We start from the raw sequence: 551,410 nt of genomic DNA on the forward strand, positions 1-551,410 counted from the left end.
AAAGAAGGTTAGATAACCGTTAGGTTCATAATATTATGTCAATTGACAAATGTCAAGCTGTCAAGACAGACGTTGCCTTGATATATAATTATTTATTTGAAAAATGGAAAATGATGTTTTGGAAAACTCAGATACTTAACATCGTAGGCGCGGAATAGTCCAAGAAAATCGGTTCAGTCGTTTGAAAGTTATCAGGTCTTTTCTAGTTACGGTCACTTGTCGGAGGTGTTATAAATTTTTAATTTACACTTGTATTCATATTTGTAAACAGCGTTACAGCTAACATAGCTAATATAATTTTACAAAAAATAAGGTCAAATCGGATTACAATATGTTGGATTACAGTTTACTTAATAGTAATTATTAACTATAACAGTGGCTTTTATTTTTATTAATTGTAGCAGTAGCATGCTTAGTCATCATCATCATCAACACCGGCTCACTACTGAGTACGGGTTTCCTCTCAAACTGAAAAGGGTTTGGCTGTAGTCTACCATGCTGGATAATTGCACATTGGCAGACTCGTGTATAGTGGCGGTCTAGGTTGGAGATCGTTGCCCAGAAGATAAAGAGGCAATAGTGAATAGTTATTGACTCTTGCCTCGAAGATACATAACTATGATAACAATGTGGTAGGTAAATTTCTATTCATTCCCATTACACCAGCATTAAAATAATCTGTATTCACCATTATACTTTAAAATCCAATTAATTCATTCTTCAGTAAATAAAAAAATAAATGGGCAGATAAGTAAGGACACCAACATTTTACTCTTATAAAACAGATTGAAATTATAATTAAATGTAGATTTATAAAAAACCGGCCAAATGCGAGTCAGACTCGCGCACCGAGGTTCCGTACTCGGGTATTTTTTCCGACATTTTGCACGATAAAACAAAAAATACTATGCATAAAAATAAATCAAAATCTGTATCAAAATGTACAGGTAAAGCCCTTTTGTATGATACCCCACTTGGTATACTTATCTTACTTTGAAAATTGAAAATACTAATTATATTTTGTTCATGAACACATTTTTTTTTCTTGTGATGTAACCACACATTCACGGTTTTCGGATTTTTTCCTTTACTTGTGCTATAAAACCTACCTAGTTGCTTCGTGATTCTTAGGTCAACGGGAAGTACCCTATACGAGGGCGGCACTGAAAATTTCGGGAATCAAGGAAGTGACACAACATTACTATTTAAAAATGTATTTATTGCTTTTCGAAGTATTCTCCGCGAAATTTGACACATTTTTCCATACGATGGAACCAATATTGAAGCAACCATTCCATTCGGAAGTTGGGGTCTTCAAAATGGCCGTTTTGTAGGCGTCCACAGCTTCTTCAGGTGATGAAAATCTCTGACCACGCAATGTATTCTTTATTTTAGGGATAGTACAGAAATCATTAAGGCTTAGGTCGGAGCTGTACGGCGGATGGTCTAATAATTCTATGTTTTCTTGCTCTAAAAACTCTTTTGTTCTGTGCGCGGTGTGAGAACTCGCATTGTCGTGATGGAGGATGATGCGGCGGTTGCAGTTCTCTTTACGGAGTTCAGAAACGACCTGTGGCAAACAAATGCTAGCATACCATTCTGCATTAACCGTTCTTTGTCCCTCAAGAGGAATAGTCGCAACATGGCCGGTTTTGGAGACAAACGTGGCCACCATTTTTTTTGCAACACTTCGTGAACGAACAATTTTTGTTGGCTTTAACTCATTTTGGAACACCCAAACTCGTAACTGGTTTTTTGTTTCGGGTTCGTACGCGTATATCCAGGATTCGTCACCTAATACGATGTTGTACACAGCATTTGAGGATCCTGCGTGGAATCTTTCGAGAGTTCTGACGCACCAAGTAACGCGAGCCGCTTTTTGCTCTTCACAGAGCAAATGCGGTATCCATCGGGAAAACAACTTTTTTACACCTAACTGTTCATGCAAGATTATTTGTATTTGACTCATGCCAATGTCTAAAGTTGCCTGAATCTCGCGGTATGTCACATGTCGATCTTCCTCAATCAGCTTACGCACAGCATCAACGTTTTCTTGGGTGACTGCAGTTTTTGGACGACCTTGACGGGGATCATCACTGAGCTTGACACGTCCACGTTGACATTCAGCAAACCAGCGATAAATTGTGGTTTTGGATGGGGCTTCATCACCAAATACAGAAATCATCCGGTCAACACACCGTTTTTGTGTTAAACCACTTCGAAAGTCATAATAAATCATCGCTCTAGAATTTTCTCGCGTCAATTCCATTTTCTCAACGACTAAACAAGTTTGTCAAGACATTGTGAAAAGACCGAGAATCTTTTTTTAAATAAATAAATGGTATTCGATTTTTAAAACCAAGGAGTTTTCAATTAAAAAGATTTTAATATGACAGGGACAGTGGAAATATTCCATTCCCGATACTTTTAGTGCAGCCTATGTAGGCTTAGCTTGACAGACACGACAGACGGACAGACAGACAGACATAAAACATAGTGATAAGGGTTCCGTTTTTCCTTTTGAGCTACGGAACCGTAATAACTGTGCAAACAGCAGGAATAAAAATATTTTCTGTCTGTTCTTGGAAATAGGACTTGTTAACATGTCATTTTGTTTGGTTTTGTTCTGAAATTATGTTTGGTCTGTGTGCCTACTGGTAAAATATCCACCTACCATTTTGTTAAAAAAATATCATGGTTACGAGAGCATGAGAATTTCACATAAATGTCCTGTAAATCCTTTGTGGACTGTAGCGAAATCCCGTGGGAGTTAAATGCTGTGCACGCGGTATTTTAGTATTATATTTCCTGAAAATACAGAATCTAGTTGTTTTTGCTCTAATCCTCTTAATGTTACAAAGTTTTCTCATGATGTTATTCCCTAAATAATACCTATTCTTGATAGACAAACTGTGAATATTATATTATACTTACAAAAATTGAGACCAGGTGAAGTCATTCAGTCATTGGACGTATTTATCAGTCTTCCCACGTTTTGACGACGTTTTTTTAACCCCCGACCCAAAAAGAGGGGTGTTATAAGTTTGACGTGTGTATCTATGTATATTTCTGTGGCATCGTAGCTCCTAAACTAATGAACCGATTTCAATTTAGTTCTTTGTGTTTGAAAGGTGGCTTGATCGAGAGTGTTCTTAGCTATAATCCAAGAAAATCCGTTCCTCCGTTTGAAAGTTATCAGCTCTTTTCTAGTTACCTCCACTTGTTGGGGGTATTATGTTTAGTTTTTATATTCATACTGGTTTCGTTAATGTATCCCTTACAGCCTTAATATGTATTGTACTGTACTGTATGTATTGTATGTGCTACGTAAAAAGATTAGAGGTAAGGCTCTATAAAATTGCTTAGTCCTTTCTATGTTGACAATTACTATCTTTAAATAGACTACTATCAAACGACATCAAAGAAAATAGTTTCACACTCTAATAATTTCTATAGGTGAAACCTAGAAACCTTTTCGATTAAAAAAAATACGCCAAGATAAAACTGTCCGTCGAGCGATTTTATTTATGTTGAGATGTAGAAATCATACAGCTGTGAAAAGATGTGAGAGATCGGTATGAGTCTGATATCGTTAAAACTCAAAGGAACTTTATTCAGCTCCTTTTTTTTAATAATAATCCTTCATCAATCATGAGCGCTAAAGAGCGATGAAAGGGAACCGTTTAATCCATTTAGAGTTTGACGTTAAAGTGATTTGGCAAAAATCTGTTATTTAGCGGTTCTTGGTACTGTGATGTTGCGAAAGTAGACAAGCAAATCTGATCGTATAATATGAAGAGATGCAAGGAGTTGCATGAGCCCCACACGACACGCATTTGCTAATAGTGAAACGTAATTCGATACAAGAAAGTTGTTCTGCAATCAATGTGTACCCTACCTTTGCAATTTTGACCCAAGTAAATGGGTGATGGCTAATTTTTCAAGCCCAAATTCGAATTTTCCTTGTGCTTCTTCTCTATGCCTCAGGGGGAAATTTTTTATACCATCTTATCGGTCCCAGTATATGAAGCGCCTATTATTTAATAATAGTTAAAATTTTACCTAATTTTATGTGAGTTGTATGAGGAAAAAGTTGGGATCTTACAGAATTAGTATCCAAAAAACCGGCCAAGTGCGAGTCAGACTCGCGCACTTAGAGTTCCGTGCTCGGGTATTTTTTCCAATATTTTGCACAATAAATTAAAAACTATCATACATTCTTAATAAATAAAATAAAATAAATAAAAATAAAATAAATAAAAATAAAATAAAGATAAATAAAAATGTGTTTTAGAATGTATCCGTAAAGCCCTTTCATATGATATCCCACTTGGTACTGTGAAAATTGAAACACATTTAATTTTTTTTTAATGATATAAACACAAATTCGCGGTTTTCAGATTTATTCCTGTACTTGTACTATAAGACTAGCTACCTGCCAAACATGATTCTAGGACAACGGGAAGTACCCTATAGGTTTCTTGACAGACACGACGGACAGACAGACAGACGGACAGACAACAAAGTGTTGTCTGTCTGTCTGATCCTATAAGGGTTCCGTTTTTCCTTTTGAGGTACGGAACCCTAAAAATAGCCTCAAGGAGGAGGAGTCATGACCTTCAGCAATGAAAATATAACGCAAAGGGAGAGAGAGAGCCTGGAATATTACAAAAGATATAATTATTCAAAGATGCTAAGCGATTGCATTGTCACAGAATTTGGAACGAACATGATGGATTACAAACGAGATCGATGTCGTCAGAATTCAAAGGACTTGATTCAAATCCCTTTTTAATCGCGAATCGTCGTAGTTCATAAATCATGTTCCTTTAAATTGCAAGATGTTTGATTACGAGATTTGGATTCTATTTCCAAGAAAAACTGTTCTTTGGTTTATTGTAAAGACAAAATATAGAATTCACAAACTCATGGAGAAAAAGATTGTTATTATTATAATTATTCAACTGTCCTTTTTTGTGGGGTATCACATTGTGGCGTGATTGAAAGACAAACAATACTGTAACTGTACAAAACAGTACAAATACACTTTTGCTTTTTTATATAGGTAGTGATATGAATGTGTATGTCTGTCCTTCTATCTGTCTGCCCGTCTATCTGTCTATCTGCTATGTTTTCACGGCCCATCCGTTACATGCATTAGGCGATAAGAGATAGCATGGCGTCCTGATGTCACTTTAAGTTACTTTTTTGTACTGGAAAATCAAAGGGTTTCCTTCCAAAATTCTTCCCAAAATTTTTAAACGTAAGTCCACGCGGACTGTCTTGGGTGTCATCTAGTAATTAGTATTATTTATTCAGGGATAATAATGAATATTATCGATTAGCGATTTATATCGCTCGGTCCTTTTATTTCTCTTATTTTTCTTATATTAAATATCCATTACACGTTCAACCATGACATTTAATAAGATTAAGCTTCTTGTACAAAGTAGATAATCGTCTCAGGCCGTCTGAATAGTTAAATACCAGCTTTTGATCAAATTACAAAACCTTGAGATGTTTTACCAAGAATTTGTAACTTCTACTTCGTTCCTTTTTTATAAATTAAAAGGATTTAAGAGGGGTCTCTCCGTCACTCGCTCCATACAAACGTAGTTCCAATTTCATTTGAATATTAAGCAACCAAAGTCCATGAAATTCTGCAGACATATTCTAGAAACTAATATCTATGCCTGTGGTTTTCCAGATTTCTGTTAAAATATTCGGTTTCAAAGTTACGAGGTCTTAAAAATTCACATACAAATCTTTGAGCTCCTGTAATTTTAAAACTACATATTTTAGAAAAATCAAAAACACCACAGGCACAGATATTAGGAGAAACTTCTGCTAGCAAAAAAAGTGCTGCGCCATGGCTCTATAACTGTACTGCATTCCATTTACACGCACGAAACGTTTTGCGTCATCATTTCTCACCCGCACGGCTAAGGTTTAGAATACCCTTCCGCGATTTGTAATTATTGGTAGGAAACCTACCAATAATTACAATCCGGATATCTTTAAGACAAGAGTGAATAGGCATCTTCTAGGTAAACGCATCTCATCTTAGGCTATATCATCACTTTCCATCAGGTGTGATTGTGGTCAAGCGCTTGCGTATTAGTGAGTAAAAAAAAGTACTCTGCACTCTGCAGATACACGTTCGCGCTTCACAGTCACGTGAAAAACACAATTTGATACAATTCACGTGTTTCATCATTATGAGGTGATATTTGAACTAATCTAATTGCGTAAAATTAATTAAGTATCGTGCACCTTGACATAAATTTCTTATCATCACAAATCACAATTATAGTACTCATGGGCTATCCTATAATTGGGTGGTTTGACGTCAAACAAAGTAAAATCCCCGCTCTGGTCATGAATTCTTTCACCAAATTTTGCTTGCAAGAGATTACTTTAGCAATAAAGCTGCCTTTGCACCCTCATGTATAGATTCTTCTGTTTTTTCTGCATATGTTTAGGTATGCAATAAAGAATTCTAAATAAAATCCAGGTTAGACTAGTCTTACATAATATTCTGTAAGATATACTTAGTTTAGTTGACCAATATTTTTCGATTTACTGTCGTCATCATCATCAACATTAACCCATTGACGGCTCACTAGAGGCCAGATTGAAAACAAGTGTAAATTAAAAATTTATAACACCCCTGACAAGTGAAGGTTACAGTAACTAGAAAAGAGCCTATTACTTTCAAACGGCTGTACCGATTTTCTTGGATTATAGCTAAGAACACTCTCGATCAAGCCACCTTTCAAACAAAAAAAAAACTAAATTAAAATCGGTTCATTAGTTTAAGAGCTGCAATGCCACAGACACAGATACACACGTCAAACTTATAACATCCCTCTATTTGGATCGGGGGTTAATTAACTCATGTCATTCATTCGACTTATAAGTTTGACGTGTGTATCTGTGTATCTGTCTGTGGCATCGTAGCTCCTAAACTAATGAATCGATTTTAATTTAGTTTGTTTTTGTTTGAAAGGTGGCTTGATCGAGAGTATTCTTAGCTATAATCCAAAAAAATCGGTTCAGCCGTTTGAAAGTTATCAGCTCTTTTCTAGTTATTGTAACCTTCACTTGTCGGGGGTGTTATAAATTTTTAATTTGCACTTGTGTAATTCTATAATAATATTTTTTTGAGTCGGTGCCAATGAGATGCCTATATTGTTGAAGAGTAGACGATTTGTGCAGCTAATAAGCTAATTTGCAGTTTATTTTAATTTTAATTTTTTTAATTTTTAGTGCTTGTGGTTATTGAAGTCGGAATTTATTTTTCAGCTAGTCTCAATTTCATAGGAAATTAAAAATTATACGCGGACGAAGTCGCGGGCAACTGCTGGTTTATAGTAATCATCTTGAAGAGAATGAGACGAATGCATTATTTAATATAATCATAGAATTAATAAGTACCTATTAGTATTTAGTTACTAGTGCATACTTCCCACTTCCATGATTTTAATATTGTTGCCTTAGATTAAGGTCCAACGCGCAGCGGAGACCAATCCTTAATCTTGTTTGTTTGGGCAGTATACTATGAGTTTGCGATCTAAAGTGCGCCTCAAGACGGAGTGGACCAGCAGATTAGTACTTAAAGGGTCATAGCACTTATAGAACAATTAATCTTCAATAGCATAATCTTTATCTATGAATCGGTGTGAAGGTCCGTGTTATCAGACATTTGATAATTGTGTTGACCCAATATTCTTTCTTTTGTAACTCCTAGGTATAAATGAAGCTCCGATGATGGATGCCATGGTCAGTGCTTATTGTACCGCAAAATGTTTAAAGTCTTACTGTTTATATGTATTGGATATGCTGGTAAGCGATTATTTTCTACTAGGTATTTAATAATAAATAGCTACTGGGTACTGTTAGAGTTTAGACGAATAGTATAAAACACAAGTGTACCTAAATTAAAAATTTATAACACCCCCGACAAGTGAAGGTTGCAGTAACTAGAAAAGAGCTGATAACTTTCAAACAGCTGAACCGATTTTCTTGAATTATAATAGCTGAGAACACTTTCGATCAAGCCACCTTTAAAACAAAAAAACTAAATTAAAATCGGTTCATTAGTTTAGGAGCTACGATGCCACAGACAGATACACAGATAGATACGACAAACTTATAACACCCCTCTTTTTGGGTCGGGGGTTAAAAATAATTAAATCAAAATCAAAATTTATTTATTTCATGGAGCGTCTCTTAGGCTGACATCTATAGATCGTACTTTGACTGTGCTCAGACTAAAGTTTCAGTTGAAACGAGACAGATTTTTGCCAGCGGTATAACGCTGTCTCGTTTTAACACTATCTTAAGTCTTCGTTTATGACTTGCGCAGATCGCTAGATTGTAACTTCAGATTAGACTACTTGTTTTGCGATCACTGTACATCAGGCAGGTTGAGTACATTCTAGCGGCATTGCTGCTCTAGTACTATGACAATTCTTTGATTCGCAGCATCAAAACCATTTGAGGAAGACACAAGAATAGTAGGCGGGGAGGATGTGGACATAAAGGAAGTTCCTTACCAAGTATCGGTGCTGAAACATGGAAGGCATTCATGTGGCGGTGCTATTATTGACATTGATCTCATACTGACCGCGGCTCATTGTGTTATTGGGTAAGATTTATCAACTTTACTTCACTCATCTTCATTATGGTCAACCGATAGACACCCACTGCTAGGCATAGGTCTCTCGTAGGGACTTCCGCACGCTACAGTTTTGTGCTGCCTGGATCCAGCGGTTAACTGCGACTCGCTTGATGTTATCCATCCGACCCCTCATAGTAAGTAGAGGGTCTTGCAATACTGCACTTTTCGGTGCGAGGTCGCCATTACAGCACCTTGAGACCCCAAGGATCTATCGGTTGTATGAACTATGTGAGTTGTCTACGACTATGAGAGAGTCTGTCGGGCACTCTGGTTCTCCTACGTGTCTCATTTCTGATTTGAAGCATAGCTCTTTCCATTGCTCGATGAGTGATTCTGAGTCCTATGAGACTTATGAGGTATATATAGTTAGCGACCATGTGTCCATGTATTAGGATCCATATTAATGGCAAAACGCACTGTTCGAAGACTTTGGTCTTCAAGCATTTCAGACGAGAAGATATCTCGATGCTTCCCAAACGCTGCCCAGCCAAGTTGTATTTGGTGGCTAACCTTTTTCTTGAAATTAGTTACCTATTTACTTACCTTTCTGAGTTGGGGAACTAAAGTTGTGGCTTTAGCTCACGCCAATCAGTTTTTTCAAGGGCTAGCGGTCTTTCTAGGCTTATTAGTCCATCAATGATTCCTAGGACAACTAATCGGTTATTTTCAACTGATCCATCAAAGTAATTTTCACAACGTGATCTCTCTATAGCTGAGAGATGAATCCTATAGAGCGTATTTACTTTGAATTTGCTCAGAAAATGAGATGGATTTCATATGCAGTTAAAGGAGAACGGATGATGTCTCTGCTATAAATCTGTTTCGTTCAAATTCTAAGTGAAGTCTGAGCAGACTCAAAGTAGGTTCTATTGAACTCGATCTTTATTCTTAAGTCAGTGGTGACGCACCTCAAAACAAAATAAAATAAATTATTTTACCACGGATCACATAACAGTAGGTACTTCCTACGAAGTTTTTAGTTCAGCCATTCCGTAGCTTAGCTATTCGTTAGCTGCGACAAATAGACAGACAGACAAAATATATGATAATAACCATTTTTTGAGTGAGGCATTCATTTTGAAATCACAGACAGGCACATTTCATTTATTTATACATTTATACAGATCCGCCAAACGTAATATAAAAAAATAAACCGCCAAAATCACCAATTTTCAAAACTCCCGAAAAACTTTCCAGGTAAACTACCAAATGACTGGAAAGTTACTGGTGGAAACATTATCCAGCTTTGCAATCAGATATTTATAGTGACGATAATTATTATTGTTTACATTAACTCCTGTACGAAATTTTCCATTCATTTTACGTAAGGTAAATATTAATATTAATATTTTAACTGAGTAAATAACCTTGCGTAGACGAAGGAAAATTTTAGCAATCAAAAAGTTCAGTCATCTCATCAAAGTTATCATAATCTTGTTAATTTAAAGTAATACAAGTGTAAATTAAAAATTTATAACACCCCCGACAAGTGAAGGTTACAGTAACTAGAAAAGAGCTGATAACTTTCAAACGGCTGAACCGATTTTCTTGGATTATAGCTAAGAACACTCTCGATCAAGCCACATTTCAAACAAAAAAAAACTAAATTAAATCGGTTCATTCGTTTAGGAGCTACGATGCCACGGACAGATATAAAGATACATCCGTCAAACTTATGACACCCATCTTTTTGGGTCGGGGGTTAAAAACAAAGTCTTTTAGGCTGCCGTAATAAAACGAGAAACCCCTATGCTATCGTCTCTCATTCAGTCCATCTGTCTGCAGTTTTAAAATAAACTAAATTAAACCCTTTCAATGTTTATATTTTAGTTTTAAGTTTTTGGTAGAAAATAAATATGTAAGGTATCATAACAGCTCATGTAATATATAAAACTGTATTAAAATAAAAAAAATATCCATTCATATGATCATGGAACCCTACCTAATGCATGTTCTGATACGCAATTGACCAGTTTGATTTATTTATAGTTATAACTCCGGTATAAATAATAAAACAAGATAAAAAGATTACATTTTCATCACACGCTTTACTGTTTTTAATGGGATAACTTTGAGCAAAACGCAATTTTGTATGGTTCTATGATGTTTGGGCTTGGGCCTTGTATTTAATTTTTTGCCTTTTTTAGTGGTAACAAGATTGCCTTACTGACTTCAATATTGGACACCAAGGAATAGGGTCTTTGACTCTAATAATAAAACGATGTGATGTTTTGTATAGCGGCAGTTTATGGGGCTAGAATTCATTAGACCTCACAGGGCAATAAACGACAAATATTTTTCAATTTTTAGGGTTCCGTACCTCTTTTGTACAATAAAAGATCAGCCTGACTGTCCAGCACGGAAACGTAGCCAGTGTTCTTAACTTGACTTAACAGGGCTCTCTCCGTCACTCCTTACAATTGTAGTCCCAATTTCATTTGAATATTAAGCAACCAAAGTCCATGAAATTTTGCAGACATATTCTAGAAACTAATATTTGTGCCTGTGGTGTTTTAGATTTTTCTAAAAATATCTAGTTTTAAAATTACAGGGCCTCAAAGATTTGTATGTGAATTTTTAAGACCGCGTAACTTTGAAACCGAATATTTTAAAGGAAATCTAGAAAACCACAGCCATAGATATCAGTTTCCGGAACGTTTCTAAAAAATTTCATTGAGTATGATTGGTTATTATTCCAATGAGAGACGAACTACGTTTGTATGGAGTGGACCGAGAGACCCCTCTTAAGGCATGATTTGTTTTGTAATTAGATAAGGCTAGCTTTAAAGTTTTAATGTAAACTAGCTAATGCCCGCGACTTCGTTCGCGTGGATGTAGGTTTTTTAAAATTCCCGTGGAAACTCTTTGATTTTCCGGGATAAAAAGTAGCCTATGTGCTAATCCAGGGTATAATCTATCTCCATTTTAAATTTCAGCCCAATCCGTCCAGTAGTTTTTGCGTGAAGGAGTAACAAACATACACACAAACACACACACACACACACACACACACACACACACACACACATACAAACTTTCTCCTTTATAATATTAGTGTGAAGTTTCAATTATTAAAAAATATCTCACATTATTCACAGCTATCATTCTTTATCATTCAAGGGCTACACCAAGGAACCTTCAAGTTCGCGCAGGTTCCTCATCCAGCCAAACAGGTGGTGAAGTGTACCAAGTTGGTGACTTCGCATGGAACCCCGACTTTACCTATAGCAAAATGGACAGTGACGTTGCGGTACTATGGCTGACCAAACCCTTGGAGCTTAGTGACAGTATTGCTCCTATACCTTTGATTGACGCTGGGGAGGAGATCAATGACGGTGATTTGACAGTAGTATCTGGCTGGGGTAATACCAGGGTAAGTGTGCATACTATTACAAAATTATAACTCACCGAAATTCTTTTTGTTAACCGACTTCAAAAAAGGAGGAGGTTCTCAATTCGTCGGAATCTTTTTTTTGAATGTATGTTCCGCGATTACTCAAAGACTCCTGCCCGGCTAGCATGGGCAGTAGAAAAAAATTATATCCCCCGATTATATCCACTGATGTCATACAAATCAGTGGATATAATCGGCTCAAGCTCAGCTATAATTTAATAGCTTAGTTAACATTAGGATTTTAATTGGGCATAGCATATTATAGTACAGAGAGGCCACTAAAAATTGTGAAATAAAAATTTTCAAAAGAAAAATAAAACCGACATCAAAAACCACAAACACTAAAAAGTAAAAAATATTTTTTGTTTAGCTACACGCCTACCTAGGTATGAAGTCGGGCGTGCTTCACACTTGGATTTCTAATTTTGTTTATCGGGTTTATTTTTCTTTTGAATTTTTTTTTTGTCATCATATTAAAACTAACAGACTGTTTGAGATGAAACCGTGCCATGTGGGAACGATTTCATCTAACTTTCAGTCAGAAGGGCACGCTTTCATCTGGCAAATAAAATATCATGAGTTCAACCTCTATTTGGATTTCTATATTCTAGATCATTGTAAATTGACGTGATACAGTAATCTGATTGGCGGAACCTACACTGTGCGTTCGAGCGCACTGTGAGACCTCATATTAATATTTGTAAATACGGGCATTAGCTGCTGTCTACAGAATATAAGTTCTGTCGCATATAAATGGATACTTGAACCTATTACCATCCAGAACTAATTAATTAAACTTTATTCAATTTATTATACCAGGAAAATGGCGGTATGCCGAAGACGCTACAACAAGCAGTAGTCCCTAAAGTCAACGAAGAAGCATGCAGCAAAGCATACGCGCCTTTGTACACTATTACACCCACGATGCTATGTGCTGGCATGCCTGGTGGAGGAAAAGATGCTTGCCAGGTACTATTTTATACCAGTAGTCAAAATAGCCTTTTAAATAATAATTAATATTCCGTAAGTTGTGGATCTCGTGGATGTTGCAATGAAGTATCAATACACCTATAGGAGCCGGGGTCTAGCGTAATTTTGTCTGGTGGGAGGCTTCGGCCGTGACTAGTTACTACCCAACCAGCAAAGCCATGCCGCCAAGTAATTTAGCGTTCCGGTACGATGCCGTGTAGAAACCAAAAGAGTATGAGCTTAATAACCTGGAAGGAATATGGCAGTTGCCATACTCCTTCCAGGGTAGCCCACTTCCATCTTAGACTGTACCTACAATTTTTTTTATTTTTTAGGGAGACAGCGGTGGTCCTCTGGTCAGCAACGGAAAGCTCGCGGGAATTGTTTCATGGGGCTTGGGCTGCGCTAGACCCCATTACCCTGGCGTTTACGCCAAGATATCAGCTTTGAGGGAATGGATTGACGATCAAGCGCTTAACTTAAGACTAGCACACCTCCTAAGAATGTGATGAAAAATACCTAAAACGTGGAATAGGTATAATTCTTTTTTTGTATCTGTTTGAATAAAAATACCTGCGATTTAATATAGTATATGTTTTTTTACCTCGTCTACGAAGAAAGATTGCTGAACCGCACAGCTGATAGCATTACCTATGCAAAGTCACTCACATCAACACTTAAGTTCTTTCTAAAAAAGTCTAAATTACTGCTTGGTGAGCCTTAACAAAGTCGGTTCACACGACTCTTAGATATATGATTTCGATGAGTACGAAATCAATGATACGAGTTCGTCAAGATCAACAGTTACTTATCGGTAAACGTTGCTTTAATTTACGCGCCATTTATGGTCAGAAACCTTTCCACAAGTCCCACACAGCTGTACAAAGCTTCAACTCAATCGGATGGAAGATACGCGAAGGCATAAGTAACGAACATACAGATCAACAATTTTTTTTAAATATTGTGATTTACAATCATAGCTGCCCACTAACCAGATTAGGTATATCGTTAAATAAATTCAAGTTTCTGCCCCTAAGAGCTTACCAACAGGAAAAAGCTTGGACAACCCTATTCGGTAAATAAGGTCATAAGACCAATTCCGGAGACCCACTATGTCCCTGTCATCACTTTAAGACTGCTGCGGTGCCAGAGCATTCTCATTTTGGCATATTTATCGTCCCTTATTAAGGCTTAACGACTAAACTGACCGATGATAACGACAGAGGGACGCTGTCGTTTTGCGTGTTTGGCCACTAACAAGGAGAATTTTTTATTTATGCATTTTCTTGACTTACAAGATTAAAGCACTGCGCTTTTATGTTCCTAGTTTGCTAAGATCTCTGATTTTTAATTTAGAGGCTAGATAGCAATTAATGCACGTATAAATTTACAGCTTATCAAATCTGTGTAGAATAATAAGCAGGCCCTTAAATAAGCAAGAACGTGCTGGGATGAATAGATTTTTAATAAATACAAATCGACACAAGTAAAAATCCTGCGAAGAGGAAACCTATATGCCTGTAAGTTTCACACTATTCTCAAAAGTGTGTGAAGACTGCCAAACCACACTTGGCCAGCGTGGGTCCACCACGGCCTAAGGTCATCTCATTTTGCTATGGACCCATGTTCATCGGAGTTGAGACGATGATGATGGTGAAGAATAACAATCCTATCTTCTAATGCTGATGTTGTGTGCTGAATGGTTTACGAACCCGCGGATTTTCTGGCCCCAAGCCAAGGGATATTTTGGTCCGGAACGCAGTGGTAATCTTTATTTATGGCACACAGCGCAATTGCTCGCTAGAATCAAACTACATTCTCGATAGGAGAGCAGAATGCTTGCTCGTCGATTGACTTTGAACTGAGCAGATTATTCGGGCGATTTATTTGCCTCTGACTTTTGCAAAGGCTTAAAATATATGTTTTAACATCTCTTTAGACATAAAAACCGGCCAAATGCGAGTCAGACTCGTGCACTGAGGGCCCGTATACGTAGTAAAGATACGTGTAATTATTCTGTTGCTTAAACTGACCCTGTTAGAAAAACAATTTTACTTCATTTCAGGGTTTATTAAGATCTACCTAGTCGGGTTTTAGTTTTCAAATTCAAATTCAAAATATTTTTATTCAATTAAACTTTTACAAGTGCTTTTGAATCGTCAAAATAATCTACCACTGGTTCGGAACGCCGTTCCTACCAAGAAGAACCAGCAAGAAACTCGCTTTTAAACTTTATTATACCTATACTAGATAATGGCTGCGACTTTGTCAGCGTGGATTTGAGTTTTCTAAAAATCCCGTGGGAAGTCTTTGATTTACCGGGGAAAAAACATGGAAAAAAGTAGCTTATGTCCACTATGAAAGTGGAGGGGAAAACTGATACCGGAAGGACGTTCCATATCCTTGCGGTTAGGATTAGAAACGAGGAAGCAAATCGCTTTATACGTGTCCGAGGTATTTCAAGTACGTATGGATGCAGACCTTTGCTTTGCAGTACGATGATAGAAAGGTGAAGAAGGAGAATTTGCCAGTTAACAATCAATATTGAACCTACGAAAAGTGGCTGGATTAGGAAGGCTGAGGACGGGGTGTGGTGGCGCTCTATAGGGAAGGCCTATGTCCAATAGTGGACATCCACAGGCTGATGATGATGATAATGATGATTGTGCTTACAGATACATATTAAATGTCATTTAGTTTTTGTAAGCTACTAAATGGTAAATGGCTATTTATGATGGTAGGTACTCATAAAAACCAAAATTTTGTAACATCCGTATGTACACACACCCATATTTATGCAAATGAATAATTCAATTGAATTGAAACCGCCGCCACTAAGTATAAAACACTCCCGAAAGTTTATCTCCCTAAATATTAATTTTGACAGTGTCCCCGCCGACGAGTTTAACAAAAACGGGGACCCTACATTAATCAATGTTTGATCTCAAACAAAATAATCTAAGTAAGTATATCGGATTCTATATTATTTAAGTCTAACATCGTAACAAAATGGATTTATTAGGTAAATTCATGGACTTATTCAAATGTAAATTAAAAATTTATAACATCTCCGACAAGTGAAGGTTACAGTAACCAGAAAAGAGCTGATAACTTTCAAACGGCTGAACGATTTTCTTGGATTATAGCTAAGAACACTCTCGATCAAGCCACATTTTAAACAAAAAAAAACTAAATTAAAATCGGTTCATTAGCTTAGGAGCTACGATGCCATAGACAGATACATAGATACACAGATGCTAAAATACACAGATACACACGTCAAACTTATAACACCCCTCTTTTTGGGTCGGGGGTTAAAAAAGGAGGGGAAAACTTGTTGCTAAGAAAGGATCGAAATACTGCAATGGCAGTTTTTAGGAAATTGTTGATCCGCCCTTTGAATAACGCCATGTTAAACTCGTAAGTAGAAGAAATAATTAGTAAACAGTATTTGGATCTAGTTTTAAGTGTTTGAATAGTGTCACACTAGTGACTCAGGTCTTTAAATGAGAATTTAAAAATATATAGTGGCATAGTTAAACATCGCCGAAGGGAATAGGTTCCACAGTACAATAGGTATACTTTATAATATTCAGTAAGGTAATAAATAGTTACGAAGCAATTTGTTAGGTATTTGTTTCAAGATGTACTTAGCTTTGATCTCCTTGGATTAGATAGGTATATCAACAAAATTCTTATCAATTAATTGCTTATCAAGGAATTATAAATATTATTACTAGTTTATCGAATGGCACAGGTGCAGTTCTTACAGCCGGAAATGCAGCTAAGTACCTACTTTACGATAAGTAATCCGAAAACCGTGAATTTACGATAACATCACCAAAAAATGTATTATTTATTGTACAATGGTACTGAACCCTCGTGTCTGAGTCCAATTCGCACTTGACCGAGGTTTTTTTGTTGGGAGCTATTTAAGTAAAATTTAATTCAACTAGCACCTCTGTAGCGAAAAATAGGTACTGAAACCACATTAATTACCTATATTAGATTGATATAAAACAGCTTGCTCAATGAAACAATATGTAATCATTAAAACTTTAATTCCAAGTATTGTACTGCACTCGTAATGTGTCGCTACTGTCGTAGATGTAACTGTCAGTCGCTTGGATTGTTAAAAAAACCGGCCAAGTGTGAGTCAGACTCGCGTACTGAGGGCTCCGTGCTCGGGTATTTTTTCCAACATTTTGCACGATAAATCAAAAACTATTATACATAAAAATAAATAAAAATCTGTTTTAGGACGTACAGGTAAAGCCTTTTCATATGATATCCCACTTAGTATAGTCATCTTACTTTGAAAATTGAAACACATTTTAATTTTTTTTTAAATGATGTCACTACAAATTCGCAGTTTTCAAATTTATTCCTATACTAGTGCTATGAGACCTACCTAACTGCCAAACATGATTCTAGGTCAACGGGAAGTACCCCTATAGGTTTCTTGACAGATACGACGGATGGACGGACGGAAAGACAGACAGACAGACAGACAACAAAATGATCCTATAAGACTTCTGTTTTTCCTTTTGAGGTACGGAACCCTAAAAATATTTCGGAATTCTTTTCTAGTGTAAACTAAAATACTATAACACGTAAAATTATAAAAAAAATCCAGTATGTCAACGCCACGTGTTCACTGGACTGATAAATAATGAGCGTGCGCTCATAATATCAACCCGTTGCAATCGGATTAATTTCAACAAACAATTGAAAACAACTGACAAATTAAAACACTCGAATTATCAGGCAAGTCACGGATTAACCGAATTATCACTCTCATTTTGTCGAGGCCAATTTCTGTCAGCGCCTTGAAAGGAATGTTAAAGGAGTTGTGTCGAGCTATCAAACCAGCGAGTTGAGATCGTATCAGTTAATGATTAAATATATTCTCCAAATATATAAAATAAAGGCGCAATTTGATTTGCTTGTCTCTCTTTTTTTAACCCCCGACCCAAAAAGAGGGGTGTTATAAGTTTGCCGTGTGTATCTGTCTGTGGCATCGTAGTTCCTAAACTAATGAACCAATTTTAATTTAGTTTTGTTTTCTTTGAAAGGTGGCTTGATCGAGAGTGTTCTTAGCTATAATCCAAGAAAATCGGTTCAGCCGTTTGAAAGATATCAGTTCTTTTCTAGTTACTGTAACCTTCGCTTGTCGGGGGTGTTATGAATTTTAAATTTACTCTTGTTCTCTCTGAATTTCATTTTAAACTTACGTTGCGGATCTCACTGTGATTTTCAGCATAGTTTTTTTTTTTTTTCACTATAGGCAAGCGCTTGACCACAATCACACCTGATGATGTGGTCTAAGATGGGACGCGTTTACCTAGAAGGTGCCTATTCACTCTATTTTTCATGGAAAAAATTTTGGAACAAAGGAACAACCCGAACAAGCCTACGTAGTTAGGGTCCTATACCCTAACTATTTTCAAGCGTCGTCGTGGTCGTCATTTAACACGAGATTACATGCGTCGTAGCTGTATCTCTCTTTATTCTGTGACACAAGTCTGTTTTCAGAATGAGAAGGATTTAGACCAAGGACAAGGCTTGGTCAAGGATTTAGGTCTTAGAATACTGGTACCTATGTGAAAAAGATTTCCACATAAGCAAAAATATAAAGCCTATTCTCTGGCCGCATATTAAAAGGAAATTGTAAATCCTCGCGTTTCACACAGGAGGCAGGGCAAGGTGAAACCGAAATTGTTTTACAAATTGTTTATACACCAGCGAAAAGAAGGAAATTTTATAAGACAAATTTCATACCTATTATAAATAATTTGTCCTTTTACTTTATTGATAGTAAGCACGACAAAAAAACAATAATAACTCATGATATTATAGATTTAAAATCAACAATAGGTATTAGTACGATCAATATTCTACAAAATAGACCAATTTCTTTAGTAAAATTTATGGAAGAGATGTACGGAAGAGCAATTATGCAAAAATATTACATTCTTGCTATTTCGGAATATTTACAGAGATTTTCCGTCTTATTGGAAATGAAGCTCATTATAACGCGGCCCAAAATAGCTACAATAAATAGCGGGCACAAATCAAATGGCGACAACAAAGCAGACAATTTGCAGGCTTTATTGACAATGAGGGAAGGCGCCCAATTTCGAGGAAAATTAAGTCATTTTACCAGCGAATATTGTAGAAATCAGCATACTGCAGCTAAGTACTGTTAATATACATAAGATAGTTCTAAGTAACTAGGTGTTACCCGGGACTTTGTCCATGTGGCATTTTTACCGATGAAGACGAAAAATATTTTACGATTTTGACAAAATTAATAACGTTGCCAAATAACTTATCGAAAGATTATAGATCGTTTTTTTATTAATTTCGGGAGAAAAACAACTTGTTTTAACGATTAAGCCACCTTTCGAACAAAAAAAAAACTAAATTAAAATTGGTTCATTAGTTTAGGAGCTACGATGCCACAGACAGATACACAGAATAATTTTGTCAAAACTGAAGGTATAATATTTTGGAAAAATAACAATGTTGCTAAGAAACTTAACTTGCTTAACCAACAGATATATCTATTTATTAATTTCAGATATAGAAGGACTAGGGAACACACCCAGGTAACCTCCCAGTGTGCCTGGATGCTGCTGGTCCCTATTGGATGCGTCCGAAGGGAAGAGCAGTGTTAGGGCCGGTGCGCCCCGGTAACATGGCTAATAATTTCTCTTCGAGAAATTGTTGGCTATGGCTAATGACCTGGCAGGGGGGGGGGGAGGTTTCTCCGCGTGTCCCTCTGACTAGCAGAGGGCACAGTGGACGAAGCGAAGGATGGGATGCGGGCGACGTGCGCGTCCCGGGGTCGGGGCACGCACTTCGTTGGTGCGTCCCGGAGGTGCGGTGGTGGGGACCGAGTAGGTCCCCGGTGGAAGGTCTGCCTCGGCAGACGTCGCTGGCTGGGTCCCGGTTGTTTGCTTCGGCGTTCCCGTGATCCAGTCGCCAGGCGACGCGCAGTAGCGCCGCTGGGGTTTAGTGGGTATTCCGGTCGCCTCTCGGCCGGCGAGTCCCACATATCCTCCTTCAGCTGGCTGGCTGCCTCACGGCTGGCTTCCGGGGAGGATGCGTAAATGCATTCCCCAGCGTCAACAAAAAAAAAAAAGGGAACACACTTGAACCATTTTTTTTCTTCATATAACTTAGATTAAGTATACCTACTCTATCCACGAAAAATAAGTTAATATAGCGCTCTCTCTGTTAAATCACATACAAAATGACAAAGACGAAAATCTCCATAAACGTTAACCATTATGAGTCACCAATAAATCACAAACGAAACTATGTTTTCGAAATGAATTTTGAATGATTTTTGGAAATATTTTCGGATCACAATGGAGATTAGTTATTATCCACATTCGTAAGTATACCGTACCTACTTAGTTCACTAGAGCACTCCAATATTTTCTTATATCGCGCTGGGCTAAAAATAAATTCTAAAGACGTGTATTCACAGTGGAGTAGCTTGATGGATTATGGTAGAATACCCTCGTTTTTCGAGAGGAAGCTCTTTGTTCCCAACCATGAATGAAAATGCAAAGAATGTTTGCAACAGATCGCTATTTACTGCTTTGCCGCTTTCGATAACCTATATTTTTGACTTGAAAAATTGAAATTGTAATGTTGACATGCAATGCCAGTCCATTAAAATAAAGCCATTTTTTTGTGGTCGGTGTACATTAAAGCTTGCATTCATTCATTCATCGAGATTTAGACCAAAAAATGCAGGGCTAATCAGAGTATCCAACACGGCACCTAGTAGTTGTAATACAAGGATCCATTATCCTAGTAAACTAGTGATTAACTGCTGCATATTTTCAACCAGACCATGTAATGTAGACCATAATATTATATTACATACAATTAAAACCCGTTTTCTGTCAAACCCATTATATCTGGTAAGATCTAATGCATGACAAAAGAAGTTTGCGGGGGAGGTGTTGAAAAGGTGAGCCGACGGAAAAAAGACTGGTCAGACAGACAGATAACAAAATTAACCTATAAAGGTTCCGTTTTTTTTTTGAGTTACGGAACTCTGAAAAGCGAAGGGTTGTGTGCGAATTCAGCCGGCGATATCCATAGCAAAACAACGAAGCGAGTCTTCTGCCCATTTAAAAAAAATTAGTCAGCTAGTCAGTCGAAAAATTGGTTAATTAGATAAATATGATTGCTTATTTAAGTAATAGCTCGTTCACACAGGCTGCGTAAGCGTAGACGTAGCGCGTACCATTGCGTTGTAATGTGTGGAACTGACGGGACGACACCGCTTGCATAAAGCGTGGACGTACGCGTAACCCGGTGTGTTAAGGGTTTACGCGCGTCACTACGAACGTGTCACGTGTACGCAATTGGTGTGAATCGGCCTTTAAACACTCGGGCATAATTTCTTCATTGCGCGATTTAAAAAGACGAGACTGGAGACAAATGTGTGAACAGGTAGATAACCCTGCTTGTAACACAGCATGCACTTTATTGCGAATGTGTAAATACATCATAATACATTCCTAAAGATACACAGATACACACGTCAAACTTATGACACCCCTCTTTTTGGGTCGAGGGTTAAAAACAACGGAAATGTTCACCTGCATTATGCAAGAATACATTGAAAGTGATTTCTCGATCGATGTAATTCTAGTTTGCAATCGGACTAATGCAGTAATTCGATTAAAAAGTACTCTTTCCATTTGCGAGGTAAATAGAGCGGAAGATTGTATCGCCAACCGAATATCCGAACTGTTCTTCTAATTATCAGTTAAGGGTAAGCTACTTTGTTTAAAAGTATTGTATTACTGTAACATTCACAGAATAACATAAGTGACCGACATAGCTCAAAGGATTTGCAAGCTGAAGTGGCAGTGGGCAGGCTATGTATGTCGCATGGGGCAGGCGTGTGCTGGAGTGGAAATGTCTACCCCACTGGACTAATGACGATAACAAGTGTAAATTAAAAATTTATAACACCCCCGACAAGTGAAGGTTACAGTAACTAGAAAGAGCTGATAACTTTCAAACGGCTGAACCGATTTTCTTGGATTATAGCTAAGAACACTCTCGATCAAGCCACCTTTCAAACAAAAAAAATAAATTAAAATCGGTTCATAGTTTAGGAGCTACGATGCCACAGACAGATACACACGTCAAACTTATAGGTAACACCCCTCTTTTTGGGTCGGGGGTTAAACATTAAAGTCTAAGACATTAAACGGAAAACAAAATAACATTTAAATGGGAAAAGTGGTTGGAACAACAGACCGGTTAGTCAGTAAGCTCATTGCTCGCTCTGGTAGTGTCGAGCTATTTTCATTTTGTTCGTAAAAAGAAGCTTTTGTTTCTGTTATTTATCTCAAAGCGAAGTTCCTTTCAAATACAAACAACATTAAACGGTTTCGAATAATACGGTTGCTATTAAGTATAACTATAAAAGAATTTAAGCTTAGCTATTTACTAATAACATTCAAACCAAATAGGTTGCTTATTAGCAACCTATTTGGTTGCTAATAAGCAACCTATTTGGTTTCAAATAATTTAATTTCAAAATATTTTTTGAAACGAATTTTAATTTTATTTAATAAAATTATTAATAAAAATAACACAATTTTAGTTATATTCATCATAGTAGGTAATTCTAGAAAATTAAGAATTATAGATAAGAAATTAACTTCGTGATTAGGTAGTCAAGTAGACAGATATGGCTCGTAAGATAATAATATGTACTGCTATTTGTAATAAATATTTATGATATAATAAAGTTTTTTTATTTCTGTACTTAATTTATAAAAATTTGGAAATATCAGGATGGTGTACGCTACACCGTCTAGTATTTCATTATAATATTATTATATCAAAGATTTGTGTCTTGGGCCACAGTCCAGAGTAACTCAAATCATTGCCTCATCTGCTGACAGAAAAGGTTCATGAAGCCAAAATTTTTGACACCATTCTATGTGGGAAAGTTTTGTACAGTAATTATATTAGCTAGCTAAAAGTTGAGTACTAAAATTTTGAATAATAAAACTGAAACAAGTACTCTTTAACCTGTACAACCCAAGGCTCAACCTAACGTTACTTAACTCAATTAACAGGGCTCTCTCCGTCACTTACTCCATACAATCGTAGTTCCAATTTCATTTGAATATTAAGCTACCAAAGTCCATGATATTTTGCAGACATATTCTAGAAACTAATATCTGTGCCTGTGGTCATTTAGATTTTTCTAAAAATATGTAGTTTTAAAATAACAGGCGCTCAAAGTTTTGTATGTGAATTTTTAAGACCGAGTAACTTTGAAACCGAATATTTTAACAGAAATCTGGAAAACCACAGGCATAGATATTAGTTTCTAGAATATGTCTGCAAAATTGCATGGACTTTGGTTGCTTAATATTCAAATGAATTTGGAACTACGTTTGTATGGAGCGAGTGACGAAGAGACCCCTCCTAATAAAATTATATTTAAAACTTAATATTTTTTCGTGACACATGCTTTCCCTTAACAGTGTCCCGTTACATCTCGTGTCTGGTCTATTTTATTTCCAATAGCTCCGATAGCTCGTATCCGACAAATCTTATGCTCAAACAGATCGTTAACTTCTAACTAACCTTACATTGATCCAGGTAAAGTGGAGTTGTTTACTTTAGAAATTCTTGTATGTATTTTTAATAATCATCTCTCGTAGAAACCACTAAGAGCACAAACTTTGATTTTACGTACTTACCTATTTGCTATAATTAATTACTAAAAATTTAAGAGACCCCCGACACAAAAACTTCTATAAGAAAACTATAATAGAAAAGAGCTGATAACTTTGATACGGCTGAACCGATTTTCTTCGATTATAGCTGAGAACACTGTTGATCAAGCCACCTTTCAAACGAAAAAAATTAAATTAAAATCGGTTCATTCGTTTAGGAGCTACGATGCCACAGACAGATACACAGACCCACGTCAAACTTATTACACCCCTCTTTTTGGGTTGGGGGTTAAAAAGTGGGTGGAGCTATTGTTAATTTATTTAATAAAATTAAAAAAAAAACATTTTAAACAGTCCAATAATACGTTTTAAATACTTCCGTATTTTGAATATGTAAGTAGGTACAGTTGTCATTTTAGTGCATTAATAGCAAAGTCAAAAATGTGAACTAGAAAACCCCACTTTTTAACCCTCGACCCAAAAAGAGGGGTGTTATAAGTTTGACGTGTATATCTGTGTATCTGTGTGTCTGTGTATCTGTGTATCTGTGTATCTGTCTGTGGCACCGTAAACTAATGAACCGATTTTAATTTAGTTTTTTTTGTTTGAAAGGTGGCTTGATCGAGAGTGTTTTTAGCTATAATCCAAGAAAATCGGTTCCGCCGTTTGAAAGTTATCAGCTCTTTTCTAGTTACTGTAACCTTCACTTGTCGGGGGTGTTATAAATTTTTAATTTACACTTGTTAATGCTTGGGAATTATTGGATTAAGTATGGATAAGATCACCATTTGGGATTTCATTGCAAAAGCATAAAAGTACGTGTTTTATTCGAGTGCTGATAGTGTATGTTTATGAGAAGATAAATCAGGCCAAGTACTGCTATAAAAATAGTTAAACCAACATTAACAGGCGCACAGTCCATTTGCAGCGCCTGATGGTAGGTGTAAAATATGTGGAATGAGATTTAAAAAAAAAATTAAAAGAATTTGTTTTATTGTTTTTGAAATTGCCTTACACTAGATTCATTTATTTTAACTATAATTGTAACTGTTTTTCGAAGCCAAACTTGCTGGTTGCTTTAGCTAAAGTAACTTCTTTTCCCAGCTATCGTATAAGTCGTAGCTATAGTTTTAAGTTTACGTAATTTATTATCACCACTATAATTTCATAGGTATTTCAAATCTAACAAATCGGACAAACAAAAGGCGTACAATAGTACCTATTTTGAATAAATGATTTTGATTTGATTTGATTTGAAATCTAATTTTGCCGTAGGTATGTACGATTCTCTGTCTGATATTTCTAAACTTCTGGGTTTGTGTATTATACTTGTGAGTTATTAAAATTATAGTCTATCAATAACTGTTAGTAATAATAAGCAAATTCAGTTTCAAAACTTGTAAACATACTACATAAAATAAAAAATTACATCAATAATAATTATGCGATATACCTACAGGTTGTAGTTAGAATGATAGCAAAAAAGAAGACAGGTGATAGTACTGATAAATTACTGATAATATACCAAATTAAATTAAAAATAAATAAAAAGCCGTATTTTAAAAGTTCGCAATGTATTGCAAATAAAACATCTGACTGATACTAGCGATCAATGAACGCTGCGTAGATAGGTCCCCAGGGTCAATACTGTATCGGAGGCGGGGCATTGAGCCGAAGTTTTGCACGCTAGAGATCAATGATTGTTGGCCAAGGTCAATGCCGCGTTGGAAGCGGGACACTGATCCAAAGTTTGCACGCTATACATAGCAAGTTTGAAAAATACTAAATCTCTAAAACTAAAAGTCTAAGGCAAATGGTTATTGGTATAGTATTGTGTTTGTGTGTGTTTAGACAATATTATAATAATAGACCTAAGTTTTCGATAGTGTTCTAATTACTTTTTATATCACAGAACATACATATTATTATACTAGTGCCTGTATATGGATATTATTGTGCACACCAGCCGCAGCCGTCAAAACAACCATCTGTAATTTGTTCTAACGTAATAAGCTCCCAATTATGAAGTCTTGTAGCTAAAATATAATTTCCTCGAAGGCGACATTCCGCCATTTTATTTCGGGGTCTGTTACCATTAAATATCTTATTATAAGGACTATAATAGACTGCAGATGTAATAGATGTGCCAGTAAATAAACAAATAATTAATCTTAAATTTGTTTTTATTTAAGTACGACTATTTGACAGCTTATACAGAAATGTGAGACGTAGTGCGGATAAAATTAACATAGTTTATTTGTAAGGCCACTAATTTTGACGTGGATTAAGTTTTTAAAAATCCTTGATTTTTCCAAGATAAAAATTACCTCATATGTCACTCTCCAGGTCTTTAATAATTTATTGTACCCAGGCGAAAATCATGTCAATCCGTTTGTTCCGTTGCGACATGATTGAAGGACAAACCGAAAAACAAACACACTTTCGCATTTATAATATTATTGATGGAGCATTCAAACAAAGCATTTGCCGCATTTTGCTTGCCATTTTATTCAAGCTGAAATCTTTAAAAAATATGTACTTTGCCTTTCCATGACGTAATGTTATTTAAAATGTATTTTCTATAAAATTCGTCATATATTTTTTCATCAACTATGTTGGTAGAAGCAAATAATATTAGAATCATAATATTTATAAGTTATGGAAAGAAGGTTTATTTAGAAGTGAGGAATTCCAAGCTACTTTTTATCCTGGAAAATTAAAGAGTTCCCACGGGGTTTGCAAAAACTAAATCCATGTGAACAAAGTCGTGATCATAAGGTATTATTAAATAATATGAAATAAAAAATTCAGCCGCAAACTATTTACAGAACCTACTTAATGGGTCCAAAGCCGTAGTGTCAAATGAAAATGACAGGTTATATAAAGTAGCTCTACCTTCGTTTAAATTTTACAGAATGCCATTTCTAACAATTTCATGACTCTATTTCCGGAACCCCATTCTTGCGTAATGCGGTTCACTGTAGCGTATCATACGCAATGCTTGCGTATAACTAAGAATGTATAATATATCTTTTGTATAATATTCATCCACCACGGATAAATGCCGAGGAATCCGGTGTTTAACAGGGCTCTCTCCGTCACTCGCTTCATACAATCGTAGTTCCAATTTCATTTGAATATTAAGCAACCAAAGTACATAAAATTTTGCAGACATATTCTAGAAACTAATATCTGTGGTGTCTTAGATTTTTCTAAAAATATGTAGTTTTAAAATTACAGGGGCTCAAAGATTTGTGTGAAAATTTAAAAAAAAAAATTGACAGGAATCTGGAAAACCACAGACATAGAATATATTAGTTTTTAGAATATGTCTGCATTTCATGGACTTTGGTTGCTTAATATTCAAATGAAATTGGAACTACGTTTGTATGAAGCGAGTGACGGAGAGACCCCTCTTAATTCATAAGAGCATGACCTAATAAATATTAAAGACTTATTAATATTAAGTCTTTTATATTAATTAGGTCATACCTACTCTTATGAATTAGAGACCGAATTCCTTGGCATTTATCCGTGCTGGATAAATACATATCCAACTACATTTTTTTTAAATAAAATAATAAAGAAGTTAATAGATAATAAAATTACGTTTTATCATCGCGCAAAAATATTTTTATCTTTATTTAGATGGGGTTTTATAAAGTTATCGTTATTAAATCTTGATATTATCATCTTTGTATTATTTGCGTAGTTTTCAATTTTGAAAACGTACTTGCTTAGCGATAATTATGATGTAATGTAAGTATAGCGTATGAGGTAATATTTCTTCAGAGGAAATTAACTACATATTGCTTATAGCTACAATAATCTTCATTGAGAGTTACGAAACTAAAACTTTCTCGTCTCCTTTAGAAATTCGAGTTCCTCGCAAAATGAATCTGACCACTCTATCCAAATCCGACCGTGCGTTGTTCACACGATTCAATCCCACTCATTTAATTTCTTCTTCTTCTTACTACTTTTTATTGTTCACAAATATTCAATGTAATGTTACATTGGATATGTTTACTTTTAATATTAATGTAATGTTATAAGTTACATTAATGCAATTAGCATTACATTAATGTAATTAATGTAATGTTACATTAATTACAGTAATGTAATTAATGTAATGTTACTTATAACATTAATCTATACTAATATTATTAATGCGAAAGTGTGTCTGTCTGTCTGCTACCTTTTTACGGCCCAACAGTGTAACCGATTCTGACGAAATTTGGTACAGGGTTAGCTTATATCCCGGGGACAGACATAGGCTACTTTTTATTCCGGAAAATAAAAGAGTTCCCGCGAGATTCGTAAAGACCCATCCACTAAACCGATTTGTATGAAATTTGGTGCCGAAGTAGCTTGCGTCCCTGTAGTCGAAATAGGCACCTTTTTATCCCGGAAAATCTAACACTTTCCATGGGATCCATAAAAATCTAAATCCACGCTGACGAAGTCGCGGGCATCCTCTAGTATAAAATATTTACAAACAGCCATCCTCTGGAAACTATAGAAGTTTATGTGAGAATGGTCACTTTATTTAGCTGTAACAGAGACGCGTACACTATACACTATGTGGCATTAATTTATTATTACTTATTGCTAATTACTTTTTTAGTTCGTCATTGATCAATAAAATCAATTATGCCATTTTAGTACGCACATTTCCATTTAAAAGCATTTCAAATATATTATTCTTCATGTATTTCTAATTAGTTATTTAGGTTTCGAGTTTATAGTGGCCTTGTAGACCTAACTATGACCTAAATACAGAATAACTTGTTTATCTAAACCTAAATACCTAAGTGTATCAGTAGAAGTGGCTCTCACTTAGTGATCATGCGAAGTTTGTGTCTTTAATATCACGTGTCATATCATTATTATCTTGTATCATTTGAGACGCCATCTTTACAGACGAGAAAATCACCCCACCACCAAATTCGATACAACTCTTACCCCTAATTTGCACGAGCGTTAAAAAAGCGTTGCGTTAAAACCCGGCGTTGCGCTGACCAATACGAAGTGCGTGTTAAAAAAGCGCTGACGTGTGAACAGATACTTGAGAATGCATTTGTTCTATTTTAAACACTTAACGGACGTTAAAAAAGCTCTCGTGCGAATGAGGCCTTATAGGCCCATCTCCTCAGGGCGATACTATCGCGACGACGCGACACGACGATATATAGTAAATCGGCGATTTCCTCGCCCGTGGAGATGGCACTTACATGGGAAAATTAGATAAGTAAGATTTTTTAGTAAGTAATTTGGCCATATCATGAGGGATGCCAAGATAGATACCAAGATAAAATGAAAATCTGGTGGCCTCTTTGTATTGATATAAATGTAATGTCTTCAAAAAAACGCAGCGTAACATGTTCCGATGTTGTGCATTAAGATAGGCATAAAATCATTCGTTTAATCACTTTTTGCTTACGTAATTATCTATTACGGTGTCTAAGTAGGAAGTCATTAATTATAAGATTAAAATATTTAATCTTCAAGTGACGATCACGATTAACCAAACACCTGGAAAATTCTAAATGTAATCGCGCGAATTGAAACATGTTACCAGGTTTGATGAACTCTGTACGTCATAGCATAAAGGTCTGATTAGTTTGAAAGTAGATACCTACCTGGTAATAACTTTAAAGGGCTTTTCCAAGTACCTACTTGAAGTTTTCTCTTCTCATTTTGTGACTTTTAGGGTTCCGTACCTCAAAAGGAAAAACGGAAAGGTTTATAGGAACAATTTGTTGTCTGTCTGTCTGCATGTCTGTCTGTCCGTCCGTCCGTCCGTCGTGTCTGTCAAATAAACCTAACCTCCCGTTGACCTAGAATCATGAAATTTGGCAGGTAGTTAGGTCTTATAGCACAAGTAGGTACAGGAATAAATCTAAAAACCGCGAATTTGTGGTTACATCATTTACAAAAAAATGTGTTTCAATTTTCAAAGTAAGATAACTATACCAAGTGGGATATCATGTGAAAGAGCTTTACCTGTACATTCTAAAACAGATTTCCGTTTATTTTTATGTATAATAGTTTTTGATTTATAGTGCAAAATGTTGGAAAAAATACCCGAGTACGGAACCCTCAGTGCGCGAGTCTGACTCACACTTGGCCGGTTTTTTTTCATTCTTATCTCATACAAGGTCATAGCCTAGACGGGAAATGATATAAGTAGGTACGAAACCTACGTATATTAAAAACGATTCATCGAATTGATATAAATTTCATATTTATCTACTATAGTATTTATTTAATAGAACCTAAGTAAAATAAAAATTATCAATGAAATATAAAGATTTATACTTATTACAGGTAGGTAAAGTTTTTGCCAAGTTTAATCAGAACATGGCTAGCAATTAAAACCAATATTCAATAGGCATTCCTAAGGTAAATTTTCAAGGTGTCCGTATAATTAATTCTAGGTCTCGTGCAGTCTGTAAAGATTTTAAATCTAATATTTAATTTTAATTCAAATAATTAAGTCTGAAAGACCAACATGCTCTGTGAAACTTGTTCGTCGAAGATGTTTTTAAGGAGACCTTCTTACTTTTTATTTCTTTAATTAGTGAGTAGATCGTTACATACTCAAGGTCTTAAGTTCATAGTTTATGTATTAAGACCTAGTAACCCAACAAATTATACTATCTCAATATTAAAAAACCTGCCAAGTGCGAATCAGACTCACGCACCGAAGGTTCCGTACTCGGGTATTTTTCCGACATTTCGCTTGATAAATCAAAAACTATTATGCTTAAAAATAAATGAAAATCTATTTTAGAATATACAAGTAAATCCCTTTCATATGGTACCCCATTTGGAATAGTTATCTTGCTTTGAAAACTAAAACACATTTTTTTTCTGCGATGTAAAAACAAATTTCCGGTTTTCGGATTTTTCCTTAACTTGTGCTATAAGAGCTACCTACCTACCTGCCAAATTTCATGATTATAGGTTAATAGGAAGTACCCTATAGGTTTTCTTAACAGACACGACGGACGAACAGACGGACAGACAACAAAGTGATCCTATAAGGGTTCCGTTTTTTACCTTTCTAGTTACGGAACCCTAAAAAAAATGCTTGAGATTCTCAAAATCTTGAAATTATAAATGTTACAACCTACGCATATTCCAAGATATAAATCATGGCTAGATAACTGTCCCTAATTTTCTTTTTGAAGGGACTGAATTATAAGATTAATGTATCAGTCTTTTATCAATTTTGTGCGAATTAATGCAGACGATCGCTCTTGACCTATTTCTTTCTAAAAATTTCATTATTTACCTACGCAATTTTTTTTAGGACCATCTACGTGAAAGTGGTGCCTGAGTACAGCCTGTGTTCTATTTTTAACCCCCGACCCAAAAAGAGGGATGTTTTAAGTTTGACGTGTGTATCTGTGTATCTGACAGTGGCATCGTAGCTCCTAAACTAATGAACCGATTCTAATTTAATTTTTTTTTGTTTGAAAGGTAAGTGATCGAGAGTGTTTTTAGCTATAATCCAAGAAAATCGGTTCAGCCGTTTGAAAGTTATCAGCTCTTTTCTAGTTACTGTAACCTTCACTTGTGGGGGTGTTATAAATTTTTAATTTACACTTGTCACTGACTTTTGTTGAACTAACATATATACATATACGTATAGTAAGTAAGTATATCTAAGGAAATTCATTGACAAAATTTAATAAATAAAACCTAGTACCTTGTAGGTATTAATTATTTTTATTTATTTTATACTTGTTAATCATCAAATAGCACGCTTATTTCTGCTAAACGTTTCCCACTAACCTATATTTGAAGAGGTTGGTATAGAAAACGAGCTCAGAAACATTTCTCCCCTAATGAGTCCCAAGTTTGCTGACGTCAAATGGTTCAAAATAACTTGGGGAATAACTCCTTATCTGTATAATAACTCGTTGCAGTACTAATACAGGTACCTTGTAAGACTACTAAGATCGATCATAATATTTCCCACACTTGTTAAAGCAAAATATTTATTCCTAATTTGGTTACTTTACATTTTCGGCACTGTTTTATATCAAATACCAAGTTGTTGGTAATCTGAAAAGTCGTCAAACTAATAGGTTGAAAGCGCATCAATCGTAACTGCCTTTATATTTTCAAAAGGTATTTGTACTTTATAGCCCTTAGGCTACCGCCTTTTAATTTATTATAGTCCAATTTTGTAACTATTTAAAAAACATAAAAAATATAGCGTTATTTTCGGAGGTGAGACGAAAATCTACCGATTTATTAGAAAAAGAGGGTTAAAATGTTCCTTGCGGAAAAGGATAGCACAACTTTTAGAGAAATTATAATTTTTATGTGTCCAAAGCGGGTGCAGGTACATTTAGTTTTTAACCGACTTCGAAAGAAGGAGGAGGTTCTCAATTCGGCGGAATCTTTTTTTTTTTAATGTACGGTACCTGATTACTCTAAGACGCCTGGACCGATTTGGAATTTTTTTTTGTTTGAAAGGGTAGGTAGGTATACTTTGCAGTTGGTTCCATTTAAAGGTGCAGATCTGATGAAGATTTCTACACGTATAATGTATGTATGAAGTCGGGCGAGCTTCACATTTGGATTTCTAGTTTCTTTTATTATGCTCGCTCGACTTCATACATATATTACACGTGTAGAAACAAAAAAAAATTTTACTTTTTAGAGGTTCACCCACGCTCGCACCTGCTACCGCACTCGCAGTCGTACCCGCACCTGTATTTGCACCTGCAGTCTCACCCGCATGCACTTTGTGTGTCTTTGACTAGGTACATACACGGACAGCTTGGACAGTTAATCGTAGAGCAATGTACACGGATAGCAGTTGACAACGACAGTCATTGTCAACTGCTCGGTTGAGAACTTGAGCAGTCTCGTGTTTGACATTAGGGTGGATTGTAATTCGCCATGTAGGTACTCGTTAAGTGTTCATGATTGCTTTAAGAGGGGTCTCTCCGTCACTCGCTCCATACAAACGTAGTTCGTCTCTCATTGGAATACTAACCAATCATACTTAATGGAATTTTGTAGAAATGTTCCGGGAACTAATATCTATGTCTGTGGTTTTCCAGATTTCTGTTAAAATATTCGGTTTCAAAGTTACGCGGTCTTAAAAATTCACATACAAATCTTTTAGCCCCTGTAATTTTAAAACTACATATTTTTAGAGAAATCTAAAATATCACAGGCACAGATATAATACAGGAGGTTTCTAGAATATGTCTGCAAAATTTCACGGACTTTATTATTTATTTATTATTATTTATTTAATTATTTAATTAGAACGGACCTCTTAAGTCCAATTACACTAATTAAATTAAGTTACACAATAAAAATAAATTTGTCAAAGTAATTAGAATTTGTAAGTTACACAATAAAGTCAATAATAATCAAATATGTCAACTACAAATTTTCACAAAAGTGCAGGATCTGACCTATGAGGTCAGCCCATTTGTCAGCAAATATGTCACAGCGAGGGGACTCCTTCAGCAGCGCGTTCAGCGCTGCCAAAGTGCGCGGTATGGGAGACCTGGCGCGCGCTACCGTGCGACTAAACGGACTCACGAAAAACTTGCGGCGGCGGCGGAGGTAGCTATAGTCAGTGGGTGCGTAAACGGAGCAGAGCTTGTTGTGCAGCTCAGAGCAGTCAGTCACACCCCTAAGAATTTTGCAAATTGTACCAATTTGATCGCACTCTCGTCGGGTTTTAAGCGAGTTGAAACCCAAGTGCCCTTGGAGAAATTTTGTGGGGTACATAAATGGGTAATACCCGTACAATCTCTTATATAAATACCTTAAAAAGGCTTTTTGGACCTTTTCAAGAAGCAAGATGTAAGTGCTTTCGTATGGATTCCAAATACAGGCGCTGGTTTCTAGCTTGGCACGAACCAAAGCATCAAATACTAGTTTTATCGTGTGACAATTTTGAAAATCTCGAGTATTTCGCAAAACAAATCCCAACCGTTTGAATGATTCGGAGGCGAGTGTAGAAATATGGTCATGGAATGTAAGTTTATGGTCAAAAATTACTCCTAGGTCCTTTATATTAGTTTGTCTGGGCAACTGAACCCCGTTCATATTATAAGGGAAGTAAACTGGACACCTCTTGCGTCCAAAAGTCATAGCCGAACATTTATCGGTGTTGAACTCCATTCTGTTTTCGTCACTCCATTTGATGACAGCATCAATATCATTCTGAAGTTCAACACATTCAGCCTCAGATTTTATTTCCATAAACAATTTCAGGTCATCAGCGTATAGCAAACACTTGGCCCTTTCAAGCACTGATGGTAGGTCATTGATCATTATCAGGAAAAGGAGAGGGCCAAGAATCGAGCCTTGACTGACGCCTGAACGAGTGTGGTAGGATTTGGATTCATACAAGCCAAGCCGCACAAATTGTTTCCGGTCTTGAAGATAATTTGCCATAAGTTGTAAGAGGTTGGGAGCGAAGCCAATCTTACTCAACTTGGATAATAATTTTTACTTTAGTTGCTTAGTATTCAAATGAAATTGGGGCTACGATTGTACGGAGTAAGTGACGGAGAGAGCCCTGTTAAGCTCTTTTGCCTGCCAATTGAGTTTAGAAGAGGTTGCGAGGAACTGATCCATTATGTAATTAGGAATACACTCTCACTTCCAATCCAATCACTCGTTGCCCATATACCACAACATTCAACACATTGAGGTCGCCCATCCGGAGCATACCGATTGTCCGTGCTTACGCTAGCTGCATTGTTTTTCCTTCCATTTCGCGGAAGCGTTATGCAAGAGTGAAGAAAACTAGTTTACTTTAGTAAGTTGAAATTATAATTTTTATGTGTCCAAAGCGGGTGCAGGTACATTTAGTTTTTAACCGACTTCGAAAGAAGGAGGAGGTTCTCAATTCGGCGGAATCTTTTTTTTTTTAATGTACGGTACCTGATTACTCTAAGACGCCTGGACCGATTTGGAATTTTTTTTTGTTTGAAAGGGTAGGTAGGTATACTTTGCAGTTGGTTCCATTTAAAGGTGCAGATCTGATGAAGATTTCTACACGTGTAATGTATGTATGAAGTCGGGCGAGCTTCACATTTGGATTTCTAGTTTCTTTTATTATGCTCGCTCGACTTCATACATATATTACACGTGTAGAAACAAAAAAAATTTTTACTTTTTAGAGGTTCACCCACGCTCGCACCTGCTACCGCACTCGCAGTCGTACCCGCACCTGTATTTGCACCTGCAGTCTCACCCGCATGCACTTTGTGTGTCTTTGACTAGGTACATACACGGACAGCTTGGACAGTTAATCGTAGAGCAATGTACACGGATAGCAGTTGACAACGACAGTCATTGTCAACTGCTCGGTTGAGAACTTGAGCAGTCTCGTGTTTGACATTAGGGTGGATTGTAATTCGCCATGTAGGTACTCGTTAAGTGTTCATGATTGCTTTAAGAGGGGTCTCTCCGTCACTCGCTCCATACAAACGTAGTTCGTCTCTCATTGGAATACTAACCAATCATACTCAATGGAATTTTGTAGAAATGTTCCGGGAACTAATATCTATGTCTGTGGTTTTCCAGATTTCTGTTAAAATATTCGGTTTCAAAGTTACGCGGTCTTAAAAATTCACATACAAATCTTTTAGCCCCTGTAATTTTAAAACTACATATTTTTAGAGAAATCTAAAATATCACAGGCACAGATATAATACAGGAGGTTTCTAGAATATGTCTGCAAAATTTCACGGACTTTAGTTGCTTAGTATTCAAATGAAATTGGGGCTACGATTGTACGGAGTAAGTGACGGAGAGAGCCCTGTTAAGCTCTTTTGCCTGCCAATTGAGTTTAGAAGAGGTTGCGAGGAACTGATCCATTATGTAATTAGGAATACACTCTCACTTCCAATCCAATCACTCGTTGCCCATATACCACAACATTCAACACATTGAGGTCGCCCATCCGGAGCATACCGATTGTCCGTGCTTACGCTAGCTGCATTGTTTTTCCTTCCATTTCGCGGATGCTTTATGCAAGAGTGAAGAAAACTAGTTGACTCTACTAAGTTGAAATTATCTATTTATTCATACATAAAATAAAAGATTAATTCTTACTTCCTTATTCAGGTTTTCCTTAATAAGTGCTTCAGGGTTATTCTCCGCATTATACTCAAAGCTCTGAGGCGACGGCGATTGGTCGGGCATACTCTGCGAAGAGAGGAAGGAATCGCTGCTCAAGTGGCGCTTCGATGGCAGAATGGCGGTCGAAGGAGACTTGGTCACTCAGTCAACACCTGAAGGAGTCCAAAAGAGTGGGACTCTCGTGGAACTATGTCAAGGCAGCAGCCAAAGATAGGGAGACATGGAAAACTACGAAGTCAAGTTCTACGAAGGAATAAAAGGACTCCATCATCATCATCCTTACTTACTGACGGACTGACTGACTGACCTGAATGCAAAGCCTATGCCGGGGTAAGAAACTTGAAATTTTGACAGCAGGCAATTTTGATGTAGGCACTTACTAAAAAGAAGTTTTAAAAATCCCACCCTTGAGTGAGTAAGGGATGAATATTTGCATGAAAGATTTTTTTTAAATTATATTGAAAATGAAGAAATACGTGTTTCATATTTTAAAGAAATTCCACCTAAGGTGGTTAAATATGGGAATATTTTTTGTATGAAAGTCCGTCAATTTTTGAGTTCAGCTAGTAGAGGGACTACAATTCACATGTAAACTAGGTTAAACTATCAAAACTTCCGAAATTACCTATAATATTTATCGTGATGCGTTTGTATCCGTTTTTCACCTGTTTAAAACTAGATGCAAATACAAACAGAAAATATTATCAAATATTAAATAATAATTCATTTCAACACAACCAAATCATACAAGAATAATCCATTAGAACAAACATCATTATAACGAAAATGTAATTTGGAACGTAATAATTAAAGATAATGGCATATAAGCTTTAATAATTACGTATGAAGAAATACAACTTTGAGAGACAGAAATGCCATGGCCTATAAGAGAAACGTAGACTAATTAACAGCAGGCTTAAAGGGTAAATTCAAAGTCAAGTCAAAGTCAAAATCATTTATTCAAAGTAGGTACAATTGTACTCCTTTTGGTGGTCGAAATTGTTAAATTTGTACGTTGTACGATATAGTGGTGATAATTAATTACGTAACTTAAAACTAAAGCTACAAGGGTTCCAAACGTGCCCAAGTCTGAGAAGAGTCCAAAACAAACTCAACCGGGTATAGTAATTTTCTGTACGATCTGGGATTTAAAGTACCTATAATATTAGTCCAAAGTAACTTGTACGCAGTGTGTATGGTTGGTATGATTTAAATCAAAACTGTATTTAATAAATAATCCATAATATGAAATTTAAATCAAAACTTTATCTATTGGATAATATTGTTCCCACTAGATCACAACATGGGGTTATTCAAGGGGCAGAACAACAAATTCCTGAAAGGCCAGTAGCTCACCGGTGGTTCCTCTGGTGCCGCGAATCTTCATTGGCGGCGGTAAGCACTTAACATCAGGTGACCCACCTGCTCGTTTGTTCGCTATTTTTACCAAACTTTTCCAGTTTTATCCAGTTTCAATAGCAGTAGAGATATTACTTCGCTGTTTCTCTCTCGCATAAACACCCCCAGTCACGAATGAGCATAAGACCTGTGACAATGGCGTCTGGCGAAGTGCCAAGTGCGTGGAGCCTACTCACCTGAACAATCACCGCTAATGCACGCGAGAGTGCTAATCACCCCAGACCGAGAAGCAAGGCTTTACTTCTCACTATGGCTGATGTAAGTTACAGTACTTGGTATGCAACTTTTGAACTTTTCATGCGGGTTTAGTGCTGTAAAAGCTGTGATAGCCCAGTGGTTAGAACGTCCAGCTCCTAATCGGAAATCGGGAGTTCAATCCCGGGCACGGACCTCTAACTTTTCAGTTATGTGCGTTTTAAGCAATTAAATATCAGTTGCTTTAACGGCAAAGGAAAAACATCGTGAGGAAATCTGCATGCCTGAAAGATCTCCTTGTTCTCAAAGGTGTATGAAGTCTGCCAATCCGCATCCAGTGTGGCAGACTATGGTCTAAACCCTTCTCATTTTGACAAGAGACCCGTGCTCAGTAGTGGGCCGGCAATGGGGTTGATCATGATGAGGGTTCAGTGACTAGATAAAAGAAAAAAACGTGTGTGATCGTGATTTCACACGGTTGCAAGACCCGAGTTGCACGACACCACCAAATCTATACAATAGGTGAACAAATCTGGGCTGGGCCAGCAAATATTAATTTAACATGGAGGACACATATTGTCTGGTGGAAGGCTACGGCCGTGGCTAGTTACCACCCTAGCGGCAAAGCCGTGTTCTGATACGATGCCGTGTAGAAACCTATAAGGTGTATGAAGTACCTATAATAAAAACCCTTTGCAAGTTAGCCCGCTACCATCTTAGACTGCATCCAGTTGAGATCGCAATCAAGAGCTAACTTGTGATGGAATAAAATAAAAATAAAATTTTTATTAATTTATTTAAATTAATAAAATAAAAATAAAATTTATTTTTATTTTATTCTAGATAGAGAATATCAGAGCCTCGATAGCTCAACGGTTGAGGAGCGGACTGAATTCCGAAAGGTCGGCGGTTCAGACCTCACCCGTTGCACTATTGTCGTGCCCACTCCTGGCACAAGCTTTACGCTTAATTGGAGGGGAAAGTGGAGTATTACACATGATCAGCATTGCTAATATTCTTATATAAAAATATACCTATATGTTTTTCGTACGCGAATTTTAAATTTGAATTTTGTGTTATAAGAGGACAGATTGATTAGGTTAGATTAGCTATGAAATAGAGGTACTAGCCAGGTAACATTCGCGTGTGCCTGAGTGTTGCGAGTCTCTCACGGATACGTCTGGGGGATTACCAGCGCTTGGATCGGTATCATGGTTAAAAATTTATCTTCAAATGATATTTTTTGCCATGGCTAATTGACCTGGCAGGAGGGGGGTGTTCTTTTTCAGCGGACACCCGCTGGCGGAGTAATGAAGAGTTGTCGATCCTTTGTGCTCCGTCGTCAGCGGTGAGATGGAACTTCGTGAGGTTTTTAGTCGGTAAGAGTCCGACATAACCACTGTGCTCTCCAGTGACCGGTGGCATCCATGATGGTTTTCCCCTACAAATAAAAGGCATAAAATAGTTAAAATTAGGTACATTAGGTCCAGAAGGTCTACTTCTTAGCTTCAGTGTCACAGTTTAATAAAGTATGCCAGTCAAAAGGATCTTACAAAAAATAAGTGAAGTAGTAATATGTCTCTGAAATTCATCAAATTCATCATAAAACTTGGAAATAAGTTAGAAACCATCATCTCTTTGACTTAATGCTAGAGCTTATATCAAAATGTTCATTTAGAGCAAAACGCGACATAAATCGATGTCGTTAGTCCTTGTTTGGTCCTTCAACTTTATCACATGTCTCTTCAAAATGAAATAATTTTTAAGTTATACGATCACGCGGAGAACAAAAACTCTTAATGAAAAGTTAAGTCACCTGTATTTCTAAAGAAATGAGACCTTTTTCAAAAATAACTACCCAATACCTAACTTGACCATTCTCCCTTACCTTTGACATACAGAATACGAATACGAACAATTATAGCTTATTACAATTCATAAAGGACACTAAGGATGACGAAACTACTAAACTATGAAGGCAGAGAGAAAATAGGAGATAGAAATAATGGGGCCCAAATTCAATATAACAAATAAGAGGGCGCTAATTAAAGTATATTAATAGTCCGCAAACCAAGAGAGGATTAAAGAGAATAATAGTGCTGAGAGAGGAACAGAATTAGGTTTTCCATTCAAAAACACCCTGTGAGATGCCTAATGTTTCGCTGGATGATGAACCGTGTAAACCTACAAATCTTTCTGGCACTACAAAGACATAATTATTGCAACTTCTTGTGTCGATCATTTTCTACTTTGGTTCACTGAACCTGCTTAGATAAATAAAATATATGCTTAGATAAATAAATAACTAGACAAGTGGGTATATAAAATTGTCATAATCTTGTTCCTTCTCTACCGTTCTACCACAAAACAGCCATGAGCGTTGGCATCCTTTTGTGGTCGACATCCAATCTACTTACACGAATTATTGTTTCGCAGCGTTTCGTTTACGAATCGACCTTCCGGCATCCGTGTTTATTATCTCGTGTGAAGTTGCTTCAGCGTGTTACTTGGACCAAAGAAAACAGCCATATCCGTCTTAAATGGCGGGCAGAAAATGACCGCCCACATAATGTCCGGCTTATGACAAAGCATCTCAATGTACACTGAATATCCGTATGAGTATAAAGCGGAATTCACATTACGAAATTAGTTTCATCAATGTCATAAAACTAATTTCGTAATGTAATTCCGGTTTTTGGATCAACCTGAGATTATTTACTCGGGAGATTATTACTTTATTACCACTGGTTGTACCAAACATTTAGAAAGGTTATTCGAAATAATTATTATCAGAAGAAGATTGTGTGATCTTGATAGCGGTCATATCTAATTTTTATCAAATTGTTTGATCAAGGTTGGAATATTCTGATGCCACAGATATTTTGTTGTATAATAAGTACGAAACAAATTAAGTCTCACGTTGTCTATAAGATGCCTATTCACTCTCACTCAATGTTCACCTCAAATTCACTATACCTACGCTGAAGAAAGGTTAGTTAATCGAATTTCCTATTGTTTATCAATCGAAAGCTAAATTAGATCGCTTAATTGGTCTGTTTACAACAGTACTCACGTTACATCAATTTGTTTAAATTACGCTAGTAACTGTTATTGGAGCACTCATTTAAATAAACATACTATTAATAGTTGTAGTAGGTAATGTTTTTTTTTCAATTTAGTTGCTTGGAAAACGCACTTACATGAGTTGAAAATTAAAACCTATTAGTGCGTTTACTTTGCAGATTCCACTTTAATCCAAGAAAAGCTTACAGACAGACACACTGGCATTTATAATAGAAGTATGAATGTCTGTTTGTCTGCCCGTCAGCTTTTCATGGCCCGTCTATTAAATCAATTTTGACGAAAGATACGATTGATTGCATCCAGCGAACGGAGATAGATTACTCTTAGTCCCGGAAAATTTACAAGTTTCCAGCGATTTAAAAAACCTATATCCGTTAGTACAAATTAGCGGACATAATTTATGTGCTACAGAGACAGCTCGCTTCCTAGAAATGAATATAGGCTATTTTTATCCCAGAAAATCAAAAAGGGGATTTTAAAAAACTTAAATCCACGTTGACGGATGCGAAAATGTGTCTGCCTGTCTATCTTCTATTTGGTACTGCGATAACTTGTATCCCGGAAACGTATGTAGGCTTACAATATTTATACCGTAAAATCAAAGAGTTTCCACGGATTTTTTCAAACACCTAAACCCACGAGGACGAAGTCGCGGGTATCCTCTAGTCATATACAATACATACGAGTGCAATCATTAACTACAATTAGTGAATAAAAAACGTTATCATTTGAAATTACTTAATGGGCACAATGTTCTACAGATAACAAATAGATATCTATGAAAAATGTCAAAATATATTATTGGCATTCCCCACAATTTTCGGCAGTCACGTAGTTAATTACTTAGTCATGGGTATTACCAGGTGTACATTTTGTTTTGTTATTGCTGTGATGATAATGGGAATCAAAGGCGCCAGGATATTAGCATACTTTCCTACGCCATCAATAAGCCATCAAGTAGTATTTCGTCAACTCACACAGGCACTAGTAGCACGTGGGCATGAGGTAACAGTCGTTACCCCCGACCCAGTCTATCCAAAGGGAAAGTCTCCAGCCAATTTGAGAGAAATTGACGTCCATGACATATCATACGAACTATGGGATGGCGTTTTAAAATATCACAGAGGAAACAAACAAGATATTTTGCTTCAAGTGAGAGCAATTTTTGAAAAATTCACAACAATTTTAGACGCGCAATTACAAACACCGGAAGTGAAAGAAATATTTCTTAAGGACATAGATCATTATGACTTACTACTACTTGAAGCATGTAACCGGGCAGTTCTGGGATTTTCTCATATATTTAATGCACCAGTGATTACTATTAGTTCTTTTGGAGCTGTTCCGATTCAATACAGTATTATGGGTGCTCCTGTACATCCATTATTGTACCCAACAGCTGGAAGTCTGAGGCTATATAACCTTTCACTCTTGGAAAGGGGCATTCAACTAGTGTCGTACTTTTTATTTGACTTTTTAATCAAGGATACTGATGATTATGATTATAGGGTAATGCAGAAAAACTTTGGTGAAAATGTTCCTACGTACTATGAATTGACCAAAAATATTCAAATTATGTTTCTAAACGAACACCCGTTCTGGGCTGATAACCATCCTGTGCCTCCCAGCATTATCTATATTGGTGGTATACATCAAATAAAGGAAAACGAACTACGTGATGTAAGTTGCTTGATCTATATTTTTAACCCCCGACCCAAAAAGAGGGGTGTTATAAGTTTGACGTGTGTATCTGTGTATGTGTCTGTGGCATCGTAGCTCCTAAACTAATGAACCGATTTTAAATTATAATTTTTTTTCGTTTGAAAGGTGGCTTGATCGAGAGTGTTTTTTGCTATAATCCGAGAAAATCGGTTTAGCCGTTTGAAATTTATCAGCTCTTTTCTAGTTACTGTAACCTTCACTTGTTGGGGGTATTTTAAATTTTTAATTTACACTTGCATAAAGTGTTTCTAAATGTGGCATCATTTGGAGATGGCTTTTTAATAGGATGTTTAGAGAGCAGCACCTACCTACTTAAAAAAAAATGATTTTGATCTTTACAGGATCTCAAAAACTTTTTAGATTCCTCAAAGCATGGGATTATTTACGTTAGTTTTGGCACCAATGTTTTACCATCATTTCTTCCTCCGGAAAAGATTGAAGTTATGACAAAAGTTTTTTCTGAATTACCTTATGACGTCTTATGGAAATACGATAAAGATGTTTTACCTGGACAGGCGAAAAATATTAAATTATCAAAATGGTTTCCTCAACCGGATATTTTAAGTAAGCTATCATTTATTTGTAAACTTCGTTTTTTGATTTTCGAAAACGAATATCATATCTTTATTCGTTACAAATTACCTACTTTATAATGTTATATGTCCAAATAAGTTATTGTTCATATTTGCAGAACATCCAAATGTAAAATTATTCATAACCCAGGGAGGATTGCAGTCTTCTGATGAAGCTATCGACGCTGCTGTGCCCGTAATTGGTATCCCGATGTTAGTAGATCAATGGTACAATGTTGAGAAATATGTTTATCATAATATTGGCCTGCAATTAGATATTACGACTTTAACAGAACAAGAGTTTAAAGATTCTATTGAAAAAGTGATCAACGATAAAAGGTAACGAAACAGTTGTTTTATATTTTATATTACATTCGCAATCAATTGAAGTCTTCGTTATTTTGTATTTAAGGTTACCAATCTGTCATATTCGGTAAATGATTTAAGCATGTATTACACGATGAAAAAGTTAATCTACTTGTGATTATTTTCTTAAAATTCTCATACTGGAAAATAATTGCCTGTGGCCACTCGGACCTTATAATCACTATCACACTTCACACTATCACACTAATATTATAAAGGAGAATGTTTGTATGTGTGTGTGTGTGTGTGTGTGTGTGTGTGTGTGTGTGTGTATGTTTGTTACTCCTTCACGCAAAAACTACTGGACGGATTGGGCTGAAATTTAGAATGGAGATAGATTATACCCTGGATTATAGGCTACTTTTGTCCCGGAAAATCAACGTGTTCCCACGGGAATTTTAAAAAACCTACATCCACGCGAACGAAGTCGCGGGTATCAGCTAGTAAGGTATATTTTTATTGTAAACTTCTTTAAGTATAATTATTTGTCAGATAATAGTTTATCATTCATTTATTAGTAAAATAAGTGATTTGAAATTTAATTTTGCGTGATTATATTTTCTAACTAGAACGCCTTAGACATTTATTTCCTATTTTTTAGCTTCAAGAATAATATTACAAGACTTCGGACAGTTATGAGAGAATATCCCATTAAACCTCTGGATCTTGCCGTTTGGTGGACAGAACATGTAATTAAATACGGCGGGAGTCATCTTAAATCACCAGCAGCTAACATGTCAGTGGTTGAATACTATGAAGTCAAACTAGTGCTTCTTATTCTGATAACATTTCTAGCTGTCTTTATTTTATTAGCTTGGCTTATTAAATCGAGCTATAAATTGATCTGTTATGTATGTAGAACAAGCATAAAGTTAAAAATACATTAGAATTATTGTCTGTCGGTTGCATGTAAATAACTGAAAAAACGAAATGCTAGAATATTGAACATAAAAAATATCTGTATGCGTAAAAAGTATTACAAGTGTTACCATTTGTTGTGTTAAATGTACTTATTTAATAAATTAAGATTAGTAATAAATTATATTATAGTCAATAGTTATTAATAGTATCGTTATTTTTACATAATGGGTAGGTACCGACCTCTGCTCTCGGACTGCATCATTGCGTAACATTAGGTAGTGACTAGTGACTTATCACAAGGATTACAGTAAAACACAAGATTATAATATAGTATCACAACTTTATTGTCTAGAAAAATATATTATGAATAAATTACTTAATGAAATTAATACTCGTTATCAACTGAAATCAGCCTACAGTCAATTTTATCATTGATAACAGCTATAATATACAATTCATATTCTATAAAGGCATACTATAACAAATTCTCGTCAGTTACTCAAAATTAATCATGGATACAAATAGAAGCTTAATTTTTTTATTAACCGTCATTATAATAACTGGAATAAAAGGTGCGAGGATATTAGCATACTTTCCTACACCATCAATAAGTCATCAACTGGTGTTTCGACCCCTAACACAAGCATTGGCAGCGCGAGGCCATGAGGTGATTGTTGTTACGACAGATCCAGTCTTTCCAAAGGGAAAAACACCAGCCAATTTAACGGAAATTGACGTCCATGACATCTCCTATGAAATTTGGGAAGGACTTTATCAACATCATACAGGAAATAAACGCGATCTTTTAGTGCAAGTGAAAGCATTTTTTGAAAAATTTACCAACATCTTTTATGCTCAAGCACAAACATTGGAAGTGAAAGAAATTTTAAAGAAGGACAGGAACCATTTCGACCTATTGCTACTTGAAGCGTGTAATCGAGCCGTGATGGGGTTTTCACATATATTTGATGGACCGGTTATTACTATTAGTTCGTTTGGGGCTGTTCCTGCACAATACCATACTATGGGTGCCCCAGTACATCCATTATTGTACCCAACACCTGGAAGGCAGCGATTGTATCACCTGTCTCTACTGGAAAAGAGCATTGAACTGTTGGGGCACTTCTTATTCGAGTTTTTAATTACCGAATCTGATGATTACGATCATAGAATAATGAAAAAAGTTTTTGGTGAGAATACTCCAACCTTTCCAGAGTTGACGAAAAAAATTCAAATGTTGTTTTTAAATGAACATCCATTATGGGCCGACAATCATCCCGTACCTCCAAGCGTTCTTTTTATCGGAGGTATTCATGAAACCAAAGTTAAGGAATTGCCTACAGTAAGTGGTTTACAATTGGTTTCAATATTTATGAATTAACGTAGCTCAGATATAAATTATTATATGTTTATATGGTATTTGTGAACAAAAAAAAATTTTTTGAACAGAATAATTAACGAAAATTGCATTTTTTGTGATGCTTGCATACCACATTTTCAGGATCTTAAAAATTATTTGGATTCTTCAAAGCATGGAGTAATATATGTTAGTTTTGGTACTAACGTTCTACCATCATTACTTCCTCCAGAAAAGATCAAGATTATGGCGAAAGTTTTTTCTGAATTACCATATGACGTTTTGTGGAAATATGACAAAGATATTTTACCTGGACGCTCAAAAAATATCAATATATCTAAGTGGTATCCTCAACCGGATCTTATAAGTAAGTTATTCTGGCGGACATTTCAAAGGTGACAAAGTTCGTAGTTTTACTATTGTACTAGTAGTTCAACTAAGAAAAAAATATCATCATTGTTACTAGTATAATAATATTGAAAGATGGTTTCCAGTTTTCTTACTGGTTGTAAACTTGGAACAACAATTCCAATATTCTTAGTAATACGTCTAAAGTAATAATTACAATTTATTAGTAGTAATGATTCCGAGAAATGTCCCTGTACTATGTTCAAATATCGAACAGAGAGAACCATCTATCATTGTAGTAATAAATAGTTGAAGCAAAAACTTCTTTAGATGCGTTGGGTAACTTTTGGATGGATAAAAATTTCAAGTTTGCTTATAATGTTCGGTGTGCCGAAAGATAAAGTCAATGGTTTATTTACCTACTCTGAATGTTTCAGCACTTTAACTTCTATATTTTTGTACATATTTTACAGGACATCCAAAAATTAAACTATTCATAACCCAAGGAGGTTTACAGTCAACAGATGAAGCTATAGATGCTGAAGTGCCTATGATAGGCATTCCCATGTTACTAGATCAATGGTATAATGTTGAGAAGTACGTTCACCATAATATTGGACTACAATTGGATATAACGAGTTTGACAGAACAAAACTTTAAGCAATCCATAGAAAAAATTATGAATGATAACAGGTAGGCTATTTTTTGTACTTATCCTTATTCTCAAAATATTGTTGACCCTATTGTGCATAATATAAATGATTTTGTTATTTTGTTTAAGCTTCAAGAAAAATATAACGCGACTGAAGACACTTATGAGAGAATACCCCATTAAGCCCCTTGATAATGCTGTTTGGTGGACAGAACATATAATCAAGTACGGTGGAAACCACTTAAAATCACCAGCTGCTGATATGCCGTGGACAGAATACTATGAAATAAAGCTAGTGCTTATTATATTCGTAATTTTAGTTACAATCTTAGCTCTATTGTGGTGGATCATGAAATCAATTTTAAAATTCGTGTTTAATATTTACAGGACAAATATCAAGTTAAAAATATACTAGAACAGTGATTATTTAAGACTAGCAGTAATATATTAGTCTTAGAATTATTGTTGTAATGTAAATACTTAGACTTATTTTTTGTTGTTACTCGTTACTGTTTATTTTGTGTATAAGTTAGGTATTAAGTTTTGTACAGTATTTTTATTAATTTATTTTTATTTAATTGTTTCTATTGTTCTTTGTCCTTAAGTAACTTGAAAAAGATGTCGAATCAGGACATCTTTTAGTAAAATTAAGGTTTGTGTTAATATGTTTCGTTGTTTTTGTATTCAGTTCTACAATTAGTCAAATCATAACATCATCTCGTGTGATTTTAAAAATATCATGATAATCTCAACTTAGTATAGCATTTATCACACTAGTATTATAAAGGTGAAAGTTTGTGTGTTTGTGTGTATGCTTACTATTGTTTCACGGGCTACTGGACGAATTCAAGTGAAAATAATGGAGATAGATTATACCCTGGATTAACATATAGGCTACTTTTTATCCAGGAAAATAATTAAAGAGTTCCAACGGGTTTTTTAAAAGCCAATATACACGCGAATGAAGTCGCCAGGCATCAGCTAGTAATTACATACAAATACTAACTATCAACACTTTCAAACTAAGGATTATAAAATATTAAACAAAAATTATAGCTTCTTCAAAAATCGAGGAAGAATAAAAGATTTAAAAAATAATATTAATTAAAGCACATAATATTATAAAATTCAAGATCATGGAAAATCAGAAATTGAACTACTATTAGGATGGGATAAATTTAGGATGAGGAGTAGAAAGAAGTTACTTACTGTCAGCTAAATAATTATGATAGTATATAATATATTATATGATATAATAAATATGATATTGCCAAAGTAGGACAGTAAAATAAAGTACAAGTGTAAATTAAAAATTTACAACACCCGACAAGTGAGATTACCAGTAATTACTAGAAAAGAGCTGATAACTTTCAAACGACTCCACCGATTTTCTTGGATTATAGCTAAGAACACTCTCGATCAAGCCACCTTTCAAACAAAAAAACCAAATTAAAATCGGTTCATTAGTTTAGGAGCTACGATGCCACAGACAGATACACAGATACACACGTCAAACTCATAACACCCCTCTTTTCGGGTCGGGGGTTAATAAGAAGTAGCGAGGTGGATAACGGCCAACTATATCTGACGCGCGTAATTTTCATTTTATTTCATATGTATTCTTATGACGCAATTCTGTTGATAGTGAACCTAATTAATATGATAATAACCAGTCCTATGATAAAGACTTATCTCATTTTTCAATTGATTTGATAGCACTTATCCATAATCTACCTTATAACTAATCTACGTTATTTTATCTTATGCAAAGAAGTATTTTTTTTTTGTAATAAATATATCTAATCGACAGTGATATTACGCCTTGCTTTATTTAACCATAACCAATAGTAAAATAAATACAAATATTAATATTAATTAATTAGACAAGTGTAAATTAAAAATTTATAACACCCCCCAACAAGTGAAGGTTACAGTAACTAGAAAAGAGCTGAAAACTTTCAAACTGCTGAACCGATTTTCTTGGATTATAGCTAAGAACACGCTCGATCAAGCCAGCCACCTTTCAAATAAAAAAAAAACTAAATTAAAATCGGTTCATTACTTTAGGAGCTACGATGCCATAGACAGATACACAGATACACACGTCAAACTTATAACACCCCTCTTTTTGGTTCGGGGGTTAAAAATGGTTGTAAATGTCGACACAAAAAATGGCTACCCCGTGACAATAGACAATTAACTATAAGCAAATTATAATATTGCTTGAGCACATAAATCGAACACTCAATAAAAAACACAAAGGGAGTAGATATTAGAGCAGGATATTAGTAATACCCTGTCTGTCTGTCTGTCTGCTAGCTTTTCACAGCCCAACAGTTTAACCGATTTTGATGTTTCGTACGGAGTTAGCTTACATCCCGGGGGAGGACTACGTTTTATCCCGGAAAATCAAATAGTTCCCACGGGATTTTTTAAAAAACCAAATCCACGCGGACAAAGTCTTGGGCATAATTTAGTAGATAAATATCCTATATATAGTACCTGGATTAATCCCTAAGTGATTAAACTCAAGAAACCTTTTCATTTTATAAACTGGTACTAATAATGTAATTAAACTAAGAGTGCCTATCCTACCTACTCTGTTACAACTTACCTACTTAGTAGATTACTCTAGGAGTCTAGTAAATCGATAGAATGATAATAATAATTGATGATCCTATTTAAACAGACCCGCCTTTAGAAAACCTCGTTAGGCCTCGATCCCGGTTATTATTAAGTATCGAATAATCATTAACGGCTTAACTCGATTGGCCTGAGAGTGTCTTTACCTACTAACATTAACTTAATGATTTTAGATCATATCTATTTGATATCGATATCGAACGATAATTCGATTGTCTCACATAATAATTTATAGTAACACGAATAATATGTACATTTTGTATCCATACTTTTATTCTATTTTATGCGAGTTATAATAGCTAAGGAATCGAATACTGAATTAATTAACTGATCAAGTGCACGTCGAATGGTTTTATACCATAACGTACAAGGTAATTAATTTTTTTTATTAATTTGCATGGTGGCCATTTTGAAATTCGCCAATGGAAGCGGAAATGGAAATACACACTCGGTGAAAATTTCAACTCTACCTATTACAGTTCATAAGATGCTGCCTACTGACAGACAGACATACACGGACGGACAGACGGACAGCGGAGGCTTAGTAATAGGATCCCGTTGGCACCATTTGGGTACATTATTCATATTCAAATTCAAAATATTTTTATTCAATTATACTTTTACAAGTGTATTTTGAATCGTCAAAGTTTCTTGCTGGTTCTTCTTGCTCTTTTCAAGTGTTAAAAAATGAAAGCTGAAAATTTTGGTGAGATTTGATCCCCTTATTAACGGTTCTTTTTATCGGGAATAAAGCTCCTATCCTATTTCACAAAGGCTCTACTAATTTAATAATAGCCTGTAAAAGATCTATTTATTTACTTTTTGTCGCTATCCCTTAATATATTTTAAGGGCTGTCCAAATCACCTCGTGCTAAATTGACTCAAAGTTTTTAGGGTTCCGTGCCTCAAAAGGAAAAACGGAACCCCTATAGGGTTATTTTTTTGTCTGTCTGTTTGTCAAGAAACCTATAGGGTACTTCCCGTTGACCTAGAATCATGAAATTCGGCAGGTAGGTAGGTCTTATAGCACAAGTACAGGAATAAATCTGAAAACGGCGAATTTGTGGTTACATAATTAAAAAAAAATTAAAATGTGTTTTAATTTTCAAAGTAAGATGACTATACCAAGTGGGGTATCATATGAAAGGGCTTTACATTCTAAAACAGATTTTTATTTATTTTTGTGTATAAATTAGTTTTTGATTTATTGTGCAAAATGTTGGAAAAAATACCCTAGTACGGAACCCTCAGTGCGCGAGTCTGACTCGCACTTGGCCGGTTTTATTTGTCTCTATCCCTTGATGTTTTGGGTTGTCCAAATCACCTCGTGCGAAATCGACTCAAAGTTTTTAGTAAGTAATCAATAAAATATATAGAGTGGTAGTTTGTATTCATTGTAAGTATATTATACCGCTCTAATAATACTTTTACAAGTTAGCATTTTTACTAAAAACAGACTGTTTGCATATTTCCATTTAAAATGTAACAAACACTATACTATTTTAATGGATAATAGTATGGAAAATAATATTGGAGTCACGTCCAAGACATAAATCAGGTGGAAGCAATTTGCCTTGAGCATGTTGTGTGGTCAATATATTTGTTTTGACGCATCATATTTTTACCGTCTATAAAGTATCCCAATGGTTGGTTAGTTTATATATTATGTTATATCTTTCTCTTTAAAAATATTTAACATACATTTGGTTTAGTTGATATGAGCTACCGCAGCCACGCTGCCAGTTTCTAAAAATTCGGACATTCCTTGTCCACAATATAAAGGGAACTTAGTACTTTCAGCTTTCTTTGCGCTGGGCGCCGATAAGGCAGCCATTGAGTTAGTCAGGACTTTTCTGTGATAAGATATCCATTGTAACCTTTATTTCATCCGTCCATCTATGGGTGATCTCGGGTGTCTTGGACTTTCTCAAGCATCAGGATCTAGAATCTTTCTAGAAATGCATGTTTATTTGCTCTTTAACAAAGTCTTGCAACTAACCTTTAACAAAGCAATGATTTTGAGAAACTTCAACAGGATCCTTTAAAAAATTAGATCTATGCGGACAAAATCACGGGTATCAAATCCTAGATCTTGTAAAAATATTCTTAATAATACAATCAGAATAATTGTGCTAATATTCTAATTCTAATATGCTATTTCTGGGGCCTACCTGGTCCAAAGGTTGTCCATCGCCATTCAGCGGGGCAATGCTGCCAGCTTGATGGGCACTTTTGGTCCAGGGGCAACCAGGGGTGGTCTTTTTCACGACTATAACTAATAGTAATATTAATTTATAATTATTAATTTTTAATTTATAATAATAATTGACAAGCCCGGGTATTTCATTGTGCTAATATTAATTTTTCTTTAACAAAAATAGCCTAAGCTCCTCATTACCTCAACCTCATTAGTAACACTTCCATTGAAATAAAATGGAGCAAAATAGATCTTTGAATTTATATGCTGACCTGACCTGATTTTCTCAAGAGTCATTTTCGTAAGATAAGTGTTCTTAACTCGTGTGAACATATTCCGTATTACATTTTTATTTTCTAGAATATTAAGAAAAACTGAACAGTCTTCCGCGATCTGTGTTTCCTACCAATTACAATCCGGGTATCTTTAAAACAAGAGTGAATAGGCACCTTTTAGGTAAACGCGTCCCATCTTAGACCACATCATCACTTTCCATCAGGTGTGATTCTGGTCAAGCGCTTACCTATAATGAAAAAAAAAGTGACCATAATATTATATGAATAACTAAAATATCATTGTTTACTTCAACGAGATAAACAAAAAACACCTGTGCGATTTCTTTTCGAAATCCGGAATTCGATATGACTTCTCATCATTTTGTATTGATTGTCGTGCATGTGAAAAGCTAATTATGGAACCCACAACTGCTCATGAGAATGAAAAACTGTTTAGTTTATTGCATCTTATAACCTTATTATTTACTAGCTGATACCCGCGACTTCGTTCGCGTGGATGTAGGTTTTTTAAAATTCCCGTGGGAACTCTTTGGTTTTCCGGGATAAAAAGTAGCCTATGTGCTAATCCAGGATATTATCTATCTCCATTCCGAATTTCAGCCAAATCCGTCCAGTAGTTTTTGCGTGAAGGAGTAACAAACATACACACACACACACACACACACACACATACAAACTTTCGCCTTTATAATATTAGTGTGATAGTGTGATTGATAAATAGACTTAAAGTAAACTGAACATGAATTACATTATTAACGCAGATTTGTAAAACACTAGATAAAAAGTTGAGACCGAGGTTGAAGCTATATAATTATAATAAGTATTAGAATACAATAAAGTTTTGTTAAAAGTTTTGAGTCGTCCCCACTATACTAAAGTAGCCAGTGACTGCAATCTCACCTGGTGGTAAATGATGATGCACTCTAAAATGGAAGCGGGCTAACGGGCGGGTAAACAAATAAAGCTGCAGTTTGAGATGTTATCAAAAAAGCCGTTTCGTTCTCAGTCTAAAGGTTTGCGTTGCGCTTAGCATTTGCTGTAATAGATAGGTACATCTAGGTTACACACACACACACAGCTTCAAAGTAGCTAAAAAAATAGAAAAGCGCTATAAAAGAAACCTAAAATATGTCTAAAATGAAAATGTTTGGCATACAGGTAGTATTCTCAAACAAAAACATATTTTCCTGCAAATTTTTTTTTCAAAGAAACTCAGTTTTTTTACAAAGCAAGAGTTCGCCAGCTGCTAGTCGGCTTGCATCCAGGCAAGCATGAATAATTTTGCGCTCTGTTCTAAAGTAAAAATACCATGTAAGAAAATCTGCTAGAAAAAAAGCGGAAAAATTTCACGGGTATGTTTTTATGCTACCGAGAGCTATTTCCGTTTTTGCTTGGAAAATTTTATTTATTTTCATTTCCAGTTGTGTGAAGACAACACTTTGGTAATAAAATTCCACATAATTGATCAACAGTTTTCTTAGCTGAGTTTGTTGTGGGCATTTTACCGACTAAAGTGCATTGGAACCCTCGTAGCTTTAGTTTTAAGTTCGCCTGATTATGTATATTGTTACTATTTAATTTACCATTATGTAAATTTATCTGTCAAATTCAACGATTGACAGTCAAAAAGTCCAATATACCCAATCGGAATAAAAGGCTACGACTTCTTTGATTTATATAATACAATGCATATAGTATAAAAGGGGAATAGAAAGAAACCAGGAAACTGACTAACTGACATATCAACGTTTATCTCAAACCGCTGGGCCTAAAAATTTAAGATTTTTCTTGCAGGTTTTCTCTATAACCCCATTAAGATTTTTTTGTTTACCTGAATCATATTGCGGTGGGTCTGAACTGTATTATTCAATTTATATTTGAACTTTTTACTAACTGCAGTATGAAACTGAATAAAAAAGGGCCCAATAAAGAGCATATACCTCCTTGCAATCTTTCTCAGTTTATTTCGAAGCCTGATATTATTATAGCCTACAGAAGCGCAAGGATTTATGGAGAAAGATAAAATGCTTGCCTAAACGTGCCTAAACAGTGACGAAGATTAATATGTTTTTGGGGGGTTGATTTTTTCAAGCACCGCCTTTACTCATGCGGAAATTGTTTTCGTGAGCCTACGTAAGATGTTCCAAGTTCATACAGTGACGTTATTTTTACGCAGATAAACAAATTCCAGTCCTTGAACAAAATTTTTCCGCAAATGGGTGCCATTATATAAGCGTATTCACTCCCATAAATTTAATAGAGATAATGTACTTTCGTTACATTTATTTCTGCAAAAGTTAAGGAAATTAATAATGGGTAATTGATCTGGTAGCCGGAATATAGCCAACTGCGTGGCAAGTTTTCTGAGAAGCTCCTTTAAAAAAAACCGGCCAAGTGCGAGTCAGACTCGCACACTGAGGGTTCCGTACTCGGGTATTTTTTCCAACATTTTTCACGATAAATCAAAAACAATTATACTTACATAAAAATAAATAAAATCTGTTTTAGAATGTATACGTAAAGCCCTTTCATAATATGATACCCCACTTGGTATAGTTATCTTGCTTTGAAAATTGAAATACATCTTATTTTTTTTTAATGATGACAATGAAATGAACCACAAATTCGCGGTTTTCAGATTTATTCCTGTACTTGTGCTATAAGACCTACCTACCTGTCAAACATGCTTCTAGATCAACGGGAAGTACTCTATAGGTTTCTTGACAGACACAATGGACAAACAGACAGACAGACAACAAAGTGATCCAATAAGGGTTCCGTTTTTCCTTTTGAGGTACGGAACCCTAAAAATTAGTCAGTCATATTATTATGTGAGGCTTTTTCCTTGGGTTTTATTTCTTCGGAATTTTAGTTCCGGCAGCATTTTTTATTAGACTTATTTTCTAGATCTGATCCACTTGGCCATTTTTGTCTTTAGCAGCCAGTACTTAACATACGCCGCAGACGCGCAAATAGTAGGTATTAAATAGCAATTTATAGCCGAGTGCATTGATCTACACTTTATTTCAACGACATCACAAGTTCATCGTTATACTAATATTATAAATGCGAAAGTAACTCTGTGAAAGGGGTAAAAATAATATGCTATGCCTGGTCAAAAATCTACTGTTTATTAAGCTACTACACTGGTTGCGAGCAATTAATCCATCCGATCCGTTGTGTAGATCCGTTCTCTATCTTTATTATCCCAGAAAATCAAAGATTTCCCACGGAATTTCAAAAAACCTACATTAACGCGGATGAAGTCGTAAATAAATGTACCCTTTGTGCGAATATAACCTTGTTCAAACAAATAAAATCCCTAATACAGAATACCTTGTACATTTCGTCGTCGTTGTAAATTCGAAGCAGCCAATTTTCTTCGCGAATTCTAAAACATTAGTTTAAAAATAACCGTAAACTTTATTGTTCGTATAAAAAACGTTAGTTTACAAAGAACCGGGTAACAGGTGCGAGACGGAAACGGGACGGATGTGGGACATACAGGCAAAAGTTACACCGAACGTTCGACTACTTCCCTAGCGCAGTGATGACCTGTGGTCTTATAAGTGGGAGGTCCCGCGTTCGATTTCCGGCAGGGGCAGTTTGAGAATTTATATTTTCTAAATTTTCTTTGGTCTGGTCTGGTGGGAGGCTTCGGCCGTGGTAAGTTACCACCCTACCGGAAAAGCTGTGCCGCCAAGCGATTTAGCGTTCCGGTACGATGCCGAGTAGATGTCTATGGTTGTTTTACCTTTATCTTTACAAAGGACCAAAAGAAAAATAGTAATATGAAACGTCAAATCTTTTTTTTTGTTTTCTTTTTTTTTATTAAAAAGAATATTAGCCATGTTAAATGACTAATATTTCCCTTTTCTCTCCAACTAAGCGTCAGGCTTGTGCTAGGAGTAGGTACGACAATAGTGCAACGGGCGGGGTTTGAACCGTCGACCTTTCGGTTTTCAGTCCACTCCTTTACCGGTTGAGCTATTGAGGCTCTATCTGTTTATTTATTTGCAATTCATAATCCATACTAGTATTATAAATGCGAAAGTGTGTCCAAATCCACCCGTACGAAGCATACGCTGATCAACTATAGGTACTTACAATATATTCGTACAATTAAATCTATGAGTACTTGCAATACTTCGTGACTGTATGTATTTCTGTGAGCTACCTATCTTACAGAGAAAATTTACTGGCTCGTTATTTTCTAGTGGCTCCTGTGACTTCAAAGGAATTTATAGTAGGTTAGGTATTAATGGGTACCTAACTTTTATCCTTTTTCAACGCACCCGCGGGCCGCGGTACTTTTAGCCCCTAAAAATATTGTTATTTTAAATACCTATGTTCCTTTTTTAAATTATGGTATTATGTGTCCTAAACATATTTGTAATTAGTAGTAGATACAAGTGTAAATTAAAAATTTATAACACCCCCGACAAGTGAAGGTTACAGTAACTAGAAAAGAGCTGATAACTTTCAAACGGCTGAACCGATTTTCTTGAATTATGGCTAAGAACACTCTCGATCAAACCACCTTCCAAACAAAAAAAAAAACTAAATTAAAATCGGTTCATTCGTTTAGGCGCTACGATGCTACAGACAGATACACAGAGAGTAGAGACACAGATACACACGTCAAACTTATAACACCCCTCTTTTTGGGTCGGGGGTTAATAAAGCGACTGGCGGGAAGTGGCTAGATGAGGAAAGCTGAGGACTGGGTGTGGTAGCGCTCTTTAGAGAAGGCCTACGTCCAACAGTGGATGTCCACAGGGTGATGATGATTATGAGTAGTATTTTCATACCTCTTATTAATTATCATCATATTATTCAATATGGTCATGAAATATAAACGTAAATTCAATATATTAGTACGTATAGCTCTCACCACTATTGCGGTTTCTACCATTGATTTAAGTTTCTACAACAATGAAGAATGGCAATTATTTCTTCACATTTAGTCAGAACGAATTATATGTAGCTATCAACATTCAAAGTGGTGATAGCCCAGTGGTTAAAACGTCGGCCTTCTAGTCCGAAGGTCCAGAGTTCGACATCTAACTTTTCGTAATACAGTGGACCCCCGGTAATCCGGCCCCTGTCTAATCCGGCACCCCCTGTAATCCGACATGTCTATTATTATTGAATTCACTAAATTTGACATACATAGTGAAGTAAGTAGGGTAATATTGTGTGTTCTAGCTCAAGTCTCTAGATGACGCGGCGCGCCAGCGCGCGCCGGATCTATAAGACTTAAGCTAGAACACACAATATTTTCACAATAGATATCAGTTACAAGAGAATGATCAGGTTATTGTTACTAACTCATGTAGAAAGATGATTCAATGGTTGATTTAGCACATTCTCAACTGATGCAACTACTTACGATACTGAGTTGGAATATTTTATACAAATTCTATTCTTAAGCATCGATTAGATTATTTAGAATAATTTATATTTTGTACTGGAACCCTCAAGAACCTACCTAATGCAATTAATGTAGCACTCATCTCAAATTTATGTTAAGCGGAGGTTCAGTTTATGATGGGAGCAAGTTAAAGCGGAACAGGTATGTCAGTTTATTAATATAAGTAATTAGTAACCACACTCCTTTATCGTAAAGTAAAAATTCAAGTGTTGCGGTATAAAGGTTCAAACACGATCGTTCAATTATTCAATCATTCATTTATTCATTTATTCAAGTATTCAACTCATGGTAAGTGGTGTGTCAGTTTAAGATGGAAGCATACTAAACCAGAACAGGTACGTTTGTCAGTTTATTAATATAAGTATAATTAGTGACCACACTCCCTTACCGAACATTCAAGTGTTGCGGTATAAAGGTTCAAAGACAATCGATCAATCATTCAATCATTCATTCATTCATTTATTCAAGTATTCAACTCATGGTAAGTGGTGTGTCAGTTTAAGATGGAAGCATACTAAACCGGAACAGGTACGTTTGTCAGTTTATTAATATAAGTATAATTAGTAACCACACTCCCTTACCGAAAATTCAAGTGTTGCGGTATAATGGTTCAAAGACGATCGTTCAATCATTCATTCATTCATTTATTCAAGTATTCAAAACATGGTAAGTGGTGTGTCAGTTTAGGATGGAAAGCATGCTATGCCGGAACAGGTAAGTATGTCGGTATATAAGTATCAATAATAATTACTAACCACACTCTTATAATAGAAGGTTAAAATTCAAGTGTTGTAGTATTAAGGTTCATCCAATTCATTCATTCATTCTAGTGTTATGGTATCCCACTAAAGCAAGTGTCCGAGTCAGAGGTGCATGCCCGGGATCGAACCCCTGCCCGACTTATAACCGGAGGCAGCGGACGTCTTAATCACTATGCTATCATGACTCATAGAGTAGATCGAGTTCGGTTGATAGACCTACTATTCCATAAAATACTTACATTAACACTTTTCTACCTAACTATTTTTGCCGATAAAATCATATTTCATATAAGTAAGTATAAGTACTTTTTATTCTCTAAATGGGCGATAATTTTTATAAAATTATTATTAATCGATCCGCTTTTGGTAAGTAACTAATGAAATATTATATTGTATTTTGGCATTACACTATTTCAATTGCTGTAAACATTACCTACATAGTGCATAATATGCATACTTATCTAATGTAGAAATACAGAACAGACGCCATGAGTGTTAAAAAATAATATCAAAGTAGGTATAGTCGGGATACATCATGTGTTAACTAAAAGTGATTCTTTTTCGGTGTCTAATGACTCGTATTGCAGGATTGCATATTTGCAGTTTGCTTCCTAATAGGGAATCCTAAACATGCATGCGGCATCTTATGTATGTGTGTAATAATGAGATCTTTGAATGTCATTCTAATTACTTTTATGTTTAAGAGTCATTATTTTATGCAAATACTATGAACTTTTGACTTTATTGATTGACTATTAGAAGAACCTAAATTCTGTAAGCACTGTTTTCACTACGCATTTCTTTTGTGAGCACTTCAACGAGCAAACGTTTACTTAATTCACTTAAAAAATCATTTTTTAAATTCAAAAAGCAGTTGTTTAGCTTCAGTATGTATGTATTTTTTTATTTTTTTATTTTTTACATATTTTAATGAAAGAGTTGTTGCATCTACAGAGAAATAATATTTTTTTTAATATTAACTTCTTACCTAATAGTATTTTTAAAAGTTACATTAAGTACATACATGTTTAAATTTCATTTCACCAAAAAATCTTTAATTGTTTCAGAACTAGTTAATAGTATGATGTAACAACATTAAAAAAATGTTTTTTCTATAACAGGGCTTCGAACTTTAGTAATAATCCTTTTAATTCGGATGACGAATTACCTATAACTTCAAATTCAACTTCAAAGAGTAAATCACTCAATAAATTGAAGAAATCGAAAAAGCGGCAGTCAGATTCAGAATCTGAACCGGAACCACCTGTAAAGCGTAAGAAAGCGCTTCAAAAAAAGCCTGTCAAGGCTGCACGTCCTTCATGGGAGTCTGAGGTGAGTTATTACACTTTATTTTTACTGTAAATATAATATTATTACAATTGTTTTCAAGAAATATTAGAATTCTGACTGAATATAAGCATCAACTAAACCCTTTAAGAAGATATTAATGGTTTTTTTACATCATTATATTTAATTATTTAATTATTAGTTAATATTAGCTTAGCACGTTTGAATATGGAGCCTAAGGTCTCAAGTTCGATTCTTGAGCTGGATCAAATAAATTGTTAGCTTTAGGGGAGGTTTCGCAACTCAACTCTGGGTTGTTGAATTTATTGATGGAAACCTATTTATTAATAAACATTTTATTAACTGAGTTAATATTTTTTAATAACTAAAAATATTATTTTTGTCTTTTCAGTACGAAGAAGAAGTGGTGCAAAAGCTTGAACCACTTAAAAATTTTATCACCAAAAAAATAGCATCAGGGTATTCTACCCAGCGAAAACCAGAGAAATTAATAACGGAAGGCGATTATTACTTAGAACTCCGCATCTATAACGCTGCTGAAGCATCAAAGATAAGCCCGGGTAATCGATGGCGTCACGCCCTTTTTACTTATAAGTCATGTATGGATACCAACTCAGAAATTTGGCAGGCAACGAATCGCTTGGTCGCTGCTGCTAAGGAAGATTTTAAAGGGGTTAAACCTACACTATACCCAGCATGAAAATTTTAACTGCATTTTACTAACTTCAAATAATAACTACTTAGTATAATCTCATAATGACTTTTTGTGATATTTGTAATATAACAGTGCCAAAATACTTTTCACATAAGAAAAGTTATATACATAAGTCTAATTGTTTACTTCGCACAGAATTCGATAATGTTCAAATAATTGGAACTGCTTTTAAGAACAGAATACTAAGCTATCGTGTATGTCCATCAAAAAAATTTTTGTTACCTGAGCAATTTTTATCTGAAGTTGTAAATACGATATGTAATTTAGTAAAAAGAAGTCTTGAGAAACATAATGCTCTTAAAATAAATTTTGAACTCTTTGCGACTTTTACTTTGCCAAAAAATAATGAAAAATCTTTGAAGTCGTTTAATACTAAATATGTACAAATTTTTCAATCCACAAACATAAAAAATATATATTTAGAGTGTGTAAAAAGCCTGCTTAACAAATTATCAGAGTTTGAACATTCAGAATCAGGCTGGTCTTTTGACTCTTTGAATAATTTAGAAGTAAACATTAATAAATATAATCCTTTAAGGACAGGCTCCTATATTCCACTACCAATAAAAATTCTGAAAACTAGATCTTGTGTAAATATTAAAAATAGTGATGATAAGTGTTTTCTGTGGAGTATATTAGCACATATGTATCCCACCGATAAAAACTGTAATAGAGTATCTTCATATCCTCATTATTCAAAAGTTTTAAAAACAGATGGTATGTCGTTTCCACCATCTTTTGAGGATATCACATTATTTGAAAAAAATAATTCTGACATAAGTGTTAATATATACAGTTTAGAAAAAAATGGTGATATTAACGGACCTCTGTACAAAACCAGCAAGCGTAAACTTGTTCATGTTAATTTGCTTTACATTACTAAAAACAATAAAAGACATTTTTGTTTGATAAGAAACTTTGAACGGTTGGTTCATAGTCAACTTACTAAAAATAAGTCTAAAATTTTTTTATGTGAGGAGTGCTTCATTTATTTCAATTCAGAAGAAAAATTATGCAAACATAATTGTGCTAGAATTAAAACTGTTCTTCCAGAGAAAAATAGTAAATTATATTTTGATAATTATGAAAGAACTCAAAGAATACCAATTGTGATTTATGGTGATTTTGAAAGTTTATTAAGAGAATATTCTGATAAAAGTAAATCTGGGCATACTGAAACCATACAGGTTCATGAAGCCACATCTTTCGCGTACTATATTTGTTGTGAATCTAAACCTGAACTTAATGAACTGGTTTCATACATAGGAGCTAACTGTGCTCAAAAATTTGTAGAAACAATTTCAAATGATGTCAAACGATTACATGCAATTTTGTTAGAAAATAATCCCATGAAACTACTTACTGAAACTGAAAAGAAATGTTTTCATAATGCAAAAGTTTGCTGTATATGTAAACAAAAATTTACATCCACAGATAAAATTGTAGCAGATCACGATCATTTTACAGGGGAATATAGAGGCGCGGCTCACAACATTTGCAACTTGAGTGCAAAGAAATGTCCTTTTATACCTATTATATTTCATAATTTAAGTAATTACGATTGCCATCTTTTTATTAAAGAGTTAGCGAGTATTAATGGTCGTATAAATATTATTCCAAAAAATAAAGAAAAATACATATCTTTCACAAAATTTATATCAATTGATTCAAAAACTGCTGCTCAGCTGAAATTCATCGATTCTTTTAATTTTCTCAGTTGTAGCTTAGATAAATTAGCTAAATCTTTACATCAAGATGACTTCGTAAACTTGCGTAGGTATTACAGTGATCAGTATTTATTTGATTTGATTTGCAGAAAGGGTGTGTACTGCTATGATTATATAGACTCTTTAAAACGTTACGATGAAACTGAGTTACCAAAACGAAAACATTTTTTTAATAAACTTACTTCAGAACTTATTTCGGAAGAAGATTATAAACATGCATTGAAAGTTTGGAAAACTTTTAAAATAAAAAATTTAGGCGAATATACAGATTTATATTTAAAATGTGATGTACTATTACTAGCAGATAGTTTTGAAAAATTCAGAAAAATTAGCTTAGCAACCTATTGCTTAGATCCGTGCTATTATGTTTCTTCACCTTCTTTAAGTTGGGATGCAATGCTTTTGCATACCAATGTAAAATTAGACCTTATAACTGATGTGGAGATGTATCAAATGATTGAAAAAGGTATACGAGGTGGTCTAGCTCAGTGTTCTTTAAGGTATGCTAAAGCTAACAATAAATATATGTCTGACTATGATATCAACAAATCAAGTAGCTTTTTGGTATATTTAGACTGTGTGAACCTGTATGGTTATGCAATGATGATGAAACTTCCTACAAGTAATTTTAAATTTTTGAACAAAGACCAAATTGAGACTTTTGAAATTGATTCTATTACTGTTGATAGTAACATTGGTTATATACTTGAAGTAGATCTTAGTTATCCATCTGAAATACATGACGCTCACTCAGATTTACCATTTGCTGCTGAAAAATTCACACCTTTTGGTCATAGAAATGCCAAGCTTATTGCAAATTTATACGACAAATGTTCCTATGTTATTCACTACATCCATTTAAAAGAATGTCTTAAAAACGGTCTAAAATTGTTAAAAATTCATAGAATTCTATCATTTGAACAAAAAGAATTTTTGAAACCATATATTGAATTGAATACCTCTTTGAGGCAAAAAGCAGAGTCTGAATTTGAAAAAGACTTTTTCAAAAAACAAAATAATGCTATTTTTGGTAAAACCATAGAAAATAAAAGAAAACAAGTAAATGTAAAACTTGTTAATACATGGACAGATAAGAATAATAAGACAAACAGGATTATTGGAGCAGAAAAGTATGTAAGTGCGCCTAACTTTAAATGTTTGTCGATATTTACAGATAATTTGGTTGCAATCCAATTAGAACAAACGAAATTAATTTTGGATAGACCAATTTATGTGGGGTTTACTGTTTTAGAGTTAGCTAAAACACATTTATATAACTTTCACTATTCTATAATGAAACCATTATATAAAGAAAATATTGAACTTTGTTATACTGATACTGATAGCTTACTATATCGCATATATACTGATGATTTTTATTCAGACATGAAAAAGAATATTAAGTTTTTCGATACCAGCAATTTTAGCGATAAAAATGTTTACAATATCCCTCAAGCAAATATGAAAATTCCGGGGTTTTTTAAAGATGAGATGGGTGGAGATGTTATTGTTGAATTTGTTGGCTTACGAGCAAAATTGTATTGTATTGAATCACAAAAAATGTCTATTAAAAAGGCAAAAGGAGTGACAACATCTGTTACCAAAAGGTTGGATATAGATAAATACAAAAATGTGTTATACTACAATCAATCAGTCAGAAAGAATATGTGTGTTATTAGATCTAAAAATCATAATGTATATACCCAAAAAATTAATAAGTTAGTTTTAAATAGTGAAGATGATAAAAGACAAATTTTAAAGAAGCAATTTAAAACGTTGCCGTGGGGGCACTACAGTACAATTTTTTAGTTGTTAATTTGTACAAGATTTTATGTTATTCATTACTGTGCAATTTTGATTGTTCATGTATGCATGCAAATATTGAAATAAATATTTACTACTCATCATCACTGTCATTTTATTATTTTACCTTTTAGTTTTTTATTTTTATATTTATCGAGATCAATAACTTGAGTTATAGTGATATCATAGCAGGTGATAATGTTTGCTTACTGACCTTTTCGTTTGTTTATATAGACCTTCAATTTCAACATTATATCCTTATCACCTTGGTCAAGAAATGAAAATGCAGTAAGCAAACATTAAGCAAAATTAAAAAAACCTTTACATTGAAGGGAATCGAACCCTTGAAATATTTGAAAAAACTTGATTGTACTACCTAATATTTACATGGAATACGTTAATATTATTAGGTACTTAGTACAATCATGATGTTTTCAATTAATAGTTTAAAATTTAAAAAAACAATTTTATTCTTTTAACTACGTTTATTTCATAAATAATGAATTCATGCTACAGCTCCTTACTCTAAAAAACACTATTTTTATAAACAAAAAATATGATGATATTTAAAAATAAGCAAATTACATTTCAACAATAGTTCACATTTATATGGAGTGAGTAATTTTTGACATTATTTTACCTATCAAATTTTCTGTAGCATCCATAACTTCATCGTAATTATCCTTGACTACATACTGTGCACTAACACTAGGAGTATCACCATTTATATTTTCATCTTGTTCTCCTCCATTTAGTCCATAAATATTTATTTTTATTAAATGAAGCCGTCTTCCAGTTGCTTTGCGAATAACATAGGATGTTGATGTAGAAGTCGGGGGTGAAACAGGCTTCAATAGTGATAAACTGCATTTTTTCTTTTTTTTCATCTCCTTACTAGATGCTTGAACTGGTTCTGCTGCTTGTTTTTGAGCTAAATCCTCGCAAAGTCTCTGAAATTCAGTTTCCGCGAACCCGTTTACATCTTGTGCGTAGTAAAAAGGATTTGTTAGATTTTCGTTGGGTAAGATAGGAGTCGACATAATTCTGAAACAAAAAGAAAAATAATTAATAAATAACGGTAAAAAAATACATGCTTTATTAAAAGTCAGCACATTGTTATAAAATAATTATAATAACTTACCAAGTAAAATACTCGATATTTATTATGATAAAATTATGAGCGCGGCTACTGTTTTCTTCGGGAGCTGTAGCAGGAATGAAGCTTTAATAAATAATAATTAATCTAATACTGTCTTGCGATCTAAAACGATGTAATTTGAGCAAAACGAAAACATAATGCTTTAGTGACACAGCATCACATTCCAAGTTTTTCCCGAGAGCTGTAACAGGAATGAACATGCATCGATAGTAAAATCTTATATAATCTTGTATTCTCAAATGGGTAATTTGAGCAAAGTGAAAACAAATCTTTAGTGACACAGCAACGCATTCCGAGTTTACACGTGTATGGTGTCATTTCTTTAAATTGGTTATTAACATTATGTTACATTTTAGTTATAAAATTATATAGAATATAATGTGAAGACTTTATAACAGGATTTTATCTTTTTTAACAGAAAACACAATGAAGTTGATCAAACAACCAGTAACATTGGAAATTAACAATTTAAATATAGAAGCGTCATCAATCCAAAAAAGGCATAGTTTGCTTTTGCCCGATACGATTCGCTGTATAATATGTGGACCGTCAAATTGTGGCAAAACAAACACAATGTTAAGCTTATTACTACATCAAAATGGTCTCAAGTTTCAAAATGTTTACCTATATTCTAAAACAACATTTCAACCAAAATATTGTTTTTTGAATAAAGTTTTAAGCATGGTTCCAGCTGTTAAGCTCTTTACCTTCAAAGATGATAAAGAGGTTATTCCTCCTACTGAAGCCTTGAAAAATTCTGTATTTATTTTTGATGATGTTACTTGCGAGAACCAAGTAAATATCCGAGATTATTTTTCAATGGGTAGACATAAGAACATCGACTGTTTTTATTTGACTCAAACATATTCTAAGATACCAAAACAATTAATTCGAGATAACGTAAATTTTTTAATAATTTTTAAACAAGATGATATAAATTTGAAACACATCTATAACGAACATGTCAATTCTGACATGACTTGGTCAGACTTCAAAAAATTATGTTCAGATATATGGAAAGATCCATACACATGTTTAATAATTAACAAAGATTGTGAATTAAATAACGGTAGATATAGAAAATCTTTCGACGTTTTTGTAAAATTTTGAATGAAATTATTTAAACAGATTGTAATTTAAAATTAGTTTCATTTTAATTTTTACTACATAGTTCAATGGTTGTGTAAAATAATTAAAAAAAGAAATGGAAACAAGTTTGAAAAAAGAGTTAATTAAATCAGTAAAGGCTATTAAAAGTAAAGTAAAAAGATTACGTGATGAAGATGAAGAGTTAGAACTGAGGCGGAAAAAAATATTTAAACCACTGTCTGATCCTTTGAAAGCAATTGTTACACTAAATAAATATGCTACAAACAAATCTTATCACGAAACTAATTGTAACAACGCAAGTGTTGAAAATAATCAATCGCCTGAAATTCCAAATATAAACTCAAAACAAGATGGTGATATTGAAATTACTCACAACGATAATAACTTTGAAGAAAATCCGAAAAAACAAGAGGAAATGTCTGAACCTTTGGAATTTCTAAATGATGAAGTCAACATTTCCGAAACACTGGCAGACAATGATCTGTTTGGCGAGCAAAGCAATGTATCTATACCATTTGGTATACGTCGCATTAACAAAAAATTGATGATAGGAAATACCCCCGTCAAATTTTCAACTGTAGATGATATGTCTTCAAACAAATTAACTTTTATTACTATTGATGATAAAAGTTATGAACTAACTGCTGGTTTAATAGAACTTTTATTAAGAAATAAACCAAACTTGAATAAAGTAACTGAAAGTGATAAAATCACATATAAAGATATCTTAATTAGTACTAGTGCTCATAAAAGGGATTACAATCCTGCTAATCAAATTAAAGGTGACAAAGGAAAAAAATATTCTCAAATCATCAAACCATTATTTTATGAAAAGGATATGTGTGAAACAAACAAATTAAAGTACGGTGGTAGGCTACCAGTTTTAAAGAAATACAAAACTGATACTGATCTCATCTATTGGGATGATCCTAATGAGTTAATTGAAAGATTAAGATTGATTATTGCGTCCAGAGACGCTGGCAACACTAATCATGATAATGAAATTCTTTCGATTATTGAAGAGTTAAAAGAAGCGGGTATAATAAAAGAATAAAAGAAAGCACATTTATGGAGCGTGTTCAGTATTGATAAGCAGGTTGAACATGAAAGTTGATAAGTTTGGACATCATGTTAATAAGATGCGAAGAATGAAAGGAGTGTTATTAGAATGCGCTTTGAAGTGTACAAACAATAATTTGGATGCTCAGCATAAAAGAGTAAAAAATCTTGCGCAGCCGGTAGATTCTAACGATTGTGTTACAAAAGAATACGTTGATGTTTTGGCAGAGAATCTTTCAAAAAAAATATCATCAATTAATCAGTTTATTACAGAAATAAATATTAAAGTAAGTAATTTGATCGAAATCACCGAGGCTAGTAAAGTAAAACATGAGCAAAAACAGCGTCGTAAATGAAATACATAAAAATGCAAGAGTAAACTTCCCTCGTCGACATGTTGTCATGAGAGATATAGACGATTTATGGCAAGCTGACTTGATTGATATGAAATCTCTTTCGAAACAAAATTCAGGTTATAAATATATTTTAGTTGTAATTGATACATTCTCAAAATATGCTTGGGCATTTCCACTAAAGTTTAAAAATAAAGATCAGGTCTCTAAAGCGTTTGAATCTATATTAAAGAAAGGACGTATTCCAAAAAACCTTCAAACAGATTTTGGAACTGAGTTTTACAACGAAAATTTTAAAAAGATAGTCAAAAAGTTTAACATCAATCATTATTCTACATATTCCACTAAAAAAGCTTCTATAGTTGAAAGACTTATAAGAACTTTAAAAAATAAAATGTATAAACAATTCAGTTTCCAAGGAAACTATACTTGGACTAAAGGTGTGCTAGAAGAAATAGTTGAAAATTATAACACCTCTAAACATAGAACGATCGGTTTATCCCCTAACGCAGTTAATGAAAATAATAAGAAACTTATACTTCAAAGATTTAATGTAGGAAAACAGTTAAAAATCCTTAAGAAGAGAAATTTAAAAGTTGGAGATTTTGTGCGGATTAGTAAGTATAAAGGTGTTTTTGAAAAAGGTTACACTCCTAATTGGTCCACCGAAATATTCCGTATTAAAAAAGTACAGAAAACGAATCCTGTTACTTACCTTATAGAAGATGCTAAACATCAGCCAATTTTGGGCTCATTTTATGCAGAAGAACTTCAAAAAACAGAAAATCCTAATGTCTATCTTATTGAAAAAGTTTTAAAAAGAAAAGGAAACAAGATATTTGTAAAGTGGTTAGGATTTCCATCGAGTGAAAATAGTTGGATAGATAGAACAAATATTTTATAACTAACCAGTTCCCAATTTATTTATTGTTATTTAAGTGATAGTATAGTTATTTTACATTCATTGTAATAAAAGTAATGAAAGAGAGCAGTATTCTCAATTGGTTTATAAATCATTTACCATTTGAACTTCATCTACCTGGATATAATTACTGTGGTGCTGGTACAAAATTGTATAAAAGGCTTGCACGGGGAGATCAAGGTGTAAATAAATTGGATGAATATTGTAAACAACACGATATTGCATACGACTTGTCAACTTCATTAAGTGATCGTCATAAGGCTGATAAAATATTGATGAAAAGGGCTAAGCAACGTGCTTTAGCATCTGATGCAACTTTGGGAGAAAAGATAGCAGCAAATTTAGTTAATAAAGCTATGATAGCTAAATTGTATACCGGGTCGGGACTGACTAGTAAAGCCAACAATTCTAAAACAGTGTCGCCAAAAAAATCCGCTTCAGGCACTGGTTTGAAAAAACACTTTAAACATGTTGTTGCTCATGCAAAAAAGCATGTGCAAAAAATGAAACCCAAATGTAAGAAAATGGCTATAGAATTAGCCATAGCAGCGGCTAAAGAATTGACTAAAGACTCGTCAATAAAACTTCCTCGAATTATACCAATTCCAAAAACTGGTGGAGTACTTCCTTTGATACCTATTTTTGCCGGATTATCTGCTGCGGGTAGCTTAGCTGGTGGTGCTGCAGGAATCGCTAAAGTTATAAATGATTTGAAAGACGCTAAAAAACGTTTTACAGAATTAAAGAGGCATCATGAAAAAATGGAAACCCTCCATATAGGCAAAGGTTTACATATCAAACCGCATAGAGGTAGTTTAGGAATTTACATTTCAAATGAAAAAAACTAAGAGAAAGGCTACCCAAACGAGCGCTCACCAATATCGACATCATCAACCATTCGCAAGACATTCCTTACTTTCGAGGGGTGTTTATGAGAGATGAGATGCCAAAACATCCTTTTCGAAAAGAATGTGGTATAGTTAATTTGGATAGCTCCAATAATCCTGGCTCTCATTGGGTAGCCTATGCAAAAGTAAATAATGAAATTCAATACTTTGACAGCTATGGAAATTTAAAACCACCTAAAGAGTTAATTCAATATTTAGGAACTGGTATGAGTTATAATTACAAAAATTTTCAAGGTAGTCATCCTTATAACTGCGGTCATCTATGTATAAAGTTTTTAAGAAGTTTTTGGAATACACAAAATAAAATGTATAAATAGTTCAGTGAAATCAGTAAATATTTAGTTTACGATCATGTCTGTAACAATCACTATTACCGGGCACAAATCTGTGTTGGAATCATTTTTTCAACCTCCTCTTATTCTCGATGGTGAATATGAATGCGGTTTATTATATTTTTCTGCTCTGAACTCAATACCAAACATAAATCATAGCAATAACATATTTGCATATGGTGATGAATGTAAATATTTAAAAATTCCATATGGTACTTATGATTTATATGACATAAGAGAATATCTTGCGAGTAAGTTAGACAACTGTGAAATTGAAATAAAACCAAATAATAATACTTTAACATGCTCGCTTTTTTGTTCCAAAACTGTACATTTTGACGTAGAAAACAGTTTAGGACGCTTACTTGGTTTCCCAAATGTAAAACTTGAAGCAAATAAATGGCATGAGTCTGTTAATCCAGTTAACATTCTTCCCTTGTCTGTCATCAGGATCGAATGTGATCTTATATTCGGATCATTTAATAATGGGTTTGCATCACATATTATTCATGAATTTATTCCTAACGTTCCTCCAGGATATCGATATATAGAAATTCCAAAAAATATTATTTATCTTCCTGTTAATAAGAGTAATATATCATCCATAACTGTTAAAATCATTGACGAAAACGGTAACAATATTGATTTTAGAGAAGAAAATATCCAACTGAGACTTCATTTACGTAGAGCAAAATGATAGTGTTTAATAAAACACTTGGATATGAGGTGAAAAGAATCAATCATTTGCCTGCTACTAAAGCGCGTACACGTATTAAAGCAAATCGTAATATTGTAACAAAAAGAAACAAAGATTTTCTCCGATCACTCGGATTCAAAGTATGAATATTCTAAATATTAATAACACCCCAGTATTCGATAATTCTATCGAAAGTTATGAGATCCACACGTACAATCCATACAATAACAGCTTTAAAGAAAATGATGAAATTCGCATTCCAATACATCAGCAAGACATATACATATTACCATGTAATAGTTCAATTTATGTTGAAGGCTTTGCCACAGTGACTGGAAAAGATCAATCGGGGAAAGAAATAAAGAAACCTGTAAATTTTACTAATAACCCTGTTATGTTTCTATTTCAAGACATAAGGTATGAAATGAACGGTATTGAAATAGATCGCGTAAGAAACCCTGGAATAACCACAACATTAAAATCATACATATCGATGAATGAGGGGGATAGCAAAGTCGCAGCATTGTGGGGTTGGCAAATGGATGGTTTTAAAATGACAGAGGGATATTTTAATGCTGTTATACCATTGAATAAAATAATGGGATTTGCCGAGGATTATAATAAAATTATTATAAACTGTAAACATGAACTTATTCTGAATAGAAGTAATAGTAATTTAAATAGTGTAACAATTCACAAGGATGATAATATAGATATAGAAGTACGAACAATTCAGTGGCGTGTGCCGCATATAAAAGTTTCGGATCGTGAAAGACTCTCACTACTTAAGTATTTAGAAAAAGACAAACCCAAACAAAATTCAAATAGCATTCAGAAATTGGGATTTATATGAATATCCTTTACTTCCTAAAACTACAAAACATTCGTGGTCAATTAAAACTACTTCTCAACTTGAAAAGCCTCGATATGTTATTTTTGGTCTACAAACTAATAGGAAAAACAGTAAGACTAATGATAGTTCTATATTTGATCATTGCAAATTAACAAATGTAACACTGTTTTTAAATTCACAGTATTACCCATACGATTCACTTAATTTGAAATTTGATGAAAATAAATACAGTATATTATACGAAATGTACACTCAATTTCGTCAGTCTTATTATAATCTTCCTGTTGACCCGTTGTTTGATCTGATCACATTTAAAGAAAAGGCACCACTGTTTGTAATTGACTGTTCAAGACAAAACGAGAATTTAAAGACAGGACCTGTAGACGTACGTTTGGAAATTGAAAGTTCGCAAGATATCCCGGATAAAACATCAGCATATTGTCTTATAATAAACGATCGCCTCTTCGAATATAAACCCTTAAGTAATATTGTTCGCAAGTTGTCATGAGTGTCATCATTGATGTACAAGGATTCAAGACGGATTCCAATGAGTTTATAGTAAAAGAAATAGCTATATTGTGTAATAACCATATCCAGACTTATTTAATCAAGCCACCATACCCATTTTATAATTTAACGAAAACGGAAAGAAAACAAGTTTGTTGGATAGAAAAAAACAGAGGAATACATTGGAAAGAAGGTTTTATTTCATACTTAAACTACAAAGATTATGTAAACATGAATAATTATTTAAATAATAAACGTGTTTATGCTAAAGGTGTAGAAAAAGTGCAGTGGATATCGAAAATGTTTGGTTGCGATAGTGTTTATAATTTGGAAGATAAATCTTGCCCTAGCTTATTAAGTTTGTATGAACAATACGAAACGAATAGTGATGTGTTTAGTTGTTTATACCATCCTTCAATATGTGCATTAAAAAACGTGCTTGTTTTAAGAAAATGGTGTCTCGATAATAAAATTTTCTAAAAAAAAAAAATATATATATATCTAGTAGTTTTTATTTACTTTCCTTTTGTTAAGGGTTGATTAGTAATATAAGTATGACTAGCAAAGTATAGTCAATATTTTTATTAGTTGTTGATTAATACGACTTTAGTTTATTCATGTACATGGTCTAAGAAAGTCATTCCTTTTCAAAAACTCAAAGTAATCATCATAATTATAAACAAATAAAAATGATATTAAAAGTTAATGATTTAGTTGACGTTGTTATTGTAAAATGGAATTTGTGTGGGCTGCATGATGTACATATATTAAACTATAAGGAATACGATGGTATTCTGATATCAACGATCTCAAAGAAATCCAACATTTATTATCAAGGTCTTAAAGTTTCCGCACGCGTATTAAGAATAAATAATAAGTATGTTGACTTGATACCATCAGCTGATTAATGTGTAACTAAAACCGTCTGATTTTCATAAATAACCTTATAAAGCTGAGTCATTAGGATTTATCTGAAATTGACACATTAAAAGTAATTTGTTGAACGATTTAAAATAAACGATTACTTATATAAATCCAAATAATGCTAAAATGAGATGTCAATAGCGATAAGTAGGCTATCCAAGAATAATATCACCATTGAATCATCTTCGAGGAGTTTGTGACAACCTGATCATTCTCTTGTTACTGATTATATTTAACATCGATCGTGAAATTGGAAGTTGTAGCTCACGTCTATACGATGCGCGGCGCGGTGCAGCTACACCGCTAGACGCGCCGCGCTTTATCTAGAGACGTGAGCTACAACTCCCAATTTTACCCTACTGAAGTATGATTTGTACTTCAGAGTATGTATGACATATGGAATCTTATCATTGGATTTGTAATTTGTCGGATTACAAGGTATTCTTTTGTAAAAAAATCCGGACTATAGGGGGTCTTAGGCAGTACTCAATAATCCGACAACTTCGATAGTCCGACAATGTTCTGCAAAACGTTTGTCGGATTACCGGGGGTTCACTGTATGCATTTTAAGCAATAATGTATCATTTGCTTAAATGGTGAAGGACAAAATCGTGAGGGAACCTACATGCCTGAGAGTTCTCCATAATGTTCTCAAAGGTGTGTGAAGTCTGCCAATCCGCACTTGCCACTTGGCTGCCAAGGGTCACTGGTAAATATCTCTTATAAAGAGCTTCCCTGTCCACTTTTTCTTCTTTTTTTCCACCCGACTGCGGCAAAGCCAAAAGGAAGGGTTATGATTTTAGCAGTCTATGTATGTATGTGTGTGTGTATGTTTGTATCCAGATTCTGTGTGTTCCACCGTAGCGCCTAAACTACTGGGCCGATTTTGATGAATGAGGTGTCAATCGATTCGTCGTAAAGGTCCGGGTGACATAGGCTACATTTATACGAAAAAAAATGACCTAACGGCTGTTACATGAAAAAAGTAGGGGTCTCCAAATTTTTTTTTTTGCTATTGTATCGAGTGGGGTGTCAAATGAAATAAGAAGAAAATTCTGAGTTCATAAATATAAATATGCTACAACATTAAAATACCAAGCGACAGAAAAACAATTTTACTATAATATTTCACCGTTTATTAAGACGATCGCAGCTGGGTTTTAGTTTTCTTTATCTTGTTCTCTTAAATGTTAAAACTTTCTGGTACAAATTAAAAAAAAAACTATTTCCAAACCCTTTTCATTCTGAGAGTATGTTCAGTAGTGAGCTGGCGATGGGTTGATGAAGATGATGGTCAATATTTCCGGAATTTTATGATGGCAAGTATATAAACGTCAAAGCAATAAATCGTACGAAGCCGCAAATGTGTAATGTTATGTCATTCTTGACAGAAATTGTTCATTATTTCGTTATTTGATCGTATTTGTTTGAGCTATAATGTTCACTAATTAATTCACAAAATATATTGTTTTCATTAATTTGAGTACATGATATGCAAACCGTTTTGTTTTTACTCTTTATCATTGATGTATTTTATAATGAACAAGAAGGTCAATTAATTTAATTAAATTGCCCATATTTTAATGTTGAAAAATTTAACACGCGTACCAGAATCTTTAATAAATGAGGCTTCGGTTTATTATTTCATTATCAAAATCACTTTTTTTAGGGTTCCGTACGTCAAAAGGAAAAACGGAACCCTTGTAGGATCCCTTTATTATTATCTGTCCGTCTGTCTGTCTGTCCGTCTATCCGCCTGTCCGTCTGTCCGTCACTCCATCTGTCCATCTGCCCGTCTGTCCTTATAGCACAAGGAAAAAATCCGAAAACTGTGAATTTGTGGTTACATCACAAAAAAAAGTGTTCATGAACAAATAATAGTAATTTCAATTTTCAAAGTAAGATAACTATACCAAGTGGGGTATCATGTAAAAGGGATTTACCTATACATTCTAAAACAGATTTTTATTTATTTTTATGCATAATAGTTTTTGATTCATCATGCAAAGTGTCAGAAAAAATACCCGAGTACGGAATCCTCGGTGCGCGAGTCTAACTGGCACTTGGCCGTTTTTTTGATAAATATTTAGCATCACTTTACCATCCTTATTCACCGTACCTATTCATTAGTTTTAATACTTTAAAAACTTATCAACGACTTAATTTCGATGCCAGTAGCTGATTTTGAATGGAAAAATAGATTCAGTATTCAGAAGGATGCTTTTATAAATACAACACTGGCTGCCCTTTGATCGTATTTCTCACTCCATTTGCATTCATTTTACTATTCAACGTAATGTTTTACTCGTCTCAAAGCTTCAAAAATCTTTTATGAGTTCGGATTTCTTTGAGCTTACACACTAATTTATATGAAAATGTAGCTTGGATCCAAAAAAACAACTTGTTTTGTTTTCATTTTCTTTTATGTGCAAGAGTATTTAAAATGCTCTTACATGAATGTTGTTGAAAAATTGTAGGTAGGTAGGTAGTAGGTATTACGAAGAATATTTACTATTACCACTATTACTACAAAGAGCGCTGTCCTTTTCCCGTAAAGTGGGCTCTACACTCGCGGCGCGAACGGCAGCGAAAGCCCGCGACAACTACGAATCACGAATGTAGATGCTGATCACGCGTTCGCGTTCGCGCTTCGCGCCTTTCCCCGATCAGTATCGGTTTTTAGCCCGCGACGAAGGGTTTGCGGCGTGAACGTGAACGTATCGTCAACGTCACGAACAAGACTGAAGATTTGCGAGTGTGGAGGGACACAGTTCACGCGTGGATCGCGGCATACATTCGCGGCGTGAAATAACGGCGCGACTTCACGTGCGAGTGTAGAGTCGGCTTTATATTTACATATAGCGCTATTCTTGTATATCTATCAATAGTAGATGATTACTAAAATAGACTAAGACGTACACTAAAGCATTTTTTGTGCTAGAACCTGCAATAGTGCAAAGGATAGAGTTGCACCGTCAGCCTTTTGGATTTCAGCGCACTACTTACATATTAGAGTGAGCTGTGACTGGAGTGATCCAGCGGAGAACTGCTCCAGTGATCTCACTTACAGCGGACATAAGAAGAAAAAGAACCTTTGAGCATTTCATCGTGCTAATAGATGTCAACTCTGGACATAGAATGAAATAGAATAGAATAGATTTTTATTCAAATAAACTTTTACAAGTGCTTTTGAATCGTCAAATAATTTACCACTGGTTCGGAATGCCGTTCCTACCGAGAAGAACCAGCAAGAAACTCGGCGGTTGCTCTTTTCAATTGTTCAATTTACAATAATATACAATTTACATAGGTGGTCTGAGGGAATTCCTCACGTCACAGTCCTGCAACAGCTGAGTCCAACTCCCTGCAACTCGTTTGATGCTATCTATCCACCTACTGGACTGGGTGGTTTCCAACGCTGCGCGTTCCGGTTTGCACCGGTCGCCATTCCAACGCCTTGAGATCCCAAAGACTATCGGTTCATTGCCGTAGAATAATTCCGAGCATAGCTCTCTCCATCGCCTACTGTGTGACTCTGAGTTAGCTTATGAGGTAAGTAAACTGCTACAGTAGGTACTGCAATATTTCGGATCTGTATGTCATTACTGGCAATACGCACTATTTTAATACCTCGGTCTTCATGTATTGAGAAATTTAGACATCTTGAAGCTTCGTGAATCCTGCCCCGCCAAGTTGGGTTCGGCAGCCAATCAGTTTCTCGAAATTGGACATACCTAGCTGGATTTTGTGGCCCATCCCGAGTTTACAATATAATCGTCAACAATTTCGAGTTTAGAGAGAGAAAAAACCGGTCAAGTACGACTCGGACTCGCACAGGAAGGGTTCCGTACCATCGTACAAAAAAGAACACTTTTTAATAGATAAAAACCACTTTAAGATTTTTGAATTTTTCTCTACACTTGTGCTATAAGATCTAAGTACTTACCTGCCAAATTTCATGATTCTAGGTCAACGGGAAGTACCCTATAGGTTTCTTAACAGACACGACAAACAGACAGACGGATAAACAGGCAACAAAGTGATTCTATAAGGATTCCTTTTATCCTTTTGAGGAACGGAATCCTAAAAAACGAAGAAATGCCACAGAGGAAATTTAGACCGTTGGGCTATTGAGGCTCAATGAATGATAAAATGATCCTGAAAATTATTTCGAGATATCAACCCACGTTTTCCATGAAAATAAGCAATAACATTAATCAATTTGTAAACGATCACGATGTAAATGGCGCTTTCAACAGAAATGGATAAACAATGAGGAATGAATACTGAGCTATCAAATTAACATGCATTTTAGTTAATTAACGGGTCCATGCATTTTCTACTGAGTTTAATTTATTCTGAAGCTATTACAAGCTACTTTGTTGCCAAATACACTATTTGTGTATTATATAAATAATGTGTATTATATGATGCCCGCGACTTCGCCCGCGTGGATTTAGGTTTATTAAAAATCCCATGGGAACTCTTTGATTTTCCGGGTTAACAGTTGCCTATATCAATTTCCGGGATGCAAGCTACCTCTGTACCAAAGTTCATAAAAATCGGTTAAACAGATGGGGCTCTAAAAATCCCGTGAGAACTTGAGTTTCCGGGATAAAAGTTACCTGAGTCTGTGTCCTTTTCCAGAATGTAAGCTAACTCTGTACCAAATTTCATTAAAATCGGTCGAACTGTTGAGCCGTGAAAAATAACAACAAGAATATCAGTTTCATTGAAACATCGTCATTGATTTATAGGGTTCCGTACCTCAAAAGGAAAAATGGAACCCTTAGAGGATCACTTTGTTGTCTATCTGTCTTCTGTCTGTCTGTCTGTCCGTCTGTCTGTCAAGAAACCTATAGGGCTCTTCCCGTTGACCTAGAATCATGAAATTTGGCAGGTAGGTAGGTCTTATAGTACAAGTAAAGGAATAAATCTGATAACAGTAAATTTTTGTTTACATAATTAAAAAAAAAATTAAAATGTCTTTTAATTTTCAAAGTAAGATAACTATACTAAGTGGGGTATCATATGAAAGGGCCTTTACCTGTCCATTCTAAAACAGATTTTTATTTATTTTTATACATAATAGTTTTTGATTTATCATGCAAAATGTCGAAAAAATACCCGAGTACGGAACCCTCGGTGCACGAGTCCTGTGCAACAAAGTGATCCTATAAGGGTTCCGTTTTTCCTTCTGAGGTACGGAACCCTAAAAAGACTGTCTTACTTATCAACCTATAGCTCAAACTCGTGGATCTAGAAACTTGACATTTTGCGTGTACTTAGTTTCTTTTTATAAAGCAGACCCTCAACATTCTAAGAGATCTTTAGAAAATCTAAATTCACGCGGGCAAAGAGTACAGTACTACACAATATTTTTTAAATAAAATTATAACAGGTAAATATTTGTATGCATGATTTCAAAATTATACTCAAATTTATTTCAATTATTATCATTTACGAACGGATCGCTACGCAATAAGCAATAATATTCAATTTATAAACGATCGGATGCGATAAACGGTGTTTGCTTTCAATGCGAATAAATAAACATTAAACAATGATGCATAGATGCAGTGCGACCGAATCAACATGCATTTGGGTTAATAAACCAGGCAATTGTTAATATCTACAGTAGGTACTTATAGCATCCATACTATTAATATTATAAATGCGAAAGTGTGTCTGTCTGCTACCGTTTCACGGCCCAACAGTTTAACAACCGATTCTGACGAAATTTGGTACAGGGTTAGCTTATATACCGGGGATGGATATAGGCTACTTTTTATCCCGGAAAATCAAAGAGTTCGCACGGGATTCCTACAAACCCATCCGCTTAACCGATTTATATAAATTTGGTACCGAGGTAAGTAGCTTGCGTCCCTGTAATTGACATAGGCATTTTATCCCGGAAAATCAAACAGTTCCCACGGGATCTTTAAAAACCTAAATCCACGTGGACGAAGTCGCGGGCATCTGCTAGTTACCGATAAAGCCGTGTCACCAAGTGATTTCGTTCCGATACGATGCCATGTAGAAACCAAAGGGGTATGGGTTTAATAAACACTGTCATACCTCTTCCAGGTTAGCCTGCTTCCAACTTAGACTAGATCATCACTTACCATCAGGTGAGATTGCAGTCAAGGGCTAACTTATAAGTTGTAAATGAATAAAATAAAAAAAATAGGGCATCAGCTGCACATCACTGCTGATCAAGGAAAACGCTTTTATCAAAATATCACTGCAATACGGTATTTGCCTATGTCAAAAATACATTATTGCTCAGTGATGATTCAATGGCGGGTTTTCCAAAATACGTTACCATTTTAAATTAACGATTAAACTAACAAAACCATTGTGACGTCACCTGCCAGTATTTCATAGATGCTCGCATACTAAGCGAGTGTTTTGACATTTGATAAAAAGATATTATTTTCCCAATGGAAAATCCACCCTCAGTTCCGATAGAATCATCGCTTCTATGCTATTACGTGTATTACGTCTTTATGTATGGTAGGTAGGTACATATATAAAAAAAAAAAAGATTCCGACGAATTGAGATCCTACTCCTTTTTTGAAGTCGGTTAAAAATGGAGTGCCATGAAAAGTCCGTACAACTTTTGAGTTTATAAAATATATTTAACTTTATAAATATAAGGCATATTATTGTAAATTGAATACTTGAAAAGAGCAACCGCCGAGTTTCTTGCTGGTTCTTCTCGGTAGGAACGGCATTCCGAACCAGTGGTAGATTATTTTGACGATTCAAAAGCACTTGTAAAAGTTTAATTGAATAAAAATATTTTGAATTTTAATTTTTTGAATTTTTAAACAGAAAGCTGTAAATCGATCGAAGCTTATTCACAAAGAGAAATTTTATGTAAAGGCAAAGAATAAAAATGCGTTCCCCTTTACACATAGGTTTTTTCCTTACTCCATTTGTACTCGTTCCACGCTTCATCGAAATGATTTATTCGACTCCTGGCTTAAAAGCTTATTCAGATTTTTTAAATTCACTTTGCTTTTGCAAAAGTTTTTATACATATACGAGTACGAGGTTCAAAACGAGTTTTACAAAGGACTTTATAACTAGGCTAGCCTCGTTACATGCATGAATTTGTCTTCGAATTTGGCTTTACACTTTTATGTGTGTTGCTTTCTTTTTAACCCCCGACCCGAAAAGAGGGGTGTTATAAGTTCTCTGTGTATCTGAGTATCTGTGTATCTGTCTGTGGCATCGTAACTAAACTACACTACAATACAATATAAAGTGTTATATTTTACAGTACAATATAAAGTCATAATCCTCGTTTCCTCCTCGTTTCATAATCCCGTGTTTTTCTTATAACTTCTAAACTTAGTGAACTAAATACGAGAATTTGCAAGTAAAATTAACAATCAATACATCTGTAATAATGTTATATGTGGACTTCGTCTGTGGTGGCGTTTGCTGGCGCGCGTGTTGTGACTTTTTGGAGTGTTTTTTTTGTGAAAATTGGCCGGTTTTTGTGTTCTGCTGGTGTTTATTGGTGGTGGAACTGACTGGGAAGCGCTCTAAAGGGGCGCCGCGGGTATGTCGGCGGGCGCCGGCACAGACGAAGTCCATACTTATACCTCACTTATACATATAGTTTCCCTTACTTGTAAATAACTACAAACTTGACATTGGCTAATCAGTGTAAAGCCAGACGAGAGAAAAAAAAATGTTATATGTAATGATAATAATAAAATTATTAGATGTAAGTTCATATAACCGGATTTTAGCCTTCAGTAGCCTTCAGTATATCAATAATTTGCATCATCATCTTATTTTACAAATTGCAAATATAGGTACGGCTGTAACTACGTATTATTATTTTACCATTGTGTTTTAAACAATGAAACTAAGCCATGCTTCCATTTTACAGACAGAACAGTTAATAAATCCGTAGTCTAATATTGTATTGTACTAATGAATACTAGCAGAGAGAAATTCGACAATGTATTTTGCATAGGTAATAAATAATCAATTTACTATGAAGCTTTGTTTCACATGCCTAGGCCCGTGTTCTTGTAAAATAGGATACCTTATTATATTACTAGCCGATGCCCGCGACTTCGCCCGCGTGGATTTAGGTTTTTCGAAATCCCGTGGGAACTCTTTGATTTTTATACATAGTGTGATAGTGTGATTATACAGATCTAAATTTCCGAGCTAAAGTAGTATTGTATTAAATTTTAACATCTGTGATAATTTTAGAGACAAACCAAAAACTTTTAAACTAACAATTGAATATTATAACAATGTATACTTTTTTGAATTTGCTTCGAACAACAGTTATTGATACAGGTTAGACTGTGTATCGTATCATTTTTTTTAAAGCGCGCTATCCAATTAATTGAATTTATAATAGACTGCACAATTCGATGATCATATGCATATTATAATATATTAAAAGTAAAAAGTAAAATATTCTTTATTGTACACCAACAAGACAGTAATATATAAATAATAACAATAAAGATTTATGTACAAGAGGCGGCCTTATCGCTAAAATAGCGATCTCTTCCAGGCAACCTTAGGGTGAGGAGATAATAAAAATTAAAGAAAGTGGAAGGGGTGTACTAATAAAATAAAGTAAATAAACATAATGTATATATAAAATTTAAAATAAATAATTAAGTAAATAATAATAATGATATTACAGTAAATAAGAACGGAATAAGGATAGGAATAGACGACAGATACGAGGAATAAAAAGTAGAAATAAATAAATAAACACATCAGATTGAGGATAAATAGAATAGTTTCAGTTTCGTTTTTTGTATATTATATATACATACATACTTAATACAAATTTTATTTTATTTTTTATATATTTACTTTATGTGACATAAGTTCGAATAATATTTGCACTGGTTTGTTTTGCAATCAAGTAAATATTCACCGTGCATAGTAATTTAATATTTTTAATACAAAATTCAAAACTCCATTTGCATAAAACAGTGAACACATCTCAAGGGAATATTCGAATTTGTTATTCAAGAGAAGTTTTAGGTAGTCGTTGTAAATAATACCTCTGAACGATTTATACAATAATTGTTCAATCCCTAGAGATTCATCTAAGTTAATACGAACCAGGTTTTTAAAACTTATAAAAATCACAGTATCTGAATTCAAACACTAATAGTGTGTGTGTATGTTTGTTACTCCTTCACGCAAAAACAACTAGACGGATTTGGCTGAAATTTGGAATGGCGATAGATAATATTTTGGATTAGCACATAGGCTACTTTTTATCCCGGAAAATAAAAGAGTTCCCACGGGATTTCGAAAACCTAAATCCACGCAGATGAAGTCGCGGGCGTCAGCTAGTATAGTACACTACTAATAGGACTAGTATATATATATGATTAATAACCTATAAAAATAAATAAACTTGAAGTGTTTAATTATGCGTTTTCACAAGGAAAAGATATTGAAACTCCAACCTCACCTCACCTAACCTCAATCCTACAATCTTACAGCCATGTTTTATTATTAACTAACTAAGGTACTAAACACATTCAAATATTAACACTTATTCTACCTGATTCAGTATAAGGAATAACTTTGAGGCTTTTGAAACATTTTTATCAAAATATTTTCCCAGTTTCTACCCTCATCTTTTTAAAAATTCCTATAAAAGTGAATGCACACTTATCTGAGCTTAACACGCCACAATGTTTATAGTAAAAGGTTATAAGTGCGACTGGTTATTGCTGCAATAGCTTTGCGAAATTGCAACACCAATTCTGAAGCCGATCGTACAGAGAGACATCCTTTTTCTTCATATAATATAGATTATAGATGGTGTAATTAATCATATTTATCTAATGCAAAACATAACTATCATTATCACATAAATTACATTAAATTACATTAAACACTTCAGCAAGCAAACAAAGCAAGGTTAATAAAACATCATTAGATACATATAATTTTTTGCTTACCTATTGTTTGAAATCGTATGCTTCTGAATTATGTCATTTGCCTACCATACCTTATAAGAATCTAAAAACAATTTAAGGCTTCATAAATCCTTGATCTCTTTCTTGACAAGCGCGGAAATGTCGACGTTGTTAGTAATAGTTTATTATGTTTTTATATTTACAACATGCGAGTGTGCAAAAATATTAGCTGTTTTTCCGACACCTTCAATAAGTCATCAGATAGTTTTTCGTCCTCTTGTCCAAGAATTAGCAAAACGCGGTCATGAAGTTGTAGTAATAACTACAGATCCAGCGTTTCAAAGGGGTAAAACTCCTCAGAATCTCACAGAAATTGATGTTCACAATATATCTTACAGCATTTGGAACGAATTCGTAACAGCTGAGAAAGGTCAAGCAAATGATGCTCATGCACATCTAATACATATATTTGAGCTGTTAAGCAAAATATTTGAAGGACAATTGAAATCGGACGAGGTGCACAAATTAATTTATGATAACAATGAAAAATTTGATCTTGTATTTATCGAATCTTTTGTAAGACCAGCTTTGAGCTTTTCTTACTTGTATAATGTACCAGTGATTGAAATTAGTTCCTTAGGTCCAATTCACGGGACTTTTGACACTATGGGCGTCCCGATGCAACCACTCCTATTTCCCTTTTATACTTGCCAAAGAATGCACAATTTATCCTTCCTTGAGAAGATATTTGAACTACATAATCAGTTTTCTTTCGAGAGAACATATAAACTATTAGAAAAATCAGAAAATGAAATGTTAAAAAGATATTTTGGCCCAAATATACCTTCGCTTAGTGAATTGAGGAATAATGTGCATATGTTATTTTTAAATATACATCCAATATGGGATTTCAATCGGCCCGTTTCGTCAAATATTTTATATTTGGGAGGAATGCATCAGAAACCTAATAAGAAATTACCACAGGTATTTTAATTTTTTTTTAATTTGTTTATTCATGTAACCCGTTGATTGATGTAACGTCATTCCGATGTTTATTTGTTACTTTAATTGTGTTAAATAGTGGAACTGAATATAAATTTACTATCTCAGGATCTCAAAGCATTCCTTGATTCATCTAAAAATGGAGTAATTTACATGAGTTTCGGTACAAACGTTAAACCATCCCTTCTTCCATCAGACAAGGTTAAAATATTTACTACCGTGTTTTCTCAACTGCCCTACGATATTTTATGGAAATGGGACAAAGACGAAATTCCAGGACGTCCCCAGAATGTTAGAATTTCGAAATGGCTTCCACAGTCTGATTTACTAAGTAAGTTTTATTTTTATATGTTACGAATTTTAAAACAATGTTGCCAATTGAAATAAATCCGATATTAGATAAGTTAAAAATTACTAGATGTTGGCCTTGAGCTGTGCTTTGATAAATCAGTCAGTCAGTCAATCAGCTTTTCCTTTTATGTATTTAGAAATTCGTTAAGTTTGATAATTTATTAATTAAATAATAAATGTATCTCGTTTCCAGAGCATCCCAAAATAATGTTGTTTATAACACAAGGTGGTCTACAATCAACAGATGAAGCCATAACAGCAGGAGTGCCTCTCATCGGTGTACCAATGTTAGGAGATCAATGGTTCAACGTAGAAAAGTATGTTATTCATAACATAGGGATGAAACTTGGCATAGAAACACTTACTGAGGAAGTATTGAAAAATGCTATAGAAAACGTAATTGGAAACGAGAGGTAGGTTATATTGAATAGACTCACTATATTACCTACCTAGTAGTTTTCTAATTTCAATAGGATAATATTGCAAAATAAAGTTAATTAAATTATTAGCACTGCATAGTTTATTCATGTATGATTCATCTATTAATCTGATTGTTATAAAGAAAGATTATGTAGAACAAATTTTTACACAAGATATTGAGTGGATCAGGGTCATGTAGAAAGTGAAGTATTTTTTTAATAGGCTAGCGCTTGGCTACAATGCCAACGTGCCTATTTACTCTTGACTTGAAAAACTAATGCTGGAATGGCGTTTAGCGGTTCGAATTAGAAACAAGGAAGCAAATCGCTTTGTACGTGACCAGGGTATTTTGGATATGCATGGGTGCAAATCTTGACGTTGCCTTGCGATACGGTACGATAGTTAAAAGATGGAGAAGGGACCAGCCCAAAAAAGTTTCGGGCACATCCTCCGAAATATATCCTGTAAAACACCGATATACAGGCAACTTTGCGCTGAATGTATTTATTGTACTATCACGCATGCATTTTAATAATTATGCTTATTTCAGCTATCGCCTAAACGTAGTTAAGTTACGCAACATTATGCACGATCAGCCGCAATCTTCTTTGGAAAGAGCTGTATGGTGGACGGAGTACATACTGCGACACGGTGGCGCTACCCATTTGAGATCCGCAGCCGCAAATGTACCCTGGATAGAATATTATGCTTTAGATCTAATTTTACCGCTGTTAATTCTTATTCTTAGCGTCATAGTAGCTGTAGTCTTTTTGATACACATTATTGTATTGAAATTAAAAATTCTACGGGTAAAGCTTAAGGTAAATTAATAAACGAATTTGCCTCGATTTGGCCTCTGCAGGTTTTTTTTTCGTAGAAACTGTTGTGTTCATGGGATAAAAATTAACTAAAAAAGCTAAGTAAATTAATAAATGAATTCATCTACCTACTGATTTTCGTTTAATTTCAATTTTGGCTTTTACAGAATTAAGAAAATAAAGTAAAGTACTTAACCGCTACCAAAATTATTTTAATACTGTGTATCTATCGATTTCCATAGTTTTTTGAGACGAGAAAAAATATTGTCCGTTTTAACAGTGTCATTAGTCTAAGCAAAGACAAAGTGCGCCCTGTAGTATTCACCCTGAGTACTCTAAAGCCTGAGTACTCTATATTTTGTGGTCCCAAGCCTGCAATAGTGCAAAGGGTAGAGTTTGCAACGTCAGCTCTTTGGATTTCAGCAGAACTACTTACCTACTCACATACTCGTAGAGTGAGTTCGGCTGGCTGGAGTGTTCCAGGCGGGGAGCTGCTCCAGAGACTTCACGTACAGCGGACGTTCTCTGTCAGTCTGTCTGTCCGTCTGTCTGTCTGTCTGTCCGTCCGTCCATCCGTGCCGTATGGTACTTCCCGTTGACTTAGAATTATGAAAGGCAGGTAGGTAGCTCTTATAGCACAAGTAAAATAATAAATACAAAAACCGTGAATTTGTGTAAAAAGGAAATTAAAATGTGTTTAAATTTTTCAAGTAACTATACCAAGTGGGTAATGATATGAAAGAGATTTACTTGTACATTCTAAAACAGATTTTTACTTATTTTCAAGCGTAATAGTTTTTGATTTATCATGCCAAATATCGGGAAAAACCCCGAGTACCTACGAAACCCTCAGTGCGCAAGTCTGACTCGCATTTGGCCGTTTTTTTTTAATTTATTTTACCTAGGACAAAGATATTTTTCGAGATATAGTAAAATTTTGTCAAAATTTTCTAGCAGGTACAGACAGATACTTCTTCTTCTTTATATAATATGGATGATATAATTGTTCATGTTCATATTTATCAAATGCAAAACATAGTTATCACATAAATAAAGAACCGACAAGTCATTTGATTAGGTTAAGTATACTTCAGCATGACTAAGCAAGGTTAACATCATTACATATAATTTTCTTGCATACGTATTGTTCGAAATTGTATGCCTTTGTAACGATTTATGTCATTTGCCTACCATACCTTATAAGAATCTAAAAACAATTTAAAACTCCATTAATCTTTGATCTCTTCTTTGACAAGTGCGGAAATGTTGACGTTTTTAGTAATAGTTTATTATGTTTTTATATCTACAACATGCGAGAGTGCAAAAATATTAGCTGTTTTTCCAACACCTTCAATAAGTCATCAGATAGTTTTTCGTCCTCTTGTCCAAGAATTAGCAAAACGCGGTCATGAAGTTGTAGTAATAACCACAGATCCAGCGTTTCAAAAGGGTAAAACTCCTCAGAATCTCACAGAAATTGATGTTCACAATATATCTTACAGCCTCTGGAACGAATTCATAACAGCTGAGAAAGGTCAAGCAAATGATGCTCATGCACAAGTAAAACATATATTTGAGCTGTTAAGCAAAGTATTTGAAGAACAATTGAATTCGGACGAGGTGCAGAAATTAATTTATGATAACAATGAAAAATTTGATCTTGTGTTTTTCGAGTCTTGTGTGAGACCAGCTTTAAGCTTTTCGTACTTGTATAATGTACCAGTGATTGAAATTAGTTCCTTAGGTCCAATTTACGGGACCTTCGACACTATGGGTGTCCCGATGCAACCGCTCTTATTTCCCATTGTAACTCGCCAAAGAATTCACAATTTATCCTTTCTTGAGAAGATATTTGAACTAAATAATCAGTTTTCTTCAGAGAGAACATATAAACTATTAGAAAAATCAGAAAATGAAATGTTAAAAAGATATTTTGGCCCAAATATACCTTCGCTCAGTGAATTGAGGAATAATGTGCATATGTTATTTTTAAATATACATCCAATATGGGATTTCAATCGTCCCGTTTCGTCAAATATTTTATATTTGGGAGGAATGCATCAGAAACCTAATAAGAAATTACCACAGGTATTTTAATTTTTTTTAATTTGTTTATTCATGTAACCCGTTGATTGATGTAACGTCATCCCGATGTTTCTTTGTTACTTTAATTGTGTTAAATAGTGGAACTGAATATAAATTTACTATCTCAGGATCTCAAAGCATTCCTTGATTCATCTAAGAATGGAGTAATTTACATGAGTTTCGGTACGAACGTTAAACCATCCCTTCTTCCATCAGACAAGGTTAAAGTATTTACTACCGTGTTTTCTCAACTGCCCTACGATATTTTATGGAAATGGGACAAAGACGAAATTCCAGGACGCCCTCAGAATGTTAGAATTTCGAAATGGCTCCCACAGTCTGATTTACTAAGTAAGTTTTATTTTTATGTGCTACGAATTTTAAAACAATCTTTGCCAATTGAATTAAATCCGATAATTAATCAGTAAAAAAATACTAGATGTTGACCGTGACTTTATCCGTCTTAAGATTAAGGTTTTTTGAAAATGTGTGAGGACTCTTTGCTAAAAATTATCCTATGTCAGCTGTTTCCAGGATGCAAGCTATCTTTGTATCAATAAGATGATGACCGTGACTTTGTGGATTTAGGTTTTTTAAGAATCTCGAGGGAACTCTTTGATTTTCCGGTATAAAAATAGCATACATTTCGGAATGCAAACTATTCCTTTATCCATCAAAATCGGTTCGGCCTTGAGCTGGGTTTTGATAGATCAGTCAGTCAGTCAGTCAGTCAACTTTTTTTATATATTTAGAGATTCGTGAAGTTTGATAATTTATTAATTAAATAATGAATGTATCTCGTTTCCAGAACATCCCAAAATAAAATTGTTTATAACACAAGGTGGTCTACAATCAACAGATGAAGCCATAACAGCAGGAGTGCCTCTCATTGGTGTACCAATGTTAGGAGATCAATGGTTCAACGTAGAAAAGTATGTTATTCATAACATAGGGATGAAACTTGGCATAGAAACACTTACTGAGGAAGTATTGAAAAATGCTATAGAAAACGTAATTGGAAACGAGAGGTAGGTTATATTGAATAAACTCACTATATTACCTATCTAGCAGTTTCATAATTTCAATAGGATAATAATGCAAAATAAATTTAAATGAATTACTAGCGTTGCATAGTTTATTCATGTTTAATTCATCTATCAATCCTATTGTTATAAAGAAATATTATGTAGTAATAAATCTTTCACACAAGATATTAATTGGATCAGGTATTTTCAATAGGATAATAATGAAAAATAAATTTAAATAAATTACTAGCGTTGCATTGTTTATTCATGTTTAATTCATCTATCAATCCTATTGTTATAAAGAAATATTATGTAGTAATAAATCTTTCACACATGATATTAATTGGATCAGATATCCTGAAGAACACTAATAGACAAGCAACTTTGCGCTGAATGTTTTTATTGTACTACGTCACTTTTGTGAATGTGCATGCATTTTCATAATTATGCTTATTTCAGCTATCGACTAAACGTGGTTAAGTTACGCAACATTATGCACGATCAGCCGCAATCTTCTTTGGAAAGAGCTGTATGGTGGACGGAGTACATACTGCGACACGGTGGCGCTACCCATTTGAGATCCGCAGCCGCAAATGTACCCTGGATAGAATATTATGCTTTAGATCTAATTTTACCGCTATTCATTCTTATTCTTAGCGTCATATTAGCAGTAGTCTTTTTAATACACATTATTGTATTAAAATTAAAAATTCTACGGGTAAAGCTTAAGGTAAATTAATAAACGAATTTGCCTGGATTTGGCCTCTGTAGGTTTTGTTTTTTTTTTTCGTAAAATCTTGTGTGTTCCTGGGGTTTTGTGTTCCTGGGATAAAAATTAACTTACACCAACACTGCTTTCAAATTGTCCCAGTAATAGGTACTTCCCGTTAGAATTACTGGTATAGGACTAGAGTCCCGTCAAAATTATTCTGTTATTTTTGTGATAGAAAGGAATACGTACTGTATACATTTTATTTAAGTTTATTCAGATGGCATACAAAAACAATTGAAGCGTCTCACGAGGATCCCTGTATTTGAAATTCAAGACAAACTCGAGGAAGCCACTGTCAATAAATGCCCGAAAACGATTTCACTGAATGCTTAGATACTGCAATCTTATGGGAATTCGCTTGAGTAATGTTTAAACTGAATAAATCAGTTGATTGCGGAGACATCCATACGACATTATTTACTGACTTCAATAGAGATATTTACACACATAGTAGGTAATTGATGGAGTCAAGTCAAACGGAGTCTAGGTACTTGGTTGAATTTACAATTACTTGGGCATCCGTCTGGCTAGGCTATCACAACATACAATCCTCCTTCACTAGCTTTTGCCTTATTAGCTAGTTCTAAAATAATGAATATAAAATATTATTGAAATTCATAAAGTATAACAATCCAATCTAATGAAAATGTATCGAAATTCGGGCTGAATCAATGCAATCTTTGCAAGCAAAATTATTGTACCACAAAAAGCACAATTACCTTAAGGGCACTACCTATCTAACTAAGACACCAGTGGCGGCGTAATCAGTCGCGCTATGAGATAAATGTAAGTAGATACCTCACATGGTGTCCGCTTGGTTGCGCAACCAGTTTAGTGGCGGCGTGGTTGCATATACAGAATTCTAAAATTCGTTTCGTTCGACTCGTTTGCTCGGATAAGTGTGCGTTAACTTTAAGTCTGCTCCGATATTTCTCGTATCGTAGATCAAGATACCACGGTGGCGCGACCAGTGGCGCCACTGGCGTGGATTTTAGGCCAATTATGTCCTAGTGAGATATTAGCCTAAAGTTCACCCTATAGAATGATGGCAAGGACTGAGAACAATAGTGTCTGCAAAGTTTTTCCGCAATAAATACGTTTACGAATACCCCCTACCCTTCTTAATAGATTGCAGTTGTACTTTCATAAGTTTTATTGCCCCATTAGGTAAGTCCATTAAACTTTTTAATGGTGTTTTTTATCCTTTACGTCTTTTACGAAGTTTTTATGCCAACATTTGAATAACACAATCTTTGCAGAAATTAATTGAGGAACAAAAATCTGAAAACACTCCACCCTGCCCACGTTTAAGTTAACAAACAGTAGCCTTTATAATTAAGATTGTGATTGTAAAAAGAATACCCGGCTGAGTTTGTTGTGGGCTCTTCCCAGACCTGGGCGCATTTGGAACCCTAGTAGCTTTAGTTTTAAAACGTAATTGATTAATATCACCATTGCATCATTAAATTACAAATCCAACAAGTGACTATCAAAAAGTGTACAATGTTACCTATATTTTTAACCGACTTCGATAAAAGGAGGAGGTTCTCAATTCGTCGGAATCTTTTTTTGTATAAATTATTTGAGTTTGACTTCGACTTTCTTATCAATGTTGATATACTTTAAGCGTCCATTTCTATAGCGTCAAAGTAAAATAGACTTTAAGTGGCTTATTTTAAAGATCAAGATATATCTTCTGCCAGTAGCGTTCCAAATGGGAACGTAGCAAAAAAGCGATGGTACTGAATTTTTTACTTTGTACCAAGAATCTTTAGGCCCATTTTACTCTGTCTCTGAAATTTTTACTCACTCTAATTCGATCCTCGCGTCGCGTTGGTGAGGTTTAAAATCTCATACTAACCAAGCTGTTATGAGCACAGATTTAAAAGTATTATTTGTTCTGTGGTTATGAGTAAGTAAGAAAAGAAACATTTATTGACAAGTGTAAATTAAAAATTTATAACACCCCTGACAAGTGAAGGTTACAGTAACTAAAAAAGAGTTGACAACTTTCAAACGGCTGAACCGATTTTCTTGGATTATAGCTAAGAACACTCTCGATCAAGTCACCTTTCAAACAAAAAAAAGCTAAATTATAATCGGCTCATTAGTTTAGGAGCTACGATGCCACAGACAGATACACAAATACACGATACACACGTCAAACTTGTAACATCCCTCTTTTTGGGTTGGGAGTTAAAAAGGAAGAATTTAATTTCAGGATCTCTGTATAATAATTGTACAACTAGGTAAGTACTTTGTAGGGACTATGCCGTCAAGGTTCTCCAATAATAATAATTTTATGCGTAGTGATATTATCCGAACAATGCCAGGAAACGCTTAGCAGAAGGCTGCTAAAGGTTTTCCTTGTATCGCGAAATTGCTTTTTTCAGACATATTTTTTGGGGAAAGGAAATATATTTTTTACCAATTCATTTATATTAAAAGATGTGTAAATACAGTAGTTTTATGTGTACCAAAAAGTTTCATTTTATACGAAAAACTAGGCACACGGATTTAGTATCGTCTTTGGACACTGAAGTTGATGAAAGCCTTATTAACTAACTAGAGGATGCCCGCGACTTCGTCAGCGTGGATTTTGGTTTTTAAAGATCCCGTGGGAACTTTTGATTTTCCGGGATAAAAAGTAGCTTACGTCAATTGCAGGGACGCAAGCTACCTCGGTTTCAAATTGTATACAAATCGGTTAAGCAGATGGATATTTAGGAATCCCGTGGGAACTCTTGATTTTCCGGGGTAAAAAGTAGCCTATGTCCATCCCCGGAATATAAGCTAACTCTATACCAAATTTCGTCAAAATCGGTTAAACTTTTGGGCCGTGAAAAGGTAGCAGACAGACAGACACTTTCGCATTTATAATATTAGTATGGATTGTGAAAACTGACTGCAAGAAAAATTTTTTGAAACAAAATTTTATACCTGTAGGTATTTGTTTACTAAAAATATACGAGATGAATAATTGAGAACTTCCCCTATTTTGATATCAATTACAAAAGACAGTACTTGTACAGTTACAATGTGATTCAGATTCAATTTTCCGAACTATGGAAAAAAATGAGCCCATCTGAGATCAAATCATCTGAGATGTCAAATTTTGCACAGGGGGGGGGGGGCCTGTGCTAAATTTGACATGCAATCAAATATTATCAAAGATCACTTAACTCAAGCGTAAACACGTACATAGGTACACAAACAAAAACTTAAACATCAAAATTGTACACACCATTATGATCTTTAACAATGTACGCTAGAGTTCAAAATCGTGTCTTGGTATTTATTTGATGATATTCAATATTGTTAATGCATTCACTAATGACACCTTTGCTTTGTTAATCTCGGGGTTGGTGTAATAGCAAGTAATTTGCTGTATAGTTGACGTCATCGTGCTAGCGAAGCACGAGGAAGCTAAGGCTTTATTCACATGAAAAGAAAAAAGAAAATGTTTACTTCGCTAGCATGCTTCCGTATTTTGACTTACAGCCCATCATGTCATCTCTCTAGCAACAAGATAAAGTTGAAAACTAAAACGCACTAATAAACGCTGAAATATTAGACAAAGATTGTTTTTCTGTCGCTTGGTATATTTAAATGTTATTGTACATTAATATACATGAGCTCAGAATTTTCTCTACTCTCATTTAACATCCCACTCGATACAATAGAAAAAAAAATTTTTTGAAGACCTCCCTTTTTTTGATTGGACATCCGTTAGGTCTTTTTTTTCTTTAACTTAAAACAAGATGGAGACAATGATTTTAACATACCACGATTTATTTGATGATTTCCCGTCCCGTTATATAACAAATTAATTATATAACAATTTTTTTTTATTTATTAAATTCACACGGCGGCTATTTCGAAATATTTATTATTTGTTGTTGTAGAGGCATAGAAATACACAATCTTTGAAAATTTCAACTCTCTACGTATTACGGTTCATGAGATACAACCAGCTAAAAGACAGACGGACTGACGGATGGACGGATGGATAGGGTCCCTTTAGGACCCTTTGGGTACGGAACCCTGAAAAGCAATTTTAAAAGAGCTTGTTTGCTAGAAAAAGAATATCTCTAGATTCTACTGGGTATAAGTTTCGTTTACAAGCTCTATTATTTGCAAGACTCTAATACAAAACTGATTTATTTTCTCCACATTCCTGTAACGGATGGAGCAATAAATGCGGATGAATTCTTGGAACAAAACCCTATTTGCAAAAATAAGGTAATTTGTCTTTGAATCGCATGGATCGCTTATTCTCTTACAAATAGTAAAGGAAGCTGGTGGCATTATTCTTTCAAGCATTTCATCATCATAGAAAGATTCGACGGTGCCACAGTTGTCACAAAAAATAATTTGTAAATAATATAAAATCATAATAGTACCCTAATCCTAAAGATAATTCGTATAGTCACATTGTAAAGGTAAGTAATGAGTATGTGTGCATTCTGTTACTCTTTCACGAAAAAACTAAGGGACAGATTTGCTGAAATTTAAAGTGGAATCCTGAATTAACACACAGGTTATTTTTATGCCGGAAAATCAAAGAGTTCCCACGATGTTAAAAAAATGATATCCACACGGATGAAACCGTAGACGAAATCTAGTATCTCCATAAAACTAATTTTTTTTTTGGTAAAACTCGGATATTTTCCTTCATTAAAGGCTAAACTTAATTTGTAACATAATATAAGTAACAATTTTGTGAAAGAAACCACACCTGAATAACTACTAGCTCTTTAGCTACTATATTTTTTCGACTATTTTTATTGCATCAAACGGAAATCAGAGCAAAATTGCAATGAGTTTGATTTATGACCAGTCCGACGGAAAGGCAATCCTGAGATATCTCAATTTGATTCGATAAACTCCTACGAAATACTTATACAGTCGTCCGTCTGTGAACGATTTCCTTGCATCTACGAGATTAATCGCACTAGTGTGAGTGAGCGTGTGTGTGTATTTGTGTATGCGTTTGTGCGTGTGTGTGTGTGTATGTGTGTGCGCGCGCTTATGTTTGTTTCTCTGTCACCCAAAAACTACTGAACGGATTTCACTGTTTGGAATGAAGGTAGGTTTGACTTTGATTTAACTTATAGGCTACTTTTTATCCCGAAAGAAATCTCGCGGTATTAAAAAAGATATCCACGCGGACGAAATCGCCAGGCTCAAACATTTTTAATTTAATTTTTAATTTTTAACCAAACAAAAAAGTCCAAGCAAGGCATATTTGCTATAAAATCTAGCAAAATCTAGTCACTTCATTTTAACCTGATTTTGGGAAAAGGCTATCCCGTGAAAGCTGATACTCAGAGAATATATGTATATTTAACGGAGAGTCTGTTAGCTAACACATAAATCAAGTCGACGCTTTAAGTGAAAAGTACACTTCCTTTTAGCGTTAACAGAGACCAAGGCGGCGGTGTGGAAAATGTCTTGGAATCACAATTAGAAAAATAAAACAGGGCAACTCTTAAAATATAATTATTTGAAAGTGTATTTTAAGGTTTCCTTTTTTCATGTTCGTCTATGATTGGTAGGTTAAAACTTACAGCCATTATGTCAAGGAATAATTTAAAGATTTTTTTTCCGAACCAAACGCATGTCAGCAGACATAGATATAATGCACGTGATTTGAACAGCCAAAAATGTATCTTTTCAGACAACCAAGGTCTCACCTCGCTTTACTTACGAGTTCATTATTAGGTACATTGCATTTCAATGCTAGAAGTTACCGGTGAAGGAGAACATCGTGAGAAAACCTGCATAACAGAGAGTTCTCCGTAATGTTCTCAAAGATGTGTGAAGTCTGCCAATCTGCACTTGACCAACGTGGTAGACTACATATGGCCAAAACTCTTATTTATCACTTGAGCAGACCCGTACTCTGTAGTGAGCCGGCGGGCGATGGAATGGGATGATGATGCCAGACAACTGATAGTAATAGTTGCCCCAACTGAGTTTAGTTAAAGATAGAACAATGTATTTCCCACATTTATGCAGATTTCATAGATATTTTTTTTCCACAGAACTCGAAGTACGTGTGACCATACCGCACTGACCCCGACCTGGTTTTTATGAAAGAAAAGGAAAAAGATTTTTGTATTACAATCCTTAGCTTGTGCTTGACAATAATCATGCCTTATAGAAAGCAATGATGAGGTCTCAGTTGAAGCGCGCTTGACTAGAAGATGCCTATTCACTCTTGCCTTAAACGTACTTACTCGTAAGTAATATTACAAGTGGCAGAAAACACGGCCGCCGGACAAGTTTTCCAAATCAGCCTACTACACTATATTATAAACTATTCTTTGACAAGCTGATTCCCGCGATTTCGTTCGCGTGAATGTAGGTTTTTTTAAAATTCCCGTGGGAACTCTTTGATTTTCCCGGAAAAAAAGTGTTCTATATGCTAATGCAGGGTATAATCTATCTCCGTTCTAAATTTCAGCCCAATCCGTCCAGTAGTTTTTGCGTGAAGGAGTAACAAACATACACACACACACACACACACACACACACACACACACACACACAAACTTTCTCCTTTATAATGTTATAGTGTGATGTGATGTGATAAAATTTCTACGAATGAATATGCGCTAATAATTTTTCAGAAACAAGTAGGTACATACAACAAATCGTACCAAATTACAAAAAAATAAAAACACGACTGCCTTGCCAAAAAATGAGCAAAAAAGTACAATTTTTACATTTGTAAATGGCGCCACACAGTCACCATATTGAATTTTTTTCAAAAAATTTATAACTCGATAGATCCAAACCTGTTCAAGCACTTGGAAGTTATGGTGGAAAAAAGAAACTCGCATATATACTTGAATCCCGAAACATCACACTCCTTTTTTTGGCAATCGTGTAAAAATAGGTATTACCAAAAATTCCATGTTCATACTTTCGAACGTACAATAAATCTCTTCTCTCAAAACTCTTCAAAGTCAAAGTTTTATCTGAAACTAACTTAGCTGCAAAATTGGAAAGTGATGCTAACGAGATTTTTCTGTTGCAATGCGAAGTTACGGCTCAGATGCGAGCTAACTTTGTGTAACCTAGAATTTAGTTAAATTACCAAATAAATGACAACTTATCTCTGCTTTTTCCCCAAAAGTAGGTTTTCCACTAGCAATAAAACTTGCAAAAGTCGAAATCATGTCAATGTCAATCTCTGCAAGTTTTGCCACCAAGCGTTTTATGATGCCCTGCATCTTCACTTATCACCAGGTGAGATTGCAGTCAAGGGCTAACTTGTATTTGAATTTAAAAAAATTTAAAAACTGTTTACTTAGTGGAAGTGACTTTTAAGTGACTAGCCACAGCTACCTTTTGCAAGCTTTGTTGCCAGTGGACACTGTGGAACCTGTCCCACAGAAAAAAGTCGCCTGCTCAAGATAACAAAGATTTTTAGATTTAAACACTGTGCTATATAATATTTTTCCTAATAACAAAGTCTCAGCCCTTTCTTCACATTTTTGCATTCAGCAGTCCCCAAGATATTATGTTATAATAGTAACATCTATGAATTTTATATCTACTTTTTTGTTTAATTTACAGATTTGGCTGCAATCAGACCTGCTAGCAAGTGATGATGCAGCCTCAGATGGAGCGGGCTTGCCTAGAAGTCGCCTATTCACTCTTGACTTGAAGGTATCCATATTAAAAATTGAAAACTTTAGAAACGAGGAAGCAAATCGCTTCGAACGTGTACATATTGTAACATTTTGCTTTTTAAAAAGATTAACTACATATTTTTGCAGACTCTTTTCAGTAGATCTGCTTTATGTACCTACCCGTGATAAAGTCGTGCATATTATCATTAGAAGCATAAATTTCTCTTATATAAAATAATTATTATTAGTGTAGGTACATTTAATTTGATTTAGGGACATAAGACTCATAAGTTTCCAGTTATTTGTATCTATTATTATCAAAAGTAGTCCAGAATTACTCCAAAAGATTTTTATATCTTCAACAAAGAACAAATACAATAATCAGTAAGTATACAGCTGGGTTTAGGTCGAAATAGTCCCAACTGAGTCCCAAGAATTCCTATTTTCATCTTGTGAAAGTTATGGCATTTATTAATGTTACTAGAAATGAAGGGGCGTCGGAATAAAAATGTGATGAATTTAGCCTCCAATATTTCAGGGGTAGTTTTTACCCTCTGGGAACTACACTTTATCTGAATATCCACTTAAGACGGGTTGGACTTTTTTTCGCAACAATGGATCCTCCGTGCCATGCAGTGCTATTCTCTAAGTGTTTCACTTTCGTCGCTGACGCAACCATAATATTATGCGTACTCGTTTTTAAATGCAAAAGTTTGTCTTCTTCTATTAGCTTTTCAAGATTCATCCATTTAAACAATTCAATGAATATTAGTACAGAGAAAGCTTACATTCTGGAAACGGATTTCCTGGGAACTCTTTGATTTTCCTGAAACAACCCTGTAAAAGAAGAAGTTCCAGGTAGGTGAGGTGTTAAAATCTTATTAAAAAAATGATTTCTCCGCCTTTTACGTTAGTTTTTGAGAAAAAACACATATGATAAATATTTTTTCAGACAGATTAGACAAATTATATAAATTATTCTAATTTGACCATTATGTAGTAAGTAAGTAAACCGAATCCGACTCACAACCACAACCCAACTGGAAACTTTCACAATGGCGTCAAGAAAAAATAACTTCCACTTGGTTGGTTTGTCAATCAGCCTTACGTTTCCCACGCAGTATGAAAGAACAGTTCCTATGCTTAGATATATTCCACTGTTTCTTTCTTCATCTCAAACTAACTGTACCTATACCCGCTCGTCGATTCCATTTACCTCACTTGTACTACCCATGTATGTATTCTGAGCCTACACGCAAAAAAAGCTTGGACAAGCTAAGGACATAATACTTATCAGAGATAAGTATTATGTCCATTTTAACCAATTTAAATAATCACTTGCTTTAACAGTGAAGGAAAACATGATCAAGACTTTCATTCCTGAGAGTTCTTTCTCTATAATGTTCTTAAAGGTGTGCGAAGTTTTTCAATCTGCACTTAGGTGGACCATGGTTTAAAGTTGAAACCTTCTCATTCTACGAGAAGACATCAGTATCTCAGTATCGTCGATGAGTTGAGATGATGATATAGGTAAGATAATAAATTATTATACTGCTTCCCAATAAATTAATGATCCCAGTAAATACCAGACTGACAGCATAATCGCATAGCTGTGACGTAGCTAATACCTTCTAAGTAAGCTTCGGTGTATTTTTAACCACCCACCCAATAAGAGGGGTGTTATAAGTTTGACGTGTGTATCTGTGTATCTGTCTGTGACATCATTACTCCTAAACTAATGAACCGATTTTAATTTAGTTTTTTTTGTTTCAAAGGTGGCTTGATTGAGAGTGTTCTTAGTTATAATTCAAGAAAATCGGATCAGCCGTTTGAAAGTTATCAACTCTTTTCTGGTTTTTACTGTAACGTTCACCTGTCGGGGGTGATATATATTTTTAATTTACACTTGTATTATTAGACTCGGTTTCGCATGTTAATGTAATAATAATTAATCAGTAGTTCTTACTTTCTTAGTCTTTATAATGAGGGCTCTGCCTATGCTGCGCTTCCCAGTGCAAGGTCACCATATTCAGCACCAGATTGTAGTTTAGTGATTTCAAGTGTAAATTAAAAATTTATAACAAGAGAAGATTACAGTAACCAGAAAAGAGCTGATAACTTTCAAACGGCTGAATCGATTTTCTTGGATTATAGCTAAGAACACTCTCGATCAAGCCACCTTTCAAACAAAAAAAACTATATTAAAATCGGTTTATTAGTTTAGGAGCTACGATGCCACAGATATACACATCATCATAGATACACACGTCAAACTTATAACACCCCTCTTTTTGGGTCGGGGGTTAAAAATGAAACTCAGCTTGCAGAATTTCCACTAGATTTATCTCTAACCAACAGACGATAGCTAATACGAAGTTTGATAAAAACCCCACAAATTGAACAATATTGATCCTTCCCATGCGTCTCGCGGGAATCTTAAACATTTCCTCACAGAGCGTCGGGCGATGACGTGGATAAATTGTAACACGCAGTTTGACGCAGAATTCTAGCAGAATTCTCATTATAGTCTGAGAATTCAACCAAAAGTTATGCATCTGATGGTGCGTTTATACGTGGTTTATACTCAGTTTAACCGTCGCGTTGCATCGGCCAATGTCAGCAAGTAGGTACAGCAGTGTAAGAAAGTACCTACTCAGTGGCTTTAGTCTTGGTCATGACAAAAAACGCCTTTCTACATTCATGTAAAACGCACCATGAGATACCTACTATTATAATTTTGCTGTCGATGTTTCATCTGGTAGACATCTATTGCTGGACATATAATTACTTGCACGGATTTACACAATTACTCAACTTAACTACATACATAGATATTAAAATATTCACAATTTCACTACTTGCGAAAAAATGTATTTCACCTATTAATTTAGTTACGTTTAAAGATTCTCGAAACTAGTTATAGATGTTTTTTTTTCTTATACTCCCCTTTCCTCTCCAATTAAGCGTAAAGCTTGTGCCAGGAGTGGGTACGACAATAGTGCAACGGTGGGGTTCGAACCGCTGACCTTTCAGAATTCAGTCCGCTCCTCAACCGTTGAGCTATCGAGGCTCTGAAATGCATGCATTTCATGTGTTACCATCCCGTTTTTTATGCATAAGCACAACATCTATACAGTTCACTACAACACAGCACTAAATAGGCTACACAGGAAAAGCTGACTGACTGACTGACAAACCACTTGTTTGAGCCGTTTGGAATGCAGATACCTACTAACTAAGGTAATGTGCCGTAGATATCTGTTTAGAAAGGATTTGTGAAAATTCAATCCTTGAAGGCATAAGATAGGGGATTGAAATTAGCGTAGTCCACAACTGATACTAACCATGGACTACAACAATTCTTCGTCAAAGACGCGTCGCGAGTCATAGGTGACTCGCGAGGTTTAAAGGTAAACTTAAAAAGTTTACCTAAAGGTAAAGGTACCTAAAAATGGTAACACGTAGTGTTTTGTCCATTCCATAGTTTAGTTTTTGGAAGCAGAATAATATATTATCAAATATACTAACCAAAAGCTTACAATATCAGGCCACGGGCTCAGTATCAAATACATTAGCGGTACCATAAATCCATAAAGCTGGTTCGTGGGAAATTATGTGATCCAGTGAGCGAGGTTCAGTGCATGACGTCGGCTGATATTAGTGCAAATCGTGTTGAATCAGGCTGGATTTACTCGTATTTGGGTATACGGAATAATTTAATAATTCTTTTTTATATTCTCGTTTGGGAAAAATTAAATTTACTAGGTATGAATTTGTGCGGAATTATTGACGATTACTGAGAATCTGTGTAGGTAATTTTATTAACCTGGTTTCTCCTTTCTACCAAAACGCTAGTCTATATAATCTCTATCCACGGAGAGAAGGAAAATTTTGAATTAAGCAGAAGAATTAAAGAATTAATTAAGAAGAATTAAGCAGAAGAAGAATTAAAAATTAAAAATTTTTAATTAATTAGCTTTTAAACCCCCCCCCCCCCCCCCCCCGAATTTACGTAGGATACATTTTATCTCAGAAAATCAAAAAGTTTGGTACTACGGCATTTATAAAATCAAAATCTATGTGGAACATCCAACTTATTGCACTATTTTTGCCTGGAATAATTTTAAAAGACATTTACCTAACATTCCGGTTCTAATTTATTTTCAAAAACTAAATCCCCAAGGAAGGTTTGCTACCAACGTTTATCGGATACTGACCTATCTTTCCGAAACATAAATCTAGTATTTTTGGTCGCCAGAGGTTTCCACTAATTTGTCTAGCGAGAGCAAACCCACTCTTGCATGAAACTAGAAAAAAGACTGACAGAGCAAGTCGAATTCGTTAAGTATTTTTTTTTTTTTTAAAAGCGGCGAAAAATGTCAAAAGTACCTACCTATTATACAAGGCTAAGTAGTATATACTTCACAAAATATCAAAACGCATAATAGAACAGGTTCAAGAAAAAAATATGACATAGGAATAAGTAGATATGTATATAACCAACTCTCGCCGTTTTTAGGGATTACTTAGCCATTGCTGGTAGTGTCTTTCAGCGAGCTGTATCTCGTACTTAATAGATAGACAGTTGAAATTTTCACAGAATGTGTATTTTTGTTGCCGCTTAAAGTGTTATTTCTTTTACGATGGTACGGAATCCTTGGTTTGCGAATCCGCCTCGCACTTGCCGATTTTCCTGGGATGGGATCTAAATACGCATTATCTTACTGTATGAGAATAACAGAAAAACGATTTATTATACTTATTCGTTATTATTAATACCTTTTTTTGAGACGAACTTGGTACAAAATTAATAAACTATGTCTGTGGTTTGTCATATTCCCGGCAAAAACATAAATACTTGGTTTCAAAGCAAACCTGAGGCCGTGTAACTTTAAAACTGCGCATTTTTACCGAAATCTGAAAAACTACAGACACGGTTATTATAAAGTGCGTACCTACAAAATCTAATTCAGTTTGTGTTCATTCAAATAATAACATAACTCCGTTTGTATGTATCGCACTCCAAATACAGTCTTCTTAACGCAGACTTTAGTGTGCGTTGAGTCGTAAAATCGGACGCCCATTTCTCACCGCCTAAAGATGGCCGAAGTCTGATAAAAATTCTATCTCAGACAACCATCGGTTCTGCGACAGACATGACCTACAGCTTGCTAATCCTCGTGCAACTTATGTCGGTTACTATGGTTCTCTGACAGATTTCCTCGGTGCGAGTTTTATCCCTCAGACATACTATGAATTTATGGAAGAGGCCAGCTGCCAGTTTCCACATATTTTCCACTTCATACGTCAAAGAAAATATATCACCGACAAAAACCCGACAGTCGTAAGTCATGATGTGAATTTATTCACCCTCCCTTACTCACACAAAATCATCGCACATGACGCGCTATCGAGTATCCTGAACCCTCATAAGTTATGAAAAAAAATATCTCTGCTTAGGTGAGCAGTTTTTAAATCGCCTAAATTATTGGGAGAGTTCGGATTCGACACTTTCCATTCCTGGAGAGTAGTTTTCGCAAATTATGGACACTGATAGCTACAAAAGTACTCCGTTTCAAAATTACGTTATTTTTGGTTCATATATTCCAAATCACGTCACCATAGTAAACCTTCGTGGTTTCAAGCTGTGGTACATAACAGAATTGTCGATCGATTCGTCTGCGTAGATTTAGGTTTACTAAAAGTCCCTTTGATTTTCCGGGATAAAAAGTTGCCAATTTCCGGGATGCAAGCTACATCTGAACCCATATAAATTGGTTAAACGGATGGACCTTTAAGAATCCCATCTTTGATTTTGCGGGATAAAAAGCTAACTCTGTACCAAATTTCATCAAAATCGGTTAAACTCGGACAGACAGATAGATAGAGATAAGAAAATCCATCCACACTAATAATAACTAATCATCCACACTAATATTAGTGTGGATGGATTTTGCGTAAGATGAAGTATGATAATCCCACATGACGGTACTTTTTTAGAAAGGTAGAGGAAGATACAAGGAGTGATCTAGGCTATTTTTAACCCCCGACCCAAAAAGAGGGGTGTTATAAGTTTGACGTGTGTATCTGTGTATCTGTCTGTGTCTACATTTTACTCAAATCAGCTTCAAATATTAATTTACGAAATGATAAACTAACACTCTTTTGTGTTAGTTTATCTCGCTCGTTGAGTACAGGACATAATAGGAGTTAGATTAGTGAGACTGTCTACTATTGAAAAGTGAGCTACATGCTATATAATAGCCTATTCAAAGAATAAGTACTTATTAGAGTTCGACGTAGGTAGAAGTAGACTTTATTATCTTTACAAAAGTACTTGTACAAAGCCACCATAGCATTTGTCTACCTAACAGAATTTCAATCCATACTTTAATATTATAAATGCGAAAGTGTGTTTCTCTGTCTGTCTGTCTGCTACCTTTTCACGGCCCAAAAGTTTAACCGATTCCGACGAAATTTGGTACAGAGTTAGCTTATATCCCGGGGACGGACATAGGCTACTTTTTATCCCGGAAAATAAAAGAGTTCCCACGGTATTCCTAAACACTATCCGCTTAACCGATTTGTATGAAAGGTACCGAGGTAGCTTGCGTTCCTGTAATATTGACATAGGCAACTTTTATCCCGGAAAATCAAACAGTTCCCACGGGATCTTTAGAAACCTAAATCCACGCGGACGAAGTCGCGGGCATCCTCTAGTCACACTAATATTATAAAGGCGAAAGTTTGTGTGTATGTGTGTGTGTGTGTGTGTGTGTATGTTTGTTTCTTCTTCACGCAAAAACTACTGGACGGATTAGGCTGAAATTTAGAATGAAGATAGATAATACCCTGGATTAACACATAGTCTACTTTTTATCCCGGAAAATCAAACAGTTCCCACGGGATCTTTAGAAACCTAAATCCACGCGGACGAAGTCGCGGGCATCCTCTAGTAAGTAATAATTGATTCAGATACATTGCTTGATCGATCCGACGAATCTCTATTTTTTTTCCAAGATCTAAAGTCTAAACATTCTCACGATAAGCTTGGGTTTACTTATAATAAACATTTCGTTATCGCATTTAGAATTCAAGAATCCTACAATAAATTAACCAATATCGGTGCAATTTCACGGAGAATAAAGATGTCGTTTTCCGAATGGCCTTTTTGGAACTTTTGAATGCTGTAATGAGATCGTCTTTTGTAATGGAAATTGCATTTTCTGTAACGGCTTTAATCGAAAGAACGTTTCGATATATTAAAGAACCTTTGTACATGGTGACTTTTAGATGTGCAGTTGAAATTCGTCAGACTACAACTAAATCTCGTAGAGGAACTTTTAGGGTGCTTATAGCCTGAAAACCGAAATGTTGATGGTTTTGTTGTATCTACTATTGTCAATTGGAGGGAGAAGAGAAATATTCGCATGGCTAATTTTTGCTAAAAAAACTTAGATAACATCTTGTAGCGCAATATAATCAGCTGCAATATATCACTACTTTTAACTACCATAAGAAATTTAAGGGTGAATACAGCAAAGGGTTATTATTTTAAATGTGCAACCGATTTTTTAAACTCTAATCTACCTAACTGTGTTTGTTTGTTTCAAAAACATTAATAAACGTGTGAACACGTGGTCGGTTTCGGGCGGTGCGTACGCACGTTGTATCGCGAGTACAATAGTGGTTAAAATTACTGTTTGAATTATGTTTCACTTCTATTAAACAAAAAATCTAACATTTTATGTCACAATAAACCCCAATAAACGTTATACTGTGTTTTAAACTGTGCTAAATCAAATTAAACATAGTTAAAACCTTCTCATCCAGTTGTGCTAGTCGAGTGCAGTTTCTAAATCTACCGCCAACAACAAGAAAAAAATAAAAAATAGTGAACAAATATTTCAACATGGTAAAATGCGGGGCCTGTGGACGATTTTTATCAGCGACAGCTTCGGATGCAGTCTCTTGCAAATGTACTTCAAGTTACCATCGAGCCTGTGTCGCGCTGGCTCCCGGCGCCGACGTCGATCCTGCCTGGAGCTGCCCGGAGTGCAGGAAGGGTCTGAGGCAGATTAAAGGATCGGAGACGCCCGTAAAAGGATTCAGTCCCATGCCGGACGCAGGCAGCACGGACCAGCTCAATCCTGGGCCCTCGAGTGATGCGCCAATGGAAAGTGGGTTAGAAATGGAGCTGCGTTTGTTCCGTGAGGAAATGCGGGCTATGCGTGACGAATTTCGGGCCTGTCGTAAGGATATGAGCGATATTAAGGCTTCCCTACTACTATGTACACATAGATTAAATAGTGTAGAATCAAAAGTAGAATTACTTGAAAAAAACATGACAAATAACAATCAATCAGCTGCAGACTTCTCTAAGCTGGAGAGCATGGTGTCCCAGCTAAAAAGCGATATCAACGATCGCGATCAGGATTTACTGGCAAATGACATAGAAATAACAAATGTAGCGGAGATGCCCGGGGAAAACCTTATGCATATACTATTAACCGTCGCAAATAAGATTAGTGTAAAACTAGAGGAGCGGGATGTGGTCAGCGTATCTCGTGTCGGTGGGCACCTGCGCGCGGACAGCCCCCAGGGCCCCGTGCCGGTCCGTCCGCGCCCCATCGCAGCTCGCCTGGCCAACCCGGCTCTCAAGGCTGAGCTGCTGCAGAGCGCGCGCGTCCGCCGCGGCGCGACCACCGCGGACTTGGGTCTGTCTACTGCACCACGGAGGTTTTACATCAACGAGCGTCTCACAAAACAAAATCGTGCTTTATTTCGGCAAGCCCGTGATGCTGGCCGCGGTCATAGCTGGAGGTTTGTCTGGACAAAACGAGGTCGAATTTTTGCTCGCCGCGATGAAGAATCGTCGGTGTGTCATATCAAATCAGAGGAAGACATTAATAGATACATTCTACGAAATGAAGTGGGTAAATAATGATCTTGCCAGTAGCCTATGTTTTTATGTACTAACTTTGATGTTATACTACTTACATTTGCATACCAAAGTGTCTAATATAAGAAGTTATTATTTTATCTTAGAAAATTTGTTAACTTGGAAGCAATTTTTAAAACCGCATTGTAATCTAACAACCATTATTATAAATAACTTAAAAATATGTTATGTTTGGAATACTTTTATAAATAATGTACCAAAACAATCCTACTTTATGTCTTGCATAGTTGTTTTTAGGTTTATTTATGACAAAATATTAACACCTTCCCAATTTATTATTATTAACGTTATGGCCTTATATCACATGCGATTACTATGTAAAATTATAAAATTCTCTAAACTGTATTTAGTCTATAAAATAAATCAGAAGGGCTGTACCTTTTTCTGGACTGTAATATTGTTACACTTCATTAAACCGAAAATCACTTTTTTATTATTGATATGTTCAAAATTGTGTTACCACTTAAAATACTATAATAGTATAATTTTAGAAATATTACTTCTGATAATAGCTCACTACACTATAATAATTTGTTCTACTTTACTTAATCTATTACTTTTTTACTTCTTACTTTATTGCTGTAAACTAACTTGTGTATGTATTACTATGACTCATTATAGTCGGTGTGTTGTGGTACCAAAATGGAACATTCAAATAATATTAAACAATAATATGATATTTCCTTGCAGCTGTTTACTACTTATTACTAATACAATAATGACTTTTATATACTATACAATATTATTATACTATATAATATTATATGCTAATAATAATTTATTTTATATTTTATACAGAATTATGGTAATAATATTATTAAAAGAAAACTATTTAAATGTTTTATTTTATTATTTTTATATTATTAAAAGGTAATAACAAAACTAATAAGTTATTAGTGGGTTTACTAAATCCAGGATCTTTAGGTACATCTCATGACGAGTTTATCGTTGCAATGCAGACTCACGGAGTGGACATAATGGCTATTAATGAGACGTGGTTAAAGGAGGGCGAAGACTGTCGCGCGCCAAAGGTACCTGGTTACAAGTTATGTCATATCCCGCGGCCGTCTAGCGTGCGCATGCGCGGAGGCGGAGTAGGTTTTTATGTTCGGCGAGGTGTGAATGTTAAACTTTGTGCTCACCCGGAAAGCCCTCCGGTGGAACAGATGTGGCTGGCGTGTCAGTTTAAAGGTTTAAAGCTTATCATTGGTACGGCATACCGTCCGCCATGGCTCGATGCAACTATTTTCATAGATGCTTTGACTGCTTCGGTAAGTTCGTTTTCGAACTATGATCATACTATTCTACTGGGTGATTTCAATATTGACATGTTACAGCCCGACACTGCAAATTTCAAGAAGCTGAGTGACTTTTTAAGATACTTGAATCTTACGCAGTATGTCACGGATCCGACACATTTTACAGACCATAGCTCAACCCTTTTGGATCTCATTTGTGCAGACATTAGCATCTCAAATATCCACATTGATTTTATCCCCGACTTGAGCAGGCATGCATTTGTGAAGTGTGAAGTTGATGTCGTAAATACCAAACGAGTACCCAAGAAACTCACTTTTCGTTCATTAAAAAATATAGACAAGGACTTATTTGATGTACATCTTAACCAAATAGAATGGGATCTCATTATTGGCATGCAAGATGTAAATACCATGCTTGAGACATTTAATTCATACATTTTATTGTTATTTGATGTCCATGCACCACTGAGAACTATTACTATTAAAGAGGAATCTTACCCATGGATCACTCCTACTATTGTACAAATGATGAAATTACGTAATGATGCACATGCAAAGTCACGTCTAGACGCTAGCTGTGAAATTAGCAAGAAGTATTATAAAGATCTTAAGCATATAGTTAATACCGCTCTTTACAGGGAAAAGGAGGCCTTTCATAATCATTATATAAATAAATACATTAATGATTCAAAACTATTATGGAAAAACCTCAGAAAATACGTTGTTCCAAAAAGCAATACTTCTGATGAGGATATAATAAATACATTCAAAGATCCAAACATTATAAATAATCATTTTCTAGACATACAAGTGCATAAAAATGTCAAAGAAACTGATATTGTTTATTATAAAACGAATACTTTTGGCAATTTTAAGTTTAGGCTTCACTGTGTTACAGAAGGTGAAGTAAGAAAAATCATAAGTTCTCTGAGATCGAACGCTACTGGGATCGACGCGATATCATTAGATATGATTTTATTAACCTTACCCACAACCCTAAGCGTTATAACTGCAATTATAAATCGGTCAATTGAAACGGGTGTTTTTCCGAAAGCCTGGAAAACTGCAATAGTCAGACCGATTCCAAAAAAAGCGAATGTCACTACTCTTAAAGAATTACGTCCTATCAGTATTCTTCCCTGCCTATCAAAGATTCTTGAAAAAGTAATCTGTGAGCAGCTGACTAAGTACGTAGAGAAGCATGATATTCTGCCTGAGCGACAATCTGGTTTCAGAAAAAATTGTGGGACTGCCACCGCTCTGATTGATGTTGTCGATAATATACTAGCATCACAAGATTCCGGTGAAGTGAGTTTGCTTGTACTACTAGATTTCTCGCGTGCCTTTGACACCATCAATACAGCTTTATTGCTCGCTAAGCTGTCGTTCTATGGCTTGGACTCTAATTCCTTGCAATGGTTTGCAAGTTATCTCAATGACCGCTCTCAGTTTGTACAGTTGCGACATTCTAATGGCCATACTGTAGATTCGACACTCAAACCAGTGACTAACGGCGTCCCGCAAGGATCTATATTAGGACCCCTTTTGTTTATTATATACACAGCAGATATCATTAAGAGTATAAATAACTGTAATTACCATATGTATGCTGATGATACACAAATATATACATCCTTTAAATTAAGTAATATGTATCTCTCAAGCTGTAACTTTAATTAATGAAGACTTGGAAAGTATTGCAGACTGGTCGGATTCAAACCAGCTCGTTCTAAACTGTAGTAAGACGAAATACATGTTTCTCGGAACTCGTCAGAGTATAGCAAAAATTCCTCTCAATGCTCCTCCAGTGTGCGTCAGAGGTGAAGTGCTGGAACGGACCACAGAAGCTAGAAATCTGGGAGTTCTGACTGACAGCGAACTTCGATTTGAGAACCACATACTTCAAGTAGCCCGAGCCTGTTTCTATAAACTTAAAATTCTTTACCGCGTACGTAAATTTCTTACCACTGACACTCGCCTCAAGGTTTGCGAAGCATTAATTCTCTCCAGATTGAACTACGCCGACGCCCTGTATGGTCCCAGGTTGTTAAGTCGCACTCAACGGCTTGTTCAGCGAATTCAAAACGCCTGTATACGATTCTGCTATAATGTTCCTCCAAGATCGCACATCTCGCCCTACATCAATAAAGGAAACCTGCTCAATATGAAAACCAGAAGGGAGTTGCACTTGGCCTCGTTACTGTTTGGGGTGATACAGTCTCAAAAGCCTCGCTACCTCTTTAATAAGATCGAATGGGCCAAAAAGACGAACACTCGCTCCAACAGAGTCTGGACTCTAAAAACTCCTCATCACGTAACCGCAGCATTTCGTGGTAGCTTTAAATATGCCGCTACGAAATGCTGGAACAACTTGCCTCCTCCCCTGCGCGATGTAAGCAAATCAAAAACATGGTTCAAATCAAATTTAAGAATTTTGTTATTGCGTCAGCAAAAGGGTGAGGAAGGCGCGTAGTTCAGGTCCTCCCACATCTTTATTCTACTTTATTTTATTATATACCTACTTTATCATTAAATTATTGTACTAACCCTATATCTACTAACCACATTATTTATTTTGTATTGTATTTGTATTTTGTATATTGCATCCTATAGTTACCGTCCGAAACTTCTGGCTTCACGGAAGACCAGCGCTGTGCCTGCGTTCCCGGCACAGGCGCAGCAAATGCTGAGTGGAGTCCATTTTGGCACCACACACCTCGCGTCCCATTTTATATTTTATTTATTTTAAGTTATTGTTGGTACCAAATAAACAGTTTTTCTTTCTTCTTTCTGAACACACTACACCTACTACTCGGTCAAGCTAAGTTTGCACCTCGCGTCGATAACGTCTCACTAACGTTTAGGCACATTTTTAAAAATCCCGTGCGAACTCTTGATTTTCCGCAATAAAAAGTAGCTGATATCACTCTCCAAGTCATTAACTATATCCATGCAAAAATCACACCAATCTATTGCTCCATTGCGACGTCATTGGGGGACAAACCACGAACCAATAAGCCAACTAACAAACACACTTTCGCATATTTTATAATATGGGTAGGTACCTAGTGGATACAATAGCGAAATGTCTCAAATCATTAAATAACAATCCTCTATGCATAAAAATAAAATAATACTGTGCAAAATAGCAAACAGTTTCAGCTACCCATAACATTTCTCGGAATTGTAAATCTTTCCTTGGTTCTGGAAACTCGTACGTACCTACTTACGAGTATTTTATTCTTCCGGTGCTTGAAATATTTCCGTTGCTCATGATTAAGATGTTTTAAGTATTGTCTTCTCTTTAGCTTTAAACGAGTTAGGGGAAATCTCAGACTGTTACTTCATTTTATCGGGCTCTGCATCTCGAACAAGATGATGCCCGCAACTTCGTCTATGTAGATTTAAGTTTTTTTTTTTTCTCGTGGGACTTTTTCGATTTTCCGAGACCAAACGCTTATGTTGCAAGCTAATGAACCAAATTTTGTCAAAATCTGTTAAATGGGGCGTTAAAAGGTAGCAGACAGACAGACATTCTTTCGCATTAATAATATTGGTATGGATTACATAGTATAATTAGCCTATTTAATATCTATCGAAATCCGATACATGGAAAATTAAGTTAATTTAAGTCCATGCTGACAATCGTCTTTAACCTTTAAAAGATAACAATAACAGACTGTTAAAATTATCGGTTAAATCACTGGTAACGCTAGAACTGCGTAATTAGTACCTACACCTAATTGTAAACTACATAATTTTATGTACTCAAAAGTAATAAAAAATTATTGCTATCTATTTGTGCTTTATGTATTTACAAAAAAAAAAAAAAATTAAAAAACTTTTGCAACTTTTTCACTAATACGCTCATCGTCAATAATAATTGACATACACCATAGATTAATTTACCTTTTATTTGACGGTAATTAGCTGAAAATGTACCTATTGCTCTGGCAACAAAACATCCGCTATTGTGTTGTTTACAGCAATATTCTGAGAATCGCAAATAACTCCGGAAATTCATGAGCTCTCTGAAAGTTGTTCTAAATTTAATTTAATTACAGCGTGCTTCAACTTTACTAGTTCATACTTGTTTGTTATAAGAGTTCCTTCAGAACATCTTAAGAACCATTGGCTGAGGGTTTTATGCCTTACTATACCCGCGGCATCGTCTGGGTGGACATATAGGTTGTTTGAGTCCCGTGGGAACTCTTTGATTTTCCGGGATAAAAAGTAGCTTATGTACTAAGTTAGGTACATTATAAGCTATCTCCATTCCAAATTTCAATTTCATGCCAAGTTTTGTTATCACACTAATATTATAAAGGCGAAAGTTTGTATGTGTGTGTGTGTGTGTGTGTGTGTGTGTGTGTGTGTGTGTGTGTGTGTGTGTGTGTGTGTGTGTGTGTGTGTGTGTGTGTGTGTGTGTGTGTGTGTGTATGTTTGTTATTCCTTCACGCAAAAACTACTGGACGGATTTGGCTGAAATTTGGAATGGAGATAGATAATATCCTGGATTAGCACATAGGCTACTTTTTATCCCGGAAAATCAAAGAGTTCCCACGGGATTTCAATAAACCTAAATCCACGCGGGCGAAGTCGCGGGCATCGGCTAGTATTATAATAAAAGTGCACGTAGCGTGCAGAATAAATATTATGTTTTGCAATATCCTGCTTATTCGCTTACTTAATAACAACTTCTCCCTCACCAAGGATGGTCTGTTTGTCTAAAAATTACTTTTATCGATAGAGATCACTTACATTCTTTCTTTTGATGTTTTTTAACTCTTGTTAACAACTAAACTACTATTCTACAGAAATAATAAAGAGACAATTGTAAATTAAAAAATAACACCTCCGACAAGTAAAGATTACAGTAACTAGAAAAGAGCTGATAACTTTCAAACGGTTGAACCGATTTTCTTGGATAATATCTAAGAACACTGTCGATCAAGCCACCTTTCAAATAAAAACAAACTAAATTAAAATTGGTGCATTAGTTTAGGAGCTACGATGCCACAGACAGATACACAGGTCAAACTTATAACACCCCTCTTTTTGGGTCGGGGGCTAAAAATGTATGAATTATAATAAAGAATAGGTTATTTTATTAGAAGTCTACGAATATACCCATTAAACCTAAACTTAGCAGGCAAAGTATTTTCTTTTAAGCTTTTTGCTCGGTGGCCATTTAGGCGGTAATTAGAGGAAGATTGTTTCTTCACGGACAATTAACAACAAATAACGTTACGCCTGAAACTTTATGCTAATTACAATTGTTTCTTCTTCAGATAAAATTCATAAGAGTTTTTCAATTTATTTTCGCATTTTTACTGTAATGTCTTTACATTAATTAAATATTGTGAAAAATATCATTAATTATTCCCATTATTCAGCCCGTAAACAAAAATAAAATCAATCACTTTAAAAAAAATTAACCTAGACAATAATATATTTTCAATAATTACCAATGTCATAATATAGTAATTATTATTAATAAAAGTGTATAAATTAGTTCATCTTCATCTTGATTTTAAAATTGCTCACTCGTGACTTCAATATTAAAAAGCGTATCAAAATATAAGACTAATAATCTAAATCAATAGCATAATATTCCGAAGCTGTGGCTGATCGTGCATTAGTTTAAATACAGTTTCACGACATTTAAGGTGATTTACTTGGCCACGGCTTTAAAACCACTAAAATTTCGTTGCACCGTGCACGAGTTTTTGGACGAGTAAAAACGTATAACATATTGGCAAAAACCTGGCCAAGTACGATTCAAACTCGCGCATCGAGGGTTTCGTACTAGGGTATTGTTTCAGACATTTTGCTCAATAAATCAAAAACTATTACTCACTAGCTGACGCCCGCGACTTCGTCCGCGTGGATTTAGGTTTTTCGAAATCCCGTGGGAACTCTTTGGTTTTCTGGGATAAAAAGTAACCTATGTGCTAATCCAGGATATTATCTATCTCCATTCTAAATTTCAGCCAAATCCGTCCATACACACACACGCACACACACACACACATACAAACTTTCGCCTTTATAATTTTAGTGTGATAAAAATAAATAAAAATCTGTTTTAAAATGTACAAGTTAAGCCATTTCGTATGATGTCCCAGTTGGTATAGTTATCTTACTTTAAAAATTGACACACATTTCAATTTTTTTTTTTGTGATTTAACCACAAATTTACGGTTTTCGGATTTTTCCCTTTACTTGTGCTATAGGTAAGACTTACCTACCTGCCAAATTACATGATTCTAGGTCAACGGGAAGTACCCTATAACTTTTTTTTGACAGACACGACAGAAGGACAGGCAGACAGATAACAAAGTGATCCTATAAGGGTTCCGTTTTTCCTTTTGAGGTACGGAACCCTACAAAATCATAATTCGTTTTTATTTCGAAATTCGTCTGTATCGTCTTCAAAGATAATGGGAACTATTATTTAATTATACATTTATGGGAGAGTTCTTGAAACGAGTAGTTTATTATTGATAAAATATAATAATGTCATCTATTATAATAATATAAGTAGAATACAGAAATTCAATGCAGAAATCTTGAGTTTTCAAATACTTAAATATTGCACAGTCATCATTACTATCAATGTTATAATATTTTACATTTCTGAGTGAGCTTCTGTGATTCTATGCGCTATATTAGAATAGGTAAGTGTAGATTTACTTGAACAATGGCAAAAATTATAACTCAATCTGTAAATAGCATATTGTCTAACCCAATGACGCAAGCGGCGCTTACTTATTTTTGCTTAAAAGTACTTAGTAATTATAAATTGGTTTGTGTAATTTTTAATTTGAAAAGCCCCTTTAACTTTTTTTTTATGTAGACTTTATTTACTCACAATATTCACAAATACTATAAAAACTTACCTAAATATAAACAATACAAAAAAAAAATATCATCCAAATCACTGTAACGAGGCAGGGTGCCCCAGAACGCTGGCTGCGTTACCTCGTTGAGTGGCCAGACTAACATGCTGACCAAAGTTACTTATTTACTTTAAAAATTACAGTTACAAGTACCAAAGCATAAGATATTCGAACATAAAATTTTACCACATTGTTTTCAACTTAATTTAATATTTCTATTTAGAGTTTCATAGCAAAACAATGAATTCTGTCTGTTTTGTGTTTTTTATATAACATTGCCAGCTTATTCAGAATATACTAAGCTATAAAGTCGAAATTTGAAAATCATAAAAACTTTTTTTTTATAATTCTTATTTTTTGGTTCACGATAAGGGTGTTTGTATAAGAATAACTAAGAAAGCTTTTCATATGGTGCGTGTTTACGCCTTTAATAAATAATACTCTCTATTATAATATATGAAACGACCAATACACATTACAACGGACATCATCAATATGACTGCTACGATCACAGCGAATACTACCATCACAAGTCTGACAAGTAGACTAACTTGAGTGTAACAATCAGTCAAGATCGTGGGTTCGGATCGCAGATGCATCACTCCACCGTGACGCAGCACATACTCGATCCACCATAGTGCACGTTCTATTGGCAGCTGCAGTTTTGCCACATTGTCACGGTAACTGAAAAATACTATCAAAAATATTATATTGCACATAATACATTAGGTGTAATCGCAACGCAAGCGAAAACTTCTATTCGTCTTCTATATAAACTTACTTATCATCTTCAGCAATGTATTGTTTGCGCACTTTAAAAAAAACGGTCAAGTGCAAGTTGGACCTCGCTCTTATAGGGTTGCATACACAGAACATCATATTTTAGATGTATGAAATATTTCTTTACCGAGCTAGAACATATCACAGTAAACCGTCAAAGAAAACCCCAAAAAATGTTCGTGTGTTTTGGTGTTACAGCTTACAAACTATTTTATAAATCGTTGTCTTTAGTAGGTATTTGTTGTAGACAATATATGGTGCATAATACACCGAAATTTCATATTCCTAACTAGCTTAGTTTTTGAGATAGGCCCCGTCACAAAAATGGTCTAAAACTGACAACCTTGACGGCCCCCTTTCTTTGTTTTTTAAGATAAAAAAATATGTATTCGTACTCTACTCCATGGGCTCTAAACAATGATACCCCACATGCTAGTGGAAGGAAAAAAAATTCGCCATCTTTTTCATTAACCCTCGACCCAAAAAGAGGGGTGTTATAAGTAAGTTGAGATGGCAATCGGAGTATGAGTCGAGAGGACGCCCTGCACACCCGCATATCACCTGCAGTGGGTTAGTGTGGGGGCTGTGAGGGTGTACAGGGCGTCACCATCCCGGTTGCCATCTCAACCTGTCGCGCACTATACTCCATGTGTCATGTCTCAGCAATGATTTAGTATATGAGACAAATTGCCTGCGGCATACCTACATGAAATTAAGAATAATTAATTAAGGATTTTACAAATTACATATTTTGTCATTATCTTGGCCATACTTGAAAATATTGTTACTAAATAAAGCCAGAAGAAGAGAACTTAGACTGGCCAAACATTGACGAAACCAAACAGAAAATATTTTTGTTTATAATTCTTACTATACTCAACTATTATGGAATACTAGCTGATACCCGCGACTTCGTTCGCGTGGATGTAGGTTTTTTAAAATTCCAGTGGGAACTCTTTGATTTTCCGGGATAAAAAGTAGCATATGTGCTAATCCAGGGTATAATCTATCTCCATTCTAAATTTCAGCCCAATCCGTCCAGTAGTTTTTGCGTGAAGGAGTAACAAACATACACACACACACACACACACACACATACAAACTTTCTTCTTTATAATATTATTAAGTGTGAAGTGTGATACTCACGTGTTATTCTGAATAGTAGTTTTAATGACATTTTTTAATTTAGCTTCAGTAATTGTTTCTATATCAAGATATATTCCATTGTCTAGTACATTCTGTCCAGCAGTAAACAAGCTATGGTTTCGAAATGGTATTACAATTATCAATGGTACACCGGCTGTCAAAGCTTCATCGATTGACTGTATGCCACCTTGGTTTATAAATAATTTCACTTTGGGATGTTCTAAAAGAAAATAAATACTAAGATTTTTTATTTTCATTTTTAACCAACTTTAAAAAAAAACCGGCCAAGTACGAGTCAGACTCGCGCACTGAGGGTTCCGTACTCGGGTATTTTATCCAACATTTTGCACAATAAATCAAAAACTATTAACGTGAAGATTTGATGAATACCTTTGGAGATAGAGAACAGAATTCCTCAATAGATTGCTCGCGATCGGTGTTACAGCTTAGTAAACAGTTGGTTTTGACCAGGTATAGTATATTCTTTAATACAGTTGGGCCACTAAAATTTTAAAATAAATAAAACCTACTCCAAAAACCACAAACACTAAAAAGTAAAAAATAATTTTTGTTTCTACACGGATGATGTATGTACCTACGAAGTCGAGCGAGCATAATAAAGAAACTAGAAATCAGTGTGAAGCTCGCCCGACTTCATACATACATTACACATGAAGAAAAAAATATTTTTACTTTTTAGTGTTTGTGGTTTTTGAAGTCGGTTTTATTTTTCTTTTCAAAAATTTTTATTTCACAATTTTTAGTGGCCCACTGTTATACTATAATATGCTATGCCCAGTTAAAACCCTACTGTTTACTAAGCTATTACACTGATCGCGAGTAATTTGCTCTTATCCATTGAGGAGTTCTATTCTCCATCTCCGAAGATATTCTTCAGGTCTTCACCTAATTTATATGGGACCACCTGCAAAGTATGCTCTTTCAAACAAAAAAAAATTCAAATCGGTCCAGGCGTCTTTGAGTAATCGGGGAACATACATTAAAAAAAAAAAAAAAACAAAAACAAAGATTCCGATGAATTGAGGACCTCCTCCTTTTTTGAAGTCGGTTAAAAAAAACCACGAATACTAAAAAGTAAAAAATAATTTAATTTATTACTGAATATATTCAAGAGTTAATGTAGTTCTATACTATCATTTTTTTTGTTGGTGCCAGTATGGATTGGCAGACTTCTCACATTAACATTATGGACAACTCTCAGGCATGCAGGTTTTCTCTCGATGTTTTCCTTCACCGTTATAGTCAGTGATATTTGATTGTTTAAAACGCACATCACTTCGAAAAGTTAGAGGCCCGTGCCCGGAATCGAATCCCTGATCTCCCGAACAAGATGCGGACAAAGATGTTAATCACTAGGCTATCATTGCTATTGCTATTGTAAGCAAGATGTGCCTCATTATTTAAAAATATTTCTAAATACAAAATATATAATCAAATAAAAATAAGAAAAACAATTACTTAATAAATCTGACTGTGGTAACCATTCAAAAATCTTAACGTTTTCCAAACTCATTAGTTCTTCTGTGTACTTGGATAAATTAAACACTTCATCCAAGTTTGTATCCCATTTCCATACAATGTCATAGGACAGTTGAGAAAATACATTTGTGATACTTTTCCATTTTTCTGCTGATAATAATGATGATATGTTAGTACCAAAATTCACGTATATTACGCCATTTTTAGATGAGTCAAGGTATGTTTTGATAGGCTGAAAAAATCATGATTGCTTACTGTGTGAATATTAACAATTCTTATTCCATTACTTCATTCATTTTAATTAGAAATGATAGTAATAATACCTTTTGGGTACTATACTAAATATTACCTTCAGCAACAGTTTATTAGACTTCTGGTGAATTATTCCCAAGTATATTATATTAGTTAGAACGGATCTATCTGTATTGTTAGGTGGATCAGATCTATCCCATATAGGATTTACATTCAAAAATATCAATTGCACTTGTTTTTTCAGTTCACTTAAACTAGGTACTTCTGGCCCAAATATGCTTCTCACTATTACATCTTCTGTTTCCACATGTTTATTATAGTCTTCTTGGATCTCTTTATTATTATTATTGTATGCTTCTAAAATTTGCTTCCATGAAGTCAGATCAGGGAATCTCAGACATAATGGCAAAGAATACAGAAAAAAATCCGCCGGCGTTTCTGTACTATCAAATTTTCTAAAAACGCCATCCAATGAATTGAATTCTATAACTGGTACATTGTATCGGTGTGCGAAACTCAAAGCTGGTCTCATGCAAGCTTCTACAAGCAATAAATCAAAACTTCTGTCTTTATCATTTAAGATTTCTTGGATTTCCTCAGAGTTAACTAGTGCTTTGAATACATTTAAAGTTATATTTAAAAATCTACGTATAAGTTCAGGAGTCACATAATCTTTTCCTTGTACAGCTTCTAAGAAATCATCCCACGTTTTGTAAGTCAAATAATGGATATCGATTTCAGTTAAATTTTGAGGAGATTGCCCTTTTGGAAAAACCGGGTCTGCTGTAATCACTACTACTTCATGACCGCGTTTTACTAATTCTTGAATTAAAGGTCGCAACACTACTTGACTAGTTATCACTGAAGGGACAGGAAACACTGCTAATATTTTTGAAGACACACTTGAATTAGTTATTGAACAAATAATGCAAAATATAATCACTAAGCGAGACATTATTTATTTAAATATTTTCAGAAACTAGTAATCATATAGAAACAACTGTCTTGATTGATAACGGTAACTCTTAAACATTTACCTGTAGTAATTACCTACTTAAAATGAGTAGTTTGTTAAGGGTGCGATAAATATAATATGATACCTATGACAATTTTATCTATGAGTTTGTATGAGTGAAGAAAGCAGAAATCTTCATTATTCAAAGCTTTAAAATATTGTACTATCGTACAATATTTTAAAACCAGTTCAGTTAATTTTATCAGTTTCTTAAGCATTAATCATACTTAACTCCAAGAGTTCCCATGGGATTTATAAAAAACCTAACTTGAAAGAAGTACCGGGCATCATAAATTTGGTATAGAGCTGATTTCTTGCATACCTGAAACGGATACAGTTTATTTTATGCCCGAAATCCAGGATTTGTAAAAAACCAATCAGTCCACGCGGACTAAGTTGTTTTTAAAATAGTTTGAGCCCGATAAAATATAATGCAGTCCTTTCGGGATCGGCAATGACAATATTGGTGCTCTTTCTCCTGTTTCTCCCTTAATCCATCATATCTTAACCGATTTTCTTATTCCTTGTTGTTTGCAAAGGTTGCACTTGAAGTCAGGTTGATTTTATGTGTAATGAATGGAACTTCTCCACGGGTAAAGTAAACGGGATAAAGTAGACTTTTAACCAGCCTTAATGCATAAATTATCATATATACTTTCATTTTTCAGTTTTTTTTTTATTAGGACAGGTCCGGTATCGGTAATTTGGTGCTTAAATTTCTTAACAGGGCTCTCTCCGTCACTTACTCCACACAATCGTAGTTCCAATTTCATTTGAATATTAAGCAACCAAAGTCCATGAAATTTTGCAGACATATTCCAGAAACTAATATTTATGTCTGTGGTTTTCCAGATTTCTGTTAAAATATTCGGTTTCAAAGTTACGCGGTCTTAAAAATTTACATGCAAATCTTTGAGCCCCTGTAATTTTAAAATTACATATTTGTAGAAAAATCTAAAACACCACAGACACAGATATTAGTTTCTAGAATATGTCTACAAAATTTCATGGACTTTGGTTGCTTAATATTCAAATGAAATTGGAACTACGTTTGTATGGAGCCAGTGACGGAGAGACCCCTCTTAATGTTGAATAATACGCATTTTTTTCTTACATTGAGAAAATTTCACGAGGAAGACTTACCTATATATTGTTATGTTGTAATACTTAAAAAATATTCACAATTATTGTCTAGGGAATTAGGTAGTAAATAAAGAACGAAAGAAATAATGCCTGTACCCGTGCAAAGTCGGGCTGCATGTATTTTCATAAACTCGTATTACTACTTAATATTAAACTAAAACCTAATATCCTTATATATTAAAAGTTCTAAAATTTACATTCAAATATCCTCTCCTAAGTATTAATTATATTAACATTAAGTATATCATTTAATCAATTTATCTTCATCTTAATTTTCAAATTTCTATTTTGAAACATAACAAAGCGTATCACAAAAATCATTCCTATGACTAGCGCGATTAATGCAATAAAAACCAATAATACTAAATCAATAGCATAATATTCGGTCCAGTGCATATGAGCTGCTGCGGATCGCAGATGCGTGGCTCCGCCGTGGCGTAGGACGTGCTCCGTCCACCACACGGCGCGCTCGAGCGGTGGCTGTGGCTGATCGCGCATTAGTTTATGCAGTTTCACGACGCTTTCACGGTAACTGCAAAATAACAACAAAAATATATTGCACTAGATGATGCCCGCGACTTCGTACGCGTGGATTTAAGTTTTTTGAAATCCCGTGGGAACTCTTTGATTTTCCGGGATAAAAAGTAGCCTATGTGCTAATCCTGGATATTATCTATCTCCATTCCAAATTTCAGCCAAATCCGTCCAGTAGTTTTTGCGTGAAGGAGTAACAAACATACACACACACACACACACACACACACACACACACACACACACACACACACACACACACACACACACACACACACACATACAAACTTTCACCTTTATAATATTAGTGTGATATACAATAGAATAGTCGAGAAGAAGAAGATTGATGCTCTAGATTGATTTCATGGAATGAATTTCGCACCAATCTCTACACACACACAACGTATTCCAAGAACTCTGCATTAAACAACGTCTTTCGGCGTTAGTTAAGAGTCGCATATTTAAATTCTTCGGACATGTCTCCCGGCGTGGGAATGACTCCATTGAGCGTCTTGTAGTGATGATGATGACGCAATGGACTGACCAAATTAAATCCGCTGTAGGCGGTGTCGTGCACGAGTGTACAAGTCTATCGGCCAGCAGGGAGAAATGGGGAATGCTCGTGAGGCGTATAACATCTGCCCCCAAAATCGTCATTTCGTTATGATCACGACCTCTCTACCAAGAGTGTTACGAAGAAGAAGATAACAATATAATACCATAAAAATTTTACGATAGGAAATTTATAGCTAAGTAGTTAATGCGTCCGCCTCCTATACGGGAGGTCGGGGGTTTGATCCCGGGCACGCACCTCTAACTTTTCAGTTAAGTGCGTTTTAACCAATTAAATATCACTTGCTTTAACGGTGAAGGAAAACATCGTGAGGAAACCTGCATGCCTGAGAGTTCTCCATGTTCTCAAAGGTGTGTGAACTCTGCCAATCCGCATTGGGCCAGCGTGGCAGACTATGGCCTAAACCCTTCTCACTCTGAGAAGAGACCCGTGCTCAGTAGTGGGCTGGCAATGGGTTGATCATGTACCGTGCTGAACAGCCAGGCTGATCCTTTGCGCAAAAACTGAGTCAGTTTTTCTATAACAAGATCAGGCAGTTAAAAATTACTCACGTGTTATCCTGAATGATGATTTCAATGGCATTTTTCAGTTTATCCTCAGTAATAGTTTCTAAATCAAGTTGTATTCCAATATGATGTTTAACATACTGTTCAGCATTAAACCATTGATCTCCAAGAAACGGTATAGCAACTAACGGTACACCGGCTGTCAAAGCTTCATCAGTCGACTGTAAGCCTGCCTGAGTTATAAATAATTTCACTTTTGGATGTTCTGAAATTGAATGAAAGTAATTAAAAAATCACTGCGTCAACGAAAACAACTAGGCAACCGGCACGCCCGAATGTTTTTAACCCCTGACCCAAAAAGAGGGGTGTTATAAGTTTGACCTGTGTGTCTGTGTATCTGTGTATCTGCCTGTGGCATCGTAGCTCCTAAACTCATGAACCGATTTTAATTAAGTTTTTTTTTTTGTTTGAATGGTGGCTTGATCGAGAGTGTTCTTAGAAAAAGCCGAAGAAAATCGGTTCAGCCGTTTGAAAGTTATCAGCTCTTTTCTAGTTTTGTTATAGAGGTTTTTGTGTCGGGGTTTTTAAATTTTGATTTATATTAATTGAGTGAGTAAAGTCTGCCAATCCACACTTAACCAGTGCGGTGGACTATAAGCCAAGCCTTTCTCTTTCTGAGACCAGAACTCAGGAGTGAGCCAGCGATAAGTTGATGATGATGGTAGAGTAAAAAAAATTTCAAAAGAAAAATAAAACCGACTTCAAAAACCAAAAACACTAAAAAGTAGAAAATAATTTTTGTTTAGCTACACATGTAATGTACCTAGGTATGAAGTCGAGCGAGCATATTAAAACAAAATTAGAAATCCAAGAGTGAAGCTCGCCCGACTTCATACCTAGGTACATTACATGTGTAGCTAAACAAAAATTATTTTCTACTTTTTAGTGTTTTTGGTTTTTGAAGTCGGTTTTATTTTTCTTTTGAAAATTTTTTATTTCACAATTTTTAGTGGCCCCACTGTACTATAATATGCTATGCCCAGTTAAAACCCTACTGTTTACTAAGCTATTACAGTGATCGCGAGCAATTTGCTCTTATCCATTGAGGAGTTCTGTTCTCCATCTCCGAAGATATTCATCAGATCTTCACCAAATTTATATGGGACCACCTGCACAGTATACCCTTCCAAACAAAAAAAAATTTTTCCAAATCGGTCCAGGGGTCTTTGAGTAATCGGGGAACATACATAAAAAAAAAATAAAAAAAAAAAAAGATCCCGACGAATTGAGAACCTCCTCCTTTTTTGGAAGTCGGTTAAAAAATATTCTAAATTTTTAAACAATAATAAAGGTCTTCGACTAAAAATCAAGAGTCTTATATCACACTAATATTATAAAGGCGAAAGTTTGTATGTGTGTGTGTGTGTGTGTGTGTGTGTGTGTGTGTGTGTGTGTGTGTGTGTGTGTGTGTGTGTGTGTGTGTGTGTGTGTGTGTGTGTGTGTGTGTGTGTATGTTTGTTACTCCTTCACGCAAAAACTACTGGACGGATTTGGCTGAAATTCGGAATGGAGATAGATAATACCCTGGATTAGCACATAGGCTACTTTTTATCCCGGAAAATCAAAGAGTTCCCACGGGATTTCAAAAAACCTTAATCCACGCGAACGAAGTCGCGGGCATCAGCTAGTTTATAATAATAATTTCAGTAGATGTTCTTTATAGTTGTATTCCTTCAATACTGAGTTCTTTTGGAATAATAATGCGGAGGGTTTCCAGATCATTCCGCATACAACTCACTAAGAGAGCGAAATTTCGATGCTTAGGTTATTACAGTTATTATCAGATGTTAGTGATAATAACCGAGACCGATGGCTTAACTTGCTCTTCGAGACACCGATGCAGCGAAAAGGCCAAGTTTCGACCTCCAAAGTCAGTAACCCATCCAGTAATCGACTTGGGTCAACATTGCTTAACAATCGCTATCGATTATGCGTTGTCACAACTAGGCCACACGTCTCTTCAGTACTAAGTAACTTTCAAATAAAATGCGCCTCATATTTTAAAATATATGACTAAATCCAAATAGAAAAAAATAATTACTTAATAAGTCTGACTGTGGTAACCATTTTGAAATCTTAACATTTTCCAAACGGGCCGGTGGTTCATCTGTGTCCCATTTCCATAAAATGTCATAGGGCAGCTGAGAGAATACATTTGTAAATATTTTCAATTTTTCTGCTGGCAATAATGATGGTCTAGCGTTAGTACCAAAACTCATGTATATCACGCCGTTTTTAGATGAATCAAGATAGTTTTTGAGATCCTGAAAATATAATAATATCAATTAGGTATAGTAGGTTATATTTTGTTTATTTTTATGGTTGCTTAGTTTATGAAAATCAATAGTCAAGAAAGAAATTTTATTTATATCTCATGTAAATACTTTTATTCTAGATACAACAGTGATTTATGTTTGTCACGCTACAGGTCAGCATAGTAATTACTTATAATTATACTGATTGCCGTGCGTGATTTTCCATGTTTTTGTTCAGACGTTGACGTAGATTCAAATGATGACGTTAAAATTATAGTAGCTTACTAAATTATAAATAAATTAAATTAAATTAATAATAGTTCCGTGTGGATTTAGATGTTTTTTAAACTATTTAATTTTCCGGGTTAGAAAATTAAAAAAAAGATCCGGATGAATAGAGAACCTCCTCCTTTTTTTTGTCGGTGAAAAAGTAGTCTATGTCCATCTCCAGTAGGTAAGCAAGCTATCTTTGTACCAAGTAAGTAGATGATGCCTGCTTCATAAATCGCGTGGCAACTCTTTCATTTTTTCGGGAGCAAAAGTAGCCCATGTCCCTCTCCGGGACACAAGTTATCTTTATACCTTTCGTTTAAATCGGTTGATCGGATGGATCACTAAAAACTAGCAGATACATAAGGAGAAACACACTTTCGAATTTATAATATTAGTATGGATAGTATGGATTTTGGTTTTTATTGATAACTAGAGGATGCCCGCGACTTCGTCCGCAGAGATCCCGTGGGAACTGTTTGATTTTCTGGGATAAAAAGTTGCCTATGTCAATTACATGGACGCAAGCTACCTTGGTACCAAATTTTATTCAAATCGGTCTAGTAGATGGGTCTTTAGGAATTCTGTGGGAACTCTTTGATTTTCCGGGATGTCCTATGCCGCCTATGTCCGTCCCCGGGATAAAAGCTAACCGTCAGAATCGGTTAAACTGTTGGGCCGTGAAAAGGTAGCAGACAGACAGACAGACACACTTTCGCATTTATAATATTAGTATGGGTAATAATAATTATTAAGCTAAATACTACCTTCGGTAACTGTTTATCAGGCTTCTGGTGAATTCCGCCCAAGTATATTATGTTAGGGGAAACAGGTCTATTAAAGTCCCATATAGGATTTACATTCAAAAATATCAATTGAACTTGTTTTTTCAATTCTCTTAAACTAGGTACTTCTGGGCCAAATACGCCTCTCACTATTTTATTTTCTGTGTCGACATGTTCATCGCAGATTTTTTGGATCATGTAATCATTGTACACTTCTGAAATCTTCTCCCATAAAGATAGATTATAGACTCTCTGGCGTGAAGGCAAAGGATACACGAGAAAGTTTGTCGGGGTCCCTGTACCATCAAATGTTCCAAATACACCACCTAATGAACTAAATTCAATCACTGGTACATTGTATCGGTACGCGAAACTCAAAGCTGGCCTTATGCAAGATTCTACAAATAATAAATCAAAACTTCTCTCTTTATCATTTAAAAGTTTTTGTACTTCCACAGATTTAGTTTCTGCTTCGAAAATATCTAAAAGGATATCTAGAAATATCTTTACTTGAGTATAAGTCATATGAGCTTGAGCTTTTCCAGTTTCTAAAAATTCGTTCCACATTTTGTACGACAAATCATGGACATCGATTTCAGTAAGATTTTGCGGAGATTGTCCTTTCGGGAACGCCGGGTCTGCTGTAATCACTACTACTTCATGTCCACGTTTTGCTAATTCTTGCATCAAAGGGCGAAACACTACTTGATGACTTATTGAAGGCACTGGATAAACTGCTAATATTCTTGCGGCCTCGTTTGACCCAATAGCACAAACGAGACAAAATATTTTCAGAAATAATGACATTGTTTACTTATTTTATCTTACTGTGACTAGTAATCGAATAGAAATGCATATCTTGAATGGTGTCAGTTAATAATATATGGTACTTAACTAGTTAGATATAATCATGCTATTATGATACGGCAACGTCATCCATACAGAGCAGAAATCTTTAATGTTAGAGTAATCTTATAGGTGCATAGTCATCGTCATCATATCATATACCTATAATTACTGCAACTCTTGGTCAAACTGCTGAAAATAAATGAAATTTTTATATTAATAATTATACAGTATTTAATAATTATTACAGTATACCTAATTTACGCGCTGATTTACTCATGCTCAAAAATAATTTTGTACGAGATTTTTCGTCCGACTTTGTTGATGGAATGCGTCGAAGAAAAATTTTAGGAAAACTTTTAAGTACTATAACTAGATAAGCCGCCCCGGCTTCACCGGAGAACTGAGAATTTTTTCTTAGGTAATAGCCGTCATACAAAATGTAGGAAACTACAAAAAAAATTGTATGCTTTTCTAAACATAGAGGTTTGAGCTGCAGTACGTTCACAATTTGTCAGTCAGTTAGTTTCTTTTTTAAATTATACTAGTTTATGCTCACAACTTTGTCCAAGTAGACTACACTAAATTTTGAACTCCTATTTCTTTTTTAAATTAAGACTAGTTTATGCTCACAACTTTGTCCAAGTGGACTACACTAAATTTTGAACTCCTAATTTATTGTATTTTTAGTTAAATTTTTAAAAATCCTTTCTTAGCGGACGTCTACGTCATAACAACTATCTGCGTGCTAAACACCCCGATCCGTCCAGTATTTTGAGCTGTGCGTTGATAGATCCAGTCAGTTAGTCAGCTTTACTTTGTATGTATGTATTGAGATACATCAATTTTAACTTTGCACTAGGTACATCTGAGATAACAAATTATCCTATAAATATTGTCATTATTACGAGAAATCATCACACTAATATTATAAAGACGAAAGTTTGTATGTGTGTGTGTGTGTGTGTATGTTTGTTACTCCTTCACGCGAAAACCACTGGACGGATTCGACTGAAATTCAGAATGGAGATAGATAATACCCTGGATTAACACATAGGCTACTTTTTATCCCGAAAAATCAAAGAGTTCCCACGGGAATTCGAAAAACCTAAATCCACGCGGACGAAGTCGCGGGCGTCAGCTAGTAAGTACATAACAATGACGTCTGCTCTTACGGCTTGTAGGTACATAGCGATTAAACTTCACATTATTATGATTATTTCTTATCAAGAGTTATTTATATCTTTTAAGATGTTGGTCTTCCATAATTTTAATCAGCTTTGAATGCAATGATAGCATGCAAAGTTTGAAATCTATAGAGTGCACTTTGACTTTGTTCAGACTTAAAACACTGTTAAAAAGAGACAACGTTATATCGTCGACATAAATCTTTCTCATTTTAACAGGAACTTAAGTCAAAGTCAAAGTACGTTCTATAATAGATCTAAGCCTAAGTATTAACAAAGATAAGTGAATACATCATAAAAAAAAAATTATGTGTTTTCAAATTTCAATTTTCAAAGTAAGATAACTAAACCAAGTGGGGTATTATATGAAAGGGATTTACCTGTATATTCTAAAACAGATTTTTATTTATTTTTATGCATAATAGTTTTTGATTTATCGTGCAAAATGTCGGAAAAAACTACCCGAGTACGGAACCCTCCGTGCGCGATTCTGACTCGCACTTGGCTGATTTTTATTACATCAATATTTACTTAAAGTAAAATTATGGACGTTGAAATAAAGTTTCATTCTATACAACTTACTAAAATATTTTTTTCGTACTTACCTGTGTTTTTTGTTAGCACGAAATTATTATTAAGTACATGAAGCACTTCATTAAATAAAATAAGTAGATACCTAAATAAGAACGTAGTAAAATTATCGTACCTACTAGATCACACTATCACACAAAACAGAAGTATAATGTAACTTATAGAAGACAGAAAAGTAAATCCTATTTCATTTCATTTGAAGACTTGTAAAATGCTCTTAAATAAACAATAGAGTGTACAATTGGGATTCACAAATGAATATGTGAATGACTGTCATTGGCATGATATAATATTTTTACTGCCAAGTCTTGAGACTATGATATGATGACGCCAATTAAGAGGGCTCTCTCCGTCACTCGTTTCATACAATCGTAGTTCCAATTTCATTTGAATATTAAGCAACCAAAGTCCATGAAATTTTGCAGACATATTTTAGAAACTAATATCCATGTCTGTGGTTTTCCAGATTTCTGTTAAAATATTCGGTTTCAAAGTTACGCGGTCTTAAAAAATTTCATACAAATCTTTGAGCCCCTGTAATTTTAAAACTACATATTTTTAGAAAAATCTAAAACACCACAGACACAGATATTAGTTTCTAGAATATTTCTGCAAAATTTCATGGACTTTGGTTGCTTAATATTCAAATGAAATTGGAACTACGATTGTATGAAACGAGTGACGGAGAGAGCCCTGTTAATATAACGCAGATACCTACCTACTTACTTGATAGGTAGGTATATCTATTATTATCATAATAATAATTGTGTCTACATATTCCCGCAATATAGTTACAACAGTTGTATTTATTTGTTGTTAACTAGAGGATGCCCGTGACATTGTACGCGCAGATTTGGTTTTTTAAAAGCAGTTTATATTTTTGTCCGGACTGCAAGCTATATGTAGATAGGTATTTGCATGAAATAGATAATGTCCACGACTTCATACTTTTGGATTTAGGTTTTTTTGAAATCCGTCTCTAAAATGCAAGGCAAGCTATCTCTGTGCCATTCATCAAAATCGGTTAAATAGATAGACAGATAGACACACTTTCGCATTATTAGAATTTACTACGGACGATTTACGATTTAAAACTAATGATCGAAAAAATACTATAAAGCGCCATTCATTTTCAAATAAGATCGTTTTAAATACCATTTTAAAAGGGGCATTTAAAAACAATGTTCATCGAGTCCAGAAATTTCTTTAGTTCAAAGCCCCTTTTCCATAACAAATACTTCAATAGTCTTTAGAAATGATCAATGAAAAACCGAACAATAATACTCCTTTGAATGGAAATGAGCATTGAGCACGCGACGGTTGCGCAGTTGTTCTATGAAATGGTTACTTCTTTTGTTTTCTTAAATTCTAGATCTTTAAACACACCTGAGTTCTAGCCTTTATGAAGGTCAGATTAAAGGTCATAGCTCATTAGAGGCCACCTGGCACCCGATCTGCACGGCCTCGACCCGCGCGGTTAGTATTCTTTGAACTTCTATGGACATACGCTCATGATAATATCAACCCCGAACGCAGCAATCCGCTGACGTTACGGAGTTGATATAGTAATAGAGAGTATGCCCATAAAAGTCTATGGCATATATCGAAAAGCAGTCTAGAAAAGTTGAAAGTGTAGAAAACTATTTATTTATGTGCTAGAATTAGATGATGGACAAGACTTCGCCTCTCTCGGAACTCAAAATCGATTAAACATCGATTAAACGATTGGGCTGTGAAAAGCTTGTAAGCAGACAGGCTGACAGCCAGACACACTTTCGCTCCACGGATCACTCGGCTCTAGTTCACCAGCCCGGCTAGCATGGGCAGTAGATAAAAATTATATCCCCAATTATGTCCACTGATTTCTATGACATCAGTGGATATAACCGGGGGATATAATTTTTATCTACTGCCCGTGGTAGCCGGGTAGGAATATTGAGCCTTTTATCAAGCACGCTCAATATTTTTTGAACTAAAATTTAAAGTTTCTTTAAATATGAATTCACGAAATATTAATTCTATGAACAATAGATTTTTTATTCCTGTCTTTGAATGCGTGGCCCAGTCTGCGACCCGTTTGGGATTTTACGTTCGATTTTTGCAAACCTCAGGCGATATCCGAAAGGTAATCTCATAATCCAAGCACGAAGTGGGGAGCGAAGTGGGTTAATAATTTACAAGACAGCGCTGAGTGAGTCAATTCGTTCTGTCAGCACTTTGCGGCAACACGAGTAGGTACCTACGTACCTAACGTAATAGCGATAAGATTTGCGCTACATAGAGCTACTATAACTTGGACTTAATTCACTAATATTATATAATCTCTACATAATCTAAATATATAAAAGGAAACGCTGACTGACTGACTAACTGATCTATCAACGCACAACTCAAACTACTGGATGGATCGGGCTCTTTGACATGCAGATTACTATTACGACGTAGACATCCGCTAAGAGAGGAGGATCACTTAAATCCGTAGCTCTGCTGCAGCGTGAAATCAAAGTCATTGACTTTGATTTCACGCTCAAAATCAAAATCATTTATTCAAAGTAGGTACAACTGTACTCCTTTTGATGGTCGAAATTGTTAAATTTGTACGATATAGTGGTGATTAATTACGTAACTTAAAACTAAAGCTACGAGGGTTCCAAACGCGCCCAAGTCTGAGAAGAGCCTTGGAGCGTGATTGAAGGAAATATGGTATCCTGCGGGAACTGTTTATTTTAGCAGACAAATTAGCCTATGTCACTCTTCAGGTTCTCAACTATACCCATGCAAAAAATCACGCTAATACATAGCTCTGTTGCGGCGCGATTGAAGAACAAACAAATCATCCAACAAACAAACAAACACATTTTCGCATTCATAAAAATAGTAGTAGCGAAGTATGGATATCATATTAGTACGATATTACCTAAAACTTAAATTAAATTTTTACTGCTGCAGAAACATTGCGATCAAAAATTGTAGTACAATAAAATATCTGGTGTAGTTTTCATATCCCGAGTTCTATTTCCCGTTGGCAATGCGTACCTACAATAAAGATTTTACGGCACTCCAACTTTACACTGCATGAGTGAGTTATATTGCTCTCTCTCTACCGAAACCACTATCCGTCTATCCCCAAAGTGTCTGACGTAATTCAGCGAAGCATTTTTACCCGACTACAATAATAATTTTCATTTTTTAACCCCCGACCCAAAAAGAGGGATGTTATAAGTGTGACGTGTGTATCTGTCTGTGGCATCGTACAATGTGTGGCATGTAGTACAAATCTAGATTATACGTTCGTTTATATAGTAGGGGATGGTTTTAGTATCATAGCCCCAGCCATAATAATATAATTTCCCCGATTGATTATGCAATAAAGCTTTTTCCTGTCAAGCAAGATAATCAATAAAAGGTGATAGAGAAGCTAAGAAAAAAAATACCAGTGGAGTATTCAAAATACGCACAACTGCGGCCTGTAATGGGCCATCAGTTTTCGTTGCACGTACGATACGATAGGGTTGACAAATGTAACAGGTTCCATGATTTTTATCATGGCTAGACGCAACCACTGTTGATTTGGGACACACATTTAAATTACTTATTCTGTTTTCGTATAAGAACAGTCCAAACTTATAATATTTTCTATATGTACAGGACCTATGCCTTGCACAAAAGTTATGTTATGTAACCAAAACTGTGCATGTTATTCAATCACAATGTATTCGTCAAATTGTGGTACAGAGGGCACTAATTTCACTCTATTAAAAAAAAATTACTTACAACTCGTGCTTTCGTCGACTTAACGAGTCAACGACTCAAAAAAATCTTGACTTCTGACAATTGCTATCTGACCTCAATCAATCGATTCTAGACCTACCTTAGAGAAATATATAGTGATCTACCTAGAAATTCTAATATGATTACTGGTAGTATTGATAAAATTTAGACGCACCGATAGCTATGGTATACAACAGGGTATTTTCGTCTTGGATGCCTTTCACAAAAAAAAAATATGCCAGAAGAGAGTATTCACTTCTATTTAGGCGGGTGCGCTTCACCTTAGGCTGCATTATCATCTACTAAGTATTTGGTGTGATTGTAGTCAAGCGCATACCTATTTATTGGCACCCCTAACCATTTTAGTGATTTCTGCGAAATATTGCCGCCCTGATTTACGATTGCGTTATAACTATTGCTGATTTTTATCCACATTTTAGGGTTCCCGGCGGGTGTATAAACCTACGGTAAAAACAATATTGGCTTTGATTCGTAACTTTATATCTTATAGATAGCGGTGGTGGAGACTCTTCGAAATAAAAATATTATGTACTTTTGTTATCACTGAAGCTAAGAAATTATTTATATTATCTAACATTATTTTTAGAAAAGTATGGGTTCAACTCCTGTGTATAAATTTATTAAAAATCTTTGATCTCAGTTTATATTGCTTCAATAAAATTGATGGCAAACCAAATTCCTCCGTCTCTAATATTTGTTATTAAAATGTTTGTCTTTCAGTAAGGCAAACATTTTAGTAACAAGCAAACATTAGTAAAATAACACTCTATTTATATAGATACTAGAAGATGCCCGAAACTTTGTCCAAAAGCAATTATGTTTTTAAAAATCCCGTGAGAGCTCCTTGGTTTACCAAAATTCCATAGTCCATGTCTTTTCCTTGGATGCAAGCTATGTCTGTACCAAACGTCAAAATCGGTTAAACAGATGGGCAGTGAAAAGATAGCAGACAGACAGATATACTTTCGCATTTATAATATTAACTATAATATTAACTACAGAACACTGGTTTCCTCTCAGTATGAGAAGGGTTTGGCCATAGTCCACCACGCTGGCAAAGTGCGGATCGTCAGGCTTATTACACACCTTTGAGAACATCTCAGGCATGCAGGTTTCCTCACGATGTTTTCTTTGCCGTTAAAGCGAGTGGTATTTAATTTCTTAAAACGCACCTAACCCCGAAAAGTTAAAGGTGCGTGCCCGGATTTGAACCCACGACCTTTCGAACAGGAGGCGGACGTCCTAACCACTAGGTTATCACGGTTTTGTGGATATGGATTATGCGTGAAGTTAAATCTGAATTCAGAAAATATGAGATAGTATAGGAACACAACATTATTTGTATGGATTAAGCGTAACGAACGCGAACATAATTTCTGCTAATGGGCCCATTATCTGACCGAATTTCAGTAGGTAATAACTCGTATGTGTAAAACTTATCACGTCGATGATGCATTTAAACCCCTATTCAAAATAGTTTAAATTAATTGTATTGTTTGTTCAATACATATTTGTTGTAGTAATATAATATTTTATACTAGACTAGCCGATGCCCGCGACTTCACCCGCGTGGTTTTGAAATCCCGTGGGAACTCTTTGATTTTCCGGGATAAAAATTACCTATGTGCTAATCCAGGATATTATCTATCTCCATTCCAAATTTCAGCCAAATCCGTCCAGTAGTTTTTGTGTGAAGGAGTAACAAACATACACACACACACACATACAAACTTTCTCCTTTATAATATTAGTGTGATACTAGATACTAGATACTAGATTGCATGATTCGCGACCGCGACTTCTTCCACGTAAGTTTCGGTTTCTTAAAAACCCGAGGGAACTCTGATTTTTCAGGATAAAAAGTAGTCTATATTCTATATCCATCCCCGGCGATGGATATGCAATCTATGTCTGTACCAAATTAGTTAATGCCCCCGACTTTATTTGCTTGCATTTAGATTTTTACCAAACGCTTGGTCGCTTGCTCTTCCTAGATGTTTAATAGTGACAGGGCGAGAGGTGCATGCTGTACGTTGTACCTTCATACCGTGTTTCTTTTCTCAGATAGAGAGTGTATTAGATATTTGATAGAATAGGTATAATATCAGTACTCGAAATAGTAACGCATGTCAATAGTCTAATTACATTACAGCAATGCAAAGAGCAATCGTACTAATTGAATATACCTACTTAGCGAGCCGCGGCCGCTTTGAGCTAAATTATAGCTCGAATTAGATAACATTAGCATATATATTGTAACATATTTTATACATATATAATATTATTCTTCTATACGATACATAACAAGGCTTGACTGACTGATCTAATAAGTATAAGAAATGATTTTTGGAACTCCGTCCATAAGCAGATTAAATAGGGAGTGAAAGTTTGAAAAGACTATAAGTGACTTTGCGAGTTTGACGGGCAATTACTCGCAGGTCCTTAACTCCTGGGTAAAGTGCGCGTGTTTTGACCGCCAAGACAGTGCCCCTGATCGAGATTTTTTCTTTGATAGCTCTTCTCGCTGCATAAAAACGGAGAGAGAGTTCTTACCGGCGGCGTGTGCATTGTCAGCGATCACTATTGATATATTTATTTCTTTTATTGATACGGAATCATACATCTTACACGTTTCTTGAGCGATACTTACTCGTCGGCGGTGTAAGAAATGCTTTAAGTTTTTAGGCTTTTTGTATCTGTATAATAATATAGGTACTTACCTTTTACTTGGGCAAAACCTAGTCGAGCGTTCATAGAACCCCTTCGAAATAAGAATTTTCCTCTAGAGGACTGGCCCTACTTATTTTTCATAGTAGGTACTTAATATCATTATTTATTTTGAGACATCTCAACAGAAGAGCTTAATGTTAAGGAAAATATTCTAATCGGGCCTAATCTTTCCTTTTGAGTTCATCGAATTGAGCACACGTGTACCTATTTAAAAGCTGACGGAAAAGTTTGCCGGGTTTGAGGGGTTTATTCTAAACAAACATAGTTACCTATCTTCTAATTTGTACATAAACCAATCAAAGTCAATAAAATTGTACAAATCATACGTCCTAAAAACGTGGATTTCAGTTAAAATATTTTGTTTTAAAGTTATGTGGGTTTAAGGATTTACATAGACATCTGACTACAAAAATTTAACTTTACAATTTTATTTAAGGCTAATTTTTGTATCGATAAATCAAAAAAAAACCACGTGGTGTTTAAAACCCTAAATCCACATGAGCGCAGAATATAATATGTAAATGCAACAGAAATAATACAACTTGAGTTAAAAAGTCACAGTCCAAACTTCGGATTCTCCGAATCACTTTAAAAATGGGACTGATGTAAGAACTAATGTTTGCAGAAGCAAACTTAGCACTTCTAACTTCGAACTGCAATTTAGCTGACGGCTTCTCTAATCTAAGAAACTTAACTTTTAAATTGTGTCTGGGCTGAAAATTTAAAATTTCCTGTCAGACAAAATATGCTTGATCCACGATCAGGACGTTTTGGCTGCGTTTTTTAATTGAGCACTCAATCAATTATATATATCCATAGACCTTCCATATCACACAAAGTAGTTATGATAAAAGTTTGGATGGTTGAATATTTATTACTCCATAATAACTGAAATTTGGATGGGGATAACTTATAAATATACTACACAAGGCTTCATTTACTTATTTCAGAAAATCAAAGAGTTCCCACGGAAATTTTAAAAACCTAAATCCACGTGGTACTTACGTAGTGGGCATTATTATTTATAATTAATAATAAAAGTCACAATTGTTATAAAACAACATTAACATATCTATATTATCATCGATCTATCTACATAATATCGATGATAAGAAAGTGCCTGAAGCATCGATGGCCTGAAGTGTATAAGCAAGCGGAACAACTTGACATAAGAGTTATTAAATCTACTGAGCCATATTTACGTCGTTATAGCCTCATACCTCGCTGACATAGTAAAATACCGCGTATATACATAAAATTAAAATTGAGATAATTTACTGTTGTAGGTTATGATTGCAATGGGCAGTGGCAAGTTAAAAAAAAAAAAAAAAACAAAATGATTCTAAACAACAGATTGCTTCAAATGCGGCTGTTTTTTTTTATTTTACGGGCTCGTGTCAATAGTAATTTATCTCCTAATAAGCAACTTATAGTTTCTCTGAAAACGGAATTTTGAGAAGGTATAGGTAGGTAGGTAGTAGTTACCTATAGCCATTTTTTCCACCAAAGAAAGGTCACGTAATTAATTTATATTAATTAAGTTATATATTTATATTCAGTTAGGTTATAACTTATAACAATAACCTAACTGAAGGATTTAACAACATTATAAACATGTTATTTATCATCAAAAAGTAAATTTCCATAATCACTGAACAGTTTATTTCACTTTATTTCATTCGAACTGTTCATGTTTCATTTGAACTGTATTTGGAAGTTGGTACACGATTCAGAATTATTTCGACCTAAGCTATTTTTTACAGAGCGGAATTCGAGTATGAAAACTTTTGCAAAGGGAAGGGGATTTTCTGCATTTTGAGTTTTTAAAACACGCTTTTTGTTCACAGAGTTAAAAAAAACCGCCCAAGTGCGAGTCAGACTCGCGCACCAAGGGTTCCGTACTCGGGTATTTTTCCGACATTTTGCACGATAAATCAAAAACTGTTAAACATAAAAATAAATAAAAATCTGTTTTTGAATGTACAAGTAAAGTCCTTTCATATGATATCCCACTTAGTATCGTTATCATACTATGAATTTTAACACACATTTAGTTTTTTGTGATGTAACCAAAAATCACGGTTTTTGGATTTTCTCCTTTACTCGTGCTATAAGAGCTACCTATTCTAGGTCAACGGGAAGTACCCCATAGGTTTTCTTGACAGATACGACAGACGGACAGACAGACAGACAGACAACAAAATGATCCTATAAGGGTTCAGTTTTGGGGATTTGTTTAAAGTACAAAAGTCGTCTTATTCGAACTTTTTGAAAGGAAAAAAAATGAAAGTCGTTCTAAAAACTATTTATTCTAGCGCCTCACCGAGCGTACCGGGAATTATAATTGACACTTGGCGTCAAATGGCTGTCGTGTTGTCACGTCATCACTAACGCTTAGTTCGCAGTACGCTCACATGGCGCTTACTGCTGCTATCAACACTAATATTATGACGATGATCGATGAATAAAAAAAACGGCCAAGTGCGAGTCAGACTCGCGCACTGAGGGTTTCGTACTCGGGTAATTTTTCCAACATTTTGGACGATAAATCAAAAACTATTATACATAAAAATAAATAAAAATCTGTTTTAGGACGCACAGGTAAAGCCCTTTCATATGATAGCCCACTTGGTATAGTTATCTTATTTTGACGATTGAAACACATTTGAATTTTTTTTTATTGATTAAACCACAAATTCGCGGTTTTCAGATTTATTCCTGTACTTGTGCTATAAGACCTACCTACCTACCACATGATTCTAGGTCAACGGGAAGTATCCTATAGGTTTACTGACAGACAAACAGACAGACAGACAACAAAGTGATCTTATAGGGTTCCGTTTTCCTTTTGAGATACGGAACCCTAAAAACATACGGTCGAATTAAGAACCTCAACCTTTTTTTGAAGTCGGTTAAAACAGGTTAAAAATAGCAGATTCAGCGTACTATGTAACTAAATAGTAAGTATTATTTTTATACCAATGTGTGGTCACAATTGCCTTATTCTATGAAAGTTACTTGGGTCAGGTACTTTCACACAACAATAGTCACTACACAAAGCTCACAGTAGGTAACTCTGGCTAGATAGAGCCGTTTGTGACGTCATAAAAGACTCTGTGACCCGTGTAGACTCAAAGTGAAGTGAATATTTAATTCTCAGTACGCTGCACGACTGATTTAATGACGAAAACTTTCCTGCATTCATAAAGGCTCCAATATAAAATAGCCCAATGCGAGCCAATATTTATTGCAAAAACTTTTTTCAACGCACATACAAACTGGAATCAACTTCGGCGGTGTTCCCACTAGATTACGACATGGGATTATTCAAGGGTGGACCAACAATTCCTCAAAGGCCGGCAACGCATTGGCAATTCCTCTGGTGCTGCTAATGTTAAATGTGTTATGTTTTAAAACTGCCATACCTACCTCTTCCACGTTAGCCTGCTTCCATCTTAGACTGCATCATCACTTACCACCAGGTGAGATTGCAGTCAAGGGCTAAATTGTATAAGAATCAAAAAACCGTGAAAAGTTAACAGACATACAGTCACTCTCGAATTCATAATATCAGTATGGATTTAGTATTCTGTGGTTGGTATGTGGTGTGGCTAAAAGTATTGAATTACTAAAGCATCGTACTCAAAGGGCTAGCAATTTCTGAAAATCAGGCGGCCTCGATTGACAGACCGCTCGCTTTTCAGTTTGATTTCGCTTTGGCTTTTCATGAAAACACATGCTGCAGTGCTAACTGTGAAAAGTGCTATTGACTTAACAACTTCGCGACCAACGCTGACGCAGGGACAAAAGGAATCATTTATATTATTTGTACGTTTCCACTCACAGACATCACTGCGACAGCGCTTTCTCACGGATTTTGTATCGACAAAGCATTGTCACACTGATCATTAGGTAAAGGCTGTATGAATTACTAGATAGTGCCCGCGAATCCGTCCGCGTGGATTTAGGTTTTTTAAAAATCCCGTGGGAATTCTTTGATTTTCCGGGATAAAAGTTGCTTCTGTAAAGTTTCGGGATGCAAGGTACCTCTGTACCTTTCATATAAATCGGTTAAACGGATGGAATAAACGGATGGGTAAAAAGTAGCCTATGTCCTTCCCCAGGATGTACGCTAAATCTGTACCCATTAGAATCGGTTCAACTATTGGGTTGTGAAAAGCTAGCAGACAGACAGACAGGCACACTTTTGCATTTATAATATTAGTATGGATGGATTGTAGTTTGAGATAGCGAAGCTTCACTTATACCAGAGTAATGTTGTGGTAAGCCACAGGAATAAAATATAATCTATACTTACTTACTGACATTTTCACTGCTTATCTGCTTAACTAATTAAATTGCATTCCGAAGAATACTAGGTTACTTTTTATCCCGCAATCAAAGAGGTCTCCCGGAATTTTCGAAAAGCTAAATTTAATTAATCGAAGTTACGGGTATTATCTAGTTTATAATGAAAGAGGAAATGTCGCACTGGCAGACTATAGATTAATATTGTTTCAGCATAAACTAGATTACCGCATGCTGCTGAATGCAAAATTAATGTTTCTATTTGTGGCATGCAGCATTGTTACATATTATTGCTCCAGTATAAAACAGCCTTACTAGGTACTCATGCCACACCGTACCACTCTCGTATTTCATATTATGTTCGGAAATATAATTATTATGGAAACGGTACGTACCGTGCGTGTTAAATCAACCATAGCTTGTGTTAGGAGGCACAATACTAGTCCAACACGTGGGGTTTGAACTACAATCATTCGGATTTCCCGTTAAACTTTTGCCACTTTATTAGTAAACTAGCTGATGCCCGCGACTTCATTCGCGTGGTTCACAAATCAACCATTGAGTTGATTTTCCGCCCTTTCAACTATCTCTATGCCAAAAATCAAGTCGATTGGTTGTATAGTTAGGGTGTGAAGGACGGACAAGCACACAAACAAACAAACACACTTTCACAATAGATACCCTTTGAAACTAAACAAAAAGATGTGATTTTGGTAACAGTAAATTATAACCGTTGGTAAAGTTAGAGGCTTTTCGACGCAGCTGTAGTTTATCCGGTGTCTGGAGTCGGATATTGCGCGGCCCACGTCCATTCCTGTTTTATCGGCATCGCCAGCTTGTATTGAACGGGAATTTAACCTTTTTCATAACACTAGTGTGAACACGAAGATAGGTACAGTTGGTATATGGTTGGACGATATTGTAAAAGAGTGTCAACTGATAAATGGCTATTGCTGCACAACGATTTGGATACAGGCATTTTGTCTCATGTGTAGAACGTCTCCATCCCTGCATCTTGTATGATCATCATGATCAACCCATACTGAGTACAAGTCTCCTCTCAGTTTGAAGTGGGTATAGCAGTAAGTGTGGATTGGCAGACTTCACTCAGAAGAACTCTCAGGCGTGCCGGTTTCCTCACGATGTTTTCCATTTAATTGCTCAAACGCACATATCACATCACACTATCACACTATCACACTTCACACTAATACCACTAATCACACTATCACACTAATATTATAAAGGAGAAAGTTTGTATGTGTGTGTGTGTGTGTGTGTGTATGTTTGTTACTCCTTCACGCAAAAACTACTGGACGGATTGGGCTGAAATTTAAAATGGAGATAGATTATACCCTGGATTAGCACATAGGCTACTTTTTATCCCGGAAAATCAAAGAGTTCTCACGGGAATTTTAAAAAACCTACATCCACGCGAACGAAGTCGTGGGTATCAGCTAGTAATATTATAAAGGCGAAAGTTTGTATGTGTGTGTGTGTGTGTGTATGTTTGTTACTCCTTCACGCAAAAACCACTGGACGGATTTACCTGAAATTCAGAATGGAGATAGATAACATCCTGGATTAGCACATAGGCTACTTATTATCCCGGAAAATCAAAGAGTTCCCACGGGATTTCAAAAAACCTAAATTCACGCGGGCGAAGTCGCGGGCATCGGCTATTAGTAACATATAGTAAAAGTAACTTCCGCCACTTTTCTTGCGCGAGAGTTCAAAGCTAACTGCAAATTTAATTGCTAGTGGATATTTGGCAAAAGACTTTTACTTACACAAAATATATTCCAAGCACAGATCAAGTAACAAGACCTAAGTGGGAAACTATGTTAGCGCACGTTGGAATAAAACCAATTTAAAAGAAGAACGGTGCTAACAGACTATTTTATGTGGAGCTACCGAGTGAACCACGAGTTTATATTCTTAGCATACGTAATGTAAAGTTACTTCAGTGACTGTGCCGCTTACAGCTGTTCAATATGGGTACATAGTTTATTAAATCTATTTAAAATATGGTCATGAAAAAAACATAATTATTACACAATCGAAGATTATGTAAATGATAAAAGAGCATGGATTTGACTCGCAATACACTCCAGCAATGCGAAGGACTGCAATTATTACTTTTATAATGGCATACCTATTCGTAGTTATGATTGTAAACCGAAAATAGCAACCGTCGAGATTCTTGCTGGCTCTTCTCGGTAGGAAGGCATTCCGAACCAGTGGGAGATGCATTTACGATTTAAGTTTATATGAGTAAAAATCTTTCTATTTCGATTTCTATCCATATTAAACTTACCGTTTCACGGTTCAACAAGGAAACGATTTTTAACAAATTGCAATACAAATAGGTACTGGTGGACAGGTACAAAAATCTATTGACAGGACGATAGTCTGTTGATGGGAATTATAATAAGTACATTATACTCTATAGGAATAAATCGCGCAATCAAATGAGAAGAAACTATAATTGTCAGGTACTTTATCTACTAGATCTCATAAAATTACAACTAGAATAATACAAATTAACGTGAAAACATAGTTATTACTATCGCAATAAAATATCTATAGTACAGTATCAGAAAATAAGGTCGATACCTTACGGCTAAGACGTTGAACTATCGAGAACACCGTTTGTCCATCATCCCAGTCTAGTTCCCGATAATGTATAAACCCGGAGAGGAAATTGCGATAAATGTACCTTTAGAAGCCATAGATTAATATAGGTAAATTCGACGGATACTATATTTGGTCCTTGGAAACACAATATGTGTTTACAATATATTATATATATTTTTCCTTTCTGTTGTTTTTGTCTGAACAAATTTACTTATGAACTCTTTCGTATGACTAGTTGACCTGCCCCGGCTTCGATGGAGAGGAGTTTTTGAAAATCGGTGGGAATTCCAAAAATTCTAAAATACATACCCATTTCATTATTTTTAAATATCTACCAATTTTCATGTATATCATTTGAAATAGGTTAAATTTTTATAACTTTTGACCCCTATTCATTCTTCTTAGGTCTATGGAATTTCCAAGAAAAAGAAATTAAAGTAAGGTAAATACCTACTAATCCATAGGTACCTACCTTACCTTATCCTACCTACTAAGGAATTTTAAAACCCTAAATCCACACCGAAAAAGTTGCGAGCACCACCGATTTGGTTTATGAGAAAGCTTGCATCCAGGAGATGGAAATAGGAACTTTTAACCCCGGAAAATTAATGAGTTCCCACGGGATTTTTATAAACCTATATCCACGGGAACAAAGTCGCGGGCATCAGCTGGTGTATTATAAAGTTGAGAATGCCTATAATAACATACGTCAAAAGCTACGCAAAATGGAAATAAATCTTGTTTTTCTTGCTGGCTCGACGCCAGACTTCTACAAACATATTGACAAAATAAATGGCGAAACACTTAGTAAGGCTATTGAACCTTAAGGGATCTATTTGCTGAGATAATACTTATCCTACAATAACTCGATAAGTTTAGGCCATTAAACTCAATTATCATTCTGAAAGAGCTTTGCCACATTAAATTTCAAACAATTACCACTAACTGTAGTTTTCAAGCTTCTTAGCGTTAACATTTTCTGGTTAAATAGTACCTACAAAACTGAAAAACCGAAAATGTGTCCATTTGTTTTTTATTTCTTAACACCTCAACTATTTATTTGATTTCAACGAAATTAAACAAACAAAGCTAAACACTTTACTCATAGGATATTTTTTATCCCAGGAAATAATTATAAAAGCCTTGATCTAAGCAGAATAAATCGCTAAAAAAATGAATTGTAATACCTTGATATTACTTATTTCATCTTTTTATGACTTTAAAACAGCAATTGCCGAGTTTGCCACCCGAGAATCAGCTAAACTTGAAGTTGCCCACAAGATAAAGTTGTGGATAGTTACGTTGGATAAGATTCTATCTTTTTATGATTTGAAAAGAATAAATTACATTGAGCTAAGCAGTCGCTCCGACGTTAATATCACTTAGAAAATTTCGATATAAAATGGCAAATGCGTGCTGCCATCATGTTTTAGCAATCCTGTCAGTTTTATCTCCGGGATAAACGAGTAACTCCGAAACTTTCGCTCAGTTACTATGACAATAAATCCTGTTTTCCCTCATTTGACCTTCTCAAGTGAACTCCGTCTGGAATCGCTTGGCAAGCATCCAATCAGCAGCCTTATTTATCGTGTATTAATCGTTTTAATTCCGAATGTAGCATCTGACCTTGGCCCTCAACTGATGGCTAAAGATATTGATCTAGAGGCTTCATCTCTTCCATGGGCAAGCAAGCCAGAATAGTTAGATTATTGATATTGTGACTTGTTATTTATAATAATATTTGTATACAACTCCTTGTTTAATCATAATTTTTAACCCCCGACCCAAAAAGAGGGCTGTTATAAGTTCGACGTGTGTATCTGTCTGATGGCATCGTAGCTCCTAAACTAATGATAGGTTTTTTTTTGTTTGAAAGGTGGCTTGATCCAGCGTGTTCTTAGCTATAATCCAAGAAAATCGGTTCAGCCGTTTGAAAGTTATCAGCTCTTTTCTAGTTACTGTAACCTTCACTTGACGGGGGTGTTATCAATTTTTAATTTACACTTTATACTTACTTAGCTAGTCAAATGACTAATCCAGATGATTTTGATCCATTTGATTTTCAGCAAGCGCAGTGTGAGACGACCTCTAACTCGCTGGACCGACGACCTTAAGAGGGTAGTGGGAAGTGGGTGGATGAGAAAGGCGGAGGACCGTGTGTGGTGGCGCGCTCTTGGGAAGGCCTATATCCAGCAGTGGACGAAACAGGCTGATTGATTGAATATAGTTTTCAAGATTAATATACCTATCTACTTTAATTGATACCTAAAATTACTTGTAGATATTTTATTGATAACTATACCTAATTCTTTTGAAATGATTCAATTAAATTTATGTTTTTAGTGATGGGATGGCCATTTGAATAATATGAATGGATCTCACTAAGATGTCGGACGGGGTAAGTATATGATTAGGTACCTACGTAATATCAAAACAAAGGGGTCTAAAATTTCATCCTAGAAATAATACGAAAACAAACTAAACTACTTACTAACTATCCTTTTTGTTGTCCTACTACGACTTTAACTTTACCGCTACCCGTTTTTGTTTCGTAAATTACTTAAGTGAATTTATCTTAAATTTTGTAGTGACAGGCGTGTGGTTTACAAAACATTGCTTGAACTTTGCGGCTCTATTGTTTTACAGATATACAAATAATTCAACTTATACCGACTTTTCACAACTAAATACCTGATACTGCGACGTGCGACATAAAACGACTAGCAGAACTACGGACGGGAATTTTTGATTACCTACCGGTATTTTTCGGTATCGGTATACCTACATCGGTACACCGCTACTAATAACGTTAGCGTTAACATAATGAAATGTTTCGGTAATTTAAACTTTAAAATTTTTTGAAACGGTAACCGTCTCTGGGCCAACAATCACATTAAATGGTAAAATATAATAGCTGCTTTTTTTTTTCATTTCAGGCATTGCAAATCCTGTGACCTTTGAAACTGTGTAATTATCTATTGACGGATGCACAGAGTGAGAAAGCTGCCCAAAAACCCCAAGCAGTGCGTTTGATGAAGATTGAAGACGGTTGTCCCGTGTGTCCACCTCCTCTAAGTGCGCAGCTCGGGCTGATTCTGCAAGCCAAAAATCCATTTGTGTGGCTCCACCGCTTCAGTTTCATCATTATCAATCTACTTATCGTCGGTTCCCTATAACTGAGCACAGGTTTCCCTTCAGAATCAGAAAGGTTTCGGCCATCGCCACGCTGGCCAAGTACAGGTTGACGGTATTTAGCAAACAATTGTTAGTTCGGACAGTGGAAAAAAAAAATCGACTGTGAAATTACTTTGAATAAAAATAATCAATCAATTAATCAATTTATTTATTCACAAAAATAAATACATACATTTTTTACTATTCCTTACATACTAATTATTATTATGCTAGTTTAAATTAATACGATCCTGACAAAGGAATCCCACCAAAAACATTTCATGTAAAAAGGTAGCCAAGACTCACAAGTTCATAATGTTTTCACTGTTAAAAAGTTATGAGATCTCTAGTAGAGCCAAGCCCCTAGCTGAGCTTAGATTTGTGCTGGCCATGGGACCTATCCCAAGTCCAAAGTAATATAGCTCTTAAATGTTCTTGACTGTATCAAATTTATAACAATAAATAACAAATCACTCTACTTACAAGCTCTGATTCTACAAACCCTACATCTTGGTAAAAAAAGGACGGCTTGGCCGTTTAATGTTCGTAAAACTATTACATGACATAACATATTTTAAGGCCTTAAGGAATAGGTTGTTCGACAATTACTTATTTGTATTGTACTTCGTGATGGTCGCAGAAGCTATTCCGGGCTTAGATGTCATTTCAGATAAAAAATCCACGAACTGTAAACGGCCAAGCCGTACTTTTTTTACCAAGATATAGGGTTTGTAGAATCAGAGCTTGTAAGTAGAGTGATTTGTTATTTATTGTTATAAATTTGATACAGTCAAGAACATTTAAGAGCTATATTACTTTGGACTTGGGATAGGTCCCATGGCCAGCACAAATCTAAGCTCAGCTAGGGGCTTGGCTCTACTAGAGATCTCATAACTTTTTAACAGTGAAAACATTATGAACTTGTGAGTCTTGGCTACCTTTTTACATGAAATGTTTTTGGTGGGATTTCATTTCTTTTTGGCAGGTGCCCTAGATTTTTTTGGATCTATTTTTTGTAGGTACATCATTTTCATGGCCCACTCTCTATCGTTACCTCTTTTTTTAAAAGCTTTTATTCAACTTGCTATGTACTCGTATGTAAATATGTTTGTTCGGGTGGAATCTTGCAACTCAATTTTGAAGCAGATATACCAAATTTCAGTCTTTTAGGACTTCAGGAAACACAGATACTTGGTACGTTTGATAAATCTGCCACGGACATCTTATCCTGAAAACTTGAGAATTCGAGCAACAGATTTTACAGATATGCATCTCATATACGAGGGGATGAAGGGGGACCCGATTTCTTAATTTATCTGTTGTTCATAATTGTTGAAATTCCTACTTAATGCCAAATTTCAGTCTTCTAGAACTTCAGAAAGTACCCTAGAATTTGTGACTAGAAGTTTTGAATGTCGATAAATCTGAAACTATAAAAGCTAGACAATTATACTCAGTGCGTTTAATGAATCTGCCAAGGACATCTTATCCTGAAAATATCAGCATTCTAGCGATAGAATTTACAGATTTGCTTCCCCCATACAGAGGCGTAGAGGGGTGAAATTTCCAATTTCTTAATTTTTCTGTAGTTTGTATGCAATTTCTAGTCTACATACCAAATTTCAGTCTTCTAGGACTGCGGGAAGTACCCTAGAATTACAAACTAGAAGTTTTGACTGTCAATAAATCTGAAACTATAAAAACTAGACAATTGATACTCAGTGCGTTTAATAAATCTGCCAAGGACATCTTATCCTGAAAATATCAGCATTCTAGCGACAGAATTTACAGATTTGCTTTTCTCATAAGAGGCGTAGAGGGGGGAAATTTCCAAAGTCTTAATTTTCCTGTAGTTTGTATGCAATTTATAGTCTACATACCAAATTTCAGTCTTCTAGGACTTCGGGAAGTGCCCTAGAATTACAGACTAGAAGTTTGACTGTCAATAAATCTGAAACTATAAAAGCTAGACAATTGATACTCAGTGCGTTTAATAAGTCTGCCAAGGACATCTTATCCTGAAAATATCAGCATTCTAGCGACAGAATTTACAAATTTGCTTTTCTCATAAGAGGCGTAGAGGGGGGGAATTTCCAAAGTCTTAATTTTCCTGTAGTTTGTATGCAATTTCTAGTCTACATACCAAATTTCAGTCTTCTAGGACTTCGGGAAGTGCCCTAGAATTACAGACTAGAAGTTTGACTGTCAATAAATCTGAAACTATAAAAGCTAGACAATTGATACTCAGTGCGTTTAATAAGTCTGCCAAGGACATCTTATCCTGAAAATATCAGCATTCTAGCAACAGAATTTACAAATTTGCTTTTCTCATAAGAGGCGTAGAGGGGGGGAATTTCCAAAGTCTTAATTTTCCTGTAGTTTGTATGCAATTTCTAGTCTACATACCAAATTTCAGCCTTCTAGGACTTCGGGAAGTACCCTAGAATTACAGACTATGAATAGTGATGATCATCAGTGAGGGACGAAAACGGCGTATTTTAGGTATCAATAAATCTGTAACCATAAAAGCTAGATATTTGATATTTGGTATATTTGGTAAATTTGCTGAGGACACCTTATACTGAAAATTTCAGCTTTCTAGCGTCATCCAGACCGAAGTTATGACGGGTCGAAAATACGGCGAAACACTTCGAGAAAAAAGTACGTAGCGCCCCGGCCGCCGCGTTTGGCTCGTCTTGGCGGGGGCACTGCCGTGCCCCCTGATGCTTAAACACTTATATGACAGCTTGTGTTTCGAGTGTCGTCTAGCTTCCTCCGCATCTTGCTTGTCAATTGCAATAATAATTTCACCGAGATTTAAAAATAGCATACCCATCGCTAGAAGCTTTCATCATCATCATCATCAGCCTGTGGACGTCCACTGTTGGACATAGGCCTTCCCTATAGAGCGCCACCACACCCCGTCCTCAGCCTTCCTCATCCAGCCACTTCCCACCAGCCGCTAGAAGCTTTACAATGAGGAAATAGAATACACGTGTGTACGAGGAATTACGTATTTCAATCATTATTACATGTACAAAACCTTCGCAATTTTCTTTTTGTAGGTAACAAAAACAGTCTAATTGATTACAGATTAATTGTCTTTGCTAGAGAAATTGGATTCCTGTAATTGGAACCGCTAAAAATCTACAGGCAATTTATTGAACAGGTTTATAGGAGAATCACTTTCCAGGGGGTTAATAATTATTGCTCATTATCTATCTATCAGCAATCTATCTATCTAGGAATCTAATAATTCTATATCCCCGCCTAAAAACGCAAAGATATAAAATGGGTCACAGGACATAGGCCGCATGTCGAAAAATTCCTACAAGAGACAGGAACATATAGAAACAGGAGGTATATAAAACATCTCAATAGATGGACACAGATCTAACATTGGATATCCTTTGATTAAACTACAGCCACACCTGCGCGTCATGAACACAGGGTGCAGGAGGCGATGCGGGAGTGTCCACGACGCAAATCTCTATTACAGTCCAGTGAAGGTGTAGGTAGTGGTCGCATAGGTGTGCATGGCACCATTAAAATATCGTGGAAACCGACCGCCGATGATGTTAACGTTTCGCAGTCACTTTGGTCTCGCAGGTGTGGATAATGCTTTAGAAGTCGAGAACTATAGGTATCGGCAAGAATAGCATAGTCATGCAGAAACAATTATCCTTTTTGCGTCCCTCATATTTTATTAATAATGTGATTGTTACTCCGTATTAATTATATCAGAATAAAGAAAGAGCATTTATTTATTTCATCAAAAACAAAAGAAAACCCGGAAAATCTAACAAATCTGACAAACATAAGCTGTATAATAAATAGTACCTAGTGTACCTAGTTTGAATAAATGGTTTGACTTGACTTTGATCACTAGGTGATTCCTGCACTTTTTAACCCCCGACCCAAAAAGAGAGGTCTGTGGCATCGTAGCTCCTAAACTAATGAACCAATTTTAATTTAGTTTTTTTGCTTGAAAGGTGGCTTGATCGAGAGTGTTCTTAGCTATAATCCAAGAAAATCAGTTCAGCCGTTTGAAAGTTATCAGCTCTTTTCTAGTTACTGTAACCTTTACATGTGTTATAAATTTTTAATTTACACTTGTTTGACGATTGACCTACTTACCTAGACTGTAGAGTTGCAAACATCCACGATCACTCTCTCTGATTTTGTCTAGGGTCAAACCTTGCTCAACCAACGCAAACATTTGTTGTATTCCACGGCAAATAAATCGGTTAAGGCTCACTAACTCGCACTGGGGAAGTGTATGATCATTTGTCAATATGTTTGTGGGAAGGTTGGCGTTGGGCCAACACTAAATTTAACGAGATTTGCTTGTATTTGCTGCAGGATTTAGTATATTTAATTTTCCCTATGAAATAAATCCCGATTCATATGAATATTACTGACTCGCATCGACTTCGCACGGGTTGTAAATCAAACCCGCTAAACAAAAAATGAAAACTACGATAAGGAGGCAAGCAAAATAAATAAAAGCTACATGGGTCAAAGCTGGGCCAAACATGGGTCAAGTCAAAACTAACCATTTGTAACCTGACTGCGGTAATCACTACCCACATTATAAATGCGAAGGTGTGTTTGTTTTGTTGGTTTGTCCAATTACGTCGCAACAGAGCAACGGATCAGCGTTATTTTTGCATGAGTAGGTATAGGTACAGACTTGAAGAGTTACATTTAAGCTATTTTTTATCCTGAAAAATCTAAGAGGTTCTATGGGATTTTTAAAAACGTAAATCCACTCGGATGAGTTGCGGTTATCAGCTATAGTTATTTATCTTGTAATGCAAGAATTAAGGGTAATAGATTTAGGCTGATTTAAAAGTCTTTTTAAAAATCAATATGCCATGCTTATACCAAAAACGCATTAGGAGGACTTGTGTTCGCATAAAAGGGTAATCTATCAAGCAGATATTAGTAACAGTCGGGCAAGGGCCAACTGACCCCAGCCGTGAATGAGGTACGGTCATAGTTAAAGCGTTTTATAATGCTGTCTGATTTAGGGAGCTGCAGTTGAGGACGTGTCTCTTTCTGTCTTTGTACCCGACTGCGGCAAAGCCAAAAGGTATTTATTTTGGTTGTATAATTATTTGAGATATATAAAAGAATGTACAGAATATGTATTTTGATCGTAAAAAATATAACGCACAAAAAGCACAAGCAATAAATATGTTATTAGGTAATCGGCACTTATTACATATTATTCGTGCTAACGAAAAATAATATTTATTTGTCAAATATAAAACAATAACTTATAAAATATTTTCTTCAATGACTCTCTCTATTTTAAGAGCTATAAAACCCAGAGCTGCTGAATATAGACACTCCGTGCACTGACACACAAACTCTCGAAGTAATTAGCCGACACTATTCCAGAAAAAAAAAGCTAAATATTATCCAGACTTACACAATTTGCACTTCCAACCCAAGAATCGAGGAAAGCGCATGTTAAAAGAATTCAAGAAACTGATTTTTTTTAGTTCATAGATGCAAGCAAAGATACTGACTCTAAAACAAGCAATGACTTCCAAAGAAGTACCATATGCAAACCAAAACGAAAGTAAAGAGTCTATTTATAAAGCCAACTAGTCCTTAATATAATATAAATATTTTCTATTTCGTTAACAGCCTTTATAAAAAATGAAGCTGCAAGAAGAGAAATGGTAGAATTTCCTTGATACTGAAAACCTAACCGAAAGTATAGATTCTATTTACAATGTTCAAACGCAAATGCCATTTAATGAGAAACCTGTATCACCAAAAGATAGTATACACAATGCAGAAACGCAAGTGAGTCTAAAACCTGTATGGCTAAGATTGAACGAGAATGTGAATATTAAACCTACTCGTAAGTTATCTAGTTGTTTCAGACGACATAATACTGTTTGATGAAATGGATAACGAATCATTGCAAAATGATTTTGAATCTCAACAATTGCTTTCACCTAAATCACTCCTGAGACGACTTAGACGAACATAAAACATAAAGACCGCTCTCCTTGCCTATCATGGGTATATGTCGTCATTACTGCAATATGGCTTCATCTTGTGGGGTAACTCCGTCAATGCCAACACTCAGATTGTAGAATGTTCAGATTCCCTTAATATTTATGAAACGGAAACGCAATTGCCAGCTCAAGATTATTTGTCAGAAGTTTGCAAAATACAAGAGCAAGAAAACCTAGTTGTATTTTCGGCACTGAGTATCCACGTTTTTTATGTTGAAAATTCAAGTCCTACTCGCTTGAACGAAATTTTTCTGATTTAGTTCAAAGTTTTTGCAGTTTTCCTTAACGCTACGAACCTGATTATTTTTGAGCATTAAAGCACTGCTCATAACGATTAAATTACAAAAAAAAAACTGCAAAAAATGGTCTTGGTTTTTTTTAAAAAAATGTTTAAAGCCGTGCTGGTCGAAATTTTTAAAAACCTATTAAAAAAAATCATAACTTGAAAACTACAAAAAATCGCGTAACATACATGGGGGTGATTTGGATACCTCTCCATATGAAGCACCCAAATTTTGCTTTTGGACGTCACTTCTCTGGCCACCCTGTATATAGTGTAACTCTGGCGCCATTGTAATGTATTCTATCTGAGTGTATTGTACCAAGGGGTAGATCCCTCATACATCAATATTAGGTATTGTACGCTATCAATAGGACCGTACCTGAGTGAACTGTGACCGTGCCACGCCCCTCTTTTATTTCATCGTTTTTCGTCAAATAACCCTACATCTATATTCCATCTGCAAAAGGCGTGCATTCAAATGACCCAGCATCCATGATACTGAACGCTTTTTTACCCTTATAACGGGTAAGGATTATTGGAAAATACTTTTGACATAAGATGTTGAATTTTACCATGTGACCTACCATGGTACCTACTGCTACCATGAAGTATTTAACATACTATGACGAAATAATCACTTTATATTCATAACTTGAATCTGACACCTTCAATCAGTGTCGGCAACCAGTCTTGTGATGCAGCTTTGTCTTGTCTACATCACTGATTAACATTAAGGAAAAAAGATGGTTCCCTGTGGCTGAAATGTCTAGCCATTATTTTCACCAGAGCTGTTAACCTTAATTTGGAAAACTTGATATATAGTCGGGCGGCTGTTGAAAAATTGCCTTCCCTGATTCACGATTTTGTTTGCCCTGACTAAATTATGGCGCAATGTTGTCATTTTCAACCAACCGGAAATTGGTTAAGAGACCTTTCCTCCGAACGTTGATTAGTTGCCGCTATCTTAGTGTTTTTATTTTGAACACTCAAATGTTAATCCATATGTAAAAGGAAAATCTGACTGACTGATATATCAACGTATAGCTCAAACTTTTGCACGGATCGAGCTGAAATTTAAGAGGGGTCTCTCCGTCACTCGCTCCATACAAACGTAGTTCGTTATTCATTTGAATACTAACCAATCATACTCAATGGAATTTTGTAGAAACGTTCCGAGAACATATCTATGCCTGTGGTTTTCCAGATTTCCGTTAAAATACTCGGTTTCAAAGTTACGCGGTCTTAAAAATTCACATGCAAATCTTTGAGCCCCTGTAATTTTAAAACTAAATATTTTTAGAAAAATCTAAAGCACCACAAGCACAGATATGAGTTTCTAGAATATGTCTGCAAAATTTTATGGACTTTGGTTGCTTAATATTCAAATGAAATTGGGACTACGATTGTATGGAGTAAGTGACGGAGAGAGCCCTGTTAACATGCAGGTAGTTATTATGACGTAGACATCCACTAAGAAAGAATTTATAAAAATCCAACCAAGGGGGTAAAATCGGGGTTTGAAATTTCTGTAGTCCACGCGGACGAAATTGCGGGCGTAGGCTAGTAATACATAAACTTTGAGAACACATTCGCCATAATTGCTTTATAACATGTCAACTATCATTTCAAAAGTATAGTTCAACCTTAAATTAAGGACATATTTTATTTATCGTATGGTACTCTTAGATTAAAGACTACAGTGGTATTTTTACCAGATAGTTGACACAAAGCAAAGAATGCGATCTCAAAATGTATGCACTATAGGGTGTGTGAGCGCTGGAAAATTGTCAACTATCAACCCTAATATTAAGAGGGGTCTCTCAGTCAGAATATGTCTGCAAAATTTCATGGACTTTGGTTGCTTAATATTCAAATGAAATTGGAACTATGATATGGAGTAAGTGACGGAGAGAGCCCTGTTAAGTTCACTGTTTATGCGTTTTGTTTAGCAAACATTGCATCGGCTATCAGATGAATGGTTGGATACAAATAAGTAATAACGTCTATTATAGGTTATTTGACCACAACTGGTTATACAATATCGGTTTTGTATTAATGGAAATTGTTAGCTCTAAATATTTGGGTTTGATTGTTGTTTATCGGCACATTGGCACATATATATTTTCCGTGGAGAAGTCGATGGATACCACTGCACTCGGGGAGGCACGGAGGACTTTTACCGATAAAAGCTCCTCTTGTTCTACGTATTACGGTGGACTACGGAACCGGACTCGTTCCCGTGACCCAGACAGCAGTGCCTACCAGACCCTCCTCTGGTACCATGGAAGTGTCCCTAATGCCGTCAAAAACAGAATTTTTGGCCTCCGATTAGAGAACTATTTTTTATAGTGTGATAGGTACCCCGTATCTACCACCCACAAATCCTAACCAAGTTAGTTATTACCTTAATCATATTATTATATAGGTACCTAGGTAAGTACATAATTATGCATATTATAATATGTAAGTGCCCATATGACAATAAGTTCACTATTAATAATAAATAATTAGTGGTTTATGTCGTTGATGCCACGGTGAATATTACTATAAGTACTTTCTAAAATCTTTAAATAATAAATATTGTGTTGCTTTTTGTAAACGCAAATAAATTACATAAAGCATACTTCTTTGATGGGTTGCAGATAAACTCCACAGATGTCATAAGTAAAAAAATATTGGTAGATACAAAAACAATACGTAACTTTAGGAATTCGATTTGTACCTAGTTTATCTGTTCATCATCCTCGTGTTGGAAATACTTAAGTCTTTCTATCTGCAAATTTTAACTTTAATTGAAATGAATAGAGTCTAAATCGAATTAAACATTATATTAGGTAGGTACACGTGGGCCACGTGAGCGAACAGAACTAAAACTTTCGGTTTCAACGAAATGTAATTAAATAATGTAGGTACGTGTTACCTTTTCTATGTAGAAAATAGTAAAATATACAGTTTATTATTGCTTACTCTTAACAAGTGTAAATTAAAAATTTATAACACCCCCGACGATCCAAAGTATTTGAGTTTTCCAAAACATTATTTTCAAATAAATAATTATGTATTTAGGCAACGTCCATCTTGACAGCTTGACATTTGTCTATTGACATAATATTATGAACCTAACGGTTATCTAACCTTCTTTTCTACAAGAAAACTAGAAAAGAGCTGATAACTCTTAAACGGCTGAACCAATTTTTTTAGATTATAGCTAAGAACACTCTCGATCAAGCCACCTTTCAAACAAAAAAAACTAAATTAAAATCGGTTCATTCGTTTAGGCGCTACGATGCCACAGACAGATACACAGATACACAGATATACAGATACACAGATACACAGACACACAGATACACACTTCAAACTTATAACACCCCTCTTTTTGGGTCGGGGGTTAAAAATACAAAATTGAAGTAAAATATCAAATCCTACATCAGATTTCTAAAAAAAAAAACAAGGTAAGTACTTATTAGAATGTGCCAATTCAAAAACCTCCTCCTTGTTCTTGATGTATTCTTGATCATACCCACCTTATCAAAATAAAGCCTATAGACACGTATGAAGACATGTATGAATACGTATAATTAAAAATTATGAAGAAACTAAGAAACGTCCATAATATTAATTGAAGAAACAAAGATAGACTGCTAGTATTAGAATTTTTCTTGTAACATGTAAAATCAATCGACTATTGGTACGGTGGTACCTAGCATCCTCCCCCGACTCTTTTGAATGAACAGTTATCCCCAATATTAAACATCACCTATCTACTAATATTAAAATAAGGTACGTATAAAGAAATACTAGCTAATCCTAAAACGTAACAAACAGCCTTCAAAACTTTGGCTCCCGGGCCAATCGATTGAAGTTTTACCTATAGGTACGTTCCGAGAACTGATTTTAGGCACCCAGACTACTTTGCGATACCTGTTTTATAGAATCAAAGTGAAAATGTCAAGGAGCAGGTATTCCTCGAATTGAAACGAAATAATCCCACCAAAAACATTTCATGTAAAAAGTTAGCCAAGACTCACAAGTTCATAATGTTTTCACTGTTAAAAAGTTATGAGATCTCTAGTAGAGCCAAGCCCCTAGCTGATCTTAGATTTGTGCTGGCCATGGGACCTATCCCAAGTCCAAAGTAATATAGCTCTTAAATGTTCTTGACTATATCACATTTATAACAATAAATAACAAATCACTCTACTTACAAGCTCTGATTCTACAAACCCTATATCTTGGTAAAAAAAGTACGGTTTGGCCGTTTAATAACTTTTAACGTTTAATATGTTATGTCATGTAATAGTTTTACGAACATTAAACGGCCAAGCCGTACTTTTTTTACCAAGATATAGGGTTTGTAGAATCAGAGCTTGTAAGTAGAGTGATTTGTTATTTATTGTTATAAATGTGATATAGTCAAGAACATTTAAGAGCTATATTACTTTGGACTTGGGATAGGTCCCATGGCCAGCACAAATCTAAGATCAGCTAGGGGCTTGGCTCTACTAGAGATCTCATAACTTTTTAACAGTGAAAACATTATGAACTTGTGAGTCTTGGCTAACTTTTTACATGAAATGTTTTTGGTGGGATTCCATTTCTTTTTGGCAGGTGCCCTAAATTTTTTTTGGATCTATTTCTTGTAGGTACATCATTTTCATGGCCCACTCTCTATCGTAACCTCTTTTTTTAAAAGCTTTTATTCAACTTGCAATGTACTCGTATGTAAGTATATTTGTTCGGGTGGAATCTTGCAACTCAATTTTGAAGCAGATATACCAAATTTCAGTCTTTTAGGACTTCAGGAAACACAGATACTTGGTACGTTTGATAAATCTGCCACGGACATCTTATCATGTAAACTTTAGTATTCGAGCAACAGATTTTACAGATATGCATCTCATATACGAGGGGATGAAGGGGGACCCGATTTCTTAATTTATCTGTTGTTCATAATTCTTGAAATTTGTACTTAATGCCAAATTTCAGTCTTCTAGGACTTCGGGAAGTACCCTAGAATTACAGACTAGAAGTTTTGACTGTCAATAAATCTGAAACTATAAAAGTTAGACAATTGATACTCAATGCGTTTAATCAATTTGCCAAGGACATCTTATCCTGAAAATATCAGCATTCTAGCGACAGAATTTACAGATTTGCTTTACTCATAAGAGGCGTAGAGGGGGGAAAATTCCAATTTCTAAATTTTTCTGTAGTTTGTATGCAATTTCTAGTCTACACACCAAATTTCAGCCTTCTAGGACTTCAGAAATTACCCTAGAATTACAGACTAGAAGTTTTGACTGTCAATAAATCTGAAACTATAAAAGCTAGACAATTGATACTCAATGCGTTTAATCAATCTGCCAAAGACATCTTCTCCTGAAAATATCAGCATTCTAGCGACAGAATTTACAGATTTGCTTTACTCATAAGAGGCGTAGAGGGGGGGCATTGCCAATTTCTTAATTTTCCTGTAGTTTGTATGCAATTTCTAGTCTACACACCAAATTTCAGCCTTCTAGGACTTCGGGAAGTACCCTAGAATTACAGACTAGTAGTTTTGACTGTCAATAAATCTGAAACTATAAAAGCTAGACAATTGATACTCAATGCGTTTAATCAATTTGCCAAGGATATCTTATCCTGAAAATATCAGCATTCTACCGACAGAATTTACAGATTTGCTTTTCCCATAAGAGTCGTAGAGGGGGGGCATTGCCAATTTCTTAATTTTCCTGTAGTTTGTATGCAATTTCTAGTCTACATACCAAATTTCAGCCTTCTAGGACTTCGGGAAGTACCCTAGAATTACAGACTAGAAGTTTTGACTGTCAATAAATCTGAAACTATAAAAGCTAGACAATTGATACTCAATGAGTTTAATCAATTTGCCAAGGACATCTTATCCTGAAAATATCAGCATTCTAGCGACAGAATTTACAGATTTGCTTTACTCATAAGAGTCGTAGAGGGGGGGCATTGCCAATTTCTTAATTTTCCTGTAGTTTGTATGCAATTTCTAGTCTACATACCAACTTTCAGCCTTCTAGGACTTCGGGAAGTACCCTAGAATTACAGACTAGAAGTTTTGACTGTCAATAAATCTGAAACTATAAAAGCTAGACAATTGATACTCAATGAGTTTAATCAATTTGCCAAGGACATCTTATCCTGAAAATATCAGCTTTCTAGCGACAGAATTTACAGATTTGCTTTACTCATAAGAGGCGTAGAGGGGGGGGCATTGCCAATTTCTTAATTTTCCTGTAGTTTGTATGCAATTTCTAGTCTACATACCAAATTTCAGCCTTCTAGGACTTCGGGAAGTACCCTAGAATTACAGACTAGAAGTTTTGACTGTCAATAAATCTGAAACTATAAAAGCTAGACAATTGATACTCAATGAGTTTAATTAATTTGCCAAGGACATCTTATCCTGAAAATATCAGAATTCTAGCGACAGAATTTACAGATTTGCTTTACTCATAAGAGGCGTAGAGGGGGGGCATTGCCAATTTCTTAATTTTCCTGTAGTTTGTATGCAATTTCTAGTCTACATACCAAATTTCAGCCTTCTAGGACTTCTGGAAGTACCCTAGAATTACAGACTATGAATTGTGATGATCATCAGTGAGGGACGAAAACGGCGTATTTTAGGTATCAATAAATCTATAACCATAAAAGCTAGATATTTGATACTTAATATATTTGGTAAATTTGCTGAGGACACCTTATACTGAAAATTTCAGCTTTCTAGCGTCATCCAGACCGAAGTTATGACGGGTCGAAAATACGGCGAAACACTTCGAGAAAAAGGTACTACGTAGCGCCCCGGCCGCCGTTTGGCTCGTCTTGGCGGGGGCACTGCCGTGCCCCCTGATGCTGTTTTTGTGAAACTGATTTTAAAAGCATGCAAAAGTTTCTTTCGGGAAAAACAAAAATAATAAAATAGATAAGTAATGCACTTTTGTTAAGTTTGTTTTTTTGGGTTCAAATTTTGTCTTTTCAAACAAAGTTACAAAATAAAAAATACAAAAAATAAATATTACAAAATAAAAAGATAGGTATAACTAATATTAAATACATCATATTTTAAAAAAGAACGAGATTTTTTTGTAAAAATTGAGCACTAAGCGAAGATAATAAAAAAAGTTACTACATATTGCACCTAAAGTCGCTCGCTTCACTATTTATAATTTTCCTCTCGTCCTTTTATATCTTCTGTATATAATTCCAGCTTATATTATTTATTTCTAAACAAAACCACAGTTTACTTAAATAAAATATTTGACCCAAGACCAACTGTGAAAAGAAATCTCAAGAAAGAAATTAAAAGAATCTGTATTTTATTTCAGAGCAGACAAATTCCCGGAATTACTTACCTGTATTTATTAGGGTCGCCCTTTAAGGGTCCCAGGAACTTGAGATTTACGTAAAAATAGTTCCACGTTCTTGAGTCAGACGCCGCCATTTTTTAACAGAGTGAATAAAGTTTGGTACAGATATTGCGGTGTTTTTAGGGTTCCGTACCTCAAAAGGAAAAACTGAATCCTTATAGGATCATTTTATTGTCTGTCTGTCTGTCCGTCTCTCCGTCTGTCCATCTGTCGTGGTCGTGTCAGATAAGTCTTATAGCACAAGTAAAAGAATAAATCCGATAACCGTGAATTTGTGGTTACGTCATTAAAAAAAATTAAAATGTGTGTTAAAATTCAAAGTAAGATAACTATAGTATAGTTATCTTACTTTGAATTTTGTGGGGTATCATATGAAAGGGCTTTACTTGTAAATTCTAAAACAGATTTTTATTTATTTTTATGCATAATAGTTTTTGATTTATCGTGCAAAATGTCGGGACTATACCCGAGAACGGAACTCTCGGTGCGCGAGTCTAACTCGCACTTGGCCGGTATTTTATGTAGGCATAACTTGAAATAAAAAGGAATGTCTTCTTTAAAATTATATCAACAGTTTGCAAAACTGAATTTAGATTCATAAGTTTAGCTGAACCAAAATTCGTTTACAAGTTTGGGCAATTTCCGTAGGGAAAAGGGTTCGCCGAGACTGAACCTTTGTTTGGAAGATTGATGTCAAAGTTTATAGAACAACTAAACTTCTGTTAGTGGTTTGAACCTTGTGGGTTTACCATCCATGTAATAAATAACTCAAAATTTAAAAAACTCCCGACACAAAAACCTCTATAAGAAAACTAAAAAAGAGCTGATAAGTTTCAAACGGCTGAACCGATTTTTTTCGATTATAGCTAAGAACACTCTCGATCAAGCCACCTTTCAAGCAAAAAAAAATCTAAACTAAAATTGGTTCATTCGTTTAGGAGCTATGGTGCCACAGGCAGATACACAGATACACAAGTAAAAACTTATAACACCCCTCTTTTTGGGTCGGGGGTTAATAAAAAGTAGATTTCCTCTGTGAGCTAAATGCAAATAAATGCCTGTAACACACCGTGTGGACTGTGGGACTGGTACTGAACGCGCGTGAATGCATGTACGTTTTTCACATGACTGCCCAAAACAAGAAGTCTAAAGGCTGTAGCTCACTTACACGACACAGTTACCGCACGGTAAAAGAATAAACATTCAAATATGGGCTTGAAATCGTACTCTGTAGATATATTTTACAGTGACAACATACAGTTGCAAACAACGCGCAGCAAACGAGCATGTCGCAATCTAGCCACTCGATGGTTGACGTTTTGCTTAGCACGCGCATCAAGCGAGCAGCCTATGCGTCTACAGCATGTGGGCCACTCGAGCAAGTTGTAACATACGCAGTAGGGAGACGCCATACTGCAAGCTATCATCGCGTGGACATCGAGCTTTCTGCTAGCTGTCGGCGCGTGGACAACTAGCGGTCACTTCGATTTGAGGTGGAGTCGTGCTTGTATTGTGTGGGAATGGTGTAGTATAAATAAGCTACTACCTTAATATTTTTCAGGGATCATGTATGTGAGTTTCTTTATTCTACCATAACTTTCAAATGCCTGAATAGCGATATATGGGATATCGTTAGAATTTTTACACAATCCCGAGTGACACTGTCGGCATGCGACTCCAGAACTGCAACTCCAATGGGTGTTTTGCTAAACTAAATAATTCTAACACGCACAGCATATGATTAAATTTGTTAATAATTACTAACTTAATAATTAATTGAATGCTTTAGAATACCTTCACCTAAAGGTAGAACGATAAAGTAGTCAGAGATTGTATCTCACCCTTTTGGAATACGTGATGATAAAGGGTGTTTGGGATTCATGTATTTGAGCGGTCGCGATGTTGACACGATACGGAAAACAAGATCTCACTAAATAGTGCCACAGGTATCTTCAATCTGAAATAAAAATAGAAAACGGAGCCTAAATCACGCTAGCGAGGTTTTAATCCCAGAAGATTATATAGGGTGTAACTAGAACGCTTGCAAAAACAAAGACACGTGATGATTACTGATAAGACCGTAAAAAACCTACAAAAAAAAATTAAAAATCCTGTGTAAGTTCACAAAACATTGCAAATAAAACATCTGGCTGACGCTAGAGGTCAATGAACCTTCAGTAAATAGGTCACTCTAAGTCAATGCCGCATTGGATTGTGTTAAGGTAGTATAATAATATCACTAAGTTTTGCTAGCGTTCTGATTACAACCTGTATATTATACAAGTTCCAAGATATAACAGTGAAACCAGCTGGATCCGGAGCATTACATCCGCTCGCTCGGAGGAAAATCTCTCTATCGTACGGTTGAGCCTACAACACACTGCACCCGAACATACCATAATCCGAATTCGAAGGCTCAACGTAAACTTGCAGAGTGGAATGGAGCAGAGGCGGAGGCTTGTGAGATAAAACCTCAAACAAAACACAGGAACAGCAAATGTACTCTATTTAGACTGCATCCATCACTTGCCAGCAGGTCTTATAGCCAAGAGCTAATTTACCTACTGGGCTATGTATAAATTAAAAAAAAACTTGCCCAAGACCTTTGAGTCATCTCCTTGTTTTATTTTAATTATATCCAATGAATTTATACCACTGAGTAGAGATATAAGCATTATAGACATGATACGTTTATATAACAAGGCGTGAGTATAAAACTCCTGCTTGGTGATGAATAAAACAGAAGATACAAAACACACGAGAGCAGAAGAGATAGACCTCTACAAATGTGATCAAGTGTCGTTGTTTTAAGTTTTCATTAACTTTTTTTACATTAGTGATATCAATTTCATCCGTGTTTTTAACTCTCGACCCAAAAAGAGGGATGTTATAAGTTCGACGTGTGTATCTGTGTATCTGTCTGTGTCATCGTAGCTCCTAAACGAATGAACTGATTTTAATTTAGTTTTTTTATTTGAAAGGTGGCTTGATCGAGAGTGTTCTTAGCTATAATCCAAGAAAATCGGTTCAGCCGTTTGAAAGTTATAAGCTCTTTTCTAGTTTTCTTATTAGACCGGTTATTACTATCCGACCAATACAAATTAGGGTCCAGCCAAATTCTAATAAAAATATGTCGGGGGTTTTTAAAATGTAAATTTTACTTATAAGTAAGTAAAACTTTTAAATTGTTAGCGAAAAAGTCGGCTCTACTCCATTTTGTAGGTGTGAGTTGGATCTTAATCACTTTGGTGTTGTTCCACTCCACATTTCTACCTACATGCTCTATGTTTTGAAATCCATTCAAATAAATTCGATAGTGTGGAGGCATCGGCGTGCTTTGTTCGACGATGCCTCTACGCCCGCTTGTCGAGTATGTATCTATGTGGGAGACCTTGCTTGGTACCAAAGCACAAAGGCTAGGAGCTACAATTGAACGCTCTACAGATCATTAGTGTATGGAAGAGCTACTCAGCGACTGCAAGTTTCACTGCGCTCATATTCAAATGTCAATCGCTGCAATTTCTATGAAACTCTAATATTGTATCTACCTACCAGACTGGTCTCACGTGAGTCAAGGAATATCGCGGCGGTGCGTATCTCTTTTTTTTAGTTTATAGATAAGCTTTTGGCTGCAATTAGACTTGCTGGCAAGTAATGAAGCAGCCTAAGATGGAGCACGCTTGCCTTGAAGATGCCTGTCCACTCTTCACTTGAAGGTACCTACCCATATACCTACTACCTAATTAATTGGACGGGAAATCTGATGCTGGAATGGCGGCGCTCCGTGTCCTAGCGGTTTAAGATTTCTATTTCATAATATGAGAGTGAGAGTTTATAAATACGATATAAGTTCATGTGATAGAAAGGGAGTCGATTGTTATTAAATTGTAAGGCACAGCATGAGCTGAATTATACTGTATTGCATCGTGCCGAAAGTCGCTATTTATTTAAATGTCTTTCGAAGCAATCCTTCTGTACCTGAGAATTACTATTAAATATTCGGTGCAATAAGTACATATGTGTGCTATGGCCTTAAAGCTAGAGGTTCTTCAAAGGAAACAAAATTTAGAATGAAATGTCAGTTTATTATAAACAACCTCATTCTTTCTCATTCGTAAATATTACAATATTATGATTTCCAGATATTTTTAATAGGTATTAAGACAGAGCAAAATATAATAATATTATTATTGAAGTAGATTTATACAAGTGATACGAGATATTACCTACTAGCCGATGCCCGCGACTTCGCCCGCGTGGATTTAGGTTTTTGAAATCCCGTGGGAACTCTTTGATGTTCCGGGATAAAAAGTAGCCTATATGCTAATCCAGGATATGACCTATCTCCATTCCAAATTTCAGCCAAATCCGTCCAGTAGTTTTTGCGTGAAGGAGTAACAAACATACACACACACACACACACACACACACACACACACACACACACACACACACACACACACACACATACACACACACACACACACACACACAAACTTTCGCCTTTATAATATTAGTGTGATAACATTGTTTTGGAAAACTTTAATATAACAATAAGTACGAATTTTACATTCATATGACAAATAGTACGGGCGCACTTTTTACACGTATTAGTTTACGATTTATACTGGGTGTCTTTAAAAAAAAGATTCCGACGAATTGAGAACTTCCTCTTTTTTTGGAAGTCGGTTAAAAATATAGTTCTGACTGTAATTTTAGCAGGATAAAATTACCTTTAACTTTTTTTAAATTAATTAAGAAATATGTTCTATTATAATTTAGTTAAGCTATTGTAGACTGCTATTGCTATTGTTTGTATGATAAGAAATATTGAAAAATATAATACTGTTTTTAATAGTTTTTATGATAGTTTTAAATACTTACTAATATTTTTGAATACTAATAAAAACAAAAATATAAAAAATAAAATAAAAACAAAAATTGTGAAACCAGCAGGATTCGAACCTGCGTCTTCTTGGGTAAAAATTACTGAGATAATACTGTTTATAAAAAGTCACCCAGTATATACCAACAACGTAGAGCTTACAATTCACATATTTTTACATATAACATTTCAGAGTGAATCATTTTAAATAATTTATCCTGTATCTGACGTATAATTACGTGAACTTTTATTAACGTGACAAAGTCGATTACTAAGAACACCCTCTATATTCCTCGAGAGTAATTCAATAAAAATACGTCTTGGCGTTTTTTGTGTGTCTGATAAGTAAGTAATGTAGACTTGATCACAACTTTTAGGTAGACATAACATTATTGCTACAAAGTTATATTTCATATTTTGGTGTACGTATAATTATTATTATAAACACAATATCTTTTTAGGGATCCATGGGTACCAAGGGGACACTATTATTAAACCTCCGCTATCCGTTTATCCGTCGGGGTGTCTGTCAACGTGCTGTATGTCGTGAACCGTAACAGGTAGAGTTGAAATTTTCACAGACTTCAGACAAAATAAAAATTTAAAAATGTACCTAAATTAAAAAAAAAATAATGACGTGTCTTGTTCGATGGCACGGAACCCTTTGTGTACGAGTCTGACTCACACTTGATCGATTTTTATTATTTTTCATCATAAATATAGATATAAATCAATCAATCAGCCTGTTTGCGTCCATACTCCATAGACATAGGCCTTCCCAAGAGTGCGCCACCACATACATATACGTGGGCTGTTCCGAAAATTGTTAGTGAAATGAAAACTTGTTGGAATTTGAAAAAAGTTTATGTATAACTTTTCAAATATTCCCCGCCAACCGCAAAGCTTCCCGCGAGACGTCCATTGTTGCAAACAAAAGAGTGGCAAAACTTTAAAAAAAATATTTTTAAAAAACTACACATTGGTGGCCAAATGATTTTCTGCAAAGAGTATTGAAATAAGCCGTCAATTCAAATAGTTTCCAGAAAAATAGAGATTTTGTTACTTTCTGTAGCTAACAATTTTCGCAACAACCTACGTATATTATATTATTACATATTTTTATTTTAAAACGGATATATTGTTAAAACAAAGTATAGTGTATTTGCATTGTGCATGTATCTTTCCTTAGATTACTTACAGGGTAAACAAATCGAATCCGTAGAAGGTAACCGATATAGCTCAACGGATTGCAAAGATGAAGAGGCAATGGGCAGGGCACATATTTCGAAGAACCGATAAACGTCGGGGGGTCCTAAGTTGCTGGAATGGCTGGGTGACCTCCCACCAGAAAATACAGCGTGGATGGACGACATCAAACGAGTCACAGAGGTCCACGGTGGAAGTCCTTACAATGAGATCTATGGTTGACGGCGACGAAACAAATAGTAGACCATTAATGCTTTCAAAAAACACGTAAGCACCACGTTATGCCCGGCTTATTTTCTACAGTTTGAGTTTGGTGTGAGTTCACAGCGCGACTACGAGAAATTATTTGTTTACATTTTCAGTAAACTACCTAATAAAAAAAACAATAAATGTGAAATGATACAAAAGTAAATACATAATTCTATATCACATCAATCTAATAACTAGTTCATTTTATTGTAAAGATGAATGACCATAATTTGTACAATAATTTAATTGCAATCATTAAACCAGTATGTAAACTATTTACAATAATCTGAAATCTATCTACATTTCTATTTACAATGAGCGTAAACATTTTAACAATCGTGTACATCGAGAATAACGTTAGTAATATTATTAATTAATTATTACATAATTATAACCGGTAACCAAATTATATAATAAATTAATATTACATTGGACATTTAACATAAATTAATAAAGGTTTAGCGAACGATCGAAAAATCAGTTATTTCTAGGTTTATATATATCATATAGGTGTATATAAAGAATTGATATTTTATTCCGTTTATTTGCCCTAAAACACCCCACCCTAGGGTGCATATTCTGAAACGCGTGCCCATCAGCTATCCACCCCATCAAACTAAAATTATTTTTATTCTAATTCTAATTTTTTCTAATTTTTCAATCCGGGGTGGTGGATAAATAGAATATACGTTTCATGTTAGAATCTTTAACAACATGTATTTGTGATAACTTATTGAGAGACACTTAGTTCGAGTGGACTTTCTATTTTCCTTTTTTTCGTAAGCATGTGAGTTTCCCAAAATATACTCTGATATTTCAGACAAATAAGACATTGCTGTGATGAAAAATTTCTTATTGTAAGTTGATATGGTTTTTTTAGCAAAAGAGCGGCTCCCCACCGAACTTTTCGGGAAATTTCCCGAAGTTGAATATACTAAAAAGTATGACATAGAATAAGACTAAAAAGTCTAAAATCAGACCACTGCCTACTAAGAACTGTTTCTTGACAATAATAGCCAGTATTCAGAGTCCAAATGACTACACTGTTATTTTGTGTCTGCATTTAATTGATCAGCCAGTCTGCAAAAGAAGGAAGTGCCTTTAAATTATTATTACTTACATAAAATGAAAAAGCTCATTCCTCCTAACTAAACCGAGCCAACGTAAAATACTCTACTGCCCGAGCTTTCCTTTATTTAAAAAAAGCATTTTCCATCCGCGTGGAGCCGTGAGCACTCACAGTAGGTATAAAGATAATAGTGCAGACTTTCAAAAATCCCTCAAGCTTAGAATGTAATTATAAAAATGTCTAGTTTCCATTGATATATAAGTATATAAGTCTATGTTAGTTTCACCTTTTTTTTTGCAACGTCGGAAACCCACGAAAAAGAAAACTAGAAACATTTGCTTTAAAAAATATTCATAACTAAAAAAAGTATTAGAGATATCCTGATATAGTAATTATAATAAAAATGGTTGTACTCATGTCGCGTTTTCTTGGGATGTGCCTAATTTTGAAAAAAAACCTCTTTATAAACTCACGTTGCGTAGGGTGATTGTGGTACATTTCTTGACCCAAAAAAAAAAATAATTTTAACGATGACAAGTTTACCCTGACAGCGAGTTCACCTAGTGGTAAGTGATGATGCAGTTTAAAATTGAAATGGGTAATCTAGACGGAGTAGCTACAATTTGATTTGACACAACACGTAGTTTAGTCGCAAATTCAGAAAACACATTAGCAAATTAACAGAATTGCGAATACGAACGTTAAAAGTATCACAATAACATTTCAAAACAAACAATAACTATAAATTTCACAATATGTATGTGTTTTCATGCCCGAACCATTAAACAGTTGCAAAATGCAAATATTCTGTGGCATATAACTCTGTCTGGAGTTCACTCATACTTTTAATACAAAACGGAAAGCTTTTGAATTCGTTTACATATCCTATCTCTTCTTTTCATTATTGTATTCAGAGTTGGTAACGTAGGTATTATCTGTACCTACTACATATTATATTGAGTTAGTATAATTTTTATGATAGTGTTTTTACCTACACTTCAAGAGCTACACAAAAAAAATTGATATAGAGACTAGTTTTCCCATTATTAACTGTGAGTTCATAATATATTTTGAAAAAAAAAATGTGACAGGAGTTACGCTATTCTGTAGTTAGGAACCGTCGAATCATTTTTTTTCGGTCGCCCGTTCATACTGAATGACAGATTCAATAGAGCTCGCTCTATGAATAAATAAATCGTTCATTCATAGATATCAAAAGGTGCATAAACACATGAATATAAATGTAGTCTTTGTCACTACGCGTAGATATGTCTTATGCAAATTTTTCTTCACTTTTTAAAATACTTTTATGTACTTACAATAATATTGTATGAGTTGCTTGTCTGTTGCTCTAATCTTCGCTTGCAACGAAAATGTAAATAAAAATAGCATTTATCTTCTTCTAACTGTGACAAAGAGTCGATGATTACAGTCAAAGAAAGTCTGAAATGGCCCTCTTAAAATATTTTGTTTTCTTTGAACATTTATAGGAAAAGAAACGCCAAGTCTCGGATTACAGTCGTAGAAATTCAAAGTTAATCTCAAGTAAAGTAACTCCGCCCGTAAACAGTTGCAGTGGACGGCTATTTGAAATTTATCCACTTTGTTCAAGAAAACAATGTAGAAACGCCGGCGAGGAAATAAAAAGGAAAAGAAAGTTAATAAAAAGTATTTTCAAATGAGTAGACAAAGACACGCTTATTGAGTCATGAACATATTTGTTCATTTTGTTAGGTCTTAATTCAGAACAATAGACTTCTTTACAAAAAATGGGCAGTTATGACAAATAACTGCATAAGTTCCCGTTTTTATGTCCCGCACAGTAAGAAGTAATTTTCCAAAACATAGTATCTGTTCTTCTCTTGGTAGTACCCGTTGAGTACGGTTCTAACCACATAGTGATATCCTTTCATTAGAGAATTCTACTCCAAAACGTTTGTATGGTCAAGATGCATTTGTTGCCAATCTGCAACTTAAGACCACAGCTGACCACCAATTGGCAGCTAGGAGCCTTCTCCTCATCGGCCGTTAACAAACTTGAGCTCCGGGCTATACTTCTAGGTTCTTTTTGAGGTTTAAGTATATCTCACTAATAAATAAGCAGTAATCCCGTGGCTCAGTGGGAAGTTTTCTCCTTCCTTGCCTTCTCTGGACGGAATATGATTCTTGATAATGGCCCTTTCTATCAATTTGTTTCATCCCAGTAACACATTTTATACTCCTTTTATGAAACTCTTAAGTAAAAAGTATTACCTATTATTATTAGCAGTTTTTTGCAGAGATAGTTTATTATTATTAACTCAAACCACCTTAAACAAATCTATCATTTTAAGATTTTTATTGTTGACAAGCTAGGTATTGAAAAATTGCTCACTTATGGTTTAACTGGAAATTATTTATCTTTCACAAAAAAGTATTATACTTTGTAAATTTATAGTTTTTTAAAGCGATATAATCATGCAAATTCTGACCTGAAAATGAACAGTTTTTGAGACTCATTGTCAATAATATCATTATACGAAGTATTTCTAAAAATGGCTTGGTTTTTCAACGAAATTCATTTTAAATTTTTTTTGAATCTTTAAAAGCGAAATTCTAACTTCAATAAACTCGTGCTATAGTTTTTCAAACACTTTATAACTGCGTAGTTCTCAAAGTTACCTAACTTTGGCTGAACTCGATCATTCTTTAAAAAGTAATAAACGTTCATAGCTGCAAAGTAAAACTTCCGATAGCGAAAAATGTGCTGATACATTATTGTGTGGACTTTCTAAGCGATTTTTATTTCTCTTTGGAAACAGACTTTAAAAGTTAGACAACAAATTATAACTGCTGCTTATTTATAAATAAATAATCGATAGACACATAATATTGGGCAAATTAAAGTTTCAGCTAACACAGTATGTGGAGAATCATAACATTATGATAAACTTATTTTATTTATTGATACATTTGGGAAAAGGTTTAATTTAAATCATAAATAAAACTGAGAAGTATATTTTTTACTGATTTTTCGATCGAATTATTACAGAAAAAATCGTAGATAAAAATATAAACAGATATGATAATTTTCATGTACTTAATCATAATATTTCATTAACTTTTTGTCATTTTAATTTCATTTCTCAACCTCTCTAAATAAGTCAATCCTTAGTTTCAAATCATCAGTCTTAAATGCCATTAGAGAATCATTTCTTGACTTTCGGATAGTAACTTTACGTCAGCACTTGTTACAATTTACGAACACAATATTTATTAACGTTACAAGTTCTAAAAAGTTCAACATTATCCATCCTTATAATATGAATAAAACTAAGTACACGTTTATTACTTTTTACAGCACATTGCGCGTACATTACGCGCTAAGTATATGTCAACTTAAGTAACTAGTCAATAAAACCAAAGTGGGATGTAGCATTGAAGCGGCTCCTCGTTGCATCGCCAGAGGATTTTCGCCTGCAAAGAGATTTGAATAAATTGACGATTCGCGAAATCGGTTTATATGAATATCGATTAGAATAACACTCGTCTGGGAATCGAAGTGAGGTTATTTCTTTGGATTGAGAAGATCAGTTCAGTTGCTCAGTTAAGCCGCATCCACCGCAATAGAAATTTGCATTTTGTATTGCGCGCTGCATATTTTTGCTTGCATTCTAATCTATGAACTAGTAAAGGATGAAGACGTCTACAAAATATAATCGCTGCAATTTCTCTCAAACAGAGTTTAGTAAATGCTCGATTTAAGGTCGATTTCACCAACGAAAATTAAGTCCTAACCGAGAGTAAATTTTATATTTTGACAGGCTTTTAATAAAAGAAGTATCATTACCCCCAACTTATTCTTTTGTTAAACGTCACTCGACGTTGGTGAAGTCGGCACTAAGTAATTTAGTGCAGCATGTCCTGTTAAAGTTAACTTGAGAACCGAGTGGAATGCGCCTTCTCTAATTAATAAGATTTCTTTTTCAAGTGTAAAATAAAAAATCCATACTATTTTACTCACCGATACTCGATAATATTCGGTAAAAACCGCTATTTTTTGCAATTAAAACGGCGTGCATACGTCATCCGAGTGAAGTCTCAAGTTAAATTTAAGGGGTTGCGGTTGTACACTAATGAATTTAACAATAAGCCCTAATTCGCACGAGCGTTAAAAAAGCGTTGCGTTAAAACCCGGCGTTGCGCTGAACATACAAAGTGCGCGTTAAAAAAGCGTTGACGTGTGAACAGATACTTGGGAATGCATTTGTTCTACTTGAAACGCTTTTTTAACAGACGTTAAAAAAGCTCTCGTGCGAATGAGGCCTCAGTAGGTATACCTGATACAAAATAATATATCATACCTCTTAATACATGCACAGAAACAGCAGACGCGGCGACGTCCGCGAGTGAGCATGTATAGTTTCCAGAGTCGTTTCTATTCGCATTCGCAATGTAGAGTCTTGACAGTGCGCCGTTCGATGTAGCCTCGGTTTTCACACTGTGAAAAAAAATCTCTAAAGAGAAATATTCCACTTTTTTTACTTACTAAAATACCATGAGATAAAAATATATTCAGATAGGTATTCAGTAGAAGAGGGGTAACATTAATACTTTATAGTCAAAAATATTTATCTAGTTGAAACACAAAGGCCATCATTTCCTCGACTGTGCTAAGTTACACGGAATGACACTTTCCTAAATTTGTGGGTCCAACGAAAACCCGTATAATGAAATCAGTGTTTTAATTAAAACATTTATTCAACCATGACAATTCTCAAACAAAGGGCAAAGCTGAGTATTAACTGTTATTTCCTTCCAAATAAATCCGGCCCCAAGTATTCACACACGTTTACAAAGAGCCGCTGACAATTTCTTTGTCCACGTTTTTAGAATGCAAATTGCTGGGGAAATCAACGCCTAGATCGGTTATCCTTTTGATTATATTGTTTGGGTTGTTGTAAGATTGGAATTTGTTCAATTACAGTTACTATTGTTTTGAGTTTATTGGTCCTTGGGGTCGGATAAAGGAAAGTGGATCGTATAACTAAATGCTAATCTAATAAGCGGGTTTGATCAAATCGGTGTAAGTTTTATTATTTTCATTTTCTAATTATTACCAAGCAATATTAGGAATGGCGGCGGGTCCTGATGTGGGAAAGTCTTACATCAGGGAACGCATCAGGACCAGGAACCATAAAAGAAATGGCTGAAACCAATAAACGGTGCAATTATGCCACCCTTATCGAGCGTTACATTTTTGCTCCGTTTGCCAAAAAAACCTGGGGCCATGGAGTCAATACTACGAGGCATTTCACTGCGATTAATTACTTCGTTTGGTAACAGAAGCGCGCTTATTTTTGATTGTTCAATATGGGAATGCAGCCAGTATTTTTGGCACCATTCTTCGCGGCATGATTTATATAGTAATTAAAAGAGGCTTGCTTTGAGTTTAGTTGTAATTTCATCATATAAAAATGTAGTCATATTTTACTAACAATGATAATAATCTGTCTGGAAGGAAAATTACCTATTTTATATGCATACGTTACTGTCATCGTATCGCCAACCCTTATTTATCAAGGTTATTTTTATTAAATTCCAAAAGGCCTTTGTCTCATACCAGAGTGGTTGAACTGATGACCTTGCTTGCCTTCTTGGAACGTTCATTTGAGTTACATTACCAGCTTTTACGTCGCATTGTTTACTCAGCATTCTTTGTTTTAAGTTTCGTAAACAATGCCATAATATTCAAGGTCCAGTTGACTGTAAAAATGAATTGCTTAGTACAGATTCTAGAGGTTTCATATTTTTATGCTACGTAGGTGCCTATATAATAAAGTAAAATATTGATATTGAAAAAATTAATATCCTCCTAACTGAATTTCAGCCACGGGCGGTCAATCTCCATAGAGATTAGCCATCTGTAGCACAAGTATGTACGCCAACACAGGTCAACTCTCTATTCAATTAGTTCCATAGCCCGATGGGACGGCAACCCGACACGACCGGAGGGACAGAAGTAAACACCACATATTGTGTATGTCTTGACACCTATAAACCCAATAACTACCTAACTAGTTTTAGACCAACGCGTGAATCGAACCCAAACCACCGGATCCTTTTTTCCATGCACATGCAAACTGTGGAATCAACTCTTTTCTGTGGTGTTTTCATTAGATTACAACATGGGGCTATTCAAGGGGCGGACCAGCAAATTCCTGAAAGGCCGGCAACGCATTGGTGGTTCCTCTGGTACTGCAAATGTTTATGGGGGGCGGTAATCACTTAACACCAGGTGACTCGCCTGCTCATTTGTTCGCTATTTTTTAATCAAAAAACCACTTACTAGACCAACGAGGCAATAAAATATATAAACAACTCAATCATACTGCATCGTTAAAATAGGTAGGAAAAGATTTAAATATTGTTCTAGTTCCCATCTTTTTATTTTTGTGTTTGTTCATCCCTAGATTATATTTAAATTAACATTATTTCACACCAAAGATCCTCAATTTCACGGGTTGTAATTTGTTTGAATTGCCCTAAATAATAAATCTTCCGGGAGTCCGGTATTAATTAACTTTAAATAGAAATTGGAATAATCATTCCTTTTATCTTAAATATACCTGTTCATTCAATAAAATTAAATATAAAATATCATTTATTATTGTTTTACATCTCTCCTGTTTTTGAAGTTTTACATTTACTTATAGCGCATTGAATCGCTTACCCTAATTTTAATGGGAGCTGTATTGCAATCATTTTTTTATGGAGTTTTTTATGTTTAATAAATTGAATGTTGTAGTCAAATAAATGACATTATCATTTCTGCTGGTATTTATTTTTAGTGTTTAATATTTAATATAATGGCCGTATATAAAAGTTTTAGCGATGTCTCTACCTACACTATGGGTAATCATTAATTAATAATTATCAATCTGCTAGCTAACGCTTTTTCAACGTTTTTCTAAAGTGTACTTATAATAATCATAGTAAGTAATAATGTTATTAATCAGTATTCATAATTATATGCGTTTTATGATTCAGGCCTATAGCATATAGGTCTTCATAAAAATAGTGTTAAGAAATCTTATTTGAATTATGCAGCCAGCGTTCTGGGCACCCTGCCTCGTTACAGTGATTTGGATGACATTTTTAATTAAGTATTTATAGTATTCGTAGAATTACAAAATAAATCTACATATTTAAGAAATTTAGCCTTTCAATTGTAAATAAGTTTCATATTTCTCAACTTCATATTTATTAATCATAGCAAAACTCACAACACACAGCATTCTGAATTACGTGTATGAATGAACGGAATGAATAATGAATGGAATAATCAGAGGATTAATAAAAACAAGTGTGTCGGTCCGTGCCCGACGACGCTTCGTTAGAGTGGTTCCGCATTAGTAAAACTGTCGCTCCAGTTAGTTCATATACAACGAATTAGTTCAAATATTGTGAACTCTAATTAATTATTACAATATTTAGCGACTATTTAGTATATACACTGAATTTTTTTATTTCTTCGATTTGGCCAGGCTATCTAAAGTTAATCTAGAAACTTTTAACAAGAAGTAAATCTAGGTATAAATCTAAAAAGGGGAATCTTCATTGAGATTGCCGTAACTAAAATTTAAAACTACAAGCTTGCTCCGTATGAAAATGTATTCATATGGTTTGAAAATATAGGTTACTAGTCGATGCCCGCGACTTCGCCCGCGTGGATTTAGGGTTTCGAAGTCCCGTGGCAACTCTTTGATTTTCCGCGATAAAAAGTAGCCTTTGTGTTAATCCAGGATATTATCTATCTCCATTCCAAATTTCAGCCAAATCCGTCCAGTAGTGTTTGCGTGAAGGAGTAACAAACATACACACACATACACACAAACTTTCGCCTTTATAATATTAGTGTGATAGTGTGAAGTGTGATCGTGTGAAGTGTGATAGTGTGAAGTGTGATAGTGTGAAGTGTGATAGTGTGAAGTGTGATAGTGTGAAGTATGATAGTGTGATGGTCCATCAAAATCTGAACGTACCTGACGCCACCACGTTTGGTGTCATAATTGAGCAGTCTTCCACCATGCTTCCAGTTGACCTGCCGTGCTGGTTGGGGAACTTCACTGACGACACATCGCAACTCAATGATAGAACCCTCCTTGTAGAACTTGTCTTGAAGAGGTCGTCCGCGCTCGTCCACTATCTCAACTTTTGGCACTGTAGGAAGAAAGTAACTTTTTGGTTATTCATACTTAAATTAATACTGATACCTACGCTATTTGCGTATTTATGTATTTTTCGGTACCCTTCAGTAAAAATTCTACCATATCATTCTCCTATTCCACTCCACCCTTCTCATATTTTATGTTTTGGCCTCTTAACTCACTTACACCTGCCCTTCAAGACGTGTAAATCAGGCTTCAGATTTTGAAAATATCAACGCAATCGATACTAAAATTATAAATACGAAAATGTTGCTTCCAAGAACATAGGAAAGGAAAAAGACTACTTTTTGTCCCGGAAAATCAAAGGGTTCTCATGAGATTCATAAAAAACATGAAGCCACATAGACGAAGTCGCGGGCATCTATTTGGCACAGAGATAGCTTGCATCGTGGAGACGGGCATGGGATACTTTTTATCTCAGAAAATCAAAGAGTTCCCACGGCATTGTTAAAAAACTAAATCCACTACGAAGTCGCGGGCATCATATTCTATAGTGTCTGCATAATTTGCTTAGCGATAAACTCGTTTATCCCTTTGTGACAATACCAGTTAGTAACTGAATATTCTATCAGTTGCATGCATTTGTATTGGCAATACAATTGATGAATTGTAAACCACTCACTGACATTGTCAAATGAATTTTAAAATAGTAAAACTCGTGAAGCGATTAATGATTTATTACCTCCCGATTCCGAAAATGATTTATGGGCTTTGATGATTTGAAAAAGCTTGCTATTTTTTTTGCGAAACCGTTTTTTCCATAATTCACAAAAACGATTTGCAGAAATCACAGAAAATGTTGACTCACAGACAGAATGATTGCAGAGATGATTTTATTTCTTTCGAATATTATTTCAAGACCAGCAGGGCCTGTCTAGGGCAATGATTTATCAAATAAATTAATCTTATAAATAATGACACTAATAATAATTGTTACAATTTACTGAATATATAAGAAATTTGTAGTATACCTACCTACTTGTGTGTAAAACTGTGCATTTTAGCTAATGGAAGTGTCAACTAATCGAAAGGTATCGCAATCATGACACAGTGTTTAGATATGAATTAATAATTATGAGTATACCTACCTACTTTATTGTGAAAACTTTACTGGTTATTGTAATTATCTAGACGCACTTAAGGTTAACATTATGTAAAATGTATAGCTGTTTGTTTTCTAAATAAATAAAAATAAATAAGTAAATAAAATATAATTTATGTGTTATTTTATATAAATAGATATAATAATACATTATGAGATCTCACTCGCCATTTTAGGCCTAAGTGTCATGTCAAAAGTACGATTTAAGTTCTTAATTTAAAGGTGGTTCCGTACTTGACATGACAGCTGTTGACACATAGAGCTAAAAAGACCGAGTTAAATTAACCCTTGATTAACCTAGCTTAATCATCACTTAAAGTTTAAATGATGATTAAGCTAGGTTAAAAACTTCTACATATTCTTTATCTAACATTTCTAGGCATTTTCTATTGCTTCCAGGTAATATACGAAACGCTTTTCAAATTTTAAACTTTAAGAAGCTTTTCCTGAAGTAGGTATGTGGGATATAAAGTACTTAAATTTAACAGAAGCTAAAAATCTTGTGAGTAAACATTTCTCATTCTGGTATCTAAAAGATCTCTGGACTAGAATGTACCTTCTGATATAGTATAAAAATATGGCTCAGCTATAAAGGAAGATGCACACTATTCGTTTTAAGCTTTATTTACCTAAGCATTAAGTAAGTAGGTAGATTCAGTTAATGCATTTTTCATATTCAAGATGGAACATGTGAAGTAACATCTAAGTAAATAATAACTTAGCATCAAAAAGCACTACTGTTTACCCTGTACACTTCGCACGATATCACTTACCTACCTAATCAAGGAAATTTCGCTGCAAATACCTACCCTGTTTATTATTCCAACCCACGCTTAGCTGACCAGCAGGTAACGTAAAACGGTACCTTTACTCGGGTTAAATACCCTGTTAATATAATATTATTATGGAGCTGAGATTCCGCAAAGCATTTTAAGCGTTATTTAAACATGTAATTGAAGACAAACGTCGGAAGTTACCCCGGCATCGTGTGAACATAAATTATAACTCTTATCCGACCCGGGTATACGGTAGATCGGAATGTCTGTTTATATTCCCTTAATGTTTTAATTATTATCTTTTAACCCTGTTTAATTCATTGTAAATAATGTTAGCTGAATTTGTTTAGTAGAATTAGGTTAGGTTGAAGAGTTATCAAATAAGCAAAACCTTTAATCCGTTATAATTCGGAAAAACATTTTTTATCTTCTCAATAATGGATTTTATTCAGTCAAAAAGCTATTTATTTACTTTACTTATACGTTTTTGGACGTCGGTAATGAAAAAATATGTGTATTTTATTTATTAACATCTTGATTGTACCATATTTAACCAAATAAATACCTACCTTTAGGTATATCTACTTACAATATTTTACTTATAGGATTTGAAAGTATACCAAAGCTGCTGGCCCGCCTTCCTTATAAAGAGGCCACCGACTTCAATATAAAATTCTTATGTAGTTCAAAGCTACTTTGTATAAAATTTCCATAACCCTACAATATCACTATACTATACACTATCACTATACCTTCAATATCCATCCTTCCATATCCATACTTAATATTATAAATGCGAAAAGTTTGTCTGTCTGTTTGCTTGATTTCACGGCCCGTCTGTTTAACCGATTTTGACGAAATGAGAGACACTTTCCATCCCGGACACGGACATACTCGTAAGTTATTTTTTGTTACAGAAAATCAAAGAGTTCCCACGGGTTTAAAAAAATCTAAATCCACGTAAATAACTTCCCGTCTATTTGGTAGGTAAGTACGGAGGTAGCTTGTATTAGGATATTTAAATATCCAAAGTATTCAAATAATATGTAATACCCTTGTTCTATTTGTTATGGTGAAACAGACCCTTGTAAGCAATTTTCCTAATAAAAGGATCGTGTTCTACAAATTTCTACTCGAACCTTTACCGGTAACAAGGAAAGGGCCTATTAGCCTCGTATTAAAATTCCTTGCGAACGCTCCTTTAAGGATGTGACCGTCCTATTTTAGTCTTAATTCTACCTTTTTCACGTTCAACCTTCGTATGTCCGGTCAATTTAATCTTATATACCTATGTCTTCACATAATATATCATTCTATAAAGCTTGAAACAAACTAAATGCAACAGAAGCGCGGCCTGAGGCTCCTGAACGGTAAGGTGTTACTTACGCAAAACATGCGCCAACGCGTGTATGATTAATAATTGTTGTGACGAACTGAGTGTTCACGCACTAAAAAGCACGTCAAAAGAGCGCGATCCCTAACAGTGCATGGCAGAAGTAGCGACTCTACTACTACGACTATAGATAGCTATCCAAATTGTACAACTTCGTATGTTTATTACAACCATGATTACAACATGATCCCTGTCACGTTAGCCTTTTTATCTTCCGATTTAATCGTATGTTAAATAAGACGAAGGGATTTATTGGGTAGACGAGAAACGTATTTGGGATTGTATATAAAAAAGTATTATTAAAATATTCAGTACATCTTAAAATTTGAGTGGTAGAAAATTTCGTTGAGAATTATCTTGGTATTGACTTTTGCGTTTTTACGTTGTGTTCCTATATTATGTGCTGCGTTTACATTCGTACACCAAGGAGTCCCCTACCGTAAGAGGGCTGCATAATATCATAAGAATTTGTCTATCAGAAGGATAATATGACACACAGTGGAAGGTACTTTGGTTGAACATTTTGTATGAGATTCCGTACACTATCAGAATTCTTCCTATCATACGACTGTTTCTGAAGCTCACAAAATGCACGCGAAGCGGATGTCAGAAATTTGCTGTAACAGAATGCCAGAAGGGGCGACCGCTGTTTACATTTTGTAGTAGACTCCGAAACTAAGGCTTTATTATTATCATAAAGCTGGCGGTCAATCGCAAACTAAAGTCAAAACCGGATCAAACTCTTGATATTTGACGGGTTGTGTAGAAGGTCACTCAACAAACTTTTTATTTTATTAGAAACTAGAGAATGCCCGCGGCTTCGCTCGCGTGGATATCGGTTTTTTATCCCGTAGGAACTCTTTGATTTTCCGGGTTAAAAAGTAGCCTATGTTATTCCCCGGGATGTATCCCAAGTCTGTACCTTTCATTAAAATCGGTTCAGCTGTGAAAACGTAGCAAACAGACAGACAGACACACTTTCGCATTTATAATATTATAAGTATGGATACTAAGTGTCAATGAGCTAATTAATTACGATCTAGCCTTATAGTTTTATTTACTCTCTCTTTCTCGATTATGTTCTTTCGGTACCAGCAAAACGTCAAAAAGTTTTCTAACAGACAAATTCTTATACATAATATGAGGTCTGCCTAACTAGAAGATTCCCCATTTTAGGCTCGATTGTGCCTGAGTATGTACCTATTGTGTGTTATTATGTTAAAGTAGGTAAGTACAGCACGTAGGTATTTTCGCGTATAATCCCAAACATGCCTCTGCGGATCACATTATGCAAAACATCTTATTAAGATCATTCCCTGATAAAAATAATTTTAGGGACCTGCCAACTAAGAAGGGAAATTTCATATTTCTCTATACCTGTTTGTGCAATTGTATATTTTTAAACTGAAAACTTTTTTAGGCACGTTTGAGTGATTTTGGGATGGGTGAAAAGTTCAAAATTACGTTACTGACATACTAATTTTAATATCGGAGTGCTGATAAATGTAAAAACTAAACTTAAGTTTTAGGATTTAATTTCCATTTGATTTAAAAATACAAAAAAACCCTGTTATTTTATAGTTTTTAATTTTTACATCTGGCGGCAGTCCTCACTGACTGCTAATATATTTTTTTTATTCAATAATATATAAAATCTGACCTTTATAAAATCTATTGATAGAAAAAAAGGTAATCAAGGGACAATATCGACGTGTTATATTTTAGCCAACGTGTTCTATCCTGACCTTTATCTTGGATGAAATATTGCGATGATACGGTCAGGCCAATATGTGCAAAAACTGATAACCTGCCAATACCAATAGATTTATAAACATGTTCCGATTTACACCCGATACAGGTTTGCGCAATATCTTCTCTATTGATCAATGGTATAAACTATTCCGAAAAAAATATTTAAAAAAATTAGACTTTATACTTGGACGTAAGATTTTTAACATTTATTACCTGTTATCTCTCAATGCCATCATGATCCAAATTTCATAGTCGCTGATCCCTGTGTTGGGGACAATTCGTAGAAAAACTTTCAGCTTTTATAAAATAAAAAAACGAAGGTCTGGCACGCGCTGGCTCTCTCTATAGATTGATTGTCATCTGGTTAGTGTAATATTGAGGAGACGGAAAAGTTATACTACGTTGCTTGTCTCAGTTAATTCTTGGATGTCCTAAGTAACGTTATCTTCTTACTGGGTACTACTAAATATAAAAAAATTAAAAAAAATCTTACCAACAACACTCAGGTGAACTCTTCGCACCAGGGGCGGGTGCGTAGATATCTGGCACTCGTAGTATCCTTCGTCCCTTTCACTCACGTACTGTATGAGCAGGCGCCAATCATTGGGCTGCTCGAAGGCTAAAGAGTAACGGGAATCCGCTGAATACGTGTGGCGTCCGAAGGAAAGAAGATGGAGATCTTCGCCGCGACGTCTCACCCATGATATCTGGCAAAAACATTTTACATAATAAAAAAACCGATGCCCGAGATTTCGTTTGCATGGCTTGAGGTTTTCTAAAAATCCCGTGATAGTTCTTTGAATCTCTGGGATAAAAACCGGACAAGTTATTATAGAAATCTAGAAATGTTTTAACAGAACAATTGCTACCCCTGTTTATTGTCTTTTTACACTCCTTTCTTCTATTGGTTGACTAGCTGCCCGCCTGGATTAGCACATAGGCTACTTTTTATCCCGGAAAATCAAAGAGTTCCCACGGGATTTTGAAAAACCTAAATCCACGCGGACGAAGTCGCGGGCATCAGCTAGTTTTAGATAAAGCCAAAATAAAATTCTTGGAAGAATTTAATAAAATCATGCAAAAGTCGCCAAAAATGCTTGAAAGAACGGAGATCCCTTAGCTAGTTTCGATGTCGTTAAACAGAAAGGGCCCCTTTGTCGCAGCCTTTATACTCATACTTGAATTTTTATTCCATTATTTTAGGATGGGATCGTTGATCCCTTTAATGTATGGAATATTCCGTTATTTCTATACCTTCTTATAAATCCACTTTAGAAAACCCTTGTTTTATTTTGCTCAATCTGTATCACATTACTGTTTTACTTATGATTTTTAACCCCCGACCCAAAAAGAGGGGTGTTATATATAAGTTTGACGTGTGTCTGTGTATCTGTCTGTGGCATCGTAGCTCCCAAACTAATGAACTGATTTTAATTTAGTTTTTTTTGTTTGAAAGGTGGCTCAATCGAGAGTGTTTTTAGCTATAATCCAAGAAAATCGGTTGCGCCGTTTGAAAGTAAACAGCTCTTTTCTAGTTACTGTAACCTTCACTTGTCGGGGGTGTTATAAATTTTTAATTTACACTTGTAAATATATTATTTGACTTTGGCTTTGGGATTCATTTACCCAAAGTCAACGTCAAATAATATATTAATACATTGATAATTGATTGGTAGATGGTAAGAGAAATAGCAACTCACTGTCTTTTCTCCCAAGTCATGGACCCGACAGTGCAGATATACGCGACTGCCCAACTGGGTTGTCACGTTGTTAGTAGAGGCATCATCTTCGAAGAATGGCAGGGGCTCTGAAGTAGTGGTGGAGATGTCTTCTTCCTGGTCCTCGTACACCTCCGTGAACACCTCGTGCCAGAACGGTCCATTGATGATCTTCTTGTCACCGGTTTTGAAATCTGACATGATAGAAATGAGAAAGTCAAGTGCAAGTAATAGAGCCTCGATATCTCAACAGTTGAGGAGCGGACTGAATTCCGAAAGGTCAATGGTTCAACCCCCACCCGTTGCACTATTGTCGTACCCACTCTTGGCACAAGCTTTACGCTTAATTGGGGGGAAAGGGGAGTATTAGTCGTGATTAGCATTTATATAAAAAAAGTAATAGCAGTGATATCCTAGTGTTAATTCAATTAAATTATATTAGGAAATCTGTATGCCTGAGAGTTCTCCAACATGTTCTCAAAGTCTGCTTTTCTGCACTTGGCCAGCTATGGCCAAACCCTTATCGTTCTGAAAGGTGTCCTCTCATTACCTGCCACTTTCTTCTTTAACTGCCTTGTTTTAATGCTAAAATGTGTCCATATATCTACAGCCAGCGCTCTAAGAGGAAACGTTACGAAATTAAAATCATTCAATCAGTGCACTGCTGCAGTCGTCGAGGGTAGTTCTTATATAATAATATGTTCTCGTACCTGCCGTAATGTTCTATTTAAAAATAAAAAGCCGGTAAATTTTTTAAATCATTTAAATACCAGAACATAATTTTACACTTACTTATTTAAAATGTAGAATTAAATACACAAAATATAAAAGACAACTTAAACAACGATTCTACATAACAATCATTTTTCATCTTCAACTGTTGAACGACCGAGTAAAATCCAAATTGTACTGAAAGTAATAGAATCGCAAAAAGCGAGGCAAACGAATATTAAATAGAAATGAAACAGTTTTAAAATTTATTAAGGAAAAGGCAAACGAAAGAAAATTCAAAGCTACCAGTTGCTGGGAAGAGGATGCTTTGTTAAGAAACATTTCTCCGCTTCCTATTAACGTCGAGTAGTTGCTATTTCTTGGATAAATGATTGTTAGTTACTGTGAATATTAAGTCAAATCAAAAGATCAAATGCGAGACGAATTCGCACATGAAGGGTTGGCCGTACCATTGTCCAAATTATAACACTTTATCGAGAGTTAAATTTTTGTTCCTTTTGCCGTGGAGACCCTGGGGCCATGGATTCTTAATACTATAAAATTTACGAGACATTTCACCGCGAGTAGTAGCCTCATCTGGTGGCTGGCTCATTTTTTTGCGCAAAGGATCAGCACTGTCCAGCGCGGATATTCAGCCACTATTTTTGGCACCAATTCATGGGGACATGATTTATACAGTAATAAGATTGTAATACGAGTATTTGTACTTTTATTTTTTTGTGTTGTGACAAAAAAAACCGACCAAGTGCGAGTCAGACTCGCGCACTGAGGGTTCCATACTCGGGAACAGACAAATAGACAGATAGACAGACAGACAGACAGACAGACAACAGACAACAAAGTGATCCTAAAAGGGTTCCGTTTTTCCTTTTGAGGTACGGAACCCTAAAAACGTATTTTTCCCTTTACTTGCATGTGCTTAAGGACAGTTTTTACTATTAGTAAGATTACCTGGTATCTGCGGGGCGATTACACATAATGTCCTTGTGAGCAGGGCACTGAAAATCAGCAGGCCAGCTGACGTCATCTTGTCAATCGCGAGCGTTATGAGCCGTAGAATTCATTTGGCTAGTCGTCTCTGCTCCTGTGGAAAACATTTCAGCTTTAGCGAGAAGACTTTGTTTGCGTGACCTTATGCTTACTAAAAACTAGCTTTTGCCCGCAACTTCACTTGCATGATTTACGTATACTTAGTTTTACGTAGATTTTTCAGTTGGTTTATTTTGGCTTTAGACTAAACGTACTCGACATTCCTGAAGATTGTCCAAGCCAATTGCAATATGCCCGGATTTCAACTTTGTACTGTAACATAGACTTAAACGGAACATAGCGAGAGTAGGTTTTCCGGGCGGACGGGCGGACGGACGGACGAACAGACAACAAAGTGATCCTATAAGGGTTCCGTTTTTGCTTTTGAGGAACGGAACTCTAAAAATGTAATAAAGTAACTATAAACCAGAAACCTACTCTGTGAATGTAATCAAAACTTTGCGAGCAGTTTTCTCAAAATCTTGTCACAGAGACTTACCTACTTACTATGTTTATCGCAAGGGCCCGGGCGGCAGAATGTATTTGCGTCATAAGTCGGAACTAATATTACAGAAAAATACTTGAGACACACCCAAAAGACCTTGCTTCTAGATTATATTTATAGGTGCGTAGGTAGCTTAAAAGGCACACAGGGAAACAAGTGTAAATTAAAATTACAGGGGCTCAAAGATTTGTATGTAAATTTTTAAGACCGCGTAACTTTGAAACCGAATATTTTAACAGAAATCTGGTAAAAACCACAGACATAGATATTAGTTTCTAGAATATGTCTGCAAAATTTTATGGACTTTGGTTGCTTAGTATTCAAATGAAATTGGAACTACGTTTGTATGAAACGAGTGACGGAGAGAGCCCTCTTAATATACGAGAGCCTCAGGTCGATTTTTTTAGTCAGTTCCAGTTGGGTTCTACGTTTTATAAAAAAAAACATACATAAGCTGGAGGCCCAGCTGAGTTTAAGTTGTGCGTTGATATATCAGTTAGTTTATCATTCTATCATATTATTTAGACAAGTATTTTAGTTGTACTGTTAATAAGTATTATTATATTCTAATATTCTTTGTGGAATTTGATATTACGGATTATTTATCACATTACGTTCCACACATCCGAGCTCAACGGATGTGTCTAGGAATGTATGCATAAATGTTTTAATGTAGATTTCATCCAACTTTCGCTGCCGGTACCAAATTACACGAATACCATATTTTGTATATATATTATGCCTATATTACTCATTCATCTACATTTATTTATTAAGGAATCTTTATTGTACACATAATGCATATCGCAGGGAAATGGTAAAAATCGGGATTTGATCAAATCCCTTAGGGATACACTTTAACAATACAAAATACAGAAGAAACTATATTGAAAATATACAAATGTGATCTTATTTCTAACTTAGACAACCTTTAATGAAATGATTTTGTAGTTGATCAGTTAGTATTTTGTTCATTTTAATTAAAACTGTTGGTATTTAAAAATAAATTGTACCTGACTACCTACATTTGCAAATTTACAAACAAAATCCATCTAAAGTCCAAACTCATGAACAAACCATGCAACTTTATTAACAGTTTTAGTTAAAAACAAAAGTTTCGTTTAAAACAGGTTTCGTAATTTCACGTCTCGCCTCTGATTTCCAAATTTAATGCTCATCTCTAGGAAAATAATGGGTTGGATATACTTAATGCATTTGGATGCATACGTCCAGTTTTATTAAAGGTTTAATTTTAAAAAGAGTTTAGGAAAACACTGCTGCTAGATTTGTTGTTATAAATATTCAACTCGCTAGCTAATACGGTTAAGGAGATACAGCCCGCTGACAGACAGAAGGGTGGATGAACGGACGGACGAATAGTGGAGGCTTCGAATAGGGTTCGGTTGGCAAACTTCGGGTATAGAACCCTGAAAAAGCAATTAAAAAAAAAACTATTATTAAAGTAATAATATGTACTTAAGTACATATTAATTCGTCAGCTTAAACTCAAAATTAGGTTTGATGGCGCTTAACTTTACTCGTACAGTCTTCAAAACAAATACCTACACAATTTCTGAACCACATTGTGTAAAATGCGCTATAAAAATTCCACAGACAAAATATACTTTTTCGCGCTCTGTGGCGTAGATGAAACCACCTCGAACCAAGTTTGGCGTTTATCCTGAAATTTTTCTCGAGTAAAATGTTGACTTTTTGACACTTTGATATGGAGTCCCCGTGCTGGTGACATTGCAGACGATAAATCAAATGCATTAGGTATGTTTATACCATAACTACAAATCTATGCCGCTATTTTCCACGGTTTTCATGATTATATTATAATAAAACTAGCTGATGCCCGCAGCTTCGCCCGCGTGGATTGGTCAGATCCCCTGCAGCATCAGGATTGAGGAGTTGGAATCCAAATTTTGTATGAAACAATGTCGCAAAGTTCCTCTATCGATTAAAAAAGAAATGACGCAAATCGATTCAGAAATTTCGGAGATTTCGGTGTACATAGGTAGAAAAACACAACTCCCTTCTTGAAAGTCGGTTAAAAAAATAGCCTATGTTACACCCTGGTCAATCCTCTACTTGTATGTGAAAATCCCGTTAAAATCGGTTCAGCCGTTACGAAGATTAGCCTTTTCAAACAGACAGACAGACAGACAGACAGACAAAAATTTTAGAAACGTGTGATTCAGTTATGGTATCGTTCAAATAACCATATGACCTTAATATGTGGTAGTTATTTCGAAATTACAGACAGACACTCCAATTTTATTTATTAGTAAGTATAGATTCGCTTTCAACTTGCGTAGAGTGGTAGAGCTTGGTAGAGAGAGTGGTATGCTTCATGCTACCGAAACACTTTTTTAGTGCGCATGTGCGCGATCTGTGCATGTGCAGTTCGCGCGCCAATTTCAAATTTTTATACTTGGAACATAAATTGTGATTTGCAAGTGACTTATGCTCAGCATAAACAAACTCACGTGTGCAAAAAGAAAACGATCACGATATGCAATAGCGCATGCGTCTGCGCATACTATTAATTTATTTCGTTGCGTGAGCGTTGCAAACGAGGGAAAGCATGCTAGAGACTGCGTGCGTCATTGCGTGCACCACAGCGTTTCCTGCATGCACTATTTCCAGTAAACATCACATGGTATATTTAGGTAAGTAGTTAGTTCATGCATCTAACTCAAGTTGAAAGCGCACCAATCTAGTTACATCTGAAAAAAAGCTCTTTCTAGGTTATTTTATTGATGCCGAGTAGAATTTGAATGTTTATGAAATCAATAAGTTCATCAATATTAAGGTTAGGTTCGTAACCACTGCGCTCCCCCGTAGCCAGTGGTATCCTCTATGACGGATTTTCCTCACGAAAAAAGGTTAGGTAGGTATTAAAAAAAAATTTATGAGCAGGTAACACTGATTTTGTAACAAAGTGTCTAATTGAACACAGCACATGAGAACTGAGTAACTATTGCCTAATTTTGTACACAATTATTACATTAATTTGAACACAACTACGCAAATTAGCCTCAATTAACGCGAAGAGTTGCTTTATACAAAACATTTAAATAGTTTGATCTAGTTACGAGTAGTGTTACCTAAACACAAAACAACTCGTATTCAATAATAAAATTACAAAACTTTGACGTTTTCATTTATTTGTGTTCAACGGTTATTAAAACGGTTTTCTTGTAACATGTCTGTGTTTTAATCTATTTTGTTTTAGTTTATGTACTTAAACGATAAAATTAAGACTATAATATTATAGTAGGTGGCATAATAATGTATTGAAACTAAGATTTCATACCACGATATAATCAATAAAATTAGGTATTTATTTATTAAGAATGGTCAATATTTTCGCAAAATAACAACAATCCATGAAATGCCTTCCCAATTCCAAAACGATTGCAACTGGGACAATTTTTTTTCCAAATCAATAAGTATTCAAATAAATTCTAATACCTACTACCAGCCACGGAGGAATACAATGCCCAAAAACTTCAAGAAGTTCCATCCCACCGCTGACGACGGAACACAAGGTACCGAAGTGTGAGAGGCATGAATGTATATTATATTAATACCTAAGGCAAGGTAAAGATTTGCACATTTTAATACAGCAAGCATTATTATTCTCGGACAAAATTCCCGGGAAAATGCATTAACGTTTCTGTATAGGGAGGAAGTGATACAATAAATTCACATTATTTTCTTTTTAAAGCGCGACAGAGTTGCGATAACCCGTTAAAGTATCACCCTTACTACGGGTCTCTTTTGTAACGTTTAAAATATCGCATTGCGAAAAGCTAGTTTACATTTTAATCGTAACTCGATACCAGCTTATTGGCCCTAAATGTACAGTAATAACATTGCAATCGTTGCCATTACATTTCAATATATTATTTGTGAAATTAGTTGCTCCACGTGATTTATTAGCGGATCCAAACTAGGAATCGCGCTTGCATCTAGAAACTGCATTAGCTATCATCTGAATTGGTAGACGAACTAAGAATCAAGTTTTTTTGGGAATAACAGGAAAGAAGTCTGTGAGAACCACACATTTACATATACAAATAAACAAAATCAAGCGTGCGGTTTGTCACTCCATCTAAGTTTTGTCTATCGTTTAAGTTACTAATCGATAAGTAACTTAAACTAAATTATTTATTATTATGAGTCAATATGCAACCAGGCCTAGACACAAAATACATTTTTTACTAGACGTTTCAACCATTTGAAAAACTGCTCAAATTAAATAATGATGTTTTGCAAGTAGGTAGTAGGGGTTATTTGTTCAAGAGGCAAATATTAAATATGTTATAGTGCTGTCATGTCACATTTTCACAAAAGAAAATAATTTTGTACGACCGGATAAGTATTGTACCTACATATTGTGATCTTTTTTTACCCGACTACGGCAAAGCCGAAAAGAAGGGTTATGATTTTAGGAGTCTATGTATGTATGTATACATATATGTAATTTCAGAAAAATCTTCAGATTCAAAACGCACTTGCTGCGCTGCTACGCACTTGAGCCAAATAGCTAGGCTAGATCTCATTGACCTTAGTAAAAATTCAATTCAATTCAATTCAATTCCTTTATTGCAAGATTGTAAGTAAAAAAGATGTTACATAAATTTTAAGTAGGTACGTATCACAATCTGCCATGACATGGCGTGCAAAATTAACTATCTTTATATACATTTTCAATACATTTTCAATGAGTACATAAAATATCATTTTTAATCAATAGAAAATTTAACAATTCAATATATAAATTAGCAAAAGAACTTACAGTCATATTCAAAGAAAAAATAATGCCTAGAAAATCATACTAAAAGTAGTAGGTATAGGTAATCTAACCATGTGATGTAGGCATCGTAGTAATATTAACATAACATATTCTTCTTAAACTTTGGAGACTTTCCAGCGTTCATTTTTGAAGAAAATGTGGAACATCGGTTACGTTATAGCACAGAAACTTCAAATTAAAATATGATTTGTGGTATATTTAACCCAAATTTTTTGGCTCATTTTTACTTACCTAAAGTTTTTAAAGATCTTCAAAGCTGGGAAAAAATTCTCGGTTCGGTTACTAAATATAATAAAATACTTATCTTACTAATCTTAGCTTTTTTTACTTCTGTATAAAGTTGCTTTCTAATGATGAAAAAATAATTATTAAAATGGGTTCAATAGTTTCAGGGTTTATCGAATATACAAATGCTTAGTGCACGTATATGGTCACCATGGCCTTGCATGTGCCAAAAGTGCCGGTCGTTTCTCCCGTCATGCTTCCCTGATCGGAGTCATACGTAGGTCTCTTGTCACAGCTAAAGTGCCTGCAGTATTAGAACCAAATGGTTTGGCACGTAGCGATGGCAAGAGACCAGACGGTATGACTCTGGTTCCGTGGAAGCAAGGAAGGTCGCTTGTATGGGATGCCACGTGTGTTGATACACTGGCGCTGTCTCACATACAGGTGACCTCCGTGGCGGCCGGAACGGCAGCCACTAAGGCAGAAAGGGCCAAGAGGCGCAAATATGAAAATATAGAAAATAATTTCATATTTGTGCCTTTTGGAGTGGAGACCATGGGTTCGTGGGGCGAGGATGCCAGATCCTTTTTTAAGGACCTGTCATCCCGTCTTGTGGAGTCCACGGGTGACCGGAAATCTGGCAGTTACCTTGGTCAGCATATTAGTCTGGCCATTCAACGAGGTAACGCAGCCAGCGTTCTGGGCACCCTGCCTCGTTACTGTGATTTGGATGATATTTTTGTTTTATAATTTTTATATTTAAGTATTTTTAACATTTGTGAAAATCTGTATTATTACTTTCTGAATAAAAATTTATTAATGCTTAGACAAATCCTTCCTCTTTGTACCTACCTGATGTAGTACCTAGTTAGATGAAGTAGCTGATATTTTTTTTAAATGAACACCTAAATGGAAGATTTTGTACGATAGTTTATTTAGTTTAGAAATTATGCTGGAACTCCAAATGATTAAGTGTTAAACTTTTATACAAATTGGATACAAATATCTATAGGTAGGAATTTAATCAAAAATATTTTTCTAAAACGAGCAGAAAAAACCTGATTACACTTAAATGAAAAAAATTCCGTCAGCCGTATCGTTGATTCGTTCATTCATCAATCAAATAGAATAGTTTAAAAAAACAGCAAGTAAAGAATCTCCAAGCATAGGTCCCTCAAAATTTATAGGTCTTTCAAATTAGGCCCATAATAAGCACTCATTGTTAAGGAGGTTGTTCTAATGTTTTCTTGCACGAATACTCGTATATTTTTGCACGTCTACGTATATTTCTACAGCAACGTGGCGTAGCGAAATGCGAAATAAGAGTATTTTCGCTCTGCCGACTCGAATAAAGTCATAAATAAAGGAGGGTAGTTATTCTTATATAATTAAACGTCCTCGAGGTTCATGTTAGAGGAAAAATGGGAAAACAACTACAGAGTGGCGTCAACATCTCATTTGCGCGATATGCTCTCAGTATTATTACGTTTGTCACGGTGCGCCTTGCAAAGTATTTTATTGGATGTGGGCGGGCAGTTTTGTTCATATACCTACCTTTTTCAAACAGCTTTCTAGTTGCTGTGGTAGCCTAGTTGTTAGGACGTCCCCCTCCTTATCAGAGGTCAGGAGTTCAATCCTGGCCACGCAACTCTAATTTTTCGAAGTTATTCTCATGTCTGGCACTTCTTGTATTACTGACGTCAGTTTTGGTTGAGCATACCTACAGTCATCTGAATGTGTGGCCTCTATGTAGGGATGGTTATGTGCGTTTTAAGTAATTTAATATCACTTGTTTTAGCTGTGAAGGAAAATATCGTGAGGAAACCTGCATGTATGAGAGTTCTCCATAATGTACTCAAAGGTGTGTAAAGTCTGCCAATCCACACTTGGCCAGCGTGGTTAGACTATTACAAATCTGGCGAAGGCTTTTTCATTACTACTAGTGAATCAATGGAACTTATAGAACTATGTTTATGATTTTTTTTTCTAATGACAATACAACATTATGTTGTAAACTTTGGTTTTCAACTTATCTATCTGGGTCGTAAAGGGGTTTCACCCCCTCAAACTGCGACAACTGAGGACTACTAATACATAATAGGTATAAACGCGAAAGTTTGTATGTATGGATGGATGTATGTTTGTTACTCTTTCACGCAAAAACTACTGGACGGATTTGGCTGAAATTTGGAATGGAGATAGATTAACACATATGCTACTTTTGTCCCGAAAAATCAATGGATTCCTATGGGATTTTTAAAAACCTATATCCAAGGGAACGAAGTCGCCGGCATTGGCTAATATGCTAATAATTTTAAATTGATAGTCAAGGAGCATTATTATGTATAATGACCAAAGAAAGACAACTTCTCCTCCTCTACTTCTTGAACATATCATACTATGTTTACTTACATGATGAAATAAAAACAAACGAAGCCTTTTTGTTTTCTTAAATAATACGAAGCGCACGCCACTATACTTACTTACATTATGATGACAGAAGTTCGACGTTCCAAAAGAACTTGCAGGTAAACCCTTAAGGCATATTTTGAATATGAACTCAGTTAGCGTGATTAAACATCATTCAGCCGAAAGAACTTGAATACACAATAACTCATATTTCCCAAAATGCTGAAACAAATATTATTTTTCTTCAGTTTCAGCGTACATTGCGAGGTCGTGAATAATACGAATAGGTATTTTTTACTTGTTTTAGAGATTTATGAGCCGAAATGCAAACTGGGCATGCTATAAATTAGCAACACTTTAACTTTGCCTAAACTTTAGGTTGTTGTTTTACTGCACAAATAGGAACTAACCAATGGTTTTGTGCCCTTTTAGCATTCCACACACGACCGAATACTGACGTATTTTAATCTAAATCCTGTTTTGGTTCTCGTTACTCAAGCATTATTTAATCGGAAACTTAAAGAAGACAACGAAGAAAAATAATTGACAGAATCGCTTTAGATTTTACGGAGTTGTGGAGTAATATTGGCAAAAACTACTATTTCCTATCCCGAAAGATCCCTATTGTTTTCCTGGATAAAAACTATTTTATATTATGTTAACCCGGAGTTATAAGTATGTCTAGTTTCATCCAAATCCGTTCAGTAGTTTCAGTGTGAAGCGAGCACAGACAGATAGACGGGCAAAAATAAAAGTTAAATTGTTTTGGGGTCTGTCTCGATAGTAGTTCCTCCAATTAAAATTATAAAAATTGTTCAGTTACAATTTTATTATAAGTATAGATAAAGGGGTACGATTTAAAAACCCAGAAACTTCAGTAAAGCTGTTCTCATGCAGAAAACGCGTTTCTGTATCCGCCGTAAGATATTCAAAACAATGACGAAAGAAAACAGTTCCCATTAAAAGCACAATGCTTAGACAAGCATCTCTCAATAGAGATATTTTTCTGTTGAGACCATCGATCTATATCAATGATTGAGAGAAAGTTCTAGTTGACTGTGTAATTGAGTGTATCATAGAAGAAATCTTATAAAGTTTCTATAATGATGTGAAATGTATGTAGATAATACTTAAAAATAAAAATACCGGCCAAGTGCGAGTTAGACTCGCGCACCGAGGGTTCCATACTCGGGTATTTTTTCCGACAGTGCACGATAAATCAAAAACCATTATGCGTAAAAATAAATAAAATTCTGCTTTAGAATGTACAAGTAAAGTCCTTTCATGTGATACCCCACTTGGCATAGTTATCTTACTTTGAAAATTGAAACACATTTTAATATTTTTTTCGGTGTTGTAACCACAAATTCACGGTCTTCGGATTTATTCCTTTACTTGTGCTATAAGAGCTACCTACCTATCCATGGTTCTAGGTCAACGGGAAGAACCCTATATGTTTTCTTGACAGACATGACAGACGGACAAACAGACAGACAAACAACAAAGTGACAAGGGCTCCGTTTTTCTTTTTGAGGTACGAAACCCTATACATGAAATTTAGCTGACGGTAATAAATTAATAATACCTTCCTATCTCGCAATTAACAACCCAGTACTTACCTATAGTACAGATTATAGAATTAATCTTCAAAAAAGCAAAAAGAAATTCAAAGTGTTTGTAGAGGTCTTTTGACTTTGACTGCCTTAACAGTTAAACTGTTTTGAATGGATGAAAAAAACGTTTTATTCCTTTTTTAATGAAAACAAGGCCTGCGAAGGCCGTCTCGAAACATTTCTTCTTAAAGATTCTTTGAACGTGTTCTTAAGATAATTGTATTAAGTGGATTCATCGTTTTGTATTTTGTTTATCAGGCTTTTAATCATCGTTCATTTTGACTTAATGAAAAAAGTTGTGGATATTACGTAAGTTTTTAATTTTAATTTAAAATATAGCATAGAACTTTCTTTCTAAAAATTAACTATAATAAAGTTATTTACTGAAAGTAACCATCTAGGTAAGTACTAGATGTTTGATAATAAACTAATCAGCAAAATGCAAAAATGTCTCTGACGGAGTGCTAGCTTTTCACAGCCCATCTGTTACATCGATTTTGATGATACAAATATAGCTTGCATAACTGGGAAGAACGCCGTAGGCTACTTTTATCCCGAAAAATCAAAGAGATCCTACGCAATTTTTTGAAAAATAAATCCCATCGAAGAAGTCGCGAGCATCATCTTCATATTTTATTTATTTGCATCCCGCAAAACTATTATCATCAGTATTGAAAATAATCTTGATAGTGCTCTTCAACGCATTGTTGAATGGAAAATGCTTTTGCACTTTCAAAGACGGCCACCTATTTAGTTACTGACTTGGGTCAACGTTGCTTACCCCGCATAATCTTTGTTTCGATTTAACCGGCTGGACCAAGATAAAATTTAACTCTCATTTTATAATTAAAGCGGCCATTATTCTCGTTTATTGTTAGAAAACGATGTGCACGCTGTGTGTGCACTTGTAGAACAATAGTCTACAAGCACGTACAATGTAAGGTTTAATCTATGCACAATTGTGGAACAGTTTATTTTACTCTCACGTTCTTGCAATATGTTTTTACTTTAAATAATTAATGTAGAATATTATTTTATATTAAGTAAGTACTACATGTGGATGAAAAAATATCGTAGTCTTGATAATATGCTTTAGCTAGCATGATAAATATAAATACTGGGAAATAAATAACAGTATGAGTAATGTAGAAACGGCCAAGAAAATGGTTGAGCACTTTTCAATTAATGTCGAACATTAATCGAATCCCTCCCTCGCCTCCTCTAATGGGATGGAATTTCGGAAAATCTTTTCTTAGGTCTGCGTTGTATTACGACGGCCTTCACGCTAGGGCACTCTTGTACAAAATTCCCTAAACTGGTATAGTTAAGTTTTTAAATGCTGTCACTTTTTGAGAAGTTTATTCTAGAGATGACAAAAAAGGACATGGATAGAAAGTTTGACTTAAACACATTTATACGGTTTACTTATGCAAATTCATAAACTAAGACCAAGAGCTATAAGTTGATGTAATTTACATTAGTTAATTTCTTCTCATTAAGTTAATAATATATAGTATAGCTATACATAATACAAATTAAGTTAATCATATATGTATAGCTATACATAATACCAGCTGAAGGCCGTGATTTCATCCGCGTGGATTTAGATTTTATAAAAATAGGTAGGTACATACTGTAGTAACTCTTTGATTTCCCAGGATAAATATTCTATGCCCGTCTACTTCTATGCCGAGTTATATATGAACTGAGTTCAGCGATTGAGGACTTGAAAGTTACAGACAGACAGTCGCCCTTTGCATTTATATTAGGTAGAAGATATAGATAAAATGCACGGCAAGGTACATGCTGTGGCCTATATAATAAATACTCAGGCCTTTATCTCATTCTATGATAAAAGTGGTTACTATTTACTTATAACGAGTTAGATTGATTGAACCTGCAATTCGGATTTCTATGCACGAATTGCGAACCCGTGCGTGTTAAAAATTAGAATAAAAGTATAATGGATTTAGGTATTTTTAGAGGTCACCACATCGTCATAAGAGCTCCGAATATGGCGTCCTCTGGGACAGATAACGAATAATATATTCGGCTTTCAACGGTCCGACAAAGCACTACGCATTGCGGTATTACACAAGGAACATAGAAATATAGGATGGCTCGTGCAACGTGTTTACTCATTGGCACAAAAAGCGTGAAAGAGATAAGATAAAACATTTTATTTTTAAACTGCAAACATTTTTAAACATAGAAACAAATACACACTTTATTTCAATATTAGGTACTTATTTTATTTCCCATGTTCCATCCATCATTCATTAACCTTTGTTAGCTAAACCTAGGCCATGGCACAAAAACTAGCAGTCTGTCAGCGTGCCATAAGAAGAAAAGATAGAATAAATAGCAAATGAAAAATTAAGAAAAGAAACTAACATACATAGTTCGAAAATTAAAATGGAAATAGGCTGCAACCAAAAGCAAGACAGATGAGCAAAAAAGTAACAGAACGGAGTCTAAGAGGCGGAAAAAGATCAAGAAAAGAGAAGAAAAGAATTAGGTGGAGTGATTTATGGAGTGATTTTTGAGTTTTATGAAAATTATGGGAGCAACATGGCGCCGATTGTCCCAATACAGAGAAATGTGGAAACGACTGGATTGGCCTTCGTCCAAATTGGGTGTACTGAAAAAGATATGTAGAAGAAGAATACCTATTAAAATACGGCAATTAGCACTGATACGGAATAGTATTGTGTACTAAAAAATATGTGTGTATTAAAAAATGTAAATATATAAGTATATGGTGACATAAAATAGTAATGATATACCTAACGATAAATGCAAATTAGTATTATTTATAGGATAAGTTTTTGTTTATCTAATAAATATGGAAAATATAAAATACTTTTTAATTTTTCACTAAATAAACTTCACTAAAAAAATCCTATTTATAAATTCAGTAACTGGATAGTATGATTAACCTGAGAAACTATAGGTACATAAAACTGAAACCAAAGAATCCTATGTTTCTCCTTATTCAAATAATAACACAGGCTACGTCTTATACCTAATATGAGAAATTGTTTCATATAACAGTGAATAAAAAGAATTATTTGTTGCTATTTATTCAAATAATACAGAGTCGAACCATGTTCGAAATACGAGAACGAAGGTAATAGCTGTCTTGCCTGTATGCCGGTATTTTTAATCTTGTCTGTCTCCCTTTCTTTTATATTTTGATGTCGAGTTTGTTGGATTGCAGAGTACATTTCGTACCGCCTTGTTCGAAAGAAGCATTTCAGCTTTTCTATTTTAACGCATTTCATTCATTCATAAAATGTGAATAACGAATGTTTTTTTTTATTTTTGGCGTAGGTACGGTTGCTGGCAGATTTTTTTTGATTTTTCAGTGCTTTTGATAAATTTTGGACTTAATTCGCTTAGTCGAAGTTAAATATAGAAATTGTAATTCTAACTAGATTAAAATTACTATTATTTAATTTTTGATGAGAATATATTTCTAATATAGAGCCCCAATTTAAACTGGATCTGGGTAAGAGAGCAAACGGAAATTCGATGAATATTCTTTCAATACCTATTCTTTGCACTATTTTCATACCCGAGTGGGTTTAAAATACAGCAACGCATTGGTTGTGCAAATAATATTCATAAGCGGCGACAATCAATTACATGTCCAGTGTCCACTTGTTAATTAATTTTTTTTTGTATTATATTTTGTGAGCTAAAAAACTTTTATTTATTTATTATTCATTTATTTAATACTCTAAGGTATTCATAAAAAATGCGGGAAAGACGCTTTAAAACAAAACAAAAACCTTATAATTCTTCATTACGTAAGTACAAATTAGAACCAAACATAATATTAGCTAACTATAACCAGCTATACTTATTCAAGATTTGGAATGCGTCCAATAGTGGACACATTTTGTAAGAAAATATTATTTTATTACGGGTCAGAAGTGTGAGGGTTGGGCTTGGAAGCTGTTTCCATTGTCATTGACCGTCATTTATCAAAAATAAATGTTGCTCTTATAATGATAAGTATGCAAATAATATATGCTTTAAAAGTAAATAAGTAAATAAAAGTAAGTAAAAGTAAATAAATATCTACATAAAATCGTCGAGTCAAAACCATTGTGGTCTAACTTGACCATAAATCATAAATTAACTTAACGTTTTTATTTAAATAAGTAAACGTAACTTAACCTAAGTAAACGTTACGTTAACGTAGTTTTCGTTTAAATAAATTTTACAAATAGTTAAAGTTAAAAAATTTATACAAATAGTTTTTTTTTAATATTAGAAACAAATAGTTCGGCTTGTAGAGATAGACAAATTAAGATATAATTAATTTATATTTCATTACTGTATTTATTTTTAAATTCAAACATTGACATACGGTCTAGCCTTTGTATTTTAAACAGATTTAATCAGTTTCACTTGCGAAAATCTTGCAACGAATGTTTCTTCTGCTAACACTTCCCAATTACTCAACCAATTTACATGAAACTTTATATAGGTACTTCAATTTCTTCGGGTGGAATTTTTATTAAAGGGTTACGTTATAGAGAGTCTACGTATATTCAAAATATCACATGCGGTTTGACGTTAAAGCGGGTGATAAAATATGTCAGTCGGTCAGTTTCTTTTATATTATAATATAGAAAATACCAGAGAAAAAGCAAAATAACGTAACAATGAAAACAGGCTTCCCATCTTAAGTGTTAGGGCGGCCATAAGTTATATTTTTTGCGGCCATTTCCCAACATTTTCTTTATACTTCATGCAGCATTTTTTGTTAAGTTAAGCAGCAAAAAATGCCTGTTTTTACATTTTTTTACAGGTTTTATTGAAATTTTATTCATATTAACATCATATTATACACAAACCTGAATCGGGTGGAATATTACACCTCATGGGCGTAATATTTACGCCAATTTATTTTTAAGGATAAAATTCCTAATGTTTTGTCATAATACATAATGTCTTGTATTTTATGCGATCCATATAAGTAGAATGATTTAAATTAACATAAACTAGGTAAAAATTAACATATACATAGATAGTGGTCATAAATTCTTCCTTCTAAATTGAATGAGTACCAACTGTAATACCATCGGCCATATTCGTTGGAGGTTACAGCTGGGCCGTGCCTAGTTACCATCTTACCGGCAAAGCCGTGACGCCAAGCGATTTAGCGTTTCGGTACGATGTAGAAACGACATCCATTTATGGATTTAATAAAACTGTCAGTTTCTTACAGCGGGCTAACTAGGAAGTAAAACATCCAAGTTAGCCCGCTTCCATCTTAGACTGCATCGTCACCGGGTGAGTCAAGAGCTAATTTATGAAGGCGTTGAAAAAGTTCATAAAACTTTAATCAAATCCGTTACATAATATATTACTAGTAACAAAAAGCAATATAGATTCCTAAATAGTACTTAATATGTGATTATTTGAAAGCTTTACTATACATTAAAGAAAAATAGATTTGAAATAAAAATGACATCCCAGGCTTAATAAGCTCCGATCTAATTAATTATTTGAATTTGAATTTTCTATGCTTAATGTTTGTATTGGAACCAAGAACAATTAAAAGTATGTATTATGTATAAAAATTATGAAAAAAGGATGCACAAAACTAGGCGAAACATCACCGCCATTAGGTGCAGGAGCGAGACAGATAGCGAGATACTCCCCATGGAGCAATGAATCAGCCAAGCTTATTATGATATTCCCACTATACTGCCACTCTTCCTCATACCTTCATTTAAATATTAATTATTGCCTCACTTTACAATGACCTTTATTCCGTTTTCGGAAAAACGGAAAAATGTTTCTTTTAATTGGATGTCCTGTATAAAATAACAATGGCAATGAACAAAATCAAACACGGGCAATTTTTCTGAACATTTTATTTACAGAAACGTGGCTATTGAGTCAGTGGGCTTGTTTGAATGTTCCCTTATTAAACGATGTCCTTGCTAATTTAAACCATGGCGACAATAATGCCAAAGTTGTTTTGCCAGTCGCGGTCGGCTTGCGGTCTCATGTGCCCGGAGCAACGATCTCGTTGTCACTGAAACGTGCAAATCCTATTTAGGGCAAGAGATATTACATTTACATTTCCCATTTACGTGGCTTAAAAATTATTTACAACTACAGGATGCCCGCGACTTCGTCCGCGCAAATTTAGGTTTGTAAAGATCTCGGGATAAAAGTTGTCTATGTCAATCACAGGGACGCAGGGATGGTTCATACAAATCGGTAAAGTGGACGGGTCTTTAGGAATCCCCTGGGAACTCTTTGATTTTCCGGGATAAAAAGTAGCCTATGTCCTTCCCCGGGATATAAGCTTAATCAGTACTAAATTTCGTCAGAATCAGTTTAACTGTTGGGCTTTGAAAAGGTAGCAGACCGACAGACAGACACACTTTCGCATTATAATATTAGTAACAGGATGTTCGGTAAAACGTCACGTTCCCGTCGAGAGGTTGCAGGGGAAGTGGAAAATGAGTCGTTATCGCACATAGGTATTTAGGGGTCATTTGATAGCATTTGACCCATTCCACCCGTTTAGCTATTATTTGTCAAACGTTTAGGTATTTGTCAAAAAAATAATGTTGCAAATAAAATTTTATTTTAAAATCACCTTTAAAAATAATATTTTGACCGTAAACCAGTGAGCCTAGAAACTTTAGATTTTGCGTGGGCTAGGAAATCAATCCCCCCGATTCAAAACCCCCGACACAGAAACCACTATAAGAAAACTAGAAAAGAGCTGATAACTTTCTAACGGCTGAACCGATTTTCTTCGATTATAGCTAAGAACACTCTCGATCAAGTCACCTTTCAAACAAAAAAAAAACTAAATTAAAATCGGTTCATCCGTTTAGTAGCTACGATTCCACAGACAGATACACAGTTACACCCCTCTTTGTGGGTCGGGGGTTAAAAATATTTAGACGCTTTCTGTGAAATATCTTAATGATGCAACTTCGGAAATAAAACAATATGTAATCAATAATCATCTATCTAATAATACCAATAACGCATGTCTTTAACCACCAAATTAGCTCAATCAATTCAGCCCCTGTATCAAGTAACATTCCATACATAAGTTGTAAATTGAATTCTCCGCCTGTGTATTTCTCAAACGTTGCTCAGTCGCAAGTTCTGAACCACGAAATTGTAATATCTTCTACTCGAAAATACCGCTCATGTCAGGGCTTGGGCACATACACCACGCTACGATAGCGATGGGGAAAGTCAACGTACCTATCCAACGTGGATCCTAAAGAGCTTTAGCTCGGCGAAAGTTTATACGGAACCCTTTGGCGTATATTTTTCAAATTCAATTCAATTTCAATTTATTTGAACGCAGGCAGGCTTTTTAGCATTTTTTATCGTTCATACAAACATCAATGCAGGTGTACCTAATTAACCAGCCGTGCTTACTCAATGATCAGTGTGCTTAGGATGAGATTAGTACCCAACTAACCAGCCGTGCTTACTCAATGACTAGTGTGCGTAGGATGAGATTATCTGCATGCCTAAAAGTTCTCCATAATGTTCTCAAAGGTTATGAAGTCTACCACTCCGCATTTGGCAAGCGTGGTGGAGAATGGGCAAATTCTTCTCATTCTGTTAGGAGACCCGTGCTCAGTAGTGAGTCGATTACGGGTTAGTTGGTTGGTATGAGACCCTTTGTCCATCAGATGATGAATTATTGTCCTCGGAGGACAAAAGTCGGTCGTCTTTTACTTTTCACCTTAGATAGGTACAATTAAATACATAGTGTGCGTTATGCGATGCAGTCCTAAGTGATTAAGTGATATTTTTTTAGATAAGTACAACCTGTTTTGTGTGCCTTTTCAATAAAATAAAATAAAATAAATTGTCCTCCGCACACAATGTCCGTCATCTACATGGGTCCTTGGTATTGCAAATCGTTTAGTGTAATAAATAGTTCTTGCCGTTGCCGTTTCTTGTCATTGTCGTCGCGCTTTATGTGTCCAAACCTTTACCACTGATATGCGCAAACCCTATTTGAGGCAAGTAATATTATGTTCATTCTATTATGTGCTTAATTGTAATTTAGCTTGTAAGTAAATTAAGTTTAACCTTATAAGCTTATTACTGAAACTCATTTTATCTCTCGTAGGCAACTTTTAGCGCTTATGCTATGTTATCACTAGCTGATGCCCACGACTTAGTCCGCGTGGATTTAGGTTTTTCAAAATCCCATGGGAACTCTTTGATTTTCCAGGATAAAAGGTAGCCTATGTGCTAATCCAAGACACTATTTATCTTTATTTCAAATTTCAGCCAAATCCGTTCTGCAGTTTTTGCGTGAAAGAGTAACAAACATACACACACATACACACAAACTTTCACCTTTATAATATTAGTGTGATGAATTTTTTACCGGGCTATAAGCCTAAACCCTGCTCATTCTGAAACTACACCCGTTCTCAGTAGTGAGCCGGTGATGGGTTGATCACGATGATGATATGTATTTATCAAACTACGATTTTATATTTTTGCTAGATGATACCTGCGACTTCGTCCGCGTAGATTCGCGTAGATTGGTCAGGCAAATGGGCCGTGAAACGCTAGCAGACAGATAGACAGACAGACAGAAATATAAACACTTTTACATTTACTAACTTAGTATGGATATTTTATTGTAAACAGTACAAAATTACTCCACGTACTGCGTATAAGAAGGCTTGCTTAAAAATATTCTGCATTTATAATCTGCCATAATAGCGGCAAATGTAGGTGGGCAAAAAATAAATTTTAAAACAATTTTAAAACGGTGGCAATAGAACCACTTCATAAGCAAATGTATTCGAAACATCTATATTATATACATGATACTCACGAGTATAGGTATGTACTATTATGACACTGAACAATACGAACACTGCTAAGTTTCAACTGTGGAGTTGTAGGCGATTGCCTTAGGACACCATTTCCTTGCTATTAAACATGCAAATCCCATTTGGACGAAAGCATTTGTGTCTAATATCTGTACTTTGTACTATTCAGGATAATGGATTTTGGCACATTCGTTACAATCACGAACTGTACGAACTTTTTAACGAACCGATTGTTGTCAAAACCAACTGTCAAGGACGCGATGGGCAGGACATGTGCAACGCATGGACGACACACTAGCTCCGAAAAAGTTGTTGGACAGCAAACCAGAGAGCCGCAGAGGTCAAGGAAGACCTAGAGGTCGATGGATTGATGGAGCGGAGAAGGACATGAGGGTTTTGAGTGGTTCGGAGCTGGAAGGAAGCTGCATTTGACCGGTACCGATAGCGTTTGCTTGACCAAGCCAAAGCCCATCCAGGGCTGTGGTGCTTTGTTGGTGATGATCTTATACTATGTACCTATATTTTGTAAATCGCAAATGTTTTTAAACGTTTTAGATAGAAGTACTTAACAACTTTTAGGTTACGAAATAAAAAACAAGTTTAACATTTTGCTATAATCCGCTAAACCAGATAAAAAAAGAACGTCTTTTTAACTCGCAACTGGCTTTAGTAATGTAATATATGTCATATATTATTGTAATTTGAATCTTTAATAAGAGCAACCGGCGAGTTTCTTACATCAGTAAGTATTCTCGTTAGAAAGAGCATTCCAAACCAGTACCATCGAATTCCAAACCAGTAGGTAGTATCTACTGGTTTGGAATTAGATGGATGGACCACTTAGCGATTCAAAAGCTTGTACAAGTTTATTTAAGTACTTATTTGTCCTAGGTTTCTAAGTATAGATAATAATTGGTTTGATCTAGGTGTCCGCCATTGATGAGTCCATCGGGACTCGTTCATCAATATACATAAATTGTGGTAACTCCGCAATTTGCAAACGTTGTTCTGTCTCGACCGCGAAGTTGTGGCTGCCCCGGCACAACTATAATATTATCTTAGCCGCCGAAATTTACAAATTCCATTTGGAACTGTACTTACTTAATATCACATTTAGTTTTATGTAGCTAACTTAATGTGACTTAAGAGTTTCTAAAACTTACTTAGGTGAGATGCAGTCAAAATATTAGCTCTAATTGATAGAAGTAAAATAAAAATGTTTTTTAGAACTGCAGCAAAATTCCAGCTGAAATAAAAATACTACTGTTATTTTTAGAACTGCTGCAAAATTCCAGCTGAAATTTTTTGGTAGGTATTTGTGGCAGGTATTTTGTTTTCTTTGGAGGTGTTTGTTGGATACCGTTTTGGTGTTCTATAGTATCACTATTCCCTTATACTTAATGTATAGGTAAAAACCTAAAATGTAAATTACTAACGAAATTCTTTAAGTTTAATTTCTCTTTTATTCATTTCTCTTATTTTTTTTATTTTTGTGGCCTCTCCAATCTTCATGTTTATTTCAATAAAAATTATATGTTCGTATATAAAGGACTTGTCTATTATGTTAACTAATAATTTTAATGTTTTCGGTCACCAGCCAAATCTTCTTCGTGAATCTTTACAATTTTATCTAGTTAACACAAAATGATTTTTTTTTAAATCCTTTATTACAAAATAATTTATTAACATAACATAACATAACCCTTCAGGTACGGCAACCCTGAAAATAAATTTTGAGTCACGTCTCTAGTTTTAAGTGACTCGCAATTCTTTAACGCGATGGTTTTTAGAAACTTTTAAATAAGTTAAACAAGCATTGTAAAGTACCCTATTAACAAACATCGATAAACGTCACTTTTGTCCAAAAAAGGTATTATTTGGACAAACATTATCTAAAGTCCTCAAAATATTTCGAGTATATTTTTCATATATTTTTCCTCTGGTGCTGCCTTTCGCGCGTAAACCCTGATATTTTGCCCGGATAAAAGTAAAGCTTTTTCGGCATTTTTAAATGTAAACAACTGATGTCCATTTCCAGAGACCGGTAGTAATTCTAGGTTGATAAAGTTTTTTCAGCAGAAAAATTCTATACTTACCAATTTTAATTTTATAACAAAAAATAAAAACGCATTAAACCTAAGCCGATTTGTATCTTCATTATGTTTTTTAGTACACGTTTTTAGAGTATTTAACATATGTTTTTACCCAAAGTTTTCTTAACTGAAACAAAAACTGAAAACATAACATATTTGTATTTATTTTTTCATTTATTTTTTATCAAACCAAAAACCAAAAATGTACTAATTAAAAGTTTGAAGTTGCACATTAGATCCTTAGATCCTAGAGCCAGTGCCACGTAACATTGTAATCATTTATTTTTTTGTATACGTTTATTCCAAAGTGTCAAATTTACACTGAGGAAAACAAACATTTTTGCATTTTTTATCTGACATAGAAACCCAGTTACACAATTAAACAAGGTAAGCCAATAAAACACTTCAATAGTGAAAGGTAAAAGTATTGGAAAATACTCAAAAATACTCTAGACCGTTCAAAAATATCGGAAATATATTTTATTCAGTTACAAAACGTGCAGGTGCTCAAAGCTACCTTTTTGTGTGCGCCCTGACATTTTTCCCGGATAAAATGTAAACTTTTTGACACTTTGAAATGGAGACCGGTGATACAGGCGCGGTTAGACGATATATCAAATGCATTTAACAATTCACAAAATATATGTGCTTCTCTATTTACCTACCGTACCTACACTGAATTGCTTCTCTGAACGAATATCATATATAATACTTACCTGTGCACATTTAGGTATACCTGCGTCCAAAGGATTTTCTATCATCATCATCATGATAAAGCTATCGCCGGCTCACTACAGAGCACCCCTGTCTCTTCTCAGAGAGAGAAGGATTTTGCCATAGTCTACCGCATCTTGAGTTTTTGTAACTCATTATTACTTTACTCAGTGAATAACTTAACTTACAAGAACTCAGCGATTTACTTAAATATAACAACATCAACATGGCATTCAGTCTATTATCACACTCCGTACAAGCGAGCAGATTTAATTGTGTATGTGTACTATTGACAAGCACAGGGCTATACGTAAATTGAGCGAGACAAGGACAACGCTTTAATATTGCTAGGCGTACACTTAGATGATACATTGCGGGCTTAGGCTGAAATCTATAAAGCGCACTTTGACTTTGCTCTGACTTAAGATTGAGTTAAAACGAGACAGATTTATGTGAGAAATATAGCTATGTCTCGTTTTAACTCTGTCTTAAGTGTAAGCAAAGGCAAAGCGCGCTCTATAGATCTCACCCTTAGATTAGTAGGGCGGGAGCAAGGGCGTGAGTATCGCTTCTTTACGTAAGTGATATTAAATATTATTTTTTTAATATTAAACTTTAAAATAATATCATTATTTCGCACTGTGAACTGTCGACAAAATTATTGGACTCAATTATTTTATTTCATTCGCAGTTCTAACAAATACGAAAAATTCATTATATTATTATAATAACGTTAAAGTGGTCGTTTTCTAAATAAGTCGAGTATGCGAATATAATAGGGCCTTTTGGAGTGATACGCTAGGTTATTCATACACATCATTATTTTGATTTGTAAGCACCAGCGGCTTTCACATTTACTGCGAATGCGGTTTAGGCTTTATAAGGCCGTGTTTTAATGGACTGCAAACTATGCTAAGTACGTTATTGAAAACAGCATTGAGAATTTATAATGATTAAAATAATAATATTTTAGCGGTGATAGCCAAGTGGTTAAGTGGTTGGCTCCGTAGTCCGGTGGTCAGGGGTTCGATTCCGGGCACACACCTCTAAGTTTTTATATATGATGATGATGAGTGATGTATGATTTAAGCAATGTTATATTGGTTTAACGGTGAAGAAAAACATCATGAAGAAACTTGCAAGAGATTTCTTCATAATGTTTTCAAAGGGGTCGGAAATCTGCCTATCCGCACTAAACCAACATGGTGGACTATAATGGTTAAGCCCTTTTCATTCTATGCTTAGTAGTGAGCAGGTTATGGGTTGGCGATGACTATGATAATGGTGACATAAAAAAACGCGGTATGCGACATTGTACCATTTACAAAAGAAATGTCATGTAGAGATATTGAGACTTACTAAAACTTAACATACTAGATAAGTAGAGGTCTAAAGACGAATACAAGTTAAAGCCGATTCACACCAATTTCGTATGCAGCACGTACACGTGAGACGTGCGTAGTGACGCGCGTGAATCCGTAGACATAACTGCACGCATTACATCTACGTGAATGTTCACACCACGCAAGCGGTATGCCATGTCTCATACAGTTCCATATATTACAACGCAATGGTCTGCGCTACGTCTACGCTTACGCAACGCTTACGTAGCCTGTATGAACGAGCTCTTAACCTTAAAACAAGCCTATTTATTTTAGAAACAATGCCACGATTCCACTCTTCTTAAAGTTGTATATTCTAAATCACCAAAGCCTTCGGTACACACTAATGAAGACCCATAAACAAAGCTAGCAATTTGTGGGAATGACGACCAAACGGGCAACGTATAGGCCTGAATAGATATTTTAATTAAGATTAAGATCTGACGCTGTGATACTGTTGCAACTAACAGCTCTTAATACAATACGTATAAAGGCGATATTCGTGTGTATTGTTCTTGTGGTGTCATATTATTGGGAGCAGTTGAATAAGGGTTTGTATGAAGTTGACGGGGATCAGGCAGCGAAATCGGCTGTAAGGGAGTTGTATAAGAAATATTGGATAACTTTACGTACTATATTGTTAACAATTTGTTATTTTCTTAACTTTTTGTGTACAAAAGGGATTTTCTATACTATTATGATATTTTTCTTAACAATTTTATACAGGGTTCGTTTCACTTCTATTTAGAAAAAGTTTCTCTTATTATAAGCCGTAACCCTTAGTACGAATTTCCAAGGTTAGACAAAGTTGATAAAAGCTGTAACGTCTAGGTGAGTACCTACCCATCTAAAATAGACTTACGTTTCTTTATATAGAATTCTCGATTTTTATTTTGCAATTTTTCTGCTGAAATCCTTGGCTTTGGCCCTATGTTTTGATGCACATTAAAAATATTTTCAAGACTTTTGAAATTAAATTAAGTACCTTCTATGAGGGGTATGGCCTAGTCGCATGCATGTTGATCCAAGTCAGTTACTGGATTAGTAACCAACTTTGGAGAGCCAAAGGCCTTTCCTCCGTGGTTCGGAGAGAATGCCAGTACCTAAATACTCCATCCGCGTGGATTTATGGTTTTAGAAATCCCGTGGGAACTCTTATTTACCTGGATAAAGCCTGGAAATAGCCTATCATGGCACTCTTATAGTCTTCAAATATATTCATGGGGGAAACCACGTCGAGCCGTTGCTCCGTCGTGGAGTGATTGAAGGACAAAGCAACAAAAAATTACACTTTCGCATTTATAATATTGGTAGCGATTAGCATCTAGCAAAATCTTATTTTACTCTGGATCCTATGCTTGGGGATTTGGAGAAAATCCCAGGGTATTGTGTGAAGACCTGATAACCTCAAAATCAAAATTTTATTGTACTCTGGGTTAAGTATATGCTTAGAGATTTGGAAGAAAATCCCAAAATTATGGTATTAATGGAAGGAGTCATCACTCTCAGCAATGAAGATGACGGTGCCGAGAGAACATTGCAATGTTATATACTTTTTAATACGATCACATCACATTTACCATGGATTGAAATAATAGAATACTTTCTAAGACTAGGTATACCAATAGTTTAATTTTTTCATTTTCAGAGCTCCAGGGTAACGGGTCGCAAAGTTACAATGGCATTACCAGTTCCATGAACTTTCGGGAGTCGTTATCACTGTCTTAAGCTCTCCTAATTGCGTTCAATATCTTGTTATCTTCAAGACTATGGTAACTTTATAGTATGGTCGACTTTGAATTGAGGAAAATTAGGGAGTAACATCTATACCTAAAGATAATGTCTCAACCATACCGTTCGCAGAAATAATAAGCGATTCATTCCTGACATTTATATTTATCCTTATTAACCCTCGACTTAAAAATCGGGGTGTTATAAGTTTGACGTGTGTATCACAGATACACACATATATATAATCTGTCTGAGGTATAATAGCTCCTAAACTAATGAACCGATTTTAATTTAGTTTTTTTTGTTTGCAAGGTGGTTTGATCGAGAGTGTTCTTAGCTATAATCCAAGAAAATCGGTTAAGCTGTTTGAAAGTTATCAGCTCTTTTCTAGTTACTGTGTATCTTCACTTGTCGGGGGTGTTATAAATTTTTAATTTACACTTGTTTTAAAGTTATATATTTTATATATAACTTTAAAACAAGTGTTAATTAAAAATATACAATATATAAAATATATAATTAAAAATATACAATATATATAATATATGTTTTCTGTTTAGGACGGGCCTAAACAGAAAACAGTCAGGCAGACATACTTTCTATAATATTAGCACTAACTCTCGAAACTCTACAACGAATGTTGTTTTCAATAACTATTAATTAGTACAGCCTTTATAATCATTTAAAACTAAATTCACAACTTCAAAACAAAATTCAAACAGTTTTGGCAACGTACATAGTATTAGTAGCTGCATTAGTACTACTTACTATGTAAGTAGCCAAATCTAAAGGAAACAGTTTTTTTTATGCTTTTAACAGGGCTCTCTCCGCCACTCGTTTCATACCATTTCATACAATCGTAGTTCCAATTTCATTTGAATACTAAGCAACCAAAGTCCATGAAATTTTCCGGACATATTCTAGAAACTAATATCTGTGTCTGTGGTGTTTTGGTTATTCTAAAAATATGTAGTTTTAAAATTACAGGGGCTCAAAGATTTGTATGAAAATTTTAAGACCGCGTAACTTTGAAACCGAATATTTTAACAGAAATCTGGAAAACCACAGACATAGATATTAGTTTCTAGAATATGTTTGCAAAATTCCATGGACTTTGGTTGCTTAGTATTCAAATGAAATTGGAACTACGATTGTATGAAATGGTATGAAACGAGTGACGGAGAAAGCCCTCTTAATAAAAGGCACACAATTGCGTTACTATATTTTGTTCTTTCTGTGGCGACCACGTTTGTAAGTTATTCAGTCGTGTCTACGTTCCATTTATAATATTGACTCTAAACCTATCACGGTGTGGCATGCACCTGAAATATTTATACAAGTAATTAAGTCCTACCACATAATGGTTATTAACGCGACTATCTAAAAGCAGTGCCAGTCGCGGCCATAAAACTTTCAGAGAGTCAATTTATGATCCACACCCAGAGCAACGCGAAACGTTCATAGTTTATGGCATCATAAAAATTAAATCATGTAGGTAAAAATAAAAACGCTATTTTGCTGACGGTACTGTGAATTTTTTATCAGTTTACACAGTGTGAACGAGTAAAACACCATGTCCGCTTGCACTAATGACTAATCCACCCTCATAATGACTTTCTCTAACTAGCGCGCACTTTATAGAGTTTTCTCTCTCCCTAATAGGCCCATAATCCTACCTTTCCATAATCTAATGATCTAATGTATCAAAATTACGTAACTGACATAATTGTTATACTGATGCCCGTGACTTCTTTCGCGTGGATTTAGGTTTTTTAAAATCTCGTGGGAACTCTTTTTATTTTACGGGATAAAAAGTTGCCTACGTCAATTTCCTCGATGGAATTTATACCAAATTTTGTATGAATCGGTTCAACAGAGATTGACCTCTAAGAATCTTGTGGGAACTCTTTGATTTTCCGGGATTAAAATTTACTACTATGTCCGTCCTTGTGGTGTAAGCTAACTTTGTACAAAATTTCATCAAAATCAGACAGACAAACAGGCAGATAAACAGACAGCCAAACAGGCAGGCTGACACACACTTTTATTAGTATGGCTATGGAGTATGGATATGGATAAAAGCCTTTCAACATGCCCTAACAACGGGCTTAGAGAACATAACAATATAATGACTATTATTAAAAACTTATATTTCATGAGTTCAGAAAATCTTTTAGAGTTTCTTTTAGAAAATAATATGATAAATATCATCGAGGAAAATCAGAAACGTTATTTTGGTGACGGTACCTACTGTAAATTTTTTATCAGTTTACACAGTATGACTCTATGAACTATGAACGAGGAAAGACAGCATGCCCCTTTTTTGTCTAATGGCCCGCGTAATGACTCTCTCAAACTAGCGTGCATCTAGTGGAGTTTTCTAACTACCTAATTACCTTCCCTAATCTAACCGTTTCAAGAACAGAAGGGAAGATCCATAGAGAATCTGTAGGTAGGTAGGTATAGAGTAATTATGGGTCTATGGTAAGAAATTGTTTTCAGCCCGATGTCCAATAGTTTGAGATGTATGTTAATAGATGAGTCTGTCAACCATTCAAGACCGATTCACACCAAGCACGTACAGGTGCCACGTGCGTAGTGACGCGCGTAAACCCCTAACACACCGGCTTACGCATACGTCCACGCTTTACGCAAGCGGTGTGCCATGTTTCATAGAGTTCCATACATCACAACACAATGGTACGCGCTACGTCTACGCTTACGCAGCCTGTGCGAACGAGCTATCAGTCAGCTTTTTCTTTTATATACCTACCTATAAACATAGATTGTGTCAGAGAAGATTAGAACTTAAAAAACGGCGACACTCTATCCAGTATGAAACAATAGAAGATACCATTTCTATGACCTTATTGAAATATCAATGATGGTACCTCTCCGGTTAAAGCTCCCAACTCAGTCTCTTTAACGTCACCTCACATGTATCTCTTATCTGCAACATTTTTGTCAAAAACGACAAAAGATAATCCCACCAGCTATGAGGCCATTAGACTAAATGTACGTCCTACTATCTACAGCATGATATAGCTACATTGAACATGGATTAGGTTCCAGAACACGACTTGCCCTAGATCTTAACTTCGATCTCTAATTGCTAAATGTTCGAAATAATTCCAGAGAAGTAACCCTAGTGCGATTCCCGGCACTTTCCAAACAAATGTAGTTTTGAATATTAACCAACGAAACTCAAAAAAAAAATTGTACGCACGTTATAGAAATAGATATCTGAATCTGTAATTTTCCAGATATCTGTAAAAATATGTAGTTCTAAAGTTACACGGGCTCAAAGGTTTATGTATAAATTCTTGAGCCGATGTAACCAAGGGTGTAACTTTGAAACAATAACCACACATTTTTTCAGAAACCTGACAGACCACAGTTACAGATATATTTGGAGGGCATGATTTTTACAGTAATAAGATAAGTCTAGCTTTAAGTTTTATTGTAACTAATATTTTCTAATTAAAAGTATGTTACAGATACCTATTATTAAATATAAACAGATACAAAATTTAATTAAGTTTCATTGCTCAATATTCAAATGTGAAAGCTTAACCTACATTTTATACCTGCCCAGTGAAAGAAACCCATGGAAAGCGCTGTTGAGCGCACTAGAGATATTTCTTTTCTTTATTTTACTGGCTGACTCAGCCACGACTTACCAATTCTATAGACAAAATGCGAATCTCATGTCACATTTGCAGTACTTATCCATACTAAACCCGGAAGGTGAAAGAAATGCCAGTGGCAACAACACAGGTTGTAAGGAACATTTTAAGTCCAATGAGGCAAATTGCCTACCTAATTACCTAAGCTTACAAAATAGTACCTTCAGAATTCCCGCCCTCCAAATAGGATAGCCGTGTACTCGTAAGTATTTACTTACCTAATTTCTGTACCAATGTTAGCTATAAGCCTGAAACGCACAACGCGTTACGGACGCGCCGTGCGATAAAAACGTATTCTCGTAGAAGTTCTAATAGGTGCAATAAAACGAGTAAGTAAATGGAGCCTCATAGGTTTAAATCGCTTATGTTCTAACACAAACTAAGTCATTTATGGCGGTTTGACATTTTGATGCAATTCGTTAGAGAATCGAGAAACGCATCGTTTTCGCCAATCAGAAACAATAAAAACTTTTAAAAGCTTAAAAAGTAACAGCATGGTTTCCATCAAACAATCCAAACCTATGGAAATAGCAAGTTGTTCCCTTAATTTGACTTACGTGGTGTTATGGTCCATTAAATCACAATATATCGTAGGCACGTAGGTACACATGGGTACTGAGTAATGACGTCTTGAGTTTTGACGTACAGTTGCCATCACATGTCACTACCGTCGCGATTAGTGTGTCCATGCCTTAATAATCCCTTTATCCATCTCAACTCTCAGCCTATTTGTTGTTATGTTGTATGTTGGCTATGTAAACGTTAGGTAAAGATATCTACTAGGACAGTGATTAAAATGTTTGCGTAAATGTGAGCGCTTCTAATGATGGATTACACGTCACTTTGATGTATGGGAATCTTGAGCAACATTAGCTAGTTTCCTAAGGCTTTGTGAAAATATCTTACATTCCCAACTCAGCGTTTCCTGGTGTATAGCCGTAAATAGCTATTTATTATCGTAACCTAAAAAGCTCATGTCATTGTTTACCTGATGGTGAAGTGAGTTGGCCATCAAGCGCTTTAGCTGTGGTGAAAATACTATTCAAAAAGTTCTAAGTTAAAGATAGATGGTTCTTGGGCACATTCTTTGTACATATTAAGTGTAGGTATACCAATCCCTTAGAATATCAATACACAGGCAACTTAGCGCCAATGTTCCAAACTTTGAAGCTTAGAATTTGACGAGTGATTCGTCACCAATGAATCTTCAAGCGCGACGATCCACCGATGGTACAATGCATTTACTTGGCAGAGCTGTTCCATAAATGGCTGCAGTAACCCACGCATGATTGAACTTGAGCTGGGTACAAGGTAAGAAGCTGTTCCTGTTTAAAGTGCCGCTTGACTTTGTTGAGGAAGGTCTTGAAGCGAGAATATGTCTCCGAGCTGTCGTGTGATTGAGCAGTTACATACTGACTGCCCTCGACTTCTCGAAGTGTCCACTGCTCTGGCACGTCCTCCAGTTCCCATACTGCAAAAACGGTAGAACTACTCGAGTCTTGATCAGTTGTCAACGACTGCTTGAGCGATCCATGTACGTTGTTCAACGATAAACTGCACAAGGTGCCTATAATATTAACATTCGTGGTCGCTTAAATACTACGGACTAATCACCTATGATGAAAAGATCTAATAAAATCGTTGACCTGAACTGAACTGCTATTGTTTTTAGTGCTTTAAAAATAATACCAACCGGCAAAAGTGGATCAATAACCATTAAAAACGTCGTCAAACTTTCGCGTCAGAAAAACGTTTCTATTATTCATGAGCACAAAAAGATACATCTCGTGAAACACTCCTCACTGAATCTTTTATTCGTATTCACAACAGCTCAAACATTTTATCTCGTAGAATCTAGATCCGCGTTTACGAACCTACGTGATATACAAGTGATATACACGTAAATGAATCCGTGTCAGATTCACTCTCAAAGCGGTTTGGATTCGTGTTAAAACCTCGCAATCATTCGTGCACAGCGTTTGCTTTGCCATAATTATAGTGTGTGTTATTTTAAAGGTGGGAACAGACTAAGGCCTGGAATCTATTGAGTGTGCTTTGACTTTGCTTGGATTCAAGTTTCAGATTTATTTCTTTGGTCTATTGGCAAATATTTTATCTCGATTTAATTCTTAGTAAAGGACAAAGTTAGCCCTATACTGGATCACGTTTTCTTTTAAAAATCTGATTGGTCGACTGATCACAACTCTCCACTCCTCTTAGTTAGCAATGGGGCCCGATATGTGTTCTTAGTTTACATTACGTAAGAAATTGGTTGCAAACACAGAAATCAAAATAAGTTCAGAACTGTTAAAGAAGCGTGACATTGTCGACGGATGGGCGATGATGATCCATCATTATGCGTTATTGTAAAAGTAAACTTAAGAGTGTTAGTGGTTACACTTTATGTTGCTGTACAAGTTTTCCACGCTAGAGTTATACCGAATGTTCTTTCAAATTCATTATTTTTGTACATTTTTGTATGAATGAGTTTCTTAAAATCGATGACGTCCAATTGCAGTATTAAAAACAACAAATAATGTTTTTGAAACGTTATTTAAAGTTAGTTCATTGGTTAGAAAATAATCTAATTCATAAAAATTCCCACGTTTCCCACTCTATTATTATTTACGCAATAGATATTTTAATATGTATGTATTTATCTAATTCAAATAAATAAACATAGTAAATACTGCAAGCAAATTATGTACAAATCAAAACAAAAAATTGTATCTACACAAAAAAAAATATATCGAGATACTAAAACGAGCAAATAAATAAAACCTTTAAAACTGTATATTATATTATATTTTTTTAAATATTAGTTACGCTTTTACATCAAAAATAATTTTTCGCTTTCCCATCCAACTAAACGTAAAGATTTTACTAGAAATATCTATAGGTCACGAAAAATATAGTGCACCATAATTTAATCTGCGACTTTTTGGATTGCAGTCCCGTTCTGACAGTCGAGTATTTGAAGCTTCCACTAAATTCAATTTAAAAATTGTTCCTCCAGATTTCTATTATTTCATTTGACTTATCTTGGTCGTGTCGACCTTTTTAAAGGTGGTTTAAATGAAAATACCTTAGTCTTTTGTCTCCAAAAGAGTTTTAGTCTTCACTTTCTTGTAATACACTCCGAAATGCACGGACTAATTAAGAGCTCATAGCAGGAAGTAGAAAGACAAAGTTCTTTAAAAATGCCGGCTTTGGCAGCCCGCCACAAGGAAACCTACTTTGTCATAATTAACAATAGTCTTTTATCTTCGTTATAATTATCTTTTAAGGAACTTTTGTTCAACTAAAGTAATATTTCTCTTCAAATTTTTGACCGAATATTTAACCTGAAAATATTTTCAGTTGTTATGAAATATTTTATTCAAAGTAGACCAGTTACTTTCTTTATCTTCCTAACTTGTCCACTTTTAACGTAATTTGAAAAGCAACCCATAATATCAGTCTATTCGCCCTAAAACAGTCACCATAGGGTGTACTCAGAAACATACACATGTATATAATATGTCTAATCCACCCAGCGCTAAAAATAATATAAAAATTTACCGTTCGATGTGAAGAAAACAGATAGGTACCATTACTTTCTATCATCTTATTAAAGTTCTTTGGTTACAAACGAGAGAACTTCACAGAAATTCCTATTATACCTACCTAATAATTACAATAGGAATTTCTGTGAAGGAGTTTGATTTGGAACCGCAGAAATGTATGTAACAGGTATACGTGGATATGCATGCATATACTTAATATACGTGGCTTATGCGTGCATATCATATAGAATCTCAGATTAACTTTTAGAATCGTGATATCTCAGGAAAGGTGATTCTTAGAAAAAAGTTTAAGACAATTTTTGAACATAATTTTATGATCTACAATTTTAAGCTGACCTATTTTTGGATAAAACTTAGCGTTTACAAGAAACTCCAAAAAAAACCGAAAATTTTGACCTTTGACCCTGACCTTGAATAACTTTTTTTACAGACATGGGATCGATGGGGACTTTTGACATTTTATTTATAGCCTTGGCTCCATGCCTTAGCTCTGTGGGAATTATTGCAAATCTACCTCTATTTTTTTGGCTAATTCAACTGGACTACTTAGGGTGAATGTTTTGGGGTGGATGAGCAGAATAAGTCAAAAAAAGACTTTCATTATTTTTAATTAAATTTTGAAATAAATATCAAATACATAAAAATACATAAAATACATATAAATGTCGCATTTTTTTCTTTTCAAAAACAACTTATACTTACGGTAACACTATCGTTTCGAACGCGTTGAAGCTTTCCTTCATTGCCACCATTGCCAGATAGGTAGGTACATTACGTTGTGGTCGAATGTCATTAAAGCTACAACAGAAATTTTGATATGTGGTCATTATGTTTGCCACAAAGCGTCAAGGGTCAAAACACGAATTTGCTGATGTGGATATTTTAAAGAAACCACAACGCGTTGTGAACTGTTTTCTTGTTCAATATGCGTTTTCATTCTTTCCTAATATACCTACAATAATAATGAAAGTAGTTATAGTACGCGAAAGGTTGTAATGGCAATGGGGGTAGGGCTCCACGCACACCTGCGCAGCCCCCGTGCTAATCCGGTGCTCCAGCACCCGCACGTCACCCTATCCATAGCGCAGGTGACCGGCGGGTGTGCGGGGCGTCGCCCCATCTCATACCCCCATTGCCATCTCGACCTGTCCCGTACCTACTATAGGTAGTTTTAGTTTAATTTTTAACTTTCTTTTATCTTTTGCAGATACTAACCTACTAGTTATAAAATTGGAAAAGTTAATTTTTATAAAGGGTTATTATAGAGAAAACTTTTAGAATCTGATCACGTCGCGGGGTTATGACGCAGTTCCAAATCACGTACTTAGTTAATAATAATTTAATTTTCTTCAGTCATTTTCCGTTCTTTTCTTGGAATAATAATGTAGAAAAACTTACTGTAATATTATACTTTCTTTAAAATCGTATTAAAATTACAGACTGATATACATATCAATACAGCAACGCACACACAGTTTAGTTTACACAATATCAGCGATATAAGTATCTACAGGTTTTTTAATAAGTGTTTCAAAAGTGGCCCGAAAAATAAAATCAAAAATAATACTTTGACCTTATTTCAAATAAGTCAAATTTAGGCTTTAAGTTTTATTTTAGAATAAATATTTTTGCTCGATTTTAAAACACCTGGCCACTTGAGCGATGTGATTTTGTCGTGATCTGTTTTTAACCCCCGACCCAAAAGAGGGGTGTTATAAGTTTGACGTGTGTATCTGTGTATCTGTGTGTCTGTGTATCTGTGTGTCTGTGTATCTGTGTATCTGTGTATCTGTGTATCTGTCTGTGGCATCGTAGCGCCTAAACGAATGAACCGATTTTAATTTAGTTTTTTTTGTTTGAAAGGTGGCTTGATCGAGAGTGTTCTTAGCTATAATCTAAAAAAATTGGTTCAGCCGTTTAAGAGTTATCAGCTCTTTTCTAGTTTTCTTGTAGAAAAGAAGGTTAGATAACCGTTAGGTTCATAATATTATGTCAATAGACAAATGTCAAGATGGACGTTGCCTAAAAACATAATTATTTATTTGAAAATGATGTTTTGGAAAACTCAAATACTTTGGATCGTCGGGGGTTTTATAAATTTTTAATTTACACTTGTCTATACCTACTATTCTATATCAATGACACCACACACTGGTTACACTACCTATGCGACCTCAGAAATCAACTGCAACTTGTTTCTTATTGATAATTCATAACTTAACAATAAAAAGTTTAGGTATTTGGCTAGATTTTATAAATCGAGACTTTGTAAATTAAATATTCATCCCTACTACGAAATAATCTTCATAAGCACATTTCCTGGTTTGTATTTGAAAGAATCTTAATCTTCACTAAAAAAGGAAAAAGAATGCCTCCTTCGAAGACGGGTCTTAAGATAATGAGTATCACAATTGTTAAGAAAATTTCGGTGGTTATTTCACATTTTTCATATTGAAATTAAAAACACTTTTTCAGCGTAAAAAATATTTGTTTCTTAATAAGCATAATTAAGAGCTTTGAAGATTGTTTTGGTATTTTTAATAAAGTATAAAAATACGTAGTTTATTCATCATTCAAGTAATATTGTGATTAATTTGGTCCATGAACAATGCTCTGAATTGCAGATATTCTTGGCTTCAGAAAACAAAAGTTGATCTAGTGCGCTATTCCTCATACAAATACATAGTAAGTAGGTACCTACTACGGATCGATAATTTAAACGGATAAAGATTCAGTTAACACCGCCTACTGTCTTGAAACTTGAGATTATACATGTTGGTATGACTTGGATTTCCACTAAGAAAGAATACTAATCTATTATAAAGACATAATTTTGAAAAACTAGTTTTGAATGGAGCATTTCGAGATCATTTATTCCGTTCTATTAGATTAGACCGTTTTAAGACCGTTTTCTTGTTTTTCCTGGCTTTATTTTTCGCACTTAGACGTAACATGACATGATTGGATTTTTTTTTTCAGATTGTTCGACGATCGAACTAACAGTACCATGTGCTAACAGTCTAACAGAATGGAATAGACGTTCCATTCGTCCATGTCACGTTTGTTCACTGTAAAATTTATAATAGAGCTCTGTTATACTTGGCCCAATACTACACGTTTCAGACAAAGACGTCATTCAAAACATTTGGAAATATACCACTCAATGTAAACGGACCCAAGTTGGCTATTCAAGTCCAAACACAATAACATCGCGTGTCCAATTAGTTTCAAGTATAGCGCCAAGGATATAATTTTCTACAGTTTGTCGTACATTATTTATTATTACAAGCCTGCCTATTCGGACAAATAATTGCCTACCAAATTTTACTTATAGAAACCTATACCTATGTTGAAACTGTTTGGATTACTTAATAACTTAATCATTACTAGGATGTGGTTTGTCTAACATAAAAGTGCATATGTGGGCGAGTTTTAGTGTGTGTGTTAAGTATATTGTGTGTATTGTATTATGTTTCACCTTAAAATCTTATGTTTTCTAAATTCCAAGTAACGGTAGGAATATCGGAAGTTATTTTAAATGACATTTAAGAATCTATTCCTAGCACGCTCCACACAAACGTAGGTTGGTTCTCATTTGAATATTGACCAATTGAACTCAATAAAATGTTGTAGACACGTTCTAGAAACTAATTTCTTCTGAAGTAGGTATTCTGTTTCTGTGCGAATTGCCAGAATCCACACACCTTTGAGAACAACAATAACATTTCAAAAATTAATTATTCTTAGCAGAACTTATTACTTCGCCCCACTTATCTAATGTAAAGTTCTTTGATTAACTTACTTATAACATTGAATAAATAAAAACTTTTACTGTTATTACATAATGAAAATCTAAGTAAATGTTTTCTCTGAAATAACTTTAAATAAAGGAGAATCTTCTCGAGTTGTAACATTAGAACACCCTTTCCTTTTCGGGGAAAAGAAAATTATTATTATCCTTCGGAAACGTTTAGATAAGTGAATACCTACTCTATTTTATCTGGAGACAATGGTTCCAAATCTAAATATTATATAAAAGGAAACGGTGATTAACAGACTGACTGATCGATAAATGTACAGCTCAAAGTACTCATCGGATCGGGCTGTGGGGCTTGTGTATAGTCCACGCAGACAAAGACGCGGGCATAAACTAATCATAAGCTAATTTAAAAGAAACTGCTAACTTACTGACTGATCTATCAACGTATGTACAGTTCAAACTACTGGGAGGATCGGGCTGAAATGTGGTATTATCATAACGTAGAAATAAGATTTTTATAAATTCTACCCCCTAGAGGGTAAAATAGGGGCTTGAAAATAGATAGGTTATAAAATATTGGTGACAGTATTCTAACGAAAACAGACCTCGTTTTAAAATTCGGAGCGTTCTTTCAACTTAATAACGTGAAGACAAATATCGTGTTCACAAAGTATGTTTGAAGCCTTTGAACAATCCAGCTTTAGGATTACAACGGAAGTAATTTAATAATGCCGCTGTTTGGAATAGGTATTGTCTTATGTTGAAAGTTGAAAAATTTGTGTAGGTTTCCAAGCTCTTTGAGTTGCGGTGAAAATACAAACGTGTACATTTTTTTATAATGAGATGCCATCAGCGCTGATTGAACGTGATGATATCGTTAGGGCGATCAAAATGCGAGCAAATTCTCGAGAATTTTGTGACCTCGGCATTTTTACACGTAAAATCACGTTACTAAAAAAAAGGGCTTCATTTTTAATAATATTAACCTATATTTTAACCTACAAAATATGAAGAAGGTTTTAATTTTTTTTTAAATAATATTAGGTAAGTATATTAAACAGTCAGTAAGTACCTAGACTACAGGCATAACATGGCCAGCTTATAACTGCACACACTGCACTGCTTGTGTAGTTTATAGCTGCACAAGCTATAAACTGCACAACGACGGCCTTCCTGGCACAGTGGTAAGCGCTGTGGTCTTATTAGTGGGAGTCACGGGTTCGATTCCCGGCAGGGTTTGGAACTTTAAAATTTCTGAATTTCTGGTCTGGTCTGGTGGGAGACTTCGGCCGTGGCTAGTGACAACCCAACCGGCATAGCCGTGCTGCCAAGCGTTTTAGCGTTCCGATATGATGCCGTGTAGAAACCAAAAGGGGTATTGGTTTAATAAAAACAGTTATACCCCGTCCAGGTTAGCCCGTTTCCGTCTTGGACTCCATCATCACTAATTACAAAAAGCACACTGTTGGTAAACCTCTTCACTTGGGTAGACTACATCAAACGAGTCGCATGGGGACACTTAACATAAGCGGCATAAGACCGTAGATCAGCCGAGGGTGTTCATCATTGGAGACGGATACTTGACTGACTTTAATATGAGATGGAGATGGTTAACCTGATCCCCATCATCACTGATTAAAACCCCAAGTTTTAAAAATGATAGTCCAATCGGCCATCACGATCTGGTACATAAATTCCGGATGCTGCGCCAAATTTGGTTTAATTTACAACATCCATGCCGACAAGGTTGGCTTGAGGCCAAGTTTACGCTTCCAGCATACAACGGGCATTTTTGTATATCAGACTAAAGTTTTTCATTATGATCAGCTGTATTATATCATGTTATCTTGTCATATACTCGTATTAAGGTCAAAGTTCAATCCTTGTACCATAGTTTTAGGTCAACGTGAATAGGCATCTTCTAGGCGAACAGTGCCTTTATAATATGTTAGACCATATTTTTATTTATGACATAAGTAGAAGTATAAGCTTATTACCCTACAAGCTGGATGGAAGTAAAGCTTCCATTATATAACGGACGGTCTTGTGTAAGAAAAAAAATATTTATTTGAGAGTAATTTTAAAATAAATCAGTAAGAGACATCACACTAAAAACGCATACACAATCTCTTACATTCAACGTATTATAACCATCTCCAGACGGCCATGGTCATTGGTCATGGGTAAATTTAGGAACATGCTACGTATAAAATAACATTCTAATTCGACGATTCCCTGATATCAAAGCCTCTGTTAATAACCTCCGACCCAAAAAGAGGGGTGTTATAATTTGACGTGTGTATCTGTGTATCTGTCTGTGGCATCGTAGCTCCTAAACTAATGAACCGGTTTTAATTTAGTTTTTTTTTTTTGTTTGAAAGGTGGCTTGATCGAGAGTGTTCTTAGCTATAATCCAAGAAAATCAGTTCAGCCGTTTGAAAGTTCTCAGCTCTTTTCTAGTTACTGTAACATTCACTTATCGGGGGTGTTATAAATTTTTAATTTACACTTGTTTACATTTAAAGTTAACCGATGTGAACCGAAGCGTTGACGTTTTCTCATTATTAGTGTGGATAGCGTTTGGCCTCAACGCGGCTGCTAAGAAGGGTAGTCCATTTGGTCATGATGATCTGGTACATAAACTTCTGATGCTGCGCCAAAACTGGTTTAATTTACAATATTCATGCGAACGATTTTGGCCTGAGGCCAGCTTTACGATCTTAACTTACATTCGTTTTTGTTGGAGTCCGACAAAGTTTTCTCTTTTTGTTATTTTTATGATCTTTATTAAAAAAAAAAACGTGGTGTGACATAGTGGCAAAAACGCATATAAGCTGATCAGGCTAATTAGCAATGTCAACTCAAGTGGGTAAAAAGATTCCGACGAATTGGGAACATCCTCTTTTTTTCGAAGTCGGTTAAAAAGGAAACGCTGCGAAATAACTAAAAATTAAAAAAACCCCCCCGACACAAAAATCTCTATAAGAAAACTAGAAAAGAGCTGATAACTGTCAAACCGCTGAACCGATTTTCTTCGATTATAGCTAAGAACACTCTCGATTAAGCCACCTTTCAAGCAAAAAATCTAAATTAGAATCGGTTCATTCGTTTAGGAGCTACGATGCCACAGACAGATACACAGATACACAGACACACAGATACACACGTCAAACTTATAACTCCCCTCTTTTTGGGTCGGGGGTTAAAAATAATCCATACATTTTGTTTTATTCTTCTTCGACGTAACATTCTTGGTAGATGTTACATTGCCCGCGACTTCGTCCGCGCAGATTTCGTAATTTTGAAAGTCCCGTGGGAACTATTTGATTTTTGACACACGTCAATCTTATAACACCCCTTTTTAATTTTTTTTAATTTTCCTTTTTTAACGAGAGTGTTCTCAGCTATAATCGAAGAAAATCGGTTCAGCCGTTTGAAAGTTATCTGCTCTTTTCTAGTTTTCTTAAAGAGGTTTTTGTGTCGGGGGTTTTTTAAAGAGTTATGTATCAGAGTATAATGGTAAAAAAAAACACTTGCCATGAATCAGTAATAAATAATGAGTTTACGCTCCATAATAATTATTATCGCATCGATTGTTATGATAAATAGTTACTGCAGGCAATATAATTTATAACTTTATTTCCAGACAAAAGACCTATAAATCATTCTTAATAATTATGAATGACAATGAAAAATCTGTATAATTACCGGTAATGGCAATGTGTAATGTGCATTATAATCACACTTCACACTATCACACTTCACACTATCACACTTCACACTATCACACTTCACACTTCACACTATCACACTTCACACTAATACTATAAAGGGGAAAGTTTGTGTGTATGTGTGTATGTATGTATGTGTGTATGTGTGTGTGTGTGTGTGTGTGTGTGTGTGTGTGTGTGTGTGTGTGTGTGTGTGTGTGTGTGTGTGTGTGTGTGTATGTATGTTTGTTACTCCTTCACGCAAAAACTACTAGACGGATTTGGCTGGGAATGGAGATAGATAATATCCTGGAATAGCACATAGGTTACTTTTTATCCCGGAAAATTAAACAGTTCTCACGGGATTTCGAAAAACTTAATTCCATCCATTCCAAAATCCATTCCAAATTTCAGCCAAATCCGTCCAGTAGTTTTTGCGTGAAGGAGTAACAAAGATACACATACACATACACACAAACTTACGCCTTTGTAAAATATTAGTGTGATATGATTAGTGTAATGGTAGACAAAGATAAGTCTAGACTACTATGGTGGACTAAGTGTTCCAGCTTGACTTCTTTGCATGGAACGCTAAGGGCAGATGCACACAGGTTGGAATGGACTCCAGTATTTTTGTTAATTACCTAAACTCAGATTGAAGTACTTTGTTACGGCTGAAATAGTATACTTACAACGCCACCATGCCTAAGTAAATTATACTACATAGAAGTATAATGATTATACTGCTATTTAAATAAAACATTCATCGTATATCTTCAAACAGTAATAATTCACAAATCCAGCTTGCTGCCAGGATAATTTACTTTAGCCAAATTAATTAAGCTAAGCTGGCTATTATTTTGTATTAGACACGAGATAAATATAAGCTATGTATTTTATCAGAGTCCGAGCATTTTAGCATTTAGAAGCTTATTTTAGCAGATATTATTTGCAGCAACGTGTTGTTAAAGAGATTAAAATTTATTCAAAAAGATTTTTCAAAGCCTTATAATTTTATACCCACTTACTTACTTATAATTGAAATATATTTTATTAACAAGTGTAAATTAAAAATTTATAACACCCCCGACAAGTGAAGGTTACAGTAACTAGAAAAGAGCTGATAACTTTCAAACGGCTGAACCGATTTTCTTGGATTACAGCTAAGAACACTCTCGATCAAGCCACCTTTCAAACAAAAAAAAACTAAATAAAAATCGGTTCATTAGTTTAGGAGCTACGATGCCACAGACAGATACACAGATACACACGTCAAACTTATAACACCCCTCTTTCTGGGTCGGGGGTTAAAAATATATAACCAGCCACAGGCTGGACACTTAGAAGCTACAATTATGTGATGATCTGCCCGTTCTAGAAGATATATAGATAGCGTCTGAAAAAAAACTCAAGATTCTCTACAGCAGCTATGAATTGCTGAATTAATGCACAATTTAAACTCTTAATTGCACCTGAAACCGTCAGAAATCTAATCTATCATTTAATAAATGCGAAAGTGTCTTTATTTGTTAGTCTGATGGCTTATTGGATTATTGTTGTCCTTTAACTACGCCACAACAGAGCAACCGATTGACGTGATTTTTGCATGGGAATATTTTTAGACCTGGAGATTAACATAAGATTAAGATGGTAGAGATTACTCCAAGCAATAAGGCAGCCTTTGCACACAATTGTTTTTTTTCTGTTTTCTTCTTACTGTGTTGTTATCCTTATATGTGTTTTTGTGTGCAATAAAGAGTTTCTATCTATCTATCTATCTATAAGCTACTTTTATCCCGGGAAAACAAACAGTCCCCACGGGATTTTCGAGAATCATAATCCACGCGGACCAAGTCGTGGGCATCAGCTAGTTAAATATAAATCAGCTGCTGAAAAGCAGTAATATCTCAGGCGATAGTAGCTAACGTGTCAATGTATGTTTGTACTCAGCCATAGCCATTATCAATGCACGTGACAACACATAAATTATTCCTCAAAGGCCTGCACTGTTAACAGAGCGGTACTCAATGGTACTGAACAAAAATAAAACAGTGAAATCTGTTGCGAAAGAGGAAGCGAAAGGAAACTTTATGTACACATAAACTTCGCTTTTTCCATGAAGAACTCTATTTACATATAAATGAAAAGTTAAACAAAAGAAAGATACTACTAGGCTTGCCTAAAACATGTTTGATCCCCCACCCCTATGTTGCAAGGCTAGCTAAGCTTAGTCAAGAAACATAATTTTCCAAGAACTTCCGCTTATCTCGAATGTAATTTTGTCTCTTGTGCGGTCTATCTTAAAACACGGCGCACGCTGTTTCGCTTAGCAGCAAGGCCAGTTTACTTTGACCAAATTAATTATGGTTTTACTTAGAGAAAATGCCGGCATTTTGTGGTAGCTACTGTAATTATTTAGTAATAATATTATACCAACTTATAATTTACTTTTTAGGGTTCCGTACCTCAAAAGGAAAAACGGAACCCTTATAGGATCACTTTGTTGTCTGTCTGTCTGTCTGTCAAGAAACCTATAGGGTACTTCCCGTTGACCTAGAATCATGAAATTTGGAAGGTAGGTAGGTCTTATAGCACAAGCACAGGAATAAATCTGAAAACCGCGAATTTGTAGTTATTGTTAGTGTTTCAATTTCCAAAATAAGCTAACTATACCAAGTGGGGTATCATATTATGAAAGGGCTTTACTTGTACATCCTAAAATAGTTTTTTTTTACGTAAGTACAATAGTTTTTGATTTATCGTGCAAAATGTTGGAAAAAATACCAGAGTACGGAACCCTCAGTGCGCGAGTCTGACTCGCACTTTTTTACTGACCATTCAGCACCAAAAGGCACCGTGTAAAGTACAACGTGGGGCGCCTTTCTGAACTAACGATGTACATGACATATATTGTATACTAGAAGGTAGCGGGGAGTAGCTGGATGAGGAAGGCTGAGGACAGGGTGTGGTGGCGCTCACTTTGTGTTCCGTAGGTAGTGGAAGTTCACAGAATGATATTATGACAATGATGGTTTAGCACCGTATTGCGAAAAAGCCGAAGACAAAGTAGAAGAAAAATCTTGCAAAAAAAAACATACAAAATATTCCGTATAAGATAAGCCGGCAAGATGATACAGTTAGCTAAGAAATATAATTTTCAAAGGCCTTGCTACAACGCTGCGTCTCATGTGAGGCAATTTAAGAACCATTTTACTTAGCTGGCTCGAAATGGTGCTCGCTTATCTTGAAGTTTACATTTGTGGCGCATTGGTGCGTGCTGTGACCTTGTTATGCAGAGTGTTTATATTTATTCGACTACAAGGACCTTGACCTCATTCTCACCGGGTTGTCAATAACGACGCAACCTTTTTGAGTTGGGATTCAGCTGCCTTGGAAAAGGTAGTTAGGGCAATAATCCGAATATATAATCCATACTTCCATACTAATATTAAAAATGCGAAAGTGTGTCTGTCTGTCTATTAGCTTTTTATTGCCCAACTGTTTAACTGATTCTGATGAAATTTCGTGCAGAGTTAACTTACATCCCGTGGAAGGACATAGGCTACTTTTTATCCAGGAAAATCAAAGAGTTCCCACGGGATTCTTAAGGATCCATCCGTTTAACCAATTTATATGAAATTTGGTACAGAGGTAGCTTGCATCCCGGAAATTGACATAGACAACTTTTTTCAACATGTAAAAGAGTTCCCACGTGATTAAAAAAATCAAATCCACGCGGACGAGGTCGCGGACATCATCTTGTAAATAATAAAAAGAAAAGTCCTGACTCACTGAGTCAACGACCATCAACGACCTGCGTAAGTTTTTTTTGAGAGCTGAAATATTCAAAATGTGTATTGCCACAACTGACAGTAAAAATTTCAAAATGGCCGCCATGAAAATTAAAATTATAGTGTAGTTCTGTGCCATGGTGTATCTTATACGATGACAAAGAACCCTTCGTGTGCAAATTCAACTCGCACTTGCCGGTTTTTAGTACCAACAAATAGTTATAACACTTTTTTTGTATAAATAAGGCATATCTTGTATTTAGGTAAATCTTTGGTCGAATCCACAAGAACACGTAAAAGCAATAACAAACTAATTTAAGCTAGTGCCTGCTTGGATTGTGGGATCTGCAATTTTTCCGCGCAATATCCAGCTGGCGTTCATTGCAGATAATATTTATTTCATATCCACATTGTTCACGTTCGAGCAATAAAGAATCAGCTTAAGCTGATACCTGCGTGGGGTTTGTGCAATCTTAACGGGTAGAAAAATTCTTTATGAATTCGTAGAAATCTAGCAGGTGCCCACGACTTTATAGCTCATTCACACAGGCTGCGTAAGCGTAGACGTAGCGCATACCATTGCGTTGTAATGTATGGAACTGTATGAAACGTAACACACAACTTGCGTAAAGCGTGGACGTATGCGTAACCCGGTATATTAGGGGTATACGCGCGTCACTACGCACGTGTTACGTGTACGTGCTTGGTGTGAATCGGCCTTAAATGTGAATTTATATAGCATATTAATTTTCCTCTTGAACGAATTATATTATGGGGAAACTCCTGTTGAAAATCCCACTTTGATGTCTAAAAGTACCTAATAAGCGAATACACAGATAAACGTGGGTGTCTACTTAACTGCATGAAAAATTATATCAAAGTAACTAAACTATTATCAGAGACCGTATTGTAATTTTTCAATATAATAAACTAGCCGATGCCCGCGACTTCGCCCGCGTGGATTTAGGTTTTTTGAAATCCCGTGGGAACTCTTTGATTTTCCGGGATAAAAAGTAGCCTATGTGCTAATCCAGGATATTATCTATCTCCATTCCAAATTTCAGCCAAATCCGTCCAGTAGTTTTTGCGTGAAGGAGTAACGAACATACACACACACACACACACACACACACATACAAACTTTCGCCTTTATAATATTAGTGTGATATGCGTTGACGTAATTGCTGTAATAAATACACTGACCTCTACAATACAAGTACACTGGACTTGTGATTGTCGACCTGTTTTTGAAGCAACTAGATCTTCGCCATTTTGGCGCTGACAGAATAACAAAATATAATTAAAAGAACACTAGAAGGTAAGAAAGTTTGTTTAACTGTATTTCTCGATGTAGAACAAGCTTTTGATAAACTCTGCCATAAAGGTCTTGGTCACAAACTCAAAGTGCCTGCCTGAATATGTGTAAACTTACTGGAATCATATAGGTCTGATAGAGTATTTAGGGCGAGGCAAGAGGAAGCTTAATCTAAACTCAAGAATATTAAAGCTGGAGCACCTCAAGGAAGCATTCTAGGCTCTGTCCTATATCTCCGTTTCGAATCAGCGTAAAAAATAATTGAAATTTTGTATATCACACTTTTTTCAGCATACCCACTTCCTTGTATTATGTCAATTTCAGTGAATAATTAGTATCGATGGGCATACGTGGTGATAACATACAACTCCACATTCTCAGATTTACGTATCAAAATGGTTATATTTTTTCAGCTAAGAAATATTACTTTCAAAATGGCAAAAACCTGCCATTTAGTAAACTTTCCACTTTAAATTTTTATTACCCATTTAAGAACCAACTTGTTCACCCAAGATTAAATGTCGCAGCCATAACCACTTAATATAAACTTTACTGAAACGAAATGTTATTTTAATATTCACGGTAAACGACCTTAAAGGTGCCCCTCATAAACTTAAGTTTATGAGTTACAATAATCGTCTACAGCTTAATTCGGAATAGCAAAGTGTATTTAACAAAGTAATAAAACCTACAAGGCCGCTAAAATGTTCTTGAGAAAATTAATAGGTGTACAAAAAATTAACCTGAAGTAATTAATTGGGAGAACATTTTTGTATTTTTCTGCACGAAATCAGTTTTTCACAAGTAATCTCGATTTATTAAAATGTCAGAAAAAAGTCAAAATAAGTACATACTATATTATGTATGTGATGTACTCTGTAAGTTAGGTACGTTGAGAATGGGTATCAAAATGAAGCGTGTTTTGGTGGAACTGTAGCGTTGTGGTAGTAGCGGCTTTTCTTGCAAGTTTGATAGAAGAAATGAGGGTAGTGTAAATTGCACGCTGCTCCATGTACGGTCCTACTGGTTTTAGCGAATTGTAGCGCATTATCTAAATGTATGAAAAAGGAAAGGGTGAGTGACTGACTAACTGACACACAACATCGACTAAGAAAGGATTTTTGAAAATTCCACCCCTAAGCGGATAAGATAGGAGTTTGAAGTGTAGTCCACGCAGACGAAGTCGCGAGCATAAGCTAATCATTCCATATGTATCACGGACTTGCAGAAAGGTACGGCTGTTTTTATCCGATAATTTCAAAATTAACAATTGTTTTTTTGACTAGGATCAGTAAAATAACGCAACCCAAAAGCATGATTGACAAAATCGATAGAATCACTTACCGCAACAGCTGATTCTGCTGGCAAATTAATGAAGAGATGTTTTGAACAGGTATTTCACAAATGTAATGAACCGATGTACAGTATGCCTGAATATTTGATGTATTGTTGTACATTTCTCTATGTTGCATGGTTAGAAATATGTTATTTTTCTGTCAGTGTGCACGTGACGCGTGATTTACAATTTTTTCAGTGGCATCGTGCCCCCTTAGATTGCAAAATTCTTTTGTATTTCACAATGGTGCGATGGTTTTATTGAAACTTGAAACCCTAAAGTATTTAGGCAAAAATAATGTTAAAACTTCTTCTCAGTCTCGTTTGAACAAGTAAAAAATATTAACATTGGAATTGCAAATGGAGTTGGAAAATTCCAATATTCGGTTATTCATAGAAGTTAACAGGTACTCCACTCCAAAGATATTTTCTTATTCAAGAACTGCAAGATATAGGTACTCTAGCAAAACTCAAGTATCTGATTAAGGGCACAATATTCGTTTTGATCCACAATAGACTCTTGTCAAGAGACGAGTGGGGCTTAGGTTAACATGGGTAAAACTTGTATGCATGAAATGACATATTCCCTATATCGCGGCTCACGCTTCAAAGGGTTTCCAACTGAATGAAGTTAAGGCGAAGTTGTTCGATTCCGCAACAACAATAGTACTAATGAACCTGCTTGTAAACAGCTAACTTTTATTATTGAACTCTCTCGAAGCAAGCTAGACTTCAAAATATCATCATACTAGCGACTTGCAACTTCCTTTATGAGGATTGGAATTGTTTTAACTCCAACTGGAGGACTTGTGAATTGTGATAGACCAGTAGTTAAAACGTCCACTTCCTATTGGACTGATGAACACAACAGTGTGATTACACTTCTGATCAAAATACTATTGTTTCATTAATCCAAGCGTTTTTGATCCTCTGGAAACAAAATCAAACTGATTTCTAAGCAAAACGGCCTTAAACTGTCCAAAATTGCGTCCATAGTGAGTTTAATCAAAATTGTATAATTACAGTAAAGTTTCAACAGCTTTCATTTAATTTTCGCTCATCTTTTGAAATTTCATTTTGTGCAACTACACCTTTTTGTTCGCCAGCTCCTCGGTTTAATTTAGTAGCTTTATTCCAACAAATCTTTCGTTTTAACAAAATAATGTTTCCTAACAGAATTAAATCATAATACTAGCAACATGCAGACCAAAACACAAAGCCAAAACAAGCCGCAGCGCCGGTTTCCAGGAAAACTAATGGTATCACTGAAAAGCTTAAACCTATTAAAATAAAGCTAGGATAGAAAACGGAGGATACAAAATCACGAAGTTCAAAATTAAAACCCACCTGAATAAAAATAAAAGTAGGTACTCACCATATTTCCTTTCATCGAAAATAAACATGTTTAGAATCCACAATGAGACCTTTGAATATTATATACCAAACCGAGACCAAGCCATCCAACATTTATTCCAACAAGCCAACCATATATTTATTGCAATTTTATTTTCCCACTTGACATATTTTCACTAATTATATCCGATAAGTCAACAATATTCATGATTATTAGGGTTCCGTACACAAACGGTAAAATCGGAGCCCTATTAATATCACTCTGCGTTCTGTCTCTCTGTCTGTCCGTCTGTCTATCTACGTAGCACTCAGCTCAGTCACAGGTCTCTAGCTCGTAGACGAAATGAGTTACAAACCTGAAATTTGGTATTTGGTGTCGAACGTTGACCCCAAACCGAATATTGAATTAGAAATTCAATCAAATATTTTTTCAGGGGGGTTCCCATAGGTATCATGTAAAAGTATTCTGTCTGTACTTTATCTGTACTTTCAGTGGCACCAAATAAATTTTCTTTCTTTCTAAAAGAAGCCGGAAAATAAAACTTACCCTAGCATATGGAGTATCATTGATTAGAACTCATTAAGTAGAGTATGAATGTATTTTTTATTTATTTTTATCTTAAACAATAAGTAAATGAGGGGGCCGTCAGTTTTAGACCATTTTTGTGACGGGAATTATCTCAAATACTATATATTTAAACAACAAATACTGAAAGTAACGATTTATAAAATCGTTTGTAAGCTGTGACCAAAACTAAAGAAATATTTTTTCTTTCATATTTATTCCAAAGTTCTTACCTCGAAAAAGAAATATTTCATACGCCCAAAGACTCTCACTTGGCCGGTTTTTCATTTATTATGGTAAAACCGGTAGGTACATACAACTGGTTCAAACAATATAAAGGCAATGACTCAAAAGAAATTTACTCCTTTTGTAAGACATACAATCTTTTCTTAGTACCAATAGAAATATAGGCACGACTACGCAGAATTCCTAACTAGACTATAAGACGGCAATGAAAGACGAGCGTAGATCCATTAGGCACGGCATTTCATTACGAAACCGCACGCTTGAAAATGGCGGAATGGTTTAATACAGCTCGCTGTGATCTGAATTTTCCAGTGATCTGAACTCAGGAGAATTCAATCGTTGTCATCAATCATTCATTAGATACATATTGATGATAATAATTGATAGAAAGAGGCATATTAAGTGACACACGAGGAAAACCAGGTTTAATTTGTTATGATCATCATACCGGACCTACCGCTGACAAAATGCGCATGAACCATAAGGAACCGGAAATGTAAAAAAGTAAAATGCTACAATTTAAATTGTGGTGATTTGCTTTTATTGAACTCATATACCTAAATGTGGACATCACTTTAACTAGTACAAAGAGATCTCTGGAACTGATGATAATCTGAAATGAAACCTATCATCTTCTTGATGGTATAACTGTTGCATGATCTATTTTAATCTCTGAGTATGGCCATAGAACCTCGGCCAAGAGCCGCTACTATAAAAAAAACTGTATTTAGAAACCCTTTACGCGCTGTTGGCCAAATATATAAATCACGTTGGGGCTATCTACCTTTTCACTAGTGACCTCTACTAATAAAAGTAGGTAACGCAGGTCTTGCGATTGCACACCTGTTTTAGAGGCAACTTGATTTTCGTCATTTTAGCGCTAATAGCAGCAATCAGCGTCATGTGAGAGTACTCAGAATGAAATGTTAGTGATGAGACGGTCAACACAAAGACCATTTCACACAAAGTGTAAGTTTTAATTCCCGATACGTTTGGCGGGGCGCTTCAAATCAAATAATCAAATTTAAATCTATTTAAATCAAATTAAAAAATCGCACAAAATATAGCTGTCTGTCATTTTCACACACACATGGTTTTCACTGTAAGTATTTGTATGTCCATGTCATTGCTTTGCACATTAGAAAATGAAAGAATAGCAGCAAGTGGCGAAAGCCTGGCCAAAAACAGAAACGAGATTGCGAATCCTAAATTCAAAAATTCCATTAACACAATATACTCGTATACGAAAACGTTTTAACACGCAAAAGGCGTTAATTTAGTACCAACAGACTCGAAGCTCAAATGAATTGAGTTTATTGATAGTCTATCTGTCCCGCTGGATTGCTGCCCATTTATTAAAAATTCGTTTGCCATAAAATGGATTGCTTTTCGAAAAAAAGGAAGCTTGAAAAAGAGAATATTAATACCGTTCCTTTACGTCCATTTTTTATATAGGGCAGACGAACAGCCATTTCACATTTAGTAGAATACACTTTGTTCAAATAGACTTCAGGAAGCTTTTGAGGACGGATGGTCAAAGAGTATGACCGTTATTAAATTCACTACTGGTATAATATTGTCACACCCACACGCAAATATTTAAACACGAAGTATGCCACAAAAAACGCATCAACGGACTTGGCATAGCTAGATGCTACAATCTGCATGTTCATTAACTAGTATGAAAACCAACCGTGATTAGTGACAATCACAACGCGTAACCACAAGTTTCAATTGCCACGCGTTAGTGAGCCGATAATATGAGCCGACAGGGGAGAATATCGATTTTTCGTATTTGAAACGAGTATAGGATTGACAGAGGAATTTTTTAATTAAAAGTAAAACTTTGGCCCAAACTTAACTAATCCTGACTTTTACCTACAGGCTAACCCATTTTTTATTGACGGTTAAAGTAACCCTAGCGTAACTATAGCCGCCTTTCGTGGAATTAGAGCTGAGAGATGAGCTACGGTTATATACTTTTCTCCTATATAATGGACCTAAATCAACACATTCGAACTCAAGTACGGTTGGTAAGCTCACACAGTTATCAAAACTACGAACTTATTCGCACCTGTAAAACTTAGCCGAGGGCAAGCATATTTGTTCTCGATGATAACATTATATTAGTTTCATGTTCATTTTTGATAGCAATTAAATTCATTTGTTACTTCATTTGTTAGTCTCGAACAATTTGATGTGAAATGCTACATGCTATCTATTTTAGATTCAGAAAATTTTATGGTAGTAAAGTAACTCTACAAAATTTGATAACTAGCTGAATGTTAATTTAAAGTAATGCGAAAAATTCGCCGTCATTAGATATAAATTAAAAAACATATTTTAATTATGTGGGAGTATTCTATAGCAAACTTTTGGCACATTTTTAAAATAACTTCAAAGGAGAAACGGTACAAATGCCTTAAAAATTCTATCTCTCCAAATGGAAAATATAATTATCAACAGCGAAATGTAAAATTCCAACGCAATAAGAACATTTCGTAATGCTTCATGAACGTTAATTTCTATCTCTATTTAAATAAGACGAAATAATTATTTAAATATAAATGATACATGTCATTAGATCTAATTAAACCTACATGTTTAGTATTTTATTATTGAACATCTACATATGACCTATATAAAATGAAAAGCTGACCTACTCACTGACTGACTAATTTAGGACGGATTGGGTTGGGTAGACATATTATAGCTATTATAAAATAGACATTCACTAAGAAGGGATTCTTGAAAATTCAACCCCTAAGAGTATAAAATAGGGGTTCGAAATTTGTGTAGTTCACGCAGATGAAGTCACGGGCATAAGCTAGTAGGATATAAAATGAGAAACTAACTGACCGATAAACCTATCAACGCACAGCCACAGAATATACACCATAAAATAGTACAGTAACGTAGATGCTAACTAAGGAACCTTTGTCCACGTGGACTACACAAATTTCAATCCCCTACTTTACATTTGGGTTGCATTCTCAAAAATTCTACGTCTACGGATATCTACGTCACAATATCTGCATGTCTTTAACCTTTGATATACATAATATTTGGATGGGTGCGACTTTGCGCACGTGGTTTTTAGTTTTTAAAAATCCCGTGTAGTTCACACGGGATTTTCACACTTTGTGTGTCCAGGACATCAGTATTCTCCAGTTGAAAGTATTTCCAATATAAAAATATTACTTTTACTGTCCAAGAACCTCTAATTCTTTAAATATCACCGTCAGCGGTAAAATCTCATATCTATAAAACCCTGAAAGTTAAAGTAACCCTTAAAAGTTATGAGTTCATTACTTTTAAAGAGACCCTTTGTCCCGCGAAAGTAACAACCATTACAATATCTTTACGTAGATCCCATTAGATCCCTTCGGAGGTAGGATAGATAGGGATAGCAGCTGATATGCCTAAAATTGGCATAATAATATACCCTTAGGAGCACGTAGGTAGATTTACTTTCTTTATAATCAAACTAAATTGTTCCTGCATAGCATAGCACTCAGGGATGATGTACCTATGCTATTTATCATTGAAAAAAATCAGAATTGGATCATTCGGGCCGAAGATTAGGGATCTTCTAAACTTACACATCTAAACTTACAAACTTTACCTCTTTAAAATATTAAGTGTAGACTAACTAATAATATTTTAGTAGGTATAGGAATCTCCCTCATGTAAACTGTTTGTGAGTGGCATCAGGCATGCTTCTGCGACTACCCATATCAATAAGCAATGCTAACTTGGATCAGTAACTGGTTGGGGGACTGATCTTAAAAAAAGTCCAGCCTTTATCTTTCTTATTAGTATGGATGTGAATATCACTCACGTTAGTTTAATTCAAATTCAAATTCAAAATGTTTTTATTCAATTAAACTTTTACAAGTACTTTTGAATCGTCAAAAAATCTACCACTGGTTCGGAATGCCGTTCCTACGGAGAAGAACCAGCAAGAAACTCGGCGGTTGCCCTTTTCAAGTACATATTCAATTTACAATAATATGTCATACTGAATTTAGAAAATAAAAGATCTGTTTAATGACTTGTGGAGACCTGTGACTTCTACAGCGACTTCTACACGCGTTTAAAGGTCAAAGGTAGCTCTAAGAAGTCCATGGCTTCAGTTAAGGGTTAAGACGTGCTTAAACATTAAGAAACTTTCCAGTATAATTCGGCCGTAACATCGTCTTATCTTAAAACAATTCACGTTAAGTCGAAGACGATAATCCATCAAAAAGTCGACGAAATGCGGGAAGGCTCAAATCATGAGGTTGTGATTAACATTTTGATTACGGACGGAAATTTAAACATGGGAGGAGCTTATGCAAAAGGAAAGCAATCGCCAATGAATGATAATAATAATTTTGAAAATTGATAAAGTATGTTTTAACGCCAAAAAAAAACATTGTTGTATTTAAGAAAAATGTATATTTTGGTCTTGAAACTGAGCTCTGGTCGATTATAATATTATTCTATTGAAAATCGGCTAGTGCGGGAAATGCGGGAAGGCTCAAATTATGAGGTCGGGCTGAATATTTCGATTACGTCGGAAATTAAAATATAAGAGGATATCCTGCATAAGGGAAGTAATCACAATGATAGGTAATAATAATTTTTGACATTAACAAAATACCTATCAAGTTAAGTTGTGTGAATATGTTTTACCCTCTACCTGTACTCTCACCGGTCGTGTCAGACTGCCGTTCAATTGTACTATAAGGGAAGGGAAGGGAATAGAAAGTGCACTGTGTTTGCAGCTGTACACTATATTATATGCGCTATAAAAATATCTCCTGCGTAGTTGACTAGTCTCCTTTGAAATTGGCCATACTGTCTGAAATTTAGTCGCCAAGAATATCATTAGGTACATTATTTGGAATCTTGCCAGGGTACCTCAAAAGGAAAAACGGAACCCTTATAGGATCACTTTGTCTGTCTGTCTGTCCGTGCGTACGGACGTGTCTGTCAAGAAAACCTATAGGGTACTTCCCGTTGACCTAGAATCATGAAACTTGGCAGGTAGGTAGGTTTTATAGCACAAGTAAAGGAATAAATCCGAAAACCGTGAATTTGAAAAATTAAAATGCGTTTCAATTTTCAAAGGAAGATAACTATACCAAGTGGGGTAGGTATAATATAAAAGGCCTTAGCTGTACATTCCAAAACTGATTTTTGTTTTGTTTATTTTTATGCATAATAGTTTTTGATTTATCGTGCAAAATGTCGTAAAAATTATCTAAGTACAGAACCCTTGGTGCGCGGGTCTGACTCGCTCTTGGTCGGTTTTTTTTAAAGGCTTGCGCTTGATTGCAGTCACACAAGCTATTAGATGATTATGCAGCCTAAGGTGGCGCGCGCCTGCCTAGAAGGATGCTTACTCTCCGTTTGCGCAATAACAAATTGCGAACACTTTAAGAAACTTTATTAGCAGGCTAAATCAAGCCTATTATCTAAGTAGGCAACACGTAATATACTGTCGTTCATACGTGGGCGGATCTATCTGCCGTTTTATCAACTCTCACATCTTCGCTCGCAAATTACCAAATTATACGAGAGTCGCGCCCTCCGCTCTACAACAAATCCTGCTAACTAAAAGATTGTTTGTCGTATACATATAAGACAAATTCCTTCTTTCCTTTATTGCTAAACCCCTACTGAAACTGTAAGTAGTGGCAGATTCGCTACTTACAGTAGAGAGAAAGAGAGTAGAGAGAGTGCAGTAGAGTAGAGTGGAGAGAGATCGCAGTGAGACAACGGATGGGTTCGAAACTAATCGGGTTTACATCGACTCACGTGAGTATAGACCTTACAATGTCTAATTTGCAATTAGACATTGTAAGGTCTACATTGCAATTGCAAAGTCCTTTGCAATTAGACATTGTAAGGTCTACATCTCCTGAGGATGCTCTGGTGTCGGGGCGAAACGCGCGTCGTGTGGTGTTGGAATTTGTGTGGTGCTGCGTACCATACAGATTTCGTTGGTTTAGCGGCTTATAGCAAATTAAGCTATATCATGGACTTCCGCAAAAAATCGCCTGCTTCTATAATACATTAATTGTGGTTACATCATTAGAAAAGATTTAAAATGTGTTTCAATTTTCAAAGTAAGATAACTATATCAAGTAGGGTATCATATGAAAGGGCTTTACCTGAACATTCTAAAACAGATTTTTATTTATTTTTATGTAGATTTTATTTGTTTTTGATGTATCGTGCAAAATGTTTGAAAAAATACTCGAGTACGGAACCCTCAGTGCGCGAGTCTAGCTCGCACTTGGCCGGTTCTTTTAAGACTATTCACAGTCACATCACTCGGGCTTGTCAGCTCCTTTATCAACATTACCCATCTTCGCCCGCAAACTGCCAGATTATTCATGAATCTCGCCTCCATTCGCAGACGAATCCATTTTACTAAAAGAATATCGCTTTACACGGGTTAATCGTTGCCTTTTTAACCCCCGACCCAAAAAGAGGGGTGTTATAAGTTTGATGTGTGTATCTGTGTATCTGTTTGTGGCATCGCATTAGTTTTTTTTAGTTTGCAAGGAGACTTTATCGCGAGTGTTTTAGCTATATAATCCGAGAAATCGATTCAGCCGTTTGAAAGTTATTTATACTTAATTTTGTTATTCTCTTAATTTCTTACTTAGGTTATAATAATAGAGTGTATACGTGCAAATGTTTATTCTATTCTTATTATTCTATTCTTGTTTTTAAGACTACACTAGCGGCACGCTATGATGGCCGGTTTGACACATTACAATAGTGATGTGGAATGTCAATTTATTCTCGAACAAAAAACAATTAAGTTTTGTTTTTGTACCTGATTAAATAGGTTTAATAAAACAAAAATGTATATGTTTATTTAATTTATTTGAACGAATTGAATATTTGAACGAAAATGAATATACATACTTTATATGCACACAAGAAACATATGAATACAAAAGATACCAAAAAAGGTGCCACAAAAGGCCATAATTAATCAGATTCGTCCATACTACTATTTTCACTGTCGTCACTGCTATCATCACATACATTAATAATTATATGTTCGTTTTCTATAATATTATCTATTTTCACATCTCTTTCATAATCTTCCCTTATTAATTTAACAGTTCTATTCACAACCTTTTCCCAGTCTCCTTTAGTCACATGTTCACAAGCTTCTTCTAATAATTTTAGCATTTTTTTTGTGGTAAATGGGGGTTCTGTATTGTGTCTTGCAGCATATCCCTTAATTTGAGCCCACACCAACTCAATCGCATTATACTCACAATGGTAAGGCGGTAACCGTATAACTCTGTGCCCATGTTCTAATGCTATTTCGTCAATGACGTATCGGATCTTGGTTGGTTTGTTTTCTTTTAAAAGACGTACTAATTCCGCTTTTAACATATTCATATTTGCATCTACGCCATTTTTACGAAGCCATGCGACGATATCAGCTTTCTTTTGGGATTGGGCAGGTGGCTTGTCAATTTGCATCGAGTGGTATGGGGCGTTGTCCATAATTATAATAGATGGTTCAGGGAGGCTACACAACATTGAGGTAAACCATTCAGTAAACTTTTCTCCATTCATGTCTTCATGATAGTCTCCAGTGGTTTTTGACGCAAAAGCCATGAGAGAACCTTCGACAAACCCGTTGATGGTTCCGGCGTGACAAATTATAAGTCGCGATCCTTTTCCTACAGGAACTTTGGAAGTAGATGCTGCTGTGTCATCGTTCCAAGAACGGCCTACAGTATGGTTAGCATTAAGCCATGTTTCATCCAAGAACACAACATTTTGCCAATTTTTGATTTCTTTCACTTGCCGTAAAAAAGTATACCTTGCCATCGCTATATCAAATCTTTCCATCAATATTTTGCGTTTGTTACATTTTTTGTATCGAAATCCAATGGTCTTCAAAATCTTCGTTAAAGAACTTTCCCCACCGAAGAATAATCCAGCTTCCTTCAGTGAATGCACCAACTTTTTTCTTGTTGGATACTCCTTCTGTAAATAGTAGCCGTAAACATGTCTTCGGATAGCATCGGCATCAAAGCTATCGATGCCTACGACTGGTTTTGCTCGTTTTCTCTTTTTTGGTGTGTGAAGTTTATTTTCTTCTGTGCCAGTCTCGCCATATTTTTTTTTAGTTATCCGTCTAACAGTTCGTTGTCCAATATTAAGCGCATCAGCTACGCGTTCAACCACTGACGTTATAGGTAAAATTGGCCCTCCATTTTGAGCTTCACGATCGAAATAGTTACGAAGGCGTATTACGAACTCACGTGTCTGACTATTTAGAACAGTTCTCTGCGTACGTTCGGTCATATCGACGAAATCCACAACAAAGGGCTTGAACAGAGTCCAAATTAACGAGCAAGGGTCAACAGTAATGCAGTATCAATATTTGAAATCCAAAGCCAGGTCAAAACTATATCACAATCGCATTGCACTGACAGTTTATACTTTTCGAAGCAACGTCAATTCGAAACTGCTTTGTTTTGCATTGAGCATTGACGCGAGTTTGCCGGAGGTAGTAGTTGTGCTAGCCAGCGATCCTATGTGACGATCGTATTAGATTCCATTTTTAAAAATTCATTGATATTTTTTTGCGATTTCAGAGGTTTGTCCACATAGTGAAAATTGTTCATATTCACAAGTACATTCACCCCTTAAATGGTGCAAACTGATTTTTCTACACTTGTATACATTTAAGAAATCAATTTAATAAATAAATTTTGAGTCCTAAACCTAAAACTACATTCGATAAAATTTATGAATCTCTGCACATCACTATCGTCAATAAAGTAATACAATTATTTCCTTCAAAGTCGTTATCAATTAATACGGAACTTCATGAGCGGACAAACGTCAAACCGGCCATCATAGCGTGCCGCTAGTGTAGACAGGGTAAAAATTGTGTTTTACTCAACTTTCAACAAAAATCTTTCCATTTCTATATGTGCGAAGTCAAAGCGTCTCAGTTAGTACTTAGGTATAAGACATTACACGTAACATCTAGGCCACGCCAATCTCTAAAGATAACAAAAAGTTTTGTTTTTGTAAAACATCTAACATGAAGGTTTACGTATTTTGTACCTTCTTTTTCTGCGGAAAGTTTAGTTATATTTCACGCCTTCCTGAAGGCACGTACGCTCTTTATGGCGCTCGGTGCTACGCGAATACGACATAACTTTGCACGCTGTATTTTTATGAGCAGTTCATTGATACTAAATTATTGTGAATGATTTTGGGTAAAATAAGTTTAGAACAGTGAGAACTGATAACATTGTAGTAAACAAATGTGTGACACAATTGTAACACAATAATTATTCACAATAATTCACAAAGTACTATCTCTGTTGTACACGAAACTCAAATCCTAGATTAAATAGGTACTATTATGTATCCTTGTCTAGGTTGACAGTACACGGATTTTTAGAACAGACTAATTTTAGTTTAGTCAAAATTTTAGTTTTAGTTTTGTATACAAATGAATGAATAGGAGAATTATATGTGTGTGCACACATCATATTGTATATTGTATATATTGTGTGTAAAAATAAGTATTATTTGTGTAAGTTATTAAATTCAAGATGTATGACTTTTTGAAAATAAATTTTTGAAAATTTTGTGAAACATACCCTGATCGTTCGATCGTCACAACAACTTTCAGTTTATACAATTATTAAACTAGCGGCACGCTATGATGGCCGGTTTGACGTTTGTCCGCTCATGAAGTTCCGTATTAATTGATAACGACTTTGAAGGAAATAATTGTATTACTTTATTGACGATAGTGATGTGCAGAGATTCATAAATTTTATCGAATGTAGTTTTAGGTTTAGGACTCAAAATTTATTTATTAAATTGATTTCTTAAATGTATACAAGTGTAGAAAAATCAGTTTGCACCATTTAAGGGGTGAATGTACTTGTGAATATGAACAATTTTCACTATGTGGACAAACCTCTGAAATCGCAAAAAAATATCAATAAATTTTTAAAAATGGAATCTAATACGATCGTCACATAGGATCGCTGGCTAGCACAACTACTACCTCCGGCAAACTCGCGTCAATGCTCAATGCAAAACAAAGCAGTTTCGAATTGACGTTGCTTCGAAAAGTATAAACTGTCAGTGCAATGCGATTGTGATATAGTTTTGACCTGGCTTTGGATTTCAAATATTGATACTGCATTACTGTTGACCCTTGCTCGTTAATTTGGACTCTGTTCAAGCCCTTTGTTGTGGATTTCGTCGATATGACCGAACGTACGCAGAGAACTGTTCTAAATAGTCAGACACGTGAGTTCGTAATACGCCTTCGTAACTATTTCGATCGTGAAGCTCAAAATGGAGGGCCAATTTTACCTATAACGTCAGTGGTTGAACGCGTAGCTGATGCGCTTAATATTGGACAACGAACTGTTAGACGGATAACTAAAAAAAAATATGGCGAGACTGGCACAGAAGAAAATAAACTTCACACACCAAAAAAGAGAAAACGAGCAAAACCAGTCGTAGGCATCGATAGCTTTGATGCCGATGCTATCCGAAGACATGTTTACGGCTACTATTTACAGAAGGAGTATCCAACAAGAAAAAAGTTGGTGCATTCACTGAAGGAAGCTGGATTATTCTTCGGTGGGGAAAGTTCTTTAACGAAGATTTTGAAGACCATTGGATTTCGATACAAAAAATGTAACAAACGCAAAATATTGATGGAAAGATTTGATATAGCGATGGCAAGGTATACTTTTTTACGGCAAGTGAAAGAAATCAAAAATTGGCAAAATGTTGTGTTCTTGGATGAAACATGGCTTAATGCTAACCATACTGTAGGCCGTTCTTGGAACGATGACACAGCAGCATCTACTTCCAAAGTTCCTGTAGGAAAAGGATCGCGACTTATAATTTGTCACGCCGGAACCATCAACGGGTTTGTCGAAGGTTCTCTCATGGCTTTTGCGTCAAAAACCACTGGAGACTATCATGAAGACATGAATGGAGAAAAGTTTACTGAATGGTTTACCTCAATGTTGTGTAGCCTCCCTGAACCATCTATTATAATTATGGACAACGCCCCATACCACTCGATGCAAATTGACAAGCCACCTGCCCAATCCCAAAAGAAAGCTGATATCGTCGCATGGCTTCGTAAAAATGGCGTAGATGCAAACATGAATATGTTAAAAGCGGAATTAGTACGTCTTTTAAAAGAAAACAAACCAACCAAGATCCGATACGTCATTGACGAAATAGCATTAGAACATGGGCACAGAGTTATACGGTTACCGCCTTACCATTGTGAGTATAATGCGATTGAGTTGGTGTGGGCTCAAATTAAGGGATATGCTGCAAGACACAATACAGAACCCCCATTTACCACAAAAAAAATGCTAAAATTATTAGAAGAAGCTTGTGAACATGTGACTAAAGGAGACTGGGAAAAGGTTGTGAATAGAACTGTTAAATTAATAAGGGAAGATTATGAAAGAGATGTGAAAATAGATAATATTATAGAAAACGAACATATAATTATTAATGTATGTGATGATAGCAGTGACGACAGTGAAAATAGTAGTATGGACGAATCTGATTAATTATGGCCTTTTGTGGCACCTTTTTTGGTATCTTTTGTATTCATATGTTTCTTGTGTGCATATAAAGTATGTATATTCATTTTCGTTACAATATTCAGTTCGTTCAAATAAATTAAATAAACATATACATTTTTGTTTTATTAAACCTATTTAATCAGGTACAAAAACAAAACTTAATTGTTTTTTGTTCGAGAATAAATTGACATTCCACATCACTATTGTAATGTGTCAAACCGGCCATCATAGCGTGCCGCTAGTATAATGTAGTCATATTATGTAGGTAACAGGGATAATGACTAATAGTCAAATCAGCGACTTTTTATCAAACGTCAAAACGCTTGCATGGCAAGGGAACCTGTATGAAATAGATGTGACATAAACGTGTGACGGAATTTGACGTACTTTTTTGTTAAATGGATAATGTAAAACAGCGGACGTGGATTTTACGAATTTCGAAAGGCCCTCTATCTAATAGTTCCTGAGAAATAATTTATTTTCACATAGTCATCATTCCAATTTCTTATCTAACGTCGCTTATCATACCTACTGGACACAGATTTGATTGAATACAAGACGATACAGGCTGGACACAGATTTGATTGAATTTGATTGTATACGGAATCCAATGTGCATGTTAAGTAACGGTTTATAAATAAGTGTTTTTTTTATTATTTTATTTTAGCAAAATGGACACACTATTGAAAATAAAAGACTATCTCAAACAAACTAACTAACCATGACGTACCTATTAATTGAATGTTGTGTGCACATACTTTTTTAACCCCCGACCCAAAAAGAGGGGTGTTATAAGTTTGACGTGTGTATCTGTGTATCTGTGTGTCTGTGTATCTGTGTATCTGTGTATCTGTGTATCTGTGTATCTGTGTATCTGTGTATCTGTCTGTGGCATCGTAGCGCCTAAACGAATGAACCGATTTTAATTTAGTTTTTTTTGTTTGAAAGGTGGCTTGATCGAGAGTGTTCTTAGCTATAATCCAAAAAAATTGGTTCAGCCGTTTAAAAGTTATCAGCTATTTTCTAGTTTTCTTGTAGAAAAGAAGGTTAGATAACCCTTAGGTTCATAATATTCAAGTGTCAATTGACAAATGTCAAGCTGTCAAGATGGACGTTGCCTAGATATACATAATTATTTATTTGAAAATTTTTTGTCGGGGGTGTTGAAAATTTTTAATTTACACTTGTTAAAACTAAAATACTCTTGAATAAAATTTAAACTATTTTGCGTATTTTATCAATTTTCCACGGACCTATTGCGGTTGCGCTATCGGACGCTATATTTATTTTCAAGTCGACGCGGATTCATTTTCAGTATTAAAAATGCCTTGCTTTAAATGTATGTGTAGCATCGTGCGTCTGACATCTATATACTAGTGACGTCATTCAAATGAAAAATACGAGAATAAGGCTGCCTTTCCACCAGTAGCAAGGGATGTGTTATCATTATAAACCAACAGGCTCGTTTCATTTTCATAGCTTCTTAGCCTTAGCTTAGCTTAGCTCTGATGGAAAAGGGTTCAACGAAGCTAAGTTTTTTTATGTATTCGGTAAAGCAAGGAATGCAAAGCAAGGAGCTTTTACTGAAGAAAAGTGTACGGAGTTCTACGCTTATAATGCTTTTTTTCTAATAGCATTTTAACCTTCGCTCTCACTCGAGACTACCAAGGGCTTTACTCAACCATTAGATTACCAGGGCACTAGATTTATAGTGACGTGGGCTACTGGTGACTATGTGGGTACTCTTATATAGAAGTTTAGTCCTATAAAAAGGCAGTGACTGAAAATCAGCGGACATCTGGTACCCAGATGTGCGCTTTGGAGGTTTACGCCCCAACACAAGCTGAGTGGCCTGCCTATTTGAAGTGTTGCTCTGCTGTTAACAGTAGGTACAAAATGGTACTAATTGCCCACACTACCCCGGGACATATTCTGAGCCCATATTGAGTATAAATTGGTTCTTGTAATATCTACAATATGCCTCGAATAAAAAAAATCTTTTTTTCTTTTTATATTTGTTGAATTTACTGGTCATTGATCCAAGATTATAACTTTACAGTCATCTAAACTTTACTTTTAACTTTCCTTCGTGTCTAGGAGGATATGATTTTTATTTTATTAAAACAAGTGTAAATTAAAAATTTATAACACCCCCGACGATCCAAAGTATTTGAGCTTTGTATTTGAGTTTTCCAAAACATCATTTTCAAATAAATAATTATGTATTTAGGCAATGTCCATCTTGACAGCTTGACACTTGTCTATTGACATAATATTATGAACCTAACGGTTATCTAACCTTCTTTTCTACAAGAAAACTAGAAAAGAGCTGATAACTCTTAAACGGCTGAACCAATTTTTTTAGATTATAGCTAAGAACACTCTCGATCAAGCCACCTATCAAACAAAAAAAACTAAATTAAAATCGGTTCATTCGTTTAGGCGCTACGATGCCACAGACAGATACACAGATACACAGATACACAGATACACAGACACACAGATACACACGTCAAACTTATAACACCCCTCTTTTTGGGTCGGGGGTTAATAATGTGATTATGCCTATACGAACTTTGATACGTTAATATTTATTGCTTTTATTACGGGCCGTTAAGTTAATAAATTAAATTTTATGGCGTATCGCGTCACAAGTTAATTATTTTCGCCGGGCGGCACATGACTGTGTAATTATAATGCAAATTGAGTTTGTCATGCATGTCGACAGAGTTATCATTCCACGTTTATTAGCAAATAGGTACCTACAGGATTTGCGAAGCTGACTCTCATTGACGAGCAAACTTGTAATGGTTTACATACATTCCGGTCTTATATATCCTTGGTAGGTTATATATCCTAATAAACTCTCATTTATTTATTTTGCACATTTTACCCTATTTTTAAAAAATGTTCAAAAATAACAGCAATACCAAAAACAACAAACAATAAAATAACAAAAACAACAGAAAAAATTCCTAATTCCTAATAATATCATTACTAACATTATTAATGCGAAAGTGTTTTGTTTGTTGGTTTGTCCTTCAATCACGTCACAACGGAGCAACGGATTGACGTGATTTTTTTGCATGGGTTAAAGACCTGGAGAGTGACATAGGCTACATTTTATCCCGGAAAACAAAGAGTTCCCATTTTTAAACGGATTTATTTTTAAGCCTTGCCATTATTTGCCTTTTTTAAGTCATCGCAGACGATGTCGTGGGCTTCAGCTAGTTATAATATAAGCAAAAGTGTGTCTGTTAACCTTTCTGTCCATCTATTAGCTTATTGGTCACCTTTTCAAGTTTACACCACTCAAGAATTACAAACCCAAATTGCAATAGAGTAAAATCATTATTAAAATTAAAGTTAAGTACCTAATTTCACGGCACTTAGCTCGGCTTTCCGGAAACCGAAATAAGCTACTCTTATTGCGGGAAAACATCTTATTCCCATTGGCAAATAAAAAAATTAAAATACTTACGTCTTTTTAATTCGACGGATGGGACGAAGTTGCGCGTATCAGCTAGTTAATATGAATACATCACTCTTTCTCACTCTCTCGCCCTCTGGTCATTTTCTTCATTGCTGAGGGTGGTGACTCCTTTCCATTAATCACATAATGCGATCCTTCCAACATCCATATATAACCATATTCCATATATAACTCGATTAAGAAAACGAGATTTTGACTGATGTTTTATGTATCGGCTACATTAAGGTTAACGTCAATGCCCAACAACGCCATAATTATCGTGATAATCAACGCGTTAAACTGAGTGGCCACACTTGAACGGTTAACGTCTAATGCTAATTAAATTAGGGTAAAAATCGTATAACGAATCTACGAAATCGGCCACAGTCCACACATCTGGTTACTGACTTGGGTTAACGTTGCTTAACAATCGCAATCGATTGATAAGTATGCGTTGTCACACTGAGCCACACGTCCCTCAATGTTGATAAATAGGAAACATTAAATGTTATATACCCCATCAAAAGTTAATTACTTTCACCGGTCAGTAATCATAATCCTGTAATTGTGAAGCAAATTGGAACTGTGGCTGTTGAGTTATCAACTTATAATTTCGCGTTGATTTCGACAGCAGTGAAAAAGAATACACACCTAGATTTTTGTGGGCTTCTTCTCAGACCAAAGCGCGTTTGGAACCCTCGTAGCTTTAGTTTTATGAAGTCGCACTCGAACACTACGTTCGTGCAACTACAATTTGTGAGCTAAACTTGACAGATGTTGTCATTGAGACTTGGTAATCATTCACCCATGGATCTTGTATATTAGGAGCAGAGACCACAGGCCACAGGCTTAGTGGTTTATGGCTAAAAGGCATCATGTCGTTACATCACTGAAATTGTCCATTTCAGTGATGTAACATATTCCAGTACGCTGGAAGAGGTGTGCCATATAGACACAGTGAGGTGTGACAGTCATTTTTGTGTCGATTGCAAGGGGCCCTCCAAGCGTATAATATAATAAGTAATACCAGAAATTAAAATTTATCCTTTAAGTCAAATGATTTTCGTGTTGACACTATGTAGGTAGATGACATGACACTTACTCGTACCTACTGCTGCTATCAGCGACAAAATAGCGAAAATTAAGTTGCTTCAAAAAAACAAGTCGACAATCGCAAGTCCAGCGTACTCGTATAGGTCATTGCATGAAATACATTTCTCCCATGCTATCGATTTCAATGTCGTACTGAATCAGAACTCAGATGCACTTAGACCCCTCTGTTTCTTTTGTACTCAGCCCTTCCTTCACATCTCTCCCTAAATCGTTTCAAATACGCACTAGCTATATTGGAGCTTAATTGTAGCTCGTATGAAGTCTGAGGTTAGGTCCAACTATGTGTCTCAGGTAGAAACCACTTAGGTAAAAGTATTAAGAAACTTTATATAATTTTAGACTATTAATCATTAAAATAGGCCCTAAAACTGTTCTAAGATTGAGCAAAGTTCGTGATTTAGATCAAAACAATACAATTTCATTAGTACAATTTCATAGATTTCATTCGGTTGTAGTCTCCTTTTATTTCGTGCTATTTATTACCCACACCGTTTGTCCACCAGCTCCTCAAATATCCAAGATATTTTCGTAGAAAAAAAACCATTAACTGAGAAATAGGAAGTACTTAAGTGCATGTAGTGATCAGTGTTGATACTAGAATTAGGTATAATGTTTTAATCGATATTGTACCTAGTCGCCCGCGCAGCAGCTGTAAAGTTGAATGCTAATTTGAAACGCTTTCCTGTACTACTTTTATGCTATTTTTCTCAATTAAGATAATCCGCTTTAAATGTCTAAAAATAAAAAGGGAATGCACAACATTACAGGCAACAAAGTGACTCTGGCCATGAAACCTAACATAAAAGGGCTTTACCGCTACAAATAAAGAGGCAATGATGCAAAAAGTAACGATCGAACAGCAGTCGACTGTATTTTGCCGGGTAAATTAGAAAAGAATAATACCAATAAGCTTTTACTGTTATTGACGGGTAAATATAGCTGTTTTGGTCCTTGCATTCTGTTAAAGTTTTGTATTCAAAGCTGAAATGCGAAGTTTGGAATCGAAGCTATTTCACAAATGCTTGTGCCATGTATTTAATCGAAACTTTTGGATCTTATTTTGGAATTGACAGATTTTGTCAAAAGACCAGAAGCTTAAAATATGGGCTTTTATTCAGCTTTACTTGCGTATATTTGATTAAACCTGTTTTTTTTTTTATTAAAGAAAATATTACAATAAAACTTAAAGCTAGCCTTATCTAATTACTATACAAATCATGCCCGCGTGGAATGGTGCCAAGAATACTGGCTGCATTTCCGCGTCAGACAGCCAGGCTGATCCGTTGCGCAAAAATTGAGCCAGCCCTTCTGTCACCCGATGAGGCTATTAAACGCGGTGAAATGTCTCGTAAAATTTTTTTTGCACCATGACTCCAAACCTGACCTGGATTTTTACTTCATTATCATAATACACTTCACAGCTGGACATGGGTCTCTTGGAGATCTACACGACATAGTGTTGCGCCGCCCGCGCCGCCTGAATCCAGCAGCTTTTTGCGACTCTTTTGATGTCGTCTGTCCATCTAGTGAGGGGGCACTCACATTTTGGTGCCAGATTGCCTAACTATGTCAGTTACTCTAATCTAGTTAGTATGGATAATCTCATTTCTGATTTGATCACGTAGAGAAACAACAAGTAGGTATAGCTGTCACCATCGTTGGCTGACTGACTCTGACCATTGTCTCGGACCATACCTCTGTCATGATTTAGACTTACTTTCCACTAAACCGATTTTTATAGAATTACGCACACGGATTTCGTTTTCAATGTGTACTGTGTGAGCTACCAACTCCTCAATCTTCACGCTTTTAAGATACTGACTATCTAATTCGCAAATACTAATGATCTGCCTATTGTGAATTGTGATGTAATACCTTGATGCTACAGATGTAATATCTAAGTATATTTATTTTAATATCAATGGTAATTTGCTTTCGATAAATAATAATTGCTCAACCATGTTATTATTTGCTATTCTCGCAATAAAGTTCACTTAAATTCGACCAGACATAAAATTCAAATTAAAATGAACAAAATGATAAATTCAAAACTCATTATCCGCGAGTGCGAAAATTCGGACAGAGTTCGTAACTAATTGTTAAAACACTTTTACTAGAGGTGGGAAACATTCATAATTCCAATGTTTGTTACAAACAGAATTAAGAGTTATTTTACGTAAGTATGTTAGAGAATTTGTATTTTAGGCGCCCTAACTTCGCTCGGTGGGTTCCCAACGAGTCACAGTGTTACTCGTTTTGGTGTGATTCGTTGGCAATTTTTCGAAAATGTTCTCCCAACGAGTCACACTCATATCCATATATCATGGTCACACTGTAGCTGTAGGTGTGACATGACATTTTCTGTCTGTCAAGAAACCTATAGGGTACTTCCCGTTTACCTAGAATCGGCATAGAATATTATATATAATTATAGAATATTATCTATAATTATAGAACAAGTACAGGAATAAATCTGAAAACCGCGAATTTGTGGTTACATGATTTAAAAAAAATTAAAATGTGTTTCAATTTTCATAATAAGTTAACTATACCAAGTGGAGTATCATAATATGAAACCTGTACAATGTACATCCTAAAACAGATTTTTGTTCATACATAATAGTTTTTGATTTATCGTGCAAAATGTTGGAAAGAATACCCGAGAACGGAACCCTCAGTGCGCGAGTCTGACTCACACTTGGCCGGTTTTTTTTCAGACTTAATTCACATAATTACAATTTTAGTAAGGATCTGTATTATTTAAAAAAAAATATAGCCTTTGTCACTTAGTAATAATGTAGTTTTCTAGTGATGAAAGAATTTTCACAATCGGTTCAGTAGTTCCAGAGATCACACTTTACAAACTTTACCTCTCGATAAACAAATTTTTATAATATTATTATAAAAAGTTTTTTTGTATGCGTTCTCCGTTACCTAATATGCGTTCGCGTATCGTTGATCCTATTTTGTACAGTTATTGTCGACACTTGCACGACGATTTCGGATCGACATACCTACATTAGCGGTGGTATGCAAGTCGCATTGCTATGTGACTCGCATGCCACCGCTCCACTCTAACTGAAGTATCTACATACTTGAGCTAAAGTGGAAACATAACGCAGTCAAAGATCTTATACGAATATAAAATATACAAATAACATATATACAAATATACAAATAAAATATAATATATACAAATAACTTGGTTGACTTGATTTATATTGATTGAGTTGATAAAAAAGCACGCTAAAGGATACCGGAAAATAATTAGACGTCATCTATAGTCTACTTATTAACAGTATCGTACTTATAGAAAATGTATTTTAATGCTAGATTTGCTTTGAATGCTGCAACATGCAGCTTGCGACATGCACCGCCCGCCCTGCCACTGATAAACATGCAGGAAAAGCCAGCCACAAAGCAAGCCACACGCACCACCACCACGCAGCACCACACAAACCATAACAACCCATAGGTACAGATTTCATTGGTTTGGCGGATAGCAAATTAAAGCAAATTAGTTATAGCAAATTAAGCTTTTGGTTCCTTGTATGTCCATGGACTTCTGCGAAATAACGCCTGCTTCTATACTACATATTAAATTATTGAAAAATCATACCTTTACAGTCCTAACATAACCTTATTTCTTTTTTTTTACTGATAAACATGTTTTAAAAATAATCAGTTTCAAGCTAGTACATTAATTTATTACTCAGCTAGGTATCACCAAAAATATCAGCTCGATGTTAAATTCCTACCTACTTGATGAAACTTTCACCGTCCAAAAAATATCTCGTGTTTTCTAAATAACACTGAATGATTGCGAAGCAAGGCACGTTTTGTTAAGATACGCCTTCTAAGAGCAAGGAAATTGATTTACTTTCTGGCTTTTGAAACGAACAGATGAAAATAGAAATTTTCTCTCAGAGCTCTGTTACGCAGTATTGGGGACAATGAACTAACGACGTGACGACGCATAATTTTGCCTTTCTAGGTTAAGCATCTCATAACCACCTAGATCTTTTATAATCGAACAACGAACAGATTTTACAGTTCCATACATCTTAATCTTAGCTCAAAAGAAATCTTAGCTAAGATATGCTTCGTTGTCTCCTCCGTCTCTCTGTCAAGACCCTTTTTCTTAGAAAATATGTTGAGATATCAAGTAACAAGTGTAAATTAAAAATTTATAACACCTCCGACAAGTGAAGGTTACATTAACTAGAAATGAGCTGATACCTAACTTACAAACGGCTGGACCGATTTTCTTGGATTATAGCTAAGAAAACTCTCGATCAAGCCGGCCACCTTTCAAACAAAAAAAAAACTAAATTAAAATCGGATCATTAGTTTAGGAGCTACGATGCCACAGTCAGATACACAGATGCACAGATATACACGCCAAACTTATAACACCTCTCTTTTGGGTCGGGGGTTAAAAATAAATATTAAATACTTTGGCTACGGTCCTCGTAAAAATCTAACTTCTAAGTGAACTCAATCAATTCAAGCCGCATATTTTGACACTCGTAAATAAATCAAAGTCTATAAGGTACTTTCCGTTGACCTAGAATCGTAAAATGGAAGAAACAGGCACAAGTAAAGGAAAAATCAAAAAATCGTTAACTTGTTTTGTAGCTACGTAGGTATATATTTTAAGCAACAAAATAACTACACGTATCCAAAGTACGAAACCCTTCCCTTCCACACCGAAGCACAAATTAAACCGAAGCATTACAATGCATTATTGCAAATATAATTTCTGCAAAGTAGGTAACTCCTAAGCAACTTTATCAAGTGGAACAATATTTTTTAGATTTCCAATAACTTCTATCTTTTACTAAAATATTTCTTCTACTAAGCTTTATGAAGTAATTTTTTATACTTTTTAAGGTTCTAAAGAGTGCAGTAAACAGAGTCAGTACTCTAAATAAAACAGTAAGAATTTTGTTCACGAAAAAGTTTTTTCATTAGCTCTGTAATTCAAGGTACGTCCTACCTACTTCAAAAACGGATAAAAATTACGATTCTCGTCTAGACTCTAGACTAAAACTAAAAAGTTAAAGAGTGAAGTGTAAAGGAAAACATTACCTACACATGAATTCACTCCAACAATGAAACTTCATACAGACAGATATATAGGCAACGAAGCTCAAAGTACCTACGAGTTGTTAAGTTTATATATTTTTAACCCCCGACCCAAAAAGAGGGGTGTTATAAGTTTGAAGTGTGTATCTGTGTATCTGTCTGTGGTGTCTTGAATGCCTACTACAATTTGTCAGATATAAAAAAAGAAAAAAAAAGACCCTTGACTTCGCAGAAACCTGCAAACCTAGTTTTTAACCCCCGACCCAAAAAGAGGGGTGTTATAAGTTTGACGTTTGTATCTGTCTATCTGTCTGTGGCATCGTAGCTCCTAAACTAATGAACCGATTTTAATTTAGTTTTTTGTTTGAAAGGTGGCTTGATCGAGAGTGTTCTTAGCTATAATCCAAGAAAATCGGTTCAGCCGTTTGAAAGTTATCAGCTCTTTTCTAGTTACTGTAACCTTCACTTGTCGGGGGTGTTATAAATTTTTAATTTACACTTGTGTCGGGACATTAATTTATAGTTCACATTGATAGTTCATCGGATCGGGAACTATGGGGCATTATGGTGGATAACGATAAACTGAATACCTTATATACTTGACACGCACGAAGTTAAAACAAGCAGCGTAAAGGAGAGTGGAGAAAAACTCGCTCTAACTCTATCTCTATTGTGTTTACTTTTGAAGCGATAGTTAGAAAACTAATAAAAAACGTCGAAAAGCGTCGACGTCACTGGCAGGCGTCAAATATTATCTACAATTTTACGCTAGTTAGCCTATGAATCGCCTATTTTTAACCCTCGACCCAGAAAGAGGGGTGTTAAATAAGTTTGACGTGTGTATCTGAGTATCTGTCTATGGCATCGTAGCTCCTAAACTAATGAACCGATTTTATTTTGTTTTTTCTTTGAAAGGTGGCTGGATCGAGAGTTTCTTAGCTATAATCCAAAAAAATCGGTTCAGCCGTTTGAAAGTTATCAGCTCTTTTCTAGTTACTGTAACCTTCACTTGTCGGGGGTGTTATAAATTTTTAATTTACACTTGTGTCGGGACATTAATTTATAGTTCACATTGATAGTTCATCGGATCGGGAACTATGGGGCATTATGGTGGATAACGATAAACTGAATACCTTATACATATACTTGACACGCACGAAGTTAAAACAAGCAGCGTAAAGGAGAGTGGAGAAAAACTCGCTCTAACTCTATCTCTATTGTGTTTACTTTTGAAGCGATAGTTAGGAAACTAATAACAAAACGTCGAAAAGCGTCGACGTCACTGGCAGGCGTCAAATATTATCTACAATTTTACGCTAGGTAGCCTATGAATCGCCTATTTTTAACCCCCGACCCAAAAAGAGGGGTGTTATAAGTTTGACTGTGTATCTGTGTATCTATCTGTAGCATCGTAGCTCCTAAACTAATTTAATTTAACCGATTTTAATTTAGTTTTTTCTTTGAAAGGTGGCTGGATCGAGAGTTTTCTTAGCTATAATCCAAGAAAATCGGTTCAGCCGTTTGAAAGTTATCCGCTCTTGTTGGGACGGGGGTGTTAAATTTTTTTAAATTACACTTGTTCTTTGATTTCACGTCACCCATAGCCTAATATTATTTCACATATCGTCGATTTAGGATCAAACAACCGAGAGTTCCCTCACTCCAGTTCACTCTGCTAGTGTCCCGTACCGCAATGAACGAAGCGAAGTACCTTTACATATTCATCAGAAAAACTTTTTAAGACATTTACAGACTGTGTGAACTTAGATGTTAAAATGAGGATAGTAATTTATGTAAAGTCTAATGACTTTTGTTATTCATATTCAAATTATTGTACCAGACTTTAATTAAGGGAGACATTGACTTTAATGAAGCCCTAGAACTCGTTGAATTGTAGATTTTTCTGCTTTAAGTATACCTGCCTAGGTATTTTATACGAACGCGACTAGTGAAACTTCTATCTTTCCCTGGGACTAAAACATTCTAGTATCTCGTAGGTAGGTACCACAGTAGGTACCATGTAGGTATAATAAATAGCCTTGGATCATCATTAAGAAAGCTTTCTCTCAAATATCAAGAACGAATAGCGCGACAATTTGGTCGTAAAAAGATAACAAACACACAGACAGATCGTGGGTAGAAAATCAACTATACTATACTATACTTAAAATATTTTTTAACGGTTTTTCTCCTTTTTAACCGACTACAAAAAAGGAGGAGGTTCTCAATTGTCGGAATCTTTTTTTTTTATATTATCTTTTGGCATTATTTGACCACGTTCAAGAGAGATCAATAAACAAACATCAACATAATAATTTAGAGGAATTAGTTTAAAATTATCCTATCAAAGAGGAAATTGGATAGGTATTCCTTTTTTTTATTTTACGCTACCTTTTCGTCAAGAGCAATTAATTTTACGGTGAACCGAATTTTAATAAATGAACAGCCTTCCAACCAGACTGATAGACGACCAATGAACTCAATTTCAGCTTCAACATGGTAACAGATAAATACCTACCTACTAAATCAACGTCTTTTTTACCCTAAATGGATAAATTAAGATGAACTGTTTAGCATTTAAGTACATTGATGTTGTTCCATCACGCCCTCATAATTTATCAAACTACTGATTAGATTTTAATAAATAAGGTATTGTTGTCATTGTTTCTAATATTAGACGAAATAAAAAAATATCAATAAAAATATCAAAAAAAAATCAAAAAAGTACTTTCATTTTCTTTATTTAACTAAGCATTTAAGAATAATTGCGTTTACATGATGTATTTCTCTAGCTCATGAATTCCTTGGTATATTTAAAGAATAAATAAATTATAAATTGGATTAGGTGTATGAAATATTTGTACACTACTGCAGCTAATGTGTTGAACCTCATTAATTCATACACGAGTCTAAACTATAAACTAACTCTAAATTCAAAATTCAAAATTCAAATTATTTTTATTCAATTAAACTTTTACAAGTGCTTTTGAATCGTTAAAATAATCTACCACTAAGCTAAAATGCTGAAATTTATTTTACCCAAAGGGTGCCAGAGGTAAAGAGGTTTCCTTTTTAATACATAGACAAAGTATAAAGTCGGATTTTTTGAAATTCCTAAAGAACAGGGAATGAAAAGGATTATAATTTCGCCAAGCAAAGTCCGGGCATTCGCTAGTTTAAAATAAGAATCTTTTGTTACGACACACATAATGATAATAAAGAATTTTCTATTTAACTTGAGAGTTGATATTATGATAAGAGAGTGAATAATTTCCAGAATGATTTGCATTTTATTATTCACAAAGTTTTTATTATTGCTATTAATTCTAGAAGGTTTTATGTCGGGATAAGGTCGGAATACTTAATACACCTGGGGGCAATGACTCATGTTATCATCTAACTAGTTATACTAATGCTGGCGGTTCGCTTCGCGACAGAGACCACGGGGTGATTCGCTAACTCAGAGTTCTATAGAAGCAGGCACAGGAAGCAAGCGTTGATTTGCGGAAGTCCATGATATACAAGGCCAACCAAGAACCACTCGACATACGTTTCGCTCCGACACCGGAGCATCTTCAGGAGATGTAGACTTACAATCTAATGTAATGTAAAATGTAACAGAGAGAGTACCTCAGTCCCAGGGGATCAGGGAGACGACCAAAGTTTATGCTCCCTGGTCCCAGATATTTACTTCCTTCAACTAGCCAAGTAGCTTAATATCTACTTAGGCTGTACGGGGCGCTGCTGTCTTAGCTTGATGCGGCAGTCAGTTATAATAACTAATGTAACGAATATATTATTAACTAGAGGATGCCCACGACTTTGTCCGCGTGGATTTAGATTTTTATAGATCCCATGGGAACTGTTTGATTTTCCGGGATAAAAAGTTGCCTATTTCGTTTACTAAGACGGAAGCTACTTCGGTACCAAATTTCATACAAATCGGTTAAGTGAATGGGTCTTTAAGAATCCCACGGGAACTCTTTGATATTCCGGGATAAAAAGTAGCCTATGTCCGTCCCCGGGATATAAGCTAACCCTGTATCACACTACAGTTACACTGTTAGGCTGTGAAAAGGTAGTAGACAGACAGACAGACAGACAGACAGACACACAGACACACTTTCAATTTATGAAATTAACTAGGTAATAGTATGGAAGTATGGATATAATAATAAAAGTAGCCTATAATATTGAAAAATATACCCCAAAACTGTACGTAAGTTAATTTCGTTACCCAATTTATGGCGCACGCTGTTTGCACGGTAAGTTAGGCCTGACATTCGAAGCATGTGTGAGCAATTGCGTACCACTCGAGCGTTATGGAGTGTCCATTATAGTTCGCCGGTAAGTTATTGTTCCAATTATCACGAACAAGCCGGCGACCGCGACTTCGACCACTTCGTTTCCTGAAAATCTCGGGGAAACTTTTTGTTTCTTCAGGATAAAAATTATCCTACGTTTATCACTAGGACTCTATCGAAACTTTGTCAAGATTTTGAACCAAACGGTTAGGCCATGAAAAGGTAAAACACAAACAAATTCATTTTTGTGTTTATCTACCTATAATATTAAGAATTTTAAAGATGGAAATCACTGTTTACCGCTGAAGAAACCTTCAATTAAATAAACTGATACAAAAGCAAAACTTCCAAATTATCACTATTGCAACGACTAATCAAATGCCTCGAAAAAACGAAGTACCCGAAAACCGAGTAAAACGAAGTCGCGTCATTTTACCGTGTATTCGTTTAATTTAAATGCTAACTTATAATCATATATAGGTGATTTCAATTAGGAGTGGCCGATACAAAACGTATATAATTACTGAATTTTTATACTGCTTCAATATCTAATATCTGATATCGGCCTAACCTAAAATTATGTACTTATCGGGCCAAACACCAGGTATATTGCCTTGTACCACACGGTCGATCGCCATTTACGACGATAGTATACTATAAGTAGTAGGTAGTGGTATAAATTCGAAGTCAAACCGATATCGATTCAGTCTTTTTAACCCCCGACCCAAAAAGAGGGGTGCTATATGTTTGACGTGTGTATCTGTGTATCTGTCTGTGGCATCGTAGCTCCTAAACTAATGAACCGATTTTAATTTAGTTTTTTTTGCTTGAAAGGTGGCTTGATCGAGAGTGTTCTTAGCTATAATCCAAGAAAATTGATTCAGCCGTTTCAAAGTTATCAGCTATTTTCTAGTTACTGTAACCTTCACTTGTCGGGAGTGTTATAAATTAATTTACAAGCTTGTGTCTAAAATCGTTGCGGATACGTTATCAAAACTTTGGTCGATTTCAATCGCGAGGTATTTACTAGAACGGCGTATCGGTTTCAGAAAATATAGCCTTTCGAAATCCGATATCAAATATCGCTATGTAGTTTCGATATGATATTCAGAAAAAGCGATATCACCCACACCTAATTTCAATGCAATTATCAACATCAATTAAATTTCCTGCCCGGCTAGCATGGGCAGTAGATAAAAATTATATCCTCGATTATATCCACTGATGTCATAGGAATCAGTGCATATAATCGGGGATATAATTTTTATCTACTGCCCATGCTAGCCGGGCTGGGGAAGATTCATTTTCAGTTTCTAGAATAGGTAAGCCCACAAGTGCTAAGCTCGAGCGAGTCAGCCATTAGTAGATAAAAACATGAAATCAATTTTTGCTAACAGCGATAGGTACATTTTCATACGGATAGGTACTCGTAATCTCCATTTATAACGTGAAATGCCCTTGACACCATGTATTGTTTTCAACTTCATTGTCAAGCTAACACAATGCACGGTGTACTGTAGAAAGTCATTATGCTGGGTGTAGATGTACCGAGAAAGAAACTTATGTAGACGTACACTTTCAAAAGAAAACAGGGGCGCGTGTGAGGGAAAACGCTGGGAAAATAGGGTATGAATGTATAATGAATGCTTTAGCACTAAACTTTGTTAGTCTTAAAACTGGTTAAAACTGAAAACCCTGTGCTCAAAGGGTAGTGAAATATAGTTCAGCTTGAAGACTAAAATCTTGTAAACAGCGCATGTTGGCCATGATGGCATACGGTCACAGAATATTCAATATTACCTTACAGAAGGCTCACTGAACTGAATAACCAGACCTGAACCTAATAAAAAACCGGTCTAGTGCAAGTTGGACTCCCACACAAAGGGTTCCGTACCATCGTATAAGATATAAAACTATAAGTACTTTTATTTTATTTTATTGCATGGCGTCTATTTTGCAATTTTTACTATTTGTTATTATAGCGGCTATAGATATACACACTGAAAATTTCATCTGTCTACCTATTACGGTTCATGAGATACACCCCGCTGACAGACGGACGGACGGACGGACAGCGGAGGCTTAATAATAGGGTCCCTTTGGTATCATTCGGGTACGGATACGGGACCCTAAAAACTGGGTTTATCAAAATAAACCAAACGAAAATCAAGCTCATCATCTATTGCTTGCGGTTAAAACTAAAACCAGAGACTAATAAAAGTAGGAGTGGTCTGTATTTTATATGATTGCTTAAAATTGTCATATATTTATTGGAATGGACCCCATTGAGCACGTCGTAAACCATTTTAACTGGAACCCTGCCAAATTTTAAGAGGCAAAAGGCTCGGGTGCCAAACTATTTGTAACTATCCCTACTTGAAATCTTCCACTCAGCCAAAGTAAACGATACTCAGCTTTAAAATAAAAACCTGACTGTTTAAACTATTATACTCTGTCCACGGAAAGAAGTTAGTAGGTATAGGGCTCTCTCTGTTACTTAATCCCATACAAATGACAGAGATTAACCATTTAAAGGCACCAGCCCATTATAAATATGTTTTCAAAGAATAGTCGAAATTAAAATTCGAAAATGTTTTCTAAAAACATTCGGAATTCAATTCGAAATCATAGTTTCGTTTGTGATTGGTTGGTGACTCAAGGCCCGCTGTGATTTTAGTCTCTGTAATTTGTATGGGAGTAACAGCACAACAGAGAGAGAGCTCGATACTGATTTCTTTCCGTGGATAGAGTGTAGATGATGCTCGTGACTTAGTCCCTTGGATATAGGATTTATAAAAATCGCGCGGGAGATTTTTGCTTTTCCGGGATAAAAAGTAGCCTATGTTTTAATTCAGGGTACCTTTAAGCTATTTCCATTCCAAACAGAAAAATTGGTTTAGTCATTGCGGCGTGAAGGAGTGAGTAACAATCATGCTTTCACAAGCGAAAATTGTATGTCTATGCTTTCACATACCTAATAATAATATTATCTACAAAATGGTGCCCGCGACTTCATCCGCGTAAGTTTCGATTTTTGAAAATCCCACAGGAACTCTAAGATTTGCTAGGATAAAAAGAAGCCTGTACCAAATTTCGTCAAAATCGGGTAAATGGAAGGGCCATGAAAAGCTAGCAGACAGACACACTTTCGCATTTAAAATATTAGTAATGCAATAGCATTTTCATTTGGATAAAAAGTATAATTTTATATCCTGTCTTATTCTACAATAAAAAGAGGTTCCTAAAACTATAGGTATGTTGTACGATATACTGGACTTAAAACGCTTTTCATATTTTAATTCAATTACCAACTGAGCCCTATTGGATCGCTGCACTAAAATGCATATTTTAATTCAATAAAATATTAATTTAACTCCATTCAAATATTCCTGCTATTATGAACATTTGACTGAAGTTACTTTGGGAATAAAGCCAATATAGCCACGGAAAGAGATGGCTGAACAAATCAGGGCGAGGTTACTTGCCAAGGTCAAAGGCTTATCTAGGACTATTTAGGTTTAGGTTTTTAATGATCCCGTGGGAACTGTTTGATTTTCCGGGCTAAAATGCCTGTATCAATTACAGGGACGCAAGCTACCTCGGTACCAAATTTCATACCAATCGGTTAAGCGGATGGATTTTTAGGAATCCCGTGGGAACTCTTTGATTTTCCGAGATAAAAAGTAGCCTATGTCCATCCCCGGAATATAAGCTAACCCTGTACCAAATTTCGTTAGAATCGGTTAAACTGTTGGGCCGTGAAAAGGTAGCAGACAGACAGATAGACAGACAGACAGACACACTTTCGCATTTATAATATTAGTATGGATAGTATGGATGGTAAAGCCACAAAAAAGAAACAAACCTTCTTGGCTTGCACTAGCTTATCAGTAGCCTATAATTATTATGATTAGTATGGATAACATCTGAATAAACTTACTCTTTTACCGAACAAAATACTTCACTCTCCTATTTCCAGTAGGTATTAGTTATAGGTAAAAGTTCCGACAAGTTGAAGCTGCGGTTACCAGCTAGTTAACAATAAACAGAACAAACCAATAACAACGATGGAAAACTAGAACTCCTTTGTACAAAATATTAGCTTCGAAGATATTTGTTTTGCATTTCCTTGCATTCATGGATGAAATAAAATGGAACGCAATTCTATTGCTTTTTGCAAATAATAACAGTCAGCATATATGGCATATTATATAAAATTACTAGCTTTTTTTCACGGGACTTTGATTTACTAGTCAGGTTTTTAAAATTCTATAACCTTTTTGTTTTCCTGGGATAACAAGTAGCCTAAATCATATCTCACATATTTTTGTAACTGTTAAAGTTCTATTAACATTGGTTTAGTCGTTTCAAAGGATGAGGGACATAATAATATATAAAAAGGATTTGCCATAATAATTATTATCTAAGGCTTACCGAATAATAATATATTTACCGTATAAATAAATACCGAAGATTTCTGTTAGACTTGTATCTAGCCTAACCTGAACAAATCGACGATGAGGTAAAACTGTTTATGTATTGGTAACATGTAGGTAAATAGTGAGCTTAATAAAAGGTAATTATTTTAATACCACAGACGGACACTTCAATTTTATTTACTATAGGTGTAGAAATATTCGATTGTGAATTTACTTTGTAAAGAGTAACCAGCATCCGCATAGCAAGATGAACGTTCCGAATCGGTGAAACATTTTATCGCTAAAGAACCTTTGAAAATAAATTCAAAAGGGCCAATTCAAATTAAACGATAATAATATTAATAAATATTAATTCTGCGAATTTCTTGTTTAACTAGGAAATTGTCGTACAGATGGAAACAATAATTGCTTGGCAGGAATTGTTTATCCTAACAGAATTGTAAACTGGATACCCCTTCTTACAATATCCGGGCTTTTGTTGGCTTTCTACAGACTAAACTAATATTATTATTGTTATGTTTATAATATTATAATTGTAATATTTATAATTATAATATTATTATTATTATTGTATTTATAAACTAATATTACCTAAGCATCCGAAAGTGTAGGTATAATATTATGTTTGTATGCTACTTTTATACGCCTTTACTAGTCCACCAATTTTAAAAAAACAACTTAAATCTTATACCTACTATAGTTAAGCGTCAAAATAAATGACCTGCTGGACTTGCTATGGACTGCAAGCCGACTGCGGAATTGCAGTTGGGATGCAGTAATTTTACCTTGACACAACTGCATTGCAAACTGGCCTTCTTAGGTCAGCCTTACACGGGCAGCTTGAAGCAGTTAGGATTGACTGCTTCAAGCTGCGACTGCATAGTGAACTACAGTAGTCTTTTATTTGCATACATATTTGCATACATACATGGGACCGCGACTGCTCCGGGCGGTCTTAAACACTTAGGGTGAGATCTATAAACCGCTCTCAGACTTTGCTTAGACTTAAGCCAGAGTTAAAACGAGACAGATGTATGTCTCTCGCATAAATCTGTCTCGTTTTAACTCAATCTTAAGTCTGAGCAAAGTCAAAGTGCTCTTTATAAATCTCACCCTTAGGTATCAATGGCAGCTTCAAGCTGTTAATCAATGACTACTCGGTCCATGTATTTTGATCACTGGCCTACTGCTCGAGCTGCCTGTGTAAGGCTGGCTTTTGACCGCGTGCAGTCGGCATGCCTTTCTAACAAGCATTCCGTTTAGCCAACGGCAATAAAACTGCATCCCAACTGCCATTTAGTAGTTCAAATTCAGTCCATATGTCTAGATCTTAAGATCGCGTGCAAAATCTAGTTTAAATACCAAGCCTGAAAGAAATTTTAAAATGTAAACTTTGCAAGTAAAAAGATTTTTCTAAATAAGTACACGCGAGACGGCGGCGCCTCTTAAAGTTTTACGAACTAGAAAAAATTCACAACAGTTTTTCTTGTAAATTTTCAGAGTAATAGCTCATTAAATCTCAACTTGTGCTTTTTAAACAGCACATTGCTTATTTAAGTTTCATTTTAATAAACAAAGGAAAATGTTAGATAAGAGACATTGACTTAAGAAGATTGGTTTTGTGCCCCTTTTTCATTCTCAGCGAGACCACCGCTTCATTACGCTCAGTATTCCGAAGTAATGCGGTGTGTAATTAAAGTTACAACTTTGATATCGCTCTTCATTTTAATCACCCCTAGAAATAGAAAACGGACCGAGTTCTAATAAGATTATAGGGTGAATAATGTATTGTTTAAAAGTTAAAAGAGTTCGTTCTTTCAGACCGTATAATATATTCGTATGATGCCCATTACCTCTTGCCTTGAATGCCTACTACAATTTGTCAGATATAAAAAAAGAAAAAAAAAGAACCTTAACTTCGCAGAAACCTGCAAACCTAGTTTTTAACCCCCGACCCAAAAAGAGGGGTGTTATAAGTTTGACGTGTGTATCTGTGTATCTGTCTGTGGCATCGTAGCTCCTAAACTAGTGAACCAATTTTAATTTAGTTTTTTTTATTTGAAAGGTGGCTTGATCAAGAGTGTTCTTAGCTATAATGCAAGAAAATCGGTTAAGCCGTTTGAAAATTATCAGCTCTTTTCTAGTTACTGTAACCTTCACTTGTCGGGGGTGTTATAAATTTTTAATTTACACTTGTTAAACTTTTATTATTTATTATTATAGCGGCATTCTGTGATCAACTCTCTTAACTATTACGGCTAATGAGATACAGCCCGCTGAAAGACTGACGGACGAACGTACGGACAGAAGAGGCATAGTAGGTCCCGTAGGCACACTTCGGGTACAGAATCCAAAAAAACTGTAATGAAGAACCGACCAAGTGCGAGTCAGACTCGCGCACTGAGTGTTCCGTACTCGGGTATTTTTTCCAACATTTTGCACGATAAATCAAAAACTATTAGGTATACATAAAAATAAATAAAAATCTGTTTTAGAATGTACAAGTAAAGCCCTTTCATATGATACCCCACTTGGTATAGTTATGTTAATTTGAAAATTGAAGCACATTTTTTTTTAAATGATGTAACCACAAATTCGCGGTTTTCAGATTTATTCCTGTATTTTCAGATTTATTCCTGTATCTGTGCTATAAGACCTACCTATATGCCAAATTTCATGATTCTAGGACAACGGGAAGTACCCTATAGGTTTCTTAACAGACAGACAGACAGACAACAAAGCGATCCTATAAGGGTTCCGTTTTTCCTTTGAGGTACGGAACCCTAAACCTAACCTACCGAGCAACTCCTTCAGTATTTTAACCAGCTTCTCTCCGAGAATGTAGTGGCACCCTTGGGGTGTTTATAACAACCCACTTTTATATTAAATACATGCAAACAAGAAAGTTTATTTATGGCTGTCTCAGGGAGTGTAATTAGTGTTACTTTGCATAGTTAAAAGTAAATAAATCCTGTACTTTAAAGTGTTTTCCTCCTTCTAGGGTATCTTTTGTTAATTAATAGTGTTTATATTCTCTGTTTTATCTCTCTACACCAGTGAAAGAACTTTTATTACCAGCGAAGGTACTTACATACTTACCTACCTACCTTATATTCAAAATTTTTATAGAAATTTACATTTTGCAGTTTAATTTTTTAGACATTAGCTATTTCTACGGTGTAAAGTAAAATGAATATTTATTAGGTATTTAATTATAGTACTAAATAGCTTAATTGCAAAGTAATGCAAAGTAATAATTGAAAAGTTTCAAGCTTTTTGACATATCGAATTCTGTGAGGCCGATTTTAATCAAAATTGGAAAATGAAAGGCTTTTGATTTGTGCAAGTTTCATCGCAATCGATCTAGTGGTTTTTTTCGCGATGTAAATTAAACAGAAAAACAAACTATTATGAAATATTTAGTTACAATAGTACTTACAATATTAATGATTAATATTACTGAGTGCCTTGACTCTAATAAGTGATCTGTGGTCTTTTTCTGAGAAAATATCCTTTTCCAGAACCTTAACTGAATCCCAGATAGGGTTTATTTGCGAAGAAAACAGTTCTGTTTTTTCTTCTATCTAGCTTCCCTGCCATTGTGCCGAGTCCGTTTCCTAATTATCTATTTACATTTTGTTCCTTCATTAGCATCCTCTACAATTATATTCATTAACTTCCACTTAATACAAAAAGGTAGAGAAACTAATCCATGAAGGACTTGTATTTATCTATATCGAATGTATAAACACACAATTCATATAGATACAAGTAAAAAAAAAACCCGAAAAAGCTGACTGATTGATTGATCTATCAACGCACATCTCAAACTACCTACTAGACAGATCAGATAAAGGGTTGTTTGGCATGTAGATAGCTAATATGAAGTAGATATTCGCTAAGAAAGGATTTTTGAAAATCCAATCCCTAAGAGGTTACATTAGGGGTTTGAAAGTGTTGTCCACGCGGACGAAGTCGTGGGAAAAAGCTAGTGAGACATACAAACCTAAACAGTGGCTCTATCTTCTTTTATAGGGGCCTACAAGTTTTGACTGCAAAATTTCATTTAATCTTTGTACCTATTCCAGAACCCAAAGATGCTATGAGATGGCACATCTAGGCTCTATACTGGGAAACTGGTCATAAGTTAGTAAAGTTACACAGAAGAAGGTTGAGTAAATATGGGCGAATAGTAGTCAAATAAAAAAACACCCCTACTTTTAGATGGAGAATATAATCCTGCGATCGTATCAACTTGAAAGATTATAAGCAGTTTTAAATTTATTACGGACGAAACCGTACCTGATTAAATTCCTTAACCAAATAAAAGCCAATATTTCCACGTTTTCTATTGCTTTTTACGTTCCCCTTTACGAAACGGTACACATTTTAAAACGGAATAAGGAAAATTATTTTCTCCCCGAGCCAAATAGCCAATTTTGGTATTTACACGCTAAATTAAGCGGATTCACTGACTTTCTAGCTTAATGTGACAGGAATGTAATTATTTACACAGTAACATGGTTTAACGGTGAAGGAAAACATCATGAGGAAATCTGCGTTGCGTTCCTGAGAATTCTCCATACTTAATATGCTCCAGAATCCAGGGTGTGTGAAGTCTGCCAATCCGCACTGGCCTGCGTTGTGGGTTATGGTCTCAAAACCTTCTCATTCTGACAGGAGACCCTTGCTCAGTAATGGCCCGGCGATGAGTTGAGATGAATGAGTGAAAATAAATCAATTGCCTAACTTTACAGAAGTCATGTTTTGCAGGTGCCTATATCTATTCTACTGATGACTGACCTTGAATAACATTATAACAATTATTATCGCAGTTGAAAGGACCTCGCGGCATGGAACCTGATGCATGTGCGAGATTCATCATCATCACCATTATCAACTGATAGACGTCCACGGCTGGAAATCGATAAACCTTGTAAATAAATAAATAACAATTTATTTATGAGAATGCAGGTGACATAAAGTTAGAATATCACAGTTTAAAAACTTTATATTTAGGTACATTCTACCACCCACCACGGGCTTGCGCCGCTTGAATACATCGGCTCTTTGTGATTCGTTTGATGTCGTCCGTCCACCTAACTTGGAGGTACGAGGTTTTCGAGACATTAATTGGAGGAACTGGATCTTAGAAAGAATACCAGGCATTCAAGTGGTGTGCTTGTCGAGTTGAATAAGTAGTATATTATGTGGCGCGTGCTAAATAATTTAATCCATATACTTAATATTATAAATGCGAAAGTGTGTCTGTGTGTCTGCTTCCTTTTCACGACCCAACAGTTTAAGCGATTCTGACGGAATTCGGTACAGAATTAGCTTATATCCCGGGGACAGACATAGTTATAGCTACTTTATATCCCGGAAAGTCAAAGAGTCATCCGCTTAACCAATTTATATGAAAGGTACCGAGGTAGTTTGCGTATGTAATCGACATAGGCAAATATATTTATCCCGGAGAATCAAACAGTCCCACGGGATCTTTAAAAACCTAAATCCACGCGGATGAAGTCGCGGGCATCCTCTAGTGCTTAATATAATATTGTAGGCAACTTTGCTCGGAACAAACTTCCCACTAGCTACAGTGGGCATCTGCTAGTGTAAGTATAAAACGTTTCGTGCATTTGTCAAAAACATTGCTACATCGTTATAGCAAGCAATTCAATCTTCAGCTTTATTGCGTTCTAACAAACGTATAAAATGTATATTGTAATATTTTACGCCACATTTCCTCCAAGATTAAACTGGAGACAGCAATAAAGGAGTTCTAGGATATAAATTATTGCAGCAAGGTTATTTTATTGCGGGCATCGATAGGGAAACATGAAATATTTTTAGGGTTTCTGTATCTACCCAAAGTCCTAAACTGCTAAATTAATATGGCTTTTTAACCGACTTCCAAAAAAGGAGGAGGTTCTCAATTCGTCGGAATCTTTTTTTTTATTTATATCAACATAAAGTTTTCCGCTATTAACTTTATTTACATGGGGAGACAGCGCTTAATATTTTTACACCTACACCTATGTGAATTTATAAAAATAAATACCAAAACTCGATCAAATAAAAACTTTCGATATTTACTCTCCATTTGACACACAATGATTTATACAGTAACTCTACCAGAAGCAAGTTATAATTTAGCTACATGTATTAAATATAGTACATGCATGTAGGTACATAGTTTCAATTAAAACGCCAATCCGAATTTTTTCGTCTTTAATTTAGTTTTTATTGGTACAGTACACCACACATCATTACACTGGGTTGTTGTCTTCAAACGCACAATCTTGCTAACCTTACGATTAAGTACCTACCAATATTGTATGATATATGAATGTTTTTGCTGCATGTCAAAAATACTAAAGACCCTCAGCATTAAAAAAAAAAAGATTCCGACGAATTGAGAACCTCCTCCTTTTTCGAAGTCGGTTAAAAAGCTGCTTCTGTATTCGAATGTTGTAGTTAGACATTTACTTTGTCATATTTCGAAGGCGATTTATAAATAAAACACAAGCCATGACTTGGCATTCGGCGCAAAAAATTATATCACCGCACCGCGAGTCACGATGAATCGTTAAAAAAGTTTGTAAATAAAAGGAAATATAACGTAATAAATTGTCGCTTGATCCCGTAACTGTAAGCCGCGGGCTGTATCTATATCAATAAACTTCACGGGCCGTCTGGTTGTAACCTTGCTTATTTTATCGCTCAATCAAAAAATATTTTTCCCGCCGCCATATCCTAGCTGGAGAATTTTATGGCGTAAAATCTAAGGAGGCGCGAAGAGTTTGTTGATTTATGGGCACGAAGGATTTTATTTACGTAGAGCGATCTATTTTGTAATAATACTAGCTTATGCCCGTGACTTTATCCGCTTGGACTACACAAATTTCAAACTGCTGTTTTATCCCTTTGGGGGTTGAATTTTCAAAAATGCCTTCTAAGCGGATGTCTACGTCATAATAACTACCTGCATGCCAATTTTCAGTCCGATCCATCCAGTAGATTTAGCTGCTCGTTGATAGATCGGTCAGTCAGTCAGTCAGTCAGTCAGTCAGTCAGTCAGTCAGCTTTGCTTTTATATTCAAACATCAATAACCATCAATTGGTGGTACATCCGGTCGAAAACATAAAGCAGCTAAATTAAAGCAAAACCTTACGCAGCCAAAATTATTAGTAGGTGGGTACACTTAATTTTTTTTTACTTATAAACAAATCATTGTAGCATATCATAATTCGATAAGCATTGGATATAGGTAATACCTAACCTAGTTAATCTATAATACTTACCTAGAATACTTACCTAGTTATCCTCTAAGGTTTAACGCAATCTGGTACAGTATCAACAAATAACACGAAATGCTTATTATTTGTATCCCACACATGTAGCCTCGGTTTCATAGCTGTAATCGGCTTGCACAGCTGTGAACGTGGCTGTCAACTCATTTCTTCTAGGAACTCTACAGTATTGTCCAGATATTACTTATTAGTTGTCTGTTGTGACCATAGACATACAATTTTCGCTTCGCTCAAAGACTGACAAAGTGAGGGAGCGAGAGTAGTTAGATAAGACACACTGCCGCGAGCGAAAGCGAGATAGCGAAACAAGATGCCGATAAGTCATTGTTTACGTGAGTATCGGTCCTTATGAGTTCGGCCTGTTTCAAGTCGAGGTGATTTTTTGCATTTACTAAATAATTTTACGATTAAAACGTAAAATCTATGTCTTGCCACCATGGTGTCTTGTTTAGTGAGCGAATGTGACGTTACAAGACGTTATAATCCGCGTAAATACACGTTTCACAGGTAATTACTGATTATTTATACTAATTGTTTATAATCATTATTTCATCATTTGTTGTTTGAAAATTAGGCAAAATAGCTATTGGAAGCTTAGATGATAGGTTTCCCTTAAGACTTATCATCAAATTACATTGCTAAATGAAGAATTTTTGGATATTTTGTGTAAAATTTAAAAACGTTTGGTTACGATAGGGATTGACAAAGTAATGACGTCACAAGTATCGATAGTCGATAATCGTGTCTACCGGTAGGTTTGATGTGATAGGTTTCATGTGATGTATGTAAAATACAATATAAAACACTAGGTACTTTCCAATAAAAGAAAAGAACGAAATAAATATTTTCACTAATTTTTATTTTATTTAGCGTGACTTAGATTTCATATACAGGGTTAAGGGTAACCCGTACATTACTGTATTTAAGTGCTTATCGGGGAGGTCATTAGCTATGAATTGAGCGCCATATATACTATTTATTTTTATTAACTTGTCACTTAGACATTATATCAGAGTGTTATTGTAATTAATCAAATTAAATTTACTTGCACCCTTTAAAAAAATAAAGGTGGAAAACCAACAAATTCCGGTAATTTATATGAAAATCCCAAAAATTGCTCTATTTCTCAAAAAAAGATTTTTTTAAAACGTCTTTTAATAGTTTTATATCGAAATATCAATAAAAAATGTTATAAGGGGTTAAAATAACTATAAGTATCTCAGAATTCATTAATAAATTATTTATATAAAATACTAAAGTCATTTCATTAATAAATAATAATCTGTTACCTAGCTTTAGCTTTGTTACTATTTGTGTATTTGAAATGTATTTGATTTTTTAAGATTATAAGATGCTTTTTACTTCACTTCGTTAAACTAACTCATTAGTGTCCTATGATTTCGCCAGTAAGACTATCGATAATACAAATGCTAAAGTCAGGACAACTCTATTTCACGCACACATTTACGTTTCATTTTTTGTAACACCGTTAATCTGTCACTGTTGGTCTTGTAAGTCTTTGGTTGTGACCAATTTCATTAAGTAATTTCTGTACATGGCCGCACATAGCCAGAAGAAACCACTTTTAGAAGTTTGAAGTCCGAATTCCTGAAGTACTTGAACTGTTTCTAGAAACAGGCATTCTGAAATACAAGAACTGTTTTGGAACAGTTGTCAATAAATTGATGTTTCATTGAATTTCACATTTTCCATAATTAGCTCACAGCTAATTATGGAAAATGTGAAAGTGTTAAAGATATAGCCCACTGACAGACGGACGGGCGGACGGACAGCGGACGCTTAGTACCTAAGAGGGTCCCGTAGGCATCCTTCGGGTACAGAAACCTGTTCCTTTTAGTATCACTGGTACTTAGATTGACAATCGTCCTTACTCCTTGCTCTGACGCCGTAGATTCTTCTAAATACAATATTATAGGTAGTAGGTATACTCTATATATCTTATTACTTAGTTGAATACGTGCCTAAGTTCAACTTGACTGTATGCAGTAATACTGAGTACTCACGGATATTATAATAAAACCAGAAAAGGCTTGATTTTTTAGTCTTAGCAAATACCACCTACAATTTCGTTGAATTGTACCTACAGTAAAAACACAAGGGAAATCGAAAAGCCAAACATTATTACTTTATTTCATGCCAATACGCCTTTATCGATTGTTTTACTACCCCTCATTTCAACACCTATAACTCTGTATAACTCTACCATTGTATGGTTTACTGTTCTAGCCAGTAAAATAATGTAATATTCTTTAGAGTTCCGTACCTGAACGGTGCCAATGGGACCCTATTACTAAGCCTCTGCTGTCAGTCCGTCTGTCTTTCAGAGCATTGTATCTCATGAATTTTGCGATTGATTTTTCAACTATTACCTAAACCAATTCTTATCTGAATTTCGCACATGGATGTTATTCCCATAACAATAACACATCATATGAAAACCGGGTTATAACTCGTCAATCCTGATGCGGCAAGGGACCCAGGGGTGCTTAAAAAATCTGCCTGATTTGATATTGTGGATATCAAGACATCCAAGAATCAATTCGTTATTGTATTTCTAGGTCCAACATCGCAATCTTAATGCTGCAGTGTAATTAATATGTACCAGATAAGTGTTTGGGTAAAAATATTGCAAAGATAAGCATACCTCATTATAGCACCTCAGATATGTTTATAAAACTCTGTTAGTTTGTTGATAATACAGATAGTAAAATACAAATAAATATAACATCATAAAATAACACTCAGACAGTAATAAAACATTGGATGAGGTTTCAAAGAAATATAAGGAACATAAATTGTTGCCATTACCAAAATTCAGGGTAAATAAAGCTTGCCCTGATAAAATTGCTGAAAATAATAATTATTATTGTTATCAAAAAATAATAAGCGATAATTAAGCATCTAAGATTACATATCATCTATGTTATAAAAAGTATTAATATGAATGTATCTTTGTGTGATTAGTGATTACCCTAACGCGTTGCTATACTATTCATCTATCGCGATAAAACTTGGTAAGTATAGTAGATTTGGGACTTGCGGAAAACTTTACTTACATAGGATGGTCGATACCTGAACACATAAGTATTGAACAGAAAGACAAACTGACATACAGATAGAAAGAAAAACGTTAATTTTTTTATACCATAAGAATTATAACGTATAAATTAAGATTATAACGCCACATAATATTCAAAGTTATGGTGCATCATGCAAACTCCGAAGATCTCTACTAAGACATATCACACTGTATAAACTGTACCTATCCAATAACGCTATGATAAAGTGACCGCGTTGTCAAAGAGGTTCCATTTTCAATGCACAAAAATGTAGTTCCGTTTCCGAGTCAACTTTTAAATAACTAATATTATTGAACAATGCACCAACTAACCGCAATTTAAGAGTTAAATAAGTACGAAATACGAGTTAACCAAGAGACTAACAAAAGTTACTTCACTATTATAGTAGTTTGTTGCAAGCATGTTGCAAGTCAAGAGCGAGACGAAATAAAATAACCAAGAGACTAAAGTTACTTCACTTTTATCGTACCTAAGTATTTCGATGTGAGTCGAATAGAGTCGGAATTTAATATTTACTTGGTTGGTCCCGAAATAGATTCAATTCAAAGTTGACCGCAAACAAGTGTAAATTAAAAATTTTCAACACCCCCGACAAATCATTTTCAAATAAATAATTATGTATAGGTATCTAGGCAACGTCCATCTTGACAGCTTGACATTTGTCAATTGACACTTGAATATTATGAAACTAAGGGTTATCTAACCTTATTTTCTACAAGAAAACTAGAAAAGAGCTGATAACTTTTAAACGGCTGAACCGATTTTCTTGGATGATAACTAAGAACACTCTCGATCAAGCCAAAAAACAAAAAAAAACTAAATTAAAATCGGTTCATTCGTTTAGGCGCTATGATGCCACAGACAGATACACAGATACACACGTCAAACTTATAACACCCGTCTTTTTGGGTCGGGGGTTAATAAAATAGATTCAATTCAAAGTTCACCGCAAAAAAGCATTGTTAGTGAGCTTGACAATTCGCAAAGATGATTCAAGGAGATAGATATTTCATGTACAGAAAGCATAGTTTGCTGTGAACTTTTAAATAAGTAAAGTACCCAATCAAAGAACTATAAACCAGTGTGAGTTAAGAAATGAATGAGTACGAGACACGGTTAACCAAGAGACCTAGAGACTAATAAAAATTACTTCACTATTAGTAGTTCGTTGGAAGTCTACAGCGAGGCGAGATACAGTTAGAATTCAATATTTACTCTGTCGCGTAGTTTGTTAGGGTGAGAGCCGTGTGGCCTAGTTGTAATAGTCTAGCAATGTTCACTCAAGTTGTTACTTAGTAACTAAAAGGTGGTAGAACTTCGAAGGTAAGTTATGAAGAACATTTTAAGACACAAAGCCAGTTGCAATCAGGCAGTTAAGTTATGTCAAGGTTACCGTTAAACTTTGAGCATCATTAAAAGCAAAATAGGTTGTAACTTGTACAAGTCAGAATTTTCAACTTTGGAACACTGTATCCTTACTCATAAAATTTTGTATGAACTTTAACTTGTGCACTCCTCTCATACTTGCGCATATTTGGACCCACAACACGGTTACAGAATCTTTGAGTGTCATTAAAAGTAAAATAAGTTGTTAAGTCAGGATTTGTTCTTTGGACCAAAATTTTAAACATTTAATCTTAATTAATCTATCTAATTAATTAATTAATCTTAGAGCCTCAATAGCTCAACCGGTAAAGGAGTGGACTGAAAACCGAAAGGTCGAGGGTTCAAACCCCGCCCGTTGCACTATTGTCGTACCTACTCCTAGCACAAGCCTGCGCTTAGTTGGAGAGGAAAGGGGAATATTAGTCATTTAACATGGCTAATATTCTTTTTAAAAAAAATATGGAGTAGGTACGGAACCCTAAAAAAGCGATAGAATATTTTTAATTTTCACTTTGAAAGGCCGCTATTGCAACAGGAGCGGGAATGAAGCGCATTTTCTTCATAGCTTGCCAAAACAGTGCGGTTGCCAAACGCGGTAAGGCAGTGGATATCATAGTGTAGGTAAAAACTACTTTTACAGCTTTGGTGCTCTGGCATTTACCATTTGTATGGTATTTTCTAGACTTTTCCAAAATGGCGGCAAATGGCGATGCCAAGGTATCCAAAGTCAGGTTACACTTACACCTTTGGATGTTTTGTTTTGGCATGATACTTTTTTGTATGATATCGTACAAAGGATTATTACCTAACTAGCTGATGCCCGCGACTTCGTTCGCGTGGATGTAGGTTTTTTTTTAAAATCCCGGGAACTCTTTGATTTTCCGGGATAAAAAGTAGCCTATGTGCTAATCCAGGGTATAATCTATCTCCATTCTGAATTTCAGCCCAATCCGTCCAGTAGTTTTTGCATGAAGGAGTAACAAACATACACACACACACACATACACAATACAAACTTTCGCCTTTATAATATTAGTGTGATGATATTGTTTTATTGTATTATTTTGTGGTGAAGACTGTTACAGGTATGGTGTAAAATGTTGTACTGTCAAACCTTTTTCAAGATGCAAGATTGTATTTAGCTATGATGTTCTTATGTATTTTTGTTTGTTTTTAAGTGTAAGGACACTAAAAATTACTGATTGGGGCACTTTTTACTTGAAATAAATCACCTCTGCGTCATTCACCTTTTATCTCACACAAGAAAAGAGTCTATTCCGTCCAAATTACTTATTATAAACTAGAGGATGCCCGCGACTTCGTCCGCGTGGATTTAGGTTTTTAAAGATCCCGTGGGAACTGTTTGATTTTCCGAGATAAAAAATAGTCTATATCCGTCTCCGGGATATAAGCTAACCCTGTACCAAATTTCGTCAGAATCGGTTAAACTGTTGGCCCGTGAAAAGGTAACATACAGACAGACAGACACACTTTCGCATTTATAATATTAAGTATGGATTTACTGCTTACTTAGGCTACCTACTTAAAATTTTATTGCTCCTTGATTTGACAACGTACAATTGTATCTTTACGACATATTTACTGCACGAAGGGTCCAGTAAGTGGTAGTAACTTGAAACGATGTGACGGGTCTTCTGAGGGTTTTATTAAAATGGATAATACAATTACGGCAAAACGATCGTATAAACGTTCGACGAAGTCATTCGTTCATTCAATCGGAGCTTCCTGGAACTTAACAGATTATCTTCTAGGCAGACACGCTCGGTGATGTTATGCTCATCTTCTCCCGCCGTAGAAGATAGGTACATAGGTATATAGTTCAATCTATGTCGGTTCAACGTCAAGAATCAGGATGTCTAAGTTACATTCAATATCTGGGATCCTGAGGAACCTTATCCTTGACGCGACGAGGCCGCTGGTTTTAGTGGGTAACTGGCAGAGTCAGTGAGTTCCACATACCTTCGGTGGGTCTAGTTAAATCAAGTGTAATTGCAATGATATTATACATTTATATACTTAGTGATGACTGCATAGTTGAATAGTATAAGAATTTTTTTTCGTATAAAATGTAGCTTATGTCACCCGGACCTTTACAACGAATCAATTGACACCTCATCAAAATCGGCGCAGTAATTTAGGCGCTACGGTGGAATTTGGATACAAACATACATACATACATTCCTTTTGGCTTTGCCGCAGTCGGGTAAAATACAGGGTAATAGGCTACGAATATCAATATTTAGTAATAGGATATATTAATGAAGATACTTTTATCTTCATTAAATAATAATAATTGTTATTATGGCCTGGTATTATACCAATTATTCTAAATCGGTAATGAAAGTTAGTTCTGACAGTTAGTTGTTCCCTTTTGATAGGACGCGGGAAGTGACCCACCCTATCGTATTTTTGACCCCCGACCCAAAAACAGGGGTGTTATAAGTTTGACGTGTGTATCTGTGTGTCTGTGTATCTGTGTATCTGTCTGTGGCATCGTAGCGCCTAAACGAATGAACCGATTTTAATTTAGTTTTTTTTTTGTTTGAAAGGTGGCTTGATCGAGAGTGTTCTTAGCTATAATACAAAAAAATTGGTTCAGCCGTTTAAGAGTTATCAGCTCTTTTCTAGTTTTCTTGTAGAAAAGAAGGTTAGATAACCGTTAGGTTCATAATATGATGTCAATTGACAAATGTCAAGCTGTCAAGATGGACGTTGCCTACATACATAATTATTTATTTGAAAATGATGTTTTGGAAAACTCAGATACTTTAGATCGTAGGCGCGGAATAGTCCAAGAAAATCAGTTCAGCCGTTTGAAAGTTATCAGGTCTTTTCGGTCTTTTCTAGTTACTGTAAGCTTCACTCGTAGGGGGTGTTATAAATTTTTAATTTACACTTGTTTATTCCTGATTTAACAGGAGTGTATTCAGAGCGCCCTTGATACAAGCAAAGTTTGATTCTCGTTTGAATATTAACCATAAACACAGATATTAGTTTCAACCAGTTTCAACAAAGTTTCGTTGGGTTTGATTGGTAGTACGGACTTATTTAAATTAGTACCAATCTATCAAACTTCGTTTCAAGGCACGTGCTCCGGTGCGCTTGAGGCAGTTTCCTCTTTTTAGTTTATAGAGGAATATTCTTAAGTTCACTTATTACTAGAAAAAGTTAAGTTAAAAGCCGTCTTTGTCGTTGTATAGGCCTAAGTTTACCCTTAGGACTTTAAACATTATACAACGACAAAGGACGACGTTAAATAAACATGTTTTTCTTTTGTAAAAATATTTTGGGAATAGAATAGTTTACTATACGTAAATTGCATTTTATTCGTGATGTTTTAGGTCAATACTGATATTTTTTGTAAGAAATTATGATAGCTTAAATAAAGATTAACTTTATTTACTTATGTAAAACTTATTATACTCTCTTTATGCTTTTGATAATGTCGTAGGTACTCGACATGATATCAGTGGATAAGGTGCGTACGTCTAATAAAGCATCAAAAATATCAATAAAAAAACGTCAAATTTTGGTTTTTGTATTTGGCAACACTACATGTTAAATGTTACCCTTATGCAAGAACTCATTCGTCTGTTTAACCCTAGCCGAACAAAGGCAAAATAATAATTGTTTATTTTTCATTTGCAGGGGAAACTCGTAAATGGCCTAACGTTTAAGCACGGTCATTGTTCTTTTCTTTATGAAAACTGCACATATAACAAACTATTTTATAATTACAATTTTTTTTTAATATTTGATCATAAAGTTTCATAAATCCAATTCGTTTGGAATCCTGTAACAATACCTATTGCTGAGTTGCCAAAGGGATACCGTTTAAAAGCGTGTTCGGCGGCCCTGCCCGCGGCAATACAATCCAGTCTCATCCAGTATAAACCGATTAAGAATCAATCTAAACGGGATTAATTACGAACTTAACAAGATTACTTGCCAATGTCGTGATATCTCTGCTAATGCTCTAGTTGTGTTGTGTGTTTGTGCCCTTATCATGCGTAAACCTCTGGACTAATAAAATTTTTCGTGGTATAAAACTTAATCATACACAAAATCCACTCACTTAAATAAGGTTTAACTAACTCCTAATCACAGCACAAACTAAACACAAACTAAAAGTCGCTCAGCGCGCTATGGAGCGAGCTATGTTGGGTATTACTCTCAGGGATAAAATCCGGAACGAGGAAATTCGCAGGAGAACAAAAGCGACCCACATAGCTCAAAGGATTAGCAAGCTGAAGTGGCAATGGGCAGGCCATGTCTGTCGCAGAACCGATGGCCGTTGGGGCAGACGTGTTCTGGAGTGGAGACCGCGTACCGGTAAGCGCAGTGTGGGACGACCTCCAGCCCGCTGGACCGATGACCTGAAGAAGGTGGCGGGGAGCGGGTGGATGAGGAAGGCGGAGGACCGTGTTTGGTGGCGCGCTCTTGGAAAGGCCTATGTCCAGCAGTGGACGCTTACAGGCTGATGGATGGATGGAACTCCTAATCAAAATCGGCTTAATTCATTTATCTCCTCTAAAAAATACCCTAAGCATGTATACTCGCAAACGTGTGTCCATCCCATCATCATCATCATCGTCGTCGTCAACCGCTAGACGTCCACCGCTGGACATAAGTCTCTTGTAGGGACTTTCATGCGCCACGGCCTTGCGCCGCCTGTATTCAGCGGCTCCCTGCATCTCGTCTTTTGATATAGTCGTCGTTTGATATAGCCTGTCCACCAAGTGTAGGGGGTTGGGCTACCAAAGCTGTGCTTTCGGTGCAAGGTTGCCATTCCGGCACCTTGGGACCTCATCATCTGAGCTATTCGGTTACTCTGGTGCTTGTAAGGATCTCCTCATTTCTGATTTGAACACGTAGAGAAACTCCGAGCGTAATTCTCTCCATCGTCCGCTGAATAACACTGAGCTTACTTAAGAGGCCCATATTCCGTTTATCCACCCTGGACTAAAAAATAATATACAAATTCGCTGTCCAGGTTGAATAGCGAACACACATTTCCGAATGTACACCCTAGGTTAGCTACTTAAGGTGGATAAACGGAATAAGCCTCAAAATCGACCCACTAAACACCCGAGACCCAAAAATACCCTTTGTTTTACGTCATCAAACACTAGAGACCAAAAAAAACCTCATAAAACCTACACATTTGGCAGACCTTTCCACAAAAATATAACGTTACATTTTATCGTCAGTGAGATTATTTTTAAGTCAACAGCAATTTTCCCGATACGCAAATAAGGAATTCTTTTAAATGTTATTTGTGTTGTCACGTTTTCCCGCCGGCAGTACAATGCGGTGTTCATTAAAAAACGGTTGAACTCAGCATAAAATGGTTACCTATTTGCATCGTTCATTATTTTGTATCAACTTATCGGAAACAATTAACTAAGTTTGTAAATGTAGTGAGTTTATCCTAATAACTATAAAACACAAAAATTGTTTCTTTATCCGTTAAAGACTTCAACCGATGTGCTCCAAACCGGTTTCATTAGAAAGACAATAATGCGAATATGCTTTTAGATTAACAAGATGAACCCGAAACCTAAACCCGACTACGATCGAAACGCAGAAATATTATAGTAAAATTGTTTTTCTGTCTGTTGGTATTTTCTCCGCTTTCATTTGACACCCCACTCGATACAATAGCAAAAAAAAATTTGGGGATCTCCACCTCGCCCTAATACGCAGATACCTAGAATTAAAGAGCGCGATATTATTTTGTTATGTTTCTAAAGTAAATAAATAACACTAACCAATTGAATAAAATTATCTTCATTTACTACAAAGAAAAGTTTCCATCTTCAGAAAACGGAAAAACAAAAACTTGTCTCCAACTACAACTACAAAGTCACCGCAACTTAATTAAAAAGTATCTGTCCAATACTTAAAAGTTGTATTAAATCATCCAGGGAACTGAAAAACTTGTATCGAAACTTGGCAACTCTGTTAAAAGATAGGTAGGTAGGGGCCTTCAAGTTTTCTCGCAACAGGTATTAAATTAAAATTAGATAGCAAACCTTGAAGTACGGACGAATAGGTGGAAAGCCTTCTTATAAACTCCACGATACCTGAATCAAAACTTAATATTAAGATAACATACTCCTAGACGGGTAACAAGAATTTTCCACTTAATGTCTCCAACATATTATTATTAAACGCAGAATTACTGTTGAAATAGGTGGTCGTAACTAGCAAGGGAAAGGAAAATATTATTAGTTTAACGTGGCTAATAATCTCGGTCGATTTGGCTGTCCTTGTTATTCTGCAGTTGGGTGGAAATGGTTACCTACTGTTTTCTTCTATAGAAATTTAAACTAAACCGTTCTTTCCAAAAAGGCAGACCATATCTTCTTGCGTGTCAATTTATGTCGAAAATTGTTTGTTGTTTGGTAATTAGGTAAGTGCAAACATTCCAGGTCTCGAAATTGCTGCCTAGTCATAACCATACTACCCACGCAGAAAGTTTGATCTGAATAAAATCTAGGCAAAGATAAAACTACTCTGAACTGACTATAGTGTGGCAGTGTACCTACTATTGAAGTCGAAAAGTTTTGATTTAGGCACCAAAATACTTAACAGTGGGTAACTTTTTTTATCAAACAACAATACCAAAAGAAAATTGTGAACTCTTTTTAAGCCGCCTAATTGAACTTTATAAGCCATTTCCAAAAGGTAACGGAATTTGACAGCGTTCATTACCGCAAAATTTTCTGATGGCGCATCTTAAATTGCTCCCGAACTTTTATCCAACTTCGGTGGGCTTTAATAAATTTCTTTAGCACTTTTTACGAACTAAACTTTTCTTTTATACTATAGGTAACTTTAAATGTAGCATCGTTTGTGTAAGATGAGACGTAATGGCCTAGAGGCGAAAGTTTACCTCAGAGATTTGATAGATATAAAAACTTAACGTGTGCTTAATTAATAATTCATTAAACGCTCCTTGGTTACAGAGGGTAATCATTACTTCATTCTTTTTCCATTTACATTTTATATTCAAAGAGGGTTTATACAGCTTTTGATTCATCAAAGGACTGTTCTTTAATAAAAAAATCTGTGACTTGGAATGTTTATCTAATGAAAAATCCGTAGTCAATGATAAATATTTTTTGCCAATGGGTTTAATAAATACGTCCTCCAATATGGTGTTGATTTTATTCTATCAGAAATGGATCCTGTATGGTGACTATAAGTCTGTTACCTACCTAGTACCTAGTAAGATATTGGATAGAGGACGGGTTAATGACTGTAAGGTTACTTTTAAAAATTGATTTGAATTGTCAAAAATAATATAAAATAATTAAATTATCTGATGAAGGTAGTTTGATATAATCGATATTTGGCTCATTCGATGTCATACAATCTGTTGCTAGAAGGCCAACAAGATAGAACTTGCATAAATACGGGTGTTTTTAACCGCCGACCCAAAAAGAGGGGTGTTATAAGTTTGACATGTGTATCTGTGTATCTGTCTGTGGCTTCGTAGCTCCTAAACTAATGAACCAATTTTAGTTTAGTTTTTTTGTTTGAAAGGTGAGTGTTCTTAGCTATAATTCAAGAAAATCGGTTTAGCCGTTTGGAAGTTATCAGCTCTTTTCTAGTTATTACTGTAACCTTCACTTGTCGGGGGTGTTTTATAAATTTTTAATTTACACTTGTGAAGGTTTTAGTTTGGTCTCCATCTGAGATTCGTAGCGATATCGCATATTTTCGGAATTTGGATTGTGAACTGGATAATAATTAGATGTTGTGATAGCAATCACGCTCTAATTAAATTATTTATTAGGATATTCGTTTTTTTAGATTAAAACTCTCGTATAACCTTTGCGCATTGAACCTCTGTTTTTTGCGTAGGTTTTGGGAGGAGATTCCAATAATTCGATAAAAATACTTACCTACCTGCTTATCTGAGAGGTGCCAATATAATATTATAGCGCAAGTAGCTACTAGAAGGTAGACTGGCATCAATATCAGCAACAGTATTTTATAAGTATATGTTATTTAGAGTAGAATCACCAACATTAGATTGAGTTAGTGAGAAAATGGTGTTAAGCTACAAAATGCAATGCCCGTGCGTAGCAAACGTAGACAATTGACATGGACGCCCCAAATAATGTCTGACATAAACCGTGGCAATCGTCCAAACTACGTTACGGTTAACTCTAACCGAGTCTATCTGTGCGTCAGTCAGGCGAAACTTTGCATTGATTGCACTAAAACTACAAAGTAGGTCATTGCGCTAGTCTAACTTAGAAGGACTTTAGTTTTAGGTGTTTGGTTTATACCTGAAATTCTTTGTTTTTTTAAGAATGCTCTAAAGTTGAATCTGGAGAAACAAGTTTAAGTAGGTACTTGCTAATTCAGATGTTTTGAGAGCCAAACAATTGGATGATTTCTACGCGGTATTTTCTATGTAGTATGCTCTGAACAGCTAGCTCATTACTAACAGAAGTTTTTGCGGGCTAAACTAGTTTTTAACCCCCGACCCAAAAAGAGGGGTGTTATAAGTTTGACGTGTGTATCTGTGTATCTGTCTGTGGCATCGTAGCTCCTAAACTAATGAACCGATTTTAATTTCGTTTGTTTTTGTTGGAAAGGTGGCTTGATCGAGAGTGTTCTTAGAAGCATGGACACATCACGGCATACAACACAAGAACCCAAACATGGCACACGTTTCTAAATTCACCTTATGTAGCTTCAACTGCTCCATTTATACATTCCCGCTAACATTCAAGTCCTGTAAACTAACCTCAGTGATTAAGCCGCAATGTAAATCGATTATTGCACTCGAAGCTGAATAAGGTGATTTTAGAAGCAAACTTGAACAAAAAATGGAATGGAGTAGTGTAGCACTATTAATTTCTGTTATTTCTTTGAGAGATTTTTCGTTTTTGTAAATATGAAACTATTATACTATATCTATACTATATAACTATTATACTATATCTGCTCGTGCTGATTCACTGACTGACTGACTGACTGACTGACTCATTTGATCACCTCTTTGTATGTTTTTTTTTTACCGATAGTTTCGTATAGAGGACAAAAAATGATTCGGAGGAAAAATATGGATAGAGCTGATGATTGAGGATTTCGGTGAGGAGCACGGCCAGGGTATTGAAGATAGGTGGGGGGTGCTCGAACAAATGTCACTCAGAACTTCATCCAATAGACAGGGAGCTGAAAAATAAAACCAAAATGGCGGATTCAATATGGCGGCCATACATATTTCGCCGGTGTCTATCTCGAAGATTATAAAAGATGGAAGAGTGGTTTCTTGACAAAAAATGATCAGGACCCGAAATTCAACTTGATGAGCAGAAAAATTGCGGTCCGCTTGCGGGCCGCGAACTCGCGCGCCCTACCAGTTATATGTATATGGTTTTACGTGGGATGATTTATATTAAAAAAAAATTAAAAGCCCTAGATTGCAATCACACCTGGTGGAAAGTGATGATACAGTCTACGGTAGTAGCGGGCTAACTTGTAGGGGTGGGGTAAAATCCATACCCGTTATAGATGTTTCTATATGGCATCGTACCGGAACGTTAAATCGCTTGGCGGTAGAGTGGTAAGTAGCCACAGCCAAAGGCCTCCCACCAGCCGACCTAAACCAATTAAGAAAATCTCAATCGGCCCAGCCGGGAATCGAACCCGGGACCCTCGTCACACAAATCCACCGCGCTACCACTGCGCACCGGAGGTCGTCAAAAGATAATAAAATAAATGTGATACAATAATGGCCAATAGATTTTACATTGAACAAAAAAAAGCTACTCCACAGTTTTGTTTTTCCGACATTCGTGACGCGCCCTTCCATCTGTCTCTTTCCGATGTGCGTGAGAGAAAGGAATGGGAACATTGTAAATAATTTTAGATATTTCTAGTGTTTTCAATGGTTTTACTAAGTATTTTACACTTTTTCGCATGTTATCTTACGTAAATAAAATTAACTTACCGGTGGTAAGTCACACCATCTCTTTTCTGCGTCGTTAACGTATTATTTCGGCTCTTTTTGATCGCGCATTTAGGCATCTTGACAGCTTAGCAGTCAACATGCGACTAATGAAGAAAGTGTGCTTACACCGAGTATAAGCACACTTACTTGGTCCCTTGTTATGCACGCCAGTGCGATGTCCTTGGTTCTTAGCTATAATCCAAAAAAATCGGTCCAGCCGTTTGAAAGTTATCAGCTCTTTTCTAGTTACTGTAACCTTCACTTGTAAGGGGTGTTATAAATTTACAATTTACACTTGTTATAATACAACTTGATGTCTAGTGTCATAATATATATATAATGAGAGTTTCATAGAACTTAGTTTGAGACTTTAGTTTGAAATAGCCTTTCTATAGGAACTAATTCAGTTCAATGGCTATATCATACTTGATCATACGATTTTGTCAGCAGATTGTTAACAAGCACTCTCAAATCAATGGCAACAACCTATACATAAAGAAGAGACCAGAATTTATCTATTTTATTACATCAAAAAAAACTGACGCAAGTATTTAATTCACATCTTGCATTAACAGAGTAGATAGCAAACTTGCCATTAGTCCTATCCGTCTAAGAAAATACAGCAAAGGGTTAAATCGAGTTCCACCTAACGAAGCCACTCAAAAACCTCTCATGAAAGGACTACGTCTATTTATTCGTATAATGGAAATAAACGCGTTTATGTACGCTGAGGGAGCAAACCTCATTCATTAACCGTCTAAAAAGCCCCATGTAATACCTACTTACTTACAATTACAAATACGTGCCTAAGCTCGGAACTAACTAAAAATTTTAACAACAGCGAGTGATATTATGGCCAAACGGATTAAAATAGGTCCATGGCCAATTGATTCATCATCATCTTGATCAACGTATCGCCAGCTCACATATTGTGATCAGTAGCACTAGTCTCCTCTCAGAATGAGAAGGAAGAAAGGCGTTAATTCACTGAATGACACAAATGACGACTGTGCCGAATTTAGGTCCGACTTATTTACACATTAGATGATGCCCGCAGCTTCGCCCGCGTGGATTGGTTAGATCCCCTGCAGCATCAGGATTGAGGCGTTGGAATCCAAATTTTTTATGGAACAATATCGCAAAGTTCCTTTATCAATTTTAAAAAAATAATGCAAATTGGTTCCGAAATCTCGGAGATATCAGTGTACATAGGTAGAAAAACACAAGTCCTCCATTTTTTTTTAAAAGTAACCTATGTTACTCCTTGGTTAATCCTCTACTTGTCTGTGAAAGTCCCGTTAAAATAGGTTTAGCCATTCCAAAGATTAGCACGTTCAAACAGACAGACACTTCAATTTTATTTATTAGTATAGATCTGCGTAAAAAATATCATGGCGCTAAGTTCGGCAGTAGAATTTTCGATCGTAGTATTCATTTGGCAGGACACCTTTTGCAACAAGTGTAAATTAAAAATTTATAACACCCCCGACAAGTGAAGGTTGCAGTAACTAGAAAAGAGCTGATAACTTTCAAACGGCTGAACCGATTTTCTTGGATTATAGCTAAGAAAACTCTCGATCAAGCCACCTTTCAAACAAAAAAAAACTAAATTAAAATCGGTTCACTCGTTTAGGCGCTAAGATGCCACAGACAGATACACAGATACACACATACACACGTCAAACTTATAACACCCCTCTTTTTGGGTCGGGGGTTAAAAACACGCCTCAAAGTGCGCGACAGAACTTTACAGCGTCTTTTTCAGCGCGTTCCACATGGAAAATGGCGTTGATGTGTCGACAGCTACTGAGCTGAACTTTCGGTCGTGACTCGTGTAATGCATTTTGATGTGTCGCTTGCTATGCAAAATACATTGAATGCGTTTTCCCCGAAATAACCACCCGACGAAACGGCGTTACGCTGAATGGACTTGAATTCAGTAGATCATGTATCTTAGGTACAAATTGCGAGCACGTTAACCGAAATTTCAATGATGTAGGTAGTTTAAGCAAGTGTGTCGCAATACTCAGAAAGAGTAGAGCAATATATTTTTGATAAAAAATTAAACTGCGCTTGACGGTATGTTTTTTTTAATTTTTTTTTGAGTTTGTTACGCGATTACAGCGCCAAATATGAACCGATTTTGTTTTTTTTTGTTTTTTACATAAAGGTCCATTATTCGCAATCTAAGGGCTAAGTAACTTGTGTTACTTCAAAAAAAAAAACATTTTCTGTTTTAGTTGAATTCATTATAATTCACACAAAAACTTGAACTTGAATATTCTCACTCTTCTTGTCTTAAGTATCTTCTCTTATACTTAATATCCACTAGTCTTTGTATATCTTTAATAATATCTACTGGAGTAACTTACAGGAGTAGTTTCATAGTGTGGACGACCAGCGCCGGTATTTTGATAAAATCCGGTGCAAAGCCAGTAATTGGTATGCATTTCAACCGGTTGTCAATAAAAAAAGAGGATTAAAGCTAAGCGCTCACACGACTAAGTATTAAGCTTCAAAGCTCGGAAAAACAATAAACAAAAGAATATTCATTTCACAATAAAACATAACAATATCGTATACGAACAAAACATGATAATCGCGTTCAACAGAAGAATTAAATCGCAATCATTTCTCGTAGGTATGTTACGTATGTTAAAACGTTTTTTTGATATTAAAAATTTACAAAACCTGCCAAGTACGAGTCAGACTCGCGCACTGAGGGTTCCGTACTCGGGAATTTTTTCATCATTTTGCTTGATAAATCAAAAACTATTATACTTACATAAAAATAAATAAAAATCTGTTTTAGGATGTACCTACTGGTAAAGCCCTTTCATGATATATATGATAACCCACTTGGTATAGTTATCTCATTTTGAAAATTGAAACACATTAAAAAAAAAAAAAAATGATGCATGTAACCACAAATTCCTGTACTTGTGCTATAAGACCTACTTACCAAGTTTCATGATTCGAGGTCAACGGGAAGTACCCTATAGGTTTCTTGACAGACACAACGGACAGACAGACAGATAGACAGGCAGACAGACAAAAAAGTGATCCTATAAGGGTTCCGTTTTTCCTTTTGAAATACGGAACGCTAAAAACGGTCGAGTGCGAGTAGAACTCGCACTCTGAGAATAAAGTAAAGTGATCCTGTAAAGGTTCTATTATTTCCATATGAGGTATTCTAAAAAATAATTGGAATTCATTTTATATCTTTGACGCCAGAGTAAGCAAGGATTCATTTATCCTGGTTAACGAAATGTCACAGTGGAAGGTCGCCCCGCTTCATTTTTCATCAGGCCAGAGGTCAATATTATATAACAAATTCTATATTAAAATACCCAACGGACCTAGTACAAGGAAAATTGATATGTTATGTCAAAGTTACCTTTGTATTCAGATAATACAATACTCAAATGAAATGAATATTCTTATCTAGTATAGAGTTTATTTTGTTATATTATAACATTGGGAACCAGTAATTAATGTGTCGAATAGAAATTATTACGTTTTCATCGCACATTATCGAAATATAGTTTAATAGTTTAAAAAATCATAACAAATAAATAAACAATAATGTCTAAACATTGTTGAAAATGTTTCTAATGTCTCCAACATAATATTAAATTAATATAGTACCTATTAGAAAGTCTCTATTCACGATAAATTGAATAGCTTGAAAAGGAAGGCATCGATTCCAATGCGACGCATTTCAATGTCCTTTTTAGTATAGAAATCTCACAAATTCTATTCAGGAGATTTTATTGACATCTTGACGATCTAAGCGGTGAGAGAGTTCCGGATATAAATACGGGTTAAAGTATTTAGACTCTAAATGAAATTATAAATTAAACTCTAGAGAAATTTTAACAGAGTAATTAATTATTATTAATAGTAATGTTGCCAATAAATTAAAGCAGCAGTTATTTATCAAACGTTACAACGCGCGTTTGGTATGGAAGCTCGTATGAAATGCACGATATTTAATTAAGTTAAAACGCACATAACTCCAAAAATTTGAAGGTGCCTGCCCGGGATCAAACCACGACTTCCCGAATAGAAGGCGGACGTCTTAACCACTAAGCTATTGCCGCCTTATTTAGCTATGAGACTTTTGTTATTATTTGAAACTCACCATACTTAACCTCTCAAAACGGATCAGAATAATGATTAAGCTAAGCAGTATTTCTACTATTCTAACAACATTCTGTGGAATTATAATTTTACCACAGCAGCAAATAATTAAAGTTAAATCCAACAAAATGTCAACTAGAAATTTAATTTATCAGACAGGATTCTAACCTTAAGTTCCTTGGAGTTCCTAATCGACCTACTTTTGAGTTCGAATGTAATCAATAAAGTTAGCCTGGCGCAAGCATCGAGTGACTCGAGTTAACTGATTAGTATAGTAACCAAGAAACTTGTCCAACTCCTAGAATACAACTAACAAGTGTAAATTAAAAATTTATAACACCCCCGACGAACCAAAGTATCTGAGTTTTCCAAAACATCATTTTCAAATAAATAATTGTGTATTTAGGCAACGTCCATCTTGACAGCTTGACATTTGTCTATTGACATAATATTATGAACATAGATTATGAACCTAACGGTTATCTAACCTTCTTTTCTACAAGAAAACTAGAAAAGAGCTGATAACTCTTAAACGGCTGAACCAATTTTTTTAGATTATAGCTAAGAACACTCTCGATCAAGCCACCTTTCAAACAAAAAAAACTAAATTAAAATCGGTTCATTCATTTAGGCGCTACGATGCCACAGACAGATACACAGATACACAGATACACAGACACACAGATACACAGATACACACGTCAAACTTATAACACCCCTCTTTTTTGGTCGGGGGTTAAAAACAGAACAACAAGTTAAGGTGCTTTATTTATTACTTGAACAGATAAAGAGTGGCCGGTACTATGGTGGCGCTTAAGAGAAAATCCACCAATCATTTTCATTGCTCCACATAGCATTGGTCAAAACGGGTCCAACGAAGCTATGTTTTTTATATGGAGGCATGCGTGGTATGGATATGAGCAATGGATGGGAGCTAAAGATGGGAAACCTAGCCAGCAGCTGCCTTCTTCATTGAAAGTTATCAAATTATCCTGCGTCAGCGAATCTTACCATCCCGCACACCGCACAAGAGCACATCTTACCCGTTTCACTACACCGCTTAGCATTAGTGGAAAGGCTCACATAGTTTCATAGCTTAGCTTTAACCTCCTCACAGAATAACTGCATAGCACATCTCTGGTGAAAGCGCAGCCTTAAGTTAATGCAATGAAATCACAAATGCCCGCTTTTATTTTTCTTCCAAGCTTTCAAGATTTGATTCAATTCACTTCCTGAATACGATACGCTTTAAAACGTCCTTAAGAATTCTCTATTAGAACAGAGTAGACACAGTAGAGTTAGAACAGACAGTGGCCTTTTGAAGAAAGTTTGAGAAACTTTTAGAAATAGAAGTGACATAATTGATTTATTTCATTGAATTCTGGAGTTTTAATTTTAAATGCCATGAAAGCATTTTTATTAAAACGAATTTAAAAAGTTTAGTTACAAACTTTAAAAAAGACACAATCTTTCTCGCAGCTAAAGGAAATCTTAATAAATATTCTATAGAAAATCGCATTCTTAAAAAGTCGTTTAGATAAAAATGCACTGGATTGAAACTGATAGTTTCCTTTATTCCGTCTAACCTTTTCAAGCTCTCCACCATTCAACTTGACAATCGATACGCCTCTCACTGGACGTCTTTAAAGAATTTCTATTAGAACAGGGTAAATAGACTTAATATAAAGACTATTCGAATAAAGCCAAGTTGGTATTCAAGAAAGTTAATCAAAAAGACCGTTTCATAAACTTTTTTGAAAATCGAAATTTTAGAAAAGGCCTTCATGGTTAACTGAGGATATATAATATAAGGGCGTGTGGATCCCATCAAAGGTCGTGAATTCCTAGGAGCTACCTCTGAGATTTTAGCAAAACTTAACTGGTGCTTACCTTCACTTGGAGAAAACTTCCACACATTTGTAAATTCATATTTCATTATAGGTATAGGGGTACTCACTGCATGCGAAAGCCAACTCATGACAACTACATAATAATATATGAGAAGTCAAAGCACTCCTATATTATAACTGCTTAGTTATGTTACGGCTACATTTTTCCTGCGACTTCGTCCGCGTCATATATAATTTACTAGATGATGCCCGCGACTTCGTCCGCATGGATTTAGGTTTTTTGAAATCCCGTGAGAACTCTTATTTTCCGGGATAAAAAGTAGCCTATGTGCTAATCCAGGATATTATCTAATCTCCATTCCAAATTTCAGCCAAATCCGTCAAGTAGTTATTGCGTGAAAGAGTAACAAACATACACACACACATACACATACTTTCGCCTTTATTATATTAGTGTGATTAATAGCCTATAGCACTCGGGGAGTAGCTTCCAGGCTTTCACCGCATCTGATGTGATAATACAATAATAATAAAATATAATAATTAACAGCGTTCCCATGATAGTGCTAGTGCTGTTCATGAGGAGCATGTATAACTTAATGTATGTCTATACTTCTATACTAATAGTATAAATACAAAGTGTGTCTGTAATCGAAGTTTGGTACTGGAATAGCTTGCAGCCCGGGATGGTATAGCCTATTTTTTATACCAGCATAGCAAAAAGATCCCACGGGATTTTTAAAAATACGGATCCACGCAGACGAGTTATGGGCATCAGTGTATTTAATACCTAATGGTATAGTCATAAAAATTTAATCATAGAGTTGTCGCTATACAAAGTTTTTCATGCATACTCGTAAGTCGTAGTTTGAAGACAGTGAGTAATGTGTTTCTGGAGCGAATTACAGGTTCATTGTTAATTGTTATGTTACACTTAAAATGAAGTCTGGATTACAACGTGTCACCTTCATTTATAAATTACTTTAGTTAGAAATTGCTAACATCGGGAGCATAGTATATGCACAAAGCTAATAAAAGAGAAGAGCTAATAAAGGAAGAAAGGAGAAAAATATATGTACCTGCATATACTTAATATAAAGGAAAAAAAAAGTATAAAAAAATATATTTTTACAGGTAGGCTAAATAAAAAAAAAGAGCAGATTCAGTTTCGCAACCAGTTTGAGCTAATTCTGTTACTCTGGTTCTTTACGGATCTCCACATTTCTGATTTGATCACGTACAGAAACTTCATGCATAGCTCTTTTCATTCCAAACATTCAGCGTTAATTGGTTTTATTTTTTCTTGAATTTCAGAAGTGGAAATAATAAATGGCCGCTTGTCGCATTGCCAAAAACTGTGGCCCTATTGATATCAAGATCTGAACAAAACATATTATTCTCTGTCAACCCCTGACTTGAATAATGAACCGTCACAGCTTAAAAAAGCAAGACATTGCGATATACAAGCGATATACCGTCGCTGTTTAAGGAGATCGTATATAGCGTTAAGATTTGTGAACTCTAAAGGAGGCGTAGCAGCTGATAGAGCTGCAAGGTTATGAAAAATACCATTGATGCAACAAGCATCGGATGCAAAAGTCATGTCAGCTTTACCCTCTGGCAGACGTCACGCCTAATTTTTTTTATGCCTTTGTAACATGAAATAGATGCCTAAATAGGACAGTGGTAAAATGGTATTATGATAGCGTTTAAAATATTAGGTTCTTAGGACTACAATTTTTAACTACCAAAGTTATACATAATTGAACCTATTTGACACAAATAGATATATTTCAACCATAAATTTTAATCATATTTTGTAACTTATTTAAATCCTAAGCCACTTGTTTTTGTACTGTATATAATATTGCATAAATAAATTTGATATTGACTTTGAGATAAACGCAGAACGCGCAACGAATTAACGTATTCTCCCACGGCATAGGGGTGTTACACTGTCGAATTCTCCAATCCCAGACTGAGAATAATTTGACAGAAAATCTTATAAGTTTTTAACCCCCGACCCAAAAAGAGGGGTGTTATAAATTTGACTTGTGTATCGGTGTATCTGTGTATCTGTCTGTGGCATCGTAGCTCCTAAACGAATGGACCGATTTTAATTCAGTTTTTTTTTTGAAAGGTGGCTTGAGCGAGAGTGTTCTTAGATATAATCGAAGAAAATCGGTTCAGCCGTTTGAAAGTTATCAGCTCTTTTCTAGTTTTCTTATACAGGTTTTTGTGTCGGGGGGTTTTAATTTTAAGTTATGGCAGAAATCTTATAAATTTTTTACTAGTTCGACCTGGGGATCAAACTTGTCCCGAGACATGATTCACAAAATCAACTAGCCTCTAGCTACGAGGCAATGAAAAGTCAGCCAGTCTCGTGGTATACGATCACTTTTATAATGTATACCGCTGGAAACATGGAAACGTTGAAAATGTTTACTCCCGTTGAACGTTTTCGAGTCGATTGATTTCTCACGTCAGCGATGTTTATCGGGAGTAATGATTTCGTTTTCTTACAGACACGTTAAGGCGAAATATTGAAATATTGAACGTGTAGGCAAATGTGACGCTTACAAGAAAATCGGAGGGATGAAAACTTAGGATGAAAATCATATTCTCTATACAGATTGTTATACATACATACCTTCTTTATATTGTCTAGAAAAAGAAATAAGTTAAGTACGCAGATAAGTAGTAAGTAAGTAGTTTGCTGTTTGTTCTGGTTTAAGTTTTCTTCTTGTTAAGTTTATGTGTGTTACGCTGTAGTTTGTACCTACTCGTACATATTTTAATCGCGCATGCCAAGTCCACATCCAGGACACACAATTAGGTACCTGTATTATTCTTCATGTAACATCTTGTTTTTTTTAAATTTTAGTCAGTTTTGAGGACTGAATAAAAAAAAGGATAATGATATGATGTCGACCTGAGTGAAATATCATTTTTTTTTTGTGTAAGAGAACCAATTACAATTAAACGAACCGTTTTCTATATTGCTGTGGGCCGTGACTACTTTCTATTATTCACATAATAGTAGGAGTTTTCAATAAATAGAAGTGTTTTCTTAGCGTAATAATGGAGTAGGTACCCAGACGAAAGAGATAAAATACATAGCGAGTATTAGGCATAATATGTTGTATTTATGTTGAATGTTATCTTAACCACTAATTTTTGTATAGTTTATAGTATCTACAATTAATTTATGAAATCCGAATTTTTTTAGCTTCAATATAATTAGGTATTCATACATTTTATTGTGAAGGTATAGTTTTAAAACATTTACTATCATTTATGTAAAGCTGTTCGTAATAGTTGAAGATTGCATAAAAAAAAATATAGGTACCTCCTTAAGTATCTTAAGAAAAAAATTGAAAATTTTCAGAATAATGGAAAATTATATTCGCTTCCATTTTCGTAATCGACAGCGGCAAGAGACGTTATCGAGGCAAATCATATAACTCACTGTCACCAGGCTTCACTTGGATGATGAATCGTCTGGCGTTTTAAAAGCGGGGAAACGTGTATTGACGTTCGATATGTTTGCCTGCCATCGAACGACCTCGCAGGAAATGAGGTCTGGGCGAGGGAAAGATAGAGGTGCTTTTACGTCTCCCACAAAAATGTTATCACAAATCGTGCGTCGTTTCGCCGCTGCGTCAACGTTGAAAGCGTGGCTGTGCGTTTAGAGTAGGCGCTTACGAGTGGTTAAATGATCGGCTGTCAAACAGCTGCCTCGATTCGTCATACGTTAATGTATACGAGTCAGTGCACAAACGTACAGTTTTGTATGATAAATTGAGCTGGCTATTCGACCAGCTGGTTATTTAACCGCCCGAGCGCGCTAACCTTACAGCTGTGCAGTTATTTCACCTCTGACTTTTTTTTCATCGCACCTATGTATGTAAGCATTAGATTTAATAGAATACGTCTTATGGTAGATGTTCCTTGGTGCGTTTCAGTGTAAGCTATATCGCTGAGTTTGCTACATACATGTTACATACCTACCTACGTATGCTGTATGCATTAGCAGATATTACGTTACTTTGCGACAACGCATGAAATAATTACCCGGCATTTAGGTACATTCTTCTTCTCTCTGGGCTGGTTTCCGCACTTAAGCGTTTCCGTCTCTTGTGCTTATTTAGTTATATAATTTCTATAGTATTCGACCTCTATGTTCATACGTTGCATTCAAACGCAACAAGAAACCTCTACCTTAAAAATTGTGCGCCATCACAACAGCTATAGGCACCACACTCAGAAACTTGACTATTCATAAACATATCCAAAGAGACTTTTCAAAACTATGACGCCGCCGCCGACTTCGATTGCGTCATGCTTTGAACGTCGCGTTATATGAAAGGCACAATTGGGCTCAATCGATAAAACAGAACAATACATTTCAGTATATGGCGACAGTTGTTGATGACATTGAAAAGAAATGCGAAACACATTGACATATTAAAAGCGAGATACACAATACACGCTTTGTAGTCACGATTATGAGTGCTATTATAAACTGCTAAAGCTGCATGCTGCGATAAACTATACCGCTGTATCTCATACTTTCATTTAAATTAGTATTAGATGCCCGCAACTTCGTCCGGGATTTAGAAATTGTAGATTTATAGATTTTAAATACCGTGGGAACTCTTTGATTTTCCACTTGAAATCCAGGTGAATAAAGGTTTAGTCCGATTTGATTTTACGGGGCAAAACGAAGCGTAGATGTCCGTCCCAGAGATTTTATCTTTGTACTAAAAATCAAAATTGGATTAACGGATGTACCGTTAAAATTTAGCAGACACACAAATACGTTTGCATACCTATTTATTATAGTATTGGATTATTATTGATTGGATTAGATAAAGACTACTCCTTCACTTTACAACTTATTTTGTTGATGTTAAAAAGGTTTCCATGCTGTTGCATGTATATTATTTGCAAGATCCAACACTACCTTAGTAAGGAAAAGTTAACACTTTAAAGAGTTGCATTTCTCTAGGTGGTTCTGTGTAATATCTTGGTTTCTTGTATCAAAGACGACAAACAACGGATTCTATTCGACTTGGAACCTACTCGAATCGAATGTTCTCGGGGGGAATAATGAAATCCAACCCCGGGGGTTTGTCGGATGTTTAAAGGCAGTTTCTCCGCTTATAAGATTCCTATGTGTTTTCACTTATCTGTGATTGGTTTTTCGGTTCTGTCTACGGCTTTGTCACAATACGTACGTTTTTGTAACAATATAAGATTTTCGCTTGAATATTTTTATTGACAAATACGAATGTAGGTTAAAGGCAGAATGTGGTATACCGTGGAAAAACAAAATAAGTAATAATAAATAGCACCTACCTACAGCAATGCTTTAAAAACGGAAGGATAGTAAAAGTAAAGTATACCTATAGTCTTTAATCTTTATTGTATATCATAGAAAATTAAATTATAATTATTCATCGATGTATAAGGATATGCCATTCCCATATAAATCCGTTTACAAAAATGAGCCTATAAAAAAATAAATATTACGTCATTGAACTCGTCAGTGAATTTGACGCGAGCGTCAACTCTCTATTATTAAAAAGATCAAGGATGGAATGGAGCTGTTTTGTGCAATATTTCGTCAATTTTTTTTGCGTTAAAAATATTATTAGTGCAGATATGAGCATGTAATGAATCTAACAAAGAATTTTCACAAATAATATGTAATAATATAAACCATAACCAAAAAAACTTCTGTAGTACGGAACCCTCTATCAATGCGGCAGCTTCGCCGTTGCGGATGCGGAAGCCCGCAAAATCGCTAAAATATAACTACGTCATACGTACGACGTATACATACAAAATACACACATCGTTAAATAGTTAAACACATACATAAACATACATAGTTAAATACATAAAAAATACATATAAGCATGTATACACTCAAACATACATGTATAGTTTTCGCGACTTGCAACATCCGCATCCGCGTGACTATCCGCATTGATTATTATTATTGTAGATGCAGATGTGGATGCCCAAATCAATGCGTAACCTTCACAATTGCGGGTGAGGATGCGAATATCGGAAACATCGCTAGTCTACTAGTACAGATATACATACATAGTAAAACAGTTAATTATATACAAACATACATAGTTAAATACTTACAAACATACAATCATAGTTAAATATATTCATGATCATAAGTAGTCTGTCATACGCGAATAAAAAGTTTTACTTCAAAAAAAATAACACGACTCCATTCTTTCTGTATTCCAATTGTACGATATTTTTGCGGCAAATATTTAATCATAGCAAAATTAAAAATATACCCAGCTTATACGTTAAATTAAATGAGAAAACGATATACTTACGAGTGAAATGTTATTCCATCTTTTTTTTGATGGATTTCCGTACGGTTTTTGCAAGATTTGACCGCACATGACGGCATTTTCGACAGTCAAAAACACGTGCGATACGATAAAGCGTGTGCGGCCGACTGATGCGTGATAAAGAGACTTTTGCCAATTCTCTTTAACTTGTGAGCGCATTTTTTTTCTTCTAAGGGCCTATCCATATACATCGATGTAATTATTAAAAGATAGTCAATACAATAGGCGGCTTTATAGCTAATACAGCGATCTCTTACAGGTAATAAAGTAAGAATCTTCATTCGTAAACAAGAAAAATGATTATAACGTCTTTGTTAAAACTCTTTATTATCCTAAATCTAAAACTACGGTATGATACGATACGATACGAGACAAACCGGGCGTGGGAAAAGAACTTCCTAGGCGAAAACCCTTCGCCAGTAGTTCAATAATTTTTTTTTTAAAAGAATATTAGCCATGTTAATCATGACTAATATTCCCCTTTCCCCTCCAATTAAGCGCAAAGCATTTGTATTAGGAGTAGGTACGACAAAAGTGCAACGGGTGGGGTTCAAATTTGTTCAAATTGGTTCTGAGCAATTGTGTCCAAGGTTTAGAGCGTGCCAATTAAATAAGTCGTTATCGGTAGCGTTTTAACTAAAGCTACATCAATGTAGCTTTAGTTAAAACGCAGCAATGTAAAGGCAGTGTTGCTAACCATTGGTTTTACCTACTTGTAAGCAAAGTTTATGAACCCATTAACAGCTTACATCAAAGTGCAATAGCACGTATCGCAAACCATGGGGTCAGAGTACTAAATCGCTCGCACCACGCCGCAGCCACCGCAGCGGGGATTTATTGCGAACGATGATTTCACTTTAATCCAAGTTACGCAGGAATTACGATGAGCATGCGACGTTAATAATGCTCACTCTGCCTATCAACGTGTTAGCCATTCAAGTTTAATGCACTACAATAGGCACCTAAGCAGATCATAGCTTACATCAACATGATCAACCACATTTGGATTTCTGTGTGATCAACCCATCGCCGCGACGGCTCACTACTGTAACGGGTCGCCTCAACAATTATTGACGATCAAAAAATGTACAACAGTAACTACCTAATTTTACTTGACTTTGACTTCCTCTCAGAATTAGAAAGGTTTGAAAACAGTCTAACACTAAGTACAGATTTGCCACTCTGGCTAAGTGCGAACTTCACACATCTCAGAACATTATGGCAGGTTTCCTCGCAACATTTTCCTTCACCGTTAAAGTAACTGGTATTTATTAGCTTACATTTTATAGCCAAGCGCAAACACATACCTACCTAACCGATATATCTGGTAAGTGCCGGCCAATGTGTAAATGCTGTTTCTGAATTGTGCCAAAATTATTTGATGATGAGAAACACTCGGATATTTCGGTTACATAGCCAGGAAAGATGCGCGAGTATAGAAATGATCAGCTTGAAGATTGAAAGAAAAAGCCAGGCGGATATAGCCTGAAATGCTGGATGGACCAGGTGACTCTGGCTTGTAAGTAGGTACTTACATCGCATGGCGGAGAATCGGCAGCGTTGGAAAAACATCATAAAGAAGTTATTATCGTGAGATTTGATATTTGAATCAAACCACAAATATTGACCACACGCGGTATGACATGTAGTTGCCACACAAGTGGCCCTGTTCACATTCGCCGAATGCATTGACCGAATCATGATCAACCCATTTCCGCCCCACTACTGAGTACGGGTCTCCTCTCAGAATGAGAAGGGTTTAGGCCATAGTCTGCCACGCTGGCCCAATGCGGATTGGCAAACTTCACACACCTTTGAGAACATGGAGAACTCTCAGGCATGCAGGTTTTCTCAAGATGTTTTCCTTCACCGTTAAAGCAAGTGATATTAAATTGCTTAAAACGTACATAACTGAAAAGTTAGTGGTGCGTGCCCGGGATCGAAGCCCCGACCTCCGATTAGGAGGCGGACGTTCTAACCACTAGGCTATCACAGCTATTGACCGAATGCTTTGTCCCAATGTGTATAAATTCTATATACAGCGGCACCAGGCTGCACGAAAAATTTTCAAAGTGTATTTGAAATTCGATTTCGCCAGAGAAATACAAATCGCGTACGTAGGTAGGTAGGAAGCGTAGGAAGATATGGCGCAATCAACGAATTTTTTTAAACAGTTATTCTTTTGCTTCATTTTCGTATATTTTTTTCAAGCGACAGATTTGTGATTACTTATTTTGAGCCGATTCTGTATAGAATTTCATTTCTATTGATAATATTGAACCAACTGGTGTGACAAGTGTAAATTAAGCGAGGGTTACAGTAACTAGAAAGAGCTGATAACTTTCAAACGGCTGAACCGATTTTCTTGGGTTACAGCTAAGAACACTCTCGATCAAGCCACCTTTCAAACGAAAAGAAACTAAATAAAAATCGGTTCATTAGTTTAGGAGTTACGATGCCACAGACAGATACACTACAGATAAAAAGCTGTAACTCGGTAAAATTCATATTGTAGTACACTGTACAATGCAATAGGTATAGGTACTTATTACGCCATAACGACCGCATCACGGATTTATTACTAACACCGATTGCACTTTAATTGTGGCCCTAATTGCAAACGGGTACCTAGCAATGATATAGAAAGTTCAATCATCGAGTGTTTACTATAACTTTTCCTTATATGACAGACTAGCCGTGAGATACCCGCGACTCCATCCGCGTGGACTTGGGTTTTTAAAAATCCTGAGGGAACTCTTTGCTTTTCCGAGATGAAAAATTACCGAAGTCAATTTACGGGGCGTAAGCTACCTCTGTACCAAATTTCATATAAATCGGTTAAACGCCATAGCCCACTATGGAAAATTGTAAATATTATGTATTTTTTTATTGTTATTGTTATTTTATTAATTATTGATAACATAATATTGTACCCGGGGAGACGTTACAGTTGCCTAATTCACCTCCTCGGGCTATAAAAAACAATTAATTATAGCGAACATAAACACAAAAAGGTAGAAATAACAAAATAAATAACGAGCACAACAACAATACCTATCATTACAATCCAATTACACAAAAAAAAACAAATACTAGGTACACTTCATATATCTACAGTTAAAAAAAATACATACTTTCTCATTTTTTGAGAAAGTAGGTATTTTTTAAAGGTTTTATCTTTTTCGTGAGCGGTGGGATATGGATATGGATTATGATCAGACAGGATCAGACCAAGTAGTTTCAGCATGCTGCGTGTACCTACAGACAGACGTTTTCAAATAAAAACAACAATATCAAAATCAATTCAGATTTCACAAAGTTCGAAGTTGGTGCCTAAATATCACACTATCACACTAATATAAATTATAAAGGCGTAAATTTGTATGTGCGAGTATGTGTGTATGTTTGTTACTCTTAAAAAACTACTGGACCGATTTGGCTGAAATTTAGAATGGAGATAGATTATACCATGGATTAGTACATAGTCTACTTTTTATTCCGGAAAATCAAAGAGTTCCAACGAGATTTTTAATAATCTATATCCACGCGAACGAAGTCGCGTCGAATTTCACCTCGAACCTCCGCCGTTTTAGAAGTTGGTTATAAAATAGGTTAGGTAAAAGGTACAGGTATATACTGATAGAATATAAAATGGCCACAACCACCGCAGCGTGGATTTATTGCGCGCGCTGATTGCACTTTAATTGTTCCAGTAATTTGAAACACGCGTAATGATGACATGATGGACAACCAGCCGCATCTAGGTTGGCTTCGAAATTCTGATATTTGAATAATTGCTTTTAAAATACTTCCCTTCGTAAGTTTAGCTTATTTCCCTTCTTTTAAATAACATATCTACCTACCTACATACCAAAAGTTTTGAAATAGGTCTTCTTAATATCTCTTTTACTTTCATATTATTGTAACCTACCTAGGAGTATCATTCTTTTTTTTTCGTTTTTGTACCTACGCGTGCTTAGATACCCGATTAGTTAGTTTTGTACATAAGTTGTTAACAGGGCTCTCTCCGTCACTCGTTTCATACAATCGTAGTTCCAATTTCATTTGAATACTAAGCAACCAAAGTCCATGAAATTTTGCAGACATATTCTAGAAACTAATATCTGTGTCTGTGGTGTTTTAGATTTTTCTAAAAATATGTAGTTTTAAAATTACAGGGACTCAAAGATTTGTATGAAATTTTTTAAGACCGCGTAACTTTGAAACCGAATATTTTAACAGAAATCTGGAAAACCACAGACATAGATATTAGTTTCTAGAATATGTCTGCAAAATTTCATGGACTTTGGTTGCTTAATATTCAAATGAAATTGGAACTACGATTGTATGAAACGAGTGACGGAGAGAGCCCTCTTAAATGTCGCATTTAGGTTTCATTAGAGACAGTTCTGCTTTGAGTGTTTTATGTATTGCCTGTTATTTAATTATTGTACTGTGTGTTTCCATAAAACAAATAAAATAAAATATTTTAATAAAAATTAATTACTTATTAGCTGTGCCAAATCAGATTCTTAAACCCATCTTAAACCACAAAATTCTCACCATACTCTTTTCAAACCAATTTTGCATAAATCATCACGTGAGTCAAGAGTTCAAGACTTGTAGGTATACTAGCTAATGCCGGCGACTTCGTTCACGTGGATTTAGGTTTTCAAAAATCCTGCGGGATCTCATTGATTTTCGGAGATAAAAGTAGCCTATGTTACTCTCGGTCCTTTCAACTATCTCTATGCCAAAAGTTAGGGCTTAGTTAAGGCGTTAAGGAAGGATAAACAAACACACTTTTTATAAAATTGATAGGTTCCTATAGAAGTATAAATTTACATGCAATGGACAGCTGTGCGGAATATGCATACGTCTGTGTGGAAAAGAAACCCAGCATTAAAGAAGAAAATAGGTAGGTATCAACTATCATCAGCTCCAACAAAGAACAAAAAAACTGCCAACGTCATCTACCGAAAGCGCAAGAAAAAACCACAATTTTAAGCTCGACGGTAAAAACTTGGACTGAAATCGGAAAATCTCAACTAAAACCCCACTAATATCGTATCCACTCTTTAGAAAAGCTTCACGTTGCATATTCAGAGGATTTCATTTGGTAAAAAGATAAGTTCCCGTACAAAAAACAGTTTCCTACCAGCGCTGTTCCTCCTCGGTTACTAATTAAAACACTTTTCTCAAGTAAGGCAACTAAACTACCGACTATCCAACCTGAAAAAAGAACGCTTAAATTCCAACTGTCGTAGAGAACAAAGGTTTCCCAGGTAACGCGGCTTAAGAGATTCGTCAAAAGATAAAAACTTGAACCGCAAAGAAATTCTGAGATAATAGACGAGATTACAGGCTGGGATACGATTTTGTTCTGTAAAACGTTTAGTACGCGATTTATTTATTTATTCTTGCCATAAAGCTCCATTATTTAATGGCAGCTTTATTGTTACTATAGCCTATGGGTTAGTAAGTAATATTATTCTAGCTTAAACTTCTACTTATGACTAATTTCTAAATCTAATTTACAGTCCAATAACTGTCCTTGGTTTCTGTTGAGGACCTAAATTTAATTGTCTTGGTTATATCCGAAGATCGGACTCTCCCCTTGAAAAATATTTCCACAATAACTTAGAAGTAAGGCTCAAGGTAGAAGAGCAGGGTCGAATGTATTTTTTCAAAATTATTACAAAGTTAACTGAACTTCAACCACGTACTTATTAAGTATTCTGTGTTTTAACCCTACTTCGTAACACATAGTGGGCACGTAGAGAATAATGCAGACTTCCATTTAATTCCCCACATTTATTTCTTAAAGAATATTAACCATCTTAAACAAAAGAATATTGCCGTATGCCCTTCTAGATTGCTCCAATCTAGCTGCCTTTTAAATCGGCCCTGCCGCAGTGTCGTGAGTGAAACTTATGATAAGATTTTATATTGCAACGGGTTGAGTTTGAATCTTCGACTTTTCGGATTTTAGTCTATTCTTGACCAGCTTTATCATTACAAGTGGGTAACTACGCTTTGCCGCCGAAATGTGCCTTGAACCTAAGTTTTCTTATCGTCAATCTGGAACAATTTTGTAGCCCACTTCCAACTGGCAACACGAAATGGATATTTGAAGCAATATTTAATTCGTGGAACCGAAAAAGTTAGATGAAAATTATATTAATTTCTTCCATGGAAACTAAAATGTCTTATTATTAACATGAATCAAATAAATCTAGGCATCACTTACCTCACTTTTAATACTTCTATTAATCAATATTGGATCGTATAATTTCTGTGAATAAGCTGTACTTTTTTCTGTTGAATTTTAGCACCTCCGGAGTGTGCCGTGGAAGTACTTAGAATGCTAGAATTCACATTATGAATGTGAATTAAGAAGCTTAAGTTATCGTATTGTTTCTCTCACAAAGAAGACAAAAAATATATATTCACAGCAAGAGTGAATATGAATCTTCCAGAGACTTTTCATTATGCACCATTGTCGTCAAATGCAAGGCTTTTTTGCAATTTAAAAAAGAACATATTTTACCACCCTCAGCCATTTTATTATATAATTTTAAGATTGAGATGTGTGGTTAAAAAAAAGAAAAATCTTTAAAATAAAAGCTGAGAGTTATATGTACCTATAATATTTTTTTTATAAATACTTGATAATATTTCAAATAGATAAATGACCAGACAAAAATGTCAAATACGTATACTTATGTTATCACACTAATATTATAAAGGCGAAAGTTTGTATGTGTGTGTGTGTGTGTGTGTGTGTGTGTGTGTGTGTGTGTGTGTGTGTGTGTGTGTGTGTGTGTGTGTGTGTGTTTGTTACTCCTTCACGCAAAAACTACTGAACGGATTTGGCTGAAATTTAGAATGGAGATAGATAATATCCTGGATTAGCACATAGGCTACTTTTTATCCCGGAAAATCAAAGAGTTCCCACGGGATTTCGAAAAACCTAAATCCACGCGGACGAAGTCGCGGGCATCGGCTAGTAATAACTATTATATTACCCGTCTATTTAATACTAACCCCGGAACGAATGTTCGGATTATGAAAATTATTTCATTGACTAGCTCCATTATTCCCGAGTAGGTACCTACTATAAATAGGTACATATACCTATTACAAGGCTATAAAATATTAACACGCGGATGAAGTCACGGGCAAAAGTTTGTCTGGTATAATTAGGTTATATTAGGTACCTAGAGGTTCAGTAGGTCACTACTGTTGTAATATATACAAATAACTTTTTAATATTGCGCTATTTCAGGAGAGACGTCTTTGGCACGGCCACGGCTTTTATTCGTAGTAGCTTTGACTGACGTAACAAAAAAATTTAATATCAAGTTTGCTCTAAACATTTTACTCATATAAAAGCTTTCTCTATAGGTCAAGGTTGTATAGAACCCCTCAGAGCCTGCATTCGCGGCTCGTGTATCTTGAACGGTCAGTTTATTTTTAGTGAGGTATTTAAAATTCATAGAAATTCAGCGGAATTTAGAGAAACATAGGTACAACTATAATAAACTTTTAACTACGTTTTCAAAAACTAAATAAAAATCCAATATTTAAAGTAGATACTTACCTATAAATAAAATATCATGATTAAAACAGCCTCAAAAGTATTAGCCTATAAGCGAAGAAAATATTGAATTAAACATCATCTTAAAAATTTGAGAAAAAAAAAACTTATTGTTACGAAAAACTTAAAAAGTTGTCGTAATTTACCGTATAATTATTAAATTCACAAAAAATTAAATACTTTTAATTACCTTAATTTAATACTTTAAATTAATTACCTAGAAAAAAAATAGGTAAGTTCAGATAACATTTTTTAACCCCCGACCCAAAGGAGGGGTGTTATAACTTTCACGTGTGTATCTGTGTGTCTGTGTATCTGTGTATCTGTGTATCTGTGTAACTGTGTATCTGTGTATATGTGTATCTGCCTGTGGCATCGTAGCTCCTAAACTAACGAACCGATTTAAATTTAGTCTTTTTTGTTTGAATGGTGGCTTGATCGAGAGTGTTCTTAGCTATAATCCGAGAAAATCGGTTCAGCCGTTTGAGAATTATCAGCTCTTTTCTAGTTACTGTAACCTTCACTTGGCGGGGGGTTATAAATTTTTCATTTACACTTGTTTTAACAGTTTATGTGTTTTTGGATTACCGATTACGACAATGAACCCGTTTTGAAAATAAAGATGGCAGACAAAAAATTCGATATGTATATAGATACGTGTACCAGTGTATTAATCAAAGATCATCACTAGAAAAGGCTTTCTCAAGCAAGGCACAAGTTATAGACGGCAATAGACACCAACGTTATATTACGTTCAAAATTGTGCTCTATTCTCGGAATTATTGTCAACAGAGACAGACACGATCGAATCAAGTGATCATTGAACCATGCGAGTGCGAAATTGCTTACATCTCACTACAATCAATCACACATCCACTTTCACTAATTAGAATTTCAGAAGTGCTAGCACAATCACTAATACAACGCCGTCCGCGGCTTTTCATCGACAAAACGTATCAAAAGCTAAGAGGGACTTCGTCTGTGTTGGTGTTAGCTGGCGGGCGTGCTCTGCCTTTTTGGAGTGTTTTTTTTTTTGTTAAAACTGACTAGAAAGCGCTCTTAATGGGTGCAGTGCGTATATCGGCGAGCGCCGGCACAGACGGGGTCCATACTTGTATAGTTTAACTAACTTGTTACAAATAACTACAAACTTGACATTGGCTAATCCTTGTAAAGCCAGACGAGAGAGAAAAAAAAAGCTAAGAGGAGATTTATGTCTCACTAATTGTGCTCGACCTGAACACAAGGGCCAGCGCAGACCAAGCGAGTCCAGTCGAGGCACAGCGCGTCGAGGCGGATAAAGTCACAGCGTGGCGAGCGGTGGTGAGTCGAGGCGCTGCTCATTGAGTACCACCGCGCTAATATACAGTTACTCGTATATGGATGAGGTTCGAGAATCCGCCTCGGCCCCCGAAGGTCCAAAAGTCATTTGTTAGAATGGGTATAATCTATAACAAAATTCTGCAATCAATTTCGGACTTGCCTTTTCACAAGTTTAAAAAATCTATTAAAACTATGCTCCTGAAAAGCATATTATACAATCGAAGATTATGTAAATGATAAAAGAGCGTGGATTTGACCTGCAGCTCGCTCCAGCAATGCGGATTTCAATTACTTTTATACATGGCGTAATATTATATATCCAATCTTTGAAAAGAGCAACCGCTGAATATCTTGCTGGTTCTTCTCGGTAGGAAAGGCATTCCGAACCAGTGGTAGATGCTTTTGACTATTCAAAAGTACTTGTAAAAGTCTAATTGAATAAAAATATTTTGAATTTGAATTTGAACTCTGCTAGCTCCTCGCACCTATGGTGTGATGACCAAAAGGGGGCCTTAAGGCGTGGCCTCCTTAACCGAGTGGGGTGGGCAGTTTGGTGGGCAGAAGGCAATTTGGTGCCCGGTGATGATCTTCTACAGTCCGACAAGGCTCCTTTGAACTTGATTGAGGGCGCTGTTCTAGCTTTATGTCGATACGGCGAACTATCAACAAGTGCACTTCTCAAGATGGCGGCTTTAGTTCCGATTTTGGCCACGCTCCAAAAGAGCCTTGTCGGACTGTAGACACTAGCATTTGGCTGGCTAGGGCCTGCCATCTTGGCGTAGGGCCCTAGTACCTTTAAAAATTATGTTTTTTCTATATTTGTATTTATTATTCTCATATAAGTGAACATTGTTCTTCTGAGAAATAAAAAACTCTTTAAACCTAAACTTTAACAAAATCTTTTCTGCGCAGCCTTATGCTAACCAGCGTATTTTTTCATAAACGCTGCTTAACTAAAACGTACATTCTTCCTTTATGGTAGTAATATGGGCCTTATCAACGAAATTACTTTTCGCAGGGACGAGCAGTGGGCCAAGAGCCGCTATTAGCTAGATAATGTTACTTCAGAGTTTTGCTCACAGATAACATTACATACCTCTGCGCTGTGTTACCCTATTATTTAATTAATATTGTGTATTTAGGACGAAAACAAGCTTTGCTACTGGGTTTCATTTTATTTGCCTTATTATCCCCTTCGGCAATGTGTATTAAAATAGCAATTCTTTCTGGCTAGACCTGGTATTAAAAAGAAAATTAAACTCAATGAGAGTTTTCAAATGAAGACAGCTGTTGTATAAATTATTGAAATAATTTTAAAACGGCTAGAAGTAATAATATTAATTATTAAAATCTTTTAGAGAACACTTTTTAAAATTAATATACATACTTAGATGTCAAAAAATATTTGGTCCTAATGAAAAAACCTCTCAAGTGCGAGTCGGACTTACACACGAAGGGTTCCGTACAAGATAACGTACTAACACTAATAAACGTACCTATCACTTTTATGTAAAACACTGCAAGTTAAATGTGATTTAGTAAATTATTTTTTTGTGATTTTTTTTTTTTGTGATGTAACCACAAATTCACGGTTTTTGGATTTTTTCCTTTATTTGTGCTGTAAGACCTACCTACCTTCCAAATTTCATAATTCTAGGTCAGCGGGAAATACCTTATACGAGTAGGTTTTCTTGACAGACATGACAGACGGACAGACGGCCGGACAGGCAGACAGACAACAAAGTGATCCTATAAGGGTTTCTTTTTTCCTTTTGAGGTATGGAAGCCTAAAAATTGTGTTATTAATTTACCGTGAAAAATAATATTTTGTATAAAAAAAAATACTAAAAAATATTTTTCAATTAATTGTTTCAATTAAACGTTACAAAACTAAAATAAATAAAAGCTGTTGCATTAAAAAGATTTTTGGCTACATTTTTTTAAAAGATATTTCTTCGAATTATACGAGATATAGTTTATCAATACAACTACTTTTGAAAGAAAATAGCAGTCAAACTCAAAACCCTTGTTGCTCCCAACTAAGTTAATCCCCCAGTTAATACAATTACATGCCTCCTGTATTCCACGCTATTTACTTTACATTGTTTATTTAGGACTAATCCAACCTTTGCTACCGTAGTTAATTACAACGGTGTATTATCGTTCGTTAAAGAAATCCTTGTCATAAAAATATTTATTTCACCACTTAGGTATTTGTTATCGCTTCAGATTACAAGATTTTTAAAGGTCTACTTAATATTTATTAAATTATATAGCCCGGGATCGAACCCGCGACCTACCGAATAGGACGCCTACTCTATTGCTGCTTACGCTAGTTCTTGCTTTGTATGTCGTCTTGTGAGACGGCTGGAGCGGCACCCCGCTGGATCACTCCAGTCAATCAAGCTCACTCTATAATAATCCTATCTTAACTATCTCGTCGGTGAAGTGGTTAGAAGACTGCAGATGACGAGGTTCTGGGTCCAGTTCCCGAGTCGGGTCAAAAATAGTTAAGTATTGAGCTTTTGTGTTAAGAAATTCTCAGTACTAACTACTGCCTAGCTTGGAGTTAGGAAGCTGACGGTGTTTTACGGCCGTGCTTCTCCCGTGGTTTCTCTCCGGTTGTGTCGGATTCCTGTCTCATCGGGCTAGGAGAGTGAGGGAATAGAAAGTGCGCACACACTTGTGCACTATCTCGTAGCTCCTGCGTAGTTGCCTAATCTCTATGGAGATAGGCTGCCGTGGCCGAAATTCGGTCAAAGGGCATTATAATAATCCTAGGATTACTCTCATAGGCATCGACCCAGTTCACCGATTACTTCAGGAGGTTTGCTAGCCACCAGCGTAGGCTGACCCTGCGTCAAATCCGCCAGCCCATTCGAACAGTAATAATTCCAATGTCTTATTAACCCCCGACCCCAAAGAGAGGGGTGTTATAAGTTTGACGTGTGTATCTGTATATCTATGTATCTATGTATCTGTCTGTGCTCCTAAACGAATGAACCGATTTTAATTTAGTTTTTTTGTTTTAAAGGTGGCTTGATCGAGAGTGTTCTTAGCTATAATCCAAGAAAATCGGTTCAGCCGTTTGAAAGTTACCAGCTCTTTTCTAGTTACTGTAACACTCACTTGTCGGGGGTGTTATAAATTTTTAATTTACACTTGTATGAAAAACGGCTGAAAGCTGCTTGAAAATTAGCCTTATAAGAGTCCTTAAGTTCCTGAGTGACATCAACAGTCACCAATCTAGTGTGATCGCTACCACCTTATAATACTAATTAAGCATATTTATTTATTATTAACGATTCTAAGTATGTTTTGTCAACAATAAAACTCATTTATTGAAATGACTAAAGTAAACGAAAGATGCTGTGGGCAGAAGTTAGTACGATAGTTAGTAATATTATATTGTGTCGGACTAAAGTCCCATAAAAATTTTGATATTAAAAAAATCTATCCCTATATCTTTATAGAAAACGAAGGCAGACTCACATTGAATTAAAATTAAATTAGAAATATTAATTGATAGCTACTATTTCATAAAAAAATAACGTTAAGCAGGAACCTACTATTTTTCAACACAACAATTCAGAAGTATGTAGTACATAATAATACATTAATATTCATTTTTAATTATAAAGTAACGTACTATTTAATTAAGGTATAATTTATTCATTTCATAAATACTAATACAAAACAATGAAGCTAATCCCATAAAATTAGGTATAATTAAAAATCGGATACCTATTAATTATAGTTTTCGTTTATTGTAAATTTAAATAAATAACAAAAGTATTGTGGCAATGTACGTGGTTAATTTTAGGGTAGCAGTATATAAATTCAGTGGTTATCACGTAAAAGATTTGTCCCTGAAATAACAATTTTAATACATTATTTTTATAGCAGCACATCCTACATCTATACTATAAGTAATTTACCATCAAATGCATACACAGAAAACTTAATTAAAAATAATATGGTAAATAGACTTACATACTTCAATTTCATACCCGAAGAACAATCTTCTAACGGGATCATGGGGTACGAGTACACAACTTTTTAACACAATTTAAAACTCCACTGAAATGTTTATAACCAACCATAAAATTTATAATATTCCCAAAAGAAATATATAAATATCACTTATTTATTCGAACACCAACACTTTTCACGAAGTTTTTCAGTAAAGTTGCTCTTTAGTTTCGTAGCGAAAAAGTCCGCGTAATTTAGGTAGCGTAGTCGCTACGTGGAGCTACAACCGTAGAGCGGCTACGACTGTGCGTAGCACATCTGTGTCGCCCTCTATCGGAGCTTCTTGAATCTTGCGATATGTTTTTAGAATATCTGCAGAGTGAAATTCCTTTCGAATCGGAATACAACCAGCCAACATGCAGTTTAATTGTTCAAATGAAGATTGGAAATATAATGGTACGGGTACATTTTATGAAAGCAATCGAGCAAAGTTAACTTTCTCAAAATATTATTTATGCTTGTTATATTTTATTTGATTTTTGGATTGATTTTTAATATATGATACGAAGTTCAATCGATTCCATTAAAAAACCTGCATACATCAAGCTCGATGGTAGAGCGTAACCAACGCGGCTTTTAGAAGTTGCAATACATGGAACTGTATACGGCGATTGCGATTAATATGTATCACTATATAATATGTAAATAGATCACTAAGGTTGCAGGGCATTGAATTAACGAACAACTTTTTAAAAACTTTGTATATCAGACACGAAAGCCAGTCATCACCCTAATGGCAAAGCCGTGCTGCCAAGCGATTTAGCGTTCCAACGATGCCGTGTAGGAACCAAAGGGATACGGGTTTAATAAATACTCATACCCCTTCGAGGTTAATCCGCTTCCATCTTAAACTGCATCATCACTTACCACCAGGTGAGATTGCAGTCAAGGGCTAATCTGTATCTGAATAAATAAATAAATAAATAAAAAATAACTTACAAGCAGTTTGTTATTAGTGATCAAGTAGGTAAGTATGAAAGAGAGAAGTTATTTCACCGTGACACAACGGACACGGTCCCTGGCCACCGATAAAAGTGGAAAACTATCAAACAACACCGAAACTAATTCGCTTACAACGGTCACGTTGAGTGAACTTCGACATTTAAGGCTCACGTCATATTGCCGGAGAGTAGGTAGAGACTAGAGATGCGACAGCCGACATGACGTGTTTTTTGAATATTAAGCTAAATCCACACGACGACACTGACATTCGACACAAAATATGTCGACACTACCGTTGATTGCGTCCACACTGTAAGCATTTTTAAGGTTTTCCACTTTTAAAGAAATCCGTTATAGGTAGGTATAAGGTAGACTAGGTTTTTATGTTGACAGGGATTTAGTTTTAGGGTAATTATTTTTTGGAGTAAAACCGGTGGCAATCCTGATTTTCCCACATTGTTTTTCATACACCTAAAATCGTAAGAAGAGCATAGGAAAACCACGTCAAATTGCAAAGTGAAAACAACCTATAGATTTGTAATAATAACACATATAATATGTAGGTATATTATGTATGTCTACCTAAAAACAACCCACCCAATGTCTAAAATGACATCTGTCCGAATTCCGCCGAATTAAAATTCCACGACAATTCGAGATTACCTAGCACAGCGGCCTAGAGCTTACAAAGTTACCGTGTTTTCTTTGTAGTACTGTAGAATCTCAACAGGTGGCGCTAGCAGCTACCTGCTACAGTATCGCAAAATAAAAATGTCAAAAGATCAGCTAAACGAAAATAATAAATTGTATTAAATTGTTTCCTGAAAGAATTAAAATTACTAAAATATGTAATTTTTTAAGCATAATAAGTACAGTGTAAGTACATTCTACAGTATACTCGGTTGACCTTGGTTTTATGAACTGTAGCTGACACTTGATTCTATCTCTTTTGCACACGTAGTATGTCATTTCACCTTTACGCAGCAGCCCTCGGGTTGCAAGTTGCAACGTAGACCCGACTACCGCTTCGGTCGGACTCGGAAGTGCTCGGAACCATTGATGCATCGATGTTCGGAACACAAATAAATAAAAATTCAGTTCACTATTAAGCATACTCTGAGCAGTATAGAAAATGGTTGATTACAGTCCAGTAATTGTATACAGTTGATTTGTTTATAACAAAGTTAACAGTCAGTTTCAAGCATTGGTTTATTAAGTTTAGGGTTGTAGTTCAGAAATATTACTTGCTTGCTTAGATCCAATGAAGTGGTAGATAATCAACTGTTTTTTTTTTTGTTCCGTGAGTTTTAGTTTAATATTTCAATAACAGCTAGTGTTTAAAGGTGGTTAGATGTTTACAATTTTATTATAAGCTGAAATGGCTGATTTGCATGAAAACGAAGCTTTTAATTACGAAGAAAGTAAAATAAAATATTTTGAAGAAATTTTACAAAAGCGAAGCAAAATCAAATACTTCCCTTATGACGAAGAAAGTAAGAAAGAATTTATTTTATTTGTTAAATCTAAAAAGAAACCCTACTATATGAAATTTGATACCATTAAAAGCAGTAATAATGATGAATTACTTATTTTAAAGAGAAGGATTCCTGGCGATCCTATAACGGAAGTACTACCAGTAACAAAATGTTTTGACGTCATGGCGGAAATACATTTGCTTGAACGCCATGCTCTCTCTAGCGAAATGGCGGCAAAATTAAAATTGATCTATCACATCTCACCGATTGTTATATCCATTTTTGTAAGAACCTGTAACGTGTGTCAGTCTAAATACCACTGGAATGTAAAGATTTCAAATTATACTCCCCAATTTTCTGTTCTATGTAAAATAATACGATTATATTCCGATCCTGATAACAGATTCTCCCATATTATAATTTATGTTGACACGGTGAGCAATTATGTTCTGATTAGACCTACGTACTCAGAAGACGTTTATGTAGTTGCTTATGAACTGTTGAAAATATTTCTTGATTTTGGATTGCCAGAAAACTTAATAGTTGGCGATAAAGATGCATTTTACACAACTATAATGGAAATTTTGGAATCTACAGACGTATTTCCAAGTTTGCCAAGTGTAATACGGAAAAAAAATATTTATAGACTCGATTGGGCATCACAAACAACTACTTTACTTATAACATCATGGATGAGGACACGAAACAGTCGCAATTGGGCTATTGGTTTGAAAGAAATACAATGGCATTTGAATAATTTAGTGGACTTTAAAATATTAAATTCAAGAAAACTGACAGATGGCACTAATTCACCATTCAATGCCCACTTTGGTTTTATACCAAATCATAATGTCATTAAAACGACTGAAGAACCGAGAATGGTTGTACCTGTTCAGCCAATAAAACCTAAAACGAAACCCATAAATACTTTTGAAAGCAGCTGCTTGAAATGCGGTAAAAAGATTTATGAAATATATTATAGAAGCTGTGTAATATGCAAAAGAAAGTGCCATTTTGATTGCTGTGTTATAAATGTGGTTGAACCGTCACCGGGTGTTCGCAACTTAGAAGCAACGTGCGATCCGTGCGAGGAAAGGAAAAATAAATTAGAAAGAAACCCGAAGCTATTAACCCTATTACTTAACCCTTAATAAAATTAGAAATCTAATAACATGTAACCGTCATACCGTGTTTTATTTCTTACAGTAACATGCAAACATCTTGAAAAATGTGCAATAATCGATTTATAGGTCTTTTTGGTAGAGCGAAGAGGACGCAAGGGAGTTTCTACCGCGCAGGTTAACGCAATTAGTTTATTCTTGGTTTCGTATTGATCATTTTAGCGTGTAAGCTATCATGGGTGATTTCGATTATAAATACTTAATATAAGCTGCCGGCTGTACTGTAGGTACTTCTATGTTAGTCGACGTAAGTCCAACTATTTTCGAACCCATCTGGGTCAATTTTAGGGACTCAGCGCGCAACGCTCGCGACGTGTTTCCCTGTAATTTATGAAAAAGTACCCCGGATGCAGTCGGGCCTACGCCGACTAACCACGTGAGTAGGTACATGCGGGAGCATCTTTATTGGTTTTGGTCCTTGTTTTAAACATTGCATTAAGCAGCATTTTTTAAGTTGCTTGCTAGTCACTGTAGGTACAGGCTACGGATGTCGCTCTATGTCTGAATTACGAGAAATAAATTGATAACATACTTACCTAATTATGGAAAAGGCAAATCTAAAGTTACCCGTACAAGGTACTTGTACTCAATAATTTTATTATTTTAACTATTGAAATCTCCATATTCATATTCACCATTATTATCAATGTGTAGGGAAAAGCATAGAAAAAAATTCTTGAAAAAAGGTCTATTTTATTCATTTTGAATTAATTTCGCCCAAAGTGCCTAAGTAGTAAATATATCAAAAAATCGAATTAAGGAGTAAAATAAATATTTTTATATCAATATTTACCCAATTTTAAGGAAATGAAATGGAAAAACCATTGGGAAAAACACACTATCCAGATGATGATCCTCGTGCTATAAACACACATTAATGTTACACACGTCTCTAATGTTACCCGTGACTACTGGATTTTGATCATTCCGTAGATTTTGTCTGGTTTATGAATTATCTATGCTATATTGAAGGTCTGTGGTAAAAACGGTGTTGCCAATTTAGCGAATTAGTCGCTAGATTTGACGACGTTTTGAAGGAACGAGTGACATTTATTCACTTTAAGTGACAGAAAACATAATATAACAACTTTTAAAAAGTATCTTTTTACACATGAAATGGAGATCACGGTTTTACATGTTATGTAGCTCTTGGTCAAAATTTTAAAGGTTCTATAGGTTGTAAAAATGTTTGACAGTTAGTTATGTTAATTCAAAATGAAATAAAAAATGAGCTTTGTTATTTTTCTAATAAGTCTCATTTTCTAGTTAAAAAAATCGTCTTTTTGTTTTTGTCAATTTATTTTGTATCGATTTTCTATTCTATTGAGCTGCTCCCCACAACCCGCACAGCTGCAACGCCACCGCGCGGAAATCATCAGAGCGCGACAACGTGCTCTTTGCTTATCATCACATCATCATCTACATCGAATTTTGCCTACTTATAGTTATGTACCTATAGTGAATGTGCAGAAGGGTTTGTAATAGTTAGCTAAAAAAGTTAATAAGTGCTGATTGCACCACTATATACAAAATATAGCTGGTAAGGCCTAAGTTTCTCTAATAAATTATGATAGGAAGAATCTCTCATCTACAGAGTAGGTACAGAGCGACTACCGTCATCATCATCATCAGTCAACGAATTACGACCTGAATACGAATCACCATTGGCTCTCTCGGCGATTTTTCGTTTTAGGCACTTCTTGCTTAGCCCATAACCTGTCTTTTTCGAAGCAAGCCTGCGCCCCTGCGAGCGTAGTCATAAGGTAAATTCTTCACACCTATATAAACGGACACTAAGCGCCTCCGCACAAATGGCTTGCGTGTGTCGGTCTTCTTCGAGGCTGCAGTACATGATCTCTCGTTACAGCGAGACCTTTTCGGGGCTCTACCCAGTCAGCTGGCGGACTTTCGCACCGTCCAGTACCTACATATTCTGATTTTTGCGACTTCTTGCGACTTTTAACTTTTTATACGCGAGGGCAACATCTGGCAAATTTTCGTAGGCGTCATAGCGACAAACTGTTTTATAGAGTTGGCAACACAGAGTAACAAGTTTGCTGACTGCTGTTTGTAATTTGCAATTGTCAATTTGTCAAATTAATGTGAATTGTGACGTTTGCTGAACCTCAATCAAGTAAATTTCAATAAATTTTTACAAAATATAATTCAATTACTAATTTAAAATGTCGGAAAATGGCCACCATGCGTAAAAAGACTCAAGTTTCGTTTGTGATTCGCGACGAGGAAGAAAGGAGGCATAAAAACGGTGTAAGTTCTTTACAATTGGACCCGATACAGGGGAGGCTCTATTCAGCCGGTCGGGATGGGATTATCCGTGTTTGGCACACTGGGGGAGGTACACAGGACCGGTACATACAGAGTATGGAACACCATACCGACTGGGTAAACGATATAGTGCTTTGCTGTGGTGGTAAAAATCTTATAAGTGCATCCTCCGATACCACCGTAAAGGTATGGAATGCTCCTAAAGGCTTCTGTATGTCCACACTAAGGACTCATAAAGACTACGTACGAACGTTAGCGTATGCTAAAGATAAGGAACAAGTCGCTAGCGCTGGCTTAGATCGTGCAATATTCTTGTGGGATGTCAATACTCTAACAGCACTCACTGCGAGTAATAATACGGTCACCACATCGAGTTTAGTGGGCAATAAGGAGTCTATATACAGCCTTGCCATGAACCCTCCGGGCACAATCCTCGTTAGTGGTTCTACGGAAAAAGTACTCAGGGTATGGGACCCCAGAAACTGTTCGAGGCTCATGAAGTTAAAAGGTCACGCAGATAACGTCAAAGCGCTAGTCGTGAGCAGAGACGGGTCTCAATGTGTATCGGGAAGTTCCGATGGTACCATAAAGCTATGGTCATTATCACAACAGAGATGTGTGTCAACAATTCGAGTTCATTCTGAAGCCGTTTGGGCTCTCTTAGCCACTGACAACTTTACTCACATCATATCTGGCGGAAGGGATCGTCTAGTCATTATAACTGAACTCCGAAACCCAGACAACTTCATGATAGTTTGTGAAGAGACTGCACCTATTCTTAAATTGTGTTTCACTGCCGATCAGCAAGGTGTGTGGGTCGCAACGTCTGACTCTGACATCAGGTGTTGGAAGCTGCCACCTCTTAATTCACTAAACTCGGACATGTACAATCAAAATAATTACAACACGAATAATGTTTATCAAACACAACCTTTGCACCATATAGCTGGTGGAAGAGCCATAAAACACTACACTGTGCTCAACGGAAAACGGTATATATTAACAAAAGACACAGCCAATAATGTTGTTTTATATGATGTGTTAAAGGCGTGTAAAGTGGAAGATTTAGGGGAAGTTGACTATGAGGAAGAAGTAAAGAAGTGTTTCAAAATGATTTATGTACCGAATTGGTTTAATGTTGATTTGAAAACTGGTATGCTCACGATACACTTGGGGCAGGATGAAACAGACTGTTTCAGTGCCTGGGTCAGTGCTAAGGAGGCAGGGTTGACGACTGAGATGGATCAGAAAGTTAACTTTGGGGCACTGTTGCTACAAGCCTTGTTGGAGCATTGGAATCACCCCAACAGAGTGAACGAGGCGGGGCAGAAGGTGATTGGAAACAACTTCTTCAGTGTCCCATTGCACACACCCCTAATTTTTAGTGAAGTTGGAGGCAGAACACTTTATAGATTACAGGTATTTTTTATATTCCAATTGTATTAATTACCAGTAAGTAAATAATGTTTATGATATTAAGGGCCGATTTTTCAATAAATTTTATCTGATGAATAAATTTGAAATTTTAATGGTTTTTGAATAGGAAATCTGTCACACATAAAATTTATTGTTACAGTTTATCTGGCAAGTGAAAAATCAGCCCTTAGTATTTATTTTCAATTGATTTGTAACATTTTTGGTGGTGGTGGTGGTAATTTGACATATGTGGTGTCATAGGACATTTCTGTTCTAACAATACTCATTCCTAAAATGTGCAACTATAATAATACAATTATTATTAGGGTGCTAATAGAAGTCTGTCCCTCCGTCTGGCGGTCTGTCAGTTAGGGAGTGTATCTTATGAAAAGTTTTTTTTTTCTTATACAATGGTATGGAATCCTTTGTGTGTGATTCGTACTGCACTTGACCGGTTTTGAGAATTTAAAATCTTGTTTCCAGGTAGGTGATGCTGGAGGTGAGACTGAGAGCAATCTGCTCATGGAGACGGTACCATCGTGGGTGGTGGACGTAGCCATAGAAATGGCAGCTCCTAAGCTAAACAAACTGCCATTTTACCTGCTGCCACATTCCAGTTGTCAAAGCAAGCAAGACAGGCAAAAGAAGGTTCATTTACTAACATTTTTACAACTCCCGACCCAAAAGAGGGGTGTTTTAAGTTTGACGTGTGTATCTGTATCTGTCTGTGGCATCGTAGCTCCTAAACTAATGAACCGATTTCAATTTAGTGTTTTTTTTTTTTGTTGGAAAGGTGGCTTGATAGAGAGTGCTAGCTATAATCCAAGAAAATCAGTTCAGCTGTTTGAAAGTTATCAGCTCTTTTCTAGATATTACTGTAACCTTCACTTGTCGGGGATGTTATAAATATTTACACTTGTTTCCAAATTTTCCTTCCTCAAGTTATTTTGTTGCTAAAATCAGATTATGCCTGCAACTTTGTTCACATGAATTTACAATATTTAAATCCCTTGGGAACATTTATTTTCTATATATCTTGAAACCATGTTTGTGTAACTCTGTAAATATGTTTCTGTAGCTCATTTCATCAAAATTGGTTAAGTAGATGGGTCTTAAAAGGAAAACAGACAGACATACTTTCACTTTATAATTTTAGTATGATTTTTTTACTAAATGTATTATATTTAATTTATTCCAGGACCGATTAGTAGCAAACGACTTCATCCAATGTCGCAAAGTAGCGGAACACGTGGTGGAGAAAATCGTCGGCGGCGGAGACGTGAACGGAGCGAGCGCGGGCAAGAACAGTGAGGACAGTGCCAATGACTCCCCTGAGGAGAGAGTCGAGTTGCTGTGCTGTGATCAGGTATTTAACAAGAGTCTATGGTATTTCTCATTGCTGAGGGTTGTGTTTATTCAAATTAGTCTCATAATTCAAAAAACCGGCCATGTGCGAGTCGTACTCGCGCACTGAGGGTTCCGAACTCGGGTATTTTTCCAACATTTTGCACGATAAATCAGAAACTATCATACATAAAAATACATTAAAATCCGTTTTAGAATGTACAAGTAAAACCCTTTCATATTATGATACCCCACTTGGTATAGTTATCTTACTTTGAAAATTGAAACAAGTTTTTTTTTTAAATGATGTAAAAACAAATTCGCGGTTTCGCGGTTTTCACATTTATTACTGTACTTGTCCTATAAGACCTACATACCAGCCAAATTTTATGATTCTAGGTCAACGGGAAGTACCCTCTAGGTTTCTTGACAGACATGACGGTCAGACAGACAGACAGACAACAAAGTGATCCTATAAGGGTTCGGTTTTCCTTTTGAAGTACGGAACCCTAAAAATCACATATTCTTGGGATAATAATGCACTTAAAATTCACATGCTTTAATGATGAAAGAAAAAACAGCAGTTATTTATTTATTTAAACCACTTTATTGCTTAAAACTATGACAAAGAACAAAATACAGGATAGATTTACAAACAAAAGGCAACCTTATCACTAAAGTGATCTCTTCCAGATAACCCATACTTAAGAACTTATAGAACTGTAAGACGGGGAGTCGCAATGCAGTAGGTAGTGATATAACAAATATCAATTTTTCAGCATTTGCGTTCTTGCTCTGGGAATTGCAGAGTTGATCCAAAAACTTGATGGTTTCTTGTTTACCTATCGACAGATCATAAACAGAAACAAGTGAATTTTGGGGACGGGATTATTGACTTGTTGCCCAATATTATTTACACACTAGCTGTGCCCGCGACTTCGTTCGCGTGGAATAGTGACTTTTCGCGCTTTATATAGCCACGGACGCTCAGGCGCGAGGCGCCGTGATTCTTTAAATTTTTATGAACCGATTGACATGAAATAAACACTAAATCCTAAGTGAAGCTTACTACAATATATTAGTGAAAACCGTATCTAAATCGAATAAGCCGTTTCTGAGATTAGCGTGCACAAACACACAGACAAACAGAAAAACAGACAAAAAAAAAATTAATTACAATTTCGGGTTCGGCATCGATATAATAACAACCCCTGCTACTTTTTTTTTATATATTTCCATTGTACAGACACCACTTTTCTACAATTTTATTATATGTATAGATGTGTTCTTCTGACATTTTATTATATTTGCATGAATTTTGTGAATGTGGCTACAAATGTCAAGAAATATGTGAATATCTCAAGAATCACAGGTTTACAATAACTCTTATTTACGTCACTATGATGGTATTCAAACTGGTCAACTAAACATTCTAATGTTTTACCTGTTTTCTTTTTTAGGTATTAGACCCAAACATGGACCTAAGGACAGTAAGACACTTCATTTGGAAATCCAGTGTGGAGTTCACGTTACACTACAGAGTGCTGAAACAATGAAAGTCAATTGTTTTCTCTGTGCACTTGAACAAACAGTTGAAAAAGTGTTGTGTTGTCTTTGACCAAGATAAGGAGGTTTCGTATAGTGAGTTGATTTAAATAATTATGTTGAATGAGACAGGTCTGCCCGCGAAATTAAAATCTAATTTGGTTTTTCGCAATTTGTAAATTAAATACGACAAAGTAGGCTTATGGCATTCCAAATCCGACAATGGCAGTATCATCTTCACAAGATTATATAAAAAATTTTACTTGAAAGTGTTCAATTTAAGAAATTAGTCAAAATAATGAGTTCGACATAAGTTGCTCACAAATTAGTCGATACTACAACTAATTTCTTACGGGCAGACCCGTCTCATGCACCTTAATTTACCTATTGACCATTTGGACAGGGCCGCTGTTGACTACAAACTTTAGATCAGATGATAAAGTACGTTGGACAGACATAATGTGGACATAAAAGTCAAATACCACAGAATATTTATTAATATCTTCCTTGTACACATGGATCAATGAATGATCAGTACTGACGTTGAAATAAAAAGCAACTTTTGTGCAATAATAATAATATTCTGCTTGCATAGCGCTGCGGCCTGAAATTTAATAAACGTCTTTCTATTGTTTAAACTCTTTAAACTCTCTCTCTCTCTCATAAGAGATAACAATTGAGTTAACCGACTTTGAATGGATGCACACTGAGTATGATTTCCTGCGCCACATAGGCAGTGACCCAATGATATCGTTTTGGTGAAGTCCTTTGGTGTGTGATTTGTATATTCAAGATAATTCCTGCAAACATTGTTAAATGTTTGTGTTTTAAAAATCCCAATAAGTTGGGATGGATTTCGTACCTCGGAACATGCATGCATGTATTAAGTACGACTAATTCGTACCCAGTCTGCGCGCTTTCATAGTACTTAGGTCATATGTTCATGCGTGTTGGTACGTGTTCGCACGAGTCAAATTTATACTAAAACGCATACAAAGTTCGATCGGCCTTAGTCGATGCTGTCGAAGAAGCGTGCCACCAATTTTTTCCCCAGTGGTTTATTTCTCGGGTCGCTTGACCAAAGAGGGCCGGGCCTGGTATGACTGAAAACTCGTCTACGTTGCCAGAACATCGAAACAATGTTGTCAGAGTAAAACAAACCTTAATTAATAGATGTGACCTAAAAGTGCGTCCAGGTTATGTAACATGTTATAAATCTTGTTACATAACTCATCCATGTGTTATATTATGTGTATATCTACATGTTTATTATAATAAAATCATTTTGTTTAAACTATTGTGAGTGATATCCATTATAAATACATAATATATAAATGTTACGGCTGGACTCATGTGATTAGTGCCTGGTTGAGTTTCGAACCCGTCATGGGTCCTTTTTAACCTCCTACCCAAAAAGAGGGGTGTTATAAGTTTGATTCCAAGAGTTGTTCCCGACGCGGCGCGAAGTAGACTGAGGCACCGTCCTCGACACGCAAGGCACGCCGTGAAGCACTAATCACGTGAGTCCAGCCGTAAGATTTACATACACATACATCTTAATCATAAAAACCGTATTTATAATGATAAATACAGTTATAAAACAATAGTCTGGACTCTGGACTCTGGATGTACTGTTATAGGAGTATGAATACATTTTAGTTTTATAAATATTAAATATAAAACTTTGATAGACTAGGATTGTGGAGGCCCTTATAATAGTTCTTGAACTGTGTCAAATGAAAATGAAAGTAACGTTTTTCTGATGTATTTATAATTCTTAATTGTACTGTGAAGTTAGCAACTGAACTGCTTGGTGTATTGAAATGATGTCTCTGTATTGAAGAAATTATATTACAAATAATTGTAATAATATGACATTATTGTTTTTCATCAATCACGAAGAATCAAAATTCTTCGACTTCATTCCTCTGACGTAAAACATGTCTTGAATAAAGCATTATCTATGTAAAAAAAATATAGTGTTGGTAATAAGTATATTACTATTAATTATTTATTTTCTCTGACATTTAAGCAGGTCTTGCATGTTTCTTTAAAATAGGTTTTTTTGTTCATTTGTCAATAATAATATTAGTCATGCTATTCAGGTTGTAATTGTTTTAATATGTTTTGTTTTAATATCAAAATATTAATTTGAAATTAATTAACTATTAACTATTTTATAGACCGAGTCTTCTGGCGTAATCCATTTAAAAAAGCAGTCAGTTAGTCAGTCAACAAATTGGCTTATTTAAATAAATAAGACTAATTGAAATTCTACATTTACTACTTAAAACTACTTTAAAGAATCAGTTTAATAAGGGTTTTAAACAATCAGAACGAGTTTTAACTGTAACATAATTATTATGTTATACCTATCCAACTGTTATGTTCAAACAGTCTAGTGAAATAAGTCATTCCCTTTATTAAAACTTATAAAATTTAAATTCACTTTTGTTGAAATCTTGAACTGTACATTAAACTTACCACCAGTGATATGTAACTTGTACCTATCAGATTTTTTCAAATGATGTAAAATCATTTTATTTTAGTGCTAAAATGAACAAAATAAATACAATAAAAATAAGATGGATGATAATATTTTTTACCATAGCAGACATAGACATCCTTTCCCTCATATTAAATTAATGATGATGCAGATTATATTATTATCACTTATCAGTTTATCACTCTTGTGCCTAAAATATTAATAAAATTGTACTATTACTCTCGCCTAACTGATATGTAAAAAAATATAATAATAACTATGCTATGTTATTCTGTGAATATATCAACAACTATTCAAAGCTATATTACCTAACTATTAATTATTAGGTGTGTGTTCTAATCGCTCGCCAGTTTGTGTAGTGTTACCCAAAATGTATAATGTAGTAACTGGATTGCAAAATCAACTTATTTTTTAACCCCCGACCCAAAAAGAGGGGTGTTATAAGTTTGACGTGTGTATCTGTGTATCTGTCTGTGGCTAGTAGCTCCTAAACTAATAAACCGATTTTAATTTAGTTTTTTTTTTTTGTTTGAAAGGTGGCTTGATCGAGAGTGTTCTTAGCTATAATCCAAGAAAATCGGTTCAGCCGTTTGAAAGTTATCAGCTCTTTTCTAGTTACTGTAACCTTCACTTGTCGGGGGTGTTATAAATGTTTAATTTACACTTGTTAAATTATAGTAAGACATTGTACTATTGATACATAATAATTATAAATATGTCATTAATTATAATAGTAGTAAATTTGAAAACTTAAGGTAACTAAGAGACATGCATGTTGTCCCAGTCGTAGTCCAGTTTCGAGTGCATAGTAGTTAGTACACATTGGACCACATAAAGATTATTCACGTTACACCGTGCCGTGCCATTGAAGAGGCACGGCCCAACCCAAGGTCGCAAACTAGTGCTTTCGGTAGTCCATTTTTAGGGGTCCGTACCTCATAAGGAAAAGCGGAACCCATATAGGATCACTTTGTTGTCCGTCTGTCTGTCCGCCCGTCGTGTGTGTCAAGAAAACCTATAGGGTACTTCCCGTTGACCTAGAATAATGTTTGGCAGGTAGGTAGGTCTTATAGCACAAGTAAAGGAAAAAATCCGAAAACCGTGAATTTGTCATTATATCACACACAAAAAAAATTAAAATGTGTTTCAATTTTCAAAGTAAGATAACTATACCAAGTGGGGTATCATATTATGAAAGGGCTTTACTTGAATATTCTAAAACTGATTTTTATTTATTTTTATGCATAATAGTTTTTGGTTGGTTTATCGTGCAAAATATCGGAAAAATACCCGAGTACGGGACCCGATGTATGTCAAAAATGGGCCTAGGTACTTTTTTGGCCCTATTGACGCGGACGTAGCCCTGGGATCTGGCCCAGTGCCATAGTCGAACAAGTTATTAGCTAGCCGGGGCCTGTAACCTCCATTTTTATCATTTTCGATGATTACTATTAAAAAGAATACAGAATAGTTTGCATAGCGGCAATTAATAACGCGAATAATACTTATTAAGTTTGTATAATATGACTAATATTGTATGATAGAGAATTAACTGGTTAAATAACAATTTATATAGAAAATTTTGTTAATATTCCAAGGTTCACTAGGCATAAGAGATTTTATAAAAAGTACCTACTTATAGGTACATAACTGATCGTGTTAATAGAAATGCATAATATTAGAAATGCCTGCTGATAACATCGGATTTCGAATTCAGTATGAAAAATCGCAATGTGCGGTTCTCATGTAATATGCGATCAACATAGTTTAATCCTCAATTTGTTAGTTGGGAACATGCAGTGATCGTAAAACAAGTAGGTACCTACTAAGGTAGTCTAATCTGAAGTTGCAACATGACGGTCTGTGCAATCATACGCCATGTGTTTAGATTGAATGTCTCTGCGGTCATTGTACATTGTAAAACCCTTAAAATGTAAATGACTGGCTACCACTGACTATTATTATTACTAAGTATTTGATTTATCTCAAAAATGTAAAGGATAGGAAATGAAATTGAAATAAAGATGTTCATACAATTAAAAAAATGACTTTATTTTATACAAAGTGTACCCAGAACGCTTGCGAAAACAAAGACTAGATTACTGATAAGTGATAAGGTACCACAAAAAAACGCGATAGTTTTTAATCCTGTATTTTTTATAAAGTTCACAATATTACAATAGAGTATTTTATTATATTTGATATATATATTATATTTATTCGTATTTGACATATTAAATTATGCCTAAGTATAACTATTTACCTATTATTATATTATTATTGTATGTAAGTATTTTATTTTGGTATTTATTGGATGGTATTTGTGTAACTATTATTGTGTAGCACTTGTATTAACCATTTGAAATTTTTATACGACGTATATTATAAAATAAAATAAACTCAAAGCGCTGGATCGAGAAACTTCAGATTTTGCATGTAAACATGTCTCCTCTTACTATTTGAGATTCAGAAATCGTAGTAGTACCTACCTCCTTTTTTTTTGTTAAACCTAAAGTTTAAACCTCGCGGTAAAAAGCTAGTTTAGTTTACCTATCTCTATGTTACTCATGTTTACTACACTCCTTTTTTTTTTTCTCTCGTCTGGCTTTTACAATGTAGCCAAGTTTGTAGTTATTTGTAACAAGTTAGCTAAACTATACAAGACGTATGGACCCCGTCTGTGCCGGCGCTCGCCGACATACGCACGGCACCCCCTTAGAGCGCTTTCCAGTCAGTTTTAACAAAAAAAAAAAACACTCCAAAAAGTCACAACACGCGCGCCAGCAAACGCCACCACAGACGAAGTCCTACTACACTCCATACTTCGAAATTCGAATTGCTTCGAAATGGCTTCAAATTTGGAGCACTTGAAGCTTGAAGACTAAAATTGACTTTGTCTACAAAAAAAATATAGCACAAAACGGGTAACATTAGTATAGTAGCACGGGTTTTTTCAAGTTTTGCTGTAAATATATTTTATGATAAGTACTTATATTTTGCAGTTTATTGTGTTCACAGATGAATGATATTTTAACGAATTGAACAATATTTACTAGGATATATTACAATGGTAAGTACCCAATTGTTTTTTCGTTAAATATGTATGGAAGTGTTGTTTTTATATCTTTTTTTCAAATAAAAAACGCTTTAATCTGATACTTAAATTAGTTTTTGCCGATGCTTGATTCTTTATCATTTTTATGCCTTGAATAATCAGTTGTACTATTAGGAGCGTGAGTGTTATTTTCAGTGAACCTTCGTGACATATTTCTAAAGTTAGCCGTGACCAATAATCAGCAAAAAGTACGGGCAGCTGTCAACTTGTGGCTTGTCAGTTGTCAAATAAGAAAATAACCTCGAAAAGTATGAAATATATAATTAATTTTTAAAATTATCAGATAATGAGTGCAAGGCTAGTAATTCGTTCATTAATTAGAAATATTATACAAAAACCTTCCTACAACCATAATAAAGTAACCTGTAGCAGGTTATTTGCCAGTGTTTTGAGCGTTCAAAGTCGCTATTTTTGTACTAAGAAAAAGGTCAAAGTTGTTGAGAAAAAACATTGTAATATTGGTACAATAGGTCACGTAGATCATGGGAAAACTACTCTGACTGCTGCCATAACTAAAGTTTTATCCAAAGATGGGTCGGCGAAGTATGTTTCGTATGACGAGATTGACAAGGCACCGGAGGAAAAGGCGAGAGGTAAGTCGTGCTAATAATGATTAGGTATCTAATCTCTGTGTCCCTTTTCGTACTAAGAGGGGACCCGTCCTTAGTAGTAGTAGGTTAATCGTGATGATGTTGATAAATCTTTCAAATCAATTAAAATTTCTTAGACCAATAGATTTCTTTATGGATAATATGGGTAAACACTGCAGATTTGTGTTCATTTCAATCACATAGTTAATTTTCTGTTTTATTGGCTCACTCAGGGATAACGATTAACGCGGCGCACGTCGGTTACAGCACAAAAACACGTCATTATGCACACACAGACTGCCCTGGTCACGCAGATTACATACGTAACATGATCTCTGGTGCATCACAAATGGATGCAGCAATACTGGTCGTAGCTGCCAATGACGGACCAATGCCACAGACGAGGGAGCATCTGCTATTGGCCAAACAAGTTGGGATACAGTATTTAATTGTGTATATTAATAAAGTGGATTTAGTTGATGAGGATGTAAGTTAAACATTTTATATTTTGATAAATGACCATTGGACACCTATTACTAAGCCTCTGCTGTCCGTCTGTCCTCCATATGTGAGCTGTATCTCGTGAAGTATAGAGAGAAGCATGTACATAGAGTCAAAATTTTTATCGAATGTGTATATCTATTACTGTTACAACAAATAAAAATTTCAAAATGGCCGCCATAATAATGAAAAAAAAAGGATAAAGTGTTATCTTTATATGATAGTACAGACCCCTTTGTGTGCAAGCCCGACTCGAACTTGACCTATTTTTCCTAATTAATGTTGATTATTTTCTCTACTTCAGATTGTAGAGCTGGTAGAAATAGAGATGAGAGAAATGCTGTCGGATTTTGGTTATGATGGAAACAAGGTGCCAATGGTTTTGGGATCAGCTTTAAAAGCTCTAAATGATGACAACTCAGAGATAGGTAATAAATTATGGTAACTCAGATAATCTCAATATTAGTGCTATTTATCAATTTCTTTGCTCCGTCAGGGTGGAAAAAATTATAGTCTGGCATGTTGCAAATTGCAACACAATGCTGAGATAATGGATGGATTGAGCATGATGCATGCATGCACACTTCCTAGATTTACTATTTTTTCTTAGACCACACTTATAGGTAGTTAAAAAAATAAAATAATTTAAGTTTTTGTTATATTTTGTTAAATCCTTTTCTATAATATCGTACGAACCCATTTTCTGTATTTAGCAGGTCTAATTTATAAACAACTAGTGTCCTATGACTTTATGTTTTTAAAACCCTTTGATTTTTCGAAGAAAAAAGAAGCCTGTTTGTCTCCAGGATCTACTAAGCTATCTCTGTATCAAAAAGATCCAAACAACCCACGACCAAAAATCAAATTCACCCACGACATCGTCCAGGTGTATTAAGGTCCTTTGAAAATTCCCAAAACTGATTTTCTGGGACAAAAAGTAGCCTATGTTCCTCTCCAGTATACAAACTAATGTCATCAAAATCAATTAACTATATTATGGACTGTGATAAGGTAAGATAGATAGGCAGACACTCGCATTTAAATTATTAATATGGATTAGGTATAATGTGTGATTTATTTATTTATAGGTGTACCATCAATACAAAAACTTCTAAATACCATAGACAATTACGTCCCACCAATCATAAGAGACCTAGAATCACCATTCCTAATGCCCATCGACAATGCATTCACAGTACCTGGTCGAGGTACAGTGGTAGTTGGTACAATCAAAAGAGGTGTTATGAAGAAAAATGATGAAGCAGAATTGATGGGATTTGGACAAAATATTAGAACTACATTATCAGACTTACAGATTTTTAGATCCAGTGTGCCTGAGGTTTGTAAATTCTTTACTTTTGATGCAGTTTATTTCTAATCTTTTCTGTAAAGACCACCAACAGACATTTGGGGCTTTGATGAATACAGATTTTCTCAATTTGTATTAAATACTAGCTAAAAGTACTCCTCTAATACTTTTTAGGCTCCCATATCCTAATAAATAAGACTTGGTCTTGACCAAGAGTATAATATTGATTTATAGATTTTTTAATAATAAAGTGTGTAATAAAGCATAATTATTCTCTATTCCAACAGCTCTTTCTGAGGCACGCTCATTAGTACTAACGCGTGCCAATAAAATAAAATAAAATTTTAAAAAAACCAACTTCAATAACTACAACCACTAAAAAGTAAAAAGTTAAAAAATAATTTAATTTATTACCCAATATATTATGTATTACATATTTTGGATTTGTATAACATTTTTTGGAGCTGGTGCCAATTAGTGTGACAAACTTACAAAAAAAAAACATAGGTACAGTTACAGAGAACCTCCTCCTTTTTTTCAAGTCGGTTAAAAAAATGAAAAGAGCGGCGGTAAATAATCGTTCGTTCTCACCTACACACTATATCTGTGTATATAGTGTCAGTGAGACAGAATAATTAGCGCCGCTTCGTTTCGTGTCTTAGTCTCGTCTTCATCTTTAAGTTCTTTTGAAACATTTCCAGGCTATAGCAGGCGATAACGTCGGTGTTCTACTCCGAGGTATGAAGCTGCGAGCAGTAGAGACGGGCATGCTTCTCTGTGCGGCCAGAAGCGTCACTCTCAGTAATCATTTCAAAGCGAAGGTGTACTTCTTGGCGAGGAGCGAAGGCGGTAGAAAAAAGCCGATATTCTCCAAATATTCACAACAGATGTTCAGTGGCACTTGGAATATTGCCTGTCGGATAGATTTAGGTAATTGTTTCTTTCTGCTTGCTTTTTTTGTACACACAAGATAGCCCTTGACTGCATTCTCACCTGGTGGTAAGTGATGATGTAATCTAAGATGGAAGTGGGCTGAGCTGGAAGTCGTATGGCAGCCATAGCCCTTTGGTTTCTACACGGCATCGTACTGGAATACTAAACTGCTTGGGACACGGCTGCCGATAAGGTGGTAAATAGCCACGGCCGAAGCCTCCCACCAACCAGACCAGAAATTATAAATTTCCAAACCCCTGCCGGGAATCGAACCCAGGGCCTCCCACAGCACTTACCACTGTGCCAGGGAGGTCATCGAATAGTATAATCCTTGTCCTGAGTTATATTCATGAGACGTTTGAAATTCTGAAGTAGGCAAGTATAAAAAGTTTATGTGCAACACCAAACAGCTCTCCTAAATTACTGAAAAGGATCGTGTTATTTGGCGCGTTCATTCTCGTGTCCACTTATTTTAAGGTGCTCTTATCAAATATTTTCTTCAGTATTCTGCTAAAAAGCACAGAGAATGATAAGTTGGTCAAGGAATGAATTTAAGTCTTTGAGATAAACACACACGCACATTAAAAAAATCCATATTTCCAGAACCTACCATGGATATGATGATGCCAGGCGACCACGGCGAAGTATACTTGACCCTTTTAGAATCCATGGTGATGACGCAAGGCCAGCCCTTCACGATACGAGAAAACAATGTGACAGTCGCTACGGGCATAGTGACTGATACTTTGAAATCCGTTGATGTGCCCAATGGGAAGTTAGGGAAAGTTGTACTAAATCATGATAAGTAGGTAATACCAGTAAGATCAGTCTATAAGGCCATGTGAACGACGTGTTTAGTTCAAAATTTAAACCACTTCAACTGTTCCACTTTTGTATGTACCTACCTGTTTTGTTTTGAAAGTGGTTTCTGGTATGATAAACGTTTAGGCCTACTAGGCTTAAACTTATGACAAATGTAAATATGAAATTAGAGAAATTAGAGTAAGAGTCGTAATACTTAGGTCGTTAATAAATTATTTAATTGTTACTGCTTTTTCATTTAGTTATTTTGAACCTGATTAGAGATTGACTCTCTGCTTACTGAGTAATCTGCTTGTATGTTATAAGTCCAGATAAATTGTCTTTCAGCGAAAAGGTCATTCTGATAGGCACCCGTACTTATTAGTTACGGGTCTTCAACAGCTGGTATATATTACTGAACGACAAAGCATAGAAGGCGTGTTTCTAAACTGTCACTGAGTCAGCCAATCACGGCAGCACGGCTGCTAGTGTTACGTGACACAGTCGGAAGACACACACGGAACAATCATGAGCTTGTCGAGACTTACGCTAAATAGTTGAAGTGTGGATAATTCTAATGATAATATCATTCAACTGTAGTACGCGACAGGTTGAGATGGCAATCGGGATGGGAAGCGGGGGGACGCCCCGCACACCCGCAGCGGGTATAGGGGTGTGTGGGGCGTCCCCACCCTGGTTGCCATCTCAACGCTCCAGCAATACGTGGGGCTGCAATTGCTTGTATAGTATGGCATATTATTGTAAATTCAACAGTTGAAAAGAGCAACCGCCGAGTTTCTTGCCGGTTCTTCTCGGTATGAACGGCATTCCGAACCGGTGGTAAATTATTTTAACGACTCAAAAGCACTTGTAAAAGTTTAGTTGAATAAAAATCTATTTTATTCAACCGGTCGCGCACACGTAAATCGCAACTGGTTTTTAATTGTTCCTAAGTGTCACGTGACACTGGTCGTCGCGCTGCCGTGATTGGCCGACTCAGTGACAATTAAGGAGTTATATAAGAATTGAAGACACGTGCGGTAGATAGAGTATACAAGCACCGATCAAAAACATAAGGAAAAATTTCTTTATGCTATAATGGAGCGTACGGAATTATATTTCGTATGCTTTGTCGTTAAGAGGGGTCTTTCCGTCACTAGCTTCATATAAACGTAGTTCCAATTTCATTTGAATATTAAGCAACCAAAGTCCATGAAATTTTGCAGATATATTCTAGAAACTAATATCTATGTCTGTGGTTTTCCAGATTTCTGTTAAAATAATCGGTTTCAAAGTTACGCGGTCTTAAAAATTTACATACAAATCTTTGAGCCCATGTAATTTTACAACTACATATTTTTAGAAAAATCTAAAACACCACAGACACAGATAGGTATTAGTTTCTAGAATATGACTGCAAAATTTCATGGACTTTGGTTGCTTAATATTCAAATTAAATTGGAACTACGTTTATATGAAGCGAGTGACGGAGAGAGTCCTGTTAACTGGTACTTTTTCCAAGCTGAATGGCAGAATATTCTTAAAGGTTTATATGTCTGTGTCCTGAGTAACGGCGCATCGCGGAGGCGGAATGAAATGTTAAGACACATTTAAACCTGTGCGGAGTGCAAATAGGCACGCACGTCACGTCGCATACTTTTGGCGTGTAAATCCGCTCCTCAATCCGCCTTACGCGATGCGCCGACACTCAGGACACAGACTTATACCCGTAATTCACAATCATTACTATGAGGTTTCACAGTGCGCTCGAACGCAGTGTAGGTTCCACCAATCAGATGACTATGTCACGTCAATTTACAATGATCTGATTGGTGGAACCTACACTATGCGTTCGAGCCCAGTGAGACCTCATAGTAATAATTGTGAATGCGGCCGTAAGAAGGCAGCACAAAATAAAACTTCAAGCATGTTTTTTTATCATTAGGTATATATTTTTTGTCAGAAGGTAATTAATATCGTGCCAAAACAGTAACAAATTATTAGTAAGAAAAAAATCATGACTGCATCTAGCATGTACTACAGATATTGAGAAAAACAATACTCTACACGGTCAGAAAAGGACAACATTTAACACTTATTTCACAACATTTGAACAATACAGTTGGCGTAGTACAACACTATTTTATTTTTTAAATCGTGAACTATAATTAACACCAATACGCCTAATAGATACTGTATTTCTCTACAATTTTTATTTATTTATGAGGGTAGTAACGAGCAAATTGAACTGTTAAAAATATGTATAAGCCCCAATACTTTGTCGTCTTCATGTTAAAAATTGATCTTTAAAAAATTATTTAGTATATAAGCGTAAAAAGTAATTTAAACAAAAATATTCTTCTAATTAGCTAACAGCTGCTTTTACAAAGCTTAACAAATTTTTTGTACATTAAGTATCAGTTAAAATAGTCACAATTCATTTATATAATATAAAATTTCATTGGCAAGGAATAAAATTAATGAAATAAAATTTTAGTCAGCACAAACAACAAAAATAAACATTTAATTAAAAACTTACAATAGAGCATATTGACTTTCTTCGATCGTCGAATGAATGTCTTTATAGGTTAAAAATTTATAGGTCATAAAGAGGCAAAGATGTAATAGTAAGTCATATTTTTGTACACAAGACACAACGTTTAATTTTTGATAAAAATAGTAACGTACTCATATGAATTATAATTACACTTATCAACAATAATTTCCAACAACTACTATTTGCTCATAAAGTTTTAAATATAATAAGTATTAAAATTTAGGATAACAAAGAAAATCACTTAATATTTACAATTTCTACTAAATCGTTTTTAAAATATACCTAGATATGCGTTGTTCACGGAGACGAGCTAATACCTAACGAAGTAAGGAAGCGCACGTCATTGGTAAGGAATCGTACGTTCACTTTGCAACCAAAATGTCAGTTTCATCAGTCACTTGTGTGGGGACGTCGTATCGTTTGGTATTCCTTACTAGTTCGGTATAAATGCTAGGAACGTCGAAAATAAGGCAAAGTGGTTTTTTTTATCAACTTTGAGAATGATTCAGATTCAGAGTTTAATTTTACCATCAAAACTTTGATGTTTTATTTATTTTTAAACTGCTTGAAATAATTATACAAATATCTCACAGTATTTTTATTATTTTTATATTGATACCACTTGGGTGAAGGCTGGGCAAAAGCTATAATCTATTAAATCTATTTAAGGTAATATTTTGTAGTGAGCAATATGTCACACACACTGACCAATATGGTCAGTGTCTCCATTTCATTTTAATTCATTGCGCAAGAGAGAGCACCCCTATTAGCTCATCTTCGTGAAAAAAACAAACTAAGTCTGTAAATTTTTACAACCATAGGCCGTGCACTAAGTTGAGCGCAAAAGCGCGTATCAATTTCTGCGAAATATAAGAGCACCTTTACGTGGCGCGGTCATGACACGGCCACACTGGCAACATTATTTGATTATTATTGTTCACCAGTTATACCACTTCAATTTGCACGTACTACCCACATTATAATACTGCGCTCGCAGACCGTCCTCAGAGATGACCGTTTACACTCCAACAATAATTTACCTGCGCTAAGTTCAGTCTGTCACATGCCTCTATCTAAACATTAATCACAATAATATTGGCCCGAGAGAACTCGTAGGAAATTTTGGAGAGGTGTTCGATGAAAATTATAAGGCCTCCTCTCTTACCGGTCAACCAGTAAAGTACACCTTGTGAAATTTCAAATATCATATATCTAGACTCTAAAGCCGAAATCTTTAGAGTGTACTATGACGTTTCTCAGGCTTTAAAGTTAAAACGAGATAGATTTATGTTAAAAAAATTGAGGTTTACTTTACCATAGAATGTTAACGTAAGAGAACCGCGTAGTAAACTTTCATTCATCAAAGATGTTTCTGTCATAAATCTGTCTTAATTTAATCCTATCGCTGAAAATCTCAGCTAGTGAATATAAAAAACAAAGGGGCGAAAAAATGCCGGAAAAAGACTTATTAAAAAATATTATTAACTTTAACTTCCCAACACGTCCTGTTTTCACCATATGTGAGGGTGTTACAATGGCAGATGACGGCGATCAGAAATATTTGGCTGTTCCGCCTAATATTCAAAAAGCCAAGGCCTGTTTACAAAATCAGGCAACAGGAGACCCACTATGCGTACTTTTAACTTTAATGAAACACCTCCAAATTTCCTATGGGCTCTCTTGCCATATTGTTTATATGGAGCTAACACGGAGAGAAGACATGTCAAAATATTAATCATAATAATTATATAATATTTAGTAATTCCAACTATGTCAAATGCTATTACTGTCGGCAAGTGAAAGTGAGCTACACTTAATATTATTCCTTGGTCCATGCGACATCGACAGCTTGTTGGCATCTTATGAAATAATTCTGTTCCATTAACAATTTTTAATTTGAAAAACACTTAAGTGTTGGTACTTTCTAAATTTCGATATTACACGTCACAATTACAACTAAACACAAAATAGTAAACGTACACAAAAATATTATATGGATTACCCACGTAAATCGCCTGATAATTTATCCTTCGAAATAAAAGAACTCATGACACTATAGTAATGTTTGGGGCAATAACGTAGATAAGATAGTACATATTAACATATTCGATACTTAATTCCTTATTTTTCTGTATTCTTGCAGAGAAGTCATATATGGCGCTATTGCGATGATAGCGCCATATATGACTTCTCAGAACTGCATTCAAGAAGTTTCGTTAGGTAGGTACCTATAGGTAATTATCTGAATTATTTCGTTAATTATTCCGTTTCTTAAAAAATACAGTTTTCGCCCGTGGAGCCGTGTAATATCGATAATAATCTAATACCATAGCACACCGTAAAACATTACATCGCGCTTCCAATACCATGGAATTAAGTTTTAATAAGCTCATAAAATTCGTTATTCACCACAGACAGTATATTTATTTTGTATTAATCTTAAAAACACCTAAGTATCTTTTATAACGGACAGATCCAAATATTTTTTCACATGAGATAAGGACTAGCGAATACTTTAATTCAACTAAGTCATCGTTTCTTAACTGATGTGCACCCCCTGAGCAAGTTAAAATGGAGATAACCTATTATTACTTATTTTATTTATTGGAAGTAATCAATAGGTCATTTCCTTAGTAGTTGATTAATATTTGTTTATTAATCAACAAATAATTTCGTTTAAATAGGGTGAAACAAGTAGATGATAATATCACAATCCCTAAATTCATTAATAAATTGAGAGTCTTCACCTCCAAGTTAAGAAACGACGATAACAAACACTTGTTTGTATCTACGTAGCATCGTTTAAACAACAAATAGTCATAACAAGAAACAAAATATTACAAAAAAAAACAGTATGTAAAATAAAATACACACACTATCAATCGGTTTCGAAATCAATGGCAGTGTGCAGAGTTGACAAAATGCTGGGGTAGACAATATCTCTAAAGCGAAAGTATTTGATTTTATATGTTTGTCTAGTACAAAAGCGTTGAAATATACATTCAGCAATTAGATTCTGGTGTAGATATTCAGTTGTCCACGGTAATTTAGTCAGGAACTCATACATCTTCTTTTTCTAAAGATATAAAACCTATATCTGACACCAAGAAGGTACATGCAAAAAATCAGATGTTTCATAATCTTCTTGGTATCAGTTACAATTCTTTTTTGTACCAAAAGTTATAAAAATATATCTTTTATCGTAATGAGAAATGTCACTGAACATAGCGGACTGGATGAGATTTCACACATTTAAACAGATGCAAAATTTATACCTTCCCAATACATTTCCCCATAAGAGTATAGTAACAACAGAATACCAACTTTGCGTAAATCACTTAAACTTAAACATAGAAATACATTAATGGTGTCGGGAAGAGTTAGCACCACAATAAAAACTTATTCGATATAGGTACGTATGCACAAAAGAACGATAGATAAGATGGCGCATCGTTAGTTCAGCAACAGAGCAAACCAACAGGTAAATTATAACAACCCCCTGTGCCTCGTGAGTTTAATAATTGTGCACCCACAGCGCTATCGCCTGTTAAAAATCGCACGCGTGTGAAAACTTTAGTAGCAAGTAGTGACGACCTGCGATTGTTAACAGGCGACAACTCTCGCCTTCCATACTTACGCAGTAGCTACAATGTAAAAAAACTTAATTCATCGACGCTTACAACTAGAAAAATATTTTAGAAATTCTCACTTACATTTAAGAGGAACTGGCAAAATAAATCCTGTATTTTTTCCATTACCTTCAAACTCAATTACAGAAAAAACCCGGTATTTTGGTCCGCACGTGTCGAAAATTCATGATGCCATTCCTATAAAAATTGGACAGAACCGTACGCGAATCGGCGAGTAGCAAAAATATTAGTTACGTCTATGAACGCTAAACAACCGCTGAAAATATATCAAGTCCACTAAATATCCGATAGAAAAACCGCCTATTGTTACGGCAAAACCTCGTACAAGCAACGTTAAACTTAACCAACTAAATATAGTAAGATTATAAATCGTGGTGGCAGCCCTACGCCGCGGGCTCGGCTCGAGCGCCTATCACATGTCTCGGGACTCGCCACCGTTATTGTCCACAATCATGCCTCTACGCTACACTCGCAACTTATACAGAACCTCAGCTCTAACGACGACGATCCTTAGTATCAAAAAACAGTGATTAAAACTTTTTATTAGAATAGAGTATTTGTGCAAACGATGCAAGTATTAGCGCCCGAACGGGGCCTCTAATTGTTCATAAGACATCAAAACGCCGCTCGACGGCGATACAACTAACCGACCCACATCCCGAATCGAAAGGACACCGATATTATGCTATTTAATATAAAAGTTACAATATTTCAAGAACTCTTTAACCATGCACGGCTATAAAACATGTGACTATAGATTCGTACGTAAGCTTTAGAGCCGTAACCGTCTAACTTCACCTAGTGACGAAGACTCCTAACGATATCTTTACACAACTAGCATCGTTAAAAATAGAATAAAAAAAACCGACTACGATACACAATCTTGCAGGAATATCTACCTAACAGTGAGTTAAGAATACTTTTTAGCTACTTTTTTTCTCGATCAGTTATGTTTTTTCTTTTCTATAAATATCCATTTCGTAAATTATTATCAAATTCGATAAAGCTCTAAGATTGATCCACATTCACGTAAATAAATTCTCAGACGTCTGAGACGAAACGAAGCGATCTGTATCATTACAAGGAACACTAATATTAAAAATAAACTCACTGGATAATTCCACTTTCAACGATTAACATCGAGATATAATAGCTTCTTCGGAAGCTACAGGTGTCTTTAAATTATAAGAGAAATATATTCCAGTCTTGCTAAAGGTACTTCCCCTAAGCGCATTCTAACGCGAAACTAGCTTCATCAAACTAGCAGTATCGTGCTTTGTACATTTAGGATTTTAGGAGCAAACTAACTATAATAGTTAATAACACTTTACTAGTATTTGTTAACAGTTACCATAAGAACGGGGTCCTAAATAGTTCTTTGCAAGAACGCTATTAGTGTCTAGATCCAATAAAATATTTCGTTTATAAAATAGCTGATAAATAAACAATACAAAATATTCGCTACCAAACTCGAGCAATTTCACTATCTACGAAAATCTAGCGTTTATATAATTATATCGATTTATAAGGTAATTGGTTATACGAGTACGTATATTGTGTATCGGTAGCGTAAAAGAATTCTTGAGCAATTGACGTGACGCAACACCTGCAAGCGGCGCCCAGCGTCATGCGACATAATATTATTTATATGGGATTTTGACCAGATACGCCATTTAAATATAAAATGTATACCGCAAACATTCAACATATGAATATTTTAACATATTATTTGGACGATTCAAAGTCAAGTTGAAGAAGTCAAGTTGCTTTTTACTTTATTTTTTTCATTCTTGTCCCTTACACTTGTTATTTATCATTCGCGACACAAGAACTGTTTCTTGTGTCGCGATTGTGTACTACCACTTTTATAAGTTACACCGATGTACCTGCGCAGAAAGATGAATTTTACTTTGAATGGCGTGAAAATATCTCAGCCAATCATAGCGCCCGTATGACCGCTATTGGTTGTTGTTGGCTCCCGCCATATTTTGTACGCGCCAATTATGAGTTAGATATCACGAGTTTTAAAATCACATTCGGTTTTAGTCGACGTTAGGTTGCTGTTTTCTGCGCAAGCGAATTTTGCCGATGCGGCTTATGAAAGTGGTAGTTAAGAACTAAATTGAAGTCGAATTAAAAATGTTATTATAGAGGAATTTAGTAGATAAATAACTGGTTCGACTCACCAAAGCAACATTGTTATTTAAATTTAAAGAATTCTTTTATGTTACCGATCATAATGGTGCTGTCCACATTTTATGGTACGTTCACACTGTGGGCCAACGCAGGCAAATACAGGCAAGCGCATAGATTAAAAATCACAAAGGTTCCTTCATGTTTGGGAATAACAGAGATCAGTAAGATTAGTATGACAGCGAGGAATTCTAGGATAAAATTTAAAAAGATTTGCAATATTTTGTCAAATTAGGTATTCCCAGGTGTTGATAAAAGAATTACAATACAAGATACATAGTCGTAGATATTTTTAATATCAGACATTTGTGCTATGGCAATGTTAACTCCATTTTTGTGTAACATTGTGTTGGGACACAAATGTTACCCAAAAATATACGTATCTTTGTGATTTTAATCGTAGTGTGAACATACCATTAAACTTAATAAAATAAAACTATGTTAGTGGCCAAATTTCTAGATTCATTCACATCTGGAACATTTGGCATTATCCTACAGATAATACATAATATAGACAGCGCATAAACTTAAGTCCACAGATAAAATACATTTTTTTTAAATATAGGACGAACTTTTGACATTAGGAAATATAGAATCACTTAACATTTAATATACCGTAAGCGTTCATTCTATTGGTATTAAGTACTGAATGATTTTGGTTTAGTATCTTTCATACTACATCATGGACTTAGGACAAATTCATTATAATTAGGAATATATCACACAATTCTTATAAGATATGCTGTTATAAGCGTTGGTCACATAGAAATTCAGAAATTCATATGCTATAAATACGTTAGCGAATATATTATTAAGAGAACTTAACTTGTAAAGGACTATCTCATTTTAGAGATGAATGCAAGAAGCGTGGTTTATTAATAGTGTGGTGAGACAAAAACGTGAACAGTTAGTTAGTTAATTTGGAAACGTAAGATGACAAGCTAATATTTAATTCCCCTTATATGTTGAATTTCTATACGTATAAACAGTTCAATTCATTACCAAGGTCTGCAATTTTTTTGAGTTCAAATATATTAAGCTGGAAAATGGAAATGTAAAAGCACGGCATAACATGCTACGCCAGCATATTTCCTGTTTTATTTTGTCATTTATTTAATTGAGCTTTTTGAACAGCAACTAAAATGTCAGCCCATACTCCTTATTCTCAGATAGAACTTTATTTAATGTAATCCCGTCTTTACACCATTACAAGAATAAGATAACTGAAAATCAAAAAACCCCCGACAGAAAAACCTCTATAAGACAACAAGAAAGCTGAACCGATTTTCTTCCATCATAGCTAAGAAACACTCTCGATCAAGCCACCTCTCAAACAAAAAAACTAAATTAAAATCGGTTCATTCGTTTAGGCGCTACGATGCAACCGACAGATATACATGTCAAACTTATAAGATCCCTCTTTTTGGATCGGGGGTTAAAAAGACGATTGTTTCGACTCACGTTTATGTCCCAACCAAACGTTTTTGGAACGAAATGCACCGAAAGCTTAGTCTATGCTTTATGGACGGAAGGAACGTTTTGAGCTAACAAAAGTACGGGTAGTAGTCGATTGGTGCGTCTCATATATGGAAAAATACACGCTAATCGCACGACGCCCCGCGACCAAAAAACACTGAACACACCCGACGCTACGTCGCGTCGAGTGACATCTTTCTAGTCATATAAATTGATTTGATTGAAGTATTATGTCGTTTGGCATCGGGTTGGGTGGCGTGTTATAATCAAGCGCAAGCCACACTGCGAGCTATAGATTTGCTTGATTTTTGACGATCGACTCGCGTGATCGATATGTAAGCAACAGACAATCGCTATCGTATTTTTTGTCGATTACCACTATGGTCTGTGAATCGTTTTTGGCGATTAGCAAATCAATAAGTGACGTATTTTATAATCTTGATATTCATTCATTGTTAACAGCAACGATCGATAAAATCGAATATATATCTGTAAGAAGCTGACAGATCTTAAGCCTAGTTCGGACTACATTAGTGTTTTAGTCAAGTAGCGAGTAATTTAGTAACTAAATGAGTCTGAACACCAAAAACTTAGTTGAGTAGCTTAGTAAATTATTTAGTCGAGTCGATCCATTTTATTCTATTTTTCGGTCTAGTAGCGCCCCCCACCACTTCTAAAATACTAAATTAGTTGGAACTAGCCTTTATTGATCGTCAAAACACATCATTTCGAGCGACAAAAATTGAGCAAATCTGTAGGCGTAACTGTTAATTTAGAAAACTTAAACCTGCTATTAAATGATTGCTCAGTTCCGTCAGGAAATATTATTTAGTACCACTTTTTACGTGGCTACTGCTAAATATACCCGAATCATCTGATTTTTCTTTATTTAGTAATCATTTCCATCAACCGTGATTTCCGTTAATACTAAACTGGTATTTCGTATAAAAGACGGGCGTTGACTGGTCACTAGATCATTTACATAGTTTTACGGTGGTATTAGCTCGCGTAGCTTAGCTTAACTCGCATAGTTGATTGAAAACTAAGCTAAGTAAGCTAACTTAGTTCGCGGTGTGGCCTGCGCTTTATGTCTCCATCCTCATCTTATTTAAGACTCTTTCAGTATAACCTGCATAAAAGGCAAACAAAGAATTGACAACTTTTGCTGTTTTATAAAAATTTTACTAACAATACCTTCACAAGCTTTCCTAGATTGTCTATTATGTAGATAAATGGCAGTTTTAAATCGAAATGTAATAATCCATTTTAGGGAGTATATTTTTTTAGTAAAGATATGTCATATTTTGTTACTTATAGGTAAGTCAGTAGATGCCAAAATTTAATTTCGTAAATAGGTATTAGGTACAACTATGTAATTTCGTAAATACATATTATGTTTAATTATAAATCTATATCGAAGTAAATAGGTACATATAGTAATAAGTATTAAAATGGAGGTAGTTGCCAGTTTTTTGTTCATCTTTTACGTCGCTTATATTGAAGATTTAGTTTATTCCAAAGTTCACAGCCGTCATACCCTAAAGCCACGATTTTTTTGCATTTTTAAATTTATGTATTATATTTTTTTAAATAATTTAAGACATGCCGTGTCTAACTTTTACTTAGCATTTTGGCAAATGACTGAGCAATAGAAGGTTAAGGTGAACACTTTTCTATTGTTTTAGAAATATTTTTGAGAAACTAAGACCATTAGTAATTTTTTTTCAGTGTGCATAAAGACCCGGCCTAACCTTAAAGTTAAGTTTCTCCAGAACTAATTAAATTTCTTTCGTTTTAATTTATAATAGGTAATTTTTCACCCGTTCATATTCGCCCTAATTTAGACGAATTTCAAAATAAAAAGCGACGCGCCAACTAACAAAGTTCATTTTTAAAGGAAGCAGTTGCACACCGAAAATTTTCTAGTACGTATTATATTCATATTAACTTTGCCGTCACCTAAGCAAGCAATATTTCATAGCCACCGTAACTCAACGGTTTATTAACAATTATCTACAAAAATAATATTAGGTAAATAAATTCATCTGTCAAATGAAAAATAAATAAAGAATATCAACAACCTAAAGCTGAGGTTATATCGTAATCGATGCGGCGATAAGAGTGCGAATTAATAAGTGTTGTTGCTAAGCAAAGCGATCATATTCGTAAAGTTTCCACTTTACAAATATGAAAATAACTTCGTAACTTAAGTTACAAAGTTTGGCATTTATTGAAATTATTATTCCTAACAAGAAATTAGCACACTATAAAATCTTTTTTAGAGATTAGTGATCACGTTTGGATGTACTTAAATATTTTTAGTGGCATATTAACATTTTTCTTTTTATTTAGCTAGCAAAAAAAGTGTAAGCGCAATGCTCTGTAATATTTAGACATGCATTATTATCGCCTTGCATCGCTCACAGTATAACCAAAGCCTATTAAATTTTTTCGCTAAATTCATAACATTTTTTTTACATATCTCTTACATTTCACACCAAGAAAACTGATAAGCGTTAGAAAGGACTTTGAGGTAAATAGTTACTATAATATGGCAACAATCAAGTGAAACTCCAATTTTACCGGCGTTTGAAATGATACAAAAAAAAAAAAAACAAGAAATACAATTTAAACTACCTACTAAAATTAGCTAAGAAACTAAATTATTGTGCTACACGCATATAACAGGATCCCTAGAACTCCAAAGTCAGGGCACACATTGACTTGGATTAAAGTTGCTTAAACCGATATAAAATTGTTCTGTCTACGACTCACAGACTACGATAATACTGTAGAACAACTTTGATTTAGTATAGGGATCCCTTATAAGATCAATAATCGAAATATTTGACTAATTCTAAAACTTACTATGTGCGAATTCATTGTACTAAAATAGTTTTCTTTATATAAACAACGGAAGTGATTTTATTAATGGGGTTGGTATCATCAGTGGGATGGGCTCGTATGGCGGTAACGAGTTCTTAATACTACAACATTGAAATCACATCGAAAACGGGCTATCCGTAACACTGGATATTTCTGGACTAAGACTAACATTTAGATGAATTAACGCCTACACTATTTGCCCTATGTTAGGCCTTTGGAACGTCTAGTCCAGTGGTTCTCAAACTGTGCGCCCGGGCGCGATATATAGCCAGAAACACAAGATTTTTAACTGCACGGCAGGCTGTCACACTTCACACTGAATGCGTGGCACATGTACAGTCAGCAATAATGCTACCTTTGCACCCGTCCATAGTCTCTTGTACTGGCGGGCGCAAACCAAGCTTTGTTGCTGACTGTATATACTATTTGCAATGCAGTTCAATGCACGATTCGTATTAAGCATGCCACTTTGCAGCTCGAAGGAGCTTTAATCATTTGCTGAGATTTCGGAGTTTATCTGCTTGTTTCCTAAAGGCGTTTCAAAATCTACTAATAATCACAAAGTTTGGGAACAACTGCACTAGAATTTTATCGCTACAGTGTGTAACGTCAAATTGAACTAACTACGTGACACAGTTTGGGAGACCGTGCTTTTAGATAAATAAAACATTCGTTTTCCTTTTTCGGCGAATGCCTCAAATATTGCCTACCAACCCCCCCACAAAAATCTAATAGTCAAACAAATAAATATAAATAACACTATTAAATAATAAAAAAACGACAAATTAAAAGCGATAAAATCAACTTTTTAAACTTCATTTGTAATTTTGTACAATATCGCATAATATAAGACGATGTCCAAAATGCATGCGTTAGTAAAACAGATTAAAGTTGATTGCGTATTAGGGGTTAATAAAAAACTTTGTGACATAAAAATATAGCTTATCAGTACAAAATATGTTTAGGTTACAGGTAAAGTTACATTTACAACATTCTATAAAATGCGGCATTTTATAAATAGTCTGTGTGGTTTTTAAGAAATTACGTAGGACTAATATAAATAATTAAAATGCCAGTTGCACTAAACGTAGTGTAATCGTTTTTGCAATTTTTCTCCGCAGAAATATGCACTGAATTGATTTTTATTGAATTTTCATCAGTCGTTCCATTGAATGTCTAAATTATACACATTACCCGTAACAAAGTTATAGATATTTTACAGTGTCCTCGAAATATGCAATCTTTTTAATCTAATTAAAATAAATAATTAATTAATTATTTGTTCTGAAAACGTTAAACACATTTAAACTTAAAACCTAGAATGGACTAAGAATGGAAGAAACTGTGGTTTTGGTTTCGTCTGCCATTTATAACAGCAGTAAAAGTGATTTTGTGCTTTAAAATTAAAGCGTCTTTTTATGCAGTTCTTAAATATTTATATCTATTGTTATTGTATTGGATCAAATAGTCTTCGTCTTTTATAGAGCAATACTTTCAAACGAAGATGTCTATTTTACTTTAAGCATGAGCATGACCAAAATGTTTTAGAGAACCTAACAAAAGTTTGATCAAAAAGAATGAGTGACAAATTTTGAGCAAAAAACAGACATGCATGAGCAAATACTTTCTTTTCAACCTCATTAATGACATATAGGAGAGCGAGTATAGCAAAAAGTTAGCTCTATAGTGATAGGATCATCATAACCTAGGTTAGGCTAGGTGTAAACAGGTTCCAAAATATACTGAGTTCGGAAAGCTTGAGACATAGTGCAATAAATCTTGGTAGAACGAATATTGAGTAGTGAGAGCTAGCAGTTTTTAAAATTATGTCACTAGAAGTTTTTATAAGTGTAAGTATAACGTACATTTACTGCTGCAAAATTATAGCATTGGGGGGGGGGGAATGTGAACAACTAAGAAGAGTATTTTTTTTTGAATATTTTTTCATATGTGAAAGTGAAAAGTTAGTATCAAAGTCAATAAATCAAAATAAAATTCAACGCTCAATAAATTAAACATATTTATGATAGCTGGTGTTCACCCCCGTTTACATTTACCTTGGATGAGTATATTATATGAAAAAATGAATTTGTTTAGCATAGACCTTCATGTTTGGAAATAAAAAGTATTGCTATATCGCAGACGATAACCTATTTTTAAGCTTTTATACTAATCTATTATTTGAGGAACTGGCAATCAATTCATTAATGTTACCTAAAGCTTAATTTATTAAGTTAAAACATATTTGATAAATAAAAAACTAGACGAAGGAAATAATGGAAAAAAAACCTCTAAGAAAACAAACCAACCCTAATATTAATTTTCAATTCCATAAATCAATTCGCCCAAATTCTAACCCTAAAAACCTTACACAAATTCATCAAAATCGTTTCATTTTATATGTGCTACACTTACACTACTAGTTATATAACTTCATTTATTTATATATTTGCACGAATTTCGATAATAAAATAGAGTCAACTAGGTATTAAGAAACATCACATTTTTAGTAAAGATTTATCTGGTGTGAACGAAAATCAGACCTATTTATAGATATTTAATAATACTATTTACATAATACGCTAGATAAGCTGTGCCGTACAATTTGACAGTTCTTTTCCGAGCCGATTCGAAGCGCCCCACCGAGCATACCGGGAATATTTTGACATTTGACACAAACCATTAAAAGTGTGTATCAAATGTTGACAGATGTCTCATCACTAACATTTAGTTACGAGTACATAATGGCGATACTCAAGTTGCTTCAAAAACACGTCGTCAATCGCAGATCCAGCGTACTATATAAATAGTATTGTTACATATCAATGGACCTATTCCTAAATATACCAATTGATTTTTATTTATTCTGTCAAATTCACTTCATTTAATTCGAAATAAATTTATCGTCGCCTTTAGTTGCCAATCACAATGACTAGATATTATAGCACATAGTGCTTTGGGGAATGATTATAATTAAATAAAAACATGTATTCAAACAATTTTCTAGATGATTGTAAAACGTATGTCAATCACATTTAATGATTACACTTTTTACTCAACGTCAAGAGGTAAATCAGTTCTAAATATAGTAATTCTAAGTGTAAGTTTTCAAGTTAGCTTACGTGACATGTGCGTTGACATAAATCTGTACGTATCACAGAAATGGACATTTTTGTGCCGATTTGAAGCACCTTAAAATTGACACAGTGCGAAATGGTATTCGTGCTGACACTACAAACGACAAATTTATCGCAACAGGCTTATCACGGTAGTTACTTTGAAAAGTCACACTAGGGCATCTATTCGTAATACGCACATGGTTTTACAGTTTTCGCTCACACCTAGCGAATTTGGCAAGTAAGTCAAACCAGCCATTTCCTTATGACAGACGTAAAGACGTAACACATTTATATATTTATAATATAAAACCTCAGCCAAGCACGATTAATAAATTACGCAAGGTATCAGATACGCATACGAACTAATCTACACACATCCTATTTCAAATAGAGTAACATATATTTTTTAATATATTAACTATCCTGGTCTCTCATACCTGTAAGTGTATATGAAAAACACTTTTTATAATTCTAATAAATATTCGAGTCTGTATGTAAATGCACGGTTATTTTGTTAATTTTAAAAAGTGTACTTCATATTATATTTTTTTTAATAAATTTACTGTTGATATGATAATTATTTAGGATTGCAACGACCCCATTTAGAATTTGTTTTTCAAGCCCCTATAGACTTTGCAACGCGGAAATTACGGAATAAAAAATATTAGATACGTAAAACTTAATGGTCTCGTTCTAAAAGATCAATGTCATTAGTTGTTCAGGAAATTGAGGGGCCTAAATACTTTAGAATAATTATTAAACTAAATGCGGAATTCGTAACTCATTTCGCGTTTTCCTAATAAAGGCTTGTCAAATTAGCTAGAATATCAACCTCATAATATATTAGTATAGCATTGATATATATTGGGTAAATCGTTAATAGAAAGGCTGTAGCCGTCTGATAAGTGTTTGCTTTCGAGGGATATAAATGCTAAATTTACTTAAAAACCTGTTATTGTGGAAAATTGGCTGCATTCGATCTAAAACTAACGAATATTGTCAAGGGGACGCAGTGAGTAAAAAACGTATAAAACTTTGTTGTCGTTTAAAAAAGTGTTAGCCTAGACTATAAAATTTGAACGTAGCTCAGCAGTGAATTATTAAAGAGAATAAATGTTAACATCACAGTGAATTAGTCTTGGATTTTTTTAGTTTAAATGCAGCCAAGTTTCGACCCGTTCTCAATTCATTTTAAGGTCATTTTAGAGTGAAAACCTCTTCAGTACCTTCATAAAACAAATCCCTGTAATACTATAACTTAATAACTTAATGTGAATTATTTTAAATCAAGTCACAACTATAAAGATTCGGTGCTATATTTTCTTAAGTCATTATGCTATGTCTAGTTATTAAGTCTTGCACTGAAATGGACTTATACAAATACGCTGGAAGAGGTGTGCCACATAAAATGAAAGTTCTTTTTTGTGCCGATGTGTGTGATCTTTTGTGTGTTTGATTCGAAGACGCAACGAGCAAACCGGGAATAAAAATTGATACTTTGTTTCAAATCATCTTTGTGTTGACAGATGTCATCACCATCTAATTCAGAGTACTCTCACTGCTTCTATATGGGTCAAAATGGCGGTAAATCAAAAACAGACCCATTTCCAGCATACTTGTATTAGTAGAGGTCAGTGGAATCTTGACAGAACGACTGCACTTGGACTGCAAGCTGCAAAAATGCAGTTGAGTTGCAGTCGTATCACCTGAATAATAACTGTCCCCACACTGCACTTTTGCAGGTTTACAGTCTAAAAAAGCAGTCTATCTGTATTTATAGACCCTGAGTCATTATTTCATTTCTTAACCATCCAAATCTTGTATTTAATAATATTTATTTAATACAACAAATACATATTCCAAATAGTCTTGATTTTTCCTTACACTTCTCTTTTCTTATCACTTTACTTACTTTACAATCGAATTATCACACTGGAAATATAGACATTTGGAATATCCAATCTGAAAATGTTAACCTTTTAATATTTTGTAAAAGCAAAATTCACTTTCCCCATACATAATAATTTCTGTTAAGCTGGTTTTATAAATAAGTGGAATTAAAAAATCTATAAAAGTGAATTGAATATTTTTCACTTATATCTATGAAAGTGAATTTTGTTCTCGACTCTGAAGCTGTTTTTAGTTTTCGCTCTAAAATTGATACAAAGTATTTATGTCCGTAATAATAAGTCATTTCAAAAATAAACGTGTGGACGAATGTACTATAAAAATGTATATCACGTGATTTATGCATTGCATTTTCCCCCCAAATATACAGTAATTTCATAAAAATCTTGTAGGTATTGCTGTTTGTTTGATTTTTTAATTAAAAAGAAAAGCGCTCGTGTGAACCACACCGTTCACACGGGAACTTTTTAAACGCGTGTTGAAAAGTAATGGATAAACACAAGCCCAAATCAATTAAACGTTTGGAACGAAAATACAATACTGTGAAATAAAAAGAATCAGTGTGAACACATCTTTTGGAAATCCTATTTCTGTCATTCTATCGCGCGATCAAAAATCGCATAGCCAACGTAAGATAAATATATTTTTTAAAACATGTAACACTAAAACTTTGTTTTATTTGTGTTTGTGAATCCTATCATGTTTTGTTGTGTACTGGTTTATGTGAAGTGTAATAAGTGTTCCTTCATTCACAAGAATATGCTAATACTTTGAGATAAAATTATTATTACGGACGTAAAATTGACATGTTGAAGGTAAAAAAATGTATTTCATACATTTAATTGATAGGTCCGGCGGCTAAGTAGTGATATGGATGCCTGTTATGAACGAACCGATTGTCGTACCTCTGGTTTCTTTGGTAGAAGTCGTTCCGCTGGTTCACTTTCCTATAGTTCTGCGTTCTGCGTTGGTTCTTCTCTTTCTCTGTCTGTTTGTTTGATTGTTTTTGGTCGTGCTCTTGTTTTGTTTCGCTTTTCGCTGGCTGACTTTCGGTGGATGGTTTTTCCTAAAAAAATAAGTAACATGTGAATCAACATTTCCACATTAATATGTAAGTTAGATGGACAATATGCAAGTGAGATGGACAGTCTATGTTAATGAGATGAACGATCTATATAATTTAGATGGACGATCTGTACAAGTGAGATGAACAATCTTTATAACTATATAAATATAACTATATATATATCTATATCTATCTATATATATATATATATATATATATATATATATATATATATCTATATATATAGATCTATATATATATATAGATGGATGATATAATCTGTAAGTTGGAAAGTTATGGGGATGATCTATGTAAGTCAAGAGACAATCTGTGAAGATGAAGTTACCTCCTTTTGCTCTTGCGGCTTTGGCTTGGCGTTGCTGGGGGTGCTGGCGGAATTATCTTGCGCCTTCGGTGAAGCCTGCGCCGTCAGCTGCGGTGAACTTTCGCCCTAAAACATTTTACCGTGCATTTACATATTCACTCTCGAGACCCGTTCGCAACTGAGCATTAAGAGGTTTGTCAAACGCGTATTTTTGTACTGTGGCTGGCTTTACAATACATAACACGCTCTAGGTTTTAGTACTCACGTGCAAGTGTGAGTGTGAATGCGGAGCGAGCGCGACGGTGAGTGTGAGATCGCACCACATCGCACAGCGAGCCCGGCGTGCGCATACGCATAGTTGCTTCACCGCGTCCGCTAACTGTAAAATGGCTGCAACGACAAAAAAATACCAATTACGATAATTTAAAAGAAAATCAGAAGCGAAGCTATGTATTTTTCAGTGAAAGTAGTTTTGACCAAACTAGACTATACTGGACCATCCAGTTCAGTCCGGTCCAGTCTAGTCACTCAGCCAGAAACAGAAATCAAGTAAAATATGAAGTTGCAATCTCGTGTGTGTCTTGGGTGACCACGATGACAATTAACTATGTGAAAGTACTAAGCTAGTACTACATAAAATGTAGGCTACAAAATGTTGATGTGTTTTTGCTGTAAAATGATGCACTACTCATCACCGCCATGAAAGAGTTTTGCATAGTGCTCTACTCCCTTCTTTTTACAGCTAATGACCAAGCAGCAGCTTTACTTCCGACACCGTTCCTTCTACAACATGCCGCAAAGGTCAGGAGATGTACCATACTCGTGCCAATTAGCGTAAAAATGTCACTGAGACATTAACTTCCCCGAGGCACATACGAGAACCAACTTCTTATTTTACTTGATTTCTTCATATGACTGGACTGGACTAGACTAGACTATCCAGTCCAGTCCAGCCTAACTAAATGGATTCGAAATATCAAAAAGTCATAGTGACGATGGCGTACTCACGGTCGCTTCGCATGTACCGCGCGTGCGCAGTGTGCGGCGCCAGCTCTCGCCGACGCGCGGCCTGCACGCCCGCCACCGCGTTGCGCCACGCCAGCATCGCGCTCTCCACCTCGCTGTGAGGCGCGCTAGAATTGAATAGTTGAGGTTAATTATTCAGCAAGATCACCTCTTTGTGGCCTGCTTTTGAATGTGCCAAGCTTTAGTCATATTTAAGGGTTTTCAACTCCCTAAGCAATTCAGTGACTCACCTTTGTACTCTTTCCAACAATAATTATTATGAATAGACTTACACCTCCGCTCAGTCCCTGACATCATCCCTCCAGGTGGCGGGGTCGAAGGTCGCGGGGTCGGTGCCCTTTTCAACTCCCTAGGCAATTCAGTGGCTGACCTTTACCTACTCTATCCAACAATAATTCTGAACAGACTTACATCTCCGCTAAGTTCTTGACATCGTCCCTCCAGGTGGCGGGGTCGAAGGTCGCGGGGTCGGCGCCCGCGTCCTTCTCGGCAGGTACGTTGTCCTGGCCGCGCTTTAATACTGTGATCTTGCCGTCCTCCGGCCTATTTGGCTTCTTGTTCTGAGCGACGCACACGCTCGCTCTCAGTGTTTCCATTTTACCCATCAATGTCAACACCTGGAATAATTGGGATTGTGGCTATGTTAAAAAGAATATAATTTAGAAGTAAGTACGAGAGGTGTCGCATTTTCTCCATTATTTGTACGATATTATATTCAGTTAGCTATGTAAGGATGGTATGTTAAAACCTAATAGGATAGGTATGGTAAGGTATGATGATGATAGGATGGATGATAAGACCACCACCACTCACCATCCCTTAGCATGTCCACAGTGATACCATCAACCCTATTGGGTCAAAGGGCACAGGGATAGAGTAAGACGATGAGATCGCTCGCCCAGGGTAGGCGAGGGCGAGCCGAGCTTCATTGCGATTTCTCTCCCGTTCTATTATCTCCACTATTTGTAGCATCCGTTTTGGGAGCTATAGAAAATGTTCGATGTGTATCTATCTACATTCAACAAACTCACCTTAGTATGCTCCCTTAGCATGTCCACAGTAAGACGATCAACCCTAGTGGGACAAGGGGGTAGCCTGGGCACAGGGATGGAGTTAGACGATGAGACCGCTCTCCCAGGGTAGGCGAGGGCTAGCCGGGCTTCAGTACGTTTCCTCTCCCGTTCCAACTGTCTCCACTGTTCGTAGCACGCATCTAGACGAGCGTGGAGAATGCTTGATGACGTGGCTGCCCCTCTAAATAATCCATACTTATATTTAGAAACTAGTAGTGTTACTTATTATACTATTGTTTAGACACATCGCAATCATTATTTGAAGTGATTAAACATAATATGTCCCCTACATATGTTTAAAAATCTCTAATTTGGAAACCGAGTTATTAAGGGCTGTTTTGTGCATTTTCGTACCCTATGGTCCCCCACCCTGTGTTAATCACTTATCCATTTAAATCAAAATGCCCAGTAACGGAAATAGCGGGATATGTTTTGAAAAATTCTCCAACTTATCATTATGAGGTATAACGTACCAATAAAGAAACGTAACAAACTATAGGTACACAAGAATACTGTGTGAGAGCGAATGATCGCAGTTCTTTTCGATACATTTCATTATTGGCATTTCCTAATAAACAGATTTTGAGCTGGGGTATGACGTCAAACCCAGGTGCCACATCAAATGTTTAATACAAAGTGGTCTACGCCACATCTATGTTCTATAAAAATGTCATAGGTTGAGTGTGACTGCCACTGCAATGTTTGCTCATTATCATTTCAAAACACGCTCGATCTATTTGTCCTTATCGAATAATATCCAAGCTAGTTTGTGGGCCGCGATCCAATGCATGCGCTTTTCCGTAAATATACAGATTATTCGACTATAGCATCGCTAAGTTGTAGAATATTGAGGTCACAGTGGCTTATATTAACATTTGATTGACAAAACGCTCAGACTGAAGTATTAGACTGTTCCATCTTAGGCTGCATCATTATTTGCCAGCAGGTCTGATTGCAGCCAGCTAGCTAAACAAAGATTAAGATAGTAAATAATATTGAGCACTAAAATCTTAATATTTTTAATTCTAAGTGGAACTATAGACTGCCTGTGGTATTTAAGCAATAAATGAGACAAGATCAGATAAAATGCGGTTTCTAATTTTTTTTACATACTTACCTAATATTTCTCATAGCATAGAAGGGAGCTAATATGGGTAGATCCATCATTGGTGATGGCAACACAGGCGGTGGAACGGGCGGGCTGGGACCTAGCAATGCACCTAAACCTGTAAATTTTCACATTTATAAAACAGAAATCTTTAATGTAACGCCAAAACAATTTTTTTTAAACAGAACAATTTTATTTCTTACCAAGATTAAATGGAGTATTTTCATGCAAAAAAGATACATCCACATTCAACGGATTCGGCGGTGGTCGGTTTCGTATTAACACACTCATCTGTCTGGCCAACTCTTGCTGCCTTAGTAAATTTGCGGCAGCATTGTCTCTCCCTAAATTATCGAAATTCGTTCGTTCCACGTTACCATTACCTTGAAAACTCTCTCGCGGTAACAATTGATTTATATCTCGCCTTTGGAGAAATTCGTTCTGCGGATGGAAGCCGTTCGGCTTGAAATTAATCGAGTTCGAGTTCGCTGGATTCGAGAAATCGTAGTTCTGGTTCATGTTCCGATCGGTCATGGGGGACATCATGTCGTTAAGGTAGAACCCGTTCTCTCCGTTGAAACCTTTCATAGGAGGTTGTTGCTGGAAGTTCCTGTTGTTGAACAAGAGTTTGTTTCTTTCTTCTTGCATTTTGTTGAAGTCTTCGGTCTGATAGCCGTTCACCTCCATTGGCATTTTAAAATCATTGTGATTCTGTAGCAAATCATCCCGTACTCGATCGCTTAAGTTTAATTGGTTCAAGTATGCGAGCAGATCCGTCGAATCTTGACTCTGATCTTTCAAATAACCATTCTCGAATTTGTTGGGAAACCTTTGTGCATTATAGTGAGCTGTGTCGTAATTCGAATTGAAATTCATGTCTAAATTGAGACTGTTCGGCCGGTTGAAATTGTTGGCGAACATATTCGGCTCCGGGAGAGAGTTTCTTTGGTTGGGCTCGAAAAAATTGTAGAATTTCTCGTCGTATTTATTGGGACTAGTGAACTGGGCACCTCCGATCTCTTGTGCGGCGAGTCGGAGTAAATTCAACTGCTCCGGAGTGACCGCCTCCGTTTCGCTGATTGGGTCCATGAGGAGCGGGTTAACATCATTTTCGGGATAATTGACATAACCGTTCGTATTAAAGCCATGTTGGGGTTGGGAGTTGAAGTTGTAACCACCCAGTTGATCATTGTAGTTGTATGTGAGGTTGAGATTTTGGTTGTAGTTATATGGAGATAGTGAGGACATAAATGAGTTTCCTGCATCATTGTTGGGGTAGTGGTTTAAGCTGGGCGGTATGCTGTTTATACCTTTTTCCGGTGGCGGTATAGTGCTGAAATAGAATAACTGTAATTACAAACTTTGCCCCTATATTGAAGACGAGAATATACAAAAATATTAAACATCTTTGTTCATAAAACGTGCCCACTTTTCTTTTCCCCAGTAAATCATAGCTGAGAAATCCTTTGAGACAAGGCTTTAGTATTGTGAAACATCGGGAAAGCTTCTGTTTCGTAAATGATATTATGTAACGGCGGCGGCAACACTAAGGCGCAACGCACACCTGCAGCAGAGTGGAGTGGAGCTGAGGCGCAACGACTTTATTGATAGTGAATCAAAACAAGCTTTATCTATTCACTTTAGGATTATAGCGGGCTTAGGCGTGCTCGCAACCTTTGGGTCTTCATACTTTGATTTCATTACTCTTTTTTCAATCGCATGTAACATAAAGTCGAGTTTAAGTTCTTCATCAAAAGACTTAAGCTCCACTCTAATCTGTCGGTATGTGTCGTACCTAAAGGGGCTAAAGTAATTAAGAAAACCTACTTAAAAGTAATTAAGAATACCTACTAAAGCGATTGAAACCAGTGATTTGATTAAAGTACGACACTAGGTACCTAATAATTTTCTAGTCTTTTAGGATCTTAAATCTTGATATAGGTTGAGTGCGATATCTTGGTATATCTACCACAAACTTCCTTTCGCAGATTTAGCAATAATATTTTAATATTCTTTTGTAATATTACTAACAAAAGCTGTTTGTTATCAATATTTTTTTAAAGTTACAATATATTCAGTTCTTTGTAATCAGTCATGTCTGTACATTGTGCGATACTGAGAATAGATACATACATATTTGAATCTGCAGTTATTGATTTATGTTGTTGACGGAAATGGGTTATTTTTACGCAAAAGTTCAAGGCGAAAAAATACTGCGTACATACTTGCTCCGAGTCTGTTCTGAATTTTGCCCTGTTTATGTCAAGACTTGCGAAACAAAAGGGTTTTTGTTTCGCAATTCCGACGTGGAAATTGTCGAGAAGAAAAAGGCTCTGGGAAGTATTTTTTACGCAAACAGTTCCTTCGGTTAATAACCAAGACTTAGTTAAGTTAATACTATCCAACACTAGCTTCTCCTTTCAGCAAAGGTTGCCCGATGGAGATTGCTCTAAGCAATAAGGCCGCCTTTGGACACAATTGTTTTTTTTTCTGTTTTTTCCTTTTGTATTGTGTTCCTTTTCATGTTTTTGTGTGCTTATTGCACACAAAAACATGAAAAGGAACACAATCCAAAAAGGAAGACTTCATCTATCTATCTGACGATTAAATTTCAATATCAGTTCAATTCAGTGTATCTGTAATCTGTCGATAAGTTACTGCCGAAGTTAATAATAAAATCAATTCTATCCGTAATTTGTCAATGGATTGTTTACCCAACTCTTCAGTCCTGATGCTGAAAGGCACTAAACTTCTATGCTATGGGGATTTCAGAATTTCTGATGTAAATTGATATTTTAGGGACCAAGCAAGGGCTTCATGATTAAACACCAAGTCCGAATGTCTCAATCTTGATGTGCAGAGTACACATCTAAACCATAGAGACTCAGGAACTGTTCATAGTGAAATAATATTGTAAATGTTGAGCATACACTTCATTATTGAATTCAAAGTCCCAACCCTTCAATCCTGATTCTGCAAGATACTGCATTTTTAAGTGGTGTGGATTCGGGATGCATTGCTGGTGAATTTATATTTTAGGTACCAAGCAATGACTACTTAGTACTTACACTAAAAAGCTTTAAATGTTTTTAAAGCAACTGACACCAGCAATGAGCAGTAGGTATGTGAGAGAACTCAAAACTAATTAATGTTAGTGATAAGACATCTACCAACACGAGGACTATTTGACGCAAAGAGTCCATTTTTAACCCTGGCCAGAAAAGAGGGGAGTTATAAGTTTGACGTGTGTATCTGTCTGTGGCATCGTAGCTCCTAAACTAATGAACCGATTTTAATTTAGTTTTTTTTGTTTGAAAGGTGGCTTGATCAAGAGTGTTCTTAGCTATAATCCAAGAAAATTGGTTCAGGTGTTTGAAAGTTATCAGTTCTTTTATAGTTACTGTAACCTTCACTTGTCGTGGGTGTTATAAATTTTTAATTTACACGTCTCTGAAAAAAATGCCACCTATTTTTTGTGTAGATTAGAACCACATCTCTACACAAAAAATAGCTGTCATTTTTTATGGCACAATTACTTATCTAAAGTAGTTGTATACAGTTGAAATTTTAGTGGTCTTTTTGCAGTACTAAAACGACTAATCTAGTTCGACCCTAGTCTTAAAATAAAAAATTGAGTTAGGAAATTATTGTCTGGGAATATTCGAGAACCAGTAGTATTACTTCGCCGCGTCGCTCTGCCTCAGCCCAGTGCGGTTGTAACGTGGCACTCAGCCATTACTCATGTTTCTCAAAGAATTGAGTTTGTGTCAGAATATTTCTTTCTAAGAAAAAGAGGGCCTAGTTTTCCTAAACAAAAAAGTGTAGTCGAGTACTGCTTAAGGCAATTCACTTAGTCACGGCTTCAAAACCACTATTCCACTGTGTATATCCATATCTGTGACCCACACAACAACTGCTACACAATATTATACAGATAAAAAGTCATACATACTTGCTTGTTTCTGTGGGTCCGGTATCATCGAGGATTTTTGTGATGATCTCACGGACCATCGAGTTCTCTTCTGACTGTGACAAAAAGAAAAACAGGTTTTAATAAGAATTTAAAAAATCAAAGAATGTCACTAAATTAAGAAATATGGGGGCCTAGTTGCCACAATGCATATCAATTAAAAAAAAGTTTTATTTTCAATATAAACATGCATGATACAACCTTTTCCAGAAAAACAATGAATCAATCAGATAAGCTATTAACTACATACTCATACTATCTCTTAATTTAAAAATATACATATTTTTTAAAATAACAGTTGGAATAGAAATGCAATAAAAGATGCAGCATCGATTAATGTTGTACAAATTTCTGTTTGGAATAGTTAATTGATCTATAATAATATTATAAAGAGGTAAAGTTTGTTTGTTTGTTGGAAGTAATCTCTGAAACTACTCAACTGATTTTGACAATTCTTTTACCAGTAGAAAGCTACATTATTTCTGAGTGACATAGGCTATATAGGTTCCTACAAAAGTTGTAATCAGCTATCTGTGCAAAGCCAGGGTGGATCGCTAGTTAAATATACTTTAAAAGAATAGTTAATGAAAATATTTTAACAATGGTGGGCATTAGTGTCATAATGAACATTACTGTAGCTTTGTAGACTAATAGCTCTGTGGTAATATTATAGCTTTGATAGCAGTGAAATAATAGCCACTTTATAAGCAAATGTATTAAAAATATTACACAGTAAGCACTATTTTACACTCAGACTTTGACTTGCCACTTTTTTTGATTTGATGAATAAAACATAGAGGATTGTTATGTAAAGTAAAAATTTCTAATTTATAAAGATGATTATAAAAACCTATTGTTAACATTTTTAAGATTGTAGAAGTGATGGTTACTGGTTTCTCATGTATTAGGTAGTTAATAAGTTTCATAACCATTATGTTCAGTGTCAGTTGTTTAATAATATTTTGTACATTATCCATTTACCCTTGCCATGTCGTACATATACAATAGCTGCATAGTTGTCTAACATCCCAACCTATCCCATTGTAGTGTTATCCATACCAATACATATTATAAATGCGAAAGTGTGTCTGTCTGTTACCTTTTCACTGCCCATCCACTTAATCTTTCAACGATACTTGGTTAAAAAAATTGCTTACATACTTGAGTTTAGATAGGCTACTTTTTACTCTAGAAAATCAAAGCACTTACACAGGATTTTTAACTCTTTAACCACATATACAAAGTTGTGAGCATTACCTAAGTTGTTTATAAGAGGTCAGCTGACAGCTGTTAGTTTTCAAACACTAGTGGTGAAAGACATAATTTGTATATCAAAACATACTATTTTGTCTTAATACCATGCTTAATACTTAATAATATTTAAGAATATTTTCTTACTTCACTAAAACAATTTCAGTAGGATCTTGTTCACTAACATATGGCCCCTTATTTTAAGCAAATTAATTACAACTTAATATAGTCTAATAGGTCATGATTTGAACTAATTTCAATATCATAAAAGTGGCAAAATGATTAATTAATTACTATTAGGCATAGTACAATTTTTTCAAACAGAGATGACTGGTGAGCAGTTACTAACTAAGTAAGTATATCTTGATATTATGACCTGTACCTGTATTAGCAAAACCTTACTTACTGTAAACAGGAAGGAATGCATATCTACATAGCAGAATTTAGTGGTGTTGTGCTATTACGCTAAATGATGCAATGTATGTTTAATTTATAACTGTTGTTGTTATTGACTTTGCACTGAAGGACGTCGCAATGTACGAAAATTGCTAGAGAAAGTACAATCTAACGCGTAATAAGCGCTTAGCTTTATGTGTAACACTAGGAGGCAGGAGCCATTCTTACGGGCATCTTATCGTCGAGTTCTTGATCACAATCGGAGCGCCCACGGTTGTCAATAACACCTTTTATTACGTCCTCAACGTATAAACTACATAATTCTAAAAATATTGTGTGCAGTGTTCGTATGTCATCGTTCACCTCGAAAAAATAAATAGATGTTTTTGTGGCAGCGTACGGCTATCGGTAATGCCGTAGCAGGTATTTGGCATGGTTAGAATACATTTTCAATCATCACACACGTTTGTGCCGAATATTTATGAGGTTTTCACGGAATACAGGTCAAATTGACAGGTCCAGTTGGACATTTACAACACCCATGGGAAAAGGCACTTTTCACAAACACTGATGTACTTACTTGATCAGCTTCATTTTCGATGGATTTAAACGCGTTACTATTGTGACACAAATCACTGAAGGCCATTTAAACTTAAAAAATATATTTTTTAACCACAGGACGTACAAACTCCTAACGCTAAGCCATTTTTCTATGACCTACATGTGTATAAATTGTGGCTATAACTTGCAACAGTGTTGCTGCCATGTAAAACCTACAAACTAAGAAAAATTATGCTACGTATTGGATTTAAAATTATTGTTTCTTGTTTTAACTTACTTCGTACATATTTTATGGATATAGCGTAAAAGGTTAATAAATATTGTCCGAAAATATTTTCACAGTTTGCCGCGCTTTCAGTTTTCAGTCTTTTTTTTTTAAATTGTTGTTCTAGAGTGTGTATAAATGCTGTACAAGTATAATTAAATAAAATTTCAGATTGAGAAATGTAAAACATTAGTAAAACTGAGCAAAATTTTAATTTTCACTTGTTTCAATTTGAACAATGCAAATTATACATTGGTTAAAATATACATTTTTTAGAATGGTAACTTAAGTGTTTTTTTTTTTAAAGCTCTGAGTTCTAGTCTTTTAAGCAGCCCAAACGTGATGCTACCGCCATCTATTGACAAGTTTTGAGACTACTTATTAAAAGTCTACCGTGCCCTCTATAAATGCTTTAGTAAAACTAAGTTGTAAGTATTACTTACAAGATGACGCTACATTTATTTACACAATCGCAATTTTCGCAAATCGCTAGATGGGCTGCAGAATACAGAAGATAATATTATCATGCTTCCCCTATAATGTAAAAAGTCCTAGATGTGTTTTAGATGTTAAATGTTAGATATGTTAGATGTTAAATGTTAGATATTAAAACACATATAACTGTTATAGAGGAGTCCTTACTCTGGTGCCAGTTCTTCTGGTGAATAGACGAAAAGGCGGTCATGTGATGAAGTTTTAGTTTTGTACATAGAGATATTAGTATGATACGTCCATGGTTTTGTACGTCCTAATAATAACACAAGTGTAAATTAAAAATTAACACACCCGACAAGTGAAGGTTACAGTAACTAGAAAAGAACTAATAACTTTTAAACGGCTGAATCGATTATCTTGGATTATAGCTAAGAACACTCTCGATCAAACCACCTTTTAGAAAAAAATAACTAAATTAAAATCGGTTCATTAGTTTAGGAGCTACGATGCCACAGACAGATACACACGGCAAACTTATAACACCCCTCTTTTTGGGTCGGGGGTTAAAAAATATATGAACATTTTTTCCCCACTTGCTCGTAAATTGATTCATTTCATTAGAGAAGGAGAGGAAAAGAGGACTCCTACTGCACTGTAAACTGCACTATTTTTAGGGTTCCGTACCTCAAAGGAAAAACGGAACTTTTATCGGATTTCTGTTGTCTGTTTGTCTGTCGTGTCTGTCAAGAAAACCTAGTTACCATTGACCTAGAATCATGAAATTTGGCAGGTAGGTAGGTCTTATAGCACAAGTAAAGAAAAAAATCCGAAAACCGTGAATTTGTGGATCACAAAAAAAAAAAACCTTTTGAAGTACGGAACCCTAAAAATGCATGGAGGGAAAAATTATTTGTTTGATTTTATAAATAATTCAATATTTGGTTTAGAGTTTAGACCTACCTATGTGGAGCAATGAACATAATATTATTTTGTTGATATTTCTTTTTTTAAAAGAATTATTAGCCAAGGCATGTTAATCATGACTCATGAATATCAAATATCCAACTAAGCGTAAAGCTTACGTGCTAGGAGTAGCTGTGCGACAATAGTGCAACGCATGATGGGGTTTGAACCCCGACCTTTCGGAATTCAGCCCGCTACTTAAACGTTGTGCTAATGGGGCTCAAAATAATAATAATGATGATGATGTATGATAAGTGATACCGCGGCATTTTCATTTTAAATGGCACATTCCTGTTTTGGAGGTGTCCTTCCAAATGCGCAATTTAAGTAACTAATTATTTAGACATTTATTTTAGTACTAATGACTTTTAATTCAAAATACATATAATATGAAACAGATTTGATGCTTTTGATATTTGCAATGCCCACGTTCCCCGACTGAACAGACGCTACCTAGAGTCCGCGACAGGTCGAGATGGCGATCGGGATATGGGGCGGGGGGACGCCCCACACACCCGCAATCGCACGTCACCCGCGCTATCCCGCACCGAGTTAGCTCAGGAGCTGTGCGGGTGTGCGGGGCTTTCCCACCCCGATTGCCATCTTGACCAGTCGCGTACATGCATCAGAGCAGACATTCATTCAAACAGTCATGACTGTGTAAGTGCAGGACACTATCTAATGCATCAGACCTTAATTTTATTCAAACCGTCGATTGTGTAGGTACAGTAATTAATTCGATAACTCGAGTGGGCAATATTAATCGAATCTCGATTGTCCGTCTGTATGATTACATCGCGTCGCCGCTGGAGTGCACAATCCCTTTGTGGAGGCTTGGTTTGGGGGAAATTGTATCAGTGCATGCATATTGCATACCTCTGTGCACTTTGCCCAATGTAATTGTGCTATTCGAATAGAAGATTTGCAGTTACGAAATATTATGATACAGGTAGTCAAACAGTACCTACCCACCTACCAATACCTATCTACTCCAGGATCCTTCGTAAGCAGATAGCCTCATTTTTAGATTTTAGGGATCCGTACCCAAATGGTGCCAACACGGACCCTATTACTAAGCCCCCGCTGTCCGTCCGTCCGTCTGTCTGTCTGTCAGCGGGCTGTATCTCGTGAACCGTAATAGGAAGAGAGGTAAAATTTTCAGGTCGTGTTTTCGGTCTATGATAATAATATTCTGAGCATTTAGGTACAAACAATTAACAAATAGAAACAGTCTAAACATACGTCACCTACAATTATTTTAAAATGTTCGCAGTTGAACGGATACAAATTGGATAATGGGCGCTGCAGGTAGCGCGTCCCGCTGTGACGTCACGAACAGGTGACGTTTGGACTGTCATGGCGGCGACGTGAATTATTTGGCGGGAACATTGTTTTCTATTTATCATCTACTAGCTGACTAACTGAAGCCCACGACTTTGTCCGCGTGGATATAGGTTTTAACGCGTGGAAATACCTACCTAGTTAAACAGACGGGCCTATTTATCCCGGAACTCTTTGATTTTCCGGGCTAAAAAGTAGCATAATAGGAAGGTATAGATGTATTTCACTCTACAGGTCTTCAACTAAGTACCTACCTAAATGCAAATGCCTACCCTAATGCAAAAAGTCAAGTCGATCCGTTGCTCCGTTGCGACGTGATTGAAGGACTAACCAACAAATCAACTAACCAATAACTTGGTAAACACACTTTCGCATTTATGGTAACTAGACTGGGATACTGTGTTTTTTATACGTACACAATTAAGTACTTATTTCATTTTTTTAATCCACTTTTGATATAAGTAGGTACTATGTACTTAATTACCTACCTAATGCTTGGTTTTTTCCTTAATGGGTAGTCTAAGTAGGTATACTAGGCATAATGTACCTATTTAACTCACTCACTCAAAATATTATTATTCTTTTCGAGAAAACCTGTACCTAATTGGCCATACTTATGTACTTAGTTAGCATATAAGAAACTTATTGTTTTAATTTCGCTGTAGATTTTCCTTTAATAAGTAAATAAAATGAATATAAAATAAAATGGACTTGCTAGATGATTCTCACGACTTCGTACGGTCTAGGTTCTTAAACCTTATTTATAACTGGCCAATGCCCGCGACTACGCACGCGGGGATTTAGGTTTTTCGAAATCCCGCGGGAACTCTTTGATTTTCCATGATGAAAAGTAGTCTATGTGCTAATCCAGGATATTATTTATCTCCATTCCAAATTTCAGCCAAATCCGTCTTGTAGTTTTTGCGTAAAGGAGTAACAAACATACACACAAACTTTCGCCTAAGTTATAATAGGTACCTACTTATTATTAGTGTGATAAGTGTGATTCTGTGTTATTTCAAACCAAGTGCCAGAAGACACGGTACACCTACCTAAGTAACTAAACCATTTTATCAGAGTGCCATTATCCAAATAAACGTGGCACATAACAAAATACTTTAAAACTAAGAAGGTATTCAGTATTCAGACAGCATATTATACCAAACACGGTACATATACCTACTTACCAACAACCATACCCCTGTAAAGAACCTAATTCCACAGACAATAATCGAAACTCGTTTAACGGAATGCAAAACAAAAGAAAATTGGAATAAAGAAATCAATCGCAATCGAATCAAGAATTCGCAAACTGTAAGTGAGAGTGGGATGCATAAATACAAATTCACTGCAAATAGAAAGAGGTGGAAATAGCGTTAATCCTATTGGCTTATACCGGGCGACGTTTGCCACGATTGGTCGCCGTGCTTTATTGAACTGTCACTGAAGACCGCGGTTTAGGGGTGAGCGGTAATTCGGGGGCAAAAGGGGGAGAAAAAGGTCGGAAAATGGGGTAGGGAGATGGGGGGGTCGGGTGTTTCACAGAACGGAGTTTGGCGATTGACTTGTGGGTAGTTTTTGGGGTTCCTTTGAGGATTGGAAGGGATTTTTAAGTATTGGATCCGGGAAACGGTTTGTCTATTTTGTGTCACAGATAAAAAAATGTTTCATAATAACATTTTAGATCAAAACATACACATACTCTATGTAAAGTCAGAGGAAAAGAAAATTTATACATACTTACCTGTTTAAATCGATTTCGAATCGAGGCTTTGTTATTGGTACAATTTAGACTAACAGAAAATTGATTGAAATGTCGATTAAATAATGCTAGGACAGCTATCAATTAATTAACATTATTTATTTTCACTCATAGAGTTCACTCGCTTAACTATAGCCATTTTTTGCTTATTCAGTTTTCAACTCCCCGTGTTGGGGACAATACGCAGAGAAACTTTAAGCTTTTATAAAATAACTAAGGTCTGGCTCTCCTGGGCACTCTTTCTAAAGGATGCCCGAAACGATCATTTGCAATTGACATTGCTCACGTGATTGAAGATTTCAAATGACGGGTGATTGAAGCTCCAAATGAAGGTGTATCATTTGCGCTTACTTCAGTCTGATATTGAACTACAATGAAGAAAGTCAAGTCGCTCGAAATATGATTTCAAACGCAGATAAAGCATTTCTTGCAGTTTCTACCCACAAAAAAAGAAAAGAACTAGACGTTGGTCCAAGGAATGGTATAAACTAAGAAATCGGTTCACTAATGAACATTTAGTAAGAACTCTTCAAGAAACAGAGCCGGAGGATTATAAAAACGATTGACATTTGCTTTCATTGAACGTCAATGCACAGTGCGTCAATTGCCATCAATCACCATCAATGTTCTTCAATACCGTAGTTGCAATTGACAATTGCTTCAATTCTCTTGTTAAACGATCATTTGGCATTGACAATGAGCATCAATCACTTAAAAATTGACAATCGCGATTGATTGTCTCGGGGGCCCTTTAATACCTATCAATCATTCATACCTAAGTAGTAAGTACCTACCTACCTATGTCTGAAACCTGTTTTACCTGATATTGGAGCTGTGTCCAGTAGGCTAGCTTTGTCCCGTGGGCCGTGAGTAGGTAAATAAGTAAGTACATATGGAGTAATTATTTAAAAAATAATTAGGTTCCTACTTACTTATTAAAGAAATACATGTTAGGTCGGTATACTTGAATAAATAAGTAGATACTTTCTACATTTCCAGTAACACGGTTTTTCTCATTTATTCTACAATTTGATCATTTTCGTGAAATGGATAAGAATAGATTTTATCTTTTTAGTTTCATTACTTACTTATTATAAAAAAAAGTTATTCGAAATTTTGAACCTAACTGTAAAATAATAATTTTGTATTGTGTGTACATTTTTGTATTCATATTCAAGTAAGTAAATAAAACTAAGTAGTAAGTACTTATTTTATAATAACAACACCTTCACCTAGTAGGAGGTAAGTATATTATTATGGTAGGCATTTATTCTAAACTCAAATGTCACCGATCCAAAAGCTCTGATTGGCGCACGGAACGCGGGAAAATTGTTGACTTTTCCTCTCTGATGTCGCGACGCCACGCCTTCGCGAATGTTCCCTATTATTATTGGATATAACACGATATAGGTGTTCTATGGTGTTCTATGTTCTATAATAAGTACCTATGTTATCCAGATGACTTTATGTCAAATGCCAGGTTTAGGTAGACTAAATAGGTACCTAGGTAGATAAGTTTTACAGTAAATATGCATTCTTCTTTTCCGCTACACTGTAAGTCTGTACTGTAAGTGTGCTATCTGAAACAGACTCGGTATCATCGTAAAAGAAATGAGCACTTTTTATGATGTGTACCTACCCTATAGCCTTTCATTCCCTTGACGGATCTTGACAGATAAATAGACAAAGTGATCCTATAAGGGTTCAATTTTTCTTCTATCCTGTACCTATGTAGTTTGTTAACTTTGATGTACATACCTACCTATCTGATTGGTAACAATACTTAACAATGTATGGTTACGTTAGCTACTGAAATTTTAGCAATGTAGGTATACTGAGTAGGTATCTACCCATAAGTAGGCAATAATTAGGTATAGACACAAGAAAATAGGATTTTCTTAAAATAAAAAATGTTTCTTGTAGCATCGTTTAATTCACTTACTGTGTTTTATTACATTATGTTAACATTTATCTAATTATTCGCATTTTATAATGTTCCTTTCGCCTCTTTACAGCCCGTGTAAATGGGAAAACGAAATAACCATTTAATTTCGCGCGGAACGGGCATCATTATTCTAAATGGCTGGCTGACGCAGCGCCGTAATGCCACAAATTAAAGCTTAAAACGGACGCTTAACAGCTGACCCAAAATCGAAGTCTCCCCCTGTCTGGGGCCCGCAGTCAGACGCGAAAAGCAACGGGGCGGAGACTTGCCCCGCCTTCGAGCGACGCCACGCGGCGAGATCGAGTCAAAAGTACCCCGGCCGTAGGACGCGCGGCTCGCTGCCAACGCGCCAAAAAAAATTATACGTCAAAAGTGACAGCTCTCGTTCCCGCGTTCGCATCTCAAACAACTTTTGGGTATTTTATAGTGTCGATTACGTTTAAAATTGCTAAATCACACACAATATTATTTCCGCATTACGTCTTTTATAGTAAAAAAAAATTGTTATTATTCTCATAATGAGAGTCACGCATTCAATCAAATACCTGTAATATAATCTTAATCGACTAAAGGAATAAGTAGGTACTAAGTATAACATTATAATTGATTTTAAAATTCCAAACTCAAAAGTTGAAACAGCTGAAAAACTAGTAATTGAAAACAAAAGAGTTTAATTAAGAAAATAATGAAACAGTAATTTATAATTGTAATACATAAACAAGGAAGTGTCTGTGTTGACTTATCGAAGGTGTTGACGGTCTGGAAAAGGGGAAAACTTTATTTTAATTATGGAAGTAGCGCAGACTCCTCTTCAGTTAACGCAAGAACATCAAGATCGAAGATTAGCAGGTAGGTGAATATTATAACTAAGTATACAAGTAATCACTACCCATATCACTACTTTGTTGGTTTGCTAATTTGTCTTTCAATAACGCCGCAACGGTACAACGGATTGACGTGATTTTTTGAATAAATATATTTGCATAGTCAGGCCTGGAGAGTGATACTGGCTATTTTTATCCCGAAAAATCAAAAAATTACAAGTTCCAATGGGATTTTAAGAACCTAAATCCACACCAAGTCTTGGGCATCAGCTAGTATGGTCCAGTAGCCAAAAAAACCCAGCCAAGTGCGAATCGGAGTCGCGCAGTTAAGAGTTCCGTACGTTCGTACAAGAAATATTTTTTTTTTCAATATTTTTTTATTTTCATGGCAGCCATTTCGAAATTTTGACTATTTTGTTGTTAAGGCGACAATAGAAATACACATTCTGTGATCATTTTAACTCTCTACCTATTACGGTTCACGAGATGCAGCCCTCTGACAAACAGACCGACGGATGGACTCCGGAGGGTTAGTAATAGGGTCCCGTTGACACCCATCGGGTATAGAACCCTAAAAAATTTATGTTTATTACCTACTTGAGTCACGAAATCAGCTATTTTATTTCGCTACGTGTAGAAAAGTCTACGAGTCGTAGCGCTTGCTATGGCTACGGTGGACTACGACAGCTTACAGAGAGAGGTAAGTAAATACGGTGTACATGAGCTTTAATTTAATGTAATTTAAATAACTTAAAAAGAAAAAAGCTTCGTTTGTGTTGTGTAAGTATAAATTAGCTATATTTATAGGATGTTTATTGTTTAGTAAACTAAGATTTGAAAAATTTGCACTTCAAACATTAATCTCGAAAATACTGCACGGTATATTTGAAAAACTATTTCACCCATTGAAAGGTAACCCTGGCAGTGGCAGTGAGAGGCTTTGGCCGTGGCTAGTTACCACCATACCCGCAAAGCCGTGCCGCTACTTTGCCATATAAGTAACAACAAATAAATGTATTTTCTTTCTTTCTTTCTATGTAGAAACGGGTACTGGGTCTAATTAAACTTTCATACCCCTTTTAACTTAGTCCGCCTTCATTTTAGATTGCACCGTCACTTACCACCAGGTGAGATCGCAGTCAAGGACTAAGTAACTTGTACTTAATTGATTTGATTGAAAAAACTGTCTAGAAATTTGATATGTTTGTTGCATGTAAGTTCTTTCTATAACGCGAACTTCTAACTACTTACTTAAGAGAAGATTTTGAGAAAGTCCAACGTCGCGGAAAAACGTTACCTAGTAGATATACCTACCTATTATATAAAACGATATAAACATACTTTCTTATTTTTTAAACACCTCTTCAAAGATAGTATTGAAATGTTCCTATCATCACCAGCTTCATTTGCCTAAAATTCAAATTAGGCTGTTCGCACACTATCAAATTGTTCTCTCTCTAAAGGCAAAGGCGCATTATTATTCGGGCGGCGTGCGCCGTAACTCGGGGTCTATTTGACTGATTTTCAGCCGCTCCATGATTTGCCACTTTACCCGGTCAGAGCGTGTTTTGAATACAAAACAGCCAATAGTAGAGATGGGGATTCAAATTTCATTTTCGCATTCGAATAATGGGTTCGCGTGTTGAATAACTTTGGGACGCGTTTTCGACTGTCAATACGAGTTTATTATTCTGTAATAATAGAATGAATTCCGAGTCTATTTTTACTTAGGACTGCCTGTAAAATACTGGCCCTAATTTATACCTACTTACATAGTAGCCAACGAATTAGTCCGCGTGGATTTAGGTTTTCAAAATCCTGTGCGAACTCTTTCATTTTCCGGGATAAAAAGTATCCCGTATCCGCCTTCGGGATGCAAGTTATCCCTGTACCAAAATAAATCGAAATCGGTTCAATGGAAGGGCCGTGAAAAGGTTTGTAAGTATAGATAGTAGTTTTACTAGTTTCGTCCTGAGTTTCACCATCGTCATGAAATTCGGGTTAAGTTAATTAGGGTTACTTAATCGAATTTGGGTTACTTAATCGAATTTGATCTGTTTTTGCACAGATCTCAAGTTTATAATAAGTTTTCGAACTGCAAAAGCTTCACCTTAATCAGTCCAGGAGTATTTATGAGATGCGCGTTCAAAAAAATAAACTATTGGAATTTTTGGCATTATGACAATTGAGATTATGGCAATTGAAATTTAATTTGGCATGTAATTCAGATCTGAGACATAATCTAGGGGAAATTCATGAGCGGGAAAATTTGCACGCAATCCCGCTCCAATGTCGTCGTATAAAAATAGTAGAAGAGCGGCATATATCTAATTCTGAAATTATATGTTAGGATATTCAGGCTCTTTAGTTCTAACAATAAACATAGTTGGTACCCATTTTATAACATTTTTGTTGAAATCGTATCGTCCTCCCCCGCGAAATATAACACAAAACGGGATGACTGTAAATGGGGGGGTAGTTCTAAAAGATTCCTTAGATCGTTTCCGTGAAAGGGGGAGGGAGAATTAATCAGGACGGCTCAAGAGCTCGCGTCAAAAGAAAACCAAATAAAACGGCAAGCGACAAAGTTTCCCGTTCCTGAATACCGACTTAGGGAAGAATGGAGTAGAATATTTATATTTAACTCTTTAATGTCTTTACTTGAATGTCGCATGCGAAAGGATTTACGTGTCTGCCGCCCTATTATTTTATCCCTAACTTCTACTATTGTGATCTAAAGCCCAATAAGATTTTTTTCGATTGTAGTATTGATAATTAAGTACTTGTCTCAATAAAAGGTACATAATAAAATCTTTACGTTTGGTCGACTTATTCAGTCGTTACTGATACCACGGCTCTTGGGCATTAACTTACATCAACTAAGTACGTTTCAGGCGTCGTAATATTATGTGCAATTTATTGCAATTTTTTGATGAAGTATTACATAAAATAATTTGCAATTAGTTCTATAAAATAAACTTAAATCTAAATTAAAAGCAAAAAATAAAATATTTACTCAATTAAAACTAAAATAAATTGTTTATTGCTTACTTAACATGTTATTAACCGTAAAACATAATGTGTTATTTTTGACTAATTTGGTGTTTTAAGAGTACTTATAAGAAAAAAAATGTTATATTTATTCAAGTTGATATGGCATAAGTACAATACGAACTTATTTATGACTAATATAAAATTTCATAGCGCCATTTTGCTGTTTCAATAGGTAGGTAGGCAGGTACCTACTTTTTCATATTTTTTAAATTAATGAATATTTATTATGATTCAATATAAAATATTTTCCATCCTATTAAGCAAAAAGATAGGTTTGTTAAATCACTTAAATCAGTGACCTATAAAATAAAAACGTTTGTGATAAATCACATAAAGCATCGTTAATATATTTTATCCAAATGAATGAAGGTAAAGGACCTATTTCACAACCACCCAACATAGGTACATTTGAATTTTGATATTTTACATTGGGAATCTATCAAAATGTTAAAATTCTTCAGATATCTAGTGTTTATTTGGCAGTGGTGAAATAGGCCAGTCGTTTTAGTTCAAACGGCATTTATTTAATTTTACCTTCGGGTTCTAAGTGATGTAAGTATTTATATTATTTAGTATGTACTAGCTTATGCTCGCAACTTAGTCCGCGTGGACTACACAAAATTCAACCTCTATTTTATTCCCTAGTGTTGAACTTACAATAGTAATTTCTTAGCAAATATCTAGATAGGTACGTCATAATAAACAGCCCGATTCATCCAGTAGTTTGAGCTGTACGTTGAAAGATCAGTCAGTCAGATTTTCCTTTCATATTATACTAGCCGATGCCCGCGACTTCACCCGCGTGGATTTAGGTTTCTAAAAATCCCGTGGGAACTCTTTGATTTTTCGGAATAAAAAGTAGCCTATGTGCTAATCCAGGATAATATAATATATCTCCATTCTAAATGTCAGCCCAATCCGTTCAGTGGTTTTTGCGTGAAGAAGTAACAAACATAAACACACACACACACACACACACACATACACACAAACTTTCGCCTTTATAATATTAGTGTGAAGTGTGATAGTGTGATTCAAGATTCAAATTGGACTTTGTTGCTGGGAAAACAAAATTATGTCCAATATATTAAAGAAAAATAAAATCTCAAGACGCTCCACGCCATTCTTTATCCTGCGCGTAAGTGCCATACTCGGAACAAACATTGATTTATCTTGATACCGGGATTTACTTCGCTCTCCGCTCGTCGACTTCCAATTTTCCAAACTGTTCTTTTTATGTGTCTCATACAATTTTCTTTTATGTCCCTCCGAGTTTTATATAGCCTTCTTTCTGTTATTCCGGTGCGATTTTATTTTATACATTAGGTATTCGCTATATTTATTGCATAAAATGTGTACCTAGACAATTAATAATAGGTATTGTACTTGTTTTATTTATTTTCCTCTCTGCTACATTTTCATGTTTTTGACTACTTCTTTTGCAATATTATCTTTTTAATGTTCCTACCTGACCTAAGCACTGCCGCTTTTGATGAGATGATATACCGATCTACCTAACTGTTGCAAAGTTTTTCGATTTCGATCTGGTTTAGTTTGTTTTATATCTTGGTGCGAAACTTAAGTTGTAGCTTCACTTTATGAATTTATAGCAGGGTACATCCAAACATTACATTGGGTTCGAATCTCACCCAATGTGGTCCATGCAAAGTTACATATTCATCGGATCCCTATCCACGCGAGGTCATACTGGTCCGTTCACCTCTTTGTATAGTAAATCTAGTAGGTACTTAGGTACATCTATTTACCTACAGAAAATTACAAAGGTACCAATACCTACTTAGGATAAACATATTTTTAAGAATATAAGTACCTACTAATGTCATGTGCAAAAGTCTACGAAAAAGAGTAGGTACAACTTTCAAGATGGACAAAATACAAAAATAGACAAATTATTGACACGAGTCCTCCTCACGGGTCGGGGGTTAAAAGGGGTGATTATTGCTTAATCAACTTGTGACAAAATCAATATTGACCGCACGCCCGCGGGGCGAGCCCACGGCGACAGACAACATGCTGTTCCAATAAAATACCTAGTTGAAACACATTTTTTTACTCGTTAAAGCTAGGTTTAAACACTGTACTTTCTAGCAGTTAGGTATGTGGTTTTAGGCTTGCAACATATAAATCAGCCTCTTTGTGAGTCTGAGTAAAGTCAAAGTATGTTTTTACTAGCCGATGCCCGCGACTTAGACCGCGTGGATTTAGGTATTTCGAAATCCCGTAGGAACTCTTTGATTTCTAATCCTGCTAATCCAGGATATTATCTATCTCCATTCCAAATTTCAGCCAAATCCGTCTAGTAGTTTTTGCGTGAAGGAGTAACAAACATACACACACACACACACACATATACACACAAACTTTCGCCATTATAATATTAGTGTGATGCATGTTGGCTTTAAGGTCTTCGCACATCACATAGTCATTTCAAAATGGCCACCGTGAAAATAAAAACAAAAAGTGGTATTTCTCGTGCGAGGGTACGGAACACATCGTGTGCGTGTCATTTTTTATAGTGCGCAAAGCAAAGTGCAACCCCAGAAATACTGCACAGAGTAAAATTACTTAGACTACATACCTACTAGAAACAATTCCCAATGTCTAAGTAGCCCTTTGGTTCAAAATCGAGTTATCCGGCGGTAGTTAGACATAATTGCCATTCGGCAATCAGGCTGACTTTATTATGTTTGTTTATTTACCTTCCACAGAGGGCGGTAGATGCCCCTAGAGTTGACAACTTGATAGAGTTGACGTTATACTGGATTTAGAAGCTATTAGTCCGACCCAAAGTGGGACTTGAAACAACAAATATGTTACACTATATCGTAATGAATGTTTTCTCTATCATTACTAAATTAATATTATGATTACAATTTATAATTCTAAAAGTAGGTACAAACTTACCTACAACACTTCTTTTTAATACTTAATTATCACTTTAATTTAACCAAGTTATTAATGTTTGTTTTGCGGGATAAAAAGTAGCCTATATCTGTATCTGGCATGAAATCTACTTCTGTAGGTACTTAACTTTCGTCAAAATCGATTAAACGACTATAATATATAGCCTATGAAAGCTAGTAGACACAGACACAATAGCGGACTCTGACGTAGAAAAGTGAGCTTACGCCACCTCTAGATTTGTAGAGATCTGTGGGAGTTAAGATAATTCAATGACGTAATTCCATTTAAGGCAACGTCACTGGCAGCGCCCATCTGCCGCAGCTGTAACTATACCACAGACACCATCCGTTGTGAGGGAATCTCTCTTTCACTCTCTTAGTCCTAACTATTAGATATGGTTTAATTTCTTAGCTTGAACTCATCAAGGGATGCAATACTTTTATACTAGAGCTTACCTTTTTATATTAGAGCTATCCTAAGCTCAGTTAGAGCTTACCCATTTATGCTAGAGCCATCTTAAGCTCAGTTACCCTTTAATATTACAGAGCTATCCTAAGCTCAGTTAGAGCTTACCCTTTTATGCCAGAACTATTGTAAGCTTAGTTGAAGCTTACTCTTTTATGCTAGAGCTATTCTAAACTCAGTTATAGCTTACCCCATTATGCTAGAGCCATTCCAAGCTCAGTTAGAGCTTGCCCTTTTATGCTAGAACTATTTTAAGCTCAGATAGAACTTACCCTTTTATACTAGACCATCCTAAGCTCAGTTAGAGCATATCTTTTTATACTAGAGCTATTCAAACCTCAGTTAGAGCTTACTATTTTATACTAGAGCTATACTAAGCTCAGTTAGAGCTTTTAGGCGATTCTGTTAATAAATTTAAGATATAAGAGTGGTGATTGGAAGGTCGGGGGTTCAATCCTGGGCACGCATCACTAACATTGGGTCCTGTATATTATGTGCGTTCTAAGCTTTTTAAAAAACATCGTGATGAAGCCTGTGTGCTATGAGAAATCTACATAATGTTCTCAAAGGTGTGTGAAGTCAGCCAATCCGCTCTTGGCTAGCGTAGTGGATTATGGCCGAACGCTTCTCATTCTGAGAGGCGATCCATGCTTAGTACAGTGCGTTATGGGCTGCTGATGATGATGGTTAATAAATTATGCATACAATGCTTGCTATGCATGACGCATCCTAATTTCTACCACATCCTTAGCTGATGTAAGGCCCAGGTTGTAATATTACCAAAATACTTTTAATTTCCCATGGTTAATTGACTTGACCCAAATATTTAGGTAGACTATATCCTCGTAATTATATTTTTAAAACCGTTACAAATCGCTTTATCCCTGAAACCCATGGTATAGCATTCACCAATCACTTAATTGATTCATCATGTTTGTACCAATAATACTGTACCCTTTCTTTGAGCATTATTTTCATGAGAATAGGGTTTAAAATCGATTGTGGCTACGTTCCAAATTGTTGGTCGTATTAAAGGAGGGGCACTTTATTTGATAGCAAGTGGAAATGCTATTAAAGGGAAAGGGTGTGATTTTCAATAGTTATTCTATTAGCGTTATTGATATTAAGTAGGTATGTGAGATATTTATTGTATGAGAAGGTATTCGGTACAGTAATCAAATATTGCTTGCTTTAACGGTGAAAGAAAACTTGGTAAGGAAACCCGCATGCCTGAGAGTTCTCCATCCATCCACCTCAAAGGTGTGTAAAGTCTGCCAACCTGCACTGGGCTAGCATGGTATATATATATATATATATATATACCTAATACCATTCTCGTTCTAGGAGGAGACCTTCATCATACTGTGCACTCTTGCTTTGAAGGTATTTAATAAATACCTTCAATCAGGGCAAAGTGAACAGGTATCTTCCAGGTGCGTCCCAAATCCCAATCATGGTATTTTATTAAACATGATTATCCTCAGGCGAAAGCCTACCTCGCAAATAAAAAAAAATGTTTGAGCGTCTTCTTTTGGCAGAATTTGTTGTATGATAATAACCTAGGCTGATTTAATTTCGTAGCTCCCTGGTCACAACTCACAACACAAGCGCAATGAACCTCCGGGCAGGTAGAACCGTCTTATTGATCTCTAAAATAAATAAATTAATTATTATTATTATAAATAACCGACTCGTAGCATCTAAATGCTCGTAGCAGTCGTAACTCGTAGCACAGTTAAAATGAAAGACATAAAATGAAGAAAAGTTAAAAAAAATTGAGATATACGTGTTTATTCACAGGCGAAGACAACACCTCCCCACTTCGCTGGTCGCCACCAACATCAGCCGCGCTGGTTGCAGCTGCCTTAGCACCGCCGGCACTACGGCCATGGTTGCCGGATCCACCTTCTAAGAAGACCAACCACTTGGGTAAGACAGGTTGGCAAACCCGATCTTGTTTTTCATGTACCTACTTAGACCCTTTTTAACCCACGACCCAAAAAGAGGGGTGTTATAAGTTTGACGTGTGTATCTGTCTGTGGCATCGTAGCTCCTAAATTAATAAACCGATTTTAATTTAGTTTTTTTTTTTATTGGAAAGGTGGCTTGATCGAGAGTGTTCTTAGCTATAATTCAAGAAAATCGGTTCAGCCGTTTGAAAGTTATCAGCTCTTTTCTAGTTACTGTAACCTTCACTAGTAGGGGGTGCAATAAATTTTTAATTTACACTTGTTTCTTTTAGTCATACAAATTGTATGAGAACATATTATTATTTGGAAAGATGTACGTAGGAGTAAAATTAAATAAGGTTCTCAGATATATTAGTTTTCTTTTTTATTAGACATAGATATAGCAGATAAGACATCAAAATATAAAATAAGTCAAACTTCCCTAAAACAGCCTAGTAAGGTACTATTGAAGTAAGTCTAAAGCTAAAATCTAATGAAGAAAATATAAGAATGTACCTATGACAAAGGTTTTTAAATACTCAGGTATACCTAAATAATGTTAGATCTCTAGATCCTATTTTAGATTACGTTTGGGCGAGCAAATCTCCAATGCTTTTTCTTGTGCAGGTTTGGTGTGCGTGGTGTGTGGAGACACAAGTTCAGGCAAGCACTACGGCATTCTCGCTTGCAACGGCTGCAGCGGTTTCTTCAAAAGATCTGTGAGGAGAAAGCTTATATACAGGTTTGTTAGGTATTATAATTGCATAGATTGCCTACTTCGTGTGCTCTAACTGTGCAAGCGTAGTTGACTAATCTCTTTTAACATTGGCTGCCGTGGCTGAAATTCGGCTTGAGGAACGTTCTTATAGATTTCTAATTATATACAACACTAATATTACAACACTAACACTAATATTTAATGATAGCGTTTCATCAGTGTGGAGTCGACTCGGCGAGCCTAGTGGACGCGGGCCTTATACTTACCTTCATTAACCATCTAATTTTTCATTTGCATACACCGTGAGCGAGTAGGTACACGTACCTCAATCTTAGCGGTGGTTAACATCACATAATCTGCTTGTTTCTTTCAACTTATCTTACTTATTATCTCACCAACCCGCTAGAACTTAAAATTTTACTCTGGTCAATAAGCAGGGTTTTCTTAAAATCTTGAAAAAAAATGGTTGTCTACATCACCTACACTATTTTGTATCTTTCCCATTCTTATAACAATATCGAACATTTTAAGTCAGAGATTCAGAATCAGATTTTATGTTATATCAATAGCTGCAAAATTTTCCCAATTTGGTGACACAATTTTCTTTTCAACTAAGTACTTATTTGTTTCTCAAAACTATGTCGCCACTATGTATATTTAAACAGATGTTCTGGTATTGCAAAGTGATACTACAATTGAACTGAATTCTTTTCGTGTGCAATATATCAATTTGCTTTTTGATGACTACTAATAATACCTACCTTTAATCTTTATTGATGTAGGTATGGTATATTTTGTTTCCTTTTAATGCTTTAACTTTAACTTCTTTGGTTTATTATAATGTAAGTAACGGGTACATATTACGATTGGTACTTACGATGATTTTGAATTAGGTATATATTATCTACCTAGGAGTCTTTATATTAGCAATGCGTGGGACTACAGTTATTTATAACACGGCATAATAATTAATATTGTATTTATATTATATTTTGATATATCAAATCCTTGCAAAGGGTAACCGCCGAATTTCTTGCTGGTTCTTCGTGCGTAGTAGATGCATTAGACGATTCAAAGTCAGTTGTAAAATTTTAATTGAATATTTTTTTAATGTATCTCTAGAATTAATAGACTCATTTACTTATCTACTTACTTCTTTACAATTTTATTAAGTTTATAAAAAAGGTGTCGTAGCGTACCTCGTGTACGCGTATTAAATAAAATAGTTACTTACATATTATATACCATAAAAATATCATTAGATACTAACGCGTAAACGTATAGTTAGTAACAGTACTCGTTAATTCAACGAAAAATTGGGCAACAATATGACACAGATCCCAAATACAAAAGACAAAGATAATTCAGTTTCAGTAGCCCAATTTGAACAATGCTGTTACACATTTGGCCAAACTTTACCTTTTGGTTGTTAGTACAGGTGCTGCACATCCGTCTGTCTGGTCATAGACCGCGAACTGTGTCATATCTGTGACCTCATTATTTTGTCGATTTGACTTTCCCCGATTTGGCAACTTTAATCTTATTTATTATAGCTGATGCCCGCAGCTTCGCCCGCGTGGATTGGTCAGATCCCCTGCAGCATCAGGATTGAGGAGTTGGACTCCAAATTTTTTATGTAACAATGTCGCAAAGTTCCTCTATCGATTAAAAAAGAAATGACGCAAATCGGTTCAGAAATCTCGGAGATTTCGGTGTACATAGGTTGAAAAACACAACTCCCTTTTTGAAAGTCGGTTAAAAAAGTAGCCTATGTTACTCCCTGGTCAATTCTCTACTTGTCTGTGAAAATCCCGTCAAAATCGGTTCAGCCGTTCCCAAGATTAGCCTTTTCAAACAGACAGACAGACAGACAGACAGACAAAAATTTTAAAAACGTGTGATTCAGTTATAGAATCGTTCAAATAACCATATGAGCTTAATATGCGGTAGTTATTTCGAAATTACAGACGGGCACTCCAATTTTATTTATTAGTATAGATTATTTATTAGTATAGACAAGAAGATGCCCGCGACTCCGTCCGCGTGGATTTAGGTTTTTGAAAATCCTGAACTCTTTGATTTTTCGAGATAATAACCGGTCAAGTGCGAGTCGAACTCGCACACGAAGGGTTCCGTGCCATCGCGTACAAGATATATATATATATATATATTTACTTTTATGCAGAACAGTGCAAGTTAATGCGCCATCTATAGGTAAATAGTATGTGATTTAGCAAATTCATTTTTTCGTGAACACTTTTTTTTGTTATGTTGTAACCACAATCTCACGGTTATCTGAATTTTCCTTTACTTGTGCTGTAAGACCTGCCTAATTGCCTACCTACCTTCCAAATTTCATGATTCTAGGTCAAAGGATAGTACCCTATAGGTTTTCTTGGTAAACACGACAGACAGACCACGACACGATTTTATTAGTAGGTACACCCCTTCCACTTTCTTAATTTTTATTATCTCCTCACCCTAAGGTTGCCTGGAAGATATCGCTATTTTAGCGATAAGGCCGCCTTTTGTACATAAATCTATAATGTTATTTATATACTACCATACTATGTCTTGTTGGTGTACAATAAAGAATATTTTACTTTACTTTACTTTACAGACGGGCACGTCATGATATTGTTTCTATAGACAAACTAGATGATACGAGTATCCACGACTTCGTCAGCGACTGAGATCAGATTTAGATTTTTTATTCGTGGGGATACTTTGTATTTCTTTATTGAAAGGTGTTCTACGAGTATGTCCATCTCCAAGATGCAAGCTTAGTTTAGAAATGGAATGGTTGGCCTAACAATTATCAGCTCATCGAAGCACGAAAAAGGGATTTGTTGAGGTCGAAGGTAGACCTTTGCTCAATCCCATTTGTTGCTAAGCAACACATATGTATCTACGATTGGTTTTATACATCGATGTTTTTGGTATAATGAATTGCGTTGCGTGTAATATTATATTATCTGATCTTCAATTTTGTGTTAGGTTCAGTAGGTGTTTATTGTTCCGTGAAAAGTTTCACCATATTGTATGTTCCTATAACTAATACAAGTGGGTATACCTACATCTATCATACCTATTTAAACAAGTGTAAATTAAAAATTTATAACACCCCCGACAAGTGAAGGTTACAGTAACTAGAAAAGACCTGATAACTTTCAAACGGCTGAACCGATTTTCTTGGACTATTCCGCGCCTACGATCCAAAGTATCTGAGTTTTCCAAAACATCATTTTCAAATAAATAATTATGTATCAAGGCAACGTCCATCTTGACAGCTTTCAAGACATTTGTCAATTGACATAATATTATGAACCTAACGGTTATCTAACCTTCTTTTCTACAAGAAAACTAGAAAAGAGCTGATAACTCTTAAACGGGTGAACCAATTTTTTTGGATTATAGCTAAGAACACTCTCGATCAAGCCACCTTTCAAAAAAAAAAAGTAAATTAAAATCGGTTTATTCGTTTAGGCGCTACGATGCCACAGACAGATACACAGATACACACGTCAAACCTATAACACCCCTTTTTTTTTGGGTCGGGGGTTAAAAAGCGGTCATAGCTACTGTCTAAAAATTTTAGCCGGTTATTTTGAGGTCCGGAGTTCGATCCTGGGGCACGCAGTATGGTGGACCATGGCATAAAGATAAACCCTTTTCGTTCTGAGAGTAATACCCAATGGGTAGTATTTGGTGGGTAGTACCTAGTGGACCGACGACGCGACGGTTTGTGATAATATCTATTGATAAACTACTTAGTAAAACGAAAAGAGGTTGAAATCCATACTAATATTATAAATGCGAAAGTGTGTACCTGTCTGACAGCTAGCTTTTCATTGGTACAGAGTTAGCTTATATCCCGGGGACGGAAATAGGCTACTTTCTATCCCGGAAAATCAAACAGTTCCCACGGGATTTTTGAAAAACCTAAATCCGCGCGAATGAACTCGTGGGCATAAATACTTAAATAAAATAAATAAGTAATGTTCACTAAAACCAAAACATAATATGTTTTTTCTCAAAGAATAAATCTCAAGATCAAACAATATAATCTCGGTGTTTACGAAAACAAACATCACAACAAACTCACCCTAAAAATTAATTTACAATCAAGAGCGCTAGATATCAAACAAAATCCAGTAATCCCCATCAAAAACCTGCCACCAAAAATATGTATAGGAGTCACATCTGTAAGAGACTCCGCCAAAATGACAATAGGGGAGATACTCTTCAATGAGGACCGAATCCACTTAATCCTCTGTGCATATTTCTAATTCTGCTTGCATCTGGGGTTTGCTGCGCTACAAACATCCTCATGGTATGAGCATTGTTTTTATTCTATTTTTTCTAGATTATATCCGCGATTTTGGGATAAGGTTTTTTTAAAAATCCCGTGTAAACTCTTTGATTTTCCCGGATAAAAAGTAGCCGAGCTCCGTCCCCGTGATAGTTGGCAGACATAATATTATATCAGGGCCTGGATTTATAAGAATGATATAAATCTTTTAGTTATAAGAAGGAAATTTTCCACGATAAGTACCTAAGTACCTACCTAATTTTAATGAAAGCCAATCAATAGAAAAATTATTATTTAAACAAAAATTCTCAAGTTTATTAGCGGATTAAAATATCTAAGTTAATATAACTTAAAGTTTAAAAAACGCCCGACACTGAAACCTCTATAAGAAAACTAGAGAAGAACTGATTACTTACAAACGGCTGAACAGATTTTCTTCGATTACAAACAAAAAAAACTAAATTAAAATCGGTTCATTAGTTTAGGAGCTACTGTGCCACAGACAGATACACACGTCAAACTTATAACACCCGTCTTTTTGGGTCGGGGGTTAAAAATACAAATAGATTTACGTACCTACATCTACTTACTTAATTTTTATATTTTAACTATAACAAATCACTCATCTCCAACACCCATTACCATAAGGGTAGATGTACAGATAATATTAAAAACAGTTTAACATTTGGCCCTCTTCGGCCCCTTCCAATTATTCGGCATCCGCTGTAATGTTATTAATATATTGTGTACGCACCCTTATGGTCAAGTGTGACATGTGGTTCTTTATGGTGAGCAAATTGATTTCATGGAGGTCTTTTATAGGTTAAAGATGTCTTTTTGTCGTTTAATCAAGCGATAGAAAGATCGTAACTGCAACTATTGATAATAGTAATAACTAAATAGGTACATAATATATGGTACTTACACAATGAACCGAAATTTCGTATTCCTATAATTAGTTTAATTTTTGAGTTAGCCCCCGTTACAAAAAACCGGCCAAGTGCGATTCAGCCATTTTGTTTACGAGCTATACCTGTGACACGCGGACAGACAGACAGACAGACGGTTAGACTGCCAGTCCGAGCAGAGTGACATTAATAAGTAGGGCTCCGTTATTACCTTTTGGGTACGGATCCGGTAATATTAGTAAGTATGAATTTTAATTCAAATGTTACATAATCATTTTGAAGTGGTGGTGCACCACAAGGCTCGTTGCTAAATCCTATACTTTTTCTCGTATATATATACATCGACCATGCTTCCCTTTCAAAGGCCGATTGCAACAAATGTCAACCGACGTAAGCCTATTATATGAAGGATTACGAGTAATGAAATATCTTTAATCTTTATTAGTCTGCGCCCGCAGATTGTTGCTATTCAATTCCAGTAGTTTTCCTCTTACTGAGATTTGTCTGGTTTGATTGGTTTTTCTTTAATGCTTTGAGCGGATTGTTATAGATCCACCTACGTGTTATGGTAAATATATTTTATTGGGAAAGTAATTGCCTACAAATCCCATATATGCTACTCCTATAGGTACCTACTTATTGCTATTTTCGTGGCACTTTTCCATTTTAACATTAGGATAACATGATTAGATGGAACAGGATAGGAGGAACAGGAGGATCAGTGCTATGACGCGATATAGGTACGCATTGATCTCCCCAGTCGCAGACAGATTTCTTCAAGAAAATATTCGCCCGACCGAATTCATTAAACAGGATATAATATTAACACAAGTGTGTGCCCAAACACAGGTGCACTTTTTATTACCTCCTCCATAGTACTATGGATCAGCAATAATATATACGACCGGAGCGAAATCAGTAGGACCACCGGATTTATGTCCTTAACTACTTTTTGAGTAGGCACCTGCATGACAACTTCGAAGGCCTAAATGACGACTTTCCTTTTATGGTTTAGGTGCCAAGCCGGTACGGGAAGATGCGTGGTAGACAAAGCGCACCGGAACCAATGTCAAGCGTGTCGCCTCAAGAAATGTCTAGCCATGGGCATGAATAAAGATGGTAAGTTTATCTTGGTTTTTGATTATTTTTACTATAAACCTGCCATATACTGCCAGTTTGAAATAGTCCAACTGCACCTGTTCAAGCTGTGACTGCGTATCGAAAGATTGTTACGTATACAGTCAGCAACAAAGCTAGGTTTGCACCCACCAGTACAAGCGACTATGGATGGTTGCAACTTGCAAACCTTCTTGCAACTATCTTGGTTGCTGACTACTTTAGACTACAGGCCCATGTTCAAAAATGGATGGGTCATATGAACCACCAGGTGACGTATACAGGACGATATAAGAGCATAAAATAATAAGATTCAGCACTATGCCGTCACTTGTAAGCTGTCCAACAGAGTGCTGGTGAGAATTCAAAAGTGCAGGTAGAGTGAGTACATTTTGGTCATATATTTTTGTACGGCATTTTTACCATCGATAGATCCATGAAAAATAATAAGAAAGCGCGCAGTGCCGTAAAAAAATGGTGCGCCACAAAGTCAGTAAATTTTTTGATTTTCTGATAATTTCCAGGATAAATTTGGTCATTTGATTCTGTACGGCATTAGTTTCATACTGTTTCAATACAGCCTCTAATCCATTATTCCGCAACGCCGTACAAAAATCATACGACAAGGGGAAAAAATTGAGGGTAGCAACCCCCTCTCTTTCCGTGGTCCGGGGGGTGATTTGAAAAAGTACGGCTTTGGTTCCAAAACATTATCTAGCACTCAAAAGTACTATTAAAAATAATGCCGTCAAAAAATTTGTGTTCATTTGAATGTGTATCAATAATTATCTTAATTTCATGGTATACTTGATTTTTAAAGCTGTAAAATCATTTGACTCTGTACGGCAACTTTTTTTTTAACATGATAGTGTAAAATACTATTGTTATATAGTATTGCCGTTCAAAAGAAACTGTTCTAAAAAAAATTATAGAGAAATACAAAAACTGAAATTTTTCAAATTATTGCAAAAGTTTAAATATTCATAGATTAATAAAATATAGCAATTATCTACGCTTTTCCCTTGTTTTAAATAGTATTAAGATAAATAAATTAGGAAAAAATTATGCCGTACATTTTAATGCAGACCATATCTTTTAGGCTGATGAAAATGACGCTACCATTTTAAAGGTGTAGTACTTTATGGCCATCTGATACTGTACGGCATTAACATATTTTTGAAGAGAACAATTGATAATATGATAAAATCACTATGCCGTCTAACTGAAGTGAACGGGTGTGTATATAATATCCACATCCCCTACAAACCTTTGGACCTACGAAAATGTACGGCATGTAAAAAAATATTATCTATGCATAAAACACTTTCAATATAAATTAATTTTATGTTGTTTCAAATCACCCCCCGGACCACGGAAAGAGAGGGGGTTGCTACCCTCAATTTTTTCCCCTTGTCGCATGATTTTTGTACGGCGTTGCGGAATAATGGATTAGAGGCTGTATTGAAACAGTATGAAACTAATGCCGTACAGAATCAAATGACCAAATTTATCCTGGAAATTATCAGAAAATCAAAAAATTTACTGACTTTGTGGCGCACCATTTTTTTACGGCACTGCGCGCTTTCTTATTATTTTTCATGGATCTATCGATGGTAAAAATGCCGTACAAAAATATATGACCAAAATGTACTCACTCTACCTGCACTTTTGAATTCTCACCAGCACTCTGTTGGACAGCTTACAAGTGACGGCATAGTGCTGAATCTTATTATTTTATGCTCTTATATCGTCCTGTATACGTCACCTGGTGGTTCATATGACCCATCCATTTTTGAGTATGGGCCTGTAGTCTATTCTTACAAGGAACTTGTATGAAAATAGATGACGACCGCAACTTGTCCCCGAAAGTTTTGGTATTTCAAAGATCCCGTGGGAACTTACTGATTTTCTGGAGAAAAAACTAGCCTACCTATAGTACTATATCCGTCTTCAGGGTGTAAGCTATCTCTGTACTAAACAGATGCTCTCGACTTCTTTGATGTGGATTTAGATTTTTTAATCCCGTAGGAATTCCTTGATTTTCCGGAACGAAAAGTACCTAGTCCTTTCCTGGGACGCAGGTTATAAGATATGGTCAGACAGACAGACATTTTCGCATTTATAATATTAGAATGGATAGAATGTTTTTTTTTTTTAAATTATAAAGACGTGATCCATCTCAAAAGATAGAGGCATTTTTAAAAAGTATTCATAATTGACTATTACACGAAAACTTTCTTCTTTACCTCCCGCCTATTTTATTGCATTATACTTTTAAATCAATATTAATAACAGCAATAAAAAAGCAAATAAGTCATCATTCCCACGAACCCACACGTCATAACCTATCAAAACATCCTATACAGAGCCATAAACCGACAAATCTGCGAAACGACTCCCGTCACACGCAGAATCAATTAGGCGAGGAGATATTGGTACAGACAAGCGTACCACCCCTCTCCTCTGCGCTTTGTTATAGCCAGAAACAGTAATTGATTGAACGTATGAAGCAAGTCAATGTATTAATTTGGTTGCTAACAAAGTGCAGACTATACCTATTATATCGATGGTGAAGACATTTTAACACGATGTTTATCGTAGCGATGATTTGTCAAATAAAATCTATCTAATATTATTAGATAGATTTTATTATTATTGTTATTATATAATTAATGCAAAAGTGTGTCTGTCTATTTGTCTGTCTCTCTGATAGCTTTTCACGACCGCTTATCTGATTTTGACGTTAGATACAGAGGTAGGATTATATCCTTCCATAGGCATAGACCACTTTTTATCCCGGAAATACAAAGATATCACACGGGACTTCAACAATCTAAATCCACGCGAAAATACCATACCTATTATAAATTATGCCAGTGGTAGATGCTTTTGACGATTCAAAAGAACTTGTAAAAGTCTAATTGAATAAAAATATTTTGAATTTGAATTTGAATTTATATTATCTACTAATTCGTAGTAGTATGTAAGTGAAATACGAGAATAAAACTTAATTCGTAGATTTTAGACGCCAAGAGCGCCAAAAGGGCCTACCTACTGACATGAATCGAATAGATATAATATTAGCTTCTTTATTCTGTAGTGCATCTCAATTCTGATTAGTAGTTGGATGGAAAAACCAATTTCTTCAGCATCTAAAACACTCCAAATATTTCAACAATACAAAATATTTTCTCATTGCTGCTATAGCTGCCTAACTATATACTAAAACTTTATAAAATGCAATCCCCATTTAAATTATTACACTAAAACCGTTCATGTAAACTAAACTAACAATCGTATGCGCGACTTAGCTTGAAATTTTAAATGCGAACAAACTTTTTGGATCCGTAAGCCCTAATTTGTATACGGGCGGCTACGGACACGTGCCGACGCGTGACCAAATATTTTTCAACCCTTGCCTTTAACTAAAAAGTTTTTAAGATGTAAAGTTGAACTAAAGAAATTCCCAAACAGAGAATTTACTACAATTCAGTCAGAACAATGTCCTATATTCAAAGTTACACCCGCAATATCAATTTAAGTATTAACAATTAATCTGTCTGGATTGAAGAGGAAATGTAATGTTCATGGGAACGAAATTTGTGTGTGAAGTTAAATAAGAATCAGTAATTAAAGTAAAAGCAGTTGAAAAAATACAATTAGCAGGTATACGACAGTGAAACTGTTTAAAAAAAACTGGCCAAGTGCGAGTCAGATTCGCGCACCGTGGGCTTCGTACTCGGGTATTTTTTCCAACATTTTGCCCGATAAATCAAAAACTAATATGCATAAAAATAAATAAAAATCTGTTTTTGAATATACAGGTAAAGCCCTTTAATATGATATCCTACTTGGTATAGTTATCTTACTTTGAAAAAAGAAACACATTTTAATTTTTGTTAATGATGTACTTAACCACAAATTCACGGTTCTCGGATTTATTCCTTTACTACTTAATTGTGCTATAAGACCTACCTACGTGCCTTTCAAGATTCTAGGTCAACGAGAAGTACACTATAGGTTTTCTTGACAGACACGACGGACGGACGGACAAGCGGACGGACAGACAGACAACAAAGTGATCCTATAAGGGTTCCGTTTTTCCTTTTGAGGTACGGAACCCTAAAAACCAAAAACAATTGACTGCTAACAATGTTTAATAAGTCTATCCACGCCTCCGTCATAACGAATGCCACATTCTCGCAAATACATATAATTAAGCAAAAACTACAAAGCACTGCCTGCGGCGGTTCACGCTTTACATTCAAATGAGCACCCCCGCTGGAGGGGCGCCTGACCACATCATTAATTTAGATATTTGCAAATTGCGGCTTACAATATTTAGAAAATTTGTAATGATCATTATTTGCTAATGATTAAAGCAAATGAGTTTGTTATTAACCGTTATTTACCTAGTTTGTTGTAGATGCGATTTGTATCTAAACCGGTTGCCTTCACTACCTACAAAACTTTTAACTACTGCTTCGTTTATAAACGGAATCCTTACGATATTTTAAATATCTGCAGGTGATCTATTAATTAGGAAAAACTGATAGGTAAGTATTAAAGTAATGGACTAAGAGCCAGTGCGTATCAGACCTTCATTATTTTATAAAAGCTGAAAGATTCTCTGCGTATTGTCCCCGACACAGGGAGGAACGATCAGTGAGTAGTGACTATGAAGTTTGGATCGTGATGGTTTTCGGAGATAACAGATAATAAAAGTGTAAAAAATCTTACGTCAAAGTAAAAAGTCTTTTTTTCTTTTCTTTGGAACGGTATTAGAAAGTACCTATTGCCAGACACTTAAGCTCTGGTTTCCTCCAAAAGCGGTGCCATCATGTAGCGGCCTTAATACAGCGGTGAATGACGTCACTATAACGTTGTCTATGTAAACAATATGGCGCGGTTTCCTAAATAACGGTAATTGATTCCGTAACGTCAAAAAGTGGTACCGCCATTTGCATGACGGCCGTCTTGGCGGTATCGAAGTGTCTGTCAACGTTTTTTTCATAGCAGTGAAGGTATTTTCAAGCGTAATATTAATTTGCGTGCCATTTTAAAATATTTACTGTTCAAAATGAGTTTCATCAACTGGACCAGCGAGGATGATGAAATTTTAATTGATTTTGTGCGGGTTCATGATGTGCTTTATAATGTAAAACTAGACTAGACTATTTTCGTCTTCTGATGATTGTTCATTTCCAAATATACGAGTAACGCTAAATCAAGTTCGTCCATTTTCAACCATTAACACGTACTTTGTGGTCTGTTCACCGTAATAAAACGGTCAATGCAGTCTCGAACACTCCACATGTTTACGGCCGTCTTTTTACGGTCATCATATTGCGTCCGTTTAAAAACGGCACCGCTGATGGAGGAAACCATAATAGTATCGTGGCAGCCCCCTGCCAGACATTCTTAAACTTTTAAACTTTAAGGGCGTCTGGCAGGGGCTTAAATTATAAATTAGTATAAAAGATGTTGCAATATAAACAGCAACAGGTAAAATGTTGAATAAAAAAAACATCTTTAACTGTTGTGATTTGTGATAAAAGATAAAAGACAATACTTACATCTAAAACAAACTCAATCAAAACACGGCAATTCAAAACAACATTTTAAGAACAGTAATCAAATCCAACAATCAAACTCCGTCCGATTACCATAACGTATTGAACAATGAAACATTGATCCAATTTAACACAAAAAGAAACTGACAAAAAGATTTCGTACTTGTTGAAGTGACGTGGACCGAGGATATCTCCCTGCAGCGTCCCACCCGACGGGAGGCTCTTTTAGTTGTTCCTTTATTGCTTTAAGCTTTGCATTATTTTGCTCTCGGCTCTCTCGCGTGAAAAGGAAAGCTTAATTCGGTTACACTTTGAGATGTCGACACGACAATCTCGTTATCCTAGGGGTTCTGATGCTCTGCTTTATCAAACGCCCGCGTGGAGTTCATTAACGCCTATTTTAATTTTGCACGTTTTGTTCTAAGGTTCTATCTTAAATTTTAATGAGCGCTAGTTGGGTATTTCATTTACTTACGCGTCCTTTTCTTGTTATGGTCCCTGCATTCTATTCATTCTAAAACCGAAAAGACAAAAATTATTTGTAAAGTACCGGCGTGCGTTTTTTTTGAGGTTTAGCGAAAATTGTTATTTTAATATTTTGCTTACCTTCCCTTTTTTAACCCCCGACCCAAAAAGAGGGGTGTTATAAGTTTGACGTGTGTATCTGTGTATCTGTCTGTGGCATCGTAGCTCCTAAGCTAATGAACCGATTTTAATTTAGTTTTTTCTGTTTGAAAGGTGGCTTGATCGAGAGTGTTCTTAGCTATAATCCAAGAAAATCGGTTCAGCCGTTTGAAAGTTATCAGCTCTTTTCTAGTTACTGTAACCTTCACTTGTCGAGGGTGTTATAAATTTTTAATTTACACTCGTTAGTTATTTTAATGCTGAAAACTAAACCACATAAATAACAGAATACGAACATAGAGAAAAGCGGATTGTGACATTATACTAGGTACATACTACATATAGATATGTATAAGAAGATTAATTTTGTTATTTACGTAAAATATTTATATATCTACAGGTTTTATTTCTATTTCAATAAATTAAAAGAAGGGACTTAATAAACTATATTTATTTCCTTAAACAAAGATCGCTTGCTTTGGTTTTAATCTTGACTAATTTATAGATAGGTAAGAGGAGTCAATTTAAAGATTCATTTGTAAAATGAAATGCTAAACGGCTGACTTTAGATTTAATCCTGCAACGTTTCCTATAGCCTATAGCTGTAGGTACGTAGAGGAGTATCGTCGTGAACACAAGTCTTAAAAAATGATTTTTTTAAATATATTTTAGAATAAAAACAGGTTGGGAAAGTAGATTCAATTCCTGAGTAGTGAGTACCATAATAAGAAGAAAAGATTTAAGGATTTTTGTTGAAAACAAGATCTCGGAGGTTAAGTAAAGGTGAATTGGGTAGATTATAACTAAAAGGTTGGAATACGTCAATTAGATTTTATACATATTTATTGTGCCTAATAGTTATAAGCCCGATAGCTGCGCCAATTACATAGCACGCAATCTCTACTAAAATGTCAGATCTAAATCAAATGCTATCTTTTTCGTATCAAGCTTTATGAAAGGGATATCAATATATCTAGAGCTGTCATATTTTTTGTTAAAAGATTGTGTACAACAAAATTAGCCACAAAGGGTAGGTAAGTAAGTATATCTTTTAAAAAGTAGCTCTGAATACTTATCTACAAAGCATTTGGGACATAATATAAGGCGTAGAGATTAAGATATTTTAAAGATAATTTTGTATAGGTAGGTACAGTTTAATTCTATAGGGGTGACATAATTACTTTGTGAGTTGTGACCAAACCTCTTTGATTAAAAAAAAAAACTGAAAATTAAGACCATAGATAGAGCAATTTATTGGCAAAATACTAATATTTCATGAAAATTAGGCACTTGTAGATCATGAGTGTACCCAAATCCAACGTCGCGTACCCTAACACTTAACTGTTTATACCCGAGTTAAAGCTATAGACACTGATTAATGCGATTTTAATCCCAACATAAACCTCCAAAATCCATCCCGAATTAATCGGCTACCGCCTGAAACGGTACAATACACAAATATGGACCCTAAAGCATGAGAAATTAAATACCAAATTCAATTAACCATAAATTGGTGGCAATCAAATAATGCGACGGATTTCTAACTTTTAAGCTGAACAAGTATGAGTTCAAACTCAAAAGGCTTAGGGTCGCCTTTTCAATCGTCAAAATTATAAATCCCTAACCAAACCTAAAGGAAAATCAGCTTTAGGTATTTGGTAGAGAGTTTATAGTGGATTGAGATGATATTCTGGAATCAATAACCACTAACGTGGATCAGGAGCGGTGACTGAGAGAGATGAAATGGTTAGTTTTTGTGTATGAGTGAAAAGGATATCTGTGTTTAACTCGGCGTCACTTTAAATGGATTTAGGGATGTGAAACAGATGAGGCTCGCACCTGATCCACTTGATTTTATTTTTCAATTATGACAATATCCTTTTCAAAGGGTTATTTTATTTTTAACCTCCGACCCAAAAAGAGGGGTGTTATAAGTTTGACGTGTGTATCTGTGTATCTGTGTATCTGTCTGTGGCATTGTAGCGCCTAAACGAATGAACCGATTTTAATTTACTTTGTTTTGTTTGAAAGGTGGCTCGATCGAGAGTGTTCTTAGCTATAATCCAAAAAAATTGGTTCAGCCGTTTAAGAGTTATCAGCTCTTTCCCAGTTTTCTTGTAGAAAAGAAGGTTAGATAACCGTTAGGTTCTTAATATTATGTCAATTGACAAATTTATGTCAAGCTGTCAAGATGCCTTCACTTGTCGGGGGTGTTATAAATTTTTAATTTACACTTGTTCGCCATATTTTTATATCTGTTTGTTTCGCTTTTTTTCTGAATACAAGATTAAAATTCTCCAAATGACTTACGGGCTAAAAGAAAAAGATGGAAAAGAAATTAAGTTTAATGATCCAAGTGCCCCTTTGGAAGGGCAGAATGATACAAATCCCGTTTTTTACTTAAAATCTTATCCTTTTTTATATCTTTATTTAATTAGTTTTTTTTTTAAATTGTAATTGTAATACTGATTATATTTGATATGCTAGAACAAAAAAAACTACATAATTTAATTATGTTAATGAAGTGAGTGAAAATATTGAATTTTACAGCTTCAATCTGGCCCACTTTAGACATACAAACATAAAAAATAATTCAGTGCAAGTACATTGTATAAATACAATATCACTTCGGTCAATAGCTAAACAGGAATTAGGTCAGATTTTCCATAGAAAAACTATAATACTAATTGTCAATACTCAATGGCGATTGAGTATTGACCTATTAAAGTCCATTTGGCGACTGAAAATTCAGCCCTTAATCACACTAAAGATCGAATTATGCACACACATGAAAAGTATTCCCCTCTCGCTCTCGCGCGGAAGTGTGACCTCAAACATGGCTGCGGCCGGAAGTGGGTGGGGCGTTTGATTTATAGTGGGGAGATAGTGTGAGTGTGAGTTTAACTACTGTTTTATTTGTGGTGGAATCTGCTGAGATTGATTAAACTTATTTAACTGGACGAAATCACATTCAATCTACTTAGGTACCTATGATCTAGTATCTGGTGACATTTTAGTTCAGTAGTAGCTCTATTGGCAAAGGTTTTACCTTTGGTTTTGATAAAAATCATCCTTTACCACGGATTAGATTACTGTCAAGCATAAAACCTGTAAAGCCTTCGTCTATACCTTCATATATAGGTATTATGATCAAAAAATTATTTAAGTTACCTAAGTAGGTATTTACCTTAAATTTCACTTATTATCATGTTCATCACTTAGGTTCATTATTTATTCCGGGCTATTACTAATAATTAGGAGGGCAAAGACCTCATCATTGCTATCATCATTTAAAACATGATTGTTGTCAAGCGCAAGCCTATCATTCAATAAAAAATCGGCTTTGGCAATGATAGTAAAAGGCATGAGAACCCATTTTAAATGTCATAATGATGTATTACCTCTATGTATAAATCAATCCCGAGCTATTGGTAATCTGTAGAAAAAAAATTCTATGGTAAAGTCACGTAGAGTAGCTGCATGAAATAAAGAAGACCGTTTCACACGACCCGACAGTCTGCAACTCTCACACTTTGGGAGAACGTAATACGTGAAAATCCATACCTTATTAATATTATAAAATACGAAAGTGTATCTGTTTGACTGTCTGCTTGCTTATAACGGCCCATCTGTTTCACCGATTTTAACGTTTGGTAGGAAATAACTGGGAAGGAAATAAGCTACTACTTTTTATCTTGAGAAATCAAAGAGTTCCTGTGGGATTTTTAAAAACTTAAATTCACGCGGAAGAAGTCGCGGACATCATCGGCTTTTTTAAAATCCCCTGGGAACACTATGATTTTCCGGGATAAAAAGTAGGTAGCCTATGTTAGTCTCCGGCTCTTCAGGTACTTAATTACCTACTCAAAAAATCACGTCGTTCCGTTGCTTCGTTACATCGTGATTGAAGGACAAACCAACAAAGGAATAAACAAACACATTTTCAGATTTATAATAATTAGGGGTAGTGATAGTAATATTTAAAAATATTATTAAATATCCTTACCCATTCAATTTTTCATAGTCTATAAAAAGCAAAAGTAATTTATGAGTGTGTTCTAATCCGCACTTGCCAGCGTGGTGGATTAAGGCCTAACCCTTCTCATACTGAGAGGAGATCCGTGCTCTGTAGTGAGCCGGCGATGATCGTGAATAAAAAAAAATGAAAAATTATAATGTAGTAATAATATGTTAGGAGTTAGGACTTCCACAACTAAGTATGGTGAATGAAATGTAATATTATCTATTTAAGTAGTAGCTCTCATGGTTCATGCCTACCATTAGCCTTGAGAATAAGAAGATCTCATCTTAAATCTATTCTACTTAGCGATAAAAATATTTCGGATAGTCATTGCATAAAAATAAAATTTCCATCTAAATGCCACATACACAGTTTTCCAGTAAAGCGGTGTTCCCTCCCACCTCCCACGTCCTCCCTGCAGGGCAGAAGGCTTCTATTTGATTTTATTACCTCGCCCGACGTTCAGCGTGCCCTCACTGAACTTCGATTGATAAAATCACATACCTACCTGGCATCTAATCTAAGTAAGTATATACCTACAACATACAATATGTTTACGTTATAAATGTACATAAGAACATATTTACCTAAGAATTTTTTTTATTTTTGTTATTGTACCTATCAGTAAAAGATGAAAACTTAAAAAAAAAATCAGCTCTTTTTTTTCAAAAAAAATTTCAAGTTCGATTTTCGATTGGTTACCTATACTTCATATGTTTTCAACTTCTTTAATGAAGATTTACACAATTAGTAGGTAAGTAGGCAATAAAATATCTCATACGATATATAAAGTCATGGTATGGCGGGGTATAGCAGTTATTAGGTACACCCATATTATTACCTATCTATGTAACCTACCTGCCAAACATGATTCTAGGTCAACGGGAAGTATCCTATATACCTAGGTTTTCTTGACAGACACGACGGACGGACAGACAGACAGACAGGTACAACAAAGTGATCCTATAAGGGTTTCGTTTTTCTTTTTGAGGTACGGGACCCTAAAAAGTGACCCAGAGACAATCATTATGAGGCTATTTGTTTGTTTACCATGTCCTCTTGTTTTACAGCAGTGCAAAACGAGCGTCAACCCCGCAACACTGCCACCATAAGGCCGGAAGCCTTGCGGGACATGGACCAGGAAAGGGCTCTACGAGAAGCAGCCGTCGCTGTTGGAGTCTTCGGGTAAGTTTATTTGTGTTAAAAATATATATTTTGCTAATCCATGACATGTTTTATCTTTGTGCCTAACATACAAATCTGTTCTGAAGAATCAGCACGAATTCATTATTACAAACAAATATATAGATATTTAAGTAGGTATATAATTATTATTTTTAACCGGATGTGCCCGCGACTTCGTCCGCGTGGGTTTAGGTTTTAAAAATCCCGAGGCAATTCTTTGATTTTTCGGGATAAATGCGTTTCATCTTTGTGCCAAATAGATGATGCCCACGAAATCATATTCACGAGGGTGTAGATTTTAAAACTGCCGTAGGAACTCTTTGATTTTCTGAGACAAAAATTTCGGTCCCTTCGGAAAATCAAGTCCGAAAAAAATGGAAATCCACGCGGGCGAAGCCGCGGGCATCCTCTGGTACTTAAAAGTATCGTATAGAAGACGTATGGGTATGTATATGGAAGTAAACTTTTGTTTACTTTTTGAAGGTGGAGGTGTGAAAGTGTTCCATTTAACCATTTAGACACGCAAACTTAGGTAGGTACAAAGGATGCCCAGTCTTTGACTCTTCTCTCGGAAACACTGTGCATATCGCACGTTATGCCCGCTGTTGTGGAAATCCTTGTTTCTTTGTGTTTTCTTCGGTGGAAAAATGTACCTACCTACGATTTTTTAACCCCCGACCCAAAAAGAAGGGTGTTATAAATTTGACGTGTGTATCTGTGTATCTGTCTGTGGCATCGTAGCTCCTAAACGAATGGACCGATTTTAATTTAGTTTTTTTGTTTGATAGGTGGCTTGATCGAGTGTTCTTAGCTATAATCGAAGAAAATCGGTTCAGCCGTTTGAAAGTTATCAGCTCTTTTCTAGTTTTCTTATACCTAGTAGTTTTTGTGTAGGGGGTTTTTTAAAATTTTAAGTTATATTATATAACAAGTAACTAGGTAGTAGGTGAAACGTACTTTTTTCTTCTTTCTTTCTTACATCAGTACCTATTTTTCACGATCATCAGTCAAGAACAAGGTAAACATACCTACCTACTTAATATGGTTAAATATGTAGGTAAGGACTAAAGTACTTAACCATCTTTTAACTGAAAGACAGCCAAGGCAAACTTGGGTCGGTGGAGGGTAGGTAGATAGGTAGGTTCAGGGACCTAATAATATTATTACAGTCTTATTTTGATTTCTAAACAGCAAATTTATTATTTACCCATAGGTACCCAAGCGCACAGGTCAGTGCTTTCTACGCCACATTAATACTAAAGTTTCAGGTCCAAAGACAACCTTTTTTTTACGAAGCCTCGGAATAGGGACAGTAGCAGTTTAATAATAGAATGTAGGGTCAGAGCCTGACGTCAGCCGACGTGGATCAAGCCTCAAAAGAGGTGATCAAAGGTTGGTTAACGGGTGACTGAATGCTCAACTGACGCGATTGATTTGTTCAGGCCGTAGATGCGGTAGGCAGTGTCATTATGAATTTTCAGTTTGCTACTCATTTATAAAACTCTTCTTATCATGGTCAGGACTTTAATCATTTCTTTCTCTAACTAAATAAAGGTAGGAACCTACCTACCTTATCGTTATCCACTAGTCATGCGCTAGAACTACTATAGTTGAACCATTACGATTGAGAACCTCTTCCTTTTTGAAGTCGGTTAATAATAGCTTTTCGCTTTCCTTCCTGAATGGGGATGACGCCTATGTCAAAAATAAGTTATTTCTTAATAAATATTAAATAGTTCCAAAATTCGTAAAATCCGCATTAGATGCCAGTTATGTTTGCTAACCCTTTTAATAAAAAACCGGCCAAGTGCGAGTCAGACTCGCGCACTGAGGGTTTTTTTAAATGATGTGACCACAAATTCGCGGTTTTCAGATTTATTCCTGTACTTGTGCTATAAGACCTACCTACCTGCCAAATTTCATGATTCTAGGTTAACGGGAAGTGCCCTATAGGTTTCTTGACAGACACGACGGACGGACAGACAGACAGACAGACAGCAAAGTGAGCCTATAAGGGTTCCCTTTTTCCTTTTGAGGTACGGAACCCTAAAAGTACGTTAAATTACGTCAAATGTTATGACGTCACATCTGTGAATTTCATACAAGCTCAAAGCGAGCTTGATAAAAAGTCGCTGAATCATCCCTATTGCAACTCGTTATACTTAAATCACACCCTATATTGCACTGTCAGATATACCTACCTATTAAAAGCTTTTTCAAATTTTCGTAAGAGACGAAAAAATAGCCGAGTGGAAATTGCAGGCAATAGAAAACCAGACTAATAAGTCGTAAAAGCATATTTTCTGTAATAAAAAATTCTTGCCTCTTTATATTCAATTTAAGATAATGTACCTACCTACTGTGCTATCATAAGCATTTGGCAGTCAAATCATAGCAATTGAGGGGAGTGCACACCACACTAAATCATTTGTATGAGAATTCGTTATGCTAATGTAATATTTGTAGAGCTTTGCAGGCTATGGGACTTTTATGGGGTCTGGGATGGGAAGCCGAAGGTATGGATAAGTAAACAACAAAAACCTTTTATGGATTGTGATTTGATGTAAAAACAATTTTCTGTTTGCTTGAAATGTAATTCTAAATAAAGCATTTTTATACTGGCTTGGGTTTTTTTTATGTTTTAGTATACATAAGTAAGTAGGTACTCATGTACCTAGATAGGTTTAAGGATAATGGATCCGCATGTGGGGAAAACAAAAAACGTTCGTTACAATAGTATCGGTATATATTATTATGAGGTAATTAATTTCCATTGACGTTTATGGTGATAGATATTTATAAAATAACCAGTGTAAAAACACTTTAAATAATAGTTTAAATGAAAATGAAAAAATTCTTTAGTTTACTCCTTACATTGTCATAAAAGTAAATACGATTAATTGATTGAATGGCCCTAATTATTGCGGTATCTACCCACCTACCAACATAGTGGAAGGAGGACAAGTTTTATTCAATACTAGCTGATGCCCGCAGCTTCGCCCGCGTGGATTTAGGTTTCTAAAAATCCCGTGGGAACTTTTGATTTCTCAGGACGTCACAAAGTTTTTCTATCGATAAAAAAAAATTACGCAATCGGTTCAAAAGTCTCGGAGATTTCGGTGTACGTAGGGAGAAAAACACAACTCCCTTTTTGAAAGTCGGTTAAAAAGTAGCCTATGTTACTCCCTGGTCAATCCTCTATTTGTCTGTGAAAACCCGTCAAAATCGGTTCAGCCGTTCCGAAGATTAGCCTTTTCAAACAGACAGACAGACAGACAGACATACAGATAAAAATTTTAAAACCGGGTGATTCAGTTATGGTATCGTTCAAATAACCATATGAGCTTAATATGAGGTAGTTATTTCGAAATTACAGACAGACACTTCAATTTTATTTATTAGTAAGTATAGTATTACAGACAGACACTTCAATTTTATTTATTAGTATAGATAATGGTACCTAATCGAAATGAATACAAGGTGGTACGCGGCCTACAAACGGATCACTTTAGTTTTAGCTTACGCTTAGCATAATCTTTGCGCGATAGATAGATTCTGAATCCTTAACGTATATTCAGCCAAGTTTTTCGTAAATAAAGTCTGAGCAAAGTGAAAGTACGCTCTATACATATAGATCTCACCTTTAGTGTGACTTTTGAATTGCGGCTTTCTAACTTAATTTATAACTTCTAAGGCAGTTATAAAAGTGCGATGGGTGTGAGTTTTAGGACTCACTCTTCTGCCTTTTGGGATACTTTCAGCCTTATAGCAAAGGTTGCCTGGTAGAGATTGCTCTAAGCAATAAGGCCGCCTTTGCACACAATTGTTTTTTTTTCTGTTTTCTTCCTTCTGTGTTGTTCCTTTACATGTTTTTGTGTGCAATAAAGACTTCTATCTATCTATCTTTATAGCAATGAACTGTTTTGTCCCAGTCCCCCAGTATCGCTGGCAATGGCTCTGTCGCCGGCGCGGTATCCGCTGCTGTCGCCTCACTACGCGCCGCTGCCGCCGCCGCAGCCCACGCAGCCTCCGCAGCCAGACTCCTCCCACGACCACCACGGCGGCAGCCATGCGCACTCTGACAGTGATGGTATGTTAATTATGCTTATTTTGTATTTTATCAGCAAAACTTGAGAGACAATATTATCATTGTCATTGTCTGAACAGACATCGACCGTGTCGAGCGGAGTGATTTGCTCAGTGTCTAACACTGAATGATAATCACCGAGATTTTTTCTTATTAGATACAAGTTATCCCTTGACTGCAATCTCACCTGGTGGTAAGTGATAATGCAGTCCAAGATGGAAGCGGGCTAACCTGAAAGGGGTATGGAAATTTATATCAAACCCCCGCAGTTGGCTTCGACAAAGCATCATACCGGAAATCTAAATCGCTTGGCAGCACGGCTTTGCCGGTAGGGTGGTAACTATAGCCACGGCTAAAACCTCCCACCACAACTGCAGACCATTAATTTGATCATTTGACATTAGTTGATTCCACATTGCTGTTTCACTGAATGATATTTAATTACCTAATAGTTTTTTGTGGGAAACCTCCAATGAATCTATATACCTATAGTAAGTACGTAGGTACATATACAAAAGGTAAAGCTGTCCAACTGACTGACTGACTGATCTATCAACGCACAGTTCAAACTAATGGACGGATCGGGCTGTTTGGCATGCAGATAGCAATATAAAGTATGACGAAGGCAACCTTAGCGGTTGCCTTCGTCATACTTTATATTGCTATTAAGCCCGAAAGGATTTTTGAAAGTTCAACCTCTAAGGGGTTAAAATAGGGGTTTGAAATTTGTGTAGTCCACGCGGACGAAGGTTAAATAAAAATAAGTAAATGTCAAATGAGCTCGGTAGCTATCATTCAGTACCTATTGGGATCTGAATTGGGCTGGTAGGTAAGTACAGCAGTAGTCACAGCTATAGCCCTGGACGGGTTAAATTACTTTTTTAATGTTACATTATTTGCGGTTCCAGATGACAGCATTGACGTCACAAACGAAGAAGATTCTACGTCTTATTCCCCACCGGCCGTCTCCAGTTATTCTCAAAGCTGTATACCGTATGGGTATGTATATTTACCTAAACCAACTGGTCTGGGACCTATTACCATTATTATCATTTTTTTGTTTACTAAGGGCAAATCTTCATATGATATCCGATTTCTTTAGGGGGAAAATTAAGTGGGAATTGGAATTTCTCCACCCAGACCAGTAAAACCCTCTCGGTAGCCATCCTCAGCGCATATTAAGAAGCTCCGGGAACTTTAAATAACTCTTTCATTTTTTTTTTCAATTAACAAACTAGCGCTTGGCTGCAATCAGACATGCTAGCAAGTGATGATGCAGCGTAAGTGTGGTTGCCTAGAAGTTGTCTATTCGCTCTTGACTTGAAGGTATATTAAAAGTGGGAGGGAAAACTGATGCCGGAAGGGCGTTCCATAACCTAGCGTTTCGGATCAGAAATGAGGAAGCAAATCGCTTCGTACATGTTCGAGGAATTTCAACTATTTCATTCCTATTTTCCAGGCCACTTGGTATAGAAAGTGCAGCGGAAACGGCAGCTCGCTTGCTATTCATGGCAGTCAAATGGGCGAAAAACTTGCCTTCCTTCGCCAGTCTCGCCTTCCGTGACCAGGTATTTCTTTTATCCAATTTATATTGTACTAGCCGATGCCCGCGACTTCGTTCGCGTGGATGTAGTTTTTTAAAATTCCCGTGGGAACTCTTTGATTTTCCGGGATAAAAAGTAGCCTATGTGCTAATCCAGGGTATAATCTATCTCCATTCTAAATTTCAGCCCAATCCGTCCAGTAGTTTTTGCGTGAAGAAGTAACAAACATACACACACACACACACACACACACACATACAAACTTTCGCCTTTATAATATTAGTGTGATTTTTTTCAGATACAAGTTAGCCCTTGACTGCAATTTCACGTGATATGTCAGTCTAATCTATTGTACTTTTGGAGTTTTGATTTACGACCTCCTACGGACAAACTAAACTTCCACTTAAACAAAGAAACAAGAGCTTTTCCTTCCCATACAAACAAAAGTGTACTGTCTAGTTCCACTCTCTAATATAGTCTGATGTGACAATCCGACGGCGCAGCGGCAATGAGAAGATGATGATGACCGGAAAAATCATGAGAGGAAACTCTAATAAATTTTAACTCATCCCAGGAGTCGTATCCTCATGATTCGCAGCCGAATAAGCTCACCATTCTAGCGCAAGTCTGTTAAAAGTCTTGAATACTATACATATATTTCAGGTAATTCTTCTAGAAGAAGCGTGGTCGGAGCTGTTCCTCCTGAACGCGATCCAGTGGTGCGCGCCGCTCGACGCCGCTTGCGCAGCGCTCTTCGGCACCGAACAGACGGACCAAGGTGTGTAACATAAGTAAATGTACGACTGATGAAGCAGGACGCTTTATGTGTGTATGAATATGTGTTAGAGAGGAATGTTGCATGTACACGCAAGTTTGTATGAGTATGTGACAGAGATGAATGTTACACTTCTCAGCCCACCTAACACTCATTAACTCCCGACTAGAACATACACTTTGGGTAGGTAAGGCTTGAGAGAGTTATTCAAGGGCGTGCGATCAGACCAGGCGTGAGGAATGTATAGTTTCTGGACTCCAGACACTCTGTACGTCGGTAGGTAGATACACTCAGGTGATTCTGGACGCTTAAGTGTGTATCAGATTTACTCTGATTTGAAATGAACATTGCACGCCCTACCCTGCGTATTAGACTAGAACAAATAGACAGGTCTTTTTTGATAAAATAGTTTGGATATGTACGGTCGGCTTCAGAATTCGAGTAGCAACTCCGCGAAACTATTGCATTAAAAACCTGTCGCACTTATAACCTTTTTCTAATAAACACGCCACATACACCGAACCCATGTGCATAACCGTGCCACGCGAATATGATCATTGAGAAGCTAAACGACTTATGGCCTTTGACTGTACCTAATACTTATTGCAGAAAACGGCGGGTCGGGGGTACTGCGGCGGCTGCGCTCCGTGGTGTCGCGCTACCGCAGCGTGCTGGTGGACCCCGCGGAGTTCGCCTGCATGAAGGCCATCGCGCTCTTCAAGTGCGGTAACTATCCGCAGCACTACTAGGTACTCCGGCTATGCAGCTGGACCCGGTATGGTCTATTCGCTTACTTGCGGGTGCTTTACGGTCGCCTTTGCTTCGCGCCGCTCGGCACGTGCCGTAAAATCAAAGGCGCCCCCGCGATTTCAAACGGAACCACGTGAGGTGTACACCTGCAGGGGAATTTGAGGCGAAAACATTTATTTAACCAACACTGTAAAAATAAATAAAAGCAAAACATACATTATAAATTGACCTCGCGGAGTTCGCTAGATTCTCTTATCAGTAGGTAGCACGTTTACGATTATGTTCACATACTACTTACGCAAGCCGTGCGTAGGTGAAAAAAAGCTTAGGAGATCCCCGGAATCCCCCGAACCCTGTATTTATCAGTCCAGATATACCCTTTTGTTTTATCATTTTTCCTATATTAAGTTAGTCATTCACAAATTATCTATAGTATTTATCGCGGGAAGCCCACAGAAGTGATGATTCCAATTTCGTGATATGAATATTAATAATGATTAGATACTAATCTAAATAAAAGATTGAAAATAATGAGGAGATCCGATGATGCAGTCAAGGTGGAAATGTGGTGATATTTTGTCCGTTTACTTCGGGAAGCCCTCGGCAACCTGGGCGGGTCTACTTGGTTTCTGGAGCCAGCTTGGATGGCTGGAGTGATGACTCCGGCAAGGAGAGGCAAAGCTCGCATAATAGATGGAAACGTTTAAGTGTGGAAACCTGCCTAGATAGAAGAAAGGAAGAAGACTCTTGATTAAGTTTTTAGTTTTTACGTGAAAACCGTGAAAACAAACCGCAACGCTACATAGATCACTTGGCGACACTCTTATGATCTCCTCATTTGATTCGTTTATATAGGGATACTTCGAGCATGGATTTTGATTGAGGCCTCTTCTTCCCCCGTGGAACTTAGGGTTGCAACAACATGGGGTACTTATCTTAGAATCCTGTCATTATTCCAAGTGACACTGGCTATATATTAAAAAAAACAATAAGGCGGATGTATGACGCTTATTTTCTCCACTTGAACACTAGACGTGATGCAGCGCGTTGGGTTTTTTTTTAATTAAGTACTTGTAAATAAGTTCAAACAATTTAATTTACAGAAACCCGAGGGCTCAAAGACCCCCTCCAGATAGAGAACCTCCAGGACCAAGCGCAGGTAATGTTAATGACTCATGCCAGGACTGCGCACGGCGCGGCGCCGGCGCGCTTCGGCCGACTGCTCCTGTTGCTGCCTCTCCTGCGCCTCGTCACGCCACAGCAGCTAGAGAGGGAGTTCTTCTCCAAAACCATCGGACAAACACCGATGGAGAAGGTTTTGGCTGATATGTATAAAAACTAGAATGGTGCAACGAACATACATCTATAACTAATTAATTTTATTAATAACGTTATTGTAAATTAATGTAAATATTTTGATTGTATATAACAATAATGTGTACAGCATGTAAAGAGAATTAACTATTGTACCTACCATGCTTTTCAACCTTATAAATACCAATGTAAGTAACATCTGAAGGTTTCAACTAAGAAGAGCATCGCCATATCTATTTCAAATGTTATGTCAAACTTGCACACACTGACGGTCGAAATATTAAAGCGGAATTTACATTACGAAATTTCTTATCAATTTCACGTGTAAATAATAATAATGATTAAATAATGAAATTAATATAGTGCCATTAATTCGTAATGTAAATTCCGCTTAAATGTGCAATCTGTCGACAAGACGTCACTTAGCGATTTTGTAATTGTCATAAATACCGAGATAATTTTTCACGAAAATCTTACAACGTTGCTAAGTACCTAGGGATTGATTGATTATTTACAGCCATTATGTATGTCGGCGACAATCCCAGAATATAAAGCCATTATTGTAATTCATAGATCATAACAAACATTAATTCAAGTTACAATGATAATTTACACTCTAGCCTTTAAAATCACATTAATAAAATTAAGTATTCAGAAACATGTCTACTCTTCCACTCTTCTTCCAAAAGTTAGCTTATTAAAGCTTTTCCCGCCGAGGCACCCTCTGGCGTGACCAACGTGATTCGTCAAAATGGAGTCAATTAACATTTTCTATATTTCTTAATTAAATAATTATCAAGTTAAATAACATAATAAATATCTTAAGAATAATAAGATATTTAATTAATATTTAAACAAACAACAGAAGGTCATAGTTATCAACTTATAAATTCTATTAGGACAATTAGTTCTAGTATTGGCGCCAATTCAGTTTGAAAAAGAGATCTTCAGGAAACTCACACTAGGCGGCGCTAGAATCGTGGAGGTTTTTAAACAAGAAGGTTCTATATTAATGAATCTTAGACCGAAAGAGGTTATTATTAAAGAAGATTCTATATAATAATTTTATAAAGCAAACACGCCCACATGTACCTACCACGTACCTACCTAAATAAAGATATGCCTGTCCGAGCGATGCTTTACTGTTCGACTTACATATTTTTAGGCATAGACCACAGTGCGTTTTTACATAAATATACGTTTATTTACGATTTTTGTTAGCACAAAATATTAAATGTTTTTGAATTTTATATTTTTTAAGAGAAAATTTTAGTTGCTGATGGTGCAAGTTTTGGCATAGAAACTAAGTTGGAGTTAAAAGTAAAAGTGTTCTACTAGATGTTCTTCTCAATTGAAATTCATAGTAAATAGTGCCGTTTTGGTTAAGTTTACTTATTATTTCTATCATCTAGTCAACTCTAACTAATAAAAGAAGAGAATATTACTTAAGTATATAATATTATATGTGTAAATCAAATGTGCCGGAAAAAATAGGTTTATCGTTCCTAAGGAAAACCAAATCTTTACCTATTTGTGAACAACAACAATGATTCACTGAAATTAATGTAGTAAATATACCTACTTAGTATAGATAATTATAATTAATACTGAGAAATAAATAGATATCAAAATCCTAACAGGCGCCGCGCAGTAAACAAACATATTATTTTATTGTAACTATTGTAATATAAAGTTTTTAAAGGTGGATACTTACCTACTAGGTAGGTACCTATTTAGGTGTCTCTAGGTGCCTACTTATTGGAAGAACTTATTTTTGAAATGACACCAATTTTAGGGTTCCGTGCCTTAAAAAGAAAAAAGGACCCCTAAAGGATCACTTCGTCGTCTGTCTGTCCGTCTGTCAAGAAAACCTATAGGGTACTTCCCGTTGACCTAGAATCATGAAAGGCAGGTAGGTGATTATAGCGCAAGTAAACGAAAAAAAGCGAGAATTTGTAGTTACTACACAAAACATATTAAAATAAGCAGTCCATGAACAAATAAATAATCCTATCATAAGAAAGGTCTTTACCTGTACGGAACCTTCAGTGCGCGAGTCTAAGTTTTTAAAAAGAACCTAATTGTTTAATAAGAATCCTTTCAGTTTCAGAAAGGATTCTGTGACGCCATCGCATGTTTCTGCTTACATGAAAAGTGTCACCTAACTGACCGGTGAGGAATTTGAACTTATACCTACCTACCTACTTATTGGAAACATATTTAAAAATTCTGACGAATGGGTTTTCTATTTAATCAGGTGGTTTTTCTCATAGATAAAGATTATAGAACTTATAATGAGTATCTGAATGCAATCGAGATCAAATCTTATATCTTAGTCTATGCCCTATGCCAGACCTGCCTGATTAATATGTACGTAGGTACACCTAGGTAGGTGTACCTGTATATAAATAGGTATAAATACCTACGTGTTTTAGCATAAAACCGTATTTTGCCAAAATAGAAGACGCGTAGAACGGATACAACGTAAAACTGGCTATGCAGGAAATGCCAAAGGCAATGCCCGCGTCGCAGTAGGTAGGTAAGCACGTAAGAGGATACCTATCAAATAATATTTATTACAAGTGTAAATTAAAAATTTATAACACCCCCGACGATCCAAAGTATTTGAGTTTTCCAAAAAATCATTTTCAAATAAATAATTATGTATTTAGGCAACGTCCATCTTGACAGCTTGACATTTGTCTATTGACATAATATTATGAACCTAACGGTTATCTAACCTTCTTTTCTACAAGAAAACTAGAAAAGAGCTGATAACTCTTAAACGGCTGAACCGATTTTTTTAGATTATAGCTAAGAACACTCTCGATCAAGCCACCTTTCAAACAAAAAAACTAAATTAAAATCGGTTCATTCGTTTAGGCGCTACGATGCTACAGACAGATACACAGATACACAGATACACAGACACACAGATACACAGATACACACGTCAAACTTATAACACCCCTCTTTTTGGGTCGGGGGTTAAAAACTGACGGCCATGACCAGCTCTATTCTGATTTCTGTATCATCATATCTTAGTAGCTAGGTATGTAAATTAGTTATATAAATAGAAAGTGTCCCACGAATAACTGCGTTATTTAGTTATTTATTTAGTAACATAAACAACATTCTTGGTCTATTATTTTGTTGGTAACATAAACATTGTTGCTCTAACCAACTTTAACTATGCCATCCCATCCCGACGATGTGGCTGTAACTTTTTGACCGACTTAAAAAAAGGAGGAGGTCCTCAATATCCGTCGAGCATCACTGATGTCACCACGTAGTGATTACACACTCTTTGGATATCACTTTCTATAATAGGTATATGATATAAAAATATGTTCTAGCAAAGGGCCCACCTACCTATTCACCTCCTCACGATTTTATAGATTTACCTATAAATCAATAGGTACCTACTTAAAGGAGTTAGATCAACTCTGTATGGAGCATAACACTAACAAATAGATACCTAAGTTAAATAAGTATTGTTACGATTGAGGAAAGTAAGGAGTTGCCACTTAATAGGTTATTGTTGTAAAAACGCTGTAAAAATGTATAAAATTGTTTGTCTAAATAGATAGGTGTCTAGATATTATATTTTATAGAACCAACATATTGTACAGTCATGTTCATAAAGGTAGTGCGCTTTTGTCCGAATCGCTACAAAGCATCTAAATAAGATACCTACTTGCCTAAGTTACGTACCTAGGTATTGCCTAGCGCCAGCAAAATCGCTTTTACAAATAAAATAACTTAGGTAGGTAATTACCTTAACTTTATCAAAAATAGTTAGGTAATCTACAATTACCTAGCTATAATAATATTTAGTCAATAAAATGTATAAAATACATACTCGTCGATGACCCCACTAGTTTAACAACTCGAATTACCTACCTACTTACAATTTTAACTAGATTTAATAAGCTTTCCAACAACTGCCAAAATGTAACCAAAAAATAGCAAAAATGTACCTAATTAAATAAATGTTATCGAATATGTACATTTAATTAATATTAAACCTTATGGTTTTTGGTTTTATTTTAAATCCTATCCTCATTTCAGGCACCTATACCTACCTACCCCCTTCACCATTTTACCACCGAGTTTTCATCCTTATGTCGTCACATTCCATCTTCACGCACGAAACGTTTTGCGTCATCATACGCATGGCTAAGGTTTGGAATCCGGGTATCTTTAAAACAAAAGTGAATAGGCATCTTCTAGATAAACGCGTCCCAACTTAGAACACATCATCACTGTCTATCAGGTGTGATTGTGGTCAAGCGCTTGCCTATAATGGATTTAAAAAAAATTAGTGCTTAAGCAATATCAGAGTTCGGTCAGTGTTTTTCATATCCGTATTTTCACGGACTCGGATTGAATGAGTGCATACCGAATGAGGTGTTGCAAATAGTCCACCACGCTGGCTAAGTGCGGATTGACAGACTTCAAACACCTTTGAGAACATGCAGATTTCCTTTGATGTTTTCCTTCACTTCAGTTAATACAGATCGGTAGTTTTGCATTTGTCACTTACATGTGGGAAACTAATAACAATCGATTTATTTCCTTTCAACAAGTGGAAGTTGGGATTTCCCTGGATGTTTTCATTAAACATGATGGCCTTTCAAGTTACATCACAATTCGCGGTACCACAGCTGTTGACCTCTTTAGCACAAGGAAATTGTCACATGCTTAAATTATGCAAAGCCATTTAACAAAACCATTTAAATCGTAATATACCCATGTACCTAACTACCTACTCCTAGATTCACCAAATATTTGTCTCTTGTAAATAACTTCATTCTTGATGCCTGACATCATAAAATGAAATTGAATCATTAAAAACATAAGAACTAGATGTACTTATTAATATAGATCATGCTAATAGAAGTTTTTAGAACCAAAAACCTGTAAGCGACGGGTTGAGATGGCAATCGGAGTGTGAGACGGGGAGGCCCCATACGTCACATGCGCTATCTTGCACCGGGTTAGCACGAGGGCTATGTGGGTGTGCGGGGCGTCCCCACCCCGATTGCCATCTTGACTTGTCGCGTAATATAGATTAAAAAAAAAACGCACCACAACTGCATGGCAGGATATCACATTGAACACGCTCGTTCACATACTACTGCGCACGGATTTCTCCAGAATGAGAAGATTTCAAGCCATAGTCTACCACACTGGTCAAGTGCGAATTGGTAGATTTACCACATCGCTTGAGAACGTTATGGAGAACTCTCAGACATGCAGGTTTCCTCCTGATGTTTTTCTTCACCGTTAAAGCTAGTGAAATTATATTTATTTGTTTAAAACGCACACAACTCCTGAAAGTTAGAGGTGCGATGTGCCTGGGATCGAACCCATGACCTTCTGAATATGAGGTCCTCGTTTAACCGCTCTATTACTAGCCTATTACCAGTATCACCACTCTTGTATTAATTATCAGGTAATTATTAGTTCTATCTATTTACCTATGTAATCGGTTCCCACCACTATCACATCCATGACGTCAGTGACGTCACCACGAGATGTTAAGATTTAGTTAACAACAATAAACCATATTATTTTTTGGAACCAAAAAAATATTAAAGATTAAATGCGGGACAACTGCAGGAAACATCTATCCACAAAGATTGATGGCAGATTACAAAGACTTTTACCTAGAAAGTAAAAGTCTTTGTTGTATGTGTACTAGTAAAATTGGACCAGCTTCCTTCGCATCTTGAATACTTATTTAATTCTAAAATTTCATGAAACTTTGAAAGGAAAAATTCAAATTTCAAATGTATAAATTATTCTTTTATTCAGATCAATTTCTTGTAAATTTTATTTTAAAAACATAATGACTTATAAAAATGAAGTCCTTTAAAGAGCATTGTATTGTTATCAGATCATAATAATCAAATAAAGAGCCTATTTAATCTAATTAATATAAAAAAATATTTACTTAATGATTATAAAAATTGTCATGGAAAAGCTTGTATCACAATATTGTCACAGTTAAGTAATATACTTACCTAGTTAAAATATTTAATTGCAATTTTTTGTATGAACAATATAAAATTAAAATAATGAGGGTGTATGGTAGAAACCACCAAACGCTATGGTATTAGTGACCTTTTCAATAATCAAATAGCAGAAAGGTCTATTAGCTTCAAACCGTATAACACCGATACGGTTGCTGAATTCAGCAGCGCTAGCGGCAGATGCAACTGTGCCTTCTTCTGTCACCTCTATTTCAGCTTTATGTATTATCCTTGACACATGTACAGGAAAGAAGGACATTAACGGCAGTCTTGCTTTGCGCTCATCAAATAAATCCATAATACCCATCCTCTTGAGTGCATCTGTCAATTCAAGACTGGATTCGATCTTAAATCTTGGTATAAAGCAATCAATTTCATCATCACTGTATTCGTCTACTGACACTTTCAGCTCATTGAAGATTGTATCTAATGACTCATTACCAAAATTATAGAACATTTCATTCAATGATACCCCAGGGTTGGGTAACATTATGAGCATGGACAAACGGTTGTCTTTTCCATATGGGATCTCGAGTACCCGAGCCTGCAAATTTTTTATATTAGCAAATGGATATGTATGCCGTCTGTACATCATGTTTACTTCCCCCAATTGTTTTCCAGTGCTGTCATAAAAAGGTTGTTTTCTAGTATACGAGGAGTTGAAGGCTACAGTCCATTGCCCTTTGAAGTATAAAACACTGGTTAATATTAGTTTAGAGTTAATGATGTTGCTGCTATCTAAGAGATGTGATATCCGACCATGTGTGACACTCGATACAAGATTGTTGATCGAGTTTGCAGTAACATCGGGGTTGGAGAAGTTTACTGGTATCAGATGAGTGTCATACCCTTTTGCTGCTTCAATAAAATCTCTTTGGGGGCCATTGTCTTCATCCATAAACAAGGAATTTAGTTTTTGAAGTTCAACTGTCGTCGTATTCACTTGGAGCCACTTGGCTATTTCTTGGTAGTCTTTTCGAGTGATATCCTTCAGTCTGGGCTGTATGCGGAGCGTTTTAGCGAGTTGAGTAAGTGTTTGGTCGGCAGCTCCTTCTGCTATGACTGCTAAAATTGTCCATACTGTGATAGGTGAAATAATTAAGTTGGTACCTTTTTCCTGTGCTTGAGTTGTATGATACAGCAATTCAATGGAAAAATTTCCTATCTTTTCCGTCAAACCCGTGTGAAGACTATTGTTTAGCGCTTCTTTCACTTCAGCAAGCTGAGCATTACACACTGATAATCGGTACGCACAGAAAACGAATATAAGACACCGCATTTTGTTATTAGTTTGTTAACTTTACTTTTAGCTATTGTCCTTGTCCTTACAAATTAATTATTGATAAATTAACTGACTGGTTCACGTAACATTTTAATGATATCACAAATGAGACTGACATCTGAGTGTGATCGCGAGTGTGCGACACAAACTAGCAAGGTTGTAAGTAAAGCAAATCGTCAAATGGGGAAAACCTATATCAATAATAATTCTCAACCGGTTTACTGCCTGCTAGGTTAATTTTATGCACTAAAAATATTTTATTCTCGTTTGTTTTGTAAAAATTCAATTTTGTCTACAAAAATGTCAGATGTCATTTGTCAATGTCAACCGTCAGCTGTCAAAATTGCATTTGACACTGACAAGAGTAAGACAAGCATAGAGTTCATAGAGTTCCATCTCTATGGGGACCAGAGATCAATCTGTGGACAAGTGCGTAGGTGCGTTCAAAAATTTGGACTTAACCGCCAACTGATGAAAATGAAAACCATAATATTATGGTAAGATGATGCTAAGTGACGGTTGAGATCGCGTCTCTGTTTCTGTAGCGACACGAACTTGTCCCTGACACTTTTAGGGACTCGATATAGCAAGCGCCCCGGACGCGTTTATGGGACGACGCTGTGAAGTCAAAACAAATTGTAATATGGCTTGGTGCTTCATGAAACGGAACGGGCGCTTGTTGCAGATCTATCTAGAGCACCAGTCAGTTTGACTTCACAAGCTCCAGCTTGCGAGCCTGTGGCACTTGCTATATGAATTAAGTAATCAAGCATCATGGAGATTGCAGGTCTTAAGGGCCATCTACCTATCATGTAAATGTGCATTTTTTGCTAGATTTGTTTATAACCTAAGTACATATTTTGATGAAATTGGGTCTATTATACACTTGAAAAATCCAGTTTAGATAAACACCAAAGTTGTAAAGAATTTTTTTACAGATTTTCTATTCGATTTTATGATGCACACGACTTTCGTCCACGTGGATTTAGATTTTCAAGTAAAAGTAGCTCCAGGTCTTCAATTATATCCATGTAAAAAATCATGTCAATCCGTCGGTTCGATGCGGAGTGAATGTAGGGCAACCCAACAATCACTCCTCCTCAACGACTGCGCACGATTATAAATGCGCACTCTTGCGCATTCATAATATTATGGGTTGGGTACCTCTAGTAACTTGAAAATATCGGTTATATTTTTATAATAAAACAAAACAAATTATTTAAATGAGTTATTCATTTATCTATAATCTGTGTCACTAATAGTATTTCGTATAGGATTATTTTCGGCCGCTTCGGCTAATATTCTTCCTAAAGCTTTCACAAGTCTGGTTTTAAACCTTGACACTTTGGTGACGTCATCGAAGTCTGTCTTGTTGAGATCTCTTTCGATGTAATATTGTAATGTGTTCCATAACATTTCCCTTGCTTGCAGGAATTGTTCAGCTTGACTGAAAAAAAAAACATACATCTATATTACTTGTATATTTTAATATATCTACATTTACTATCTGTCTGTACCCTTTAAATCCAGAATAGAATATATTTTTATTCAAATTAACTTTTACAAGTGCTTTATAATTTTATTTACCATTGTTTGTTATCATAAGTATTTCTATAAAAATATCTGATTCTCTCTCTCTTTCTCTCTCTTGGATTATTTTAACAATACTATCAAACGTAGTGATAATAACCGAGACCGATAGCTTCTTCGAGGTCCGAAGGAAATGAAAACTGATTCTATAGGATTTTTTTTTTTTTTTTTTTTTTTAATGAAAATAAAAATGGTAAGAATGTATTCATACGGACTTTGTCTGTGGTGGCGTTTGTTGGCGCGCGTGTTGTGACTTTTTGGAGTGTTTTTTTGTTAGAAGTGGCCGGTTTTTGTGTCCCGCTGATGTTTATTGGTGGTGGAACTGACCAAGGAACTGACTGAGAAGCGCTCTAGAGGGGCGCCGCGTGTATGTCGGCGGGCGCCAGCACAGACGAAGTCCATACTTATACATATAGTTTTCCTAACTTGTAAATAACTACACACTTGACATTGGCTAATCAGTGTAAAGCCAGACGAGAGAAGAAAAAAAAAAATGTATTCATACCTAGTGGGTACATGAATTTTAAGCCTGTGCCTCGGGAGGTGCACTTCAGTCACTTCCCCGTTGCTCCCATCCTGAAAAAGTGCATTTTAAACTTAAATGGATGAAATTTACGACTCCACATTATTTCAAATCATACACGACATGTCCGTACACTCATTGAGGCACAGTGGCACGTACGTACACACACACAAACACACACGCACGCACACAGCTAGCACGCAACCTACGCACACACACACACACACCCACACACATACACACACAGCGCGCACGCATGCACGTATGATAGCATACACAAACACATTACCCGTACGTCATGCATTATCGCACTGCATTACCTCCATATTCAGGTCATATACGCATATTCTTAAGTACATACATAACACGTTAACGCAAACATTTTGACATACATGTACATAATAAAAGCAAACACGAACACACATACACTAATATAACATTTGTACATACCACAATATTCTTTGAAATCTGTCCCATAGAAAACAGCAAAGCAGTATGCGGAGGTATCAGAGACGTCTTATGAACAACTAAAGCGCGCCTCTCCAAGGAGTGGTACCCGCCAAAGTAGGTTAAAAGTTGTGTATTGTGTTTGCGCTTCGTTATACCGTAGTTCACGCTTTCACTGCCGATGTGAGCCCTGTCGCCTTTACTGAAAAAGATAAACATAATTATACTATTATGCCTTATATTATACATTTATTTTTATGGTTTGAAAATTAAAAATATTGGTTCTAATTAAAGTTGTTGGCGGCAGATAAAAAGACGAAGTCACGGGCAATATAATTGTTCTGGTCCTCAGTTGACCCAGCAAAAGCCTATTCATTAGGGCTCATACTAATCGGAAGACGGGCAACCAGAGGGCAGGGCCACAAATGCCTATGGTTAAAAGTAAATGCCGTTCATACCGAGAAGAACCAGCAAGAAACTCGGAATACTTTTGGAAAGATCTAGATCTAGATAGATTTCTAAGAAAAAAGTTTTGTGGTTGTCATGAAACACCTGAGAGAAGCGAAATTTATTAGAAGGCGTATTTCCTGGTGACAGCAGCGCTCTTCTATCGCAAAGAAGCGGTTGAGCTCCGCAGTCTCAGTGACATAGCTTACCTAGTAAATAGATCGACGACAGTCTTCAGTTTCCCCTTGGTCTTGACGTATTTCCTGGTGAGCAGCAGCGCGTTGGAACCCGACAGCAGCACGGCGGCCGTCAGCTCGTCTATCGCAGAGAAGCGGTTGAGCTCCGCAGCCTCAGTGGTTTTCTCAATCAGGCCAGTTTTAAGGAGATGTTCCAAGTGTAAGTTTGAAATAGCTGAAAAATTAGTTTACATAGTTATCGAAGCGAAATTTCGTAGCTGACGTTCGGGTCAAAGGAAAAACGAAAGCAGCGATTCATATTATAGTAAACAAGACAGAACATTAGATAGGCTTTTTTCTTTTGAGTGGCATACAAGTTTTGTAAATTTTTAAATCTGTCGAATAGGACCAAATACAAAAATAACGAGCCAATATAATAGCCAATAAGAATGCTCAGACATTGTCAGTAAGCTTGGAGTTTTTCTACGTGATCGAATCAGAGATGTAGAGATCCGTAGGAGAACCAGAGTAGTAGAGTGAACCGACACAGCTCAACTAGTTGCGATGCTGATTTGGCAATGGACAACATTTGGTTCGAAAAACCGATAGTTGTTGGGGTCTCAAGACCCAAGGATGGCAGACCCCCCACTACGTAACCGACAACAAACGAATTGCAATAAGCCGCTCGATTCAGGCGGCGCAAAACCGGGGCGTATGGAAATCCCTACGGCTACAAGAGAATATTATGCTCAGCAGAAGTCTATCGGTTGACGATGATGATGAATAAAATAGAACTGGATGCTGCTGGCGAAAAAACCATCTTCTTTGTGGTTGTGCTCCTGTCCTTTGATTTTAAGAACTCGAAACTTTCCGTTACTGGTTAAAAACGAAAGCCTAGGAGCAGACTAGAAGTTTAGACTGGGACGAATGTCTAGGATAGATAATAGGCTAGTGGGGTAAAGCCATTATACTCACACTTGACATAGTTCAGCCTGTCTTTCCTCAGTCCGTATTGCTCGCACCACCGGTCAACCCCGTCCCAGCCGCTCTCCTCCACTCTCTGCTCGAACTCGTCCTGTATCCAGTGCAACGCCGCGTGGTCCGACGTAGCGCTGAACTGGCGCTTTATTTCGCGGATCTCTAACACAAGGACAACAATTATTAAAAACTAGCATTCATTACTCGTTATTGTGAACTCGGACAGACGCGGTTTGAAATGGATAAAATACTATAAAATAAACTGAACTTTAAGGCTGGGATCTATAGAGCGCACTTTGCTAAGACTTAAGACACTGTTAAAACGAGACAGCGTTATACCGCTGGCATAAATCTGTCTCGTTTTAACTGAAACTTAAGTCTAAGCAAAGTCAAAGTGCGCTCTATAGATTTCAACCTAAGTCTTACACGTAATCTAGGGTCAATAGGTACCATATCAGTAGGGATCACGTGATAGACGATCGACAGATTGTTTTCGTCGATGTAATAATACAACACAACACCTTGGTTGCGGAGAATATGCTTCACACATTCTTTTAACCACGTCTTAACTCTTAACACTGAAACACCGCGTACCTACAGCATGCAGCGTGTCCATCGTGGATTGCGCCGTAGTAAGTGGCAACGTTGGCAACAGCTACAACCGCCACGTTCAGCACGCAGTGTGCTGAGCACAGCTCGTCATACTCTACAGTTACCTTCCCTCCTGTCAGCGGCGTGTCGAAACAACTCGACATTATCGCCGCAGTGCGTGGCCACGTTGGCAGCGGCCACCACGCCGCCGACGACCGCCGCGTTCAGCACGCAGCGTGCCAGCCGCGGATGTAGCGTCATACTTGACAGTAAGACACCAAGGCGAGTTAAACGCTCACTAGATGTTAGAGCACCTGAAAATATTAATAACCACATCTATACAATCTTTGCAAAATTCTAGCCCTGAAAGAGTTAAATAGGGGATGAAAGTACCTACTCGTGAAAATTATTAGGCTTAGGCTTTCAACTTTGGCTTTCAAAAATGAAATGAAATGTATGTCAATAATTGTGGTCGATGTGAGTCTAGTTTCTAGAAGCTATAATTTAAAATAATGTAATTATATACCCAAATCGATGAGATCGTTGACGGCGAACCGTATCGCTTGTTTGCTTGGCGGTTCTGGTAATTCTGACAAGAAATCTTCAACCTTATCCTCTGGAGCGTACGTCTTACAATCCAGTACAGTCTGTTCTAATGGAATCCTAAGATTATAAAAAATATGTACATGACGTCACCGTTAGTTTAATATGGCGAAGCAATCGACTAGTTTGTTCTAATAGAAATCCTGTTTTCCCAAGTAACATAAACTTTTATATAGTTATTATGTACAAAGCGCATTTTTTAAAATTCTATAAGAAAGTTTACCTCAATATTTCCGGGGTTGTGTGCGGGGCGAATTCGTTTTCTTTTTCTTTGGTATACATTTTGTAACAGTGACCTTAAAAAAATATATTATATAATATCTACTTTAGGCATAGGATCAAACAAATCTTTTTCATTGATATTGCTTTCATCCCCGTATTGCCATTCCCGATATAATTAAATAATTAAAGGAGAAAGAACTAACCTGGCTGCACTCTTCCCGCGCGGCCGGCTCTCTGTTTAGCGCCTGCTTGCGACACCCAAACTGTTTCCAAACTGGCATTGCCTGATAATTAAAAATGAATTTGTCTCAAACAAAGATGGTAAGTACACTGTAACCTGAAACTTCTGTACCAACATGTATTTGCAATAAATACATTATGATTATAAAGATATCATAATAAATACTCATTCTACAAAATTTTACAGACACAATAGAACTCGCTGTTTTTTAAGAAAAAATATTTTTTTAAATATCTACTACATGTTTTAGTATCCCTATTTCATTTCATTATGGCTGGGTTATGTTAAAAAATAAATGCGTCCATGCGTGCTTGCATTTGCACGCATGCATGTATGACGTATGTGTACGTGTTCGATCTCGCTAGTGTCTTCTCGTGTCGTACGTGCGTGTATGTGCGTGCGTGTGCGTGTACCTGTATGTGGACACGCATGTATATGCGTGTACATGTGTGTGTGGGAATACATGTCTACGTGCGTTGTTTTTGGATCTCACCTGTGCCTTCTCGAATCCTATTTTCCTTTTGAGCTCCGCTGTCTATGACATAGACTACATCTGGTATAGTTATAGAAGTTTCGGCAATATTTGTAGCCAGTACAATCTTGCGTACGCCGGGTGGTGGCTTTGAGAACATTTTAGTTTGTTCTGTGGTTGATAATCTAGAAAAATGACATTAATTTTTGAATGGACCACATTTAACATGACTTATTCAATACAAAATTTGTCAACAGGGTTTCTTTTGCTTTAATATTTTTATTTGCTAATAGGCAAAACTATTGCTCCCAATAGTCTTTTCAGTTTTTGTTCTTCATTTACGCCCAGATACAGAAATATAATATGTGGTCAGCAAAAATTGTGCCAACGCAAATTTTTTCAATGCGGTATATCCGCATTTATAAACGCATACATATTTTTATCACATTTCATAATTAATGTATGGTTACGCTTAGATCGCAGGCGATTTTTTTCGAACATCAAAAGAAATTTTCACTGCATGGTATTTTATTACAGTGGGAATTTTGAAAAATCCGGCTTTGTTCTTTGTCTTTATTATAAAGAATTTCAGCTTTCTAGGTCAAAGGTTTTGAGCTAGGCGTTGATATGTCAGTCAGTGAGTGAGGACAGTGTAAGTTTTAAGTTCAACTTAGTTTCTAATAAATTATAGGTATTTCGTTTCACTGAGACGGCTCGATAGGTATGGCGTGGGTTACGCATAAAAATCAAGGAATTCAACGTAGCTGCCATCCTCTCCCAACCAATCTAGTCATCTTAGTCAACAAGTCATCTCAGTCAACAAGTCATCTCAGTCAACAATTAGTCATCTCAGTCAACAAAGTCATCTCAAGCAAACAGTACAGTAGTATACACTAACCTGGAATGTACAGGCAGAATCATATGCAGAGCTGAATTTTTATAACATTCGTCTAGTAATAGTTTTGCTTGTTTTATTTCAGCCCAGCCTGGGAGAAACACTAAAATGGCGCCCTCCGATTGCGTTTTGTCAACTGCTTTTATTACATCAACTACCTAAAATAAAGTAAAACAATAATTAATATTAACAATTACATGAAGAAAGTTCATATAATATTTTGACCTACATTTCGATTCAGGAATCATCATGTTCATTATAGGAATTTCTCAGCTATGTGTAGGATTTATCGTCAGAAAAATCTAACAAATGTAGTAGAAACAATGTCAATATAATATTCGGAAATTTATGTTCTTTATACACCAGGATAATATGGTAAATCAAATATTGTTATAATGTTACCTCTTGACAGTTAACTTGCGGTCTCCCATCTTCTTTCGCGGAATTCTCTAAAGCCGAAGGAACTCGTACCTTTAATTTCTTTTGAATTTCCTCTAAATGCGTGATAGTAACTGGGAATGTTCTTCCGGGCACTTCTACGACGGGACATTCGTCGAAGTATCTAGAAAATTTAATGGGCCGACTTGTTTTAACAGCGAGTTGTTTTAACACATGTATCAAGCCATACTGGACTGACTTCAAGAAAATGACACTTACAGTTTAACCTGTGATTCCTCATGGTTCAACTAATTAAATGTGATTTTTGTAAATGTCAGTTTTTACTCTTTGCTTCAGAGCTTTTGTACATTTAAGTTGTTTTAGGATTTTCTGATAAATTATTGAGACTAATTGGTTTTGTACCATATGTGGTACATTTGCTAAATAGACCCATTTAATCCCGCTTCATTTATTACGAAAAAAAAAACAACAAACAAAAACACATTTTCGCATTAATACATAGGTAGTAGGTAGTGATATCTTTTGACTCCTTTTTCAAGTGGTATAATAGAATACTACGTTTATAAAAGAAATGCCGGATTGAATTGGAAACTGCCACCTTTTTAGTCGGTTGATAAGTTGAATATTCTAGAATGAAGATATTTGGTCTATTTTACCTTGTGAAGACAGCAGTATCCAATGTGGCGCTCATAACAACGATCTTAAGCGTTGGATTAATATCCAAGGCCCGCTTCAGTAGAAGGAGAGTGACGTCTGTATTGACGTCTCTTTCATGCGCCTCGTCGATGAAGACGTGAGTGCAACCCTCTAAACCTAGGAAAATTAAGGGAATTTGGCAATAATGTTATCCTGCTGAAATTCCGCTACGGCAGCCATTTTCAACGCTTGCTATAGCTATAGTGAATAGCTGAGGAGGCTCCCGCGGTCGTGGAGGGGTGACAGTTGTCATATTTCACACAACAGTTGTCACAAGTTAACGAATCACTAAGCTCTTGCGTTCGTGTTCGTCCGTGCGAGTCGGACACAACCTGCCAGCCGGCAGAAGTCTGCAGGGATTTGTTTCTCCCCCGAAGAAAAAAGTGATTACAGTCAAGCGCAAAAAAATCTTTGGCCGCTGTGAAAAAAAATAGTGTAAAGATATTAATGAGCTATGCAGTAAGGTGAGTAGTAGTAGCAGTTGGCTTACCTGGATTAAGTTGTAGCCTGCGCAACAAAACGCCAGATGTGCAATACAATATGGCACCCCCAGGCGGGCGGGGTAGTTTCGCGTGAAGACGCACTTGGTAACCCACAGATTCTCCGACCTGGTGAGAAATAATAAGCATAAGTTCGGTCGTTTTCGTCATTATCATGAGCAATTTATTTAGGAAGTGTATGCGGTGCCACTAACTTGCGAAGGAGATCTTGAATAAAGCAAGCTACAAGGCCGAGTAGACTGAAATGGGTAGATGGTAGGAAGATCGAGGAGGTGAAGATGGATGAAGGGGTGACAGAGCAAATCTTCAGACATATAACCCATATAAAATTTGACTTCTTGAGTTATCTGCAAATGTTATTTGCATTGGTGACAGCGGCTCTTTAGCCGAATTACTAGTCATCACCATCATCATCAATCGATAGACGTCCATACTGCTCGACATAAGTTTCTTGTAAGAACTTTTACACGCTGGCACCGCCTGAATCCAGCGGCTGCCTGTACTGTTCAATGTCGTCTGTCCATCTAATGAGGGGGGGGGGGGGGGGGGGGGGGGCGCGTCATCCAACGCTGCACTTACCGATGCGAGGTCGCATTTCCAGCTGGGACCCCAAGTCCCAACGTCTATCTTTTCCAACTATGTACCATTCCCATTGCCACTTCAACTTTACAACCTAAGTACTAAAGTATCGTTAGCGAAGTCCTATAGAAGTGTCGTCTGTAGAAGTGTATTATAGGATACCAATAATAACGGCAACGCAACCCAAAGTGAGTGGGCACCGCATACACTTCCATTTATTTACGTACATGTTCACCTAGTTCATCGGCAACCCTTTGTGCTAGACCAATAGCAGCCACTCGTCGCGGTTCCGACACTATGGCCGCGGTGTGGACGCCGCCGTGTCGAAGGATGGCCGCTGGGACGCGCGTGGATTTGCCACATCCTGCCGCACCCACTATGACGGCTACTCGGGACTTTTCCAGCGTTGAAGTTATTTCTTCACTGCAATATAAACCGGTCAATTACTAATATTATAAATGCAAAAGTGTGTCTGTTGTCTGTCTGCGAGCTTTTCACGTCCCAACAGTTTAACCGATTTCGATAGGTACAGAATTAGCTTACATCCCAGGGACAGACATAGGCTATTTTTTATCCCGGAATATCAAAGAGTTCCCACGGGATTCTTAAAGGTCCATCCGTTTAACCGATTTATATGAAATTTGGTTCAGAGGTAGCTTGCATCCCAGAAATTGACACACGCAACTTTTATCCCGGAAAATCAGAGTTCCCACGGGATTTAAAAAAAACCTAAATCCACGCGGACGAAGTCGCGGGCATAATGTGGGCTAGTAGCTAATATTTTCTCGGGTTTAGGAGGATAAAGCCTAAGATATTCATACATACAATATCCTTTACGCTGAATACTCATTACGTCAGCTGAAGCTCACTTCTTGAAAAAACAATTATTGACTCAGGGAATAACCTAACCAAACATTAGGGTTGTAAGAATGGAGTTTAGGCTTAAGCAATTACGTGCGCATCATAAATATTTCATATTTAGACAGAATGATACCAATATAGATACGTTTTATTATAGGTAACAAAGCGATTATGACAAAACAGAATTGTATAAGTTCGTGGTTTTAGGATATAAAATTATACAGCCTTATATTGACATTGCTTTAAAATCTCGTTTGTTTAAAAAAGTAACATTGAGAACAAAAATAAAAAAATAGTTTTCAAATATCTGCTAACAAAATGATATAGTTACGTGGCACAAATTTTTTTACAAAGATATAATGAAGAAAATATGATAGATCACTTTTTAGTCGGTCAAGTCGTTATTAAGTGATGATCTTTCATATAATATGAGGCAATTGATTTTTATTTAATACATAATAGCTTATTTTACTAACTTATTAGTCAACCCTACTAAGTAATGTAAATTCAAAGTTGCTTGAATGGGAAAATCACACACGATCGACAACTGGTTGATTTTCCCGAAGATCAAATAGTATTTCGACGAATACAAGTACATAAACATATTAATATTTAATTTTATGGCATATGCACTTAGTTACTACATGTGATTTTGGATTACGTTTACGAGTACCTTTAGAAACGTTTGCAAGTTGAGTAGGTATTTTGGCATAGGAGCAAAATATGGAAAAGATGGAGGAGGAAAAAGATATGGAACACCCTTCCGGCATCAGTTTTCTCTTCCACCTATAATATGGGTACCTTCAAGTAAAGAGTGAACAGGCAACTTCTAGGCAAGCACGCTCCATCTTAGGCTGCATCATCACTTGCTAGCAGGTCGGATTGCAGCCAAGCGCTAGTCTATATAATTTAAAAAAAAAAAACAAAGTTTGCGCTTATAGGTAGGTATATCTTATAACTTTAAGAATCGATACAAACTGTGGAATTTTTAATCGAAAAAATACATTAGTAAGTATATATTATTATTTTCCTAAGAGCGCGAGAGCACTTATATTTTCTTTCTATCTGAAAGTAGTCTGGTATGAACGTCACAGTGACGCCACCACGAATCGTCACACGACGCGTTTTACGTCACATTTAGTTCACTTTCGATTTCGTTCAAGTGAAACCGAGACAGACAATAATGAACGATTTCTCGACGAAAGCGAAACTGAGCGTTGACGTCATTCGACGTCATCACGACGTTTCGCTGCAGACGTCATTATGTCGAAAGTAAAACACGCTGACGATGCTTTAACGCTCTCACTTTCAATGATAGAAAACATTTTAATGTCGACTTCATTTCTTAGTTTGAAAGTATCCATAAGATTATGCTTGCTTATATTTTCTTTCACCAAAAGAAGTAATCTATAAACTTATGATTAGTATTTTGGCATATTTTCCATGCAACCTGTTTTTAGCAAGTAATTTGTGTATAAAAAAAAATGCTAAGTAATATAATTTTCATGTTACATTCTTAAACTGGATGATGCCCGCAGCTTCGCCCGCGTGGATTGGTCAGAACCCTTGCAGCATCCGGATTGAGGAGTTGCAATCCAAATTTTTTTATGGAACAATGTCGCAAAGTTCCTCCATCGATTAAAAAATTTAAGCAAATCAGTTCAGAAATCTCGGAGATATCAGTGTATATAGGTAGAAAAACACAATTCCTCCATTTTTTAAAGTCGGTTAAATAAGTTGCCTATGTTACTCCTTGGTTAATCTTGTCTGTGAAAGTCTCGTCAAAATAGGTTCAGCCATTTCGAAGATTAGCCCGTTCAAACAGACAGGCACTTCAATTTTATTTATTAGTATAGATTGTTGGCATCTCTACATTTCTAATTTCTATGAACGAAGGCACAGGTAAATATAGGAATGGATTTCCTGATAGAACGTGATAACACGAATTACGGTAAAATGGGTTTATCATTGAAGCAATTCATGCGTTACTAACGTCGTGAGTCAGGGGTAAACCTGGTGTGTAAACATTTAGATAAATTTTATTAACCACATAAAATTACGCTTAAAGGATTTCGCAATATGTTCTTGTGATAAAAGTTTTATTATTGAATAGAGTTTACAAAAACATTGTAGGCGAACATCAAAGAAGATTCTATGTGCCTCCCTCAAGCTAATCGACATTGGCGAAGTGCATTGTGCTGGTTTGGCACTACAAAAAGTCACCAATCAAGAGAAGAAGAGGATCAAAGAAGATAGCTAGATGGTCAAACCCACTTCTGATTGGCTGACACCCTCTTACTATTAGCTTCAGTTTCTAACAATTCTGACTATCAAAAGATGCACAATAGATGCACAATTCCAACTTCATTTAATAAAATGATTTTGAGTTTTGGGTTTGACTTTGTTTCTTTACTATTTACATCTACTATATACACATTTCATATCTTGTACTGATACTCATATACCATTGACTATATGTATACATCTTATTATACACCTTACATTATTTTCCATAGCACACATTTCGCGCATTAAAATCAACAATGCATAGCAAAAGTAGTAGCTGGAAACACGAACGCAGATTACAAAAGGCGAAACTGACTTTCGCGCAGTTTCTAAATAACTAGGTCAGTATGCCCCCAAACGATGGATTGAGGTCGCGAAGCCGCTCTCTCGAGCCGAATTAGCTTTCGAATGACGTAGCGCAACGATATCACTGTTTCCATTCTGTGACAGTTTCAATTTCATAGCTATTGAAAGCGGTTTTAAAAACTTGTTTGGGGTTATACAACTTTCAGAAATGTGTAAATTTTAGTATACAAAATGATCTTTTTCACTTGCTATGATTTCCATTCTGTGACAGTTTCAATTTTGTAGTTATTGAAAGCGGTTTTAAAAACTTGTTTAGGGGTTTGCCATGAATTTTCAGAAATGTGTAATTTTTAGTATAGAAAATGATGTTTTTCATTTGCTATGATGTTTACTTTCGAAAACGATTGCTACTCTCTTGCTTCATGCTCTCGTGTGTTGTTTCTTTTGGCATGACGTCAGTAAATTGCTTCTTCGACTTTACTAAGATTAGGAGTACCGATTTGTCTATTCACGCTTCTTTTAAAGTATTTGGATTATATGTTTTTTATTTTGAGTTATTTTGAGAGTTATTTTGAGCCTCAATAGCTCAACCGGTAAAGGAGTGGACTGAAAACCGAAAGGTGGACGGTTCAAACCCCGCCCGTTGCACTATTGTCGTACCTACTCCTAGCACAAGCCTGACGCTTAGTTGGAGAGGAAAGGGGAATATGTATTAGTCATTTAACATGGCTAATATTCTTTAAAAAAAAATATGTGGCAGGAAGTATGGACGCCGGAATAGCATTCCACATCTTAGTGATTCGAACTAGACATCGTATCATCAAAGGCAGACAAAGGTTTATTAAAAAATAGACATAATCACATACTCATACCAAATAGAGGTCGAATATGTAACACAGATTCGTTTGAAGGTTAAAACGGTGTCTTCATTGCAAGACCTGTGACCTTGAACTTGTTCGTAAACAGGTCGCAACCTACAATTGTGACCTTGGCAGAAGGCGTCCCCGATACGATTGACCTCGCCTCCTTTATAAACGGGAACAGGGTATGTAGGTTACCCATTGTGGGTCACAGTGACCGGGGACGGGTAATTTTGTGTTACGAGTACACTCATCGAGTACGATATTTTCAGGGTCACAGATAACGCCGGCCATTTTTTTAACCCCCGACCCAAAAAGAAGGGTTTTATAAGTTTGACGTGTATCTGTGCATCTGTGTATCTGTGGCATCGTATCTCCTAAACTAATGAACCGATTTTAATGTAGTTTTTTTATTGTTTGAAAGGTGGCTTGATCGAGAGTGTTCTTAGCTATAATCCAAGAAAATCGGTTCAGCCGTTTGAAAGTTATCAGCTCTTTTCTAGTTACTGTAACCTTCACTTGTCGGAGGTGTTATAAATTTTTAATTTACACTTGTTAGGTCAGTAGGTAATCTTGATTATACTTTACGTAGGTATCTAAATTAATCAGTTACTTAATTAGTTTGATTATTCATTATTGCATTTTAACTTACTTTATTACCTGCTAAACTTTTATAATATCTTTGTACCTAAATCTTCTGTATTAGCTATTTATTAACGTTTATATGATGTATCTTTTAGTTGCATTTTTTTTTTTGTACATTTTGTATGTATAAAAGTTGTTGGTTAGTCAAATAAAATAAAAATAAAACATAAATTACAAATATTATGAGTTACAAAAATTCCTAATCAGGATCAATTTTTAAACCACAATTTTTTATATCAAATAGATACTTACTACTTTTCAAATTTTAAGAAAACCTATGCTTATTTCATGTGATTATACCCAAAGATCTTTATGCAATACTTATTCTACGTACAAAAAGCTCTGTGGGGTCAGTCTGTGATTTTTTTTCGAAATGATCCGTTTTTTTGTGGTCTGCAAGTATTTTCGTGGCGCCCAATATCATACTAAAGGCATAACGTATAACTGAGTAGGTTCCTGCGGTAGTGGTGCGGTTCAGTAGTGCGGAGCAGCGGTGGATAACACTCTCGCACCGCTCCACTACCGCAGGAGCTTACTCAGTTAAGCGCTATACCTTTAATTTTGATAGCTGCATATAGAACACGATTTTTGTTGAAATATTCCTTCTGTAGGTACTAATTTAGTTCAATAGTCTAAGGCTATGGAAATAGAAAAATGTTTATTCTATTAGGCGTAGTACGCGAAGGTCGAGATAGCAATCGGGGCATAAGGCGGCGGGACGGACGGCGGGCGGGACCCGTGCTCTCCCGCACGTCACCCGTGCTCTCCCGCACGTCACCCGTGCTCTCCCGCACGTCACCCGTGCTCTCCCGCACGTCACCCGTGCTCTCCCGCACTGGGTTAGCGCGGAGGTTGCCATCTCGACATGTCGCGTACTTTACATGGTAGGCAACGCATCGGCGGTACCTCTAGTGCTGTAAATTTTCATGGGCAGCGGTAATCACTTAACATGAGGTGAACCACCTGCTCGTTTGCTTCTTATTTTTTTTGGCGAATATCTGACCGAGGTACTACAGGCCCCAACGCTGATTGTCAAAGTTCGTTTTTTCAAAGTATTTCAAGGCAGTACTTACGCATATTGGTCTATGGGTAAAGGAGTCAGATTTTCGTCGTACTGGCTAAAAGTGTGTTGAAGCGCTCGCTCGCGTCGCGCCCACGCTGAAGGGGATGCGGGTGTTATATGCTTGCCGAATACTGGATGCATTTTGGATTTGAGATCTGTGACAAAAACAAACTTCAGTCAAAAAATTTCATTTTCTGTGACAGTTTAATATGGGTGCAGTGCTACCATTTTTATAACTTGCGCCATGTACTAGGCATTGAATTTTCAAAAATTTTAGTGGATGTCTACGTCATAATATCTGTCAGCATGCCAAATTTCAGACCGATCCATCCAGTAGTTTGAGCTGTGTGTTGAAAGATCAGTCAGTCAGTCAGTTTTGCCTTTTTATATTATATAGATAAGGATATTTATTTACCCGACATTTCCTCGAATTTGCTGAATTCATCTTCTACTACATCCTCAGTATAATCTGTAAAAAAAACTTGTCATAGAAATGTTATTGAAAAAGTATATGCTAGTATAGTTTGTGGCGGCGCGGTCGCGTATTGTATTATTAGCTGATGCCCGCGTCGTCCGCGTGGATTTAGGTTTTCTAAATCCCGTAGGAACTTTTCGGCTTTCCGGGATTAAAAGAAGCCTATGATAACTCCATCCACAGCCAAATCCGTCCTGAAATTCTTGCGTGAAAGAGTAACAAACATACACACATACAAACACACACACAAGGTGAAAGTTTACTTTTATAATATTAGTGTGATGTGATAATATTAGTAGAATTTCATACCTTGTTCATCAATTGTTGAATCTTTGGTTAAAACTGATGCCGTATTTGTATTCAATAACTTCTGATTTGCTTCTTTAAAAGTTGCCTCATACAGACTTTCTGAAACAAATAAAATCATTATGCATTAGGATTTCAATAGAAAAATAATAATTTGATGGATTTTCTGACACTCAAATTATAAAAAGTATCATCTAGGCATCATCTAGTAATTCAGTAATTTACTGAATAATAAATAAATAAATATAACCTTTATTGCTGAAATTACATTTACAATAATAATTAACTTAAGTCTTGCACTTTGGTTATTTTGCGATCAGCGCGTCATCTAACGCATAGGCCTCCTCCAGGTGTTTCCAAATGAGTCTATCTTGTGCTTGCCTCGTCCATAATGAATAATAAATAAGTACTAAATACATAAAGTGGGGGCGTTTATAGCGGTGATAGCATGCCAGTTAAGACGTTGGTCTCCTATTCGTAGATTGGGGCTTCAATCCCAAGCATTGAACGCATCTGTAACTTTTCCGAGTTGTATGCGTTTTAAGCAATTAAATACCACTCGCTCTAAAATCACAGGAAAATATCGCATAGTTCAAACTATTAGACGGATTGGGCTAAAATTTGGCATGCAGATAAATGATGTAGACATCCGCTAAGAAAGGATTTTTGGAAATTCAACCCCTAAGGAGGTGAAAATAGGGGTTTCCAAATTTGTGAAGTCCACACAGATGAAATCATGGGCATATGCTAGTATATATTAAAAAGATAGCAAGATAACTAAACTAACGCGTCCCATCTTAGACCACATCATCACTTTCCATCAGGTGTGATTGTGGTCAAGCGCTTACCTATAGTGAATAAAAAAACAATAAAAAAATAACTCACTTATTTCTGTTTCATAGTCGCTCCATATTCTATTAATTCTTTGCACAGAAGTGTCACTGAGACTGATGTGAACAGGTTTATTCAGGGTACTCTGCAGATCCTGTACGACATTTTTGTCATGTATTGGAGTGCCTTTGTTGTCAATCCGACCATTCTTGTAGAGCCATTGCAAGGCCTGGGAAGCTGCTTTTTCAGCTGCCTGCCTTTTTGATACTGCTGTACTGAAAATTCATTGTAAATACAGCTTTTTAGGGAGCTGTACCTCAAAAGGAAAAAGAGAGCCTAGGGAACACTTTGTTATCTATCTTTTCATTGTGTCTGTCAAAAAACCTATAGGATACTTCCCATTGACCTAGAATCATGGAAGTTGGCAGGTAGTTAAGTCTTGCAGCGCAAGTAAAGGGAAAAATCAGGAAACCGTGAATTTGTGGTTGCATCACAAAAAAAAAAATTAGGTGTTATTTTTTGTACAGTGCTACAGAACCCTTCATGTGCGAATCCACCTCACACTTGATCAGTTTTAGTACTAATACTGGATATCTTTTGTCTTGATATCTGTTCATAAAGTTTCTAGACTGCAGTTTGGTTCGTTGATTTTATGAGTCAGTTTTTGAAGACATTTGAAAAACATAAAAAGTTGAAGACACCTCTAACCCAGGATAGTTTGTTCGTGTGCAGATCATAAAATCTCAGATATAGGGTATTTCTTCATTCAGAAAAATTTGAGTTCTCATGGTATATTTAAGCCCATCTGTTGAACCGATTTTGACAAAATTTTGTATAGAGATAGCTTGCATCCCAGAGACAGACATGGGATACTTTTTCCTACTTTTTGCATCCTGGAGACTGATAAAGGAAACTTTGACACTTGAAAATCAAAGAGCTCTCTTATAGTTTAAAAATTAAATCCTTGCAAATGAAGTTGATTGATGTGAGTCTGCAATAATTTTACAATACCTTTCAAACTTGGCTTTTTCAGGCCAAATGAAAGTGTAAGTGCAAGTCCAGTCATTTTGTATGGGTTTCTTCTTCCCACTCTTTGGAGCAACCACAGTTTGCTTATAATGTATGTCAAACACTTTCTGACCACTCTTTGATGCCAGCTCGTTTAAAGTCACCCGGGGTTGTTTGAAAATTTCATTTATTCTTGTAAAATCTGAAACAGGAAATGTTATTTATTTAAACAGTGTGAAATTTTAATGGTTGCCCAATGCCTTTCCCGCAATGATATGCGACAATATTTTTACTAAAAAAAAGTTATTAGAATCATAAAATGGCAGTGCATTTTAAGCAATTAAATATCTCTTGCCTTTAAGGGTGAAAGAAAAAAATGAGAGGAAACCTACATGCCTGAGAGTTCTCCATAATATTCCTAAAGGTGTGTCATACCAATTCACATTTCGGCAGCATGGTGGACTATTCCCAAAGCTCTTTCCATCCTGAGAAAACTCATGTTCAGCAGTAGGAGTGTTGGTTGATACTTGAGATTATAATAATGATGACTTTCTCAATGGATTTAGTAGTTACCTTTATCGTTTTCATTGTTTTCCTCCTTAAATATATCATCTATTAATCCTTTAGAGACCCATTTCCTGTGTTGCAAGAATACGGAATATGTCGGAGTTTGCAATAACTTTGCCTGTGTTCCACAGCTGTGTTTTAAAAATGGATTAAATGTCTCTTTTTGTAATTTGAATTTGATATCTGAAATAGCGAAATAATACTTGTAAGAGGAAGACTACTTAAAGACTGTTTAAGTTTTATATCCTCTCAGAGCGGCAGAAGACAATTGTTTATAGTAACTATAGCAACATCTCAAGTAATTTTAAGCCAGACACTTAACCTTGTTTCACATCACCTTGTTTCTCACAGGTAGCTCTTAATAATAGCAGCAGACTAAGCTCATTGGAAACATAAGGTGGTACCGGAAAACGGACGATCATGGAATATGTATTATTATGTGACTACTGACTAGAGATCAATGTTTTTATTTTTATTTTACAGAAACAGTCCTGTGGTATTCATGTATTGAAAACTTTTTCCTTTATTTTGCACAAGGTAACTTCAAACTTTATTGAATTTACTTAAAATATTATTAATTGGGATTTCATTGAAGGAATTCTTGAGGTCTCGAGTGAACCACCTATTCTTTGTCCACTACTGTCCTACTATGTATAATATACTTAAGATCTTTTTTTTTCTACAGTCAAATGATTTTATTTTTTAGTAAAATGAATTATAAGTACTTCCGATTTCATTAGGTTATAGTTAAATATGTATGTTAAACTAAAAGTAGACCCTAGTAACATTACCTACCTATTCATTCAACATTCTCGTTAGGAAAGGCATTCTGAACAGTGCAGATGCATTTGATGATTCAAAAGTACTTGTAAAAATTTATTAGATTAAGGAATAAGTACGTATTTAATTTTCTTCTTTTCTACTGATCAAGACAGTCGGAGTCTCTGTTTTCCTCCGTCCGAATTGCCTCCGTTATTCTAGTGCCGATTCATGCAGCATAAACATAACAAGTATAACTTACCATCTTTTATTAAATAACCACTGAAATGCCTCGTATTCGAGATTATTTTATAGGGACTCTCATATGTAAAGAAAAGTCTTTTACGAAGGTTTAATCTTCCCAATAAAATATATTTTCCGAGCATTGTTTCTAAGGAAAATTCTACATAACCTCAAAATATGAAAACAATAATTACACAAACAATAATTATAATGCCGTAATTATGACCATAGTTTTTTACAAATAACAAAACCCACTTTGGCGTTTTTGTACTATTTCCTTTTATTTCATCATCATCAGCAGAAGCAAAACAGGTATTTTAATTTTTGTTTTCGATTTTCGCCACAGACCAATAACATATAGGATGATTTTCGCCATAGAGTAAAGCAAAGAGTATGTAATCACTACGTTAAAGAGTACCTAGGACTTCGTCTGCGATGGCGTTTGCTGGCGCGCGTGCTGTGCTTGTTTGGAGTGTTTTTTTTTGTTAAGAGTGGCTGGTTTTTGTGTTAGTTGGTGTTTTTTGGTGGTGGAACTGACTGGGAAGCGCTCTAAAGGGGCGCCGCGCGTATGTCGGCGGGCGCCGGCGCAGACGGAGTCCATACTTGTATAAATTCAATAACTTGAAAATATCACAAACTTGACATTGGCTAATCAGAGTAAAGCCAGATTTAAAGAAAAAAAAAAAAGAGTACCTAAAGCATTTTTGATAGATGTGTGTCAAATTAGTCAAAATAATGAGTTACTCACAAAGTCGATACTTTATCTAATGTCTTAAACTGGACCCTTTCAAGTAAAGAGTTTTATATAAACCTGTGAGGATGATACTGCCATTGGCGCAATTAAAGTGCCATAAGCCTACTTTGTCGTTTTAGTTTACAAATTGCGAAAAACCAAATTAAATTTGAATTTCGCGGGTAGACCTGTCTCATGCACCTTATAAAAATGGGTTTAAAAATAGTAGGTAGGTACTTGTGTGCAAATATTATTTTATTTAGAAAGTCTAGCTATTTATAATATTATAATAATTTATAATCTTGGACGAATAAACTCGCCCATTAATTTATAATAATATGTATATTATGGCACTTTCCAATTAAAACTTTAATCGTCATTAAATAATATACGAGAATTTAATTCATTTAAATAGTGATGTCTAGAATAAATTCCAGCAAAGATTATTGTGGCTGTCGGTTTCTCCATGAGGAAGAATATGAACGGTTGTTGCGCTTTGAGGTTGGATGAAAAAGGCTGGGAGTCAAAATACCCTGGTGTAGTTCCGAATACTACTGTTTCTGACTCGGCGAATATTATATCTGCCTTGTGTTCGACGGTGTTTATGTACAGACGATCTCGACTAATGTCTTCGAATCTCCCCAAATCTGGCTCAAAAGCATCAAAAACCCCCATGTCGTTTAAGGGTTTGTTCAGAGGCATGCTTGTCCTTATTCTAAAGCGCGGCATTTTCACGTCTACTTCCTGCAACCCATTCATAAGAAAGTCTGTTTCAAGCTTCCTAAATATGTCTCTTAAAGAAATCTTTTCCAGTTTCAGATACACATCGATAGGTTTGACTCCCGGATATGGAAAGATAACTAGCATACAAAAATTTCCATCATTACCATAGGGCAGCTCTAGTATGTAGGAATTCATTTTCTCAAAATTTGAGTATAGTAGTTTGCCTCTCTGGTGCATCATGCTAATGCTGCCGATGGCTTTATTATTTTCATCATAAATAATTTCTTCCGTTGTATAAGAAACATTGAAGGGTGTCTTTAGGATTCCTCTGAAATGGATGACGTTGCCCAGGATCAAGCTTGCTTCCATAAAATCATCGGCGTGGAATACGTTTGTAATAGTTGGGAAAATGTCTTGGATTACTCTGTTTGCTTGATTTGCAGTCTCCAGCGTATCATTGAAGTCAAGAATCCGCAATTGTGCCTTATAGCTTCGGTTTAAAGTCGTTGTATAACTCGGTAGTACGGATATGTCTTTGTCTTGAAACAGAAATGTTGCGCTCGATAGTTCCACTCCATTTGGTTTTGATTGAAACAAGGTGTTTGTAAAATCATTAAACCTTTTCAAAAATACAGCGTGATTTTTCAGTGTTCCAATAGCTCGTTGTATCTGTGTGTTGGTTTCTCCGCGGCCTCCCGCATAGGCGCCCGTCATCACACTCCAAATACAAAAAGGTGACATAACAAAATGATCTAGTCGTCCTTGTCGTTGAGTGAAGTAAATTATTTCTATACTAAAGTTTCTTGCTCTTGAACTAAACTCAACAGCACAATGGCATGAAGCAACAAGCAATGTTAATAACATTATCGACGTCATAGTAGCGTCTCACTTACGATAGTTGCACACTGGAAGTTCTTTAACTTCACGAACTGTGTTTGCCGTATTAAGAAGAGTCAAACCAGTTTCGAGATAACCTCCACGAGACAATGATATTAATAGGTCACATGTATTAATAGCGAATCTTGTGCAGAATATGTCTGTCGCCCGTAGTTGTAAAATCCGTTATTAGGTACCTAAGTACTAACACCTACCTACTGAACAAAAAGGACGCAAAGAGGAAAATAACCGCGTTAACATCATGACACGTGTGTTGATACTTCAGGGAGGTCTGTAATATTGGTCTCCATTAAAATATACTTGAATAGGTAGGTATACTAACTACTTCTCAAAAAATATTTACATTTTAAGGTTTTTTTTTTTTTTTATGTAAAAGCCTATAAATAAAGGATTAAAAAAAAAAGGTCTTTTTTGTCAGCTGTTACGTACCTACCTAGATAACTTATTGGCAGGAAACGGAAAGGGAACTCTTGTAAAAAAATCGTAGCTTTCTGGGTCCAATTTGGGCTGGGCGATAATAAGTCAGTCAGTGAGTGAGTCAGGACTCAGGACTTTTCTTTTTTATATATTTAGACTAAGTAGATCATGCGCGCGTTTTCGGCCATGTGATAATATGATCTACCTTTAGGTTTTTTTTAAATCCCGTCCGAAATCGTTATCTGGTATGCAAAGTAGCCTAGGTAGCTACAACCTTCTCCGGGATGTAAGCTAACTTTGTATCAAATAGATGATGCCAAAAAATTCATCTAAAAGGATACTTATATGATAGCTTTTTAAAAATCCCGTGGAAATTCTATGATTTTCCGGTAAAACTAAAATTAACCCTATGCCCATCCTCTGGCTGCAAGGGCATCTGACCTTTCGTCAAAATCAGTTAAAGAGATGGGCCGTGAAAACGTAGCATACAGACTGACAGATACATTAATAAAAAAAGTTGAAAAAACTATAACCCGACTACGGAAAAATGAAACAACTTGAACCCGATTTTGTACAAGTAAAACTAAAAAGAAAGAAACAAGATAGGTGCTATAATATGCTATCATCGTCTTGAGTAAGATAAGTCTTATGATGTGTTAGATATACCTGTTTATTTAGGTATATTGAAGTCTTCTGGCAGTTTCACATTAATACCGTTATATAATGGAAATATTTTTTTCAAATGAACTTATATGTACAGGTAATTATTTGATCAAATGCATGTATGTACAATTCGTTCAGAATACTTTTCCTACCAGCAAGAAACTCAGCGGTTGCTCTTTTCAAAGATTCGATTTTACAATATTATGCATTACTAGCTGATGCCCGCAGCTTCGCCCGCGTGGATTTAGGTTTCTAAAAATCCCCAGGGAACTTTGATTTCCCAGGACAAAAGTAGCCTATCCGTAATAGCCCGTCCCCGGGATGCAACGTGTTTCTGTACCACGTAAAGCATTTAAACGGATGATCCTTTAAAAATCCCGAGAGATCACCAGGATTTAGGAATGCAATTCCTTACAGCATCAGGGTTGAGGATTTGGCTCTTCGAGGTCAACGACTAAGTCTTTACTTGGTATAGATAGCTTCAATATCAATCAATTTATAACCGACAGTTTCTAAATCCCATTAGTTTTGGTGGTCAGGTCCCCTGCAGCATCAGGATTGAGGAGTTGGAATCCAAATTTTTTATTAAACAATGTCTCAAAATTCCTCTACCGATGAAAAAAAATTACGCAAATCGGTTCAGAAATCTCGGAGATTTCGGTGTACTTAGGTAGAAAAACGCAACTCCCTTTTTGAAAGTCGGTTAAAAAAGTAGCTTAAGTTACTTCCTGGTCAATCCTCTACTCCGAAGATTGGCCCGTTCAAACAGACAGACAGACAGACAAACATTTTAAAAACGTGCGATTCAGTTATGGTACCGTTCAAATAACCATATGAGCTTAATATGAGGTAGTTATTTCGAAATTACAGACAGACACTTCAATTTTAGTTTATTAGTATAGATTAGCTGATATTATACAAGTAGATAGTAGGTACTTGTTTGCGCCAATTCCCTCTCTCTCGCACTCCTATAAACCTTAATTATCCATCGCACTCTGTCCCTTCGCGTACATTCGAAAACGCACACGCAAGATTCAACGCCAGTCGCTAAAACCGCATGTCACCGATCGATCGTGTGTAAACCGCAACGCGCTGCGCGCAAATAAATAAACCCACGTTTTTCACGCAAAAATCGAGCCAAAATAAAGTGGAGTGCTGTGCTGTGAACCGTAAGAAGGGAAGACTGAAATTAAGAAGAAGTGAAGAGACTTGTCCTGTAAGTGCTTTCTTTGTTCCCTTTGTCCAGCAAATTTTAGCCGCCACGCTCGTCCGCCATTTCTATAAACTGCCACTCGAATTTTCCCCTGCCTCAAATACCGCAAACGCAACCAAAAGTTTGGTCCTTAACGAACCTTGGATGGAACCATTTCTTAATAATAATATTCAATTTTGGCCACAAATATTGGCCACTTCAATCTCGCTATAATATTTCACGCAATTAACGCAACGCAGGTCCTTCGGTAAAATATCTTGATTAAAGTATACTTACTTATTTCGCATACGCAAATTACTTATGTCGCAATACTTACTTACTTCGCATACGCAAATTACAGGGAAAATCGAGTGTACCTACTTATTATAGTATTAATTACTACGCAACGCTATATAGAACGATATTAATATATCGTATCATTTAAAACGCAGAAAAGACTTTCTTACAGTGCAATATTTACAGTGCAGTAGGTACCTATATACAGCGCAGTGCATTTAAATCGAATCACAAAACCTAAATTAGTTCGCAAAAAAGGTTAAGTGAATCACATAAGTTATAAATCGAATAGGTAAATTCCGTACGCCAGGTTGCTTTTACCTACCTACATATCATAATTTTATTGCCAACCGTAGGTACGCCGTGTTCTATTCAGAATGGAATAGGTACATGTTGTTTACGCTAACGAGCGACTTCAATAAGTTTATACCTACTTGTTCTAAGGCGTGATATTATACTCGCTTACCCACTCAAGTATAAAATTTAATTTTTACCTACGAGTACGGGTCGTATGAATTGAATCGGTAAGTAAGTACGTACGTTGTTCTCGTAAGCTGGATATTTTATTTCTATCTACCTACTTAGTTTTATTTTATTATTCACTTTACGTATTGTATATGAATTGAATACCTACTTTGTGCCGCGGTTAATCTCGAGTTAAAAACATGTCGAAAGGAGAATGTTCAACCCCGAAAGTGAGTGCAGAGGTGTTAATTTTGGAAGCTCAGGTTGGGGCTTATTTTGCAAATATGCAGTCTATTTATAACGCATCGCAACATACGAAAAGTGAAGATGAAATTAAATACTTTTTGTCGAAAGCCGCTAATATAAATAATTTACGCACAGAATACATAAACCTTGTTAAAGATTTAAATATGGCTCGTATCCGCAATAATCCAGAATATGTCGCGAATTTTCAATCTTTAATTGCATTCGAAGATTTGTTTTCGTCCGTTCAATATAAGTTGAATGAATGTGCGCCTTCCACATCAACGCCGAATAATTACCCAGTTGTGACGTCATGGAAGCCTAAAGTAAAATTGCCACCCATAACTTTACCTAAGTTTAATGGAGATATAAAACAATGGACTATCTTTTATGAATGTTTTAATACCACAATTCACAAAAATAAAGATCTTAGTAATTCTGAAAAATTGCATTATTTATTAGGCCAACTCTCGGATACCGCCTTGACGTCCATAGCTGGAATCGAACCCGCTGGAGAAAACTATGAGCTTATTTACTCAACACTGGTGGATAAATATCAGGATATCCGCGCTTTAGGTTATAGCTATCTAGATCAAGTGCTTAACTTTAAACAGTTACAATCATCGCATAATTTAAACTCGTTTTTAGATGTTTGTGGGACATCAATCGCAGCGTTTGAAAAGTTGGATATAAAGAATAAGGCTGACTTTATTTATTTATATTTAGCTTTAAAAAAGGTAGATAAGGAGACTGCCCGCTTGTATGAAAATTATATACGCTCGGAAAAAGTACCTACTTTTGATAATTTTATTAAATTTATAAAGGAACAAGCTAAAATAAATGATAGAATTCCTGAGAACACTCATCGCACGCCAAGTGAAAATAAAAATTGGCGCCAACGCACAATCCCTTCGCCACGAAATATACCCTCTTCAAGTACATCTAAATCATTTGTTATTTCGGTTGATAATAAGAATCAGTATTGCCCGCTTTGTAAAACTGATACGCACAAACATTTTTACCGCTGTCCTAAATTTTTAAAATTGACGCCGCAAGAACGATATAAGGTAGTGAAGGCTAACCAATCCTGCACAGTTTGTTTGTCATTCCTGCATAAAAACCGGTTATGCCGTTCGGATAAATCCTGTTTTTCCTGTATGAACCCATACCACCACACTCTGCTCCATATGTCTAGTCCAAACGAAACTTCTGGACCTAAGGGTGATCGCACACCTGCAGATAAGGGTGATCGCACATCTGCGGACCCTTCGGATACAAAATCACAAAGTCAAACTGCAGTCTCGCTTTGCTCGCTTAATACTAGTATACCAATGCGCACAACCGTTTTGCTGGCAACTGCGTGCGTCCGCGCTTTAGACTCACGTGGGACAGAAAACACTCTCAAATGTCTTATTGACAATGCATCGCAACACAACTATATAACAAATGATTGTGTCAAACGCTTAAATTTGCACATAGAGAACCTGACACATCCCGCGTCTGTGAACGGGTTTGGGGGTACCTCTAGCAAAATTAAGGGTATAAGTCGCATAACAATATTTTCACGCTTTAATAATAAATCATATTCGCTCACGCCGTTGATTGTTGACAAAATCACAGATCACTTACCTACATCGCCAGTAGAAAGGTCGCTGCTCAATTATTTAGAGAGCGTACCACTCGCAGACAATACGTATCACCTTCCAAGTAAGGTTGATATGATTTTAGACGCGCAAATGTTTACGCAAATTCTGCTATCAGGCCGCGTTGCGGCTCCGCCTGGTATGCCTCACGCTTTACAAACCACGCTTGGATATATTTTGATGGGCACAGCCCCGCTAACGCAATCAGTTTCCCCTTCGCAAACGCAAACGCTATGTGCTATTACTAATGAACGCTTAGATAATTCTTTACGCAACTTTTTTGAATTGGAGGATGTACCTTCCCCTAAGAGTAATTTCCTTAGCACGGAAGAACAAGAATGCGAAGATATTTATAAAAATACGACAGAACGCGATTCTCACGGTCGATATATTGTAGCTTTGCCGTTTAAGTCCGACCCTAGTGTGTTGGGTAACGCTTCGCTAAACGCAGAAAAACGCTTTAATTATTTAGAACGCAAATTAGAAAAATCACCTTCTTTACGCGACGCTTATAATAACATTATTGATGAATATTTGGAAAAAGACTACTTGAGTCCAGTAACGCAAACTTGCTCTGACGTACAATACGTTATTCCGCACCACGGCGTTCAACGCGACGATAAAGTTTCTACTAAAGTCAGAATCGTTCTCGATGCTTCTGCCGTTGAAAATGACACTAGCTTAAACTCGCTATTACATAAAGGTCCTAATTTACAATCGGATTTATTTATGCTATTACTAAATTTTCGCTTATTTAAAATTGCTATTTGTGCAGATATAATAAAAGAAAACCAAACACGTCTCCCGAGACTCTACCACCAGATCAGCCCAGCTCTTCTAACGTTCATAAAAAGAATAGGACAACTATAGAGTCTTACATGACATCCAATAACACTCTATCAAGCCCTACAATATCAACACCACGAACTTAGCAACGAAAGGCCTCTCTCCTACCAGAATACGAAAAACCTATATTAAATAATAATATCTCTCCCAAGCCGGTTGGTCCCCGAGGGAGTAGTAGACCGTCACCCTCCACCCTTACCGTCATCCAACGCTTATATATTAATACACTCAATGTAAGATCTCTTGTGGGAATAGGACGTCAAGAAGAATTAGAGCACGCTCTACGAAATATTAAGTGGGATATACTAGGTATTTCAGAAGTTAAAAAAGAAGGAACTCACATAGTAGAGCATGACGAGTATATTCTACTCTACACAGGAAAGAAAAGTGGGAGAAATGGAGTAGGATTTATGGTTAAACAAAAATTAAAAAATTATATAACCAATTTTAACACCATTTCAGATAGAGTCGCTAGATTAGACATCTGTATAGAACGTACCTCAATTACCATCATACAAGTTTACTCGCCCACGGAAAAGTCATCTGGAGAGGAACTAGAATGTTTTTACAATGACATAACATTAGCTCTGGAAAATACTCTTTCAAAAACATTTGTAATAGGTGACTTCAATGCGAAGATTGGTCAGGCAACTCCCGAAGATATCACTGTAATGGGACCCTGGGGATATGGAGTCCGAAATAAAAGAGGATCTAGGCTTATTGACTTCTGCTTTGAAAATCAACTCTACATCATGAATACTCACTTTAATAAAAAATCTAAACAAAAGTGGACGTGGCGATCGCCAGACGGACAAACTTTAAATGAAATTGATTTCTTTATTGTTAGAAAAAGCGACGTTCCCTCAATACAAAATATAGAAGTCATTGGCACCTCACATCCAACTGACCATAGAATGATTAGAGCAACATTTTCCGTTTATGTAAAAATACAAAAATCAAGAAAAGCGTTTCGAAAAAAGCAATCCGGATACCTACCCATTGAATGCGAGCATCTAAAAAATACTTTTATAGAGCTATCAAAGGCAAATGAAGTCTCAAATGATATTCAAAAAACTTACACAAATCTGATATGCACAATCCAAGAAAGTGTCAATGAACTACCAAAAGTAAAGAATGAAAATAGGACCGAACATATGCTAACAGAGGATATAAGAAAATTGATATCAGAAAGAACAAAGCTCAGAGAAAAATCACTTAAAACAGCTTCGGAAAAGAAACAACTAAAACATTTATATAAGAAAATAAAGAAACGTTTAAAACAAAATAGACAAAACTATAGAATAAAAATATTGCAAGAAGAGTTAGAGAAACGTAGATCTGTCAAATGGGGAAATAAACGTTTACAAAACACTAAAGAATGGATACCAATACTTAAAACTAAAAAAGGCACATCAACTACGAATAGAAACTCAATTTTAACAACAGCTACTGAATTCTATCAAAACTTATATAAACTACCAGAGTCATATAAAATAGACTCTACATTTAGAGAGCCTGACTTGGTAGAGATTCCTACTTTTTTAGAAAGCGAAATCCGACAGGTTATCAGTTCCCTGAAGTCAATGAAAAGCCCTGGAGAAGACGGAGTAACAAACGACACTATTAAAACTATGATAGAGCCTATTACTCCAACCTTAACCAAACTTTTTAACAACATCATGCTTCAAGAAAAAATACCGGAGCAGTGGGAAACTTCCATTATAAGACTACTCTATAAAAAGGGAAACCCCCAAGATATTAATAACTATAGACCAATCAGTCTTCTGCAGGCAACCTACAAGATATTTACTAAAGTCATACTCGGCAGACTAAAAAGAGAGCTCGACTTCCAACAACCACGAGAACAGGCAGGCTTCCGGAGCAATTACTCTACCTTAGATCATATTTTCACTTTAAAACAAGTTATAGAGAAATATGTAGAGTATAGAAAAACTTTGTATGTAGCGTTTGTGGACTACACTAAGGCGTTTGATTCAATTTTTTACGAGGCTCTATGGGCTGCCCTGAGAGATCAGAACATACCTACAAAATACATAAACGTCCTTAAGGAAATTTACTCAAAAAGTAAAGGTCTTATAAAACTCGAGAAAAAAGGTAGAGTTTTCAATGTAGAGCGCGGAGTAAAACAAGGAGACCCGATCTCTCCAAATCTCTTCACAGCTCTCTTAGAGCATATCTTTAGAAAATTGGATTGGAATGGCCTAGGGATAAATATAAACGGAGAAAATTTAAACCATCTTCGCTTCGCAGATGACATAGTTATTGTTGCAGAAAACTATGAACAACTTTTATATATGTTAAAAACTCTAGATTTCCATAGCAGAGAGTGTGGCTTAGAAATGAACCCCGAAAAAACTTGCGTAATGACAAACGGAGATAAGCATTTAGTGCAAATACAAGAAAAAAATATAACATATGTTGAGGAATATGTGTACTTAGGCCAAACCATATCCTTTACGGGGCACTATGCTGAAGAAGTGGAAAGGAGAATCAAGAAAGCATGGGTGGCATACTGGTCCTTAAAACACATTTTCAAGTCACACTTAGACATGAAACTGAAGAAGGTAGCTCTAGACTCTGTTGTAACTCCAACACTTCTATACGGTTGCCAAACATGGCCAATTACTATGGACATAATACATAAAATACAGGTTACTCAGAGAGCTATGGAAAGAAGTATGCTAGGCCTAAAACTAAAAGACAAAATTAGGAATAAGTTAATAAGAAAGAAAACAAAAATTATTGACGCGGCAAAACTAGCATGTCTCCTTAAATGGCGCTGGGCCGGACACATAGCAAGAGCAACCGATGGACGTTGGACGGAAAAAATTCTGCATTGGTATCCACGTGACGCGCGCCGACCCAGAGGCCGGCCGCGGCGTCGCTGGCACGATGACATTGCAGAGTTGGCGGGAAACACCTGGACCAGGCTGGCGAGAGATAGAGACGTATGGAAAGGGATGGAGGAGGCCTATGCCCAAAAATGGGCGTTCCAATGACATAATACAATGTAATAACTAACAGTGACACTATAAATTTATGACATTATTTTACATGATTAATTAACTAACTAAATTAGGTAGACACTAAAATTTAAATGGCTGACTAATAATAATGGATAATCAATAACTTTTATCTAACTTTTTATTTTTATTTTTTTGACATAATTTTTTGACATGTACACAATATTTTAAATGTATGATGATGTGATTATTTCATATTTATTTTTTCTTAACTTTGGGAATTGTAAATCTTAATATACTTAGATGCCTCTAATTGTCATAATAAAATCTAATAATTGTAATTCGTGTGATTGTGTATAAAATGATAATTGTAATACATTGGAATAAAGGCTTTATTATTATTATTATTATTATTTGTGCAGACATCAAACAGATGTATTTACAATTAAAAGTTCATCCAGAATTTTATAAATTTCAAAGAATTTTTTATCGCTTTTGCAAAGATGATCCTTTGCAATTATTTGAATTTAAACGCGTATGCTTTGGCCTCGCTTCAAGTCCCTTTCTTGCGCTTCGCACATTAAAGCAGTTAGCTGAAGACGAAGGCAAAAAATACCCGTTAGCTGCTGCCGTAATAAATGCAGGTCAATTTTACATGGATGACGTCATATGTACAACGCACACCGTAGAAGACGCAATTGAGTTGGCCGACCAATTATCGGAAATGTTCGCAGCGGGTTGCTTCGATTTATTAAAATGGTCAAGCAATTCATCGCAATTTCTTGAACATTATCCTAAAGAACTTTTGCATCCTTCGCTTGCTATTAGCTTTGAACCCGAATCTAGTCAGAAGGTTTTAGGGGTTAAGTGGGAACCTCATAAAGATTTGTTTACTTTTGACTTTGCACCTAAAGAAATGAAATGCACTAAACGCAACATGTTGTCGGTCATTGCTCAGTTATTTGACGTTCTCGGATTTGTAGCACCTGTAATATTATTCGCAAAATTACTAATTAAAGAGCTTTGGCTTTTAAAAATTGACTGGGACGAGGAGCCTCCCGCACATATTGCACAAACTTGGCTAAAATTCCAAAGCGAGTTGCACATTTTATCTCAAATATCGATACCTAGACATATCGGTATAACGCAAAACTGTGAAATAAATTTAATTGCTTTCTCGGATGCAAGTGAAAAGGCTTATGGTGCAGTCTTATATATTCACGCAAGCACACCAGACGGAATCGTTGTTAGTTTACTCTGTGCCAAGTCCAAGGTCGCACCAATTAAAACAGTATCGCTTGCTCGCTTGGAACTATGTGCAGCTTATTTGCTTTCTAAGTTGGTACGCGCTGTGTTGACAAATTATTGTTCTCGCATTACTATTGCTCGCACATACGCATTCTCGGACTCGACAGTCGCTCTCAATTGGATAAATTCCAGTCCGCATAAACTAAAAACATTCGTCGCTAATCGGGTATCGAAAATTCAAAATAATTTAGCTCCGGAAAACTTCTTCCACGTTTCTGGTAAAGAAAACCCAAGTGACTGTTTGTCTCGTGGTTTAACTCCCGCTCAACTTGCTTCTCATCCTTTATGGTTTAGCGGCCCAACTTGGATGCGCGAAAGCTGTAAAGATTGGCCCGTTAAGCAATTCGCTCCAGATTTAAATGATTTACCTGAGACTAAAACAGTCGTATTAAATAATGTCTTACCAGAAAAGCCTCTTATATTGACTATCGCGGAACGCTCGTCCAATTGGTCGAAATTGCTACGTATCTTTGTGTACATTTTACGTTTTTCTAAACGCATAATTACTCGCGGATTAATAACCGCGGAGGACTTAAATGCCGCTGAATTGTTTATCATTCGCTCGCTTCAAGAAGTTTATTTCGCTGAATATATAGAAGCCTTAAACAAAGGTACGGCTTTACCGCGCGCTATAAGAAAATTACGTCCCATATTAGTAGACGGAATTATACGCGTTGGTGGACGTTTATCTGCCTGCAAGGATATTTCGTTTGATCATAAACATCCTATTTTGCTTCCTAGCAAGGATCATATTGTTAATTTAATAATCGAATACGTTCATCGCATTAGTTGTCACGCTGGTTCGCAACTCACATTATATTTAATACGCAAAAAATATTGGATCCTTTCCACACGGAGAATCGTCCGCGCTCGCATACTGAATACAACACTTCTCCAAGTTCTGCCCGCTGCAGACGTCGCTAATGAAAATTCTCGCTTACTCTCACGCTTTTCGCTTTTAGATAAATTAGTACAATCATATTGGAAACGCTGGCGAGAAGAATATTTACAAACGCTACAGGTTCGAGCAAAATGGAATACGGAATCTCGACCAGTAAAAGTCGGTACAATAGTTTTAATCAATCAGAATTGCGCACCACTGCACTGGCCGTTAGGCAAAGTCGAGAAAGTCTTTCCAGGCCCAGATGGCCGTATTAGAGTCGCTTTAGTTAGAACAAAGAATGGTACACTCGAACGACCTGTAGTGCGCTTATGCCCACTTCCTGTTGAACTTAATAATTAATCTGTTCTAAGTTACGCAATTTATATTTTTAGTTTCTAGTTATTACTATTTAATCTCTCTTAGATAATTAATGCTCAGTAAGGTTAATCGCTGTCCTAGTCATGGATATTTTAATTTTATATACTCTTTATTTAATAGTGTTTTCTTGAAACGACGTTTCAAGGGGCGGGAGCTATGTTTGCGCCAATTCCCTCTCTCTCGCACTCCTATAAACCTTAATTATCCATCGCACTCTGTCCCTTCGCGTACATTCGAAAACGCACACGCAAGATTCAACGCCAGTCGCTAAAACCGCATGTCACCGATCGATCGTGTGTAAACCGCAACGCGCTGCGCGCAAATAAATAAACCCACGTTTTTCACGCAAAAATCGAGCCAAAATAAAGTGGAGTGCTGTGCTGTGAACCGTAAGAAGGGAAGACTGAAATTAAGAAGAAGTGAAGAGACTTGTCCTGTAAGTGCTTTCTTTGTTCCCTTTGTCCAGCAAATTTTAGCCGCCACGCTCGTCCGCCATTTCTATAAACTGCCACTCGAATTTTCCCCTGCCTCAAATACCGCAAACGCAACCAGTACTAACAATCCTCCGCGTTGCTAGAGCGAGATAGTTATTATTAATTAGCCATTTTTACCTTAATTAAAAATGAAGAGACTACGTCATAACCTCTTTTATTTATTAATATTATTATATGTACTTAATTGTAAATATTGTGATATTTGTGATAATTCTATGAACTATGCGTTGTAAGCAGCTAGTGGCGCCATCTGTTACGGCTCTCCGAAACGAATTAAATTATAGTAAAATGGGGTTTCTGTTGCTTGGTATATTTTAATAATAACTATATTTATATTTATGAACTCAGAATTTTTTCCTCTTTCGTTGGACATTTTCTAAAAAAACTACTTTCGTAAAAAAAAATTGAGACCCTCACTTTTTTGATGTAACATCCGTCAGGCCAATTTTTTTCGTATGCCTATACCCACCCCGGCCATTACAAAGAATCGATTGACACCTCATTCATCAAAATCGGCCCAGTAGTTTAGGCGCTACGGTGGAACACACAGAATCTGGATACAAACATACACACATACATACATAGACTGCTGAAATCATAACCCTTCCTTTCAGCTTTGCCGTAGTCGGGTAAAAAAAGGCCTTAGGCCTTACAAGTTACAACGCATGCCAGGATTAACTACTTAGTCAATATGTAATTTAATAAGTAGGTTTGGTAAGTAGGTACCTATTTCCAGTCATGAGGCATGCGTAACACCATTATTGTACTTAACGATAATGGGAAAATCCATGTCATGCATGTTCTTATCTGGAGGTCGTGGTCGGTGGCGGTTTTTTGTTAAGTAGGTATAATATTATGTACCTGCCTAGTAGATCCCTTGTCATTATGTTTAATGCTAGAAGGCATTAAATTTGTTGTTTGAGTCCATTTTATGATCGTTAGTAGTAGTAAGTAGTAGTAGTAGCTATTATGTAGGCAGAAGCGCAGTTTTATAGATCGTAACACCGTGGTAGAAGCTTGTTTAAAGTAATTAGGTACGTAGTATATAAAAACCACAGAGAAAGGTATATATATAAACTTCAAAAAGTTCGAAATTCAAAATGGAGATAAGAAGTGTAGCCCTCATTTTCTTTTTTTGGAGACTGTCCGCCATCGAGTATAAGAGCTCCATTTTCGATAGCTAAGATACCAATATATTTTATCTTGTACACGCACAACGAAGGAACCAGTCCAGAGAAAAGAGAGAATATCTTATCTTATTTGTATAAATATCAAATTTAAGCTCTTGCGTAAAACTTTCACCTTGCTTGAAACGATAATGGAAACACTCTCGTATTTAGTCATAAGGTAATTACAAGATTTTCAAGTTAAACGTCCAAATGGATAGTCGAAATTATATTGAATAAAAATATATAGGTAAAATAATATAGTATCATGGTATAATATAATGTTAGTGGGCATATCCCAAGTTCATCCATATGTTGAATAAAACCTGTTCAGATAAAACCAGTTGCTACATAGGTACCTTTAAATAGAATGATTTTGCACAAGGAAACCTGCCTATTATGATTTTTTAAGAGTCAAATGATATTATTATTGATAAATGGTTGCTTTATAACAAAAAAATAACTAATAGAATTTCACAGTGTGTTAAAAAAACGGATAATTCATAAATCAGATAGGTGTTTTGTATTGTATATTTTGTTTCTTTACTTACCTTTATAATTATTTATTTTAGAGAAAAGCCTACATCACCGTGAAAAGCTTGTTTACTAAAAAACTAAACAAATATGTAAATGTTTATGATAATTTTAATTAACAAATACATATTTTCATGACACACATATTTCAGTCTTGTTCACATTACACTGAAGTAAGATGATATTATCACAATCAACAAAAGCAACAGAAATACTGACTAGTATTTTTGTTATTTCAATAAGCATCAAATAGCGCAAACTGCAAAACGACAATAATTTTCATACACATATCTACCTAACCAAGTACAAAAAATGTTCCTACAAAAACACTTTAGAGTTACGTCATCTAAAAAATACTTGGCTTAGAATAAATTCCACTAAATATCACAGTACTGGTCGATTTTTCCATCACAAAGTATATAAAAGGCCTGTTGGCCTCGAAATTTGGAGTGGAGATGCGATCTGCGAAAAACGCCGACGTAGAAGCCGAAGCCACGGTTCCAGACTCCGTGACCTCTATGTCCGCTTTGTGTACTATCGCGGAAATATATATTTCTTCCTTTGTTATCTTCTGAAAGTTGGCCTTCTTCGAATTAAATATGTCGTAAACACCCATCTGGTTCAACGGTTTGTTCAAAACAAGGTTTGTGCTTATTTTAAACCTAGGGAATTTCACGTCGACATCTTCCAGTCCGAATTCTTTCACGTCGTTATCGATTTTGTCGAATATCTCTTTGAATGATATAGTTGCGAATTTGGAATACACATCAGTAACTTTAACTTTTGGGTACGGTAGAACAATTAGCATACAATATTTTCCATCATTACCGTATGACAACTGCAATACAAAGGCTTTCATTTCCTTTATATGGGAGTAAGGCAATGGCGCTCTTTGATACATCATGTTCACTTTGCCAAGCACATTTTTATTCTCGTCATAAAATGATTCCACTGTCGTTTCCGATGTGTTGAAAGGCGATGACCATAGACCTTTGAATGAAATTACATTGGTCAAGATCATCCTTGATTCCGCGAAGTCATCTGAACGCAGCACATTTGAAACAGATGCACCAGAGTCTTCAATTAGTGTATTCGCTATACGAGCAGCTGATGCTGGGTCTTTAAAATCTAGATTTTTAATCATAGCACCAAAATCTGTTGTCAGCGTTCTTCTATAATCGTCAAATATGTTGAAACCATTATCTAGGAAAAGAAAGTTTCGAGTTGATAAGGTGACTCCTTTTGTGGATGGATCCAGCACTGTTTTAGTTAAGTTCGCATAACCATTTATAATCTCATTTTGATTAGACGGTAAAATAAACGCTCTCGTTAGTTCTGTTCTACTGTTTGCGGACGTTCCAAGTGCTACACCAGCCATCAAGCTCCATATTCCAAAGGGCGATATGACAACATGCCCATCTGTTTCTCGTTGAGTATGATATAATAGTTCTATGCTAAAATTTCTTGGCCTTGCACTAAACTCTATGTTAGCATAACACGACGCGATCGTAAATATAAAAAACGTTATGCACTTCATCGTTCCGTTTGTACACTACAGGGCTTTGCGAGGTACTGACCAAGGCGGTCGCAAGTCTCCATTATGAATACCAAAACAAGCTGACGTCATAGTAGTCAGACCATGATTCAGAAACATTAATCAAGATAAATATAAATTAGCTGATGACTTTGTAATAATATTTTTTCGGCTCTTTGTTTTGTTGAATATAAATTCTTGTAAACACAAAACAGATGAGTACTTTTAACTAGCTTCATTATTTTAATTTTAATTTTGTCTGCATCCGTACGTAGTCGAAATTCCTCGAACACGTACGAAACGATTTGCTTCCTCTTTCCTAATTCGAACCGCTAGGATATGGAACGCCCTTCCGGCGTCAGTTTTCCCTTCCACCTATAATATGGGTACCTTCAAGTCAAGAGTGAATAGGCAACTTCTAGGCAAGCGCGCTCCATCTTAGGCTGCATCATCACTTGCTAGCAGGTCTGATTGCAGCCAAGCGCTAGTCTATATAATTTAAAAAAAAAAAAAAAAAATATATCATTTTATCATCTATGTTTACAAAAATTCATGTTTCTTTGTTTTTTCCGTATGTATTCTGGCATTCTGATTCCATCATCTAATTGCAGTTAAACTTCAACAACTGTTAAGGAACAACAACAACGTAAGCAGTCTGGCTGTAAGGAACTGCATTCCTAAATCGTGGTGATCCCACGGGATTTTTAAAGAATTTTATATTCTTCTATATTTAAACTAAGAATTAGAAACACAGTGCTTTTTTGAGCCATTTAATTTACACTATTCGGTATAGTGTATTTTATGAGGATAATCCTATACACTCATAGAAGTATGGTTGTCAAGTTATTGCTATAGAATTCATCTCTCTCTATATTTTGTATACTGATAGAACGTGACAGAACCTTCGTATTTTGAAGATCACTGCAAATATGAACTGAATCCACGTAGCAATATGTCTCTTTTTTGTCTGCAAGATTATTAAAATTTACTCGACGCATCCATTAGTGACAAAATAACTGGTTTTTTCTATTGAAGATTAACTTAATTGAAAAAATAAATAAATAAACTAAGTATCGCAATTTAAGCGGATTTGTGGCATAAACAGATCTTTGATTTGTTGGAATCATGATCGATTTCAGACAAATTTTAAATACATATATTGTTCACGACAGGTCAACAGGGCAATCGAGGTTGAGTCATAGTTTTGTTGCACGATTCCTGAATCCGTATCGACCACGATTTCATTGTTGCTTGTAGTTTTGTGTATTGAACAAACGTGTAAATTAAAAATTTATAACACCCCCGACGATCCAAAGTATTTGAGTTTTCCAAAACATCATTTTCAAATAAATAATTATGTATTTAGGCAACGTCCATCTTGACAGCTTGACATTTGTCTATTGACATAATATTATGAACCTAACGGTTATCTAACCTTCTTTTCTACAAGAAAACTAGAAAAGAGCTGATAACTCTTAAATGGCTGAACCAATTTTTTTAGATTAAAGCTAAGAACACTCTCGATCAAGTCACCTTTCAAACAAAAAAAACTAAATTAAAATCGGTTCATTCGTTTAGGCGCTACGATGCCACAGACAGATACACAGATACACAGATACACCGATACACAGATACACAGATACACAGATACACAGATACACAGATACACAGATACACAGATACACAGATACACAGATACACAGACACACAGATACACACGTCAAACTTATAACACCCCTCTTTTTGGTCGGGGGTTAAAAATATGACTCCAGGTGATATTCGTCAAGTGTAGAAATAAAATAGCCAATCCGTCCTCAAACATGTCAACTAGCCTGAAAAGAATTTGAGTAGGTATTGTGATATTGAACGGAAACATAATTGTTGTATTACAAAATACACTGGATAAGGCTATGTTTTACAGTGGCTCGAAAAGAAGTCCATGTCCAGAATAAAATCTGATCCAAACTCAGTAGGACCACGTCATGAACAATGAAAATCACTTGCACAATTCAAATCAAGACGTGTTTGTAGCGATGATAGTACCTATATACGTTAATTTTATTTTGATTATATTTGTTGTAATAATTGACTAAAGAAAGTGTACAATAAATAGTACCCAATTTTAATAAACGACTTTTTTGACTCTTATTTTGCTTCGTACCAAAAAAATATCTATAGGTATCTATCACTGGTGTGTGATATGTCCTCACTAGAAAATTGCCATCTCGACCTGTCGCGAAATATAAACGTACATAATGTGGTATAATAATGTAGTCAGACAATGCGATGGTCACATTTAGGCATCACATTTGGAAGCTTTGGACTGTAACGATTGGGTTTGGTGCTATAAACCGGGCCATACCTACTTATCCCAGTTTACTGGGACATAATATGGTAATCCTAATAAATTCAGTATTTTATTTATAATTTAATGTCAACTTAACCTCTTTATCAAATTAACCGTTGTTTCCCTCATTCGATACGATATCGATGGATACGATAAATTGCAATTTCCTTACATAAGTACCATATATGAATGAATAATGGTTTTATGAGTAATTGGGAAACTGGTAGGTATAATGAAGATAAGGAAAGGTATTTCCAATTTGAACTAGTTGATCTTTTTAATTACTCCTACCTCAGAATACATAAAAATACAGGTAGGTACCCTTTCGCCTTAAACCCATCTAATCTAGGAATCTCATCAAAGAAGTTAGAAGAATACCACAATCCATATTCCATACTATTATTATAAATGTGAAAGTGTATCTGCCTGCTATGTTTTCAAAGTCCATCCGTTTAACCGATTTTGAAGAAAGGTAGGTATAGCTCACAAGTCGCAACACAAAGATGGACATAGTCTACTTTTTATCCCGGAAAATCAAAACGTTCCCACAAATTTTAAACAGCCCATCCATAAACCGATTTGGATAAAATTTGGTGCAGTGATAGCTGGCTTTCCAGAGGCAAGTATAATAGTTAGGTTAATTTTTAGTTAAAATAAGTACTTACCTAAACATGTACAATGTACATAGATTGATCATTAATTTTGGTGGTTAGACAAGAATAATAATTATTGGTTATAGGATTGAATTAATTAAACAACTTATCCCCATTCTTCCATCCATCCATACTAATATCCATACTAATATTATAAATTCGAAAGTGTGTCTGTCTGTCTGTCTATCTATCTGTCTGTCTGTCTGTCTGTCTGCTACCTTTTCACGGCCCAACACTGTAACCGATTCTAACGAAAGGTAGAGAGTTAGCTTATATCCTGGGGACGGACATAGGCTACTTTTTATCCCGGAATATCAAAGAGTTCCCACGGGATTCCTAAAGTCCCAGCCAGTTAACCGATTTGTATGAAATTTGGTACCGAAGTATGTTGCGTCCCTGTAATCGAAATAGGCAACTTTTTATCACGGAAAATCGAACAGTTCCCACGGGATCTATAAAAATCTAGATCCACGCGGATGAAGTCGCGGGCATCCTCTAGTATACCATATGGGTTTTCTACCTAACTTACCTTACTTATTTAAGATAAGTAATGGTCATTGAGTCGTGAAGTTATTGGGCGTCGTGATTTATAAACATCTACGTCAAGGGAAAATCGCATTAGATGACTCACGGGTAATACCTGCCTGCCTGCGCTATTAGGATTAACTTTATGGGATTAGGAGATTGAAAATTCGTATCTAACAGCTTATAACATACAAAAGGGTACCTATAATATTATATCAGTCTTAACTTAAGTAGGTATCTATTAGCAATGAAACTTGCAGGAGTAGGAGTAAGCTCTGCCCTTTACAAGTTACCTACTTGCACGACCCATACTTACACTGTTGCAAAAATTTACAATGCAATTGACAACAGCAATGACAGCTGACTTCTACACTGACCGCTGATTTCGTAATGTGAATTCCGCTTTATGTACCTACCTAGATATAAAAAATTAAAAATTTAATTCTTATTTTAATATGAGATATTGTTTTTTGTGCAACAGGCAAGCAAGCATGAAAAATGTCAGGTACCTAGGTACTCTTGGTACATATGTATATTTTCTCACTCACACATAAGATTTCATTGAAGTATACTTAATAGATAAATAATTTAAGTTTAATTTTGTATGCATATTTTGTAGATAGGTACCTACCTACCAAACATAATAGGCTCATATTTTTGAACACACGATGCTAGGTGGTGCTAGGTGGTGCTAGTGTGGACACAGTTTATGAAAATTGGTAGGTACGAGCAAATGTTATATACTTGTACGTTGCTATAGTTACACTAGATTTTTAAACACACATACGCTAGTTATGTAGGTAGGCAACTAGCTTATTCTACAAGGTCACTAGCGTGAATTTATATTTGCTTAAAAATTACGTTAATAATTTTCAAAAACCTATTTTAGTGAGGGCCTACGTTATACTTACATAGTGTAATCAGAACGTTAGCTAAAATGAAGACAGGTGATGGTACTGAAGATTACGAAAAAAATAAATTAAAAATCCTGTATTTTTAAAAAGTTCACAATACATTTCACATTTCAGTTACAAGTTCAAATAAAACATTTGACTGACGCTAGAGGTCAACGAACGTTGCATAGATAGACCACTCGGGGTCAATGCCGCGTCGTAGGTGGGGCACTGACTCCGACTTTTGCACGATATATATTGCGAATTTCACGGTGAAAAATACTAAATCCCTAAAATTACGAAATAATAAATGTAAGTGAGTTGGTTCATCAAAGTATGTATTATAAAAAGTCTTGACTCATTGATGTTTTCATAAACGCCCAGCACAAACGCTTGTAGTTACCTACATAGAAAGCTGAAATATTTTTACACAGAGGTTCCTTTTATAATAATTGTTTAGTTTTTGGAAGACTTTTTCGAAATTCCCACAGGGCACAAGGCGCTCCTTTCATGCTTTAGATTTGGTATGTTTTATTATGGTAAATTAATACCTATAGGCTACATAATACTTACATAAAAATATAATATTTTGTAAACCCGTCATATTATATTGTAATCTAAACCTACGATACCTAAAAACAAGTGTGTTATTATAAATTATCCTCAGCTATTATTATCATTCGGTATTTCCAACAGGAAAATAATACATTTAAAATATGCGTGTCAAACTAAATATATAGAATATAGATATTATAATGGGCTTCGAATTATTATTTTTTATCATTAAAATAATCGTAATAAATATACAGATAAATTGTATAAATACGTATACAGATAATATTATATTAATTATCTAAGTATATTTTAATTAGGTACATAATTGGAATCTACGGACTAAGATCCAGCGAGTGCCAGACCTTCGTTATTTTATAAAAGCTGAAAGTTTCTCTGCGTTTTGTCCTCAACATCAAATCAGCGACTATGGTGGTCATGGTGGCTTTAGAAGATAACAGGTTTCAAGTAACAAAGGTGTTTGATCCTTTTAGAATAAAATGAAATTATTTTAAAATGGAACGTTTTTGACAGGACGTCCTATAGGTATTTTAGGGAAAGATGGGGATCCCTATTATGTTCCTCGGCCCTATTTTAAACGGAATTACGTGCTTTTTGAAAACTCAACTTTTGAGAAGGGCTAGAACAATAAAATTGAAAATAAGTAAGTAATAATATTAGGTAGGTATATCAATTGCTAAACCTTCCGTTTCCCATTGTTCTCAGCGAAGTTTATTGACCAGAAGGGCATTCACCTAACCCCATTTTGATACGGTTTTTCCACGTGAAAGTTTGCACTGATCTCGGCGTAATATGTGGCATTTAATGAAGATTTAACACCAACCTACGTGACTTTTACTTTTCTTGTTTCTAGTTAAAACCCTCGCTGTTTCCAATTAAAATAAAAAGGAACTTTAAATGATTTAAAGTCTATGTTTTGGATATTATTTTGGAGCTGTCATAATGCGAAAATTTGTACAAAATAAAAAGGTAGGTACCTACTTTAAAATTACATTGACAAAAATATGTAATTAAAGTTTTTAACTTTTTTTTTTCACTGATCATAATTACAGCACCATCTAGTTTTAATTCTATGAAGTACTTATGTAGCAGAGCAGAGTAGTACCTATTGTAGTTTCCTCGAAACATAGCAGGAAGTTGAAACGAAGAGATTTGGTTGCCACTACACAGATGGCAGTTTCATGAAAAATATTTTTCCCTGGAAAAATAATTGCGGCTAAAAAGGTAGGCATAATAATTATGAAGAGCCTATATAACTTTAAAGGCGCCAAGTCGAGTAACTGGTCCCGAAAAGGCAAATAATTGACCTTATTATTTCATAATAATTATTTATTAGTCGCACTTGCAACTATTGCCACAGGTGAAAACTTTATTACTATAAATAAAACACCGGCCAAGTGCGAGTGAGACTCGCGCACCGAGGGTTTCGTACTCGGGTATTTTTTCCGTCATTTTGCAAAATAAATCAAAAATTATTATGCACAAAAATAAAAAAATCTGTTTAAGAATATACAGGTAAATTCATTTCATATAATAATACCCCACTTGATATAGTTATCTTACTTTTAAAATTGAAATTATTTGCTTATAAACACATTTTAATTTCTTTTTTGTGATGTAACCACAAATTCACGGTTTTCGGTTTTTTCCTTTATTTATGCTATAAGACCTATACCTACCAAATTTCATGATTCTAGGTCAACGGTAAGTACCCTGTAGGTTTTCTTGACAGATAGACAGACAGACAGACAACAAAGCGCCTCAATAGCTCAACCGGTAAAGGAGTGGACTGAAAACCGAAGGGTCGACGGTTCAAACTCCGCCCGTTGCATTATTGTCGTACCTACTCCGAGCACAAGCCTGACGCTTAGTTGGAGAGGAAAGGGGAATATGTATTAGTCTTTTAACATGGCTAATATTCTTTTTGAAAAAAAAAACCAAAACCAAAAAGTGATCCTATAGGTAAGGGTTCCGTTTTTCCTTTAGAGGTACGGAACCCTAAAACACTAAAAAGTTTACTTATATTTATTATTTTAAGTTAACTCTTATATTATTTTCTATACAATCAAATCACTACATTATACCTACCTCTACCTACTCTTTTTCAAGATAACGATACGCGGACGAAATCGCGGTTAGTTGCCAGTTAACTTAAACTGAAAGGTAACAGGATTTTCGTATCTGTAAATGGTAAATTTTCCCGAGCTAACCTTGATTTTTTGCCAATAATTCCAATATGGACAAGGAGGGGTAAAAACGTGAGAACAAATTAGATGCTCGTAGGTAAATAATAATAACTTTTTGGATTCTTTCAAACGCTTCAATGTCGCGGTCACGGTTAAGTACCTATTGTTCTAGTGATGCAGACACACCATTTGAAATTTAGCGATCGTGTACTACTGAATAAAATCTTCTGTAAATAGTGTTCGTTTACTTACAACGTAAAACCCTACCTAAAAATAGGCACTTACAAAAATATTTAAAAAAAACCAACGTTAAAAACCACTTGGTACAAAGTAAAAAAAAATTTTTTCAAAACCATTACATAACCATTACATTACATAGCCATTACATAACCTTAACAATTGTAGGTATATCTAAGAACCTGCTCTGCGATGATATCTATGCGTATAGCCCTTGCAGCATGAGGCTGAGGAGTTGGAACATGGAGTGCCTCTTATACAAAAACATTTGTTAAGTATTTAAAATCTTTATTGCACACAAATAAAAGGATACACGGAAGAAAAACAAACAACTAGGAACAGATTTGAAAACCAGGTATGATTATTATTATTATTTATTGATACCTGGTAGCTACAGTACTAATCAGTAATCACAATCGAGACTCTCATCATCACGGTTGAGGTGAGCAGTAATACTGCAACATCAGATAGAGAAGTACCTACGAAGTTGGAACCTGCAGTATAATGATAAAGTTTATTCGTGATAATCACAATAAGTTTCTATTCCAAATGCTCGCTCTTTAGTTGGGTACCTTTGCAGTAACAAATCGAGGAGCTGAAAACCAGATATAGTAGAAAAATTGAATATGTAAAAATTAAAACAAAAACCACTTGTAGCACTGCTTGGTGGCTTATTATAACCCTAAAATATATCTAATCTCAAGTATTTATTAATCTAAGAACTTGCTCTAAAGTTATATCTATTTAGTGCAAAAAAATTGTATTAACATCGAGCCAGTTGTTTTTCAGAAAAATGGTAACGACTGTAAATATGCACAAACACACACAATCTCTATCGGCCATATACCGTTTCTGGTCGGCCGTGGGTAAATGGAATTGTAATAAGTACATTATATGGAAAAGTTGCCCTCTCTTATTTTCGTCTAGTCTGGACATACCATAATAATTACATCATGGTATAAACTGGTTATAGAAACAATGGGTGTAGTAAGTACTCGTAGTAACTAACAATTAAAAGCTTTAACTCTATCTTACATAATCACTTTGACTTAAAAACTTGGCTTTCTAGGGTTCCCTACTCCAAGTGTGCCAATGGAACCCTATTTCTAAGCCTCTGCTATCTATCTGTCTGACTGCCAGCGTAAGAATGTTATTTCTATTGAAAGTGAAATTTTTTAGTTATATGTTACGGAACCCTTTGTGTGCAAGTCTGACTCACACTTGCCTTTTTTTTAACAAGTTTTCGAGTTAAAGTTTCAGTCTAATAACGACCACTAATTCAACTCAAATCGATCAATCCGTTTAGGCTACAGACTATGCCAAAAATATAGTTTTCGGTGACTAGCATCCGCCATATTATTTTTTTGTGTAATTTTACCTGTGCATTTTACCCTTCCACAACTAAAATGAACTATGTTTTGGTACTTCCTACCTATGAATTTTGAATTGAATTACGATTGAGATACATTCCATGTATTGAATCTAACACCTCACTAATTATTGGAATTAGCAATTTATATACACCTAGTACCTACTACGCGAGAAAATTAGCCTCCTTTTGGCGTAGTTCGGTAAAAAGCGAAACGCTTTACAATTTTTAGCGTTATTCTTCCAAAGTGCGGAACCATCGTTGCTAGCTGACTCGCTGAATCGCACTTGGCAAGTTTTTTAAACTGTGTAGTTTTCACACATTGTTCGGGCTTTAGCGTGACTACGTAGCTAAGAGCTGTAGCACGCGACATCGGTAGGTACCTACCTTTCAGTGAAGATAATAATATAAATAAAAAATGTCATTAGTAAAAACAAACACCCACTAGATAATAAGATGAGAGGAGATGTGACGGGAGATTTTCTCGAAGTATTTCCGAGGGAACTTAAAATATTACTACGAGTACCTACCTACCTAGTGAATTTAACATAATTGGGAATTGGGATATGATGCCTATGTCGAAAATGAATTATTTATTGGTAATTATTAAATAGAGGGTCTTGCAAAATTCGTAAAACCCACGTCCGCTGTTAGTTTTATAGCTAACCATTTTAAATCATCAATTTAACTAAAAAAGTACGTCACATTACGTCAAAGGTTTATGACGTCACATCTGTGAATTTCATATAAGCTCGTTTTGACCTTTGATAAAAAGTCACTGATTTGACTAGTAGTCATCATCCCTATTAGTATCATATTATCAGCATTTCTTATCTTTTTTGCTAATAGACTTTTATTTTTACTCACTTGTTTGTCGTTTTTAATCAAATCTTATATACCTAGATTTCTCTAATTCTCAATTATTATTTTGGTCAAAATGAAATAGGCACTTGAACAATAAGGTCAAAGTTTCATTCAGGTCAATACTGAGCTGATTCCCTTTTCAGTGCTCGAGACAGTGGGTGCTTTACGAATTTTACAAATAAAATTGTAAGCTAGTAGTTTATTTCAGGAACTGTTAAAGATGCATCATCTCGCCTTCTGTGGTACCTATTACGTTGCATGTCAGTATTCAGTGATCTCTATCTATTATTTCATATAACAATTTAATGAGAATCATTCTTTATGTGTTTTTGTACCTACCTAATTCACGTTTGTTTTTATCAGGAGTCTCATCTAAACAACTCATCAAAGATTTGTGCACGGAATTATCTTCAGCAGAAAATATTTGATGTTTGTACGTCTACTTGTTATTTATAACATTTATAAATATAATGACGGGAAAAAATAATGGACGTTGATCTCTGACCGTTTGTGTTTGCATTAAAATAATATTTACACAAAACGAATGAAAAAAATAACATCTGGCCATGAGTTGAACTTGATTTAAAAAACGAAATAGTCTCAGATATTTTTTTGAACACATTCACACAGCTCGCGGTTCCGCGTAAACACCGGCAAACAATATTAAATTCGACGACCTTTCCATCACAATAAATGCAAATTCTTTGTTCGCTTCAAAGCGCTGTGCTAAAACTCTATCTTCTAAACCAACAACGGTGGACGCCGCTGCAACGGTGCCTTCCTCAGTCACCTCGATCTCTACGTTCTGGATTGTTTTTGACACAAACAATGGACTATCAGACACTCCTGGTAATTCCGCACTCTTCTTATCAAATATCCTTTGTATGCCACCGTACTGTAATGGTGGAATCAGATCAATTCTTGATGAAATTTTAAAACGCGGAATGTAACAGTCAATTCTTGGCAAACTCCCAGATTGTTTGTATTCCGTCATCCAATCAATAGGTTGTGTGGCCAAATTATTTAACATCTTTTGTATTGGTGTTCCGTCGTATGGCACTAGGACAAGCATAGAGAACTGCTCATTTTTCCCATAATTCATTTCTAAGATTTGCGCTTCAATTTCTGTTGCATCTCTAATATTGTGTGGCGCTTTATGGTGCATCATGTTGACCGACCCAATTGTTTTGCCTTGAGAGTTATAGAAAGCTTTTTCCTTAGTGTGTTTTGGGTTAAAAGGATACGTCCAGCTGGCTTTAAAATAAAGAGCATCAACTAAAATCATTACTAAATTTTGAAGTAGTTCGGGTCGCACTGCCTGGCGAATTTTGCCTTCTGTAGCAAGACAAATATAATAGTTAATATCATCCGCCAGTTTAGTGGTATTTGTTGGATCCATGGAAAATACATCTGTGCCATAATAATTTGCCGACTCACAAAATTCGGGATGTATTAAAAGGCTCGCGTCCGAAAACATCGCTGTCTGCGCGTTCAATGTGATATCTTTATTTTCACCCTTCAATAAACTAGCGACTGCTGCATGAAGCATTTGTGTTGTGCGCAGATCATTCGGAAGTTTCAGTTCCTTCATTAGCTCCAGGAAGGTTTCTCCGGCTGACCCTTCCGCTAGTAAAGAGAAGATACTCCACGCGGAAAGGGGTGAAATGGCAATATTTTTCTCTCCGAAGCTTTCTTGGAATGCGTAAGCATTGCTGAGGAGTTGTAGCGTAAACTCGTTGATAGGCTTGAAGTCTATGCCGGTGAAGTTGTCGGTCGGAGCGGCAGTAACAATACCAACAAATACTATGACCTTCCACATAATGTGCGAGTGGATGGCTCAGAGCTTAACGCAACACTGGTGTAGCATAAGGCGATTCTATCAATTTCAATGGGATTTCTCACGTGTATGTACAACGAATATCATTAGGTTTGTTAAGTAACGTTTATCGTTCGCGTGAAGAGTGAACTATGCGTGTTTATGTAAAATACCGGTATTTATGGGATCGAGTGTTTGTATTCATTTTATTAAATCAATTACACGCAGGTTCATCATTTTCTAAATTGATTTAGGCAATGGTGAGCGATTAAAAGGTGTTTTTAGATTTAAATTGACCATTTAATTTTTTGTGTAGCATTCATAAACTGGTATACGATTCTTTGATCACGTTTAATAATATAAAGCAATAAAGGCTAGTAACAACATTTAGTTAATTAAATTTATTACTCAAGACGTTTCAAATTAGTTATGACCATTTTAAGAACACTGCAGAATGCATTCAACGAGCTTAATAAAGTGATTAACTTCACGATTGAAATTAAAATTGCAAGAATGTTCTCAACAGAATTTTAGGAACTTCGCGCGCGCCGGATTATAAGATAACACTTGAATTCCTGGTTCAGCTCACTAGTTCAATTTTCAAGAAATCGATTTCTATGAAGGTTCTTTGATGAAAGGTATCTTGTGAACGATTATAAATCTATAATATTCTACTAATAAGTTACGATCTTTTGTAATCGTATCACTCAGTTGCATTATGTAAGTTTACTTAAGTTTTGTTTTTTGTTGTCATTAGAAATAAATAAATGCCAACTGCAACATAATTTTTCCAGGAGTGGTGGACAGTTGGAGACGTGATGCGGAAGCATGATATTATGCTCTAGGATTGAGTTTCACGTAAGTTAGACATGCACAACAAGGCACATGGCACCAGCACCTTCACGTCATCATTCTATGAAGAATATGTTGTTCGCCTCATAAGGATTTAAACTGGCAAACCAAATTTCGCAAAAAGGTCGGCAGTATCCGACCCACTTTAAGCCAAACCTCGAAACTAAATAAGGTCACAATATTTCCGCTCATACAAAATGTTCAAAGAGCGGAAAAGAATGTAAATTGTCTTTCGACCTCGTGCCGATACAATAGCGATGGGACGTCTCGAACTTACAGAACTGTATAATGCATTGGACTGTTTTAAAGTTCCGTAAATTATGCAAGAAGTCTCTCTTCGGAATTCCGGTCTGCTGTGGTCATTCCTTGTAGGTATATTGAAATGGATATATACCTAGCTAGAAATGGTATGCCACACAAAATGGCAGATCCAGACGTTTTGCTTTGCATTTAGCGTTCATGTCTATTGTTGTTATGGTGTCCGAATATCAAGACATTGTGGCGATATCGTGATTTTTCAACGTGGTCATTCTGATAGGCTCCCATTTAACCGACTTCGAAACAAGGAGGAGGTTCTCAATTCGTCGGAATCTTTTTTTTTTAATTACCGAGTCGAAACACCTGGCTCCAATGAGCGTTATCATCATCATGATCAACCCATTGCCGGCTCAGAAGAGTAGGTATGGGTCTCCTCTTAAAATGATAAGGGTTTGGCCATAGTCTTCTTTTATGTAAAAAGGTCCTGACAATATAGAAGTAAGTCACGGTGAAGAATAGACATAATATTTGAGGCTTTTTGGTAAGATTGGCTGATTAGTGTGATAGGCAGGGATACCGAATTATTTTTCAAGAACACAAATGCCAACTCGTCAGGTTGTTCCCATCAGTAGGTAAGTACAAAGTATTAAAGAATTTCCATTGCATTAGCATGAGAGATTTGTGTGTATGCGGGCGTTAGGATTTTACCGAAATTAGCATTTTTATCTAATTTCAGTTGCCACCTCGGTGTGTTTGTCTGCGGGTCATCGAACCTCCGTGAAGTTTAGAATTTCAATAACTATGCAAATAAAATTGATCCCATTTATTCTTTCTACCCACGGAATAAAGTAATTCTTACACGACTGCTCAAAAAGGAATGTAATGTTTTCAGGGTTCATGTATGTACTTACCTATTATATTGCATGTATGTGTGTGTGTTTCTTTATTCAACCATAACTCCTAATGCCTGAAAAGATCTGTATGTTTGAGGTGTCGTTAGAATCCTTACATCATCCCGAGTGGTATTTTTTTTTCATAAAATTCAATATGGCGGCTGTATGGTGGCATTTTTTATATGTGAATTTTTTACTTTTTAGTTCATGTTGGCATGGCAGTCGTGGTTTTAACTTTTTAATACAACTTGTTATTGCTTATTAATAGACTCTATGACACCTCTAACAGTTAGTTTTAGATAGTAAGTAATAATATAACGCAGATCTAATGATTCTGAAATCAACTTACCTGAACAGACAGGAATTTTTAAACACCAAAATTTGTCATAGTCCTATGATTTCAGACAAAAAAAAGTTTTCCTAATTTTTCATACCGACTGCAGTACCGACCTTAACTTGACTGGCCACAACAATAATACAGTAGATACCTAATGTCATATTATTCCATTTAGCATAATGTTATAATATAATATAGTGGTTATCTAGGACAACGGCATGTACCATTTGCGGTTAATTAACCGCCTGCAGTCGTATTATGACATAATTAATATTTTCCATTGAAAACATACAGAAGTTAAAAATACCGAACTCAATTAGGCACCCTACATAATATCATTGATCTAATCACTTAATTAAAAGTATAAGCCGTGATAACCTATTAGTGGCCGCCTCTTAATCGGGAGTTCGTGGGTTCGATCCCGGCACAGATCTCTAATTTTTCGGAGTTGTGTGCGTTTTAACCAATTAACGCGGCGGTCTCCGTTTTCGTCGATACTAAAGTTTACTAAAATGGAAATAAGTTAGGAACGCATGGATCGAAAAATTTGAAATTAATATATAATATTTTTCATTATATCCCCTTGGATTTGGTCCGATAAAAACATGATTGGACAAACTTTCCTCGATAGAAAAAAAATCAGAAGTTTGGTCTAAAACCTTAGACTTTTGGGTTTTTCTCTTTAATGACAAAGCTCTTAAAGACGTAACTTTCACCATAGGTGTAAAACAATCAAATAAATAATTCGGTCCGATCATTTCACAGTAAGTGCTATATTTCAAATTATATTCTAAATTATTTGATTTCACGCTTCCTCGCTTATTCTGTTCAAATCGCGTACAGAGCGAGTACAAAGAATTTTCGACCCTATTGTTGAGTCTTATGGGCCGTAATTACGTTATCTTGTCAGTCATACCCGTCGCCTCAGCGCGGCAGGACCTGTTTCGGGTTTCATAAGCATTTTGTCATACTGTAATTGTACAGAATGCCATAGAGTAGTAAATTCAGTACTATGTTATAAAGTATTTTTATTTAGGATTTTTCTAGATTTTAAGATAAGTTTATATTGTGCATTTATTACATTAAAAAAGTAATTATTTTAAAAAGAATGCAGTAAACAGTACATTGCAGTGTAGTGAAGCTAATATTAGGTCATTATAGACCAGGACTTATAATTTGAAAATAAAAATTAATTAATCTGAGTGCTCTATCCCGGTAGCTCAAAGATCAAAAACCAAACTTGTAAAATGCATAAGTATTAGAAGATAAGATGGAAAAAAAACTTTATTGATATCAATTTAAAGGTTTTTAGGGGAAAGTACTAATTATTATGAAAATAGGATGAGAGGAGACCGCGTATAAGCAAGCGTAGTGTAGGACGTCCTCCAGCACGATGGACTGATGATATAAAGCGGCTGGCGCTCTTTAGGGAAGGCCCATGTCCAACAGTGGACATCCACGGGCTCATAATGATGATGATGATGATCATGATTATTATGATGACATCCACTTTCAAGTCCGAGATGTTTATCCAAGGTGTTATAATTTTTAGTTTCTTCACTTGCTATGCAATGATATCATTTATTAGGGTTCCGTACCTCAAAAAGAAAAGCGGAACGCTTATAGGATCAATTTGCTGTCTGTTTGTCTGTCTATCTAACTGTATGTCTGTCTATCTGTCCGCCTGTCAGTCTGTTTTGTCCGTGTGTGTTGTGTCTGTCAGGAAAACCTATAGGGTACTTCCCGTTGACCTAGAATCATGAAATTTGGCAAAAACCATGAATTTATGGGTTCATTAAAAAACAATGTGTTTCAATTTTCAAAGTAAGTGGGGTATCATATAAAAGGGTTTTACCTGAACATTCTAAAACTGATTTTAATTTATTTTTAAGCATAATAGTTTTTGATTTATCTTGCAAAATGTCGGAAAAATACCTGAGTACGGATACGGAAACTTGGTGCGCGAGTCTGACTCGCACTTGGCTGGTTTTTTTATGTATATACGTCACTAAGTAGTCAATAATAAGTTTGACCAAAAATTGCAGTGTCATAAATGTTTTATAGATCAAAAAAATAATCATACTATTAAATATTCCTTCAACTTAGACCTTATTGTCACAGCTTAAAAGTTGAAAATGTGCAAAACAAAATTTCATACGTACTTAATACTTTTTCTCATAAAACTAGTTCAATTTACAAGAAATGAAAGATCCTATTGTGTTTGCCTTTGTCAATACAAAGGATCTTTGTGGCTTTTGTGTTCTCACTCACGTATACTAACATTAAAATATCGATGTTAAAATATTCGTTGTAAAACTTACCTTATGCAGTTATTCTTAAAGTATACATTAAATGGTTATTAGGACGAGAGTTGCTTCGTTTTGGAATGCCAAATCAGTGTATCAATTTTTCTTGTTTTGAATCGAAAGGTAAGAACAGTAATAAAATGTAACTACTGAAATCGTTTGTTCGTAGCTTTTATAGGTTCGTGAGAAGTAGTATTGTTGTATGATAATTTGGTCAATTTACAGATCAAATTTCTCAAAATCCTGTCTTAGTGCGGGTCTACGTTATATAGAGAACCAACTGCACCTTTTCAAACTTCAAAATCCCATCAGGACCAGTCCTGGCACAATTGTTAGTTAGTGGTAGTACCTTTTCACCCCCACTTTTTTTCATATTACATTCGTTAGGTCAATTTTTTTCGTATAAAATGTAGCCTATGTTACCCGGATCTTTACGACAAATCGATTTACACCTCATTCATCAAAATCAGCCCAGTAGTTTCGGCGCTACGGTGGAACACACAGAATCTGGATACAAACACACACACATACATATACAGACTGCTAAAATCATAACTCTTCCTTTAGGCTTTGCCGCAATGGGGTAAAAAACAGGCTGAATTGAGAACCACCTTCTTTTTGGAAGTTGGTTAAAAATTAAAATGGGAGCAAGCAACAGACCATTTAGACTATTTACTTTTCCAGACGTTTTAGATACTATCTCATTCAGCGTTTATGTCATCCAACTATGTAATTTGACGTCTGGCTAATGAGGTGTTCTAATCATACAGACTATTCACAATTCCAGACGTTTTGCTACTTGTGCATTCTGTTTTTATGGCGTACAGCTAAGTTGACTCTCTGCTGACTGGGTAATCTGCTTTGATGTCATCTAGCTGAATTGTCTATTGGCTTACTAGGCACTTTGCTTTCATGTCAGTCAACGTAAAATTGTCTTTTAGCGAAAAGGTAATGACCTCTTTTTCTGGATGCCTAATGATAGGCATCCAGAAAAAGAGCTCAGCTTCTGAATTAGAGAACATAATTACTACAAATTTAAAATTTGAATCAATGGCCCGAATCTGAATATAACAAAAAAGCTATAAAATATTTTAATCTCTGTCTTGACTTTGTTCAGTATCATATAAAAACATTTCTCCAGCGCTTTGACTTTGAACCTTAACGTAAACAGTTAAGTTAGCGTATTGAATGTGTACATACCTACTTATGCTCTTTTGGAATATTTCACCTAATTAGTTAACTTTTATGGCTATAAGCTCCGAGCGGGCCGGTTTGACTGTAACCATATTGAATAAACAAAAACAAGGATTATAAACAAAACAGCTTTTTATACAACACGAAATATATTATAATGTTATCCTGTTATGGCTGCAGGTGCATATAATCTCTTTCAGGTGTTTTTGCACACCTAGCGCGTGTGATATTTTTTTACTGTAAACGTTTTGATAATATGAAAAAATAGGATTTTACGATCTCATTAATTAGTGAAATGCAATAAATAGTTACTTGTGTAATGTCCGTGCTAACTATATTTTCATTGAATTTCAGTTGAGTGTAATTTCTATAATCTCAGCATCTATAATAGCAATAAGATATAGAAAATATAAGATTTACCTATAAATGTAAGTAATTAGGAATGACAGTATTATCATTATCAATAAGTGAAAATTTCAGAAACTTGGACTTGTCCATGCTATAATCTTTTATCCATGTGAAGTATCTTCTTTCAAGGCCAAATGTAATGGTCACCACAGTAATGACCAAAACTGGCAGATAGGGGTTTATAATGAGAACGTTAACGTAAAATAGACCTTAACCGCCTTGTTTTATAGCTCAAATTAATCCATTCATGTATAGCCAGTCAGACAGAACCAGAAATTAAAATCGGTGTAATTGAATTTAGGACCTTAAGTCAAGGTTATTTAGGCCCATTTTAATTTAATGTTACTGTGTGTGTGTGATTTCATTCTATGAAAGTTGGTGAAATGTTAAATCTCCTACTATAATAAGCATACAGGTTGAAAAAGACGCCTATTAGCATGATTGTAAATAGATCTCATTCATTATTTCTCGTTGTTGACAAAACAATAAAAGTACATTATAATATTGTTTTTTTTTTAATCAGTGACTGTTTACTAACTAATGATAGTAACTTGGCAACAGTGTGCATTAAAATCCATACTAATATTATAAATGCGAAAGTGTGTCTGTCTGTCTGCTACGTTTTCACGGCCCAACCACTGAACCGATTTTAATGAAATTTGGTACAGACTTGGGATACATCCCGGAGAAGGACATAGGCTACTTTTTATCCCGGAAAAATGAAGAGTTCCTACGGGATTCAAAAAAACCGAAATCAACGCAGGCGAAGCCGCAGGGATCCTCTAGTAGTATATAAAACAATATTTAACTTGTACAAATATTTTTTATAGATACGCAATGTTATATATTACAATAAAGTAACCCAGCGAAGTCGAATGTAATCGATTCTGATGATACCTACAGATTAATTTTTTTAAATAAATTTTTAATTATTTCATAATAAATATTTTTTATCACTATAACTTTGAATTTTAAACTTATACATAACTTGACTTTTTACTCCATCGTAAACACTGAAGTGGGGTGACGTAATGATTAAATGCAGGAGCGATGTGAAAATAATAATCTACACTGTGGCGATGCGCAACCGGTTCAGGGGCGTCTAAGAGAGATGCCGATACAATGTGTATCGCCATCTCTAGATTTGAAATTATACCTGGAATATACCGTCCCCTTAATGGTCACTTGCTATTAGTGGTCAAGGAAAGCATCGTGAGGAAATCTGCATGTCTGAGAATTCTTCATATTGTTCTCAAAGGTGTGTAAAGTCTGCCAATCCGCATTTGACCAGCGTGGTAGACTGTGGCCAAAACTCTTCTCATTCTGAAAGGAGACCCGTGCTCTGTAGTGAGCCGGAGATAGGTTGATTACGTTGATGATGAATTAGACCGTATTCCAAGGATTATGGTTAAACTGAGTTGGACTTTACTATATAGGTGACCTTTGATGGAAATCAGTCAATAGAGGTTAGTTGTTTTGTTGAATGCAGACCTGAAATACAATTACTTACCTAGATAATTGCATAAATAAAGGAAAGCGGACCCCACCTAGGTGGGAAAAAGGTAAATCGAAGAAGAAGGACACAAAAAGGTGAGTCTTTACTCCCGAAAAACATTATCCTCCTTTCGGTGCACTTAGGTATAAAACCACAAGTGCAGGTTACAGTAACTAGAAAAAAGCTGATAACTTTCAAACGTCTGAACCGATTTTCTTGGATTATAGCTAAGAACACTATGGATGAAGCCACCTTTCAAACAAAAAAAAACGAAATTAAAATCGGCTCATTAGTTTAGGAGCTACGGTGCCACAGACAGATACACTGATACACACGTCAAACTTATAACACCCCTCTTTTTGGGTCTTGATTGTTGATTATGCTGTAAGTTTTTGTGAGTAATAAAAAACAATTATTTTGCTCGGAAAGACTAACAATCTTATGTTTGTCAGCGGTCACGCATCGTGTTACGCTCGCTACATTTCCCGCAAAATCTTGTTAATTAATAACAGGGACTAATTTTGGCTATTCTAAATAATTATGGCTGTAATTATAGACCTATTTAATGTTCTAATTACCACTCATTTGCAGATTTTTTAATTAATTAGGTACTATATAAAAACCTACTCATCTAGGCTATAGGCACAGTTTGAAAACTGTGCTATAGGTACATAGTTGCGGTGCAAAATTACCTAACTACCTTCTAACCAGGGAGTGGGATAAAATCTAAATTCACTTTATTTCTTAAGTAGATTTAGATTTTTAAATATCCCGTGGGAATTTTTAGATTTAAGAAATTGAATAGATAGAAAGTAGCCTAAGTTGCTCTCCAGGTATTTAACTATACATATGAAAACAAGATAAAGTTGAAAACTAAAACCCGACTGCGATCGTCTTAATAAAAGCTGAAATATTATAGTAAAATTGTTTTTCTGTCGCTTGGTACATTTTAATGTTGTAGTACATTTATATTTAGGTATGAACTCGAAATGTAGCAAAAGCAAATTTTCGAGACCTCCACTTTTTTCATTTAACATCCGTTTGGTCAATTTTCTTCGTATAAAATGTAGCCTATGTCACCCGGACCCTTACGACGAATCGATTGACACCTCATTCATCAAAATCAGCCCAGTAGTTTAGGCGCTACGGTGGAACACACATAATCTGGATACAAACATACATACCTACATACTTAACTTTTTTACTTATACCTACCTACTTTTAAAAAACTCAGGCATAGAAGGACAGTTAAACTTAATCAAACATTATTGCTGTAAAATTATTCAGGCGCCGACTTTTAAGTTTAGCGGGGTTCATCGTTTTTAAAAACAAACATGAAATTATAGTGTACAATATTTTCGTCTAAACTAATTCAGTGATTTCTATATTTAAAAATAGCCTATATCCGTTCCCGAGATGCAAGTTCTCACATCCAAAATTCATCAAAAACGGGATCCTGAAAACCTAGCAGAAAGAGAGACGCACACGCTTGAATAAGTAGTATGTTCCTTCTGTTATTTTACTTTTTGTTATTTTACTTTTTAACCCCCGACCCAAAACGAGGGGTGTTATAAGTTTGACGTGTGTATCTGTGTATCTGTCTGTGGCTTCGTAGCTCCTAAACTAATGAACCGATTTTAATTTAGTTTTTTTTGTTTGAAAGGTGGCTTGATCAAGAGTGTTCTTAGCTATAATCCAAGAAAATCGGTTCAGCCATTTGAAAGTTATCAGCTCTTTTCTAGTTACTGTAACCTTCACTTGTCGAGGGTGTTATAAATTTTCAATTTACACTTGTTGTTTTTTCTGTTATTTTTTTTGTTGTTTCTGTTATTTTATTTTTTGTTAATTTTCTGTTATTTTATTTTTGTAAACATATTTTTTAAATATTATGTTAATAATGAGATAGTAAATAAATGAGAGATAAATATGTAGTATGGATTATTATTATAAGTACCTGCTAATCTCATTGTACCTACTAGCTACCAACGCTGCATCCTAGGTGTATCCTAGGTGGTCCGTGGAAACATTATTGCGTTATATTACCCGACATTACCTTTCGGGTTAATTAAGGTCCTAAAACATCATCTAAGATTAAAGCCTCTGGCGATGGTGGTCGGTAGATACGCAAAGAAAACTTTGCCTGAAGCTAATTGTCCACTAGCAATAAAGCAGAAGTTTACACGTCACTTGCACAGTAGAAACGCCGTCATCGCCGTCGTCATGATGTCTTATCAGTGCTTATCACAAACATTTAGTTCCAAGTGCGCTCACATGCCACTCACTGCTGCTAAAATAACGATAATAATCACGTTGGTTCAAAAAAAATGTTGGCCATATGATACAGCATTCTTGTATTAGTAAAAGTTAGTGACTGCTAGACATACTAGGTCTCTTGTAGGGACTTCCATAATCCATACGCCGCGGTTTGACGTCGTCTGTATCCAGTGGCTCTGTCAAGCTCTTATAATACAAGTGTAAATTAATTTATAACACCCCCGACAAGTGAAGGTTACAGTAACTAGAAAAGAGCTGATAACTTTCAAACGGCTGAACCGATTTTCTTGGATTATAGCTAAGAACACTCTCGATCAAGCCACCTTTCAAACAAAAACAAACTAAATTAAAATCGGTTCATTAGTTTAGGAGCTACGATGACACATACAGATACACAGATACACACGTCAAACTTATAACACCCCTCTTTTTGGGTCGGGGGTTAAAAATATTCTTTCATTAGCAGTTCGATCACGCTTCCGCAGTCTATAGTGACAATACTTGATGCGTGACATTCGCGTCACGTCGCGCATCGGAGCGGTGACCCGGCGCGGATTTCATTTTGTTACGTTCACGTTTTCATTTCACGTGATAGATTGGAAATAGAAAATGTGGCTTTCCGAGGATTTTTTCATTTAATTTTTGCTATGTTTATATTCAATATTTAAAGAAAATTCAAACATAGCCTTTCTAAAGTCAACGTATCCATAAAATTTCAATTTCTGTCCCAACCGAGAGACATCCTTATTTCAATTATATAAAACTAGAGGATGCCCGTGACTACATCCGCGTGGATTTAGGATTTTAAAGATTCCGTGGGAACTGTTTGATTTTCCGGGATAAAAAGTCGCCCATGTCAATTACAGGGACGCAAGCTACCTCGGTACCAAAATTCATACAAATCGGTTAAGCGGATGGGTTTTTGGGAATCCCGTGGGTTCTCTTTGTTTTTATCGCGGAAAATCAAACAGTTCCCACGGGATCTTTAAAAACTTAAATCAACGCGGACGAAGTCGTGAGCATCCTCTAGTACTTAAATGTTTGTTTTACGTCTTATGTCACTGTAGAAAGATAAATGCTGCATAATAACTACTATAGAGGTAGTAATATATTCGATGGATTAAACTTCAAAATGCAAATGAGATGCGTCTGAGAGATGCATAATATTATCGTCGGAACACGAATATACAACTTACAATAATAGTACGTGGAAAGACGAGCTCACTACATAATTTCTCCAGGGATGCAATGGAACTATACAATATTGCTTGCAGGGTTGCCTCTAAAAATCTTTTGCACAGGGGTATGATACGCATAAGTGCAAATCTACCTGTTAGTAATCACCTCACTAGAACGAAAAATATTAATAAACGATTCAAAAGATTATTGGCAAGTCTATATTTTATCTATAGATGTTACCCGCGACTTCGTCCTCGTGGATTTAGGTTTATTTGAATTTTCGGGATAAAAAGCCTCCGAGATGCAAGCTATCTTTGTGAGAAATAGATGCTGCCCACGGTACAGGTAGATAGACAAACAGATAGATCGGCGAACAGACACGCTCCCGCGTTTATAATATTAGTAATGGATAAAAAGACGGGAAAATTAAGCTTCAATTTATCCCTTGTCAAAATGTAGAGATTGTTGCTTTGCCCTGTTTGATATTTTGGAAATAGTAAAAATCTAGAAACGTATCTATGTCAATTTACACAGATTTCAATAATACACCTGCCAGCCCTACGTCAGCCTAACAAGCGACATTCGGACTTCATTGTGCAGGTTACCTAGGGACCGTCTTCATATCTAGGTCATAGCCTACGTGTCGAATTCGTAATCGATATAAGCGAAATGTGCAAATAGGATACAATGGGTATTTCCCTAGATATGCTATGATCTACGAATATCACTCGATCTGCTAGGTATTCATTGTTAACGTCCGTACTCTTAACTAACTTGTTGAAGTTGTAGGTACAACAGCTACAAATTAGGCCTAAGACAAGACTACGATAAGACTACGACAAGGCTGCGACAAGACAAGGATTTTTCTTTGTTGATTCATGACTCTACCTCCGGAGTTCCTGATCTTTCGAAGTCATTTGACTAATAAAATCGAGCGTGTCCATAATACATGTAGTGCCTAGGGGTAGTTCAGACTTCAGAGTAACCTGACAAATGCACTTTTATCTCAACTCACTAACGCACCACTAACTCTAACACTAACGGGACTGAGTGATTGCCGCCGAGCTCATTTGACATATTTTATTTTTAATCCATTGAAGGTTTTCTACTAACAATAATTTAAATACCCTTCAGTGAAGCAGCAATATAGAGCCCACCAATGTCAAATGAACTTGGTGGCTATCATTCAGAGTGAGATACTGAGTTCGCGAATTACCCATGGACACAGTTATCCTCTGTAAACTTTATAAATTATTAGGTTCAAATGTATTTAAGCCCTTTGATGATACGTTTAGGGTTTAGGCAATTAATTACTTACATTACAAAATAGGATAAACTATTGAATGCATTCCACGCAGTGCGGGGGCCGCTTTACAATAATTAATGTGTATAACTTCGCTCGTTACTACAACTTCGGCGATACAGTTTAGCGTTCATCTTAACAATGGATACAGTGCTATATAATTACTGTCTTTATGGTCTCGTATAAAATACAACGGGACTATAATTACTAAGTATGTCTTCTTCTTCCAGCCCTTATCCCATGCTACGTGGGGTCGGCACAACATGTCTTCCTCTTCCACTCTCTTCTGTCATCCATCAACTTAAGTACTCGTATGTAATGAAAATAAATGTATGTAGTAATTAATAAATATGTAAAGTAACTAATTTGTAAGTAGTACCTGTGATAAAACTTCAGAAGGGCTGGTGGAATCAGTTTGGCAAAGGCTGGAAGCGCAAAACAGGTGCAGATTTCCTCACGATGTTTTCTTTCACCGTAAAAGCAAGTGATATTTAATTGCTGCACAAATTATGATAGGTATGTTACCTATATCTAGCTGACAGGCGATTTCGTCCGCGTAGATTTAGGTTTTCAAAACTTCCGAGGAAACTCTTTGATTTTCCAGGATAAAAAGTAGCTTATAAGACCCTCTTGAAGTCTTCAACTATATCTCCTATATCCATGAAAAAAAACACGTCGTGGTGTAATTGAAGGACAAACCAACAAACCAATTAACCAACAAACAAACACACTTTCTCATAAAATTATACAATAATATCCGTTGTATATTTTATAAAACTAACTTCTTAAGTAGAATCTCGATAAAGCGGGTAAACTAGGAAATTGAATATTGCGAGTCACGATTTGCGCCTGGTGTATAGGAAATTGGATCATACCCTCTCCAAGCCTCAAAACATTTAAGTTTACCTTCGACAAATCCAAGCCTATCTAGCAATAAAGAAAAATCTTACCATCAAATGATAATAATAATTACTTAATGGAAATATCAAATATGTTTCATGATCCACAGCAGTAAGGAATAGGTACGATACATTTTTGATTGAAAAGAAAGAGGTTTCCCATAAGTATATTTTTCCCTATTTCCCACTGAACTTTTCGAAATATCATTTTTCAGCTATTGACGAAGCCTTCGGAGGTTTTTATGTAAACTCGTAACTATAGTTGGCAACCATCAATCGGGCCAAAACTTTGAATTAGTAAAATTTGCAAAAACAATCACCGCCGTGCTGGGGCTTCAACTTTAATCAAAATTCGTTACGCAAACAGTAATTAAGTTGTAAATCTCATTCAAAGTTACTCTTTTAACTATTAAATTAATTCCTAAAGTCACAAGAGATAGGTTTCTACCTATAGCGGTATATTTAGAGATTCTTTTACTTTACTTTTAGTCTAGAAAATAATATTTTACGGAAGCGAATTACAAAATGGAAACCTCTACGGATCAACCTGTAGAATAAAGTAGGATGTCATATTAGAAATAAGAATAAACTGTGGTTATATATCATGTCGCAATGTTTTATGATGAAACTCGACTCTGTTATACGAGTATGCACAAAACGGAATAATAAAGAGAAATAAATAGGTAAGTATGCATTTACCTACCTGCTCGTTGATTAACTAAAATTGTAATCAAAATTTCATAGAAAACCAATAAACTCCGCTTTATACTTAGATAGAGATTTCTCGTGTGTGAGCTCCCTGACATAGCCCAAAATCGAAGATGGAGAAAAAAAATCATAGCCAAATGACTTACCAGTATAATTTATACCTAGGTACTTTAAATATGACTTTAAGCCCAACTCATTAAGAGGGGTCTCTCCGTCACTCGCTCCATACAAACGTAGTTCGTCTCTCATTTGAATATTAACCAATCATACTCAATGAAATTTTGTAGAAACGTTCTGGGAACTATGCCTCTGGTTTTCCAGATTTCCGTTAACATATTCGGTTTTAAAGTTACGCGGTCTTAAAAATTCACATACAAACCTTTGAGCCCCTGTAATTTTAAAACTAGATATTTTTAGAAAAATCTAAAACACCTCAGGCACAGATATTAGTTTCTAGAACATGTCTGCAAAATTTCATGCACTTTGGTTGCTTCATATTCAAATGAAATTGGAACTACGATTGTATGGAGCAAGTGACGGAGAGAGCCCTGTTAAAAAGTTAAACTAGCAGGTCAGGATGGCCGTTTCAGAATCAAAAGTTATATAGTACACCGATATAATCAACATTATTATCCCTTAATATTATTAGCATATTCCAACTTTTACCACGGTGCGGTGTTAAAATATTCCTTAATTGATTTATGTAACACTTTTAAGCAAAAGTTCTTGGTAATTTTGCACCAAAGTTAATAAACAGTCTTTTCTTAACTTTCCGAGTGTATATGAATAGCAACTCTCAAGGATCGCTATTCAGCCAGCAGCGTTCTTGTTTGCCAATAAATTACAAAGTTCCAAAGCAAGTAACTTCTTGAATATCATTAATTATAACGAAGCTCCAATCTAACGAGTAACAACAGCAAGATCAGTGCATTTTGATTATTATCTTGAGACTTCCTGTGGGTTGGATTCCTCATAGCCAAGAGTCATAACTAATGAGTAATGACCGTGCCATATTTTCGCTGCACCGTAGCAACTTCTAGGTACTCTAGACAGGCAGAAGGGTAGCTCTTCCAATCCATCTTCCATCATTGGGTAGAAAGATTAGTTATTATGTAAGTCAAGACATCGTTACTTCAAGCTGCAAACGTTAGCAGGGCTCTCTCCGTCACTGGCTTCATACAATCGTAGTTCCAATTTAATTTGAATATTGAGCAACCAAAGTCCATGAAATTTTGCAGACATATTCTAGAAACTAATATCTGTGTCTGGGGTGTTTTAGATTTTTCTAAAAATATGTAGTTTTAAAATTACGGGGGCTCAAAGATTTGTATGTAAATTTTTAAGACCGCGTAACTTTGAAACCGAATATTTTAACAGAAATCTGGAAAACCACAGACATAGATATTAGTTTCTAGAATATGTCTGCAAAATTTCATGGACTTTGGTTGCTTAATATTCAAATGAAATTGGAACTACGTTTGTATGAAGCGAGTGACGGAGAGACCCCTCTTAAAGTGTGTTGACGATACGTGATGCGACAAAGTTGGCTGGCAGAAGTTACATTGTTGTAACACCATGCGTGCTCCGATTGGTCGATAGTTGCACTAGATTGCGCTGCAGCACAGCACAATATGCAACACAATTGCGATTTTAGTCAGGTCATGTCCCAAACATGTACCTTTCGTGCGATGCATTCGCAACTGGAAATCAAAGTGTCGAAAAGCATTTTCGATATTCAATATATCACGTGACGTAGCGAAATGTGGGATAAATCCGCGCCGGGTCACGGCTGGAAGGCCGACGTGACGGGAATGTCACGCATCACTGTTGTCGCTATTGACTGTATGATCAAAATTGTAATGCTCCCCTATTATAAAACTAGAGGATGCCCGCGACTTCGTCCGCGTGGATTTAGGTTTTTAAAGATCCCGTGGGAAATGTTTGATTTTCCGGGATAAAAAGTTTCCTATGTCAATTGCAGAGACGCCAGCTACCTCGGCACCTTTCATACCAATCGTTTAAGCGGATGGGTTTTTGGGAATCCCGTGGGAACTCTTTGAGTTTCCGGGATAAAAAGTAGCCTATGTCCGTCCTCGGGATTAAGCTGATCCTGTACCAAATTTCGTCAGAATCGGTTAAACTGTTGGGCCGTGAAAAGGTAGCAGACAGATAGACAGACAGATAGATAGACACTTTCGCATTTATAATATTAGTATGGATTTATCTGTATTATCATCATGATCAATCTATCGCCGGCTCACTACAGAGCACGGGTCTCCTCTCAGGGTAAGAAGGGTTTCGGCCATAGTCTACTACACTGGACAAGTGCGGATTGGTTAAAAACATTATGGAGAACTCTCAGGCATACAAGTTTCCTGATATTTAATTACTTACAACGTACTCGTATATTAACTCGTATAACTTAACTTAGGAAAGTTAGAGGTGAGTGCCCGGAATCAAACCCCCGACCTCCGATTAGGAGGCTGATATTCTTACCACTAGCTTATCACAGCTTTTTAATATCTGTACTATAGGTATTAACATCATAAATGCGCAAGTGTGTATGTCTGTCTATCTGCTAGCTTTGCTCGGTCCATCCGTTAAAACAATTTCGATGAAAGGTACGGAGATAGCTTGCATACCGGGGACGGGCATAGGTCAATTTCCCTCCTTTTGTCCCGGAAAATCAAAGAATTCCCACGGGATTTTTATAAAACCTAATTCCACGGAGATGAAGTCGCGAGCATTCATTAAGCCTGGAAAATCGAAGATTTCCCTTGTGATTTTTAGAAACCTAAATCATCTAGTCTACTATAATTTCGACGCTCTTTTTAACCCCCGACCCAAAAAGAGGGGTGTTATAAGTTTGACGTGTGTATCTGTGTATCTGTCTGTGGCATCGTAGCTCCTAATCTAATGAACCGATTTAAATTTAGTTTTTTTTTGAAAGGTGGCTTGATCGAGAGTGTTCTTAGCTATAATCCAAAAAAATCGGTTCAGCCGTTTAAAAGTTGTCAGCTCTTTTCTAATTACTTACATATCTATGGTTACTATAACCTTCACTTGTCGGGGGTGTTATAAATTTTTAATTTACACTTGTTAAATTGGCATATTATGCGATCAGTCATCAATATTTACAAAGAATTATCTTAACATTAATTTCCATATAATAATAATTAGGAATATTCGAGCGAGAACTGGCGCTGATTACGCTATTACCGAGATCAGAGCTTCGTTAGAATTAATGATATTCAAGAAGTTCGTCGCGTGGAACTTTGTAATTTATTAGCAAACAGGGACCGCCGGCTGAATATCCTCAAACAATGCTGTATCTTCCGTGTTACCAGAGATATACCTGTACCCATTTATAGATTTGGTTATGACTTTTTCCGACCGAAAAAGGATGTATTTATTTATTTATTTCACCAACAACTTCCATACAGATAAGACAATAAAATTTACAAAATAACTTCAGTATGGTTGTCAATTACAGGTGCACTTTATAATAAAACTAATCTAACACTAACCTAAAGTAATACAATTTCTTAATACATAATTTTTTTTAAATTTATTAAGGTATAATTTTCGGTGTGAGAGGTAATTGGCTTATTGGCAAGCACAATATCAGTTTTGCATTTTTAACCAACTTTCAAAAAGGAGATGGTTCTCAATTTGGACCCGTTTTTTTTTAAATGTAGGTATGTACCTACACCGATTTTTTCGAGGTTTCTGGACCGATTAGCATTTTTTAAAATCAGTGTGGTGCGATGTGATGCGATGTGGTGCGATGCGGTGCGGTAAGTTACGATGCGATGCGGTGCGGTGGGATGCGGCGCGGTGTGATGTGGTGTGGTGCGGTGCGATGCGATCCGATGCCGTACCGGAGATTAGCTCGTTCAAACAGACAGACATACAAGAATTTTAATAACGTGTGATTCAGTTATGGTACAGTTCAAATAACCATTATTATGTGCTTAATAATGAGGTAAGTAGTTATTTCGAAGTTACAGACACTTCAATTTTATTTATTAGTAAGTATAGATAGCAAACAATCTACAGAGATAATAAATAATTATTTCATCCCCATATACGATACGATAATACAATATTACAAGTATAAGCCGCACAGACTTTGCAGCATAAAACTGGAAGCAGCTTGTACGCAATTCATCAAGTTAGCAACATTAATTAGTGGAACTCGCTCGTCCTATTCTTCGGAAGTTATAACGCTGTTGGAAAATCCTGTGTATGAATTTACAATTTCAATTTTGTAGCCATAAATTTCAATGTTCGAGAAACAGTGGTAATAATTTTAAATGTAGAAATAAAATTGTTAACGTAAAATGTAATATTATCAAAGATTTTTAGATGTTTAAAACTCTGTAAATAAAATAGATAGGTAGAGAGAGAGAGATACATTTGTATTCTAATAAGAAGATGTCGTACGCTTGTGTGATACGCACGGGAGACTACTTAGAAAATGGCGTGGAATTTACGCACTTTTGGGTAAAACGACATCTACGAGCAGGCTTCAAAATGAAGCGGTTCGTTACTAGTTTACAGAAGTCATTGAATGTTATTTAAAAAAAAAAATTAATGCAGTAGGCCTTCTGCCTCTATGTATAACGTTGTTCCTCGTTCAAAATCGGGCACTCATTAAACTTCCATACTTTAGAGCTGCATCTATCTCAGTAGAAAGTAGTTCTCTTCAGACTCTCAGGATGAAAGAAAGAAAGCAAATTAGAATCAGAATTCTCAGGATCTACTTTCCGCATCGGTTGTAGAGTTGTGTGTTGTCAAAACTCTATAGGTTGCTTTGCATCAAATAAATAGCCTTCAGGCCCAAAATGTTGAATTCCTAAAATGTTAAATTCTTATAATGTTGAATTTGCAAAACGTTGAATCCTAAAATGTTGAATTTGCAACAAATTTTGGAGTTGCAAAATGTTGAATTTCGGTTCCCAAAATGGGTAGCTATATATTTTTTATTTAATTTAATTTCACCAAGCATACAGCAAATTTTGCACTTTGAACCTTGACGTTCCCGGTAGTGCCTGGTTCTATAAGCCTTTATTGATGGGGTGATTGCTTTCTGAACTAGTTAGGGTTAACGATTATTATCGGATGCAAGTGATAATAACCGGGATCGGGCTTAATGTGTTTTCACGGGTAAAGTGGACAAGTAAATGGGCAATGGGCATATATTTTGGTTTCACCAAAGTTATTCGGCTACATCTCAAATTTAGTGTTTCATATTATTGTCACTACAGTTTTAATTGTTTTAATTCAATTCTGCGTGGTATAGGCAATGCACTTACAAGTATTTTGTTTTTTGGTGTGATGTGGTGTATATTTTAATCTCTCCTGATGGTAAGTTAGGAGGATGTGTAATGTAGATACAAGTTAGCTTTTGCAAGCTTAGCGCAAGTGAAACATGCGCTAAGTATTATAGAAAAAAACTATTTTTGATTCGAAAACAGAAATTATGAATAAGTAGGTACCTATCTAAATGAAAATAAGCGCGAGCATGATAATTTTTCTTTATCTTGGGATGGAGGCCCCTAATCCAAAAGGGCTCTAACTTATCCAAAATATTTCAGCCTGATTTGTGATTTGGCCACTGAGGATTTCTCAAGGCCCTCTAGATCCGAGGCTCTGGATGGACCCTTCACCCTATAGTCCGCCACTGGAGCAAGTTATACTTTTGCAATTTTAATTTAGGTATTTACTCGCGAAGGATTTCGCACAAAAAAAATCCTATGCTATTAAAAACAGTAAACCTCATTATGCCGAACAATCATCTCGATACTCGATATTTCCTGTGCTGTTGAACGGGCGAGTGATGACGTCATTAGCGGTGACGTGGAGGAATTGTAAAGTCCACTCGCAATCGGCCTTGTTGTCTATCAAACTTTAGGAGGAGCCTACTCACTGGAGTATTTTTATTCAAGTAAATACCTACCTAAATAAGTGGCAGATAAGTACCTGAAGTACTAAACTAAACTGAATCTAAGTAGTAGTATATACTTAGATTAGAAGCTGTCAATATTACTATGACTGATGAAATGGGACACCAAGTTACAAGGAAAACGAGTTGCAGCCAGGATTTTTTTCGGAATGATGATAGCGATGATGATAGCCATCACGAAATTGAAGTAGGAGGACTATCAGGTAAGGTCTTTCTATCATTAAAAACGCATCGATGTAAAAACGTTACTATTATCTTTATGAAAATCATCTCATGAAGTTATCAGTTTATTTTCAACACCCATCAAATATAGCTTCTAGCCATACAAAATAGTGCTTATTAAGTCATGAAATAACAAGTGTAAATTAAAAATTTTCAACACCCCCGACAAATCATTTTCATATAAATAATTATGTATATCTAGGCAACGTCCATCTTGACAGCTTGACATTTGTCAATTGACACTTGAATATTATGAACCTAAGGGTTATCTAACCTTCTTTTCTACAAGAAAACTAGAAAATAGCTGGTAACTTTTAAACGGCTGAACCAATTTTTTTGGATTATAGCTAAGAACACTCTCGATCAAGCCACCTTTCAAACAAAAAAAAGTAAATTAAAATCGGTTCATTCGTTTAGGCGCTACGATGCCACAGACAGATACACAGATACACAGATACACAGATACATAGATACACAGATACACAGACACACAGATACACAGATACACACGTCAAACTTATAACACCCCTCTTTTTGGGTCGGGGGTTAAAAATAAGAGCTTACCTTTATGTAACCTGAAATTTATATTTTTTTAATCCGATCCCGATTGAAGGATCACAATATTGCGAATACCACTCCAATTAAACCTGTCCCGATACTGATTTTTCCCCGAAGCACCTACTTATGTGAGATTTGCTTAAAAAAATGTGGTTTACGTAAAAATCCCGATTTCCATAATAATGATTAAAACAGATTTACCTACCCTCGCTATTGATTCTCATAATTGAATGGTTAAATATATTGGAATGTTTTTATGTTTGTCCATACCTATAACTAGGACAAAAAGTTGCTTCATAATTTATGCTTTTTAACCGACTTCCAAAAAAGGAGGAGGTTCTCAATTCGTCGGGATCTTTTTTTTTTTTTTATGTATGTTCCCCGATTACTCAAAAACCCCTGGACCGATTTGGAATTTTTTTTTTGTTTGAAAGGGTATACTGTGCAGGTGGTCCCATATAAATTTGGTGAAGATCTGATGAATGTCTTCGGAGATGGAGAACAGAACTCCTCAATGGATAAGAGCAAATTGCTCGCGATCACTGTAATAGCTTAGTAAACAGTAGGGTTTTAACTGGGCATAGCATATTATAGTACAGTGGGGCCACTGAAAATTGTGAAATAAAAAAATTTCAAAAGAAAAATAAAACCGACTTCAAAAACCAAAAACACTAAAAAGTAGAAAATAATTTTTGTTTAGCTACACATGTAATGTACCTAGGTATGAAGTCGGGCGAGCTTCACTCTTGGATTTCTAATTTTGTTTTAATATGCTCGCTCGACTTCATACCTAGGTACATTACATGTGTAGCTAAACAAAAATTATACTCGCGCCTCGTCCTCGAGATTAGCAGGTCTTGATGTTATAACACAGGTAGTTACGCCTAGATGTCACCACTCTGCACTTAGTTGAGAAAAAAGTATTAATTAAATTTTTATTTTTCTTGTTGTGGGTAGGTATCGTCCATTTGCATTCTCGGTCAATTGTCGTCCATCATTCGCGTTCTAGTGCTCAACCACTCAACATCTTTTAAGCGTTTTCGCACTGTTCGGTATAAAAATGTCCAAATGTAAAGGATCTAGGACCATTATTATAAGAATAAAATAAAATACGAAAGTTAGAACTTAAAATTCGTAAACGGAAGATAAGTGTTTCGGAGAGTGTATTGCTGTGTAATGTGTATAAATGTGTATCGTGTAACTTGCAAGCTGTTGCTGTAGTAGAAGACGAATTTGGAGCAGGTATTTACATATTTTTGTTTTAAAGTGATATATCATATCATCTCTTTTGCTCGCACGTGTTTACGTACTGAATATTTAAATGCAACCTGAACAGTCATTGGGGCTGCTTCGACGCATTATAATATGATCTCTCGGGCCTGTACGTATTTACGTACTAAATATTTAAATGCAACCTAAACAGTCATTGAGGCTGCTTCGACGCATTATAATATGATCTCTCTGGCCTGTACGTGTTTACGTACTGAATATTCAAATGCAACCTGAACAGTCATTGGGGCTGCTTCGACGCATTAGGACATGATTTCTCTGGCCTTTACGTGTCTACGTACTGAATATTTAAATGCACCTGAACAGTCATTGGAGCTGCTTCGACGCATTAAGACATGATTTCTCTGGCCTTTACGTGTTTACATACTGAATATTTAAATGCAACCTGAACAGTCATTGGGGCTGCTTCGACGCATTAAAACATGATTTCTCTGGCCTTTACGTGTCTACGTACTGAATATTTAAATGCACCTGAACAGTCATTGGAGCTGCTTCGACGCATTAAGACATGATTTCTCTGGCCTTTACGTGTTTACGTACTAAATATTTAAATGCACCTGAACAGTCATTGGGGCTGCTTCGACGCATTGAAATATGATCTCTCTGGCCTATACGTATTTACGTACTGAATAATTAAATGCAACCTGAACAGTCATTGGGGCTGTTTCAACGCATTAGAATACGAATGGCATTCCTTCCGCTGGGGATTTTAACCTTACCTAATAAAACTGACAAATTTATAAGGTACCCTGACTTATTAATAATAATTAATATACTATAAACGTATATTTTCTGTTTAAAGAATAATAAATTGCGAAAATTTGTCAGGGACTTCTTAAGGTCCACATTATAAATAAGCTATTTAGCTTATAAACTTTGAAATGATTAATATCATATCTATGATAAATTTCTTATACGCTCGCAATGCGACCAGATGACTTGCTAATTCTTTGTTTAAAGAATAATAAATTATGAAAATTTGTCAGGGGCCTCTTGAGGGTCCACCTTATAGGTAAATTATTTAGCTTACAAACCTTGAAAATATCATATCTATGATAAATTTCTTATACGCCCGCAATGCAATCATATGACTTGCTAATTCTTTGTTTAAAGAATAATAAATTACGAAAATTTGTCAGGGGCCTCTTGAGGGTCCACCTTATAGTTAAATTATTTAGCTTACAAATTTTTAAAATATATCTATGATAAATTTCGGATACGCTCGCAATGTGAATAGAAGATTTGCTACTAGAATGACAAACTGAAGACAACACAGCTCAGATTTTTAACAACAACTTTGTGCCTCCACCAGGCCCTAGCAATGACACAGATCTTCCCCCGAAGATCCTTTTTGCTCATGATACAAATGTCTTGATCTGGACATGGAGATTTTAGAGATATTATTAAGTACATATTGTCCAGTAGAAATGTTTCACCTTACATAATCAGGCATGTAAAATTTGTACAAAGTCATTCATATTAAAGATTAATATTTAAACTATCCTTTGAATTTCAAAAATTTATCCATTGTGTAGAAACACCTTTCTATTAGCCACCGTTTAAACCTTAATTGAAATAAGTTTAATGTAAGTTTTCTAAACGCCTTTGGTATTTGATTGAAAACTATGATTGATTTTACTGCGCAGTAATGATCCTACCTATAACTAATAATAAATACAGGCCAGAAATACGCAACGAATTTGCAAATCGTTTATTACATGTTGTAAGAGACGGTCCTAATAAGGTAGACCGTAAAAACTTAATTAAACTAAAATGGGTATTTCGTACCTATTGCCAAATAGTACTCAACTAGACGAATTGTGAAGGACTGACATCGAGAAATTTAAAATGCAAGGCCCGTAGGCGGGCCACCAAGGAACCGTGAGCTTGCCGCGCCGCGCGCTTCATACCACCCCGCCGCCGCCGCCGCGCCGCCCGGCGAACTACCCACCGCCGCGCACAGTGGGACGGATCGTGCGCCGCCGCCGAGCCGCACGCGCACTCATCAAAGACGTCGTCGCGGGGCTACCAGGCAACGGATTCCCGTCGCCACTTTTACATGCAGCTAAGTATGCAAGGCTTTTATCTAAATTTTATCAACTGTGGGCTCGCTACAACGATAATAGTACTATACTGACTATTGGTACTATCCTGGTTAAATGGTTATAAAATGCCATTTATATCACCTGTTGTACAACAGATACTTCCTGCTAGCGGCTAGCCCAACTTACTCGGCTATTGAAAGACCTCATTACTAGCTACTCAATTTTGGAGCCATATCAAAATGTTTCTTCATTTTAGAGTGTTTCTCAATTTGTCTCCATGGACTTAAGTATAATATAATACATAATGTAAATATAGTACTTTTTCTTCTCAAGTATTTTCCTGGTACCAGAATCTTGTGGCAAGATGCGATTTATTTTGAATCTAAGAAATCTTAATAAAATTGTTAAAACGGATCATTTTGAACAAGAGGATTTAAGGACAACATTAAAAATTATAACATAATATGTTTGTCAAATGGCGTCAATTTACTTAAAAGACGAGTATTTTTTAGTTAAAATACATGAAGAATCACGAAAATATTTAAGATTCTTTTTTGAGAGTAAATTATTCGAATTTAAGGTCTTGCTATTTGGGCTAAGCACGGCCGCATACGTATTTACTAAAATATGTAAACCTAAAGCTGAATTATTGCGCTCCGCGGGTCTTCTTTCTACCGTCTATTTAGACGATTGACTGACAGTATTGTTGGGTTCTTCCCGTTCAGAATGTTTAACTAACATAGATCTAACCAAAAGACTATTAGTGTCATTTGGTTTCATTACCAATGAAGTAAAGAGTCTTTCTTTTTGACCAAATGTAAATTTTTAGATATGATCATAGATTCAGACAGTTTTCAAATTGGCTTACCAACAGAATAAAAGATTGCGAATAAAAGCGCATCTTTAAATTTTCTAAAAATTTAAGTGTTGCAAAATTAAAACTTTTGCTCAGCTATTAGGCTTATTAGTTTCTCCTTGTCCGACCATCGAATACGGATGGTTGCACACTAAGGAAATGGAAAAATATAAACTTCTCAACTTGAAAGGTCATGATGATTACAACAATTTAATGAATTTACCCTTCAACATGTTTTAGACTGGATATAAAAAAAAAAAGAAACGAAAGTTCTGTTCATCGAATTAGTATTGATGTCTACCTACCAAGTTGAGATATTGTCTGACGCCTCAACGATGGGGTGGAGGGCCGCATGTGAAGGTAGGTCTGCAAGTGGATCGTGGTCGAATAATGAACGACAACAACATAAGAATTATTTAGAGCTGTTTGCTGCAATTATTGCTTTAATTATTTTTGCAAAAAAAAAAAACCTTTTTAACTGCCAAATATTGCTACATGTTGACAATTCAAGGGCAGAGAATACATAAATAAAATGAGTGGTATACGGTACCCTCATCTCACAATAATTACTCGTGATGGATGGGAGTAGTGCCTTCTCGTTTTCGCATCTTACATTAAATCTAATGACAGTACAATTGCAGACTATGAATCACGTAGAACTCACCCAGTCATAGAATGGGAGCTGTCTGATTGGGAGTTTTGACGCAGACATTCGCTATAGACTCATTTACAGTTTCAAGGTCAGATTATAGTTATACGCGTTTCCGCTTATGTCAGTGATACTTAAGACGCTTAGAAAAATAATTACAGACAAAGCACGCGGTATCACGGTTGTACTCCTTTTGGCCTACACAGCCATGGTACCCCTTGTTAAGATACCTCTTATTTCGGATACTGTGAATTTTTTCCCTAAAAGCCATGCCTTATAATTCTCTCATTGTAGCTCCTGCCGAATGCACGGCTCTATTACCCTGGTGGCATTATCCGGGTATTATCCGAGATGCATTTTCAAGAAAAAACATATCAGAATTATCTCTTGAAATAATGTTGACATCATTAGCACCTAACTTCGTGAAACATTACCATGTTTACTTGGAGAAATTGTGGTATTTCTGTCAAACTAACTTGGTATATATTTATGATGCATCTATACCCACGGTAATTTGTTTTTTAACCCAACTTTTTAATGATTGTTACCAATACGGCACACTCAATTCGTTTCGCGGATACTAAGCCAAGAAATAGTTAATAATGATAGCATAAAAAAAAAAAAAAAATATGATGTAACCTGAGATGCCAACCTAGTATTAAATAAACTGAGCTCATGGCACCCCAATTTGCAATTAACCGTAGATAATCTTACAAATAAAACCATTACCTTACTAGCTCTGTCGACCGCACAAAGAGTCCAAACTCTCTCGAAGATAAAAGATAGTAATATTCAAAACTTCTCTCATCGTATCACAATTAAAATTCCCGACATAATAAAGACTTCTAGACTTGACTTTCAACAACCCATTATTCGTTTACCCTTCTTTATACAGAGAACAGCCATAATATGTCCAGCCACTACAATGTTATGTTATACATATAGAACGCACCTCATCGTTAAGAACATCCTCATAAACCAGTAGCGGTATTGTTAATAATGATGATACTACTTTAGCAGAATCAATCACTAATCAATCTTTATCATTTTTTTGATCAGTCAATTATATCTAGTGTAATCACTCGCAACTTGCAAAATCATAATACGGTACTTACATTGTACCTAATACATATAATTGTTTACAACTAGTTAGGATAGCTAGTATAAGGATAATAGTTAATAAATTTTCCCTTAATCAGTATGATTACGAAAAAAAAAAAAAAAAACTTATGTTTATTGATTGTACTAAAAGATATAATAATAATAATTATACTCTATTTAGATACAATCTTTTATTTTTCATTGATGATATTTCCGCAATACTCTCAAAGTCTACCTGTGTTATAACATCAAGACCTGCTAATCTCGAGGACGAGGCGCGAGTATAATTAATGATTAAACGAACTTACCTGTACGTGAAGTTCTATCATAATTATACGAGCGCCGAGTCCGAAGAGATTAGCAATCCCGCCCGCCCAGTGCGCACACCCCAATTAGTGTCTCGGAAATACATCAATGAATATCAGAATCTCTTGCTCTAAACTAAATGATGGACGACAATTGACCGAGAATGCAAATGGACGATACCTACCCACAACAAGAAAAATAAAAATTTAATTAATACTTTTTTCTCAACTAAGTGCAGAGTGGTGACATCTAGGCGTAACTACCTGTGTTATAACATCAAGACCTGCTAATCTCTTCGGACTCGGCGCTCGTATAATTATGATAGAACTTCACGTACAGGTAAGTTCGTTTAATCATTAATTATTTTTTACTTTTTAGTGTTTTTGGTTTTTGAAGTCGGTTTTATTTTTCTTTTGAAATTTTTTTATCAGTGAATTATGAAATTCAGTAGGTAGGCACATACTTATTTGAGTAATAGCGGTGGTACGTGGGAGCTCACCGCAGAATTATCCCAAGAAAATCCCTAACATGTAATTAATGGAAAGGGGCCAATAGCCCCAGATATACATATACGACGCAAAGAGAGACGTACTTAGAAAATACATAATGATTTGATAATACAAAAGAACTTCGAGGAAATCATAATATTTTGAGAAAGTTTCAGTCCCGTAACTTTAGTCTTCTCTAGGTATTTACCACACTCCGTCTGTGATTTCAAGCACACTCCAATAAGCAAAGTTCAACTCAAAGTTTGATAGAGAGTGGATGTTGTTCTATACCTCTCGAAGCGGTCTCGGAAACCGAACAACTTTTGTTTGATTTGCTTTGCTTCTGATAGTATCTATGCATATTAAAGTTGGGAAACTTATGTAGGTACAGTGAATTAGGCAAGATCTATAGTACTGAGTTTTAGAGATACATATTTATTTATTTAAATAAGTCAGAGTCACTAATAATGTCTCTACAATACTAATTTCTATTAAAATCCCTAGGTATACTATAATTCCTTTTTCTAATTTCGGAGATAAATCCGTCTTTTCTCCTATAAGACTCGTTTTATTAACTTTCCTTCTATGCTACTCTACATTACCTACGCTATGATAATGCTGATTAATTACTTAAAACTCGCATTACTTTGTATCGAGGTGCATGATCGGGATCGAACCCCGAGTAGGTAGGTAAGTTGTAGCCAGTACTGTAGGATTACGTCTAACACACTAGGCTATCACTGCTTAAGACCTATTTACCTCTTATATCACTAGGCATTATTGTTGGGTACGTACTCTAGGTAAGTATCTAATCTTCTTACCAATATAATAAAAGGAAAAACTGACTGACCGACTGACTGACTTACTGATTGACTGACTGACTGATATATCACCGCACAGCTCAAACTACTAGACAGACCGGGCTGATCTGTTATAGTAGGTAGATAGCTATTATATGGTAGACATTCGCTAAGAAAGGTTTTTAGAAAATTCAACACCATAAGGGGGTAATATAAGAGTTTATGTGTAGTCTAGTATAGGCTATATAGGCATAAGCTAGTAAAATCATAATGACAGTTATCATAAACGCAGGAGATTCCAATTTGGAAAATTTTATTCGCATAATGCTCACCTAAATTAGTTCGGTGAACGGCGACGCGACGCCCGTAATTTCGCAACTCAATGGAGGACAATTTGTGACGTCACGGGCAGACATTTTGTGTACGCCGTGCGATACAAAATGGAGGCGATAAATATTTCGCGAGAAGCGCTCCCACGTGATGTGAAAATGCGAGAGCACATTTGAATCTATTTTGTGATACGGTGAGGTTGCTACGTTGAGTTACTTACTTCTTAGATAAGAAAATAAAAATAGATAAGTACCTACCTAACTTCTACCTATCTGCCATTCTAACCTAGGTATGAAAAAACTGGTGTAACGCGTGTCGGGCTACGCGCAGTGTAGAGTAAAAATCGCAAACGAATTCCTGAATCGAAAAATGATTTCCACACACCCACAATATTTTTACATGACCTGTCTAACGATATCCCACACCATGAGTTAGACGAGATAAAAAAAATGTATCCCATTTTATATGTCGGGGAGGTAAGTATCCTAAAAAATTTTTTTTTCAAGATTTTATTGCAAGTAGTTACCCCTGTCCGCGTGATTATTTTGTGTACTTATTACAGTTTTCTCTAGTAATCTCAGAGTTAAAACTAAGCCGCAGACGGACGGACAGACAGATGGATATGGCAAAATTAAGTATACTTATCCTTGTTTACTATGGAACCCGTAAAAAAATTCACCACCTACCTATCAAGTCTACATCCAGGGACTACGGGAGGGACTACCATTTTGATTCGGCAACATTGTATTTCTCGGAGGGACTATAACGATCTATTGGTAAATAAAATACCCATTGTACCTTCGAGGTACTTGGAAAGTGACCATGGGATGACCATGGGTAAATAAAGAAATAAAACAGTATTTTAGTATTTTTTTCGCATCCAAAATTCTTACTCCCAGTTGTATTGTGTCTGGTTGGATTCCACACATAATTATTTCTGGCCACACTGCGATATGTTCGAGAATTGTAGATGAAAATTATGTGCGCAAAACTAGGTCATCCTGGCCACATGCGCGTAAGAGCCATAATTTCATCGTGGTCAGTTATGTAATAGCTTATTTTAAGCTGCATTTCACTAGAGAGAGGCTCTGAGTAAAATAAATCATTTACTGTTTCAATAATACTACAGCGAAAATCAGGTTAAGCCTCTGATGCCTAAAATAAATTTTACATCCGTGTTATAGGCATCCCTTACTTACAGACAGAATAATAAAATTTTATCTTAATATCAATCAGCCTGTTTGCGTCCACAGCTGGACATAGGCCTTCCCAAGAGCGCGCCACCACACATGATCCTCAGCCTTCCTAATCCGCCCGTTTCCCTCCATCTTCTTAAGGTCATTGGTCAAGCAGGCTGAAGATAGTCCTACGCCGCATTTACCGGTAGGTAGATTTGTAGTCTCCCCTACAGAACGTATCTGTGACAGACATGCCCTATCCATTGACACTTCAGTTTGGTAATCCTAGGAATCGAATTCACACACAAAGCGAGGAATTTTTTCCGTAACAGATATGTAAGTGATAAATCAAATTTTATAAAACAAGCCCGAATATACGATATTGGACTGGCAAAGTTTAAAATTGGCTACAGCTGAACAAAGCCAAGTGAGATAGGAAAGTGCATTTGATTTGGCACCGCTTCCGTTCCACTGAAATGTTGCACCTCGCGGAATGATAGCGTTTCATGCGGAAAAGAGTAGGTAGGTGAATTTGTACCTAACCAGTACATGGGTACTGTGAATTCACTGCAATATAAAAACTGGTACAAATTATATAGCATTAAAACTGCATAATACCCGGCAACATAAGGCCTCTCAATTTACGAGTAGTTTAGTTGTGATAAAAAAAGCCAACGGTGAAGCACAATGTATATTAGCGGAGGGCTAAAGCAATTCAAAGAGTCAATTCTATATTGTTTCAAATTATCAATATAGAACTTTAAATTCCGCGTAACATCATCATCATTGTCAACCGTTAGACATCCACTACTGGTTATAGGTATGTCTCTTGTAAGGACGTGCCACCATCTTGCACCGCCTGATCATACAACGACTCCCTGTGACTCGTTTGATGTCTTTTGTCACCTAATGGGGGTCTATACTCTGTCAGCACTATGTTTTACTGTACGAAGTCGCCATTCTAGCACCTTGAGGAGACTCCAAAGTCTATCAGTTTTTGGAACTATGGACCCTGTTCCCCTGCTGATTGCCACTTCAGCTTCGTAAACAGTTTTCTTTGTATTGTTAAAAATTAAAGGAGGCATGAAAGTTTTTTGAAGAATGGTTTTGGAATGAAGAAAGGTTTTTGTTTTGTTAAAATGTTTCTCCCAAAATATGATAGTGCATTAGGTACTTAGCGGAGATAAAGTAGTTTACTTAGCAAAATTTAAAAAAGACGCATTGGCTGTCCTGTATTATGTCTTGAGTCACTCTCTTCCAGTATTATGATCATAGTTTACCAAAAGCTGAGGTTAAATTTTTTTTAAAGTACAAAAGTAGCAAACGATTCATACATAATATATTATACCCACGTACTCCTGTGCAATACCTCGTATATGAAATGCGGTCACCTCAGGCGGTCACGTTATCATGACGTTTCGCGGGTAACCACTTTTATGCGCTCAAAAATTTCCACGTTACATATGAAATTAACAAAACAAAACTGAAATTCTAACAACTTGAATTAAAGGTAAGTAGCACACCTTTAATTAAAGGACCCGACACCTCGTTATGTTGCGTGTTGGTAGAGTGTCATTGTGATCGTGGAAAATGCTACGAATTCACTTGCCTTGCGATTCATCGGGTCGTCTCGAGTGTGCAATGAAAGTTACTACCCTGCATCGGTTTATTCTATAACTAGAATAGAGCTCCAATGGGGTCCCAAGGTCACGACCTCAAATCACCAAACACAACGTCAGGACTCCTACTACTACGTCGTCGGATGACCTCAGTCGAGTCGCTTGAAGCCGTCACGCACAAGCTTAACAAAACTATGTTCTGTGGAGATTGCAACCGACCTTATTTCCAGCTGTATGATCTATTGGTTGAAATTGACAAGCTAGAGAGACGTACAAGATCATAGTAATAAGTGTAAATTAAAAATTTATAACACCCCTGACAAGTGGAGGTTACAGTAACTAGAAAAGAGCTGATAACTTTCAAACGGCTGAACCGATTTTCTTGGATTATAGCTAAGAATACTCTCGATCAAGCCACCTTTCAAACAAAAAAAACTAAATTAAAATCGGTTCATTAGTTTAGGAGCTACGATGCCACAGACAGATACACACTTCAAACTTATAACACCACTCTTTTTGGGTCGGGGGTTAATTATAAGTAAGTAAGTTGATATTCTCTAACAAGTCATACATTAGTCTCATTTCTTTACTTAGGATAACTTGTTTTATTAAGTTAACTAACAATTTATCCTAAATAAATAAATCGGACCGCTTTTCCACCGCTGAATTGTTTACGTAATTCAACTGAGGTGCTTTTGAAAGTGATACTATCAGGGACATGACATATTACGGTGTACCGCAAGTGTGAAAGGGGATTTAGGATTTTAATTTGATTTTTATCACAATGATAATATGTTTTTTATTCCGTGAAAAATTAGCTTTTGGCACGACTTTGCCAGTGAGGATGGTAATCCACAATCGAAGCCTCACATACTAGACCAGACCAGAGACAATTTTGGAAATTATAAATTCCAAAATTATCTGCCGGGAATCAAACCGGGCCTTTCATTTATAAGACTCCAAACTCTGCACAGCTACTTCACGACACTACTAGGTATTATAGTAAATGATTGAGAAATGATAGGAATTCATAATTAGCTATTTAACCCCAATGTAAAATTTTAAATCACAGTTATGATGTAACCGAATCACCATTTTAAATGATCGCATAAAATTTGATAATATAATTGGACGAGAATCGCTTACAATGTCTCAGATCTTCAAATCTTCGTCCATTATCGGGATTAAGGCAACCGACTCTTTATAGATATTATTCCCGACGCCCTTTTCAATGCTATAGCGAATAAGTTTTGCCTGGTCGGTGGATCTGGTGGTTAAATCTGATCGTTAAAATTAATTTTGATCTCAAAAAATGTATTCACAAATCAGATTTCGTTGATTTTTGACCAAAATTTTACCTTTAACATTAATTTTTAAGGTCCCTAATTTGCACTTTCTTACACATTTGCAACGTTTTGTAATTGTTATCGTTAAAACTTATTTGAATCCTATAATAGACCATTTCAGGCAAGTCATACACCACAAAATATGATTCAAAATTTAAAAAAACCCCCGACACAAAAACTTCCAAAAATTTAATAAACGGTCTAATAAGAAAACTAGAAAAGAGCTGATAACTTTCATCAGCTGAACCGATTTTCTTGGATTATAGCTAAGAACACTCTCGATCAAGCCACCATTCAAACAAAAAAAAACTATATTAAAATCGGTTCATTCGTTTAGGAGCTACGATACCACAGACAGGGTCGGGGGTTAATAAAATTGAAATCTCTTGTCATAGTTACTTGATAGCATATCAAAACTATAGCCTAGCTTCATCAGTGCAGGATTTCTCTAAACCAACGTCAGCATTATGTAGATTAGATGTCTGCTTGTCTTCTCAGATCGAACGAACCGATATCTCACTCCAATTCTGCTTGATCGCAAACCTACTTTGAGTTCTTGAATATCTTTAAACTGCTGAGTCTTTTTCTTATTATTGTAATATGTTTTTTACCTACATAAGAAAAAAGGTCTCTGTCTAAGTAAAGGTCTTTGAGTAGGTACGTAGGTAGGAGGATATCAATTCGATCCCAATGTATGAACTTACTAGACTTCATAAGCGTCTATTTAGCTTTTTAAAATCCCGTGGAAACTCTTTAGTTTAATCACTTTTCAGATTTTTAACTTTAACCATGTAAAAATTCACGTCGATCCATTGGGGTGTGATTACTACTAACAAATAAACAAACCACTTTTGAATTTATAATGTAAGTTGGAATTTTCTTGTTCTTCTTTACTAGCCCTTACTAATCCATCGTTGGACATAGGCCTCCTCGCGTGCACGCCATTCTTCTCGGTTAGTGGAGTAAACGAAGCATTTTCGTCGGAAGTCCTCAGAAACAGCTCCGATTTTGATGATTTTTTTTTTAAATTCTTGTTTTTTATACATTATTTAAAATCAGAAACGTTTTGAAGCGGGGAAATAATTTTTAGTATTTTTTTATCCATATGTGCGATATTTATACACGAAGTCCAGAAAAACGCTACCTTCTCTTTGAGAAGTTGTAGAGGAGGTCAAATGCTACAAATGACCTTCAAACACTTATGGGTGAAAACCGTCCGTTTTTGAGTTATTGATCGTTTTAGAAAAATACGTATTTGTTTCTTTTAAAAATCTATTAAAAAAAAAGTAAGGCATATTGCCGACTTTTTCTTTAATTTTTAAGTACTAGACATCTCAATTAATAATTGTGAATACTAAAATAAAAATAATCTTTGTAGGTTCCACGGTTAGGGATCCAAGACTGTACCACTTTCATAATTTCTAATGGGTTACTTTGCCAAAAATGCTATTTTTTTTAAAGTTACAGAAATGTTTTGGCCTGCAAATTATTTGCAAAGCTTCTACACATTCTTAGCTATCTAATGATGTACAAAACTTTAAAATAAGTTGAAAATTAGCTAAAAAAATGATAAAATAATAGCACACGGGAGAAATTTCTTAACGCTTAAATTTTAAACAAATCGTTCTTATCGATCAATTGAGCTATCCCGTGGCCGATTTTATGATCAGACTTGACTAGATCACATATTCACAGTAAACTGTTACCTCTTTCTAAGTAGAGACTACCTCTAAATAAAGAAAAAAACGATTTGTTTAAAATTTAAGCGTTAAGAAATTTCTCCCTTGTGCTATTATTTTATCATTTTTTTAGCTAATTTTCAACTTATTTTAAAGTTTTGTACATCATTAGATAGCTAAAAATGTGTAGAAGCTTTGCAAATAATTTGCAGGCCAAAACATTTCTGTAACTTTAAAAAAAAAATAGCATTTTTGGCAAAGTAACCCATTAGAAATTATGAAAGTGGTACAGTCTTGGATCCCTAACCGTGGAACCTACAAAGATTATTTTTATTTTAGTATTCACAATTATTAATTGAGATGTCTAGTACTTAAAAATTAAAGAAAAAGTCGGCAATATGCCTTACTTTTTTTTTAATAGATTTTTAAAAGAAACAAATACGTATTTTTCTAAAACGATCAATAACTCAAAAACGGACGGTTTTCACCCATAAGTGTTTGAAGGTCATTTGTAGCATTTGATCTCCTCTACAACTTCTCAAAGAGAAGGTAGCGTTTTTCTGGACTTCGTGTATAAATATCGCACATATGGATAAAAAAATACTAAAAATTATTTCCCCGCTTCAAAACGTTTCTGATTTTAAATAATGTATAAAAAACAAGAATTTAAAAAAAAATCATCAAAATCGGAGCTGTTTCTGAGGACTTCCTAAGATTGGCTATTTTACGGCTTTATTTACTCCACTAGGTGTTGAGTTGGAATTTTGGATCGTCATATCGACGATGCAAAATATACATACCTACTACATATTAACGCACACTACACGCATATACTATACTATATTAATTGGGTGAACAAGTTTGAACGAATGCTTTTTTTATATTATGATAGGTTATGCCATCATAGTGGTCCCATATTATAAAGGTAAGATCTAATAAAGATCTTTGGATGATGGAACGGATAAAAGCTAATCACTGAATAGAATCCCTCGTGCAAATTTTTGCAAACCTTTGATGAATTAACACCATCGCCCGTGATTTATTTGCTTTGCTCAATATAATACTTATATTTACAACATTAGATGGTAGGTACTTAATATTTTTATGAACATAGTCTTTTCGTGAAAATATTTCATAATGAATTAATGCACTATTAACTAAAAAAATGTGCTTTCTTATAGTAGCAACATTCCATTCTATCTCAGATAAATTTCTTATCTGATATGGGAAATTAGTTATCTTGCAGCTTTTACCCTAAATAATGGTCAGCAAGAAAAATTTATTAGAGGCAATCTTCTCTATGGAGTTATAGGGAATCTTAGCTAAAAGCGGAATTACAGTCGCATGATACTTACCTAGTCATCGTTTTCCGAAATCCACGTTTGCATAGACTTCTTAATTTTTGTTAGGTGTACGTGCGTTTTTAGCAATCGTGATGAAACCTGCATTGTATGCATGCAAACCTATCCTCCATTATGTTCTCAAGTGAAACCTGCCAATCTGCTGTTGGCCAGCGTGGTAGACTATGAGTTTTTTTATTTAATTCTAAATAAAATAAAAATATGCGAATGTGTTTCTACACTAAGGATCTGGCGCCCGTACTTTCTGTACTGAAATTCTTGTTTACAAGTTTAGTAAGAGTTTGGTCATAGACTCTATGACCAAACTCTTCTCATTCTGAGAGGAGACCCGTTGTCAGTAGTAGCCGTCCATAGGTGATTCTGATTGCTGATGATGATAATAAATCTGAATAATAAAAAATTGTGACAAATTGACAAAATAATTACGTAAGGTTCCCTCGCATTCACGATAAAGTAGAGTTCGTTGAATCCACAAGAAGTTACTAAACTTGTAAACAAGAATTTCAGTACAGAAAGTACGGGCGCCAGATCATTAGTGTAGAAACACATTCGCATATTTTTATTTTATTTAGAATTAAATAAAAAATATTGTTATCTATTTTAACTAACTTCAAACAAAGCTATTAGCAACGCGACGAGTTTCTCAATTCGGTGCGTATATTTCCGTTAGTATAAACTTAAATTTATATATTTATTTTAACTATTAATCTATAGTACGCGACAGGCCGAGATGGCAATCGGAGTATGAGGCGGGGGGACGCTCTGTACACCCACACGTCTGTCTGTTCATCGGTCTGTCTATCAGTGGGTTGTATCTCATGAACCGTAACCCCCCGTCCACACACTGCTCTACTCGTGCAATTTTATTAATCGCGACGCCGCGCGCCGCACTAGGTCGCTATACTCGCTTGCCTTTGCAACGCGATGGACGTCGAAACTGTGGCAGCGTGACCGCCACCGGTGCACGCTTTTGCATACTTACTGACAAAACAAGGAGCGATGGGCATGAACGAGGAACATGCGAGTAACGCGGCCACACTACCTCTCTGCCTCCGTTCCTCGCTCGTTCCCATGCCGCACGGGCAGTGTGTGGACGGAGGGTAAGAAGTAGAGAGTGGCCGCTCCAACAAACAATAAAAATTTCAAAATGAAAATGAAAAATATCTTGAACGATGGAAGAGATTCCATAACACTTGACCAGTTTTATTTACCTACGAAGAATAGGACACGTGGAAATTAATATTATTTTATTTAACAGTGTGACGCTGTCTAAATGGCTTAAACGCTCTATTCTCCCAGTCGCCATAACTTTCCCAGTGTCAGATTTATACGTAACACTATCAGGCCAGTTCCGCGCTAATTGAAAGCAGGGTTTTTAATTAAAAGTATCTTCTGAGATCTTCGTCTTGTGTTCCACTTCTTTGAACACATTTTTTTGACAGGATTCGGTAAAGTGGTCTGTGGTACCTAACTTCAATTTACTAAATTAATTGTACAAAATGATTGTTTTGTAATTTTTATATTATTTGTGTGGAGAAAAAAAGACTAACTACAAACTACAAAAAACTAGAAAAACTACAAACTTTATTACATAATGGAGAATAATAAAAAATAAAATGTTGAACTTCAATTTGACTATAATTCACATTATTATCATAATTAATTGTACAAAGTGTACAAATCAATAAATTGAAATGTTTGTGTGAGTTTTCTAAATGCTACTAACTACGTGAACGTTATAGAAGTCTGGCAAAGTGTTCTCACGAAAATAATATAATAATAACTAATGTAGGTACTCAATACTCATAAGTAAAAACCTCTAGATTTGATTTATCAATGTAAATATTTTGAGTGCTTTGTACGATTGTTGAATATTAAAAAAGACTTTGAAATAGTTTAAATAAAATATAAAATGGTCTAAGGTACCTATACCTATTCGTATTATATTAATTACTGCGTCAAAACTCAAAAGTTTGGCTCTTTTACGGTGTTTATTGGGTGTCGTGGTAATAATATTATGTGCCTCCTTATAGCAAAAGGAGGGATCTATAAAATATTTTTTTATTTTTTGTATGAAGATGCTGCAAAATTGTCTCCCTATAGGTACAACTGAATTTATAAACATGTTTGATAAAATTTTCTTCGTATGAAAATGATATTGCGTCTTGTAATAACGTCAGCGTACTTTGTTCCAGCGGTACAGTTGGCTGACATAAAATAAACAGCTTATAGTATAATAGAACATAACAATTTATAATATAACATTTTATTATATTATAATTTGTGTTCACAGTGCATGTGAAATAATAAAAAGGAGAGTAAGACCAAATAAAAGGTGGATGGATATCGTGAAATAGGATATAATATGCGTGTAAAAAGCGTTAGCAGATGACAGAAGTGAGTAGAAGAAGAAGGCAAATGTTATACCGACCCACGTAGAGTCGCAGCATAATAGAGGTAGCATAAGGTCAAAAAGAAGAAGACAAAATTTTCTATATTTTACAAAAACGTGATACAAATTTTGGTTGAAAATTAAATATTTGATGAAGGAAAAATCTATGTGTATTTTTAATTTATAATTTATGTGATATCGGATACATAATTTTTTATATTTAATTTAAAAATATACATTTTGCATTTTATTGTTATTAGATTATTATCAATTATATTATGTACCTATAGTTGTTAACGCATTATAATTAATTGCGGTACTACGCATAACAATAGAGTACTAGAAAAAATTGCGTAATAATCTAATAATCATGTTTTATTTTTGTCACAATTTTTAAATACAATTATTATTTATTAGGTATAATTATTATTTATTAATTATTAGGTATCTAATTGTAACAAAATGAAATGAATTTAAATGAAATAAATTTTATTTATTTTATGTAAGACAGCATGTGCCACTTACGATTAATATGTCAAGATTCTACCATGCCGGTATAATAAATTTATGTAAAGTTTTTTTGTTGTTGACTGTACTGTAGCGTATACAAGGGGAGCTTTTGAAAGGCGGTGCTGAAACGAATGACCTAGAAAACTGTTCTGTGTCTCAGATGAGACCATGTATTAAAGTGTGATGTAACGTTTAGGATGACGGGAAATTGGAACAGACGTGGTGCGAAGAACCAAAAATGGCACTTTCGTATCGTGTTGTATCAAAACTTTAACATCTAAATGCACACAATATGGTGTCAAATTTGTTACTTTCAAAATTAACCTGTTCAATTAACAGACCTTCGTAGGATCTATTCTCAATGAAAAGACTCTTCCTATAGTTCAAAATTAATAAGATCACTCACAGAAGCTGATAAAAGCGACAATGGCCACGTCATTGTTAAAACAACTTACTATAATAGCCTAATTATGAAATCAGGATTATTGATTGGATTAATTTGATCAATTTCATACCTTATCTAAGTACGGATAAGATCGATAACAACACATAAGTAATCGATGAACAACACATTTTGGTGTTTTAGGGTTCCGTACCTCAAAAGGAAAAACGGAACCCTTATAGGATCACTTTGTTGTCTGTCTGTCAAGAAACCTATAGGGTACTTCCCATAGACCTAGAATCATGAAATTTGGCAGGTAGGTAGGTCTTATAGCACAAGTACAGGAATAAATCTGAAACCTCGAATGTGCAAAATGTTGGAAAAAATACCCGAGTACGGAACCCTCAGTGCGCGAGTCTGACTCGCACTTGGCCGGTTTTCTATGTGTAATTTGATTAGATAATAACCGCTTCTGATTTTAGTATCATTATAGTTGTAATAAAAGAAAGTCGAATTGCTCAAGTAACTGTGTAATTAAGTAGTTTCGGTAAGGCAAAATGCCGCTAAAGAAAAATGAGGTGAAAAGGAAGAAATCCGTTTCATTTGAAGGTGATCAAGAGAAAATTATTCTAAGCAAAACCTATCCAGTAAGTACCTACAACTTTCGCTTGGATTGAGTTTACTAGCGCTACATATTTATTATCTGAGGGCCGTACCTAATAATTAATATTCGTTAAGGTTATACTTATCTGAAAATAATTATTCGGATTTATTCTGGCAACGGCGTGAATGGGTATTCTTCGGGTATAATGAAATATTCAATCCAGAAATTCAAGGATGCTGTATACGTATAAATTGCAAGGGTATGTATACCCACAGATTTACATGAAAAGGAAACCTTTGCAGATGAAACGGAGCATATATGTTGTACTTATAACTGTAAAGGTTTTCACAATATAGGTACCTATATGCGGTCAGTTTTGGAAATTTACCTGTCTAATGGTACATTTCTCATTCTGAAAGAAGACCCGTGTTCTGTAGTGGGTCAGCGATAATAATAAATAAACTGTGTTGATGAAAATCTATAAGCTACCCTTAAGAGAGGTCGGATATTTTTATATGTAGGTATGGGGTCAGAAACATAGTGGTACGATAATATAACAAAACTGGTTACGGGTGTATAACGGTTCCTATAGGATTTTTTGTCAGTCAAGAGGGGTCTCTCCGTCAAATATTCGGCTTCAAAGTTACGCGGTCTTAAAAATTCACATACAAATCTTTGAGCCCCTGTAATTTTAAAACTACATATTTTTAGAAAAATCTAAAACATCACAGGCACAGATATTAGTTTCTAGAATATGTCTGCAAAATTTCATGGACTTTGGTTACTTAATATTCAAATGAATTTGGAACTACGATTGTATGGAGTAAGTGACGGAGGGAGCCCTGTTAAAACTGATATGATAACCTACCGTCTAATGTAATGAGTGACTTTTACATGATAAATATCTGAATTATTCTCTGCTCCATCTGTTATGGCAAAGAAAATGAACTGATTCAGTTCATCTTATTCTCTCATTGATCCTTATGGACTTTCAATTACTATATTCTCAATTTTTTCAGACGACAGGAATACTCTCAAAAATCATAGTAGGAGTGATATTACTGGTACTACTATACCAGCTCTACATGTACATTCAAGTCTCCATAGTAGCTGTTCCAGTTTTACCTAAATTCGACTTGAATGTGTGGTGGGGACCAAACAACACCAAAGTTCAGGACAGTTCTATAAGACCTTATAGAATTGTTTTATCGGATTCTGTAAGTAACTTTTAATTTGAGTGTAACTTAATAGTGAGTCAAAACACAAAACACTAACTGTCCATTGGTTAATATTCTTAACAACAGTGTGTTCTACAAATATCTCAATCCACATTGAGATAGTTCTTAGTTTATGAGATAAAAGAGACTATCAAACATGTCATTGAGTCAAAACATCTCTTTTGTATCCAAAATGTTATAATAACTCTTCCGCGACGAATAATTGCGTATTCCGTAAAGATTATGAAACTTCGGTGAACCAAAAAGCCTGTAAATGAAGGAAAGTAAAGCCAATTATAAGTTTTCGTTAATTAGAGCGCCGAAGTTTGGATTAAACTCTTAACAAGGTTTTGATAATATTTTAGAACTAGACATTGTTTATAACTTTACTCGGATTATGAAAGATTGTTTAGCTTTTGGGTATTAACTAGGTATTTTATGGTTTTATTTTTTCATTGTTTTGATGTTGGTTTGATTCAATTCAGGGATTTTTCAATTGCAACATTAGAGTGTCCCTGGTCGAAGCACTTTGACACACTGGTGGGTCTACGGTATAGGTATTACAAGGGTACCCGTGGTACCCTAAGGGCCTACGGGAATTTCTCGCTCTCAATGGAGCTTTTTACACTAGAACAACACTGAGAATGTATGCGCTAGAATTAAATATGGTATTTCCGGAACTCGTCAGGACGAAAGACCTGAATCCATATTGTTAACGTCTGCCCCACTGAGTACTAGTGAACATGCCAGATTGACCGCGTGTATACGCGTTCGGTATATTGAAGCACGAAATGTAACATCAGCGTAGGTCAATACGTGCGAAAAACCACTCTTACATTTTTTATACTTGATACATAATGCATAAATAGGACGCGTAATTTTAATTTATAAATTTTTACGACTTTTGTATACTTAACTGTTTGAATTTTTACAATTTTTCAGATGCAAGAGAATCTGCGAAGAAAATTTGAATCGTATCGTCGAGCGACACGCATCAAAAGCTTTAACGAATCCTCGGAATATGGCATCAACTCTGATGTGCTAGGCCAGATATTTGCCCATTGGCAATTCAAATATAATTACAGGGAGCGGGCGAGATATCTGAATAAATATAGCCATTTTAAGACAAATGTCCAGGGCCTGGATATACATTTTATTAGGGTGAAACCTGAAATTACGGACAATGTTAAGGTAGGAAGTTTTTAGAAGTCTTTTTCTAGATGAATTAGATAGATGATAGAATGATGATTTTTTAGTTGAAAATATAAACAAATATTTCAAAGCAAAGTTTAATGTTATTGTCATGAATAATATTACTTACTAATAAATTATTATCTACTAAAATTAATTTTTATAAAGTATTTACTTGTTATTAACTAATCCAGAAGTATTTAGATTATTTCATTAGAAAAATCGTATGATGATAAAAAGATGCACATTTTATTTAATTAGATATTAATGAATAGGTAATAAGTTATTTAAATCTGTTTACTCATTTTAAAAATTTTATTCTTTAGAAAATGTATTATAAGAAAACAAGACAGGTAGTTAGGTTAGGTAGTGAGATAATAAATTCTTTTACACAATTTTCTTTATAGGAAAGTGATTTAAAAATCTGCCACGTACAATAGCACAATGACTGAATCCAAAGTGGGTGGGATCGATAGAACGGAATCTAATAAATTAGCGGAGAAATAATGAAAACTGAAGTTTAGTTAGAGTGATTTTATTTTCCTAGATGAACAGGAATGTTGAATGTTATTTATATTGAAATGTCTATGAATATTATTTGATGAAAGCGTTGGAAATTAGAATTTAAATAGTTATTAGAAACTCTCCTAGAAATAGTAATATTCATGGATTTTGTTTGAAGTTTGAACAACTTTGAATGATTAAGTGGGTTCAAATATTATATTAGTAATTATAAAATTAAAGATCTCCCGTTCACATTGACCCAACGCACTCGGCGAGTACCAGCTAACTTGTCAATCATACTTGTAAATAAGGCCTAGATCCTTTGATGTGTGCACCGAATTCCGAAGCCAACACCCATTGGCAAGCCAACCAGCTCTTACCACACACTCGGATCAACGTATACCACGAAGTCACAAGTGCAACGCACACCTGTATAATGAAGTAGAGCTGCAGGGCAAAAAAGCAGCTTAAAGTAAGCTTCAAAAATGAAAATCGCATCAAAAAATACTCGCCTACACTCTACTCCGTCACTATGCATAGACCCATTGACTTCAACAATTTTATTTTTTACAGGTCCTTCCATTACTTCTGCTTCATGGATGGCCGAGTTCGGTGAAGGACTTCTATGATATTATTCCACTTCTGACCACACCTAGAGCGGGACATAATTTCGTATTTGAGGTTATCGCACCAAGTCTTCCTGGCTTTACTTATTCCCAAGTAAGTTACGACGTCGATCTTCTATGCAAGGGGCTCCTGGCTAAATACCTACGAGAGTTCGCTTTAACGGTGAAGGAAAACATCGTGCGGAAACATTCATGCCTAAGAGTTCTCCCCTCGTTTGACCAGCGTGGTGACTATGGTAACCCTTCTTATTCAGAGAGAAGTCAGGAGACCAGAGCTCAGTTGTGAGCGTAGTATGGGTGGGATGATGATGAATCAAGTGATGGAATTATCTGACACTAGAAAAGTGCAGTTATGTATTTTGAATCTTATAATTACCCATGAACTAATTTCCACCAAGCACGTGTGTTCCTAAGGGCACTGGTAGTGTTAACGTAGTACCTAGTAAATATTCGTGGAAAATAATATATCCTCTTCATTTTAGGGGGCAGTCAGACCAGGACTAACAACGTATCAGATAGCCATCATCATGAGAAACCTCATGGAGAAAATTGGCTTCAAACAATTTTATATACACGGAGAAGATATCGGCAGTACCATCGGTTCTCACATCGCCACTATATTCCCAAAACAAGTTCTTGGCTTTCACACTAGCACCCCCGTAAATTTTTCAAAGTTGGCACAATTGACGTTGATATTAGGAGCTGTATTCCCCACATACATAGCAGGAGACTTAGCTGATAAAGTATACCCTTTGAAAGATAAAATGAATTACTTTTTAGAGGAATCTGGTTACTTACATTTGCAAAGTACAAAGCCGGATACTGTAGGTAAGTTTTATTCAAACGAACGACCAAAGCTGAGGTTTGGACTCGCGGGTAGGCCCTTAGGGCACAATAGGTACACAAATCTTACCTATGATGTAGATGTAGGATTAAACGTACAAACGAGAATAGATCACAATGATCGCCCGTACTTCAATATTCATATATATTATATTATGTAAATCCAAATTAAAATTTTCATTTAGTTTAGTACTTTTTTACGCCTTACTACTCAATTAATTTGAAAAGTTGAGATAACAGCTAGCATCCGTAAAGACATAGGCTCCAATAGATTATCGAAAACCTAAATGCATATGGATGAGAGCTGCGATGGGCAAAAACTAGATTTATAATATAACCTACGTAGGTGTGTTCCTACCTAATCGTGTTACTTCTACAATACAGGGAAGGTGCAAAATATTTAAATTCTTTCTCTATGGAATAATAATATGAAGATATGCATTATAATTTAGGTGCCTATTCCATTTTGTATAGGTAGGTATAACGCTCGTTAGCAACCAAGAGCTAACCAAATACTAATGACCTAATGATCTATATTGGCTATTTACCTCAGAGACCGCAATAAGATGTTGGTCTCGTTGATTGTTGGGATGAATAATAAATTATTTATCGAGAAATCAGTATTATTGTTAGCTTAATAACAATAACAAAATATTAGGTCCATACGGAATTGTAATGGTTATTATTATTTGTATTCTAGGCATAGCTCTTCAAGATTCTCCATTGGGACTTGGAGCTTATATTATTGAGAAATATTTACTCTTCACTAATCCTAACAACAAGAACATCCAAGATGGTGGCCTTTCCACATTCAATAAAATGGATTTACTTGACAACGTGCTGATGTATTGGACCACTGGCAGCATCACTACATCTCTGAGATTGTATAAGGAAGTAATTGACAATTACGACACAGAGGAAGCTCTTACAAGGTAAGATTCCAATTTTCTTATCACTTTTTGCGTTCGCTTCGGACTCGGTCCAAGGTTCTCACTTAGACCTTTATGATAGAGCTTCTTAACTCTTGGGAAATCTAGTTTTCATTTTCAACTGCTCCGCATACTTCCTTACAGTAATTCTACGTTCATATTATTTTTATTAAGTAATATTTACACCCCAGAATTACATAACATTAGGTAGGTATACCTTGCTAGCTAAACCCGACCAAGCTTCTCTATGGCTCAGTCGGATATTGAGTAATTATTAGGAAAGTTAGTAATTTCAATTTCCGTGAGAACTTAGGGATGAAAAGTATCATATTATATCATATTCCCCGCCTTTTCTACTGAATTTCATCCTACTATATTTTTTTGGGTTTCAAAAATTATCAGCACTGGTCTAAGAGGGTTACAGTAACTAGAAAAGAGCTGATAACTTTCAAACGACTGAACTGATTTTCTTGGATTATAGCTAAGAACACTCTCGATCAAGCCACCTTTGAAACAAAAAAAACCTAGATTAAAATCGGTTCATTAGGTTAGGAGTTACGATGCCACAGACAGATACACAGATACACATGTCAAACTTATAACACCCCTCTTTTTGGGTCGGGGGTTAAAAATGCGCTCTTATAGGCTGATTTATAGGTAATGACCATCGACATCGATGGTAATGACATAATGATGTTCTTTCAGAATACCGACCCCTGTCCCGACATGGGGCCTTCGAACGAAGTACGATCTCATTCACCAACCTGACTTCATCCTCCGATGGAAGTATCCGAACCTGGTAGGCGTCACAAATCTAGACGACGGTGGCCATTTTGCGTCCTTTGAGAAACCGAACGAAGTAGCTGATGATATTTTTAAGGCTGTAAAGAATTTTTTGAGTAAAACAGAATAAAAATAAATAGTTTTTTTTTGTAAAATCTTTTATTATATTTTTACTTATCTATAGTTTTTGGGTTATAGTTATATTACTACTGGATATTATACTGATAGGTATTGCTAACAATTATTTTAAAAACGCCATTTTACCTTTCGTTGTAGGACAACCAGGTATGATTTAAAATATGACCATTTTTTACCGTGAATCTCGACGGAAGCTTAAAAATTAAGTTAACTGGTGGCAAGCCTTTTGCTATTTCTTTTTTTATTTGATTTCACCTCGGATTTGTAGTCCTAGAAAGCTAACTAGATAGTTTCTTACTATATTATTGTGTTAGTATTGTGTTAGGAAAAAAACTCCATAAGTTTATAATTAATACTTTATCAGGACTTTGAAAGTACTTAGGTATACTGGTAAGAAACGTATTATTTATTTGGTTTCAAGGAATCAATTAGAATGCCTATAACGTTTTCCATTTCATCAATTTCATAAAATATTACACTACAAACTTTATATGTGGACTTCCAGAGTTCCCTATTTGGTGGAAGCCAGATTAAAAAAACATATACCTACCTAACGTGTGGTAGAATTCGGAGCTTTAAAATTGAGCTAACTAGAGGCAGATCTGTGAGTTATTGGTTTGACGATTTTCGTGGCTTAGTTTCGCATTGGTTTTATAGGTTAGGTTTTCAATATGACAAATATAAACAGCTTTTACCCGTAGAAACTTTTTCCTGGAAACTTTTTCATATTTATTAGTAAGTAATTTATGTATTTTGTAATATTATTGTTACGTAAGGTAGCTGTTAAATAATATTTATGTTTATGATTAATAGTAATAATTTTCGCTCTTAATGTTAAGGTAAATATTAAGAGCACTGAAACTCACCAACAAACTTGCTCACCAGTTTGGCGAGAAACAATTTTTAAATAACAATTGTGGATCTTTTTTTGAATAAAAAAATAGAGTAGATTTAGATGGAAAATTATTATCAAGTGTCAACAAACCGCAATCATTAGATTCTTATGATTTGAATGCAAAGGGTCCTTGATTTTTTTGAATAGGATTTTAACGTCTACTCATTTAAATCATAAAGAAGCCACCGTCCTCATTTTTCTCATTCCGATTCCATTATAAATCAATTTCAAAACAAGCAAGCCAACTCAATAAGCAATAATCGTTTACAATCGAATCAGCATTGCTAAATCGAGTTTGGCGTGTCTGCGGGACTAACAATCTTTCGGATTTTTCTTTCCTTTTCTTCGACTAAAAAAAAAGAAACTGCAATGAAGCTTATTCCTTTGGGTTTCAATCAACAGTGAGAGTACTGAAAATAAACTACCGCTATTTTATTCATCTTCAAGATAATATTTCTTCTATTATGTCAAAGATTTTAAGGGATATTTCCAATTCCAATTGCTATAATTCTTGGAATTGAGCACCAACATATCAAGATTCAGAATCTAAGAAATACCTACTTTCCATGGGTTTTTATTTCCATGGGATTCAGATGGAATCCCTTCTTCTCAATGGATTTGGAAAGATCTGCTTCTACTGAACTGAAGTCCTTTGAAATCTAGGCTAGAATATAATATGGCCTACCAGGTTGTTTTATATTAACGAACAGGCCTTTCAGTAATGATTTTTTACATTTCATGTCTTTGAACAATAATGTTTGTCTGTCTATCGTTATATTTGTGTTCGTGCATTGTTCATCCGACTGAATTCAAACTTTTACAGTTATTGTTGGCACTTGCGTGAAGAATTCTGACATTTAATCCAACGTACATTCACCTCTCAGTTGTCAACTACATCTCAATTTAATCTTTTAGGGAGTAAAGCAATTAAATACTACAAGTGAAGAATAAATTGTGAGGAAATCTGTATGCCTAAGGGTAGGTACTCCATAATGTACCTACAGTCGTATCAATCGTTCAAATGATAAAAAAAGATGATGTAACCCTAACGATAAAAATTCAACAAAGCGTTGTTGGGCCTAGGAGAGATTGATCTACCCTTTATATCTACCCTCTTACACTTATTACAAACTTTTCTTTTCTTTAAAGTCTATAACCGCCAAGCTCTTGAAGATACTTTCTTTTGTCGCCTCATTACGGGTCTTCGTCATGATTAGTTTTGCCTCCTTCATTTACAATTCAAACTCAACAAACTTAGCAAAGACCAAACATTGTAAAATACGTCTTATTTTGTACTATCTAAGGTATGTTTTCAAATAATCTGTTCATCAATTTAAGGAACATTGCTCTGTGACAAGCTCATTTGGTTCGCAAAACAGTTTTACCTGACTTTCCTCTTCGCTGTGTAAAGATTAAGCACTGTTTTCTTCTTTACAATCAATGATAATATTATTATATCACACCATTACAGATGACAGTCTTATTTTTAGGGATTTTTTACCTTTCTTATTTTTACTTTTTGAGGTACGAAACCCCAAAAATGAACTCCTTCAACTTACCATGAGGGAAAAGTGGCAGGAAGATAGGAAGGAGAGATATCGTGGCTTGAAAATTTGCGCCAGTGTTATGAAAAGATCACGAAACCACAATTTGGTATATACCTGCCTACCTGGTAGAGCAGCGATCTTGAAAGTAAAAATTGCCCTAATGGTTGACAATCTTTGGAAGGACACCGGAAGGGAATTTTAAGAGCTTCAAATGAAACAAAAAAAAAAACGTATTTTAAAAATTTAAGTTGCGATATTATTTATTTAAAAAAAAAATTATGACACGCTGTTATTTTTTTCTATAATATTATGGTTCTACAAAACACGATCAGTAATAATTACCCTACTAGATTATAATAGTTAATTAACAATACCTACTCCACACCAAAATAAATAAAAGCCAAATGTATGTTAATGTTAAATAACGTAATTTCGGCTTATCAATCAATTTGCATGTTTGAATATTCGCATTAATATTAATTGGTGTCGAATACGTAATGCGAATGTGGCTACAAGCATTTTTCATATTTTTGCATTTTAACAGGGCTCTCTCCGTCACTTACTCCATACAATCGCAGTTCTAATTTCATTTGAATATTAAGCAACCAAAGTCCATGAAATTTTGCAGACATATTATAGAAACTAATATCTGTGCCTGATGGTGTTTTAGATTTTTCTAAAAATATGTAGTTTCAAAATTACAGAAGCTCAAAGATTTGTATGTGAATTTTTAAGACTGCGTAACTTTGAAACCGAGTATTTTAACGGAAATCTGAAAAACCACAGGCATAAATATTAGTTTCTAGAATATGTCTGCAAAATTTCATGGACTTTGGTTGCTTAATATTCAAATGAAATTAGAACTACGTTTGTATGGAGCGAGTGACGGAGAGACCCCTCTTAATGCTCCTATTTTGTATGGGTAGATATTCAAAATTGTGTCAAAAAATTGGTAAAGTGTAGGTATGTCATAACGGTCTGGCTATGGGTATGGGCGGCGCGAACGATTAGGGTTCCATACTCATGCTACTTGCTAACATTTTGGTGGTATGTAATTAGTTCATAAACAGTAGTTTTTTTCGAAAACTATTAAAGAAATCTAATAACAACTTTAAAAACCTTACCTACTTACCAAGTGAAGTAACGAGGGTGTCACTCACTCACTTGTCAAGTTTATTAGGCAAGTAGTTACCGTGATAAATAAGTTACTTTTTTCAAATTTTTAATTTAAGCGGTAACAAAATTTATCAACTTAACAGCTCAAAAAAAATAGTTTTTACTTATACTAAAAACTAGTTAGCTTAGTTCAAAAATGCTGTTGATCCATTGCGAAAGTAACCAACCAACAAAACAAAAACTGGCCAAGTGAGGGACTCACTGAGGGTTCTATAGAAACTGGTATGTCAATAGTTCGTTCATCACAAGAATTGCAAAAGCCTTAATTGTTTTGTGATGTAATCACAAATTCACGGCTTTAGGATTTTTTCCTTTACTTGTGTTATTAAGCCATTACTACCTGCCTTTCATGTTTCTAGGTCAACGGAAAGTACCCTATAGATTTTGATTCCCTTGACGGGTCTTGACAGACAGACATACAACGAAGTGGTTTCTTTTTTCTCTGGAGGTACGGAACCCTAATAAACCAACAAACGAACACACCTTCGCACTTATAATATGGGTTGTGATACATTTTCACGTTATTTTCTTTCTGATCACATTTTTCTCATCCTTTTTCCATTACTAAAGGATGCCCGCGACTTCGTCCGCGTGGATTTAGGTTTTTAAAGATCCCGTGGGAACTGTTTGATTTTCCGGGATAAAAAGTTGCCCATGTCAATAACAGGGACGCAAGCTGCCTCGGTACCAAATTTCATAAAAATCGGTTAAGCGGATGGGTTTTTGGGAATCCCGTGGGAACTCTTTGATTTTCCGGGATAAAAAGTAGCCGTGTCCGTACCCGGGATATAGGCTAACCTTGTACCAAATTACGTTAGAATCGGTTAAACTGTTGAGCCGTGAAAAGGTAGCAGACAGACAGACAGACAGACACACTTTCGCATTTATAATATTAGTATGGATGACAGCTGATTGAGTCTCTGACAGATAGAGACTGCCGTATGCCTACCCACTTACTATATCATAACCGTAAGTAGGTACTAAGTACCATACCTAAAGCATAACTGATAAAGTTGATCAACTTACTCTGAAGCTTTTTACGATTCATAAAATACTAGTTCTACATCGATAAAGTATAAAACTAGAATTGGAGTCAGTAAAAAGGGATAAGGAATAAACCGCAGGAAGCCCATTCAATCCAGATAAAAGGTTTCCAATGCAGATGCCTTTTTAGAAACTCAGGAATATATCGAAAAATCTAAGTGGAATTTATTCCGAATGCCAAAATCTTTTGTAGGTTTTACGTATTTCAGTAATTTAAAATTCTAAAATGCATTTGCCAGGAAAGCATGACTCAATAGATGAAAATTGTGAATATTATAATTATAATAATTTTTGATATCAGTACTTTTAATTGTTGAAGCTTTTTGATTGGAAATAGGCCTTTTATTCACATTTATGTTTCGGATTCACAGTTTTCGTTTCTGATACTAATGTGTTATAATGTAGTAGGTACCAATTTAGTACTTTCCTATAACATTTTTTTTTATTATTTATAAGTTTGGGAGAGTAATATTTATGTAGCTTCTAGAGTTGGATATTCTAAATTCATTAGCTAAGAATCAAACTTCGTTTGTATGAGGCCCACTTGGTGGAGGCTTCTTTTAAGTACCCAAATAAAGAAAATGTAGTTTGGGCTGTCTTCTTACTGCCGAAATAGCCGAAATACGGCTTAAGCCGAGAAAATGCCAAAAGTGATGTCGCTTCCATCTCAGGTCAGACGCATAGGTATCCACTATCCATGGAGTTGAATCTTTTGGATAACAATTATTTAGACTCAGTTATAATATACATTTTGATATGCAAATAATAAGACAAAGCACGCGGTTGCGTTGCTCCCATGGACAGGGCGAACTACCATGGAGCTGGATGGAGCTACCATGAATGTGTTTAGCTTATTACTAGGGTTACCCCGACTGCATCATCCCTCACCTGGTTTGATTGGAGTCAAGGGCTATTTTGTAACAGAACTGAAAAAATGTAAATTGTAACTGTAAAACCGATTCACAGCGACCTTTGCAAACGGCATCTTTATTCTCAACAAACCAACTAATTAACGAGATGCATTCACGGGGCCCGACGCGTTGCGAGTGCAATTAAAGTGCGCTTGATGACGAATCTGCTATGTTCTTCTCTTTCACTCATACTGTAATTGTGGCCACAGATAGAGACAAAAGATGTAGTATGAAATTAAGACTGAAGGATTATTATGATAGTGAACTAGTGAATGATATCCTTGATTTCTATATTTTTTTTTTATTTTAAACGAGTATATTTTATTTTAAACTTGTCGACGAGAAATTTAGAATTATAAGTATTAAAATAATATAGAGAATAGTTGTCAAATGGGTATTAAATTATTAAGAGGGGTCTCACCGTCACTCGCTCCATACAAACGTAGTTCCAATTTCATTTGAATATTAAGCAACCTAGGTCCATGAAATTTTGCAGACATTATTCTAGAAATATGTGACGGTAATAACCCTCCTTTGGGCCGCAGTCGGGTGAAAAGAATACTCAGTTGAGTTTGTTGTAGGCTTCTACTCAGACCGGGGAGCGATTGAGAACTTCGTAGCTTTACAAATTTTGAATAAATGACTTTAACTTTGAATAGATAATTTTTCCCTTTCCATTGATGGAATGGAATTGGTAGAGATTTTTTTGGAACGAAAATGTAGTGGGTTCCTAAATCCTCCTGCGTTTATTTAAACAAGACCTTTCTTTATAAATAAAAGTTTAATAAAAAGCAAAAGCGGAATAATTTTATCTACAAAGTTAATTTAGTTAGGGCTAAGCCTCGGTTGATCCAATAAATTTTTCTGTTGCGGAAACCCAAGGCTTTATTACATGAAAATATTATCATAACACCCACCATGGCGGAAATAAGGGCGGAAATATTAAAATTTGGGGAAAATAAAATTATAAATGAAAATTAATTATACAGTCTTTTGCAATTTTGTTTTGGAAACGTTACTGTTTATATTCAATGTGAAATGCAGATTTTTTCTCCAAAATTATCATGAAAATTAAAATTTAATCTAAAAAATTATGTAGAATGAATAGTATAGTTAGCTATTATGTATCTGCTTATTTATTATTCTGGTATTTAGATTTCGTTGAAATTAACTAACCACACTCACATTTTAAATAATCAATTAAGCAATTTAGGAGATATCTTCGCAATGTTTCATCCCACTCTACATGTGTAATTACTACGCGAGTGAAAGAGTCGACTATAGTATAATTTGTAAACAAGTGCGCTCTAATTGCACTCGTAGAGCGTCGTGAATGCACCTCGTTAATTAGTCGGTTTGTTGACGACTGAAGGGTAATATTATGTTTACAAAGAGCGTTATATGACTCGGAAAAAAGATACAACAATTAAATATAAAAGACATTCAGATGAATCCTTAAAGATTAAACTAAAGAAAAACTATTTTATAAAAGAAAGGACTGAATAGGCTACGCTCATAAGTAAAATCACCTACGACTTACCAGGCTGAATGGTCTACGACCTTTTCCTTTCCTGAGAGGGATAAATTGAACAACTACTATTTAAATTATCCTAGAGTCTACGGTATATTCTACGGCGTAAATACTAGAGAAAATTTAAGCCTGAGCAAGATAATTTAATTTGATGACTAAAGTATAATAAATTATGTTTCCAGAGAGCCTTATATTATGACTCGGAAAAGAGATTCAATAACTAAATTATCGCAGACTCTACGGTAGCCTACGGCGTAGAGATTAGTGAATGTTAAGCTTGAGCCTCATTTTATTCATCCATACTAAAATTATAAATGCGAAAGTGTGTCTGTATGTCTGTCTGTAAGATTTTCACGGCTCATCCGCTTAACCGATTTTGATGAAATTTGGTACACAGATAGCTTGCACCCGGGGAAAGGATATAGGCTACGTCTTCTAGTGAAGGGAAATCAACGAGTTCCCACGGCATTTTTAAAAACCTTAATAATCCACATGGACTATGTTGCACATCTTCGACTTGGGACGAACAAAACCTACTTTTTATCCCGGGAATTCAAAAACTTCCCACGTGATTTAGTTGACTGCTAGTAGTCCCACGCTGACTAAGTTGCAGGAATATTCTAGTTTTATAAGTACCTAATAATCAAAACTTTTGGTCGAGTTTAAATTGGAGCACTAAAATTAATCAACAGAAAATACCTTCTTAGGAAGTGAATATGAATATACGAGCTATGTGCCTCATAAAGATTAAATAGTTATGCTTGAATATATTGAAACAAAGGAATATCAATTTAATACAATAGCTAAGTGTGGGTAGTAACGATAGTAATAAAAAAGCGTTTAAATAAAAAGAACTCGAAACAAACTCGGTTAACGATTCAGTATTTTAAAATACGTCTACCAAACAAAACCAATAGAAAAGAGTTTTGAAACTGGCGAGAGAGAGTAAAGAAAAACAATTTTGCACTATTCGAACGTGTTTTAGCGCGGATTCTAAGGATTGGATTTAGATTGCTGGGTCTGTAACTGTACCTAAAGTTTCTTGAGTAAGTTTGCTCCAACTTTCAAACCAAATCACATTCCGTACTCGCTTGCTAGCTCATTATCGAGACTACGTTTTAATTCATCATGATTAACCCATCGTCGGTCCACTACTGAGCACGGTTTTGCAGACTACAGATTGGCAGACTTCACACACCTTTGCGAAGGAAAACTCCCAGGCATGCAGGTTTCCTCACGATATTTTCCTTCACTGCAAAGCAAGTTGTATTTAATTGCTTAAACGCACATAACTCCGAGAAATTAGAGGTGCCCGAGATCGAACCCCGACCTCCCGAAAAGGAGACTGAGAATCAGAGTAACTAACATAATTAGCTCTGCGATTTGACCTCGAGCAGAGAACTGCGAAACGAGTGTCTATCGACAACCTGACGTCGCTAATCACCAGCAAGTCGGATCAGGGACTCTTCCTTCAGTTTTGCGATAAAATAGCACAGGCAGCAATAAAAAGGAACAAAGCATAGGTTGCCCATAAAGATTGGATGTATAATGCCTATTATAATAATAAGCTACTTTACGCCAGTAAAATGGTCAACCTATGCATTGACCATTTTAGCCTTCAATTAAATTCAGTCAGAACCCTCACCAGCCCCATAAAGTCTCCGACCGCCACATCGGAGGTCCCTTCCGATTTATAATAATAATAAAAAAAAAAACATAATTAGCTCAGTGAGTTGCGAAACTGAAGTGGCAATAGATAGTTTGAAAAACCCAAAAGACATTGGGGTCCCAAGGTGCTGGGATAGCGACCTCGCACCGGAAAGCGCAGCAATGGAAGACCTCTACTAGGTGGACCTCTAATAGACGACATCTTAGTCGGAAAGAGGCGCTGGATTGGCGTGTGGAGGTCCTTATAAGAGATCTATGTTCAGTAGTGGAGGTCTTTCGGTCGGTGATGATGATATTGATCCACTGCTGATTGGCTTTTGTAACTTTGTACTCTTCTACGAAATAGCTCAGTAATTATAGTCTTATGTGCGTCATGCAAACATTAGACTGTAACTGAACTAACGGGGTCCTAAGAAACTCTACCCTAATTTTCCTTCGGATCTTTCTAAAGATTACATTTTAAAACAATTTCTTTAAAGTGGCACGTGTATCGTATAGCGGTAGGACCCCTTGTGATGTTGTGTCCATAATAAACCAAGAACTTTTAGAGCGTCGGAAATAATGAGTTCATCAGACTTAAACGACTTTACGGAGTTCAAGTATTGAAAATGTGTGATTGCGTATAATGTCTCTTAAGCGTTCGGTCCGGCAAGACTATTGCCAGTGCGTACTTAGTTTGAGTATTGAAAGTATGTTGTTTGTGTATGAATATTTATTTAGCATTTGGTATGGTGAGACAAGTGCTAGTTCGAGAATTAAAATGTGTGTTCCGCATAGGAACGCATTAAAATATGAAAGGATCATGAGACTGCTCTTACAAGACAACACTTCATATAGAGCCCTACTTATTAGACGTGTGTGTGTGTGAGTGTGCTTCTTCCTTAGGAAAGGAAGAAGTTGTGTGTGGCATCATTCACTCTAGTTGGCGTAAAAGGGGTTTAGAGTGAATGATGGTACGTAGCTCCACCACGCCACGTACGGTGAGCTTCTGCCTTCCCTTGGTATCCCATCGTCATACTGGGACCCTCGATAAATCAAGAGATCAATATGGCACATAAAATACCAACGAACAGTAGCTCCCCCCCCCACACACGTCATCATCCAAATAAACAGCGCAGCGTATGCAAGCATACTTTAGGAAGTGGTGCGTGCCACTTATGATCCCACGTTGCAGCCGAAGCTGAAATAGCATTTTTATAGTGGTGCCCTCCCACTACAGACCTGTAATAGGTTTCAAGGACGGGTCAGACTCACTGCGGGAATATCCACAGGCCTTAACCCAACCTTCAGTATATATGCATTAGCGTAATTTTGTATGGGTATGTTATTAATATTGGGTAACCACCACAAGGCGGTTAAGTATTCCAACAAATGTCAGAATACAAACAGAACAGCAACATTACCTGCCCTCTGTGGTCAGTCTGTTATTAAAGCACATTAGAATCATCTCAGCAAAGGATTCACAAAGCGCCTAAGACACTAGGGCTCTCCTTAGTTAGGATTGACAAAGCATCAAAGGCACCAGGGTTCTCCCTCGCATAAGTTTCTTCCAACGCGCTCTGTCATATGTCAGATAGTTAGTTAATATCACCGAAAGCCATCTCAAGCAAAGATCACCGAACATCCGGAGGACACGTGGTTCTCCCCGCCTGAGCAGCCACGTCGTCAACAGTTCAAACATAAATCGCTTTTAGATCTTAGGAGGTATCGCCCCTATATAACAAATATATCTGTGTAATTAAAGTGGTCCCTTCTATTAGAATATTTGCTTAGAGTGTTTCTCTCCAAGCACCAACTTGGTCCGTGTTCAGTATTCTTTAATATAAACTTTATGTATCGCCCCAGTACAGAAGTTAAACAAATTGATTATCTCCGTGCGTTACGACGTCCACACAGACACCGCCGCCGATGCAAACGCACGCGGTCCCGCCGTGGGGTTACGTCGTTCACGTTTTGATTTCGACTCTCGAGCACTAACGCCCGCGCACACATCGTTCGCGACGCAATTCGACCGCGGTCGGTCGCGCCGCTGCATCACCGACATGCCAAACGGTGTTTGCCTCTTTTCGAAAATGCGGACGACTCACATTAAGATTAAAACGTCTAAAAGAATTAATTTTAGGTTCGTATGTGTAAGTACATCTCTACAAGTATTCCCTGACCTGATTTTGATAAAATTGAAGCAAAAATTTTAATATTATTTTTATATAATTTTATAACACTTTGGTGTAAAATCTAGGGTCGTTACATTCAACCCCCTAAATTCTATGAAGTATGCGAAAAGAATACCTTCTATGAAGCATGCTGAATAGAATTTACACTAGGAAATACAAGTCCTGTTTATATTGCACTTTCAATGGCCAACCCTTTGATCTTATGATTCTATGGTAGCCGAATCTATCTAAAATTTTTATTCTTACACCCAGATCCAAAAGCGATCTATGCTTGACACTTCATTTGACTATTTATTGAATTTACATAATATATCATTTGTTCTACACACTTCCCTTTCATAACTTACTACTTTATCCTCACTTCTTTGTCATATCATTCATCGTCAATCAACATACATAATATTTATTAACACATTCATTTGACAATATCCTGATAATATTCTCATAACATTCTCTCGTTTCTAAACAATATTACATATTTAATCACAATACGTCCATATTCCCCACTATCCCCTTTTTAATTACCTAAGCGTCAATTCAATAATTCTAGATTCCCCTAGTTAAGGTGTCTAGTGCTCCATCTATCAAGGTTTCCGTTTTTAAGCTATCTATTTATTTATTATATCTTAAATTTTCACAAACTCTGATTTTATGACTTTATGATCTAAAACTTATTAAGATTTCACGTTATAGCATGTGTTATGCTATAACATGATTACCCTATAATTCCTCTTAAAATCCACGTCTCCATCACCTATTATCCATCATCGATCAATATATTTAATTCTTTCGCTTCAACAACCTTTCTGTCTTTCGCTCTGTCCACCTTTTATCTATCGTCTTTCGCTTCATCAAACTTTCTTTATTTTGCTCTGTTCACCTTTCATCTATTATTTGTCTTTCGCTCCTTATTCTCTGTCATTTACTCCGTCAATCATTAAACATACCATCTCTTATAACCTTTTGCGCATATAAGCTTTAAAACAGGGTACTTGTACACTAGCTAACTCTCACAATCACGACACACAACCAGCTACCACAACCCCCTGTCAATTAGACAGTTACTACATTCTTACTTCCTTCTCTTCAATCATCTTTCCCCCACAACCCCCTGATAACAAGTCGTTTAAGTCTTTATGAACTCAAAATTTCCTTACTCTTTCCATTTCACGAGCAACAAATTGTAGGCTTTCGCCTACTTTACCCTACTCTATTTAGCCGTTATGACCAATCCTGGTCACGGCACCAAATTGTAACTGAACTAACGGGGTCCTAAGAAACTCTACCCTAATTTTCCTTCGGATCTTTCTAAAGATTACATTTTAAAACAATTTCTTTAAAGTGGCACGTGTATCGTATAGCGGTAGGACCCCTTGTGATGTTGTGTCCATAATAAACCAAGAACTTTTAGAGCGTCGGAAATAATGAGTTCATCAGACTTAAACGACTTTACGGAGTTCAAGTATTGAAAATGTGTGATTGCGTATAATGTCTCTTAAGCGTTCGGTCCGGCAAGACTATTGCCAGTGCGTACTTAGTTTGAGTATTGAAAGTATGTTGTTTGTGTATGAATATTTATTTAGCATTTGGTATGGTGAGACAAGTGCTAGTTCGAGAATTAAAATGTGTGTTCCGCATAGGAACGCATTAAAATATGAAAGGATCATGAGACTGCTCTTACAAGACAACACTTCATATAGAGCCCTACTTATTAGACGTGTGTGTGTGTGAGTGTGCTTCTTCCTTAGGAAAGGAAGAAGTTGTGTGTGGCATCATTCACTCTAGTTGGCGTAAAAGGGGTTTAGAGTGAATGATGGTACGTAGCTCCACCACGCCACGTACGGTGAGCTTCTGCCTTCCCTTGGTATCCCATCGTCATACTGGGACCCTCGATAAATCAAGAGATCAATATGGCACATAAAATACCAACGAACAGTAGCTCCCCCCCCCACACACGTCATCATCCAAATAAACAGCGCAGCGTATGCAAGCATACTTTAGGAAGTGGTGCGTGCCACTTATGATCCCACGTTGCAGCCGAAGCTGAAATAGCATTTTTATAGTGGTGCCCTCCCACTACAGACCTGTAATAGGTTTCAAGGACGGGTCAGACTCACTGCGGGAATATCCACAGGCCTTAACCCAACCTTCAGTATATATGCATTAGCGTAATTTTGTATGGGTATGTTATTAATATTGGGTAACCACCACAAGGCGGTTAAGTATTCCAACAAATGTCAGAATACAAACAGAACAGCAACATTACCTGCCCTCTGTGGTCAGTCTGTTATTAAAGCACATTAGAATCATCTCAGCAAAGGATTCACAAAGCGCCTAAGACACTAGGGCTCTCCTTAGTTAGGATTGACAAAGCATCAAAGGCACCAGGGTTCTCCCTCGCATAAGTTTCTTCCAACGCGCTCTGTCATATGTCAGATAGTTAGTTAATATCACCGAAAGCCATCTCAAGCAAAGATCACCGAACATCCGGAGGACACGTGGTTCTCCCCGCCTGAGCAGCCACGTCGTCAACAGTTCAAACATAAATCGCTTTTAGATCTTAGGAGGTATCGCCCCTATATAACAAATATATCTGTGTAATTAAAGTGGTCCCTTCTATTAGAATATTTGCTTAGAGTGTTTCTCTCCAAGCACCAACTTGGTCCGTGTTCAGTATTCTTTAATATAAACTTTATGTATCGCCCCAGTACAGAAGTTAAACAAATTGATTATCTCCGTGCGTTACGACGTCCACACAGACACCGCCGCCGATGCAAACGCACGCGGTCCCGCCGTGGGGTTACGTCGTTCACGTTTTGATTTCGACTCTCGAGCACTAACGCCCGCGCACACATCGTTCGCGACGCAATTCGACCGCGGTCGGTCGCGCCGCTGCATCACCGACATGCCAAACGGTGTTTGCCTCTTTTCGAAAATGCGGACGACTCACATTAAGATTAAAACGTCTAAAAGAATTAATTTTAGGTTCGTATGTGTAAGTACATCTCTACAAGTATTCCCTGACCTGATTTTGATAAAATTGAAGCAAAAATTTTAATATTATTTTTATATAATTTTATAACACTTTGGTGTAAAATCTAGGGTCGTTACAAGACCAATATTTTACAGATAAGGATTTTTTTTCTAATCCGACGAAAGGTGATTGGTACATTACATGAAAACGTGATTTGGACGAAAAATTGGAACACGCCTTCGCTCTCATTAAAAATTGTGATCGTAAACAAAACAGACACGAGCTGAAATGAAACGAAATAAGACTAGCCTGAGAGCCTGTGGGAAATATTGATGAGGTGCTTTATAAAAGCTGTGAGTTTGTAAGAGGTAGGTCATTTGCGTTGCCCGTAAAAATACCTGTAACGCAAACTGCGGCAGGGTTGAGTTTGTGAGTTTTATTAGATTTTTGATATAAAATAATCAGTTTGATTAAGTATATACTTAAATGAATAATAATAAAAAGTAAATAAAAACTTTTGTTGGGACCTCTTACGTGTCAGTTGTGTTTTGATTTGTTTTTAAGATAAATAGCCAATAATAATAAAGGTACCTGTTAAAAAATGAAACATCATACCTCCTGTTTCATATCATGAATGAAGTTAACATGAAATATGTGGCAGAATATGAAAAACCACAGAAAGGTGGCATAATATGACAATGGCATGACATAATGAATGAAGTTAACATGAAATATGTGGCAGAATATGAAAAACCACAGAAAGGTGGCATGACATAACATACCAAAATCAAACAACCCAGAAGAACTACCTTAGCAACGTTCAACTTTTATCAATCACCTTATCAATTTTTTTCGCGGGCTCTTGGGCGCAAAATAAGAAAGCATTCGTAGCGAGCGTGTTGAAATGAAACGTTGATCAACTCATTTGTGTGAGCAGTCACGTGCTGCAGGTACAAGATGTCAGTTCGAAAATAAGCTCTAAACCTGAAGTATCAGAAACTTCAAATTCAAAACGTGAAGCCCACGTTATATAGCGAAACGAAATTGTTTCTGAAAAGAACGAGATAGGATACGACTTACATCGTCCAGTGTTGAGGTGGATAGTCTTCTTTGTTGCTGAAGTATGTTGAGTGACTTGATTTGTGACAACTCATGTTTTTGTGGACCCAGCGTAATATTCAATCAACGCGTAATATAATATCAATATAACACAAGTGTAAATTAAAAATTTATTACACCCCCGACGATCCAAAGTATCTGAGTTTTCCAAAACATCATTTTCAAATAAATAATTATGTATTTAGGCAATGTCCATCTTGACAGCTTGACATTTGTCTATTGACATAATATTATGAACCTAACGGTTATCTAACCTTCTTTTCTACAAGAAAACTAGAAAAGAGCTGATAACTCTTAAACGGCTGAACCAATTTTTTTAGATTATAGCTAAGAACACTCTCGATCAAGCCACCTTTCAAACAAAAAAAACTAAATTAAAATCGGTTCATTCGTTTAGGCGCTACGATGCCACAGACAGATACACAGATACACAGATACACAGATACACAGATACACAGATACACAGATACACAGATACACACGTCAAACTTATAACACCCCTCTTTTTGGGTCGGGGGTTAAAAAATAAATGATTTTGATCTCATAATCTTTATGGTGCGTTTACACATTCGCACGAGAGCCGGGAGGCTAGGTACGAGACGAGTATCTGCTGTTACCACATTCGTCTCCAGTTTCGTCTCGCAATCGCGCAGTACAACAGCTTGTTGTTGACTTAACGGCAAGTGACCAGCTGGGCTGCGATGGCAAATGCAAAATATGTAAATGCATTGTTATTAAATTAGGATTTTCATAGTTTAGGCATTGGTAGTGGTCAAGCGTGGTTATTCTAAGCCTCAAGCTTAATCAATATAAAATAATTGCATTCTTGCGGCTTATTCGCGACAAGGCGCTCGAAAAGCCACAAGAGAGAAGTGTTAAGTACACTGATTGTGCTAGGCACGTGTGACCTAGTTGTAACAGCCCATAATCAAAACAATTGCCCTGGTAAAGCAACGGTAACCTCGGTTAGTAACTGGAAAGGTTGACTTTGGGTGTCCGCATTTGGCCTTTTCGTTTCCTCCGCCTCAGCCTTAGCAAGTTAAGCCATCTTGGTTACTAACATCTTATAACAACCCTTAAACGTAACAGTCTAAATCTCCTTTTCTTAGTCGAGTCATATGTGGAAGGATCTGAGAGCCCACTGCATTATAACCCCAAGAAAACTCTTGCCGTTTTATGAATAATGGAAAAGGGGACCATGGTCAGTAATGAGGAATATGAATCTAGGAAAGCTGGGATTGCTGATGGTATAAGTGGTGATGAAGTCTTAAGATCGAAACCATTTACTCAAAATCTTTAGAGCTCTTAGGATTCGGAGGATTTAGGAGCTTTTAGGATTCGATCCTAGCCTGAATCCTATATAGCCCGTTTTGCATAACATTAACCCGGTGCCATTTTGAAAATATGTAATGGATAAGAATGCTTGGCAATATAGTCGAATATTCGCATCAGCTACCTAGACTTCCCAAAGCAACAAATCGAGTGAAAGGTTTTCTTTTGAATGGAGCGGATTCGATGTGGATTGAATTTAGATTTAAAAGCACCTCCGTATTCGTATTCTTCCGCGGAAGTATATACAATGTACCCATTGTAATATAATATAGCCTGAACACACATATTGTGTGATGAAAACGTGTTCAACGCGGCTTCTAGAAGTATTGATAAAAGAAACTGCACGAGGGAGTTCATATACTGCGAAGCGAGCATTACAGCCACACTCCTGGTAGGTATTTTACACGGTTCCTTGTATTAAGAGCTCTCCAGGCAAAAACCTTGACGACCTCTTAGGTATAGTGGTAAGCCCTGTGGTCTTATTATTGGGAGGTCCAGGGTTCGATTCCCGGAAGGGGTCTAGAATTTTATAATTTCTAAATTTCTGGTCTGATCTGGGGGAGGCTTTGGCCGTGTCTAGTTACCGCTCTACCGGTAAAGCCTTGCCGCCAAGCGATTCAGCGCTCCAGTGCGATATCATGCAGAAACCAAAGGGGTATGGGTTTCATAAAAACTGCCACATCTCTTCCAGCTTCGCTTCTATCTTAGACTGCATCCTTACTTACCACCAGGTGAGATTGCAGTCAAGGTCTAATTTATGTCTGAATAAAAAAAAAACATCTAGGCCAAGAATCTGCTGCTGTTCCTAGTGGCAAACAGTATTGGACGGGAACTGTAAAATGGGGGCGATCACAATATAGTCAACGTTCAAAGTGATACAGGATCTGGATAAGCCCTGCACAGCCACCAACGTTAAGAAGAAGAAGGAGAAGAAGCATACAAACCGACGCCGTCGGCCTGGCGGAGTCAACACGGTGAGTTAGTGCAACAGGGCAACCTGGCAGGTTAGTGCCGTTGGGACCAACCCGGCTGGGTTAGTGCCGGCGGGTTAATTCGGTGATTTCGAATTGCTGCAAGCTGAAAATCTGTCGTTTCAGACAATCAAAGAGTTCCCAAGGGATTTTTTAAATCCTGAATCCACCAGGACGAAGTCACCAGCATCAGTTAGTATAATAGATAAGTATATATTCTTAGGTATAACGTAATATTATAACAATTTAATCAACTTATGGTTCAAAAGTGTACCTACCTAAGTGAAGTTGAGAAAGTATAAGAAATGAGTTTAGTAAATTGAAATTGTTTGAGCGTTTTCTTAAAATTGGATCCTAGATTGCTCGGTGTCATTCTGTATCCAAGTTTCTTAAGCCGGCGTGCGGTAACTTACAAATCGAATTCGGTTTCCAGTTTCTGTTAAAGTTATTTAAGTTTCGTGTCTTGCTACAGCCTACATCAAACTTTAAATACCTACTTGTTTCATTAAAATATGTTTTTTGTTAGAATTTGTTTGGGGTGGATGCAGGTTTGTAGGCACTAGGCATTCCACCCGTTTGACTATTGATAAGCTTATTTTCGACCTCATTCGCACGAGAGCTTTTTTAACGTCCGTTATAAAAGCGTTCAAATAGAACAAATGCATTTCCAAGTATCTGTTCACACGTCAACGCTTTTTTAACGCGCACTTTGTATTGTCAGCGCAATGCCGGGTTTTAACGCAACGCTTTTTTAACGCTTGTGCGAAATTTTGCTTACGGAAAGGTATAATTGTCACGATCCCTGCTATATTATAACTATGCTTTTAAATTTTAAAAAATCTTGATGATACAGCATCTGATACCGGTAGATTGACTACTACCTGGCGATGTCAGAAATATAAAATCAAAATCTTTCGGAGAATTTGTTGATATTTCGCTGAGATGGTGAAGATGCGAGAAAGCTGTGAAGAATAAAATGCGTATCTCGTAATGTTTATAAAAATATGGCCGACGTAAACAAAGGTAAATAAGTTCCAAGAAAATAAGGAAACAATTTGAAGAAAACGTGTTGAAACGGAACGTTGATCAACCCATTTGTGTAAGCAGGCACGTTCCGAGCGAGGAAAGGTAAGCAAAAGTAAGCGAAAGAGAGATACCTACATACGTCGAGCTGACTAGACTAAAGTTACCTATCTTTGAAAAATCGGACAAGTGCGAATTGAACTCGCGTGGAGAGGGATCTGTACGATAAATAAGTAACTTTTTATTCACAAAATTGCGAGATTTATCATGCTACTCGCCGATGCCCGTGACTTCGTCGGCATGGGTTTAGATATAATATGTTTGAGATCTTTTGAAAAACCTAATAGTAACATTGTTATTTGTAGCAATAAGCCCTTTCATTTGATATGTCACATGGTTTAGTTTGCAAAACGACGCCCATATTCAAAATTTATTTATATTTTCGTTACACGTCCGTATTTGCGTCATAGAAATTCATATGTGTAACTTATCTTTCAACTTTATGGTTCAGTAGATTCGGAACGAATTGGCTGTGACGACGGACAGATAGACAGACTCACGAGTGAAAAACGAAACCCTTGCAAGGTTTCGTTTTTTCATACTGATGTAAGGAACCCTAAAAATGTTTTTTTTTTTTTTTTTGAGACGGTAGATTAATTATTTTAGCATGCCCGCTTGGATAGCATAACCTCACTCACCCCGGCTAACTTCACTCACGACTTCGTAGTTCTAACTTCATTTATAACTAGCTGATGCCCGCGACTTCGTCCGCATGGATTTAGGTTTTTCAAAATCTCCGAGATAAAAAGTAGCCTATGTGTTAATCCAGGGTAAAATCTACCTCCATTCCGAATTTCAGCCTAATCCGTTCAGTAAATTTTGCGTTAAAGAGGAACAAACATACACACATACATACACACAAATCGCCTTTATAATATTAAGTGTGAAGTGTGATTTTCATTTAGTTAAGTCAGCAAAAGTTGTCACGATAGTCTTATAAGCATTTTAATGGGAAAATAAGTACTAGGTAAGGTGCGATTCCATCGACGCGGATTTGCGGAGAGGAGAGAAGCGGGCCTGTGGGAATAGGTGAAGTGTTCCTATTCTTCAAACAACTTTATTTAATTACTAGTAAAATGCGATCTGTAAAACCTGAAACGAATTCAACACGTGATGGAAATGCAAGCAAGATCTCATCCTAAATGCGCGCGTACGTGTGCCAAATTTGCTCTACAATATGTGAAACACTGCTAAGTCCGATTGCAGTAGAGCAGCTGAATATGTGTGTGCACGTGTGTTCAATAGTGTATATATATTTCCTTTATACAGTTCATACAGTTCCTTGTATTACAACTTCTAGGTGCTGCTTTCCATCGCACGTTGATATTGTCGCAGGTTGTGTTCGCCCAAGACTTTACCCAACTTAGGACAATTCTCATGTCTATTGGCTTTGAAACGTGAGAGTAGCACATCGTTCTCTAAGACCTCACCTTACTTCCAACACACTTGAGAGTACTTAGGTATTAAGATTTCAACTAACTTGACTAAGTTTGTGTGTCCTAGAATGTTATGCCTCTCAGTGGCAGTTATCTAGTTTGCAAACTTGTGGTCTCAGCTTTGTAACTTAATAGAAACTTCTAACCAAGGCATTTTTACTTGCGAAGAACGAGAACATTATACAGTTTAATATGAATGCTGTATTATAAAGTTATCTAAGTATTTTTCTCGTTTCTTTGAAAATATCTCCGGGTACCTATAATATTGCTTCTATTAATAGGTGTTAGATTTAAATTTGTATGGTTGACTCTAGCTAAATAAACGTTTATTTTTAACCGACGACCCAAAAAGAGCGGTGTTATAAGTTTGACGTGTGTATCCTTTTGTGGTATCGTAGCTCCTAAACTAATGAACCGATTTTAATTTAGTTTTTTTTTGTTTTAAAGGTGGCTTGATCAAGAGTATTCTTAACTATAATCCAAGAAAATTGGTTCAGCCATTTTAAAGTTGTCAACTCTTTTCTAGTTACTGTAACCTTCACTTGTCGGGGTGTTATAAATTTTTAATTTACACTTGTAGTAAATATATTACACGCGCGTGTGACCTACTGTGTACTGTTGCCATTGCGCGTCACTGCCACCGTGCTTATGTTTACCTAAGCTTTTATGGAGAACTAACGATGCCCGCAGCTTTGTCCGTGGGATTTCTCAAGATAAACGTAGCCTATGTCACTTACAAAGGTCTTTAACTATTTCATTTTAATTATTTCAGTTTAATCAGTTTCTCCGTTGCAGCTTGATTGAAAGACAAACCACCAACCAAACACACTCTTTCGCATTTTTTCAATTATGTTTTTTCAAAGTAAAATTTAATTTCAGTTGACGCTCGAATTTTTGATGTGATTGCCTGAAATACGGGCAACTGTGCATTTGAGACAAATAGTGTGAATGTCAACTAATCAGAGGTGATTGCGATCATCACAAAACGTTTTAAACTTTAGACTCGTACACTTTCAATATTAGTGAGGCACATAAACAACCCTCTAATACTTAATCACGAATACTTCAGTGTCCCATAGAAATTGATTCAACCCTTCAAAGCGCCTGCTATCCAACGGGACTCACTTCAAACAAATAATACAGCCATTAGCGGAAAGCGAAACCACGGAGCGCTTTAAACAATAGCTGTTTGTTGGGCCAAGTCTGTCCCTTTACACAATATGACTCTTGGTTCATTCTTTACACAGACCACGCATCGTATAGAAACTTGATTTTAATTTTAAAAATTACTAAATGGTGCCCGCGACTTTGTCTGCGTGGATTTAGGTTTCTGAAAATCCCTCTATTTCTGTATCAAACTTCAAAATAACTCAAAATATAAAAAAAAAACACGACACAAAAACCTCTATAAGAAAACTAGAAAAGAGCTGATAAGTTTTAAACGGCTGAACCGATTTTCTTCGATTATAGCTAAGAACAATCAAGCCACCTTTCAAACAAAAAAAAAACTAAATTAAAATCAGTTCATTCGTTTAGGAGCTACGATGCCACAGACAGATACACAGACACATACGTTAAACTTATAACACCCCTCTTTTTCGGTCGGGGGTTTAAAATAAAGATAAATAGCGACTTGATGGACTATGATATCATGATTTGACAGCAAATCATACAAGAACCTTTCCTAATTTTTGAATTTATTTCATTATCTTCTCGTTTTCTTTTATTCTATTCTATGAAATGAAAATTTATTTATCTAATTTAAGTACATGTGTTTTGTGGAGTTCTGGCCCCTAAACTAGGACAGCCAGTATTATAAGAGCCAGTGCCTTCCCATACAATTGTTTATAATTATAAATATTTACATACTATACAAATATTAAAATTATAGTAGGTACTTAGTAGGTAAGGGCTCTGTGGATTTATTTCCCTGTTTTTGTTGCTATTCATTCAACTCCCATAGCGAACATAATTGCAGCCCATGAACTACATAAGGGTGAAACATGAAAATATTTAGGTAAGTTACGATCGCTAACACATTCATATGACACCAATTTTCTAAGCCGCACAGTTTGAAGGTTCCTTTCAGGGTTTCGTTCCTAATTACACGTTTTTAACCCCCGACCCAAAAAGAGGGGTGTTATAAGTTTGACGTGTGTAACTGTGTATCTATGTATCTGTATATCTGCGTATCTGTGTATCTGGCTGTGGCATCGTAGCTCCTAAACGAATGAACCGATTGTAAGCTTGGCCCATCTTAATTATCTATAAACGTATAGAAGTTACTGATTAGATAGTTGGCGCCACTCAAATCATAACAAATCATAACATCATATTAGAAGGCGTCATTGATTGGCTGAAGTTGTTCAACATCTGATCGATAAACGTACTGTATATAAAATTCTTATAGTTTTTAGTTGATGAATTGTAGCATAATAAAGGATAATATTTGTAATCAATATATAAGATGAAAACATCTTTATTACTTAGATGATTTGTTAAACGAGCTTGATGATTTGTATATTAGTCACTAAGTTTATTCATTGTACAATTTGGATTGGCCGATAACGATAAGATAAAAAGGGGAGTGGCTAATAAACGTGGAGAGGTTACCTGTAAGAGTGGTTTTAAAACGACGACATTCGGAAATATACTAACGTAAGAGGAACAACATTTATTTGACACAAATGTAAAAGTTAATAAATTTAAATATGAAATAAAAGTATAATAATTTATCATAAAGATTGTGTTTGTGATTTCGTCAGACCTTACCCAAAAGGTCAGAAGAGGGACATCAAGAAAATATAATATTTTCTTGTCACGCTCACGACTCAGAGAAACAAGTGGAAATATACAGAGGAACGAGAAAGAAGTGGAGGTCTAGTAGACCACAGACATTTTGGAGCACAAGGCCAATATTTGGGCCTCAATATATCAAAGTACCTAGTCATGGCATCAAAGGATTTCTGGATAAACGGGTAGGATCTTTCCATGATTTTATTTTTATTGATAGCTATTAATGGTAATTTTTTATTTTTTATTTTTATTTGTGTGGGTTTTCGTTTTGTTTGTTCTACATTTAGTTATCATTTTGTTAAAAAGCTTTGCTCCGAGTTGGAATGGAAATTATATAACGTTATGATACCTAGAATTACCCACATGTTTATAATTCATCTTGTATATTGGTTATACAAATGCGATCGACCTTCAAATTGTGGTTTAAATAACATTGAGGTATTTAGAAGGCTTATTTTACAATGAAAAATGAAAAATGTTTATTTACAAAATACAGTCTTGTACAATTTTCCTGTTTCTGGTGGTACCCGCACTAGGTTATCCTGTATCGTGGGTACAATGGAATAGATAGTGAACATATTGTTAAACAATATAAAAAGTGTGGTTTACTTAATGATGGGCGTTATTGTTACTTTTAAATAGTTTTCAGGATGTATCTACTATGTCCTGCCGGGGTTTTATTTCTCATTAAATGATTTCACAGGTGAATATCTCACGGAACGTGGTATTTCAATCTTCACACTTGTAATCGTGTGCCGAATTAGTTTGGTTAAGAGTTACGATAGGGATTTATTTTCACATACCTAGTGGTTTTGTTTTACGGAAGGTGAATTTCTGGATTTAGGTTCAATCGTTTGCTGCATTCATTGTATAGATAGATGTTTTCCTTTTTCTAGCACACAGTGACGCGATATTATCACACAGCACTCATTGGGCATCTTGAATGTTGTTTTGTGAAATTATTATTTTTTGTAAACCGCTTTGGGATAAGGTAGAAAAAGTTACATGAAATAGCTTTTCGTTTTACGCCTGCCAGTGAAATAATCCGCCTCTACTTGTAATGGTTACTGAGTGATTGGGGATATAAAATGTTAATTGATAAAAATGAAGGTGATCCGTTGTAATAAAGTAATAGTGACCAGGGTTAATAAATTGAGCATTTTGAGAAATATAAATCCTAAAATGGGTGTAAAAGTAGGTTTATCTTATCTGGTTATTCTTTAACTAAATTTAAAATTATGGTAGGTAGGTAGTCAGATAGTTTTAAATACGGGGTGCATAAATAAGTGTTTTTTTTTACAAAAGTGAGGAGAAATGTTTTCATTTATCTATTTTTACCACTTGAAACGCGTAATGTTTGAGTTTCAAACATAACTTTGCTGATAACAGCTCACCATGAACAACCCATGGCCGGCCCACTACTGAGCAACAAGTGTCTCCTCACAGAATGAGAAGGGTTTAGGCCGTAGTCTACCACGCTAGATAACAGCTAATTTACTTTTAATACTGGCACAATAATTTGAGTACTACGAGTAGTAGGTAGGTATAGTATATGGGCAGCGGGGTTTTTTTTTACCTGTATTCACGCAATTAACTGTGTACTGTCGCATTTAAATGCAATATGATTTTGTTTTTATTGGAATAACATCGCTTGGCGGGTTAAATTCCTGGCAAATGTTCTATTAAAATTAGAGTAAGTTTTTTTTTAATGGTAATATACCTACAGTACTGCCCTTAGGGCAGGGCGCGATAATAAGTACCTACTACCAAAATACTATTTTCTTTGTTGTACGCAAGAAATTTTAGGCAAATATCTTTGCACTACGCTCGCGTTTGTGGCATGACATTATCCCAGAAATATATTTTAAAAAAAATTCACGCTCGCTTGACTCGCTTCGCGATAGTTCAGTTTCGATATGCATTTAGTTAACAAAACTCTCAGGAAACCACGTTTGTTGTGCTCTCGAAATTGATCAGTCTATTTGATAAAATCGAAATGCGGTGCCTTATAAATTTCGCTTAGGAGCGCCGGTAGTATCTCATGATAATAATATGAATATTGATCATAATTTTTTTTTTAGGATGATTAAGCATTGAAGGGTTTTCGGCTGGTCTGGCATTTCGCCTGATTTTATGTTTTTGCTTATTTAGCGCGTTCAGGAAAGCTTTGACAACGTTTTATAACATGAGTATATATTTTTTTTTGTTTTAGTTACCCAAACAGAAAAAAAAAAGCATTAAAGATGTGGGACCGAGGGATAAATCTAGTTTGATTTTTGGTTGGATTATGAAGTTGTAGTTAGGGTATTTAAAATAGAAAGATTTCAATTGTAGGAAATGATGTAAAACATGTTGAGGATAAGTTGTGTAATAAAGTCGATAATTCACTTGTTGGATGTCACGCGATCTATTGCGAGGAGGAATCTTTTTCTTGTCTCTGTTTTTATAAATACGGTGTTCTGACGGGTTTTTATTTACGTCTCGGATTATTGAATACTTTCGGTGTTTGATTGGACGGTTAGAGGTTGCAAAAGCAATCGCCCTCTAATTAAATCATTTATTTAGGCATTAGTTCAATTTGGATTAAATCTCGCGAAAAGCCACGGTGGCTGTCTCTCGCGCGTCTTGGAAAGACATTCCTAATGCCTGTTTTTCTGAGGGAGGGATGCATTATCAAGTGAGATGAGCTGCAATGTTTGCGGCTGATTATTTTGGAAAATTTGCAATCGTGGCAAGTGGAGTAAAGTTTGACTAAACGATTTAATGAACTAAGTATATAATGGATTTGGTGAATGGTTATGTTATATAACATTTTGATAAATGGATGAATTTGAAGAGTGTATGTATGTGGTTGATGCACATTTGTTTCATATTTTTACTTAAGTTATAAAGTATTACATTTGGTGAGTAGTTATTTATATTTGGTAGGGTAGGTTTGATAAACAGGTAGTTATCTTGATTAATAAGTGAGTTATCATTTTATAAATGCGTACTTTAATGTTTGATGGACTGGTATACTTGATAAATGTGCATATTTTCATACTTCAAAGACAAGTTGTACCTATTAGTTTCTTCAAGCTTTTAGTTGCTGATAATTATATTAACATTCTTTAGAGCGCATGTCCTATGGACGAAATCGTTTATACATACTTTCACTGTTTGAAATGTTACAATCATAAAGATATAGTTATGACTAGAGGAGGTCATAGCTTGTTGCCGCTCTTGTACATCCATGTGTCGACTAGGTATTGTTATCTCAGTATATTTCAGGGAACCTCCGTTCGGGTGAAAGCGATAGCTGTTGGATAAATGCTTGTTGGGTTATCAGAAGACCGTGTAGTCTTCGATGAGGTTACTTGTAAATATTATAGCGAAATAGTAAGTTTAAAAATAGAATGAGGCTAAACTAAAAAAATGAGACAAAGATAAAAATAATAACTTAAAGCATTGAAACAGCATAAAGTGAAATAGTAACTTACAAACTATACATACATATTTACGAATTATGTAGATAGATATAGTATTACTGGATTACGTATATCAAATAAGAATACTGTCAGCTCATGTTTTGTTTTCGGCGTGGTAATTTTACGCTTAAAACTCATAAGAGATATCATGAGGTTCGCTTTCTGTAAAAGTTATTAGCTTTAACAGTTAATTGATTTATTACATTATTTATTTATTATACACTCAACAAGTAAAAGTATTTTGTTTTGACAAAATCCAAAGAAGTACCTATTGGATTAATAAGGCAAGGTACGAAGCATTGGCTGGATTTTACAACATTTAAAGTTTCCTGTTCATTTTTATCATTGAGTTAATTTGAGGCGGAAGGATCCTCTTGAAAATTTTTAAGATTAAGTTATTAGTAAGAAAGTATATTTTGCTTAGGTTAGTTTAAAATGTACAGCCGGTAATTTTAAAAAAAATATATATATTTAATTTTACATAATAGGTGAAGCTGGTTGATGCACCAAAAATCGAATTATCATAGGAATTTAATTAAGCTAACATTTTTATTTATTATCAACTTCAAATATACAGTAGCAAACTGATTAGTTGGAATACATGCAGTGATTGGAATATTTAAGTTCCGATAGAAGAATCTATATCGTGGCTTGTTCCTTTATGGACAAGAATATTTTTTTTGACTCGTGGGACCACTTACACAAAATATCAACGTTCGGTTTGGAGGTCTTCCATGGCTATTCCTACAGTTCCATGACGTATTGAAGAGGTTAACACTTTGTCGCTCATCACATCAACCAGCACGGCATTTGGGTATGATGGATGGATGTAGATAGGTACACGTTTGATGGGGGGGGGGTTTAGTGGTTTGTATCAATAGGAACCAGGGGTTGAATGAGGAAGGCTGAGGACAGTACGTGTGGTGCTTACTAGGGAAGGTTTATGTTCAACAGTGACCTTATGATGATGACGATGTAGATGACGATGATGATGATGATGGACGTACGAGGATGAATCTTTTACGAAACGAATAAAGGGAAATCGAACAGATGCGGGTCATTACGGTTAACATATAAAATAATGTATAAGGTACCTACTTTCTTCTAATCTTTATGATCGATCAGCTTGTGATAGAGATTTTGATGTCGTAGAGAATAGAGATGTATCGAACGGAATATTTATTTCATTTTTTTCCTGCTATTATGTTGATATCGCTTTTCTCTATGAAAAGGAATTAATGATAAACTAATAGGTATCATTCGGCGGCGAGTCGCGACTGTGTCGTTCCCAGGGTCGAATTTGGTAGTTCTGCTTATGTTACTCGAAACGACAAAGTACGCCATATGGTGCATATTATGGCTAAAATAAAATATATAAGTATCATGTGAAATTATAAATCAAAGATTCTTTTTGCATGTAGATATTATATGGTTAAGAGGCACAAGTGACGCAACTACTGTACCCTGGCGTTTGTTTAACATTGTCCATTAGTACTTCAGAATGTGGATTTTGCTAGAAAAAAAAAACAATAGGTAATTGTAAGAAATATGGGAAGCGTAATCTGCATTAAAAGAAAAAGTTTGAATTGGAAGCAACCAGGCATAGGATTTTCATACATCCGTAATCACGTTCCTTTCAACTCTCTATCTATCACGGTTCACGATACGCCGTTCGCGGTTCGGGCCGTGACGCACGTGCAGACGGACAGACGGACGGAGAGCAGAGGTTTAGAAAATAGGGTCTCGTAGGCACCCTTCGAGGGGTACGGAACTGGAGAAAACTAAATTATAATAATGATAATAGGTTTTCTAGGTTACCAAGTAAAATTACTTCTCTTAGGTCGGATTGTATTATGATGGATGCTTATGAAACAAAATTAAATGAACGGTCTACTCAAAGTGTTTTATGTTTGCAGGATCCAAGGATGTTGGAAATGAACAAATGAGGGAAAGGATGACCCAAAACTAGGTATGGGTCAGGGACACAAAGTCCCAAGGAAGGAAAGGATGGAAAAGCCCCGAGGTTACGGGCTATGGACAAAAAGTCCTATAGGAGGAAGGAGGTGGACCCTAGGATAAGGGTCATTAAAAATTTGGATCTGGAGGGAAAAGACCCTAGGATAAGGGTCATTAAAAATTTGGATCTGGAGGGAAATAAGGACAATCATATATGTATCCCGGTAGAAGAGAGACGCGCCAAGGCTCGGAATCCGCGATTTTCCAATAAGAAGGGAAGAAGAAAATATGTGCGTAAAACTATTGCGTTGAAAGTGTATGAAAATGTTTTGTGATTTAAATCGAGAACTGGCGGCGATTAACTTTAAGTTTAGAGAGTTTATTTTATCAAAAGGACAAGAAGTTCACTTACACATATTCATATTAAGAATCGCTCCCGATTCTAAATATAAATATAGAAGAAAACATAATCTTTAAAGGTATGGTGACTATACAATAATATAAAAAGTCAAAACACGTTATATTCGTTAACAAACTATACCTACATCTAGCTAAGATATCTATGGTGTTTGACACTGTTTGATTAAACTTTAAACTTTTGTGGCAGAAGTATAGGGACAGATTTGAATAATAGACACTTTCCAATTTCACTTCACTGTATTTTTGAGAATAGTTTTCGCTTACAATTATTATTTCTCAATACCCGTCTTTATTCGATTCCTTCGCTATTTCTATCAGTTTGACAGATATATTTTTAAGGTAGGTAGGTACTAGTTTTCGGGTAGCTATTTGACAAATTACCACAGAGGTAAACCAAGGTGATGTAATAGACAATTAACGTAACAATTATATCAGCTAAATGTAAAATACGACACAATATGTATTGATCTAAATAGTTAATAACTAAATGTGATTTATAATCCATTCCCGCCAATTATTTATAAATAATAATAATTAATCTGATATAGGTCTAGATGTCTATGACTCATGATATAAGGCAGCATCTTGAGGTAGTTGTTAACACTCGGCCATCCTGGAAAGGCCGTGCCCCACGGCCCGCAGATAACATCCCGGCTTTCGCATCATCGGCAACCTGGCAAAAGAAAAACACCGAACAGTAATATGCACTTAAGAGGTTACCTAAAAAACGCTTGGTCAATCTGTTTCGCCACCAAGTGATCAACATTAAAAGGCTAAATAATAATAGTGTCTCACTTAGTCAACCATGGTCATGTAGACATTCATAATTTAAATTAGAAATATGTACCTATGATATAATATTCAATAGATTCATTTTAGTTATTACCTACTTCATATTAAAATTGTTATTGATTTTCTTCTTTTTTTAATGACTTGCTATAAGATTTAGGTATTAAATAAAAATAACTTTTGATTACCAGTGGGTATGTGATTAACATTGACGAAATATAAGTAACAGATTTCGTTGTAGCTTCCTACTATCCAAAATTGTATGTACTTAAATGACTATCAAGATAAGTTCTATACAGCTGACGTCATGACTCATGAGACAATTTTATTAAGAAGCTAAAATTGATTTAGAATTATGTTTGGCTCAGCACTTATTAGTTGCTTATTGTGGTACACGGGAAAAGTTAGGTATCAAATTGTAACATCTCGCAGGTTTCGGTGGTATCTTTCGAGGTCGCTAACATAATATTATTATCATGTTAGTAACTAGGTAAGTAACTGACTTTCGATGCTTTAGCTTTTTTTCCTATTATACAGATGAATTTGCCACGGGGATGACACCTATAAACCTGGAAAGCAAAACAGTTTCCATATTTATACGGAATTTCATTTCTAGCCCTTTTTCTTTTAATCCGTACTAAACGTTTATTGAATTTCATACTCATTTTTCTCTAATGTATATGTAATTTTCAATTACTTGATATTTTTATAATTGTAATTTTATACCTAGATATTAACAGGTCGGCAGAGAGTGTTTTAGCAGAGTTTATTTTTGGTACTTTCAAATCATGTTGTACATACGTAGTATATACCTTTATTTTTCCCATTTTGAATAAATCATGCAGCATAAATTTTTATCATTGAAAGGTCACACAGATATTATAATAGGTATATATTATAAGTAGTAAATAGACTAGATAAGCAAAATAGACTCGTGGCGTAGGTCACACAGACCGTTTGCGTAGGTCACACAGACTCGTTGTGTAGGTCACACTGACTCGTTGCGTAAGTCACTCAGACTCGTTGCACAGGTCACACAGACTCGTTGCTTGGGTCACTCAGACTCGTTGCACAGGTCACACAGACTCGTTGCTTGGGTCACACAGGCTCATTATGTAGGTCTTATAGACCATTTGTGCAGGTATCCCAGATTATTTGCGTAGGTGACAGAGTGCGTCGAATAAGTAGCTCATTCAGATTCGTTGCATAGGTCATGCGGTCTTCTTTGTGATTTCATACGGATTATTCATAGAAGATCTCACAGACATATTCTAAGGATATGCCTCAAAGTAGGTACAGACATTGTACTTAAAATGCATTTTTTTTTACTCAGAAGGTGAATTTCTATGAGGAATAAGGAACAGAATAAAGCATAAGTACGAGAGAACAAATCTTATTTCCACAAGAAACAAGAAACAGGATTGATACAAAACAAGGCATCTAGGAGAGCAATTTCGAAAATGAAAGAATGTCTTTTAGCACTTATCCGCACTATTTGAGAATTTATAAAGTTACCAAGGCTTGAGATAGTTGGCAAATATTATCATGTCTCAGTTTATAATATTAGATACCAGAATGCAAACAAAAGGAATTTCTTATTTTATAAAACACTATTACTCCATTAATGGGCCATCCATGTCAAAAGTTAATTAGTAATTAATTAGGGCATATAGAGCTTTAGACATAAGTTTAAAAAAAATATTTTATTTTATTCATGACTTTTGTATTTTTGAAACATACTATATTTACTGAAGACAACCATACTGTTGGTCCGACGACATCACCAAGCTTGCGGGGAAAACTTGAAGGAAGCTCACCCAGCATTCAGAAGAATGGCGTGTACGTGAGGAGACCTACTTATGTCTAACAATGGATAAATAAGGGCTAACAAGAAGAGGATGTTATTTACTGTAATGCTTATCAACGGTAGTGAAAATAAAGTAAATTAGTCTTGACTCTTGAGTCTACTAGCCTCTTTTACTACATTATCTATTGTTGTATTTTATCAATCTTCACTCTCGATGTTGACATATTTTTTTAAGAAGAAGTCACTTTGTTTCGAAAGTTACCAAGACATTTCGTTACGGAAGTCACTCAGACTTTTCGTTACGAAAGTCGCTCAGATGTTTCGCTACAGAGGTTATTTAGACGTCCTGTCAGGGAGTTCACTCAGACGTTTCGTTACGGAAGTCATACATGCGTTCCGTTATGGATTTCACTCAAACATTCAGATAGGGAAGTCACTCAGATGTTTCGTTACTGAAGTCACACAGACGTTCTGTTAGGGAAGTCACTTATTTCTTTAAGTGAAGATACTCAAAAATATCTTTAGCGTAGTGTTGCAGAAGTATAGGGATAGGTTTGAATAATAGACACTTTCGAATTTCACTTCACTGTATTTTTGAGAATAGTTTTCGCTTACAATTATTATTTCTCAATACCCGTCTTTCTTCGATACCTTCGCTATTTATATCAGTTTGACAGACATATTTTTTTTAAGGTAGGTAGGTACTAGTTTTCGGAAAGCTATTTGACAAATTACCACAGAGGTAAAAACATGGTGATGTAATAGACTATTAACGTAACAATTATATCAGCTAAATGTAAAATACGACACAATATATATTGATCTAAATAGTTAATAACTAAATGTGATTTATAATCCATTCCCGCCAATTATTTATAAATAATAATAATTAATCTGATATAGGTCTAGATGTCTATGACTCATGATATAAGGCAGCATCTTGAGGTAGTTGTTAACACTCGGCCATCCTGGAAAGGCCGTGCCCCACGGCCCGCAGATAACATCCCGGCTTTCGCATCATTGGCCACCTGGCAAAAGAAAAACACCGAACAGTAATATGCACTTAAGAGGTTACCTAAAAAAAACGCTTGGTCAATCTGTTTCGCCACCAAGTGACCAACATTAAATGGCTAAATAATAATAGTGTCTCACTTAGTCAACCATGATCAAGTAGACATTCATAATTTAAATTAGAAATATGTACATATGGTATAATATTCAATAGATTCATTTTAGTTATTACCTACTTCATATTAAAATTGTTATTGATTTTCTTCTTTTTTTTTAATGATTTGCTATAAGATTTAGGTATTAAATAAAAATAACTTTTGATTACCAGTGGGTATGTGATTAACATTGACGAAATATAAGTAACAGATTTCGTTGTAGCTTCCTACTATCCAAAATTGTAGGTACTTAAATGACTATCAAGATAAGTTCTATACAGCTGACGTCATGACTCATGAGACAACTTTATTAAGAAGTTAAAATTGGTTTAGAATTATGATTGGCTCAGCACTTATTAGTTGCTTATTGTGGTGCACGGGAAAAGTTAGGTATCAAATTGTAACATCTTGCAGGTTTCGGTGGTATCTTTCGAGGTCGCTAGCATAATACTATTATTATGTTAGTAACTAGGTAAGTAACTGACTTTCGATGCTTTAGCGTTTTCTATTATAAAGATGAATTTGCCACGGGGATGACACCTATAAACCTGGGAAGCAAAACAGTGTCCATATTTATACGAAATTTCATTTCTAGCCCTTTTTCTTTTAATCCGTACTAAACGTTTATTGAATTTTATACTCATTTTTCTCTAATGTATATGTAATTTTCAATCACTTGATATTTTTATAATTATACCTAGATATTAACAGGTCGGCAGAGGGTTTTGTTTTAGCAGAGTTTATTTTTGGTACTTTCAAATTATGTTGTACATACGTAGCACATATACCTATATTTTTCCCATTCTGAATAAATCATGCAGCATAAATTTTTATCATTGAAAGGTCACACAGATATTATAATAGGTATACAATAAGTAGTAAATAGACTAGATAAGTAAATAGACTCGTGGCGTAGGTCACTCAGACTCGTTCCACAGGTCACACAGACTCGTTGCTTGGGTCACACAGGCTCATTATGTGGGTCTTATAGACCATTTGTGCAGGTATCCCAGATTATTTGCGTAGGCGACAGAGTGCGTCGAATAAGTAGCTCATTCAGATTCGTTGCATAGGTCATGCAGTCTTCTTTGTGATTTCGTAATTTCGTAAAGACTATTCATAGGAAGATCTCACAGACATATTCTAGGGGTATGCCACAAAGTAGGTACAGACATTGTACTTAAAATGCATTTTTTTTACTCAAAAGGTGAATTTCTATGAGGAATAAGGAACAAAATAAAGCATAAGTACAAGGGAACAAATCTTATTTCCACAAGAAACAGAAACAGGGTTGATACAAAACAAGGCATCTAGGAGAGCAATTTCGAAAATGAAAGAATGTCTTTTGGCACTTATCCGCACTATTTGAGAATTTATAAATTTACCGAGGTTGGAGATAGTTGGCAAATATTATCATGTCTCAGTTTATTATATTAGATACCAGAATGCAAACAAAAGGAATTTCTTATTTTATAAAACAATATTACTCCATTAATGGGCCATCCATGTCAAAAGTTGATTAGTAATTAATTGGGGCATATAGAGCTTTAGACATAAATTTAAAAAAATATTTTATTTTATTCATGACTTTTGTATTTTTGAAACATACTATATTTGCTCAAGACAACCATACTGTTGGTCCGACGACATCACCAAGCTTGCGGGGAAAACTTGAAGGAAGCTCACCCAGCCTTCAGAAGAATGGCGTGTACGTGAGGAGACCTCCTGATGTCTAACAATGGATAAATAAGGGCTAACAAGAAGAGGAAGTTATTTACTGTAATGCTTATCAACGGTAGTGAAAACAAAGTAAAGTAGTCTTGACTCTTGAGTCTACTAGCCTCTTTTACTACATTATCTATTGTTGTATTTTATCAATCTTCACTCTCGATGTTGACATATTTTTTTTAAGAGGAAGAGGATTTCATTACGGAAGTCACTCAGACTTTTCGTTACGAAAGTCGCTCAGATGTTTCGCTACAGAGGTTATTTAGACGTCCTGTCAGGGAATTCACTCAGACGTTTCGTTACGGAAGTCATACAGGCGTTCCATTATGGATTTCACTCAAGCATTCAGATAGAGAAGTCACTCAGATGTTTCGTTACGGAAGTCACGCAGACGTTTCATTAGGGAAGTCATCCAGACATTCAGATAGGGAAGTCACTCAGATGTTTCGTTACGGAAATCACGCAGACGTTTCATTAGGGAAGTCATTCAGACATCCAGATAGGAAAGTCACTCAGATGTTTCGTTACGGAAGTCACACAGACGTTCCGTTAGGGAAGTCACTCAGACATTCAGATAGGGAAGTCACTCAGATGTTTCGTTACGGAAGTCACACAGACGTTCCGTTAGGGAAGTCACTCAGACATTCAGATAGGGAAGTCACTCAGATGTTTCGTTACGGAAGTCACGCAGACGTTTCATTAGCGAAGTCATTCAGACATTCAGATAGGGAAGTCACTCAGATGTTTCGTTACGGAAGTCACACAGACGTTCCGTTAGGGAAGTCACTCAGACATTCAGATAGGGAAGTCACTCAGATGTTTCGTTACGGAAGTCACACAGACGTTCCGTTAGGGAAGTCACTCAGACATTCAGATAGGGAAGTCACTTATTTCTTTAAGTGAAGATACTCAGAAATATCTTTAGCGAAGACATTCAGACATTATCTTGATGTTAATCAGCATTTACTGTTTTAGTAATATCATAAGATTTTCTTTCGATTCAAAATTAATAACCGTTGTTTTTAGTAGGTTATCGATATACGATATTATCTAGGTTATATATTCTATAATCTGTGTATTTATAGTATTATGTATTTTATTTAATCTATTAATAGCACTTAAAAAAATGTTTCTGCATATAAAGATAAAGACAAAGAAATCTCATAAAGAATCTTAAAGTAAGCGCTGCCAGCTTAATTTTCTGCATTAGACTTTCATCAATTGCATTAATTGTCGTCAGTTTAGTAATTTTGTATTTGTTAATTTTAATATGTAATTGTGAAATAATAATTAATACTCGTATTTATTTAGTTTTATCGTTCTTCTTGCTAACTACCCACCATAATATTAAGTTTACTTGGCACAATAAATGGCAAACGTTGTGTACACTTATCGTTGATATTCATATCGTAAGTATTTAATAAATGTAGAATATGTATATTTTAATTGTTTCTTATTAAATAAATCAATACTTAAGTTAAATTTTATGCTTGGACGTTACGACGTCCTAGCTCGTTTACGGCAAAATAAGGCCATAATGTCACAATCGCAATCACCTCTAATTGGTCGACGCTCACTCATTCCCGGCTATGTCAATGCATTGTTGAGATAAGAATACCAATCACAGCAATTGAGATTGTAATAATGATTGATACAGTCTTTCAGCAATCGAACAAATTGTCTTCCTATAATTTGTAAAATAAAATAAAATAAACCTATCATACTGTTACTTATAAACTTTTGACCTTTACATAATCCTATTATTGAATTCTATGTACTATACTAGCCAATAGTTAACGTAGTTTGGTACAATAGTCTCTTTTGTATAAGTACCCATTTTTATTACATATGATTTGTCAAAAACAAATAAAATAAAACTAGTAGGTAGCTCAGTTTGTTGTAGGCTCTACTCAGACCTAGCCTAGGCGCGTTTGGAATCCTCGCTTAGTTTTGAATTTAAGCAATTAATTGTCACCATTACATCATTATCTTATAATTCAATTGACGATCAAAGTGTTCCCAATTGTATAAATGGTTTGTTTTTAACTATGAAAATAGTAGGTAAGTATACATTTATCTAAAAAAAGTTCAGTACATACTGGCACTATCAAAAATTAAGTTTCCGATATAGGTTAATCTGGCTCTATGTTTTGGTCTTTCTGGTTAGGTATCATCTAGTAATCTCTATTATAATTAATTTTATAAATTTAATTATGTATATTAAGATTATTTGGCTGGAAGTATTGCTGTTTTTCTTACTTTCATTGGGTTTGTCATACAGTCTTTAATTTACATAATTCACACAGACTTATTTATATAGATATTTGGCGAGTCATTCACCCGTTAGCATGAATAGGTCACACAGTCACTAAAGTTAGCTAAGGATTAAATTATTAACATATTATCCTCACATTTCAAAGTACCATGATGAACTGATGGCCATCGCTAGTTGCGGTTTATCCTAACAAAACAGAGTAATTCCATTTAGACATGAGCCTTTAATTTTTGGACTAGTACAGAGTCTGCTACATCACCTACGTTCATAAGTTGTATACCTACATATTTCAATGCGGTTAAGACCTCCAGAAATGAAATAGCTTAAATTATTTTGTCACAAGTTACAATGTTACTTACTATTAGGAACTACTCATTTATTTCAATTGTAAAAGATGTTATGGAAGAGCGGGGCCGTCTGCCACAAGTACTAGTAGCAAATCTAGGCACTTACTGGGATGGTCCTAATTTCTATGTGTTCTCTGTAAAATTATTTTAACGAAATAAATATTTTTGTACTTTGTATTTGTATATAACTACTTTATTAATCAGCACACTGAGCTATGGCGGTAGAGGCGGTTGTCAGAATTTTTGTGATTCAATTCATTCCACAGGATTAGCGGTGTTTGAAGTACCTACTTAAAACGCGTATACAGGTTATTTAATTGGTAAATAATAATCTCTATAATAATAAGATTTGATGATATACCTAAAATTATTAATTTATCTAACGAAGGTAGTTTGACAAAATCGATATTTCTCTCATTCAATGCCATACGATCTGTTGCTAAGTGAATTGTATGTATGCGCACCCAAAACCTCCTTTATGATGAAAACTTTAGATACTTATGGTATTATCAAATCATTTGAAAAATTGACTTCCAGTATCAATGTGGGCAGGCAAATATTCTATCTTCACTAATGTTAATATTTTGAGAGGCATTTGCATATGCTCAGAAAATTGATGGTTAGAGTGAATATACCTAAAACGACTCACCGGGTGCGGGTATGCTCGACTTTGTTGCTATGGCGACACAGGAGGACGAGTGGCGGCTGGCACGATGCGACGAGTGGCAGCTGGCACGGCGCGGCGAGTGGCAGCTGGCACGGCGCGGCGAGTGGCAGCTGGCACGGCGCGGCGAGTGGCGGTTGGCACGGTGCGGCGAGTGGCAGCTAGCACGGTGTGGCGAGTGGTGGCTAGCCCGTCAGTAGATTACAGCTGCGCTTCTTGTCCCCGCGTGGCGAAGACGTAGTAAAGTTTTATTCCCCTTTTCTTCATCTTGAAGCCTGCGCCGAAGTAGTAGATTCTTCTACAATTTTTCGATGATGATAAAGTAGGTACCCTCAATAAAGTAAGTAGGGCTTGTGGTATTGGTAGACCGTAATTTTGCTCGTAGGTATTTCAACTTCAAGTCCTCTGATATTATAATACACAGGACAGTCCTCGGGTCGCATCTTGAAGATGAGTTTGCGTCGATATAGGCCCATGATGTTATTTTCTAAGAGAGGCGTGGTGTCTTCAGAAGAGAAGAAAAAAAAAATTTTATTTTCACGTTCTTCAATGTTCTGCTCTCTTCTCTTCTTGTGATCCCACTTCTGACTGTTGCAGAAGTATAGGGATAGGTTTGAATAATAGACACTTTCGAATTTCACTTCACTGTATTTTTGAGAATAGTTTTCGCTTACAATTATTATTTCTCAATACCCGTCTTTCTTCGATACCTTCGCTATTTATATCAGTTTGACAGACATATTTTTTTTAAGGTAGGTAGGTACTAGTTTTCGGAAAGCTATTTGACAAATTACCACAGAGGTAAAAACATGGTGATGTAATAGACTATTAACGTAACAATTATATCAGCTAAATGTAAAATACGACACAATATATATTGATCTAAATAGTTAATAACTAAATGTGATTTATAATCCATTCCCACCAATTATTTATAAATAATAATAATTAATCTGATATAGGTCTAGATGTCTATGACTCATGATATAAGGCAGCATCTTGAGGTAGTTGTTAACAGTAGACATTCAGACATTATCTTGATGTTAATCAGCATTTACTGTTTTAGTAATATCATAAGATTTTCTTTCGTTTCAAAATTAATAACTGTTGTTTTTAGTAGGTTATCGATATAAGATATTATCTAGGTTATATATTCTATAATATGTGTAGTTATAGTGTTATGTATTTAATAAATGTAGAATATGTATATTTTAAGTGTTTCTTATTAAGTAAATCAATAAGTTAAATTTTATGCTTGGAAGTTACGACGTCCTAGCTCGTTTACGGCAAAATAAGGTCATAATGTCACAATCGCAATCACCTCTAATTGGTCGACGCTCACTCATTTCCGGCTATGTCAATGCATTGTTGAGATAAGAATACCAATCACAGCGATTGATACAGTCTTTCAGCATTCGAACAAATTGTCTTCCTATAATTCGTAAAATAAAATAAATTAAACCTATCATACTGTTACTTATAAACTTCTGACCTTTACATAATCCTATTATTGAATTCCATGTACTATACTAGCCAATAGTTAACGTAGTTTGGTACAATAGTCTCTTTTATATAAGTAACCATTTTTAGTATATATGATTTGTCAAAAACAAATAAAATAAAACTAGTAGCTCAGTTTGTTGTAGGCTCTACTCAGACCTAGCCTAGGCGCGTTTGGAATCCTCGCTTAATTTTGAATTTATGCAATTAATTGTCACCATTACATCATTATCTTATAAATTCAATTGACGATCAAAGTGTTCCCAATTGTGTAAATGATTTGTTTTTTAACTATGAAAATAGTAGGTAAGAATACATTTATCTAAAAATAAGTTCAGTACATACTGGCACTATCAAAAATTAAGTTTCCGATATAGGTTAATCTGGCTCTATTTTCTGGTCTTTCTGGTTAGGTATCATCTAGTAATCTCTATTATAATTAATTTTATAAATTTAATTATGTACATTAAGATTATTTGGCTGGAGTATTGCTGTTTTTCTTACTCTCATTGGGTTTGTCATACAGTCTTTAATTTGCATAATTCACACAGACTTATTTATATAGATATTTGGGGAGTCATTCACCCGTTAGCATGAATAGGTCACACAGTCACTAAAGTTAGCTAAGGATTAAATAATTAACATTTTATCCTCACATTTTAAAGTACCATGGTGAACTGATAGCCATCGCTAGTTGCGGTTTATCCTAACAAATCAGAGTAATTACATTTAGACATGCGCCTTTAATTTTTGGACTAGTACAGAGTTTGCTTCATCACCTACGTTCATAAGTTGTATACCTACATATTTCAATGCGGTTAACACCTCCAGAAATGAAATAGCTTAAATTATTTTGTCACAAGTTAGAATATTACTTACTATTAGAAACTACTCATTTATTTCAATTGTAAAAGATGTTATGGAAGAGCGGGGCCGTCTGCCACAAGTACTAGTAGCAAATCTAGGCACTTACTGGGATGGTCCTAATTTCTATGTGTTCTCTGTAAAATTATTTTAACGAAATAAATATTTTTGTTTTTGTATATACTTTATTAATCAGCACACTGAGCTATGGCGGTAGAGGCGGTTGCCAGAATTTTTGTGATTCAATTCATTCCACAGGATTAGCGGTGTTTGGAGTACCTACTTAATAACGCGTATACAGGTTATTTAATTTGTAAATAATAATCTCACAAAAAAAAAATGATTTGATGATATACCTAAAATTATTAATTTATCTAACGAAGGTAGTTTGACAAAATCGATATTTCACTCATTCATGCCATACGATCTGTTGCTAAGTGAATTGGCCTACATCGCAGAGATCACAATTAAGTAGATACTTATTTTTTCTGTTATAACACACGCATGCACATTTTTTACATAATCTGCTAAGTGATTGTATGTATGCGCACCCAAAACCTCCTCTATGATGAAAACTTTAGATACTTATGGTATTATCAAATCATTTGAAAAATTAACTTCCAGTATCAATGTGGGCAGGCAAATATTCTATCTGCACTAATGTTAATATTTTGAGAGGCATTTGTATATGCTCAGAAAATTGATGGTTAGAGTGAATATACCTAAAACGACTCACCGGGAGCGGGTATGCTCGACTTTGTTGCTATGGCGACACAGAAGGACGAGTGGCGGCTGGCACGGTGCGGCAAGTGGTGGTTGGCACGGTGCGGCAAGTGGTGGCTGGCACGGTGCGATGAGTGGCAGCTGGCACGGCGCGGCGAGTGGCAGCTGGCACGGTGCGGCGAGTGGCGGCTAGCACGTTGCGGCGAGTGGTGGCTGGCACGGTGCGGCGAGTGGCGGCTAGCACGTTGCGGCGAGTGGTGGCTAGCCCGTCAGTAGATTACAGCTGCTCTTCTTGTCCCCGCGTGGCGAAGACGTAGTAAAGTTTTATTCCCCTTCTCTTCATCTTGAAACCTGCGCCGAAGTAGTAGATTCTTCTATAATTTTTCGTTGATGATATGTAGGTACCCTTAATAAAGTAAGTAGGGCTTCTGGTATTGGTAGACCGTAATTTTGCTTCTATAATTTTTCGATGATGTAGGTACCCTTAATAAAGTAAGTAGGGCTTCTGGTATTGGTAGACCGTAATTTTGCTTCTATAATTTTTCGATGATGTAGGTACCCTTAATAAAGTAAGTAGGGCTTCTGGTATTGGTAGACCGTAATTTTGCTTCTATAATTTTTCGATGATGTAGGTACCCTTAATAAAGTAAGTAGGGCTTCTGGTATTGGTAGACCGTAATTTTGCTTCTATAATTTTTCGATGATGTAGGTACCCTTAATAAAGTAAGTAGGGCTTCTGGTATTGGTAGACCGTAACTTTGCTTCTATAATTTTTCGATGATGTAGGTACCCTTAAAAAAGTAAGTAGGGCTTCTGGTATTGGTAGAACGTAATTTTGCTTCTATAATTTTTCGATGATGTAGGTACCCTTAATAAAGTAAGTAGGGCTTCTGGTATTGGTAGACCGTAGTTTTGCTCGTAGGTATTTCAACTTCAAGTCCTCTGATATTATAATACACAGGACAGTCCTCGGGTCGCGTCTTGAAGATGAGTTTGCGTCGATATAGGCCCATGATGTTATTTTCTAAGAGAGGCGTGGTGTCTTCAGAAGAGAAGAAAAAAAATTTTCTTTTCACGTTCTTCAATGTTCTGCTCTCTTCTCTTCTTGTGATCCCACTTCTGACTGTGGCAGAAGTATAGGGACAGATTTGAATAATAGACACTTTCCAATTTCACTTCACTGTATTTTTGAGAATAGTTTTCGCTTACAATTATTATTTCTCAATACCCGTCTTTATTCGATTCCTTCGCTATTTCTATCAGTTTGACAGATATATTTTTAAGGTAGGTAGGTACTAGTTTTCGGGTAGCTATTTGACAAATTACCACAGAGGTAAACCAAGGTGATGTAATAGACAATTAACGTAACAATTATATCAGCTAAATGTAAAATACGACACAATATGTATTGATCTAAATAGTTAATAACTAAATGTGATTTATAATCCATTCCCGCCAATTATTTATAAATAATAATAATTAATCTGATATAGGTCTAGATGTCTATGACTCATGATATAAGGCAGCATCTTGAGGTAGTTGTTAACACTTTGTAAAAGATTTTTCCTCCAGTATGAGTTTCGGCAAGTACATTATGTAGTAGAGCTAGGTAGTTTACATACCATAATTAGTCCTAGCTTTATGTAATTGTAGCATAATAGGTATGTTCGTTTTGTGTACCATATTTATGAGATTTAGCTTTAAAGTGATGCGTGTATGTACGGACTTTAATAGTATTTTCCTAACAAATAGACATATTTTGAATTTGTATAATTGACTTATATAATATAGTTCATCAGTTTTCTTATATAATTCTTTAGTGGGAAGGAGAGTCTAGTTGGAACAGAACTTTTAACAATTTATTTTGAGATACTTGAAACCCTTTAAAGTAGTTTTTAGTAATTAGTTTTACATGCTCATCCCCAAATCTCTATTGAGTGTTCCTGTAAAATATTGGCTTGTGAGTTATAATTGATACTTCGGACTTTATGCATGTACCTACCTTCTTTGATTAAATGGAGGCCTCCTTTAGTTGCTACTGGTCTCGCAATTTTTGATATCTTTATGATTTTTGAAAAATTATTTATAAATTTAGAGTGTCTGCATCTTTTTATTTTAATATTAGCGGAAGAGAACAGAAAAATGAATTTTAGATTAAAGGCTAAATTTGAGTGCTACTGTAGACTGGCAGGTAAAGTTGCGAGGGTAAATAGTTTGGAATTGAATTGAGTTTATCTGCTATTTTCTAATTATATCGGATGGAAAGGGTTGCTGCGAGTGCTCTAAAATTAAGTTGCAATCATAATCAATACCAATGTATCAATAAAACTGTATATTCCTTCTAGTTAAGGTTAGCAAGAATATTAATTTAATTAATTACTATCTTAATTTTTTTTTGTTTTGTTGAACTAAGTCTTTGTCATTTTGGTTGTGAAGTTTACATGTTACTTAAGTTTTAATTTTTTTTTTAAAAGCGATGAGACTCGCTTAAAACAGGATGGCCGAGCTGTAAGCTTGGCCCATCTTAATTATCTATAAACGTATAGAAGTTACTGATTAGATAGTTGGCGCCACTCAAATCATAACAAATCATAACATCATATTAGAAGGCGTCATTGATTGGCTGAAGTTGTTCAACATCTGATCGATAAACGTACTGTATATAAAATTCTTATAGTTTTTAGTTGATGAATTGTAGCATAATAAAGGATAATATTTGTAATCAATATATAAGATGAAAACATCTTTATTACTTAGATGATTTGTTAAACGAGCTTGATGATTTGTATATTAGTCACTAAGTTTATTCATTGTACAATTTGGATTGGCCGATAACGATAAGATAAAAAGGGGAGTGGCTAATAAACGTGGAGAGGTTACCTGTAAGAGTGGTTTTAAAACGACGACATTCGGAAATATACTAACGTAAGAGGAACAACATTTATTTGACACAAATGTAAAAGTTAATAAATTCAAATATGAAATAAAAGTATAATAATTTATCATAAAGATTGTGTTTGTGATTTCGTCAGACCTTACCCAAAACGATTGTGATTCAGTTTTTTTTGTTTGAAAGGTAGCTTGATCGAAAGTATTATTAGCTATAATCCGAGAAAATCTGTTCAGCCGTTTGAAGATGAATTCGGCTCTTTTCTAGTTTTTTTATTAGACTGGTTATTACTATCTAGTTACTAGTACTATATAGTTTAAATAGCAATACTTTGTAAAATTATTTTTAAAGTTCAGTAAATAAAGGGCTTTATCATATTATCAGTATCATTTTAGGATAATTTACCTTCACGCACCTTCTCTTAGCGAATGGTAACTAAGTGCCGACTGTGTATCAAGAGATGAGACAATAGAGTATTGTTGGTCGGCGTACTACGATTAAGAGTTATATTGGATCATTCATTTCGAAACACTACGCCATTTTGAAATTGCTATTGATCGCCTGCGTATTGTCCTTATTAATTATTGTGGAAACACTTTTGAATCTGCGCAATGCATATTATTAAAATAAAACTGGCTTTTGCCTTACTAAAGGATGCATTTACTAGGAAACAAGCTACCCGTAAAAAACTATGTGCATACAGTTACGAATAGAATTTTGTACGTAGCAAAATCTACAAGTCCATAATAAACGCAAGTCTTACAAATATATAAATGTGAAAGTCTGGAGGTTTGTTACTCCTTCACGCCACACCAAATTACCCATTTATTTTGGAGCGTCATAGTTTTATTTATTCTGAGGACTTACCTAACCGATTTGGCTGATGAATCGAAATACCTTATTCCCTGAACTAACACATAGGCTGCTTTTTATTTCAGAAAATCAAAGAGTTCCCGCGGGATCTTTAAAACCTATATCACAAAGTAAAACAAAAGAAGTTATTCAACAAGTCTTATTTCTGTGATAAAAAATTGACGAATCACAGACAAGCCGATCAAAATCGGTCTATACGGAACCGAACACCAGACAACTCATTCATTTTGTCGTAATTTTTGACCATTGGTTGAGTTAACTATGGATTAAAAACCCGCCCTTAGTCAAGTAGTAGCGGAAGGATTTGGAAATCCACCGCATTGTTACCCCAGAAAAACTCCTACCATTATGTCATGATTGGAAAGGGGTCATAACGAGAACATCATTTGGGATCCCCAACCTCACTTCATGAAGCCCTCGGCAACCTGGGCGGTCTGCTTGGCTTCTGGAGCGAGCTTGGGTGGTTGGAGTGAAGACTTCGGTGGGGAGTGGCAACGCACGCACAACAGACGGAAAGTTTTAAATGCGGAAACCAGCCCAGAAAGAAGAAGAAGAAGTGATGAATGGAAAGAGGTCATAACCTTCAGAAATGAGGAGTAGGTAGGTACGACATAGAGTAAAATATATAGATTAGTATCTATGCAACATAGTACCTACGAACGCTAAACCGCTTGGCTGTATTTCAGTTCCGGTTGTCATTCCCCTAGAGAAGGCTTATCGACTTCTCGTGAATCACCTGTCATAACTTGCCTTGAAGCCTCCAGCGGGATTATATTGATTAAAGTTAGAGCTGAGCATTAGCAACTAGAAGATATATATGCCTATTATTAAACTGTAACAAGACATGAATATTTAACTTCGTAACCACTAGGGATGCCACAAGCTGAGACGCTTGCGCGCGCTTCACATCGCGGTAGAAGACAAACGCTCTTTTCTAGACACGCGTTGCGTTGCGCGTCGTGTGGTTTGTTGCGTCGCGCGGTGCGTCAGACGATTCTCCGTTTATGGAGAGGCGTTGCGAGAAACGTAGCTACACCAGCGACGGCGTTCGCGTTGGTGGCCGCGGCTCACACACGAAAAAACGAAAAAATAATATTATGGTGATATAATATGGTCTCGTTTACGAAAGACGTCACGTGCTCCACCACCGCGTGTTTTCGTTCAACTACGCGTGCGCGATGACTCAAACACGAAACACTCTTTGGCCATAATATGTTGAAATTAACAGCGCGACGCGACGCACAATGCGACGCGCAACACGCCGCACCACTCGACGCGCAACTCGCCGCAGCGACGCGCAACTCGCCGCACCACGCGACGCGCACCTCGCTGGCCGCGTCTCCAGGAACCCTTTACTGATACAGACGAGTGATACCTTGTCGGCGACAAGGGTTGAAGTTATACAAGGCATCTTTTTTTTTGAGCACTACTTTGAGCTGCCATCAAGAATTTAGAGTTTTGAGTCAAGGATTCAAAACAAAAAGTTTTTTTGGATAGATTTCGAAAAGAAGCTAAACGTAAAACACTAACTTCTACAGTCAGCTGTCGTTTCTCTGTACAGTATACAAGGGTGCAAGGCTTATCGACTCAGTTTCAACTGTCAAAAGTTGCCTCGAAGCCTCCGCCGGGACACCATACAATAAAGTTAGAACTAAGCCTAAGCTGTTGTCACTAGAGGAAGAGTATAAATAATTTTCATTGACTTACAGCATACTATTCTACGTCAATGTTGACGTAAGTTTTATTATACAATAAATCAAAATTTAAAAAACCCCCGACACAAAAACCTTTATAAGAAAACTAGAAAAGAGCTGATAACTTTCAAACGGCTAAACAGTCTCGATCAAGCCACCCTCAAACAAAAAATAAATTTAAATCGGTTCATTCGTTTAGGAGCTACGATGCCGTAAACAAATACACAGATACACTCGTCAAACTTATAACACCCCTCTTTTTGGGTCGGGGGTTAAAAATAATGAGCAAATGAGCTGACGGGCTACATTTTGTACAAAATATTAAGAGATAACCGTAGCCCAAGACCATCTACACCACCAGAGTAACTGCCGATTCTTTAGTTTTTTATGATGAACTGGCAAAAATTGTTTTTTTTTTCCAGTTTTTACCGATGTAATCGTACCTATAAAGCATGAAAGTAATTAGGCTGCCAAAATCAGTTGGTCGATTTCGTTTTGTTCGAGTTTACTTGGGCTTAGAAATTCCTCAAATTAATTATTATCAGGATATGAAAAACCGGAAGCAATCTTCGACCGTCAGAAGTAAGGAGGCTTTCGTGGAATATTTATCACGTAAAGGACACGTCTCACGCACTCTATGGTTCAATAGCATAAAAGTACAAAAGGAACGAGATAATAATAACGGCAAAGAAAATATAAGTAAAAGGCAATGGCTTTTTCGTTTTACCTAAAAGACTTGGCCGCGGGCGCTCTATTTTGCAAACAATTAGACTCGTTCCATTTTTAATCGTCTCAAAAATGAAAATGAAGAAATTTCAGAAAATCTTGCGCCGGCTCCAAACAACGGAACACCTCAAAGTTAGAGAGAACAATACTCGTAAAACATTTTTGAAACGCCGAGGAAACTAAAGCCTCCCTAATGAAATGGTTTGCCACCCCTTCTTACTTTTGCTTACCGTACTACATTCACTCCATCGTGAAAGTCATTTAAAAAGGAGTGTAATTTGTAGTGTAACACAATTATTTTGCGTAAAATTCGCAATGTGTTCAATTTATACTATAATAATGTACTATAATGAACAGTACATTTCAGTAAAATATCTGATGCGCTGTATTTACTCAAGATTAATTAAGAGGAATTTTATTTAAAAGAACTTCAACTTTAGTGAAATGTAAGATTCCCTCGTCTAATGAAATAAACAGAACCTTTAGTTACTTACCTAATATCTAATGTTTCAGTAGACGTAAGTATGCGGGCTGACAGATAAAAGATCAACATAATAAGGCCTGTAGGTACGCATTATCCGAATAAAGTTTTGGGTATTCACTAATCTATATACTTATGTACCTAAATCAATTGCTTATACATTGCATATACCTACTAACTAAGAGCCTGATAGTCTCGTGGTTAAATGTTACACGGACGGTATTCTGGAGGTCAGGGGTTCGATCCCGAGCAAGCACCTCTAACTTTTCGTAGTAATGTGCGTTTATAATGCAATTTTTTTTAAATATGTCTTGCTTTAACGGCAAAGGAAAACGTCGTGAGGAAACCTGCATGCCTGAGAGTTTTCCATAATGTTCTCAAAGGTGTGATGAAGTCTGCCAATACGCACTGGGTTATCGTGGCCTAAAGCCTTCTTATTCTGAGAGGAGACCCGTAGACTCAGTAGTGAGCCGGCTATGGGGTTGATCATCAATAAAAGATCATCACTTAAGAACAAATAAACCGATTTGACTGATTTTTTTGGTTGTGTTTCTAATTATTATCAGCAAGAGCCCTGTATGAAAGATTTTTTTTGCGAAATCCGGGGCGAGTCGCTAGTTAAGAATATAAATTAATATTCCGTGTATTGGGTATTGACGTCGTTAATCAATGGAATAAATGGATCGCCCGTATTAATGCAGTGGCTATTAATTTGGATTATTTTCCGATATCTCTTCTTTTCATAAAATACTTACCTACAGAATCTGGCGTATATCTGGGTTTTATAAATCGAGATTCAGTAGCTGGATTTCTACGTAATTTTAATACCATACCCATACGTGTAGGTACAACAATTTAGAAGCTTTTCTTAATAGACTCTGTTTTCTTAACAGGTTATGTTAGGTATAAGTCTTGAGTTCTTGTCCTGTCAAATACCACATGAGGTGTTCAAAAAAGTTACAAATTATTACGTCTATATCAGTTTTCGTAATGTACCTATACAATACTTACAAATAAAAAAGCTCAGACTCGATATCATAGTAAAAGTAACAAATACTCAAAAAAAAAAAAAAACTATATGCACCTACTTACCTTATAGAAGCTTCGATGAAAAAAAAACCCTCATAAGATCTCTTATAATGTGCGTTTCCATCCATTTCTCTCATCCGATTAATTATTTATTTGAATTCGTCCAACGTAAAAACCAGTGAACTAATAGGTTATAATAAATTTATAACTATATGTATGGTAGGAACTTAAAAATCCAATTTGTTAAGACTCTCAAGTCTTAACTGTGGAGCTCCAAAAAAATTATGTAGATGAATCATTATTATTCGATCCGTCCTCCATAAATCAGTGCCAAATGCCAATAAAACACTAATTTCCATAATTTGATCGCCAAATTGTAATTTTCACATTATTCGTAGATAAAATTACTGAAGATATACAATTATACAAGTATTCATACATACATAAAAGTATTTTGTATCTTTACAATAGGTATAGAATACCAAAGATGGACATAGTAGGTACGCAATTTAATAGTCCTGCAGAAATCTAATAAAAACATTGGGTACCTAGTTAGTAAAGTTAATATTTTTTTTTGTATATACGATACTTCAAGTATAATAACAAGTAACAACCCAAGAACATGGCTAAGATAAGGGTTTAACCACAAGATCCAAAGCAAATTTAATAATAAGGGTACGTGCACAGAATGAAAGCATAGTGGTTTGATGGTTAAGTAACGTCAACTTTAGTTGAAACATTTATAATTATGTTGTTTAATTTGATTTAAGTCACAATGTTAGATATAGATTTAATATTAGGTTAGTATCGAAGTAAAATATTGAAAGTTATACCTACCCAATCAATATTTATTTACGCACTGAGTGATATTTGAGTAGAGAGAGGTAGGTAGATAGGTAGGTACGGAGTTTTATCTCTAAACAGCCATTCCCCAAAATACAGCAATAATATTAATCACGCCATGATGTCTCCGATTTCGCGCGATAACGAATATTTTACTGTGATACTTAAAACTGTCGTTTACAAATTGTGTAAAATATTTGTTATCTTTGCAGTAAATAAGGATTTTGAGATGGAAACATCAATTTGAAGCTTAGGAAATCCGTGTTCCGTCATACTTTAATTAATCTAATGGATAGATAGAGAAGGATGAGATGGTCTAATTTAATACGAGTAGGTATTTACTTTATTTTAGTTTCAAAGATGAATACCAGTTAGTTTTCTCTTACTTAATATTGGTACCATAAAGAGAAAAATTATCTCAGGCATCGCATAGTAGGCGCGTTCACCTTTATACTGCGTCACCAATACATTAGGCGTAATTGCAGCCACGCGTACGCATTTATTAATTATATTATTCAATAACTTTCTAATTACTTACTAGTTACTACGTTGGATAAAAATGTAAGCAGGACTTATAATATTGGTGGTGTCAAATTCATATTCTCCATAGTGTCTCTAGAGCGCGGCGCCTCGTCGCGAGCCTTAAGAGGGCTCTCTCCGTCACTCTTTTCATACAAACGTAGTTCCAATTTAATTTGAATATTAAGCAACCAAAATATTCGGTTTCAAAGTTACGCGGTCTTAAGAGGGCTCTCTCCGTCACTCGTTTCATACAATCGTAGTTCCAATTTCATTTGAATATTAAGCAACCAAAGTCCATGAAATTTTGCAGACATATTCTAGAAACTAATATCTGTGTCTGTGGTTTTCCAGATTTCTGTTAAAATATTCGGTTTCAAAGTTACGCGGTCTTAAAATTTTTCATACAAATCTTTGAGCCCCTGTAATTTTAAAACTACATATTTTTAGAAAAATCTAAAACACCACAGACACAGATATTAGTTTCTAGAATATGTTTGCAAAATATCATGGACTTTAGTTGCTTAATATTCAAATGAAATTGGAACTACGATTGTATGAAACGAGTGACGGAGAGAGCCCTGTTAAAAATTTACATACAAATCTTTGAGCCCCTGTAATTTTAAAACTACATATTTTTAGAAAAATCTAAAACACCACAGACACAGATATTTGTTTCTAGAATATTATGTCTGCAAAATTTCATGGACTTTGGTTGCTTAATATTCAAATGAAATTGGAACTACGATTGTATGAAATGAGTGACGGAGAGAGCCCTGTTAAAGACCCATGGACTGGGCACCCCGGACGGGTCCGAAACTAGTGGGACATATACCGAGGTACCTACTTAAATTTATAGTTTCATACATAAATGAATTAGATAAAAAAATGCCTTTGGGGGAAAAACCTCATGTTAGATTAAATGTGGAGCCTTTGGCTATTATGCAAATGATAGCTCTAGAGTCTAGATATTTCCTAGGACCTAGTCGGTTTATATCCAGTCAATACAATTTGTCGAAACTCGAGCGCTACCGAGCTTCTATGCCGAGCTGACAGTTCTAAAACATTTCTCTGGAGTATTCGAATATGCAATGATGCTATCGATTTCTATCTATGCTACTTCTATGCTATTGATCGTTCACTTCGCTTAAGTTATATATACAATTTATAATTATTTTGATATTTAAAATTATTTGGTAAAATTGCAATTACAATCGCGTGTATAAAGATGGGGCTTAAGTACTCTAGGGAGATCATAATCTTCTTTAAATATGAGATTTTATAATTTTATGTTTAAGGTATCTATCCCAATATATTATGGAAGGACTAAAGAGAAAAATCCGAAATCCGTGAATTTGTGTTATTAGCCCAGTAATTTGGTCGTCAAAAAGGGGCTTATCTGGAAAGTTTTCAGAAGGTTATGCAAATTGGTGGTTTTATAGATTTCGATGTGCTCTTTCGGAATTTTTGTTTTGCCACCTCGTACCTTTGCCGCTCGCGCCGCCATCTTGGAAAAATGGCGCCCAAAAACAGTTTTTTCACGATAACTTCTTTCCCACTCATTTTACGATAAAAATGGCTATGTAACAATTAAACTAGAGACAATTTCCTACAATTTGTGTAGTCACCTTTTTTTGTAGACTCGATAGTTTCAGCGTACGAGCGCCACAAAGCCCACTCCAACACTCGTTATATGTCATCAAAAAATAATATCAAAACATGTTATTTCTTGTAGGAATGGTACAAAACCATTTGTGTGTGATTCCTAGTCGCACTTGCCTGGTTTTTGGACACCGAGAATTGTATATTCTGGATGGTGGAGATTATAGTTTGATTGTTTTTGCTGTAGGTACGAAAAGCTCGCTATAACTACTAAAAGTCTCATCATTTACAATAAAAAGAGGTTAAACCAAATATAGAAATCCTTATCGGCTATAATATTAAACGGTATTTGAAGCAACCGAGTCTATATATTTGGTTTATGACGATCTTGAGGACGTAAAACTTTATTGAATTTAACTTTGCAATGTCAAATTAAATTGAGCTCGTGTGGTCTTTATGGATGCTAAGGAGTTCAGATGAAGCCATTTCTGAGATAATTCAAACCAAATACGTTTTTTTCATTCAGTTTAGGTACAAAACTGACCACAATAATTGTTGTATAATAAATAGTATGTGCGAAAATATTACAACAAACACGCTTAATAAACAAGCCTAACAAAAAAACTTAAAAACCTTCCAAGTGCGAGTAAGACTCGCGCACTGAGGGTTCTGTACTCGGGACATACAACATATGTACACAGACTGCTAAAATCACATCCCTTCCTTTTATATTGCCGAAGTCGGGTAAAAAAGGAGTTTTGAAGTACTTAAAACGCGAGATCTATCAAAAAGATCGTCTTTTTATTAACCCCCGACCCAAAAAGAGGGGTGTTATAAGTTTGACGTGTGTATCTGTGTATCTGTGTGTCTGTGTATCTGTGTATCTGTGTATCTGTGTATCTGTGTATCTGTCTGTGGCATCGTAGCGCCTAAACGAATGAACCGATTTTAATTTAGTTTTTTTTGTTTGAAAGGTGGCTTGATCGAGAGTGTTCTTAGCTATAATCTAAAAAAAATGGTTCAGCCGTTTAAGAGTTATCAGCTCTTTTCTAGTTTTCTTGTAGAAAAGAAGGTTAGATAA

The 551,410-nt window shown here is 35.6% G+C and overlaps 18 protein-coding genes and 2 long non-coding RNA genes across 24 annotated transcripts; 11 read left to right on the forward strand and 9 right to left on the reverse strand.

The window, feature by feature from the left end:
* The first annotated feature begins 7,728 nt into the window (after positions 1-7,728).
* LOC123865708 (vitellin-degrading protease-like) lies at positions 7,729-13,627 on the forward strand. 2 transcript variants are annotated; one of them, XM_045906919.1, is made up of 6 exons: positions 7,729-7,845; positions 8,488-8,650; positions 10,313-10,317; positions 11,809-12,056; positions 12,897-13,046; positions 13,382-13,627. In XM_045906919.1, the coding sequence occupies exons 1-6, from the start codon at positions 7,806-7,808 to the stop codon at positions 13,553-13,555; spliced, it is 780 nt and encodes a 259-aa protein (XP_045762875.1). In that variant the 5' UTR covers positions 7,729-7,805; the 3' UTR covers positions 13,556-13,627. The 2 variants fall into 2 exon arrangements, with proteins under 2 accessions (XP_045762875.1, XP_045762874.1); XM_045906918.1 differs by lacking the exon at positions 10,313-10,317 and having other exon boundaries at positions 11,804-12,056.
* A 27,888-nt stretch (positions 13,628-41,515) lies between these two features.
* On the forward strand, positions 41,516-44,165 carry LOC123865768 (UDP-glucosyltransferase 2-like). The gene is made up of 4 exons (XM_045906990.1): positions 41,516-42,298; positions 42,682-42,904; positions 43,032-43,251; positions 43,880-44,165. Exons 1-4 carry the CDS (start codon positions 41,516-41,518, stop codon positions 44,163-44,165), a joined length of 1,512 nt encoding a protein of 503 aa, XP_045762946.1.
* Positions 44,166-44,647: 482 nt separating this feature from the next.
* On the forward strand, positions 44,648-47,044 carry LOC123865277 (UDP-glucosyltransferase 2-like). The gene is made up of 4 exons (XM_045906226.1): positions 44,648-45,481; positions 45,641-45,863; positions 46,318-46,537; positions 46,626-47,044. The coding sequence occupies exons 1-4, from the start codon at positions 44,651-44,653 to the stop codon at positions 46,909-46,911; spliced, it is 1,560 nt and encodes a 519-aa protein (XP_045762182.1). The 5' UTR covers positions 44,648-44,650; the 3' UTR covers positions 46,912-47,044.
* A 35,223-nt stretch (positions 47,045-82,267) lies between these two features.
* LOC123865278 (UDP-glycosyltransferase UGT5-like) lies at positions 82,268-88,588 on the forward strand. Its single transcript, XM_045906227.1, has 7 exons — positions 82,268-83,121; positions 83,248-83,470; positions 83,684-83,903; positions 84,461-84,628; positions 86,941-87,164; positions 87,622-87,841; positions 88,298-88,588. Exons 1-7 carry the CDS (start codon positions 82,297-82,299, stop codon positions 88,575-88,577), a joined length of 2,160 nt encoding a protein of 719 aa, XP_045762183.1. The 5' UTR covers positions 82,268-82,296; the 3' UTR covers positions 88,578-88,588.
* Positions 88,589-113,388: 24,800 nt separating this feature from the next.
* LOC123865041 (UDP-glycosyltransferase UGT4-like) lies at positions 113,389-118,761 on the reverse strand. Its single transcript, XM_045905864.1, has 4 exons — positions 117,152-118,761; positions 116,782-117,034; positions 115,303-115,522; positions 113,389-114,060 (listed from the first exon to the last, which is right to left on the reverse strand). The coding sequence occupies exons 1-4, from the start codon at positions 118,007-118,009 to the stop codon at positions 113,796-113,798; spliced, it is 1,596 nt and encodes a 531-aa protein (XP_045761820.1). The 5' UTR covers positions 118,010-118,761; the 3' UTR covers positions 113,389-113,795.
* A 535-nt stretch (positions 118,762-119,296) lies between these two features.
* Positions 119,297-127,104, reverse strand: LOC123865042 (UDP-glucosyltransferase 2-like). The gene is made up of 5 exons (XM_045905865.1): positions 126,835-127,104; positions 124,179-125,234; positions 122,928-123,150; positions 120,872-121,091; positions 119,297-119,744 (listed from the first exon to the last, which is right to left on the reverse strand). Exons 2-5 carry the CDS (start codon positions 125,001-125,003, stop codon positions 119,465-119,467), a joined length of 1,548 nt encoding a protein of 515 aa, XP_045761821.1. The 5' UTR covers positions 125,004-125,234; positions 126,835-127,104; the 3' UTR covers positions 119,297-119,464.
* Positions 127,105-144,070: 16,966 nt separating this feature from the next.
* LOC123865306 lies at positions 144,071-163,952 on the forward strand. The gene is made up of 4 exons (XR_006795957.1): positions 144,071-144,081; positions 147,121-147,124; positions 147,315-147,326; positions 163,787-163,952. It is a non-coding gene; the product is annotated as an uncharacterized LOC123865306 (long non-coding RNA).
* A 7-nt stretch (positions 163,953-163,959) lies between these two features.
* On the forward strand, positions 163,960-189,861 carry LOC123865305. Its single transcript, XR_006795956.1, has 3 exons — positions 163,960-165,400; positions 175,039-175,043; positions 189,851-189,861. It is a non-coding gene; the product is annotated as an uncharacterized LOC123865305 (long non-coding RNA).
* LOC123865304 (peroxidasin-like) lies at positions 166,828-306,398 on the reverse strand. Its single transcript, XM_045906264.1, has 7 exons — positions 306,138-306,398; positions 181,226-181,358; positions 179,525-179,736; positions 178,318-178,531; positions 172,616-172,793; positions 168,935-169,071; positions 166,828-168,047 (listed from the first exon to the last, which is right to left on the reverse strand). The coding sequence occupies exons 2-7, from the start codon at positions 181,299-181,301 to the stop codon at positions 167,965-167,967; spliced, it is 900 nt and encodes a 299-aa protein (XP_045762220.1). The 5' UTR covers positions 181,302-181,358; positions 306,138-306,398; the 3' UTR covers positions 166,828-167,964.
* A 1,798-nt stretch (positions 306,399-308,196) lies between these two features.
* LOC123865009 (KRAB-A domain-containing protein 2-like) lies at positions 308,197-309,773 on the forward strand. Its single transcript, XM_045905816.1, has one exon. It carries the CDS (start codon positions 308,493-308,495, stop codon positions 309,738-309,740), a length of 1,248 nt encoding a protein of 415 aa, XP_045761772.1. The 5' UTR covers positions 308,197-308,492; the 3' UTR covers positions 309,741-309,773.
* Positions 309,774-311,850: 2,077 nt separating this feature from the next.
* LOC123865740 (WD repeat-containing protein 48 homolog) lies at positions 311,851-326,363 on the forward strand. 2 transcript variants are annotated; one of them, XM_045906957.1, is made up of 9 exons: positions 311,853-313,475; positions 313,956-314,120; positions 314,671-314,858; positions 322,385-322,575; positions 322,806-323,059; positions 323,378-323,501; positions 324,162-324,412; positions 325,084-325,312; positions 325,919-326,363. In XM_045906957.1, exons 1-9 carry the CDS (start codon positions 311,964-311,966, stop codon positions 326,122-326,124), a joined length of 3,120 nt encoding a protein of 1,039 aa, XP_045762913.1. In that variant the 5' UTR covers positions 311,853-311,963; the 3' UTR covers positions 326,125-326,363. The 2 variants fall into 2 exon arrangements, with proteins under 2 accessions (XP_045762912.1, XP_045762913.1); XM_045906956.1 differs by lacking the exons at positions 322,385-322,575; positions 322,806-323,059; positions 323,378-323,501; ... (1 more) ...; positions 325,084-325,312; positions 325,919-326,363 and adding an exon at positions 316,277-316,401 and having other exon boundaries at positions 311,851-313,475; positions 314,671-314,838.
* A 14,705-nt stretch (positions 326,364-341,068) lies between these two features.
* Positions 341,069-354,880, reverse strand: LOC123865739. Its single transcript, XM_045906955.1, has 10 exons — positions 354,701-354,880; positions 352,456-352,529; positions 348,707-349,836; positions 348,513-348,621; positions 347,354-347,576; positions 346,734-346,939; positions 346,305-346,429; positions 345,562-345,686; positions 345,318-345,422; positions 341,069-344,971 (listed from the first exon to the last, which is right to left on the reverse strand). The coding sequence occupies exons 1-10, from the start codon at positions 354,764-354,766 to the stop codon at positions 344,744-344,746; spliced, it is 2,391 nt and encodes a 796-aa protein (XP_045762911.1). The 5' UTR covers positions 354,767-354,880; the 3' UTR covers positions 341,069-344,743.
* Positions 354,881-362,180: 7,300 nt separating this feature from the next.
* Positions 362,181-399,314, forward strand: LOC123865125 (photoreceptor-specific nuclear receptor-like). Its single transcript, XM_045905971.1, has 11 exons — positions 362,181-362,241; positions 370,461-370,589; positions 371,237-371,351; positions 377,563-377,666; positions 388,952-389,066; positions 392,999-393,156; positions 394,062-394,152; positions 394,613-394,721; positions 395,361-395,475; positions 396,082-396,198; positions 397,326-399,314. Exons 1-11 carry the CDS (start codon positions 362,181-362,183, stop codon positions 397,562-397,564), a joined length of 1,353 nt encoding a protein of 450 aa, XP_045761927.1. The 3' UTR covers positions 397,565-399,314.
* A 4,018-nt stretch (positions 399,315-403,332) lies between these two features.
* On the reverse strand, positions 403,333-405,167 carry LOC123865220 (serine protease inhibitor 77Ba-like). The gene has a single exon (XM_045906099.1). The coding sequence runs from the start codon at positions 404,851-404,853 to the stop codon at positions 403,612-403,614; it is 1,242 nt and encodes a 413-aa protein (XP_045762055.1). The 5' UTR covers positions 404,854-405,167; the 3' UTR covers positions 403,333-403,611.
* Positions 405,168-406,068: 901 nt separating this feature from the next.
* On the reverse strand, positions 406,069-424,787 carry LOC123865813 (ATP-dependent RNA helicase DHX30-like). 3 transcript variants are annotated; one of them, XM_045907049.1, is made up of 22 exons: positions 424,445-424,787; positions 423,430-423,606; positions 422,860-423,064; positions 421,903-422,123; positions 421,021-421,119; positions 420,652-420,705; positions 420,247-420,391; positions 414,443-414,638; positions 413,627-413,744; positions 413,097-413,253; positions 412,444-412,603; positions 412,045-412,199; positions 411,168-411,331; positions 410,637-410,717; positions 410,435-410,507; positions 410,135-410,271; positions 409,734-409,922; positions 409,015-409,179; positions 408,073-408,274; positions 407,420-407,618; positions 406,952-407,022; positions 406,069-406,303 (listed from the first exon to the last, which is right to left on the reverse strand). In XM_045907049.1, the coding sequence occupies exons 1-22, from the start codon at positions 424,566-424,568 to the stop codon at positions 406,093-406,095; spliced, it is 3,303 nt and encodes a 1,100-aa protein (XP_045763005.1). In that variant the 5' UTR covers positions 424,569-424,787; the 3' UTR covers positions 406,069-406,092. The 3 variants fall into 3 exon arrangements, with proteins under 3 accessions (XP_045763005.1, XP_045763006.1, XP_045763007.1); XM_045907050.1 differs by having other exon boundaries at positions 422,860-423,058; positions 424,445-424,778; XM_045907051.1 differs by lacking the exons at positions 423,430-423,606; positions 424,445-424,787 and having other exon boundaries at positions 421,903-422,118; positions 422,860-423,052.
* Positions 424,788-425,498: 711 nt separating this feature from the next.
* On the reverse strand, positions 425,499-426,997 carry LOC123865814 (serine protease inhibitor 77Ba-like). The gene has a single exon (XM_045907052.1). The coding sequence runs from the start codon at positions 426,755-426,757 to the stop codon at positions 425,528-425,530; it is 1,230 nt and encodes a 409-aa protein (XP_045763008.1). The 5' UTR covers positions 426,758-426,997; the 3' UTR covers positions 425,499-425,527.
* Positions 426,998-428,801: 1,804 nt separating this feature from the next.
* On the forward strand, positions 428,802-438,278 carry LOC123865812. The gene is made up of 3 exons (XM_045907048.1): positions 428,802-428,917; positions 429,056-432,473; positions 435,951-438,278. The coding sequence occupies exons 2-3, from the start codon at positions 430,013-430,015 to the stop codon at positions 438,077-438,079; spliced, it is 4,590 nt and encodes a 1,529-aa protein (XP_045763004.1). The 5' UTR covers positions 428,802-428,917; positions 429,056-430,012; the 3' UTR covers positions 438,080-438,278.
* Positions 438,279-440,384: 2,106 nt separating this feature from the next.
* LOC123865817 (serine protease inhibitor 2.1-like) lies at positions 440,385-441,880 on the reverse strand. The gene has a single exon (XM_045907054.1). The coding sequence runs from the start codon at positions 441,826-441,828 to the stop codon at positions 440,638-440,640; it is 1,191 nt and encodes a 396-aa protein (XP_045763010.1). The 5' UTR covers positions 441,829-441,880; the 3' UTR covers positions 440,385-440,637.
* Positions 441,881-452,067: 10,187 nt separating this feature from the next.
* Positions 452,068-453,568, reverse strand: LOC123865372 (serine protease inhibitor-like). Its single transcript, XM_045906367.1, has one exon. The coding sequence runs from the start codon at positions 453,289-453,291 to the stop codon at positions 452,095-452,097; it is 1,197 nt and encodes a 398-aa protein (XP_045762323.1). The 5' UTR covers positions 453,292-453,568; the 3' UTR covers positions 452,068-452,094.
* Positions 453,569-492,968: 39,400 nt separating this feature from the next.
* LOC123865779 (juvenile hormone epoxide hydrolase-like) lies at positions 492,969-499,301 on the forward strand. Its single transcript, XM_045907011.1, has 7 exons — positions 492,969-493,121; positions 494,098-494,295; positions 495,238-495,486; positions 496,564-496,710; positions 497,099-497,444; positions 498,160-498,391; positions 499,094-499,301. Exons 1-7 carry the CDS (start codon positions 493,032-493,034, stop codon positions 499,299-499,301), a joined length of 1,470 nt encoding a protein of 489 aa, XP_045762967.1. The 5' UTR covers positions 492,969-493,031.
* Positions 499,302-551,410: the final 52,109 nt, after the last annotated feature.

Source organism: Maniola jurtina, chromosome 5, assembly GCF_905333055.1.
Source record: "Maniola jurtina chromosome 5, ilManJurt1.1, whole genome shotgun sequence".
Lineage (NCBI taxonomy): Eukaryota > Metazoa > Arthropoda > Insecta > Lepidoptera > Nymphalidae > Maniola > Maniola jurtina.

Excerpts from the sequence above, each read along its gene's own strand:
- LOC123865708 (XM_045906919.1), top strand. The coding sequence starts at position 7,806 with ATGTTTAAAGTCTTACTGTTTATATGTATTGGATATGCTG. Across the intron at positions 7,846-8,487 it reads TATATGTATTGGATATGCTG|CATCAAAACCATTTGAGGAA; the intron begins GTAAGCGATTAT and ends TTTGATTCGCAG. Across the intron at positions 12,057-12,896 it reads CTGGCTGGGGTAATACCAGG|GAAAATGGCGGTATGCCGAA; the intron begins GTAAGTGTGCAT and ends TTATTATACCAG.
- LOC123865768 (XM_045906990.1), top strand. The coding sequence starts at position 41,516 with ATGGGAATCAAAGGCGCCAGGATATTAGCATACTTTCCTACGCCATCA. Across the intron at positions 42,299-42,681 it reads AGGAAAACGAACTACGTGAT|GATCTCAAAAACTTTTTAGA; the intron begins GTAAGTTGCTTG and ends TGATCTTTACAG. Across the intron at positions 43,252-43,879 it reads AAAGTGATCAACGATAAAAG|CTTCAAGAATAATATTACAA; the intron begins GTAACGAAACAG and ends CCTATTTTTTAG.
- LOC123865277 (XM_045906226.1), top strand. The coding sequence starts at position 44,651 with ATGGATACAAATAGAAGCTTAATTTTTTTATTAACCGTCATTATAATA. Across the intron at positions 45,482-45,640 it reads AAGTTAAGGAATTGCCTACA|GATCTTAAAAATTATTTGGA; the intron begins GTAAGTGGTTTA and ends CCACATTTTCAG. Across the intron at positions 45,864-46,317 it reads TCCTCAACCGGATCTTATAA|GACATCCAAAAATTAAACTA; the intron begins GTAAGTTATTCT and ends CATATTTTACAG.
- LOC123865278 (XM_045906227.1), top strand. The coding sequence starts at position 82,297 with ATGTCGACGTTGTTAGTAATAGTTTATTATGTTTTTATATTTACAACA. Across the intron at positions 83,122-83,247 it reads CTAATAAGAAATTACCACAG|GATCTCAAAGCATTCCTTGA; the intron begins GTATTTTAATTT and ends TTACTATCTCAG. Across the intron at positions 84,629-86,940 it reads GAATATTATGCTTTAGATCT|GGATCTCAAAGCATTCCTTG; the intron begins AATTTTACCGCT and ends TTTACTATCTCA.
- LOC123865041 (XM_045905864.1), bottom strand. The coding sequence starts at position 118,009 with ATGTCTCGCTTAGTGATTATATTTTGCATTATTTGTTCAATAACTAAT. Across the intron at positions 115,523-116,781 it reads ACCACAGTCAGATTTATTAA|AACATCCCAAAGTGAAATTA; the intron begins GTAATTGTTTTT and ends ATTTTCTTTTAG. Across the intron at positions 114,061-115,302 it reads ACTACTATTCAGAATAACAC|TTACCGTGACAATGTGGCAA; the intron begins GTGAGTATCACA and ends AGTATTTTTCAG.
- LOC123865042 (XM_045905865.1), bottom strand. The coding sequence starts at position 125,003 with ATGTCATTATTTCTGAAAATATTTTGTCTCGTTTGTGCTATTGGGTCA. Across the intron at positions 123,151-124,178 it reads CTGATAAACAGTTACCGAAG|GATCTCAAAAACTATCTTGA; the intron begins GTAGTATTTAGC and ends TTATATTTTCAG. Across the intron at positions 121,092-122,927 it reads ACCACAGTCAGACTTATTAA|AACATCCAAAAGTGAAATTA; the intron begins GTAATTATTTTT and ends ATTCAATTTCAG.
- LOC123865304 (XM_045906264.1), bottom strand. The coding sequence starts at position 181,301 with ATGACGTCAGCTGGCCTGCTGATTTTCAGTGCCCTGCTCACAAGGACA. Across the intron at positions 178,532-179,524 it reads ATGACTTGGGAGAAAAGACA|ATATCATGGGTGAGACGTCG; the intron begins GTGAGTTGCTAT and ends TGTTTTTGCCAG. Across the intron at positions 169,072-172,615 it reads ACCAAACGTGGTGGCGTCAG|TGTGAAAACCGAGGCTACAT; the intron begins GTACGTTCAGAT and ends TTTTTTTCACAG.
- LOC123865009 (XM_045905816.1), top strand. The coding sequence starts at position 308,493 with ATGGCTGATTTGCATGAAAACGAAGCTTTTAATTACGAAGAAAGTAAA.
- LOC123865740 (XM_045906957.1), top strand. The coding sequence starts at position 311,964 with ATGGCCACCATGCGTAAAAAGACTCAAGTTTCGTTTGTGATTCGCGAC. Across the intron at positions 314,859-322,384 it reads GTATTTAACAAGAGTCTATG|TCGCTATTTTTGTACTAAGA; the intron begins GTATTTCTCATT and ends GAGCGTTCAAAG. Across the intron at positions 323,060-323,377 it reads TGGATTTAGTTGATGAGGAT|ATTGTAGAGCTGGTAGAAAT; the intron begins GTAAGTTAAACA and ends TCTCTACTTCAG.
- LOC123865739 (XM_045906955.1), bottom strand. The coding sequence starts at position 354,766 with ATGGCCTTCAGTGATTTGTGTCACAATAGTAACGCGTTTAAATCCATC. Across the intron at positions 347,577-348,512 it reads TATGCTATGAGAAATATTAG|AGGGGCAGCCACGTCATCAA; the intron begins GTAAGTATGTAA and ends TGGATTATTTAG. Across the intron at positions 345,423-345,561 it reads ATTCACACTCACACTTGCAC|GGCGAAAGTTCACCGCAGCT; the intron begins GTGAGTACTAAA and ends AAAATGTTTTAG.
- LOC123865125 (XM_045905971.1), top strand. The coding sequence starts at position 362,181 with ATGGAAGTAGCGCAGACTCCTCTTCAGTTAACGCAAGAACATCAAGAT. Across the intron at positions 371,352-377,562 it reads AGGAGAAAGCTTATATACAG|GTGCCAAGCCGGTACGGGAA; the intron begins GTTTGTTAGGTA and ends TTTATGGTTTAG. Across the intron at positions 389,067-392,998 it reads GTCGCTGTTGGAGTCTTCGG|TCCCCCAGTATCGCTGGCAA; the intron begins GTAAGTTTATTT and ends GTTTTGTCCCAG.
- LOC123865220 (XM_045906099.1), bottom strand. The coding sequence starts at position 404,853 with ATGCGGTGTCTTATATTCGTTTTCTGTGCGTACCGATTATCAGTGTGT.
- LOC123865813 (XM_045907049.1), bottom strand. The coding sequence starts at position 424,568 with ATGCTCGGAAAATATATTTTATTGGGAAGATTAAACCTTCGTAAAAGA. Across the intron at positions 420,392-420,651 it reads CAAATTCGAGGAAATGTCGG|ATCTCAAATCCAAAATGCAT; the intron begins GTAAATAAATAT and ends TTTTTGTCACAG. Across the intron at positions 410,272-410,434 it reads ACAACCCCGGAAATATTGAG|GATTCCATTAGAACAGACTG; the intron begins GTAAACTTTCTT and ends TTATAATCTTAG.
- LOC123865814 (XM_045907052.1), bottom strand. The coding sequence starts at position 426,757 with ATGACGTCGATAATGTTATTAACATTGCTTGTTGCTTCATGCCATTGT.
- LOC123865812 (XM_045907048.1), top strand. The coding sequence starts at position 430,013 with ATGTCGAAAGGAGAATGTTCAACCCCGAAAGTGAGTGCAGAGGTGTTA. Across the intron at positions 432,474-435,950 it reads TAAAATTGCTATTTGTGCAG|ACATCAAACAGATGTATTTA; the intron begins ATATAATAAAAG and ends TTATTTGTGCAG.
- LOC123865817 (XM_045907054.1), bottom strand. The coding sequence starts at position 441,828 with ATGAAGTGCATAACGTTTTTTATATTTACGATCGCGTCGTGTTATGCT.
- LOC123865372 (XM_045906367.1), bottom strand. The coding sequence starts at position 453,291 with ATGTGGAAGGTCATAGTATTTGTTGGTATTGTTACTGCCGCTCCGACC.
- LOC123865779 (XM_045907011.1), top strand. The coding sequence starts at position 493,032 with ATGCCGCTAAAGAAAAATGAGGTGAAAAGGAAGAAATCCGTTTCATTT. Across the intron at positions 494,296-495,237 it reads GAATTGTTTTATCGGATTCT|ATGCAAGAGAATCTGCGAAG; the intron begins GTAAGTAACTTT and ends ACAATTTTTCAG. Across the intron at positions 498,392-499,093 it reads ACAGAGGAAGCTCTTACAAG|AATACCGACCCCTGTCCCGA; the intron begins GTAAGATTCCAA and ends ATGTTCTTTCAG.